The following is a 512,637-nucleotide window of genomic DNA, read 5'->3' as shown; positions in this document are numbered from 1 at the left end:
ACTGTGGCCATACAATCTCCATCTCGCTAGACGATTTGAGATTACTCTGTGTTCAACCGAACACTCTAACAGATCCGAAGGAGACCGCTGAGCAATTCGCATCTTCATCCGTTTGCCTACAGAAGTGAAGAGATTAAAGATTTCTCTTCCATCTTCAATCAAGTTGACATTTCTGAGTTCTCCGCCAGCCCGCCGAGAATCAACAGCCGTATCGCCCGCCGACAGAGCGAGGCAACGGCCTCCCGTCATCACCCGAGCCTCAAGGAACCGGGTCAGAGTTAAAGGACGGAGGAAAACACATTCTACCTGTGTCCTCATGCGATTCAAGTAAGAGGTTTACGTCTGGGCAGAGATAGAACATTATAGTGTGTTATTCTTGTGTTTCAAGGTTTTTGCTTGTACAGTTTACGGACCGCCATGTCCGCTCATTATTAATACTCAAGGTATTAATTACCACAAATTTGATTTGCTGTATTGTGGTCCAACCAAATTGGACTGTTGTGCAATTTCGCCATCGCGGGTGAAACAGGTAAACTGAGTTCATCCATTAAAGAGTCAAAGTACGTGGGACTGTTTACAAGCTGTCCATCGCATCTCTGAGCGATGAACTAACAGCTGCTTTCTCTCCCACGATCGTGAAATTGGCTTTAGGGCTGTCACTTCTCTCTCTCTCTCTCATACTAAACACACACACACACACACATGCATGCATGCCACTCTGCTTTCCCACTGAGCTGCTTTCCAAGTGTCTTACTGTCTTTTAGAAAAATGTAAATCAGAGGAAAGTATTTTTACATTTCCATTGTTAAGGTTTGTTGAAAACTACTTGGCTTTAGTCTTGCACCTATTCTTTTCCAAGATTTGTGCATGGGCTGAAGTGAAACACACTTAGCAGAGGATGGTTTTGATCCATCAACCTCTGGATTACGGGCCCAGCACGCTTCCGCTGTGCCACTCTGCTTTCCTGCTGAGCTGCTATCCCACTGAGCTGCTTTCCAAGTGTCTTGCTGTCTTTTAGAAAAATGTAAATCAGAGAAAAGTATTTTTACATTTCCATTGTTAAGGTTTGTTGAAAAACTACTTGGCTTCAGTCTTGCACTGTTGCACCTATTCTTTTCCAAGATTTGTGCATGGGCTGAAGTAAAACACAGTTAGCAGAGGATGGTTTCGATCCATCTACCTCTGGGTTATGGGCCCAGCACGCTTCCGCTGCGCCACTCTGCTTTCCCACTGAGTTGCTTTCCAAGTGGCTTGCTGTCTTTTAGAAAAATGTAAATCAGAGAAAAGTATTTTTACATTTCCATTGTTCAGGTTTGTTGAAAACTACTTGGCTTCACTGTTGCACCTTTTCCTTTCCAAGATTTGTGCATGGGCTGAAGTAAAACACAGTTAGCAGAGGATGGTTTCGATCCATCGTCCTCTGGGTTATGGGCCCAGCACGCTTCCGCTGCGCCACTCTGCTTTCCCACTGAGTTGCTTTCCAAGTGGCTTGCTGTCTTTTAGAAAAATGTAAATCAGAGAAAAGTATTTTTACATTTCCATTGTTAAGGTTTGTTGAAAACTACTTGGCTTCACTGTTGCACCTTTTCCTTTCCAAGATTTGTGCATGGGCTGAAGTAAAACACAGTTAGCAGAGGATGGTTTCGATCCATCGACCTCTGGGTTATGGGCCCAGCACGCTTCCTCTGCGCCACTCTGCTTTCCCACTGAGCTGCTTTCCAAGTGTCTTGCTGTCTTTTAGAAAAATGTAAATCAGAGAAAAGTATTTTTACATTTCCATTGTTAAGGTTTGTTGAAAACTACTTGGCTTCAGTCTTGCACTGTTGCACCTATTCTTTTCCAAGATTTGTGCATGGGTCTTGCTGTCTTTTAGAAAAATATAAATCAGAGAAAAGTATTTTTATGTTTCCATTGTTCAGGTTTGTTGAAAACTACTTGGCTTCACTGTTGCACCTTTTCTTTCCAAGATTTGTGCATGGACTGAACAAAAACACAGTTAGCAGAGGATGGTTTCGATCCATCGACCTCTGGGTTATGAGCCCAGCACGCTTCCTCTGCACCACTCTGCTTTCCCACTGAGTTGCTTTCCAAGTGGCTTGCTGTCTTTTAGAAAAATGTAAATCAGAGAAAAGTATTTTTACATTTCCATTGTTCAGGTTTGTTGAAAACTACTTGGCTTCACTTTTGCACCTATTCATTTCCAAGATTTGTGCATGGGCTGAAGTAAAACACAGTTAGCAGAGGATGGTTTCGATCCATCGACCTCTGGGTTATGGGTCCAGCACGCTTCCGCTGCGCCACTCTGCTTTCCCACTGAGTTGCTTTCCAAGTGGCTTGCTGTCTTTTAGAAAAATGTAAATAAGAGAAAAGTATTTTTACATTTCCATTGTTAAGCTTTGTTGAAAACTACTTGGCTTCACTTTTGCACCTTTTCCTTTACAAGATTTGTGCATGGGTCTTGCTGTCTTTTAGAAAAATGCAAATCAGAGAAAAGTATTTTTATGTTTCCATTGTTCAGGTTTGTTGAAAACTACTTGGCTTCACTGTTGCACCTATTCTTTTCCAAGATTTGTGCATGGGCTGAAGTAAAACACAGTTAGCAGAGGATGGTTTCAATCCATCGACCTCTGGGTTATGGGCCCAGCACGCTTCCGCTGCGCCACTCTGCTTTCCCAATGAGCTGCTTTCCAAGTGGCTTGCTGTCTTTTAGAAAAATGTAAATCAGAGAAAAGTATTTTTACATTTCCATTGTTAAGGTTTGTTGAAAACTACTTGGCTTCAGTCTTGCACTGTTGCACCTATTCTTTTCCAAGATTTGTGCATGGGCTGAAGTAAAACACAATTAGCAGAGGATGGTTTCGATCCATCGACCTCTGGGTTATGGGCCCAGCACGCTTCCGCTGCGCCACTCTGCTTTCCCACTGAGTTGCTTTCCAAGTGGCTTGCTGTCTTTTAGAAAAATGTAAATCAGAGAAAAGTATTTTTACATTTCCATTGTTAAGGTTTGTTGAAAACTACTTGGCTTCACTGTTGCACCTATTCTTTTCCAAGATTTGTGCATGGGCTGAAGTAAAACACAGTTAGCAGAGGATGGTTTCAATCCATCGACCTCTGGGTTATGGGTCCAGCACGCTTCCGCTGCGCCACTCTGCTTTCCCAATGAGCTGCTTTCCAAGTGGCTTGCTGTCTTTTAGAAAAATGTAAATCAGAGAAAAGTATTTTTACATTTCCATTGTTAAGGTTTGTTGAAAACTACTTGGCTTCAGTCTTGCACTGTTGCACCTATTCTTTTCCAAGATTTGTGCATGGGCTGAAGTAAAACACAATTAGCAGAGGATGGTTTCGATCCATCGACCTCTGGGTTATGGGCCCAGCACGCTTCCGCTGCGCCACTCTGCTTTCCCACTGAGTTGCTTTCCAAGTGGCTTGCTGTCTTTTAGAAAAATGTAAATCAGAGAAAAGTATTTTTACATTTCCATTGTTAAGGTTTGTTGAAAACTACTTGGCTTCACTGTTGCACCTTTTCCTTTCCAAGATTTGTGCATGGGCTGAAGTAAAACACACTTAGCAGAGGATGGTTTCGATCCATCGACCTCTGGGTTATGGGCCCAGCACGCTTCCTCTGCGCCACTCTGCTTTCCCACTGAGTTGCTTTCCAAGTGGCTTGCTGTCTTTTAGAAAAATGTAAATCAGAGAAAAGTATTTTTACATTTCCATTGTTCAGGTTTGTTGAAAACTACTTGGCTTCACTGTTGAACCTTTTCCTTTCCAAGATTTGTGCATGGGCTGAAGTAAAACACACTTAGCAGAGGATGGTTTCGATCCATCGACCTCTGGGTTATGGGCCCAGCACGCTTCCGCTGCGCCACTCTGCTTTCCCACTGAGCTGCTTTCCAAGTGGCTTGCTGTCTTTTAGAAAAATGTAAATCAGAGAAAAGTATTTTTACATTTCCATTGTTAAGGTTTGTTGAAAACTACTTGGCTTCAGTCTTGCACTGTTGCACCTATTCTTTTCCAAGATTTGTGCATGGGCTGAAGTAAAACACAATTAGCAGAGGATGGTTTCGATCCATCGACCTCTGGGTTATGGGCCCAGCACGCTTCCGCTGCGCCACTCTGCTTTCCCACTGAGTTGCTTTCCAAGTGGCTTGCTGTCTTTTAGAAAAATGTAAATCAGAGAAAAGTATTTTTATGTTTCCATTGTTCAGGTTTGTTGAAAACTACTTGGCTTCAGTCTTGCACTGTTTCAACTTTTCCTTTCCAAAAGTTGTGCTTGTGCTGAAGTAGAACACATTCAGCAGAGGATGGTTTCGATCCATCGTCCTCTGGGTTATGGGCCCAGCACGCTTCTGCTGCGCCACTCTGCTTTCCCACTGAGTTGCTTTCCAAGTGTCTTGCTGTCTTTTAGAAAAATGTAAATCAGAGAAAAGTATTTTTACATTTCCATTGTTAAGGTTTGTTGAAAACTAATTGGCTTCAGTCTTGCACTGTTGCAACTTTTCTTTTCCAAGATTTGTGCATGGGTCTTGCTGTCTTTTAGAAAAATGTAAATCAGAGAAAAGTATTTTTATGTTTCCATTGTTCAGGTTTGTTGAAAACTACTTGGCTTCAGTCTTGCACTGTTTCAACTTTTCCTTTCCAAAAGTTGTGCTTGTGCTGAAGTAGAACACATTCAGCAGAGGATGGTTTCGATCCATCGTCCTCTGGGTTATGGGCCCAGCACGCTTCTGCTGCGCCACTCTGCTTTCCCACTGAGTTGCTTTCCAAGTGTCTTGCTGTCTTTTAGAAAAATGTAAATCAGAGAAAAGTATTTTTACATTTCCATTGTTAAGGTTTGTTGAAAACTAATTGGCTTCAGTCTTGCACTGTTGCACCTATTCTTTTCCAAGATTTCTGTCCGATTTGAAACTGTGGCCATACAATCTCCATCTCGCTAGACGATTTGAGATTACTCTGTGTTCAACCGAACACTCTAACAGATCCGAAGGAGACCGCTGAGCAATTCGCATCTTCATCCGTTTGCCTACAGAAGTGAAGAGATTAAAGATTTCTCTTCCATCTTCAATCAAGTTGACATTTCTGAGTTCTCCGCCAGCCCGCCGAGAATCAACAGCCGTATCGCCCGCCGACAGAGCGAGGCAACGGCCTCCCGTCATCACCCGAGCCTCAAGGAACCGGGTCAGAGTTAAAGGACGGAGGAAAACACATTCTACCTGTGTCCTCATGCGATTCAAGTAAGAGGTTTACGTCTGGGCAGAGATAGAACATTATAGTGTGTTATTCTTGTGTTTCAAGGTTTTTGCTTGTACAGTTTACGGACCGCCATGTCCGCTCATTATTAATACTCAAGGTATTAATTACCACAAATTTGATTTGCTGTATTGTGGTCCAACCAAATTGGACTGTTGTGCAATTTCGCCATCGCGGGTGAAACAGGTAAACTGAGTTCATCCATTAAAGAGTCAAAGTACGTGGGACTGTTTACAAGCTGTCCATCGCATCTCTGAGCGATGAACTAACAGCTGCTTTCTCTCCCACGATCGTGAAATTGGCTTTAGGGCTGTCACTTCTCTCTCTCTCTCTCATACTAAACACACACACACACACACACATGCATGCATGCCACTCTGCTTTCCCACTGAGCTGCTTTCCAAGTGTCTTACTGTCTTTTAGAAAAATGTAAATCAGAGAAAAGTATTTTTACATTTCCATTGTTAAGGTTTGTTGAAAACTACTTGGCTTTAGTCTTGCACCTATTCTTTTCCAAGATTTGTGCATGGGCTGAAGTGAAACACACTTAGCAGAGGATGGTTTTGATCCATCAACTTCTGGGTTATGGGCCCAGCACGCTTCCGCTGTGCCACTCTGCTTTCCTGCTGAGCTGCTATCCCACTGAGCTGCTTTCCAAGTGTCTTGCTGTCTTTTAGAAAAATGTAAATCAGAGAAAAGTATTTTTACATTTCCATTGTTAAGGTCTGTTGAAAACTACTTGGCTTCAGTCTTGCACTGTTGCACCTATTCTTTTCCAAGATTTGTGCATGGGCTGAAGTAAAACACATTTAGCAGAGGACAGTTTCAATCCATCAGCCTCTGCATTAAGTGCCCAGCTCACTTGTGCTGCAACACTCTACTAATTCACACCCCAGATGGGACTTGAACCCACAATCTCTGGCTTAGGAGGCCAATGCCTTATCCATTAGGCCACTGGGGCTGTTGATTAGCTGCTTCTGTTGGTCGCCATTGGCTGCATTGTTGGACAAAATTATTTTGCCATAATTCATTACATGTGTGTTGTAATGCTATGCAGTGAATTATTTGTTCAAGTCAATCACACAGACATCCGAATAGATGACCAATTTCAAAGTATTGCATTTGGAAGGAAGTGTGACAGTTCTGACCTTTTTGTTTAAGGACGATGCTTTTAGCAGAGGATGGTTTTGATCCATCAAAATTTGCTTGGAGTGCTTTGTAAGCTTCCACTGTACCGCTCTGCTATACAGCCAGGTTTATTTTCCAAGTGTTCTGCTGTCTTTAAAAAAAATTTTAATTCAGAGAAAAGTATTTTTACATTTCCATTCTTAAGGTCTTTTGAAAACTACTTGGCTTTTGTCTTGCACTGTTGAACCTTTTCTTTTCCAAGCATTTGTTGAAGTAAAACACATCTACCTGAGGATGGTTTTGATCTATCAATCTCAGGGTTATAAGCCCAGCAAGCTTCCGCTGAACAGCTCCACTGATTTCCGAGTGTTCTGCTGCCTTTAAAAAAAACTTTAAATTAATTAAATTTAATTTCCATTCTTAAGGTCTTTTGAAAACTATATCACCAGAACTTGAATTTGAAAAAGCCTCCGAATTCATGATCTTGAAAAAAGCCTGGGTGTAATCTGATGTTATCGAAAAATTTTGCTGTTAATTTTATACATTTGAAAATATTTTGTGTGAATTCACCTAAAAGTTTTTATTATTCAAGTGGTGGATTTCAGGTCATGAAATTCAGGTCTCAATATTCAGGTTGTTGAATACAGGTTGAGAAATTCAGGTGGCAAAATTTGAGGATGAAATCCACAAACGCAAGGAAGAGCAAACGTACTTCGATGAAATCCATCTCTCTCTTGGACAATCGCAAAGCAATGGAAACAGCTCAAAAGTAATTTTAAACAACTGTGACAACAACACTGTGAAAACACAATACGTATACTTTTGGGATACTTATTATAATGTTTCATTAATGTGTTTTGATGAAAACTTAATCAGTAAATTGGATCCTTTACCTAAAAGCAATTTTCATCAAGAACTTTGTTTCATAATCATATGGGCAAATGACATTTACCTGTGGAAATGAATAATAAAATATATATATATATATATATATATATATATATATATATATATATATATATATATATATAAATAATACATTTGTATTCGAGAAGTATTATATAATACATCTAAAAGTAAAAAGATATATTTCTACACATCTGTTAAACGGTTTTAAGATAAAAAATGTTTGAACATTTATATAACTATATATAACTATATATATATATATATATATATATATATATATATATATATATATATATATATATATATATATAAAACTATAAAAATATCATCACGACTGCGGATGGCTGCCTCGGTGTGGAGCTTCTCAGTTCTTTTGTTGTTTTTGTTTGTTTGTCCTGTGTTTAGTAATCTTTTTCCAGTCAGTTTTACCAGAGGCAAACCGCTGAACGTTCGACAGCATGTACCAGACAATCTTTTCCTGGTTTTTGAATATTCAGACATTTTGCTAGACATTTTATGTGGAGGCACGGCTTTGTTGTTCAGGAGACACAGGCGAGGAAGACGAGCTGGTGCGCTGGTCAAACTCCATTGGCGGGGCATTTCACTTAGCGAATCTCCGCTCTCTTCCTAACAAAACGGACAAACTACATCTCCTCACCCGCACAAACAAGGACTTTTCAACCTCTGCTGCCTTGTGCTTCACAGAAACCTGGCTGAGTGAAGCCATTCCGGACATCGCATTTCATCTGCCGGGCTTTTAGCTGTTCAGAGCGGATTGCATCATGGGGAAAAAAACGGGGAAATGAGAGGCGGTGGAACATGCTTTTATATCACTGAAAGTTGGTGTACAGATGTAACAACATTAAAGAGGACGTGCTGTCCTAATTTGGAAGTGCTCTTTATTAACTGTAAGCCTTTCTACTCGCCACGGGAGTTTTCCTCGTTTATTCTGGTGAGTGTGTATATCGCGCCAAACGAATGTTTGAACACTGCGCTGCATCAGCTGACTGATCAACTCACAGACACGGAACAACAATACCCTGACTCAGTTATTATTATTTTTATATTTTTTTTGTCATTAACAATTTTTATTGATTCCACTCTCAAATCAACATAAACAGCACATGAAAACACGGAATCAATTTTCAACAAAATATACCCCACTCCCTCCCTCCTTCCCCCCACACCCACCCAACACACATCCCAGTGGTCAGATAACGAATAATAACAGACACACATACAAGAAGACAGTCCAAAAAAATACAAAAAAAAAAAAAACCCTACAAAAAATTGCCCAACAAAAAAGAAAAAGGGTTCCACACATCAATTAATTACATGCACACCATTTAAACTGTCCCTCTCCACTGTTCCCCCCTGGCACCCTCCAAGAAGACCAAATAAGTGCCCCACTTCTTCTGAAAGGCACCCATGCTGCCCAGCTGCCTATGCGACATCTTTTCAAAGGCCACCATTGTGCCCAATTCGGTGCACCACTCATGAAATGAGGGTGCACCAGCCGACTTCCATCCCCCAAGGATCACTTTCCTGCCGATCATCACACTGGTAAGGACCCAGTTTTTATTGTGTGTGTTCGCTAAGTTAACCCCTGCCCCATCACCCAAAATACAAAGTCTGAGGCAGAATGAAATCTGAGTGCTCAGGATCTCAAAGACATAACTCTGAACCCTCGACCAAAACTCTTGAATCTTAGTACAATACCAAAAAATGTGGGCTATGTCCCCATCCTCTGATTGGCATCACCAACAGGTGGATGTATCTTTAAGACCAAGCCTATGCAATCTAGAGGGAGTCCAATAAAACAATGAAGAATCTTAAATTGAATGAGGCACATCCTTGCATCCCTAGACATAGACTTGGCATTTTTTAAAATCCTGCCCCATTCTTCATCCTCCAGTACTAAATTCAAGTCTTACTCCCATAACTTCTTGAGAGATGTCAAAATCCCATCCCCTAGACTCGGAATTAGCCAGGAATAGTACGCTGAAGCCTCGTGACCCTTTCCAAAAGCCACTAGTACCATCTCAAGAGTGTCTGCAGCTTTAGGGGGCTGTGTACTACACCCAAAGATGGTACAAAATAGAAGTACCATCGCAGCTGTAAGTACCTGAAGAATTGAGATCTGGGAATCCCAAACCGGTGTGTAATATTTTCAAAGGATCTCAATGCTCCATTTTCATACAGGTCACCCAGCGTAGCAACTCCCTTCTCAATCTATTCTGTCCAACAAAAAGGGGACTTATTAATACACAGTTTAAGGTTTAACCAAATACTTGCGGCAACGTTCAGGTAAATGTCCGAATTGAGCACGCGGGAAACCCTTGTCCACACTAACTGCATGTGTGAGATAATGGGATGTGTCTTTAATTCTCTGGGCAGCTTGGTAGAAAGACATTGCAATGGCAAGATAGGGGCAAGAAGTTCTTGTTCAATGCAGAACCAGGGAGGGGCTCTTTCAGGTGGAAGCGACCAATGAACCAAATGTCTGAGACCGAATGCATAATAATAAAATGAAATCTTGGGTAAGCCTAGCCCACTTTTGTCAATTGACCTATGTAACTTATTGAAATGTAATCTGGGGCACTTATCATTCCAAATGAAAGACTTTGCTATGCTTTCAAATTGCTTGAAATAAGAGAGGGGGACATCTACTGGGAGAGACTGTAGCAGGTAGTTAAATTTTGGAATACAGTTCATTTTAATAACATTAACCTTCCCAATCATCGATAAATGTAATGAAGCCCACCTGCCTACATCGCTCGAAAACCTTTTTATTAAAGGGTCAAAATTAACTCTAACTAAATCAGACAAATTTGTGGGGAATAAAATGCCCAAATACTTAATGCCCAGTTTGGGCCACTGGAAGGTGCCTGGCTGGAAGGCCGTTACTGGGCAGTATGCTGTCAGAGCCAAAGCTTCGGATTTAGACCAGTTGACTTTGTATCCTGAGAATTTGGAAAAGGAATTAATAATTCTGTGGAGGCAAGGCATAGATTTAGTAGGGTCAGAGATGAATAATAAAATATCATCTGCATAAAGCAGAAGCTTATGCGCCACGCCTCCCGCCACCACCCCTGGAAAATCATCCTCCTTTCTTATCGCAGCTGCTAATGGTTCCAGGGCAAGCCAGAACAATAATGGGGAAAGAGGGCAACCCTGCCGGCTGCCAAAGATAATCCCATTCTACCATATCAAATGCCTTTTCGGCATCAAGTGAGATGGCAGCAACCGGAGTCTGATCATTTGCCACTGACCACATGATATTGATGAAATGCCTAATATTATCAGAAGTGCTATGACCCTGAATAAATCCCACCTGATCTATATGTATAAGAGATGTCATAACTTTACTTAATCGGTTAGCCAAAATTTTAGCCAAACTTTTTACATCTAGCTGGATCAGGGTAATTGGACGGTAACTTTTACACTCATTTGAATCTTTGTCCTTTTTAAGAATCAGACTGATCCGGGCTTGTGTCATGGTTGGCGGAAGCTTTCCATTCTTTAATGATTCAGTATAAACTTCTAACAAAAGTGGAGCCAGTTCTGTAGCATAAGATCTAAAAAATTCAGCAGCAAAACCATCTGGCCCCGGAGCCTTGCCTGTAGGTAAGGACTTAATTACCTCGTCAAGTTCTTCCAGGGTTATCTCAGAATCAAGAGAGTTTTGTTTTTTTGCTCATTTGTCAGTTTAGGGAGTTCTAATGGTTCCACAATGTTTCTAATATCTTCATCAGTAGATGAAGATGTGGAACTGTAGAGATCAATATAGAATTCTTTAAAGGCATTATTAATATCAATGGCTAAGGTAAAAATTTCACCACCAGCAGATTTCACTGAGGGAATGGTAGAAAAAGACTCTCTCTGCTTTATATATCTAGCCAAAAGCTTCCCTGCTTTGTCCCCTGACTCAAAGTATGACTGTCTTGCCCTGAACAACCAAAGCTCCACTTTCCGCGACAAAATAGTATTATGTATTTCAATCAGGTCAATTCTCTGAGACCATCAGATGACATTCGGTGCTTCAGCTCTGCCTCAGCACTTTTAATATTTCCTTCCAACTCCACGAGTTCTTGTGCTTTGGATTTTTTTATGAATGACGCATACTGTATGATCCGACCCCTAAGAACCGCCTTAAGTGCCTCCCAATCCACGCCCACAGAAGATACTGAGGACCAATTGGTCTCCATGTAAACACTGTTTGTATTTGGGCAGTTCACGTGTGAGATTTGCTTTGTTAAAATCCCCAAGAATAATAATAAGTGAGTCAGGGTGACATGACGCCATGCGAGAGGCAGACATGTGATACACGAGCTTTGCGAACTTTGCTAGTTTTTTAATTATTTTCATGTTGTGAGATTCAATACACCCAGTTACATACTTGCTCTTTGAGGTAAACATGGCAAAGAAGTAAAAATCCTCAGACTTTGGAGACATTAAAAGACACTTACGTGTTCAAGCTGAGGCCTCTGATAGGACTGCGAGCTGGGGACTCGATTTAGATGGCGCGTCCTGGCTCGAAGGTCTGCTGAGGGAGATAGGCGCAACACGAGACCTTTATTGGATGATTTCAGAAATTTGGCCTGAATGGATCGAGGCCTATCTCCCTCAGCAGATATATTAAAATATATTAATAATAATACAGAGGCCTATAAACTATTATTTGTCATTTCCTGTAACTATTATTAATCAGGTATTATTATATTAATTTCCTATACACTCAATTTGTGCATAGACCAAAAAAAAAAAAAAAAAAAATCACAGTAATGCATGCGCATATTGACCTGTCATGTGACATCACTGTATGATCATGCTGCCTTTGTGACCAAAATTCCATTTACTTTCAGACAGTGTACTGTGCTGTGGGATGCGACAAAAGCCAGCACATTTTTTTGTTTCTATTTATAAATCTTGAAAGTGTTACTGCTGTTTACTTACCAGAGAAAACATTTTATTTTGTATTTTTTTTTTAAATAAAGTTTTATCTTTCAGGTGACAGCTTAATTTCACCCAAGTCAAGCAGCGATGAAGGGGGAGAACAGAGATATAACACTTGTATATTTCTTCTTTATTTAGACATTTCAGTTATCTGTGTATGTATCAAATACAGTATGCTGGGCCTCATATATTCAGATATAAGACAAAGGCAGGCCTACATACAGTCATAAACCTGACTGAGGCCTACATAAAGTCATAAAGCCTTACTGATAACAACCGTGCCAAAATCGACTACAAATTCCATGAAGCCTTGCTCACTTTACACCTATGTGTGAAATTCTGAAGGATCGAACTCTCAACTACTATTGGATGAGGCGCACGACAGAACTTGCCCTCAACCATGACATCATCAGGAGTAGAAAATCCTTCTGGGCATTGCTTCCAGCAACATTATGTGCTGTATCTAGACTAGGGATGTAACGGTTTCAAGGTTTCACAATATACCTCGGTTTTAAAACGGATGGTTATCAAACCATTGAAATCTTCTAATTGACGGTATTGCATGAAGATAAAGACAGAATTTTTCAATTTTTCTAAAATCCAAATCAGTTTAATTTAGACAGAATCTGCGACATTTACACAGCATCATATAAACTTGGCTAGATAAAATAAATCTTTAAATTGTGCCTTCCCCATGTTGTGTAGGGCTTTACTGGTTGTTTAGATCAGTGTCACTATCAGAAATAATTAATAATTATTTCATTAGTTATTAATTCATATTTAAATTAATTAATTGAATCTAACTCATTAAAACCTCATATGGGGCTCCAGTAAATGTAGTGCGCTACGTTTAGGAGCGGGTTTGGTTATTAGCAATAATTAATAATTATCAAAGATAATTATTAATTATTAAAATCAACAGAACATTGATGAGAATCAATGTTAGCTTTTTCTAATCAAAGATAATCATTAATTGTTAACATCGATGAAACATTAATTAAAATTAACACTAGCTTATTGATCATTCAAATTCAACAATCATCAAAGATAATGATCAATTATCAAAAATCAATAGAATATTAATAAAGATTAACATTGACGGGGCACCACCCTGGAATCAGGGACTAATAACCAGATAGTATAACAGTCTCAATATTAGATTGTTTTCTTAGGAAAATCGACATCCGAAGAATATTGATTTTCGGGAAAAAAACAATGAATGAAGGCTTGAATCCGAGCACTGACATCCCGTCAGCATGACACAGGTGTATGCAAAACAAACCAAAACACTTCTATTTGTAATATAACAAAGTTTATTTATGCAGTAATATCAATTAATAATTAATACAATGCAGTCAATAAACTTCCGACTTACAACTACAAACTAAACAGTGATATGATTAGAAATGGAAACTAAAATAATCCTATAACACATAAGGTGTGTGTGTGTGACAGTGTGTGTGTGTGTGTGTGTGTGTGTGTGTGTAAGGAGGGATGTGCACAAAATGGCGGACGTGACTCTCGTGGAGAGTATGTCACGCGAGACTTCCGGCCAGGGAATATGACCGCGAATGTGGGCGGAGAGAAACCAGTCAATGGTAGCTTAGGGACAAAGCTGAGCTTTATCACGAAGCTATTGTAACGTCTGTGTAAGATCAGTGATGGCTAATTACACTTTGTAAAAAAAAAAACCCTTATAGCCTTTTGACATTTGCATATATTTTACTGACCTGGCCTCCGCGTTTACATTTATATGGGTGCTAAATTGCAGATGGTCTTTATCACTATCAAAAGGATGCTAAAACAGGTCGCCTCTGGAGTGTCTCCATCAAGCTTCAAACACATTCCACAGAAAGGGGGGTGACCCCCGTGCCAGGCACCAGAGCAGTTGTCTGTCTCCACCAATTCCAATACACGTCACACACACACCTAAAGACATTTTCTCTATTTAGGCCATAGTAAGCAGTTATAAATGTATCTGCTATATGCATGTGTTGTATGTATATTCCCCTATTTTATTAACTTAGTTAAAACCCTTTACTTGTATTAGTTAGACGTTAAATGCCTATATTCAAGTGTATGAGTGTATCTCTGCTTTAATATCGTCTGGAGGTTATATTCTTGGTATCAAAATGATCTTCTCTTTATTTCTCACACAATAATGTACACCATGTGATCATGAAATGCATCGAACAATTCTTACTATGTTTTGAATTAAAAGCTGCACTAGCGGTCCAGATCAGCAATAAAATGCGAATGGGCCATAAACGGAGACAAAGGATGTCTCTCCCGCTCAAAATGCATGCCTCTGATTGGCCACTCCACCCACAAAATGGGTGCGGCAATGAACTATTAAAACTCCAGAACGCAGACTAATCATCGCTCAAAACTCTTCTTCTTGAGACCAACACACTCCAAAACTCTCCTCTTGAGTTTAACCTTCTGGCAGTGTTTACCTTCAAGTAACTTTGTGGATTTGCTGTGGACTTCTTCAACTCACTCCTAAAGAAATCGTCGAGAACCTCGTCTACCGCATCAAGACTCTTATTCAGCAACAAACCAATGCAAGTAACCATTTACAACTGATTAGATGCGTGTTTAAGTTTGAACCCCTTTTAAGGTGAATTGTGCCTCTGATGATTCTCATTTAGGTTGTGGTTAATTGATGTGAAATACTGCCATTCTTTGCTCTTCTCTCTCCTTTCCTTACTCTCCTTCATTCTATATATGTATGTTTTGCTTAGTTTGTTTGTATGTTAGTTATAGTTTCATTTATTAAATCCTTTATATTCACAATTGATTGTCTCTGTGTTCCGCTCACAATTCAAAGTCACTGAATGTTGCTCCTTGCTACATGCTAAACTACTGCTAGCACTGTATAAGTAGGAAGGCTATTGTTCCTTGGCCAGGAAAGTAATCTTCCTAGAATTGATAAATAATTATATTGTCTGCTCGGTGGACGGACAGATCAAATAATTGTAATATCGATTCTGCTACAGTTAATTCTAAGATCTAATCTAAATATTTATTATTAATTATAACCAGTTATAATTAATTATAAATAATTCCCTTTTTAAGCTAATTTGCTACACTATCTACTAGCCAAAAATGTGTGCCAGAATGTTTGTGAGGGGTCGCGTGTATGTGTGGTTAGTACGAGAGAGAGAGAGAGAAATAAGTGACGGCCCCAAAGCCAATTTCACGATCGTGGGAGAGAAAACAGCTGTTAGTTTATCACTCAGAGATGCGGTGGACGGCTCGTAAACCGTCTCGTGGTCTTTGATTCTTTAATGGATAAACTCAGTTTGCCAGTCTCACCTGTGATGGCGGAAATGCACAACAGCCCAATGTGGTTGGACCACAATCCAGCAAATCAAATTCGTGATAATTAATACCCTGAGTATTGATAATGAGCGGACATGGTGGTCCGTAAACTGTACAAGCAATAACCTTGATACACAAGAATAACACACTATAATATTCTATCTCTGCCCAGACGTAATCCTCTTACTTGAATCGCATGAGGATGCAGAATGTGTGTTCATCCGTCCTTTAACTCAGACTCGGTTCCTCGAGGCTCGGTTGATGAAGGGAGGCCGTTTCCTCGCTCTGTCGGCGGGCAGTACGGCTGCTGATTCTCGGCGGGCTGGCGGAGAAATCAGCGACGTTGACTTGATTGAAGAGGGAAGAGAAATCTTTTCTCTTCACTTCTGCAGACAAACGGATGAAGATGCGGATTGCTCGGCAGTCTCCTTCGGATCCGTTAGAGTGTTTGGTGGAATACAGAGTAATCTCAACTCGTCCAGCGAGATGGAGATTGTATGGCCAGAGTTTCAAGTCGGACGTTACTTCCTTGTGCCACGAGGCTGCACCTGAGAGCAGCGGTGAGCTGCGTCTACACACGGCGAGCAAAGTTGCTGGAAGCAAATCCCGGAAGCATTTCAGAGGTATTTCTACTCCTGATGATGTCATGGTTGAGGTGCGTTCTGTCGTGTGCCTCATCCAATAGGAGTTGAGAGTTCGATCCTTTAGTGAGCAAGGCTTCATGGGATTTGTAGTCTGTTTTGGACTCCCTTTGTTTGATTTTGGTGCGATTTTTATCAGTATAATTTATGACTTGGTATGTGGGCCTGAGTTAGGTTTTACGACTGCGTTAGGCCTGCCTTTGTCGTCTATCTGAATACATGAGGCCCAACAGTTGCATTTGACTGTCACTCAATTTGAAAGGTGACATGCAGGTGTCGCGAACGCTGCGCATCACGAGCACAGAAGTCCAGCACGAGCGGAGTGTGTGAGTGCAGCACGAGCGCAACATACACAGACATGTCCGAGCCTGAACCTCTATTTCCACCACCACAGAAGTTTATGTCCACTGTCTGGGATTACTTGGCTATGTAAAAGACCCACATGACAACATCAATGTTTATGGTTACCCAGTCTGTAAAGTTTGCCGCAAAAAAGTATCAGCTCAGGTGGGAAACACTTCAAACCTTAAGCACCATCTCCGTGAGCACAATCCCACGGAATTTGCGGAGATGAATGTAAGTGGAAATACACTACACAGGATAGTAAATTATAGCCCGTTTCATAAAAACACAAGATTCAGTGTAGTTTTACATGATTTGTAATGATTAGTTAGGCTAAAGTTATGTTTATGCTATCTGTCACATTCACAAATGCAGCAAACGGATTTAAGACCTCGTTCAAGTTTACGATGTGCCAACTGTTTGTTTTTTTGCCTAAGTGCAGCGCAACAGTAGGCCAATGTGTTTGATAATACTAATAATATGTTTTATTTGTAAAACATAGTACTAAATAGGGTTTACAAAATGCATGGCTTTTGGTGTTCAGGAAATTGACATTGACAATATGCATGCAAGAAATTGACAGTGAAACTGGCAGAAATTTTCAGTATTGGACAAAATGCCAATAAATAAAATGCACATGAATAATATATTTTCAGTAGGTATTGTAGAAACTAAATCACAAATGCAACAAATTACTGAATGCATGCAAATGCATATTTTAAGTGTTAACCTGGGCAATAATCATTACAAATTATTACAATTCAGTTTCATAAATCATAAAATATCAATAACAAAATATTTTTAGTTAAAATCATCTGAATACTACCACATTTTTTTTTATCAATGTTTACTGGTTTATGATTTTTTTCTTTTTCTTTTTTTACCTTGTCGGATTAAGAGAGTGTCCTGATGTTCAAGATCAAAAGTTAAAGGATTAAAGTTGAAGAAATCCTAAATAAAGTTCAAGAATTGGTTATAACTGAAATATTTGTCTGTGTGTTTATCAGAAATAGCTTACCAAATATTGAACTGCTTTTAATATTATCAATGCACCTAATACCGTGAAACCGTAATACCGTGGTAATTTTTGTGACGGTTATCATACCGTGAAAATGTCATACCGTTACACCCCTAGTCTAGACGCAGCTCATTGCATCTCGCTGGATGGGTTGAGATTTCTCTGTGTTCCACCAAACATGCTATCGGATCCGAAGGAGACCGGCAAGCAATCCGCATCTTCATCTATTTATCTGCAGAAGTGAAGAAAGAAGATTTCTCTTCCCTCTTCAACTGAGTCAGCTGATTTCTCCACCAGACCGCCGAGAGTCCACAGCCATACCACCAGCCGACAGAGTGAGGAAACGGCCTCCCGTCATCACCCGAGCTTCGAGGAACTGAGTCAGAGTCAAACGACGGACCTACACACATTCTACCCACGTCCTCGCGTGATTCAAGTAAGAGGTTTACGTCTGGGCAGAGATAGAATATTATAGTGTGTTATTCTTGTGTATCAAGGTTATTGCTTGTACAGTTTACGGACCACCGAGTCTGCTCATTGCTGCTAATAATACTCAAGGTATTACTTTAACATACTGTTACCATGAATGAGATTTGCTGTGTTGTTGTCCAACCACGTTGACTGTTGTGTATTTCTGCCATCGAAGGTGAGGCGGCACACTCACTTTATCCATTAAAGAACCAAAGACCACGGTACAGTTTACGAGCCGTTCACCACGTCTCAGAGTGATAAACTAACCGTTTGCTTTCTCTCCCACGAACGCGAAAACCGGCTTCGGTGCTGCCACTCTTCTCTCTCTCTCGTAGTAACCACACACACACGCGACCCCTCACAAACATACCCGCACACACATTGGCTAGTAGATAACTTGGCGATAAAGCTCAGCTTTGTCCCTAAGTTATCGTACAAGCGGAGACACTCACTAAACGGGCAGACGCCATTAACCAGCCTCTCTCTCCGCCCACATTCATGGCCATATTCTCTGGCCGGAAACCTCATGCGACGTACTCTCCACGAGAGCCATGTCCACCATTTTGTGCACATCACTTCTTACACACACACACACACACACACACACACACACACACACACACACACACATACATACATACCTTCCTCTCATGTATTATAGGCTTATTTTGTTACCATGTCTAATCATGTTACTGTTTAGTTTGTAGTTGGCAGTTGGAAGTTTATTGATTGCATTGTATTGATTATTAATTGATATTAATGCATCAATAAACTTTTTTTAAAAGAGAAGTGTTTTGGTATGTTTTGCATACACCTGTGTCAAGGGCTGGCACCTATGTCATACACCTATGTCAGTGCTCGGATTCAAGACTTCATTATTTTCCTTTTGAATGGACATTGACTTTCCTAAGAGAACAATCCTATATTGAGACTGTTATACTGACTGGTTATCAGTCCCTGATTCCAGGGTGGTGCCCCGGTGATATTAATCATTATTAATATTCTATTAAATTTGATAATTGATGGTTATCTGTGATGATTATTGATTTAAAGGATTAAAAAGCTAACATTGATTCTAATCAATGTTCTATTGATTTTAATCATTAATAATTATCTTTGATTATTAATTATTACTAATAGCCAAACTTCCTCCTGAACATAGCACACAACATTAATGGTGCCCCGTGTGAGGCATCCTACATGCCAGTTTGTCACAGTGTGTATGCATAAGAATCCAAAGTAATAACTTGAATCATTAGTTCAAAGTTTGGTTCTGTTTGACAATTGACAAAAGCCAGTGTGGTGTGAAAGTGCTCTTAGAGTGGATTAGGGGTTGGTAAATTTACGATAGTCTGCTCAAAGCCTGCTGTTGTTGTTATTTAACACCTAATGCTTTTGCCAAGATGTTACAGAGGTGCCAGGTCACCTAATTGATGTCCACCAAGGAGAGAACGCAGTGAAATTCACACATTGCAATACAGTAACCCGTAAGCCACAGGTCGAAGCCTCTCACCTGCGTGTTTGTGTCAGCATTATAGCATCTGTAACACAACAAGCTATCAGAGCCACTGTGTCACGAGCATTTTTACTGCCCCAGTAAAATGAGTCACAAATCGCCCCACGTGGCTGGAGCTGAAGCTCCTCAGAGGTCAGATGACCCAGCACTGCAAGATGTGGTCACCGCTGTCCTCTGGCTCTCCGTAGAGGAGAGAGATAACCTTAACGGCTACAATATTAGTCGTTGAGATGAAGCATTGCAAAAACTAGTTGATACACAATCCCGGACCTCGTGGGCCAAATGTTCCTCCTTCATCATCACAGAACCAACTGAAAACTGCAGAGCACCAGGCCCAGCTTGCCCAGCTGCAGATCAGCTACCAAGCAGTGCAAAGGGAAAATCTCAGCCTGCGCCAAGAAGTTAGGTGCACCCAAGCAGAGAGAATCTGGGCACAGGAAGATAATGCCCAGATGCAGGAGGTAAATGAAACCCTGCGCAGGCAGCTTGAAGCTGCCCAGCTAAGAGCAGAGTCAGATCAGGTAAGTGCAGGAAATGCACAGCACCACATCTGACAGCTAAGAGGGCCCCCTCTTCAGCACAATGCATAGAAATGTGCCCCTAGGAAACCCAGGGACACATGCTAGGAGCCGAGCTGCCCCTAGTGGTACAGTCTCTGACTTCATCCTACGAGAAGCCTTTCAAGCTCCTCCAGTTGCCCCCTTAGTCAGTTTTCAGTCATGCCACCTTGTGTTTCAACCAGACTAATTCCACACCATGGAGGGGGGAAAATTACTTCCAAGCCCAGAGTGGTGTAAGCAGCTCGAGGGCCCCATCAGCCAGGGAGCTGTATGCAACCCGGGTCCCACCCCCACACATCAACTGAACTCCATCCCCACCATGAAAGGGAAATCTTCCTCATCGCTATAGTGATCTGAGTGACTATGGTGTTTCGGATGACTCGACGACTCGCGGTCATACCGACACCAAGGCTTGCGCACTTGACAACTTGAGTCCCTCGCAAGGGACATAGAGCACTTTGACCCTAGTAATCGATATTCAAACATCGACGATTATCTCAGAGAAATTGAGCGCTGCCTTGTTGACTTGCCTCATGCTTCATCGCTTGAAAAACTCAAGCTCATATGGAAGACTATGGTGAGGAGTGTCCATGTGTTCATGGAAACGTTACCGACTGGTACCCGAGACCACTACTCAGCTCTGTGTAAAGCCTTATGTGAGGAGTATTTGCTGTTTACGACGAAGCCTCCACTACTCCAGGCGCTTTTGCCATTGCGCAGAAGAGGCATGAGCCTCCACGCGAGTATTACAGACACCTGAGAACCACGTACTTCCAAGGACGTAATGCACCAGGACTGGAGGGGGAACTGGCTTTGAAGTCTCACTTCCTTCACAACCTCCACGAGATCGTGTGATATGATGTCACAATGCACTGCAGAACAGGCAACCCCACCATGCATGAAATCAGAAGGTACACGTAACTGGCATGGGAGACGTGCGTGCACCCTGCTCGAGGGCAGGAAGGTGATGCCAGAGTCCTGGGGATCCAAGCCTCAGAATACGCTGACCTAGCGCTTGAAGGCAACGAAATGCCTCACGTTAAGGTGAACGTTAGAACAGGACCCCAGGGGCACCGATCACCTCACCAGCAGGGTGGGCAACAGAACCAGGGGCGTGGTGACCAGACACAACCCCATGGTCACGCCAGGCCAAAACCGGGCAAAACGCTCGGCAAAACCCAAACAAGGAGGTGAGTGGGAAGACAAGGTTTCAAATCCCCTCAGAGAACAAGGTTTGAGAAAGGAAATGGAGGATATAATCAGGAGATGCTTGACGGAAGTAGTAACGCAGCTTAAAGTGCTCTGTCATTCACCAGGTCCACTGAACTCCTCAAAGGAACATGGCACTGAACCCCCGTCAGCATGACTAGATGATGTACCCCCTCCCGTTAACGCCAAAGTTTACTTTGTGAGTTGGGAAAGGGGAACAGGGGAGTCCACTCAAAACAGTCACCCCTAACATGCCACACCCTCCTTTTCTGACCTTCTTGGGTGATCTAGGCCGTAATGGCAACACCCGACGCATATACACATCAGTATTGGTGGGGGGGTGCATCAGCTCCCACATACTACTCGACACTGGTTCCGAAATAAGTCTGATAGGAACCAACACCTTCGCAGAGGTGGCTAGAGCAATACTCTCCCTCGGGAAACCGTTACAGATCGAGACCTGCAACGTGAGCATCACAAGCTACATGCAAGTTAGATCGTCTATCACAAAACGGGCCTGGATCGACATTATCTTTCAAAGGATGATGCTAGTACACCCTGTTTACAAATGTCCCATTAATACAGAACCACTGTTAATTGGCCAGGACCTACTGGACTGACTGGCTCCGCTCATCGACTGCTGTTGTGGACACATGTGGGCTCAAGTTGACACACCAAGGTCACTTGGTCCAGAAAACAGTTCTTCATTTTCAGATGGACAAGTCGATATCCTCCAGGAGTCCAGAGGACCTCTACCATTGATCATGCCCCACTCCAGAACTGAGGGATCACGTTCCCATGATCCTGCCTCCAGGTGTATTGGATTGGACCAGTCCCCAAGTCCTCACAAGGTAACAAGTATCTCCTCATGGTTACCTGCTCTTTCGCCAAGAGGCTGGAATGCCTCCCTGCCCCTGGCGATACGGCCACGGCAAACGCAGTCCTGCTGCTGAACCATGTGTTCAGCCGCTGGGGGTTACCCCTCTCCGTTGATTTGGATCGAGGCACCCATTTCACCTCAAGCGTCATGACTACCATGTATGAAATCATGGACGTGGAAGTCAACTTCCACATCCCGTATCATACCCAGTCATCTAGACAGGTCAAACATGCCAGCTGCGCCATTATCAACATGCTTAAGAAGTATGTTAACAGCAATGGCAGAGATTGGGATGTGAAACTCCCCCTGGTGCTGATGGCCATTAGGTCTACTCCGCACCGCTCCACAGGAGTCACGCCATTCGAAATGATAACTGGAAGAGAAATGACCCTTCCGCTGCACCTTCTGTACCGCCCCGAAGATGTCAGTGTTGCAACCGCCAATACAGCGCACCAATACGTGACGGACCTGCATGACCATATTCAGGCCAACTATGCCTACTATGATCCAAAGCCTACTATGACAGGAAAGTGTCTCACCGCGAGTACCGAATAGGCGACAAGGTACTCTATTTCAGGTTCACCAAACCGGCAGGAATCTCTAAAAAGTTCCTACCAAGTTGGTCAGGCCCCTCGAGATAGTGGGAAAGCTCTCACCAGTAACCTACCACATCAGGGTCTCAAAACCAAGGCAAACACCGGCATACAAATGGGTCCACTCAGATTAAGCTCTTCAAGCCATTTTCACTCCAAAGGAGAGAAGACGCACCACATTAGTGCCATAAGAATAGCTGCATGCCTCAACCCATCCCGTCACCATGCACTAACTCCTAGCACCACTCTGAGTGTTGGAAGGATTCCGGCTTACCTGCTCTCTCTAGACCTTGTCGAGCAAATCCTTAGATCTGCTACTTCTTCCGTTGTGCAACCCTCACAGATACACCTGGCATATAGTCTTGGAAGTGCAATTCCAATCTATGTGAATCCTCAGAACCTCGAAATAGGATTTATCCTCAATCTACCCATCATAGAAAGGCTTAATATATACCGACTCAAGTCCGTATTAAATGTTGGTTTTCAGAGAGGTAACACACACATTCACCTCAAAACAACACCAACACTCGCCTACCACGATGAGAACCCCTCGCTCTACCTTATACCTAACCTGCACATGTGTACCAAGACAAAGGACATTCATTGGGTTTGTCCAAGCAACCCCTTGTTAGAGAGGTGACTAACTACCTCTGCGGCCTAAGAGCTGAATCCACTGAACAAAAGTGTCAAGGTAGCATGTCTGTCAAAGATGAAGGAACAGAGACAAAGGTGGAGCGAGCAGGCAATCGCTGGCTCATTAACACAACAGCCACCAAAGTTCTAATGTCACATGACCACCATGATACAGCCACTAAACTAATGCTACCAAACCAGATAGTGTTCTTTATGGTTCTTCAAGGAGCCACCATGCACATTGACAATATTGTCCTCCATCATCTCAACATCGACAAACATGATGCAGAAATTTAGATCATGGACGCATTTAGAGGTCACAACCTCACCATTGATGACACCCTTCAACAGCAGCTTCAGGCTGGCTTGACCACTATATTTCCTAGTCACATAGGCAGATCATTATCTTACCAAGAATACCCTATCAGTTTGGTTGCCCTCGGGCTCCTCCTTAGTGGTTGGATCATCACGGCAATTATTGCACACGCCATGTACAGGTACATTCAACACCTACAGGCCAGACTGAACTCCCTCCTTCTCGTACAGCCACGTTTTACACAGAAGTCTGAGCCCATCTCACAGGTTAACCCCAATCATTTCCAAGGATAAGCCATTTAACCTCTAGCGCTCCTTTCCTTTCCTCTAATGATTTGGTCCTAGTAACCATTGTCAGGTTCTACTATAATTTTGTGTTATGACCAAAGAACAGCAAAGGATTGTGTTACAGTTAATGCTGTGCCTACCTATAACTTGGAATATTTGTCTTTTATGTGTGCTGAATATAGTTTTAGACTTAGCTAGAAGTTCTATGCCCAGATTTGCCTCAATGTCTACCCATACAATAAAGCCTCTTTGAACTCTAATGAACTGTATGGACTGTTCCACCAAACACGCTAACGGATCCGAAGGAGACTGCTGAGCAATCTGCGTCTTCATCCGTTTGCCTGCAGAAGTGAAGAAAGAAGATTTCTTTTCCCTCTTCAACCGAGTCGACTTCGCTTCATGAGAATCCGCAGCCATACCGCCCACCGACAGAGTGAGGAAATGGCCTCCCGTCATCACCTGAGAAGTGTTTTGGTTTGTTTTGCATACACCTGTGTCAAGGGCTGGAAGGGGATGTCAGTGCTCAGATTCATGACTTCATTGTTTTCATTTTGAATGTCGATGTTCTCTGGACGTTGACTTTCCTAAGAGAACAATCCTATATTGAGACTGCTATACATCATGATGGCGCCGCGGATGGCATCTCGGTGTGGAGCGCTCCTATTGTTTTGTTGTTTTTGTTTGTTTGTCCTGTGTTTAGTAATCTTTTTCCAGTCAGTTTTACCAGAGACGAACTGCTGAACATTTGACAGCCAGTCAATCTTTTCCCGGATTTTTAATATTCAGACGTTTTAGTCGGAGGCGCGGCTGTGTTGTTTGGGAGACGCAGGCGAGGGAGACGAGCAGGCGCGCTGGTCATGCTCCGTCGACGCGGATTTCAAACAGTGCTGCCGAGCATTCATCTTGCGAATCTCCGCTCTCTCCCTGGCTGAGTGAAGCCATTCTGGACAGCGCGTTACATCTGCCAGGCTTTCGGCTGTTCAGAGCGGATCGCATCGCGGAGTTAACGGGGAAAACGAGAGGCAGTGGAACATGCTTTTACATCAATGAAAGTTGGTGTACAGATGTAACAACGTTAAAGAAGATGTGCTATCCTAATTTGAAAGCGCTCTTTATTAACTGTAAGCCTTTCTACTCGCCGCGGGAGCTTTCCTAGTTTATTCTGATGAGTGTTTACATCGTGCCAAATGCGTGTTTGAATGCCGCGCTGCAACAGCTGGCTGATCAAATCACAGACATGGAACAACAATACCCGGACTCAGTTATTATTCTTCTTGGGGATTTTAATAAAGCAAACCTCACACGTGAACTGCCCAAATACAAACAGCACATTACATGCCCAACCAGAGACGGAAATATACTGGATCACTGCTACACAACAATAAAGAATGCATATCGCTCTGTCCCTAGAGCAGCTTTGGGACTATCTGATCACTATCTGGTTCATCTTCTTCCAATCTACAGACAGAAATTAATATGTGCTAAGCCTGTAGTAAGGACTGTAAAGAGATGGACCAATGAAGCAGAGCTGGAACTACAAGCCTGCACTGATTGGAGTGTTTTTGAAGCTGCAGACACCAATCTGGACGAGCTCACAGATACTGTAACATCATATATCAGTTTCTGTGAGGATATTTGCATTCCTACTAGGACTTATTTAACATTTAACATTGACAAACCATGGTTTGCAGCAGAACTCAGGCAGCTTTGTCAGGCCAAAGAGGATGCTTACAGAGTTGGGGATAAAGTCTTGTACAATCAGGCCAGGAACACACTGAATAAGGGAATCAGAGTGGCTAAAATAAGATACTCTGAGAAGTTGAAAAACAAGTTTTCAGCTAACGACCCTGCATCGGTGTGGAGTGGCATGAAACAACTTACGAATTACAGGACTCCTACCCCCAACCCTGTGGTGGACCAACAACTGGCTGACGACCTGAATGTGTTCTACTGTAGATTTGAAAGGCCCACTCTCACACCCCACACCCGCTCTGACCTTCACTTCACACAAACACCAACACCTCCTGCAACCCCCCTCCTCCTCCCTCCTCCTACTCAACCTGCACTTAAGATCTGTGAAGATGATGTGTGCCGTTGCTTTCGAAAACAAAGGATAAGGAAAGCACAGGGCCCAGATGGCGTTTCACCTGTATGTTTTAGATCCTGTGCTAACCAGCTGGCCCCCATCTTCATACAGATCTTCAATAGATCACTGGAGCAGTGTGAAGTCCCATGCTGCTTCAAACGTTCCATTATCATCCCCATCCCAAAGAAACCAGAAATCACAGGACTTAATGACTACAGACCTGTCGCCCTGACGTCTGTGGTCATGAAGTCATTTGAGAGACTGATGTTGGCCTACCTGAAGGACATCACTGGACCTTCAATTTGCTTATCGAGCAAACAGGTCTGTGGATGATGCAGTCAACATGGGATTGCATCATATCCTGCAACATCTGGACAGACCAGGGACATATGCAAGGATCCTTTTTGTGGACTTCAGTTCGGCTTTCAACACCATCATCCCAGCTATTCTCCGGACTAAATTACACTAACTCTCTGTTCCCACGTCTATCTGTCAGTGGATTACCAGCTTTCTGACAGACAGGCAGCAGCTTGTGAGACAGGGGAAATTCACTTCTAGCACCTGTACAATCAGCACTGGTGCCCCCCTGGGATGTGTGCTCTCCCCACTACTCTTCTCCCTCTACAGCAACGACTGCATCGCCAAGGACACCTCTGTCAAGATCCTGAAGTTTGCAGACGACACCACTGTCATCGGCCTCATACGAGATGACGATGAGTATGCATACAGAAGGGAGGTTAAACAGCCTTGAGCTGAACGCGCTCAAAACGGTGGAGATGATTGTGGACTTTAGGAGGAACACCCCAACACTGTCCCCCCTCACCATTCTAAACAGCACTGTGGCAGCAGTGGAGTCATTCAGGTTCCTGGGCACTACCATCTCACAGGACCTGAAGTGGGAGACCCACATTGACTCCATTGTGAAAAAGGCCCAGCAGAGGTTGTGCTTCTTTTGCCAGTTGAGAAAGTTCAACCTGCCACAGGTGCTGCTGATACAGTTCTACTCAGCAGTCATTGAGGCAAAGTCGCCATTTTAAGTTTCGGCTTACATTTCTCCCATATGAACTTACTGAGCCAACCATTAAAATCTCTCTCTCTCTCACTCTCTCTCTCTCTCTCCCTCTATATATATATTATATATATATTCTAAATTGGGATCATTTGAATAGAATACAATAATCTGGGTATAATATTAATTTTTATGATGGATATTCAACCTTTCAGGTTCAACTGGACATCGTCAGCATATAAACTAATTTTATGCTGATGTGTGCCAACCCTCAAGCTTTGTATTAAAGGAGATTACCTAATTGCTTCTGCCAAAGGTTCTATAGCAATTGCAAATAGAAGGCAGTATAGTGGGCACCCTTTCCTGGTGCTCCTATACACCAATCAGCCACCACATTAAAGCCACCTGCCTAATATTGTGTAGGTCCCCCTCGTGCCACCAAAACAGCACCAACCCGCATCTCAGAATAGCATTCTAAGATGATATTCTTCTCACCACAGTTGAACAGAGTGGTTATCTTTGTCAGTTCGAAACAGTCTGGCCATTCTCTGTTGGCCTCTCTCATCAACAAGGCATTTCTGTCCACAGAACTGCTGCTCACTGGATGTTTTTTTGTTTTTGGCACCAGTAAATTCTAGAGACTGTTGTGTGTGAAAATCCCAGGAGATCAGCAGTTACAGAAATACTCAAACCAGCCCATCTGGCACCAACAATCATGCCACAGTCTAAATCACTAAGATATTTTTTTCCCCATTCTGATGGTTGATGTGAACATTAACTGAAGCTCCTGGCCCATATCTGTATGATTTTTTGCACTGCACTGCTGCCACATGATTGGCTGATTAGATAATCACATGGATGATTGTTGGTGCCAGATGGGCTCCTCGACTGCTGATTTTCTGGGATTTTCACACACAACAGTCTCTAAAATTTACTCAGAATGGTGCCAAAAATATCCTGTGAGGGGGAGTTCTGTGGATGGAAATTACTTTTTGATGAGAGAGGTCAACAGAGAATGGCCAGACTGATTCGAACGGACAAAGTCTATGGTAACTCAGATAGCTGCTCTGTACAATTGTGGTGAGTGAATAGCATCTCAGAAGGCTTTTCTGAGATGCGGGTTGGCGCTGTTTTGGCAGCAAGAGTGGGACCTACACAATATTAGGCAGGTGGTTTTAATTTCGTGGCTGATCGGTGTATATAGAGAAACTATCTGATCTGACACCATTAGTCACAACTGCAGTTAGAGGATCCTTGTACATTACTTCAATCCAATGAACAAAGTTATCACATTAACCAAATCTTTTAAGAACAAAAATAAATAACACCATTCAATATGATCAAATGGCTATTCTGAATCTAAGGATAATACCAACCCATTTCTATTTTGACTGAATAATGCTCAGAAAGCATCTGACATTATTATAAGAATTGCACCCTTTAATAAAACCAGTGTGGTCATTCTTTTTTTTTATTTTATTTTTTTATCCCCTTTTCTCCCAATTTGGAATGCCCAATTCCCACTACTTAGTGGGTCCTTGTGGTGCTGTGGTTACTCACCTCAATCTGGGTGGTGGAGGACAAGTCTCAGTTGCCTCTGCTTCTGAGATAGTCAATCCACGTGCCCCGCTGAGAGCGAGAACCCCTAATTGTGACCACGAGGAGGTTACCCCATGTGACTTTACCCTCCCTAGCAACTGGGCCAATTTGGTTGATTAGGAAACCTGGCTGGAGTCACTCAGCATGCCCTGGATTTGACCTTGTGACTCCAGGGGCGAGAGTCAGCGTCAATACTCGCTGAGCTACCCAGGCCCCCCAGTTTGGTCATTCTTAATAATTAAGGGTACAAGGTCTTCTAAGTGTGTGTCTAATATAATTTCTAATAACTTCCAATCTACATTAAGCAAGGAAATAGGCCTATAAGATGAACAAGACTCTGGGTATTTTCTTTTTTTAAGAATGAGCAAAATATTGGCTCCCTTTAATGAGGGAGCATATTCTCTGAAAATGAATGATTAAGCATTTGAAGAAGGGGTTCAAATAACAAATCAGAAAACTCTTTGTAAAATTCGACACAGGACCCATCTGGCCCTGGCACTTTTCCAGTTTGCAATTTACCAACAGCGGCCAGGACATCATCCTGCGTCACCAGCATATTAAGCTTTTCTCTTTTTTCTTCAGTAATAATGGGTAGATAAAAGATTCATAGCATCTTCAGTGTCTTCAGATTGGTCTGATTAATATAATTCTCTATAGTATTGTCTAAACCTGCCATTAATTTCTCCATACTCGTAAACACAATCTACATTAACATCCTTAATTACTGTTATCGACTGTATTGGCTTTCATTTTAGTTCCGTAAGCTAGATATTCATAATTTAATATTTTCTCTGCATCCTTGGTTAGTACAGTTAGTAGTACTACGTTTAAGCAGTTCAGGGTCCAGGGATATAGTGTATTCCTGTTCCTTTTCAGTTAAGTCTCTAAGTAGTGAATCATGTCTCTCCCAATTTCTTCTGTTAGCACTTTTAACAAATACTTTGAGTAGACCCCTTGCAAACAATTTACACGTCTCCACAACAATGATGGATTATCAGTAGATTGCTGATTAATAGTAAAAAATTTCTTAAACTCGTCCCTAAAGTAAGTTAACAAATTACTATCTTTAAGTATAATCGCACTCAATCTCCAGAATTTTGATCCCTCACCAGCCCCCTTCAAAGATAGTAAGTAGGATATAGATCCAATTTGACCAAAGCATGATCCAATATAATTTTATTTCCAATTTGGCTGTCTAGAACTGAATGTAAACATGTCCTTGCAATGAATAAATGATCAATTCTTGTATAACATTTGTGGGGTGCAGAAAAAAAAGTGTAACTTGCTAGTTGGATTTAAGAACCTCCAGATATCAATAAAGCCCAGGTCGTTACAAATTGCATGCAGCGACCTAGCCTGCGGGAAGCGTGGTAAGCTCGCGTGGGATAACCTATCCATCAAGTGGATCCATCATTCAGTTAAAATCTCCACCAATGAAAACTTTTTCAGATGCTAATGTGGAGAATTCCACAAATACCTTAGTAAGGAAATCCATTGGATAAGTTGGTGGACAATATATACTCATCACTGAAATATCTTGTCCTTGTAGAACACAATTAATAATAATGTAACAGCCGTATTTGTCCTTTGTTTGACTATATAAAGTAAATGATAAATTATGCCTTAGCAAAATGGACACACCTCTGCTTCTAGTATTAAAAGAAGAAAAAAATACCTCTCCAAATCTGCCCTGTCCCAACTTTATATGTTCTGCATCAGTCAAATGCATCTCTTGCAACATAGCTTTATCAATTTACTCTTTTTTTAATAAGGAGGGTATTTGTTTCCTTTTAATGTGGGATTGCAACCCTCTGACATTTCATGTACATATCCTAATTCTATTCCCTCCCATAATACCCTGTCATAGCAATATCGGTACACCTGTGCATGTGTAACGTCTGTAACGATGTTGCTGGCACTGGAAATGACGATGACGATGAAATGAAGAATCCAAGTGCAATTTATTTACATAAAGTGAGAACCAATAAACCCTAACTATAAACATGAACAACTAACATGAACATAAACTTGAGTTGACCAAACACACAATACATAACAAGGGACAATGGAAAACATGAGGGTTTAAATACTTAGACATTGGAGAACATAAACCAAATAACAAACAGAATTCTAAACAAGATAATCAAACAATAAACCAATGAAAACAAGACACATGAACATGGAGGGAAAACAGTACATCACATGACTAGGGAACACATGACATGAAACAGGAACTAGAATTACAAAATAAAAGACATGATATACATGAACACACACATTAAACATTACATAGTTCCAAAGTTCTGTAGGGAGCTGGGGGGGGGCGGTTCTTGAGACCTGGGGCATGGCCTGGCGAGACAGGGCATGGGGCATGGGACCAGAGCAGAGTCAATGGAAGGTGGGGCCCTGAGAGGCTCGAAGGGTGGAGCTGTAGAAGGGCCAGGGTGGAGCCGATGGTAGGGAGGACCAAGGCGGCGCTGGAGGCTTGGAGGAGCAAGGCAGAGCTGGGGGATCGGAAGACTGAGGCAGAGCCGGTGGGACTGAGGACCAAGGCGGAGCTGTAGGGATGGAGGTCCCCGGTGGAGCTGACAGATCGGAGGGACGAGGCGCAGCCAGAGGATCGGAGAGCCAAGGCGGAGCCAGGTGACCGACAGACCAAGGAGAAGCCGGAGGGATGAGGGACCCCGGCAAAGCCGACAGGCTGAAAGACTGCAGTGGAGCCGAGGGAACACAGAGCCGAGGCGATGACGAGGGACCGACAGGTCAAGGCGGAGCCCAGGGCTCAGAGGGTCCAGGCGGGGTCGGAGGGCTGAAAGTTCCCCTTGCCTGATCAGGAGAACTATGGGTGGGCACAAGGGCAGGAACCATATCCAGATCCAATAGCTCAGCTGTGGCTATGACATGGCGTGGAACAGACTCAGGCATGGCTGTGACGTGGCATGGAGCAGGCTCAGGCATGGCTGTGAAATGGCATGGAGCAGGCTCAGGCGTGGCTGTGACATGGCATGGAGCAGGCTCAGGCGTGGCTGTGACATGGAATGGAGCAGGCTCAGGCGTGGCTGTGACATGGCATGGAGCAGGCTCAGGCATGGCTGTGACATGGCATGGAGCAGGCTCAGGCGTGGCTGTGACATGGCATGGAGCAGGCTCAGGCATGGCTGTGACATGGCATGGAGCAGGCTCTGGATCCGGGACAAAATATGGCACTAGCTCAACGACCATGACGAGGAACTCTGGCCTGGCGGCCATGACGTGAAACTCTGGCTCGGTGGCCATGTCGTGGGACGCTGGCTCATCGACCATGACGTGGGACTCCGGCTCGGCATCCACCTCCCCCACAGTGAATGTAGAACCAGTGATCTGCAGGGCAAGGTTGATATACTGAGCGAGGCTGAGGGAACTGCGACCGCCAGGCATCGAAGTGGAGATTTGCTCACTCAATCTAAAATGGAAAATGTCTTTGAGGGTGACCTCATTAAAGTCCACCCGGCAGGCCAGATCGCAAAAGTCCTCACATAATGCTCCAGGGGACGATTCCCCTGACATAGGCAGATGAGTTGAATTACTGGGTTCATTGTTCAGTCAGGTATTTCTGTAACGATGTAACGATGTTGCTGGCACTGGAAATGACGATGACGATGAAATGAAGAACCCAAGTGCAATTTATTTACATAAAGTGAGAACCAATAAACCCTAACTATAAACATGAACAACTAACATGAACATAAACTTGACTTGACTTGGACTTAGCATGACATGTTACCAAACGTACAATACCTAACAAGGGACAATGGAAAACATGAGGGCTTAAATACTTGGACATGGGAGAACATAAACCAATGAACAAACAGAACTCTAAACAAGATAATCAAACAATGAACCTATGAAAACAAGACACATGAACACAGAGTGAAAACAGTACATCACATGACTAGGGAACACATGACATGAAACAGGAACTAGAATTACAAAATAAAAGACATGATATACATGAACAGACACATTAAACATTACATAGTTCCAAAGTTCTGTAGGGAGCTGGGGGGTGGGGGGGGGTTCTTGAGATGTGGGGCGTGGCCTTAAACTCTCCAGTTTAATCACATTGTTTAGCACAGATGCAGGATTTACACATTGAGCAGAATGATCGAGCTGAGTATGAATGCAATTTAGAACAAAAACTATAATACATATACCTCAAACACCAACATTGAGATAATACCCATCAAAAAAACTTCAGGGGACCCTAACTTCACAGGCCTCTAAAATGTACATAATAAACACAAAACAGGATACAAAAAGAAAAAAGAGGCCATGCCCTTATAAAAACCCATCAGGCACACATCTATCTGTACTTAACTCGCATTACGAGCCTTACACACCAGGCCACTTGTTAGTCACATGAATGAGAAAAAATACTCACAAATCTACAAATCTTTAGTATGAGAACCCATCCTGAAGCTACTGTTTCACTAATAAATGTCCAGATAAATTGGTGGGTCTCAAAAGAAAGTCTATAAGAGAAAGTCAGCAAACTTGTAGGCATCCTCTGGTGTGTTGAAGAAATTGGTTGTGCCGTTAACCACCACCCTTAATCTCACAGGATGTAACAAAGCATAATCCAACCCTTTATCCTTGAGCCTCCTCTTTGCCTCATCGAACAGCTTGTGTTTCTTTTAACACAACTGCAGAGTAGTCGTTGAAAAATGACACACTTCATTCACTGCCTGCAGAGTTCCGTTCTGAGATTCCAACTCATCTCGCTGCTTCCATCACTCGTTGTTTGTTTATAAAATTATGAAACTTTACGATGACAGCTCGAGGATGTTGTCTGGGACCATGTTTCCTAACCGCCATTGGCCCGGTCATGTTTGACACGTCTGTTTTTAGTGCTCATCTGCAGGTACTCTGGGATCCACTTCTCAAAGAATTAAACTGCATTTGAATCCTCTGTGCCTTCAGGAATCCCAAGAATACATATGTTACTTCGTCTCCCTCTATTCTCCAGGTCACCTATATGGTTGATCAGTTCGGACGGCCGCTTTTCCAACTTTGCGATCTTAGTCTCCGGTGATGTAGCGGTGGATTCCATCACAGCTATCTGTTCTTCCACCTTGTCCATTTGATGAACTACCACTAGAATCTGTGCAGTTTGCTCTTGTATTGCCTCCAGAACAGTTCCGATTTTAGTATCAACCACTTTCGTAAAACTTTCTGTCAATTTCTCCATTGTTGCCAAGAAATTGGCCTCGCAGTCAACATCTGCTTGGGAGAAATTTTCTTTGCTCTGACCATATTATCAGACACTTTTGAGAAATAATCAGTCAGACTCATTATAGAATGACGTGACTTTCAGAAAGTAATTTTACACCTAACCAGAGAACTATTTAGCACAACCACACAACTTTTTATTAAGCTATACAAAAAAGAAAACAATACTAGCTAAGAAATAACTATGAGTTTCAATAACATACGTATGTCATTGTAATGTGTTTAATAAGACTTTTATTCCTAATTCATCCAGCCCCTTTCCTTGCTGAACAATATTACTGAACTGAATGAATGACTTGTCTCCTCCTCTCATTCAGCCAGTCAGCAGATCCTTGTTCATGAACGCGTGTACCAGTACATTCACTTCAATCATGAACAAGATGTCTCCTCTTGTTCAATGACCACATGGCTCCAGACTAACATTTGAGAGCGGTGGCACCAGTGCCACTAAATTCTACAGATACTGTGATTGCATTATACAGGCATATTTACACTTTAATCGCATTTCTTCCACTTTGACCAAAGTATGCATATGCATATGCACATGCTGTGCATGGATGACATGTTTACTCATGCACTGTGATGCACAAATCTGAAAACATGGTGGTCAAGAAGTCATTTTTGAGGTGCTGAGGAAACTTGAGTTCATGTTGATAACTTTACGTGAAATGAAGACAATGCACTATGATGGTCGGAAACATAAAAAAATGTGACATTGTTAGGAGTATTCTGGCAAAAAAAAAAAAAAGGGAGGTCGGAAACCAGAAATCTGGTGGAAGGACTTAAACGCGGTGTATTTTAAAACTAAAAAACACAACTCAACCAGGGGCTCTTACCATACCACACTTCCATATTTTAATATTCTGAACAAAATTATAAATCAGAGACCACCAGCCACAGCACCATGGATTGGATGTTGGATTTACACCTCTAACATTACACCTGAGGAGAAAGATAATGGGGATGGTGGTGAGCAAGTTGAAGGTAAGCTAGACCTGTTATGCTAATGTTTTTGTGTGTTCACATCATGTCAGAATTACTATAATTATGAGATTTCGACTTAGTATTAGTGTTTGGCAGAACAGTGTTTGTTGTTAGCTTGATACTGTTGATCAATAAAAAGTTTCAAGCATCAAGCTTGTAAATATAAAATTAAAAAAGTAGGCCTTTCTTTTTCCTATCCGCTAGTTAACTTTTTTTACGTTTTGTACTGAGAATGAATGGGAGGAAGCTGAATAGCCTGAGGACATGGGCTTCACTGAGCTCGAACTAGACAATTTGATATTTAGCACAGATGACTTAATTACCTGTGAATCTGGTATATTCATTCATGCTATGGGTTTGCTAACACTTTGCTATTGGACAGGATGTAATTATAAAATTGTCACATTGTCAGTATTTTAAAACAGTCGGGAGTGGATTGTTACACTTTGTCTGCAAATCTCACACCTCACTTCCGGTAGAATGAACACTGGCGTGTTTGTCTGCCGCTGCTCTCCGGGTTCTTTTCAATGTTTTTAGATGCTTTTGTTTTAGTGGCCTTTTGTACGAGCGACCTTGGGAAATTGAGTTTTATGCTTCTATTTTATGGACAGTCTTATGGACTATTGACTTTTTAGTTTGTTTGAAATCTATGCTACACCTCACGTCTGACTGGATTACCTCAAAGGAAATAAACACTGCTGCACTCACTAACGGTCTTTGCCAGGACTGCTACGTGCAGTCTTAAATAGGCTGCTTGATTCATCGACGTCCAGTGGGGCTGGAGCGTGTGGACTTTGAATTTGGGTCGTGCTGGTGGATTCATTGAGTATGTTCTGCCTTCTGTTGCCCATCTTGGCCTGTTGGAGTTTTGCTGTTGGCCCTCGCCAGTTTCAGCAGAGAGCTCCCTGCTTGTTTGCAAGTTCATGCAATCATCTTTCTTCCAACATGGTTTTATTCTACTCATCTCTGGATTTACGGCATTTGAATTCCTCGGCCCGCCTATCAGATGGTTTATAACTATCGTGCAGCTCTTGGAATTATGCGTCTCCCCCGGTATGTCCATCGAGGGTCACGCCAACATCCCTACAGATTACCAACTGATTCCCCTGACAACCACCACATCAGAATCAGAATGAGAATCAGCTTTATTGCTAAGTATGCTTACACATACAAGGAATTTGTCTTGGTGACAGGAGCTTCCAGTGTACAACAATACAAAAACAATACAAAAACAGCAGCAAGATATAGATAATAATAAAAAATAAAAAATAGTTATACACATACATACATACACACAGACACACACATACATGCATACACACATACACATACGTAGTGCAATCTAATACAAATCTGTTATCTGTTATGTACAGTGCAAATACAAATCTGTTATGTACAGTGCAAATGTTTTTTTGTTTTTTTTTAGAGGAATGAAATGGCAGAAGAGTTTGGATGTGTTGGATAAATATAAAAAAGACTAAACTGTGTATTGCACATAGTTATTGCTCAATGGGGCAATTTAACTGTTCATGAGATGGATAGCCTGAGGGAAAAACTGTTCCTGTGCCTGACAGTTCTGGTGCTCAGAGCTCTGAAGCATTGGCCAGAAGGCAACAGTTCAGAAAGGTAGTGGGCAGGGTGAATGGGGTCCAGAGTGATTTTTCCAGCCTTTTTCGTCACTCTGGAGGTGTGTAGTTCTTGAAGGGGGGCAGGGGGCAACCAATAATCCTCTCAGCAGTTCGAATTGTCCTTTGTAGTCTTCTGATGTCTGATTTCATAGCTGAACCAAACCAGACAGTTTCTGAAGTGCAGAGGACAGACTCAATGACCGCTGAGTAGAACTGTATCAGCAGCACCTGTGGCAGGTTGAACTTCCTCAGCTGGTGAAGGAAGTACAACCTCTGCTGGGCCTTTTTCACAATGGAGTCAATGTGTGTCTCCCACTTCAGGTCCTGTGAGATGGTAGTGCCCAGGAACCTGAATGACTCCACTGCTGCCACAGTGCTTTTTAGAATGGTCAGGGGGGTCAGTGTTGGGGTGTTCCTCCTAAAGTCCAAAATCATCTCCACCGTTTTGAGCGCGTTCAGCTCAAGTTGTTTTGACTGCACCAGAGAGCCAGCTGTTCAACCTCCCTTCTGTATGCAGACTCTTCGTCATCTCGGATGAGGCCAATGACAGTGGTGTCATCTGCAAACTTCAGGAGCTTGACAGAGGGGTCCTTGGCGATGCAGTCATTGGTGTAGAGGGAGAAGAGTAGTGGGGAGAGCACACATCCCTGGGGGGCACCAGTGCTGATTGTACAGGTGCTGGAAGTGAGTTTCCCCTGTCTCACAAGCTGCTGCCTGTCCATCAGAAAGCTGGTAATCCACTGACAGATAGACATGGGAACAGAGAGTTGGTGTAATTTATTCTGGAGTATAGCTGGGATGATGATGTTGAAAGCTGAACTGAAGTCCACAAAAAGGATCCTTGCATATGTCCCTGGTCTGTCCAGATGTTGCAGGATATGATGCAATCCCATGTTGACTGCATCATCCACAGAACTGTTTGCTCGATAAGCAAATTGAAGGGGATCTAGAAAGGGTCCAGTGATGTTCTTCAGGTGGGCTAACGCCAGTCTCTCAAATGATTTCCTGACCACAGACGTCAGGGCGACAGGTCTGTAGTCATTAAGTCCTGTGATTTTTGGTTTCTTTGGGACAGGAATAATGATTGAGCGTTTGAAGCAGCATGGGACTTCACACTGCTCCAGTGATCTATTGAAGATCTGTGTGAAGATGGGGGCCAGCTGGTTAGCACAGGATCGAAGACACTCTGGTGAGACGCCATCTGGGCCTGGGTCTTTTGTTTCCAAAAGACGCGGCTCACATCATCTTCACAGATCTTAAGTTCAGGTTGAGTAGCAGGAGGGGGGAGGAGGGGGGTTGCTGGAGGTGTTGGTGTTTGTGTGAAGTGAAGGTCAGAGTGGGTGTGGGGTGTGAGATTGGGCCTTTCAAATCTGCCGTAGAACACATTCAGGTCATCAGCCAGTTGTTGGTCCACCACAGGGTTGGGGGTAGGAGTCCTGTAATTTGTGAGTTGTTTCATGCCACTCCACACTAATACAGGGTCGTTAGCTGAAAACTTGTTTTTCAGCTTCTCGGAGTATCTTCTTTTAGCCACTCTGATTTCCTTGTTCAGTGTGTTCCTGGCCTGATTGTACAAGACTTTATCCCCACTCCTGTAAGCATCCACTTTAGCCTGACGAAGCTGCCTGAGCTCTGCTGCAAACCATGGTTTGTCGTTGTTGAACTTTAAATAAGTCTTAGTAGGAATGCACATATCCTCATAGAAACTGATATATGATGTAACAGTATCTGTGAGCTCGTCCAGGTCTGTTGCTGCAGCCTCAAAAACACTCCAATCCGTGCAATCGAAGCAGGCTTGTAGTTCCCGCTCTGCTTCATTGGTCCATCTCTTTACAGTCCTTACTACTGGCTTGGTTGATTTTAATTTCTGCCTGTAGGTTGGAAGAAGATGAACCAGACAGTGATCAGAGAGTCCCAAAGCTGCTCTAGGGACAGAGCGATATGCATCCTTTATTGTTGTGTAGCAATGATCCAGTATGTTCCTGTCTCTGGTGGAGCATGTGATGTGCTCTTTGTATTTGGGCAGTTCACGTGTGAGATTTGCTTTGTTAAAATCCCCAAGAATAATAATAACTGAGTCCGGGTATTGTTGTTCCGTGTCTGTGATTTGATCAGCCAGCTGTTGCAGCGCCGCATTCAAACATGCATTTGGCGCAATATACACACTCACCAGAATAAACGAGGAAAACTCCCGCGGCGAGTAGAAAGGCTTACAGTTAATAAAGAGCGCTTCCAAATTAGGACAGCACATCCTCTTTAACTTTGTTACATCTGTACACCAACTTTCATTGATGTAAAAGCATGTTCCACCGCCTCTCATTTTCCCCGATAACTCCGCGATGCGATCCGCTCTGAACAGCTGGAAACCCGGCAGATGTAATGCACTGTCCGGAATGGCTTCACTCAGCCAGGTTTCTGTAAAGCACAAGGCAGCAGAGGTTGAAAATTCCTTGTTTGTGCGGGTGAGGAGATGTAGTTCGTCCGATTTGTTAGGAAGAGAGTGGAGATTCGCAAGATGAATGCTCGGCAGTGTTGTTCGAAAGCCCCGCCGACGGAGTTTGACCAGTGCACCGGCTCGTCTTCCTCGCCTGCGTCTAGCAAAACGTCTGAATATTCAAAATCCGGGAAAAGATTGTCTGGTAAAAGCTGTCCAATGTTCAGCAGTTCGTCTCTGGTAAAACTGACTGGAAAAAATTACTAAACACAGGACAAACAAACAAAAACAACAAAACAATAGGAGCGCTCCACACTGAGGCTGCCATCCGCAGCGCCATCATGATGATAAAAAAAATAAAAAAATTAAATAAAAAAAGGCCAAATGGTCTTCACGCCGACACCCTTCAACTGGTGAAAGTGATGTGAAGCGGGTGTCATTTTGATAATCTCAGCTTGCTGAAACACATCTTTTATTTCACCGCAAAACACAGATGTCGCCACAATTAAGATGGCCCTCATTAATGCACGATCAATATCGAACAAGTCTTTTATTCTGAATGACTTTTTTATATCACAATCATTGGACTTTTTATTCATCACTGAGACCTGGCTGAATTCTGGCGAACAAATGGCCCTGGGGGATCTAACATTCTAGGCTGTGACTTTTTAAATTCCCCACAGACTTTAGGACAAGGAGGTGGTGTTGCCATTGTTTTTAGAAACTCTTTTAAATGCAGAACACTACCTATGGACATGTATTCCAGTTTTGAGGTCCAACTATTAAAGATTGACATCTTGGGTCCTGCTTTCTGTGCACTTGTGTACAGACCTCCCAGATTTAATAAGGAATTCATCCAACAACTTTCTGACATTCTCTCTGGACTGGTGTCACGTGGTGATAGACTCCTGATTCTTGGGGAATTTAATATTCACGTATGCTATCCATCAAAGCCTCTGGTAAATGGATTTATCTCCCTCACTGTGTCTTTAAATTTTGTACATGTCACTGGTCCTACTCACAATATGGGTCATACATTAGATCTTGTGTTATTTATGGTCTTTCTGTATCCAGCTAGAGGTCTTAGATATTTGCATTTCTGACCATTATTCAATAATGTTTGAGTCTGTCTCTACTTGTCCTCTGCCTACTTTTTCTCAGCCCTTACGTCACTCCTGGTCCATTCACTTGTCTACTGCCAATCTGTTTTCAGAATTTTATCAAACTAATTTCACAGATGATGTCTTAGCTGGACTTGACACTGAATCACTGGTTGAAGCTTTTAATAAATCTTGTACTTTTATACTTGATAATGTCGCTCCGCTCAAGCCAAGGAGAATTAAGGGTGTTTTACAGCCTTGGCTAAATGATGTAACCCTCGCTCTCAGACAAGAGTGCAGAAAAGCGGAGTGCAAGTGGAAACGAGACAAGCTTCAGGTCTCTTATGACATTTTAAAGGAGTGTTTAACTAACTATCAAAGAGCAGTAAAGGAAGCAATTTCTCTACATTAATCTCTGATAATGCAAATCGACCAAAAGTATTGTTCAAAACAATTGATTCTGTTTTAAACCCAACTAAAAATGCTTTTCTGGATGCCACCCAAGAGACCTGTGAAATATTTTTAAACTTCTTTACTCACAAAATTTAGCAGATTAAAGGTGCGATTGTACCTGCACAATTTGATCAACCACTAATTCCTTCCCCCTCCAGTTCCCTGACTCACTTTGAACCAGTTTCATCAGCGCAGTTAGCAGATGTATTCTCTAAGATGAAGTGTTCCAGTTACAAGCTGGATATTCTTTCTCAACACCTTCTTAAGGAAGTTTTCACGACTATCAGTTCCAGTGTGACAGCTATAATTAACAGCTCATTAACAAGTGGAGTTGTTCCAAGTAGTTTTATTTATTTTATTTTATAATTTTTTTTCTTCCCTTTTCTCCCCAATTTGGAATGCTCAATTCCCAATGCACTCTTAAGTCCTCGTGGTGGCGTAGTGACTCGCCTCAATCCGGGTGGCGGAGGACGAATCTCAGTTGCCTCCGCGTCTGAGACTGTCAATCCGCGTATCTTATCACGTGGTTTGTTGAGCACGTTAGCGCGGAGACATAGCGCGTGTGAAGGCTTCACACTATTCTCCGCGGCATCCACACACAACTCACCACGCGACCCACCGAGAGTGAGAACCACATTATAGTGACCATGAGGAGGTTACTGTTATATACAGTATATAACACAATATCAACAATACGCTTATAAAGATGCAAAACTCCTGCTGAAGTACTGCGGGGAATCAGGATGCTGAAGCGACCCGTTCACCAGTGAAGCATCAAATGGATAGGTGGTTTAAATGTTAAACACTGCAGGGCAGCGGAGAGTCTTTTCATTGCCAAGAAGATCCCACCCGCTGACTCGTGTATGTTGCCAGCGAAGTTGTAGAAGTCTTCAAGAGAGATTCTTGAAGGAAGAAAATTCTGAGGAATGGTGTTTGCGCACCCACATTTATAGCGGACAGCTTTGCACCTAAAAGGGCGGGGCTCAAACACCATAGACAATATTAGAATTCCCGTTATTGTTGAAGGGTTTCAACTAGGTCGTTTAGAAGGACACTCCCCATAAGCGTCAGCTTAGTGATGCAATGTCATGTGTACTGAGTCGTAAGGGAAACAAAGTTTTCTTCCTCCAGGGGCATTTGAAGGCTCAGAAAAGTGAGTGCTCCAATCATCCGCATTTAAATCTCAGAATGTTTTATATCTCATTAGAGACATTTTGTACATTGGATGACAGAGGACCTAACTGGGCAACCAGGCCAAGTAAGGAGGACATGGAGGAATCTAAAATCAGAACTTCGGCTTTGCTTTCATTTAATTATAAGAAATTGTTTGCCAGCCAATGTTTAAAATCTTTGAAGCAATTTAGGGCGTTCTCAGATGAACAATTCTTATCTACACTCACTGGGAAATACAATTGGGAATCGTCAGCATCACAGTGATAAGATATGCTGTACTTCTGAAAAATAGAGCTCAGAGGAAGCATATACAGGGAAAATAACAAGGGTCCTAAAATCGACCACTGAGGGACACCACACTGTAATTGAGCCAATGTAGAAGAAAAATTACCTAAATTTACAAAGAATGCCTTTATTTTAGATAGGATGAAAACCAATGGAGGGCCATACACTGGATGCCAACCATACATTCTAGATGATTGAGAAGAATATTATGGTTGATAGTGTTGAACGCGGCACTGAGATCTAATAAAACTAAGATGACAGGTGAACCTGAATCCATGGAGAGTAAAATATCATTAGTGACCTTCAACAGTGCAGAGTCAGTGCTGTGCAAGGGTCTGAAACCAGACTGAAATGTATCTAAATTGTTAAATGTATTTAGCCCGGTTGCTAGGGAGGGTAGAGTCACATGGGCTAACCTCCTCATGGTCACTATAATGTGGTTCTCACTCTCGGTGGGGCGCGTGGTGAGTTGTGCGTGGATGCCGCGGAGAATAGTGTGAAGCCTTCACACGCGCTATGTCTCCGCGCTAACGTGCTCAACAAACCACGTGATAAGATACGCGGATTGACAGTCTCAGACGCGGAGGCAACTGAGATTCGTCCTCCGCCACCCGGATTGAGGCGAGTCACTACGCCACCACGAGGACTTAGAGTGCATTGGGAATTGAGCATTCCAAATTGGGGAGAAAAGGGAAGAAAAAAAATTATAAAATAAAATAAATAAAACTACTTGGAACAACTCCACTTGTTAATGAGCTGTTAATTATAGCTGTCACACTGGAACTGATAGTCATGAAAACTTCCTTAAGAAGGTGTTGAGAAAGAATATCCAGCTTGTAACTGGAACACTTCATCTTAGAGAATACATCTGCTAACTGTGCTGATGAAACTGGTTCAAAGTGAGTCAGGGAGCTGGAGGGGGAAGGAATTAGTGGTTGATCAAATTGTGCAGGTACAATCGCACCTTTAATCTGCTAAATTTTGTGAGTAAAGAAGTTTAAAAATATTTCACAGGTCTCTTGGGTGGCATCTAGAAAAGCATTTTTAGTTGGGTTTAAAACAGAATCAATTGTTTTGAACAATACTTTTGGTCGATTTGCATTATCAGAGATTAATGTAGAGAAAAACTTAGCTTTTGCTTCCTTTACTGCTCTTTGATAGTTAGTTAAACACTCCTTTAAAATGTCATAAGAGACCTGAAGCTTGTCTCGTTTCCACTTGCACTCCGCTTTTCTGCACTCTTGTCTGAGAGCGAGGGTTACATCATTTATATATATATATATGTATATATATACATATATATATATATATATATATATATATATATATATATATATATATATATATATATCACAAAAGTGTTCCAAGCGGCACATCCAGTCGTCAGATGGTCATGAAAGCTGTGTTTGTTGCTTGGCCCGTGACCACTCCGAAGCAGCTCTTATGGAGACAGATTGCTCTCACTGTGAGAGCATGAGTCTCAAGATGCTTCGCTCTCGGATCGACCTCATTCTGAGGGACAAATCTGCCTCACATGCTCTCCCACTTGCCCCTTCTATGACTCCCGAGGATCACACGAGGGGGCATGGTGGGGCCGTCAGGTGGAGCTAGATTAATCAGAGGTGGATCTTGTGCTGGCGCAAGCCCTGTGAGCCCCTCGATCTTCCCTTGAAACGGCTTTGCCTATATATTAGTTGGAGCACAGGACCTTGTTATGTTTGGCGGTTCTGAGGATGAAGATGATGCCATATCCCTTGCAGCATCAGAGACTGCGAATAGTCCAATGTTGTCGAGTGATTCCCTCCCAAAACGAGTGGCGAGCCGATGTGGCCGTTTTCCCACTTTGCGGATGCGGGTCCTCACGGCTACACGATTCAGTTCGTACACCAGCCACTTTGCTCACAGTTTGAAATTAATCTTCCCTCCCAAATTCACTAGGAGGGGAAATTAATAATTATTTATCACACTTGAGGTGTGTATTAATGAGTATTATGCACAACCGTTACCCGGTAGCGAGTAGCGCACAATCTCAGTTTGAAATTAATCTTACCTCCCAAATTCACTAGGAGGGGAAATTAATAATTATTTATCACACTTGAGGTGTGTGTAAATGAATATTGTGCACAACCGCTTTCCAGTGGCAAGTGGCGCTCAGTCTCATCAGTCTCAGGGACCGTATGAGTGCTTCTTTTGTGGATTTCCAGGTGTGTCGGCACCTCTGCATAAAGGCGTGGGCGGACGGAACTTGTATGTCGGGTTCTTGTGCTGGGAACAGAGGGGGCTGATAACCGAGGCTGCACTGGAAGGGTGATAACCCCGTAGATGACAACTGCAAGGAGTTGTGGGTGTACTCGACTCATTGATCACTCCAAGAAGACGGATTATGGGATGCCACACAGCGCAGGGACTTTTACAGCTTCTGATTCGCCCGTTCAGCTTGCCCATTTGTCTGGGGATGAAACCCAGAGGACAAACTCACCGTAGCCCCCAACTGTTGACAGAATTCTGCCCAAAAACATTAAACAAATTCTCTGTCAGAAACCACATTGACCGTGAGGCCATGGATGCGGAAGACGTGGTTAATGACAGCTAATGCTGTCTCCCTCATTGAAGGTAATTTGGGGAGGGGAATAAAATGAGCCACCTTCGAGAACCGGTCCACTACAGTCAAAAAGAATGTGTTGCCATGGGATGGGGGGAGACCAGTTATGAAATCCATGGCTATGTGCGACCAGGGTCTCGAAGGGACAGGCAGCGGTTGAAGGAGCCTGGCTGGGGGTTCACAGGACATCTTATTATTTGCACAAATGGGGCAAGTGGCTACGAATCGACATACGTCCTGTGCTAATGATGGCCACCAGAATCGCTGTCTAATGATTGTCTGAGTGTGAGTCGCCCCTGGATGAAAACCATGTTGGATGAGTGACATGTATGTAATGACTGTAGGATATGCATCTGGACAGATCGTGGAACAAATAACTGGCCCGCTGGGCACGTGGCAGTGCGCACGGACTTTACCCTCCACCTCCCAGGATACCATGCCCACCACATGAGTGGCGGGTAGAATGGTATCCGGTGGGACAGTGGAGGTCTCGACCTCAAAACATCGAGATACGGAACTCAGGCTTGATGTTTTTAGAGCCCGGGTGATAAGTTAGCATGATGTTGAAATGCATGAAAAATAGCGCCCTGCGAGCCTGTCTAGAGTTGAAGCGTTTGGCGCAATGAATATACTCTAGGTTCTTATTATCTGTCCAGACCATGAAAGGTACCCCTGACCCCTCTAACCAATGACGGCACTCGTCGAAGGCCAACCGGTTAACGGACATCATAATTCCGTTCAGCTGGTGTTAAGCAGTACAAAAAAAAAGCACACGGATGCATCTTTCCATCCGAGGGGGAGCACTGCGACAAGACTACTCCGACACCAACCTCAGACGCATCCACCTCCACTACGAACTGACTTTCAGGATCGGGAGTAACGAGGATGGGTGCATTAGAAAATCACTCCTTTAATTTTGAAAACACATCCTCAGCTCGCGAGGACCAACAAAATTAGTGCGTGTGGAGGCGAGGTCCATCAGATGTGTGGCGAGCTGACTGTAGTTCCTTATCAACCTCTGATGAAAATTAGCGAACCCCAGAAACCTCTGCAATGTCTTGCGAAAATCTGGGGTTGGCCAATCGGAGACAGCTTTAACCTTAGTTGGGTCCATGTGCACTCCCTTGGACAAAACGATGAACCCCAGGAACAGAACCGACTGTGCATGAAAAGTGCACTTCTCCACCTTGACGAACAGCCAATTCTCTAACAATCGCTGAAGCACCTGCCTGACGTACTGCACATGGTCCTGGATATTCTGGGAGAAGATCAGAATATCATAAAGATACACAAACACAATTTAATCGATCATGTCTCTAAGCACGTCTTTCAAGACCCCCTAGAAGACGGCGGGGGTGCTGACCAATCCGAAAGGCATAACCAAATATTAAAAGTGCTCCATATGGGTGTTAAAATCCATCTTCCACTCATCCCCCTTACTACTCCGGACAAGGTGATAAGCATTGCATAAGTCCAACTTTGTAAAGACGGACGCTCCCTGCAAGAGTTCGAAGGCTGAGGACATCAACGGTAAAGGATAGCGACTCTTCACCGTGATGTCATTTAGCCCCTGATAATCTATACAGGGTCTAAGCGAGTCATCCATCTTCTCCACGAAGTAGAACCCCACCTCTGCCGGTGAAGAGGAAGGGTAAATGAGACCAGCTTCCCCGAGTCAGCGAAGTGCCAGGAAGCAGTTCAATCGCACAGTCGTATGGGCGATGAGGAGGAAGGGTCACGGTGCGAGACCGGTTGAATACCACCCTTAATTTTCACAATGGCACACCAGGACTGAAACAACAGCTTACTACTGGCAAGTTCAAGGCCAGATGCTGATCTCAGGATTGGACTGGTGTGATTTTGTTGTATATGTACAGGATGACATGATGATACAGTGCATCTACAAAGAAAGCAGAATGTTTCAGACCAACCGAGATAGGGCTGACTACTTCTTTTTTTACTTTTACCTGCCAAGATGCCTACAGATATAAATATGACACACAAATAATAGTTTCATATTGTATCAAAGTTGTTTTGTATTTTTGTAAATGTTTAACACTGTATATTTACATTGTATATATATTTTTACATGTTTACCTTACATGCTTTTACTAGGGGGCCATTTTGATAGTTGACAAGGAGGCAAGCAACTATGTATAGCTGGTTGATGCTGCCAGTATGGAGAGAGGGATGACAGTGTCAAATAGCTTGTGTTGTTTCACCCTGCGGATGACATGCTCAACATGGACCCTCAGCCTAGCAATAGATTGTGTCTCCATTACATCAGCAGCTGGCATCTGTTCCCTCTTTGACAGGTACGCAGGTCTGTAGAGTTTGCATGGCACACTGTCATCCACAAGAAAAACTTTGTCGACCATAATGGCCATTCCAGGTTTCAGCAGAGACACAATCCCAGACTGCTTCAAAAGCTCCTTGTATCTGACAGAACCCGCATACAGGGATGACACAAAGGTGGTAGCACCATGTGGTGCCATGCCAATTAACCCCTTGAAGGTGCAAAGGGACTTGAAGTAGGAGAACTCTTCACTTCGAAGCAGAAGAGAGGAGGGTGTTTGGCAACACAGCCCTGTGCAGTCAATCACCACTTGTGTGTCTGGGTAGTCCTGGAACTCTTTGGGTAGGTGAGCCTTGACCACCTCCTCAGACATCCAGATATGCACAGAACTAAGAACGGTGTAGAGAAAATTGGCCCGGGTTGTAATAATTCAGCTCACTGTGGACTGAAGGATTTTGAATCTGTGGGCCAGATCCCTCTGTGTTAGACCAACTGAGAGGTGGACCATGAAGAGGAAGAACTCATCAGTGGGCTGCAGTGACTGACCCTGTAAAAAATAACAAAGTTTATAATCATATGCATATAATGTGCAGGCTTCCAGTGAAAAAAGTAATATTACCTTTTATTCTTCTTCCATTTCCCAGATAATGCAATGTCATTATTTACCGATGCACTGCCTGTTGCTGCAACTTCACTCCTCATTGTAGCTGCCCTTGCTCTGGTCACACCATGTTGTGGGATGCAGGTTCAGTGAGTTTCCAGAAGGCTATTAAATGGTTATAAGTTACAAACCTAAATTAGATGTGGGACATGTTTTAGGCATATACACCACCAACTGTAAATAATGGCTTTCGGCTTCTGCAGTTTTCTGTAATATCACCAAACACTTCAGACCAACAAATGAGATATCACTGGAATTATCCATATGTTTCCTTACCATTTAAAAAGGTAAAATATACATATACGCCCAATACTCAGACTAAGCATGTCACCACTTTTAGTGTGCTTTGTGCCTAAATGTCTGATATAGCAAGAAATATATCAGATTACTGTAAATGAGCTTAAATAAAATTAAAAAAAATTCTCTACTTCAATAAGCTTTTCTTTTATTTATTGCATCATGGAATGTGTTCGATAATACAGTAACTTGTAAGGGTTTTAAATCATACCTAGTGTAGAACCTTATGTCATTGTTAGATGCAGCAAATCGCCCCAAACAAAAGCTGTGACGGACCGACAACTCTTTCATCTGTCTCCTCAGTCACTCCACCTCTTTATGGAGATCTTCTGTCTGATCCAATGCACAATCAACTGCCACGGGTTCTGGAACTGAACAATAATCACGTTCCAGTTGCTGGAAGTTCATGGGTACAGGATCTTCATCCACTGGAATAGAAGCCTGTCTCCGCTGCCAGACCCCGGTGCACCTTGGTGCTGAAATGGAGTAGTTGTTACACTGGAATAAGATGGGTACAGCCCCCTTGCTCAGCAAGCGACACCATTCAGGAGTTGATGGCTCGATAACATCATCACACTTGAATTGACGACTGCAGACTCTTGTGTGAGAAGTTATGTTAAAACCCTCCCGTTGAATGTTGTGTATCCACTTTTTGCATGCTTCGTCATCCACAGGGAAAGAGTGAAAACTTAGCATAGAGTTGAACTTTGAGGAAGCCTCACACATTGGGACACAACAATGCTCGTCCAAACTACTGTTTTCCCGTCACTGATATTTAAACTTTCTGGAAGTCATTACTATAATGAGATATTATATATGTTTATATTTATAACAATACTTAACTATATAATACTTAAATAATTAATCGTTGTTTGCAATTCAGTTTCTCCACTAGTAAAACTATAGGCAAACGCTATACCAGAAGTAAAGTAGCTGGCTGAGATTTTAGGGGAAATACGTAGGCTGCGAATTACTTTTGACATGCATTATTTACAAAAGTTTCTGCGGATGACATTTGACAATATCCATCGCATATTGAGACACGGAGCTGTTGCTCCATCCAGTAAAAAGAAGATGTGGTTTAACAATGTGTATTTTAAGAAGTTAATATAATATGACAAATGATGATACTCCAGCTTCACAGCAAATGCTGGAGTGAATGATAATATGTCTTAACGCAGTGACTCTTTCTTTAACCATACAATTTGTCTAATAGTGCTCAATATTAGTTTATTGTATTGTATTTATGCAGTATAATATAATTTTCACTTTCAGTCAAATTTGCATTAATAAAAATTTGTCAGCAGCTATATCACCCTATAGCTCAAGACTACTTGCCTATTAAAGTCAAGCAGGGCTGAGCCTGGTCAGTACCTGGATGGGAGACCTCCTGGGAAAACTAAGGTTGCTGCTGGAAGAGGTATTTGGGAGTCCAGCACAGGGTACCCACCCTGTGGACTGTGTAGGTCCTAATGCCCCAGGATAGTAATGGGGTTGCTATACTGTAAAAAGGCACTGTCCTTCAGATGAGATGTTAAACTCAGGTCCTGACTCTCTGTGGTCATTAAAAATCAGTTAACAATATATATATTTTACAGTATTTATTAATCTTTGTCAATATTAGTTAATAAAAATAGAATTGTTCTTTGTTAGTTCATAGTACATTAACTAATGTTAACATATACAAATTTTGATTTTTAAAATCTATTAGTATGTTGAAATTAACATGAACTAAGATTAATAAATGCTGTAAAAGTATTGTTCATTGTTAATTCATGTTAACTAATGTTAAGAAATAAATTATTGTAAAGCGTTACCAACTGTGTTATTGTATCATTACATTTATTTATGAATATTGTGGTGTGATATTACAGATTAAATAATAAAAATGAATTAATCCTCAACTGTAATTTTTTTTTTTGTATTTATTATTTTTTTTACTCAGTAGTGCTTTACTCATGTGTAATCTCATGCTTTGACTAGGGGGAAAATATAATAATTTAAAAATAAAATCAGTACTGTGTAGTGTTCTCAGTGACAGGGGCGTATCTACCGGGGTGGCATGGGGTGGCAAATGCCACCCTAAGAAAAAGCATTGCCACCCCAGCATAAGTATCCAAATGAATTAAATGTAAATATTATCATTTGTTTTGACATTGTGTAGTGGTTTATTCATTTCAAACTTCCTAAACTCTCACTGAATGCACAAATGACTACAGACCCATTGATTGATTACAGCAGCAACCAATCAAAGCACAGGTTAATGAAATTATAATTATAAATATTATAATTTTCTTTATTTATCACACATATACAGTGAAATTCTTCTTTTTCACATATCCCAGCTAGGCTGGGGTCAGAGTGCAGGGTCAGCCATGATACAGTGCCCCTGGAGCAGATAGGGTCAGGGGCCTTGCTCAAGGGCCCAACAGTGGCATCTTGGTGGTGCTGAAGCTTGAACCCCTGACCTTCTGATCAGTAACCCAGAGCCTTAACCGCTGAGCTAAGTGAGATGTGTCCTCATGACTTTTTGAAATAGCTGTTGTCAGGTATGTATATAATCCAGATGAAACATCTCCAATTCTTGAGTTGAAGTTTCTATTTCATCTGTGTGTGTTTTGACCGGTGATTCGGCGCTGGAATGTGTTATTTTTAATGTTATGATAAGTGTTCCTTGCGGCTGTTATCAGTGTCGTTTAGCATAAGCAGTTTTGCTGCAGCTCGCGCTCTTTTCTGTGTTCCCCATTTTGATGGCTTTCTCAGTCATATTGTATGTGTGTATGTTGTGTGTGTATGTTTGTGTGTGTTGTCTTTTTCTCTTTCTCTCCCTCTCTCTTAATCGCTCTCAGGTGTGCAGTAACCAGAGCTGATTGTTGATGGGGCACACTGGTGCGCAGTGAGTTTCCTCCCTACTGCTTCATGGCTGGGTTGTGTGATGGGAGACAACTGTTCGTGATCTGTGTCATCTCGTTCACTCAGGCTCAGTTCGGGTTCCCGCTGCTGGAGTGGAGAGTTTGTGGTTGTCGCTGTCTGAATTTCGGAGTTCGCTGTTCTTTCATATGCAGAATTGTCAATAAATGTGTCTGTGTTTCCGCTACTCTCATCTCCCCTCTCACATCTTTCATTGCATTTCATTTTTAAAGTGTAACACCCATCTACTGACGTACAGATGCAATTTTGTTTTATTAAAATAAAAAGTTATATTTGGCCGAATTAGAATCCAAAACCTCTAAAAACTAAAGGCAAAAAGTTACCACTAGATCAATCAATCAATCATGTTCTTAATCAAAGTGCTGATCTACGTATTCATCTACTGATTAACAAAATCCCAAGACTGATATCTGCAGATGTAGAAATAAAATTACCATTTTATGTGAAATATTAATTTGGGTGCTTCAATCGGTCATTAAGTACGACTGTTGATCAAAACAGGTAATTTTAAAGAATATTTTACTGTGCATAACTTAGTTAATATTCATCAGTTTTGCAGCACTGCCCCCCACAGTACAATTTCTGTACAGTTTATTTTTATTTACACCTAACTTTGTGTTAATCTTCACTTTCAAATTGATTATTCCAGTTGTTACAAAGGTGATAGGCCTACAGGACTTTATTAGCAGAAAAACATGTGACATGCATGCATTTTCCATCCATGGGTACACTTAAAGGTGGTGACGTTTAGTCCAGATTGCCAGTTCTATATGTGAAGCACAGGAACATTTAGAATTTGTTGATGTGTTTAATAGACAATGTCTTGGTGCTGTTTGAAAACATTGTTTATTTTGCAATTCCGTTCGAGGCACTGGTGACGCAGAAACAGTTACATCAGCTTGAGTTTAACATTTTGTGCTGTGCATTGGGGTACAAGTGAATGTCGGTAAAAACAACCACAGTTCTTAGCAAATAATTGGATTAATGAAATATTGCATGTAAACAGCATGGAAAGGTTTGCTCATGTCATCTAAACACCTAAACACGATTAAGTCCTTTGTTGAATGACAATAATTGCATTTTTGGTGTACATGTAAATGTAGTCAATTAAAGGCAAGTACTGCACTCAAATTAGCATGCAACGGGAATTTTGTAATATTATTAGAACATTTTCTAGCTCAAAAGAAAAACAAGGAAAGTTAGATAGATGCTGTTTTGAGCTTTATAAAGGCAACAAAATTGGACTCAAATAATAAAGTGTTTCCTTACGCATTGCTGCTTCACTCGCCAGTTCAGTTGGTGGCGGTAATGTACTAAAAGCTGGTTTGCCAACCGCCAATAAACACGAAAAGAAGATAGATTCCAGAAGTTGCTATAGAGATGCTGTAGTAGACACCGCACCTTAAGGTCTAAAAATTGTAATGACACACTTTGAGGAATATTTCAAGAGGCTTGTTTGAATGAAGATCACCAGCTGTAAGTTAAGATTTGCCATATTTGTCTTTCTTTTTTTTTCTCTCTTTTTAATTTTCTTGAAATATAAGCCAAAACGTGACAAAATAAATAAATAAATAAAGTAAAATAAAATAAAATAAATAATAATAAAAAATGTTTATGTATGGATTTCACACATACTCACTGTAGTTTGGTCTTTGAGTAAAACATATCTGCTTGTATTCTACTAACTGAGACCTTTCCAACGATATACAATACATCTGATTGTTGTGATGTGATCTCAAATGTACAAAATATGAAAACTGAAAAGTTTTAATTAATCAGCAAATAAAAAAGTACCATTTAAGAACTGGTCAGCCATATCCTCCTCTGAGACCCAGTCATTAATTTTTGTCCTCTATAAAGGATATATTTCATGATAAATATATGTTTCAAATGAACATTTTTCTTTGAGACCACATATGCCACAGTTGTAGCCTAAATCTTATTATATCTTCTCATAAGGCAAAAAAAAAAAAAAAAACCTAAGACACTGGCGGCCAAAAGTTTGGAATAATGTACAGATTTTGCTGTTTCGGAATGAAATTGGTACTTTAATTCAACAAAGTGGCATTCAGCTGATCACAATGTATAGTCAGGACATTACTGATGTGAAAATCAGCTCCATCACTATTTGAAAAAAGTAATTTTTTATCAAATCTAGACAGACCCTATTTCCAGCAGCCATCACTTCAACACCTTATCCTTGAGTAATCATGCTAAATTGCTAATTTGATACTAGAAAATCACTTGCCATTATATCAAACACAGTTGAAAGCTATTTGTTTCTTTAAATGAAGCTTAACATTGTCTTTGTATTTGTTTTTGAGTTGCCACAGTATGAAATAGACTGGCATGTCTTAAGGTCAATATTAGGTCAGAAATGGGAAAAAAGAAACAGCTTTCTCTAGACACTCATCGGTCAATTGTTTTGAGGAATGAAGGCTATACAATGCTTGAAATTGCCAAAAAAACTGAAGATTTCATACAAAGGTGTACACTACAGTCTTCAAAGACAAAGGACAACTGGCTCTAACAAGGACAGAAAGAGATGTGGAAGGCCAGATGTACAACTAAACAAGAGGATAAGTACATCAGAGTCTCTAGTTTGAGAAATAGATGCTCACATGGTGTCAGCTGACAGCTTCATTGAATTCTACCTGCTCAACACCAGTTTCATGTACAACAGTAAAGAGAAGACTCAGGAGTGTAGGCCTTATGGGAAGAATTGCAAAGAAAAAGCCACTTTTGAAACAGAAAAACAAAAAGTAAAGGTTAGAGTGGGCAAAGAAACACAGACATTGGACAACAGATAATTGGAAAAGAGTGTTATGGATCTTAACCCCATTGAGCTTTTGTGGGATCAGCTAGACTGTAAGGTGCGTGAGAAGTGTCCGACATGACAGCCACATCTATGGCAAGTGCTACAGGAAGCGTGGGGTGAAATGTCACATGAGTATCTGGACAAACTGACAGCTAGAATGCCAAGGATCTGCAAAGCTGTCATTGCTGCACATGGAGGATTTTTTGATGAGAACTCTTTGAAGTAGTTTAAGAAGTTCTGAATTTTTTTTTCCAAATTATAATAGTAATTTTTCAAGTTATTAATGTCCTGACTATACATTGTGATCAGTTGAATGCTACTTTGGTGAATAAAAGTACCAGTTTCTTTCCATAAGAGCAAAATCTGTACATTTTTCCAAACTTTTGGCTGCCAGTGTATATATAAATACATTTCTTATATAATATTCAAAAAATGGCCAAATATATGGGGAAATAGATAGTAAATATATATTTTAAAATACATTTATACAACATATTTATAAAATATCCTTTGATAATATTTTAAAATACAAAAATATTAATCTTGTGCAAAATATTTCTTCTTTTCTTTTTCTCACCAATTTGGAATGCCCGATTCCCAATATGCTCTCTAAGTCCTCGTGGTGGCGTAGTGACTCGCCTCAGTCCGGGTGGTGGAAGATGAATCTCAGTTGCCTCCGCGTCTGAGACCGTCAACCCGGTTATCACGTAGCTTGTAGACACAGCATCCACCACTGCATCCACGCACAACTCACCACCCGCCCCACCGAGAGCGAGAAGCACACATTATAGCAACCACGATGAGGTTACCCCATGTGACTCTACCCTCCCTAGCAACCGGGCCAATTTGGTTGCTTAGGAGACCTGGCTGGAGTCACTCAGCACGCCCTGGATTCGAACTCGCGAACTCAAGGGGTGGTAGTCAGCGTATTTACTCTCTGAGCTACCCAGGCCCCTGTGGAAAATAATTTCTTTTTAAATACATTTTCCCTGCATAGATTTTAAAGCTTTAAAACCTACAGACACACACATAATACATTTTAAGGAAGACTGTTTTATTGTTCAACTAAATCCATTTGAGTTAACTTCCGGTGCACTTTTATCTGTTTAGTCCAGTGCTCTTAACAAGGCATATACCATAAATGTAGCTTACTGTTGTTGGAGGAAGGAGAGATAGAAATGGAGAGAGAATTATATATATATATATATATATATATATATATATATATATATATATATATATATATATATATATATATATAAAAGAGAGTACAAAATATTTTTACAAACCTATAAATAGTCAGAATTAACAAGGCTATAACAACTATGAAACTCTTGAACTCCTGAAATTCAAACACGTGCAACAAGCCACTAATATTTACTTTGGGAGAATGAGATGGGCGTGGGGTGTCAGAATGAAGACTTAAAGCTCAGTGAGTAAAGATGCCGACTACCACCCCTGGAGTTGCGAGTTCGAATCCAGGGCGTGCTGAGTGACTCCAGCCAGGTCTCCTAAGCAACCAAATTGGCCCGGTTGCTAGGGTGGGTAGAGTCACGTTGGGGTAACCTCCTTATGGTCACTATAATGTGGTTGGCTCTCGGTGGGGCACGTGGAGAGTTGTGCGTGGATGCCGCGGTGGATGGCTTGAAGCATCCACACACGCTATGTCTCCGCGGTAACGCGCTCAACAAGCCATGTGATAAGATGTGCAGACTGATGGTCTCAGAGGTGGAGGCAACTGAGATTCTTCCTCCGCCACCCGGATTGAGGTGAGTCACTACACCACCACGAGGACTTAGAGTGTTTTGGGAACTGGGCATTCCAAATAGGGGAGAAAAAAAAGAAAAGAAAACCAGCTGTAAGATTGTTTAAAATTAACACTCTGTTCCTGTGTATCATATTAAAGGAATAGTTCACCCAAAAATGAAAATTTGCTAATAATTTACTCACCCTCAGGCCATCCAAGATGTATCTGAGTTTCTTTCTGATGCACTTCCTGACTCCTCCTCCATGTGACCTTACCAATGAGCTTACATCATCCCTCTCATGAGCGCATGTCAAAGAGATGTACGGAAGCAAACATTTGTAGTTATAAAGTATGTAAATATTGTTTTGTTTCTAAAAATAATCAATCGTTTGCGTTCAGAAGAACTTTATTTGTCGACTGGAGTCATGTGGATTATTTTGATGCACCCTAAATATGCATTTTGAACCGTCAAAAAATGGAGTACATTCACTTGCATTGTTTAAAGGAGGAGGCTTGAAATGAAATCCTAAAAGTCTTAAATTCTGTTTTGATGAAGAAAGAAACTCAGATACATCTTGGATGGCCTGAGGGTGAGTAAACTATCAGCAAATTTTCATTTTTGGGTCAACTGTTCCTTTTAAGTGTGTATAATTAATCAATTATCAAAATATTAGAACAACGCTTGGATTCAATACAAGTTAAGCTCCATCAACAGCATTTGTGACATAATATTGATTTCCACAAAAATTAATTTGGACTTGCCCCTCCTTTTCTTTAAAAAAGCAAAAATCAAGCTGACAGTGAGGCACTTACAATGGAAGCGAATGGGGCCAATTTTTGACCGTTTCAAAAGTATAGCCTTAAGACATAAACAATCTGTGTGTTAACATGATTTTAGTGTGATTAAATCACTTACTAACCATTTATGTGTAAAGTTATTTTACTGCTTTGTTGCTATGATGATGTAATGTCAACAAACACTAAAATGACTATGAAGACCATTTAAATAATACATGAGTTTTAACAGAAGAATGAATGTAAGTGATTTTATAATATTATAAGCTTCACATTTCTGCCTTTAAACCCTTCAAAAATTGGCTCCATTGACTTGCCTCGTTGGGATGGTCATGATAGGACATGCCCCTACCAACACTCAGATAATTGAAAATGTCCCGACCAACATTTGGCCATTTTTACCACTTAGAAAATACTTTAAGTTTATAAAATGTTTTTATTTTCATTTTAATGACTATTAAAAATTCTCAGTATCATTATTTATCATCCAACATCTTGAAGCGGTGCATAAACACCATTGTCACATAGCACCTGTTACTTTTCTCAGCGCTGTTCAGGATGCATGAATCACAGTTTGTATATTTTTTATATACTGTACTGTATATTTGAATCATTCTCTGGAGATTACATGGGCAGATTTCCATTTGTATCTAAGGTACAATCTTTAAACGAATAGATTTAAACAAGCATGCTTTTTGTGTACATATGTTTCCTATATAAATAATCGCATTTCAGCGACTGCGCCAAGTAAGGGGGTGGATTAATGATGTAGAATTTGAAGATGTTAGTATAACTGCACAGACGACAGATTGCCTTCCCAAATGAAAAATTTAGTGGTGGCCAGTGGGTCTGTACGATATATAGAATTTTTGCGGTATACAAATAAACTTGCAGCATGATTTTAATGCATTAATCTGTAAAGTGTATAACTATACAGGGAAAATAGGCACGTGTCAGGTAAGTGTGTCGAGCAAGCAGCTCATCAAAATGAGTTGGTCTGTGTGCAAGGATGTTTGCATTTTTAATGAATATTTCATAAATTCTGCACAAAGTAAAGCGTACATTTAGCCAATACATGTTTTATTTTGCACATTGGAGAAGGACATCATGGTAAATAGGAAAAGCATGTTTTGTCAATAAAATACAGGAAATAAGATTAAACCTTTGTCATCAAAGTAGTGCTTGTAAAAAACGGCTAATATTTATATACTATAAATACCACAAAAATTTATTTCGACTCATCCCTTCTTTTCTTAAAAAAACAAATAAATAAATATATTTATTTATTTATTTTTTTAAGAAAAGAAGGGACAAGTCGTAATTAATTTTTGTGGTATTCAACATTATTCCACAAATGCTGTTGATTGAGCTTAAATTGTATTGAACCCAGAATAGGCCTATTCTTTAATGATGGCGGACTTTGACTGGTTTCCGTGTCATGGGCTCGAGAGTGGAGGAGCGAGGATACAAAGGATGCACAATTTAAGAAATGAGAAGCACCCCTGGTCTTAAAGGTGCACTAAGTAATTTTTCCCCATTAAAACGTTTCTACTCCTAAAGAAATGAATTGTAATTTTTAAACATATATATAAAATCATGACCACTCACATGAGATGAGGAAAAGCTGTATTATTCTACATGGGGGCTGCCATTTTAAAATCACATGACCAGCTGAATACAACTCGCTTAATCTCAGTAACCGTCTTGTTATTGGAGACTTGGATTAAATTAATCATGGCTGATTGTGAATAGTGAATTTCTACAATGGCATCTGTAACTGAAAACTATTGATTTTGAATGATATTGCATCCACACCACTAGGTGTCACTGTAGTCCAAGATGACACAAGCAAAAAGTTACTGAGTGCACCTTTAACATTTAGAGACACATTTTAGGACTTTTACATTAAAGCTGCACTACAGAACGTCATGCTCTCTAGCGACATCTGTGGTTGAAACTTAAAATTGCATGCAATTTGTGGAAGAACACTACGGGAGTTGTGTTATGGCACTGCTCTACTACACGGATGAATTTCATGATTTGAGCTTAAATTTTATGAACATCGCCTGTGTTTGATCAATACTGGGAGATATTCCGAGCCTGAGTCATTTGTGCTACAGGGGGTACTCAACAAAACTGATCCTCTATACCGTGGGAAGTACCACCGCGTAAAAACTTCAAATTCTCACACATGAAACCTGTTCGCAAAAATCACCGTCAGGAGGCGCAAAGGAACACTTTTATCACCATCGTTGTCACCATGTAAAAAAGTGAGTTATGATTAACATTGTTAATATTATTATTTGTATTGTGCTTTTTTACATTTTGATGTGTAGAAGGTGATCTAACAATGCTAAATTAATGGCAGCATTAAAGTTATAGCTTAGTGAATTGGTATATAGAAAGAAATGTTAGAATGTCAGCCTTTTTCAATAAATAAAAAACTGTTGCTTCATAGATATTAGTTATCTAATTATCTTCCTGAAAATCAAAATGAAAATACATTGTGAACATTCATAATTTTATTTGTTAACCCTAATGAAAAAATGCTGTCCTTTTCTGCATATCGCTGCGCCGTTTTGTGGCACGTTCTGCATAACGCGGCGGCCCCATTTCGCGGCCGGCCCACTGGGAAAGTCTCGGTTCTCCCAATGGCCAGTCCTCCACTGATATTATATATGATACGATTTGATATGATATAAAATTATCATTTAATGTGGACGGATAGCCTGGTGGTAGTGTTTTCGGTACGACAGTCTGACATGTACGACAGGCTGCAGGATGGAGACCTGTTTTTCTTATCGTATTGTTTGTTTGTTTGTTTGGATACATGTGATAAGTAAAATATATCCAGCAGATTCTTATAAAAACATTTTGCGATGTGGCTGGCACTAGTTTTCCATCCAACTATTTTTCTGCGTATTTTGAAATTGCGCATAAGAAATCCTGAATGGAAATGCTTGAAATGCGAATAAATTCTCAAAATTCACTTAAAATTTAATGTGCTAGGAGGTGGATTTTGTAGAGTTTCACATTAGTTAAAATACGCATTAAGGTGATGGAAATGCAAAACAATGACGTGTTTTGACCATTCGTGCACTTGTTATGAGTGTGTGATGGCTTGGTGTGACTGGCCCAACAAAACGACAGACCTTGGCACACAATTCTTTGAACAAAGCTGTTGGAATTCGGAAGTGTTTAACTCACAGCTGGTCTTCAAAGTGGGTCCTCACAATCCGCCAGGACAGTTTTGAGCATGGGCGCTCCCGAGCATGTGTCCTGTAACATTATTGTTGGTCATTTAGTTTTATACTATATATAATTTATACATTTACTCTTATATTTGTTGCCACAATTGTGTTTTAAAAGGTAAAACCAGGGCCGTAACCACAATATACATTGAGGGGGACAAGTCCCCACCAATAATCAGATATGGCCAATAATTTATATCCTTGTTGCTGTTCTGCTGCAGTCCATTATGCATCGGCGTCTAGTTGTCAATAGGGCTGAAATGATTAGTTGTCGAATAGTGGTTTAATCTCATTTAACGTAACATGGGATCACATTAAACACTAATGATGACGCATGAGAGTAGCACTGCAGCTCGCACCTGATTGAGGAGAGGAAGAATTACACAGCTCACAGTCCAGATGCACTCTAAACTTTCCACACAGCTTCAGGTGATGTAGATCGCAAAGTATGAGGGAATTATAATGCAAAAATACAAAATAAGTAAATACAGAAGCACTCTCATTGTGGAATAAGTGGAGCCCTAGCTCTTTAAAGGAAACACCCCAGCGTTACATCTTAAATGCAGTTATATTTAATGCGTTATAGCTTTATTATAGTTCAAATAATATGGAAGCAGATCATGTAAATAACGACAAACTCCGAAACTGGCATTTCTCTGTGCGGTCAGCGCCTCTTCTATGAGTTGCACGAATGTCCCGATCTAAGTGGGAGAGATTGAAACTGCACCTGGCTGAGGCACACTCTGTCACAGGACGCTCGTCCCTCGAGCACGCATGCTTAATGCAGCTAGATTATAACGTGATGGCTCGCAATTTATTGAATCGTAAACTGTGCATTTTTTATCATGAAGAAAATTGGCAATACGCAGCTTTATTAATAAGAGAGAGTTTTTTTTTTTTTTTTTTTTTTTGTGAGTTAAAGATGGATTGAATTGAACAAAAAGGTGAGAGAGGGTAGTCTTCGCCCCATTATACACTGCAACAAAATACATTTTTGATTTGTTTTTGTTTTGGCTTGTTTTCCAATATAAATATCTATAACTCCTTTAAAACAACGTACATTTTCTTTAGCAGAACATTTTTTTTTATCTGAGAATGTTGAATATAATATTAAAAATACAAATATTTTAAAATATCTAAAAATCTTTAAAAAACAAAATGCATTCATCTGAGCAGCCTCATATCAGATATTTAGACTTGCTTTTAGAGAATATATCTTGAATATAAGTGTATTTTGTCTTTACTGCACTCGCAGAATTATAACCAAGTGAAAAAATACACATGTATACAAAATACACTTATTTAAGATACATTCTCTGTATGAAGTGTTTTTGTATGGAAAAGAGCAGCGTTAGGATTCTTGAAGAAAAGATTGTTTTTAGATTCTATGGGGGAAAAAACCATGAGACACAACTTGAGGACAGTAAATAATTGTGTGTATTTTCTTTTTGCTAGCCAGCTGACACAGTCATGTCATTTTACATATACATCAGTGATATGTATATGTGAACATCAATTCAAATTATATTCATCTTTTCTTTGAGACAGCACAAAAAAAACAAAGAAAATATGACTGAAACAGGCAAATTGGTAGCAATGTAGACACTGTGTGAACTTTAATAATACATGTATCTTTTAAAACAAAAAATTATCTAACTTTGGTCGCATTTAAAAAAAAAAAAAACGTTAACACATTTAAAGCCTTTATTCAGAATAGATTATAATTTTATCACCTTTAGTATTTTAAAGGATGGAGTACCATTATATTTGTGACCTCAACACCTGCAAACCCCCACCCCCAAAAGAGTTTGGTCCCCCCAGTGTTCAAGACATGGTTACGGCCTTGAGTAAAACCATAGGCGGTAGGTAGCATAGGGCGGCAGCATTCATGATTACATGATAAAGATTACTATTTAACTTAATTACATTAATACAGAACAATAGCGTGAGGGTAGTTCACTTGTATTTGTCCAAAATTCCAGGTGAAAATCTAAACAGCCAAATCTCCTTTAATCTTTTAAAGCATCACAGCCCCCCACATCTCCTTTGGCTGTGTTTGCATGGGGGATGGGAAACACCAAAAGCAGATACTAGCCCACCTTTAACACCCAACTCAAGCGTTCGATTGTGACATCAGAGAACTGTTACCTCAACTTAACTTGAAGTAAAATGTCAAATGACATGTGAAATGCCGTTACTGCGTACAGTATATACACATTCACATAAATATAAAATTTTTATATAGATGTCTTAAAAGTCAAAATACTTTGTGGATGTTTAATGTTTAATTCGATGTGAAATGGGGATGAAACACGGATCTGTCCTGATGTCCTCTACAGATACAGTAACCATAGTATCACCATGGTATTTTGTAGTAAAATAATTGTAACCACAAAATGAAACATTGTTAATAGCTATATTAAAAGCATATTACTGTAACACCATTGTTAATTGTATCAAATCTATGTTTTCTCCCCAAAAAACATGGTTAATACAATATTCCTATAGTAAAACTAACTTTATATTCATTTTGTGTATTATTACAAGTACACAGTACATTTTGCAATGTTAAAATAACTATAAGAGTAAAATTTAACACTGGACCCAAATGTATTTTGTCCCACTCAGAATTGGTGATAAATCGACTCTTGTCATAATGTTACATTTTCAGAGTAAAATTGACTGCTCAACAATCAATAGTGTTACCACAATTTAACACTAAGGGGAAATTAACTCTTATAAATGTTGAGTTGATTCGCACTTGATTCGCACTTTAATCGTTAAAAATGACCTCTCCCTGAGTAAAAGTCCAACATCCATTTTGTGTTACTACAAGTGTTAAGTTATTTGTCAATCAAATAACTATCAAGTGTTAATATTTCACTCTGTGGTGTAAGTACTTTGCTCTGCTACATTGAAAATAGCTCTTAATTACTCTTTAAGAGGTTTTTTTTTTTTTTTAGCCAAAGACACTGAACAGTGTTTACAATATATTTCAAACAAATCTTAGGGGTGTTAATTTTGCACTTCGAAAAAGAAAAACATCTGCAGTGTCAAATTAACTCTTAAAACATTTAATACAGAATAGAAAACACTTCAACGAAGTCACATTTAAAACATTGATTAAATAAACAATCAGGCAAAAGAAACATACATACTGTACATCCACAAACGTGACTGCATGAAATGGCAAAATGACACTATACACCAATCAGCCACAACATTAAAACCACCTGCCAAATATTGTGTAGGTCCCCCTCGTGCCGCCAAAACAACATCAACCCGCATCTCAGATTTGCATTCTGAGATACTGTTCTTCACACCACAATTGTACAGAGCGGTTATCTGAGTTACCGTAGACTTTGTCAGTTTGAACCAGTCTGGCCATTCTCTGTTGACCTCTCCCATCAACAAGGCATTTTCGTCCACAGAACTGCTGCTCATTGGATGTTTTTTGTTTTTGGCACCATTCGGAGTAAATTCTAGAGACTGTTGTGTGTGAAAATCCCAGGAGATCAGCAGTTACAGAAATACTCAAACCTGCCCTTCTGGGGGGCCTAGGTAGCTCAGCAAGCAAAGACGCTTACTACCACACCTGGAGTCGCAAGTTAGAATCTAGGCCGTGCTGAGTGACTCCAGTCAGGCTTCCTAAGCAACCAATTGGCCTGGTTGCTAGGGTGGGTAGAGTCACATTGGGTTAACCTCCTCGTGGTCACTATAATGTGGTTTTCGCTCTCAGTGGGGCGCGTGGTGAGTTGTGCGTGGATGCCGCAGAGAATAGCATGAGCCTCCACACGCGCTAGGTCTCTGCAGTAACGCGCTTAACAAGCCACTTTATAAGATGCGCGGATTGACTGTCTCAGACGTGGAGGCAACTGAGATTTGTCCTCCGCCACCCGGATTGAGGCAAGTCACTACGCCACCACAAGGACTTGGAGCGCATTGGGAATTGGGCATGCCAAAATTGGGGAGAAAAATAATAATAATAATAATAATAATAATAATAATAAAAAATAAAAAAACACTGCCCTTCTGGCACCAACAATCATGCCATGGTCCAAATTACTGAGATCACATTTTTGCCCCATTCTGATTGTTGATGTGAACATTAACTAAAGTTCCTGACCCGTATCTGCATGATTTTATGCACTGCACAGCTGCCACACGATTGGCTGATTAGATAATCGCATGGATGATTGTTGGTGCCAGACAGGCTGGTTTGAGTATTCCTGTAACTGCTGATTTCCCGGAATTTTCACACACAACAGTCTCTAGAATTTACTCAGAATGGTGCCAAAAACAAAAAACATCCAGTGAGCAGCAGTCCTGTGGATGGAAATGCCTTGTTGATGAGAGAGGTCAACAGAGAATGGCCAGACTGGTTCGAACTGACAAGTCTACGGTAACTCAGGTAACCGCTCAGTACAATTGTGGTGAGAAGAATAGTATCTCAGAATGCTATTCTGAGATGCTGGTTGCCGCTGTTATGGGGGCACGAGGGGACCTACACAATATTAGGCAGGTGGTTAGGACTGCACGATTATAACAAAAATCAAAATTGTTGATTATTGCCCTTGATGTTGTAATCACGATTATTAATGTCGATTAAAATATTAAATTACCGTGACGTCACAAAGTAAGCAAAGTAGCAGATTTCAATGGTGGATATGAGCTGCGCTCCAATTTCTTTTAAGGATCTTTTAAGCATTAAATATTGTAATAATGTTTGTTAATGTTGGGCCAAATAAAACTTATTTTAAATGGATATCAATGGCATAAAATAAATTAAATTATTGCTAATTACTTCTTAAATTATTAGTCCACATACAGTAAATAATATGACATTCAATTTTCAAACTTATTAACAGCCGATTTAAATAGACAAGATACTTACTGTGTTCAGTAAGCCCTTTGGTGGCAAGACAGGGGACCATTCATCCCGTTAGTGCTTCACTGGTGATCTTGTTCATGTAAGATCATCGTTAGATAATTTTTGGCCTCAGTGGTGCACTTTGGAAATTAAAAACAGTCATTTGCGATCAGAGTTTGTGCAGTTCGTGAAAATGTTAAATCTACTAATACCAGCTGCGTGGCAAATGGGTCTTATTACAGCAGACGCGATAACAATGACGGTGATTCCTGAAATATGCTATTTATGCCATATTCTTTATGTTGGCTACACCTCCAAAACAAACTTAGAACAGTTAATCTGAATTAATTTATTGCTATTTTGTACAAATCAAATTCACATTGGCCTACTTACTAACATGACAAAACAAAACTGTTATTACATTTTTAATAAATTGTACACAGAAATCGAGCAACGTGACAAACTCTCCCATTACTATGACTGCTGTCATTCACTGCAGATTTACACTGTTTGAGACCTGCATTTCGACACGAGCTTAGTGACGCTCCGCACAAAGATCTGCACTCTCGCGAATGCTCTCATTAAAAACAGAGCTGTCTAATCAGCATAATAAATCAATTATTAACACCGCGTCTGTGCCTTGATTAGAACGGGAGCGTTTTAGTTTTGTCGTGTTGCTCATTTGCTGTGTATTTAACATTTACGTTCAAAGCGAGCTGTGCAATATGCAATGAATCCAAAATAATTCCAAAGTGCTTTTCGCTCTTGTTCTACAGCTTCTTTTCAAGTGTCAGGTGATGTTTCTTCAGTATTCATTTTCGTGTGCCACCACGAACAGAGGTGGAACATAAAGCAAGCATCTGGGCATTCAGACGGTTTAAAACTTGCGCATTAGGATCAGTTGTCATTACTGATAGGACAGAGGATTAATTTAAGCGGCTCTGATTGGCCATTGCCATTTCATTGCTCAACGGACATGTTAGTGATTGGTTAGAATACTCAACCGCTGCAAAAACACGTTGTAAATAGAAACCATTGAAGCAACACGAGCAGACTTAAATTGAACGCCGTAATCGTCGGTTTTCACGATTACATAATTGAGGCAGCCGTAATCGTGATTAGTTGTTTGATTAACTGTGCAGCCCTACAGGTGGTTTTAATGTTGTGTCTGATCAGTGTATATGGCATTTATCTTCACTCAGGACAATCTCCGGAGTAAACTGTGACTCCCATCTTACAGTTGGTTGACCAGACGATCCTTGTCCTGATGGTGAACAACAAAGCAGTTTCAGTAGGGATGTCAGTATCGGGTCATTTATTTAAACACCATTTTGATGATAAAATTGAAATAAATTGTTGATATGGAGGGGGAAAAAAGTATCGGACTCAATATCGGCGAGTACCAAAAATGAAGCAATGGTACTCAAACTCGTTAAAAAAAAAAAAAAATGAAAATAAAAATAAAAAATGGTATCGGGACATCCTAATTTTAAGAGCTTCATAATTTCTTGAAAGATGCTATGTCAAGTTATTCCCTTATATCATACCAAAAAAGCTAAAAGAGCCTCATCTTAGTACAAATAATATTAATGTCACACAGCAATCAGTAGCGACAAACCTGCTGCGAAAGGTGGCACGTTATTTAAGTTTTGTAAAATGTATAAACAACAGAGGCAGGACATGAGTTTCTGAATTTCATTGTGTATCTTAAATTAATGTTCGACTATCTTGCCTCTCTGTATAGTTTTAATTTTCCATGCCAAATGCCCATTGCCACTCTCAACATCATAGTAATGCTCCTTAGAAAAATAAAATAAAATACAGAAACGGGGGGAAAAAACGTGATTTAAAATTTAAGAAAAAATACAGCATTTAAAGTGTCAATGCAGCATTAAGATTGAACAACTTTGTGACACTTATATAGCCATTTTTGGAGAAGGGGTCACTGAGGTCGAGGAACAAAGCTACAATTCCTCTGGCATATTTTACTTTCACCTGCCTCAGTGGTGATGTACTGCATAATTAAAAAAAGATAGGATTTCACCAGTCTTTAGCCCAGGTTTAGAAAACAAGAAATAGTTCATTCAAACTATTATGATAAAATAATATACACCAGTAAATGATGTGCTGATTACCCTTTTTTCTGTCATATATACTGCCAGGATGTTCACTATTTTCCACCTTGTTTCATCTCTCAAAGTTCATCTGTACTCCATGATACGCTCCCCACCATGTTTCTTGGCAGGAATGGATTCCACCAATTTAACACAACATTTAAACTTGTCATGTTAAGACTAAACATTTAATTTCAAACAAAATATTTATTCTGTAAGTTTTACATATTCTTTTCAACACAAATCATTGAAAAACCAAATGCATGTAAAAAAAAAAATAAATGGGTTTGATAGATTGATGGTTGACAATAGTGTGTGTTTGAATAGAGAAATTTAGCAAACTTATCCCTAAGCAAAAACGATTTAGCTATTTCTGTTAACACTTCAGTGGCATGCCTTTGCAAGGCTGTCAAATTAAAATATAAAATTCCAATATTCATTGAATTTTAGATAAAATGCACAGTCGAATGCTAAAACTGTGCATTCAAATTTTTGGATGTGTGACAAGCACCAACGATGACTTCAAACTGAACGCAATCTTGTGCTAAAAGAAGGCTAGACGCAGCGCAACAAATTCGATTTAACAGAACGCAAGTGTCTCGAGATGCGTTTTTAAAGGTTGAAGATCTTTTTAACTTGATATGGCATCTAAAAACACAGCTCTCCTGCACGAGATGCTGAATAAACTACAAAACGTGGCGCAGTAGTCGAAGATGTCTGTGTAGCACGTTTACATAGAAAACAATTGGAAAGCTGCACGGATGGATGCAAAAGCATTCAGCGTGAACAGCCCCTTAGGTGGAGGTCTTTGGGCATTGTATCTTTATCTTTAGTCAGCGTTTCACAGAATAAGCAATGCGTTTTAGAATGCTATATCAGGAAAAGAGTTCAGTTTGGAAATATGTGTCTCTGTTGTGCTCCGTCTGTTCGAACAGACCATGGGCTCAAAATCTGAGCCGCTTTACCACAGAGTTCAGGTGAATAGCACTGCTATCTGTAAATATTACAACCGTACATACAACTGTAATAGATTAATAACACTGTGGTATTGCTGTTATTATGAAGCTTGAGTCTGGTTGTATCGTGGCCAGGGGCGGATTATGACTAGCAAGGGCCCCGGGGCCAATTTTCTTTTTTTTTATTAAAAACATGAAGGCAAAGCGTCCTATAAGTGGGCTTGGGGCCCTCATAGTCACAGGGCCCTATTGAGGGGCCTTGTATAAGCTGACAGCTGTGGGGGCCGCATATTCAAGCATATAAAAACATTTGTTTTTAAAGTTGATTAGCTGTCAGACCATGAGAATGCAAAGGTTTAGTAAATAAATATAGAAACTCTGTTGCAACAATTTGCATTATCATGTTAGTATTTGCGATTTAGTCCGATTTACAGGGCACACCAGGTGACAAAGAACCACTGTCCTGTGTTGCAGAAACACTTTTTTCACTAAGTATGTCCCATCTGTAATTAAAATAATAAATTAAGATACAATTCACCTGTTTGCATGTATTAACTCTCTATCCTCCAGTATATCTTTAAGCTTGCTCCAAGTTGCCAAGAATGGGATAATGTTAATATGTTAATTAATATAAATTAATATTAACAATAAAGGCGTTCCATTTGCCCGATGCTCGGCAAATGACGTACAAGCAAAAAAAAACTATGCTTTCGTTGGCTTAGCAGGTGTTTGATTATCACATCTCCTAGCAACCAAACTGATAAACAATGCTGCTATAATAGGATTTGTTGTACAAATGTATGATCAAAAAACTGTATAATTTACCGTATTTTGAACACGTCTCTGCAAACATTTGCTAAATGGGTTTTATTAACATGTAATGTGGGAACTCTGACCCATTTATGAATATTATTTTATAAAAGTGAATGTTTATCATGAACTTTGTACATCTACCTGCGAGCCTAAATGTTTGCGTGATGTCACACACTTGCATCTCATCGAGATCTGGGCATCAAAGTTGGAAGTCCGACTTCAAGGGACTCGAAATGCGTTCCATTGCATTTTTTTTTTCTGTGAGGAATTTGGAAATTCCGACTTTCCGAGGTGAATGGAGCACATGCCAGCACTAACATGTACCGCTCGGATCACGTTAAGTAACGTTGTTATTTTTAAACGAGCTGTGTCCGATTCAACAACTACATATTCTTCTTCATTGTGGAGCTTTGAGCTACGTAAGTTAACGTTAAGCCAAGCGCCATCTACAGTGTGTGACTTAAATAAAACTGAAATGGTGGAGTTCCACCGAACGTCTTAACAGCTTTTGTAATTAAAAAAGTCATTGGACATATTTATTCTCTCATGAGCTGAATAGTTGCGAAGATATAATTTACATAATATTACAGCAATGCATAATTCTAATTTATTCGAAATTAAGTTGTGTATAACATCCTAATGCATGCTTAAACTCAACAAAACATTTGAATCCACAACGATATTACCTAAATTACATATTTTAAACATTGACTGATGCAAACTGATGCAAGTTTAGGCCACAGCCCTATTTTGGCGGCCAATGTCCCCCTACCCGCCATTAAGTAATTCAAATAAAAAAAAATAGACTAAATACAAATTAACTAAATATTACAAAGATAACTGCAACAGAAACAAATTTAAGATTATAGGCACAATTTAAGATTTTATCATTACCACATTGTGCCAAAATAAGTTAACTAGCTTGCTATTTCTCTAAGTGTGAGCTTGCCTCCATTTTGGTTTAGTTACCCATTCGGAATTTCCCAGTTTAAACCAACAAAAATTACAAAAAGTGCACAAAAATACCATTTATGTAGTAATATTAGCACATTTAATATCATAAAATACTAAAATGGTGTTTTAATAAGTTACTAAAAGGAACTTACCTTTTGGTACAAGGGAAAAGAACATGTTGGAGAGAGAACTTCTGTTCGGTTTTGAGCATTCACTCGATGGGCGGAGCTTAACAGAGTAAAGTTAACATTGCAGAATTTAATTCTTAGAATTTTTACCATCTTACACTTTGTTGTTGTGACAAGGAGGAGGGTGTGGCCAGGCTGTATCGATGGACGCCCAGTGTTGAATCAGCCCAATCAGCCGGAAGAGGGATAAAGAGGAGCCGGGGACGCTAGTTCGGGAGAGAGAGAGAGAAGGGGGAAAAAAACTCACCGGTCCCCGTGCATGCCACCAGACAGACCTCAGCCCGCTATACTGCTTCCGTCCACGATGCGGGCAATGGCACTGGAACCCTCAGCCATCCCTTTCGGCTGCCGGTTGACGCAGTGCTCCAGAGCCACCGGATCGAGCACTCCCTTGGCGTCGTGATCCTCAGTCAGCGGTGAGGACTCCTTGACGGCGCATCATCCTCCAAATTCCCGGGTTTCGGCACCAGTGTGGCAGACAAGCCTCTTGTTCATCAGGAAAGGAGGAAGCAGGAACCGGGTTAACACTCAAAAACACTCTCTCACGAACTGGCGTCCCCAGCTCCTCTTTATCCCTCTCAGTAAATGGAGAGTAACACTGCTTGATTAACACCAGCGATTTTACTGTGTAGTATTACAAATAATTAATAGTGGAGACAGAAAACAGAATGGGAAAAAATAATGAGACAAACACGGACTCGAACCCAGACCGAACAGGGATCGATGCACGAGCGTTACGCCCTGAGCTACTGCAACAGTACACTCAATGAACAGTTTGCAGGTAGCCTATTATTTAGACATGGGTGTAAATAGACACTCCAAAAAATAACATTGAGCTTTTGGGCAACATTGAATAGCAAATATTAACAACTAATAAAATACAAGACAGATAACGAATAAAAAAGCAGTTCTTTGTTTTTGTCTTTTGTGACAAGAACTTACAGTTTTGAACTGCATTGCTTTTCTGGTTATTACATGCAGCGTAAAACTCAAACGCATAATGAGACAAATATTCAAATGATGTGGTCGCAATTCTTCCAGACTTATTCATGTAATGGCACGTTGCGATTCTTATAAAAATATTTTACAATATTTTATTTGATGCTTCCATAAAGAATAATTCGGTTAACTTTTTCTTACATTTTTATTGCCATTAGAATATAGCTTATGATACAGCGATATACATACAGTATAAATACATTTTCACATTTGATAATCCTGTTTAAAAATGGAAAATATGGGCTAGCCTATCGTCACATTAAATTAAACCACAGGCTCAGCGTCTTAACAGTTTCCGGAAGTTACAGTTGTTGGAATATGCTGCCTAATGGTGCTCGCTCATAACGTCAGTGTATTTGTATAAAAATACTCACAAATGATAATTCTCTAATGAAATGTGAATGAATAAATGGAAACAAACAAGTCCTGATGCGTCGGTTGGCAAAACAAGCATTACTGCCTCAAACTGAATGGTCGTGACGTTGCGAGCCTGTTGAAATTCTATGGTTATAGCGGCCCTTAGCGGTTTAGAGCTGCTAATGACACTAACGCGGTGATCATGGTGGTAGAGAGCTCTGGATGGATACCCACTGTATTTTCATGCTAGACATGGCTAGACTTGGTTTTGATCAAATTAATACATACATTGGCTAAGAAGTGTTTTGCAGTTTTCTTATTTAATTATATTATTTCTGAACATCTGGGTTTATTAGATTTTAATGTAATGTTTTAATGTAATTTTTACATATACACTGTGTTGACAACTTCCTGTGTGGTGCACTTTTTTGTGCATTTTTCTAGCACTTTGTTTCCTTTTAATAAAAAAAAAATATTTCAGTTTTTTGCCATACCACCCAGCCCTACTTACATGTTGTCAAAAGACTGGGGAGTAAAAACGAAAATGTACTAGCCAATGGCGATTCTTTCTCCAAAATGTCCATAGAGGGTTGCAAAAATACATTTGATTTTTTTTTTTTTTTAATAAACAAGAAAAAGAAAAACTAACAACTAAAGAATGGTACTAATATGCTAAAAGATACTACTAAAGGATAAGAAACGGGTAGAGAATGGAATGATGCAAGTGGTTGTATTGGATGTAGTCACTGAACAATCAGAATTGAGTATTTCAGAGACTAATAAATAAATAATAGGAATAATAAATACATATTTTGCCATACTTTGACGCTTGGCTATAGTCTCCTTTTTTTAAAGCTGATTTGCCCAATTATTTGGTACAACTTTCTACATTTTACTTATAAAATCACTTGAAATAGGTTCTTTAAGTTAAAACACTTAAAAATCTTTAAATACAACAAACAAATCAACTGAAAATATACCCCTGGAACACCTGCTATGACTTTCTCACACTTTTCACCTCGCATGAGTTTGCATCCCTGTTTTTAATTAACTGTCTAATTAGAAGTGTTTTTGATTACTCATGAAATATGATTATTACTGTACACCAAACTGTCACACATCATACAGATCAGAAAGGTCTCGGTTAGTATACAAAAAAAAAAAAACACTTTACAGTAAGGTTCCATTTGTTAATATTAGTTAATGCATTAGGCATCATGAACAAACAATTAACAATATATTTTCTACAGCATTTACTAATCTTAATGTTAGTTAATAAAACTACAATTGTTCAATGTTAGTTCATGTTAGTTCATAGTGCATTAACTAATGTTAACTAATATAACTATTGATTTACAAAATGTATATGTTTAATTAACATTAACTAAGATTAATAAATGCTAATATGTATTGTTCATTGTTAGTTCATTAACTAATGTTGTTAACTAATGTTAACAAATGAAACCTTATTGAAAAGTGTTACCAAAAAAGTGAAACAATTGTTTCACTCACATACCAAATATACAGTATATCGAGGAAAAGCTCAGAGTGTAACTTCATGAAACATATACAGTATTAAAACAGCAGATGCTCATTATTAAAGTGAGTCCAGATACAATGAGATGTGATGCATAAATCTTAAAATTATCTTGTAGAAAACGTGACACTACATCAGATATCCTTCTTGTCATCCTGGGGGACGATCTGGATACAAAGTGGACCAATCACAGCTGTTGTAGCCTGTGTTAATGTGATGCATGTTTAAATATTCGGAGAGGTGCATGTCAGGCTGCTGTGAAGGTTCGAAGCAAAAGTGTAAATCGGCTTTAAGGCTACATCACCAATTCACACACACACAGCAATCACAGTTCACACTTTCAGTGAAGCCCCTGCCACAGCAGTTTACTTATAAATGCTGACAATATTCCCATCATCCTATAGGTGAAAAAAGAGGAATTAGATGGTACTGTATATAAAGAGGAACAACTCCAAGTGTAACCACATAAGTCTACTGAAGACATGAGTGATCCAAAGCCATGCAGAATGATAAATGAAGATAATGAGGAACAAAGAGGTTGGTGTCCATTTCTGATTTTTCATAATGACTGTTGAGGAACATTAAAGTTAGTGATCGACCAATATGGGTTTTTTAATGGCCGAAGCCGATATCTTGAGATCAGGGTGGCTGATAGGCCAGTGTAATGCCGATTTAATAAAAAATAAATATATTATTAACTTTCATTTATCATTATTTTTATTCTGTTTCACTCAAAAGTTATAAAACTTAAATATAAATAAATATTTATATATTTATGATTTGGTTAGTAGATAGCAGCTTTTCCTGGTTTGTTTAGTCATCTAGGGCAGGGCGATATGGCTACAAAAATGATATAATGCTATTTTTCAGCCTATTGAATATATTAAAAATGTTTAATGCATGATGTAAAAATCTAATTAAGATTAATGAAGCCGTGTTTTCCACAGTTTTTTTCACTATATACTTATAAGTGAGAATGATATTTAACCATTATTTCCCAACTGTTTTTCCTTAAACATTTTTCAAAATCAAAAACCACAACATTTTTAATGTGTGACCTAGTGAAGTTTATTATTATAATATAGCTGAATTATTATTACTATTATTTTAAGGATTAGATTTGTGTCATGCAATATATTCCTGTCGTATTTACTTTACCTGGAGCTTTTATTTTGGCGGAAAAATGAAAGTGGAGTGTGAGTTTGACAGTTAAGCGTTTTCCTCATTGGAAGTCTAGTGAAACACTGTCATCGCCTCCTTTTCTGTGATAGGCCTATTATATGTAGTTTTTAGATTTGTATAATAATTTGTATTGGTAAAGATGTTTGGAATTGCATGGATTGAACCTGCAGCACTTGCTTTCACAATGCACGGGAACCGCTTTGAGACACTGACATGGCCTTCTTTGAGTGTCAGGGACTGTCTGTCATGCAACATTGGTGAGCCAGAGGGACACAGTTTTGATCCATATAATATGCGCTTCAGAGGAATAAATATGAGCGCTCCACAGGACTATGTGCTTTACATGAAGAAATTGCTGGATTTGCGGATATTTTGTGAGGTTTGTGAATGAAATCTTTGAAAGGAATCCAGTCGTTTTCTTTAAACGAAATAGCAGCATATTTTCAGACGTTATATAATAGAAGTTGTATTGCTATCATTAGACAAGACAGTTACAGGGAAGTGTTGAGGAGAGATAGAAGGAATGAAACGCTCGAGGTCTCTTCACATCATGAGCTCTATTATTGTGGTAACACAATGGCATGTTACAGCAAAAGGAACAGTCATTCACGTGTCTCAGATGGCTCCTTCACGTGCAAAACGTGGTTTTCAGTGCTTTTGGGACTTGCAAAACTAATTGGCCAAACTGGGAAATTTATCGGCCGATACTGCTAATTTGACAATACTAAATATCAGCCGATATATCGGCCTCAGCAATATATCGGTCGACCACTAATTAGGGTTACAAAGTTTCAAACAGTTCACTAGATCTTGCTGCTGTCATAAGAAAATCATAGAAGCAGTAAAATTACAATTAAATAAGCAAATAAAACCAGAATCTTCCACATTTTTGTGATGTTAACCTTCAGCATATCAGAGATAACAGAAAATAGATAGGAGACTTTGCTGCTTACAATATAAGTTCAGGCCACGTCTACACTAAGTTTTTGTTTGAAAACGCATATTTTTTTTTCAATGTTTTGGCCTTCCATCCACACTAAGACAGTGTTTTTGTCAGCGAAAACTGAGCTTTTTGAAAACGCTCTCCCAAGTGGTTAAATTTGAAAATGATGATGTATTTCTTGTCATGTGATCCATTCAACCAAAACAATCAAGATGGCGGCCCGTGTTATAGCAGCGCTGTTGTGCCTGATATTCACTTTGATAGCGTTTTTAAAGGTAAATGTTACTTTGTACAACATTCACATTGCATTCCTTCAAAGGTAAAGGGAAGTTCACTTGGAATTGGTGTCCGGCAACAGAACACGAGGACAATTGCGTTTCAGACCGTACATGCAACAGCAATTTTTCGCATGCGCAGTAAGGGGATTTAAGTATTTTCAAACATTTCGGTGTGGACGAGCAACTTTTGGAAAGCGCTTGAAAACGGTAGTGTGGACGGAGAGCGTTTCAGATTTATCCGGATTAATGTAGACGTAGCCTCAGTTGTATAGCTTGTTTCAAATTTGTCACTATTTCCTATGTTCACTTTAGATCTGATGGAAGTGAAAAAGGAAAGTCAAGAACTGAGTGACGTGGATCAGAAACACCATCAGTATCATAAATGTAATAATTTCATAACTAATGAAGAATCTTTTAGTTGCTCACAGACTGAAAAGAATTCCTCACAAAAAAGAACTCGAAGAACAAGAGCCAAAAATTATTTAACATGCCCTCAGTGTGGAAAGATTTGCGCACTAAAAGACGATCTACAGAGGCACCTGAGAATTCACACTGGAGAGAAGCCGTTCAGATGCCCTCAGTGTGGAAAGAGTTTCACACAAAAAGGAAACCTTAAGAGGCATCTAAGAATTCATACAGGAGAAAAGCCTTTCACTTGCCATCAGTGTGAAAAGAGTTTCACACATGTAACAACTCTCAAAAATCATCTTTTTTGTCACTCTGGATTAAAGCCATATAACTGTGATCAGTGCAGCAAAGAATTTACATTGGTATCAGAGCTAAAGATACACCTGAACATTCACGCAAATGTAAAACCTTACCTGTGCTTTTGCGGAAAGAGTTTTTCACGGCTGAACAGTTTTAATGTGCACCAGTTAATTCACACAGGTGTTAAAGCTCACGTATGCTCAGAGTGTGGTAAAGCTTTTAACAGAGCTAGCGACTTGAGACGGCACCAAAGAGTCCATACTGGAGAAAAACCTTACAAGTGTTCACTTTGTGGAAAGAGTTTCATTATGTTAGGAAACATGAGAACCCATGAAAGAGTGCATACTGGAGAGAAGCCATACCACTGCACTTCATGTGGGAAAAGTTTCACCCAATCATGTAATCTACAGACTCATCTAAAGAAGCATTGTCCAAAGTTGTTATACTAAGCAGTTTATTTTTAGGGTAAACTTGTTCAATTAAACAGCGTGAAAGTCAGATAAATACATTTTCAAATGATAAAAATTCATAATCAAAAAGAATATCTTACAAGTTCCTGCTTCAAAGATACAGTTCTTGTACTTGAAGAGAAACAGATTCAGCTCACTGGACAGGAGCATGAAAGTGAAGGTACGGATGTTTAGAAACATTGCTTTAATTGACAGTGAGCTCTTCAGAGGAACTCACATCAGCAGACAGTAGAAATAGCTTCAGCAAAGAACTGTATCACTTCTGCTATGGACTCTCTGCTCTGTACCAGGGTTGTGCACTATTCAGAATTGAAAGAAGAATGCCAATTCAATTCCTGAAGTTGGATTTGAATTTGAACTGAGGTAGCAAAAAGGATGTAGAATTGCAATTTTAATTTCAATTTAAGGAAGTAGAATTAAAATGGAATGAAATTCAAATAAACTCATGACTGTTTTCAAGTTTATTTTGAATACATTTGATTTTTCAGGATATAAGGAAACTTATCATCATATGCATAACTAACAGGGTATTTACGGAAACATTACACTGTAAAAAATGTCTGTGTAGATCTAGTAATCAATGCTGAAAAACACTGAAAGATTTACTTGATTATTGTAGGTTTTTTTTTTTTCATCTCAAGTAATGCATGTCATTGCAGCTTTTATATTACAACATACTTGGATTCTTTTTAAGTTGAACCAACAAGCACAGCAGGGTGTTGTATTAATGCATTTATTTGAATTCAAATTGGCCTACACAAAATGTTTGTTTCAGTCCCATTTTTAAGTTTCAGTTCCATGTTTACGTGGAAGTGTCCCAGCATGCACTGGGGCATGAGTAATATTTTTGGAATATTTGGCCATTTGCAGGCTTGTCCATATAGGCAGGTAAGGCAGAGCTCCACCTATTGATCCACATAGATTCATACTAAAACGGCCAATAATGTTATTTTTTACCCCATAAATTTGTTCAAAATGCAGACATATGTATTTAAGCACAGTGTACCAGAAGATTAGGCTACATTTTCACTTAAAAATAAATAAAAAAAGGATACTAGGGATGTTTTTAAATATCCTTGGTATAATTTTTTTATTCTTTTTAAGTGAAAATGTAGCCAAAACTTCTGGTACACTGTGTTTGATATGGATATACTGCATGTGGGGCAGAGAATCTCGTTTTTCCAATGGAAATCTGTGGTCAAATATAGTACTGCAAAGAGCCCTCATTTAGACGCATTGGGGCAGAAAAAAATCTGCCCGTAATGTAGTGCCAAACCAAAGATAACTTTAGTATTAGTGCACACCAGCAGTGTGACAGATTGCGACATGGCGAGCGCTATTGATGGATGTGTGTAACAGCGTGCCGTTTCTATTGCAAATTCAAGACAAACTGATCATCAAACAACTTGGTCCTGACAACCTAGACTTAAAAAAATTTTTGAAAATAAAAATACAAGGTATGATGAAAAATTATATGTCAAAAAGCCTTGGCTCTTGGTTGCTGAAGTGAATAAAATGTTGTTTCCCATATTTTCTTTTTCATTCTTATTTTGCAAGGGGATGTATAGAGTAACGTAGGTGTATGTGATTTGAAACATTCCTACTGCGGGCCTGTTTACTCTGAAACTTATTGTGATTCAAAACATTATATTAATATAATTATAATAAAAATTGTGATTTATTACTATGAAACATTTAGTTTTTTAGTACTGTGAAAACGTGGCATGTAGATAGTCGTGTTTTAATGTAGTTATGTTATGTTGAATGAGTTGAATACTGTTAAAAAAATAAAAAAATAAATAGTGGTTACACATAATCTACAGCGCTCAGAGCAAGATCTGCCCCACCTATAGCTGTGGTCACGAGCCGCTGCTGGTTATTTGCATAGTTTTATTTACATTGTTTTTGTTGTCACGGTAGGTAACTTGTTTTGCAATGCAATGAGTTTTTTTCAAATAAAATTAACAATTTGTTGATTGTTACCAATCCCTTGTCGCATTTTATGTACCAAGTGTTGAGGCCTGTGTGTGCCATTTTAAAATGCTTTATATGATTTTTATTTTCTCATAAGTGTTCATGTGATCAGTAAACTTTTGATGTTGTTAGTTTAAGACAGCAAGTACGTTGTTCTCCATCACATACCTGCATATACTGTATGTTTATAGAAATGTACATGAGATTCTCAGAATATTTAACAATTTAATAACAGTTTGAATAAATGTATTATTAAATATTATAATAAAAGAAGCAGTTGTTTCAAGACTAAGTTGACAGAGTTTGAGAAATCTTAAAGTTACTTAATTTAAATATGTAATTGTTAAATATGTGAAGAAAAAAATGTCATGCAGGTTGACTTTTTAAGTTTTCAGTTCACTTATAATGAATTAATAAATTCAACTTAAAAAAGCAATGCAAACTTAATTTCTCTACGTTTTACAAACACACCACTTTTGTCAGTATTAATGATCAAAATTTATATAATAAAATGTAACAATGTTTAAAATGCCACCTATAGAAATGTGTATTTTATTTCACAATTGTGGAGGCGAGGGCATGGTCGAGAGTTCGTCTGGGGAGAGAGGAAGTGGTAAGGGTTTTCACCTGAGATGAATTGCTGGTAATTGCTGTTTCTTTGTTCACAGTGAGAGATGGGGGAAATAAAAAGGGTCAGAGTGAGGGAGAGAGAGCAGAGCCTGCATGTGTGTGTGTGTCAGTGCAGCCAACGTTCGAGTTTATGTCTAAAGCTTCACCATTACGCAGTAAAGCGAACGTGTTTGTGTATAAATAAATTTACCTTTGAGTTGGATTCGCTGTCTCCCACTTTCTCATTCCTCAAATCTGTTACACTGGTGCCGAAATCCAGGAGTAGAGGAAGGATACGCTGTCATGGAGTCTTCGCTGCTGGAGGAAGTCTTCAGTTCCCTTGCCAGAATCCACGAGAGCCAACACCAGGCCCTCATGGACCTTTGGAGCTTAGTACCCCAGGAGGGGGTACTAAGCTCCGGCAGCAGCGCAACCCCGCGTGTTGCTCTCCAAGATGGGGACTCAAGATGATCCGGAAGCCTACCTTCAGCTCTTGCGCTGAAGCTCTGAAATGGCTGACGGAACAGTGGACGGTCTATTTTCTGCCACTGCTGACCGGGGAAGCCCAGATCGCAGCACAACAGCTTCCGGTCGCCAACCTCCTGGACTACTCGGTGCTGAAGATGCCCATCTTAGAACGGGTTGGCCACAGCCCAGAAGAACACTGCCAACGTTAGTTTTCGCCTCACCCATCCGCCAATTTTTAGGAACTAGTTGGCCAGCTTTTCGATCATTATTGAAGGGGTTGTGTGTGTATGGGTCTTGTGAGAAAGTAAATCAGTGTGGGATGTGTGAAGTGCTGGCTGGGGAGGCGTGGCCTGGGCCATCTGCGGCTGCTCCACGTAAGGCTGACGCTGGGGAAAGGGAGATGTCCTATTCCCCTGCCCTTAGGGAATTCCCGGTAAGAGATTTCCCGCTAGAGCAGTTGCATGACGAAACCCTGAAGCACGCGTTTGACCAAGTGAAATTAATTGATTGGTCAGTGTCTCCAGCCGGGTATTGCACTCACATATCCATATTTTTCAATTATAAATGATCGGTTGTATAGAGTGACACAGGACACTCGGGCAAATGAAATGTTATTCCAGGCGGCTCATCATAATCCGATGGCAGGTCACTTGGGACAGGGGAAAACACTAAGCAATTGGCAATGTATAAATATATAAACATAAGCGCTGACATTCGATTAAAATATTTAATCATGATTAATCGCTTGATTTTTCATAATCATAGATTTTGAAAATGCTGAAACACGACTGTATCAAAATGCATTTAGTTCCTACTTTAAAAAGAAAACAATATGCAACAATGTTTTATTAATATTTTCAAAACAAAGCCTTTCACAGTATAAAGATTCAAAAGCAAAAAATAGCTCAAAGTAACATTAAACGTTTCCCAAAGGTTAAATGGGAGGTACAAAAATGTAAAGAACTTGTCCCTATAGGTTGTGCATTCATTGCAATGCAAGTTAAATGTCTTAAACCCTTATTCTCCACAATATTAATCATCCGACAGGCTGTGGCTGACAACTTTGCTACAGCAATCGTGAAGTCGTACTCAAATGATTCGCACCGCTTTGAACTCCACATGAAAAGCGCTGCGTCTTGAGCCCTATTCGGACGCTAATTGTTTTACATGGGGATGTAAGGTAATTCCAGCATTTACCGGGGCTAGTCAGTTATTTTATTAAAAATATCAGTGTTTTTCTCCCTCCACCTGCAAGAAAATTCCCAGACAAATTACTTACTGTTTTTTGACAAACACCAAGATTGTGTGGTAATTTAATTTCCAAACAAGTCCACATCTCTGAGTTTAAAAGCAGAAATCAATCCAAAAGTCATTTTGGAAAACCTTTTTGACCTCTGCCAAGTGCTGTACAGTTACTATTTGTCAAAATGTATGATAATATGTGGAAATGTTTGAAATTATTAATATTAATAAAGTTATGACCCCACTCCATCACACTGAGTTTGAGCTCTCACATTGAAGAAAAATAGAAAAAAAGAGTTTGCGTAATCCTAACTTTTCCTGAAACGTTCCTCATTTTCTTTACTGTACGTGGTACAGTGCGCACTTGTGAGTGTGCTTGATTATGTTCTGGAGAGAGAGAGAGTGAGAGAGTGCGCAACTAATGATGCACTGTATTTAGATCTCACATGAATGCAGATATACTTCACTGAACTGTAATAGTTCTAAACTGACATGCAATTGTACTGCAATGCACTATATATTAGTACTGCAGTTAAATGGCATTGTAAGTGCAGTACAGTTTGTCTTTACAGTACAGCATCATTGTACTACACAAAACTGCACTTTTTACTACACAGATTGCGACAGAGCACATTTGAGAAGAAAAAAACGAAGCAGCAGTTCACAGTCAAAACAGCCATTTCACAGAGAGCCTCAAATAGATTGAAACAGTCAGACATGCTGTAGAAGACGTGGCAAGGAAGCACATAACATACAACATTGCCCGTTTCTGCACATGATGCCATGTGCAATTTTTGCATGAGAAAAAGACGTCACACAAAAGTCTACAGACTTTACAGACAAAGACTGTAAGTGAAATAAGCACAGCAGATGGAAAAGAGAATGAGGACATTTCATTCTTATGTTCCGTAACTGCAGATGAAACACTGGCTCCATGGCATGTAAAACTGAAAATGGGAAACACAGATGTGGATTTCAAATTAGACACGGAAGCAGATGTGGCTGTAATACCAGCAAACGTGTACAGCATACTGCAGCTCGGCAAACTGGAATTGACAGCAAAAATCCTTCAAGGGCCAGGGCAGACACGACTACATTTAAAAGAATAAATCACAGCCACATTAAACCATGAAAATGTGTAGAAAACACAGGATATACTGTATATTTTGTAGCTAGACTGAGAACAAACACCATTGCTGGGGCAGCCAGCCATACAGGCCCTTGGATTAATAGCCAGGATGAACACTGTTTGTTTAAACAGCACAGAGGCTGTAAAACATCAATTCCCTGAGCTTTTCAAAGGACTGGTGAGACTAGAAGTGGATTATGAGATTTTACTAAAGCCAGATGCTGTACCATTTTTCCTTTCCATACCCAGACGCACATCTTCACCACTCTTACCAAAAGTGAAAGCAGAACTCACCAGGATGGAGACACTGGGGGTCATTGTGAGAATGGAGGAACCAACGGATTGGTGCGCTAGCATGGTAGTGGTACCAAAACCCAACGGCACAGTCAGAACATGCATCGACCTGACAAAGTTGAACAACTCAGTAAAGAGAGAAAGGCACATGAACATGACTGTAATCTGAAAGCAGCATTAAACAGTCTGACAGAGGCTGGAATCACACTAAATGAGAAGTGTGAGTTCTCTAAACACAAAGTGAAGTTCCTGTGACAGATCGTAGAAGGCATCAGAGCTGACCCTGACAAAGTGAGAGCTGTGGCCTTGCAAGAGCCAAAAAATCTCAGCGAAGTAAGAAGGTGCTTGGGTATGGTAAATCACCTATGAAAATTCCTGCCTCATCTGGTGAAATGAACAAGACCACTCAGAGGAGACCTGCTGATGAAAACGAGCATGTGGTCATGGGGATGTGCGCAACAACAAGCTTTTGATGAGGTAAAGATAGAGCTGAGCACACTACCAGGTCTTGCATTGAACAACCCAAAGGCTGTAACAGTCGTGTACGCAGATGCTTCTTCTTATGGTTTGTGAGCAGTTATCCTACAAAAACAAAATGACCAGGTGAAACCAGTTATTTATGCATCAAGAACTTTGAGCATTACAGAGCAAAAATATGCTCAAATCGAAGAAGAGGTGTTTGCCACCACATGGGCAAGCGAGCAATTCTAAGAATTCCTCATTAGCATCACATTCCACATAGAAACCGATCACAAACCTCTTGTTCCTCTGCTGGGCACCAAAGACCTGGATGAGCTTCCGCCCAGAATTCAGAGGTTACGCATAAGGTTGATGAGGTTTACCTACACCATTTCCCATATTGCGGTCATGTGCACCTGTGGAAGGGTTAAAACGTTTTTTAACAGACCTAAGTTTTAAACACCCAGAGCTTCAACGATTCACACCTTAAGTCAACGGGGGGACATATTTTTGAGCTGAAAAAGGTGCAGTGGTGACTCACATGGTGCAATGCAAGATCAAACGTGATCAATTAGATTAGCAACATACATTGAAAAAATATATATAAACTAATAAAGAACAAACTCAGTAGGGTTTTATTATTTCTGGCAGTTTTTTTTTTTTTTTGTTGGTTTTTTTTGTTTTTTGTTAGTTTAATTACTGATTGATTTTATGATGTCACATAATATTTGGGAGCACCGTTTCAACAAGAAAAAGGCATTCAGATTTCATACAATGTCATAATCTGACAAGACCCTTATATTGTGAAAGTGAGACGCAAGATAACATGGACACATTGCTGGATAATGTGCACCAGTTCACACCGAAAAAAGAAACTTCATTTGAATACAAAGATGCCTACAACTGATATTGCTGCCTGCTTGCTCAAACTGATAATGCTGTGTTTAGTTGTTTTTGAACCAGATCGAATCTCCTGCCTAGGTATCTGTACAAGGATGCCAACAATACGTAGTAAATTTATTAAGAACTCAACCCCAGTTAAACCGTAACACCAGAGAATGACGTAGAGGAAACCCCCAATATCACAGTACAATACGGCGGCAGACATTATTAAAAGAAAACAAACACACCAGCAACTGTAGAACATTAGGTAATAAAGTGGAGCAAGGAGAACAAATCTTCCTCGGATGTCATGTTCGTTATTTAAATGCATCGTGGACTCGTTGTCTCGGTTCGCTCGGCTGCAGTGTGCACAATACAATGTGACAAAAAGCAATAATGTTCCACACTATTATGAACGACACTCACGCTATAGTAGGCTACTGTATAATATAATTAAGTTGAATAATAAACTTTATCATGTAATCATGATTGCTGCCGACCTATGCGCTTGTATCGCCAGTGAATTTACCTTTAAAACACAATCGTGGCAACACATATTTATAATAACTTATAAGTTAAATACCATGTATATATTATATACAGTACAATGAGAACAAATGACCAACAATGATCTTAAAGTACACAGTGTCAGTGCCAGCCACAGGGCAAAATATCTTTTTGTGAATCTGCTGGATGTAGTTTACTTACTGCATGTATCCAAACAGACAATAAGATATGTAAAGCTGGTCTCGAACCCACAGTTAACAGGAACAAGCAGAATCCTGTAGATGACACAAGCACACAGCCCCTAGGCAATCAATCCACATGTGATTTTAAAAGAACTTCAGTTTTTAACTACTCCACACCAAATGCTGTAACTTTCAAACAACAATTTAAACAAGATAAGCACATTTATATATATTTCATCACATTTATGAGCAGGTGTCAATTGAACCACTCTATATTAGTCTAACACTGCAGACTAGCCAGGTCAATTATAACACGGGTAAAGAGAGAGTTCACCCCAAAATGAAAATTCTCTCATCATTTACCCTCATGCCATCCCAGATGTGTATGATTTTCTTTCTTCTGCAGAACACAAATTAAGATTTTTAGAAGAATATCTTAGCTCTGTAGGTCCATACACTCCAGTGGTTAAATCCATGTGTTAAGACATTATATAATAGGTGTGGGTGAGAAACAGATAAAAATGTAATTTTTTATCATAAGTTCTCCTCCCTGCCCAGTAGGGGGCGATATGCACAAAGAATGTGAATCGCCAGAAACAGAAGAAGGAGAAAGTGAAGGGGAAAGGGCTTAAATATTCAAGATATTCAAGATATTCAGAGTCGTCTGGAGTACTTTTATTTTGCCCTTATGTGGATTTTGGAGCTTCAAAATTTTGGCACCAATTCATTTGCATTGTATGGACCTACAGAGCTGAGATATTCTTCTAAAAATATTTTTGTGTCCAGCAGATGAAAGAAAGTCGTACATATCTGGGAAGGCATGAGGGTGAGTAAATGATGAGAGAATTTTCATTTTTGGGTGAACTAACCCTTTAATGCCATTAACTAAACGCATTGTTGTTGTTTTTTTTATTAGGATTAACAAATTAAATTATGAATGTTCACAATGTATTTTTGTTTTGATTTTCAGGAAGATAATTAAATAGCTAATATCTATGAAGCAACAGTTTTAATTTATTGAAAAATATTCTACACATCAAAAAAACAACAACAAAATACTATACAAATTATTATTTGTATAGTATTTATTTATTTATTTATTTTTATTATTATTATTTTTTTTTTGATGTGTAGAATATTTTTCAATATTACAATGTTAATCATAAAAACTCTCACTTTCTTCACACTACTAAATGATGGTGACAGAAGTGTCCCACCTGGCCGTGATTTTGCGAACGAGTCTCACGTGTGAGAATTTAAAGTTTTCACATGGCGGCACTGCACACGGTAAAGAGGATCAATTTCGTTCATTACCCAATATTGATGACTATTGTTGATGTCTCCACTACTGTCAATAAAAGACTTCTCTGATCGTGTCAATACGTCACAACTTTTCTCATTTAAGCAGGAGAGCGATTACACGACTGCGATGGCACGGTAAAAGAGAAAAATAAACATTTGTAGGTAGAGAAAAAAGCTAGGTAGGACGTGTCCTTTGAAGGCTGCAGTATACCAAGTGTCCTTTTTTTTGGGGGGGGATTTTTCCCCTTTTTCACCCAATTTGGAATGCCCAATTCCCAGTGCACATTTAAGTCCTTGTGGTGGCATAGTGATTCGCCTCAATCCGGGTGGCGGAGGATGAATCCCAGTTGCCTCCGTGTCTGAGACCATCAACCCACGCATCTTATCACGTGGCTTGTTGAGCACGTTGCCACGGAGACGTAGCGCGTGTGGAGGCTTCATGCCATCCACCGCAGCATCTGCGCTCAACTCACCACGTGCCCCACCAAGAACTAACCACATTATAGTGATCACAAGGAGGTTACCCCATGTGACTCTACCATCCCTAGCAACCGGTCCAATTTGACTGCTTAGGAGACCTGGCTAGAGTCACTCAGAACACCCTGGGATTTGAACAAGCAAACTACCAAACTTCAGGGGTGGTAGGTGGTAGTTTAAATGAGATGGCCTTCGTAGGACAAATGGAAACGGAACGTAACATGGTTGCTATGACAGCACGCCACTCTTTAACAAGGGCGAGCACTTTGAGTGAGAAGAGAACAAAGTCCCTCTGGAAGGGAATGCATGAGGTACATTTTAGGAGAGTTATAATGATGTAAAGAGGAAAAAAAAAATAGATTTTACAGGTGTACTTTTAGTCTAATACTTTAATTATATTTTAATATAATTATACATATTATACACTCTGCACCCATCTACTGAGGTACTTCAACTTGGTAATTAACATTCCTTGCGTTTGAACATCATATTTATGGGCAAGTTGGCGTCCTTTTTTTTTAAGACATTTCCGTTGAAGCAAAGAATTGTGGGTTGCGAGTGCCCACGAAGGATACACCTCATGCATCCTCCGAATTCCCGTGAAAGAAGGTCGCATTCGAAGGCTGCATCCAAAGTGTCCTACTTGCTTTTCAGAAAAGAGACAGTCTCGATGACGTATGCGACCTCCAGAGGACGCAGCCTTCCAAACGAGACACAGCCAGTGATTGGGTGATTAAGCCTAAATGCCTAATGGGTGGCACCGACCTACCCGTGGCTATGCCAGTGCATTGGAGATTTGGAGGATTTGGATTTACTCTTGCAAAAATGTCAGGTTTTCACAGTTTTTTTTATTTTATTTTTCAGATTCCAAATTAATTTAGTGTAAAGACTGATCAGAGGACCAGTTTCGATTTGATAAATGGGCCACATTTGGCCACTATATAAAAAATCACTTATATGAAAAATATATACAGTACACAGTGAAAATTAAATACAAAATGCAATACAAATTCCAATTCAAAGTTACTTTTGATTTGATATAATTTACTTAATGTAAACATACAGACACAGTGAATATTTGTGTGAATATTTTTTTCCACATTTATTCTTATACAGCTTCTACAATACAACCAGTATGAGATTAACTTGAGAAGTTTTTCGATTTATTAATATCTTACAAGTAATTTCAGTGAAATAAGTTAAGCATTGATTTAACCTTTGGATACTGTTCATTAAAGGCCGACACCTGTTCTTGACCCTGAACTGTAATCATACATTGAATTTATTTTATTTTTTACTTTTTTTTATAAATGAATGTCAATAAAATCATTATATTAAACTCTTGAATTTCATCTGGAATTTGATGGTATTTAGACTTAATTTGATTCTAAAAAAATATTTAAATAAATATTCAATAAACAATACAAAACACATTTTATATTAATTTCACTTCTGTAAAAACACAAACCTTTACATAAACATTAACCTGACAAATCAAGAAATTATTAGATTGTGTCAGGCTTTTGGACCTTTTGCTGCCATCTGGTGAAAGAAAATACATGACATGACATGTAACTCAAAGCCAGTAGGTGGCTTCTGTTATCCATTGATTTAGATGGGCCTAGTCTCTGTAACCCAATCTTGAAACAAACTTAAGTTTCAAGATGTATTTCACAAGTTGTGAATTTGGAAATACACTTAGACATTATCAAAGACATATTTAAATTTTAGATTAAAATTTCTTGTTTTGAAGTGTCGGTTCTTGTAATAATGCTACAATATGTTTACAGTCAAACCTGAGGTATTATGAGAAGACTTAAAGCATTGAATAAATGAGTAAATTGAGTAAATGAATTGAGTACATTGAGTAAATGAATACAATTTCAATAAAACAAATATCACTAAATAGATATGAACAGCAATTAACAGTGATAATACAATTTGTGTTCAAACAGAAAACTTTGTAATGGCAAACTTAACATTTTTGGGAGGAAAATATCAAAATTCAAATCAGTGACAGCAATAATGTGTAGGGTCAGACTCTGACTTTGACCTGTATGTTCATGTGTGTGTGTGTGTGTGCTACATAGTGGCTGATTTTGAAAAAAAAAAAAAAACATTTTTTTTTTTTTTTAAATAACTGCATTATAGTCTCACAAATTTTACAAATTAATTTCTTTGTGTGAGTGTGTGCGTGTGTGTGCTTTTTTTTACATTGTGGATGTGCTAGAGCCTCACCCCATCATTTCTATGTGGGTGTGTTCCACATTGTAGCTGATTGATTGATAGATTTTATTTGATAAATAAAAAAAAATGCTGTGTTGTAGGCTCACCCATTCATTTCTTATGGTGGTCAAATTTGACCCCAAACAGTAAGAGTGTCACTTTTTTTTTTTTTTTTTTATTATACTCATCAAATCAAGTCCAGTTTGTGTGTGTGTGTGTGTGTGTACTTATACTCAAGAAAATACTGCTCTCAAAGGCACAAGAATCGAATGCTTTTGTGTTGTATTTTCAACAAAACAAATTCTCTCTGGGGAGCACACCCCCGGACCCCCTTAGATATAAGGTTGTATTAGGCAGATTTCTATGCGTAACCTCCAATGAAATACTGCAGACGCCCATACCAGAAGCTTTTTGTTGTATAGGTCAGACAGACTTGTCTGTTGAATGCAAATGATTTTACTATAAGTGTGGACAACCCTTGTCGGTGAATTCTTATGTTTTACACTTAGTGAGGCAAACCAACAGAGCAATGAAAATAAATAAATAAAAAGGCTCAATATAAGCTCTGTAAAAAAGATTAATCAATGACCAATCTATTTGAAACTGCCAGTTTCCTCAGGCAGAAAAGACGTTTATATCTTTTCTTGCCATCTGTACTGCTTTCAAAGGTCAACTTGCTATTAAATTTAGTGCCCAAATATTTGGTGTTGTCTACAAGCATGACCATTGATTAGAGTGTTAACAGGTGCAGGGGGTAAAAAAATGACTGCTGACAAATTGTAAAATGTAAAAATGAGGACTAGTTGCTCTGCACAATGAATAAGCGACCAGCTACCAATGTTATCAGGGGCCTACCAAACCCAGGGCCAATTCCTAGCTTTACACTGCCAAAAAGAGATAACAAACCCTGTTTACATTTACATTAGTAACCTCTGGTGACTGGGGCTCTGTAGAGTACACTTTAAATAAGACAATTTTCTGACTATAATCATGGACATCAAATCTGAACTGTAAGTGATTTACTGTATCATGCTGTAACAGGTAAAGGTCGGGCTGAACAATCAACGTAAAAGTTTAATGAAAAACTCATCATAAAACCAACATAAACAAACACAGACACACATGCAACGCGGCCGCGTTGTCCAAGTTGTGTTGACAGAAATCAGGTCTCTTAGATTATGATGTGACCTGTGACCTACAAGTTTGGCACAACTATGTTTATATTCAGTGTTTATTTATTTATTTATTTAGCTTTGTAGTGTACAAAATCAAGGGGTTATTTCTTATTTTAAATCATAAATTTACAGAAGGGCCCAGTTTAATGTAATTAAATACATTTTTAATACTTTTTTTTTATATAAAAATGTACATAATCAGCATAACACATTGGGCTTCATTTATGAAACAGAAGCAGAACATATTTTTGTGTAAATTGTTCGTAAAGCTGTTCTGACATAAATTCTCAGATTCATGAGCTTTTGTATTTTCAAAATGTTTATTGGTACCTGCTCCTGAGTCATGGACATGTGTAAATTGTGCATAAAAAACATTCAAATATTTTGTTCTTTCAGAGAAACTGCTAGACTGCATTGTAATAAAACTTAAATGAAATAGAAAAAAAAATAAAAAATTAAGAATACATTAAAGTAACCTCAATAATTGACATAATCTAGTAAATAAAACAGGTATTGTTTTCTTTTTAAAATATAGTACTTAATTGAATTACATTTCTTCTCAGCCAGCATTGAAAGGTGGAGAATCTAAGTGTGGCTAATGTGGGCCCCAGCTGGGTAACCCAGCAGATTCTCCATAGCTGTGTCGGGCTAAATGAGGGCGTGTTAGTGTGTGCCAGGCCCAGTTGCATTCCCACTGTCACTTCTGGGGCTTTATCGTGCCTCCTCTGGGCTTCCTCGGGGCCAACGGCCAAAGAAGGCCAACTGGGGATTGAGGCGGGGTCAATGTCAAGGGCAGAGTTTAGTGAGGGTGTGGGACATTCCTACTTGATATCTCAGATCACCGACAATAAAGGCCTTCCATTGCCAGATACTCGGAAGATGATGTTTAAACAAAAAAAAAAAAAAAAAAAAAATGCATGCCCACTTGTAACACTCTCTCTGGAGATTTGAGTATTTTAATGTGTTGATTAACTTAATGAAGCACAGAGCCAAACAGTAAGTGTCGGTAATCCACAGATTTAATGGCTGGTTCACGACTGCACACTCACCTCATACATCAGGGAGAGAGAAGTGCAAAATAAAACACTTTGAGCATTACAAAATAAAGAAATAAAGAAAAGATGAGTACAGCAGAGCAGATCTGTGGCCATTACTCTTTACCTGCGCATGTATACTAAGCGCACACACCACACTCAACATGAAATATGCAAATAAGAAGGGCTAGTGTCTTAAAGGTACCGTGCATACACAAATAAATGTCATTTTTACCAACTGTTGCAGCTCCCGTTAGCTTAACGGGTTTGACTCTCACCAAAGACGTCTGCTAGCAACCCAAATGATAAACAATGCTGCAGCGCTTGCATTTGTGCTACAAGTATACAGTTATCACAAGAGAGTTTAATTTACCATGTTTTGCACACCTGTCTCTGCAAACGTTTGTTTAACAAGCTTTAATATCTTGTAATGTAGGAACTTTGACTCATTGATCAATATCATTTAATAAAAGTGAGTTTACCCTTACAAAAAATCTAGAGTTCCACAAACTTGACACAGATTTGCCACTCATTATTTTCACATGCAAATGAGCTTGTGATTTGCCATATATGTTTGCCAGAAGTTTGCATCTCTTCACCAGTAGTGGTGAACCTGCAGTAAACCTTTGGCAACAATGGCCAATTTGCCACACAGCTCATTTGCATGTGAAAATGATATACAGCAAATTTGCCATGAACTCTTGATTTTTGTAAGGGTATCACTAACTTTGTACCTGTCTTTGTATCTCTCTGGGTGCCAACATGTTTGTGTGACGTCACGCACCTGCATCTCAGTGAAAAAAATTTGCGAACACAGTACAAATACGGTAAGACACACAATGGACAAAGCGGAGCCCAAAGGAAGAACTTTCCATAGTTCGAAATCATGGACGGTGTGCTGGGACATCATCCTGCTGTTGGTGGAGAGACCACTCGGGACACCATGGCAGTTAAAGTCAGTGAGTTGAGGGGTGTGTGACATTTGCACCAGGATGGCGTATTAAGGGCGGGTTTTAGGGCAATGCTGCAGGGCTTTTGGCCTGATGGTCTCGTGGACCGAGGTCTGAGGCTATTGGCCCCAGCTGGCCAGTTGATAGTGGAAAAGTGGATAAAGAGAGCCATATCCCAAATAGGGCCAACATGGAGCATGCGGACAAACCCATTTGGGGCCCATACTTCAAGCCCATGTCTTACCTTGATTGGCCTCAACTTTCAATGTTGACTGGGTTTGATTTTTTTATTTTTATTTTTTCAAAGTTCCAACTCTGCTTCATAAATTTGGTCTTGTTTTTGCAACAGCAGTGCTTGGTATTGGGAGAATAGCACTCGTGGGAAGCACTCATGATGGCTGGTTCTACAAGTTGGTTCAAGACAGATAACTTGTGTGTCTCTGTGTTAGTTTTATTACTATTACTTACATTGTACTCTTGTACTCCTTTCTACTCTTGTAATCAGGGACGGTAACCATCTGGAGGGATCTCACTATAGAAACCAAATAGACATTTTAATTGTTAAAGTTTAATATGTGTTTGTTTTAGGGATGTGCACGATTAATAGATTAATTGAGTACTCATTCTGCACCAGCTAGTCAACAATTAAAAACACTACTGGAATATTGCAAATTGTTGATTTACCTTTGTGCATTTGCCTGCCGTGAGCAATCCTGAATTACATTGTACTTTATCTCTGAATAAATTACCTCTGACAATACTTGTAATATTTTATTCTTATTGAATTCTACTCTGTTGGTATTCGGTTCTTGTTAGAGTCATTTGCTTTTATGGTGGAAAGAAAATGCAAAGCATTACGAGAAACTCAGAAGCTTATCAGACTTGTATGCGACTATGCACGTTAAATCTCTGAACACTTACAGAGCACATTTTATAAAATCTTTCACCACTTGTTTTTCTGCATATTAACACGTGAAATTATTTAAATGTGATGCCTTTATGAAGTCTCAGAGTTTATATTTGTGCATCACCTTTATGCCATCTGTATCGGTTTCTATGTAATCTCTGGGTGACTGCAAATGTTTTAGCTGTTATTAAAATAAAATAAATATCAGTTGTATTTATATTGTTCTAAGAAAAAAGCATAGTTTTTTGAAGATAACTTGTTTTTATTTTAAGTAATGTTTTTGATTATATATACCAGGCGGTGTGTGAAAAATGCTCGGAGGATCATCAAAGTGTAATTTTTTTGAAGAAATAATACTTTATGCTACGTCACCTGATATATTTTAAAAAATAATTAAAAATCGCTCTTGCTACAGTATATAGGATACCCGGGCTATATTCTAATTTACATGAAATTATTATTTATTTTTTAGAACATTTTCGGTAAATGAAGAGCAATGGACCAGTGCATGATGAATGATTATATTCTTTTTATTATTATTAAATATTCATAATGCATATTTTGTTTTATTGTTGTAGTATAATGATTATTTAGTTACCATTATGAAAAAAAAAACATGCATAAACACTCTTAATAAATATCACTTTGGCATATTGGTTATTGCAAAATAAATATTTACACTAATAATTGTACTGTCTTTAAATGTGTCACACATTATAATGTTTATTATAGATCAGTTGAACTGATCAAAGAGTCTGGTGTAATATGTGAATCTCTGTTTTTTCTGGAGTTCGGTTACCTTGATGAAATGTATGTGATCGTCTGTGTGTAAAAGCTGCTCAAGCTCAGTGTCTCTCCTCTTCAGAACATCAGTCTCCTGCTCCAGTCACTTCAAGAGTTCTTCAGCTTCACACACCACAGCCTTTTCTTGATCTCTGATCAGCTGTGATCAATCATAAGACATGGGATACATCATATGCCATTGCCTGAACCTTGGACTTAAGATAGACCTCACCGAAATTACTGGCCAGTTGAACTGCGATGCACCTAACTGATCTCTGCCTGTATCACCTCGGTCTAATGATGGACTACACTCTTGAAATGGAATACATAGACTATCAATTAGTTGCCAACAAACCCCTTCATCAGCCAACTAACAAAGGACAATGCATCTATGAGAACTTCTGCAGTTAATCCAGGATGGACTTCAAAGACATTAGTCATTAATCTTAAAGTTCATACAAAATCTTTGTTTAAACACTGACCCTTAACACTTAGTTTAATAAATTTACACCATGACTTGCACTATCTATAAGTAATATTGGCATTATATTAATGATGTTAGCCAGAGGGGAACTGGCCCCCACAGTGAGCCTGGTTTCTCCCAATGTTATTTTTCTCCATTAACCAACATCTTATGGAGTTTTGTGTTCCGAGCCTTCGGCTTGCTCACTGGGGTTCTAAATACAATTATTATTAAATTACTTATTTTTAAACACAATTCACAATCGTATTTTATCAAACTACACAATGTTGACTCAGATATAATAGATATTACAGTTTCATTTTCTGTTAATGCATGATTTTCTGTAAAGCTGCTTTGGAACGATGTGTGTTGTGAAAGGCGCTATACAAATAAAAATGACTTGATTTGTGTCATGTCAGAGCGGCTTCTCTCAATGGAGCGCATCAGCTCAGTAAAGATCCTTTCACTGTCCTCCACTGCTATATGTGCAAAGAGCTGTTTACAATCACACGGTGGGCTTCAGTGGGACTGAAAGAGCTCCAGTAGTTGAGGAGAGAGAGTCCTGAGTCTCAATCTTCTCTTCTGCTCAAAACTCACCTTATGAGACTTCACAGACTCTCTCAGCTCCTGAACATATTTCTCTTCCTGCTGAATGCTCTGCTTGAATTTTCTGTGTCTCCTCCAACTGTTTCTGTATGACAAAGAAATTACAGTATTTTTAATGGATTCAGCAGAGATTTTATAAAGATCAGGGTTGCGTTTCCCAAAAACATCATAAGCCTAAGTAGATCATAGAAACCATTGGTGTCAGTGGTCTCTATGATCAACATAAATCTCGCAAGGCTTTTAGGAAACACAGCCCAGTTTGTTTCAGGTGCTGGATATTGGCCCCCTTTAAATTACCACTTTATTTTAAGTCTCTTTAACACATGTGCAGTTAAATAGGTAACTATAATGCTACTACTCTGTAAGTTTAAGCAATGGTTCCAAAACAAAAGTACATCTATGTGTAGCGCCCCCTACATAGTACTAACTACATATTTGCCTAAATCCTGTTACAAATAAGTACAGGAAACCCTCAATTTATGTTCAGTGGAGTTCCATGGAATTATTTGGTGCTAAGTATTCTGAGTAACATGTTCAAGTATTGCATTATTGCCACCTAAACACTAAAGAACCTCTTGTTTGTTCTGTTTCTAAGGAGAAACAGTGGAAATATTAGGAAAAGCATGCTACTGTTCTATAGGGGGAATTCACTAAGAATGAACTGCATCCAGTAAATGCGCTATATATTAGCACGCACTCTCTGTGGTGGTTTAGCCCCCTCATTCATTAAGGAATTATGCAGATCAGCCAACAGCACAAATGCGTCCACAAAAGTGTGTAGAATGCAATTCTGATTTTGGGGGCCGATACTGAGTGCTATATAGTGGAGGATGCTGCAGAGCACTTTATTTTTACACATTCTGCTGGGACTGTACATCATCACTGTGATCCAGACACCTAAATCATTTCTTAAACATGCCGAACACTGCGCATCTTGATATGTTCCAGGTTATAACGCTTTTCTCATTTGATCATTATTTGATGAATTACTGCTGATATGATCATTTGAAAATGTTCACAAATATCTCATTTAAATAAAATGTATTTTACCAGCTGCTTTCTTTCACGATAATAACACGATCTAAATTGCACCAGGCAATTTTTGTGAATGAAGAGCAGTCTACAATGAGCCTAATTTACATAGAAAGGAGGCTTGTTTTCGCAGAATGTAATGACAATGACTTCATTTAAAGCTGAAGTATGTAACTTTTCTGTGTTCAAATACATTCTCCTATCCCAGCTTAATATGCAGAGACACTATAAGTAAGCCATTCATAGATTAATTTCTTGAAAACTCTATGCATTCTCTCTGGCACTTTGAAAAATCCTGTTTCTGTTGAGTGATTCGCTTAGACCCACAACATTGCTCAACCAATGGCGTGAGTTGGGACTATCTCTTTGTTTGACCAATGGTAGACGGGGGGCATATTCAGAAAGCAGTTTTGAAAACAAAGTTTATATTTGCAATTCGGTTTGTGGCACTAGTGGTGCAGATATTACATACTTAAGCTTCAAATAATCAAGACGCAGCACAATTTCAGTTCTGATTGCGCCTGCTAAAATAGATTACGAGTTGTTAGTGAATCATGCTGCCTTCACGTGCTATCGGAATTATCTTAAATACAAGTTTCCCACTCGGTAGCTGCACATGAATGACCCCTCAAATCGTAATTACGACTGGGAAACTCTGTGATAATTTTGATACCCGAGTTTCCGAGATGGGAGGAGTCCTAAACTTTTCAACATTTCAACTTTCAACATACAGTTTCTGTAGTGAATGACAGGTTTTGTTAATTTTTCTAAATACAGCAAATTGTTAGCGCTTGCCGTTTTAGTCATATTCATTTATGTATATCAGCAACCATTCTATGCATGTTGTGCATTTTTACACCTTGAAAATAGCTTGTATTTGACCAAAATTTCCTTATTGTCAGCAAGCTAACTGAGTGATATGTATAATAGTGCCAAAATAAAAGTTCCTCAAGAAATATGTATGAATGAACCTGGCATCGTCCATGTTTCCTATTCTTTCTGACAACAATGCACGTGAACACGACATACTCTTAATTATCACTTCAGAAGTGGGAAGTAGGATAATTCTGATAGCACATGAATGCAGCATAAGACGCAGGTTTTTATGCTGAAATACCACATGCAAAAGTGGCACAACTGTTTAGTGAATCTGTCCCTAAGTTTCTGCACTATATTGTACAGTATATATTTTGTGCACAGTAAGTGAAATTTCTGTATGTAATACCAGATGACCTACTACATTTGGCAATATGAGGTCTATATATACCTTTCCCCATAATTCAATGTTTTACTTGACCTTCCATTTGTCATATATGAAATGAATCAGAAGTAATATAAGTCGTGATATTTTTATTGTCTCATTATTATTTGAATGACTTCTATATTTTACACAAATTTTATAAAATTATTATTTTTTTATTTATTTCCGAGATGATAACTGAATTGCACTTGCTAAATTAAACATACAACTTGGTGAGTTCATGTGAAAGCAATGTAGCATACTACTGTTTGAAACATTTCTTGTTGCATAATGTTTCAAATATAGTTTAGTGTGCAGTATGCAGTAAGAAGTACACTAGTAGTCCATTCCAGTCGATCGCAGACTGCTTCTCAGTCAATTGCAAGAGTAAACTGCACTCTGGTTTACCTTCTCTCTCTCTTCACCGTTCCCACATGTCTCAGACCTCAAATACTTAAAATGTTAACCATTAAAAATGACAGCAATGAAATCAGGAGCTAAATTCGAAATCGCATACTAACATACTACTCATACTATTTCATATAAATATATGGCAGAAATAGCAAGAGTAGTATGCTAGTATGCTAATCCAAATTCCGCCAGATTTTAGCTGTGCATACTGGGTATGGTTTGTTTCTATGGTTTTAGCTAGGCACGTTACGTTATTAGTAGGGACTCACTGTTACAGTGGAGAGGTTGAGAGAGCTGCGACTTCAGCAAAGTAAAACGCAACTATGGCAGAAGCAAAAAAACTGAAAATATATAATTTTCATTCAGACTGGGAGGAGGATTTGTTTTTGTTTATTCAAAATCGAAGTCCATCTGTCATATTTGCAATGCAAGCGTGGCCTTACCGAAGAAGGGCAATTTGGAGCAGCATTTCAAGAATGTGCACAAAAGCTACGATGCAGATTTCCCGGCTAAATCAGCTCTACACACCCGAAAAGTCTGGGAATTGAAGGGGCAGTTAGCAGCACAGTTATCCCGTGGCACTGTTACACGGCGATGCGAGGGAATGGCAGAGGATGTCGAGGAGCAGTTGAGGAAGGATATTGAACAGTGTGAATGTTTTTCTCTTCAATTCGACGAGTCAACAATGTCATGGATGTGGCTCAGCCATGTGTTTTCATCAGAATGGTTTTTGGAGACATGGGTGCAAAAGAAGAGCTTCTCACCATTTTGCCATTGAAAGGACACACTAGAGGTGAAGATATTTTTCAAGCTTTTATGGAATTTGTCAGCAAGACCCAATTGCCCCTCTTCAAACTCATCTCTATCACAACTGGTGGTGCTCCAGCAATGGTGGGCCGTACTAGCTGGTTCATTGCATTGTGCAAACAGTGAATATTACCCGGACTTCCTTAATTACCACTGTATAATCCACCAGCAGGCATTGTGTGGAACGATTTTAAACATGAAAGAAGTAATGGATGTTGCAATGAAGATTGTGTGTTCCGTTCAGGCCAGGAGTCTACAGAGAAGATTATTCCGTGCTCATTTGGAAGGCTGCAACACAATGACCTGCGGAACTTTCCTCACATGCAGGCAGAACTTCAGAGTCAGGGCAAAGACTTTGTGCAACTTGACAGTGCACGTTATGAGGAGTAAGTTCAAAGCATATTGTTCAAATTTGAGAGGCGCTTTACAGACTTTTCATCCATCGAGCCTGTTGCCAGCTATCTGTATTTTCCATTTGGCCCAAGTATTGATGTGGATTGTATTGCCTCCAAAATCGTATCATTGTTCCACTTGGATAGCTCTGCTGTTGAGAATGAGATTCTCACACTGCAAAATGACAATGAGATCAAATCCAGGGCAACACCTGGCATGAATGGAGAGTTCTGGAACTTACTGCCTGAACAAAAGTATCACAACCTCAGAAGATGTTTTATGTGAGTATGCTTTCTCTCACATGTAAATCATCAAGTCAAAGTACAGATCTACAATGACTGATGACCAACTTGTGGCCTGCTTAAGGCTTGCGACCAGCTCCTACTGCCCTGACTATGAGAAACTAACTGCGTCCTCCTAGTGCCAGAGGTCCCACTAGGGTAGAGAAATAACTTTATTGTCACTTTTCTAACTAGAACTAGGCTATGTTCTATTATATCTGGATTAGGCCTACTTTTCTGTTTGTTTTGTGCATATTAAATATGTAGATACGCTATGAGTAGTGACTGTGGTTTTCTGTTTGGACTGGTAGATCTCGGCACACTGACAAATGTAAAAATAGATCTTGGTTCAAAAAATGTTGGGCACCTCTGGGTTAGAACAAATATTAAATATTATTTGCAGAAAACGAGTGCTCTTATTTAAAGGTGCTATATATAAGATTGACAACAAGCATTTGAAATGGGTACTGCAGTCCAAATTCAAAATATTTGATAGTTGTCTGCCCTGATTCAGATTCGAAGCTCGAAGCCAGAATTAGCCAACTCAGCATCCGTTTTAAAGGATTTCTGGGCTTTAAGCTGTCTCCAACTTCCAAAGGCATCTCCAATATTTATCCTTGTTTTACTACACCTCTGGTCATGGTGGTTTTTAGACAGATGGCGAGGCTATTTAGGTCGGGTGGAATCTGTTATCTCTGCAGCACGCAATATTGTTTGCCTGCAAACTTGTTCAAATCTGGCAACCTGGTGGTGTCGAAATACTATTGGTGAGTGGGCAGTGGGCGGGATCACACAGGCCAAAACATAAACAGAAATTCCGTCCCGGAATGGAAAATTCAAAGTACAATATACTGACTGTAGCATTGTTATCGGAGAAGCCAGTATTTCATCTAGTTTCCTAATTCTCTAATGACATATTACAAATAGTTTTGGATGGGCTAGTAAAATATATGCAAAAGAAATGGGGATTAATAGAGTCAAGATGAGCCCAACAGTTGTTATCCCATGAACAGAACCGTGGGTACATAAGACACTACAAATAGACATGCATATGTTGGAAATCAGGAAGAGGGGAAATAGATTTACCAACAGAATTTTCAATCCATGTCAGTGTTAATTACCCCCAGTATATACAAATATTTACAGATGGGTCAAAAGATCCAGAGCATCAGACAACTGGAGCAGCATTTATAGTACAAAAATGGAAAGAAAGTGGAATAAAACAAAGTTCAAATTATTTGGGAGTATATACAGTGTAAATGCTGGTGATATTCATGGCTTTACAGTGGGTATTTGAACACAAACCAGGATACATTTTAATATGTTCTGACTCTGTTTCAGTCCTTAAGAGCCTGAGATCTTTCAAATCCAACCGACAAGATATTCTGTTTAGATTTTTACAATACATACAAGAATAATTCGAGAGGGTACAGTAATTAGGTTATGTGGGTTTATGTGGGTTCTGGCACATGTAGGTATAAAGGGAAATGAGGAGGTGGTTAAATTAGCAAAACAAGCATTACAAAGAGAAACAATAGAATTACAAGTTGCATTAAGTAAGTCAGATGTTAAAGCAGTAATATGGGATAAAGCAATAGAAGAATGGCAAGGAAAGTGGAACAACGAAACAAAGGGTTGATTTCTTTACAGCATAACCAATAAAGTTAATCAGAAAATAGGAAATATAGGTAAGTCAAGGAAAGAGGAAGTTGTTTACAACAGAATAAGGTTAGGACATTCAAATTTAAATAGTACACTAAAAATAATAGGAAAACATCCAGATGGGTTGTGTGAATACTGTCAGGTTGAGGAGAATATATCACATGTAATTACTGAATGCACTAAATATGAACGAGAAAGGAAAAATATGATGGAGGAGTTGATGAAGAATGGAATTAAGGAGTGCAGTATTAAGGAATTAACAAATATGTCATATTGGAAAAACAGTAGAACTTTCTTTGAAAACAGGATTGATAGGTAGAATTTAAGCTCTGTTCCACACTTCGGAGCAGAAGGTGGCGGTAGTGCACCATTTATGTTGGATGCCACCCGCCGTTAAAAACCAAGAAGAAGAAGAAACGCTCTGTGTCTCGTTTGGAAGGATGCGTCCTCCGGAGGTCGCATTTGTCGGCCGCATACGTCATCGTGGCTGTCTCCTTTCAGAAAAGCCTTCGAATGCGACCTTCTTTCACGGGAATTTGGAGGATGCATGAGGTGTATCCTTCGTGGGCACTCACAACCAACAATTCTTTGCTTCAATGGAAATGTCTACAAAAAATTATGCCAATTTGCCCGTAAATATGATCAAACGCAAGTAATGTTATTTCCCAAGTTGAAGTACCACAGTAGATGGGTGCAGAGTATATAATATGTATAATTATATTAATATATAATTAAAATAAAGTATTAGACTAAAAGTACACCTGTAAAATGTATTTTCTTTTCTCCCTACATTATTATAATTCTCCTAAATTTTACCTCATACATTCCCTTCCAAAGGGACTTTGTTCCCTTCTCACTCAAAGCGCTCGCCCTTGTTAAAGAGTGGCGTGCTGTCATAGCAACCATGTTACGTTCCGTTTCTGTTTGTCCTACGAAGGCCGTCTCGTTTAAACGAGGCTTGTTTAAAGGAGGACACTCGGTATACTGCAGCCTTCAAAGGACGCATCCTACCTAGCATGCAGCCTTTGAAATGAGACACAGCCTTTGTGTGTGCGTACGCCCAGGAAGACGGAGGTAGGCCAAAGAAAGTTTATTGTTGTCTACTTTTGGTACAAGTTTGCTTTACTGCATCGGTACAACTTGTGGTTGTAAACCCCCCCCACACACACACAACAATTTTTATTGATTCCATGCAGCAAATCAAATAGACACAAGAAAATGCAGAATCAAACTACATGAAATCATAACTTTTCCCCCCGAACATTAACCCACCCCCCACCCGACACAAACAAGTACCCCAGTGGTCAAATGCCAACTGACAAAGACACACAAATAGACAATAAAACAGCAGAAGATACTTAGAAACAAAATAAAAGAACATAAAAAGCATAGTTTCAAAAATAAAACACAAAAAGGTTGCAACACACACATCCAAAACCACTAGTCTCTCTCCGCTGCCCCTCCCCGATAGCCTTCTAAATAGCTGCCCTATTTCCGGTTGTACAAATCCCGGTTACCTAGCCTTCTACATGCCATCTCCTCTAATGCCGCTACCCTGCCAATCTCTGTGTGCCACTCCTGAAATAAGGGCGCTCCAGCCAACTTCCATCCCCTAAGGATGACTATGTTACTGATCATAACATTGGCTAGAACCCAATTTGTTTTGTAATTATCACCTATATTAATGGCCGCTCCATCACCTAAAATACAGAGTCTGGGGCAAAACAAAATGAGTGCCCAATACCTCACACACAAAACTCTGAACCCTCAAACAAAATTCTTGGATCTTAACACACCACCAAAAAACATGAGTTGTGTCCCCATCTTCTGATTGGCATCACCAGCAGGTGGGTGTGTCTTTAAGACCAAGACTATACAACCTAGAGGGGGTCCAATAGAATCGATGTAGAATCTTAAATTGCATGAAGGACTTTGCTATGCTATCATATTGCTTGAAATAAGAGAGGGGTACATCTATAGGGAGAGACTGTAGCAGGTAGTTGAATTTTGGAATACAATTCATTTTAATAACATTAACCTTCCCAATCATAGATAAATGTAATGAAGCCCATCTGCTCACATCGCTCAAACCTTTTTATTAAAGGGTCCAAATTAACTCACTTAACTAAATCACACACATTTGCTGGGAATAAGATACTCAAATACTTAATGCCCTGTTTGGGCCACTGGAATGCGCCCGGCTGAAAAGCCGTTACCGGGCAGTATGCTGTCAGAGCCAAAGCTTCGGATTTAGACCAATTAACTCTGTATCCCGAGAACTAATTAATAATTCTGTGGAGGAATTCATAATTCTGTGGAGGCAAGGCATAGATCTAGTAGGGTTGGAGACAAATAATAAAATATCATCTGCGTAAAGCAAAAGCTTATGCACCACACCTCCCGCCACCACCCCTGGAAAATCATCCTCCTTTCTTATCGTGGCTGCTTATGGTTCCAGGGCAAGACAGAACAATAATGGGGAAAGAGGGCAACCCTGCCGGGTGCCACTATCCAGAGTACAATAATCTGAAATTAATCCATTTGTTTGTACTGCTGCTACTGGGTGTCTATAAAGTAACTTAATCCAACCAATAAAAGTGTTCCTGAACCCGTACATTTCCAAAATCTAAAAAGATTATCCCTTTCTACCATATCAAACGCCTTTTCGACGTCAAGTGAGATGGCAGTGACCGGAGTCTGATTATTTGCCACTGACCACATGATATTGATGAAACTCCTAATGTTATTAGAAGAGCTATGGCCCTGAATAAACCCCACCTAATCTATATGTATAAGAGCTGTCATAACTTTACTTAATCGATTAGCCAAACTTTTTCACTATTTTAATGTCTAGCTGGATCAGGGAAATTGGACGGTAACTCTTACACTCGCTTGGACCTTTGTCCTTTTTAAGAATCAGACTGATCCGGGCTTAGAGCTCGCCGTTCACACGTCCGAACCTCGCATGGCGTCACGTTACTCTCCGTACTTTTTGTTTTTTATTTTTCCTATACATGTATTTTTTTGGTATCTTGCTTTGCTAATTGTGCACCCATTGATACAGGCTTGGACTTTGTGAACGTGTGTGGCAAATTGTTATCTATTAGTGAAGGGAACAGCATATGGTCTGAGATATCTATTAGTTGCTCTTTTTGTAACACATAATGCAAAAGGTATACTGCATATGTGGTTTACAAAGATTATATCATGGAACATCTCATTTTTGCTCAGCCCTTTTGTTTTCCTGTTATTTTGGATTGTTTGAAAAAAAAATCAAAATGAACTAGTCCTAGGTCGTTCGCCCGATCAGGGGTCAATCTGGGGACACAAAGACATTGCGTACCTATGCCTCTTGGTGGCACTATAACAGTCAGGAATGTAAAAAGTACCATATCTCTGTGCTACCTAACCTGATGTTTCTGAAAATTAAGGCACATTATCATTGTTTTAGTTGCTAACAGACTGTATAATTAATGCTGAATATCTGTTGCAAATGTACTTAAAGGACCTTAAATGCTTGAACCCCGTTAATTGCTGCTTGCAGCTAAATTTAATATTGTCATTCTTGTTCACCCTTAAAAATGATAAATGAAAAAAAAGAAGCAAAAGGTTATGTTAGTTTTAATGTGTTGTCATATGTCACATAACTCCCTGAAATAGAAATTCTGAACAGTTTCTATTGTGTACAATGTGGCAGGGACAGCCTATGACAAACACATAGGGATTCTTTTACAGGACCCTACACCTAACTGAATTTCTGATCCCCATGTTGATGTTCGCATTGTCAACTACAAGAGCCACACAATTGGTCCACTGGGATGTTGTAGCTTTATAGCACCTCAAGCATTTTACTAAATATGGCCTCTGCAGTGCAGCAGTTGGTCCCTGTATTCAGGCCCATATCCAGAAATCTGTGAACCACACCTTCAGAACTCCATAGTTTCACATTGAGTGGATTCATCTGCTGGTTCCTGACTCTTAAAATATGTTTGCATATCTCAGTATAACTAAGTGCAACATTTAGCATCTATGACTCAAGTTAGTTTTAAATTAGTTTTTATAAATGATGAATATTTAATTGATTCTTTAATTGGACATAGACTTTAGCATTCAATAATCAATATGTTCTACATGTACAAATTAGTGCCCGACAGATATATCAGTCGACCGATATATCGGTATCGGCGTATATTTTACCGATATGCGCCGATATGAAAACTTTTTTTCAGAACATATAATGCAGAAAACAATGCTTTAGAATTGGTGTCATAGCATAGTTTGTCCAGCTCCGACGCCACTGTTTACAGAGCTGAGCTGACGGTGGCTCTGCAGACAGGGCGGAGTTCAGCGGTGTCATCACAGTAAGTTGTTAACTAGTCTGTTAAATACATACTGGAAACTTAATAAACAATTACCCCATAATTTTCCCTTTTCAATATAGCTAATATAACATTACCCTTGTCCCTGACAACCATGTCACTCATGTCTGTTTGCTGTTAGCCAGCTATAGTTTGTCAGTGCAGTAAGTAATGTAGCAGACTGAAAGGTAAACATCAGAGCATCTTTTTGTAGCTCTGCAGACAACGGTGCAGTGGTGGATTGTGTCTGATGAGTGTTGATTTCATGCTATGTTGTTACCTAGATGGTGAGATGCAATGCTGGAAAGTAAAATAAACAACGTCCGTCTTTTACTCTCCATGACAACGAGCTTATAGCTAACTAGCTAATCACATAGCTACTTTCATTGTTGTCAGCTGAGTGGAAGCTATTGAGTAAACATGTATTCACCAAACTGTTTTGTTCAGGATTCACAGTTTGGTACCCCCTTCAACCGAACAATTCAGTCGTTGCATTTATAAAATGTAATATTTTAAAGTCTAGTTCCCTATCTGTCACTCACTCGACGTTGTGTCGATGTAGTGACACTAGGGGTCACTCTTGGGAGCCCGAAATACCTCTGGTCTTTGATAAAAGGCCAATGAAAATTGGCGAGTGGTATTTTCATGCCACTCCCCCAGACATACGGGTATAAAAGGAGCTGGTATGCAATCACTCATTCAGATTTTCTCTTCGGAGCTGAACGGTCATGCTCACTGAGCTGAATTCTCATTACTGTTCATTCACCTCTGCTGGATCTGACGGCGCATTTCAGCGGCTTCTCCCTCCTCTGCAGTGGTGCACTGCAGAGAACACCCCTGGGTGCTTCGGCAGAAAAAAAGAGAGTATATTTTCCTGAAAGAGTATATTTCTCTAAAAGAGCGGCACACACGGAACGTCTTTTTAAAGACGCATCTTTTTAAAGATGCCTTTCCGATTGTGTGTTATTCCTGGTTGCGGTCATTACCTCTCAACTTCAGACGGTCACGATCGCTGTCTTTCGTGTCTGGCGCAACCCACAAGGAGGCAGCGTTCGTGGATGGTTCATGTTCTCACTGCGAGAACATGACCATGGCAATGTGGCGGTCGCGGCTTGCTTTCGTAAGAAAACAAGCCACCCCAGCAGCTCCCCGCCTCTGTCCTTCTACCTACAGGTTTGAGGCCAGCGCGGCTAGCATTGGGGGTGATTTGGGGAACCCAATGGGATCTCCTCCGCCGGGTATCCCCCCACGGACCTCCCATTCCCCAGCACGCTCATCTGCCCCGATCAGGCTTCCGGATGAGTCCGCCGGCTCGTCTCATGGCGAGTTCGACCTCTCGTTCGGAGCCCGCGAAGCTGATGAGCTCTCGAGCGCAGCATCAGAGAGCGGGCTTGTCCAGTCAGATGCAGAAGTCTCAGCTGGGCTCCCCCCTTCGGGGTCGATTGCCCAGTCATGGGCTGATGCAGAGATAACAGGCAAGCTTTCCTGGGCAGCTGCGAGCATTGGGCTAGAGTGGAACCCTCCGCTCTCCCCTGAACCCTCGCGGCTCGATGATTGGTTCCTGGGCTCGCGGCACTGCTCAAAGCAGCCACACCATGCTCCAGTGCCTTACTTCCTGGAAGTGCACGAGGAGCTGACAAAATCGTGGGAGGCAGCTTTTACTGCCCGGTCCCAATTTCTCAGTTCCCCCGCCCTCACTACCCTTGATGGCGGGGCGGCCAGGGGCTATACGGCTTGTCCGGAGGTTCCGGCCGTTGATCCAGGGCAAGCACGTGTTAGTTCGGACAGACAACATGGCAACTTGCAGAACCTGCAGAAGAGGTTGGAAGGGTGGCTGTCCCCTTCCACCTTGAAGGTGTACGTTGCCGCTATAGCAGCACACCACGACACAGTGTACGGTAAGTCCTTAGGGAAGCATGACCTGATCATCAGGTTCCTGAGAGGAACCAGGAGGCTGAACCCCTCCAGACCGCGCCTCGTTCCCTCATGGGACTTCTCTGTAGTTCTTCAGGGTCTACAGAGAGCCCCTTTTGAGCCTTTGCAGTCAGCTGAGCTTAAGGCACTCTCCTTGAAGACTGACCTCCTGACTGCGCTCACTTCCATCAAGAGGGTATGAGACATAAAATTGAGACCCTGACCGGGCTATGTGCCCTAGGTTCCCACGACCCCTTTTAGGAACCAGGTGGTGACCCTGCGAACACTGCCTCAGGAGGAGGCAGACCCAGCCCTGTCGTTGCTGTGTCCGGTGCACGCTTTACGCATCTATTTGGATCACACTCAGAGCTTTAGGATCTCTGAGCAGCTCTTTGTCTGCTTTGGTGCACAGCGGAAAGGAAGCACTGTCTCCAAGCAGAGGATTGCCCACTGGCTCATTGATGCCATAGCTATGGCATATCACGCCCAGGACATGCCGCCCCCGGTAGGGCTACGAGCCCATTCTACCAGGGGTGTAGCGGCCTCCTGGGCCTTGGCCAGGGGTGCCTCTCTAACAGACATTTGCAGAGCAGCAGGCTGGGCAACACCCAACACCTTTGCAAGGTTCTACAACCTCCAGGTGGAACCAGTTTCGTCCCAGGTAGTGGCACACAATACAAGCGGATAAGCCCGTGATAGCCGGCCGGGTGTATCGCTTGCACATAGCACCTTTCACCTCCTCTGAGCTGAAGACGTGCCCCATTAATTCCCAGTAGTGTTCACAAATTATGTTCCCTGGTTGACTTCTTCCGAGCCCTGTGGCAGTTGAGTTTTCGGAGAGACTCACTGCCGGCCCAGTACATGTGCTAACTAAGAGCCCTGTTCTGGGGTAGGTGCTCTGCATGTGGCAGTTCCCTGTAAGGTAACCCCATGTGATGTATATCTTCCGCTAATTCGTTTCCCTGTTGGCAAACTGCGTCTTCCTTGGGCAGAGCCCCCTCTGCCACAGTCTCCATGTTTGTAGCAACTCCTCCCCCGTTGGGTAGGATCTACCATGAGACTCTCCACATGGTCGGCAAGACCATGTGACGTATTTTTCACTTAAATATCCCCCCCTCTCTTTGGGTGAGGTGTGGTCTCCGCGGTGTCCTCCCCTTGGGAGGGACACCCCCCAACTAGACCTGGTGGCCCAGTCGGATAATCCCCCTTGTTTTTTAGGGAGTGGAAAATGAAGGGGAAAAGAGGCCACAACTGGGTTAGCCTGTCTCTATCTTTTGGGTAGTTGACTTGTCCCCAAAGGGCCGTTCGACACTCATAACTATGTTGGGGGATGGTACGGGTCGGCCTGGTGTGCTGGCTATGAGGCACACAGTTGTCTGCCCATCACACACCGCCAGTTCACGTAACACAGTTCAGCCAGTTGCAGCATTTTTTATAGGGACCCCTAGTGTCACTACATCGACACAATGTCGAGTGAGTGACAGATAGGGAACGTCATGGTTACTTGCGTAACCTCCATTCCCTGATGGAGGGAACGAGATGTTGTGTCCCTCCTGCCACAACGCTGAACTACCCGTTGAAATGGCCGGACCTTGTCTTGGCTCCTCAGCATAAAACCTGAATGAGTGGTTGCATAGCAGCTCCTTTTATACCCCTATGTCCAAGGGAGTGGCATGCAAATACCACTCGCCAATTTTCATTGGCCTTTTATCAAAGGCCAGAGGTGTTTCGGGCTCCCAAGAGTGACCCCTAGTGTCACTACATCAACACAACATCTCGTTCCCTGCATCAGGGAACGGAGGTTCCGCAAGTAACCATGACGTTTTCCACCTCTGAAAGTTTCCCGTGAACTTGTATAGCAGAATACAGTGTAACACTGCTGCTGCTGTTTATCTCTTGACTCCGCAGGTGCAAATGCTTCTTGTTTTACAACCTGCCTCTAATTGACTGGCAGAATTAAAATAGTCAGCATTTGACTGATACTAAACAGTACTGATGTTTATTTAGCTATTTATTGTATTTTTATTTATTCTTTATTTTAATGGTCAGCAGTTGACTGCTACTAAACAGTACTGATGTTTATTTAGCTATTTATTTTATTTTTATTTATTCTTTATTTTAATAGTCAGCATTTGACTGATACTAAACATACAGTACTGATATTTATTTAGCTATTTATTTTATTTTTATTTATTCTTTATTTAAATGGTCAGCATTTGACTGATACTAAACAGTACTGATGTTTATTTAGCTATTTGTTTTATTTTTATTTATTTTTTATTTAAATGGTCAGCAATTGACTGATACTAAACAGTACTGATGTTTATTAAGCTATTTATTGTATTTTTATTTATTTTTTATTTTCTCAGTGTTCATTTCTAGAATTTGTTGACAATGTATAATAATAATGTCAAATATTCTTTGTTAAAAATATTTAATATTTAAGAATATTTAAAAAACAGTTTAATGCAACCGGCCCCTGAGGTGTGACATTCTACACTCCATATGTAACCATTTAAAACATTTTGCTAATTTGTTTATACTAATTATGCATGTAGTTTATATGACCTTAAATTAACTACACTGAATATTTGTACTTTAAAAAATTCATTTGTCACATTGAGTTATAGTGAAGGCAAAAAAGGTTTTTAAAAATGGTGAAAAACTTCAAAGAATTGGTGATCAGTTTCAAGTAGAATTTTCCCTTAGATATTTAGAAATTTTAACCTAAAATCTTGATGTTGATTTAAAAGGTCCATGGACACATGTGCCGACTATCCACTACATTTCTAATATGGTTAACGCAATCTCTTTTACCTCTGTTTTCATCTCTGATTTCTTCCATTTGACTCTAAGTAAGGTTTGACATTGCCCTGAATCAATAAAGATTCTGTTAAATGGAATGTAAATGGAACACCAAAGATCAAAGATAAAAATTTAAGTAATTTTTTACTCTAAATCTCCACATTTACCTTCAAATTTACATCTGAAAATCATGTGGTGCCTGTTTAGTTTCATGGTCACATCTGAAAGTGAAAGATAAAGTGGAGATTTAGAGTAAAGGAGGACTTAAATATTGTTCTGTTTCTCACCCACATCTATTATATTGCTTCTGAAGATATTGATTTAACCACTGGAGACTTATGGATTACTTTTATGTTTCCTTTGTGATTTTTGGTGCTACAAAGGTCTCATCACCATTCACTTCAAATCAAAATCAAATCACAATCCAATCAAATCACATTTATTGTCACACAGCCATATACACAAGTGCAATGGTGTGTGAAATTCTTGGGTGCAGTTCCAATCAATATAGCAGTCGTGACAGTGATGAGACATATACCAATTTACAATAACATCAAATTAACATAACACAATTTAAAGTCTAATATATACATAATTACACACAACACAATATACAAATAATAACATACACTGTGCAGTATACAATACACACAATATAGATACATATTATTCAATAAAAATAAAAAAGTATATATAGTAGTATATATAGAATGTACAGTAGGTTGTATTGTACTGTATTGACAGTCAGGCTGTCGGTTATAGTAAGTTGTTAAGAGAGAATATATATAATAATAATATAATTTATGACAGTCCGGTGTGAGATATAAGAGTAAGACCCAGCCCTTGTCGAGATGTGAGAGTCGGCTGGTGCGGGTCCTGATGCTGCGATATCGCCTGCCTGATGGTAGCAGTGAGAACAGCCCATGACTCGGGTGGCTGGAGTCTCTGATGATCCTCCGAGCTTTTTTCACACACCGCCTTATATATTTCCTGGAGGGAGGGAAGCTCACCTCCGATGATGTGTCTGGCAGTTCGCACCACCCTTTGCAGTGCTTTGCGGTTGTGGGCTGTGCTATTGCCGAACCAGGCGGAGATGCAGCCAGTCAGGATGCTCTCTACAGTGCAGGTGTAGAACCGTGTGAGGATGTGGAGGTTCATTACAAACTTCCTCAGCCGTCTCAGGAAGAAGAGGCGCTGATGAGCCTTCTTCACAATGACTTCAGTGTGGATGGACTATGTGAGTTGCTCAGTGATGTGGACACCCAGGAACTTGAAGCTGCTGACTCTCTCCACTGGTGCTCCATTGATGGTGATGGGGCTGTGTCTTTTCTTCTGAAGTCCACCACAAGCTCCTTTGTCTTACTGACGCTGAGGGAGAGGTTGTGCTCCTGACACCAGTGTGTCAGAGTGTGCATCTCCTCTCTGTAGGCTGTTTCATCATTGTCAGTGATCAGACCTACCACCGTCGTGTCATCAGCAAACTTAATGATGGCATTGGAGCTATGTGTTACAACACAGTCATGTGTGTACAGGGAATACAGGAGTGGGCTGAGAACACAGCCCTGTGGGGCTCCAGTGTTGAGGGTCAGTGATGAGGAGATGTTGCTGCCTATTCTAACCACCTGACGTCTGCTTGACAGGAAGTCCAGGATCCAGCTGCACAGCGAGCTGTTTAAGCCCAGAGTCTGGAGTTTCTCATCTAGCTTGGAGGGCACTATGGTGCTGAATGCTGAGCTGTAGTCTACAAACAGCATTCTCACATAAGTGTTCTTTTTTCCAGGTGGGAGAGAGCAGTGTGTAGTGTAGATGCAATGGCATCATCAGTGGAGCGGTTGTTGCGGTAAGCAAACTGCAATGGGTCAAGAGAGAGAGGCAGCACAGAGCAGATGTAATCTCTGATTAGTCTCTCAAAGCATTTGCTGATGATGGGGGTCAGAGCAACAGGACACCAGTCATTTAAGCAAGTGATTTTTGATTGCTTTGGAACAGGCACAATGGTGGTTTTAAAGCATGTGGGGACTACAGACAAAGAGAGGGAAAGGTTGAAAATGTCCGTAAAAACACCAGCCAGCTGGTTCGCGCACGCTCTGATGACGCGGCCCGGAATGCCATCTGGGCCCGCGGCTTTGCGGATATTTACCCGTCGGAAGGATTGGGTTACATTCGCTACAGAGACTGAGAGTGAACTAACCTCTGTAGCTTCGGCCACGAGAGCTCTCTCCGCGAAGGCGGTGTTATTTCCCTCGAAACAAGTATAGAAAGTATTTAGCTCATCCGGGAGAGAGGCAGCTGTGTTTATGGCGGAGTTTTTATTCTCTTTAAAGGCCGTGATGATGTTAATTTCCTGCCACATGCTTCTAGAGTTGGTGGTGTTAAACTGTCCTTCAATCTTGTTTTTGTACTGGCGTTTTGCTGTTCTGATGTTTGCAGTTTTTCGGAGGGCATAACTGGATTGTTTATGCTCCACGTTCCCGGAATTGAAAGCGGAGGTCCGCACATTAAGTGCCGCGCGAACATCGCTATTTATCCATGGCTTCTGGTTCTGGTAGATCCATATTGTTCTGGTCGGAAATACGTCCTCCATGCACTGTATGGAGCTACAGAGCTGAGACATTTTTCTAAAAATCTTCATTTGTATTCTGCAGAAGAATGTCATAGACATCTAGGATGGCATGAGGGTGAGTAAATGATGATACATTTTTCATTTTTGGGTGAAATGCCCCTTTAATTCACAAAGGAGACAATCTTCCTTGCTTCCTAAATAATCTTTGTCAGGTTAGCTTAAGCAGTTAGCTCTTAAAACTTTTGTTTTTTCTTGATTATCTTCCTTGTATGCTTAATAATATTATTGACAAATTCATTAACTCTTAGATATCTGGGGAAAACACCTCTACTGTGTAGCAATGCTTGCTGCTTTTCTGCTTTTCATTTATATTCTGTAACTTTTTCTGATCATCTCTTTCTCCCTGTTTGCCAGGAGCAGAATAAGCACTAGTAGGAAAGCTTGACAGAGGGAACTACAGAAAGGTTCAGTGCTACTTTGTATTCTGACTAACTCTGAGTTTCTGTATGAGAGTGACAACTAGCAGGCATTTTAATCAGTGATTGTGACCTAAAATACAGTTGAGTCACACCTCACAGTCACATCTTTTTGCACACGTCTTACAAACACAGAACCAGTATTTCAGCACTTCAGTTGAGGGAAAACGAAACTTAAGTGCTGTTTTGTCTTTCTATCTGAGTGTGCGTGCAGTAAAATGGCAGAAGCCAGTATTTCAGAGGATCAGTTCAGCTGTCCAGTGTGTCTGGATCTATTGAAGGATCCAGTGACCATTCCCTGTGGACACAGTTATTGTATGAGCTGTATTACAGACTGCTGGGATCAGGATGATCTGAAGGGAGTCTACAGCTGCCCCCTTTGCAAACACATTTTCACTCCAAGACCTGTTGTAGGTAAGAATGTGGTGTTCGCTGAAATGTTGGAGAAACTGAAGACGACTAAACTCCAAGCTGCTGTTCCTGCTCACTGTTACGCTGGACCTGAAGATGTGGAGTGTAATGTCTGTACCAGAAGAAAATACAAAGCCGTCAAGTCCTGTCTAGTGTGTATGAAGTCTTACTGTGAAACTCATTTTAAGCGTCATGAGAAATTTCACCCAGGCAAGCGACACAAAGTGATCAATGCCACTGGACGACTTCAGGAGATGATCTGTCCAAAACACAATAAACAGTTGGACATCTACTGTCGCACTGACCAGCAGAGCGTTTGTGAACTGTGTATGATGGATGAACACAAATACCATGAGTCTGTATCAGTTTCAGAAGAGAGAATAAATAAACAGGTAAGAATTAATTAAATTAGATGTTGAGAGTAATGCTGAAACTCAAGCTTATTATTATTTCATTATGTGAGACGAAACAGACCAGGAAGTGATACTAAAGACATGAAACTAGTATGGCTATGTTGCTTGGGACAGCGGTCAATTATACAGTTTAACTATTAATATTTAAAAATATTTGAACACAGAATGCCAGAATTGATTTAAGAGATATGCATGAAAAAATTATCATATATATTAATGTTATTATAATCTGTAGTTGCATACGCGAATGATTTACCTGCAATGTAAAGGGCTGACCAGTCCAGAATCGATCATTAACCATTGAGCAACACTACTCCACCAATATTGGATTCATGCAGGTTTTACATGAAGAGTGTACTTTTAGGTATCATTTCTGAAGTTTACTGTTATTGGTTTGCCCTACAGAAACAGTTGAAGGATATACAGAGAGGCCTGCGTCAGATAATCCAGGAGAGAGAGAAAGATGTTGAGGAGCTGAAAGAGGCTGTGAAGTCTCATAAGGTAAGTTTTGAGGAGAAGAGAAGTTTGAGACTCATGTAACAGGAGTCAGCTGGCACGTGATAGTCTTTAGCCTCCTTGTTAGCACGCACGCCTCCCATGCCGGCTGACACCGGTTCGAATCCCGCTCGGAGCGGGTCGAGTAGGACTGGTTACAGTGGTGCCGTGACCCGGATGGGAGTGAGGTTTAGGGTGGTGAGTGTAATGTGAGTCAGCTGTTATGTGATAGCTGTGCGGTATGTATACACCTCACTCCCCTGGCCACAAAAGGCACACTAGCGAGTGACGCTAGAGGCTGTAGCCTTTAGCCTCCTCATTAGCACGGCTGCCTCTCTTATCAGAGATGCCGGTTCGAATCCTGCTCGGAGCGGGTCGAGCAGGACTGGTTACACTCAGTATTGGAGCTCTTTCAGTACCACTGAAGCCTACTATGTGATTGTAATGTGTGTAACAGCGCTCTGCAGAGACAGCAGTGGAGGACAGTGATAGGATCTTTACTGAGCTGATACGCTCCATTGAGAGAAGCCGCTCTGAGGTGACACAGCTAATTAGAGATCAGGAAAATGCTGCAGTGAGTGAAGCTGAAGGACTCTTGAAGCGACTAGAGCAGAAGATTGCTGATCTGAAGAGGAGAGACACTGAGATGGAGCAACTTGCACAAACACATGATCACATCCATTTCCTCAAGGTAACTGAACTGAAAATATGACAGTAGATCCTGCTATTTCAGGAGACTTTTACTACATTAGTTGTAATGCTGACTGGAATGCTGTCAGGAATCCAGTCAGGTGATGTTAAGGGTTTGTGTTCTCATGATGTCGCTAAACATATAGGAAATTTCACAAGAAGATCTTTATTTTCTTTCTTCAGTCTTTGTGTCTTAATTTGAGTATTGCGTTTGCATTTGTGTATGTTTGTTTGCAGTGTCTGTCTGCTGCTGAATCTACAGATGTTCCCAGCATCATTGTCACTAATCTGATCTCTTTTGATGATGTGAGAAAGTCTCTCTCTCAACTAAGAAAGAAACTTGAGGATCTGTGCAAAGGCAAGATCAAAAATATATCGGATAGAGGTAAAATATTGTTTATTCAATCCCGGAAGTGAGTAGAGCGTTATTATACTGTAAAACATTGCAATGAATATGGGATGGATTTAGATTGTTTTTACACTTAAATGATTTCTATTGGTTTCCATAGTGAAATGCATCCAGACCATTCCCCTCCATGACCCCAAGACCAGGGAGGAGTTTTTACGATGTAAGTTACTATGAAAATACATGAACACAGAAGGACAATTATATGCATAGATATTCACTGTAAAACCAGTTGGTGCTTCTTGTGGTAACATCCTTGTTAACAGGTGTTATTAAAATGTAAAATAAGATTTAATAAGACCGAATATTTGTAGTAAAAATACAGTGAAAGCAAAATTTTATACTTTGTGTTATGAATAGTTGTTTAGCTAGTTGTATAATTTTTATATATGAAATAAAAAACAAACAGCACTGGACTTATTATTAGATGCAAAAGCTTGGTGGCATTTTAATCAAATACTATTTCTACTTTGAAACTAAAAAGCATAGAGACTAGATGCAATTAAAGATGCACTGAGTATATATATTTTGTTCTGTTTATGTCGTACACTGACACCTGGTGGCAGCAAAACACAAGAGTTTTTAGTTACCAATGCCTTTGTAGAAATTCACTATTCACAGTCAGCCATGACTCATTGAATCCAAAAGTTGGTTACTGAGATTAAGAAACTGAGACACGTTTTCTGTGATGTCTGAAGCTTCATTCGGCTGATAATCACGTGACTGCCTCGGTATCAGTTATAAAAGAAGCACAAATGCCAGTGCAAGTTTGAACCCAGGCCAATACAGTCACATAACAAGCACATTTCAATCCCCTTTTAATAAAATGTTACTGCCCAGACCACATACATATTTATTTTCCATCTACATGTTAATAACAAGTTATTAATTCACACTAATTTTTCTTTTTTTAACAGAACACAGTGACTTTGTAACTCATATATGAAGCCCTTAAGGCTTGAGCATTTACTTGGTTATTTATTTATTAACTTTAGTGAAAAAAACACGAAAACAACATAACAGCGTTGATAATAAATTGTATTGCTTCCAGTTACAGCAGCTTAGTAGGTGCGCTTCAATTTTTTGACCACCAGATGGCAGCAGAGCATTTGAGTGAAGCGGAGCGGCGTGACACTGCACTCTACCCACTCCATGCGCATGCGCTCCGCTTAACCGCTCATGGCTCAAGCTAACGCTCCGCTCAAAGCTGTGTCTCGTTTGGAAGGCTGCGTCCTCTGGAGGTTGCATTTGTTGGCCGCATACGTCATCGAGGCTGTTTCGTTTCATAAAAGTGAGTAGAACACTTCGAATGCGACCTTCTTTCACGGGAATTCGGAGGATGCATGAGGTGTATCCTCCTTGGGCACTCATAACCCACAATTCTTTGCTTCAACGGAAATGTCTTAAAAAAATAACGCCAATTTGCCCGTAAATATGATGTTCAAACGCAAGGAATGTTAATTACCAAGTTGAAGTACCTCAGTAGATGGGTGCAGAGTGTATAATTATATGAATATATAAAGTATTAGACTAAAAGTGCACCTGTAAAATCTATTTTCTTTTCTCTTTACATCATTATAACTCTCCTAAAATGTACCTCATACATTCCCTTCCAAAGGGACTTTGTTCCCTTCTCACTCAAAGCGCTCGCACTTGTTAAAGAGTGGCGTGCTGTCATAGCAACCATGATAGTTCTGTTTCCCCGTCTCATTTAAATGAGGATGCTCTGTATACTGCAGCCTTCAAAGGACACGTCCTACCTAGCACGCAGCCTTCGTAACGAGACACAGCTGAAGTACCGCTCACGCTTACCGGTTAAAAAAAAAAAAAAAAAAAAAGAGTAATTGCCCCTTTGCCCAGGTAGACTGAGGTGCCCCTCTGGGTGACATATAGGCTATATGCCGACATTTATTCAATTACAAAATGCTTAGTAATGTACACATCTGAAATTATGTGATTGTATTGTTGTGTTTTTAGATTTTATATAAAATCTCGCTGTTAATTTTGTAATGGTTTACAACGGCTGTTAGGTAATATGCAATCTAAAGGACTGTGGTTAATTATATAATAATTATATTAGTAGATACCATGTGCCCCCTTTTTTTTCCTTGATATTTTTAAAGCAGCATAAAGTGAATCTGGACTTTATATGCGTCAAACGATCATGTGTTGTGGATGCGCTCCTTATATTTACAGCAGGGTTTAACCATGGATTTAACAAATAAAAAAATATTCGTCCTGCATAAAGTGAGATTTTTTTCCAATATATATACACATGCAGCCAAAAGTTTGGAATAATGTACAGATTTTGCTCTTATGGAAAGAAATTGGTACTTTTATTCACCAAAATGGCATTCAGCTGATCACAATGGACATTAATAACGTGAAAATGTACTATTACAATTTGAAAAAAATGACTACTTCAAAGAGTTCTCATCAAAAAATCCTCCTTGTGCAGCAATGACAGCTTTGAAGATCGTTGGCATTCTAGCTGTCAGTTTGTCCAGATATTCAGGTGACATTTCACCCCACGCTTCCTGTAGCACTTGCCATAGATGTGACTGTCATGTCGGACACTTCTCACGCACCTTACAGTCTAGCTGATCCCACAAAAGTTCAGTGGGGTTAAGATCCATAACACTCTTTTCCAATTATCTGTTGTCCAATGTCTGTGTTTCTTTGCCCACTCTAACCTTTTCTTTTTGTTTTTCTGTTTCAAAACTGGCTTTTTCATCGCAATTCTTCCCATAAGGCCTGCACCCCTGAGTCTTCTCTTTACTGTTGTACATGAAACTGGTGTTGAGCGGGTAGAATTCAATGAAACTGTCAGCTGATGACATGTGAGGTGTCTATTTCTCAAACTAGAGACTCTGATGTACTTATCCTCTTGTTTAGTTGTGCATCTGGCCTTCCACATCTCTTTCTGTCCTTGTTAGAGCTTGTTGTCCTTTGTCTTTGAAGACTGTAGTGTACACCTTTGTATGAAATCTTCCGTTTTTTTTTTTTTTCTTTTTTTTGGCCATTTCAAGCATTGTATAGCCTTCATTCCTCAACAGTGATTGACTGACGAGTTTCTAGAGAAAGCTGTTTCTTTTTTGCCATTTTTGACCTAATATTGACCTTAAGACATGCCAGTCTATTGCATACTGTGGCAGCTCAAAAACAAACACAAAGACAATGTTAAACTTAATTTAACTAACCAAATTGCTTTCAGCTGTGTTTGATATAATGACAAGTGATTTTCTAGTACCAATTGAGCAATATAGCATGATTACTCAATGATAAGGTGTTTGAATGATGGCTGCTGGAAATAGGGTCTGTCTAGATTTGATCAAAAATGACTTTTTTCAAATAGTGATGGTGCTGTTTATTTACATCAGTGATGCTCTGACTATACTTTGTGATCCGTTGAATGCAACTTTGGTGAATTAAAGTACCAATTTCCTTCCGAAACAGCAAAATCTGTACATTATTCCAAACTTTTGGCCGCCAGTGTATATTGGATGAAATCATGTTTAATGATCCCAAAACAAATGAAAAATATTGAATCCACTAATTACACTTTAAGAAAAGTTTTTTTCTAATGTAGGCTATAATCATTTATAGCTTTTTTCTCTGTGCATGAATGCAGCAAACGATGTCGAAAGATGTTATCCGCAACCGCTAATTTTTTTTTATTTATTTATTTTTTACATTTCACAAATCATTAAGGTGTGGATTTGGCTTTGGGAAACTGAGCAACAGGTATGTGCCACTTTATCCCAAAGCAGAAATCAAAAGCTACGGGTGGTCGATTAAGTGAGATAATCCCGCTATGAAATTCACTATGTGAGTGTGTAAATATTTACCAGTCAAATGCTCAAGTGTACAGTGAAGGCATGAAAGCAGAATGCTGCGCCTGTAAATTAGAACACACTGATCCACAAGAATATACATGTTTATTAGTTTTGATGCATGTATTTTGTGTGTGTGTGTGTCTTGCCGGGATTCAAGGAAATATGCTTTGCCAATGTACAGTATTAATAAGCTTACATATTCAATTGAGGGTGCTCTAATGTTCACACCCACACAGAACCAGGCCTGCATCTAGCTGGCAGCTGCACTGACATGATTGTTAAACTACAAGATATCTTACTATCTACTTATCTATTAATTTATTATCGAATGGTAGTGTAGCCTACTAGCTCACCTTTTGCTGTGCTACCATGTTCGCGTAAAGCATCCTCGTGCTTTCTGGCAATATGACGCTTAAGATTCCAAAGGGAATCTTAGCTAACTCTCACAGTCTCTCCACTCCCCTTCGATTTCTTCTCCTTCCTCGTTCTTAGCTTTGATTTTTACTTTGCATTTATGTATAAGGTTTGCATCTTCATCAAACAATGTTTGAACTCCATAACCTCAGACCTACTGCTTATTTCGCAGATTCCCAAATCAGCATATCACGAAGCGCATTCTGGGTTGAGTGAGCGGCTTGAGTGAGCGGAGTGTAATCTTCAAAAAGGCACTCTCTGCTCAGGTGAAATTATCACCCCTCTGCTCCACGCTCCGCTCGCATGCTCTGAATGGCAGTATATTAAAACTTGTGCAGAAGCTTTAAGTAATTAACTCAATTTCAGTACATTCATAATGAAAACCCCATTGCTTCAGAAAGCTTCATTTTCCTAACACTACTGGAGACAGGACGCAAACACTGGGGAGAAGGGCCTTTTTACAAGCTACCTCAATCCAGTTGTCATTTCAGGTAAAACATTACACCTGTTAGTTGACTCCACCCTGTAGATGGAAAAAGAGACAACACCACCTGGTGGACAGAATAGCACAAACAGAGTGGAATCAAGCAGGGTTGTTGCATAAAACACACAAACACACTTTGATGTGGTTAATAAGTGACACACAATGTTGTCAAACTTTTTCCCTAAGGTTTCGAACAACTCTTGCCTATTTTATCTCCAACAGATTCCCATCAGCTCACTCTAGATCTAAACACATTGAATGGACTCCTCTGTCTATCTGATGGGAACAGAGTGATTTCTCAAGGTGACACATTCAACCACTATCCTGATCATCCAGACAGATTTGATTACTGGGAACAGGTGTTGTGTAGAGAGAGTGTGTGTGGTCGCTGTTACTGGGAGGTGGAGCTGGATGAGAGTAGTCATGTGGAAATAGCAGTGTCTTATAAGAACATCAGCAGGAAGGGAGAATGTATGAGAAATGACTGCTTATTTGGATTTAATAATCAGTCCTGGAGTTTGTACTGCTCTTCTGACAGACACAGATTCAGTTACAATAATATAAAGACTGAACTCCCTGTAGTGTGCAGCTCATGTAGAATAGGAGTGTATGTGGATCACAGTGCAGGAATTCTGTCTTTCTACAGCGTCTCTGAAACAATGACTCTCATCCACAGAGTCCAGACCACATTCACTCAACCTCTGTATCCGGGGTTTAGAGTTTACTGGGGATCAGTGATGAAACTGTGTGATTTAACACCATAGAGTTCCACATGTTAGTATACGTATGTAAGTATATGTATGTTAGTATATATACTGTATATACATGCTTGCCAAAGCACAGCTTTGAGCTGCATTTTAAATCATTAACAGTGAGATGTATAATTTCAATGATCAATAACACTACAATCAGTCAATACTACAGTTAACTATAAACTTGTTACCGTCAATAAAAATGTCTTCTATGATTAAATGAAAAATCTGCCAATCACATTAATCTAATGGTTTTAGTGTAAGAGTGAGATAGCATCACCAACTAACACCAAAGATCATAGCCACATGCTATGGGTGCAACAAATTTCTAAACTATAATTTAAATTTTAAAAAACTGAAATAGATCTTTTATAGCTTCAAAGTCTGGAAATGTGTTCATAGTGAAGTAATGTGTTATTTTTGTTCATGTAATCATGAAACATTAAATCATCATCTCACCTAAATGATATGCAAAACAATACTTGTAATAATATAGTAGTGTCTTTCCACTAGATGGCAGCACAAGCCTATTCTCATAAAGCATTCTGTGGCTGTCAATAAAGTAAGATCTGTTCAGTCATTGAGTCGTGTACGTGTGTTCTTAACATTGTGCTAGAAGTGGGATAATCCATGCTTACATGGAAGGGCTGAAACCCCCACAACCCATGATACTAGAAGGAAATATAGCAGACAATGGGACAAAATGAAAACAGAAGTTCAAACTATACGACCACCACAGGCGTAGAGACAAAATCAATAAAGATTCAAAGCTCCACACTGCTTCACGTTATTGGAGATGATGCACTGGAGATACAAAACATTTAAACCTTCATGGACGAAGAGGACAAGACTGGTGTAAAGGTACCCATTCAGAAATTTGACGAACACTTTAAACCTCAACAAAATGTAACATTCGAGAGATGTTTTTAATACAAGATTACAGGCCCCAGGAGAAAGCATTGATCAATTTGTCACCAACCTGAAGACCAAATCTAAGTCATGTGAATTTGGCCAACTTTGCGATAGTTTATTAAAAGACTAGTTGTGGGGATCCAAGATGACCAGGTCAGGCTACTTAGAGAAATTGATTTTAGCCTTATCAAAAGCCATTCAGATTTGCCAAGCTGATCACAGTTAGAGCAGATCCAAGGGCAAGCATCGCAGCAATTAGAAACTGAGATTCACTAAGTAAATAGTAGTAAAAATGAAATGCGACAACAGGAACATACAGTAAATAAAAGTCTGCAAATACATGGTAGAGAGCACACTAAAAGCAGATGCCAGCATTTGGCGAAACGTGCAAGAAATGCTGGAAAATTAAACCATTTTGCTGCAAAATGCATGTCAAGACCACACAAATTAGTATATAGAATTGACAAAGAATCTGACTCAGAGGAAGAGTTCTACATTGACATGGTGAAATTAAAAGGGACAGAGGATTGGGAAGTGAACCTGAAGCTAAATAGCTGTAAAATGAAGTTCAAAATTGATACGGGTGCTCAGTGCAGCGTAATCCCACAGTCAATGCAAATGCATTTGTGCAACAAAATAGAGAAGTCAAAGGCCAAACTCGTCACGTATGGGGGACAATGTCTAAAACCAAAAGGCAAATGTCTGCTTCTAGGAGAGTACAAGGGCAGATATTTGACATAGAATGCCAAATCCTAGAAGAAAATGTACAACTGTTATTGGGGTTTAAGACATGTGCAAATGGGCATTATAAAGTGCATCGGTGAAGTGAGAGCACTGATAGATAGAAGACTAAAAGAGGAGTACTCTGATTTGTTTGGACACATAAAACACATACAAATCAGACAGGATGCTTAACCTGTAAACAACATGATCAACGACTCAAAAAAGTACTGCAAAGAATAAGAACATAAAATTAAACCAGTCCAAAAATCAAGAACATTCTGCTACATGGGGCACATCTTAACATCAGAGGACCTAAAGCCAGATCCTGAAAAAGTGACAGCAGTCAAAAACATGAGCAAACCAATCAACAAAATAGAGCTGCAACACTTCCTGGGAATGGTGACATATTGTACCTTGGAAAATTTATACCACAGCTTTCTACATTGACAGCCCCACAGAGGATCCTCTTAGACAAAGAGGTCAAATGGGTTTTGCATGAAGAGCAATACACCAGTTTTAATGCATTGCAAAAAAATGGTAACAGAAACACCTGTTCTGAAATTCTGTGAGGCATCAAAACCAGTCAAGATGAGTGTTGATGCATCAATTTGTGGAGCTGGCGGAGTGATAATGCAAGATGACCACCCTGTAGCATTTGCTTCGAAAGCATTCACAGTTACTCAGAAGAGATGGGCACAGATAGAAAAAGAGCATACAGCAATTGTCTTAATATTGTAAAAAATTACCACTACATATTTGGTAGAGAATTTGAGGTGGAAAGTGATCCACTGGCTGAAACCCCCATAAGACTACAAAAAATTCTGCTAAAGATACAGAAATACAACATAACAGTGCAATAACGAAAAGGTAAATAATTGTATGTAGCTGATGCTTTAAGCAGAAAAAAAAAACAAAAAAAAACAAAACAACAACAACAGTGGGAAGCAAGCAATGACAACATACAAATATACATGGTGATGAATTTACCCATAGCTCCAGATAGACTACAAGAGATCAAGGCAGCAACAGAAAAAAGATCAAATTCTACAAATAAATGAAAAATCTGATCATTCCTACAGAAAATGTTAAAGGGTATACAGAGAGGCCTGTGGCAGATAATAGAGGAGAGAGAGAGAAAGATGCTGAGGAGCTGGAAGAGGCTGCAAAGTCTCATAAGGTGAGTTTTGAGCAGAAGAGATGTTTCAGTTTCAGTCCCACTGAAGCCCACTATGTGATTGTAATGTGTGTGTAACAGCGCTGTGCACAGACAGCAATGGAGGACAGTGAAAGTATTTTTACTGAGCTGATGCCCTCCATTGAGAGAAGCTGCTCTGAAGTGACACAGATGATCAGAGATCAGGAAAAGGCTGCAGTGAGTACAGCTTAAGGACTCTTGAAGCGACTAGAGCAGAAGATTGCTGATCTGAAGAGGAGAGATGCTGAGCTGGAGCAGCTTGCACACAAATGATGAAATGAGGGCTAACGATTGGCGGAATCCATCATTCACGGAACGATCATTAGCTGAGAAAGATGGAACTGGCGAACACGGATTGGACGGCTGAACCAGACAATCCTGTTGCAGGTAGTGCCACAGAGACAGTTGAGGAGACAGTTTTGGATTATGATGTGGCATGCAATGGCATGTGTCTCATTTGTCACTTGTATTTGAGTGGAAACTTGGAAAGAGAGAAACAGGGTAGTGGGAATTGGCAGCACACTATTACTGTGCTTATTTTTAGAAATCCTTCTTTGGAGGCAGATACATGTGATCCGTTACCTGTTCTGAATTTATAAATAAAGTTCCTGAAAGATGGCCAAACTCTTGTAGTAGGAGAGTGCCTGCATGGCAGGGAGGACAACTTTGCACTCAAAGCACCATGACCCTGTGACAAGAGCCAACAGACACACCCAATGTGGGGCTCAAACAGACAACCCTTAGATATAGAGTCTCACGCTCTACCAACTTAGCAAGCCAGACCTGCAGCTGTTCTCCTGTGGACTCAACTTGCATGTCTTAAATGAATCCTCCCATTTCAAATGTGTCTGACAGTAACCTCTTCAAAGGTAGGGTTGGGGTTAAGACTTGGGCTTGGCTAAGAGTTTCCTTTATTTGTTTTACCGGCATCTGTATTTCCACACTTCTGTACACTGGGTGATGACACATTTGAGACTTTGACAAATAAGTTTTGCGAATTGCTCAACCAAAACGTTAGAACAGTGTTATAATAAAAGGAGTGGGCTGGAGAAAGGAGATGTGCAACTTAATGATGTCAGTGGAGCCTCATCAACAATGCCATTAAAATGCAGAGCGCAACTCTCCTTGGGGAGCTGGCTTCTATCTCCTTGTATGCACCATTGTGAAAGATAAATCAATATATTGCACGGAGCACAGGTAAGGCTTTTTCTCCCATTATTGAATTGTGCTGACCGTGGTGTAGGGCTTTAGGGATCACAGTCACAACCGCTAGTGATGGCAAAATGAAGCTTTCTGAAGCAATGGGGCTTTAAATTCAAATGTATTGAAATTGGGTTCATTATTCAAAGCTTCTGTATAAGGTTCAATAAACTGCCATCTGTTGGTCAAAAAATTAAATGCACCTTGTAAGTCTCTGTGGTGGATGATATTTGTTTTGGAGCAATAAAAATATCAACGATATACATTATGTCGCTTTTGTCTTTTGTTCACTTAAGCCTTTATAAATAACCCAGTATTTCAAGGTTCAAGCAAGGGCTTTATTTATAAGTTAGAAAGTTACTTTATGTTAAAATGTAAAAATACAGCATGTAAGAGTAAATGTATAAATAATACATGAATGAAAATGAATAACAACTTGTAGATTGGGGGAAAAATATGCTTGTGGGCTGGGCAGTAACATTTATAAACAGGGGTGAGTGCTTAAGTGACTGTATTGGGTTCAAATTGTACTGGGATTTGCGCTTCTTTTGAACCAGATACAGAAGCAGTCACACAGTTTTCAGCTGAATGAAGCTTTGGACATCACAGATCATGTGGTTTTGGCAAAAACATATCAAGCTCCGATATGGTGCTTCAATGTGGAATGTGTTGGGTTGTTTTTTTTTTACACACACTTCGAAGCTTCGCTGTCAAATGTCACATCACTAACAACCACCCTCAACTGAAAAGTCTTAATACGTATTATTCAGATTATGTGATCATATTTTGAACCTCACATTCAGCGGCAAATTTCATCACATGGGCAATGTGCGGTTAATTTAGGAAGCATTCAGGATCAGCAATGGATCTGGTAGAGAAACCAAATGTTACATTGCCATTTTGGGTCTGTGCCAAATGAAGGTGAGCCCAAAAATTTGGATGAAGCTATATGTTGGCTTTGTGGGGGAAAACGCTTCCAATCTCCTGACAAAACTCCTGGCATGTCACCCTGCTGTGATTGCAGAACTGGGGTCTTCAAGTGCCAGTGAATGCAGACGCTCAACAGGTCAGACTGGTCTTGCAGAGGCTTTCATCAAAATGAAATACAAAAGAGAAGCTATGAATGGAAGATGCTAATGAATGCTGTAACAAAATGTTTAGTGGTGGAGATGGTGCCATTCTGCACTGGAGAAGTCTACTTTTAAAGAGATGAACCAGTCATTCAATAAAAAGTATGAATTGTCAAGGAGAAACTACTTTGAATGTTAATAAAAGAATGAATGAATGAATGTTACATTTATATAGCGCTTTTCTGATACTACACTCAAAGCGCTTTACACAGTGAACAGCATGCACTCCTCAACCACCACCAGTGTGCAACATCCACCTGGATGATGCAACGGCAGCCATAGTGCGCCAGTACGCTCACCACACACCAGCTGTTGGTGGAGAGGAGAGAGTAGAGTGATACAGCCAATTAATGGATGGGGATTATTAGGAGGCCATGATCAAGAAGGGCCAATGGGAGGGATTTGGTCTGGACACCGGGGTTACACCCCTACTCTTTACAAGAAGTGCCCTGGGATTTTTAATGAACACAGAGAGTCAGGACCTCAGTTTAACGTCTCGTCTGGAGGACGGTGCCTTTTTACAATATAATGTCCCCATTACTATACTGGGGCATTAGGACCCACACAGACCTCAGGGTGAGCACCACCTGCTGGCCTCTCTAAAACCTCTTCCAGCAGCAACCTTAGTTTTTCCCAGGAGGTCTCCCATCCAGGTACTGACCAGGCTCAACCCTGCTTAGCAAGAGATCCAACTTTTCAAAGAAACTAAACAGCACATCATGGCAGATCTGCAAGAAGTTTATTTCTTTTCCGACACAACTGACATGTGGTCCAGAATTAACATGATCCTGTATCCACATGTTTGACCATTCATTTCATAAATAAAGACTAGAAGCTGAAAAGCAGTTTAATGGAGACTGTTTTGACACCCAAAAACCACACGCCCAGCAATTTATCTTAATCACCCTGCTATGCATTCAAGGAGTGGGGGTTAGATGAAGGAAAGCTTTCCTGCATCACCACAGATAAAGGGGCTAATAATGTGGCCGTTTTTTGGAAGTTAGTATGGCCATGACTAACATTTTTGGTCACAATAAAAAAATAAAAAATAAAAAATAATAATAATCTGGTTGTCACAAATGCCATGGCGGCCGAAAAGGAGAAGGCAGCCAGGACCATGGGGTTGTGCCCAAGTGGAAGCCCAGATACCGTACTTCCACCCACCCAATTGCGCACTTTTTCGGGTTTGCTGTGAGCCCCGCCTGCCTCAGCGACATTAGGACGGCTCTCAGATGTTGCATATCCCTCTGCCAGTCATTACTGTATATAATGATATCATCTAAGTAGGCAGCAGTATACACAGCATGTGGCCGGAGGATCTTTTCCATGAGGCACTGGAACGTGGCGGGAGCCCCGAACAAACCGAATGGAATAGTGACGAATTGGTGTAATCCAAACAGTGTGGAAAAGGCAGTTTTTTCTCGGGATAATGGAGTTAAGGGGATCTGCCAATATCTCTTTGTTAAATCCAATGTCGAATAAAATTGAGCCGCATCCAACCGATCGAGCAGTTCGTCAATTCAGGGCATTGGGTATGTGTCAAATTTAGACACTGTGTTGACTTTCCGGTAATCAACACAGAACCGGACTGACCCGTCACTCTTCCGTACAAGAACAACCGGGCTCGCCCAATCACTGTGCGATTCTTCTATTACCCCCATCTCGAACATTGCCTCTAATTCGAATCACCTTTTTCTTGTGTTCGGGAGCGCAATATGGCCGACTACGCACTACAACTCCCGGTGGGGTCTCGATATGGTGTTGTATGAGGTTTAGTCCGACCGGGAAGAGGAGAGAACACGTCGGCAAACTCTTTGCAACCGGACCACCTCCGTGAGCTGGTACAGTGAGAGATGGTCTCCACAAGGGACCAGGGTGAATGGATCGGCTTTGAACTTCATCTCTGGCCCGAGCTCCGCCCTCTCCGGAACTACCGTCGCCATGGACACAATTTAAGGAGGTAGAGGTGGTAAATTTGACGTGCTCTGCCTCTATCCGTTCATTTAACTTCATAATCGAGATCCCCGACTCGCTGTGTAACCTCAAAGGGTCCTTGCCACTTGGCGAGTAATTTGGAGCTCGATGTGGGGAGCTTTGTCTCCCGGTGCAAATTCCGTAGATGGTCGATGGTCGATTGATTAATTAAACAGTAAAGGAGGACTAATTTTCACTTCAAGCAAATTGGTAAGTGCTTTTTGCATTGTTACAGCAACATCAGGAGTTTTCTAAGTGTAAATTAGGCTGCTGGAGCATTCAGTGTCGGATCAAGTTTTGAAAAGTATCCGTGCACCCTGATGAAACAAAACTTAATGCAAGCAAAATTTTAATTGCAAATACTATTAGAGAGCTTTTTCTTGGTATTAGACCTCCTTGGTTTTGGCTTTCGTGCGTGGACATGTTTTTAAAATGTCAGTTGGTATTATTAGTTTACTGCCATGTAATGTATGATAGGCATACGGTGTCTTATTCATTGTGAAACTGTGTTTTCTTAATGGCATGAATCACACTGAAGGCCTAGACTTAAGATGCACGGGCCGCGGCTGCTTTCAAATATATTCAAACATTTTAATTTACGTTTAGGGGTGATATAAGCAAATTTACATCAAATTTAAAAATTCAATTTTATATATTTTTTGGTCATACCGTTGTATGTGAATATACACATTTTTATGGAAAAGAGATTCAAATACCTCTCAAAATATTGAAAGTTCCTTTTATACTTAAGATAATCTCCAAAGAAATTGTAAACCTTTCTCACATTTGAAAGCCTTTTTCAAATAAAAGTCAGTCCTACCAGGATTTACAAGTAAATATTTTAGTGCACAACAACTTTCTATCCAGTTAGCAAAAAAAAAAAAAAAAACAGAATTACACACTAAAACACCATACATTTAGTTGAAACTATATTTTGAAATATATGTTGCATAGATGTGACCTTTTTTATTTTAGTAAAAACATTTATGAACTTATTCCAAATGCTTACCATAATTTTAACAGATTAAATAAATAAGCAATTTAGTATACATGAAATAAAACTAGCGTATCACATTTGATTTTAAATATTTTTACGACTTATTCCACTAATAAAAATTATTATTATTATTATTATTATTATTATTCCTTAACTCAATCACTTTGTTAACAGGGTTGTCCTACATGATGAGGAAGCAAATAAAAATTATAGAGAGAGTTTGGTTGTCCTACATGATGAGGAAGCAAATAAAAATTATAGAGAGAGTTTTGGAGCAAGCCCCAGCAATTAAAAGAGCAATGGATGATCGACACCACCAACACCTTAACCTGACATGGGACGACATTGCAGTGCTTGAGTCAGTAAACACAGCACTTCAGCCAGTTTCAGAATTCACAGATGTTTTATCAAGCGAGAAAGTTGTCACTGCATCATCGGTTAGACCTGTGCTAAGACTGCAGACCAATGATCTCCTGTTACCTTCACCAGAAGACAGTGACTTAACAAAAAACCTCAAAACAACAATGTTCGCTGTCCATGAGGATAAATACAAAGCAGAGAAGGACAAAAAAAATGCTGTCAAAAGCAACTGCTTTGGATCCTAGACACAGGGATAACTTTGACAAGGTAGATGTAGGAGACAAACTCATCAAAGAGATACTGCTGATCCCTGAAGATTTGCCACAAGACACTGACAATGAAGAGTCATTGGATGCTGGGAAAGGTACAAGCACCAGCGTTAAAGAAAAGCTATTTGGGACAAGAAAAAGGAAAGCCAAGATTCCCATTCCAAAGAGAGAATGTGCAGATGGGGAGATGACACGCTATATGCAAGAGCAGACAATTGATACCAGCGATGACGCTTGGTGTAAAAACAATGCAGCAAGGTACCCTCACACGGCAAAGGTTGCAAAAAAAGTACCTGTTGATTTGCGCTACAAGCACACCTTCTGAACCTGTATTCAGTGTGTCTGGAAATACCGTAACCCCAATGAGGTCGTCTTTGAATCTAAATAAATTGAACATGTTGGGTTTTCTTTCAATGAATTTGAAATCTGACAGTTGAAACGCATTCGGCCAGGGTAGGACTGAACCATTTAATATTATCCTCCTGTTTTATAAGCTGTTAAACATTTTTCAGCATGTAATGAACATAAAGTTAGCATTCCTCCCGTTCACCCTATTTTTTGTATTTATTTTTTTTATTTTTTATTAATGACTGGTTAAGTGCTCATGGAAAAGATGTGTTTTTAGTCATTTTTCACATAAACATAAGATTTACTATATTCGCCACTAATATATTTGTGTATTACTTATTTTTGTTTGTTTGTTAAAGTGGCAAGTAGTCAGTTTAATATGCTATATGCTAAGCGACAAACGACTCAGATATTCAGTAGTAGTCTTTTATTTTTGTCCCCATAGGGAAATTTGTTTCAGTGAATTTCTAAACAAGTATCCTAACTGACATGAGTAAACTTGATCCAGTGAACTAGAGTTGAACATTTTTGCCATTTGTTAACCAAGTTATTCATATATTTATGTTTTGATGTTTGATGGTTTCAAAAAGTGGAGCAGTTTATAAGATCCATGTTCACCAATGAGCACAGCTTCACTGTGCCCCTTACCGGTTGGATGTAAGAAACTGTGCATATCTGAACTGTCTTTGAAATATATGACTAAGATATTTATCAAGATATACTCAGTAAGATATATTTTAGATGAGTAATTGTGTTTTGAGCATTATGTGGTCAATTACGTTGTAACAGTGATGCACTATGCTTTTTACAGTCCCGGGAAATTTTCTTGCACACAGGCAAGTGTTTTTTTACCAGAAAGTCTACCCTGTCGCAATAATTAGACAAGTACTGTTTAACTGTAATGTTCTGTATATTTGTCATTTCTAATACACTTCGAGCACTGGTTGTATCAGCTCCATTCCAATCCAAATCTAAAAACTGTTTTTGCCCCTTATTGAATATGATTTCCCCCCCTTTAGAGCCATCCTGAGACAAATTGATTTGGAGTGAAAGGTAAACCTGTGGGACAATGTGAAGAAAAAAATAAAAGGTATGTACACAAATAGAATTCAAATAGATTTTTGTATTTGGAGTTATCTGTGAATAAAAGTCAGATTTGTGAATATAAGTCTGAAATTAGTCAGGTGTGTTATGTGTAACATTTCAGGACCTGAAATTCCCATCATTAGGGAGTGGCACAGATGGTGGAGAGGCCACTGCAGCAACTTGGCCCTGGTTCGCTCTCATGGATGAGACACTTGGTCAGTGGCCATCCATATCTCCACCAACTGTTATTAGGCCCTTTCCCACCTACAGTCCTGGTACTTTTCCCACAGTAACTTTCTAGATGAGAACTCTTACGAGGAACGGAACATCTGAGGAGACTTTTCCCCTGTTGCCTTCGCATTCACAAAAGAAACCACCTGTCACATATTGTGGTAGTGATGATGATGAAGAAGCGAGAGGTGATGGATCGATTTGCAGGCTTTTAATGAAGGTGATGGAGAAGAATTCAAACAACGTGGAGAACACAAAGAACCAAATAAACCACACACTAACATATAAGTGTTACATGGACATGAACTGACCATGAATGAACAAAACTGGAGGGTATTTATACACAAAAGGAACTAATGATGGAATGGAAGACAGGTGAGGATGATGAGGAACAGATGGAAGTGATGAGGGCAGTGCACCATGGGAGATGTAGTCCGGGAGAAAACCTCAAAATAAGAGTCATGAGGGAAACATAAGGGAGACAGACTGTGACACCACCATAGTGACATCATCTAGTATCGACCATTTTTATTATGACGTTATTTTCATGTGGGTTTCAATAGCAGGAACAACAACAAAATCAACAACACTGACAGAGGACACCGGGATCGGAGCTTCACTTTTTTTTGTTTAGTGCTGTTTTATACAAACTGTGGCTGCATCGGAAAATGTAGGCAGCTGCCTTATAAGTTAATGGTTTAAACAATGGTGTTTTTGGATGAATGGAACTATCTGAACTGTTTAAAAAGCACCTTATTTCATCCTACCTTCATCCATCCTTATACAGCCTCCAAAGGCAGCATTTACCAGTTTTCGGACACAGCCTATGTCTTCAGGTTACAGGTTAAACTGGGTTCAAAAGGCGTGCGTGCGGTGCTCCGTGCTGCAGCCAAAGTGAGAGATCAGGTGGCAAATGCATGCTTTAACTACGTAGCACACGCTGAACTCAGTGGACAACATGTTGAAAATGCACTATAAACCTATTCATCAACACAATCTTAGGAACAGCATATTGCCATTTTAGTTTCACTATGTTCAGCCGTATATAGAAACTTCTTTTAATGAGGAAAAAAAATGCTGAGTGCACCTTTAACAATGATCTTTGTGTATGTGGAGATGGGGGCGTGGTTGAGTGTATCTCTGGAGAGAGAGCGGTAAGGGTTCAAACCTAAGTGCATTCTTGATGATTAACAGCTGTGTCTTGATACAGATATGCTGGGGAGAGCTATAAAGGGGAGAGAACACCAGAGAAGGGGACCCCGACCTAAGTGCGTGTCGTGCTGAAAAGCCAAACTTGTGTGTTTAGAATGAAAAGTCACATTAATAAAAGATTTACGTGGATTGTTCACCTGGTCCCAGCTTCCTCCTTTCCACCCAACAATGAACCTTGTTACAATGTGATATGTATGATGACAAAAACTTTATTAGTGTTCAGTTAGTGTTTTGTTTATTATATTCAGATGTGTTCAACTTTATTCAGGATTTTTAACCTCACCTGTTCATGGGAGATTAACCTCAGACATTTCAATCGACTCAGTGTAGCTGATCTTTGATTTTAATTTTCGATATGGTGTAAAATCGCAATGATAACGGCCAATATCGCAAACATTGTTTCATTCATGTTTTCTCTGAAGTTCTGAAGTTTCGCTGGAGTCTCTTAATCGGGTCCTGCAGAGCATGTGCTGTTTACCTAGGAAAGCGCAGAGGTCACGTGACTGGGAAGCTGCCTATGTAGAGCTTTCCAACTCGGTCACTTGTGAGGTACCGTGACCATTAGGAAGGTGTCTTAAAAGGCAGCCTCCTTTGGAGATAGGATGGAGCGAGGCAGCTCACTAGGATTTGGTACAAACACTTTATCTCATTTTTGGAGCTTCAAAGAACTGGCCAACATTCACTTGCATTGTATGGACCTATAGAGCTGAAATATTCTTCTAAAAATCTTTGTTTGTGTTCTGCATAAGAAAGGAAGTGATACACAGCTGGGATGGCATGAGGGTGAGAAAATTATGGGAGAATTATAATTTTTGGGTGAACTATTCTTAATATGGTGGCAGAGTTTAAACATGCCAGAGTGAAATAACAAGAGCCCATTGGTGACCATAATCATGCAATTTTTTTGTTGTATTGCTTTGTGTTGGGTAGTTGCTATATTGTTGTTTCACCTTTTTCATTTGAAATGTGCCATGATTCATGAAACATTATCTTTAGGCCTGTTTTTTAGGTACTATGTATGAATATAGGCATTATTATGAGCCTTTTATCACAGCTCAGTTTTCTCTCTCTCTCTCTGTCAGGAACACACTGAATAAGGGAATCAGAGTGGCTAAAAGAAGATACTCTGAGAAGCTGAAAAAAGTTTTCAGCTAACGACCCTGCATCAGTGTGGAGTGGCATGAAACAACTTACAAATTACAGGACTCCTGCCCCCAACCCTGTGGTGGACCAACAACTGGCTAATGACCTGAATGTGTTCTACCGTAGATTTTAAAGGCCCAATCTCACACCCCACACCCACTCTGACCTTCACTTCACACAAACACCAACACCTCCTGCAACCCCCCCCCCCCCCCCCCGCTACTCAACCTGCACTTAAGATCTGTGAAGATGATGTGAGCCGCGTCTTATGATAACAAAGGATAAGGAAAGCACAGGGCCCAGATGGCGTTTCACCTGCATGTCTTAGATCCTGTGCTAACCATCTGGCCCCCATCTTCACACAGATCTTCAATAGATCACTGGAGCAGTGTGAAGTCCCATGCTGCTTCAAACATTCCACTATCATCCCCATCCCAATGTAACCAAAAATCACAGGACTTAATGACTACAGACCTGTCGCCTTGATGTCTGTGGTCATGAAATCATTTGAGAGACTGGTGGTGGCCCACCTGAAGAACATCACTGGACCCTTTCTAGATCCCCTTTAATTTGCTTATCGAGCAAACAGATCTGTGGATGATGCAGTCAACATGGGATTGGCATGACATGGCATCATATCCTGCAACATCTGGAGAGACCAGGGACATATGCAAGGATCCTTTTTGTGGACTTCAGTTTGGCTTTCAACACCATCATCCCAGCTATACTCCAGAATAAATTACACCAACTCTCTGTTCCCATGTCTATCTGTCAGTGGATTACCAGCTTTCTGACGGACAGGCAGCAGCTTGTGAGACAGGGGAAACTCACTTCCAGCACCTGTACAATCAGCACTGGTGCCCCCAAGGGATGTGTGCTCTCCCCACTACTCTTCTCCCTCTACACCAATGACTGCATCGCCAAGGACCCCTCTGTCAAGCTCCTGAAGTTTGCAGATGACACCACTGTCATCGGCCTCATCAGAGATGATGATAAGTATGCATACAGAAGGGAGGTTAAACAGCTGGCTGTCTGGTGCATTCAAAACAACCTTGAGCTGAACACGCTCAAAACGGTGGAGATGATTGTGGACTTTAGGAGGAACACCCCAACACTGACCCCCCTCACCATTCTAAACAGCACTGTGGCAGCAGTGGAGTCATTCAGGTTCCTGGGCACTACCATCTCACAGGACCCACATTGACTCCATTGTGAAAAAGGCCCAGCAGAGGTTGTACTTCCTTTGCCAGCTGAGGAAATTCAACCTGCCACAGGCGCTGCTGATGCAGTTCTACTCAGCAGTCATTGAGTCTGTCCTCTGCACTTCAATAACTGTCTGGTTTGGTTCAGCTACGAAATCAGACATCAGAAGACTACAAAGGACAGGTCGGACTGCTGAGAGGATTATTGGTTGCCCCCCCCCCCCCACAAGAACTATACACTTCTAGAGCGAGGAAAAAGGCTGGAAAAATCACTCTGGACCCCACTCACCCTGCCCACTACTTTTTTGAACTGTTGCCTTCTGGCCGACGCTTCAGAGCTCTGAGCACCAGAACCGTCAGTCACAGGAACAGTTTTTTCCCTCAGGCTATCCATCTCATGAACAGTTAAATTGCTCCATTGAGCAATAACTATGTGCAATACACAGTTTAGACTTTCTTATATTTATCCAACACATCCAACCTCTTCTGCCATTTCATTCCTCTGAAAAAAACAAAACAAAACATTTGCACTGTACATAACAGATTTGTATTTACACTGTACATAACAGATTGTATTAGATTTGCACTACCCATGTGTATGTGTGCATGTATGTGTGTGTGTGTACGTATGTGTATAATTAGTTTTTATTTTTTATTTTTTATTATTATCTATGTCTTGCTGCTGTTTTTGTATTGTTTTTGTATTGTTGTACACTGGAAGCTCCTGTCACCAAGACAGATTCCTTGTATGTGTAAGCATACTTGGCAATAAAGCTCATTCTGATTCTGATTCTGATTCTCTCTCTCTCTCTCTCTCTCTCTCTCTCTCTCTCCTGTTTGTGTTTTTAAATATGACACGATGCAAAATAATTTGATAGCCTACATGTTGCCCACACTAAAGCTTCTGAAGAATATGGTGTAGGAGACAAATGCTCAGGGACTCCTTGGCAAAGCAAGGTCAGTCTTCAAGGTCTTGTGCAACTGTTCAGTGATGACTCACAGGATACATACTGTTATAAATGCCACACTTGTAGCTTATGCACATTCATGATACAATGTAAATTATGAGGAAGAGCTCCCCAAACCATTAATATGAAATGGGCAGAGTTGTCTATACCTTAAGATTTACTCAACTGGTTCTGCTGTTTGAAACACTGAGTGCCCATTATCTAGCAAATACAGCTCATAGTATATGGTGTAAATATAGTCCAGCATTGCTAGACTTTTGTTTATTCTGATTAGTGGGTTCATTTCAATATGTACTGCTTAGAACTATGAAGAGATCATGTGACCAACATTTAAAAGTGACCAACTACAGATTGTTTTTCGTTGCCCTTTGAGGTCAAGCGACGAGTGGGAGATCTTGATTATGAGGTAAAACGAACAGATAGAGGTAACGCACATCAAATATACCATCTCAACCTCCTGAAATTATGGAGGGAGGCTGTCCCTGTGACTTTGGCAATGGTGGTTCCGGACAGGGAGGAGCTCGGGCCGGAGGTGAGCTTAAAAGCCAATTAAGTCACCCTGGTCACTTGTGGGGACCACCTCTCACTGTCTCAAGTCAAAGAGGTTGCCAAGTTGCAAAAAGAATTTGCAGATGCGTTCTTGCCTGGGCCTGCTCATACAGCACCACATCTAGACTACTCTGGGGTAGTTGTATGTAGTCGTCCCTACCAACTTCCCGAGCACAATAAAAAAGTAGTTCGGGAAGAATTAGATGCAATGCTCGATATGGGAGTAAAAGAAGAATCCCACAGTGATTGGTCCAGCCCAGTCGTTCTAGTCCCTAAGAGCGATGGGTCAGTATGGTTCTGTGTGGATTATAGGAAAGTCACTGCAGTGTCTAAATCTGATGCATACCCAATGCCTCGTATTGATGAGTTGCTTGATCAGTTGGACACAGCTTGCTTTTTACTCCACACTGGATTTGACAGATCCCCTTAATGCCAATGTCCCGTGAAAAACAACCTTCTACACACCGTTTGGCTTACACCAATTCGTGACATATCAGTTTGCTTTGTTTGGGGCCCTGGCTATGTTTCAGCACCTTATGAATCGAGTCCTCAGACCACATTCTGCTTATGCCGCTGCCTATCGTTACATACAGAAACGATTGGCAGCGGCACATGCCGCATCTGAGTGCTGTTCTGAGGTCGATGCATTGAGCGGAACTCACGGCAAACCCCAAGAAGTGCGCAGTTGGATCGTTTTGCCTTGACAATGAGGAGCAGGTTTATCATAAATCAGTGATTTAAATTATGAAAAACTGATTTAAATTATGGCGCAGCAGTTGTAAAAACAACTGTACTGCTGGCAGTCCGGAGATGCAGAGATTGTAGGATCTAAGTGCAGCTTTATTAAAAATTTGAAACAAAAACACAAGAATTCAAGAAACAGGAAACCATACGCTGCAGCCTACAAAGGATAAGAACTGACAAAAGACAGCGAACAGGGGGGAAATTTTACAGAAATACTAACAGGACTAGTAACAAAACACATCTGTGACAACTCAACAAAGGAAACAGGAACAAGGGTAGGATTACAAAATAAAAGACACAAAAAAACCTAGCACCCTCTGTTGGATGCTTGGGAACATCCCAAATATGACAGCTTTGTTTTGGTTTTATTTCAGCCTGGTCTCATTAAACTTACGTGAGCATTCAACATTTTTGCAAAACTGAAATAACGTGCTTCATTATGCATTTTGGCTGCAGTTTCCAAGTGAAATGTCCAATGGGGTTCGCCAAAACCAAGCGAAATGTGGTTTTAATCATGAATTTTAGATGGAGGTTTTAAATATTAAAACGTACCTCCCTAACCTAAAATGTTATCCTAAACCTAACCAATATTGTCAGAAAAGATAAATGAGAGTTTAACAATACAGACATCCTTATCCTTAACCAACACCTAAACCTAATCGATAGTGTTTAACAATGCAAAAACAGGTACTGAGGCAACTACGTCATTCTGTGTTGCTTCTATGCCACTTTCACATTTGTGCATCTTTGAATGGACTCAAACTGCAGTCATCGAGTCCAAAGTCCAACTCTCAATCAGGTGAGCATCCAAGCAAGCTAATACTATAGAAATACACATGTATATGTACGTTGGACTGTAATACAAATGTTAAAATGTATTGTTTTTCAAATCATGCGTTAATGTAAAAGTGTTTCGATATCATAACATTGTGGGGGGTGAGTAATAGAGTGAAAAATACTTTGTATAAAGTCATAATCAGCGATTGTACTCGTGATTTGTGTGACAATGAATGAAACGCACAGTTGTTGTAGTGACTCTAGTGTTAATTTCACCAGGAAACTGCTGTGAAACGTAGAAAGTGGCACGTAAAAGTCAGTTTGCAAAAATGTACAGTATAACGTTCATTCTATGAGACCAGGGGCCTCATGTATAAACGCACAAAATGGGCATTGAAATGTGCATAAGCAACTTCCCACTAACATATCGGGATTTATAAAAAATAAACTTGTGCGCATTGTCCGGACACTCTCGACTGTGCATACGCACTCTTCTACTGGTTTGTGTGAATTGGCGACTCCAGCTGGACAAACAATGAACTGAACAGACTGATTATAAACTCTGATTTTCATTTAATTTACATTTAGAATAAAAAAGTATGTAGTTAAGCACTTGAAAGAGAAGTAATCATTATCAAGCCAATAGTCGCCTATATTATTTTTATGTAACTAATTGAAAAGGTATTCAAATATAAGCTGTAAAAGGGAAATATTGGTTTGGGATGTGCTGTGTTTGGAGAACTTTCCCATGTCATAGATAAGGAACATACAGTAGGCCTAACTTAAAATGACAGCGAAGATTTCTTAGTTTAAGATATTTTTGTGAGTTTTTATCATTTTAAATTCTTAATTTGACATTAAAACTGTTCTTTTTGTGATTTTAAGAGAGGGACTAGATTAACCGAATCCATTACATTTTAAAAGAAAATAAATAAAGACTATATTAAGAAGCACATTTCAACAAATTCAGAAATTTAATATTAACTCCAAACATCATGACTATGAACTCTAAAGGTTATTTGCATCTTATCTTTTTAAAGGTATTTAAAATCTTTGTTTGAGACAGATAGTTGCAAGTAAACAATATATCCCTGCAAGTTTGTCAAACTGTGTTAACATGTTTAATACAGTTCAAACAGCTTAAAACAAGTAAAGAGTGAACGGTGGTTTAACACCAGTCAGATGGTCACTTTATATCTAAATGAACCATTCCTTTCCAGAATAAGATGATCAAATACAGTATGCAGAGGATTACAGTATTGCAGTTCTTGACTAGTTGATAGTCTTGTGAAGGGAGAGAAGACTGAGTACTAGCGACAGTTTGAGAGCTAACAGGTAGCCAATGCAAGAATACTTCCTTGTAATGTGAAAAGCATGTAATTTTAAAGCCTTGCATTTTATGTTGATACAAGATACAGGGTTGTCTTCTTTTTCCTTCATCAGTGCTGTTTATAAGGTCAAGGTTGTCTAGCCATTTCAGATAATTTACTTCCTCCATAGCGCTTAAGAGTACAGCATTCACTGTAGGGGCTCAGAACAATCCTACCACAGTTCTGGATGATTAAAATAGATTTAATAGTTTCCCTTTGTTGATAGGGACTATCTTGTGCTGTCCTTGGTAACACTGAGTGGCTCGCCATTTTCCATTTGGAAGAATTTCAGCTTTAACGAAAAATCCTGGCCGAGGCTTCAAAAGAATCAATCTGATCAGAATTTCTCTTCAAATTAAATTCAAGGGGGTTCTGATGCTGGCATCTACTGTTAAACACTCTAATATCAAACTTCAGCCAATCAGAATGATTTATCTGCTTTTACACATATGTTGCTGGGCAGACTAAGAGCAATTAGGTTAATTTAGGAGAACTGATTGGAGAAGAACATAAAACAGCAAGCAGAGGTACTCAATAGGCGGACTCTGGACTGTATCTGGACCGAAAGACAGACTGAGATCTAAATCTTTGTGCTAATTATCTGACACCTGGCTAAGTGATTGTGTGATATGTGTACAGTGTACGCGCGGAGCGGGAATATATTCCCTAGCACTGAACACACTTAATTCCTGCCCTCCACGCATTGCCTCTCTCCCCGCTATAGACATGAGGCGCCACATAAAGCCTTATTTACTGTACGTGGTTGCAGGTGCAGTTTTTTAGCAATAGTAGCGGAGACACCACTACAGATATTGCCATCTTTCGCTTAAACACACTACAGAAAACAAACAAGCAAAGTGAAACTATCTTCAAATCACTTTTATTGTCACACAACCATATACACAAGTGCAATAGTGTGTGAAATTCTTGGGTGCAATGCCGAGCAACATAGCAGTCGTGACAGTGATGAGACATATACCAATCTACAATGAACATCAAATTTACACAACACAATTTAAAATCTAATATACACATAATTACATACAACACAATTTACAAATAATAACATACAATGTACATTATACAATACACACAATATAGAATACACATTATACAATAAAAAAATTGTATATATAGTATATAAAATATACAGTAGGTTGTATTGTACTGTATTGACATTCAGGCTGTCGGTTGATAGTCAGTTGCCAGTGTGTTATTAAGAGAATATAATTTATGACAGTCCAGTGTGAGATAATAAGATTAATAAAGTGCAGTGCTGATGTATATTGATCGTGAGAGATCAAGAGTTCAAAAGTCTGATTGCTTGGGGGAAGAAGCTGTCATGAAGTCGGCTGGTGCGGGTCCTGATGCTGCGATACCGTCTACCTGATGGTAGCAGTGAGAGCAGCCCATGGCTCGGGTGGCTGGAGTCTCTGATGATCCTCTGAGCTTTTTTCACACACCGCCTGGTATATATTTCCTGGAGGGAGGGAAGCTCACCTCCGATGATGTGTCTGGCAGTTCGCACCACCCTTTGCAGGGCTTTGCGGTTGTGGGCAGTGCTATTGCTGTACCAGGCGGCTATGCAACCAGTCAGGATGCTCTCTACAGTGCTGGTGTAGAACCGTGTGAGGATGTGGAGGTTCATTACAAACTTCCTCAGCCATCTCAAGAAGAAGAGGCGCTGATGAGCCTTCTTCACAATGGCCTCTGTGTGGACGGACCATGTGAGTTCCTCAGTGATGTGGACACCCAGGAACTTGAAGCTGCTGACTCTCTCCACTGGTGCTCCATTGATGGTGATGGGGCTGTGTTCTCTTTCTCTTCTCCTGAAGTCCACCACAAGCTCCTTTGTCTTACTGATGTTGAGGGAGATGTTGTGCTCCTGACACCAGCGTGTCAGAGTGTGCAACTCCTCTCTGTAGGCTGTTTCATGATTGTCAGTGATCAGACCTACCACCGTCGTATCATCAGCAAACTTAATGATGGCATTGGAGCTATGTGTTGCCACACAGTCATGTGTGTACAAGGAATACAGGAGTGGGCACAGCCCTGTGGGGCTCCAGGGTTGAGGGTCAGTGATGAGGAGATGTTACTGCCCATTCTAACCACCTGGCGTCTGCTTGACAGGAAGTCCAGCATTCAGCTGCACAGCGAGCTGTTTAAGCCCAGAGCCTTGATGAGAGGAGTTTCTCATCAAGCTTGGAGGGCACTATGGTGTTGAATGCTGAGCTGTAGTCTACAAACAGCATTCTCACATAAGTATTCCTTTTTTCCGAACAACACTGGACCGTTCTGAGGGTGGGTGCTTCCTGTTTCAGTTTTTGCCTGTAAGCGGGCAGAAGCAGAATGGAAGAGTGGTCCGATTTGCCAAATGGTGGGTGGGGGAGGGATTTGTAACCATCCCGGAAGGGAGAGTAGCGATGGTCCAAAACCCGGTCCCCTCGTTTGTTAAAACTGATGTGTTGGTGGTATTTTGGTGCAATTGATTTAAAATTGGCTTTGTTAAAGTCCCCGGTCACAATGAACACGGCCTCAAGATGCGCGGTTTCCTGCTTGCTTATAATCCCATACAGTTCCTTGAGTGCCCGGTCTGTGTCGGCTTGTGGGGGGATGTACACAGCTGTGATAATGACCGCTGTGAATTCCCTCAGTAGCCAGAATGGTCGACACAGAAGCATGAGAAATTCCAGATCAGGAGAGCAGAAAGGCTTGATAGAATGTACGTTCCTCTGATCACACCAGGATTTGTTGATCATAAAACATACACCACCACCTCTGCTTTTACCTGAGAGGTCTTTCGCTCTGTCTGCTTGGTACACGGAGAACCCCGCGGGTTCAAAGGCTGAGTCTGTAATCTCCGCAGACATCCAAGTTTCTGTAAGGCAGACAATTCAGCAGTCCCTCATCTCTCGTTGGAAAGAGATCCGCACTTTCAGCTCACAGAGCTTGTTGTCCAGAGACTGAACATTTGCCAGTAGAATACTGGGTAGCGGGGGTCGATTTGTAAGGTTTCCCCTTTTCCTTCTGTGTTTTCGCAACCGGGCAGCCCAGACAAAGGGCTCCGCTGGTGTGTATGAAAACAGCGGGTTGGTATTGAGGAATCTGAAGTCCGGTTTACGGTGTGTAATTGCAGAACCAATGTCCAAAAGTGTTTGTCTGTTGTAGACAATAAGGCAGACAACATCCAAGACAAAAAACATAAGAATTGTAAACAAAAAAAAAAAAAAAAAACTACAATGTTGTTTCAGAGCTCGCAACGCAGCAGCCATACTTGGCGCCATCTTGAGTCCAACATTCATCTTTCTGATGTGTAATTCAGACGGATCAGGTAAGCCAGGTTTGTGTTTCTGTCTAAATTTAGCTTCATTAATCAGCATATTAGGAGCCTTTCATAATAAACAAACAGATTTTTGTTCTAAAAATCATGTCATCATGGCATGGGTCACAAGGAAAGCCTATTTATACAGGTGCATCTCAATAAATTAGAATGTCGTGGAAAAGTTCATTTATTTCAGTAATTCAACTCAAATTGTGAAACTCGTGTATTAAATAAATTCAATGCACACAGACTGAAGTAGTTTAAGTCTTTGGTTCTTTTAATTGTGATGATTTTGGCTCACATTTAACAAAAACACACCAATTCACTATCTCAACAAATTAGAATACATCATAAGACCAATAAAAAAACATTTTTAGTGAATTGATGGCCTTCTGGAAAGTATGTTCATTTACTGATATGTACTCAATACTTGGTAGGGGCTCCTTTTGCTTTAATTACTGCCTCAATTTGGCGTGGCATGGAGGTGATCAGTTTGTGGCACTGCTGAGGTGGTATGGAAGCCCAGGTTTCTTTGACAGTGGCCTTCAGCTCATCTGCATTTTTTGGTTTCTTGTTTCTCATTTTCCTCTTGACAATACCCCATAGATTCTCTATGGGGTTCAGGTCTGGTGAGTTTGCTGGCCAGTCAAGCACACCAACACCGTGGTCATTTAATCAAGTTTTGGTGCTTTTGGCAGTGTGGGCAGGTGCCAAATCCTGCTGGAAAATGAAATCAGCATCTTTAAAAAGCTGGTCAGCAGAAGGAAGCATGCAGTGCTCCAAAATTTCTTGGTAAACGGGTGCAGTGACTTTGGTTTTCAAAAAACACAATGGACCAACACCAGCAGATGACATTCATCCCAAATCATCACAGACTGTGGAAACTTAACACTGGACTTCAAGCAACTTGGGCTATGAGCTTCTCCATCCTTCCTCCAGACTCTAGGACCTTGGTTTCCAAATGAAATACAAAACTTGCTCTCATCTGAAAAGAGGACTTTGGACCACTGGGCAACAGTCCAGTTCTTCTTCTCCTTAGCCCAGGTAAGACGCCTCTGACGTTGTCTGTGGTTCAGGAGTGGCTTAACAAGAGGAATACGACAACTGTAGCCAAATTCCTTGACACGTCTGTGTGTGATGGCTCTTGATGCCTTGACCCCAGCCTCAGTCCATTCCTTGTGAAGTTCACCCAAATTCTTGAATCGATTTTGCTTGACAATCCTCATAAGGCTGCGGATCTCTCGGTTGGTTGTGCATCTTTTTCTTCCACACTTTTTCCTTCCACTCAACTTTCTGTTAACATGCTTGGATACAGCACTCTGTGAACAGCCAGCTTCTTTGGCAATGAATGTTTGTGGCTTACCCTCCTTGTGAAGGGTGTCAATGATTGTCTTCTGGACAACTGTCAGATCAGCAGTCTTCCTCATGATTGTGTAGCCTAGTGAACCAAACTGAGAGACCATTTTGAAGGCTCAGGAAACCTTTGCAGGTGTTTTGAGTTGATTAGCTGATTGGCATGTCACCATATTCTAATTTGTTGAGATAGTGAATTGGTGGGTTTTTGTTAAATGTGAGCCAAAATCATCACAATTAAAAGAACCAAAGACTTAATCTACTTCAGTCTGTGTGCACTGAATTTATTTAATACACGAGTTTCACAATTTGAGTTGAATTACTGAAATAAATGAACTTTTCCACGACATTCTAATTAGTTGAGATGCACCTGTACTTAAGTAAATTAAGCAAACAGTATTTTAATGCTTCACTATTGTTATATTAATTGCTTGTTTGTTTGTTAGTGGAGTCTCACTTTGAGAAAAATATAAAAATGGTCCATCCAGACTTTTACAGGAGGGGAGCGCGTGTGGCCGTCGGAACCCGCTCACGCCTGGGCCATTCCATGGACACTCCCCTGAAATTCACAGAGCCCCATTTCTCTGCAAGGATGCCAGATTCCCCTTTATTGTGGACACTTACTCCCCCTGGTTACTTTATTCCCCTTTTTATGAATATTTTATGTTTATTATTATTTTCAATAAATGCCTTTCCGAGGCTTGATGCCACACCCGCTGTGTCTGTCTCTTGTTCACCCCGCCACACTGCCCAGTTTTGAAGAGACTATTTTGGCTGTTTTCGATTTGTTTATTTATTTATTTCTTTTTTTCTTTCTTTTTTTTTTTAAAGTACTATTGCTGCCAAAGTAGCAAGTTATATCATATATCATATAATTTCATAGCCATATGACACCATGTAAGCTACATATTATTATCTGGACCTTTGCTGGGAAGGAAATCTAGAGACTGGACCTCTTGAATCTTTAATTGAATACCCCTGGTCTATAGAAAAGCTATGCGAATCACACATTTTCAGAGGGGTTACACCCTCCCCCATTAAACTGGTATGAGTCCCTTCATGTTATTTAAACATCATAGTATAAGGTTGACACAGCATTTCTCAAAGTCATATCTTTGTCTATGACTGCTCTATAAAACCCTTCCAATAATGTCTGTGCAAACGAAATTAGGGGTTTCCCCAACTCTGGATAATGTAATAACCCAGGGTGTCTATGAGATCTCTCAGACCTATGCACAGAACAGTCACTGTGCTTTTCATCAGATGAGCTCTCTTGTTTCTTGTTTGATTGCTTGTCTTGTTCAATGCAGTTTGATCTCTGTCCTTTATCAAGAGTACACAGTTCAGTTGAGTTCCCACAATACAGGTAATACAGGTAATAAAACAGGGAATACAGGTAATACCCGGAAAATCAGAGGAATGATTTATTTTAAGGTCTTGGCCAGGTATTTAAAGCTTTGATTTTTTTTTTTGGTCAGTTTTGACTCCTCTAGACACAACATGACCAAAATAATGAACAGAGATCTGGAAAAACTTACATTTGTCAATTGAGAACTTCAGTCCATACTCTCTGAGACGGTCAAGCACATGAAGAAGTCTTGTCTCATGCTCCTTCAACTTATCAGAGTGGACAAATTCCAGGAAACCTAAGGAGCATACAAATGCAGTCTTAGGCTTGTCTTCTTATTCCTTCCCAACTTGGTAATAACAAGATTTTAAATCCATTACAGAGAACCACTGCAAGCCTGAAAGTTTAGAAAACGACTACTCCAGGTTTGGTATTAAATTTTCTGTAGTCTACACATAGACATATACATATACATGTACATCACCATTCTTCTTACGAACTATGAATCTCGTGAGTAAATTGGCCATGCTCGCTGTTTGAAAGGTGTCTCATCTTTTAACTTGATATGATGCTTTATCTTAGTTACATGACCACAGTCAAGATCATGATGGGAAAAAACATAAGAGAAATAATTCAACTTCTGCGTAATGTATCTCTTCGACTCCTCAGGTAATGGAGACTGTACAAAATCAACTGGAACTTAGCATTCTGAGCTCTCACTTGCTTAGTGGAGCAGCATTCAGATGTCAACTGTTCACAAGTTGTTTCGAATCAGTTAAGTTCAGCTAAGACACAATTTATAGGAAGTGTAATATCATGATCGGTTTCATTCCTTAGAGAGACTGGCACTTTAAATTGACTAGTCTTTGGTTGAGTAATCAGGCAGTTGTCCACAAACACTCCACCAGGCAGAACAGACTCCGATGGTTGCTCTAATAAAGCCCATGTCTCATCACCAATTGAACTGGCATGAAAGATGCATCCTTCATGTAGAGTCTTTTGATCAGCAGGAAGAATTTATTTAGTCTGACCCTTAAGTTACACTAAACCAAGTCTATCACTGGTGGCTTGTTTGTTTCTTCTATCGAGTATTCGCCAGACTTGACTGTAGCCATAGTGAGAAGAGCTACTTCGAAGTTGGTTGCACTGCACATACACAGCATCTAGTGTGTTAGTGCCAATTAACAAGGGTACCTCACTGCTCGAAGTGTGGATATTTCAGGTTATGACTCAAGGAAATCTTTAGGGAACTTAAATGAGACTTCAAGATATCCCATATATGGCACTGATTGACCATTTGGTCTACATTAAGTAAATGGTTGATCGGTTGGATTGGTTGGTCAGAAATATGGTGATTGTAGAATGACTGAGCCTAGGTAGCTCAGTGAGTAAAGATGCTGACTACCACACCTGCAGTCGTGAGTTCAAATCCAGGGCATGCTGAGTGACTCCAGCCAGGTCTCCTAAGAAACCAAATTGGCCCGGTTGCTAGGGAGGGTAGAGTCAAATTGGGTAACCTCCTCGTGTTCACTATAATGTGGTTCGCTCTTGGCGCAGTGCGTGGTGAGTTGTGTGTGGATGCCATGGAGGACAGCATGAAGCCTCCACATGTGCTATGTTTCTGTGGTAACGTGCTCAACAAGCCATGTGATAAGTTGCATAGGTTGATGGTCTCAAATGCAGAGGCAAATGAGATTTGTCATCTGCCATCCAGATTGAGGTGAGTCACTATGCCACCACAAGGACCTAGAGAGCATGGGGAATTGGGCATTCCAAATTGGGGAGATAAAGGGAGAAAATAAAAAAAAAATAAAAAAGGAGGTACTATTCTGGGGGAAACAGTATATAGTAGAGGCTGTGGTTAATTTCCACCTCACCCATCCAGAGATTTTGGGAACAAATTTACATTTTAAGAATCTATTAAGGGAAATATGTGTGGATGGGCCCTGTAAAATGTTGTATTGGTGTGTGATGTGCGATGCTATGGCTGGAGATGTGGTGCCATTGCCATCTACGTCTGCTCCACGTCATGATGACGCAGGGGAGAGAGTTCCCGTCTAGAGCAGTTACGTGATGAGTGTCTCAAGCACGCGACTGACCAAGTGAGAGTAATTGATTGTCAACAGCCTCCCTTCACCCTCTGTTCAGATCACGCCCCATTTCAGTGGCTCCACCACATGAAAGATACCAATGTGTGGATCACCTCACATTTGAACAGCTGAAGTGCCAGGTACCAATGGGTGATCCACACATCGGTATCTTTCATGTGGTGGAGACCAGGAGCGCAGATGGCTGTGGCTGACTTCCTCTCCAGAAATGGGGGGCAGGGGGTTGTTACATCTGTCTTAAATCCGCACCAGCTCTCCAGTTCAACAGAGAGAGAGCCCTGAGAGCACGAACTTGACACTTGCTGAGTGTATTTGTTATCTAACTGAGTGTTTAAAAAAAGTTTATTTTGTTATCTGATTAAGTGTTTGAATCTATGTGAATAGACTGCATTAAGTCACCCCAGAACCTCAGGCAGAAAAAATAAAAGCCTTGCCTGCACTGCTTTGTTGCCTCCTGACTCCTCCATTGCCCAAGAGAACCGAACTTCTTACAGACGCATTTGCAGGTTTCGTTTCCATTGATTGTAGATCCACTGGTACTGTATTATAAATTACTCCATGAGCTTACTGGCTAGTGAGAGCACGCACAAATGATTCAAATGATGAGCTTTCTGAGGCATTCGGATTGAATAGCTAACCGATTCAGACTGCTTTCCTATCATGTGTGACCAATTCATTTGAAAGATCTGACTCGGATGAGTGATTCATTTGTGATCAGACATCTTTTGTTTTGATTCAAAACTGGTGATAGTAAACACCAAGTACAAGGCATGATGTAGCGGTGTAGCTTTTCTCAACGCTACGCCGCTACCTAGTCAAAGATATTGCTTAGCTACTGAAAAGCTACTTGATTTAAAAACTAGCAAAGCTACCGCCTCTAGGGTGACCATACGCCCTCTTTTTCCCGGACATGTCCTCTTTTTCGGACCTTAAAAAAGCATCCGGCCGGGATTCCTAAATTTGCGAAAATGTCCGGGATTTGGCTTTAGTTGCATTATGATGTGCATCTGGTCTAATACTTCATTGTGTGTGCGCACATATTTGCATTGCTTTAACTCCTCTTTGTAAGTCCCGCCTTCTCACACACCAATTGATCAATTATAAGAGGCTTGCAGCAACTATTGGCCAAATTCCTGCCTGTCAATCTCTCCGCGAATGCGCGAAGCGCTGTTGTGTTCGGCATCAAACAGCTTGACAGTAGCAGCAAATGACAGCTGAGTGGAAATATTTTCCAAACGAAAGTGCAAATTTACAGAAGATTTGCACAAGAAATTCCCATGCTTTCGTCCAGGTCGAGATCCGTGGGAAGCAGATTGTATGACATGTAAAGCTGGCACTTATGTGTCAGTTGCTAATAAAGGTGCAAGTGATTTAGAAGCACACATTAGCTCTGCGAAGCATAAAGGGTCAGCAAAAGGTGAAAGTTCATCAGGTAAATTAACAGACTACTTTTTGTGACCAGGTAAAATTGTTATCACATTGCTTCATTTTCCATGGTCATTCCAAATAATAGTAATAGTAAATAAAGGTACACTCATGGCATCAAATATTTTATTTTAGTACATGGACATTCAAAAGAATGTTGGAAATTTTTATTTATTTATTTATATATATTTATGTTATGCTAATAGAGTGTCTTTTTCACTGTATTAAAGTTTGCATTCATAGTAACACTGTTTTGAACCCTATTATATTTTGGGACATTATTCCCTCAAAAGTTATTTTGAAAAACTTTTAATATTAACACATCTGTAGGTCATTTTGCTTCATTTTAATATACATTTTTCACCATACAATACAGTTCTATTCATTAACATTAGTAAATGCATTTCTACTGTATATTTACTGTGCATTTTCTCACAGAGAATCAATGGGTTTGTCCAAAAGCTGAAAAAGTTTGCTTTCAGAGGCTAACAGTATATGGAGTTGGGATGAGTAATTCCTTCAGAAAGATGTGGTAACACTTGACTCATTACTAAGGGTTTACCAAGATTTTCACTTTACTATTCTAAGTAATTATTCAGAATAACATATTATGTATTATGTAACATGCACAAGTTATTATTTTGTAACAATTAAAAAAGATACCCCAAATAGTACGTAGGTTGGACAAATACAGTACAAGGCAAGTCATGATACTCTACCAGGCACTGCAGACTATTGATTTAGTGTGATTTAATGTTCATTATCTGATTTCTGTTTAAAGAACACATGGCGCATTTGCATCTCTGAAGTTGCATTTTCATCTTGACAATAAAAATATAATCAGTTAATGGTAGTTAATGTTGTAATGAGTAATTTTTAATAGTTATTTTAAAGTAGCCATAGTTTATAGTTCTCAATGAGGCAGTTCTGTTATTATTAGTAAGCCAACAGTCAACTACAACAGTCATCAGTTTGCTATTACTTACTGATTAGTTAATTGTGTTAATATATTAGTTAATAGGATGAAACTGTTAATGTAGAACTACTCCTTACTCAGAACTATTGCATAGTTGCCTACTAAGCATGAATAAGTATTCTATAGTGTTACAATATGTTTAACTGCCAGTATGAAGTTTTCATGAATGTTTGTGCTGGCAAGCTATTTCGAACCACCAGAACAAACTCAAAAACACCTTCTTTTTTGCCTGATTTTGTTCTAAAGGTCGTCACACCTAGGGTTTTTTTTTTTTTTTTTTTTTTACCCATTCAGTATGTCATCCATATTTATTATTATTTTTAGTTTTTTTACAGTGCTTCACACAGTGCTTTAAAGTAAATTACTGTGAAAGCGACATCCCTCCCTTGAATTATTGTAATGAAAGAGCCAGAGGTTTAATTCATTGTTGAGATTTGCACTCATTGACTATAGATACTTAGTCTCTGTGCTACAAATCTGATCATCTGACAAACTAAATGATAAGGCACTCTCGTAGGTCTTTCACATGAAAAAATGTAAAAAAAACATTTCCATGGTAACCAATTTTCCTATGTCCTCGTTTCCCAGAGTGTGTGTATGTGTGTGTGTGTGTGTGTGGGAGGGGGAGCACTGGGGCAGAGAGAGAGAGAGAGAGAGAGAGAGGAGAGATTTAGAAATGGGGGCGGGTAAGTGCGAGAGATGATGTGCAATATGCAATGCTAAAGGACCACATTCAGTTATAGATCACAGTAACAGGTATTACAAACTGTACTGCACCACATTGTTAATTTGAACAGCAACCATTTGACTGGCATTGAGAAAAATGGGTTGGATATTTCCTGAATTTCACATTTTATAACCTGAGAAGATTTGGTAAGGATTTAAAAGTGTCATTGTTTGAAATCTTAGGAGAATTTCATAATCTTCATAAGCACAGACATGACAGTTTTTCTTTACCAACAGAACACATCTGAGAAAAGGACAAAATGCTTTGAAAAAGCAATACAACCTACCGAAAAACAGAACTTGATTTTGTAATTTTTTTTTTACATTTTTTTTTTACAAAAAAACTTTCTTTTATGAGGGCAACAACAGAACTGGAGCAGAACCGCTGGCAAAATTCTCTCCGATTTTTGCCTAGAAGAATGGAGTAAAACTGGGATCATCTCATTTGAAAGCTGGGATTGTTTCCTGCACCTCTTGAGACATGGCTCAAACTGAAGACATGCCTAAGCAGGTGAGCGTTGAGGCTAAGGGAGAGAGTGAGTCCACGGGGGAGATAAAACGGGCTCGGACCATGGCTCTGTACAATCCCATCCCAGCCAAACACAACTGTCTCACCGTCAACAGGTCTCTCTTTATCTTCGCTGAGAATAACATCATAAGAAAATATGCAAAAAGGATCATTGAGTGGCCATATCCTTTAACAAGCTTGCACTCTTAGAATGATATGCAATTATTAAGATGGTTTGATGCTTGTGATCTTTTTGATTATGAGTTGCCTGTGCTATTGTTGTCAGTTTTTTAGCTGAATAATTTCAGACACATCAGATGCACATTAGTAAAGCTGAAAAAGTTCGAACAATATTTCTTCATCTGCTGGCAAGGAATCCAACACAAAGATTCATTACAAAGGTACATATAAAATGCACATTCATTGTTTATTTTTTATAGGACAGATTTTTTTTTTCATCTCCCTCTGATGAAGGTCAGTCAGCACTAACTGGTGATAGTCAGTAAGATTTGCAAGAATTCATACAAGACAATTGTTCTGAGGTGTAACAGTGTAATAGTTGTTGCCATAGTTTGTCAAAGAACTGTATAGTCTCTGAGAGTCCTAGTTAATGAATATAGAGTTACATTAACATTAAAACTATACCTTGCCCTTCTTAAAAAGACCAGCTCAGACCAATGTGAATTTTCATGCTGGTCTTGTTTGGTGGATGGTTGGTTTGGTGCTAGTCTAATTTGCTGGTTGTCCACCCCCCCCACCCAAAAAAAAAAAAAAAAAAAGAAAAAAAAACCTGAGAGCTGTGTTGTCAGAATAATCAGTAAAAAATACAGTAAAAATATAAACAACTTTACAGAACAACATGTACATTTTACAGTTTAAAACTTGTTTTTATGGTATATTTTACAGTACAGTACCATCGTTTATATTATTAAATGATAAACTTAATCTATTAATCTTCTGAAACTGTAAAAATCTGCTTTTCACTTTATAATGTATTGTTAATCACCATAGTAATTACAAAAAGGCAAATGATGATATGAAGTTCATCAATAGTGGCCCTTCCATGAGCAATAACCAATAAACCTGTAGACACAGTGCTCAGTGTCACTCACACAAACACTATAGACCATCAGGGTAACACATGTGAAATTAAAATTATGCAATAAACATTAACTAAACTACATCAAATATAACAAAGAACACCCCAAAGTACATAACTGATATTAAAAATAAGAAGTAACATAATATTCCCATAAAATATAATGAAAAGTAATGAGTCACGCAGGGAATTCTGGGAACTGGAATACTGTTTTTTTTACCATAATTTTAACAATAATTTACCATAAAAAGTACATGTACTCTCTTGTTAAACATAATACACTTTTTAACTGTTAATTATATGGGAAAATCATACTTTTTACATCTAAAAAATGTAAATTTTTACAACATTTTACCTTAAAACTACATGTATTGTCTTTTTAAATATATATACAAAAATAACATATATTTTACGGTAACAACTGTTTTTTTTAACTGTAGCATTTTTACAGTCTTTTACCGTTAAAATTACGGAAAATTTTTTTTACAGTGTAGCTAATGAAGTTGGTCAACCTCGTTTGGTTGAACTTATGGTGAAGATGGTTGTCCTTGGAAATTTTGCTGGTTAAGCTTGTAAAGAAGTCTGTGACTTCTGTACACCAACATCCCATAAAAATCCAACATATGTTGGCAAAATTCAAGGTTAGGGGTCAGTCTAGCCAATCGTGTGAGCTACAGTGAGACCATTAAGTTTCCAAATGATCATTAAGTTTCTGAATGAAGTAATTATACTAACTGAACTAGGCTGGGTTTCCCAAAACACTAAGTAGAACATTAGTAGCCAGAGGCGGACTGGGAAGAGAAATCGGCCTGGGATTTTACATAGAAATTGGCCCAAAAGTTGTTGATGGGGGGTCTGGCCCAAAAGGGGGGGGGGGGGTTGTTCTCACAATGGCCAGTTAGTTAGTAGCACTTAAGTAGTACTTAATCTCTAAGGCACATTTCCCAAAAGCATCGTTATCTAAGTAGTTAGTAAAAATGTTCGTAAATTAACGAGAGCTTTGAACCGCACTTAAGTCCATTAAGTGCAACTTAAACGTATCTTTCTGGCATCTTTCACAGTTTATCAAAGACAATGGGACATTTAATAAATTGTATTAATATATTTTGATCATTGGAAAGCCATTGTAATCTATTTCAGAGGATAAAAACGTGTTGAAAAAATTGCCACGAAATCAATAGGTAGACTCCGTAGTCTGCGCATGCGACGTGATAGGTCTAAATTTCCATGACACATAATACAGTATAACTTATATTAGCCTTCTTTGATAAGCATAATTGTTATGGCAATAGTTTCAGTGGATGTTTCAAATCGGCTTGCCTATAGTCTGTTTACAAGGCAGTAATAAACTGCATGATGCATAATGGCAGTAAGGCTACAAGTACACGGTGCCTTGAACTCTAACCAGATGATCTCTTAATATTTAGACAGGTCTATGTGTAGTTCAATACTGACGGCCGTCATTTTAATCCTGTTCTGTGTGCATTTGTTTAGTTTCCAGACAAAAAACGTTAGGCTACGTGAGAGTCGCTTATGATTCACATCGTGTACATTCACGTTACATGCATTTATTGCGTCACTTTCATTAGTCTCTATGATTGAGCATCAATACATCTGAAATGCCATCTTACTAAAGCCATCATTATTTCTATAATTAAATTCTGTAATAGCTAATAAATTTCGGTGCGTCAACAAGGTTATACAAACAACTTCCATGTTTGTCAGTATTTCCACATTATTTTCATGTTGAGAAGACAAACTCTGGACATATTTTGGATCAGACCTTTGGAGCGGACAGCTCCCGTAACGAAGCACTTAAGTTCTACTTTATAACGAGCGATATACCTGCTGGTTTGGGAAACAGGTGTTACTCCATCGTAAAATAATGAGCAACGTTAGTTAAGATGATCGTAAAAGCTTAAGTTGCAACGTTATCGGGAAACCCAGCCCTAATTTATAACAAGCCTTTCAGATTAGTTTATGTTTGGGACAAGAAATTGCAAATTGACCTGTCGCAACAAACTATTTGAGAACATTTACAAAGCTTTATGGATTTTAGTGACATTGTGAAGGCAAACAGAAAAATGTCTGTTATGCAATGGTGGGAAAGTAGTCAGGGCGAAACAGTATAAAACAACTACAATTAATGCAACGGAAACATGTGTTAGGTTGTTCCTCACAGCTCAGGAGAGTTATTTGGTTTCTTAGTTATGTTTTATTAAAGTATCAACTTTGTGTCAAATATTTATCTAATAATTCAGCAGAAGACAAAAATAGACACAAATAAGAGGACAGAACTATAAAGTTCATGTGGATAGCTCAGATCATTTGGTCATGAAATAATTTTATGAGAAATGTTTGAGTTTATATTGAGATCTCTGAATTTTGATTGCAAAATTTGGTATGATGGCCAATTTTAATAACGTTTGAGACATTGAAGATCTCTTCTAAAACTCTAGAGATGACAAATCGGTTTTATTCTCTATTTAATCTCATTTCTGTCATAGGAGAAACAATTGAGATATTAAAGAGATCTCGTGTGTGATTTTTCTTTCCTATGGTCACTTTTCGAATTTGGAATATCTTTTTAAAGTAGGCTAGGCTAAAGTAGACAATTGCATGATGAAAGAGCAGAATTATAACATCTACAGCCATAATAGTACAGCATGTTATGTTATGTATGCATGTGTGTGTTGAGAAGGAGGGGGGTTCACTGAGCAGTTAATGTAGAAATAGGTTATAGGAACACGACACAAAGGACTACATATTTTTCGGTTTTTATTTTATGTTAATGGATCTGAAAGGTTTAGCTACTCACTGACTACATTATTATATTAGAAAAACGTAGCTGGTGATGTAATTTTAATTTGTAATTTTACTGTAAAAAAGTTTTAGGCACTTGTGAAAAATGGTGCATAGTGAGGATGTCTTCAAAAAATAATGACATAAATAGTTTTCATTTATCACATAATGTCATACAATGTCATACATAAAGACTTTTACCTTTAAAACAGCACCAATTCTCCTAGGTACACCTGGACACAGTTTTTCTTGGTTGTTGGCAGATAGGATGTTCCAAGCTTCTTGGAGAATTCACCACAGTTCTTTTATCTAGTTAGGCTGTCTCAATTGCTTCTGTCTCTTTATGTAATCTCAGACTGACACAATGTTCACTGGGGGGCTTTGTGGGGGCCATGACATCTGTTGCAGGGCTCCCTGTTCTTCTATTCTAATCTTTTCTATTTGCAAAAGTAATGTTTGTGAGTCTAACATTTATATTTCCTATTGACACACTAAAGCTGAAGATAAAAATAACCATCTTAAGACAAATGCTTTTGTGAAATAACTTATGTGCCTAAGACTTTTGCACAGTACTGTATATCAAAGCCAAGCTACTGTATATCCTGTATATGGAATATATTTAATATTTCCAGTTACAGCAAACATAAGTTCCTGCAACTTTAATCATTTCAGGTGACATGAGTCAGATGTCAATTGAATTAGCAGTACCCATATCAGCTCACTGCTCATGCTTACAAACAAAGAAGTATGCTTGTTTCCTAAAGAAATTGGTCACGATATCACATAACAATCTGAAAAATATTCAAACAGTCCCTTGAGATTCTGTTTAGATTCTCAGGTGAACAAAACTCACAATCAACCTTACCTGGAGGAGGTTATGTGTAGAATGCAGGTTGCCATGGAGATCAGCACTGCTAGAGAGATGCCAAAAATAAAAAGCTGAAAATTCTAGGTTAGTGCATTAGTTATTGAACTGACATTACAATGTTTATTCTTTTTTATATAATGCTACTTTATCATGGCTGTTTTATCAGATTATCAGACATTTTTCTAACTGATTTTTGTTATTGGCTTCAGGTATTTTACCTTCTTATAAAAAAAGAATATTCACAATAAAAACTGTTCATTGCGAAAATTCTTATTTGCTCTTCTGACTGTTTAGTGTTTACATATTTTTTACAAATATGTGGAGGTAATATTGCTCCAGGCATTCATCGTTATGGTTACACTTTAGAATAAGGTTGTTTTTGTCAGCATTAATCAACTCAAGAGTTAGCATGTACTAGTAATGTGTTATTAATAATACAATCATTTTACAGCATTTATTAATCTTGGTTAATGTTACTTTCTACAAATACTGTCCTAGTAAATTGTTTACACTAAAAGCTGTATATGTTAACATTAGGTAATGCAATATGAATGAACATGAACAAACAATGAACAATAGTAGTTTTACAAGATTACTAAATTGTTACTTTTTTGCTGTCAGGTTTTTGCAAACTCAGGTTTACCATGTTTTAGTAGGAAGCTTTCTCTGTAGTATTAATATGAAGTATTTACATTTCAGAGTTATATTAAAGTAAAATATGAAAAATTACTAGAGCAGTCGTAAAGCTGACCTCTGTGACAATAGGAACAATTGTTGTATATTTTGTTGTAGTAGGGACCAGAAGGAAGTACACACCCGAGGGTAACCACATGTGAGATGTGTGTAGGGGCTCACAAGTTAATTAAAGAAGAGTCAATCTAGTTTCAGATGTCTATCTTTATTGAATAGAAAAGACACATAAAACAACCTCTCGAAAAGGCTTGTGCAGATGTCTTTGGCTGAAGTGACAGAAACTCTCAATTTCTTGACTTTTTCTTCAGCTATTTACAGATTTGGCCACTGAGAGAATAGCAGGTAGTATACAACTTCTGAGAACTAAGTGGTTACTAGTTTGCTACAAAACATATGATAAAACCAGAAACTACAGCTCGGCATTAAGCTTGTTCAAGTAGTTGAATCATCTTGTAACACCACAGTTGCAGCGCATAACAATTAACAAGCTATTAGGAATTTAAATTTAACAATAAAGTGATCCAGAAATGATGAACACTTCATACTATACAACTATGATTGACTCAATGTAAAAGAGGGTCATGGTAGTATCCAGCCCAGATTTCTATTGTTCTTCATTACAGGTGAGAGAGCAAGGGTCACTAATGATTAGAATATAAATTCTCAGTCTGGGAGATATTACAATGTAATGGGCTGTGCAAAGGGAGCAATCTGTGCAACTGGAGATGGAACGAGAGCAGAGCTGAATGACAATGTGATCTACCCAAATTAGTGATATCATGCATGAGTTTGTAGCAAAAGTCAAATAGGCTTGTGGCGAAAGTCAGATAGGCCCTGTCCCATTTGTTACTCTAGGTCTTTGCTGTCTTCCCCCGTGTGCATGCTTTGCTGACGTAATGCTGTTGACTGTCAGGCAGTAGTCCACTGAGGAGCCTGCATCGTGTGGGCTTGCCGAAAGGGCACATTGAGGGCACATAGTGCTCATGAGCACCCTTCAGCAACTGGACTTCAAAGACACAAGACCACAAGTACACAAGTGTGCCATTTGGGGCAAGGCCAGAGCTGTGGCAGTTTTCTTTTCTGTTCTCAGAACTGCATTCTGAAATCACAATAAAGCTGTTGAATTGGCAAAAGCTGCTCTAACAGCATCTTAACATTGCCGAGTTAAAAGCTATAGCTTTACAGCTTAAAAATATAAGTTTTACTAAATCAGAGTTGGCTCTGAAATGAAATGGCACCTAGTCAAAAGGTTGTTGCTTGGTAGTTGCTTAAATGGTCAGTAGGATGGTGGGATGGGGCTTACATGTTGGACCTTCCTTGATTGTAAATATCATTATGTTTTTATATACAGCCACACTTCTTTATGTATATACTGTATATACTGTATTTCACAGGTAGACCAAACTTGGCTATTTAAATAAAGATAATGAATCTTGCACAGTACAGCCATATGCAGAAACTTACTCTCTCATGTCATAATATTTTAGAAACTCACAATAATACTTAAATCTTCTTTAAAACAACAATAGCAAAGGTTAAGTTTTAAGTTGCTTCCTTTTATAAATGCAGTTTATAAATGCTGTTCAATAGAAACTAAATTTGAGTGATTCAGTCTCTAGTAAATTGAATAAAACAATGTTTTATAAACCAATTATACACATCACATTAAAAAGTGACACTATATACACAAGAAAAGCAAAACATTATTAAAATGGCACACCAATATTTTTTTCTCCAGCACAAAACTCCAGTCTGCTGTAATTGGTCAAGAAGATAAGCAGGTAGTAGACCGCTGTTGAGCTCACACCAGTGCAGGCTCAGCTAAAGAGCACATTGAGAGCACAAATAAGGTGCTTGTAAGCATGCTTCTGAGCACTAAAATGTAAAATGGGACACCCTACAGTCTCGTGGACTTCGCGGGCACACCTCAATTACGTTCTGTCCTCCACCGTACGTTGCAGGACTCGCTGATTTTACACTCAGAGGTACAATACCCCCTCACCAAAAATGTATAAAACGAAATGTGTGCATGCAGCGCTTACTCTGATGAAGCCAAGCAGTGTCCATGTTACCTCAACGATTGGTTACCGATAGCTCAATCGAAGGTACAAGGGTGCAAACACAGAAACCTGTTTCCAGTTTATTGCAGCCTCAGGGACAACTGGAGCTTGTGAGTACCCAGACATCCGGAATGAAATATGGCTTTTTAATGTGTACTGTAGATGGTGCTGCATGTCACATCCTCTAGACCATGACACTGAAGTGCACCTGTGAAGTGGGCTTGACGAAATCAGGTGTAGAACCATTTCACTCTAAACAATGGTTCCTTTCACCCCAAATACCATACAAAATGACAACACACACTATCCGTCAAATCACCAGTGCTTAAAGTGAACAGGCCAGTACTCTCTTCTATCCCAACTAGACAATAACTGTAATGCTGTAATCTTCTGCATATTTCATCATTTTATTCTGGCCAAGAACCAGTTATTCAGAAATGAAATGCCTGACTGACATGTTAAACCAATCATACTTCACTTTCTGATATGATGTTTTAGGGTGTGCATAACATAGACAATGAAAACGCATCATTGTCAAACATGCGGGGATATCTCATTTACTTACAAATATCTGCATAAAACAAAGGATTTAAATATATTTAAAAGATATAATGCCATAAACCTTTAAAAACCTTGGCATGTTCTTCTTTATCATAATCATGCTTTGGAGTTAACAAAATTATTAGGCCTATCAATTTTTGAATTTGCAGAAATTTGCTTCTTCAAATTTGCTTCTACATTTATTTCCTTTCATAATGTAAGGTATTTAGTCTAAATTCATCTGGCCTAGTATGTTTCTTAAGAAAAGAAGCAAAATTATTATATTTATTTTTTTTAGGCCTATGATAAGATTAAAATATATCTTTTTTTTTTTTTTTTGTCTCAAAATAAAACACTTGCCAACTTCATAGTATCACATCATGCCACGGTAGCTTCATCTCTCCAAAACTGCACAGAACTACCGTGTGTTAAATGTAATGTAATGTACTGTTCTTAAAGAGACAGTACGTATATTAGCAGTGTCCATAACATGTATGCAGTTTTAAGAGACACTGCATACATCAAATCTTATACTAAAAAATACAAAATGTAAAAAATACATGCTCATTGGAGTCTTCTGTGTTTTGCAGTATTAACATTTAATAACAATTAATTAACTAAATAACATTTGAAATTCTTGTATATGTATATCTTCTTCTTCTTCTTCTTCTTCTTCTTCTTCTTCTTATTATTATTATTATTATTATTACTACTACTACTACTATCATCAGGGATGTTTAGTTACGCTTCATGCCACCCTTTAATGAGTCTGTGCCTCACATGGGCCACCCCAATCAAAAAAGTCTGGACATGCCACTGGGTCCAGGCTTGCTGTAAGCCATTCTTAAGCACAGGGAGGTTTATGCAGCAAAAGTTCTGGCAACCACCGTTAGGGGTCATGTTGTTACCCTATAAACATTCTCCCCTCCTCCCTTTGAGTCGGACGAGGCTAAGTGACTACTCATGCTCAGCCCAGAGAAGGTATCACGCATGTACATTGACCTAACAAGTCAATTCAGGGTATAAGAACAACTGCTTGTTTGCTTTGGAAGCTGCACAAAGGGTTTGGCCATCTCCAAGCAAAGAATGTCCCACTGGGTCGTGGATGCTACTGTTCTCCCATATGACTCGCAAGTCATAAAATGCCCATGGGAATAAAAGCTCATTCGACCATGAGTATGGTCTCCTCCTGGTCATGTGCTAAGGGCTTGTCTCTAGAAGACACATGTATGGCTGCTTCCCCTTACACCTTTACCAGGTTCTATAACCTGCATGTATTTTCCCTCTCCTCCCAGATCTTTACAGAGGAAGAAGTTTGATCACTGAACAATTGATTAGTACTGGTGGTAGAAATCGATGGTGTGAATGAGAGCATTTGTGCCAATGTTTCACTACCCTGTCAGCTAGTGTCATGGTGCCAAAGCCCTTGGACAGATGATTGCTCTGCTCCCCTCATTACCACTAAGCGGGAATAGGTGTTGAGACATTGCAACACTACCCAGCATGGCTAGTGTCTCTGTCTTGACATCAAGCTGTTGGTTTATTTTTCCCACCTCCCTTCCTATTTTTCAATACAAAGAATTGGCTGCAGCATTTGACTACCTTACAAATTACTAGTAGGCACTGCACATCAGCACTGCGGTGTGATTATATACGGCTCCACAGCATCAGTTTCCGATGCTGCTTCAAAGTTACCATCTTGAAAGGCAACGTCTCGGTTACTCTGTAACCTTGCTTCCCTGAAAGGGAGCGAGATACTGCGAAGCTTTGCCGCAGTGTCTGATTTGTCACTGTTAAGGGACTGAGAGATGCCTTCTTCCTTCAGGTGGAAAATCCTGACAGTATTACACTGACTCTGGCTCATATGCTCACTATCATGTCAGCATAGGCAGAGTGTCATGCTTCACTAGCCAATCAAATTGCACTGATTGTATAGGGTTTCAAGGATTCTGCCCCTGGAAGGAGCTCCCACAGCATCATATTCTGACACAGCTTCTCGTTCCAAGGTTACAGAGTAAACAAGACGTTTTCCATCTTCTTTCATGTCAACATGCCCCTTCCAACACTGCAACTCGGATCTCATCTAGAATTCAGAGTTTCCCTCTGGAAAATACGACTTCACTTGATGTGCTCGAAACTCATCACGATATTTCCAACTCCATATGAAGGCTGATTAAATAAATAAGTCCAGTGGAGGTGAGAGTTCTTCCATCAGATCTTAATGAACTGACAGCAACTTATATATATACACTGATCAGCCACAACATTAAAACCACCTGCCTAATATTGTGTAGATCCCCCCCGTGCCACCAAAACAGCACCAACCTGCATCTCAGGATAGCATTCTGAGATGCTATTCTTCTCACCAAAATTGTACAGAGTGGTTATCTGAGTTACTGTAGATTTTGTCAGTTCGAACCAGTCTGTCCATTCTCCACTGACCTCTCTCATCAACAAGGCATTTCCTTCCACAGAACTGCTGCTCACTGGATGTTTTTTGTTTTTGTCACCATTCGGAGTAAATTCTAGAGACTGTTGTGCATGAAAATCCCAGGAGATCAGCAGTTACAGAAATACTCAAACCAGCCCATCTGGCACCAACAATCATGTCACGACCCAAATCACTGAGATCACATTTTTCCCCATTCTGATGGTTGATGTGAACATTAACTGAAGCTCCTGACCCGTATATGAATGATTTTATGTACTGCTGCCATACGACTGGCTAATTAAATAATCGCATGGATGTTTGTTGGTGCCAGACGGACTGGTATGAGTATTTCTGTAACTGCTGATCTACTGGGATTTTCACATGGGATAACCGCTCTGTACAATTGTGGTGAGAAGAATAGCATCTCAGAATGCTATTCAGAGATGCGAGTTGGCACTGTTTTGGCGGTGTATATATACGTACAATTGTGCTCAAAAGTTTGCATACCCTTGGAGAATTGGTAATATATGTACCATTTTTAAAGAAAACATGAGTGAGCAGGCAAAACACATTTCTTTTATTTCTTATGGGATTCATATTCAACTGTAGGTTATAACAGAATGGCACAATCATAAAACAAAACATGGCAACAAAGAAAAAATGAAATGACCCTTGTTCAAAAGTCTGCATACCCTTAGTTCTTAATACTGTGTATTGCCCCCTTTAGCATCAATGACAGCATGCAGTCTTTTGTAATAGTTGTCTATGAGGCCCCAAATTCTTGCAGGTGGTATAGCTGCCCATTCGTCCTGGCAAAATGCCTCCAGGTCATGCAGAGTCTTTGGTCATCTTGCATGAACCGCACATTTGAGTGGCTCGATGACATTAAGGTCAAGAGACTGTGATGGCCACTCCAGAACCTTCGCCTTTTTCTGATGTAACCACTGGAGGGTCAACTTGGCCTTGTGCTTAGGGTCATTGTCATGCTGGAAAGTCCAAGAGCCTCCCATGCGCAGCTTTCATGCAGAAGAATGCAAATTGTCTGCCAGTATTTTCTGATAACATGCTGCATTCATCTTGCCATCGATTTTCACAAGATTCTCCGTGCCTTTAGAGCTCACACACCCCCAAAACATCAGTGAGCCACCACCATGCTTCACAGTGGGGATGGTATTCTTTTAACTATAGGCATTGTTGACCCCTCTCCAAACATAGCGCTTATGGTTGTGACCATAAAGCTCTATTTTGGTCTCGTCACTCCAAATTACAGTGTGTCAGAAGCTGTGAGGCATGTCAAGGTGTTGTCGGGCATATTGTAACCAGGCTTTTTTGTGGCATTGGCAACTCGACCATGCAACTAATTATTGTTCAAGTATCGTTGTATTGTGCTCCTTGAAACAACCACACCATCTTTTTCCAGAGCAGCCTGTATTTCTCCTGAGGTTACCTGTGGGTTTTTCTTTGTATCCTGAACAATTCTTCTGGCAGTTGTGGCTGAAATCTTTCTTGGTCTACCTGACCTTGGCTTGGTATCAAGAGATCCTCGAATTTTCCTCTTCTTAATAAGTGATTGAACAGTACTGACTGGCATTTTCAAGGCTTTGGATATCTTTTTATATCGTTTTCCATCTTTATAAAGTTCCATTACCTTGTTATGCAGGTCTTTTGACAGTTCTTTTCTGCTCCCCATGGCTCAGTATCTAGCCTGCTCAGTGCATCCACATGAGAGCTAACAAATTCATTGACTATTTATACACAGACACTAATTGCAATTTAAAAAGCCACAGGTGTGGGAAATTAACCTTTAATTGCCATTTAAACCTGTGTTTGTCACCTTGTGTGTCTGTAACAAGGCCAAACATTCATGGGCATATAAACTTTTGATCAGGGCCATTTGGGTGATATCTGTTATCATTATGATTTAAAAAGGAGCCAAACAACTATGTGATAATAAATGGCTTCATATGATCACTATCCTTTTTTTGCATGATCAGTCATATTTTCAAAATAAATGCCAAAATTTCACAATTTCTGCCAGGGTATGCAAACATTTGAGCACAACTGTGTATATATATATATATATATATATATATATATATATATATATATATATATATATATATATATATATTAAATTCTTTTATTTTATTTTATTGAGTGTAGAGTGCTGCATTTGAGTCGTAAAGTTTGTGTTCAGACCATAAAACTGATGCTAGAAGCTCCGGTGGAAGAGAGTAGCCGTGTTTCAGCTGTCGGGCCAAATGAGGGCGTGCTAGTGTGTGCCAGGGCCAGTTGCATTCCCACTGTCACTTCCGGGGCTTAATCGTGTCTCCTCTGGGTTCGTACGGTCATGGTAATCCTGGAAAAGTCGAGCAGCAGCATACAAAATGCATTGCTGCGTAAACTGAGTAGTTTGTGAATAGGCGTTGCGCCAATGCGGTGGCGTATAGGGATTTTCTTTTCGATCTGATACCAATAATTTCAAGTCCAATATCGTCGATACTGATAAAAATACCAAAAAATTTATTTTTTGGTGATTTCTTGGGACAAAATGTGTAATTTAAAATATATTTTTTATTCCTAATTCAAGTCATTTTTTTTTTTTTTTTACATTTGTGAGCCTAAATAGAAATTTATTAGACTTCTGTTATGTTTACCCTTACAAAAATTAACCATGGTTTCACCATGGGATTTAGTTAAATCGTAGTTAACCGTGGTTAGTGTATATGTAAAGGAATTAGTAAATTTCAAATTTACATTATTACTTGAATATATTAAGGCTTTGAATGTTTGAATGTTATAACTCACCATGTTATGTAAGCTTATGGTGATGTTTGCTTGGGTTGGCTCCTGTCCTTGGATTTTTTTGGCCATCTATCCTGGAAAAATAAACGTGTCCATTACGGGACGCAAAATATCCCGGAATTTCAATATTTTCCCGACGCGTGTAGAATGAGTCTAATGAGCACTTTAGTGCATGGCCATGAACGCAAAGTAATGTTTTCTTTGCGCTACCTGCGTAGCCACGCTCAAGAGCCGAAAACCTAAATTGTATGCTCTGTGCGCCAAAACAACAGCAGCAGAAACAGAGCATCGATCAAATAACGCGAGTCATCTGTTTGCCTGCAAGTCTCGGAGTACTCTATCTAGAATAAATGCTTGACTTATAGAGGACGAATGGTGAACTTTCACTCAGAAATACTGAATTCAACGTTTCTTAGAGAACATGCGTTTCTAATAGAATATTCATATTAGTGGCCAACAGAAAAGGGGTTTTCATTGTTCTGTTCTTAAACCAGTAAATGTTAATTAAAACATTTATTAAAAAGGTTACATTTATTGTGTTAGTGTTTATTACAAAGCAGGGAAATTCATTGCTTTCTTTGAGCTTTAGCAATGGCTATTATTTATCTTAACATGAATATTGATAGTAAAAAAGTACTCCACACAGAATGCGCATTTGAAGAATTTCTCTCTGTGTGTCAGTGGTCTGAAAACAGTTTTCAAGAATTTTGTCTTATATGTAAGTGCTGCAAATGATCTCAGACCATCTCGGGAGGTGCTTGGAGTTTAATTATCATTAAATCCAGCTGTTAGCATTTTTCTGTACATGCATAGCCTATTTACCGGTATTTTCCACTATTTGTTTGAAAAGGAAAAAAGTGGCTTGTAATAAATCGAAGTGGACAATAGAAAGCTGACAGTGACCACGTTTACATGCACATAAGAAAACGGTTTATTCCAGGGTTTTTGTAGACAGCGGCATTCTGGAACATCATGTAAAGGAGAACGGCGATTTCCTTACTGCGTTTAAGGGATTAAGAGAAAGTATTTAACGGATTAAGAGAAAGCGGTTTAACACACCTAGGTTTCTCCCGGAGAAAGCTGCTTATGTGGCCATGTAAACACATAAGCGGCGTTCTAACAGGTTTTTGAGGAGTGCGCATGTGCGTGGGATAGACTGGAGAACAAACGTCATTGGATGAGCCCAACAACAAGTCAACAAAACATTTCTTGGAGTACAGTGGGAAAATCACATACGCTATAAACTATACCCATTTATAAACACCACTGTAAAATATTGACGGTCACTAATGTTCGTGTATATGCCCTAGTACATTGAGGGAATCCCAGAGTTTTATGTAAAGGGAAACCCAACTATTGCAGCACAGTTCCACTGCAGGTCACGATAGAAAGGTAAGGAAACAAACACAACAACAACTCTGGAATATCTGGAAATAAAGCAAAGCAACAGAAAATAAAATAGTGAAGTCTTCCACGGATGCCATGTTTATTATTTACACAAGCATCGCAGGGAAATTACATTGCTTAGGAAAGAGCTGCTTTCTGACAGAGACGCATGTATACAGGGGTAAAGAGTACGCTGCTTTTACAGTGCGTGTAAACCATACAGTGCTTTCTTGCAATACACCGCTTTCTCGCACTAACCCGCTTTCTGGTGTCCATGTAAAGGTAGTCACTGAGACATCCAAAAGATGTGATGAGAGGACAAGACAAGGCAAGGCAAAAACAATGTGTTCAAAGCAAAAATTCAATTATTACAAAGCAAATACGGTGTGTCATTGCTTTAGTGGTACTGTATAAGGTGAATGCTTTGACTGTTATATACACAATGCTGAATTTTATTTTAAACAAATGGGTAGAAACTAGGGCTGTCAATCACTAAACATTTTTAATTTAATTAATTGCATGATATGGCAAGTAATTAATCGAATTAACCGCAACTGATTGCATATATAAATATTTGCTGAAAAAGCCCCTCAAATAACAATAATTCAATAATAAAAATAGTTATAAATAGTTATATTTAAATAATTATAAAATAATATATATTATAAAATAATCATTCAGATAATTAAAATGCATTACATTATTGTGGCAGACGAGTAAAGCATTGATAAGACAAAAAGTGGATTTAGGAGGCAATATATTTATTTCTATATTATTGAACATAATCCTATCATTGGCCTACAGTCCAAAGCAATCCATTTTGCAACTGAATAAGTCAATCTGTCAGAGATAAATTTATTATAAGTGCTTTTCTAAGGACGTGTCAATTTAACCATGCATCAGACGAACGCTTTTAGAGTGCTTTGGTTGTGTCGCACCAAAAACACAGCATTTTTAGGATGCTGTGTCAACTTAAACACGGTTTGAAACTTAGAAAAAACACGTGACGAGATCCTTGCATTCGGAATTGCGCTCCATCCAACTGTGTTTGAACACAAGATTACGTTCTCATCTTGTGATGTCACAAGTGCCAAGCAAGCCTGAGTGTGGTTTGTTCTACAGTTGCTCTTTGCCCATACAGCTATTCATTTACTTTTCATAGTTTCATTTACTGCCCCCTGCTGAAAACAGGTGGTACTTCAAGCTTGAATTGCTCCAATGGTAGAAACATTCCTTATTATGGTCCGAGGAGATGATAAATTGAATTAATTTGTTTAACGCATTATTTTATATGTAATTAATTGCACTGAATTAACAATAAATTGACAGCCTTAGTAGAAATATATGAAAATGCTGCAAAAGATTTTTGGAAATTCATGAAAAAGTTGAATCCTTTTATCTCCGACCATAAAGGAATTCCATTGCCAGATGCTTGGAAAATTACATTTAAACAACCAAAACTGCAATGCTTCCATTAGCTTAACAGGGGTTTAACTATCACCAGAGATGTCTCCTAGCAACCCAACTGATAAAAAATGCTGCAACGCTAATGTCTCTGCAAATGTTTGTTAAACAAGCTTTAATATCCTGTAATGTAGGAACTTTGTCTCATTGATGAAGTTAATAAAAGAGAATGTGTATCACTAACTTTGTACATCTCTGGATGCCAACATGTATGTGTGATGTCACGCACCTGCATCTCGGCGAAAAAAATTGCAGACACATTACAAATCCGTTAACATGCACAATGGACAAAGCGGTGCCCAAAGGAAGAACTTTCCATGGTTCAAGATCATGGATGATGTGCTGGATATCGTCCCACTGTTAGTAGAGAGACCACTCGGGACACCATGGCAGTTAAAGCCAGTGAGTTGTCAACGGTTACTTATCTTGCTAGCTTGCTAACGTTTACATACAATATAAACTTCATATTCTAGATAACTAGATAACATGCGTGTTTGGTTTGGCTTGTGAAATAGGCTAGGTGTGTGATGTTTGCACCACGGCAGCGTATTGAGGGCGGGTTTTAGGCCTTTTGGCCCGATGGTGGAAATGCAGAGTGATTTTGGTCTCGCGACTCAAGGTCAGAGGCTATTGGCCCCAGCTGACCAGTTTATGGCCCTGGCTCACACTGGCCCGATAGTGGAAAAGTGGCTTGTGACTGGATCTTCTGGTGACATACAGCTCATATCTCCATTTCCACATTTTTTTCAAAAAAACTTTATTTATCCCCTTTTCTACCAATTTGGAATGCCCAATTCCCACTACTTAGTAGGTCCTCATGGTGTCACGGTTACACACCTTAGTCTGGGTGGCGGAGGTCAAGCCTCAGTTGCCTCCGCTTCTGAGAATGCTAGTCCGCGCATCTTATCACGTGGCTCTTTGTGCATTACACCACGGAGACTCCGCATGTGGAGGCTCATGCTACTCTCCGCGATCCATGCACAACTTAACACGCACCCCATTGACAGCAAGAACCAATAATCATGACCACAAGGAGGTTACCCCATGTGACTCTACCCTCCCTAGCAACCGGGCCAATTTGGTTGCTTAGGAGACCTGGCTGGAGTCACTCAGCACATCCTGGATTCAAACTCACGACTCCAGGGGTGGTAGTCAGCGTCAATACTTGCTGAGCTACCCAGGCCCCAGAATTTATTTTTATTAATATTATTCATATATATATATATATATATATATATATATATATATATATATATATATATATATATATATATAATGCAAGTGCCTTGTGTTTGTGCACTGATTAAGTGCTTATGGAAGAGATGTGTCTTCAGTTGTTTTTTGAATGTTGAAGTCTCAACAGATTGGATGGGGGTTGGAAGCACATTCCACCACTGAGGAACAAAGAATGTGAATGATTTGGAGAGCAACTTTGTGCCTTGTTGCAATGGAACTCCAGGCATTGTTTATTCTTTGATCGCAAGAAGCAAGAGGGGACATAGACCTGTAGGAGTGAGTTGAAGAAAGACGGTGGTGTTCCATTGGCTGTCTTGAAGGCCAAATTCAAAGCCTTGAATTTGATGTGGGCAACTACAGGTAATGGAGTGAGATCAAGAGGGGAGTGACGTGAGTCCTGGTTGGTTAAAGACCAGACATGCTGCTGGGTTCTGGCCCATCTGTAGTGGCTTAATTGTGCTAGTTCGGAGGCCGGCAAACAGAGCAATGCAGTAGTCAAGTCTTGATATGTCAAGAGCTTGGACCAGGAGCTTCCAAAAGGTGTGATTTTCCCAATGTTGCAAAGCACATACCTGCAAGACTGGGCGGTTGAAGAGATGTGGCCAGAGGAGTTTAGCTGGTCATCCAACACCACTCCCGGGTTCCTGGCTGTCCTGTTTGGTGTTAATAATGTTGAACCAAGATGTTTTGTGAAGTTGTGGTCAACAGCTGGGTTGGATGAATTCTATCTTGGCAAGTTGAGCTGAAGGTGGTGTTCCTTCATCCATGCCGAGGCCAAGCGGAAAATAATTGCTGGGAATTTGCAGTGTTACTGATCTTATTCTAGTAATAGGTTACCTTGGCATCAGAAACAGAAGAGAAAGAGGAAAGGAGTGATTTGAGATACATGCATGTAAAGTGCAGCATGGCTCTCGCATTATATGATGTGACTGATAAGTAGCTGTCCATTTCAATTCCATTCACACAGCATGATTTGCCAAAAAATGCAATTGTGAGTACTGAAAATTTAAGTGTGTCAGTTTGGTTATAGAATGCTATTGCCAGTCTCATTAATAACCAAACTGTTTGAACATAACCATTTTTGAGACTGTGTGTGAACATGGTCATAGTTCCTGTTTTTTCTTAAATGTCCAATATTTTATGTGTATTTTTTTTCACTGTACCTTGTGTTATATTGTCCAATTAAAAAATATCAGTTACATTCAGTAGTTCCCTAGTGCCCTTGGATTGCTCTCTAGCAAGAGGAACCAGAATGCTTGTTGTCAATGGTAGTTGGATGCAAATGAGGGAAATGTTTGAGGTGAACTTGTTTAAGAGAGATCGGCATTTAGAGTTGCTATTGACCCAAGAACGCCCATAATTCCTATGGCAAATGGAAAATAATAATAATAATAACAATATAAAATATAAAATATATAAACATGATATAAAAGAGGGCTTGTAAAAAAAAGGTTAATATGGCCCATTCAAAGGCCAGACTTGAGTCCAACTGAAAAACTTTGACATGACCAGAAGATTGTTGTCCTGCTAATTGTCGCAGAGAATGTTACACCTGCAGCTTCATTTCCTCTTCGCTAAAGGTGACCATCTCCTGAGTTTCAGAATGTTTGTCATAATTAATACCCATTGAATGATTCCTACATACCAGAACATTTAAATTACTGTTTACAAAGACTTAACAGTACACCTGTAATTGTAATCATTTCCGTTTATCCTGCTGTAGTATTCAGGTTTCTGAGCAGTAGTATTCAGTTTTCTGATCTGTTCTTTGTTGTGCCTTGCTGTTGGATTTGTTTTTTGTTTCCATCCTGTAGGCAGCAACATGCCTATCACTTTATGTTCTTTATGTTTTGTGTTCTCTAAAAAAAAAAACAGGAGAGGAAGTTTTGAGTTCTGAAACTTATTGTATGTTTTTATAGTACAATGACCTCTTATAAAATATCAAACAAAATTTTATGGTGATGTCTAACATGTTTGTTATTATTTTCCACAAGAATATTAAATTATTTCAATTAAGACAGAATAATGTCTGCAACTGAAGTTAGAATGAAGATTAACTTACAACTGTATACTGAGATGGATTAAACTATCATTTGAACTTACTTGTAAATAGATTTACATTAATTGGTATGGACAATCTGATCAGCTTTCATAACCAACATGGGATATAAAGAATATTTGGCCTTACTAATGCCCCTTCTGTATTCCAGTCATTTATCAATAAGTTGTTAAAAGTTATACAAGGATATAATTCAACAAGCTCAGTAATCAGATCCTATTCCTTCCTTGTAACCAGCTTGTATAATTTTGTTCCCACATCACTATGGCCTTAGGTCATGCAAGGGGTGCACTCTTCCATAAACTCAGGTTATCCAGGAAATCACAGAAAAATAGCATCAGTAAAAGGGCTGGGCGATATTTTGAATATTCACAGTATAATCACAATGATTTTCCTGACAATATAAAATTAAACAATATTGTGAATATCACAATGATTTTAATGTGCTTTTTGTTTGACCATTAAGTTTCATAAAGAGCATATCAGTAGATTAATGCGTAAGTCTGCACATGCTCTGTAAGTCTTGATGCGATATTAATGTAAATACAGCCGTTAATGTATTATGTGATGCAGACTGACAAAAATCTTATATCTCAAAATATCCGATCTATGCCTAATAGGCTTGCTGCAGCTGTTTTAAGCCTATCGTTAATATCAATCAAGCAACAATATTGACATGAAAAAGAGAAAATCACTTACCGTCCTCAGCTGGATAACTTTAGTTGTATTAAGCCCACTCAATTTCAATGACAGGTCTGCTTATCAGTCAAACTGTTAATGCATTGGTTCTGTATTAATGTAAATCTGATAATTATGCAGTAATGATTGTCAATATTTGAAGTAGTTCTATTTTTTATGAATTACTTTTTAAATATTTAATTGCTGCTGTTACTGAAAAACTTAAAGCACTGTTAACTGTTCTTATTTTATCACTCTGCTTTATTACTGGCTCTTGAAAAATACTTTAAAAACTTTAGAAGAAACATTTGAACATTGTTTTAATTTAATTTGTTCATATTTACATCAGTATTAAACAATTTTAAATAAAAGGAGCCAATAAATAAATGTAAATACATTTATTAATTGATTGCTTTTCAAATTAAAAGAAATTAAGATCATCCTATGGTAAGACTTGGCTTTATTGTTATATTTTTGTTCATTCTTATGACTGACAGTTTTTCTGTCTACTATCATTCTACCTGTGCTTGCATTTCAATTTGTCATATGGCTTCAGTATGTACAGAACAAGTAGACTATGTATTTGAATGAGTCATATGAAGCTGCTTTTCAATAGAGTATTTAGCGTGTAAATAGGCGCTTCAATGTGGTCTTTGAGGATGGCTGCTGCAGCATGTATTGATATTGTCAGGAATTAGTGCTGTCAGAGCAGTTTACGTGCATTGTGAAATCGAAGTACTGCAGGTTTAAGCATTCACACACTTCCAAACATTAGTAACTGTGAAAAGTTAATATAATAATCTAAAAATGTGGCACAGTACAACTAAAAAGCAGGAGATGACAGCATTTCACCAGGTGTGGAACATTGTAAACTGTCAAATGTACACTGCACTTTCAGTGTCAAATTGCAAAAAGCTCTAGGTGAAGGTGATTCATAAAGGACAAAATATATTGTATATTACTTTATCTAATTCTCAAAATAATAATAAGTCAGTATTATATTATATTATACCATGGTCTGCTCTAATACTTGATTCTGATTGGCTGGAATGCATGCAGTTCAAACCGCTGAATGCACAGGTAGTCCCAGTCAGTTTTAATGACCGTATGATATTAATGCACTGTTTGTAACCATAGCAACATAACCTTACAGAGCAAGCAAAATTAACTGTAGCAATTGAAAACATTTCCTAACCACTTTCATCAGCATAGCTAATATAATGGAATTCAACTTGTTTTGCACGGAGGGTGAGAGATTGAAATCAGGATCTATTAATTGCATCTTTTGCTGTCCAGCAAGGCGATGCAAGATGATTGAAACTGTAATATGTTGTGTATATCATGTTGCTGGGCTGAAGTGACGCCTATAGCTACTAGAGCCCCTCCCACTCCCCCTGTGTTCCGCGACTGCTACCGGGTCCTTAAATAACCTATAACGTGCGAGTAAGGGCAGCCGGTGGAGTTTCTGGTGACCCCCTAGGGTAAGATAGTGCCCCCCTAGGGAGTTGGTGCCCTACGCAGACAGTGTAATATGGGTATAGGGAGCAGCGGTACTGCTGGGCTATATCGTCCAACCTTAATCAGTAAGGGCAAATTTTGATTGCCAAAGTCATGCAAGATGTAACTGGATTTGTTAATGGATGCATGATTTGTGCACTGTTCTTACAAGCAGCTGGTCTATTAGAACCATTGCCCAGATTATGGTCACATTAAATCATATACACTGTCACACGGTACCTGTGACTTTTCTCTGTGCTGGTCAGGATGGGCCAATCTCAGCCATTAATTATTACTGGATGAGGATTTTAAAAATGATTTTATAGATACTGCTGGGGCGGATCAGTTTGATTTAAAAAAATGCATATCCTGTGTAAAAACGTCTCTATAGAGACATAAAGTGAGACGTGAATGCTGATCAGTGGAGGATTCGGTTTTCAGAGCCGTCAAGCACCCCCTAGAGGAAGAAAGCCCTGTGTCTCTGTCTCAATTTTGGTCGGTTCTAGTGGTGGTGATTTTGACTCATTTCAGTGACTCGATTCTTTTGATTCCAATCACCAAAAAGATTTGTTCAGATTTGTTCATTAATTTATTCATTGACCGTTTCTTCAAGTTACATTTAGATGGCGCCAAATGACCGTCTTTTAAGTAATTGCATTGAACCAAAAGCAGTCATCCATGACCAGAACAAGTCTAAAATCTTTTATTAAAATTCAGCACTGCAGAGTGTTTAAGCATCATAAGCGTTTCCCCACAAATGACAACAAAGAATATCTATCATATTCTGAACTGCTGAGCATGCTCCATGGCATGCCCAGTTCCCAATGCGCTCTAAGTCCTCGTGGTGGCGTAGTGACTCGCCTCAGTCCGGGTGGCGGAGGACTAATCTCAGTTGTTTCTGCATCTGAGACAGTCAGTCCGCGCCTCTTAACATGTGGCTTGTTGAGTGCGTTACCACAGAGACGTAGCGTGTGTGGAGGCTCACGCTATTCTCTGTGGCATCCATGCACAACTCACCACATGCCCAAGCGAGAGCGAGAGCCACATTATGGCGACCACGAGGAGGCTAACCCAACGTGACTCTACCCACCCTAGCAACCGGGCCAATTGGTTGCTTAGGAAGCCTGGATGGAGTCACTCAGCACGTCCTGGATTCGAACTTGTGAGTCCAGGTGTGGTAGTCAGCGTCTTTGCTTACTGAGCTACTCAGGCCCTCAAAGAGGCTGAGCATGACTTTTTATAAAGCTATAAAAAATTAAAAAAAATTAAAAATGCAACAAAACTAGCCTAAAAATAATTACGAGTTTACAGCTCATACTCGAATGCTATTGGCTCGTGCTATAGTGAGTCTTTACAGGCATGAAAAGCCACCTAAGCAGTCTCACACTTTAAACTACAGCACTCTGTGTGTTAATGCACTGGGAGTTTTTAATGAGTCTTTATCTGACCATACCTATTCTCTTAAAATTAAAAATGCATTCTTGTTATCATTATCTTCGATCTTGTGTAACAGTGTTCATTTTTCATGACCCTTTAAGAACCTTTGTTTTTCTTAGCAACTGACAAATAGCAAGTTGCTGTTTGAATTTTTGTTGCTGTGTCATTTTTACTAATGCTTAATATAAGGAGTCCTATTTGGTACTTAATACGTTTAGATTAGATACACCTAAAAGTGTAATCTAAAAGTTTAGGTTATTAAATACAACACTGTCTCTTTAAAAAAAAAAAAAAAAAAAAAAAAAACATACAAAAATATTATAGCATTTTATTCTTGTTGATAGTGTAAGTTAAAGGGTATTCCACATGCCTTCCCATATATAAATCTGATATATTGTCACAGTCTGTCTCCCTCGTGTTTCCTAGGACTCTTATTTTGAAGTGTTTCCCCTGGACTACGTTACCCAGTATGCACTGCCCTCATCACTGCCATCTGTTCCTTATTGTTCTCACCTGTTTTCTATTCCCTCATTAGCTTTTGTTTGTATAAATACCCTTTAGTTTTTACATTCCTTTGTCAGTTTGTTTGTTGTTGTTTTGAGTTCCCGTTTGTTTGTTTCACTGTCATCATTTTTATTTAAGCCTGCAAATAGATCCTACATCTCCCGTCTCATCTCAGCAAGTTCTCGTGACAGGAGAACTGACCCACATGGATCTAGCGGCTGTCCGAATTCTGCTACTCAAGCAAGGGGACAGTCTAGTTGAGGATCACGTCCATGAGTTTTTAGAATTAGTGAATTTAGTGCACTATCCAGAAAGCTCTCTGGTGGTTTTCTTCCGGACAAGTCTGAATAGTGCACTGAAAGAACTGATGCCTCTGGCTGATCCTCACTGGACCCTCTGTGAATATGTGGAGAAGGCTCTGGCGGGAACCCCAGGCCAAAACCTGCATCTTCGGCTCCTTGCTCCAAGCCTGCCATGGCCAATGAGCCGGCACCTGTAGCCATGCCTGTAGCCCCAACCATCCCAGAGCCAATGCCTGTGGCCTCACCCGCTCCCATGACTACGCTCCCAGTTGTCCGTTAAAGAAGGAAAAGGACACTTTCTCCCCAGTCGCTGCCAGTGCTCACGACCACGGAGGCCGTTCCCCAGTCGCTGCCAGTGCTCACGACCACGGAGGCCGTTCCCCAGTCGCTGCCAGTGCTCACGACCACGGAGGCCGTTCCCCAGTTGCTGCCAGCTCTCCTGGAGCTTTCCACGGCTCCACCCCTCAAGCCTCTCCTGGCTCCGCCTGCCTTCATCTGGCCTCTCCTGGCTCTGCCCACAGAGTCTTCCACAGATCCGCCTGCTCCTTCAGAGACTCCTCTTATAGCAGCTCTGCCCGCCCCTTCTCCAGAAGCTCCACCTCCTGACCCGGTCCCAGCCCTGTGGCCGCCTCCCATGCCTCCTGGCCCTGTCTCTACCCTGAGGTAGCCCCCCCAGATCTCTGGACCCAATCCTTACCCTGGGATCTCCTCCCTGGCCACCAGGTCATCTTCCGGGTCCCCTTCCTCACCTGTATCTTCCTGCCCTCCTCAGCCATCTTTGGGGTGCCAGGAGTCACCCCTTAAAGGGGGGTTATGCCACAGTCTGTCTCCCTCGTGTTTCCTAGGACTCTTATTTTGAAGTGTTTCCCCCGGACTACGTTACTCAGTATGCACTGCACTCATCACTGCCATCTGTTCCTTATTGTTCTCACCTGTTTTCCATTCCCTCATTAGCTTTTTTTTGTATAAATACCCTTTAGTTTTTGCATTCCTTTGTCAGTTCTTGGTTGTTTTGAGTTCCCGTTTGTTTCACTGTCATCTTTATTAAAGCCTGCAAATAGATCCTATGTCTCCCGTCTTATCTCAGCAACTACTCGTGGTATACATGGTCATGAACATAAACAGTATAAAACCTAAGTTAATATAGCTTGTTTATATAAGTACATTTTCAAATTCCACTATGATTTGAGGAAATAAATGTTAGATATATGAAAATGGACATTTTTGTAGTATTTTGAAATAAATGTTGTTGTATACTGTAGCCTAAGTGCAAGTATGTGACTTTTTTTTATACCAGTGAAAACAAAATATGAAAATACATATATGTGAGATGTGTTACTAAAAATGTAGCCAAACGAATGCTATAGGCAGGAAAAGTAAGTGTGTAAGGCACGAACAACACAATGAGTTGAATTGAAGCTGTGATTGGCTGCCAGTGGGGGAAAAAATGGATAAACATCTTTTACACAAAGATGAAATTCTGGAGGTTTACAAAGTCATGCAGCAGCATTTTGGATGCGCTTAAGATAGATGCAGGGGATCTGTCGAGGAGGGAATTGTAGCAGTGCAGATTGTTAGTCACATAATATAATGACCAGAGGTGGAAAGTAACGAATTACAACTACTCTCGTTACAGTACTCAAGTAAATCTTTCACATTTTTCAACTTTTAAGTATAAATAAATAATAGTACTTGAGTTGATTAAAATGAAGTATTCAACTTCGCAACAATTATTTTTCACCACAATTACAAAGTACAAAAAAAAAAAGACATATTTCAGAATTTCTGGGAAGAAGAAAGTTCTAAGTGCTAAATCTGTTTATAAAATAAAATTCGCTGTGTGCGGCATGACAGAAGTCTGCAGGGCACAGCATCATGAGCACAGCAGCTTAAACTGCCGCTGGTGTCCTCTCTTCTCTAGCTTCAAGACTTTCTGCCCTGTCACTACACAAGGACTGTAATACTGTGATTTTCTGCATATTTCATTTTATTCTAGAAAAGAGCCATTCATTCAGGTATGAGGGAACCATCTGAACACGTTTATCCACTGATCAAACTTCACTTGTTTTAAAGGTAGGCAATGTTTAACTGTGTCAAACACTAACACAATGTAGTTTGACATATAAGTGTTTACTTGCTACTATATGTCTAAAACAAACTTTTTATATACCTTAGAAAGATACAATGCCAATAGTGTTGGAAATTAACGGGGACTCGGGCAAAAATGCCACATAAATTGACAAAAATATCCCTGAAATTCAAAATATGGGGGAAAAAAATACCTAAGCAACGAGTTCCCGTGTTTTATTAATAATATGTGATAAAGTTACAATTACATTGCGATCTTCTTTTGACTTTTCACCTGGACATAATTTTTTTCCCCCCACTGTCTGGTTCCTCGCACCATCACGCGCACAGGAGGGTCCGATTTTATCAATCCTCATCAGTTTGGTATTGTAACCCTGCATTAAATTCCGTAACCGTTCATCCCTCTTGTTCAAAATAAACTGTCCTAGCGGGTAACACTCTCGCTCACAGACCCACTAGAGGTCAAAAGTGTGCAAGGGATGGATGTTATATAAAGAAGGTATGAGAAATCACAAAACATAATGTAACAAAATTTTTATTTATTTATTTATTAGGGACCATGTATATGTAACGATGCTGTTGGCAGTGACAATGACGATGGAGTGAAGATCCCAAATTTATTTAAAAGTGAGATCCTAAAAACCCTAACTACAAACATGAAACATAAACATGAACTAGACTTGACCTGACATAAACTTGACTTGACATTGCATGGCATGACAACGTTACCAAACACACACAATACTTCACAAAGGACAATGGAAAACATGAGGGTTTAAATACATGGACATGGGAGAACAAACCAATGAACAAAAAGAACTCTAAACAAGATAATTAAACAATAAACCAATGAAAACAAGACACGTGAACATGGAGGGAAAACAGGAATCACATGACTAGGAAACCACATACCAGGAACTAGAAATTTCAAAATAAAAGACATGAAATACAAGAATCAACAAAATACACATGACATATCCCCCCCACTAAGGGGCGGCTCCTGACGCCCCAACACAAAAACAAAACACATAAAACATGACATACATTTCAAAGTTAAATAGGGAGCTGGGGGGTGGTCTTGAGGCATGGCTTGGCAAGGTGTGGAGCATGGGATCAGGGCAAAGCCCGTGGGGGGTGGAGCCATGAGAGGCTCAAGGGGGCGGAGCCATGGAAGGCGTAGCCGTGAGAGGCTCGAGGGGCGGAGCCATGGAGAACTGGATACCCAGAGAGTAGCCGAAGACTCTAAGGTCCAGGGTGGAGCCGATGGCAGGGAGGACCAAGGCAGTGCTGGAGGCTCAGAGGAGCAAGGCAGAGCTGGGGGATCAGAAGACTGAGGCGGAGCCGGTGGGACTGAGGTCCAAGGCAGAGCCGTAGGGAAGGAGATCCCGGTGGAGCTGACGGATCGGAGGGACGAGGCGCAGCCAGAGGATTGGAGAGCCAAGGTGGAGCCAGGTGACCGACAGACCAAGGAGGAGCCAGAGGGATGAGGGACCCTGGCAAAGCCGACAGGCTGAAGGACTGAGGCAATGTCGAGGGACCGACAGGCCAAGGCAGTGTCCAGGGCTCGGAGGGTCCAGGCAGGGTCGGAGGGTTGAAAGTTCCCCTTGCCTGCTCTGGACAACTAAGTGTGGGTACAAGGGCGGGAACCATCTCCAGGTCTAATAGCTAAGAAGTGGCTATGATAAGGCGTGGAGCAGACTTAGGTGTGGCTGTGACGTGGCATGGAGCAGGCTCAGGCATGGCTGTGATGTGGCATGGGGCAGGCTTAGGCGTGGCTGTGACATGGCATGGAGTAGGCTCAGGCGTGGCTGTGACATGGCATGGAGCAGGCTGAGGCGTTGCTGTGACATGGCATGGAGCAAGCTGAGGATCCAGGGCAAACGATGGTGCTAGCTCAGCGACCATGACGAGGAACTCTGGCTTGGCGGCCATGGCGTGGAACTCTGGCTCGGCGGCCATGTCATGGACCTCCGGCTCGGCAGCCATGTCATGGACCTCTGGCTCGGTGTCCGCCTCCCCCACAGTGAACGTGGAACCAATAATCTGCAGGGCGAGGTCAATATATTGAGCCAGGTTGTGGGTACTCTGACCGCCTGGCATCAGTGAAGAGATTGGCTCATTTAGTCCAAATCAGAAACAGTCTTTGAGGGCAACCTCATTAAAGTCCACCTGGCAGGCCAGAGTGCAAAAGCCCTCCACATAATCCTCCAGGGGACGATTCCCCTGATGTAGGCGGAGGAGCTGGTTTGCTGGGTTCATAGTTCGGTGAGGTATTTCTGTAATGATGCTGTTGGCAACACAATGACGATGGAGTGAAGAACCCAAATTGCAATTTATTTAACAAAAGTGAGATCCAAAATACCCTAACTACAAACGTGAAACATAAACATGAACTAGACTTGACCTGACCTGACGTAAACTTGACTTGACATAGCATGGCATGGCTATGTTACTAAACACACACAATACTTCACAAAGGACAATGGAAAACATGAGGGTTTAAATACATGGACATGGGAGAACAAACCAATGAACCAATGAACAAACAGAACTCTAAACAAAATAATTAAACAATAAACCAATGAAAACAAGACACATGAACATGGAGGTAAAACAGGAATCACATGACTAGGGAACCACAAGACATGAACCAGGAACTAGAAATTTCAAAATAAAAGACATGAAATACAAGAATCAACAAAATACACATGACAGTATAATATTAAACTTAAATGTTTCCATTTGATGCATTGTACCAGATTTAGCCTAAGGCTAAATTTCATCTGCAGTCTCCTGACAGGTCACAATTAGAGCTTCCGCACAGTAACAGAACAACACTCAGCAAACTAGACAAATAAGACAAAACAGATTATACAAATTACACACAGTACATCACACATACAAACACCTTATTAGCACCATAGTTATGCTAGACAGATTAAACACAAGAACATTTGAATACCAAGCAAAATAGCTATATGACAAAGTCAAGTAAAATGTATACATGTATACAAATGCTACAATTTACTTAATAAAAATATCTCAATATGTTAAATAATCATCATGTTAATTAAGATTATTACAACTGTAATACAATAATACAGATCAACCACTTTTAGTGTTTGAATCAATCATATCTCTCACTAAACACTGTGTGAAATGTTTATTTTTGCCTTATTTAATTCAGTTGGCATGTAGGAGTTCATAACAGTTTGCTTAATAATCTCATTCCATATCTGGACAATTGCTGCAATATCATAGAGGATCAATTTCCTCCTTTATGATATTGCATTATATTAGTTTTGTACAGTATGTTAACTTAATAGCCAAAATACTTGGACATACCTGAATGAGAATAAACCTGAAATAGGAATGTGTTTCAATCACAATGCACATTATCTAGTTTAGAGACGATTTAGAGACATTTAGAATGTTACAAATGGCTCTTTCTATTTAAATAAATGTTGTATTCTTAAAATGTTCTGTTTGTCCAAGAATCCTCTTGCAGCAATGCAGGTCTTTGGCATTTAGAAGCTGCTAGTTTAGGACCCGTGAGGAGTCTGTTTCTCAAACTAGAGTCTGTGATTTACTTGACTTTTTGGCCGTCTGGCCATCCACTTCCTTCTCTATCCTGGTTAGAATTTTTTATTTTTTTTTTCAAAACAGTAATGCATGGAATAGCCTTCATCTCTCTAAAACAATAGACTTTAGGAGAAAATAGAATTTCAGGAGAAATGTGTTTCTTTTTACCTATTTTTAAAACCAAAATTTGACTTGCAAGAGTAAATCAACTTGTAAGAATTCAAATGGGGAAAAAAGCCACTGTATTGTGATTTCTGCATGGTAGCGCAACCATTTTCAATTGTTCTAATAATAAGAACATTTTCTTGAGTACCAAATTAGCACTTTAGAATGCTTTTGTAAAGAATAGGTGACACAGTATGTTTGCCATCAAGTTCAAAGAAAAAAATGAATAAATATCACTTAAAACAATTATTTCAAACCATAATAATAATTGGTAATTAATGATTTTGACTGTATTTTTTATCAAATTAATGCATCCTTGGTGAAAGGAAGCATTAGTTTCTTTCAAGAACAAAAATGTCTTTGTGTTCTAAAAATGGAACCGTATATACTATATATAATATAATTTTCATCAAGTAACTTGTAATTACTTGAGTAGTTTTTCGGCAAGCTACTTATTTACTCTTACTTGAGTCATAATATTTCTTAGTGCTTCTACTTGTACTCAAGTGAATTAATTCTTCAGTAGCAGTGCTTTTACTTAAGTAAAAAAAAAATCTGTACTGTTTACATCTGGTAATGACACATTAATACTTGTATTTTGCATATATGCATGTGCACATGTGAAAGATCATGACAGATCTGCTCTATAGTACCAATGTACTCTATTTTCTTTCTTTTACTTGTAGTAATGCTTTTGTAGTACAACTATTTGTAGTGCAGAGTGTTTTACAGTATATTACTTTTCTCTCTCTCATTTAGGAGTGTGATGCCTGTGTCATGAAATGTGTGGAATAAATGTAACAATTACATTTCCTGGTAAAACTGAGTGATCATTGACTGTATGATAAGATCAGAGAATAATGATCAGTGCATGATCAAATTATCAATATTTGTTTGAGCCCAGCTCAGTCTGCTGGGTACATTTATAAATACATTGTAATTTTGTAGTTTTCATTTTGTCACAGATGTTTTGAGATGCATTTTCCCCCACTAACACAATGTTTACCTTGACCCCTATGCCATCACTCCATTTGAGTATATGATCCTGGCCACCATCATTGCCAACTGCATTGTTTTAGCTCTGGAACAGCATCTTCCTGGTGAGGACAAGACACCTATGTCCAAAAGGCTGGTAAGCATAGAAAGCACAAATATATCCATACTAATAACTAATACTACCACTATTTCTTGTTATTCCCAGAGACAGTATCCAATCTAGAGTTGGGCTTTCAAAAGGTACCAAGTCGATACTAAAATTTAAAACATATGTAACAATACTAGTATTTCTGCAATAATGGTAGTACCAAAAACCGACTCAGTTCGGTCCCCGCACACTGTCTGACTAATACACAACTGCTTTTACTTGAGTGTATGTTACTCCTTTTACACTGAAATGGACCATTTATCAAATAAAAATTGTGATATGACCTAGTGTGATGAATAAACCTCAAAACGATTCGATTTAATTAAAAATATATTCCATCTGCTTGTGCTGTGCGCTTCAAAGTGAATGTGTGAAACCAATCATACTCTGAAAACACCACATTTTAAGAGCATTGCTTGCTGTGCAGCGCCTGCAGACTGTTGCTGCGTCCTAATGTTTATACTTCTCTACAACAAAGTATTCCACAAACAGAGTGCAAATGGAGTAGTATGTCAGTATGTAAACAGTATATCAAAGAAAGTTTTTCTTTGTGATTTAACAAAACCAGAGTAGACTATATGTGCAGTTGTTGTTATTACATCATATATTCAGGTCACAGGTCAATACCCACGTCCCCGGATGAAGTATGTCTGGAATATGTTCACACTATTCACATGCATACCTAAAGAATGTACTGTTTTACCAGCCGAGGAGAGCTTCCCTCATCAAATACGTACATCATCTGACAGTACACAATTTCGGACGCAGGGTGTATATTAATATAATTAAATCACAGCATTTTGCACATTAATAATTGCACTGGGCCATATAACCAACGTCTTATCCGGCGGTGTAAAACTACTGTCAAAAACACCGAAATTGGAAAAGCCTGTCAAAATAAAAGCTTGATTCAAAATAAAAGCTTGATGAATGAAATTGAAGAAATCATGACACAAACATATTACTACTGTATAATAAAATGTAATGTTTTTTGTCATAAAAATTATGATTTTATTTAAGCAATATCTCTGACCAATGTTATGTAGATTATGCTGTGAGGATTTACTGAAGCATTTCATTTTATTAAAATTGCAATGGTATGTTGAAAAGTACTTGTTCTATTTTCATTTGATTAAAGTTTATGAATTCCTTTGAATAGACACCATTTTTGATAATGAAATTGAATTAAACTAAAATGTGGAAAGTAAAACAGAATGGGGGGGGGGGGGGTATAGAAAAAAATTACATTGATTTCATAGGGTCTTGCTTAAAAAAAACTTGTTTACTTAATTGAGAAACACTTCAAGGAAACATGCAATTGTGTTAATTTATTATTTATATTGATACATTTAACTAGCATATTACATATTTTTGTGTTGTGTCAAAATTAATATTGAGAATCGTGAAATTTTTCTTCGACTACTGGAATTTTGGTATCACGACAACCCTAATCTACAGTGTTTGAAACAGACTGTATACTGTACTTGAATCTAAAAATCAATTTCGCAAGACCATAAAAATTTGTTCAAGCAAGCATCCAGCATTTAGGGGCGCTTTTCAGTTTATTATGATTAGAAAATCCAATCTAGAATGTTTATGGCTATAGTTTCTGCTATACTTCCCATATGTAATAATTTGCTTTATTAAATCTTATGTTTTTCTTTATTGTTGGCCCCATTAGGAGAAGACAGAGCCCTATTTTATTGGAATCTTCTGTTTTGAGGCCGGTATCAAGCTAGTGGCACTTGGTTTTGTTTTTCATAAGGGTTCCTATCTCAGAAATGGCTGGAATGTAATGGACTTCATTGTTGTGCTAAGTGGGTAAGTGAAATTCATATACTCTTTCAGTTGTTTGGAATAGTTTGTTTGCAGGTAATTGCTTTAAGAATCTGTATATACAGTATGTGTTCATTTTGTATTGATTATTCATCTTGTTTGTTTGTTTTTTTATTCTGTTTTGTTATTTTTTGTAGAAAATATATGTATGACAAATCACAATCACAAAAGGGTTTTAAGCATAGATGATTTCGCTTTTTGCATAATAATAATTGCATAATAAACCCATGTATACAGTTTATATATATCCTGCAAACGGATGGATGTCAGAAACCTATACACTTGTTTTACCAGAGCAAAGATGATTTTCAGATGATTATTGGACAACCAGCTTCCAAAACATCATTTGGGTCCTACCCAGACACAGTGCTTCATTTGGGAGTCTTAGAGAGTATCATGACTGCTTTTTGCTAGACATCTCTTTGTTTACTGCCCCGCCCAGGAGCTTGACTTCTTTAGATCACAATTGAAAGAGTTCTGAAGTGGGCGGGGCCCTGCAACAAATTACCAATAATTGATACGATGATAATCAAAACAAATGACATGAAGTTCAGTCATGAAACTCTACATGGACCAAGCTGAAAGGTTCTTTGAACTTGTTATCTGTTAGCCAATCAGCTCGCTTGCTCACATGTGATGTGTAAGCCAGTCGGCTTGCATGGTGTAAACTGGTAGGACATGTAATCCAGTGGTGTAGTCCTACCAAAAAAAAGTGATTTAATATTACCCAACCCTTGTTTTTTGTGGGGCAAACTGCAACTCTGTGAATATCATATATATCGTCATTCCTACATTTTGGTGACATTCCAGCTTTATAACATACTTTTACATGTATCTTCATGTTTCATCATTACAGGGACATGTTAAGGATTGTATTAGTCATACTGGTCAAGCTAAATGACTAAAACAATTCAGATGTCCATCTAATTAAATGACAACATCAGGGTGGAAAATAATTCAGTGGATAAATTAGCCTCTTTGTGGTCTGTGATTGATATAGTATCTAGCAAACATATTTGTACTAATATTGATGATTTTATTTCTGTTAGCATAAATACTGTATATTAAAGTTTTAAAATTACATAAATTTCCCACACATCTCCCCATAACATGGTAGACATGTTATGCTTGACAACATATGACTAACACCACAAAATAAAGGAAAACATCAATAAAACAAAAGAGTTTCAAACTTCAAATAAGTCAAAATAATTTTGCAGAATGGCTGATGTCCACCACCAGTGTGTGTGATGTCATTTCATAACATACAGTGCATTCATAAAGTATTCAGACCCCTTAATTTTTTCACATTTTGTTATGTTGCAGCTTATGCTAAAATGCTTTAAAAAAAAATAATAATAATTTCACATCAATCTGCACTCTATATCCCATAATGACAAAGCAAAAACCAGATTTTTGATAACTTTGCAAATTTATTAAACATTTTTGAGATCTTTCTACACTTTGACTGGAGTTCACCTGTGGCAAATTCAATTGATTGGACATGATTTGGAAAGGCACACACCTGTCTATATAAGGTCTCACGACTGAAAATACATATCAGAGCGAAAACCAAGCCATGAGGTCAAAGGATTTTGTCAATGCACAGATCTGGGGAAGGCTACAACATTTTTTTGGCTGCATTGAAAGTTTCCAAGAGCACAGTGATCTCCATAATTCTTAAATGGAAGACATTTGGAACCACCAGGACTCTTCCTAGAGCTGGCCGCCCGGCCAAACTGAGCAGTTGGGGGAGAAGGGCCTTGGTAATAGAGGTGACCAAGAACCCGATGGTCCTCTGATTGAGCTCCAGAGATCATGTGTGGAGATGGGAGAAACTTACAGAAGGAAAACATCACTGCAAAACTCCACCGATATGGGCTTTATGGCCTCTCCTTAGTGCAAGACACATGAAAGCCCGTTTGGAATTTGTAAAAATGCACCTCAAGGACTCTCAGACTGTGAGAAACAAGATTCTCTGGTCTGATGAAATGAAGATTGAACTGTTTGGCCTCATTTCCAAGCATCATGTCTGGAGGAAATCAGGCACCACTTGTCACCTGTGCAATACCATCCCAACGGTGAAGCATGGTGGTGGTAGCATCATGATGTAGGGGTGTTTTTTAGTGGCAGGGACTGGGGGACTGGTCAGGGTTGAAGGAGAGCTGAACTCAGCAAAATACAGAGATATCCTTAATGAAATCCAGTATATGAATTACAATAATTTAGTCTTGAGGCCATGAATGCATGAATTAATTTTTCGGCATCAGCAACAGTGTCATAACGTAGCAATATTTCTGAGGTGGAAGAATGCTGTTCTACAAACATTGGAAATGTGATTTTCAAAGGAAAGATTGGTGTCAAATATAACACCTAAGTTCTTCGCTGTAAAAGACGATGTAACAGGACATCCATCCAGAGTCAAATGATATTTTAGCGGCTTATTTTTAGAGGTTTTTGGTCCAATAATTAGTACCTCTGTTTTGTCGGTATTGAGTAGAAGGAAATATCTGGCATTCCAATCTTTGATTTCAATTATATACTATGCTAATTTGGAGAATTGTGAAATTTCATCAGGTTTCGAAAAAATATAAACTTGGGTATTGTCGGCATAACAGTGGAAACGTATTCCACAATTCCTGATAATATCTCCCAGGGGAAGCATATATAAGAAGAAAAGCAGAGGCCCTAAAACTGATCCGTGTGGCTCTCCATTCTTAACTTTTGTTTGAGTTGCTAGTTTACCCAATATGGCATATCTAGTAAAGAAGTCCCACCTTATATGTAAAAGAGCCAATCATCTTTTAGATACAGGCATCACCTGTCAGTCAACTCGAGATTGTTACACACATGTGCATTAGCTGAACCAGCATGAAAAATAACTGTTTTATTTTAGTCGTATTTAAGCTAAATAAGCACAATTTATGATAACGTTGTTGTCAGATTTTACAGCTGATTTGAAATATGTTCTTTGATCATATGTGCCCTTCAAGTAGAGTCGGAAATATTGTAATTACGAGTTCTGAGCACATGAAAGACCCTGCAAAGTCCTATTAACGAGTGGGAAACTTGGAATTCTAGATGATACACGTGTTTCCAAGTTGGGACATTGGAAGGGGCATGTCGACATGAAAGCAATGATTTTGCAAATTTATGTAAATAATATTATTTTGCTTTTAATGTCAACTAATGACTCACCCTTCATGGTTTGTTTTAAGCAAATAAATTAATAATATTTTATATACCATTCATTAATAAATCATATATGTCGTTTATAAGTGATGCAGATTTATTCACTAATGTTTATTCACCGGTACAACAAAAAAAGGCTTTTGCCATCATTCATTGCGTAATTGTTTAAGTTTGGCTTCTTCCGTATTTTGTTTGCCACATGAATACTTATTCAGACATATCGTAGGAACGAACGTCTGACTTGGAGGTACAAGCTTCCTAGGTGCACTTGAAGGCAGCAATAATCTTGATGCTTGATGTTTTGGAGATTTCAGGCTTTCCCCAATAGCTCTTTGAAGCAGAAGCAGTACACAAGTCTTGGTGGTGGGGGTTGGGGTGTTCTAGGAGTAGCAAGTCTTTGTATCAGCAGCAGCATAGCAGTCCACCAATACCAAATCCTATCAATGTGTCATACCCACATTAACAAGCTAAATCATCCGAGAGTTGATCTGACTGAAATTTAGTTTAGCTTTTTTAATATTGTCTTTGGCATTTAACATTTGTAAATATACAGGTCTGATATTGGCCATCCTTTTCTTTTTTCTTTTCTTTTCTTTTTTTTTTTTTTTTTTTTTTTTTTTGGATTACTAGGTATTTAAAACTTAGCTGCTTTTATTCAAACATAAATTAGATTTTTACATCATATGAGGAGAATGTGTGCTGCTTTTTTTTTCCTGTGAAAATCTCACCACAATGCTAGGGTTTTTAAGGTTATGGCAAGGGCGTTGCAATGCTGTTTTGGGTGATTGTAAGCACATTGCTATGTGGTTGCTAAGATTTTCTTGGTGTTTCCTGGCAGAGCTCTATAGTGCGAACATTTCACTTGCATTCACGCGTAAAAATGACTGCATGCGAATGTGGAAAATTATTTGGATGCATATGACACCTAAACTTGTGAACTTATGTAGCACCATCAGGATAAAAACTCCTGAATGCATCTAACCTCATATCAAAACACTTTTGAAAGTAGCACATTAGTTACAGTATTTTTGCATTAAAACCACTGTTTTCTCAAATAGTTGGGTGTGCTTTTCTTTCTCTCTCTCTCTCTCTCTCTCTCTCTCTCTCTCTCTCTTTCTCTCTCTCTCTCTATCATGCACTCACAGATATAGAGAACGTAAAAAAAATGACATTTTAATGTTCATGAACTTCTAATCCGTTAAGAATACTTGTTGACTGAAAAAAATTGTTCTGAAAAAAATTTATCAGAGAAGGTCTAATGTCCTTTGTCATGTACCAAGCATATTTTGTTTCTGAACACTGTAGTAATTCTTAAAGGGATAGTTCAGCCAAAAATGAAAATTCTCTCATGATTTACTCACCCTCATGCCATCCCAGATGTGCATGATTTTCTTTCTTCAGCAGAACACAAATATAGATATTAAGAAGAATATTTCAGCTCTGTAGGTCCATACAATGCAAGTGAATGGGTGCAAAAACTTTGAAGCTCCAAATTCCACATAAAGGCAGCATAAAAATAATCCATACGACTCCAGTGGTTAAATCCATATGTTCAGACACGATATGATAGGTGTGGGTAAGAAACAGATCAATATTTAAGTCATTTTTATCATAAACTCTCCTCCCTGCCCAGTAGGGGGCGATATGCACGAAGAATGTGAATCACCAAAAACAGAAGAAGGAGAAATTGAAGGAATCAGAACTAAAATATTGATCTGTTTCTCACCAACACCTATAATATCGCTTCAGAAGATATGGATTTAACCACCAGAGTCGTTTGGAATACTTTTATATTCTCCTTATGTGGATGTTGGAGTTCAAAATGTTGGCACCTATTCACTTGCATTGTATGGACCTACAGAGTTGAGATATTCTTCTAAAAACTTTGAGTTCAGCAGATAAAAGAATGTCATACACATCTGGGATGGCATGAGAGTGAATAAATTATGAGGGATTTTTTATTTTTGGGTGAACTAACCCTTTAAGTGAAACACACTTTGAGCATCTCATTTTAAAGCACAGGACAGCACATTTAAAGATCCTTTTATTGAATCGTTTATTATTTTGTCATTGAAGACTTAATTAAATTCACTAAAGGAATTATTCAAATTATATAATGCCGCAAACTGTGCTGAACACAGTTTGCACAGTTCCCATCCTTGCAGGTCGGTTCTGTAGTGTTTTTTTATGGAGGATGTAGAAGACTACATTGATCTGACAGCATAGCATCACTCTACCACTGTCTTCTAGACACCTGAATTGGCTTTTTAAAATGACTACACTGAGTGAGGTACATTATATGGCCAATGCTCTTCACCATTGATCATTATGAATTTCTGCTGCCATGATCAATAGCAAATGTACACAAACACCTTTTATTAAATTTAAATAAAATGTACACGTTCATGGGTGATAATGGTATCGCATTAATTGTGCAGAATTTTTTTAATAAAGTACAATTTGTAATGAGTTTACATAGAAATGAGGTGCTAAAAAGTATGACAATGACAAAACTTAAAAACCAGGGCACGGGGGCCATTTCTGAGCTTATGGGGGCCCAAAGCAAAATCATCCTTGGAGGCCCCAATTTAAGACAACAAACAAACATCATCTAGCCAGGTAGCTGGCTTATTGTACGTTCATTTCTTTCCAGTGGTCTGGCTGCGTTTCTCCTCTTTCTCCTTTTTCTATTTTCCGAATTGTAGGTGCACTTCATGATGACTAAAAACTCCTTGAGCATGTGCGTGCCTGTCACATCTAGCCACAACTCTCTCCTTGCAGTTAGAGTCTCCCTTCCCTCTCTGGCCACTAGGGGGCCCCCTATAACTGTCTAACTGAACGAGCTGCCTGAGTCTTATTTGCATCTTTTAATATATATATATAAAAAAATAAATAAATAAATAAAAATAAAAAATGACCTTGCTTTGTGGGGCCCCCTGGTGGCTCGGGGGCCCTAAGCAGCCGCTTATACTACTTATAGCTAGAAACTGCCCTGTAGGCACAACACTATTTCAGTGCTGGTGTATTGCACGTGGTTTGTGAACAAGATGCAAGTTTTTGTTCTGAAATTCCACACTTAAAATACTGCAACTATTAAGAGCAAATATATGTTTGCTTAAAATGAATAATTTGCTTGCGGCAATGTATTTCTCTTTAACGTCACTTAATGGTGTGATGTTAAAAGTGACGGAAGATTTTATTCATTCATCATTCACTATATAAGCATTTACGGCATAATGTTGATTACCACCAAAATTATTTAGACACTGTTGATTGAGCTTAACTTGTGTTTTTTATTTAATTATTTATATCCTTTATTTAACCAGGAAGGTCCCATTGAGATAATACAATCTCTTCTTCCAGGGAGTCCTGGTCAAGACGGCAGCACATATAAGTTTCATAATAAAATTCAAAAGATAACAAAGACTACAAATACACATAAAAAAAAAAAAAAAGAAAAAGAAAAAAAAAAAACATTCCATCCATGAAATGTTCCATGAAACTGGAACATTCCTTTCAAAGGTGAGAAAATACGACTTGACTTGAAATTAGACAAATCCACAATCATCAAACTATGTTAAAAATGTCTTGCTAAAAAGTATGAAAAACATTTTATTGAAATTTTAGATTTGTCCATCTTCCCTCTACTCATACTGATGAATGCTGCTTAAAATCTGATTATTCCTGCTACATATCTGACACACTTTGGGCTGCACACACCTGACCTCTTTAAAAACAGTGAAAGTAAGTCAGACTTAAAAGAAAACTACATGTGCCATTTCACTCATCTGGGAACTGAAAGAAGGCCAGTAGGCCATCGCTACTGGCTGTCATTTCATCTGAAATTAATGAATCGCTACAAGTGGTTCTGCTGGGACAGAGCCAATTCGATATATTTCCTTCACAGGTCTGTTGGGAACATGAGCAGAAAATTTTAACATGATAAAAAACATCTGACTATTAGAATGTGACACACACACACACACACACACACACACACACACAAACACACACACACACATGTATGGTCTTTGTGCTGTTTCCTTCAAATAACAATCCAAATGATGTTTGATAGTTGCAGCACGTCTGAATTGTCTATAACTTACTGCACATTGCAAGTGGCTGGATGTAAATAAAGTTGGCATTTCATAGTTTGGAAAATGCCGCTAGTGTTGGGGAGATCAGAATGAAATCCCTACTTAAAACATCCAAAAATATGAAAGAGCTTATCCTCTAAAGTCCAGATCAGATCAGCATTATAGGCAAATATGTTCTGAATGTACCTGCAGGAAACCAATGAATAATATATTGTTTTTGCTGTATCGCTTATATCAGGGGCGTAACTAGAGGGGGTGCAGGGTGGTTAGCCACCCTATGGCCCGGGGTGAGAGGGGACCCGCAACGGTCAACCAAAAGAAACCATCAAAATGGTCGCAGGCCCGAGGGGTGATGAGAAACGACCAAGGCCCCCCAAGGAGGGGGCCCGCAAGATCCAAGTTACGCCACTGGCTCATATCATTTTCCATTTTTTCGCTATTTGAGTAAAACTGACCATTTCTTCATAAGGCATTGTTCTGAATCTTGCAGAATCTTCATTTGAGGATGTGGACCACAATATTTCCAGAGAACAAGTTAAAAGCACAGTGTAAAGAGTACAGTGTGATCAGATGTTCAAAATGCAGTAGAGGCTCGGCATGAAGCCTTTCTTTTATAGCGTGTGAAACATGAAGCATTTTCTGCAGATATGTTGATGATTCACCAGTAAGTGTTGATAATGTTATTCCTCCATAACCCCCCCCCCCCCACCCGCACCTCTGAGAGCTCGCTTTTGTGCTGTGTGAGTAGGTGTTCGTGTGTGGGTGAGCCCATATTCATTTCATGTTTGCATTTCAGCTTTTTCAATGGCAGGTACAAAGAACTCAAATTGTGAAATAATTAGTAGTGTTTGGTAATGCTACACTGATTGACAGAAAATTATGCAACTACAGAATGGTACAAAACATAATAGCTAATAGCAACATACAATTACACATTGCATTTGATTAAATGAAACGTCTAAGTATTAAAGACACTCATAAATTACAGCAAATATGTCAAATAAACATTAAAACTAGTCATTACATGATATCAGATAAGGAATAAGCTTTTTGCAAAGGTGAAAAACTACTTGAAGGATGAGAAACATTACTGTTTTGCAATACCTAAAAGAATATGGAAAAAATATTTCAAGTTATTTTTCAAGTTTTTCAAATTATATAAAGTAGACTTTATTCAGTGTATGTATTTGGTAGGGGGTGGTGGGGGATGGGGGTCGAGGCATTCTTGAAATGCTTTAAAAACAGTATATGCATTTCTTTGTGGTTGATAAGTGCACATAATATATCTTTCAAATCATATATGAAAAGCTTGATAGATTCTGCACCGCTGTGATGTTTATATAAACGGATAATATAACAGGCTCATTTCTGTTCCTGTTGCAGATCCGAAGGATTTGTTGCTTCAAATCATGATGTACAATAGTACGGACGTGCTACAGGCTACAGAAAGATTCACAACCTTGAATTTTCACACCATTTACACCCCCGAGCAGAGCAATGCTTTCATCCACTCACCCACTCACTCGCTCTATGACTCTCTCTCTCTCTCTCTCTCTCTCTCTCTCTCGCTCTTTCTCTATTCCTATTTCCTCTTCCATACTGTAATTAATATTCTCTTTTTCCAATTTGTCCTTGAGCTCGTGGCTTCAAATTCCGACTAAATATCCACAGTTGTCATACTGCTCACAGGTATTATTCACACAGTTGCATTTGTCTTTTCAGATGGCTTTGCTGTACTGGGATCGACTCATAGTGCACCTGATGCTCTGACAGCTCTAACTCTTTGTCTGTCCCTGCCTGTATGTGTGTGCAGGATTCTGGCTACGGCTGGCTCTCATATGAATATTCCAGTGGATTTGCGAACACTCAGGGCTGTACGTGTGTTAAGACCCCTCAAACTAGTCTCTGGGATCCCCAGTGAGTAGCTCATCTATTCATTTTAACCACTACATTTAATAATGAACAGCAACATCATCTTGTCACAATGGAAACCTAGGAATACAATATAGTTTTGGTAGTGAGGGCTGGCCCAAAATACGCCAACAAACACCAACATTTCAAACATTATTAGGTCCCTGTTGGATTTAGTAAGTTGAGAAACATGTGCTGAAATGTAAAAACACTGTTGTCAAACGCAGAAGCTCAGTGGCTCGGAGAGACAAACAGTTATTTACAATCTGTCGTGACATATTAAAGCTGAAGTGTGTAATGTCTGCGTGGAACGGACTTTCAAAAACAATCACTGTTTTCAAACAGACTCCAGAAAACTCCCCCGGCTTCCATTGGCTGTGCAAACAGATAGTCCTGCCCCAAACTCAATTGCTGGGCTTTGAGCCATGTATTATATTTTTATGTACATTTTGGGATATTGCCTAAAAATTCTGGATGGATACACATTCAAATGCAAATGAAATCTCCAAAATGTGCATTAAAAATGTATACGCTTGCATGAGGTGGATAAATGTTTTATTCAATAAGAAGACCTATGCATAAACTGCGATGGAAACAAATTTACTGAATATATTCCTGTACAGTTTTTAAAGAAATATACTGTAGATGTGCATTAAAAAAGTAACGTGACTTTGCCTCAACAAGCTATATGAATACATCATTTGCTTAGAGAATATCATCAGTGTCATCACACAGCATCTCAAATGTTGCTTTGTTTATTCTGAAAAGCCGGACACAAAGCCAAGTCATCAAAAGCAGTGTCTAATATTACCTCCTAGAACTATGTAACACGTTTTCGCCCCCAGACATAAGGCATCTGCTGCTGAAGGCTAGAAAATGTGAAGTTCGTCAAAACGTTTTGTCTGCGTGGTTTAAACCTTAAGTAATTCACTACATTTAGTGAAAGAGTGGTGGCTTCAACTTCCATTTTCATTTCTATGTTGCAGCAATTTTCTCAGAAGTGATGATTTTGTTTCTCTTCAACACATGGGATGGAAATGCTGTTTTATTTGCAAATTATTTTTGCGTTATTTGATTTTGCGCATAAATAAAATTTGTAACTTGGATGGAAACATGACTTGTGTTGCTGTGTTGGGCTGGGCGGGCCACTCAAAAAAAAGAGAGAAATGTTTTGATAGCACCACGTAGTAACAGTGGTACAATTTAAGAGAAATCAACATACAAATTTACTTATAAGGCTTACTTATAGTTGACTCTGTGATATGAGAAAGAATTTCAACATCAGTAAAATTACACACATCAGCTTTAATTTTTTACTTTTATAATCCAGTCTTCTGGTGGTATTTTTAACCCTTAAAATGTTTTATACAATTTAAGCTCAATTGATAGCATTTGTGGCATAATGTTTATTATCACAGAAAATTATTTAGACTCATCTTTCTTTTCTTTAAAAAAAAGCAAAAATCTGGGTTACAGTGAGGCATTTACAGTGGAAGTGAATGGTGCCAATCAGTAAACGTTAAAATACTTACTGTTTCAAAAGTATATTTACAAGATGCAATTAAAATGCGCATTAACATGATTTTAGTGTGCTAAAATCACTTATTACACGGCTCTCTTGAATACTCGATTCTTATTGGTTAATGGCGCCATCTAGAGGTTTGATATCTCCGAGTAATGACCGCTCATCAGGGTATTGTGAATTTCCGAGTCATCTTTTCTGCTTCTCGGATCACTGTGCAATTTCTACAAGTAGGCTAATAAAATTATTTCAACTCAAATAAATGTTTCATGTGCATTGATTTATTTATTGGCAAGTTATCTTGTAATAAGCTGGAAATAAGCAGTCAGAACTCTGACGCAAACCGGAGGTGGATTTCACCTGTTCAGTGATTTATTTCTTCTCACATAATTATATAATTTCAATGCAAATCAATGTTTCACCATGATGGGCTTTATAATAACCAGCTGACTGTACATTTTCTCTTACTTACTAACCTTTTCTGTGTGATTTTACAACTTCAAAATGCCTGACCCTAAAATAACCTTAAAAACAATGATTTTGAAAACTTTAGAGCTTGAATAACACACGAGTATTTTAACAGAAAATTTAAATTAAAATTAACATTTTATTAAAAGCTTCACATTTTTGCCTTCAAACACAAAATCGGCCCTATTCACTTCCATTGTAAATGCCTCACTGTAACCTCGATTGTTGCTTTTTTTTTTTTAAATAAAGTTGAGTAATCAACAATATGCCACAAATACAGTTGATTGAGCTTAACTTGTATTGAATCCAGAATATTCCTGTTAATGCATGGGTGTTTCGGCAAACAAATATTATTACTTTGGGTCTTCAGCAACCCAGCACATATCTATCACAAATGGATCTACAAAATACCCAGATAGTGTAAATTTTCAAAGCATTTTCAAGACAATTAGAAAATAAGGGAATAGGAAATATTTAATTATATTTTGATGTTTTATTTTTTAGACAGTATATCAAAGAGATGATGCAACAAATGATAAAACATGATTCCTTACTTCCAAGCTGAAATTATAAGAGATGCAACTGGATGTAAAACACATACTGAGCTACACATAACACATAAGCTACACATATACTGTATATTTTCTCAGGCACTTACTTAGTTTAAACAGACAGAATTTCTATAGTATACTCAAATGGCAATAGTCATATCATTTTGTTCATGTGTTGTACTTGCTATAGTTTACTTCCAAGTTGCTTCTTCATCAAATATTGATGTCAAATGTAAATGAAGTCAATCACTGAAACCGCCTTGGGTAACAAATAGCATGTATACTATGTATAAGTGCACGTGTATGGTATGCTGATAATTTTCTATCGTTGACTTGATATAGTAGTCATTTGTATAAATAGAACTAATTTGTCTTGTAATAAACAAAGAAATAGATATAATTTGATAGTAAACTTATTTAGAAATTAAACAATAAAAAATATGATTTATGGCAGGGCAAATAAATATTGCGACAATGTAACATATCTCGGGTCACAAATGACCCTTTAAACTTTTGGCTATTAAGCAATTAGAAAAAAAAAATATTGTTACCCTATTTGTAAAATAAAGGTGTAGCTCCAAAATAAAAAAAGGGAAAGAGGTTGAAATGAGGTCCCGGGTCACTAAAGACACAAGGTATGCATTTAAAGGTTAATAAGCCTATTGAAAGGTCTAGGCCTTATTTTGAGTTTGGTCAGTTATTTTTGTACAGTCATTTTACTGTTTGTGTTGTAGTTTAAGCCAAGGAAAGCAACTTCTGAGTGCATCATTGCAGACACCAAAATAAAATATAGAGTCCCACTCTTAAAAAGCACCTGCCACCAATGGAACCAGCAAAACCCAAGCATGTTGTTTGCTGTTTGTTGGAGCAATGCAAATTAGCAGTAAGTGTGCAATCATTTATACATCTTCTACCATTTGACCAGGTTTACAGATAGTCCTGAAGTCCATAATGAAAGCCATGGTACCGCTGCTGCAGATTGGTCTTCTTCTGTTCTTTGCCATCCTGATGTTCGCGATCATTGGTCTGGAGTTCTACAGTGGGAAATTACATCACACCTGCCTGCCCTCCCCTGATATCCTTGGTACAAAACATCCATGTGCTCCATTAGTCAGATGTAACAGTACAATTCTGAGCATGCGTGCACAGCTAAATCAATACAGCTGCAAAATATGTTAATGTTTAGTGGAGGGTAATACAGTATGTCTGTGAGGAGAAATATCATTCATTCATTTAAATAAGATAATGGATTAATATTGTGTTGAAAGTTAGACCAAAGATGAGTTTGTTTAATGTTTAATGAGTATAAGCTACTGTATGTTTAAAAACAGGTTATTTTAACATGACAAATTCAAAACTCTGCAAACTTGATTGGTCATAATACAGGTTATTCTTAATATCATAAATACAGATTGTTACTGTAATGTTTATTTAAGGTACTGTTGCTTTGAAACATATTGTAGTTCATTGTTTGTAATATATTTAAAATACACATAGGCCTATAGTTTTTTTATTCCTGAGATTAATATGTTTGTAAGTCAGAACATAGTGTGTCATCATAGCAGACACTGGTCCTGTGTGAATATAAACCTGTTTTCTTTCAGATAATGAGACGGTGGACTCATCTGAGGTTGAGTTTGCGTGTGGTGTGAGGAAGTGTCCAGACAAATACACCTGCAGTGGCTCATGGATCGGGCCCAATGACGGCATCACTCAGTTTGATAACATCCTCTTTGCTGTACTAACAGTGTTTCAGTGCATCACTATGGAAGGGTGGACTGCTGTCTTGTACAATGTGAGCTTCTACAGTTTTATAGATTTCTGACTGAATTCATTTTAACATGTACAGAATACTCTCTTTATTTTCAGCATAATCAATTTTAATGAAAGATCATCATTCATTTTATCTTTGTGTAACCTTTTTAACTAAAACTGCCTATATTGACCTAAATGTCTCAAACCACATACCTTTGCTTCATGTGGCAAGGTTGTTATTTAGAGCTATTATTGGTAAAGGATTTGTACCTTTAAAAAAATGGTTCATCCAAAAAGGAAAATTCTCTCATCATTTACAGACCCTCATGCCAATTCAGATGTGTATAACTTTCATTCGTCTGCTGAAGATTTTTTAGAAGAATATCTCAGCTCTGTATGTCCATACAATGTAAGTGAATGGTGGAAAGAACCTTGAAGCAAAGGCAGCATAAAAGTAATCCAGATGACTCCAGTGATTTAATACATGTCTTCAGAAGCAATGATAAATGTATGGGTGAGAAACAGATTATTACAATATTTAAGTCCTTTTTTACTATAAATTCTCCTCCCTGCCAGTAGTTGGCAATATGCAACAAGAATGCAAATTGCCAAAAACAAAATAAGAATGTGGTAATGAAAGTGGACATTTATAGTAAAAAAGAAAAAAAAAGAAAAAAAAGACAAATATGAATCTTTTTCTCACCCACACCTATCATATCACTTCTGAAGACATGGATTTAACCACTAGAGTCTTACGGATCACTTTTATGCTGCCTTTATTTCCTACTTGACCATTTCTGGCCACCATTCACTTGCATTGTATCTACTTTCAGCAGAAGAATGAAAGTCATTCACATATGGGATGGCATGAGGGTCTGTAAATGTTGGGAGACCTTTAATTTAGGGTGAACTATCCCTTTAACGAGGATAACAATTTACAAGGGGCTGTGGATTCATCAAGGAAGGATGAAATGTGGCGGCAACAGCCAGACACAATTTTGCACTGCAGCAGCAGGTCAGACAAGAAGGATACATAGCCTGGTTGAACACCACAACGCTACTGAATCCACTGTTGTGGAGGGTCACCAAGAAGACCAGTACCGCCAGCAGGACAAGTCATGCCTGTGAGGTGAGCTGCAGGAGGATACAACTGTTAACCCACAGACAAGAGAGGGAAGGCAAGCGGAAGGGTGGAGGCCAAGCTTAATATGTTTAGTAACATTGTTTATGAAGAATGTGTAGGTAGATTTAATGGAAGCATCAGTGAAGAAGCGTGGCCTCAGGGTGATGGGTAGGAGAGAAAAGGAAGTACTTCAGCTGGTGAAAGAGCGGAGGCAGCTTCGCAAGGCATGGAGAATAGCAGATGAGCATGAGAAGGAGGGCTTGAAGGTATTGTGGGATGGCATAAGGGTTAAGTTGTCAGTTTTAAGGAGGGCAGAGAGAATTCAACAGTGGAGAAGAAGGAAGGAGCATGAGAGGATAAAATTAGTCAAGGATCCTTTTAAATTTGCCAGAAATCTTCTCTAAGAGAAGAGGAGTGGAAAGCTGGTGATGCCGAAGCAAGATCTAGAAGATTACATGAAAGAACAACTAGGGGATCCTCATAAAGACAGTCCGCTAGGATCACCCGGATATGTCCCACATACCTTATAGTTTGTATAAGCTGTGCCCAACAGTTCTGTTATGGAGACTGCTGAGAGTTGCATGGAAGAAGCAGTGCACACCCCTGGAAAGGCAAAGGGCAGTAGCCATCTTTATACCCAAAGAACAGGAATCCACCAACATAAGTCAGTTTAGGAGTATTGCTTTACTGAATTTGGAGGGAAAGATTGTCTTTTCAGTGGTAGCAAGGAGGGTGTCTGATTACCTCCTGGAGAATGGATACAGCTTGACACAAGCTGCCAGAAGACAGACGTACTAGGTTTTCCTGGATGTGGAGCATGCGTCAGTAATATGGGAGCAGATCCAGTCTGCCAAGAGAGACAAGAAAGACCTCCATCTAGTCTGGCTGGACCTGGCAAATGCCTATGGATCGGTTCCACACCAGCTCATCAACTGTGCGCTGGAGTTTTTCCATGTACCATGGAGTGTATTAAGAGCTTGTTAGATAGTTACTATGTGGACCTGAAAATATGTCATGCAACACAGGAGTACATAACTGGATGGCAGCAAATGGAAAAAGGGATTGCAATGGGATGTTCAATCTCTCCCATCCTGTTCACAGCCGCATTCGAGATCATCCTAATTGGTGCCAGACAGTTGGCCTGAGAAATCCGTGCACGATTTGGGGTGAGATTGCCAGCATGGCACAGTTATATGGATGATGTCACAAGTATCCCTCAGACTGCTGCATGTACAAACAGACTCTTAAAGGCTGGAAGAGCTTTTGGCATGGGCTAGGATGAAGATCAACCCAGCAAAGCATTGTAGCTTTTCTATTTGTAAGGGGATTAGAAGCAACCAGATATTGTTTGAGGTGGATGGTGAAAGAATACTGGTGCTGGCAGAGCAGATCATTAAAAGTTTAGGGAGAGAATACACAGCAGATCTGTCAGATAAACACATGGCAGGCTTATTTCTGAAGCAGCTGAAAGAAGGTTTGGATAAGTTAGACAGTTGTCATCTCCCAGGCAAATACAAGGTCTAGTGTTAACAACTGACATTGTATCATTGCCTTAATGTGGCCGCTAAAGATGTGTGAGATCACTGCCTCGGAAGTGGCAAGGATGGAGACCAAGGCCAACAGTTACATCAGGAAGTGGCTGGGCTTGCCGCGTTGTCTTTCAGATGTAGCATTGTTTGGAATAAATGCCTTCCAACTGCCATTAAAGTCCATCACCTTGGGTTACAAGCAGGAGAAGACCAGGCAGTTCTTAGAACTAAGGGAATCATCCATCCATTGATTTCACCAGTCAGTGAAGGCTTGTCAAGACCCGGTCCAAACAGGCCACATCTGGAAGGCAGAGGAGGTTGTAAACAGGGTGTATTCAAGACTGAAGCAAAAAGAGATTGTTGGAAGAACCCAGCCAGGTAGAGCAGGCCTTGGAAGGTAGATGGCTCCAAAACTGTGGTCAGCAGCCTCTAAAAAACAGAAGAAAGTGATGGTAGTGACAGAAGTAACAAAGATGGAAGAGGAAGGGTATATGATTCAAGCAGTCAACCAGCAGCAGCAAGAGCACTGAACAGTATGGTAAGGTGCATCTAATAAGAGTTTTAGGATGGGCTGATCTTTGGATGATACCTCAGGCCAGGCTACATTTTCTAATAAGATCCACCTATGACACTCTTCCAAGCCCTAGAAATTTGTTTCTGTGGTATGGTAAAGAGGAGAGTTGTCCACTCTGCGAGGCCCTAAGAGCAAATCTGCAGCACGTGTTGGCTGGGTGCAAGATCGCCTTGCACAAGGACGGTACAGGTGGCAGCATGATCAGGTTCTGTGAAAGATGGCAGAGATCCTTGAGGTGCGTAGAATAAAAGCCAACAAAGGCCATCATGCTCCTCAGAGGAAGTACATTGAGTTTGTTAAAAAGGGAGGTTCTGCACAAGGCATAGGGAGGAAAGGTCAATCCTGGCACATGGAATTGATTGGTCAATGGTGGTCGACCTTGGCCAGCAGCTAAAATTTCCTTCTGAGATCACCATTACCTCCTTGAGGCCGGACATAGTGTTATGGTCGGCATCAGCTAAGAAAGAACTTACTGTCCAATGGGAGGCAGCCTATGAGAGGAAGAAGCTTAAATATGCTGATCTGGCCGCCGAGTGCAGGGAAAATGGATGGTGGGCTGCCACTTCCCCTGTGGAGGTTGGGTGTCGAGGGTTTATTGGAACATCAATTTAGCACTTGTTGAAAAACATTGGTATTTTTGGACCAGCGTTAAAGAAGTCTCTGAAGGAAATGGTAGAAGAAGCTGAAAAAGAGCTACTTGCTATGGTTAAGAAGGAAGAATGAAAAGTGGGGTGTGAAGAAGTGAGAAAGTAGGAATAGAGAACAATTGCGATATGTGGTGAGGTAGCATGTAGAAGAAGAAAATGGGTGGGGAGGAATTATTTCCACTGACCCACTCGGTCCTTTTCCAAGGGTTTCTGGAGAAGGATTGAGTTGGGGAGCGAAACCAGGCCAAGCTAGGTATTGGCGGGGCGGCTGAAGCAGTCTCGCGGCTTGCCTCTCACATTGCTCTCCTACTTAATCTGCTGGAGTATTGATTTAAGGATAGGTACTGGACGGGTGGTAGGCAGAGATTGATAGCTTGTGTTTTTTCTAACAGAGAAGAGGCCTTGGTATAGGGTAGATCTGCTCATGGGGGTTGGGGGTGTACTGAACCCTGGTTGTATGGTTTGTCTCGACAAGAAAGGAGGAATGTCTTGATGGGGGGGTGGCAGGGAGACGTCCCTGACTGCTGCCCCATTACCAGGAGATGTTCTGGGATTAATGGGGCGAAACTTCCGTGATATGTGGATCCTGGCTGATATCCCCATATCTGGACAACTGAAGGCACCAGCAGAGGTGTGACAGGCAGTAATGCCCAGCAGGTTCAGTCATCTACCTGTGCATCTAAGTATTACTTGATGATATGGGATGTTATAATCTGATGAATGGTGAAATCGCTGCAGATTCAAACCTAAAATTTGCTTTGCTGCACAACCAAAGTGCATAAATGTCATTATCCTCAAATGACTATTTTCCTCTAAAGTTTCCCTTCATGTATTGATTGTATATTGCATGTTTTCTTAGACTAATGATGCTTTGGGACCCACATGGAATTGGATCTACTTCATTCCTCTCATCATTATTGGCTCATTCTTTGTGCTTAACCTTGTGTTGGGTGTCCTGTCTGGGTAAGTATTTCACTGAAAATATGTTCAATGTGTTCAATGTTTGATGAACAATCATTTTAATCCAATAATATAAAGGTTTGCTTTGTAAAAATGAATGCTTATTTTGCAAATACTGAGAATTCTCTCAAGTCCTGTATTGATGGATTCTGGTGAGCATTTAATCAGGGGTGTGTTGAAAACCAACATTAGTTAAGGCAGTCTTTGACTTATTTGAAGTAAATACTATTATTTATATCTTTCATCTCAGTCCTAAAAATCTCTGCTTAACTGGCTGTCAACACCCTCTTACCTGAAGACAGTCTGAGAATGTATCACTCGGAAATTTCCCATTACCAGTCGTTAAAAAATGTAAAGTTAAAGTTTGTTACATTAAAGGAATAGTTCACTCAAAAATTATAATTCTCTCATAATTTACTCGCCGTCTCAAACTCGTTTGACTTTCTTTCTTCCATGGAACATGATATCATATTTTTAATATATGATGTGAATAAATCCTTACAATGCAAGTGAATGGGGACCAAATTTTAAGCTCCAAAAGAGACATAAAGGCAACATAAAGGTAATCTATAAGATTTGTGTGGTTTAATCTGGGATAACCCTGCTCCGGAGCAGGGATTCATAACTGTGGGTTAAAAGCGGTGCTAACCCCCTTTCAAAATTACAAGTGTGAAACGTTGCTTTACCCGGGGTTAAAAATGTGCTTTTAAATGACGATAACTGGGGTTAAGAACAGTGTGAAAAACCTAGAGCGGCAATGTCCTGCACAGAGCACTCCGCGGCACACAGCTGTTATGCTCCATTTTTTATGTGAACACTCTCCATTTCAGTGAAATCAAAATAAAATGCAACCTAATCTGCCACTGTTACTGATGTAGGGTACAACGAGGCTAAGAGGCTAACGCACCCTAGGGTGAAAGACTTTTGATTTTATTTTCTCTCAAAACACTAAATAGCAACAAAAATTACCAAAGCATTTTCCTAAACATCTGTTTGTCACTTCACACTGCAAAATGTTCCTGATCCATGAGGTCATCATGTGCAATGTCTCAAGGTTGATTCTGAAGTAATTGATCTCATATTTAATAACTTTTCAATTGTTGCAAAGGTTTGTAGCTAATGAGAATACCTGAGCTATCACATTTATTTTGAGACAGAATATTTAGTAGTCATTTTCAGTTCTGTTAAAGGTGATTAAATCATACATTTTTCAATAGCTGTCCAATAAGTGAAAGGATAGTATTTGGGGTTAAAAAGCTGCCTTGTTACAGGGTCTAAATTCCCCCATAAAACACATTGTTTTTCTTAAGTGGGGTGAATAGATTTATGTATGATGTTCAAAGTGGGCTCATATGACTGATCCAATCACAATGAAGATTTATTTGTTTATAGAGTACTTTAGATATTATGAAATGCCAAATGTGATTGAAATGAACAGGAAATAGTGCACCTTTTTCTGTAATGGTTTTTGAATTTTGAATAAGCAAAAAAAAAAAAAAGCATTTTGCTGCCTCATAAGTATTTGCTCAAGTTGCCAAATTTTGCATTAAAACTATTGCTTCTGTATCTACACTATTAACCAATAGTTTGAATAGTTTATTTTTTATTTTTTTTAATTTTATCCTAACTCCGGATCACTGCCTCTGAAAGCAACATTTTTCAGCTTTTGGATGATCCCATTTATTTTCAATGTGATAATACACATTGAATATAGGATTTCTTAGGGAAAATAGTCCTATAGTCCTCGTCGGTGGTCATTGTGTTTAACAGCATGCCGTTTCACGATAAATCGATAACATTTTCAAAATAGAATATAGGATGAAACTAGAGACTCTAGTCTTTTGAATAAAACAGGTTTCTTTGTAAAAACTTAATGAAGTTTCTTACCAGATGTAGTTTTGTTGGTGTTTCTCTCAAAGCAAACTCTGCTGTGATCGGCGCCATGTTGTTTTGTCACATGAAAGTGTGTTGAAAGTTAAACCCTTTAATGACAGCCCAGAGCGTCCTGAAATGAGAACAGCCAGTTTAAATGAAATGAAATTAAGCCTAGCGTATAGCGAAGACAAACCATAATGTACACGCATGAGGACGCAGGGTCACGCAAGGTTAAGGTTTGCCTTTAGCCCTGTTGTAACCAACATGTACCTGTAGTCAAGTCAAATCAGTTTTGTTTGTATAGTGCCTTTCAGAATACACATTGTTTCAAACAGATGCAATTATAATTTGTTTGTTGAAAAAAGTTCAGATTTGAACTCGCAACTTCAAGGAATATTCCCGTGAGCCACCTCAGCTCACACACACACAGGTTATGGAGCTGAGCATCTCTAACACTGAAATCCTAGAATTGGCCCTGATCTCTAGTCTCATTTGACCACACATTTACAGGTTTTCTGTTTTACAATTTTACAATTTCTGTTGATCATTTACTGTGTTGTGTGAATATGTGCACTTGTAATGACAATGCATATTTAAAATATTCATCTAGGGAATTTGCTAAAGAGAGAGAGCGGGTGGAGAACAGACGTGCCTTCATGAAGCTCAGACGCCAGCAACAGGTGGAGAGAGAACTCAACGGCTACCGTGCCTGGATCGACAGAGCAGGTACTGACAAGTTTGAATTTTCTTTTTCCTCAAATCCAAAATATGCAATAGTTAGACTATTGCACAATATTTGGTCATTAACATTTTAGAAGAGTTTATCATCTCCACCAACTGATTTATACACTGTCTGCGGTGATTATTACTTGGAATATTTCACTACTTTACATGTTCTTGTGAAGCAATACAAGGATAGTTAAATGCTTAGAGATGTGACTTGAAGTTTGTAATGAAGAAATTTGAGCCTTGACATGACCAGACACATATATAATTTTGCCATAAACTGTAATCTGGTAAATTAGAAAAAAGAGGAGTTGGAGTAGAGGATGGGTGCTGCAACTGTTGATATCAGTAGTGGCATTTCTTTATTTATGAATGCAACGAAGGATTACAAAGGTAATTGTCACTGTGTGAAAACAAAAATGTGTGTAAACAAAAATGTGGCCACGGGCCGCTGTAACATTTTTTGATCAGACAATCAGAAAACATTGATGTGCTTTCTACCTGTTAATCATTTTGCATGTTCAGATTGTATAGTAGGTGAAGCAGATCATTGAGGTTTAACTGCTTATTCAGATATATAACAGTTGTCAGTTGAGGGCACTATTTTGCTACTATTGTTATTTACAACCGTGAGAAGACGCATAAGTACATTTCTTAAATTCAGTTTAAGATAGATAGATTTTGAAAAAGTATGTCTGATTACTGCACAGATGTGTGGCCAGTGAGTCTGCTGTTCTTTGTGTGATGGATAGGTTCAGAAGAGATGAATGGCATTTGTGTAAACAGAAGGGCTTATTAGGTGTCCAGATGCATGTGAATTTGGTCTGGTTGAAATATTTAACTTGATCATGGGCTGGCCATTTCCTGCATTGTACTTGATGGAGAAAAAAACATGACCAAGTAATATTCTGTGCAGTCATCACTGTCCATCTGCAGAAGCTTGCCATCCGTGCCCATCACTTACTGAACCAGACAGTGAAGTTGCTGCTTAGAATGCTTATAATTACATCTGTAAACATTGTTTTTTTTAGCAAGTGAAGATGCTGGGCATTCTTCACAAAGGAGCATGTGTTCGGTAGGCAAGAGAAGACTTTTGTGATCTGGACTCGAACTTGAAGCTGTTGACTGTGTCCATCATGCAGTGATGTAGCACATAGCAGAGTGTGGGCCACTTAAAGGAATAGTTCACCCAAAAATGAAAATTCTTTCATCATTTAGTCACCATTATGCCATCCCAGATGTGTATGACTTTTTTTCATCTGTTGAATTCAAATGAATTTCCCAGCTCCTTTGGTCCAAGTGAATGGGTAGCAAAAATTTGAAGTTCCAAAAATCACATAAGTCAGCATTAAAATAATCCATAAGACTACAGTGTTTCAATCAGTGTCTTCAGAAGCAATATGATTGGTGTGGGTGAGAAATAGATTTTCACATATGATCAAACCGGTGTGATTACACCAGACGCGTACGATCAAACCGGTGTGATCTGCATTCGTGCTGCCGTTTACCAGCAAAAGAGGGACTGAAGCAGTTGTCATAATGAACCAGCTGCTCTAATAGTCTTTTCAACATTACAATATCTATATTTTTATATTTTACAAACTATCAAACAATCACTAAATAAAAGTATGAAGCCGTTACCGTCGGAGCGCACTGTTTTGATGCAGCACTGCAGCCATGTTTTCTGACAGTACATACAGACAGTACATACAAACTAGTCAGTCCACTAGAGCCTTCTCCCATTCTGTCCGTCACAACCACTTCCGAGGCTGGGAAAGTGGAACGGCTTGTTTTTTAGAAACTTCTATGCTCCTCCTTGTATGCTTCTATGATAAGACAAACTCCGAATCCCATGTTGCATTGCAATGAAAATATGGCAGCGCGCATAGCGAGTGGGATTGCGATTGCATCTTATCTATCATAATTAATCATTATAAACATCTAAAAAACACATTATATGTTTGATCATCTTCAGTGCACCTGCTGTGATATAATCTGTCCTCCAGTGCATTTGCTGTGAAGTGTAAGGTAAGATTTAGTTTTTTATTACAGCGTGCATAAAAGAACTCACGCTGGAAGATCCGTCAGTAGAAGAGAACCTCACGTGCGATAAGTTTAAGTTGTTTTTCACTATAAATTTTCCCCCCTGTTCAGTCAATATCCACTTTATCTTTTACATTCACATTCTTTCTCTTGTGTTTTTGGTGATTCACATTCGTCATGTATATCAGCCCCTACTGGGCAGGGAGAATAATTTCTAGCAAAAAAGCACATAAATATTGATCTGTTTCTCACCCACACTAGTCATATCACTTCAAAAGATATGGATTTAAACATTGGAGTCATATGGATTACTTTTATGATGCATTAATGTGTTTTTTGGAGCATCAAAATTTTGACACCCATTCATTTGCACTGTGTGGACCTACAGAGCTGAGATTTTCTTCTAAAAATCATAATTTGTGTTCTGCAGAATACAGAAAGTCATACACATCTGGGATGGCGTGAGGGTGAGTAAATGATGATAGAATTTTCATTTTTGGGTGAACTATCCCTTTAAGACTTCCTGATGTCAGCTATTATCTCTTTTGTCTTGGTGACATTAAGAGATAAATTGTTGGCTCTTGTGTCAGCAAATTTGTGATGTGGTTGCTTTGGTAAATGGTAATTCAGTTGAGGGTGTGTAACAAAAACAGTATAGGACCTAGGACAGGGCCCTGGGGGACACCATTGTTAAAAGAGTTTCTCAACCACTGGGACGTGACCCACCCAAGATTTATTTCTGTCATGAGAGCAAATGAAGAATTAGAAGTATAGAACTGTATAATTTGCAATGTTTGGGGTAACAATGACCTCTATTGTCGAATTTTGTTAATATTGCCAGGTTTACATAAACGGCCATAAGTGGAATTACAGTAAGAAACTGTAATTTTCTGATGTCAATTATTTACAAGGTTAATGTCATGAAAAGTTCCATTCCTGTTCCCTTGTCATGTGATTTCATGTTTTCCCTCCATGTTCATGTGTCATGTTTTCATTGGTTGATTGTTTAATTAGCTTGTTATCAGTTCTGTTTGTTCACTGGTTTATGTTCCCCCATGTCCATGTATTTAAGCCTCATGTTTTCCATTGTGTCTTTTGTCAAGTATTGAATGTGTTTTGCTCCTAGCCAAGTCAAGCCATGGTATGTTTATGTCAAGTCAAGTTCATGTTTCACATTTATGTTTTGATCACTTTGTAGTCAGGGTTTTTGGATTTTCACATCTGTTAATAAACTGCACTTGGGTTCTTCTCATCATCATCGTCTTCATCATCATCATTTGCCAGTGCCAGCATCGTTACAGAATACTTGACCGAATAATGAACCCAGCAGTTCGGCTTCTGCACCTACATCAGGGGAATCGTCCCCTGGAGGACTATGTGGAGGACTTTTGCGATCTGACCAGCCAGGTGGACTTTAATGAGGTTGCACTCAAAGACTGTTTCCGGTTTGGACTGAGAGAGCCAATCTCCATTCTGATGTCTGGCGGTCGCAGTTCCCTCAGCCTCGCTCAGTATATCGACCTCGCCCTACAGATCACTGGTTCCACGTTCACTGTGGGGGAGGCGGATGCCAAGCCAGAGTTCCACGACATGGCCGCGGCCGAGCCAGAGTTCCACGACATGGCCGCCGCCGAGCCAGAATTCCACGCCATGGTCGCCAAGCCAGAGTTTCACGTCATGGTCGCCAAGCCAGAGTTCCTCGTCATGGTCACTGAGCTAGCGCCATCTTTTGCTCCATGCCACGTCACAGCAACGCCTCAGCCTGCTCCATGCCATGTCACAGCCACACCTGAGCAGTTGGACTTTGAGATGGTTCCCACCCTTAGTTCTCCTGAGCAGGCAAGGGGAACTTTCGGCCTTCCGACCCCGCCTGGACACTCCGAGCCCTGGACTTCGCCTTGGCCTGTCGGTCCCTCGACATTGCTTCAGCTCTGCATTCCCTCGGCTCCACTGCAGTCCTTCAGCCTGTCGGCTTTGCCGGGGTCCCTCGGCCCTCCGGCTCCTCCTTGGTCTGTCGGTCACCTGGCTCCGCCTTGGCTCTCCGATCCTCTGGCTGCGCCTCGTCCCTCCGATCTGTCAGCTTCACTGGGGACCTCCCTCCCTACGGCTCCACCTTGGTCCTCAGTCCCACCGGCTCTACCTCAGTCTTCCGATCCCCCAGCTCCGCCTTGCTCCTCCGTGCCTCCAGCACCGCCTTGGTCCTCCCTGCCATCGGCTCCACCCTGGCCCTTCGAGTCTTCGGCTACTCTCCAGGCACCAAGTTCCATGGCTCCACCCCTCAAGACTCTCACGGCTCCACCTTCCATGGCTCCGCCCCTCGAGCCTCTCATGGCTCCACCCCCCACGGACTCTGCCCTGGTCACACGCCCCACGCCTCAAGACACCCCCCCCAGCTCCCTATAGAACTTTGAATTTATGTCATGTTTTACGTGTTTTGTTTATGTGTTGGGGCGTTGGGAGCCACCCCTTAGTGGGGGGGATATGTCATGTGTATTTTATTGATTCATGTCTTTTATTTTGAAAAGTTTAGTTCCTGTTCCCTTGTCATGTGATTTCATGTTTTCCCTCCATGTTCATGTGTCATGTTTTCGTTGGTTGATTGTTTAATTAGCTTGTTATCAGTTCTGTTTGTTCATTGGTTTATGTTCCCCCATGTCCATGTATTTAAGCCTCATGTTTTCCATTGTGTCTTTTGTCATGTATGTGGATGTGTTTTGCTCCTAGCCAAGTCAAGCCATGTTATGTTTATGTCAAGTTCATGTTTCACGTTTATGTTTTGATCACGTTGTAGTCAGGGTTTTTGGATTTTCATGTCTGTTAATAAACTGCACTTGGGTTCTTCTCATCATCATCGTCTTCGTCATCGTCATTGCCAGTGCCAGCATCGTTACAGTTCTACTCTCTTTGCATAGCATTGACATGCTAGCTCCATGCATATGTTAACCTGCTAGACTGAATGCAACCCAATCTGTGAAAAAATATAACCTTTTTTAAAAGAAAACTTGTACGTAATTCAGAAGCTCCTACTTCAAAGACAGCAAACTGTGTATGCAAGTACAACCCAGGAATGTGAGGATTCTCTATCCTTTTTCAGTAGACCCAAGTGATGCGGATGTTGTTCTTCCCATTTATTTGCAAACACAACAGAAGGAACTTGCATCTAATGGAAGATTCCAGCTCGCATTTTGCAAGCTAGATCTGTGCTCCTTGTAGATATAAGCCATAATCAAATACCTAGAACTGGCAGCTCGAGAAACAATGTTTCTCACACCATTTAGCACCACATTTCTTTGCGTCAGGATTTTCTACAGTAACTGCAATGAAAACAAAGAGCAGGAATAGACTGACAACAGCAAGCTTATTCACCAAACTACAAGTCACCCTTTCCCCAATTTTACCTTGTCTGGATATCATCATTTCAGAAAGTCAGTCTCAAGTGTCACATTAATGTGAGTAAAAAACAGTTTTTGTCATTGTTTAATGACTGAAAATGTTTGTGTATTCATGAAAATACTTGGGCTATAAAAATTATGCTATATTATAAGCATATAAACATAAATAGATTAATTAAATACCTATTAATTTATTTTCTCCCTTGGTGGGCCATGAATGACTGACATTCAATAAAAATGGGTCACAGTGGGCAAAAGGTTGAGAAACCCTGTTGAAAGTGACAGAATGTGAGGTTTGATCTTGGATCGTGATGGCCTGATATCTGTTCGCCAAGCTGTTTAAAGGCGTTTTTCCACTGCAGGAACTTTTTCAGGTTCCTTTTGTTTTTTCACCACATGAGCCAGTTCCACGTGGAACTAAAACCTAAACCAAAACAGGAACCTTTTTAGTACCTGCCCCTGCAAGTTTTACTTACCATGCAAAGTGGAACTATTTTGAGTCAGAACAGCAAACGCTTCTCGTTGGTCAAGAAAAATGCTTCATCTGACAGCCAATACTGGTCATTTTTACAAGTCCAGTTTGTAACCTTTGTTAAAACCTTTGTTGAGTTGTTGCTACTGTAGACTTTTCAAATCGAAATTATTAGACGGACAGATGCTGCTGTGCATGATCTGCTGAGTATTTATGGAGGAGAAAAAAATGCAGCGTGAGTTTGAAACGTCGGCCAGAATCGAGGTGTACATAGAATCTGATTGCCTCTTGAAGTTAGAATTTGATGATATTAAACTACTGTATATGTAGATTAAAAATAAAGAAAATTAAACAAGACTACAAGAGAATAAAGAATCATAAAATAATTTACGTTCCATGATTATTGTGTATATAGTTTGTTTATTGTATTATGTCTATAGTTTGCTTGTTCTACTGTGTTTTACTAGTGTTTTAAATTTTTTGCCTAACTTTTTGCACTGCTTACCTCGTTTGCACCATTGTTAGCACCTTTTAAAAGCTTCACTGTTTTAATTATGCACTAATAACGATGTTTTTATTTTACCTCAAAGCTTAAGCAAACTGTTTTTATGTTTGTCATGTGTACATAGTACTATCCTACGAATCACAGCATTGATTGAATTGCTAGTTGAAATCAGTGTTAGAAAACTCCATACACAATAGTTTCAAGTGGCATTGTTTATTGGAAGCACACATATGATCATGCAAAGTTATGATATAGCAACAAACAAAATGCAGTTTACTAGAGATTAGGGGTGTGCAGCACAGCCATTATCTGTATTTGTATCTGTATCTGTTACTATCGCAAAATGATCTGTATCTGTCTCTGTATTCGGATAGAACTGAATGTGGGCGGGTCTTAAATCGGAAGTGCAACAAAACTAAATGAAACACTTTTCATTTTTAAAATGTAACTCTATTACATGTATATTTTCTATGAATAAAATATGCCTTGTATATGCCTATTCATAACAATAGCCTAATAAAATAATGCTAATTATTATTACTATGAGTATTATTATTATTGTGCTATTGTTATTTCATTATATTATTATTTTATCATTTTATTTATCTTACTAGATAAGGCTGAATATGTAGGCTCATGAACTGTAGAATATGTTGTTAACTGAGGCACGAGGTGTCAAGCAACTGTGGAATGTCAAGCACACATTTTGCAGTGAACTTTAAATATAAATATTAAAAGAAGTTAGAATAAATCAATATAGCCTACAAATAGGTGAAAGTCCCATAAATATATCAGGAATCTTACACTCAAGGCTGATTTGTGCACACATATTTTAACATAATGTGGAGGACATAATTATTTAGTTAAATTACATGTACAGAATTAGTGAAATAGTGGGAAAAGAATAATAATAGTCTAATAATAATAATAATAAAAATGTTTTCAAATTTAGTACAGATTAAAGGGAAGGGAAAAAAGATTGCGCATGTTTCAGTTTCTTTGTATCACATGAGCAGGAATATTCTGAATAGATCTAGACTTTATGGAGCATTTAAACTTTTTTGGAATAAAGTACTTACCTCAATCGGTGATGTGAAAATAAATGTGGTCAAATTTAAGAGGTGAATAGACGAGCTCCAATGTGAAATCATCACTTCAGGTCATGAAGTTGCGCTCAGGTTGGTTTATAAATGAATACATGGAAATCATTACATGTGAATCGTGTGATACATTAATATAGACGTTTTAAGGAGTGGAAAATGTAGCCTATATGATGCAGTGTCTTAGTTAATGTTACACTTGACAAGCTCCAGAAGTGCACAACTAATGGAGACCATTTTCATTCCTAAGTTTTACACTTTAGTAGGCTAATATTGAATTCACAGACTCATCATTTCTTTGTAATTTTGGATATGTTTATTTAAAATGTCGGTTTAGCCTTGCTTTTTGGGTAATCAGTCAAACAAATATTGTTTCTATTATTAGGATGAATCCGTTATTCGTTTTGAAATCATTATTTGTGCCTTTCCGAATAAGGTATTCGGCTTCAGGCACATCCCTACTAGAGATGAAGGTAACGTTAAAGCCGTCTCTTCGTGAGGTTTTCCACAACAAAACAGGATGATAAAATCAACACGAAATCTTTTACGGAGTCATCCATTGTTTATGTTTTGAAGCGAGTCAAATTGAAATGATTGAAATGTTTCTCATGATCTTAAAAATCTTTTGATCTGAAGGCATTTGCTTAAATGTTTGACATTAGTTTTGTAGACAAAAATATAATTGTGCCACTATATTAATTTATTTCATTATAAAACTAAAATTTAATAAATAAAATAAAATAAAAAAAAACAGTTTTTGTAATTGATGACTTGGACCAAATAATAAAGAAAAGCAGCCAATAAGTGCCCAACATAGATGGGAACTCCTTCAATACTGTTTAAAAAGCATCCCAGGGTGATACCTCAAGAAGTTGGTTGAGAAAATGTCAAGAGTACATACTAGGCAAAGGGTGACTACTTTGAAGATGCTCAAATATAACACAGTTTTGATTTATTTTGGATTTTGTTTAGTCACAACATAATTCCCATAGTTCCATTTATGTTATTCCATCGTTTTGATGACTTTACTATTATTCTAAAATGTGAAAAGTGATAAAGAATGAGTAGGTGTTTTAAAACTTTTGACCAGTAGTGTATGTCAAAGCTTATTCAGCCTAAATAAAATTCTTGCTTTCATGTCCCTGGTGGAAAAGCAACGCTTAGAATTCAATCAGAACGCATATAGTACCACAACAAACTGATTTTAGTTCATCTACTTGTTCCACAGTTGTGTGGGAAAAAGGCCTTAAGTTCCAGTTGCATAACTGGTAAGCAGAAGGTTGCTGGTTCGTTCCCCACAGCCACCACCATTGTGTCCTTGAGCAAGGCACTTAACTCCAGGTTGCTCCAGGGGGATTGTCCCTGTAATAAGTGCACTGTAAGTCGCTTTGGATAAAAGTGTCTGCCAAATGCATAAATGTAAATGTAATGTAAATGTACTTGTCTCATATTTAATCTCAAGCATGCTTTTCATTGACACTTTTGTCAACTTGGTTAATAAGTAATAATTTTTTTTTGTACTTTATTAGGGGCAATATTGTTTGGTGTGGTGGAAATTATGCCACAAGTGTGGCATTTATTTAAAATAAAAAATAAAAAATGACAGAAATAATATTTACACAAATTTTGAATTGGTTTGTTTATTTCACTTTATGTTTCAATTATCATAGTTTTAAATATATAACTATTTGTATTTTTTATAATGGATTTTCATTGTTTTTATATTAAAAGTCTGGGTCTGGGACAAGGCTAAAACAGTAAAACATTTACATAAAAGGCATTTGAAAAATACCAAAAATAAATTATGAAGGCCTGGTAAAAAAGTTTCTTATCAGTTTTAATGTGATATTCACATATCAAAAAGAAAAGAAAAATCCTTAAGACATAAAACTGCCCGAAGATGAAGAAGCATCCATATACAAATGGCTTACTATACTAGATTAAAGTAGGAAATGACTAGGCAGTTGCATTCCCACCCATAAAGATATCACATAAGATTTCAATAAGTTTAAGTTCAATACGATTAATTTGTTTGAAGTGAAACCTATTAGTAAGATTTTTTACATGGTGACATTATTTATATGATAATTAAACAGTGAAAAAATATGATATATTAGATTAATTTATTATACAGTATATAAGATTATTATTAGAAATATTAGATTGTTATATTATATTCATAGATGAATTATTGAACTAAGCATTAGTATTTGGATTTAGTATTATAGTAATTTTACTAGTATTAAAGTAATGAGAACTTAATGAAAGTGAGCATTGAGAAATGTGAGATTAACCAAAGAAGATTTCTGTGCTAGTAGTTTCTTGTTTTGAAATGGTATTTCTATGCACTGTATTTTAGTTTTTAGTTTTTTCCATACACAGTATCATAACAACTGCTCCATCACCCTTCCAGATAATACTGTATATAGAAAAGCATTCTTCAGTGCACTAATATAAATGTCTTTCATCACACTCTTCCTCGTTGTTTTTTAGACATGCTGAATAATTTCATCCAGGCAAGCAAAGTTTCACTGTCTTTTTCCAGGTTCAGTGAAAGATCGAGCTCTGATTGTGTGCTACACCTACACCACTCTTTTCACATTTCACCCTCCACCCACCACCTGAGAGCAACTTTCAGGTGAACATGAGTGTGTAAAGCTGTTCAACCTCCCACGCAGTGAAGAGGTCACACTGACTCACTGACTGGAGTGTTTGTATATGTGCCTGTCTGTGCTCAGAATAGTTTATGTGTTCCACAGTACAACAGATCACTTTAAAGAGGCTTACAGATTGCCGTTCCTTATTGATATAACTTGTCATAAATTCCTTCATATATATATATAAAAAATATTTGCCTGCCAAATACCGAAAAATATATGATTGATTTGTCAATGCATTAACTGTTGATCATTGACTTTTTAAGGTGCTTATGATGATTATCCCTCTGATGTTTGGTGTCCACTACAATGGGCAGGTGTATGAAAGACATTTTTAACCATTCATCCAAACCACAGAGTGTTACCTTTGACCATCAAATATGTTATTGTGTGTTTTTCTCCCCAATTTGGAATGCCTGATTCCCAATGCACTCTAAGTCCTCATGGTGGTGTAGTGATTTGCCTCAATCTGGGTGGCAGAGGACAAATCTCAGTTGCCTCCGCGTCTGAGACTGTCAATCCACATATCTTATCACGTGGCTTGTTGAGCGCATTACCGCGGAGACATAGCGCGTGTGTAGGCTTCATGCTGTTCTCCAGAGCATCCACACACAACTCACCACGCACCCCACTGAGAGCGAGAACCACACATTATAGCGACCACAAGGAGGTTACCCCATGTGACTCTACCCTCCCTAGCAAACAGGCCAATTTGGTTGCTTAGGAGACCTGGCTGGAGCCACTCAGCACACCCTGGATTTGAACCCGTGACTCCAGGGTTGGTAGTCAGTGTCTTTACTCGCTGAGCTACCCAGGCCCCATTGTGTGTGTTTTTATTTTTTATTTTTTTTTTTTATGAAAACATTCATTCACCATGGCTGACGAAAGTGGTGATGCACCAAGTATTTTGATAGACTGAAAGATATTTACATTAATAATATTACAATCTATCAATAATATTAACAATAATATTTCATATTTATTATAATCAATAATATTTACAATCTATCAATACTATCTGTTATTGCAGTGGACAGATTAAAAAATAAATAAAAGATTACGTTCTTCCTTTGTGACCAAAACAAATAAACCAAAAATCAGTCTAATTAATTATTAGATGAAGAGTCAACTGAATTGTGTGCACATTGTTATTATCTGTTTTGGCATGCCTGTTTAATAACTGTTTTTTTTCTTCTTCTTTTTTTTTTTTTTAAGAGGAAGTAATGCTTGCAGAGGAAAACAAGAATTCCGGGAGGTCGGCATTAGATGGTATGATTTTAATTTTAAGAGAGACAAAAAATAAGTGCTTTATTCTATGGTGACAATTTGTTTTGCTTTTTAAATGTTTTTTCTTAATGTGATGCTTTATCAGTTTTCATTCTAAAGATTCTCTTGACGTAATCTTAACCATTTATCTCTTTTACAAAAATTTGTTTTGCATGCTATTTCTTCAAATATGTATTAGAACGTTTATAGCCAGAGGAAATATTTTACTCTAGAAAATCCTCTTAAAGGAATATTAAGCTCAATTGTCAGCGTTTGTGATATAATGTTGATTACCACAAAAATTCATTTCGACTCGTCCCTCCTTTTCTTTAAAAAAAGCAAAAATCAAGGTTACAGTGAGACACATTGGAAGTGAATGGGGCCAATTTTCAGATGGTTTAAAAACAGAAATGTGAAGCTAATAATTTTATAAAAGCACTTACATTAATTCTTCTGTGTTAACTGAGCAGTAAAGTTGTTAAAATGGAAATTTTTTCAGTCATTTTAGGGTCTTAAGGTTTGTTGTCATTACAGCGTCATGGCAACGAAGTGGTAAAATTGGCTATAACTTTACAAGGAAAAGGTTAGTAAATGATTTTATCACACTAAAATCATGTTAACATGCATATTCTTCACTTCCATTGAGTAATGGAATACATGTAATGGGATTACATATTTAAAATACAAAATAGAAGTAACTGTATTCCATTACAGTTACAATTTAAATCATTGGTAATTAGAATACAGTTACATTCAAAAAGTATTTTGATTACTGAAGAGATTACTTTGCATTTTATTGTCATTTGTTTCATTTAATATTTAGTCCTTTCAGATGGAAAACATTTATACATATAAATGATGCAATCCAAAGTGCATTTGAACAGCGGTGAAACACTTTCTTATGATGTGTTACATTCATACGAGCAGACAGAGAAGTAAGTTTGAAGTACGTTTGGAGCAGAAGAAATAGAAATATTGTCAGCTTTACGCTAAGCTAAAATGCTATTTCTAGCCATTTTACATGCATGTTACCAGGCACGATCATATTTTTTTATCAAGTAAATTCACGTTGGATCATAATTTCTTTTTATCTAGTAAGACCTTTGATATTAGGGAAAAAATAATATTCTTGATAATAATTTTTGTATTGTTTTCCTGTAAAAATATCTAAAAATCCTTAAAACAAGATCAGTTTGATTTATCTTGTTTTAGAAACAACACTGCATAAGATATTTAGGTTTTTCAGAGAATATATTTTTAACGTGTATTTTGTCTTTGTACTGTCAGATTTGTTATACTCAAAACAAGTGAAAAAATCTACCAGTGCTGAAGAAATAATCCAAAGTATTTAGAATACATTACTGACCTTGAGTAATCTAACAGAATACGTTACAAATTACATTTTACAGCATGTATTCTGTAATCTGTAGTGGAATACATTTTAAAAGTAACTCACAACCCTGATTGTAAGTGCCTCACTGTAACCCAGATTTTTTCTTTTTTTTTTCTTTTTTTTAAAGAAAAGGAGATACAGGACAAAATACATTTTTGTGGTAATCAATATTATGCCACAATATTTGTCGATTGAGCTTAACTTGTATTGAACCTGGAATATTCCTTTAAGGCATGCCAGGCAGGGTCTACATAAAGGTCCGCAAATATAATGAGTGTTCTTTTGGTTTGTTATATAACAAGGAAACAAGAAAGCAAGAACAACTGAAATCCATACTTGTTCTTCAAAAGAAGTGCAAAGTACCGTAACTCAGCAATGCAGTCCATTGTAACAAATTAGAAAACACATGGACAACCTAGAAATTTCTAAGATCAGGCTGTCCTACTAAACTGGGCCACATGGAAAGGACAATTATCAGAGAACTGACCAAAGTTATAGAAAAGAAAAAAATGTATTCTCCACCTGTTGACTAGATACACAAGGTGAACAAGTTGTGCAGTTAAACCATTTCTCTTATTTTAGTGTTGAAACGTGCCACAAGCAAGAAAAATGCCAGACGTCGAGGACCAGGGGAGGAGAAGTATTCTGAAACCTCCACAGTTGGTGAGTGAAATATAATTCATCCTTTCTGTTTGAAATGCTCGGTTTTATGACTTGCTTTGCAAAAAAAAAAAAAAAAAAAAAGAATTGTGTTTGCTGTACAATTTAAAAATTGTCAAATTGTCATGTTGTAGTTGTTGTTTTAATGTCTTAAAAAAAGAGTATGGATAATACAATTTTGTGTGTGTGTGTGTGTGTGTGTGTGTGCTTTAGGTGGTCCTCGACCAAGGGTTGGTATACGAACTGCGAGGCGTGGGCCTGCTGCTTATATGCGCCGCAAAGAACGCATGTTGCGGATCTCTATTCGTCGCATGGTTAAAACAGACAGCTTCTATTGGATAGTCCTCAGTCTGGTGGCACTCAACACCATATGTGTTTCCATTGTTCATCACAACCAACCAGAATGGCTCACTATTATTCAGTGTAAGTCGCCAAAGGATCTAATTCGTACTGCTAATGTGACTGTGGTACTGACTCTTTGTGCACATTAACTTTTTATCAGTGACATTTATCAAATTTAAAATGAGTCAGCTTTGAGGATGCATGAGTTGGTGGTGTATTGCTGATATGTTGCACTAGTACAAACAATATCGTGAACTACAAGTAATAGGCACGCTTTATCAGATTCATTTTTGGAAGTAATAGGTAAAGGAATACAATCCTTTTGAATTTACAACATAAGACCTGTGTTAATTTATTGGCATATGCAAACACTATACTGTATATCATTACAACTGATTTGTTTTAATGCATAATGGGCCAAAGGTTAGGAAAGAATCTAGAATCTTTGCAAAAAATTACCAAGTTTGGTTACTTGCAGTACAATCAGCTATACAGTTAGTGTGGGTACTTTATTATTAGTGTTAAAACTTGTGCACTACAGTAACTAACCCAGTTACGGGTTCAGAGGAGCATCAGTAGATACCTCAGGACTTGACAAATTACAGTCAAACAGCCCATGGCATGTGAGCCCTGTCTGTTTCCAAGAAATAAGAAGGGTTTGGCAATATTTTTGTCTATGGTGCTCTATGGACAGCATCCAGTCTAATCACGAACCACACTCTTCAGAGAATGCTGTTTTGAATGAAAACAATCATATTTACATTGTCCACAGTCCTGGAAGGCACGTTATAACGGAGACTATTTATCAGAGATGGGTCACTTCTATTAAAATGAATGGGAGAAATTTGGAATGCTCAACAGTCAATCGATGTAGAAAGGAAGTCCCGCCTTACCGGTAAAAGAGCCAATCACCTTTTATATACAGACATTGCCTGTCAAACAACTCGAGAACATGCATGCGCATTAGCTATACAAGCCAGTAAAATTGTGTTTTTTAGCATAATCTGAGGTAAAGAAGCACAATTTATGATACAAGTGTTGTCAGATTTTACTGCTGATTTGAAATATATTCTTTGATCATAATCTTAACAAACCATTTTGGAGATTTTGGTCTTTTCCCATTCAAGTAGATAAGAGCTGCACTTGTGTGCCGCTTGTTTACATAGAAAATAGCTGCCCGGGAACGTTCCAAAGATGGCCGCCGAGTGACCTGACTTGCTAAAAAGACCTTGGTTATAAGCATACACTATCAATGCTGTAACAGAACCATTTCCCCCTGAAATTGAGTATGTATTGATGATGGACAATCACATAGAGCTCCAAGAGTTGAGATGCTCATTAAATGACTCAGCTCATGTTATCATCTACTGGCCTGGACTGAGATGATGTCTACAGGATTGTTGAAACCTGTTCATCTTGGCCCTGGCATTGGAGTTCTGCTCACATTTGATTTCCAAGAACAAGCACTCCTTCACTCACTCCATGTGGACTATTTCTCTAAATACCCAACAGTTTTTACTGCTGTCTGATAATGCATCAGGCTCTTTCATCAACAAAATCAAAGATGTGTTTGATTGTAAGGGGAATAGCTAAGCTTCCGAAGTAGCTAAAACAGTGATTTACCGCTTCAACAAATGTTTGACATACACATTTGTACCATTTTCAGACTATGCAGAATTTGTGTTTCTTGGACTCTTTCTCGCTGAGATGTTTCTGAAAATGTATGGCCTTGGGTTTCGTCTCTACTTCCATTCATCCTTTAACTGCTTTGATTGTGGAGTAAGTTTCTTAACTTTGACCTTTTTAACTTTTACCGAGCATCTATTATTATTTCAGTCTTTCAGTATATGACCAGTTGACTTACTGTAGAAACACAATTTGTAATCATTTAAACCACAAGTCAGGATGCTTTACTTCTAGATAATTCAGTTAGTACATTGTCCTAACCAGGAACGAGAAAATTAGAAACCAAGTGATCAACAAAATGTCCATGGTCACAACTCAGAATTACAAGAGAAGAGAGATTTGATTATCATGTGAATTCTGCCACAGTCTAATGAAAGAACATATTGAAAAATTGAAACATTTTGTGAATGTTATATAAGAGGTTGTGTAATGTTATGTGCTTTGTGCAGGTGATTGTAGGTAGTATTTTTGAAGTGGTGTGGGGGTTCTTCAGGCCTGGAGTTTCTTTTGGCATCAGTGTGCTCAGAGCTTTACGACTGCTACGAATCTTTAAGATCACCAAGTAAGTGAACTATATACATCTTATACAACAGCTACTTCTGGCCCTTGAATCTGACTGGACGAGCAGCATTCCAAGAGTGTTTTATGTCAGTGTTTCCTGACCACGGCACACTTTTTACAATTAAACAAATCCCATGGCACACCTCTAGCCCACTGTCCCACATAACCATTGTTGATAGTTTTCCTTTTCAAGAACTTCCATGTTTTATGTCCATTTTAGTTTCGTGTTTACTCGTAATGTTTGAAATTCGGCTATGCAAAAAACACAAGTCACGTAGGTACGGAAATGAGATCACAGGTGGCAAGAGTGCTATTTGGGTAATGAATAAAACAACAAATGTGCATCTTTTCTTATTTTTAGATTTGTTCTTGCAAATTAATTCTTACAATGCCACGGCAAATAATTTTGTATTTATCTATTTATTTACATGGCTCCAGACTAACATTTAAGAGTGGTAGCACCGGTGTTAAATTCTACAAATGGTTGCACCAGCACTGGAGTTGGTCGCATCGGTCCAACTGAAAGAAAATTTGTTTTCTTTCACGGTTTCTTTCTTTTTATCAGGATCTTGATGATTAAAATACAGTCATCTGAAGACAAATAAAGCCTTTTTCTACAATAAGAGAGCATTAGAAAAGATTTTACACAGAAGGAAAGTTCCATTGTATCCATAGTTCCCTATCTGTCACTCACTCGATGTTGTGTTGATGTACTGACACTAGGGGTCACTCTTGGGTGCCCCAAACACCTCTGATTTTGAAAAAAGGCCACTGGGAATTGGCGAGTGGAATTTGCATGCCGCACCCCCAGACATACGGGTATAAAAGGAGCTGGCTCGCAACCACTCATTCAGATTTTCTCTTCGGAGCCGAGCGGTTGTGTTCAGCGAGCTGAATTACTCTGCTGATCCATTCACCTCGAAAAGCTGTTAGATTTACAGCGCAATGCAGCGGCTTCTCCCCCTCTTGTACTGGTGAAGTGCAGAGAACGCCCCTGGACGCTTCAGCAGCTAAAAGAGTATATTCTTCCTACTGAAAGAGTATATTTTCCCTTCTAAAAGAGTGGCATTAACGGAGAGCGTCTTTTTAAAGATGCCTCTCCGTTTGTGTGTATTTGCTGGTTACGGTCATTACCGCTCCGCTTCCGATGGCCACGATCGTGGTCTTACGTGCTTGGGCGCTGCCCATGCGGAGACAGAGAATGAGTTCTCGATTGCAGCATCGGAGAGCGGGCTGTCCAGTCTGATGCTGAGGACTCAACTGGGCTCCCACCTTCGGGTGCGATTGCCCAGTCGCAGCCTGACGCGTAGCTGGCAGTCATGCTTGCCTGGGGGGCTGCGTGTGTCGGGCTGGAGTGGAACCCTTCACCCCCCCTGAACCCTCGCAGCCTGATGATTGGTTCCTGGGCCCGGAGCGCCGCTCACAGCCACACCCCGCCCCGGTCTCCTCCTCTGGAGTCAGCAGTGCCTCAAGTCGCTGCGAGCCACTCACATCCCGGGCAACCTCAACACCACAGTGAACGTGCTGTCACGACAGGTTATGCTCAGGGGAGGGTGGAGACTCCACCCCCAGGTGGTCCAGCTGATTTGGAGTCGATTCGGTCAATCGCAGATAGACCTGTTTGCTTCCTGGGAATCCTCATACTGCCCGCTATGGTACGCCCTGACCGAGGCACCTCTCGGTATAGACACGCTGGCACACAGCTGGCCCCTGGGACTATGCAAATATGCATTTCCCCCAGTGAGCCTACTTGCACAGACCCTGTGCAAGGTCAGGGAGGACGAGGAGCAGGTCGTCCTAGTAGCACCCTACTGGCCCACCCAGATGTGGTTCTCAGACCTCACACTCCTTGCGACAGCCCAGGCTATATGCCCAAGGTTCCCATGACCCCATTCAGGGATCAGGTGGTGAACCAGCAAGTGCTGCCCCAGGAGGAGGCAGACCCAGCCTTGGCGTTGCTGTGTCCGGTGCGTGCTTTACTCATCTATTTGGATCGCATGCAGAGCTTTAGATGCTCTGAGCAGCTATTTGTCTGCTTTGGCTGTCAGCGGAAAGAGAGCGATGTCTCCAAACAGAGGATCGCCCACTGGGTCATTGACACCATCATGATGGCATATCACGTTCAGGACGTGCCGCCCCCCATGGGGCTATGAGCCCACTCTACTAGGAGTGTGGCACCCTCCTGGGCCCTGACCAATGGTGCCTCTTTAGCAGACATCTGCAGAGCAGCAGGCTTGGCAACACCCAACACCTTTGTGAGGTTCTACAATCTCCGGGTTGAGCCGGTCTCATCCCGTGTATTGTCAGGTACCAGCAGGTAAGTTCTGGTACAGCTGGCCGGGTGTACCGCATGCACATAGCGTCTTTCCCCTCCCCTGAGGTGAAGACGTGCGCTTTCGCTCCCAGTCGTGTTCACAAAGTTGTGATCCCTGGATGAATTTCCTCCTTAGCCCTGTGGCAGACGAGTTTGCGGAGAAACTTGCTGCCGGCTCAGTACATGTGCTAACTAAGCCCTGTACTGGGATAGGTGCTCCACATGTGCTGGTTCCCCATAGGTGGCCCCATGTGATGTATATCTGCCACTAAATCATTTCCCTGTTGGTAAACTGCATCTTCCTTGGGCAGAGATTCCTCTGCCCCCAGTCACCATGTTTGTAGACTTCCTCCCCTCTCGGGTAGGACCTACCATGGGACTTCTCCACAAGGCATACTTCCGACAAGACTCGGTAAGACCATGTGATGTATTTCCACTCAAAATACCCTCCCGGCCTCTCTGGTCGGGGTGTGGTCTCCACGGTGTCTTCCCCTTGGGAGTGACATCCCCCCAGTGTAGACAATTATGGCCCCCAGTCAGTAAACAGATTCCACTCTTTTAGGGGAGAAAAAAGAGGAAAAGAGGCCACGGATGGGCTAGCCTGTCCCTATTTTTTGGGCAGTTGACTTTTCCCCGAAGGGACCGTTCAACGCTCATAAGAGCATTGGGGGAGGTTACGTGATGGCCTGGTGCACTGGCTACAAGGCACACAGCGGTCTGCCCATCTCGCACCACCAGTCCACGTAACACAGTTCAGCTTATTGTGGCATTTCGTATAGGGACCCCTAGTGTCACTACATCGACACAACGTCGAGTGACTGACAGATAGGGAATGTCCTGGTTACTTTCGTAACCTCCATTCCCTGATGGATGGAACAAGACGTTGCGTCCCTCTTGCCACAATACTGAACTACCCACTGAAATGGCCGGGACATTGTCTTGGCTCCTCAGCACAAAACCTGAATGAGTGGTTGCGAGCCAGCTCCTTTTATATCCGTATGTCCGGGGGAGCGGCATACAAATTCCACTCGCCGATTCCCATTGGCCTTTTTTCAAAGGTGTTTGGGGCTCCCAAGAGTGACCCCTAGTGTCACTACATCGACACAATGTCTCATTCCCTCCATCAGGGAATGGAGGTTATGAAAGTAACCAGGACGTTTTAACTGTGGCATTTGCAATAAGATCATAGTAACCAAAATGATAAGTAAAACCATGATTAGCAGTAACCATAAAACAAATTATGGCATTTTTTGTAAGAAAAACACATTCTGAAATTAAATTGTATTCTCTCACTACTATCCTGATATAAGTTAATGATAAATATTTTTTTTAATCTGTGATGTGTGGATTGAAACATTACAATTTCTGTCTGTACATTGTTCAGATTTCTTCTTTATTCCTTTTCAATGCCAATTAGAATGTTGGGGCCATTTAATAAAATTTTAAACTGGTTTAATCATTGACACATTATGGGTTTCATAGAGGTTTTAAACAAATAATCAATGCCAAATTCGCAACCCAGCCCTTACTTCTGGCAGCTCTGTTTATGATGATCTGCGCGGCTGAGCGCTCGAGACCTGTCCATGTGCAAATGCACGTCTCTGCGCTGATCTGTCCATTGAGCAGCGCTGACTGATCCGGGTAAAGCTGTTTCCTTTCGTGTTTGGAACGTTTGCCGTTTGATATTTCTCATATGGAACAAAAAAATGACAGAGCACAATCAGAGAGCATCAATGCGACCTCTTGCAGAGTTTAATCGAACTGTTAGGAAAAATGGTTGAAAAAATTTTCTCAGTCCGGAGCCCTGATTTATTTTGCGGAATCTGATAATTTTCCACGGCACACCTGACAATCTTTCACAGCACACTAGTGTGCCATGGTACAGTGGTTTGGAAACACTGTTATATGTGATATGTGTGTGATATATGGTCCCACGGCACTGGTACGCTTGACTATTTGTATCACTGATTCATTGTTCATTTTGATTTTGTTCACTGATTCGTTCAGTGGTCATTTTTGGAGATAAAAACACTTATTTTTTATTTTTTTTTTACAAAAGAAATGCCGCTATTTCTAAACATCAGTATGAGTGCAGTTCAGAGAACAAAGTTGTGCTTGATGCTTTCAATTCTTTTGGAACTATATTCGCTGGCGTAGAAAAAAAATGCATGAACAAATGCTTTTTTTAGTTAAATTTAAGTTATTTAATATTAGGGATGTCCTGACATCGATATCGGAATCGGGTCCGATACCGCGCTCGTGTGCTTGTACGCATGCTTGTAAAACTGCTCTGAAACCAAAAATCAAAACCATCTGACAAACGAATGCCATTATGTAAACATTCGTCACAAAAAATAAAATCACGTTTGGTCTTAGTAAGATTATTTAATCACAAAAGCTGCAAATTAATGAGATAAATATACTGTGTAGTCTGCATGTGCTGCGCGCTTCAAATGTGAGTGCTTGTGAATGTGTGGAGCCGGTGTTGTGCAGACATAAAGACACAAAGTGCTCATACCTTTTAGAAATCCCACAGAAAACCATAATGAGCATCACGTGCTCTGTTTGTAGCAGATGACAGTGAGCAGGGTGCTAGTTCACTTTTTCCGTGAGGCACATACAGACTACATACAGTATTTATTTAATTAAATAGCAGCCTTTTGTGGTTCACTAATCACTTTGAGAAGCTACTGTCATAACAACACAAAAATACTTCAAAATAAAAGCTCTGCCAAAATAAAAGCTCAATTTAAAGGGAAAAAGTACAACAGAAATAGATACTGTAAAGTTATGTAATATTCACTGTGATACTACTACTACTACTACTACTACTAATAATAAATCAATTAGTATTATATTTAAGCAATATTTTACATCTTTGATATTCTGTTATGCAGAACTTTGTTTGACAAAATATAACTCCAGTGTTGTATTTTGGATTGTGCTGTGAGGTTCTATATAAAAGCACTTCATTTGATAAAAATAATATTATTATATATTTATTAGATATTTACAGCATTATTATAATAATATTATTTTGAAAATGAATTATTCTATTTTCATTTGATTAAAGTTTTAATGGATTCATTTATTTAAATAACATTTTGATGATAAAATTAAAATACATTGTTGATATGCAAAAAAACAAACAAAAAAAAACAGGTATTGGACTCGGTATCGATGAGTATCAAAAAGGAAGTATCGATACTCGTACCCATTCTCAAAATATAGGGGACATCCATATTTCATATTATTTACAAGTTTTATAAACTGTGCCTATGGCCAAATGCAGCCATGCTGATATATGAAACAACAGTATTATTGCTCATGTGATATTGCTTAAAAATCCTCAAAGGGTTCTTATTGTATATTTTTCTAAGGATTTGTAAAAAGAAGTGTATACTTCCCTTCATCTAGGTTGTACACATAATTGGTTACACCAGCCAGGTTGTTGTGGGAACTGACAATGTAAAGATGACAATGTAAAGATATTTCTATCATTTTTTATCATTTTTAAGGTACTGGTCATCCCTGCGGAACTTGGTGGTGTCCCTCATGAGCTCCATGAAGTCCATCATCAGTTTACTCTTCCTTCTCTTCCTCTTCATCGTAGTCTTTGCTTTACTTGGCATGCAGCTGTTTGGTGGCAGGTGAGAGAGTGATTCTTATTCGTCCCTTTGGACATACTTACAGACAAACATAACAGCACTATATAACAACAAATACATTTTACATAAATGAGCTAAACATGTCAGATTGACTTCTGGGAACACTTTTAAGAGATTATGCAAATTAATCACTTAATAGTTTAATCAATTCAATAAAACAAACCGTTTCAAAAAACTAATTTGAGAAAATTAGGATTCCCATTATCATAATATCCAAACCTGAGCATTCTTATATTTTTGGCTTAAATATTGCTTCCATTACATGTACTTGACAAGCACATATAGACTTTTAGCTAACACAGTTGAAACAGTCAGAGTTTTTCTCTTTCTCAGGTTCATCTTTGAAGATTACACTCCTACTAATTTCGACACGTTTCCAGCTGCCATCATGACTGTCTTTCAGGTTTGACTGTCTAGATCATTGATGTCTGTGTAGTTCCTCAATAGCATGGAATATTGGAAACATTTCATTTTGTCATAAGACCCATAAAAGCTTTTATTTGATTCTGTCCACCTCTTCAATGTGCAACAGCAATGATTTTAAACACTGATGTTAGTGAGTCAAAAAATTTAAAAAGAAACAATGGCTACACAGCCAAAAACCTTTTTATTAAATCAAATCAAATCAAATCACTTTATTGTCACACAGCCATATACACAAGTGCAATGGTGTGTGAAATTCTTGGGTGCAGTTCCGATCAACATAACAGTCGTGACAGTGATGAGACAGTACCAGTTTACAATAACATCAAATTAACACAACACAATTTAAACATCTGTTATACACATAATTACACTCAACAATATACAAATAATAACTTACACTGTACAGTATACAATACGCACTATATAGATACACATTATTCAATAAAAATAAAAAATACAAATATATTAAAAAGTATATATAGTATATATAGAATGTACAGTATTGTACTGTATTGACATTCAGGCTGTCGGTTGATAGTCAGTTGTTAAGAGAGAATATATATATAATAATAATATAAGTTATGACAGTCCGGTGTGAGATATAAGAGTAAGGGTAATAAAGTGCAGTGCTGATGTATTTTGATCGTGGGAGATCAAGAGTTCAGAAGTCTGATTGCTTGGGGGAAGAAACTGTCATGGAGTCGGCTGGTGTGGGTCCTGATGCTGCGATACCGCCTACCTGATGGTAGCAGTGAGAACAGCCCATGGCTCGGGTGGCTGGAGTCTCTGATGATCCTCCGAGCTTTTTTCACACACCGCCTTGTATATATTTCCTGGAGGGAGGGAAGCTCACCTCCGATGATGTGTCTGGCAGTTCGCACCACCCTTTGCAGTGCTTTGCGGTTGTGGGCGGTGCTATTGCCGTACCAGGCGGAGATGCAGCCAGTCAGGATGCTCTCTACAGTGCAGGTGTAGAACCGTGTGAGGATGTGGCGGTTCATTCCAAACTTCCTCAGCCGTCTCAGGAAGAAGAGGTGCTGATGAGCCTTCTTCACAACGACTTCAGTGTGGATGGACCATGTGAGTTCCTCAGTGATGTGGACACCCAGGGACTTGAAGCTGCTGACTCTCTCTACTGGTGCTCCATTGATGGTGATGGGACTGTGTTCTCTGTCTTTTCTTCTGAAGTCCACCACAAGTTCCTTTGTCTTACTGACGTTGAGGGAGAGGTTGTGCTCCTGACACCAGTGTGTCAGGGTGTGCACCTCCTCTCTGTAGGCTGTTTCATCATTGTCAGTGATCAGACCTACCACCGTCATGTCATCAGCAAACTTAATGATGGCATAGGAGCTATGTGTTGCCACACAGTCATGTGTGTACAAGGAATACAGTAGTGGGCTGAGAACACAGCCCTGCGGGGCTCCAGTGTTGAGGGTCAGTGATGAGAAGATGTTGCTGCCTATTCTAACCACCTGGCGTCTGCTTGACAGGAAGTCCAGCATCCAGCTGCACAGCGAGCTGTTTAAGCCCAGAGCCCTGAGTTTCTCATCAAGCTTGGAGGGCACTATGGTGTTGAATGCTGAGCTGTAGTCTACAAACAGCATTCTCACATAAGTGTTCCTTTTTTCCAGGTGGGAGAGAGCAGTGTGTATTGTAGATGCAATGGCATCATCAGTGGAGCGGTTGTTGCGGTAAGCAAACTGCAACGGGTCAAGAGAGAGAGGCAGCACAGAGCAGATGTAATCTCTGATTAGTCTCTCAAAGCATTTGCTGATGATGGGGGTCAGAGCAACAGGACGGCAGTCATTTAAGCAAATTATTTTTGATTGCTTTGGAACAGGCACAATGGTGGATGTCCCCACATGATAAAGCATGTGGGGACTACAGACAAAGAGAGGGAAAGGTTGAAAATATCCATAAAAACACCAGCCAGCTGGTTCGCGCACGCTCTGATGACGCGGCCCGGAATGCCGTCTAGGCCCGCGGCTTTGCGGATGTTCACCCGTCGGAAGGATCGGGTTACATCCGCTACAGAGACGGAGAGTGAACTAACCTCTGTAGCTTCAGCCACGAGAGCTCTCTCCGCGAGGGCGGTGTTATTTCCCTCAAAATGAGCATAAAAAGTATTTAGCTCATCCGGGAGAGAGGCAGCGGTGTTCATGGCGGAGCTTTTATTCCCTTTAAAGTCCGTGATGATGTTAATTCCCTGCCACATGCTTCTAGAGTTGGTGCTGTTAAACTGTCCTTCGAACCTCCCTGAGGTCCAATTATAATATTAGTAAAGTTTTTTTTTTTTTTGGCACCAAAACAGTCATAATTTAATAATACAGTGTATGATCATTTTCCACCCTGTCTCTGGCCCTCTGTCTAAAAGCTTGGTTTTAAGCTATCTGGCCCTTTAAGACTTCAATGTAAATGTCCACTGCCCCTCAAATACAGTCATATTTGAAACTCAGTCTGAAAAAAATTAACAAGCTTCACATTATAAATCTACATTTCAGGGTTAAAACATAACATACACCAAACACATTTCATCTGAATGTATCAAAATGTTCACTCAAGCAAAACCACCGTCAAACAGTAAAGAACATTTTAAACACTCGTAAACTGTTTGCTCATGGTTTTGGTAGTGTTTAACTCCCCCATCCTTCAATAACATTTTCTTTGCAATGTTTGAATCATATTGTGCAATCTGCGCTGATATGTGCCGTAAACACATAATGCACGCTGAAATGTTCTGAATATGCCAGCATTATACAGTCCATGATGATGTTGGGTGCTTCAACAAGCCAAAGCACAGACACTGGTCTTCACAGGAGCAACATCTCACATCTTCCGTTTTTGTTTATACACAGAATGGCATGTGTTTCTCCCAGTCAGTGGCAGCAGCAAAATGAGACATGTTTTTAAAAGTTGCACTTGTACCGCTCTTAAAACCCAGCACATATTGCCGGAAACACATCGAAAATGATCAAAGACGTCTATCTAGTTCATGTTTACAAAAAAACACCGATTAAAAATAGCACAGATGGGTGCAAAAATGGTCCAGGATGCCTTCAAAACAGCACAACAGCATGTAACCGAATGGGGGTCTCCTTTTTAGAGTTATAACTTGACATTGTGTCTTTTAAAAGAGGCACAAGATGCATGATAACAGTCAAAGCCATTCATCTAGTGCATGTTTATATAGAAAATCTTTTAAATCCAGATAGGCCATGAAGATGTTCTGTACAAGTCTCCTTTGCTGTATATGAATCTCCCATGACAAGCCTTCTCTCCTCTTCACCTTCACCTACTTTTCTGACTAATATGTTTAAAATCATGTACACATGCGTAGGCTAGAGATTGCATAACTAATCATTAATAACCAAGTTAATAATAATATAAAGTTTAACATAGATAGCATATACTTTACTAATAAAGTCACTATAAAAACATAAACATGCACCTCAACAAAACATACAAACCAAACAAGAATAAAACATTGGAGCAATTAAACAAAGCATGATGATCCTCAGCTACCACGCCACAGAGCAATGACAAACTGCAGGACCTCAAGCTCTGAGCATGATTACATGATGGATATAATAATTCAGAAAATTCAAATAAATTATATTATTGTGGCAGACGAGTGATTAGTTAATACAAAAAAAGTGAACTTAGATGTCAATGTATTGTTTGTTTTATTTCCATTTAATTGATTATAATTGGCCTACAGTCCACAGCAATCCATTTTACAATTGAGTTTGACAATCTGCCTGTGGTAGACTTAAGACGTGCTCTCACAGGACACCTTCTTGCATCTGTCTGCATAGTTGGTCTATGTACACATGCGTTAGACAAACTGCTTTGGAGCGTGTCACAGTGTTTGTCACATTTCACTGGATGTCAGTGTCTTGTGCACGCTGTGTTTTTAGGATGATGTCTCAAGTTAAATGCAGTTTTAAACTTTGAAAAACGCATCTTGAGACCCCTGCATTCAGAGTTGTGCTCCGTCCAGCCGTGGCAAGAACAGCTTTGAATGCAAGAACATGTCCTACTGTGTGAGGCTCTACTCATTTTGTTCTACCTGCTCTCCATAATTGGGTTTGTTACCTGTACAACTGTGCGTTGCCTGTACAGCTGGAGTTGCACTGAGTGTCCCTGCTGACTGCAACTCACAAAAAATAGGGGTTCATGCTTGAATTAATCTGTTGGTAGGGAAATTCCTTATTACAGAATGTATGCACAGTCTGGAGGCATAATTAATTGCTTGAATATTGTTTATATATATATATATATATATATATATATATATATATATATATATATATATATATATATAATTAATTTCACTTAATTTTCATGTTAAATCACCAGCCTTATTTATATTATATTATATTATTATAGACTTAAAAAAAGCAAGCCATAACTGTTCATACTTTATATACTTCTATTTTATATTTCATAATTCAACATAGATTCTTACGGGAGAAGACTGGAATGAGGTTATGTACAATGGGATACGTTCTCAGGGAGGGGTGCAGTATGGAATGTGGTCCTCAATCTACTTCATTGTTTTAACCTTGTTTGGGAACTGTATCCTTTTCACTAATTTGTATTCTGGATGAATTTTCAGTGAAAACTAATTGATAGGAAATAAGAGGAAAAAGAAATTGTTTATGTGCTAGTGTGAATAAAATATCTGTTCAAATGGAAATTAAATTCTTGACAATGTTGTGAACAGACACATTGCTCAATGTTTTCTTGGCCATTGCTGTGGATAATCTAGCCAATGCACAGGAGCTAACTAAGGTAAGACATTTAAAGGAAAAATTATTGTAAATTTTATATTAGTTCATTGAGAATGCTAATATACCAAAGCTGTGTGTTTTGTGTTTTAGGAGGAGGAAGAAGAGGAGGAAGAATTCTTCAATCAGAGATACAAAAGCAGAGAATTTGGCCTCTCTGAGTAAGTTTTTTGTTTGTTTGTTTGTTTGTTTGTTTTTCAAAATTGTCATAACCTCTTTTTCAAATTAAGGATGCAGTTTCACATATTAAGAAGCTGGTAAGAAATGAACTCAAATTAACTGGCAGGGATTACTGACCATTGTATGTTGACTGAGCTGACTGTTGCAAAAGCTCTTCTTGTGCTTGAGACTTGTTTCTAAATCATTATTCTACTATGATACTATGATAGTTTTCAGACCCATCAAACACATGAACAAAAGTGTCATATATGAATGTACCATTTGTCTGTCACATTTTTGATCAGTCTCGGTTCTGGTCAAATTTGATCTGAAATTGATGAACAGGTATACTAAAATTGGAATGATTGAATTTGTTTGTTTTGTTTTGTCTTAAAATATTGGTTATTCAGGATTATAGGAGAATCATTTTTTAAAAAGGTTGTTAAGTTGCTAAGAAACCGAAGTGCCTACACCACAGGGGAATAATGTGAATAATTTTATCTAAAAATTCAAATATGTTATTCACCAGAGTAACTGACTTTGGTGTCAAAGTGTATCCCTATAGTTACAGGATATTGTGCTTTTCTATCAGAACCTGGGTGCCCAGCTTTTGATTGTGAACTGGCTGGATCTTACTCTGCAATATCACTTCTGGAAAATATATATACAAAATCAACTTAATTAGCATGGTGCCTCCAATCAAGAAAACTATTTGTATACTATACTTTTGTTCTCAATAAAATACTAAACTCTCCTTTTAGGCTAGTGTGCTCCTTATTTTAAACATACTAAGGATGTAAAACTCTGATTCAACCCACTAGAAAGATTGGTATCGGATTTATTAATAAAAAGAAAAAAAAATAGAATAAAATAAACACCTGTTTATAAATTCATATTAAATGAAACAACTGAAATGTTAAAGTTCCCTCTTTTCAATTACAAAGTTCAATAAATGAACTCAAATGACTTTTTCCTCCCCAAGAAAATCAAATGACAGTATATACCTTCAAATATTATCCTTTGAATCACTTTAAAACAATTCACAGAGGAAATAATAACTCAAATTAAACCATTTTCACATTTGAAAGTAAAAGAATCAGTCACAATAAATCAATGAACCAATTCACAGTGTCACTCAATAGAAAATGCTTAAATGACTCATGAATCAAAGAATGGTCAAAGAATCAAGTGTTCAAATTAATCAAAGGGGCAAATGACTCAATTGTTCAGAGTTTTTGACTGAAAACAAACACTAGTGCACTTTATACCGTTGGGGCCCATATGAATAATTCCTTGAGAATGCAGTTAAGAGCAACTTACGATCATGCCGCAAGGTTTATCTGCGTTTCAATGATGGTGAAGGGTAGTACTGGAATGACTCGCACACTGAAGAGCAGTTTAACTTACACAACTCCCACGAACACAGCAACACACGTGAGACCGATTAAGAGTTATCGCTTGTGAAATGAGCAATGCCGTTAAAGCGGGACATCAAACTCCACTTGTGGTCCGTCGAGCAAGCTATCAGACTACCGGAAAATTTTCCCAGGTGTAGCAATTTGGCGTCTGTGATCTGACACTTTAAAATGAGTGAAATCTTCGATGTCATGTTCAGGAACAAATAATCCTCTGAAAACTGTTTGCGGATGCCTAAAAAATCTCACAGTCCTTCAAAATCAAAGAAAACGGTACCTTAGTGTCCCGCTGTTAATTAGGCAAATAAATGCGACAATACTTAAATAACCTCATGAAATGAAAATTCTAAGAGAAGAAAGACTCCTTACTAATATTTTTTTAGTAGTATTCAGGAGAAATACGTCAGAAATTCCAACTCTTCAGCTCATTCTTCCAGACGCTGCTCTCAGACATCTCTCACACTCAAATAACCTGCATTAAATAACTTTCTCCCCTCCCCCCACAGGTTTTGTTTAAGAACATACAAACTTTGGATTGGCCCAATACATTCAATCAATCATCCCAATATGGGGATATTGTTTCCAGAACAAAGAAATACGCATTAATATACAACATACTCTATAGGCTTTCAAACATATACACTTTCAAATATGATTTATGTAAACACAAAATATATTAAATACAGAACATTTAAGCAAACATTAAGATGAAAATATTGAGTGGGCTACAAAAGTACTTAATCCAAATCCAGAGGCAGGGGTTCAAAAAGTGTAAACTATACTACAGTATCAAATAGAAGAAAATATGAAGAGACCTGTGGTGTGCATTGCTTTAAGAATGCACCTCGTGGGGATGATTTTGCATGATTCAGAACATCTAGGAGTTCTGCTGGCTTTAGACTGTACACAGATGGTACATCCATGGTAGATCACTGATTAAGCAAGGCCACCAAAACCCTGGATTCCTGAATGTCCAGAACTCAGTAATGAGTGTATCTAGTGTATCAACTGTTGTTGTAACTTTGCTGTAACAAGAGTAGTTTACACCCTGAGGACAGTTTGCTGTTGTAGCATATGATTCTTGTGTCCTTTGGATCTCTTCCATTCCCACCTGATGGTGTTGGAAGTCTGCCTGTTGGTGATATAATTATATTCATGGTCATGGTTCATTGTTTATTTTTTTTGGAGAGTCACAGAATTTCTGATTTCAGATTTAGTACTCTCAGGTGTGGATATAATGGTAAAAGTGAAATCAAATCTGCACTCAAATCAGTGGCCAGTGAGTACCTGAAATGGTTGTTTAGCACCTTTAAGCCAGCGGCTCCATTCCTCCAGTGCAGCCTACACTGAATGAATGGGAAAACAGTACATATTGCATTTTTGCCACAATATGAGGCATCAATTTTAACCACAAATGGCAAGGGTCGGTCTGAGTGTTTCAGTATTGGTGCAGGGGTGAGCTTCATCCATAATAAATGCTCAGAAATTTCTGAAGCTCCTACAGAGTGGTAGCCAGTGGTAACAGCTAGGATCTTGGAGAAATCCATTCTTGTTCTGTTAGAGCTAAGTGTGCTACCACAGGAAGTAGATGGTGGTTTAGTGGAACTTACACTTCTCTGTTTTAAGATATAACTCATGGTCAATAAGCTGTCGGCGAGTAGTTGTTTAAGTTTCTTGCTCAAAGCACTATGTAGATAGCCAATGTCTCACTCCTTTCGGGATTTGAACCAGCAACCTTCCAATTATCAGCCCTGAGCTTTAAATACTACAGTATACTACATCATTTAGTTAATTAGTGGTCTTTCACCTCTTCAGGGTAGGACAAATTAGTCTTTGTAGTGGTGGTCGAACCCTAAATCTTTGTAATATAGCTCTTAAATGCTCTTACCTCTCTCAATTTGTATGCCTCTCAACGCCTTGCAATTATAGGGCTGAAACAATGTTATTCTCATAAATCATTTGAGATTTCTAGGTATTTTATAGAAACCAGTATTGGTATCAACAACCTCCAATCTTCTAATCATCACACTGGGCCCTATTTTAAGAGCGCTAGCGCTAAGCAATAAATCAAAAGCGCAAAGTCAATGGGCATGGCCATGAAGTTTTGGCATTTTTGTGCAAGTATGTGCTAAATCTAGGCCCAACTGGGTTTGGCAAAATTGCATGCACAAAGCTCTAATGGGCTGGGTTAAGTGCAATTTAATTCGGAGGTTCTTGTTATTGCAGAATCTACATACTGTCGTATAGTCCATTGCCTCAAGCACCAGCGATATAAATAAACAAAGACAGCACATTCAAAAGAAGTTTGAAGTGTAAATAGACTGTATGCAATGAATTAGAAGAATATAAATATTTCTATGACAGTGACACGCTCCTTTTTATAAGCATAGAAAATGTTATTCTCTTCAGGATTATGATATACATTCCGTTAAATTATAGAAGTGTAAGTATTATTAATAATTTTCATCTACTAACACAAATCATAGCTAGTCTTGACAGTGATTGTATCGGCACACACTTCACTTCTACCGGTCATTTTTTGTTTTTGAAAATTTAAATTCATTTATTGAAACATGAAAAAATGTAACCAAAAATATTTCTAAATTCAAATTACACTTAAAACGAAATGAAAGTATAAATAAAATAACAACGTAGTCAAAAAAAATCATACCAAATCCAAACATTTTACCCTGTCTAACTTCTTCCACCAGCCTCTTTTGCAGTGACTTAAAAATCACTGTATGACAACAGGAATACAAATAAGATCATAAATGTAATTAAAAAAATAAACATACAAATAATCATAAAAATAAACCATGACCTATAGATAGTTTAAAACAAATATAATACATTTTTGTTTCATAAAACTGCAACTGTCAGGGACATGGTTTGATGTTCCACAATATTTTCAGAGTTTGGACATGAACTTTATTACCACCTGGTGGTGGAATCTCCAAACTGCTAATGTAGGAACAAAATTTAGACTTTGCACTGAAAACAGTGCTGCTTTTCAAACATCTTAGTGCAATGACCTATTTCTCAGGAAAATAGCAAATTGCACGTTGTGCCACTTCATTAACTTACAATACACCCACAGTTTGCGTGCATACACCCACATGCAAACACTGCCACCCACTTGCGCTTTGTGCTGGTACGAAAACTTCACTAAGAATTAGCGCTCTCACGAAAATTGGATAAGACGTGGCGCACTTTTTTGCACATAGCTCTGCGCTTTGCATGCTTACGAAAATAGAGCCCATTCACAGATTTAAGCTAGGATGTAGGTGGTACAAAAGTCTAATTATGTGAAAATCTTGACTTCTCAAATTGTCTCTAGAGATGCTGAAACGAGAGGTAATGGGTATTCTAATGATTATTGTATCTTCAGAATTCAATGTTTGGCCTTAGATTGTATTTGTAACTGCTGTGGTACGTAGTTGAAGATCAATGGCCCTAGACATTAGGTTTCTCAATAATAGTAATAATAATAATAATAATGATGGTGATAGCTCAAAGATCTCCCCATGTGGGGGTCAAACCTGGAACCTTTTGGTTCCCAGCCCTGGGCTGCATTTCCCAAAAGCATTGCAAGCTTAAGCTGATCATAGAGACCATTGGCGCCAATGGTTTCTACGATCTACTTAGGTTCACAATGCTTTTGGGAAACGCAGCTGTAATGATGAGTCAATGGAGTTGAGATCCATGTGCAGCTTTTAATAACAATAAACATAGTAATACAGACAGGCAGAGGTAAATCACCAGCAGCAGTAATATCAAAGGTAGTCCAGAGGGATATTCAATAACCAGGCAAGAGATCAGGGCAGGCAGCAGACAATCACAGGTTAAATCCAGATAAACAAGGCAGTAAGAGTAGGCAGGCAGCAACAGATCAAAAACAGGGTAAACAGTCCAGGATAAAATGCAGGGAATGCAACAAACTCAGAAAATACTCAGAAATGTCAGCCTGGGCAAAACAAGACTTCACAAAGACAGCGAGTGAGAGTGAGACTTAAATAGCTGCATGAATTGGAAACAGGTGAACAGGTAAGCATTGACAAGTACGGGGATTATGGGAAATGGATTCCAGAGAGTTAAAGTCAATCCCCAGGTGATGGAGCCCTCTGGTGGTGAGCGGGAGGAACAAAGGCAGGATTCATGACAGACGGACTGCCAGGAGACCCAGAAGACCAGAACGGATCAGGCGGACGACCAGGAGACCACCTCAGGGTAGGGACTGGATTAGGAGGCCTGGTTGGCAGCCACAAGGCTGAAACAGGGTCAGGAGGCCTGGGTGGCAACCACAGGGTAGAGACTGGAGCCGTGGAAGACTCTGGGGGTGGAGCCATGGTAGGCGGAGCCATAGGAGGCTCGACGGGCGAAGCCGTGGCAGGTGGAGCCGTTGGGAGGCTCGAGGGGCGAAGCCATGGAAGGATGAGCCATGGCAGGCAGAGCCGTAGGAGGCTCGAGGGACGAAGCCGTGGAAGGCGGCACTGTAGGAGGCTCGAGGGATGAAGCCGTGGAAGGCAGAGCCGTAGGAGGCTCAAGGCACGAAGCCGTGGCAGGCGGAGCCGCGGTAGGCTCGAGGGGCAAGGCTGTGGAAGGCGGAGCTGTAGGAGGCTCGAGGCTAAGAGTCCAGGATGACTGGGAAATGACCTCAGTGGTTGTGAACATGAGCAGAGTTTTGAGAATGACCTCTGTGGTTGTGGGCATGGACTGAGACTCGAGAATGACCTCTGTGGTCGTGGGCATGGACTGAGACTCGGGAATGACCTATGTGGTCGTGGGCATGGACTGAGACTCGGGAATGACCTCTGTGGTCGTGGGCATGGACTGAGACTCGGGAATGACCTCTGTGGTCGTGGGCATGGACTGAGACTCGGGTACGACCTCTGTGGTTGTGAACATGGACAGAGACTCGGAAACGACCTCTGTGGTCATGAACATGGGCTGAGATTTGGAAATGACCTCCGTGGTCGTGTACATGGGCAGAGACTTGGAAACGACCTATGTGGTCGTGTACATAGGCAGAGACTCGGAGATGACCTCTGTGGTCGTGAACATGGGCAGAGAGTTGGAAACAACCTCTGTGGTCGTGAACATAAGCTGAGACTCGGAGACGACCCCTGTGGTCGTGAACACTGGCAGAGACTTGGAAACAAAAGTCTTTCCTCTCCTCCTCCTCCGGACAGCTGAAGTAGGCAATGCAGGCTCTGGGATGGACGGGGCTGGCAATGCAGGCTCTGGGACGGACGGGGCTGGCAACGCAGGCTCTGGGATGGACGAGGCTGGCAACGCAGGCACTGGGACAGATGAGGCTGGCAACGCTGGCTCTGGGATGGACGAGGCTTCCAGCTTGCTGGCCGTGGAAGGTGTGGGCGTCGGCTTGTTGGCCGTGCCAGGCAATGGCACTGACAATTTGTGGGAAAGGGTCTTTGTGGCCCTATGCACTGATATCAGTGGTAGATAATTTAACTTGGAGACAAGGGCCGTGAAGGCCTTCGAGCAATGAGTCGCAGAAGGCTGGACTGTAGCATGGCATGGAGCCGACTCAGATTTGACTGTGACATGGCGTGGAACGGATTCAGACGTGGCTGTGACATGGCATGGAGCAGACTCAGACGTGGCTGTGACATGGCAGGGACCAGGCTGAGGTTTGGCTGTGACATGGTATGGAGCAGGCTGAGGCGTTACTGTGACATGGCATGGAGCAGGCTGAGGTTTGGCTGTGACATGGCATGGAACAGGCTGAGTCGTGGCTGTGACATGGCAGGGAGCAGGCTGAGGTTTGGCTGTGACATGGCAGGGAGCAGGCTGAGGTTTGGGTGTGACATGGTATGGAGCAGGCTGAGGCATTGCTGTGACATGGCATGGAACAGGCTGAGGCATGGCTGTGACATGGCATGGAACAGGCTGAGGCGTGGCTGTGACATGGCATGGAGCAGGCTGAGGTGTGGCTGTGACATGGCATGGAGCAGGCTGAGGCATGCCTGTGACATGGCATGGAGCAGGCTGAGGTTTGACTGACTCGTTAGCTGGAACTAGGATTGTGAGAGGAGAATCCTCTGTGGTGAGTGTGGCAAGTACAAGCCTCACATATTCCTCCCAAGTGTAATCTCCGGTCTCCAGCAATTCCCTCCACTGGCGTGTTGTAAGTCCGATTCTGTATATAGATTTCAGAGCGGCATCATCAAAACCAGTGTGGAAAAGAAATGGGAGTACTCCTTTATTGATAAGTCCGCCTGGCTTAATTGAACGAAGTATGCTGCTAGATCCATGGTGTGGTGAATTGTTCTAGCTGAGGCCAGGTGTGCTGCTGGGTTTGATGAAGGAGCTGAGACCTCGGTGGTTAGTTGGAAAAAGCCGCTGGATCGGTTTGTGGCAAAGTCTTCTGTAATGTTGAGTCAACAGAGTTAAGATCAATGTGCAGCTTTTAATAACAATAAACGTAATAATACAGACAGGCAGAGGTAAATCACCAGCAGCAGTAATATCAAAGGCAGTCCAGAGGGATATTCAATAACCAGGCAAGAGTTCGGGGCAGGCAGCAGACAATCACAGGTTAAATCCAGATAAACAAGGCAGTAATAGTAGGCAGGCAGCAATGGATCAAAAACAGGGTAAACAGTCCAGGATAAAACACAGGAAATGCAACAAACTCAGAAAACTCTCAGAAATGAGAGTGAGACTTAAATAGCTGCATGAATTGGAAACAGGTGAAGAGGTAATAATTGACAAGTACGGGGATTATGGGAAATGGAGTCCAGAGAGTTAAAGTCAACCCCCAGGTGATGGAGCCCTCTGGTGGTGAGCGGGAGGAACAACAAAGGCAGGATTCATGACAGCAGTCCTGATCTTTAACCAATAGGATGTGACTCCTTAATGGTATTGGCAATGTTCCTGCAATTTATCAAATATATTGTAAAATTGAGGGACATATATTTATATTACTCAAATGACTACACAAATTAAAACTACCTACCATGCCTCTATCTACAAACATCTTTTACAATGTGTGCATTATACACAAATGTGTTTTGTGGCATTAATGGTACTGAATATCAAATGAACCCTATAACTCTTTAACTTTTTAACCATCTTTATGTTTGTGTAATTTGGCAATTGGATTGTTTGGTTTGTCTTCTCTACAAATACACTAATGGCTTATTTTCAATTAACCATTTATTTGGTTTCATGGACAACAAAAGAATACACATAATTGTAAGTAAAACTGTCTCTATATACCTTTTATCTGTTGTGTCTGCCATTAACATTGCATTGTCCATCTCATTAACACTACAAATGACCTGCTGACCTGTAGATCCTTTGTGCACTCTGCTTTTCTTATTTGTATTGGTCCTTTTTCATTTTTTTTAGAGATTTCATTGTAGAATTTCCCCCCGTTGAATGAATGCTCTTTTATTTAGCTTGAATTGATAACCATTGTTTCTTTTAATCCCAATTTCCCAGAATGTATCAAACACACCCTTGTGAATTGTGATTGTGCAAAATGGAAATAATATATCTCTTGTGACCGAGAAATGTCGTGTTCATGCAGGAGAAGAAGGAGGCCGTACTTGTACAGGAAGCGTGCCATTCACAGAGGTCGTCCATGTCCTGCAGAGGCAGAGGAGGAAGCTGCTGGGAAACCAGTAGAAGAGCCGCCTGTGAATGCTTTCGCCGGCCGTCGTGAGAGATGCAAAAAAATTAATATGTCTGTCTGGGAGCAACGGACCAACCAGCTGAGGAAGCGACGGCAGATGGCAAGCCGTGAGGTGCTGTTTGGCAGTACCACAGAAGACCAGCTGGACACTCCGATGAGTGATCACCACCAACAGCATGGCATTTCCCCAGAGACGAGCCCTTTACACCTGCCAGAATCACCGTTGTCCGTGGTAATGCCCCTGCCAGAACCACCCATGTCCATCACCATCCCTCTGCCTGAACCTCCAGAGTCTGAACCGGTGCCCCTGACAGGATCCGGACTTGAGTCAAGTGCCAACAATCACCATTCAAATACAGAGAGGAGGCATCGCGTAGCAAGGAAGTTTCGAGCCGCTGCTGCTGCGGGGGTGGCAGAGGGCGGACGACACAAACGCCACAGACATCGAGAGTCCAGAACAGAGGCCAGAAACACAGAGAACCACCAGCAGTTTGGCTGCAGTGAGAAACAGGCTGAAGATGGTGAAGATAAAACTGAGGACACACAGTCCAAAAACATGATGCATCTGGAAGAAACAGAAATAAACATGTCTGGCAAGCAAATTGAGAATCAGGAGGAATGCCAAAGGTAAGAATGTCATAGGCCCTGACCTAAATCATGCACTTGATGTGCATTTGTTGTCTTGCAAATTTGTGGTGGCCATCGTTTTCATTTTAGTTGGAAGCAGCTTGGCTTGCTTTCCAATTTGTTGACGTAGTTTTGCTTAGCAAATGGCTTGTGAATGCCCTGTTTTTGTATGTGGATAAAAGGAATAATTTTATAATATTGTTATACTGCCTTCACTACTGTATATTTTAATGTATATTCATATAATTTGCAGAGAATAAAATATGCAGTGATTTTAAGGCTGCAGAAAATTGGTTATGCTAAATTAATTTTTCCTTTTTGATAAACGTTCACACACTTATGTTTGTTTTGTAGTGAGTTTGTGGAGGATGCGGCAGGGCTTTCCCAAGTGTCTGGCCTTCAGGAGCTTCAGTGTGTCAGTATAGCAATGGAGGATCAAGCAGAGAGCCAGGAAAAACCTTTTTTGAAGCAAAAAGAAGATGGTGCATCCGAGTCTAAATACATCTCAGGGGAAATCTCAGACATTGAGAACAATGGCAGCTATCTGAACCAGGACGAGTGTGTAACAGAAACCAGCATTACACGAGAATCATCAGCACAGCCATTGTTGGAAATGACACCTATGACTGGTATTTTATCTGTCTCTTTATTTTTTATCATTTCTTTCTCTGATTTATTGAGTTTTATAGATGTAGACTGTATATATATATATATATATATTATATATATATATATATATATATATATGTACAGTATATATATAATCTCTGTAAAACTCAATAAATCAAGAGTCTTCTCTTTGGATTGAAATTTAGAACCACTAGAAAGGGTTTAGTAAACTCAAATTATGACCAACTGGGACAAATGTAAAAAAAAATTTCATTCAAACAGCTGCCTTTATCAGTTGTAGGACAGCACGGATTCCCTGGTATTTTGATTATATGCCAGCTTAATTTTGTAGGTAGCTGTCAAGTAGTGGTCGACCGATATATTGTAGAGGCCGATAAAGTGGCCGATATTCCTGTTTGGCCGATTTTTTCTTGAGGGCGCCGAAAATCGCCTGTGTGCATGTGAAGCGACTGAGACATGTAAACGACCAGTCACGGTTATTTTGTTGTTATGTGTTATCGTGTTACTACAATAATAGACTGGTGTGCAACACAGTCTCATTTAAATGATCTTCATATCAGACCATCGACAGACGCGTTTGAGCTCAAAATGTTAAAGTGCTCGCCTGTTTCATTCTCCCTCTCTCTCCTCAACAGTTCCCTGTTACTTTTACCTGTCTTGTCTAATGATAAAAAGGCAAATATCAATAAAACTAATATCATATATTACATCTGCTAATATGTACATATCTCATTTAAACAAATGTAATAAACAAACCTCACACAACTTCAGCAGATCCAGTGCTCATAAATCTTACTCTAAAGAACGTACTTATCAGCCTCTCCTCAGCAGTTCCCTGTAACTTTTCTAATGATAAAAGGCAAATATCAATAAAACTTCTATTATATACCATTTGCAAATATGCAGATATCTCATTTAAACAGATGTAATTAACGAACCTCATGAAAACCCAGCATTTTCTTCCCATAGAACACTCATCTAATATCTTTCTCTGAAGCGCGTATTCCATCAGCCAGAATCAAAACTTCAGGATCAGGATCAAACGTTCCTCTGGTTCACAAATTATGACGGTCAGTCCATAACAATCCAAGCAGGCGATCCAGGCTGTTTAAGCTGTCAGGAGATTGCTGCTTGCACAAGATCCGCAGGAGTGTGTGAGTGCAACCAAGTCTTTCTTGCAAGTCAGTCCACTGTTGGCCATGTTTGGAATGCTCTCGGGAGGCTATTTCAGTTATGCCAGTGCAGCTCCTATCTACTTGAATGGGGAAAGACCGAAATCTCCAAAACTGTTGGTCAAGATCAGTGGTGGGCCGTGTATTTAAAGTCTAGGCCTTCAGTGTGATTCATGCCATTAAGAAAACACAGTTTCACAATGAATAAGACACCCTATGCCTTTGGGCATCATACATTATGTTGCAGCTAACTAGTAATACCAATTGACATTTTAAAAACATGTCCACGCACGAAAGCCAGAACTTGAAACGACACTTAATGCTCAAGCAAGCCTAATTTTAATTGCAGCATGACTGTTTTGTGCAATAAACATCTCCCGAACAGACATTCAATAATCATAATTTTTCATATGAATCTACCAAGGAGGTCTATAATACCTGGAAAAATCTATTTAAATAATATTTGCGATTTAAATGTTAAATCCGTTAAAATTTAGTTTCGTCAGGGTACATGGTTATGCTGCGTTCCATTCAAGTTGGATGAGGGATATTCCTACTTGATATCTCCAACCATAAATGCATTCCATTCCCCGATATTCGGAACTGCAACACTCCCGTTAGCTTAGCAGGGGTTTGACTCTCATTAGAGATGTCTCCTAGCAACCCAACTGATAAACAATGCTGCAGTGCTATCATTTGTGCTTCAGGTGTATGATTATCAAAAGAGATTATAATTTACCATGCTTTATACACCTGTTTCTGCAGGCATTTGTTAAAAAAGCTTTAATATCATGTAATGTGGAAACAAACTCATTTATCGATATTACTTAATAAAGTGAATGTTTTCACTTTGTATTTCTCCCTGAGTGTTGACATGTTTGTGTGACATCATGCCCCTGCATCTAGGCGAAATTGGATTTGAGAATTTCTGCACGAGCCTACAAGTTGTAATTCTGACTTCAAGATGCATTCCTTTGCACTTTTCCTAGTAGGAAGTTGTAAAATCTGACTTTCCGAGTTGAATGGAACGCAGCACTACTTTTCAAAACTTGATCTGACACTGAATGCTCAAGCAGCCTAATTTACACTTAGAAAACTCCTGATGTTGCTATAACAATGCAAAAAGCACTTACCAATTTGCTTGTAGTGAAAATCAGCCCTCCTTTTCTGTTTAATAAATTAAGCATTCACACGGTCATGCAGAACATCATGTTTGCAAATCCATAAGAATCTCTTTCTCAACGGCAATACTAGCAGTGATGACAGCCAACTCGTCAGACAGCTTGATCTTACGCTTTTCGCTCTTGAATCATGTACATCACTTAAAGTGTGATTGCATCACTCTAGGCCAGCTAGAAGACCTCGATCGGGACATATCCTAAAGATCACATCCACCAAGAACAAATAAATCAATCTGATTGGCTGATGACTCTGACAATCTGACATTAGATGCGCATTCATTTGCACTTTTGAGAGATTCTGAAGAAATTCTGAAGGCCTGACGGGGTGGAGCTCAGACTCACGCGCTGCTTCGGCTTCAGGCTTCGGGCATGCGATTTGTGAAACAGTCATCACACTTTGCTTCATTTGTGCTATAAGTAAATGTCTTATTCACTATGCACTGTGTGTACAATTGGTTTGATTCAGTATTGTAATGGGGTACAAGGGAAAGGAGGAGGCAAGAACCGGCTTGACAATATAAATAATTTAATGATTAACTTAAAGCAAAAGACATACAACACAAACGCATACAGGGCAGCTGCCTGTAGCTCTCCTTTATCTGTTTCGTCGGCTTGATTAGCCTGATTATGGGCCGGGCATGCATCATCACGGCCCAGCCCTGCCCTCTTCCTTGCCACAGGTATTTTTTTAGAAAATGCGATTGCTAACATGGACATGCAATCTATGGTTGCTGGACTACTGTATGTACTGTTATTTACATCTTCCTAATATATTAACAATTTCTTCATGTGCAAATGAATTACTCAAATTTGATGACTAAACAGAAATCAGAAGAAACTGCCATCTACCATTTAAAATATAATATTATTAAGTTTTATGTGAAATTGAGTAAATATAGTGTTAAATAAGATTTTTTTTTATTTATTTTTTTTAGCAATGTTATGTTTATGTTATTTACTATATTAAATTGTGTTATATATCGGCATTGTATCAGCCTATCGGCCACCCTGCTCTCTGGATATCGGCATCGGCCATTAAAAAACCCCATCTCGGTCGACCACTACTGTCAAGTAACTAAAATAAGACAACGCAACACAAGTGAGCCATTTGACTGAGTAAACCTCAAATTCCAAGAGCTAGATGACCATTCTAATATACACTACCGGTCAAAAGTTTTGAAACACTTTTTTCAAAATCTTTTGATCTGAAGGCGTATACTTAAATGTTTGAAATTAGTTTTGTAGACAAAAATATAATTGTGCCACTATATTAATTTATTTCATTATAAATCTAACATTTAATAAAAATTAAAAAAAAGTTTTTGAAATTGATGACTTGGACCAAATAATAAATAAAAGCAGCCAATAAGTGCCCAACATAGATGGGAACTCCTTCAATACTGTTTAAAAAAGCATCCCAGGGTGATACCTCAAGAAGTTGGTTGAGAAAATGTCAAGAGTACATTTCTGAAAATTCTAGGCAAAGGATGACTACTTTGAAGATGCTAAAATATAACACAGTTTTGATTTATTTTGGGTTTTGTTTAGTCACAACATAATTCCAATAGTTCAATTTATGTTATTCCATAGTTTTAATGACTTTACTATTATTCTAAAATGTGAAAAAAAATTATAATAAAGAATGAGTGTGTTTCAAAACTTTTGACCGGTAGTGTATACAATAGACAAATGTTGTTATATACAATACAATGCAATATAATATTGCAGTATTTAATACATTATAGGACAACATACAACACATTTCTATACATTGTATAAGACATACATGCAGTGTTTTTTATGGGGTAGAAATGAAACAATTCAATTAAATGACTAAAGTTCAGGCATAAAACTACATGATGCAAGCTGATAGGTTCTTTGAACATGTTGTATGTTAGCCAGTCGGCTCACATGGTGCAAGCTAATAGATCCTTTGACGTGTAATCGGGTAGCCAAATAACTCATGTACTCTCTCTTTGTCTAAGATTTAAATTGCTCAGTTTTGTATATAAGCATATTTCACAGTGGGGTCCTGCAAGATTTTTTTCTCTGAAAATTCTCTTTGCTCAGGTGGTTGCTGGGGTTTTTAGTCAAATATTATGGTCAAATTGTCAAAGTGGTCAAAATTGTCAAAGTGCAGCTGTATTAATTTCAGTTGCAGATGGCTGTATTCTAAGGTGGTGGTACAGACATTCTTTGTGCAGAGTAAATAGAATGCCGGACTGAGGACATATTCATTAATAGAAATGAGAACTGGCTCATCAAGGCCTTTGGCAAAGTACTGTAAGCTTCTTCAGCTGTCTCAGAAAGTGAAGATTATTTCATCTTTAAAATACTCAATTCCATGGCTGTGATGGGTTTTGTTAGATCTTCTTTTATATGGCTGAAGAGATGTTGGGTTGCTTGCCAGATTTTTAGAGTACTTCTAATACATAAAGAAGAATAAGCCAGACCAAGTGCTTGTGGGGAAAAAGAGTTTATTGATGATGATCTTGATGCATAGCTCTTCTGAATCTTAACCCAAAGTTCTGACAGACCTTTATGTCTAAAGAACAATAGTGTTAGGACCTCCCAATTCACAAGAAATACAGGATATGCCCAATACACAAGACATACAGGATATCCCCATATGTTCCTACTAGGAGAGAATCCATCAAATGGTTCTATTTTGATCAACTTGCATGGGCCATTTGGTTTACACCTTTACAGAAAAAGATTCAGTTGACTGCATCTGAGGCACAGTCACAATGTAAACAGATCTGACCTCATATATTTAAAAATACACAATCCTTCAGTTTGGATTGATATTGGGTGTTGGGTCTAAGATGGTGTTCATTCACTCAGATTTGCAGTTTGATTCATTCAGGTTGTTTTTGCACTAGTCTCACAGAGCCATACTTTTGAATATCAACAATAAGTCTGCTCCACTTTACAGCTTATTCTGGCCAAGTTCCACCTAAAAACCACCTGACCAATGAGTAAACAAACCAAACAAAATGTTTTTCTTGGGAGCCATTTAGGGTCTGAAATTGGTGATATTACAATAATACAGGATACAACTGAATAATATCAGAAATTCCAACAAACATTTAGACTAACTCATGGAATTCATGGTTATTATCTTTGGGTACACTTTGAGTATATTATCAACTCATGTGTTGAACAGCACTGTAGACAATAATAGACTTTGGTGACAATGGCTAAACAAAAAGTAAACACAACATCCCAGTGTTTTTAATGCAGAAAGACTTAAACAAACACTTGTACAACCCATATACCGCCAGCAATACAAGAAAAAATGAATATTATATGTTCAGTGCTATGCAACATGGAATACATGGGCTTTGGCATTTGCTACACTAATTTGCAGCTATTTACAGCCCTTTTCCAATATATTTATCCTGCCTTTATTTGAAATGTATTTAATCAAATAATGGAAAACAAATAATTGACACTGCTTCAGTAATTGACACTGTATAATGTCTGAGTCATGTAGATAACCCCTGATCCCTGAATAAGTGCGCTGCATTATGGGAACTCTGACCAGTAGTGATGACTACTGAAGCCCATACAGAATCACTCCAATTTATTGGGAGGTGGCACTTAATACACCTCATTGAGGGGGCCCTGGCCTGTAGTATGGTGTCGGGTGGAGCTTGTGTCATGGAGTACCAGAGGCCTACGGACATGTAGCAATAGATATGTGGTCTCCGGGGAGGCAAATAGGAATACCTCTCAAATCCTCTAAACAAACTGAGGGTGAATTCACCAGGCAATTTATGTGCTACACAGTTTGTGCACCTATCCAGTTATCAAATGCCAGACGTCCATCGCACAGGGCTCCCTGCCTGTATTGGATGCATCTGTGATGACAACTTTGCATCACATGTTTCTGGTAAAACTCTGCTCTCCTTCAAATAACTAGCATGGTTAAACATCAACGCATCACTAGGAGGCGATGTTGACCATGTTGCCAAACGTGATGATATGAGCAAACACTGGAGAGGTCTCATCCGTAGCAAGCCTAGCGGGGTGATGATGGCTGCAATGGTCAACCTCAGTGCTCGCTGGAGCTGACGGAAACCTTGAACCCAATACAGTGGAGGAGAGTGCGCCTTTGAAGAAGGTAGCGCTCACTGGAACTGACGCAATGACAGGGTTCTCCCAAGCTTGAACCTTGAATCCAATACGGTGGAGGAGAGAACACCATTGAAGCAAGGTAGCCGCTTTGCAATCTGAAGCACATATTCTTTCTCGATTGTGTTCAGTACTCAGCTGGAAACCCCTGGAAGATCATGCCATGCACCCAAGTAGCGGGCCAGAAGACACAGGGGCTGATCTGTGACCACTATTGTTTGAGCACTGCCCCACCCTTGCTGGACTGTCATTCAGCATAACCAAGTTGGTTAAAGCTGTAAATTTGCCCATTTTTATGAGTGTGATTGTGCCTCGAGCAACTGCAGAGGTGTGCATGGCTTGTGCCGACAACAAATCCTCCTCATAATCTCCATAATCTACAGTATATCCTGTCCATATGCTGGCTTCAACTTTCTCAATGAAAGCAAGGTGCAACCACAGGCTTGAGCTTAATGCGTTCACTGTGAAAACAATCAGACCTTACAGCAATGCTTCAGCATGAGCTCTGCCTAAGAGTACATTATAGCACTCAAAATATATGGCTCGCAAAGCAGAAAACACTTGAAAAACATTCCTGTCTAAAAAAAGATTCAGAAAGTTTCAGAAAATAGCTCTTTTAGTTAGCTTAATAAACTCAGTAAGAAACACAATGTAAAAAAACTTGCAAACACGGAAGTGTTTTAAGGATATGTTGCTTTCTAGAGCATGCAGGGAGAAGTTCTACTTGCCGATCAGGTACAGATTGGAACACTGACGCATTGTTTTAGGGATCCAGAGCTGAGAGATGTCTATGCGATCCTAAAAGAGGAACATTCTGATGGTGTGGCACTGGGATCTAGCTAATATGCCCATGATGACACAAGCATCATGGATGGTTCAGATTCCGTTTGAACAGGACATACACATCCGTCAGGCAAGTCGACACAGCACAGTAGTTGAGCTCCATTCTTTAGAAGGAAACCTTCCAACTCGGCATCAGCTAACTCTTCGACCAGCTCACCATGAGCCCCGAACCCATGTGTGCAGCATGTTTCTGTTGGCTGTGGCTAACCCCTCGAAGTGAGCCAAAATCAGCCAATCATACAAATAATTCAGAAATAAATCACTGCCATGGTTTAGCTTTCTCCAAGTGATAGGCTGAACGGTGGGACCCACAACTGATAATGCCGCTCCTCTGCGAAGCAATTTTGACTTGGATGTACACATCCTTCAGGTACATGTCACAAATCTTGAAGGGAAACTTTTCAATGTCCAATTCAACCTCCATAGCTCTACAGTAGGATGTAGATTATTTCTTACCAGAAAATAGTGGCAAAAAGATGCACCTAATCTGCTCAGGAGAAGTGTTCTCCATCCAGAGGAGGGACAGCACTTCCTGCACCAAGACTGGGATGGGGAGCTTTCTTCTCAAAGAAAGATATGAGAGGTATGCGCCTATGTGGCGGAGCTTACAGTGATAGCACATGTACATTACCCAGATGTCTATTTGATGTGGGTGTTTTCATCTGGAAGACATATTTTTGACATTGTTTACTTATCTGCAATACATCTATAAGACGTTTCCTCTCAGATGTCAGTTCATCAGATGTTTTTGAGACGTTTATGATTTAGTATGTTTGTGAATTGGCTATTTTCAAGATGTTTATCAGATGTTAATTAGAATGCAATGCTTTCCAGATTAAATGCTCTTAAACAGACATCTCGGAGATGCATGCATGCTGTCTGGTTAAGCACCATATAGCGATAAATTTGTGTGATTTTATACGGGCATCAGTAATCAACACTTCTGGCTGGAGTTCCCATAATGCCAGCTACTGATGCAGTGAAGTGAACATAATTTTTACAAGATATCTGAGGATCACCTGAGTGAATGAAAACTTTCACAGCAATGTTATGTGGTTTTCATCTAGACAAATGTACTGCTCTTCCTCTTTTACAATGAAATTACATTTAATTTAAATTCAAGCTTTATGAGATTAAAATATCCTGATAAAAAATGAGAATCTGTAATATTTGTGTTGTTCTCTTGATTTAACTGAATACACCACAGTGAGTTTTAAGGATGTGGAGTCCGCTCTCTCAGAGAAAGCTGATGATGATGATGATGATGATGAGAATGGAGCTAACAGAGGAGATCCGTCCACTGCACCCAAACCTGACATACCAGACAGTATGTTCATCTTTAAGAGCCAAAATCCGTAAGTTATTGTTTTTTTTTTTTCAAAGCACAATGCAGCAGTTCCTCATATTAGATTATATTAGAGTATGATATATGACTAAACAGTACTAATTTATCATTTAAAATCAACCTTTTGTCTTTGGAACTGTAGAATCAGAAGGATCTGCCACTATGTGGTGACCCTAAAGTATTTTGAAATGACCATTCTGCTGGTGATCGTGGCCAGTAGTATTGCACTGGCTGCTGAAGACCCCGTGTGCACCAATTCAGAGAGGAACAAAGTAAATGATTACACTTTTAATATCTTGTTGTTGACACATTTTCTGTTAAAACAGGAAGTTGGTGTAGGACATATCAAATGGCTTGTCTGTTTTTTTAGATAGTATTCTTTAGGTATAAACCATGATTTGCAACTTGCTACTGACTATTGTAGCATATAGATGACCTCAAAACTAATAGATATGGACTAAAATTTGTTTAAAGCAACATTCTGATTTTTGTTAGAATTGTTTGTGATGCAAAGTTGGAAAAAACTGAAAGGCTTGTTTAATGTATGTTTGCAGGTTCTGCGTTACTTTGATTATGTTTTCACTGGTGTCTTCACATTTGAGATGATTATCAAGGTACTGCTTTTTTACTTTAAAGAGATCATGTCATGCATTTTGTTTTACTTTATTATTTTCCTTGAGGTTGACTCAAAATGCTAGTAAAGTCATAATATAGTATTAAATTACTTTTTTTCCACCCTGTTTCTGGTGCTCTGTCTGAAACGCTCAGTTTTCTGTGCTGTTCCCTTTAAGACTTCAATATAAGACTACAACATCTTTGAAGCGCAAACACGCCCCACCAACACTCGTGGAACTGTTTTTTCTAAGAATAAAAATGAAAATGTGCAAGTAATTAGCAAAATCACCTAAAAGCACTCAGTCCATGCAATCATTGATAGTTATGTGTCCCAATTTATGTGAAGCACGCAGTCAAAATACTGCAGTTTTTCTGAATGAAATAACAAGCACACTTTTGCTCCCCAATACTTACAGTATTAGACATACAAGATTTGTTGATACAATAATGCTATATGAAGCTGAGGAAAGTGAAAAATGTGCCAAACAAAGCATATAATCCCCCATTGATTCGATCTGGAACTTTGTTAAAAATTAACTTCAGTCACTCTTTCCTAATGTTGTCATCCTTCGGAAGGTTATGCAGAGACACTAAATTTCCCCTGCCAGGAATGGCACAACTTTATCAAATCTTCCCTGATATCGCAATCTCTTTGTTAGTTAAATAACTACTGCTATGGTCCATCTAGGTCTGTAGGAATGGCTGTACCATCATTCAATCTCACTCCGCACCAGTGGGCAGACTGAAGAGGCGATGATGTAAAAGATGATGTTGTTCTCTTGCTCTGGAGGCGGTCATGCATTAATGAAGTGCATTACTAGTGACATAGGGAAGTCACTGAAGTAGAGAATGGGTCATTTTTGCAGCTTGGTGTCAATAAATGCTCTTTTTGGTCTAGGGAGGACGTTTTAAGTTCTGAAACTTACATGTTTCTAGAGTACAATAAACTCTTATATGTCAAAAGATCAAGAACATTTTTATTCTTCATGACGTGAACCCTTTAAAGCTCATTTTGACAATAGTTATTTTAACAGTGCAAAAGTGTTAATATATTTAATATATTTAAAAAAAATGCATTTCAGTTATATGTTGTTAACACAGTTATTCTGTATGTCAAATATACTGTACAGAATAAGATTTTATTTTATATTTTTATAAGTGTGTAATACAGTATGTGATTTTTACAGATGATCGACCAGGGCCTAATTCTTCATGACGGATCATATTTCCGGGACTTGTGGAACATTCTGGACTTCATTGTAGTGGTTGGAGCTTTAATTGCCTTTGCATTGACGTAAGTATTTTAAATTAGATCCATGTTACATGCATGCCTAAGTCGAGTGGTTTGTGGAGAGTTCATTTACATGCAGAATTACTTGAGTCTGACTTCCAATGATGATAAATATCTGCATTCGTTTTGCTTCAAAGATATCTGGGGCTGCAAAGATGAAAATATATGAATAATTGGTGTGCTCTCTGACTCCAAACCTGTTGAATAAACTTATGCCTGTGTGCACCCATGTACGAAATGGCAAATTAGTTCATAGACAAAGCCAAACCCATTGCACAATGAACTGTGCAACCACTTGATCTGGACTTGATCAGGGTTGTCTTGATTGCCTAAAATTTCACCCCTGTGTCCCCATGGTGATCATGGTTGTATGCATAGTAAACTTCCAGCTGATCAATGATGATTGACAACAATGACAATGAGGGTTAATCAGTGCATAATTTTAACAGATATAGGCTAGACACTGTAAGTAGGTGAACTATAATTTGATGTTAATTGTCATATGAATGGGGTTAATTAGTAGTTTTATTCTCAGGTCTTTAGTGGATAACCAGATCATTTTTTTCCTGGCTAAAACTGAACAATAAGACAAGAAGTAGTCACTATCTTAAGAAACACTGTAAAAAGGTATTTGTTTGGCATTTTTATTGTAAATATTCTGCCCAGGTAAGGCAATTCCAGCCATGCCACCCGGGAGTTGCTGCAATAATGTATGGAAAATTAATGACAATAATGTTTGTAATGAATTTAGAAATCAAACTCCTTATCTTTAATGTTCATTCATAGACTCATGCTGAAGGGATGAAACCTTCTCATTTAATAGAAGTTAATGACAGCCCAGCATGCACAATAAGAGTTCAGGATGTTGTTTGGTAGATTGGCTGTTTACAGTCCAGAAGATCATGATTAGTACCTTAGTAGGTAGTTATTTATTAATACCTATGCATATCGTAAGATATAGTAAATAGTCATTTAGAAAAAAGAAAAATTTGAATAAGTATGAGGAGCTGAACCTTTGAATGGCACTTCAGCAGAGCAAATGTGGCATTTTTCCTTGAGAAATCAAGACAAGCCCTATGCTTTGACGAGCGTTGTTTCTGATATGCTTTATACAAAGTAAGCCTTAATCACTTACATAGCCACAAAGTAATATTTTTCATGACTTATGTCAGGCGTGAGCATTGTTCAGCAAGGTGTGCGATCTGTGTCTAACAATACTGTAATAAGAAGTGGCGCAACCCAGCAATGCATTGCGGAATGAATAAATTATGCAAATTACGGTGTACTGCTTAAAGCTTTACTGTTTGCTGATTTTATATAGACTGCTGTTATTGTAATTTGTTGTAACTTTCAGTTATTTGTGGTTTGGTGCTTATTCAGAGCTCATAATTATGGTTGTCACATCATTGTTATTTGTATGTTAAATGAAAAGGACTATGCACTGACTAGTGATGGGAAGTCTGATTCTGTTCTTTCGGATGGTTTGTTTCAACGAACTGGTTAAAAAAAACTATTCACCAGTTCTTTTACGCCATCACGTAATGATGTCACTGTTCATAATGCTGATACCCAGACATCGTAGAATACACGCTCAAACACATAAAGCTGTATGTAAGCGCATATTGCTTATTACATTTTATATAATTAGGTTATAATAATAAGGGTGTTTACTGTCAGTATTTCATTCAGTGATCTTACAATACATCCTACATTAAAGTTTTGCACCTAAAACACTCAATACGGACACTGATAAACAAATGTGGCTGTTCTACATGTCTAAAGCTTATAAATTGATTAAACTAGACTTAATCAATCAACTTTTTATAGAAATCATGAACCAGCTCATAACAACTTCAAATACAATCTGCATGCAAAATACTCAATGGTAAAATTCATTTACATCTCTCGACTGAAACGTTTTGCCCCCTCATTCAAGTCCTCGGTTCATGCACGGTCATCAGCAGCTAACTGATCAACAGTTCTCAGTATTATGTCCAAAAGAGGCGATTCTTAGATCAGTATACTGTTGATTCGAGAGCTGCTGTCCCCAGATCAGTGTTCTGTTGACTCAAAAGCTGCTGTCCCTGGATCAGTGGACTGTTGACTTGCGAACTGCTGCGAGCGACTCAATGTACTGTTGACTCGAGAGCTGCTGTCCCGGGATCAATGTACTGTTGATGCGAGAGCTGCTGTCCCCGGATCAGTGTACTGTTGACTCGCGAACTGCTGCGAGCGACTCAATGTACTGTTGACATGTGAGCTGCTGTCCCGGGATCAATGTACTGTTGATGTGAGAGCTGCTGTCCCCAGATCAGTGTACTGTTGACTCGCGAACTGCTGCGAGCGACTCAATGTACTGTTGACATGTGAGCTGCTGTCCTGGGATCAATGTACTGTAGACGCAAGATCTGCTGTGCACGGTTCAGTGTACTGTTGACTTGCGAACTGCTGTGAATGACTCAATGTACTATTGACTCAAGAGCTGCTGTCCAGGATCGATGTTCTGTTGACTCAAGAGCTGCTGTCCCGACATCAATGTACTATTGATGCAAGAGCTGCTGTCCCGGGATCAATGTACTGTTGACGTGAGTGCTGCTGTCACTGGATCAGTGTACTGTTGACTCGAGAACTGTAGACTGGATCATCTTCATACGTTGATAAAACGGTAATACAATCAAGTCATAAAAATATTTCGAGAATGTTTTATTTGTTATACATTCTGCTATTCAGAAAAATAAACCCGAAACATACATTTTGCCCCTTAATCACATGCATGCTCAGTATCAGCAGCTCATCAGTTCTCAGTATTTCAGACACCTCCGAAAGAGGCGATTCTCAGTTCAGTGTACTGTTGACTCGAGAACTGTTGCAACCGAAGCATTCAGTCAAATTTGTGAACTAGTTGGAGCAGCTTATTACAAAGAAGAGTAAGGAAAAGAAGATATCGGCAGTTCTAGGATCATATTACTCCTGGTTATCGGCTCATTTTGAGTCGGAGTGTCAGGCTAATCCGAGAAACAGGTTAAGATAGAGGAACCTGTGGATCAGTGTTGACTCGAGACGTGAACTATTTCAAATTATTCAGTCCAATTTGGTTAATTGGTTCAACTCGTTCACTGAAAATAATTGGTACAAAATAATGGTTTGTTCACGAACTGGACATCATTAGCACTGACCATGTCTAATAGTAGTGGTGGTTCGGATTCATCTCTCTGATCCGTGTTTTGAATCCATTCACCAAAAACCTTCATTTAGATTTGTTCATTAAATCACTTATTGACCACTTCTGCAGATTACGCCTTTGCGCCAGTATATGGTGCCACATGACCGTCTTTAACTTTCTCATTCACGACCTAAACAAGTCCAATTATCCTTAATTGTAAGGATACAATTAAGCACGTGTATGATGTGGGAGTAGCGTGAAGCTGAAAGTTTGTTGTCACAACGATCAAGAAAAATTGACCATGGATCATTCAAAACGGCAAACCTCAGGGGAATCACCGGTTGTAAAAACAAAGAAACCCTGAACAGAGCAGAGTCTACAAGCAAAAAGGGAAAGCGACAGAGTCCTTAATAAAACCTGAATCAATTCAGCTTGGCTTTTTAGAGGTGGTGACAACTCTGAGATCTGAAAGGATTTAAAAGGGACCCAGAGATGGCTTTTTTCTTACTCAACAGTTAAGATATTTTATTGATATGGTTTATGTATAGTTATGTAATCACACACACACACACGTCTGTGTGTAGTAAAATACATTAATTATACTGTAATCAGTGCAGAACTTTTCTCTTGCTAGCACACGTGTATTTTTCTTTATAATGGCAATAATTTATGTAAATAAATCATTTAGTCCTAGGCTTGCCAAGGACATGTGAGTCTTGAAATTATGTTGACCACTGGTTGGTAACAATGACAATCTATAAATTAGTTACTACCATGGTCTATTTGGCCAGAATATCCTGCAGTTCTAAAAACTTTACAACGTTTGACCTTATCAGAATAGCAATCTTTATTTCTAATGTTAACGAACGTTGCCTAACTTTTGTAATGTCATTTATTTCAAAACATCAATGTTTCCAATTAATCAAAACAACAGCATAAGATATGGCACTTACCAGCTCAGATTACATGTTTTTGGATATCTGTCTTTTCCCTCCTTTCATTATTTACTTGTCCATTTGCTCTGAAAAGATGTCCTGTATCCAGTGTACACCGGTGCCTCGAACCACATTCGTCTGTGCAGAGGAGCAGAGCCGAAGCACAACCAAAACAATGTTCTTCCGCATGATGCATGCAGTTTTATTTTTTAACCGCTATAGTGTAGCTTTAAATAATAGCACAAGCATAACATTGTAACATTCCAACTATAAAAGTTACATCACTTAAGGGTGAAATATTATCATAGTACCTTACACAAGCTTTGGACATTTGTTATTTACAGCTTTGAAGACTGCAAATAATTTTCAAATTCTACAATGACAATCTGGACATTTGGGGATAAATGTGCACATTTTTGCTTATGAATATAAAATTTAGCTAACAAAATATAAAGATTAACAAAAAATGCAAGACTCTTATCTTCCTTATTTTCCAAAAATAAGTCTTTAATAAAATTGTCTTTCAGTTCAGTCCAAAAAACATTAACAAACTTACAGTAAAAAAATAAATGTGTTTTCTCATTATTGCAAAAATTACAAATGTCATCAATTTCAGTGTATTTTGCAATTAAAGACTTGACAGGGTAGATGGTATGTAAAACTTTAAAATGTATTACCTTTACTTTTAATGCAGTATTTAAAAGAAGCTTTGGAGAAATAATTTATACAAGAAATGGCAGAAGGAATAAAGAATATGTTCTTTAAAAGTAGGGTATGTTCACCTGCCAACTGGGATATCTTAAATGATTTACCAAAAATGTTAACACATTGAATCTGTTCATTTTTAACAATGCCAACAGACAATGATTCAACTACCAACATAGATTAGATTGGACACCCTTGGCATACACCACAACTAATATGAAACTTTTTGAGGTAGACATATTACAGAATTACAGAACTATTAGGGCTCTATTTTTATAAGCACTCAAAGCGCAACACTATGCTCAAAGACCATGCAATTTTCATGAGAACGCTAATTCTAAGCGCAATTTTTGTGCCAGCACAAAGCGGAAGTGGGCTTGGGTCGGAGTGTTTGTGCTATCTATGGGTGTATGCATGCAAACTGTGAGTGCATTGTATGTTACTTCTACAACTTCAAATGAATGTGCTGTCTTTGTTTATTTTGCTGATACTTGAGGGAATGGGCTATATAACAGGATGCAGTTGGTGCAATAACTGGAGAAGAACCTCAGAATTGAGTTGCACTTAACCCAGCCCATTAACGCTTTGCACTCATAATTTCGCCAAACCCACTTTGACCTAGACTTCGCACATGCTTGCATAAAAATACCAAAACTTCATGGCCATGCCCATTGACTTTGCGCTTATAGCATAGTGCTGCGCTCTTAAAATTTGGCCCATAATGTTAGTATAGAACAGTTTAACAACTTTTATTAAATGTTCCCCAAAACCAAAGAGCTTTAGAGATTTAATCAAAAACTCAAGTTCAGTCGTATCGAATGCTTTGCAATGATGGTGCCATGATCTACCTTCTAATCGTAATCCAAAAGGTCAAGCAAAAGCCTAATATTATTACCGATATGATGACCTTTTAAGAAGCCAAATTGGGTTTCATTAATCACAAGGTTTTGACCTTTTTTTTTAATCTTTTAGCAAATACAGATGTAATACAATTTATTTATCATTATCATTATTTAAAAATGTATAATCAACTGTAAGAAGTGATATAGGTCGCCAATTTTCAATCAAAAGAGGATCTTTTTTCTGGTTTAGCAGTCTTACATAATACACATAATACACTTATACATAAGATACAATGGATTTTCAATACATTTTTCAATACATTTTAAATAAAATTCTATTGTCCACTCATTTATGCCTAGTGATTTTCCTTTTTTTTTTCATTCCAAGAAGTGCTTCTTTGATTTCATAAGTCTCAAAAATCATTATCAATAAGAGCAATGTTTTCTTGAATCATTTGAATGAAAGGCTCAGAGTTATGTAAATTAAATTTGGAATTATATAATTCACTATAAAAAGATTAAACAAAATCATAATGTTTTCTTGGTTCCATACAATGGCTCCCATTAATGTTTAAAGCAGTAAGAGAATTACTTTTAAAATTAATTATTAATTTAATTATTATTATTAATAATTATTAATTACTATTCTCAAGGGTGGAAAAACAAAACAAAAAAATTCCTGTGTTTTTCCCTCTTTCTTCAAGCTACTTTGCCCTTGATCGAATAAAAGCACCTTTAACTAAATCTAAATAAATTTAGTCCAATTGAAGATGAATGTTATTTAAATCCACTTTCTCCCCTTGAGAAAGATTCTGTTTCTGACCTAGCACATGTAATCTGTTTAATATCTCCTTATTATAATTCAGTCTTTTCAATTCTTTGCTGCGGTTAACAGCAATATGCCTAACATTATATTTTAAACACTCCCATTTACTTCTAATCCCACCCAAAAGTGAATTATTGAACTTCCAGTATCCTGTAAGACTAAGTTACTTTTGCACCCTGAAGTGTCAAGGATATGAGCTTTTGAGCAGTTAAAGGGGCATATCTAAGAGCAATTTAATGTATTGCAATTCTAAGGTAGATATAAAAAATAAATCAATCCTAGGCTGTGAATTCATACTTTTATTGGACCATGTGAATTATAATTGTTTGGAATAAATAATAATAATAATAATAATAATAATAATAATAGAAACGGCAAGTGTTATTAAGTGAAAGATTTGCACAAAGGGTTGCAGTTAGGTTAATGTGCACAGAGCTTTGGGAGGACAAAATAAAGTTTCTATCAAGAAAATCATCAGGGCATTGATTGAAATCACCAGATAATATAGTATATAAAGCATGGAACTTATTTAAATTATTCTTAATGACATCAGTAACTTCAGCAAAAAGGGTCTTATTTAAAGCAGTGGAATTATAGCCATATAATGTACATTAGAGGCTATAAAAAAAGGTGTTATCTAGATTGACTGTTAATATCTACATTCCACTGTCACACATTAGGGCATTCAAAACATCTCCCTTAAACCTGTGCATCAATATCATTACCCCTGCAAAGTGAGAAGTGACTGAAATAAACAGGATACCCTCACTGAGATTTCCATAATTTAACATTTAAGTCAGTAGAATGTGTCTCTGGACAGAAAATAATAGCAGCATCTCTTCGTTTGAAGTAAAGAAAAACCACCTTTCTTTTCATAATATCTCAAATCCCTCTGACGTTTAAAGATGCTGATATACAGTATAGTAGCATATTCATTGCTCTAAAAACTAAAAACAAACTATTATCTGTTACATTATTATCTAAAATAGAGTCAGTTATGATAGAAATGGTGCCCTAATTTGATCAGTCTAATTTGGATGGAAACCCCTGAGAGCAGCTCTAAAATCATACAGTCTTTCTCAAAGCTAAAAATTCCTAAAATACTTTTACAAGCAGAGACTTCTCAACTTTTCTAAATGTTATGGGTCATTCCTATTATCCTGGTCATTGCATTACTTTTCATCTTTTGACATGTTAATATTATCATACTGATTGTAATTTTATCAAACAGGGTGAAATGTTTTAGAGTGAGACAAACCAACTTATAGTACAAAACATCACAATCCAAACCTGTTTGACTTTCTTTCTTATATGGAACACACACAAAAAAAATTGTTTCAGTGATTATGTGGGATATGTCTTCTCAATACAATGGCAATTGATAGTGATTCACTTTAAAGCTTAAAAAGGACCCCAAAGTATCTCTCAGTTTTCATGAATGTGCAATGGACATCAAGATTTTCACAGAAAGCTTACTTACATTTCAGTTTGTTTCTCATCAAAACCTGTTGTGGCTTCAGAAGACTTGGAATATGATGCACGAGTCACATGGACTAATTTTATGATCTGATTAACAATCTCACTAATGGCCATTGCATTCAGAAGATAGACTGGGATTTTAAAACTTCTCCTTTTATGTTAAGCATAAGAAAGTAAGTCATCATGACGGAATTTTCATTTTGGGGTGAGCTGTTTCTTTAAGACAGAGGCTTATATGGGGACATGAAAAAGTAGGAATGTTCGAGACTTGAACTGGTCGATGCAGTCCACAGAGAGGTTTTGACAATGCTTTAGTATAATAACTGTCTTGACCCTCTCTTGAGATGTTCATGTGTTTTCTCTCTCTTCCTCTGTTATTGTTTTGGATTTTGTCTCTGTGGCTGCCAGGAATTTAATGGGGTAACAGCAGATGCTTCTCATTTGTCATGATGTCTGTGCATTTATATATGCATTCTATTGCCACCACTCATTTCTTGTGTGTGTGTGTGTGTGTGTGTGTGTGTGTGTGTGTGTGTGTGTGTGTGTGTGTGTGAGTGCGCACATTCATATAGTGATGTCAGTTCCACGTTTGCATTAAGTAGCTAAACTTTCAGTCAGTCACTCACTATTTTTAGCCATTAATAGATATTCTGTTGTTGATGTTGAATAGGTTATGCACTATTTACATTTGAGAGATGGTGCAAGTGTTTTGTTCATCATTTTCATCAGTTTAATTTATGTTTTGTTAATCATAGAAACAACAAAGGCAGAGACATCAAGACCATCAAGTCTTTACGAGTTCTCAGAGTTCTTCGTCCACTCAAGACCATCAAAAGACTTCCAAAGCTCAAGGTGCCTGCTCTTTTACATTTTATACAAGTTCACAGACTATATATACTTTTATCCCCCATTGTGAACTCTTTTGCATATCAAACTGCATTTTAGAGCACCTTCTATGAATATTCACTAATAACACATGTTAGGTACATTATTTGTAATTTATTGTGGGTGTAGAATGTCTGGCCTTGTGTTTCTTATGCCCAGCCTCATGTTTACATAAATATTTATTTTCTTTTAATCCAAAGTGACTTACAATACATTCAAGCTATACTGTACATTTCATCAGGACATGCATTTTCTTGGCATTGTTATTGTCTTCAATAAAACTTGACTAACTGTAGTATGCTTGAGGTTTAAAAAATCAATAAGGGATAATTTACAGCCAGCCGGTCACAAAATAAACTCTAACAGGGTGATTAGGATCCCAACGTGAAGAGGAGGGATCATGTATCATGCTAAAAGGGTTTACTTTTGTACTTTTATCCCTCTTATTACATGGCTACTTAACAAATAAGTAAATTCACATGAAGTATTGATATGAGTTTAAATAATTTTGTTAGCTTACTTTGTAGAGACTGTGAAGTGAAACAAGTAAGTCCATGAAATATTTATTTGAATGTAAATTATTTAATTATGTGAGAAGAAAGAGTGCATGGAATGATTCATGATGTGTCTAGGAGACCAGGAGTCTCAATTTACAGTAGAAACGTTTAATTTTAGCAATATCTCTTTGTAACAGTCTCTGTGGAGACAAACACACACATTAAGCAGATATTCTGCTGTGAAAATTTGAGTTATTCCTTTGTGAATAATTAAAACTAGGCTAAATATAACTTGCAGTACTTGCCATTCGTAATATTACATAATTTTGCAGTCATGTACAAAGTTATTTCAGTATCACTACTGAGCTAAACAAACCGTTTAACTGAAGTGGTGTTGAAAGACCATGTGAGGTCTTTGATTATATGGGCACTTATGCTGGGCTGTTTTCTATATCATTCAAATCTCAGTAGTTGTATGTTGGTTGAACAGCAAAAAAAAAACTGCACATGGAATTGTAATTTTAAATGTATGATTTGAACAGCATTTGATTTTTCTGATTGCAGTTCCCAATCATTGTAGAAGAAAGTCACTTTGCATTGTGCCACTTTTATTACTATAGCAACCAGGATACCAGAAAATGACTATGAATGCCTGAACATACACAGATATAATTTGAGCACTATAACAGTGAAGACATTGCAGTGAATTGTGTGGAAATTCACAATGACTTCATTCTTGACAAAAGGCTTTCAGTAATCATTTGGAAAAACGTTCTGTTGTTCGATTAGATGCACTGTAACTCAGTCTTAGAAAATGTTATAAAGTTGTTTTATATGCATAATGTGATGACTTTATGGTGATTATTTCTTGTGTTTGAATGCAGGCTGTGTTCGATTGTGTGGTCACATCTTTGAAAAACGTCTTCAACATTCTCATCGTCTACAAGCTCTTCATGTTCATCTTTGCTGTGATTGCAGTACAGCTCTTTAAAGGGAAGTTCTTTTACTGCACTGACGGATCAATGGGCACACAGAAAGAATGCCAGTAAGTGCCACTGTACATATAAGCCGTAATTCAAAAATAAGGCAAAACCAGTGTAACCAGCTAAAACAAGTCGTTGGCCGTGTTTGGAATGGCATACTACAATACTACTCTTCCTATTTCTGATATATATATATATATATACACTCACTGAGCACTTTATTAGGGGACACCTGTACATCTACTTATTCATGCGATTATCTAATCAGCCAATCGTGTGGCAGCAGTGCAATGCATGAAATCATGCAGATACGGATCAGAAGCTTCAGTTAATTTTCACATCTACCATCAGAATGGGGAAAAATGTGATCTCAGTGATTTCGACCATGGCATGATTTTCGGTGCCAGATGGGCTGGTTTGAGTATTTCTGTAGCTGCTAATATCCTGGGACTTTCACACACAACAGTCTCTAGAATTTACTCAGAATGGTGCCGAAAACATAAAACATCCAGTGAGTGGCAGTTCAGCAGACGGAAATGCCTTGTTGATGAGAGAGGTCAACGGAGAATGGCCAGACTGGTTCGAGCTGACAGAAAGGCTGTGGTAACTCAGATAACCCCACTGTACATTTGTAGTGAGCAGAATAGCATCTCAAAATTCTCAAGACGTTGAACCTTGAGGCGAATGGGCTACAACAGTAGAAGATTTTAGTGCTTTCAAAATCTGTGATTAATCGCGATTAACTTAAAAAATAATAATCATGTCATTAATTGCAATTAAATATTTTATTCGACTGACAGCACTAATTTTAATATACAGTCACATGTTATAGGCTTCACAGTGAGTGTATCATATTTAAATATTAGAAATCTGCAATAGATAGATTAATATATAGTGATTAATAAATATGTATTTTTATTTATTTGTTTATCATTGTTTAATGGTTTGTGTATTGTATAGGGGCTACTACATTGATTATGGGCGGGACAGGAAGGAGGTGAAGAAGAGAGAGTGGAGGAGACACGAGTTTCACTATGATAACGTCCTCTGGGCTCTTCTAACACTCTTCACTGTGTCCACAGGAGAGGGCTGGCCACAGTATGTACATTTACATACATATTTCACAAGAGAGAGTATTTCTGGAGTACCCTCCTGTGTTTCTCATTTCAAGTCCTGGAGTACCCCAACAATAAATATTGTGCATGTCTCCCTGATCGAACCCACCTGATTTTACTCATCAGCTCATTAGTAGAGGCTACATGACCTGAATTGAGTGTCTCAAATGAGAGAGAGACATACAAAATGTGCAGTGCTGGTATGCTCCTGGATCAGCTTTGGGAAACTCTGTTAAAAAGATTTTAATTTCGTTCTCAACCTAAGACAGTGAATCAGTGTGAATCAATATTGGTAGTAGCTCTAATTTTTCCTTTTGTTTTGGTCTGCACAAATTGCTTGATAGTTTAGAGACCCTTCAAGGACACTTTTTATGTTAATTCATCAGATCAGACTCACCAAGAGTTTTCTAAAGTGGGAGTATAAGGACGGCTGGATGTTTCTTAAGTAACAGTTCATGAAGTGGCAAGACTTGAGGATTTGGTGAAGCGTGATGCAGGACAACTCCCAAGTAGATAATATCGTTCTCTGTTTGTGCATAAATTCCTGCTCAATGACAAAAATTGTGTTATGGTGAAAATTAGATCACCACAATTAAATTATTGGGTCAGTTCTAGGGTATTTTAAATGGATGCATATATTAGCCTGGCTTTAGCACTCATTAAACCATCCACATACCTGAAAGTGGTGGACTCATGCTGCCTTCATGTGCTATCAGATTTATTCTACTTCCCACTTCTGAAGTGGTAATTACGAGTAAGTCGTGTTCATGTGCTTTGTTGTCAGAAAGAACAGTAAACATGGATGACGCCAGGTTCATTCATACATATTTCTTGAGGAACTTTTATTTTGACACCATATTACATATCACTCATTTAGCTTGCTGACGATAATGGAATTTATTTCAGTATTTAATGAAAGCTATTTTCACGGTGTAAAAATGTACAACATGCATAGAATGTTTGCTGATATACATAAATTAATATGACCAAAACGGCAAACGCTAACAATTTGCTGTATTTAGAAAAATGAACAAAACCTGTCATTCACTACAGAAACTGTACTCTCCTCCACCATGTTGAAAGTTTAGGACTCCTCCCATCTCGGAAACTTGGGTATCAAAATAATTTCAGAGTTTCCCAGTCATAATTTTGATTTGAGGGGTCATTCATGTGCAACTTCAGAGTGGGAAACGTCATGATTACTTGTGTGGGGACAGTGGTGGCTCAGCGGTTAAGGCTCTGGGTTACTGATCAGAAGGTCAGGGGTTCAAGCCCCAGTACTGTCAAGATGCCACTGTTGGGCCCTTGACCCTATCTACATCAGGGGTGCTGTATCATGGCTGACTCTGCACTCTGACCCCAGCTTAGCTGGGATATGTGAAAAAAAAAAAAGAATTTCACTGTATATGTGCAAATGTGTGATAAATAAAATTATAATTATTAATTATTATTATGTAATCTCCGTTCCCTGATGGAGGGAACGAGACGTTGTGTCGATGTAGTGACACTAGGGGTCACTCTTGGGAGCCCAAGACACCTTTGGTCTTTGATAGAAGGCCAATGAAAATTGCCGATTGGTATTTGCATGCCACTCCCCCAGACATACGGGTATAAAAGGAGCTGGTATGCAACCACTCATTCAGGTTTTATGCTGAGGAGCCGATATAAGGTCCGGCCATTTCAGCGGGTAGTTCAGCGTTGTGGCAGGAGGGACACAACATCTCGTTCCCTCCATCAGAGAACGGAGGTTACGCAAGTAACCATAACGTTCCCTATCTGTCACTCACTCGACGTTGTGTCGATGTAGTGACACTAGGGGTCCCGAAACAAAACGCCACAACTGGCTGAACTGTTACGTGAACTGGCGGTGTGTGGTGGGCAGACTACTGTGTGCCTCATAGCCAGCACACCAGGTCGACACGTAACCTCCCCCAACATAGTTATGAGTGTCGAACGGCCCTTTGGGGACAAGTCGACTACCCAAAAGATAGAGACGGGCTTAACCCAGTTGTGGCCTCTTTTCCCCTTCTCTTTTTCCACTCCCTAAAAAAGAAGGGGGATTATCTGACTGGGCCGCCAGGTCTAGTCGGGGGGTGTCCCTCCCAAGGGGAAGACACAGTGGAGACCACACCTCGCCCAAAGAGAGGGGGGATATTTAAGTGGAAGAATACGTCACATGGTCTATCCAACCATGTGGAGAGTCTTCAAGGTAGATCCTGCTGGGTAGATGGGGCTCTGCCCAAGGAAGACGCAGTTTGCCAACAGGGAAACGAATTAGCGGAAGATATATATCGCATGGGGTTAGCCTTACAGGGAACCGCCACATGCAGAGCACCTACCCCAGAACAGGACTCTTAGTTAGCGCATGTACTGGGCCGGCAGCGAATCTCTCCGAAAACTCGACTGCCACAGGGCTCGGAGGAAGTCAATCGGGGAACAAACTTGTGAACACTCCTGGGAATTAATGGCGCACGTCTTCAGCTCAAGAGGAGGTGGAAGGCGCTATGTGCAAGCGATACACCCGGCCGGCTATCCTGGGCTTATCCGCTTGTGTTGCGTGCCACTACCTGGGACGAAACCGGTTCCACCTGGGGTTGTAGAACCTTGCAAAGGTGTTGGGTGGAACCTCCGCAGGGTGAGCAGAATTGCCAACAACTCGAGGCAGTTGCTGTGCCAATGCAGTCGCGGGCCCGTCCAGAGGCCGGCGGCTGTGTACCCATTGCATACAGCACCCCAGCCCATTTTGGAGGCGTCTGTCATGACCACGACGCGCCTGGAGACCAGTTCTAAAGGAACACCTGCCCGTAGAAACGAGAGGTCGGTCCAAAGGCTGAAAAGACGGTGACAGACCGGCGTGATGGCCACGCGATGTGTCCCATGGCGCCATGCCCATCTCGAGACTCGAGTCTGGAGCCAGTGCTGAAGCAGTCTCATATGCATCAACCCGAGCGGGGTGGTCACCGCCGAGGATGCCATATGCCCCAGGAGCCTCTGAAAACGTTTCAGGGAAACGCTGTTTTGTTTGAACGCCTCCAAACAGGCCAGCACCGACTGGGCACGCTCGTTTGTATGGCGCACCGTCAAGGAGACTGAGTCCAACTCCAAACCGAGAAAAGAGATGCTCTGAACCGGGAGGAGCTTGCTCTTTTCCCAGTTGACCCGAAGCCCTAGTCGGCTGAGGTGTGATAGCACCAGGTCCCTGTGTCCACACAACATGTCTCGAGAGAGGGCTAGGATTAGCCAGTCATCGAGATAGTTGAGAATGCAAATGCCCACCTCCCTTAACGGGGCAAGGGCAGCCTCTGCGATCTTCATAAAGATGCAAGGAGATAGGGACAGGCCGAAAGGGAGGACTTTGTACTGATACACCTGACCCTCAAATGCAAACCGCAGAAAGGGTCTCTGTCGAGAAGGATTGAGACGTGGAAGTCCGCATCCTTCAGGTCTTCCGCCGCAAACCAATCTTGATGCCGGACGCTCGCCAGAATGTGTTTTTGCGTCAGCATCTTGAACGGGAGTCTGTGTAAAGCCCGGTTCAGTACTTGCAGGTCCAAGATTGGCCACAACCCACTGCCTTTTTTCGGTAGCGATCTCTGCGTGCAAGGTGGCAGCATTTTTACTCTTGATCAAGGTGAAGTGAATACCGCTGAACCTGGGCGGGCGCCTGGCAAACTGAATCACGTAGCCGAGCCGGACGGTCCGGATCAGCCATCGCGACGGATTGGAAAGCGCTAGCCACACATCCAAGTTCTGCGCAAGGGGGACTAAGGGGACAACATCGTCAGACGTACTGGCAGGTGGGGCCTCGCGGCGGGGCAGAGCTCGAGGTGCCATACCACGTCGTGGCCATGCTGAGTCTAGGGACATCGAAGCACTTACTTGGCTCCTTGTGACCTCCCCCGGAACAGTCTGGCATGGGGGAGGAAGAGGCCTGTCCTCGTAACCCGTGGAGACTGCCATATTGGGGGCGGCTGTGTGCCACAGCTGGGCGCTCAGGGGCAGAAAGGCTACCTTAGGAGCGCCAATCCTGCAAAAAAGAACCTGTGTCATGGTGACGACCGTACACACCGGGTATGTGACCCAGGGAGGAAGGAAGCCGCTCTTTTGCTGAACTGTTGGGTACCACAGCCACTTAGGCATGCGGCGAAATCAAACAAAAAGGCAACAAAAGATTTTCCACCCGGCCCTCCACCGGGGGATGGAGTAGTCTTTCTACCAGCTCCACGTGAGTGGGTTCCCTCGTCCCTGGGTCGCCCGTCTCAGGGGCGCTTTAAGGACCTCCGTGGGTTCTTAGGCACCGGCTGTGAGACGGGTGGCGTCTGCTTCCTGCGGTGGGCTCCACGCCAGGGCCGGGCCGAAGGGATGGGCTACAGCGGAGCCGGTGCAGTCACCGCAGGGGGACGCCCTTGGCGACGAGCAGACGGGGTGCAGGATCTTGAGCCGCACTGGGGCAGGATGTGCCAGATTGCCTCCGTCTGCTGCTTCACCGCCGAGAACTGCTGGGCAAAGTCCTCTACGGTGTTGCCGAATAGGCCTGCCTGGGAAATGGGGGCAGCAAGGAACCGTGTCTTGTCGGCCTCGCCCATCTCGGCCAGGTTGAGCCAAAGGTGGCGCTCCTGGACCACTAGTGTGGCCATCGTCCACCCGAGAGACTGCGCCGTGACCTTTGTCGCTCGGAGAGTGAGGTCGGTCGCCGAGCACAGTTCCTGCATCAAATCTGGGGCAGAACTACCCTCGTGCAGTTCTTTCAACGCCTTGGCTTGGTGGACCTGCAGGAGAGCCATGGCGTGCAGGGCAGAGGCGGCTTGTCCAGCAGCGCTGTAGGCTTTAGCCATCAGGGATGACGTGAGCCTACAGGGCTTGGACGGGAGCTTAGGGCATCCACGCCAGGTGGCGGCGCTCTGCGGGCATAGGTGCACCGCGAGCGCCTTATCCACCAGGGGAATCGCCGTATAGCCCCTGGCCACCTCGCCATCGAGGGTAGTGAGAGCGGGGGAACTGCAGAATCGGGGCCGGGCACTAAAAGGTGCCTCCCACGACTTCGTCAGCTCCTCGTGCACTTCCGGGAAGAATGGCACTGGAGCGGGGCGTGGCTGCTTTGAGCGGCGCCGCGAGCCCAGGAACCAATCATCAAGCCGCGAGGGTTCAGGGGAGAGTGGAGGGTTCCACTCTAACCCGACGCTCGAGGCTGCCCAGGAAAGCATGTCCATCATTTCGGCATCGGCCTGTGACTGGGCAATCATCCCCGAAGGGGGAAGCCCAGCTGAGGCTTCTGTGTCCGACTGGACAAGCCCGCTCTCCAATGCTGCGCTCGAGATCTCATCATCTTCGCAGGCTCCGAACAAGAAGCCAGACTCGCCATGAGACGAGCCGGCGAACTCATCCGGAAGCCCGATTGGGGCAGACAAGCGTGCTGGGGAATAGGAGGTCCGCGGGGGGATACCCGGCGGAGACGATCCCATTGGGGTCCCCAAATCGCCCCCAGTGCTAGCCGCACTGGCCTTATACCCATAGGTAGAAGGACCGAGGTGGGGAGCCGCTGGGGTGGCTTGCTTTCTTACGAAAGCAAGCCGCGACCGCAACGTTGCCATGGTCATGTTCTCGCAGTGAGAACATGAACCATCCTCAAATGCTGCCTCCATGTGGGTCGTGCCCAGACACGAAAGACAGCGATCATGACCATCCGAAGTTGAGAGATAACGACCGCAACCAGGAATAACACACAATCAGAAAGGCATCTTTAAAAAGACATGTCTTTAAAAAGACGTTCCGTGTAATATATACTCTTTTAGAGGAGGAAAAGCTCTTTCAGAAAATATACTCTCTTGTTTTTCTGCCGAAGCGCCCAGGGGCGTTCTCTGCAGTGCAACAGTGCAGAGGAGGGAGAAGCCACTGAAATGCGCCATCAGATCCAGCAGAGGTGAATGAACAGTAATATTCAGCTCAGTGAGCTTGACCGTTCGGCTCCGAAGAGAAAATCTGAATGAGTGGTTGCATACCAGCTCCTTTTATACCCGTATGTCCGGGAGAGTGGCATGCAAATACCACTCGCCAATTTTCACTGGCCTTTTATCAAAGATCAGAGGTGTCTCGGGCTCCCAAGAGTGACCCCTAGTGTCACTACATCGACACAACGTCGAGTGAGTGACAGATAGGGAACTCATATTTATGATAATTCTGATAGCACGTTTAGGCAGCATCAGACCCTGCATTGTCCACTGTGGACTGAATGCCTTCACAGTCAAGTGTAGCTGTCCTTTGCCTCTAATTCCTGCAGCCTTAAACAGATTCACAAAAGAGATCAGAGGACAACTGTATTTACCTAATCACACCATATGGGTATTGTCAATAATGTGATCAATTGATGGTTCATTGTCTACAATGTCAACATCTTGATGTTCTCCCTCTTTGTACAAGAGCACATTCAACATGTGAGCGAAGTACCTCAAACACAGAAAGAAAATCAACTATGTCAGAACAGAAAAAATATATATTTTCTCAAATCCACAATCTTTTCTGGGTTACATCATGCATGGGGAAAAAGATGACAGAACTAACAGACATAACTAAACTGATAACAAGATAACAAGAAAATAAACATAAACCAATGGAAAGACAGGACTAATGAAACCAAAAAACAATAAGAATAAAACACATGAAACATGAGTCACATGACAGAAACAGGAACAGGAAGTGACAATGAAACTTCAGAATAAAAGACATGATCTAAAACATGAACAAAAAACACGAAGATGTGACATTGTCTCACTGGACAATGTTGTTTTAGGAAAAAAGGCAACACATAGTATATTCAAAAGTATATAGAGTTACAGTCAATAAATGGTAAAAGATGACTTATTACTTACAGTTTCAAATCCCTTTTTCTTACAGAGTGCTTCAACACTCAGTGGACGTCACTGAAGAAGACCATGGCCCAAGTAGAGGAAACCGCATGGAGATGGCAATTTTCTATGTAGTATATTTTGTGGTTTTTCCCTTCTTTTTTGTCAACATCTTTGTTGCTCTCATAATAATCACATTCCAGGAGCAGGGTGACAAAATGATGGAGGAGTGCAACTTGGAGAAAAATGAGGTGAATATTACAGTCCTGTTTCAGTGGAAAATGAGACAAGTATCTGATGTCAATATCAAGTAGACTGTGGATTACACATTAAGAATTATTGATGTTTTTGAAGTAGCTACAGTAGGTTTCATTAACCCTTAAATGCATGGCTGTTTCGCCAAACATTATAATATTCCTCTGGTGTTTAGTGACCTGGCACATATGGATCTACAAAATGTCCTGATAGTGTAAAATTTTCAGAGCATTTTCAAGGTAAATAACAGCAGAATGGAATATATTTTATTACATTTTTATGTTTTCAAAGAGATGATGCAACAAATGATAGAATGGGGTTTATTACTTTCACCCAGAAATTTTATTAGACACAACTGGCTGTCAAACACATATTGAGCTACACATACTCAAATGTCTGACTCAACTGGTTCAGTGAAGAGGTGTATTCATTCAGTGAGTCAAACCAATGATATGCTTCTTCACATCCTGCACTCGAATGCTATTGGCTCATGCTATAGTCATTCTTTAAAGGCAAGAAAAACCACCAAAGCAGACTCACTTTAAAATTGGCTTTGAAAGGGAAAGACATTAATCTTACAATTCATTTAAAAAAAAATTTAGTTTCAACATTGGCCACCAACATATACTCAGTTTACTAATTTAACCTTTACATGTATTACACATATCAATTTAATATTGGCATTATATTCATGCTGTTTAGCCAGAGGGGAACTGGCTTCCTTGGTGAGCCTGGTTTCTCCCAAGGTTATTTTTCTTCATTAACTGACATCTTATGGTGTTTTGTGTTCCTTGCCACATTCTCCTTTGGCTTGTTCACTGGGGGCCTTAAGACAATTTTTTTTTTAAAGGCATAATCTAAAATCACATTATTGAATTAAACCACACACTGAGGTCTTTAAGACATTACAAACATTACAGCTTATTTTCTATTAGAGCATGATTTTCTGCAATACAAATAAAAATGACGACGTCAGTGAACAAGAAAAATGAGTCTGAGTGAATGGAGCTGAACGAGAACGACTCCTTCACATAAAAGATTTGTTTAAAAAGACTGATTCATTCAATTCACTTTACTACTCATCACCCCTTCCATGGGAGAGACCTTGCTGGCATCCTAGTTGCTCCTTCCGATGACACACCATGCCAGGGAACTCCTCTTCGATCTGCTGCCGTGCTGACGTCCAGCAATAGGGTCAGAATCCTGGTTCTTTAAACTGTCCCACAGTGGACCAAGTCCTCATCTTAGGTATTGCCATTCCCCTCTTTACATTAACGCCGCCACCAGATCTTTTCCAAAACACCACCGCTAACATTGGCTCACCGATGGTTTTGCTCCTGCTGGTCATTGCACTCTCACTGGCACGAGCCCGATCAGCCAGTGTGTCCTGCTTCACAGGCTCACCATCACAAACACGAATATAGGATACTGATAATTAATTGTTGTTGCAAAACAAATTGACATGATATAGTATTCATTTGTATGAATATAGTACTCATTTGTCTTTATATTCTGTGATAGTATGCTTGTATAGATATGAAATAATTATAAAAATATAATTTATGGAAGTGCAAATATACACTCACTGAGCACTTTATTAGGAACACTATGGTCCTAAAAAAGTGCCCGACATGGTCTTCTGCTGTTGTAGCCCATCCGCCTCAAGATTCGATGTGTTGTGCATGCTGAGATGCTGTTCTGCTCACTACAATTGTACAGAGGGGTTATCTGAGTTACCGTAGCCTTTCTGTCAGATCGAACCAGTCTGACCATTCTCTGTTGACCTCTCTCATCAACAAGGCGTTTCCATCCCACAGAACTGCCACTCGTTGGATGTTTTTAGTTTTTGGCACCATTCTGAGTAAACTTTAGAGAATGTTGTGCATAAAAATTCCAGGAGATCAGCAGTTACAGAAATACTCAGAACAGCCAGTCTGGAACCAACAATCATGCCATGGTCGAAATCACTGAGATCAGGCCTGGGTAGCTTAACGAGCAAAGACACTGACTACCACCCTTGGAGTCGAGAGTTCAAATCCAGGGTGTGCTGAGTGACTCCAGCCAGGCTTCCTAAGCAACTAATTGGCCCAGTTGCTAGGATGGGTAGAGTCACGTGGGGTTACCTTCTGTGTTTTCGTAATATGGTGGTTCTTGCTTTCGGTGGGGCGCGTGGTGTGTTGTACGTGGACACCAAGGTGAATAGCGTGAGCCTCCACACGCGCTAAGTCTCCGCAGTAACACGCTCAGCAAGCCACATGATAAGATGCGCAGGCTGACTGTCTTAGAAGTGGCAGCAACTGAGATCCATCCTCCACCACCCAGATTGAGGAGAGTAACTGCACCACAACGAGGAAGTTGAGAGCATTGGGAACTGGGCGTGCCAAATTGGGGAGAAAAAGGGGAGAAAATTCAAAATTAATGAGATCACATTTTTCCCCATTCTGATGGTTGATGTGAACATTAATTGAAGTTCCACACCAGTACATTGCCCTGCTGCCACACGATTGGCTTATTAGATAATCGCATGAATATGTAGGTGTACAGGTCTTCCTAATTTAGTGCTCGGTGAGTGTATATTGCGACATTATAACACACCTCGGGTCACTAATGACCCTATACACTTTTGGTAATTACAGTGCATCCAGAAAGTATTCACAGTGCTTCACTTTTTCCACATTTTGTTATGGTACAGCCTTATTCCAAAATGGATTAAATTCATTATTTTCCTCAAAATTCTACAAACAATGCCCCATAATGACAACATGAAAGAAGTTTGTTTGAAATCTTTGCAAATTTATTAAAAATAAAAAAAACGAAAAAAATCACATGTATATAAGTAGTCACAGCCTTTGCCATGACACTCAAAATTATGCTCAGGTGCATCCTGTTTCCACTGATCATCCTTGAGATGTTTCTACAACTTGATTGGAGTCCACCTGTGGTAAATTCAGTTGATTGGACATGATTTGGAAAGGCACACACCTGTCTATATAAGGTCCCACAGTTAACAGTTCATGTCAGAGCACAAACCAAGCCATGAAGTCCAAGGAATTGTCTGTAGACCTCCGAGACAGGATTGTATCGAGGCACAGATCTGGGGAAGGGTACAGAAAAATTTCTGCAGCATTGTAGGTCCCAGTGAGCACAGTGGCCTCCATCATCCGTAAATGGAAGAAGTTTGGAACCACCAGGACTCATCCTAGAGCTAGCCGCCTGGCCAAACTGAGCGATCGGGAGAGAAGGGCCTTAGTCAGGGAGGTGACCAAGAACCCGATGGTCACTCTGACAGATCTCCAGCATTTCTCTGTGGAGAGAGGAGAACCTTCCAGAAGAACAACCATCTCTGCAGCACTCCACCAATCAGACCTGTATGGAAGAGTGGCCAGACAGAAGCCACTCCTCAGTAAAAGGCACATGACAGCCCACACCTGAAGGACCCTCAGACCATGAGAAACAAAGATTGAACTCTTTGGCCTGAATGGCAAGCATCATGTCTGGAGGAAACCAGGCACCGCTCATCACCTGGCCAATACCATCCCTACAGTGAAGCATGGTGGTGGCAGCATCATGCTGTGGGGATGTTTTTCAGCAGCAGGAACTGGGAGACTAGTCAGGATCGAGGGAAAGATGAATGCAGCAATGTACAGAGACATCCTTGATGAAAACCTGCTCCTGAGCGCTCTGGACCTCAGACTGGGGCGAAGGTTCATCTTCCAACAGGACAATGACCCTAAGCACACAGCCAAGATAGCAAAGGAGTGGCTCCGGGACAACTCTGTGAATGTCCTTGAGTGGCCCAGCCAGAGCCCAGATTTGAACCCGATTGAACATCTCTGGAGAGATCTGAAAATGGCTGTGCACCGACGCTCCCCATTCAACCTGATGGAGCTTGAGAGGTTCTGCAAAGAAGAATGGGAGAAACTGCCCAAAAATAGGTGTGCCAAGCTTGTAGCATCATACTCAAAAAAACTTGAGGCTGTAATTGGTGCCAAAGGTGCTTCAACAAAGTATTGAGCAAAGGCTGTGAATACTTATGTACATGTGATTTTTTTTGTTTTGTTTTTTATTTAATACATTTGCAAAGATTTCAAACAAACTTCTTTCACGTTGTCATTATGGGGTATTGTTTGTAGAATTTTGAGGAAAATAATGAATTTAATCCATTTTGGAATAGGGTTGTAACATAACAAAATGTGGAAAAAGTGAAGCACTGTGAATACTTTCCGGATGCACTGTAAGCAATTAGAAAGGCAGGTTTGGACATTTTTATTGTTACACTATTCATAAGAGAAATGTTGAGGAGTACAAAAGATGTCCCAGGTCACTAAAGACTAAAGGTAAGCATTTAAGTGTTAACAGCCCATAGGTCAATCATAATAAACACAGTTTCTGATCTAGACATGATATAACAATAAAGGTCTGATATTACTGTATGTTGACTTATGCAGTAATAACCCGCACGTTCCTTTGCTTGTTTCTTATCTCACTCAGCGGGCGTGCATTGACTTTACTATCAGTGCAAAGCCTCTGACGAGATACATGCCTCAGAACAGACAAACCCTGCAGTACCGATTATGGCACTTTGTGGTGTCACCATCATTCGAGTACACAGTTTTGGTCATGATTGCACTCAACACAGTCGTCCTCATGATGAAGGTAAAAAAGGAAACAAAAAAATCATCATTTTTGTATTTTGGAATGATTACTATATTTTAAAATGACTTTGAAACAATGCAACTGGAAATGCAATTGAATGGTCTTCAGCTTTAGCTCAGCTTCATTTATTGATTGCTTAAATAGATCTTTATGTATATATGTTTCTACTATCATTATTTGATAATCTTACCATATTTCAGTACCACTCTGCCCCAGCTGCCTACGACATGGTCTTAAAGCACCTCAACACGGCGTTCACTGTGCTCTTCTCTCTTGAATGCATCTTAAAGATCATGGCTTTTGGGTTCATTGTGAGTATTGTAAGATCATGTTCATGTTGATCAGTGTCCTCCGGAGAAGAATGCATCTATAATCAGCCTGAATTGTTTTCTCCTGTCTCGTCTCACAGAACTACTTTCGTGATACATGGAACATCTTTGATTTCATCACTGTGCTGGGCAGTATTACTGAAATTGTGGTAGATTTACAGGTAGGAATATAATCATATGTTGTGCCCCTAACACTTTTTTGCTGGCCTGAAAATAACAGGCTATAAGGAGTATGGTGTGACATGCTTACCTATGCATTTCCGTTTGAAACTATTTTTAAAACGCATTTTACTCATTCTTTTATAGGAGCTCATTTTATGAGCTAACTACATGGAATGTTTGTACTTTTAAAAATGTATTTGTCACATCCCAGGACCATTTAAAATGACCTAGTCAAGGTAATAAGGTGCAATGGTGACCAGTTACAGGACCTAAAATATACACTCAGTGGTGGAAAAGGCCTATATTCATTGGGGGGACCCGAGCTGGGGAGTCAGGGGGAATTTGAAGATCAGGTTAGTGAAAACTGCAGGATGTTTTGGATAGCTACGCCTCAGTTTAATGCTCTGAAAATCAGGAATCGTTAAACACATGTAGATGTGGATCCAGTTGCAGGGGGGGTTTCCCTTAATAAAAGTAACCAGTTGGAACAGACTAATCTCACTGTGAATTGACCCTTTGCTAAGCTCCGCCCCCCTTGCTTACCGCTGCTCGCTCTGTCAAGCTTTGCAGAACTTCCCAGAGAAGTGAATGGGAGATTGCCATGAACGATGTGGTTTTTTGCCAAATATTCTCAAAAACGAAATTGATAGTATTCTTATGTGGGCTGGAATGAAGAGTGACATTGTAAAGTATATTTATCTGACGTTTTTTGTAAAATAAATTGTATTTTGATTGAAAACTGTGGAGACTGTGAATCAGAATCGAGTCAAATTATCATCACAGTCACTTAAAAAGAGAAAATCATTATTTGATGGTGATTACAAACCTCATAACATTAGAGTAACTGCCAAAAACGTCTCATAACACATCACTTTAATGCTGTGAACTGTTTATTTACTATCACCTGTACTAAAACTTGAATCAAAACGTTATTAGCTTTAATTTACCTTGGAGCAAATGAAATTGTTTTTTTTTTTTTACATTTTGTGGATCATTTCTGTAAAATTCCAATGCTCAAACACACATTACTCCTGTAGACTCTTGTTGGAAAAAGCAAATGCTTGTCAGAGAAGTGGCACGCAGCAACAGTTGCTAAGATAGGATTGGTTAGAAATGCTTTTAAGGCAGGGCTTAGCGAAGGGTCAATTCATTGACTGTAGGTCGAAAGTTTTTCAGCTAATCCAGCTCTGTGCTTACCAAAATTCGAACTATTGCCCCCAGTGGCCGAAGCAGGAAGTGTTTTTTTCTGGGCAGCCTGGTCTCATGAAATGTACGTGAGCATTGCAACGTTTTTGCAAAACTGAAATGACGTGCTTCATTACACGTTTGGCTGCAGTTTTAAAGTGGGTCCAGTGTGGGTGCCAAAACTCAACGAAATGTGGTTGTAATCAGACAAGGTTTTTAAGGTGAATTTTAGATGGAGGTTTTAATAAGTGAACCATACCTCCCTAACCTAAAACTTTACCCTAAACCTAACCAATAATGAGAGTTTAACAAAAAAGACAACCTTACCCTTAACCAACACCTAACCCTAACTGATAGTGTTTTAAAATGCAAATTCGGAATAAAAAAAAAGAAAACACACATTATCTGAGGCATCCACGTCATCTTGTGTTGCTTCTATGCCACTTTCACTAATGTACGTCTTCAGCTGGACTTGAACTGTGGCTGTCAAGCTCAAAGTCCAACGCTCTATCAGGTGAGCTACCAAGCAAGCTAAATACATAGTAATAAGTGTGTATATGAAGGTGGGTTTGTAATACAAGTGTTAAAATGTTTCGTTTTTCAAATCATGTGTTAAGTAAAAGTGTTTTGATATCATAACATAGCAGGGGGGTGAGTAATAGAGTGAAAAATACGTTTTTATAAAATCAAAATCAGCAATTGTACTCATGATTTGTGTGACAAAGATTAAACCACACAGTTGTTTTAGTGCCTCTAGTGTTCATTTCATCAAGAAACTCTAGCGAAATGTAGAATGTGGCACGTACAAGTCAGTTTGCAAAAATGTACAGTATATAGAGTAACGTTCATTATGTGAGACCTGGGCTGCGTTTCCCAAAATCATCGTAAGCTAAGTAGATCGTAGAAACCATTGGCGCCAATGGTCTCTGCGATCAATTTAAGCTTGCGATGCTTTTGGGAAACCCAGCCCAGTTTGTTCTGGGTGAAATGTCCAAAGAGGGGTGACAATAGCGAGTTGCCAAGCAAGTAGTTTTTAATTGTTAATGATATTATAATATTGTGAAGAGGAATGCATATTTTATTAACTTTACCCCAAACCCCAACCCTAGACCTAACCGTCAGTGGAGTAAAAATGTAATCTTAGAGGGAAAATATAACCTCCAAATGGCGCTCGTCATTGATTGTGTGATGGTGATTACTTTCTGATTTCAAAATGGTACACGAACCCAGGTCTGTGATTATGGTCTGGAGATGGTGCTTTTCAGTAGCTCAGCAGAATGGGGTCAGTGTCAGGGTACTAGAAAATTCGGTAGCAACATTCTTCCCATGTAATCATGTTGGTTTGAATTGGAACAACAACCCCACCCCACCCCAATTTACTCCGTCCCCCCGTGTCCCTCCATTTCCATGCCCAACACCAACCCCCGTCACCCCATAGCCCTGTTAAAACTTTGCTTTATACAATCACAATAATTTTAGTATAATATCTTGAGTTTAGCCACTTTTCCACCCTTATCTCACCACTTTTAAATTTTCTAATCTATCCAGTCTGTGAACACAATCAATATGAGTTTCCTTAAACTTTTCCGGGCGGCTCGACTCATTAAACTGTTGAGGCAGGGCTACACAATCCGCATTCTGCTGTGGACCTTTGTTCAGTCCTTTAAGGTAAAATCACATTTATTTATCGCTTTTCTTAGATAAAGCCTGTGTTACATGACTTTAAACACAATGCAAATTCTTACCACACACTCTTCGCTCTCTTCTTATTTCAGGCTCTTCCATATGTTTGTCTTCTCATCGCTATGCTGTTTTTCATTTATGCTATTATCGGCATGCAGGTAAGATTCTACTAACAGTATTAATGACAATTAGAAAAATGATCAACAGGATATAAACTGACCCAGAAGCACTGCCATCCATTCACAGACGCCACGATGATGTCTGCAAACACAAAAAAGTGAACATACATTGAAGATATTGTATTTTTGAATATAGTTTTGGATTTTTTCATAAATGGAGCCTTTTTTTGCACTCTACAGAATATCTCTGAATATCAGAATGCTCAAAACTGGCACAACAAGTCTGTTTCAGCTTTATGTGTAATATTCCTGTAGTTCATGACTGGTGTGTGTTGAAGTGTGTTAGACAAAGAGAGTTTGACTAAAGGCTTTTTCAAGGTTGCTGTTTTCTATTAGCAGTGTATTACATGTGACACATTTAAATGTTTTCTAAAGTTGAGGGTAGTCTTTCGATTTTTATATTAATTATTACTGAGAGTCTGCCAGTTCTTCATTACAGTGGCGCAATGCTGCCATGTAGATTTTTTCACTCAATTATGTATTAAAAAACGGCATCTTTTCTCGAAAAATGACAGTTATGTCATAAAAACGACATCTGTCATTTTAGCGAGATGTTTTGAGCATCTGACAATTAACTAAGGCTACGTATCACTTTTTATGTCCCAGCCCACCTGTGCTTACAGTACAGTGTAGGCTACTCAGTGGTAAATTCTACACGTAAAATTGTTTTATTTTGTAACATAATGTAAAGTCAGCATGGATTTTGGGTATTTTTTCTTCGGAATCGCAATGTTTCAGAAGAAAATATTCAAAAACTGAAGCTGAACAAGGCCTATGATTCCTGAACCGTGTCTGCAGGCCAACAAGTTTTGGAGGATTCACAAAAAGGATGAGAATATAGTATTTATTTTAAATTGAATTTAGTATAATTAATCAAATTATAATAATATTTGAATAGACTTTAAGTGTAACCCTTGGGAGTTTTGCCAAACATTCATACATTAACCTATGTCGGGCTATCTAACACAAATTGATATTAAAAGAGCTATGATAAATATCTATTGAAAAATGCAAAATTGTAAAAGTAGCTATTTTAAAGACAATTTAAAAATAATGCAAGAATTTAATTGACCACTTATCAAACAGATCTTGTTACAAATGATAGCATATGATAAATATATTGAATGTGTTCATGAGAGATCATCATTCGTGACAACGAATATACTGTGTGTATGTGTGTGTGTATATATATATATATATATATATATACAGTTGTGCTCAAAAGTTTGCATACCCTTGGAGAATTGGTAACATGTACCATTTTTAAAGAAAACATGAGTGAGCAGGCAAAACACATTTCTTTTATTTCTTATGGGATTCATATTCAAATGTAGGTTATAATAGAATGGCACAATCATAAAACAAAACATGGCAACAATTAAAAAAATAAATGACCCCTGTTCAAAATTCTGCATACCCTTAGTTCTTAATACTGTGTATTGCCCCCTTTAGCATCAATGACAGCGTGCAGTCTTTTGTAATAGTTGTCTATGAGGCCCCAAATTCTTGCAGGTGGTATAGCTGCCCATTCGTCCTGGCAAAATGCCTCCAGGTCATGCAAAGTCTTTGGTCGTCTTGCATGAACCGCACGTTTGAGATCTCCCCAGAATGGCTTGATGATATTAAGGACAGGAGACTGTGATAGCCACTCCAGAACCTTCACCTTTTTCTGCTGTAACCACTGGAGGGTCAACTTGACCTTGTGCTTAGGGTCATTGTTGTGCTGGAAAGTCCAAGAGCGTCCCATGCGCAGCTTTCGTGCAGAAAAATGCAAATTGTCTGCCAGTATTTTCTGATAACATGCTGCATTCAACTTGCCATCAATTTTCACAAGATTCCCCGTGCCTTTAGAGCTCACCCCCCCCCCAAAACATCAGTGAGCCACCACCATGCTTCACAGTGGGGATGGTATTCTTTTCACTATAGGCCTTGTTGACCCCTCTCCAAACATAGTGCTTATGGTTGTGACCATAAAGCTCTATTTTGGTCTCATCACTCCAAATTACAGTGTGCCAGAAGCTGTGAGGCGTGTCAAGGTGTTGTCGTGCATATTGTAACCGGGCTTTTTGTGGCATTGGTGCAGTAAATGCTTCTTTCTGGCAACTCGACCATGCAGCTCATTTTTGTTCAAGTATCATCGTATTGTGCTCCTTGAAACAACCACACCGTTTTTCCAGAGCAGCCTGTATTTCTCCTGAGGTTACCTGTGGGTTTTTCTTTGTATCCTGAACAATTCTTCTGGCAGTTGTGGCTGAAATCTTTCTTGGTCTACCTGACCTTGGCTTGGTATCAAGAGATCCCCGAATTTTCCACTTCTTAATAAGTGATTGAACAGTACTGACTGGCATTTTCAAGGCCTTGGATATCTTTTTATATCCTTTTCCATCTTTATAAAGTTCCATTACCTTGTTGCACAGGTCTTTTGACAGTTCTTTTCTGCTCCCCATGGCTCAGTATCTAGCCTGCTCAGTGCATCCACGTGAGAGTTAACAAACTCATTGACTATTTATACACAGACACTAATTGCATTTTAAAATCCACAGGTGTGGGAAATTAACCTTTAATTGCCATTTAAACCTGTGTGTGTCACCTAGTGTGTCTGTAACAAGGCCAAACATTCAAGGGTATGTAAACTTTTGATCAGGGCCATTTGGGTGATTTCTGTTATCATTATGATTTAAAAAGGAGCCAAACAACTATGTGATAATAAATGGCTTCATATGATCACTATCCTTAAATAAAAGACCGTTTTTTTGCATGATCTGTCATATTTTCAAAATAAATGCCAAAATTTCACAATTTCTGCCAGGGTATGCAAACTTTTGAGCACAACTGTGTGTGTATACATATATATATATATATATACACACTACCGGTCAAAAGTTTTGAAACACTTGACTGAAATGTTTCTCATGATCTTAAAAATCTTTTGATCTGAAGGCGTATGCTTAAATGTTTGAAATTAGTTTTGTAGACAAAAATATAATTGTGCCACCATATGAATTTATTTAATTATAAAAATAAAATTTAATGGAAAAATAAATAAATAAATAAACATTTTGAAATTGATGACTTGGACCAAATAATAAAGAAAAGCAGCCAATAAGTGCCCAGCATATAGATGGGAACTCCTTCAATACTGTTTAAAAAGCATTCCAGGGTGATACCGTAAGAAGTTGGTTGAGAAAATGTCAAGAGTACATTTCTGAAAATTCTAGGCAAAGGGTGACTACTTTGAAGATGCTAAAATATATTGATTTATTTTGGATTTTGTTTAGTCACAACATAATTCCCATAGTTCCATTTATGTTATTCCATAGTTTTGATGACTTTACTATTATTCTAAAATGTGAAAAAAAAAAATTATAATAAAGAATAAGTGTTTAAAAACTTTTGACCGGTAGTGTATATATATATGTATAGACAGACAGACAGTATATAACGGTAAATGAATTCAGCAATATGGCAACCATGGCACAGTTATTTAAAATTATTAATCTTAATTTTCTTCTCTGTTTAAGCCATAAAGAAATTTACAGTGTGAAAGTAAACAATAAATCAAAACATGAACACTATGAGTTCGGCTTTTGTAAATTGGATGTTGAGCTGTAATTCTCAAAAAAATAAGTTTCTGCATTTCAATTTTTATAAAAAAATCAATCAAATTGGATTAAGAAATCTTTAATAAAATAAAAGAAAAAGAAAAAAATCTTAAAAACAGGCTAAAATATTTTTTGAGTGTATAAATTCATTTCGATTCTGAAAATGCATCAAATTATCGATTTGCAATAGCTTTACTTTAACAGTTTTGAATGAAAAAGTTGTATTAATTGCACTCTTTATTAAGTGGCAAATAAAATGTCAACCAAAAACAATATTTTATTTTATTATTGTCATTACAATGCCTCTGTAGTTTTATTTTTTTAAATGCCTGAGAAAACATTGGATTGCATATATATATATATATATATATATATATAACAACATAATTGAGTGAAAAATATAATATGTATGTGGCAGCATTGTGCCACCATACTGCATGTCTTTCATTCTTCATTTAAAACTTTTTATCATTTGCCTTTGCAATTTGATTTAGTATGTTAATTCTAACATAGTCTTAATACAACTTGTAGTAATTTGTACGATATGGCGATAGCTCATACGAAAAGGTAAGACTTTTATTCCCATAGAGGCAAACTAATCAACAAATAGAATTTCAAATCCATACAATACGGGCATCAAATTTTAGCTTGCCTTCTATCCAACACTTTATTTTAAGAAAGGAAATGTCTGTGAACAAACTGTCCCTCATTACAAATTTATTTATGTAATACAAATGACTGATGTATGTCAAGAACCTGTAATATGCTTCCATCATCTTGTTCCAAACCCCAATGTTCTCTTTCTTCCATGGTACACAAAAGTGATTTTCCTATCAAAATCATGGTTAGGATTAGGGCTTGGGGTTAAACTTAGGAAAAATCATAATAACATCATTCATTGGTTTGTTTATTTTTCTCTATGGGAGTAAAAACAAAACTGTACATGCCAACTTATACTTTTATAGCAGGTTGGTTCTTACAGACAACTGACATTACGTTAAAATAATCAGCATTTTATAACACAAGTACAGAATTATTGCTGTAACTGCAGGTAGAAAAGTTTTAGTTGAGTGGTCTGTTTCAGAGCCTGACCGTTAAACATGCAGGTTTTTTTATGTAAAGTTTAGTGTTTGACTGTGCCAGAAATTTTGGCATGAAAAGTCTGACTGACTTGTCTGACTCCAGGGCTGGAATATGGAATATGGATTCATGTAAAATGATTGTATATGGTGTAAATCTAATATTCTGTCATTTGTTATCCTTTAGGTATTTGGAAATATTAAATTGAATGATGAAAGCCACATTAATCAACACAACAATTTCAAGACATTCTTCGGTGCATTGATGTTACTCTTTAGGTAAGATCACCAAAATCACTGAGATAAAATACACTTACCTTATTATGTTTTTTTTTTTTTAATGCTATTTTAAATTTGATATTTTAAATTCGTATGATGGCCCAGGGTGTTTAATTTAAACCTCCTGTTAAATGTTATTTAAATAGTAAATGTGCTGCAATGGCTAGAGATTAGTAATTACACTGAGCATCTTTTAATCCGTTTAAAAAGTTTGAATAATTGTAATGTATCTTTATACATTTTTCAGCTACACTTGTCTTTCTAAGGCATTGTAAGATTATTTTAGTGCATTAAAATTTAAGCTCAATGTGAAACACTTCTCTTTTTGCATCTTGTACCCTGGTGATCTGGCAGTTATCGTTGTTATTAATGCAGACTCATTCTTTGGAATATATATTATTTTGCCTCTTGCAGAAGTGCTACGGGGGAGTCGTGGCAGGAAATCATGCTGTCATGCCTCGGTGGAAAGGAGTGCGAGCCGGACCCTTCAATTGTGCCTCCTTTCACTTCCCCAGATCATGAAGGCGGCTGCGGCACTGATTTCGCCTATTTCTATTTTGTCTCATTTATCTTTTTCAGCTCATTTTTGGTAAGAATTTATGAACATTTGGTTTCAAATCTTGATATGTAGGTATTTATTTACCATGTGTTAAAGGGATAGGTCACCCAAAACTGATTGTTCTGTCATTATCTACTCGCCGTCATGTCATTCCAACACCGATTTGGTTTCACTGACCATGACGCGACATACGCTGCAAACTACAGACGTATGGACATATGGCCTAATTTTATGTTCGTTTGTTTTCTTTTTTGGTCCATTTTGGAGCTTGACAGACATGACCCATTTCAACTGTCGTATAGAAAGAGCTGCATGAGAATTCTTCAAAAATTGTCCTTTGTGTTTCACTAAAAAAATAACAGCATAAGAGTTTGGAACAGAGGCATAGATTTAGGTAGGGATGGTAAGGACATGTTCCAACCAACTTTCAGAAAATCAGAAATGTCCTGACCAACATTTGGGCAATTTTACCAAACAGAAATACTTTAACTTTATAGTATGTTTTAATTTTCATTTTAACAACTATTAAAGTTTCTGCATACATTTTTGTCCTACTTCTTCTGAAGCAGCACATAAATGGCACCTGTTACTTTCCTCATTGCTGTTCAGTCTTTTATTGAATATGGCTAATATTTTTATTGAAACAGGCTAATATTTAATATGGTGGGGCAGAGAAATAGGAAATGAAACTTGTTATATGAGGAAATAATGTTATTTTGCCTACAGTATATTACCAGACTGACTTTCTCGCATTTTTTTTATACCAACATTTTGAATATTATCCTCCTTGCAAAATGTCCCTACCAACTTTCAAACCAAACCTACGCCTTTGGTTTGGAACATATGAATTTTGAATGAACTTTACCTTCATTTTAAACTATTATTTATGAATGTTTTTATTTTTTGTTTTTCTTAGATGCTGAATCTCTTTGTGGCTGTGATTATGGATAACTTTGAGTATCTGACGCGGGACTCCTCCATTCTTGGTCCTCACCATCTGGACGAGTTTGTGCGCATTTGGGGGGAATATGACCGAGCAGCATGGTAAGCAGAGCAGATCATGTAACTACTAGAATTGTAGTCATAATACTGGATCCAGTAATTATTACTATCCAAAATGTAGTATGTATAGAGGCACAAACTTAGCTGCTCATCAACATTCACACTCATGTTTCCTTTTCATATCATTTGATTTATTCATTTACACAAATGTGAATCAGTTTAGTTACAGTTTATTTATTAATACATTCCCCAATTGTCATAAAATCAGAACCACATTGACCGTTGTTATTTTTTGTAGATGTTGTTGTGGGTGACCAGATTCCTGCTTGTGGAAAATGGGACAGCCCCCTCCCAGCAAAAATGAAATTGACCTATCCTTACCTAGGTGCAGATCAATGCGAAATAGAGGGAACATCCGCATCTGTAACTGTTGTCACCTTGTACTTTTTGCTGGCAGCAATTTTTCTCAATGTGCACTTGTCTCTCAATAGTTTATCATAAAATGCAGAGCAGTCCAGTCCAAAATTAAGATGCACGAAAAGCATTGCCTTCGTGACTGTAACACTTAGTCGAGATTTATCCGGTGTCCATGCTGCGTTCATTAATGAGAACCCATGCTCAACAGATGCAGATGCCCCAGGCAGGCATAAAACGAACTCGACAACCTTGGCTAAGACTCCGAAGTTGATGGTCTTTCTTTCCAGCCACAAAAAACGTCTGTCCATCTCTGAGACATGCCCGACTTGTTCATGTTCCGCTCAGTGATGTGACAAGTGACAATGTATTTTGCGCAATCCCACTTATCAAAGACCGTGGTTTCGTCAATCAAACTGAGAACAGGTATTCTGGAGAAGAAGTGTTCGAGGCTGCTCTGAATGTCTTGCCAGTCTGGGATGTCTCTCAGTAGGGCCCACTCAAGTTTTCCTGTGTCCTCCAATGAGCGGCTCCAGTTTTGGAGGTAATCCACCGATGCTGAATAAAAGTTTCTCACTGCACAAAATAAATAATCCGTTCGCATGTCACCAGCTTCAACCAGGGCATCCAACTGCTTTTTAATGTCAGAGGGTATGAATGATTCCTCCAGCCTGGCCTGCAAGAGTTTTCTCAGGTCATGAATGTGAAAGCCAATTCTGTGGCTGATATGTGGTCTTGCTCTACTATCTCCGGTGCATGGTTAAAAGTGGCTGTTTGCTTGAGTGTGAAGCCAATCCAAAGTTTAGTGCAAGGATCGCTGAAAATGTCTCTTAGAAACTTTGGGCATTTTTTTTTTTTTTTTTGAGAAAGAAAGTATGCACGCAGACCATGTGTAATATTCCTTCAAAAGCTGGACCAAGAGAGAGAGGAGATGTTTGTTGCCATGCTGCAGTAATTTCTGATAGTCCAGCTGCACAAAATCACAAAAGTCTTTGAGCTCCTTCACGCACACTGTGTAGATATGGAAGTATTTGTACACCTTCACAGCAAAACTCTCTAAATCTATCGGAAGACAATCCACTGCTGTTTGCAATGTGTTATGGATTATGTGTGCATTACAGCCAATCCCCAAAATTTCCCTTTCTAGCTTTGACTGCAGCTTTCTCCAGATATTGCTTTTACCAGCTCTCTTAACACCACCAAAGTTTGTGTTGGTGTTGTTGGCACAGAGCGCAATTAGTTTTTGATCAAGGCTATGTTTTTCAATGACGTGGCCTGGCATAGACGAAAACTCAATTATCTTGAATTTATACCGTCTACTGGATTAAAGTAACGCACAAGCACAGGGAACAATTTTATGTCTTTGTGATTGGATGCATCCACAGTCAATGTGACAAACGAGCACTCGTCCAAATCAGTCTGAACTTCTTCCTCTGACAAAGGAGCGAGTACGTTGCATATGACAGCTTCAGATTTGGTGCGGGCAGAAGAAAATTTTGGATCATACAATTTCTTGATCAATTTCGCTGTGCAGTCAGCTGACCGAAAACTATAGCCCTGCACAACGAATGATAAGCAAAAAGTCCATCACTTGCATACACTTTATCAGATTCAGAACTTTGCTTCACAAAAAAATCGCTAACACTTGGTGTGGCACACTTACTTTTAGCAGCATCCACATTTTTGTATGAACATGCTGCGCGATGTCGGTGCGGCCTCCATGGGCAATTGAAAAGCAAGCTCCACAAATCTTATACCTCACTTTACTAGGCTCTGTCTGTGACTCCTTTTTTAGAAATATAAACTCTTTTTGAAGATCCTCATTAAATGTACATGCATGCTTCCTTGACATTTTTCCAGCCGCAATTTCATCTTTGTGCTCTTCCAAACGGACTGACTCTTCAATCAGTTCACTAACTGGACATCTATTGATAGGGGATTGTGATTGGATTATTTAATCCAATCATGTACTTCAAATAACATGGTGTGATTTTATTGGTTTTACAAGCTGTATCCTTGGCTACCTTTGATTAGAATACTCACGGTACTGAGAAAGCTGCATAGGAGATAGAGAAATTTTAGTAGAGGGGAAATATGGGACAAAACAAGATTTTTTCAGAATAAGTCGGGACACTAGAAAAAGTGTTTAAATGCAGGACTGTCCTGTGAAAAATGGGACGTCTGGTCACCCTATGTTGTTGTCATGTTTTCCAGAATGTGAGTAACTATAGCCGACTTGTGGTGACAGATTGCCAACTGTCCTGTATTAGCTGTGACAACCCGTATTTTGGCCGAAATGCAGAAGCCTATTTTCCCCGAATATTCACGGCGAGACACTCAAGGGGAAAATTGGTTGTGTGGAAAATGCTTATAGTTTGTTTCCAAAACTACATATCTTGGTCTTCATATTCATGACAGACAGGAATGTTGGTTGAGTGTCATGGCTGCTGTCACAAATGTTGGTGGTTCAGTCTCAAGTAAAAGACCCGAGACCTGAACTGGTAATACAATGTTAGGACATGTTAGGACTCTACTTGCTCAGTCTCAGTAACCACCCTGTTATTGGTTTATATTGTTATTTTATACATAAATAAATCTTGCATCATGTTGTCATGATATTTTGAGTTTTCCTAACTTTCAATTTTTACAGTGATATATATATAAACAAATATTTCTATATATTTCTATAAACATATCCCTCATCTTTCATTTTCATAATTATCCAAATAGTTTCCATGAATACAAGGAACTTCATATGAAGCATGATAAACTGGCTGAATCTTCACTGATGTCTGGAGTTTTCTAGAAGCCATATTCCAAAACCTGAAGTCTTTTGGATGAACATTTTGTGAGTTTAGGAGACTAAAGTTGAGCTCTTAGTGGTCAAGTCATTTTTATTTGTATAGCGCTTTTCACAACACACAATTACAGAAAATTATGCTGTAACGTCTGTAATGTCTCAAAAGTCCTCATTGTGCAGTTGAAATTAATAACATGAGTGTTTACATTAAAACATAATAATTTTCCAGAAGGACAGCAAAACTTTGTGTTATAATGCCTTGAGACTTGAGTCCAATTGAAAATCTGTGTTTTGATTTGAATATTGCAGTCCATGATCTAGTTTGTTAATTTGAAGCAAATCAAGAATTGGCAAAAATTGTAAACAATACAAAGCTCATAGATAGACATGTCCAAGAATCCTCATCAAATCAAATCAAATCACTTTATTGTCACACAGCCATATACACAAGTGTAATGGTGTGTGAAATTCTTGGGTGCAGTTCCGATCAACATAGCAGTCGTGACAGTGATGAGACATATACCAATTTACAATAACATCAAATTAACACAACACAATTTAAACATCTGTTATACACATAATTACACTCAACAATATACAAATAATAACATACACTGTACAGTATACAATACGCTGTTTTTTTTTTTTTTATTTTTTTTTTTTTTACTATATAGATACACATTATTCAATAAAAATTAAAAATTAAAATATATATATAAAACAAAAAAAGTATATATATATATATATATATATATATATATATATATATATATATATAGAATGTACAGTATTGTACTGTACTGACATTCAGGCTGTCGGTTGATAGTCAGTTGTTAAGAGAGAACATAATATAATAATAATAATATAATTTATAATAGTCCGGTGTGAGATATTAGAGTAAGGGTAATAAAGTGCAGTGCTGATGTATTTTGATCGTGGGAGATCAAGAGTTCAGAAGTCTGATTGCTTGGGGGAAGAATGGAGTCGGCTGGTGCGGGTCCTGATGCTGCGATACCGCCTACCTGATGGTAGCAGTGAGAACAGCCCATGGCTCGGGTGGCTGGAGTCTCTGATGATCCTCCGAGCTTTTTTCACACACCGCCTTGTATATATTTCCTGGAGGGAGGGAAGCTCACCTCCGATGATGTGTCTGGCAGTTCGCACCACCCTTTGCAGTGCTTTGCGGTTGTGGGCAGTGCTATTGCCGTACCAGGCGGAGATACAGCCAGTCAGGATGCTCTCCACAGTGCAGGTGTAGAACCGTGTGAGGATGTGGCGGTTCATTCCAAACTTCCTCAGCCGTCTCAGGAAGAAGAGGCACTGATGAGCCTTCTTCACAACGACTTCAGTGTGGATGGACCATGTGAGTTCCTCAGTGATGTGGACACCTATCTCAAGGCATTATAACACTTCACTTCACTCTTGTCATACAAATCATTATAGTGTTATCACAGTGGTGTTCTAATAGGAATCACTATCAATCTTTGAAACAAACGTAATATATTACCCATGGCAGTTATGCAGCTTTTTAGCCTAATTATTTGGTACAATCTTAGATACTTTGGATAACAATGGTAATATGCACATCAACACATCAAGCAATGTGGAGACAGAGTGAGAGATGAAGGTATTAAAACGAAGACAAATATGACATAAGTAATTGTTTATTAAAATGTTAAAATAATTGTTCATTAGTTTGTGTACTTAGGGTTTAACAGTTCTGAAAAAGCAAAAATGGTCAGTTGCTTCAATTAAAAAATATTAAATTGCTTGTTCACTGCACAAGTCAGTGATATACTGAACTTTAGCTGGTTTAGCAAGTGCACATCAAGATGGAGTAAGATGTATGCCATTATGCCATGCAAAACATGATTTATGTTAACACTTTTAACTACAGTTATTTTCAATGTTTTTTTAAAAGTTTTTTCCCATGAACATGTATAGATAACAATGAAAAACAACCACAATTATCATACACGGGCATATATCTACTCTTGAAACAAAACCTGTCAGCATATTTTGAGTGAGCTGTTCTCTTAGTTTAGTAGAACGATCCAAAAACATGTTTATGCCTATCGTTGGATGCAAAAAATTCCCCATAAACCATCTTTTTGTGCACATGGCAAACAGCTGCATTGTTAAGCCTTCTTTGTGACATTGTGGAACGCAGCCATGTTTTTAACCTCCAAAGGGCACTAAAACTTCTCTCAGCTTCAGCAGAAGAAGTTGGGATGACCAGTAGCAACGTCACCAGGGCTTCAACATGTGTAAACAGGCCCCTCACTTCCACTGGCATTTGTCTTAGAATTTCTGCAGCATCTGCAGAGGACTTGAATGAGTATTTTGAATAAAACATGGGCAACTCAATCTTGAGTGCACCCATGTTTAACTCTGGATATGAATCGACTACCTTGTCAAGATGTCCAGTGAGATGAACTTGCTCAAGATTTTCAATCACAACAAGACTCTCTTGATCAAATTGATTAGTCAGCTTTGTATCTACCGAGTCCAACAACTGAAAGTGCTGTGCTCTGAAGTATTCACATGGCGATTTTGCTATATACATGTCTGTTCCACCACCAAGGTGTTTAGGGGGCTTTCGGATGGGAGGCATTTTTATTTCCTCAATTTCCAAAGAGGTCACCATCTTTGCTGCCTCTTCAAATTTGGCTTGATACATGTCATCATTTCTTTTTTGCTGAATTGTACCTTGTTCGCATTTCTCAGCAGCACACATTCCCCCAGCTGTTTGTGCCCTGTGTTGGAGTGATGTATTCAAGCTTTCCAGTTCTCCCATAACCTCAGATGCTAGCAAAAGGCCTAAGACGGTCTTCCCTTGGCCAAACTTTTTAAAGAAGACATTAGCTTTTGCTGCTGTGGCTTATGAACTTGTAGCCATTTCTTCTAGACTTGTCAGTATGGAGTTGTACTGACTCATGACAGCACTGATGGCTTTGTGGCAAACTGTCCACCTGTGAGGGCATAGAGGTCTGAGCACTCTACAAGAAGTCTTATCCATTTTTGCTATACTCTTAAAAAGTGTTCTGAATTTACCTGACTGATCAAAGAGTGAACCAAGTTAATGCACCCACTGCAATGAGTCACAAACCACAGGACAAGATGTGCAGGCTGCCTGTGTGATTAAATTGACACCGTTTGCACCACAATGAAGATAGAATGCTAATGGCTGATGTTTATTGAGTTTTACTTGTGCCCCTGTATTGCGTCCTGCCATGTTAGCTGCCCCATCATATGTCTGTCCTCTAAACCCTGATAGTGGTAGGCCTAGTCTTGTGAGTACATCTAGCAAGCAGATGGACTCCTGCTCTTTCACAGATATATTCTATGTTCCATCAATTATTATGCTGATTTGAAACACAGGTACAGACTTGATAGCTGCAACAATGTTCCTTATTATTGTGATGCCCAGAATTTGTAGAATCTCATTCTGTACTTGGGGGCTGGTGTAATCATGGCTGTTGAAAAGCCACTTTTAAAGAATGGGGATCACTCTGTTCCTCAAACTTCAGAAGTTGGTAAAAATGTCCCTCATCTGACGAGTGACCTCTGAAGGCTGTTCCCTGTCTTGCAAGATACTGTACAGAGCCTAAACTTTTTATGAGAGAATGTCTAGCAACTTGCTGTTGTTCAAGAATTGCATTAGACAACTGTGTACATATAGGTCTTGCTTCATGTGCATAAGCTGTGACAGCCTGCATATGTGCCTGACTTGTTGCATGCCGAGTAAATTTCACTATTGCTTTTCGCCGATCGTTGAAGCTCTCGCTGATAAAGGCCCTATCAGCTTTATAGGCCAAGGGGGATTTCTTTGTTTTAAAGGCTCTGACAAGCCTATATGTTTTTGGCACTGCCTCAATAGGATAACTATTCTCTTTGTTAACTCACCTCAATCCCAGTTGATTCACCTTCTTGCTCTGTAGATACACCTTGCTGCATTTCAACAATTGCCTGCTAATATATATGCAACATAACTTATTTACTATGGCCAGTTTTAAATGAACTAACATTAGGATTAGTTAAAACACAGGCTCATGTAATCTTAAATATTTAGTCTTGGTACTGTAAGTACCCTATGGCATAAGCAAGTGGTGCATAAAATTCTGATGAACCTGTCTATAGCTAGCATACTTAAGACTTTGACTATTAAAAAAAACATTCGGATATCTGATTTCATCATTGCCATTTCTTCCCATTTATTCAGAAACTCTAAACCAGTTTTACAGAAAAGGACAGAAAAAGAATTGTCAATTAAAGTGCGTGTCTCTCACAAACATCGCAAACTGACAGAAAATCTCAGAGTAATACGAGAAGTAGGAAAGATGACTCGCATTACCTGGAGGAGCAGTCTGATATGACTTAAGTACCTAGATGTGTGGTTGTTATTTAGAAACATCAGACTGTCTAGTCCAGAGATCCATGTAAAAAAAACAAAACATTCATAATGATGACACTTAATATCAAAAATAGACAAAACAGGCCTATATGTTTTTTTTCTTCTTCTTCAGCAGCAGCAGTGGAAGCTCACCTCAATCACGGTTGATTCACCTTCTTGCTCTGTAGATGAACACTGTTGCATTTCAACATTTGCCTGCTGGGATAATTAGGCATGGCTTGTTTACTATGGCTAGTTTTGAATGAACTATCATATGAACACTGTCTTAAATATTGATTTTTCATACTGTAAGTACCATTAAGTAGGGGTGAACGATTTTGAAAAAATAAAAAGTCTAATTGTGATTTTGAAAAATATTGCGATTGTGATCTGAACTGCAATATAAATGGAAATACTAGAAGGGTGTTCAAGTTTGTGTCACGTTGAATTCTTATTGTACCTGTCCACGCTGTACCTGTTTTTGTCCACTTTGTGATTGGGTCTTATCCAGGGTCAGAAATTAACTTTTCCATTAGGGGGCAATATTCAAGTGATTCAACAATTTTATTTCTTCTGAAAGGACCCTAACATTATGCATTTATTTGGTGTCATCCATTTATGTCACAGTTTTTGATTTGGCACATATACTGAAACAAATTTACAATTGTCAAAACTCTTAAGTACAATCCTCACATCACGTGGTACATTCAGCACACCAAAATTATGTGACCTGCAAAAGGTGAATACTCAAAGAATTAACTCAATTAAATCATTGTCATCAAAACAAAAGGTTCCTTTATCATTGCTTAGGCCAAGACAGTCAAAATGACAGTGCACTCTGAAAGTGTGATAGTTACCCACTATGTAATATTGTCCAATTGATGTCAGAAAGTCATGGCACACACTATACTTTCAACAAAACATTCCTCATCATTGTATATACACACACACACACACTTTACAGCCAACCGAAAATACATAAAGAGAGCTTGTACAAAAATAAATAAATAAATAAATAAATAAATAAAAAAAACACACGACACACACACACACACCCCAGTAAAATTCAGGAACTACAATATGTGCAAGAAAAAAAGAAAATATGCTGCAAGTTCATCAACCTCATGGGTCTTCCTATCTCTCCTCTCTGTCTGGCCACAACATTTCATCTACATCACACCTGATATCCTCCCTTGCAATGCGACGAGGGAAAAATCTTTTGGCATGACGCAGCCACCCCCTACAACAATCTGCTGTGTTATTCCCACAACCAGCATCCATTGCACCCAGTAAGGACAACTGGTCATGCGGACGGTGATCATAGACCTTCCATCTCCATGCAGAAAAGAACTCCTAAATGGGATTTAGGAATGTGGAGTATGGTGGGAGTAACTCAATCAAAAAAACGTGGGTGGGCAACAAACCATTCCCTGACTGTATTTGACGATGGAAACTTACGTTGTCCCAACAACGATTCATCAAACTGTAACATACGTTGGCAAGTCATTTCTTACCAACCCCCTCTCATTCCTAAGAATGAGATACCTGTAAAGAGTTTCCAGGAAATTGAGACGTTGTGCGTTATAGGGCCCAATGATGGGAATGTGGCGGAGTACACCATTCCCACATATGGCAGCTCACATTGTAATATTCCCTCCACGCTAGCCTGGCACAACAACAATGGCTCGGTGACCAATAATATTAAAGTTGAATCCTGCCTCATCAACATACACAAATGTGTGGGGATTCATCAGCCTCCAGCTCCATCACTCTCTATAAAAGATTGTAAAGCAATTTAGCAAATAATTTACAGTAGATATTGTAAATCATACAGTTACACATATCCCACATTGTGTAACATTCTGCAAATACAGGTTGTACTTGTCAATACTGAAAGACAAGGAGATTACAGCACTGTGTAGTGTACAATGATGAATTCTTACCTGTACATTCTGGTACCTCATCTCCATCACTCTCTCACCATTCCTCTCAAAAAGGTACCTTGTAGAGTTACTTCACTGCAATCTGATTTCTATTCAGCACTATCAGTGATGGAGAGTCTGACATTTTGAAAGATGCCGTCATCTTGTATGACTGCACTTTGAATATTTTTTTAGTCTAATAGCATTGTTTGCTATGAACATTACAAATTTCAAGTTCTTGTTGAGCAGTGAAAACTGATCTTCTGCCACCACCATGGGGCAGATGCTCAATCCTAGACAGAAAATACAGCACAGTAGAGTCAATGTATTCTATATAAATTCTGAGACATGTATTGTCTAAGTTTACTGGAATACCAGTGTGAAGGAATATTACAGTACAATATTTGATTACACACCCGTTTTCTCTCCTGAATGTATGGACTATTGACGACACCGTGGACCGGCCCAGGTTAGGCTGCACTCTCCGACCAGACTCTGTCATACTTAGGCCATGGTTGATGACATGGTCTAGAATTGTTGCCCGTATCTCATTTGAGATTTCTCTGTGCCTTTGCATTTCTCTGGCACTTCCTCGTCCTCTGTGCCCCACTCTCCCTCTTCCTCTCCCCCTCACCATACCACCCCGCACTCTAATGCCCCTTCTTCTACGAGCAGGCTCTTGCCACTGTCTGTCTCCTGCCTAATCCATATTCCACAGCTGTGAAATTCAGTCTTACCCTTGCAGTATAAATGTGTTTGAGAACTGATAGGTTATGAGTTTCACCTGTCAGCTAAATTGGACAGCATTTGCATTTGGTTGCTCTAAATTGTGGAGAAATTGAATTGTTCCCCATCTAGCCTAAGTCTATCCATCTGACAACTATTACAACAATACTACATAACTATTATGTATCTAATATATGTGTGACAGGTTATTGTGATTGTTGGTTGTTCTATTTAGCATGTAGGGATTTAAACAATGAACATGTGCATTTGAGAGTAATATCATTCAATAGTAAATTAATGCAAACTATTTTGATCTGCAAAACTTACTCAATGCATTTTGTGCCAAAGCAATTATAAATGATTATAGTCATGTGAACAAATGACCTAATGTTCATATAGTTAGTCATATAGTTTGACTAAGTTTAATAGTCATTCGACGATTGTGCCAAAGCGATTGAGAAAAACTGTAAATACTTCAATTTGAATAATGAGAAACAGTAGGCTGTTACTAATAAAATTAAATCAACATCAATTAATATTTGCAGGGTTGGGTATTGCCATTGATTTCTAAATTAAATATCATTCCGTAAGATTACAATTTTGACTCAGTATAAGGAATGTTTCAGTTACAATATCAACAGGCATGTTTCAAGAATTACATATTGCCACAGGAGGATTTCCAGATTTCTCTGGATTTGGAATGTGGAGCTTATTAAACAAAACTGTTATCAACTAACTCCTTCATGTCAATTGAATAAAACAAGGCAAAATAAAAATTTCACCCAGTGTTTAGTCAGAGATATTCACACAGTAAAAGTGGTTGAATTATTTACAAATTTTTTTTTTTTGTTGTTGGTTTTTTTTCTAAAGTAGGGTTAATTAACAAATCATTGGTATTTTCATAACTTATTAATTTCCTACATACAAAACATCCATCCCTCCTGCACTTTGGGCCTCTAGCTGATGAAGAGAGGTGAGGCTTTTCAGACTGATGGGCTGATCATGGGCAGGGATATTTAGCGCAGGGAACGATCGTGTTACTCACTGGTAGGACATTTTTTATTTTTAAATGAGAGAAAACTGGCCCGAACTACGCAGACTTGCAGAGTGAGAGAAGTGGCTGTCTGTGCAGGGTGATGGTACAATAATAATAATATATATATTAGTATATTTATTTATTTTTAGTTTTTTATTTTTTTCTCCAGTGGCCGGATTCACTACACTGCCATGTACGAGATGCTAACACACATGTCTCCACCTCTTGGCCTGGGAAAGAAATGTCCTGCCAAAGTTGCCTACAAGGTAGATGTTTTTTCTTTAACTAAATGTTTTTTTATACTGGTTCGATGCTAATAGTTGAAGTTACAATGCTGTGCTTGTATTGGCAGAGATTGGTGCTGATGAACATGCCAGTGGATGAAGACATGACTGTTCAATTCACCTCCACACTCATGTCTCTGATCCGCACCGCACTGGAAGTCAAAATTGCTAGAGGTTAGTAATATCAATCAGTGTGCTTTTAATTAAAGAGGTAATTCACCCAAAAATGAAAATTCTGTCATTATTTAAAGGTGCACTCAGTATCTTTTTGTTGGTGTGATCTTGGACTTACAGTGACACCTAGTGGTGTGGATGTAGCATCATTCAAAGTCAATAGTTTTTAGTTACAGATGCTATTGTAGAAATTCACTATTCACAATCAGCCATGATTCATTTAATCCAAGAGTAAAAGTGTCCAATAACATGACGGTTACTGAGACGGTTACTGCAAGTAGTATACAGCTGGTCATGTGATTCTAAAATGGCAGCCCCCATGAGGTCGCCCCTGCCCCATGTAGAATAAAACAGCTTTTATAAGGCTCCTGATATGACTAGAGTCCTCATCTCATGTGAGTGGTCATGATTTTCATGCATATGTTTCAAAATAACAATTCATTTCTTTAGAGTAAAACTTTTTTAATGGGTAAAGAATTACTGAGTGCATCTTTAAACAACTTTCTACTTCTCTTTATTTTCATGATGATTTGTCCTGTCAGGGGGAGAGGACCGAATCCAGTTGGACATGGAATTGCAAAAGGAGATAAGTGTTATTTGGCCACACCTCTCCCAGAAGACCCTGGATCTGCTGGTACCTATCAATAAAGGTGATGCTCAGCTGCCATGGCACATCTGCACGTGTGATATGTTTGGATGTGATGTTTACTATTAGTTTCAAAGCATGCATTTCATTTGCCATCATAACTTTAAATATTTAATTGTTAAGTGTATGCAAAATCAGAACTGTTCAGCCTATATTATAACCTAATCTTCTGCCCTCAGCCTGAGTTTTCATGTAGTGCTTTGGCAGAGCTACTCTACTGAAAAGACAAGCATTGCTAGTCACCAGTGTTTTGGGTGCTGGTCCCCCAGCAAGGGATGCTGGTGTGCTGGTGACCCTAACCAGGCTTTAATACTAGGTTAACCAGCTTCATAAGAAAGTGTCATGATTCACTATGCTCAAAAAGTATGATACAGTAATTGATGTATGTATGTATGGATTAACCCATATTACCCTTGCACAAAATAAGATATGGTTATGGTAAACAGCATTTAGCATTGTTAATTTAGCGTCAGTATTCTACTACTCATAAAACTGAATCCTCAACATACACTGACCAGCCACAACAGTAAAACCACTGACAGGTGAAGTGAATAACATTTATTATCTCGTTACAATGGCACTTGTCAAGGGGTGGGAAAAATTAGGCAGCAAGTGAACAGAACTTAATGTTTTGGAAGCAGGAAAAATGGGCAAGCGTAAGGATCTGAGCGACTTTGACAAGGGCCAAATTGTGATGGCTAGACGACTGGGTCAGAGCATCTCCAAAACAGCAGGTCTTGTGAGGTGTTCCCGGTATGCAGCGGTTAGAACCTACCAAAAGTGGTCCAAGGAAGGACAACTGGTGAACCATCGACAGAGTCATGGGTGCCCAAGGCTCATTGATGCACGTGGGGAGCGAAGGCTAGCCCATCTGGTCCAATCCCACAGAAGAGTTACTTAATGCTGGCCATGATAGAAAGGTGTCAGAACACACGGTGCATCACAGCTTGCTGCGTATGGGGCTGCATAGCCGCAGACTGGTCAGAGTGCCCGTGCTGACCCTTGTCCACCGCCGAAAGCGCCTACAATGGGCACATGAGCGTCAGAACTGGACCATGGAGCAATGGAAGAAGGTGGCCTGGTCTGATGAATCATGTTTTCTTTTAGATCATGTGGATGGCCGGGTGCGTGTGCGTTGTTTAACTGGGGAAGAGATGGCAGCAGGATGTACTATGGGAAGAAGGCAGGCTGGCGGAGGCAGTGTGATGCTCTGGGCAATGTTCTGTAGGGAAACCTTGGGTCCTGGCATTCATGTGGTTGTTACTTTGACACGTACCACCTACCTAAAGATTGTTGCAGACCAAGTACACCCCTTCATGGCAACAGTATTCCCTTATGGCAGTGGCCTCTTTCAGCAGGATAATGCACCCTGCCACACTGCAAAAATTGTTCAGAAATGGTTTGAGGAGCATGAGAAAGAGTTCAAGGTGTTGACTTGTCCTCCAAATAACCCAGATCTCAATCCGAGTGAGCATCTATGGGATGTGCTGGACCAACAAGTCCAATCCATGGAGGCCCCACCTCGCAACTTACAGGACTTAAAGGATCTGCTGCTAACGTCTTGGTGCCAGATACCACAGGATACCTTCAGCGGTCTTGTGGAGTCCATACCTCGATGGGTGTACGATATTAGGCATGTAGTTTTAATGTTGTGGCTGATCGGTGTATAACTGTAAACACTTCTCAAAAGTCATACATAACTCAAAAAATCACATATTACACAAGTGAATTAAGTATTCATACTTACAGATTATACTATTATGCTATGGAAAAACAAGCAGGATGGACATGGATACACATTTGAGCATTCCACAACCTGGTCTGAAAAAAAAAAAAAAGGCTACTAATCACTGTGGTAGAGTTCCTAAATTGACCACTAGGTGTCAGTATAGATAAAGTGAAAAATGATATAGCTAGGACCAGACTACCTAATATCTTATGAAAATCAACATATTACAGATTTGTATTGAATATTTTTAAATGATCTGCCCAATAAAGTGTGAAGGCAAAGCTGACCAGGGACTGCATAAGTATGGACAGTGACACAATAAAAGCTGCTTTTTCACCATCAGGCCGAACGGTTCTGAGCACGGTACGAAACGGTTACAGCAGCATTTCCACATGAGCATGGTTCGGCAAGGCACGATTATAAACCGTTCTTTGCCTGGAATTCTAGGCATGGTTAGCTAACCGTACTCAACCGTTCTCAACTGTGCTGGTGGAAACAGTACATGGTGACTCACAATTGTCAGTTTTCCAATGCCAAGGTAACTTATAGCACTTTCAGTTGTTTCTAGCTCAATAAGTTCGCTAATATTTGGGTGAAGTTAAAGGTGTATTCCACGTTCAGTACAAGTTAAGCTCAATAGACAGCATTTGTGGCACAATATTGATTACTACAAAAAATTATTTTTACTTGTCCCTCCTTTTCTAAAAAAAAAAAGCAAAAACCTGGGTTACAGTGAGTTTGTGGCAATGTGTTTCGCTGTCCTGTTCTTCATATCATGGCCTGATTCAGCATATCGTGGCACCGTTTCGCAGCCCTCTTAATCATATCGCAGCCCACTTAGGCATATCGGGTCCCCTTTTTGCGGCTGCACCACTGGGAAAAGTCCAGGTTCTCCCGATGTCCAGTCCACCTCTGGTTGAGAATGTTGCTATACCTCTATATATAACAATGACACATTTCCTGTTTAAAATAGTATTACGAGAACTGTACGAAGAGATTGCAGTGAATTAAGTAATGCTCTCTATGACTTTATAGTTTACATAGCTTAAATATGTTTGTGTGTCTTCAGACACTGACATGACCGTTGGAAAGATCTATGCCTCTATGATGATCATGGATTACTTCAAGCAGAGCAAAGCCAAGAAGTTGAGGCAGCAGGTGGAGGCACAGGTATAATGACATGACTGCATTATTAATACAATTGCAGATTTCACAATTAGACAAATTGGTATACATGCTATTGGCATACCATGTTGTATTTGTTGATTTATTTTTACAGAGAAGTTCCACACTGCCCCTGATAGCACACAGTGCTGGATCAGCCCTGTATGTATTGTTCACTCCACTACACTGTTCAACAATAGAGCTCTGTATGCTGCATTGTTAACAATTAGCTGCATTGGTTGCTCTTTAGAAGGAGTAGTGTATAACAGTGGTTCTCAAGTGGTTTGGCATGTGATGCAAACTGTTCATGTTGTCACTGATTAATTTGACTAGCTTCTATCAAGTGAACCAAGTTTAAGTCTATGTACTGTATGTGTTAAATATGTGGGTATGTTATAGGACGAGTTGACGGGGGTTGTATATGTATTAAAGCTGCATTTTGTATTGTAGGACCAGTGGAGGGTTTGTGGCTTTGAGCCCCATATCTCCACAAGAATTGTTACTACAGCCCATGAGTCAGCGCGCAGACAGCAGTGAAGACTATGATGTCTCTCAGGTACCAATCACATTGATTTTTGCTTCTATGATTTCTGGGTTGGACAACACATTGGTATGTCCTCTGTGCAGTGAACAATTAGAGTAGTCGTTGAGGAATTTTTATTCCATGAAAAGACTTTTTATGCCATCTAGCATACAAATCATATTTTGTAAACTAAAGAAAGATAAATGGAAGGCTGAAAAACTGAGATGTTGTGTTGACTGTGTCTGATCTGACACACAGGTTGATGAATCTGGGTTGAACGGATTGTGGGGAGATGATCGTCCACCTGAACATGCCTTCAGAGCTAGACACAAGAGCTACAAAGCTGCAGGTCTGTTACTGTCCTTCTCCTATAGATAGTAGTGACTGTTGAATATTTCAATGGTACCAGAGTACAAATAAGGCTAACCAAATTAACAATATGTAAAGAGCTGCAGAGTTTAAACCTTATATTACAAAAATAAACAGATAAAACCTCGCAAATGAGCGCCACTCTGTGGTAATGATGTAGAAATATAGCTTGAATGTGTGGCCCCTATTTTAATGAGGTTATATGATACGTCATATGTGTAAAGTCAGTGTGCATGTCCATGAAGTTTTTGGGGGGTATTTTTTCTTAGGCATTTGCAGGTTGGCAAAATAGTGCTCACAAACTGTGAATGGATTTGGTCAAGTCTATTTAAATTCAGAGGATCTTCTCCGGTTATTGCACTGTATGCATCCTATTGACCTGTTTCATGAGACGTCACAGTTTGGCCGCGCCGCCATGTTTGTGACCAAAAATCCATATACCTTCAATGTGCTGCGCTGTGGGATGCGACAAAAGCCTTCTTCAGGAGTTAAAAGTAGCTCCTACATTTATACAAATGGGATTATCATAGATGTTTTATAATATTGTGACCAAATCAGACCAGAAAACTACACAAAAACATTTGTAACTTCTGAAAGAGAGATGTATACAGTGATGTACTGGTGGGCGTGTGTACTCGCCGGTCACACATCAGACTCGCCGGCATACTGAGATTAATTGTGGATAAAAAATATTTAAATGTGTGAATGGAAGCTCAATTTGGCAATATTTGTGCTGTGTTTGGACCTGTATGAACTTTTCCTGGGACTTGGCATTTATCAAAAACTATGTTTTTCTTGATATCGTTTCACGGGTGTTTTTCCATTCACTGCCATTGTTTCCTCCCGCTGATGGTCAAAACTATGGCGTCGATATAAATGAAGACAGTCCATGTATAAGTATATGGTAGATTTCTGTAAATGGCCTGTATGCAATGCATTAGAAGAATAGAAATATGGGCTACTTGGATATAGGCTACATTAAATGGTAAAGAATTTAAGTATAATTAATCATATTAATCCACTGACAAACAAATCATGGCTAGTATTAAAAGTGATCGATAGCTCTTTCTGCTGGTGGAATCCCCAAAATGCAAATGCAGGGACTGAGTTTAGACTTTGTCAAGATGTCAAGTAGGAATATCCCACATCCGACATTGAATGGAACACAGCATAAGCCTCAAGTAGCCACACACTCTAAATCAGCTCTTACCTTAGGCTGTTTTCTTCAAAATTAGACATTTCCTACTTGTCTGTGTGCTTTCTTGGGTAAATAATCCAATGTTATGTCTCAGATGTCCAGAACAACCCTTATGAAAAATCTAGAGTTCTGGCAAACTAGCCACAAACTTGCCACTAATTTGATGCAAATTTGCCAGTCATTATATTCACATGCAAATGAGCTTGTGATTCGCTACAAATGTTTGCCAGAAGTTTGCAGCACTTTACCGGTAGTGGTGAACCTGCAGCAAATCTTTGGCAATAATGGACAATTTGCCTTAGGTTTGCCGCAAAGCTCATTTGCATGTGAAAATAATCAGTGGCGAATTTGCGGCAAGTTTGCCATGAACTCTCGATTTTTGTAAGTGAAAATATGCAGTCTGGCAGAAAAACCGTGATAAATCATTGGCAAAATATGTTCTTGACTATCGTTGATGAAATATGATATCTTTCTGAATACCTATGGATGAGCACAAGGGGCAGGGTTACGATTTCCGAGGCCCAAAACAACCATCCAGGCCCCCTTTCGGTGTACATCTGGGCATAGTTACATTAAAGTTATTTGAAATCATAATTTTAAAATCATCTCTAACAGTCATTGTAGCTATGTACAATCAAAATGTTTAATGAAATAGAAATCTAGTTAAAGATAATTAATGCATGTTTTCCAAGTTTCCAAGTTTTTCCAATAAATGAACACAAGGAAAAATGGCTTTTAATTTAGAATATAATAAATATGATTTATGCACACCAACACACTAATAAAAAAGCAATATGTACAAAACATTCACTCACTTATATTTTGGAAAACAGATGAATATTATTTATTATTGTCCATTCAAGTTTATGTTATAGTATGATACTGAATTATTATTATTATTTTGAGGATTTGTTTTATACAGTAGTAATATACTGTATTTCTGTCGTATTTACTTCACCGTCACCTGGTGCTTTTATTCTGACGGAACAATTATAGTACACTGCACTGCAGTGTCAAACTCTATTTGATGGTTTACAGTGTTCCTCATTGCAAATCTGGTGAAACGCTGTCTCCTCCGACATTTTTAGATTTGTATAATTACTTTAAAATGTTTTACTTTAAAACATCAAATGTTTGGAATTGCACCAAACGGGTGCACCTGCTGCACTTGCACCTGCAGCAACACAGAACAACACCCCTCACCCCTTGAGCATCGTTCCCAGCTTTCCGAACGGGCCCAGGCTTTCAAAGACAGGAAAAAAACCATACATTTCTAAATTAATATTATTTATGTAGAATACATGTAAAACATGAATAGTAACAAGTTAATATGAATGTCTGTATGTGTTTCTGTGACAGTTGAATGGTGTGCACCCCCTAATGAATCATGGAGGAAATAGAGGCATTATATGGAATTATATGAAAAACTTTTCTGTGAAAAATGTATTAGAAAGTAACTTAAAGTAAAAACTAATGTGAGTACTTATGAGGACGTAATCGGTACAGCAAGCTAATTACAATTTTAGTGACGTAATTAGAAATTTCTTGAGGATTACTTTTTGAGTAACTTACCCAACACTGTAAACAGTCACATGTCCAACCTGAATGTACTTCTCAATTTACAGTGTCCCATTCAGACCAGACGCAGAACATGGAAAAGGTGCGGGGACGACCCAAAGAACAACGGCTCCTCCTGTCCCCAGACAACACCAAATCCAAATCCCGCTCCCGTTCTCCCAGTGAAGAGAGGATACGTGCGGTCACCAGACAGGTAAACAAACTGCTCAAATCATCTGTTTCTCGTGTAGACGTTCATTGGATTATAGTTGTAAAACACTGTAAATGTGACCTCTCCTCAGGGCAACAGCTCTGAAAGCCCTGTTCCCTCAACCTCAGAGTCCAGCACCCCGAGCGGTAAGCGTCGCATGTCCCAAATGTCCACCTGCTCACGGCCACACATCTCGTACTCGCCTTTGGTGTGCCACACGCAGCCTTCATCACAAGTGGATGATGATGATGATGATGATGTGCAGCAGATGATAGGCTGCTGTAGTGCTGCTTTATGGGACAACGGTGCAGAAGAGCAGGAAAGCAGGCTGAGGCAGCAGGAGAGCACACACTTTGAAGTGGACGAATATCTTTCATCAGCCCGACGTTACCCGTCAGAGTCTTTCCTTGCCCTACAGGAGGAAGAGCACAGCCCAGATTCTTCTGCCCCCATGGAAACTCTCACGTTTGAGGCCGCGGTGGCCACAAGCCTGGGTCGCGCCAACACCGTCAGCGCGTCGATGCGTACGAGGTCGCGGATGGGCTGGCAGGTGCCCAACGGACACTTCCGCAAGCGACTGGCTCAGAGCATATCTGTCGCCGGTGGTGAAGCACTCAGTGATGCAGAAGACGACAAATACTAGAGCAGGTTGTACAAAAGAGACACAAATTGACAAACATTGTTGGAGGACATTGAGATGGATGCTGAATGAACAATATTTAAGAGGAGTTTCATAGATACATGAGTCAATGGTGTGTTCAACGAAATGAGGGTATAAAGACTTTTCACATTTACATTCTCAAATATCTCATTAGATTTCTTATCAGTGAGTTTCAACTCATACATTTAAACATCAGGCCCTATTTAGGTGTTTAACAGCTTTTTTTCTGGTTGGGGATACTGCGATGGTGGCTCAGAGCAGTGGTTCTCAAATAAAAATAAAACATTTTTGTTTTTTTGGTCAAGGCCCCCTTAGAAACAAAAAACACTCAAAAAATAAAATAAGGCATTTCCGTCCGCAGAACTGCCGCTCACTTGATGTTTTTTTGTTTTTGGCACCATTCGGAGTAAATTCTAGAGACTGTTGTGTGTGCAAATCCCAGGAGATCAGCAGTTACAGAAATACTCAAACCAGCCCATCTGGCACCAACAAACATGCCACTGTCGAAATTTTCTCCATTCTGATGGTTGATGTGAACATTAACTGAAGTTCCTGGCCCGTACCTGAATAATTTTATGCATTGCTCTGCTGCCAGACGATTGGCTGATTAGATAATCTTATGAATAAGAAGGTGTACACGTGTACCTAATAAAGTGCTCAGTGAGTGTACTTGTAAAACATAAAAAAATAGAATAAATAATAAGCGATACTTCTACAGGAGCAATGTTAATATAGCTCAACCAAAAAGATATATTTTTTGCCATAATTTACTCACCCTCCTCGTTCAAAACAGGTATGACATTTTTCATCCGTAAAGCACAAGAATGAAGGATTGAGAGGATCGTGATTGTGCTCCAAAAGCACCATAAAAGTCATTCATATCACTCGTGTGCTTTTTCAATTCTTCTGAAGCCTTGAAAAAGTGTTGTATGGGGTACAGGTTAGATTTTAAGTGTTAATTCATGTCTTCACCCATTAAAATCTGGTGTGCGCACAAATTCGTCTTCGTTTACATAAGCATGGCGCAGTGAACGCACCTGATGCCACATAAGTATAAACGCCTCGGGTTGTCAAGAGGTGCGCACACAGGACACGCTGCAGTGCCAAGCGAAAGTATAAACAAGGCTTAAAGAGAAAAATGCGGAGGGAAAGAAATAAGAAATTGAGCCCATCGGTTCTTGCATGTATTGTCACAAATGTTTTAAATTGTGTAAAAGGGATTGTTGGGTGGTTCACATTTTGAGAACCAGTGTCTTGAAATGCTTCACATTTGATTTTTGCTTTTCTCTCTCAGTTGTACGTTTAAGGTCTTGTCATGCAACACAAAAAGGAAGTTTTATTTATTTATGCTTTACCCCAATTCCACTTATTTCTGAATCTCTTTGGCACATTATTAAAATTTTTGAAATAGTATTCACTGCATCAGAGCACAGGTGCACATTTCGGAATTGAATAGGCCATATAGACACTATACATTTCTTAATGCTTTACAAATTGAGAAATAACTAAATCATTTAAATAAACATAAATTCCCTGAAAAGTCTTACATATGATCTTGCAGTTTTATCACACAAGGTTGAAAAGTGATAATATGTTGAGAATTAACTTGACTTTCAAAGTTCAGTTTATACAAACAACTGAACTAAATACAATTTGTCAAATAAAACTTCCATGTGATTCCATGATATAATAATTGTTCATACAGAAAAGATTGGTCTTTACCGCTGAGGCTTCAGTTATGGTAAATGTTTAATTGAAGTTAGTTTAGCTGAATTTCTTGTGTGTGTGAAGGGAACTCTATTATATGAGCAAAGAGTTGACATGTTGAGAAAGGGTAAAGTTGTCACAGTCAAATTTGATGTCACATCAATTCAGGAACTGTTTTTAAAAGTGTTTTAAAAGATTTCTTCTCTAAAAACATGTAATATTTGACTTTACTTTCAGGCTTCTTGGAATTTGGATTTTTGATATAAGTTACTGAATTTGAGTGGATAAGCATCCTGATAACTTTATGTATAAACCAATAAAATATACACTTTTTACCCTGTGATAGTTTTTTGCTGTTGTTTATGTTTCTCGCTAGTTTTTTTAAATCCATATTTCAGTGTGACTCATAGTTAATACATAGAGTAATCTTTTATTATTATGATGTTTCTCCAAAATAACCACTAATAATTTTACCACTTATTACTAATTTGCACTAAGTCTAGTGAAAGGGTTGATTAAAAAAACACAGAATTTTTGCATTTCTTAGACAGCTTAAATGTGCTCTCTTAAATGTGTTTATATTACCAATACTTTAATATTGGTAATATAAAATTGTGCCACTATGAAAGAGCTTCTCTCTTAACGCTCATTATACAACAGTTAGTTCTGGTCCTCGAATCTGATTGGACAAGAGATGTTCTATGAGTACTGATGTCTCACATCATCATCTCTCTGCTTGTGTTAGTGGCATTTTAAACTAAAGTGTAAGAGCAGCTAGAAGAGTGTCTTTTCATTCATCACTGTGACATTAAAGGTTTTAGCCAGCAAGTGATGACAAAAGACCATTTTTATGTGTTATGAGCCAGTTAAGTTTCAATTCACCGTTTATTGACTGACGTGCACTGATTCAATGCACGTCAGTCAATAAACGGTGAATTGAAAGTCATCGGCATTGTCTCTCACTCCATGATTGCTCGGATTACTACTTCTACATCACAGCTGGGAAATACAGTTGAACCAACAGCTTCAACATTGAGGCATATCACACAGAAAGACACAACTGGCTGAGTAATTGCACATACACTTCCCTGATACGATTGGATACCGGAGTGTCCGCATTGGGAAATGTAAACATTCAACATGGCGGAGGAAAGTACTCAATGACATTTTCAAATTTGTTTTATTATCGTGCGGTAAATTATGGACGGCAATATTTTCACTGAAAATATTGGGCAACATTATTAGATTGTCTACTGTTCACTTGCATTTGCCAGTCAAGAGATGTAGACCAATCATTAGATGAACTATCTTTCCATGCAATACTATTTTGTTCCTATGAAGCAATCTGCATTTAATTTCTATAGGAATAGTAATGATTTACAAAAGGCTTTTCATTGTTACTGTTACTGTTTATGACTTTAGAAAACCAAATGGACAAATAGAATCAGACTTAGGAGCAACAGCACATTGTTGAATTAACTTAAAAGGAATTAAAATAAACCCTAACATGTCATCAGTCTACAGTCTACACTACAAACATAATGAAGTCATGGTGACTGTATTCAACCCATACATTAGAACAGTATACTGAAATTCCACCAGCACATCTCTGTTCCAACAAGCACAAAGGGAGCAAACTCCACCCTGCACTACAGTTTGGATCACACTGATGGGAATATACTACTGTACATTTGCTGCTGCCATCGCACAAATTTGGTGCCTTTTGTGTCCCTCCTTAAAGGTGCACTCAGTAATTTTTTTAAGTATGTCGAAGTACACTGACACCTAGTGGCCTGGATGCTGCATCAACACAGTAGTTTTCAGTTTCAGATGCCATTGTAGAAATTCACTATGCACAGTTAACCAGGTTTCATTTAATCCATGAATGAAAGTGTCCAATAACAGGGCAGTTACTGAGATGAAGCAAGTAGTATTCAGCTGGTCATGTGATGCTAACATGGCAGCCCCCATGAGGCACCCCTGACCCATGTTACTGATATGACTGAACTCTTTATCTCACATGAGTGGTCATGATTTTATACTTATATTTAAAAATTACTATTAATTTCTTTGGAAGTAAACTTTTTAAATGAGGAAAAATATCTATGAGAGTGCACCTTTAACATGTGTAAACAATGACTTTAACAATGAATAGCTGATGCCAACTTTTATGACATGTTAGGCAATTTTTTAATGCATCAGCAGAAATACAGTAGCTTTATTTTCAAACTACACAACTAATTGGGATTTTAAGTGAATGTTAGGGATTCTTTGTATAAGCGCAGGTTTGTGTCTCATTCACAGCACTCAGGGTAAAGAATAAATGCTAGCTGTGATGTATGTGTGCTGTCTGCGGTCCCGCCAAAGTTTAGAAAAGGATTTTGATAGTGAATGCACAACATGGAGGAGATGACGCAGAGATGTTTACACTGTTACTATGGAGATGATACAGCGGCAGCTGTGCATTTGGATATGTTGTGACTACTTTAAGCTTTTCACATATTTGTTTTGCCGCTGTCAAACATGACGGAAAGCGATGGGAATCCCAGATCTACGGTTTTTGTGGAAAATTTGCGGAAATTACAAAAAATTGCAAGCTACCGCAAATAATGCAGAGAATGGTTTTTGCAAGAATTCTTGTGATTGCAAAATGGAGGGACTGAGATTCTTTATGAGGATGCATTTTGCCTGTCTCTAGTCCTCATCAGCCAACTAACAAAGGACAATGCATCTATGTGAACTTCTGCACTTAATCCAGGATGGACTTCAAAGACATTAGTCATTAATCTTACAGTTCGTACAAAATGATGAACCTTTTTTCCCTGAACATTTACTTGGATTACTCATTATAAACCATGACTTGCACTGCACACAAATAACTAATATTGGCATTATATTCATGCTGTTTAGCCAGAGGGGTAACTGGCCCCCACAGTGAGTCTGGTTTCTCCCAAGGTTATTTTTCTCCATTAACAAACATCTTATGGAGTTTTGTGTTCCTCGCCACAGTTGCCTTCGGCTTGCTCACTGGGGTTCTAAAATACAATTATTATTTAATTATTTAATTATTTTTATACACAATTTACAATCATATTTAATCAAATTACACAATGATGACTCTAAGACTTTATAGATATTACAGTTTCAGTGTCTGTTAAAGCATGATTTTCTGCTTTGAATGGATGTGTGTTGTGAAAAGTGCTATACAAATAAAAATGACTTGACTGTGTTTCCAACTTCTCCTTGGGTAAAATCAAATGTTATAGTATTTAGCATTATATACACAAAAATATTTAAAATATATATATAAAAAGAAAATACATCTGGCCATCTAAAATCAATTAATAGCCAAAATCTTTCTTATCAAATCTGTATTAACCCTTGTGTGCTGTTCGGGTCTTTTTGGACCCATTTAGATTTTTTTTTTTCTTTAATAAAAATGGTACCCTTTATCTTAGTGGTACAAGACTTGGTGACTTTTCCTCCACTAGCTATCTGAACACACACAAAAAACCTGGACTTGATTCGATAAGTAAAAAAAAAAAAAAAAGCAACACTTCTGTTCCTGGTCATTTTTGACCCGCCATAGGAAGTAAATGGGAAAACTAAAATACAGAGGTATTTTTTTATTTTTTGTCAAATAAAATCAATAAATCAGACACAATGCAGAACACAACCACACATAAATGAAGGGGTGAGACTATAAATCATCCACAACTCAGAAAACGCACACAAACACCCACACACACATACGGGTTTGTTGACCATCTTAGTGATTGACTTCCATTGATTTCATATCAGGCCATCAATATTTTCTATTTCCAAACTCTAACCCTAATCATCACACAAACATGTGCACATCACTAGATGTGAAGATCAGCATCATCGACCAATTTAAGAGCTTTGGGGGCAACAGGAAGTGGTGTAATTCCTAAAATGTACTGTAATTGACCATTTAGACTTTCGGAACGAAATTAACCAGTTATTGCCAACATTTTAAAATAACGTTTTCACTCCGGACATTTGAAAGGGATTTTGTTCTTGTTTTTGGTTACATTTTGTTTTTGGTTTTCGTTCCTTGGAACGTATACAGTCCTTTATTAAAATAATGTAAAATTCCACAAATAAAAAACACGTCATGACATCATCATCCTCTCAGAATGTGAACTTCAAGTACAGGTAAGTGTCTGCCCTTTTTTGTATTATTTTATCTTTTATTTTTTGGGGTTTGTCAGTAGGGGGTGATCTTAAATGGTCACCCCTGTTACTATAATTTTGTACAGAAAACAACTGATAATAAAAAGTGGATATTTGTTGAAATATCAATATTAATTCAGATTCTCTTTCTAATAAACACCTTGTAGTGTCATACATACATAAAATATAGTAAAGGCTAAATAAACTGTTAAACTGTCAACCCTGTTATTTTTTTAAAGACATAGCTACTGTATAGTCTCAACAACATAAAATAAAAAATAAATCCATAAATTTAGCATGAGATCTCAAAGTGTAATTTTGTAAAACTAAAAGACATTCTTTGTCTAATACAATGTTTCACAATCTTTTACCTAAAATTCACCTTTTTGAAATGGAAAATGCACCGATTTCGCAGAATGACCCACATATGAGGCAGGACATCCGATGAGTTATTAACTACTGCACACCAGAGTCAGAACTTTTTTATTGAGGTTCAATCATTTACCTATGGAATTGATTGTCAGGAACATTTTTTACCTTTATGTCGGCACTTCAAACTATATAAACACACTGTGTGTCATCCATTTAGTATTTGTTTTTGTTTGCTTTTATTAGGCCTACTACTAACTGTTCGACTATTGTAAGTCACCTTTTTCGGACAAGTAGTCAAATCATTTTTATTTGTCGCTATAGCGCTTTTCACATCGTTTCAAAGCAGCTTTACAGAAAATTGCACTGTAATATCTATGTCTGAAAATCTTTAACGCGATTTGCTGTGTGCAGTACACACTCCAGTACACTAGGTGGAGTCGCGTCAGTTTTGACCGGATGTTGAGTGTGTTTCATTCAAACAGCGCTGCTGTGTAGCGCAGTGATGTGTGTCACTACTCGATCTGTACCGGAAATGCGCAGTACAAATCGTGTTTCCGGTACGGATCGAGTAGTGACAATGTGACTGCGTGCAGTATAGAGAGAAATCATATTTGTTGTAACTTTAATCAGTTTAGTGTGTGATGACCGCGGCAGGAGGAGCAGCGCAGGTGGGAGATGTGGAGGAGGACGCGTCTCAACTCATGTTCCCGAAAGGTGCGATTAGATATCTGTACATCACAACACCTCTGTATCATAAATAACACACGCGTCTAAAGGTACAATTATCAGTGTCTCTATTACGTTATACATATCATGAGCTATATCATTTTCATGTGTTAAACACGCATTGATAATGTGTCTGTAAATTAGTTATTATAAAGACTACCATGTTGTTTGCACAAATCAAATAATTGAATTGTATATGTATGTGTGTATATGTGTATATATATATATATATATATATATATATATATATATATATATATATATACACACACAGTTGTGCTCAAAAGTTTGCATACCCTTGTAGAATTGGTAACATATGTACCATTTTTTAAAGAAAACATGAGTGAGCAGGCAAAACACATTTCTTTTTATTTGTTATGGGGTTCATATTCAACTGTAGGTTATAACAGAATGGCACAATCATAAACAAAACATGGCAACAAAGAAAAAAAATGAAATGACCCCTGTTCAAACATCTGCATACCCTTAATACTGTGTATTGCCCCCTTTAGCATCAATGACAGCGTGCAGTCTTTTGTAATAGTTGTCTATGAGGCCCCAAATTCTTGCAGGTGGTATATCTGCCCATTCATCTTGGCAAAATGTCTCCAGGTCATGCAAAGCCTTTGGTCGTCTTGCATGAACCGCACGTTTGAGATCTCCCCAGAGTGGCTCGATGATATTAAGGTCAGGAGACTGTGATGGCCACTCCAGAACCTTCACCTTTTTCTGCTGTAACCACTGGAGGGTCAACTTGGCCTTGTGCTTAGGGTCATTGTCGTGCTGGAAAGTCCAAGAGCATCCCATGCGCAGCTTTCGTGCAGAAGAATGCAAATTGTCTGCCAGTATTTTCTGATAACATGCTGCAATCATCTTGCCATCAATTTTCACAAGATTCCACGTGCCTTGAGAGCTCACACACCCCCAAAACATCAGTGAACCACCACCATGCTTCACAGTGGGGATGGTATTCTTTTCACTATTGGCCTTGTTGACCCATCTCCAAACATAGCACTTATGGTTGTGACCATAAAGCTCTATTTTGGTCTCGTCACTCCAAATTACAGTGTGCCAGAAGCTGAAGTAACTGGGCTTTTTTGTGGCATTGGTGCAGTGAAGGCTTCTTTCTGGCAACTCGACCATGCAGCTAATTTTTGTTCAAGTATCGTCGTATTGTGCTCCTTGAAACAACCGCAATGTCTTTTTCCAGAGCAGCCTGTATTTCTCCTGAGGTTACCTGTGGGTTTTTCTTTGTATCCCGAACAATTCTTCTGGCAGTTGTGTCTGAAATCTTTCTTGGTCTACCTGACCTTGACTTGGTATCAAGAGATACCCAAATTTTCCACTTCTTAATAAGTGATTGAGCAGTACTGACTGGCATTTTCAAGGCTTTGGATATCTTTTTATATCCTTTTCCTTTATAAAGTTCCATTCCCTTGTTACGCAGGGAATTTTGACAGTTCTTTTCTGCTCCCCATGGCTCAGTATCTAGCCGGCTCAGTGCATCCACATGAGAGCTAACAAACTCATTGACTATATATATACACAGACACTAATTGCAATTTAAAAAGCCACAGGTGTGGGAAATTAACCTTTAATTGCCATTTAAATCTGTGTGTGTCACCTTGTGTGTCTGTAACAAGGCCAAACATTCAAGGGTATGTAAACTTTTGATCAGGGCCATTTGGGTGATTTCTGTTATTATGATTTAAAAAGGAGCCAAACAACTATGTGATAATAAATGGCTTCATATGATCACTATCCTTAAAAAAAAGACAGTTTTTTTGCATGATCAGTCATATTTTCAAAATCAATGCCAAAATTTCACAATTTCTGCCAGGGTATGCAAACTTTTGAGCACAACTGTATGTATGTGTGTGTGTGTGTGTGTGTATGTGTGTGTATATATATATATATATATATATATATATATATATATATATATATACACACACACACAGTTGTGCTCAAAAGTTTGCATACCCTTGTAGAATTGGTAACATATGTACCATTTATATATATATCCCTACCTTTTTTTTTTTTTATGTTTGTATGTTTCAAGAAGATAAAAACGTGTTACCTTCCCCCATCACCCCTGGAATCTATGCCCCTGACAACAACACACTCGCGTCTCAACTTATGTCAGTCAACTTATGTCAGTTAATCGCTGCCCATAGTTGTCTTTTGGAATTGTAGGTTATTGGCAAAACATTTTTTTTTTTTGTAATTTTCTTTAATTCCTCTGTGGCCGGCGATGGAGGATTCTACAGTGTAAGTGAAATGAAAACATAATCACTTATGACAATATCCATCCATATTTTTTATCTTCACTTCAATGCTAATTTTGTTATTTGGATTAGATTAAATGTTCTAAATTTAAATGAGGGCATGAAAAAAAAAATTTACTATGGAAATGCCCCATCAGCACATACATTGTGTCTCCAACTTCAAATTCTTGTGAATGATAATGAAAAACCTAATTTGGTGAAATGTAATAAATCCTTAATCTGGTGAATATATAGGCTATAAAAACTTAATTTGGCAAAAACTTAAATATAGAGCATTGTAACAGAGCCAAGTCTCTGTCATATCAAAATAAGTGTCCCAAAGTGTATTTCGGGCTTGGTCACAATGCCATGTTTTGCAGCAATTCTTCATTTTCTTTCTAGTTATTATTGGGATTTTTGTTGCACAATAAACTGCATCTGCATGGGATTTTTTTGCTCTCGTAGCCTGTGTATGTGCCCATCATAGAAAGGAAGGCTAAGAATATTTTTTTAACATTCTATAAATTGATTTTAAAAGATATCGGCTGATTAATCGATTATCTGCCATTTCCACAACCTTGGTTATCATATCGGGAAAATCTACCTCTGATAATTATACCAGTCTTAGAGGAAAAAGCTGTTTCCTTCTCAGTTTGATAATTTTCTGTCTCAGAGTTTGAGAATGCAGAGACGCTGTTGAACTCGGAGGTTCACATGTTGCTGGAGCATCGTAAGCAGCAGAATGAGAGCGCAGAAGATGAGCAGGAGCTGTCCGAGGTCTTCATGAAGACCCTCAACTACACGGCCAGATTCAGCCGCTTCAAGAACAGAGAGACCATCGCCAGCGTGCGCAGGTAACCAGGACCTTAACTTGTCCATGTGTCATACAAAGTCACTCACAGTAAACCGACTTCAGGGACAGTCACAGCACACCACAGCTCTTGTATTATCTATTTAACAATAGTCTTTATAAAGTGTAGCTGGTGCAGAGGTGATGAGTTTACACAGAGTAGTGATATAAAAACTAAAATAACAGTAGTGTAACCTGGCTTATACCACGGGTCTGTTGAATGCTTGATTCTGATTGGTTCACAGATGTTCTAAGGTGTGCAATTATTTTTCAAGTAAACTCCCGGCTATGACGTAGTTCCAGATCTTGACCACATAACAGTTCCATATCACTTCGCCAAATTATTTCAGTTATTTCAAAGAGCCCTACAGGCTACCACAACAGAATAACCAATCAAAACAAAGACATTGGTTAAAGTAAATTGGTTAAAAACATCAAACAGTGTCTAAAATATCCTATATTTATTTCAATTTCAACTTGATCTATACAGTTTCTATTATCCGAAATAACTTTTAATGTTTCAATGTATTTCGCCCTAATCAGCCTCACATAGCTATAGTGGAAAAAAGCACCGCACTACCCCTCCCCCTGTCTTTCGCTCTCACACAAACTCTCTTGGTAGCAAAGTCAGCGCTCCAACTTAACTCACTGCGATTGTAAACAGTTGTTTAGCAATAGAAAAGCTATATACAAGAATGGTGACACTCGCTACTGCTGAGACTTAAACTTACACATTGGCAATTTGAAGTGATGTTATTCCTGACGAGAGCCACTTTAAACGCAGGTAATTCAACTCGTGATCTTTCTCAGTTTCTCTCTGTCTCTCTGTCTTCCAGTGCCGAGAAGTAGCGCATCCTCCGTTGCTAGTTCTAAAGTGACGTTTTCGAACAAGCACGAAGGCATGAGCTGTATCAAAGCTAGATACACTTGATAAGTATAACAGTTTCTATATTATCTGAAATATCTGTGGTAAACACCCTCGACCACCCTCCCCCTCTCTTTACACACTCCCACACACGTGGACACACAGACATTATACACATAAGCACACACGTACTTGCGAGAGAAAAACAGAGCCGTCATGTCAGCGCACTACCGCATCTCAGTAGGGTTGAAAAAAGTTAAGGTTTACAACGGAAATATGGCGACACTCGTTGCTGCTGAGAAGTGCTTAAACTTTATCTTGGCGATATTCAAGCGATGTTACTTATGACGAGAGTTGCAACAAAAAAGGTAATCCCAGAAGCGATCTCTCTTATTTTGAGTTTCTCTCTTTCGATCCCTCACACACAAACTCAAACACACACACACTTGCACAAACGCACTACCTCATTACTCCAGTAAGTCCTCGAGTAAAGCAGCGCAAGCCTCTAAAGTGACGTTTTCGAACTAGCAACGAAGGCTCGGACTGTAATAAAGCAAGACGCCGAATCCATGGCGAAAGAAAGTAGTTTCAATCATAAGATCGTTTTAGGGACGAAAACCAGAAAATGTCTTGAGATAAAACCCTTAATGTTTTAAGGTGTGGTAACCGCGGACCGTTGAATTGTTGAAAAATAATGCACACCCGAGGTCATAATGCGCAGCGGAGTGACCGTTACACCTCGGTTGTGCATTATTTTTCAACTATTCAACGGTCCGTCGTCAATTATTCCTTACATAACCTTAATAGTGAGTATCCTGAGATTTATGATCAAGCAAACATTGGTGGTTCATGGATCAACCCTTGCTTGGTTTGAACCTACAACTTCCAGATACCAGCTCTGATCTTTAACTATTGAGCTACGCCAAACACTAGTTCCTGTGAAGTATCGGCACTAGCCGCATGTTTTTTGACAATTTCTACAAATGTGATACTTTAAACATCACATTACCCATGAGGAATATGCGTCTGCATTATTTCAACTTCATTGTTTAAAAGTCGTGTTTGATAGCAGAATTCATGGTAAACAACTACATTAACCATGATGCAACAGAGAAAGCTTGACTAATCAAAGAACCGCGGCAAACGAAGCCCGCAAAACGTTCCTCAGAGCGACCGCCCCCTAGGGCTGGGTGATAGAGTGTAATCGGATATCGTCGATATCTGACAAATATATCCCAATGCCGATTTCGATGCTCATTGACAGGTGATGTTCGACATCATCGGGAAATGACATAACCATGTAGCTGGGACGTCACCATCTATACAGTATTAAATAGTAGCCCAGGGTTTGAAATTATCATCCGCCAGTCGCGACCCACCAAACATGAGTTGCCTATTTAATGCACAGTGGCGACCTGCAAGACACCATGGAGTGACATATGACAAGAAATGTTGTTAGACACAAAGACACGCACTTGAAGAAACACACTTTATTATATTTTTAGGAACAGACGACAGAAAAGCTGTTGATGCACGTGTCTGATTCACTGTTTGTTCAGAGGCGTGCAGTGCGAGCGTTTCTTCTCTATTTCAGTTGTCTGAAAACAGTTTGCAAGAATAGTGTTGTCTGAGAATGCTGCAGATGACCTCAGACATTCTCAGGAACTGTGAGTTAAGTTTGCTTTGATTCCACGAAACCGTTTGAGCTTAACATGCATTGCGAATGCAACACTGCAGGTTCACAAATAATAAAATAATACAAAAGCATCTTGAACCATAAATGGATTTATATTTCAATTATCATTATTATGTTTACATTTATATTTTTCTTTAGATCTTAATTTGTATTCATTTTCCACCTGTTGTCGTTGCATGATGGCAAATGAGAGGTGGTTAAATACGACTTTTTTGACCACTTTATTTGAATTGTTTTTCATTTAGTTTGAAGTGCAATTTGAATTTACAGGTGCATCTCAATAAATTAGAATGTCGTGGAAAATTTCATTTATTTCAGTAATTCAACTCAAATTGTGAAACTCGTGTATTAAATAAATTCAATGCACACAGACTGAAGTAGTTTAAGTCTTTGGTTCTTTTAATTGTGATGATTTTGGCTCACATTTAACAAAAACCCACCAATTCACTATCTCAAAAAATTAGAATATGGTGACATGCCAATCAGCTAATCAACTCAAAACACCTGCAAAGGTTTCCTGAGCCTTCAAAATGGTCTCTCAGTTTGGTTCACTAGGCTACACAATCATGGGGAAGACTGCTGATCTGACAGTTGTTCAGAAGACAATCATTGACACCCTTCACAAGGAGGGTAAGCCACAAACATTCATTGCCAAAGAAGCTGGCTGTTCACAGAGTGCTGTATCCAAGCATGTTAACAGAAAGTTGAGTGGAAGGAAAAAGTGTGGAAGAAAAAGATGCACAACCAACCGAGAGAACCGCAGCCTTATGAGGATTGTCAAGCAAAATCGATTCAAGAATTTGGGTGAACTTCACAAGGAATGGACTGAGGCTGGGGTCAAGGCATCAAGAGCCACCACACACAGACGTGTCAAGGAATTTGGCTACAGTTGTCGTATTCCTCTTGTTAAGCCACTCCTGAACCACAGACAATGTCAGAGGCGTCTTACCTGGGCTAAGGAGAAGAAGAACTGGACTGTTGCCCAGTGGTCCAAAGTCCTCTTTTCAGATGAGAGCAAGTTTCGTATTTCATTTGGAAACCAAGGTCCTAGAGTCTGGAGGAAGGGTGGAGAAGCTCATAGCCCAAGTTGCTTGAAGTCCAGTGTTAAGTTTCCACAGTCTGTGATGATTTGGGGTGCAATGTCATCTGCTGGTGTTGGTCCATTGTGTTTTTTGAAAACCAAAGTCACTGCACCCGTTTACCAAGAAATTTTGGAGCACTTCATGCTTCCTTCTGCTGACCAGCTTTTTAAAGATGCTGATTTCATTTTCCAGCAGGTTTTGGCACCTGCCCACACTGCCAAAAGCACCAAAAGTTGGTTAAATGACCATGGTGTTGTTGTGCTTGACTGGCCAGCAAACTCACCAGACCTGAACCCCATAGAGAATCTATGGGGTATTGTCAAGAGGAAAATGAGAAACAAGAGACCAAAAAATGCAGATGAGCTGAAGGCCACTGTCAAAGAAACCTGGGCTTCCATACCACCTCAGCAGTGCCACAAACTGATCACCTCCATGCCACGCCGAATTGAGGCAGTAATTAAAGCAAAAGGAGCCCCTACCAAGTATTGAGTACATATACAGTAAATGAACATACTTTCCAGAAGGCCAACAATTCACTAAAAATGTTTTTTTTATTGGTCTTATGATGTATTCTAATTTTTTGAGAGAGTGAATTGGTGGGTTTTTGTTAAATGTGAGCCAAAATCATCACAATTAAAAGAACCAAAGACTTAAACTACTTCAGTCTGTGTGCATTGAATTTATTTAATACACGAGTTTCACAATTTGAGTTGAATTACTGAAATAAATCAACTTTTCCACGACATTCTAATTTATTGAGATGCACCTGTAGAAATATCTTTGGTTTGTTTTTCGTGTTTCAATAAATGAAATACATTTTGAAATAAAAATCAATAAAGCAAAAATATTACAAACACCCTCGGAAGTGGGGGCTGGGGGGTTGACTATGTATTCGGATATCTCAAATTATTATTTTTTTTAAATATTGTGAACATATTTCTTGCAAATCCCAGGCCCTTAAACTAATTTATTTGTATAATTCAGAATATTTTGCAATAAACTTAAAATATATAGTTTATATACTTATAATCAACAACCTAAAGTCAATAGTTTTATATACAGTGCTATGAAAAAGTATTTGCCCCCTTCTGGATTTCTTCTATTTTTTTTTTTCATAATAAATTGTTTTAGATCTTTAAATGAAATATAACATAAAACAAAGTTTTCAAATATATATATATATATATATATATATTTTTTTTTTTTTATTGAAGCAAAAAAGTTATCCTACACCTGTATCACCCATGTGAAATATGAACTGCCCCCTTAAACTTAATAGCTGGTTGTGCAACCTTGAGCAGCAACAAACGCAACCAAATGGTTCCGATAACTGGAGATCAGCCTTTCACAATGCTGTGGTGGAATTTTGGCACACTCTTCTTTGTAGAACTGCTTTCGAGCATGAACTGCCTGTTTAAGTTCCTGCCACAGCACATCAATCAGGTTCAAGTCAGGACTTTTGACTAGGCCACTCCAAAATGTTGATTTTGCTTCTTTTGAGCCATTGAGATTGACTTACTCCTATGAATCGTATCATTGCTGCATAATCCAGTTGCGCTTGAGCTTCAACTCACGGACTGATGACCGAACATTTTCCTTTAGGATTTTCTGGTAGAGAGCAGAATTCATGTTTCCCTTTATTATTAAGTTGCCCTGGCCCTGAAGCAGCAAAGGATCCCCAGACCATCACACTACCACCACTATGCTTGACTATAGATTTGAAGTTCTTTTTGTGGAATTCTGTGTTTGATTTACGCCAGATGTAACAGGACCCCTGTCTTCCAAATAGTTCCACTTTTGACTCATCAGTCCACAGAACATTCTCCCAAAAGGTTTGAGGATCTTCAAGGTGTGTTTTGGCAAAATTAATGTTCCTCTGGCTCAGCAGTGTTTTTTACCTCACCACTATTCCATGGATGGCATTTTTGGCCAGTGCCTTTCTGATAGTGGAGTCATGAACAGTGACATTTATTGATGCAAGTGAGGTCTGCAGTTCCTTGGATGTTGTCCTTGGCTTTTTTGTGACTTCCTGGATGAGTCGTCACTGTGCACTTGGAGGAATTTGTTTTATGATCAAGGTCTTTTTATTGAGAAAGCAAGAAAGATGTAAGTATGTGACAATTGTATCATAATTCCAGTAATTAAGAAAAAAATAAAAGGGGAGAGAAAAAACAAACACACAAACCACCCCCCTACCCTACCAGAAAAAATAAAAAATATATGTAGAACTAATAACAGCCAAACCAGTCAGAAGATTCCTACATAAGTAAACATGTATAATGTGTCGATAACAAAGAAGCATAGTGCACATTCAGTCCAGTTCTTCAGCTACCATATTTTCCACGAAAGTTTAAAAGGGTTGCTAGGTGGTAAAGAATTTCCCAGTTGATCCTTTCAAGGAATATCAGATTTTCTCCAACTGTACATGGTACATAACATCCTTAATCCATTGACCATATGTTGGAGGTGAAGTGTATTTCCGTTTACCCACATTAGCTTTCTTGCAAGAAGTAAACAGAAAGCAATAACATCAGACTGGGATCTGCTTAAATTAACATTCTGACTAGTTTCTCCAGATATTGCGGTAGCCATTGTTAGAGCAATCAATTGTCCAAACACTTTAGAAAATGTCTTGAAGATCGAGCTCCAGTTATTTAATTTTTTCGGACGTGACCAGAACATATGGTATAGAGTGGAGAGTAATAGTGGGGAAAGTTATAGAATGATATAGAATTTTTTAAAGAATTCAGAGGGGTATCCATCTGGACCTGGAGATTTACCATTCTGCATACCTCTGACCGCTGAGTTTATCTCGGGATCATAATTGTCAAATCCAGGTCAGCAGCTATTTCTGGGTCTATGGATGGAATATTTAATTTTTTAAAGAAATCATCTAGAGCTGATAGGCTAGAAGAAAATAATGATTGATGAAACCTATGAAAACATGAATTAATCTCTGCATTGTTTGTATGCTTTAGACCTTGGGCATCACGTATCTTAGATATAACCTGATGAGCTTTTTTTTGTTGCAGTTGATGAGCTAAGAGTTTTCCAGCTTTTTCTCCGTGCTTATAAAAATGACACCACACGTTGGAGATAAGATATTCTGCTTGTTTGGTTGTCAACAGATTGTATTCAGTTTGTAACAACAAACGCTGTTTAAGTGTTGCTGGTGATGGCGATTAACTATGTAAAGAATTGAGCTCCAATATCTGATCTGCCATCTGCTTGAGACGCTCATTCCTAACTTTCCTTGGCTTGCACAGAACGAGATAATTTGACCTCTTAAGTATGCCTTCAACGCCTCCCATACAGTTATTGGAGGAATTTTGGAAGGTCGGCCACTTCTGGGAAGGTTCACTACTGTGCCAAGTTTTCTCCATTTGGAGATAATGGCTCTCACTTTGGTTCTTTGGAGTCTCAGAGCCTTTGAAATAGCTTTGTAACCCTTCCCAGACTGATGTATTTCAATCACCTTTTTCCTCATCATTTCTGGAATTTATTTTGACCTTGGCATAGTGTGCTACTGGGTGAGACCTTTTAGCCAACTTGCTGCTGAATTGATTTGATTGAATAGGGCTGGCAGTAATCAGGCCTGGGTGTGTCTAGTCCAGCTGAACCCCATTATGAATGCAGTTTCATAGATTTGGGGATTTAGTAACCAAGGGGGCAAATACTTTTTCACACAGGCCCAGTTGGTATTCGATAACTTTTTTGTTTCATTAAATAACATTACACAGTGTAACACATTTTATATATATATTTTTTTTTTGGTTCCTGGGTAGTAAGTGTTATTTCCTAATTGCTTATGCCTCAAAAGTATAGAAAATGGCTATTATTCCCCACAAACTTTGCTTTTGTGACCAGGACAGTGATATTTTGAAATGTACCTATTTTCCAGAACATTCCAGGTAGATTCAGTGCTGAGTAAACTTGGAGTAACTTCTAGAACTTTCTAAAACTTTCCAGTAATATAAATAGTAGTATAAATACAGGGGCCTTAAGCCCACCAGTTCAGTTTAGTTCCAGCTGCCAAAGTGGATACATATCAAGACCTTGCTGGATGCCTTGAGTATGATGAGTATGGCTGGGAGGTCATAGGAGACTTCAAAATGGTGGCATTCCTGATGGGTCTCCAAGGCGGTTTTACCAATTTTCCCTGCAATCTTTGCCTATGGGACAGCAGGGACACCAAGGCGCACTACCACAGGCGGGACTGGCCACAGCGGACCGAGTTTTCTGTGGGGAGGAACAAGGTCAAGTGGGAACCACTGTTGCACCCCCGTAAGGTGCTGATGCCACCACTGCACATCAAATTGGGCCTTATGAAACAATTTGTCAGAGCTCTAGATAAGGTGTCGGCAGCCTTCAAGTACCTTCAAGACTTCTTCCCTAAGCTGTCTGAGGCAAAGGTCAAAGCCAGTGTCTTCATCGAACCACAGATAAAGAAGATCCTGGAGTGCAATGAATTCCCCAAGAAGCTCACTAGTAAGGAGAAAGCGGCTTGGAACAGCTTTGTCGCAGTGGTTCAGGGCTTCCTGGGCTGTCACAAGGCCGAAAACTACGTGGAGCTGGTTGAGACTCTGGTGAAGAACTACGGCACAATGGGCTGTAGGATGTCCCTCAAAGTCCATATCCTTGATGCTCATCTTGATAAATTCAAGGAGAACATGGGAGCGTACTCGGAGGAGCAAGGCGAGCGCTTCCATCAGGATATACTGGACTTTGAACGCCGCTACCAAGGACAGAATAACGAGAACATGATGGGAGACTACATTTGGGGGCTGATTCGTGAAAGTGATTTACAATGTAATCGTAAATCTCAAACTACTCACTTGAAATAACACTTACTACCCAGGAACAAAAATTGTGTTACATAGTGTTATCATTTAAAACTGTATTTTGTGTTTTCTCAGATTGCCTTTGTTTTATGTTCGATTTTGTTTGAATTTTTGAAACAATTTAATATGAGATATACACAAAAATAGAAGAAATCAGCACTGTATTTGTGTTGTTTTTTTATTCAATTACGTCACTCGCAATGCATCATGAGATTGTAGTTCGTGCCCTTGTGAAAGACTGTAAATATACAGCCTTGTACCCCTGCTTTTTTGTCTGGTTTTCAAATACTTTTTTGCCTCAAAACAAAGTTTGTGATGTTGTGATTTACCTCGGAGCTGGTTGGTTTGGTTCATGGTGCACAACTCTTTTATGGAGAATTTTATAACATCCCAATGCAAAAAATGAATAAGAAAAATACTTAAGGAACCCAGACGGCTGAAAATGTGATGTAATGAAAATGTAGTGAGCTGCCTTTAAGTCAACATAGGCACACTCCCGACACAAAGGCTGTCCCAAAAGAAAGGTTTCTTAATTATTCTGACAGTCGAAGCAAGATAAATTTCCATTATAAATATACTTTTAATCCATTCAGTACTTTTGGAATGTGTGGCGTTTACTTCGTAACAATTGCTGATTTATTAGAGAAGACAAGGACAATTTTGCGACTGGTAGGTGTCAGTTTACAGCTCTCCCGATTAATTTGTTTGTTATCTGCAAACGGTGATTTTCTGTCGCAACACATTCCGCTCTGTCCTATGGTAAGAATGCAGAGGTTGTAATCTCATTATAAAAGATCTCTGGAGCTTTCCAAGCCAGCTGCCATAGAAGACAGCTGCCTATGTTTTGGAATAGACCCAGTTATGTCATGTAAATTGGCTAATTGCATGCAGAATTGTTTGTAGCTTATAGTCATGATTAATAAATGTAACTATTTATTGTACATTGGTGTATCTTATCATATTGCTGTTTCATAGAAGTGATGTTCTAAGCTAATGCTGATTGTAGGAAATAATGGGGCGTGTGTGTTTTTCAACATGTATAACTGAGTGGTTGACCCCAGACATTTTGAGATTTAGAATTCTTGTACTTGGTCTTGTACAGTTTTAGTTTCAGAAAGAGTGTGAAAATGCTGTTGAGAATTCTCTTGACCTCATTCATAACTACGGTTGTTTGTGACAGCTTACTTCTGCAGAAGAAACTTCACAAGTTTGAGTTGGCCAGTTTAGCTAACCTGTGTCCTGAGGCCGCAGAGGAAGCTAAAGCTCTCACCCCCAGGTCAGTTTCAAACATTATCAATCCATCACATTTGCTCCAACATGTCCGAGTGAACCTGTGGAAAGTGTGCAACGATCACATCTCCAGATTCTACACCAGCAAATACATTCATGTAAAAGGCATTGATATAGACAATTTAAAAATAGCTAGACAGAAATGTACGTAACGTTGCCATCTGCAAGTATACATCATAATTTATTGTCATGATCTACATGCCAACAGAGTCTAAAATGCAGCCTGAGTAACAGTGATGCATAGGTTCAGTCATGTTGAGAGCATTCAGCACACTGCGACTGATGTTTCACGAGATCTCTGGCATCAGTTGATGCTTGATGTTTTTGCATTCATTCATTTAATGTTTTATTTTTCTCTTTGAGTAGTCTGGAAGGTCGATTTGAGGATGAGGAGCTGCGGCAAATCCTGGACGACATTCAGACCAAACGCAGCTTCCAGTATTGAGTCTTCGGATATCTCTCATTCAGTCCCGAAAGCTCTCTCTCTTCTCTTACTTGCATAGCTCTTCATATATTGACAGCTTTGTTCTTCTGTAGTTGTACTTTTTGTTTATAATGTGCTAGTGTTTTAAAATAAAGTGTTTTGGATAATAATCTTTGTGATGTATCTGTCATGAATGACCTGCAGCTGCAACACTGTACAAATGCAGTTGACATAATTAAATGGTAAAAATGAAAATCTGAATAAAATGAATTAAAATTTTGAATCCGAAAGGGTTAAAAAGTAGTAACAACTCTAAAACAACTGGAATTTGTTTTTGCAGGGCAAAGTACATGTGATAATTGAAATTCACATTTATTAGCTTTGTAAGTCTGTTTTATATTTTATATGTATATGTAATATATGTATGTATGTTTATATTGATCTCAATCTCTGATGGTGAGAAGAGTCAAGTCACATATGATATTTATGATTTTGACTTCCATGTTTTGATACATTTAAAATGATGCATGCATAATACTTGCAGAGCAATTTTAAATTTGTTGATATATTTTACTAATTCTTGAGATAAGGACAAAACATGTCCTACATAAAAAGTCCTCTATTGTCAATATAAGTTAAAGGGATAGTTCACCCAAAAAATGAAAATTCTCTCATTATTTGCTCACCCTCATGATATCTCAGGTGTGTATAACTGACTTTCTTCAGAACACATTTGATGAAAAATAGAAAAATATCTTAGCTCAGTAGACCCTTAAAATGCAAGTGAATGGCTATTTTTCTTTTGAAGCTCCAAAAATCACAGACAGTCAGCATAAACTTCATATGACATCAGCTGTTAAATTAATTCCAAAGCCATACTATCACTTTTGGTGTGGAAAAGAAAAATATTTAAGTACTTTTTTTTTAACTCTAAATCATGCTTCTGGTCATCAGTGTTATGCGCGTTACATAATCGCATTGGATTTGAAACACGTGCGTCACAGCTGGAAGAGAAGTGCTGTTTACAAGTGAGAAGGAGGAACACTGTACAGTAGCTTGGTTAGTTTTGGTTTAGATCTGTATTTAGCTGTTTCTTTACTCACAATGGTGTGTTTGTGTGCTTATCCTGGATGTCTCAACCGAGTGAAGAACCTGAGTTTAAGTCAGTATCATGGCAACAGAATACGTCACAGGAGAGACCACTTGAACTCCACCCTCTCGTGAAGCTTACCTGAAGCATTTGAATATAGTTAAAAAGTACTTAAATATTGATCTTTTTTTCACACCAAAAGTGATCATATCACTTTAGATGACATTAATTTACCCGCTGGAGTTGTATCGATGACGTTTATGCAGACTGATTTTTGGAGATTCAAAAGAGAAATCTCAATTCACTAAGATATTTTTCTGTTTTTCTTCAAATGTGTTCTGGTGAGGAAAGAAAGTCATACAAACCTGAGATATCATGAGGGTGAGTAAATGATGAGAGAATTTTAATTATCAGAATGAGCTTTATTGCCAAGTATGCTTACAAGGAATTTGTCTCGGTGACAGAAGCTTCCAATGCACAAACAATACAATAATAAGACAAAGAAAATATAAGTATACATAGAAATACACAAGACAAAATATATATAAACACGTATGTACAAATACAAATCTGTTATATACAGATAGTGTAAGGGAATGTAATGGCAGAAGAGGTAGGATATGTTGATAAATATAAATAGACTAAGCTGTGTATTGCACATAATTATTGCTCAATGGGGTAGTTTTAACTGTTCATGAGGTGGATAGCCTGAGGGAAAATCTGTTCTTGTGCCTTGTGGGTGAACTATCCCTCTTAAGAAATTAATAATAAATATACTGAAAAAGTTCAATCTTAAGGAAATGTGTATTTTCATGGCATTCATTGCTTACATTTTTTAATAATTTCATTAAAAAAACTTCCAATGCATGCTCTATACTTGGAAGCACATGTAAGTTTACCTGTCCTCAGCAAGAGGTCACAATGTTAAAATGCAACAAATATATCAGATGAAAGTTAGGGATCTGTAAGGTATCAAACAATGCATAAAGTAAACTTGAAATAATTTTTGTATAATCCTGAATAAATCAGACTATGTCATGGTCAGCTATAATTCTGAGGACCCCTTTCCCACCTCCTGCTCATGGTGGATGCAACAGTAGGACATGTGCTCTGGTAAGTTTTATATTGTTTCAAATTTTAAACAAACAGTCTTAAAGTCTGTGCGGTCACAGCTTCAACATGTCAACTCTGTAATTCCACTATGATCATTATGGAAATTTTGTCATTTTATTTTAGGTGAGACCACTTTAACAAATGAAAAAACAAATGGATCCAGTTTAAACACATGGTTAAGATGGAAAAATGTTTAATTTTGTCAACTCCATCAGAAATTTCAAAATAGTGTTAAAACAGAAAAAAACAATTATAGAATGTATTTTAGCACTTAACTCCTGTACACTATTATTAGATTATTAAAGACTTTACACTCTTGTTGGATGGATCAAACTAAAATAGCATGCTTTTTTGTGTGTCTGACGGAGACAAATTACAGTAAGGTGTAAGTTATGAAGTGAATACATGTGAACTTTCAGAAGAAAAATGAAGTTTTATTAAAACTTGTTCTTTTACATTGTTTGTTAGCTGAGACATTTGTCTACAAATATATACATTTTAAATTAATTTAGAATAAAAAAATCGAAGAAAAAAAAAATGTGTCCCCTATCTCAAGAATCAGTGATTTGCAGATCTCCACAAACACAGACACATATATTTAAATTTTCTAGTAAAACAGCCAATGTCAGTAATGAAAAAATGTTCTTCCTCTTGATTCTGTAGCTGGTGTCCCTAGCGGAAATCAGTCTTGAATTGTCTTATAAAGTTGAATCTCCTGGATCTCCATGAATGAACTTCTTCATTCAGGAATCACTCGGCACTTGTGTAATCACCTGCCATGTCTACATTTGGAAAGATTTGATAGAAATACCATTTACAATTCTGTTGTTTGATTTAAAATGACTGTATGACTTTCATCTGCAGAGCACAAATGAAGATTTTTAGAAAAATATCTCAGCTCTGTTGGTCCACACAATGTAAGTCAACAGGATCCAAAACTTTAAAGCTCAAAACTTACATAAAGGCAGCATAAAAATAATCCATACGACTGTAGTGGTTAAATCCATGTCTTCAGAAGCTAAATAAGCGTGGGTGAGAAATATTTATCCTTTTTTCCCTATAAATCTTCACTTTCACTTCCACATACTTCTTATTTTTTGTTTTTGGTGATTCACATTATTTGTGCATATCGCCACCTACTGGGCAGGGAGGAGAATTTATAGTAAAAAAGACCTATTGATCTGTTTCTCACCCACCCAGGGGTGATTCTAGGATCTTAGGGGGGCTCAGCCCCCAATGACACTATAAGATGTGCACATTTAATGTAATCAACTGTTGCATAGATAGAGTTTTGTTTTTTTAAACTATGTTTACACTGTGTTTAAACTGTGTTAAAAGATAGCCAGCTAATACTCGTTTAGAATATTGTCATTTTCTATATTAAACACACAGTGTTCTTAAAAATAACCATAACTGGTTAAAGAATCATTCAAATATTTTTTTTATTCTCTGTTTATTTATAAAAAAAAAAAATTTAAAAAAAAATTTAAAAAAATGAGAACACTATTCAGTAATTTTGCAACTTCTGTAGAAAGTTATATTAAGCGCCAGAAAAACCTATTATTACAACAAATGTCACATTTAATTTGGTCGTTATTTAGTGGAGTGAATTAACTCCAGGTAATGTTTCTCTGTCTCTCATTAGCTTCTGACTCAAGTCTTTTGAATTCGCTCAAAAGAGAAAATTAATCAGAAAAGATATTTATAAAAATGTGGGTGGTTACGGGGGTGGGAAGTGCATGGGAGGACCAGAAGGGCTCAAGAGCTACTTCCAAAACACACTCACAACAGAGATGGCTTAACATTACATTATGAGTGGAGATGAAAACATATCTGTTAAACAAAATGTGTTTTGGGATTTCATGACCCTTTAATTCATGCAACCCCTTTCTCTCCTTTGTTAAACGAGATTACTGAACTAAACAAGTGACATGCCTACTCTACTTCAGTTCTTCAGGAATCTAATGGGGGCATGGGGCTTATTCATCAGTGGGTCAAACCAGTGATAGTCTCCTTCACAGCCCACATTTTAATGCTGGCTTGCGCCATAGTCTGTCTTTACATTTGGAAAATCCACCAAAGAATACTTCAAGCTAGTGCCAGAGACTGTTTAGCAGAAACAGAGCATTTCAATTGGGAGAAATTGGAACGGCCAACAGCCAACTGATGTTTAAAAGGAAATCCCGCCTCACAGGTAAAAGAGCCAATCAGCTTGTAGACAGAGAGATCGACTGTCAATCAACTTGAAAATGTGCATTAGCTGAACCAGCCTGACAAACAGCATTTTTTAGCATGATTCGAGCAAAAGAACCACAATGGTTCATGGTATGATAGTTGTCAGATTTGACTGCTGGTTTGAAAAATGTTCTTTGATTGTAATCTTGAACCATTTTGGAGATTTCGGTCTTTCCCCACTCAAGTAGATAGGAGCTGCACTTTCATGCCGCTTGTCTACATATAAAAGTAGCTGCCGGGAGCGTTCCAGTGATGGCTGCCATGTGGACTGACTTCCCTTGAAAAAGGGATTTTACTAGTGCCGTGCTGCGGCTGCGGTTGTTTAAAAGGTTTGCAGAGTCACTGATTTTTAGGGGGGCTGAAGCTCTCTTAAATAGGGTCTAGCAATGCCTATGCAACCATACCTATCATATCACTTATTAGGAGATGGATTTAACCACTGGAGTCATATGGATTACTTCTATGCTGCGTTTATATGCTTTTTTGATCTTCAGAGTTGTTGACATGCATTGTATGGACCTACAGAGCTGAGATATTCTCCTAAAAATCTTCGTTTGCGTTCTGCAGGAGAAACAAGGCATACACATTCTGGGATGGCATGTGGGTGAATAAATGATGGGAGAATTTTCGTTTTTTAGGTGAACTATTCCTTTAAGAGAACTGCGATATAATGTGATATTTGTTACTTTTCTCAGCGCTGGTCAGAATGGACCAATCAAAAACGATTATGTTTACTGGTTAAGGCATTTTATTTAATCATTTTATAGGCACCTCTGGAGTATTTTATAATTCGTATGCTAGATACTAATCGTTTGAATTTATAGATTTAAACAATTACAATTACTAGTACACACATGTCTCCATTATGACAAAAATCGCCCTGACATTTGAATGCGACTCAATGGAGGATTCGACTTTGTGATCTGCGGAGCGCCACCTGCAGGAAGAGACGGATATGGGCTGCAGCTGTGCTCGTGCACGTGGTTATGGTGCGCCACGCGCCTGCGCGCGCTATGTCCGGCCCGGTGTGTGAATGATGGCGGCGTATGTGGACATACTGAAGAACGAGTTTCCACAGATCGACTCAGAACTCTTCGATTATATCACCGGTACTTTCACATTCATATACATTTACACAGATTGTGCTCAGTGTTGTTGCGCTGTCCGGCAGGTGTGACAGAAGTTCTTTAATAGATACAGTAGTGCTGATGATGTGATGACCATGCTCGGAGTGAAACTGATGACTTTACGACATTATCATTTAAACGATTTAATAGACACGGAAATGATCAACTATATCACAGTATAAGATGAACTCACGAATGTAAAATGTGTTCATCTATGACAGACACTGCTCTCACATTTCCGGATTATATTAAAATTGTATTATATTACTATAGTAATAATTGTGAAAAAGCATAATGTAAGATTAATAAAGAGTTCCACGTGATTACTGATGATGGAGTACTGTAAGATTAAATGATGGATATTTATATGGCATAATAAAAACATCAAAACACTACTTAAATATAAAATTAGACTCTTCATGCTGTCATGAGCTAAAATCAACCATGATTGCTGACAATTCACCAAATACACCACAGTATTAGAGAGATAGATGTATATTCCATAACATAAACAGAATGGAAGTAGTTTATTACAGTGTGATATTCTTGTAAGGCTTGTTTCAATAGAAATGAGTGCTTGAATGTGAATTATAGTGAGTATTTATGCCATTCATCAGACGTCAAGAATAGTGTCAGTATGAAATTAGATTTATATAATTGAAATCTCTATTACACTCTCGATATCAAGGTTTTGCATAGCTTAAATGATGTATGACCTGCATTATTGTGCCAGGTGTGTTGGGCAGTGGCGGCTCAGATTTCGAGGATGCGGAGGAAGTGTTTGATGCCATCGGTGGATTTCTTCAGGAGGTTGGTGATAAGAATGAAGATGACATTCGAGAGATCTGCTTTCAGATGTTCAACTCTCTCCAGCTGTAAGTGATGAGATGCCTCCTGCCTGTCTGTTGTGTTGTGTTGTGTTTGAACCCATTTATGAACGGGTCTATTACCTCACTCAAACGCAACCTAAATATGCATAAGATGAATTATTACATCCACAACAATATATGTAATATTACAATTACATCTGCATAGACAATGAACCAAATGAACAAGTGAATTTAAAGGGATAGTTCACCCCAAAATGAAAATTCTGTCATCATTTACTCACCCTCATGCCATCCCAGATGTGTATGAGTTTCTTTCTTCTGCAGAACACAAATGAAGATATTTAGAAGAATATCTCAGCTCTGATGGTCCGTACAATGTAAGTGATTGGTGACTAAAACTTTGAAGCTCCAAAAAGCACGTTAAGGCAGCGTAAAAGTAATCCATATCACTCCAGTGGTTAAATCCATTTCTTCTAAAGCGATCCAGTCATTTTTGGTTGAGAACAAACCAAATTATAACTCCTTTTTCACTATAAGTCTTGATATCAGCAATCATGATTTCAAGCTTGATTACACTCTCCTGTGCTGTGCGCATGGGTCAAGCACTAGAAAGTGTAATCAAACTTGAGATTATGATCATGCCTAGAGACTGCAATGTCAAGATGTACAGTGGAAAAGGAGTTATAGTTTGGTCTGTTCTTACCCAAAATGTATTAGATTCAGCTTCTGAAGATATCGATTTAACCACTGGAGTTGTATGGATTACTTTTATGCTGCCTTTATGTACTTTTTGGAGCTGCAGAATTTTGGTCACCATTCACTTGTATTGTATGGACCAACAGAGCTGAGATATTCTTCTTAAAATCTTCATTTGTGTTCTGCAGACGTTAAGAGGGGCATTTAAATACGAGTATGCTCATGTAAAACAGAAACTATTATGACATTAAAAAGTTTTATCAATGACTTGCCTCATTCTCTGAGTAGAATTCACATGAGATCAGTAAAAGAAGCTGAATTAACCACTTAATAAGGATTTAAAGTAATATATATGCAGTAGATGATGTGTACTTTTGTCATATTTACCTTTTGCGTTCATGGCACTAATGTGCTAGCATGCTATGCGTGACCATAATATGTTGCGAAAAAACACTTTTATTGCAGTTTACGATGACACTGATCCTACTGCGAAGATGGGTGTATAAAAGAGTGTTAATGGGTACAATACAGACAAAAAAAAAAAGATTGGCATATCTTACTTTGGGCAGATGTGTAAATGGCTTCGACTCCTGATGGCACATGTGTGAAGCACCTAAACAAACTCAAAAACACCTTCTTTTTGGCCAGATTTTGTCCTAATTGACATAACACCTAATTTTGACATTGTCTTTAAAGACTAAAACACAAATCTGTGTAAAAATTACCACAGCGTGCATACATGCTGGACAAAGCCAAGCTAGTTTCGCATTATGTAGATTTGTCAGTCTGACTTTGCAAAAATTGGACTGGTACGATTTCATTCGGACTAAAGCGTTTACATGATGAGCTTGTAAGCGTACTTGATGTCTGTCCAAATTTAGACTTTTTAAAGTGAAATTTCCCTGCAGAATTAGTTCAGGCTTTAAAAACCCTGTTAAAACAGCTGGGTAATAGTTTACTCAATTATGTTAGTATGATGCCATTTCCTTGTACGTGCTTGTCACAGGCACAGTAATTTGTGTATGATTGATGATTATATTTGTTCCATACAGGACTAAATGTAACTCGGGTCAGCAACAGATGTTGTTGGACACTCCAGTGCAGTTATCACAAGTGTCTGCTGACACAGGTGAGCTCAATCAGTTCTCAGTCCTACCTGCTTTTAGTTTCTCAGTATGTGTTCACTCTTCTTATTTCATTATTAATGTAATATATGCTAGCATGATTTTGTTGGCCTTCTGACAGTCATGGTTCAGTTTAAGAATGAATGTGTTTGAAACATTGCTACTTCCAGATCAAGACAAGCCTCATTTTAAAAGGTGCTTAAAAACTGTATAAGCACGAAAAACTCAAGGCACTTCTGTGCTTTAATAATTATCATTACATTTAAAAACATTTTAGATTGAAGATTTCCATGTCTCAGATGTTTGTTCTGTTTCGTCAGCGTCGTCTGCTAATGATGTTCAAGGGATCTGGATGGTGAAGAGGAACCAGAGTACAGTAAGATCAGCTCTCACTGTAGAAAAAGTTAAAAAATCAAGGCAACATTATGATGCTGTATGATTTTTGAGTTCTCTCAACAACTGTCTTAATATTTGTCTTCAAGTTGAGTTTATTTGAATTTGTTTGTTCGCTAAACGCAAAAAATTCTTGTTGATAGAACTACTAATTTCTTGTTCGGCCAACTATCAATTTGCTATACGAGAACTTTCATTTTGTCACCATTTGAATTACTTTTACATGAAAATAACTGCAGTCTTTGCCTCTGAAGAGAGAGGTATGTCTTGCGGGCAGTACGTACGATTGTTTGACACAGACACACAATAGACCTCAACCCTTAACACAAAAACCTTAATAATGGTGACAATCAACAAACCTCATTAAAGATGAGCTCTTAATATCACCACACAACAATTAACTAACAGTGGCAACAAAAAACAGCAATAAAGCATAAAGAAAGTTGCAAACAGCACCGAACCGCTAGGGCTGTCACGATTATGAAGTTTGGCTGACGATTAATTGTCAAAAAAAGAATTGCGAGTATGGCGATTAATTGTCTTTTTTATGGCTCGTCACTGTTAAGACAGTTAATTGTCATACAAATTGTCAAACTTTTGTCATATAGGTGTACGTGTGCTTCATAAACCTTAAGAAGTCATTTATTAATATTTAACTTTTACAGGCTTTAAAAACATTTGAATGACATTAAAATAATATACATTTTTCAAAATACTTAAAATATCTCTCTTTTTGGTCAACTTTAGTCTTGGCCCATTTTGCATTTACACTATTGTTGCTGGAATCCAGCCAACCTGAATAATATATGATATTATATTACATTATAATATATTATAGTATAGTATATTTAGTGCTGTCAATTGATAAAATGTTTTCATCGTATTACATGATGTATTATAATGATTTATTCGATCACAGTTAATCGAATACGTCATTATTTGCTGAGAAAAGCCCCCAAATAAAGATGATTCATATTAAAATGCATAATAATTCAGTTATTTGTATATATAATATGCAGGGCCTTTAATAAATATATAAGACAGATTGAAATTTAGTTTGAAAAAAAAATTGCATTACTGTGGCAAATGAGTAAAGCATTGATCAGAGAATACAAAAGTGGCTTAAGAACACAATATATTGTTTGTTTCATTCTCATATCATTGAGCAAGTCTACAGTTAACAAAAATCTGTTTTGCATTGAGTTCGTCAGTGTGTCCAGTTCTGACACGTTCTTGCTATTTTTAATTGTCGCTCTGTGTACATGTGCAGTATGTGTATTACATGGATGCGTTTGGAGCATCTCACTGGTATTTAGCATCATAAAAGGCAAATGTTTTTTTTGTTTTTTTTTCTCCCAATTTGGAATGCCCAATTCCCAATTAGCTTTTAAGTCCTCGTGGTCGCGTAGTGATTCCCCTCAGTCTGGGTGGCAGAGGACGAATCCCAGTTGCCTCCGCATCTGAGACCATCAACCCGTGCATCTTATCACGTGGCTTGTTGAGTGCGTTGCCACGGAGACATGGTGCGTGTGGAGGCTTCACGCCATCCACCATGGCAACCACGCTCAACTCACCACGCGCCCCACCGAGAACGCCCCACGGTTATAGCAACCACGAAGAGTTTACCCCATGTGACTCTACCCTCCCTAGCAACCGGGCCAATTTGGTTGCTTAGGAGACCTGGCTGGAGTCACTCAGCACACCCTGGGATTCGAACTAGCGAGCTAGCGAACTCCAAGGGTGGTAGCCAGCGTATTTTACCACTGAGCTACCTAGGCCCAACGCCACATTTTTAGGACGTTGTGACAAGTTAACATGAAATGAAGACCTTTGAGATTCTGTGTTACTTCATTATATGAACTCCTTAGAAATAGAGTAAGCGGGCGTGACACAGGGCTCCTCTGTCACTACGTGTCATTAACGCTTTTTGAATTGCAAATTGTTGAATTAAAGTGAAACCGGATCGCTTCGCATTCACTTAAATCCTCGTTTATATTTTTGCGGGAGTTTGTCGCGAACCTCCTCAGACGGCGCGTGCATCACAGCGCGTCAAGCCTGGTTCAGAAGTGGTTAATCTTCATATGCACTTCTAGAGCTGCCGTCCACTGTGCAGCTCAATAATACGGTCGGAGTTCAGTTGAATGAGACTCAAATACGCTGTTCATTCCCTTTTTTGGACAGTAAAATGTGATTGGAATTTAAAGTGCACAATAATCACAGCTGGATCAAATAACCACGATATTTAATAATCACGACAGACCTACTAACCGCATAATTTAATCATGTTGCAATGCATGCTGGGAACTCGCAAATCAGCAACATTGTTCAAGATGAAATTGTTCGTGCTGACATCTCTGTTTGGCTTGTTGGGACAACATTTGGGGGAATATTGTTGGTCTAACTTGTTTTCTTCTTTTTATGTAGATGCAGAATAATTCACATTTTGTAGAATCTGTGACTCAAAAAACCCCATAAGCTGGATAAAATATAATTTAATTTTTTACAGTATTTATTTAATATGGAATGCCCAATTCCCACTACTTAGTAGGTCCTCATGGTGGCGCGGTTACTCAATCCGAGTGGCAATCCGGGTGGCGGAGGACAAGTCTTAGTTGCCTCCGCTTCTGAGACGTCAATCCACGCATCTTATCACGTGGCTCGTTGTTCATGACACCACGGAGACTCACAGCATGTGGAGGCTCATGCTACTCTCCAAGATCCACACACAACTTACCACGCGCCCCATTGAGAGCGAGAACCCCTAATTGTGACCACGTGGAGGTTACCCCATATGACTCTACCCTCCCTAGCAACCGGGCCAATTTGGTTGCTTAGGAGACCTGGCTGGAGTCACTCAGCACGCCCTGGATTCGAACTTGCGAATCTAGGGGTGGTAGTCAGCGTCAATACTTGCTGAGCTACCCAGGCCCGAAGACATGGACTTGTTGAAAGATCTTCTTTAGCCAATAATATAACGACGAGATTAGTTTTAAATGGGGACATTGGCTAATGTAATAATTACCAGAGCTTCTCAGTCATTTTTATCCAGTGCGACTTTTTACACAGTGTGCGTTCCTGCGACTGTCAAATTACAGCTTGTTTTACCTACTAAAAACACCCTGTAAAAATAACCCCTGGTAATTTTAATCCCGTGCAAATTGAAATGATGGTAAAACAATCATGCCAATCATGATCAAAATCAATGAGATCACATTTTTCCCCCATTCTGTTGGTTGATGTTAACCTTAACTGAAGCTCCTGACCCATATCTGTATGATTTTATGCACTGCACTGCTACCACATGATTCCGGATGTAAAAATAATTTAATGTGAATGTCTTCAGTTTTAACTGAAGAGTGTAATGTTGGATTTGGCACATTAATGTCACGATTTCTGTTGGATTTAGCCAGATATTCCAATCAATTACTTATTATAATCAATCTCAGATACAGTAGGCCTATATCATGTTTAATATTTCCTGCATAATTAATCAGTACAGTATACATTTTCTAACAGGTCAGTTATGCACTAGACACACCCGCCTCTGTGATATTTACAGAGATCGCTTATCCTGTGCGAATCAGCTGTAAACATTACAGAAGTCCGCAGTAAAAATTACATTACAGACATTTTCTGGAAAACTATTCCCATCTAAATAGGGCTTTTGTGATCTTATTTCTGCCCTATAATTTTAGAAGTTATGTTTATTAATGCCTTCTTTTCATTTTTTATTATAGACTGTGAATGCCAAGAAACTGGAGAAAGCTGAAGCCAAACTGAAAGCCAAACATGAGCGCAGAAATGAGAAAGACTCACAGAAAACAACATCTCCACTGTGAGTGCTGACACACTGTAACTGGATGATAAAATCGTGTCACGATATCTGGTCTGATCTGATTGTTGATGTATTTGAAGGGTTTTGGAAGAAGCTTCGGCCAGTCAGGCAAGCAGTAAGAAAGACACTCGCGTCGACTCATCTGGGAAGAATCGCAGTTATGACGTTCGCATTGAGAATTTTGATGTGTCTTTCGGGGAGAGGTGAGTAAAAGATTACTATCTGAGAGATAGCTTCAGATAGCGTTAAGCTGTATTTTCAAAGTTTGCTACCTTTGACTTTAAAATATTAAATAAATGCGGTACTGTGACACCTCATAATGTATTAAAACTGACACAAAGCAGGGCTCGAGTCTTTGACTAAATAGGTACTGGTGTGTCTACAGAGTTGGCCAGCTCTCTGTTTGTGCACTGCCCCTTTTGTGTTGTGTTTGAGAAACAAATGACAAACGCTCCCACAGGGGAATGAAACAGCGCTACTCGGACCAACTATCAATGGACAGAACTTTTTAATCCATACATCACTACCCTTACATAAATTTACCATGGAATTTCTATAAAAACTCAGTGTATTAACTACAGTATTTTGCTCTGTACTAAATATTATTGTATTTTTAATATAGTTCATTTACTTTTTAGTGCAGGGAATTACCACAGATTCGATATACAACGATATTTAGTTGCCGATTCGATATCTATTGGGATTTTATTGGGGAAGTGTTTTGATTCTTTTTGTTTATTAATTTTTTTTGGTAATTTATCCCATTTTCTCCCAATATGGAATGCCCAATTCCCACTACTTAGTAGGTCCTCGTGGTGGCGCGGTTACTCACCTCAATCCGGGTGGCGGAGGACAAGTCTCAGTTGCCTCTGCTTCTGAGACGTCAATCCGCGCATCTTATCACGTGGCTCGCTGTGCATGACACCGTGGAGACTCACAGCATGTGGAGGCTCATGCTACTCTCCACGATCCATGCACAACTTACCACGCACCCCATTGAGAGCGAGAACCCCTAATCGCGACCACGAGGAGGTTACCCCATGTGACGGGCCAATTTGGTTGCTTAGGAGACCTGGCTGGAGTCAGTCAGCACACCCTGGATTCGAACTCGCGACTCCAGGTGTGGTAGTCAGCGTCAATACTCGCTGAGATACCCAGGCCTCCCAAAGTGTTGTGATTCTAAGTTTTGCAACTTGCGAGTTTTGCGTTATGATACACTGGTGGCCAAAAGTTTGGAAAAATGTACAGATTTTGCTCTTATGGAAAGAAATTGGTACTTTTATTACCAAAGTGGCATTCAACTGATCACAATGTATAGTCAGGACATTAATAACGTGAAAATTACTATTACAATTTGAAAACAATGTTCAGAACTTCTTAAACTACTTCAAAGAGTTCTCATCAAAAAATCCTCCACGTGCAGCAATGACAGCTTTGCAGATCGTTGGCATTCTAGTTGTCAGTTTGTCCAGATACTCGGGTGACATTTCACCCCACGCTTCCTGTAGCACTTGCCATAGATGTGGCTGTCTTGTCCGGCACTTCTCACGCACCTTACAGTCTAGCTGATCCCACAAAAGTTTAATGGGGTTAAGATCCATAACACTCTTTTCCAATTATCTGTCGTCCAATGTCTGTGTTTCTTTGCCCACTCTAACCTTTTCTTTTTGTTTTTCTGTTTCAAAAGTGGCTTTTTCTTTGCAATTCTTCCCATAAGGCCTGCACCCCTGAGTCTTCTCTTTACTGTTGTACATGAAACTGGTGTTGAGCGGGTAGAATTCAATGAAGCTGTCAGCTGAGGACATGTGAGGCATCTATTTCTCAAACTAGAGACTCTGATGTACTTATCCTCTTGTTTAGTTGTACATCTGGCCTTCCACATCTCTTTCTGTCCTTGTTAGAGCCAGTTGTCCTTTGTCTTTGAAGACTGTAGTGCACACCTTTGTATGAAATCTTCAGTTTTTTGGCAATTTCAAGCATTGTATAGCCTTCATTCCTCAAAACAATGATTGACTGACACATTTCTAGAGAAAGCTGTTTCTTTTTTGCCCTTTTTGGCCTAATATTGACCTTAAGACATGCCAGTCTATTGCATAAAGTGGCAACTCAAAAACAAACACAATATTAAGCTTCATTTAACGAACCAAATAGCTTTCAGCAGTGTTTGATATAATGGCAAGTGATTTTCTAGTATCAAATTAGCAATTTAGCATGATTGCTCAAGGATAAGGTGTTGGAGTGATGGCTGCTGGAAATGGGGCCTGTCTAGATTTGATCAAAAATGACTTTTTTCAAATCGTGATGGTGCTGTTTTTTACATCAGTAATGTCCTGACTATACTTTGTGATCAGTTGAATGCCACTTTGGTGAATTAAATGACCAATTTCCTTGCAAAACAGCAAAATCTGTACATTATTCCAAACTTTTGGCCGCCAGTGTGTATCTACAGTATCTGTTATTGTATTAGCATATTAAGTGTAACGTGTAATATTTTAAATACATTTAATTTAATCAATTATTTTTCATCAGGGAGACGATTTTAAAATAGTTTGTTTCAAGAATTGCAGTTTGTCATGGAATTGATTTTTTCGCACCTTTATTAATTAAATTAGTGGAGTGAGGGAAAGTAAAACTTTCAAAATTTGTATATTTTGTAATTATAGAAACAATAGTCATATCTAATTGGCTTTGTTTGCCTTCAGAAATAGCAATAACTTACTGTAATTTAATCCTTAAAGAATATTCCAGGTTCAATAAAAGTTCAGCTCAATCCACAGCACTTGTGACATAATGTTGATTACCACAAAATTTATCTCAACTCGTTTCTTCTTTTCTTCAAAAAAAGCAAAAATTGAGGTTACAGTGAGGCATTTACAATGGAAGTGAATGTGGCCAATTTTTGAGGGTTTAAAGGCAGAAATGTGAAGCTTATAATTGTATAAAATCTCTTACATTAATTCTGTCAAAACTCATGTATTATTTGAGCTGTAAAGTTGTTTTAGAATTTTAGTGTTTGCTGACATTACATCGTCATTGCAACAAAGTTGTAAAATTGGCTGTAAGTTTACATAGAAAAGGATAGTACGCGATTGTATCACACTAAAATAATGTTTACATGCATATGGTTTACGTATTGAGGCTAAACCTTTGAAAAAGTGAGTATTTTAATGTTTACAGATTGGCCCCGAATCACTTCCAGATTTTTGCTTTTTTTTTTTTTTAAAGAAAAGGAGCAAGTAAACATTTCATGTTGGTTCCATTTGTTAACAACATTAGTTAACATGAACTAACAGTGAACAATACTTTTACAGCATTAATCTTGGTTAATGTTAATTTCAACATTTTTTAAATCAAAAGTTGTATTTGTTTATATTAGTTAACTATGAAGTAACAAACTAACGATGAAATTGTTATTTTAGTAACTAACCTTAAAGATTAATAAATGCTATAAAAAGTATATTGTTCATTGTTAGTTCATACCTCATGCATTAACTAATGTTAACGAATGGAACATTATTGTGAAGTGTTGCCTATTAGTTTCTGTCCTTCATTTTTTCATTTAAAAAGATACCTGAATTATTTTAGATCCAAACAATTAGAAAAGTTACAAGTTAGCCTCCAAGTTAGAAATGACTGTTCTGGTTCTACTTTCTAAGAAATTGTTTATTCAGATTATAATAATAAAATCTTTTAACTATTTATTGAACCTTGGTTTTCTTATCATATTCGGATGATCAGCCCTTTAAAGATCACCCGTTAACCAGTAAAATCACTAAAGCCAATTGCACACTACACGACTCTCAGTCTTTTGTTTACGGTCATGGTGGTGTGCAGACTGCATGACCGTTTGTCCCCGACTGAAGCCGTTACACCAGGTATTAAGATGCACTTTGTGTGATCTTGTCACATGAAGAGCTGGTTCTCTTTTGACCCCTTGTGTTCTGATTTTTTGGGGAGAGTTTCTGATTTCATGTCGATGTACATCAATCATTACCTCAGTGTATTACTGCATGACAAAGCACAAAAAGTCAAAGAAAAACAAATATGCTATAAACCAGTGCGCAGTTTCTCTTTATTATACTTAAATTGAATCTAAGCACAAACACGACGTCTGCTCTGGGTACGGTCCACGGTCCTGCTCATTAGGATGGTCGATGTTCATTATTGTATCATGTGAGAGCACTCACATGATACAATAACACTGGAAAATGGGACACAAAATGTGCAGTTCATGGCATTTCTATATTTGCTTAGAATTCCCTTTTTTGGATAGTAAAATGTCATTGGAATTTCAGTGCACAATATTAGCGGTTGGATCAAATTATCGCAATCTGACAATTATTTAATGAACGCGACATGCTTACGTGTGACCTGTTTTTAATTCAGATGATGTTTTGGTTCCACAGGTGTCTGCTGCAGGGTGCTGAGCTGTGTCTATCGAGCGGCAGGCGTTACGGACTCATTGGCCGTAATGGACTTGGGAAGACCACTCTGTTGAAGATGCTGGCGAGTCGGAGTCTGCACGTCCCCTCGCACATTTCTATCCTGCATGTGGAACAGGAAGTGGCGGGAGACGATACGATGGCCTTACAGAGCGTTCTAGAGAGCGACAGCGTTAGAGAAGGACTGCTGAAGGAAGAGCGCTTGCTCAACGCACACATCACCAATGGAACGTATGTCACCTACTGAACATTATACACTCACCGACCACTTCATTAGGAGCACCTGTACACCTACTTATTCATGCGATTATCTAATCAGCCAATCGCTTGGCAGCTGAGTAATGTATACAATAATGCAGATACGGGTCAGTGGCTTCAGTTAATATTCATATCAATCATTAGAATGGGGGACAAAATGTGATTTTTCAGTCCTCCTGATGTGTCCATGCGTAGCCTACTTCCCTAAAGTCAAGATCAAATTTTTGACAAACTCACCTTGGGCTGCCATTTCTTTTCACATTATATTTAGTATGGATAACAGGTGAATAGAGAATTCTCCCCTCATTTGTGTTCTTCATTTTTGCCATTGAAATGCAAGTGCCAGCTTTACAGGTAACACACAGAGGTTGCGCTACAAATATGTGATGGACTAAGTTGTACAATTTCCATCATGGTCTATTTCATCCATCATATTAGTTTAAATGTCCCTGATACTACAATAGTAAATTTGATTTTATCTCGATATAGTCAATATTTTCAGTTAGAAATGACTTTGCGTAGTAAGCGTGAGTCTGATAAAGCGTGTTCTATTTAATAATTTACAGAGCTGGGGAATGTACTTTTTAAAGTGTACTTATGTTATTGATATTTCTGGATGAGAGCGGCAGCAAGTCTGGCGAATGGCGATCTCTTTCCCGCACACACATACAGCACGGGCACGTGGGCGAGAGAGCTAAAAAAGTAATTTGAAAGAGTTCGCGCTGCTGCTCTCAGCCAGAATAATCACAAGTAAGGACATATACACGTGAAAACTGATGCGCAGTATCAAGTACACAGAATGTATAATAGTACTAACTGTAGAGAGCACATCAATATGAAGACAAAGCCAAATCACGGACATTTAGAGGCAATTTTGAAATCCCAAAATGTCATGAACATGTCTGGGGAAAAGAGGATGTATGGTCACCCTATGTTCCGCTATTTTTTTGTTTCTTTGTTTGTTTTCGTTTCATCATAAATACCATAGACTCCGAAAAAAAATCCAAAAGGATCGTATCCGAGTCAAGTCAGAGTAAAAATGCATGTGAGTCCGTGATAAGTCCAAGTCCATTAAAATTGGACTTGTGACTCGGACTCGAGTCCGAAATCGAGTACCCCAACTCTAGTATAGAGAATGGTGCGAAAAACTAAAAACAACCAATGAGTGGCAGTTCTGTGGACGAAAATGCCTTGTTGATGAGAGAGGTAAACGGAGAATGGCCAGACTGGTTCGAGCTGACAGAAAAGCTACGGTAACTCAGGTAACTCAGATAACTCTGTACAGTTGTAGTGAGCAGAATAGCATCTCAAATTGCACAACACTTCGAACCGTGAGGCGGATGGGCTACAACAGCAGAAGACCACATTGGGTTCCACTTCTATCAGCTAAAAACGGGAAACTGAGGCTGGAGGGGTCTTCTGCCGCTGTAGCCCACCCGCCTCAATGTTTGATGTGTTGTACATTCAGAAATGCTTTTCTACATAGCACTGTTGTAACGCATGTTTATTTGGGTTACTGTCACCTTCCTGTCAACTTGGACCAGTTTGGCCATTCTCCTCTGACGTCTGTCATTAACAAGCCATTTTCACCCACAGAACTGCCGCTCGCTGGATGTTTTTTGTTTTTCACGCAATACTCTTTACACTCTAGAGACTGTTGAGCGTGAAAGTCCCAGGAGAACAGCAGTTACAGAAATACTCATACCAGCCTGTCTGGCACCAACAATCATGCCACGGTCTAAATAACTGAAATCACATTTTTCCTCATTCTGATGGTTGATGTGAACATTAATTGAAGCTCCTGACCCATATCTGCATGATTTTCTACATTACATAGCTGCCACACGATTGGCTGATTAGATAATCTCATGAATAAGCAGATGTAGAGGTGTACCTAATAAAGTGGCCAGTGAGTGTATATAATATATATATATATATAATACTTATATTGGGAAGCGGCGCAGATCAATTCAGGTAGCGCTTCACTTTCGGTGAATTACAAGTAAACGCCTCCACTTTGCATCAGTTGTGCTACATAGTTGAGCGGATGACAACATAATGATCACCTCACAATTTTGTTGGCACAGTGATTACAACCCCATTTCCAAAAAAGTTTGGACAGTATGAAAAATGCTAATAAAATCAAAAAGGAGTGATTTGTAAATTATATTCACCCTTTGCTATATTGAAAGCACTACAACATTATATGATGTTTTTCCTTATGAATTTCATTGTTTTTTGAAAATGTATAGTAATTTCAAATCATATGATTGCAACATGCTCCAAAAAAGTTGAGACGGGCAATTAAGACTAATAACAATTTGAAGAGTTAAAATAACAAGGCGATGTGAAACAGGAGATGTTAAACAGGTGAGGCAGTCGTGCCATAGTATATAGGGAGCCTCCAAAAACAGCCTAGTCCTTCAAGAGCAAGGATCATTCGAGCAAATAATCCAGCACTTTGGGAACAATGTTCCCCAAAGACAAATTGGAAGGATTTTGGGCATTTCACCCTCTACACTGCACAATGTAGTTAAAAGATTCAAGGAATCTGGTAAAATCTTGGTGCGTAAAGGGCAAGACGAAAACCATTTCTGAATGCGCGTGATCTCTGATCCCTCAGACGCCACTGTCTTAATAAACATCATTCATCTGTAATGGATATCATAATCATGAGCTTGGGATAACTTCAGTAAACCTTTGTTAGTCAACACCACTCGCACTATGCAAAGCAGAAGCCCTACATCAACACTGTCCAGAAGTGCTGCTGACTTCTCAGGGCTCGGTCTCATCTTAGATGGAAAGTAGAACAGTGGAACTGTATTTTTTGGTCTGAAGGGTCCACATTTCAATTTTTGTTTGAAAAACAAAGCCATCTTGTTATCTGGGCCAAAGAGGAAAAGGACCATCCAAGCTGTTATCAGCATCAGGTCCAAAAGCCAGTGTCTGTATGGGCCAGGGGTGTGTCAGTGCAGTCAAATTTTGGAGCAACATATACTGCCATTCAGCACCGTCTTTTCCAGGGACGTCCCTGTATTTTCCAGCAGAAATCACATACTGGATTTCAAGTGTATGGCTGTGTAAGCAGAGAGTGTGGGTGCTAGATTGGCCTGCCTGCAGTCCTGACCTGTCTCCAATTGAGAATGTATGGCACATTATGAAGCACACAATACGGCAACGAAGACCCCGTACAATTGTGCAGCTAAAGACCTACATAATGGATGATTGGGGGAAAATTCCACTTTCTAACCTTAACAAACTTGTGTCTTCAGTGCCCAAATGCTTAATTAGTGTTATTAGAAGAAATTGTGATGTTTCACAGTGGTAAACACTCAACTGTCCCAACTTTTTTGGAGCGTGTTGCAATCATCTGATTTGAAATTACTGGACATTTTCAAAAAACAATGAAATTCACAAGGAAAAACATCATATAATGTGTAGTTGTAGTGTTTTCAATATACCAAAGGGTGAATATAATTTACAAATCACTCCTTTTTGTTTTTATTAGCATTTTTCTTACTGTCACAACTTTTTCGGAATTAGGGTTGTAATAAGGAAAATTAAATGCGTCACTTTTTGTCAAAAAGGTTGCCGATCCCTGTGATATACTATCTAATGCATGTAACATCAATACTCGGCATACAAATCCTCACTTGCACCGGTGCCACACTAGCCAATTTTTCCAGTGATTTACATATTTGCTGGCCAGGTGGAGCGAGACGAAGCGTGCATTAGCGTCTGCCAGCGGGAGGTCATTAATCACTTCACCGTCTGGACTCCATGCTGAGTTAATGGTTACAGCAACAGGAAAAAAGGATCTAACATGACAGAAAAAATCGTTCTCTCGCTGGGGTGGGCTCTTATGTTCCCTTCAAGTGCCCAATCAACTTCTTGTAATAAAGAACTAACAAGCTGGTCTGAACCTTTTCATCGCACTCCATATCATCACAAACGCTGATTGCAATCCAAAGTGATTCTGCCTCCAAGCGTTTTTCCTGCATTTTTACACTACACTAAAATGACTAATGAAATCAAGAAAGTGGAGGCACAGCGGTCTGTTTTTATTGAACATTTTATTTACACACTGAAAGCTGCATATGAACATGTGTTTCTACGGCAAGCCTCAAAGGGAAAAATACACAATCACACACTTTCACAAGGTAAAGTTACTCCATAAATCACAACCTTAATCACTCTTTTACACATGTTTATGCTTACGCGGTACTCCTATTGTTATTTCGGCGAGCTCGACGTGACGGAATCAGAGAAAGAGAGTTGCTGAACTGGTATGTTTGTCAACCATTCTACCATTCTTAATTGGCAAGTGTGTCATACCTCCGACTGAAGAGAGCGAGATCTCAGCAAAATAGTTGGCTAGTGGGACACCCTTGGCCAAATCGAGTTGTTTTGACTCCGCTAGTGTGGTGCATTATAGGACTTAAACCCATAGAATTTAAGTGACAAAACTTCTCAGAGAGGGTTTTAAGAATGCAGACTGTTTGTCACCGTTAAGCACAGAAAGCCATCAACATGCAAAAACACTCATTTTTATGAGAGTTGCTCCCAGTAAAAGCACCACTGCTCTATTCAACCTCACTAATCGACTTGTCAGTTGTTGAAGAACTAGTCGATTAGTCGACCATCCTGGCACTTCCGTTGTATTACAGAAACGTGAATCTATACCTTGGAAATTTTGTCAACCAATAAGAATCAGAATTTCCAAGAATCAGCAACAAGGCTTTTTCAGATATGTGTCTGTCAGACAAGTAATACTGCTCATGTAAATGCAAATAACTGAATATGTTTGTTTAGGTTTACATTTGTTTGGTTAATTTCTAGATTGGACTAAATCATTTGAGGTTGTGATTAAAATCTTCTTCATGCCTTTCAGTGCAGACGGGTTAGAAAGTGTTCGGCTTTCAGAAATTTATGCCAAACTGGAAGAAATTGAAGCAGACAAAGCACCAGCGCGGTGAGTTACAGGCTACAACACATATTGCACCTGTATTGTTATATTGTTATTTAGGATGTGAAGTTCGGACATTTTAAGCACCGTCTGATGAAATGTCTGTTCACCCTTTCAGAGCTTCAGTCATTCTGGCTGGTTTAGGTTTTTCACCCAAAATGCAACAGCAAGAAACCAAGTGAGTATGAAAGAGTTTCAATGATATTAGTTACCTGCTAAACTTCTGTTTCTCTATGATAAATCATCTCTTTCATGATGGTGTTACTAAAATTAGGACCTAGTCAAAGAAAATGAAAAAAGTGCTACATGATATACAGTATATGATGGTACATATCAGTTCAGAAATGGTTTAAGTGAAGATGGCTAAAGCTACATCAATACTTTCGTTATATAAAAAAAATGTAGTATTGCAGAGTGTCTGATATGTAGTGTACTATACTACACTAAGATAGTAGTAAGTAGTAGACTTTCACCCAGAGCTGGTGAAAATAGCCAGTTTCTTCTGCAGTCATGATACATACGGTATGATTGCTGCAGTGGTTATTGATGTATGCTGTGTTTGTTTTAGGGAGTTTTCTGGAGGTTGGAGGATGAGGTTAGCTTTAGCACGAGCCCTGTTTGCACGGTGAGTTTATTATAAATAAATTTTTTAGATATGTTGATGTAGTTTTCTTTGTAACTAAATTTATAAATTTGTATAATTTAATATGTAAATTAGTTAACTCATCAGAAGTTTTTTTTTTTTTTTTTAATAGACTATTTCTAATATAAAAGTAACCCTTGATGTTATGTTTCTGACAATATATTACAGGCCTGATCTGTTGTTACTAGATGGTGAGTAAAACATTTACATTCACATTTATTCATTTATTAGATGCTTTTATATAACTAAAACACACTCAATATGTTAAAACTGTGTGATTATTTAATATTAATTTTTTTAGAGCCCACAAACATGTTGGACGTCAGAGCCATTCTTTGGCTGGAGAACTATTTACAAGTGAGTCCCTGCCATATGCTACATATTATGAGTGTGTCTGATATTGATATGTAAATGTTTACTTTATTTTAAATTTCACAAATCACATGAGTCTGTGGTTACAGCCCCACTTTATGATCTGTTTTTATCTTTCTTTGCTCTAGACGTGGCAGTCCACCATCCTCGTGGTGTCTCACGATCGTAACTTCCTGAACGCTGTGGTAACTGATATCATACACCTGCACTCACAGCGTCTGGAGAGTTACCGCGGTGATTATGAGAACTTTATCAAGACTAAAGAAGACCGTTTGAAGAACCAGCAAAGAGAATATGAAGCTCAATTACAGTACAGAGAACACATACAGGTATATCAGTTACAGAACAAAACACATACAGGTATATCAGTTACAGAACAGAGAACACATACGGGTATATCGGTTACAGCAAAGAGAACAAATATGGGTATATCGGCTGCATTACTGAAATCACATACAGATATTTTGGTTACAGCACAGAGAACACATACAGATGTATCGGTCACAGCACAGAAAACACATACTGTACACATTATCTGTTATAACACTTCACAGATACGAGTATATCGGTCACAGCGCAGAGAACACATGAGTATATTGCTAACAGTACACAGAGTACACTTACAGATGTCTTTTACAGCACAGAAAACACAATGACATATCGGTCACAGGCTAGAAATGCAGGTAAATCGGTTATAGTACAGATAACACATACAGATGTATTGATTACAGCACAGAGAACACAGATAAATCAGTTACAGCACAAAGAACACTTAGAAATATAGTTGAAGTCAGAAGTTTACATACACTTAGGTTGAAGTCATTAAAACTAATTTTTTAACCACTCCACAGATTTAATATTAGCAAACTATAGTATTGGCAAGTTGTTTAGGACATCTACTTTGTGCTTGACACGAGTAATTTTTTCTACAATTGTTTACAGAGAGATTGCTTCACTTTTAATTGACTATATCACAATTCCAGTGGGTCAGAATTTTACATACACTATGTTAACTGTGCCTTTAAGCAGCTTGGAAAATTCCAGAAAATGATGTCAAGCATTTAGACAATTAGCTTCTGGTAGGAGGCGTACTGAATTGGAGGTGTACCTGTGGATCTATTTTAAGGCCTACCTTCAAACTCAGTGCCTCTTTGCTTGACATCATGGGAAAATCAAAAGAAATCAGCCAAAACCTCAGAAAAACAATTGTGGACCTCCACAAGCCTGGTTCATCCTTTGTTGCAATTTGCAAACACCTGAAGGTACCACGTTCATCTGTACAAACAATAATATGCAAGTATAAACACCATGGGACCACGCAGCCATCATACCGCTCAGGAAGGAGACACATTCTGTCTCTTGGAGATGAATGTAATTTGGTGCAAAAAGTGCAAATCAATCCAAGAACAACAGCAGAAGTTTACATACACCTTAGCCAAATACATTTAAACTCAGTTTTTCACAATTCCTGACATTTAATCGTAGAAAACTTTCCCTGTCTTAAGTCAGTTATAATCACTACTTTATTTTAAGATTGTGAAATGTCAGAATAATAGTAGAGAGAATGATTTATTTCAGCTTTTATTTCTTTCATCACATTCCCAGTGGATCAGAAGTTTACATACACTTTGTTAGTATTTGGTAGCATTGCCTTTAAATTAATTAACTTGGATCAAATGTTGTAGGTAGCCTTCCACAAGCTTCTCACAATAAGTTGCTGGAATTTTGGCCCATTCCTCCAGACAGAACTGGTGTAACTGAGTCAGGTTTGTAGGCCTACTTGCTTGCACATGCTTTTTTTAGTTCTGCCCACAAATTTTCTATTGGATTGAGGTCAGGGCTTTGTGATGACCACTCCAGTACCTTGGCTTTGTTGTCCTTAAGCCATTTTGCCTCAACCTTGGAGGTATGCGGGGGCCTGGGTAGCTCAGTGGTAAAATACGCTGGCTACCACCCCTGGAGTTTGCTAGTTCGAATCCCAGGGCGTGCTGAGTGACTCCAGCCAGGTCTCCTAAGCAACCAAATTGGCCTGGTTGCTAGGGAGGGTAGAGTCACATGGGATAACCTCCTCGTGGTCGCTATAATGTGGTTTGTTCTCGGAGGGGTGCATGGTGAATTGAGCGTGGTTGCCGTGGTGGATGGCGTGAAGCCTCCACACGCACTATGTCTCTGTGGCAACGCGCTCAACAAGCCACGTGATAAGATGTGCGGGTTGACTGTCTCAGACGCGGAGGCAACTGGGATTCGTCCGCCTCAGTCCGGGTGGCGGAGAATCACTACGCCACCACGAGGACTTAGAGCGCATTGGGAATTGGGCATTCCAAATTGGGAGAAAATGGGAAAAATCCCAAAAAACAAAAAAAAAAACAAAAAAACTTTGGAGGTAATCAATATAACCACATAATTTTCCTTCCTCATTATGCCATCTATTTTGTGAAGTGCTGCACCAGTCCCTCCTGCAGCAAAGCACCCCCACAACATGATGCTGCCACCCCCATGCTTCACGGTTGGGATTGTATTCTTCTGCTTGCAAGCCTTACCCTTTTTCCTCCAAACATAACGATAGTCATTATGGCCAAACAGTTTAATTATTGTTTCATTAGACCAGAGGACATTTCTCCAAATAGTAAGATCTTGAAAACTGTGCACTTGCAAACTGTAGTCTGGCTTTTTTATGGCTGGTTTTGGAGAAGTAGCTTCTTCCTTGCTGAGCAGCCTTTCATTTTATGTGGATATAGGACTCGTTTTACTGTAGATATAGATACTTGTCTACCTGTTTCCTCCAGCATCTTCACAAGGTCCTTTGCTGTTGTTTTGGGATTGATTTGCACTTTTCGCACCAAACTATGTTCATCTCTAGGAGACAGAATGCGTCTCCTTCCTGAGCGGTATGATGGCTGCGTGGTCCCATGGTGTTTATACTTGCATGCTATTGTTTTTACAGATGAACGTGGTACCTTCAGGCATTTGGAAATTGCTCTCAAGGATAAACCAGACTTGTGGAGGTCCACAGTTTTTTTTTCTGAGGTCTTGGCTGATTTATTTTGATTTTCCCATGATGTCAAGCAAAGAGGCACTGAGGTTAAGTTTACACGACAACAATGTACTAAAAACGGAAACAGTTTTTCATTTGCGTTTTTGAAAAGATTCGCGTACAGACGACAACGTTGTCAAAATGATCCCCGTTCACACGGATCCGCGAAAACGACTAAAAACGCTGTATTATGCATGCCAGGCCAGTAGTTGGCAATGTCACTTTGTAAAGAAACACTACGTGCCTGCGCACATAAGCATTCTTCCACAGAGCAGTGAAGACAAACAATGAAGATGGCGAAAGCATCGAGCAGTTTTGTCTGGACGGACGATGAGGTTGCTTTATTACTACAAGTGACCCTGGAGTATGAAGCACGGCAACTTTTTAAGGACTCCAACTGGTGATCTCATGTTGGTCTATTCGCCCTGGACGTAAGGACGAAGTTCTCAAAGTTCATGCCTATAGACTGAACAAGTAATACACGTGCACATGATGTCATTGTTTTCACAAGTTCACATTTTTGTATGTTTACATGGAGACGATAACGGCATCATTTTCAAAAACTTGCACTTTGAAACCATTTTCAAAAATTTGCGTTTTCAGCCCCCAAAACGCTGTTGTCATGTAAACGAACAGCCAAAACGCATAATAAGTTTTGCGTTTTTAGTTGAAAACGTTGTCGTATAAACGGCCCCTGAGTTTGAAGGTTGGCATTAAAATACATCCACAGGTACTCCTCCAATTGACTCCAATTAGCCTATCAGAAGCTAATTGCCTAAAGGCTTGACATAATTTTCTGGAATTTTCAAAGCTGCTTAAAGGCACAGTTAACTTAGTGTATGTAAACTTCTGACCCAATGTCTGTAAATAATTCTTGGAAAAATTACTTGTGTCATGCACAAAGAAGATGTCCTAAACGACTTGCCAAAACTATAGTTTGCTAATATTAAATCTGTGGAGTGGTTAAAAAATGAGTTTTAATGACTTCAAACTAAGTGTATGTAAACGTCTGACTTCAACTGTATATGTGTGTGCTTATTTTGTTGTTTTTAAATAATACTATTTAAAGTTACAGCGGTTGGTGTGGAGTAGTTAAAAACTGAAGTTCTTTGAAAGTCACATGTGGACTGATTGCTAAGGGGCTGTGCACTCGCATCAATTGATACTCTCTTTTCCCGCTAATCGCGGGGTTGAGACCAGCTTTACTTATCTTGTTGTCTGTCCGGATTCATGTAGAAAGTAAACTACATCCAGCAGATTCACAAAAAGCCATTTTGTGCTGTGGCTGGTACTGACACTGTGTCCTGTAAGATCATTGTTGGTCATTTGTTAATATTATACTGTATATATTTTTTAAATGGTATTTAACTTATATTTGTCACCACGATTGTGTTTTAAAGATAAAGTCATTCACGATACAGTCGCATAGAGCGGCGACATACATGATTACATGATAACGTTTATTATTCACTTAATTACATTATACAGCGTGAGATTAGTTCACAATAGTGTGGAACATTACGCACATGCTGCAGCCGAATGAACCGAGACAATGAGCCTCGCGACGCGTGTAAATAACGAACATGACGTCTGAGCAAGATTTGTTCTCCTTGCTCAACTCTATTCCCAAATGTTCTATAGTTGCTGGTGTGTTTGTTGTTTTATTTTCATCACGCCTGCCGCCGCTAGTGAGGATTCCCTCTACGTCATTATCCGGTGTTACAGTTTAACTGGGGCTGAGTTCTGAATAAACTTACTAGATAATGTTGGCATCCTTGTACAGATGAATATAAGTGGTATAATTAGCTCGAATAACGCAAAACAAAACAAAAACTTAGAAGCAGGAGGTTCGATCTGGTTAAAAAAATAACATGATCAGTGAAACTTCACACAGCGTTATCTGTTTGAGCTATTAGGTGGCGACAACAGTAGCGAGCATCTTTGTTCAAATGACGTTTCTTTATTCGGTGTGAAATGGTGCACGTTATCAAGCAATGTTAACGCCATGTTAACTTGTGCTTCACGTTCACAATATGATGGTCTTGTCAGATTATGACATTGTACAAAATCTGAATGTCTTTTTCTCATCGAAACGCTTCACCCAAATATTATGCGACATTATAAAATCAATCAGTAATTGAATGAACAACAAATTGCTAAAATGAATAAAGCCCTACTGAGTTTGTTTGTTATTAGTGTAAACATATTTTTTTAGTGTATGTAATGCAATCTAATGTAATCAATCATGTTCTTGCCCAGCAACATGCGTCACCACTGCACCTTTTCAGCTCAACCAAAAATGTAAACACCTCCTCCCCCCATCGAGTTAAGGTGTGAATCACTGAAGTCTTGATAAAAAGTGTTAAAAGGGTTCCAAAGTCCTAAATGCACTAAACCGATTGGAACACGAATCTGTCCTCTACAGATAAAATAACCATAGTATCACCATTTTGTAGTTCAATAATTGTAACCACAAAATAAACATGGTTACTACATTAACACCATATTAGTAACACCATTGTTAATATCATAAAATCTATGTTTTTCCGCCAGCAAATCATGGTTACTACAATATTATATTATAGTAAAACATCCTTTATATTATTTATTATTTATTATAAATAGTAATAAAGAAAATATTAAGAGTGGAGTCAAAAAACAGAATGGGAAAAATAATACACCACAATGCAGAACTCAACCTTGGTCATACAGACACCAGCACACCGACGTTACGCTCCACGCCATTGGAGCAACACTCTCAACACTTTGCTGTGTATTTATATGTTGCCAATAGACTATTGGGGTTATATCTTAAGGCAAATAGTCACTCCGAAAAATAATAAATATTATCAAGCTTTGGGGCAACATTGGTTAATAGTAAATATTAACTACTAATAAAATATTACTAAAGATAATGAATAACAAAGCTCGTAACCTACAGGTTTGAACACGTGTAGCGTAAAACTCAAACGCATGTATTGAGACAAATATTATACAAATAATGTGGTCACAGTACTAACTTCCACCCTAATTCGTGTAATGGAAAATCGCGATTCTTTTTCAAATATTTTAATATTTCATTTGATAAGTATTCTGCTCCCATAAATAATGATTCTGTTCACTTTTTCTTTTGTTTTTATTGCCAGAGGAATAACATAATATGACACAGTGGTATACATATCAGTTAATTAATTCACATTTGATAATCCTGTTTAAAAATAGAAAATATGGGCTTGCTTATCAGCACATTAATAGAAAGCACAGGTTTAGATCTTAACAGTTTTTGGAAGTCACTGTTTAAATATATCTGTCTCATACGTGTAAGCATATACAGTGCATCCGGAAGGTATTCACAGCGTTTCACTTTTTCCACATTTTGTTATGTTACAGCCTTATTCCAAAATGGATTAAATTCATTATTTTCCTCAAAATTCTACAAACAATACCCCATAATGACAACGTGAAAGAAGTTTGTTTGAAATATTTGCAAATTTATTAAAAATAAAAAACGAAAAACAAATCCCATGTTCATAAGTATTCACAGCCTTTGCCATGACACTCAAAATTGAGCTCAGTTGCATCCTGTTTCCACTGATCATCCTTGAGATGTTTCTACAACTTGATTGGAGTCCACCTGTGGTAAATTCAGTTGATTGGACATGATTTGGAAAGGCACACACCTGTCTATATAAGGTCCCACAGTGCATGTCAGAGCACAAACCAAGCCATGAAGTTCAAGGAATTGTCTGTAGACCTCTGAGACAGGATTGTATCGAGGCACAGATCTGGGGAAGGGTACAGAAAAATGTCTGCAGCATTGAAGGTCCCAATGAGCACAGTGGCCTCCATCATCCGTAAATGGAAGAAGTTTGGAACCACCAGGACTCTTCCTAGAGCTGGCCGCCTGGCCAAACTTAGTGATCGGGGGAGAAGGGCCCCGATGGTCACTCTGACAGAGCTCCAGCGTTTCTCTGTGGAGAGAGGAGAACCTTCCAGAAGAACAACCATCTCTGCAGCACTCCACCAGTCAGGCCTGTATGGTAGAGTGGCCAGACAGAAGCCACTCCTCAGTAAAAGGCACATGACAGCCCACCTAGAGTTTGCCAAAAGGCACCTGAAGGACTCTCAGACCATGAGAAACAAAGATTGAACTCTTTGGCCTGAATGGCAAGCGTCATGTCTGGAGGAAACCAGGCACCGCTCATCACCTGGCCAATACCATCCCTACAGTGAAGCATGGTGGTGGCAGCATCATGCTGTGGGGATGTTTTTCAGCGGCAGGAACTGGGAGACTAGTCAGGATCGAGGGAAAGATGAATGCAGCAATGTACAGAGACATCCTTGATGAAAACCTGCTCCAGAGCGCTCTGGACCTCAGACTGGGGCAAAGGTTCATCTTCCAACAGGACAACGACCCTAAGCACACAGCCAAGATAACAAAGGAGTGGCTACGGGACAACTCCCAGATTTGAACCCGATTGAACATCTCTGGAGAGATCTGAAAATGGCTGTGCACCGACGCTCCCCATCCAACCTGATGGAGCTTGAGAGGTCCTGCAAAGAAGAATGGGAGAAACTGCCCAAAAATAGGTGTGCCAAGCTTGCAGCATCATACTCAAAAAGACTTGAGGCTGTAATTGGTGCCAAAGGTGCTTCAACAATGTATTGAGCAAAGGTTGTGAATACTTACGTACATGTGATTTTTTTTTCATTTTTTATTTTTAATAAATTTGCAAAGATTTCAAACAAACTTCTTTCACGTTGTCATTATGGGGTATTGTTTGTAGTATTTTGAGGAAAATAATGAATTTAATCCATTTTGGAATAAGGCTGTAACATAACAAAATGTGGAAAAAGTGAAGCGCTGTGAATACTTTCCGGATGATATTTTGACTTTTTATCGGTTCTTGCTGATAACTCTGGTTGTGTTTGTTGCAGGTATTTATTGACCGGTTCAGATATAATGCCAACAGAGCTGCACAGGTGCAGAGCAAACTCAAACTACTGGAGAAACTGTAAGTGTGACCACCATCATATGTTTACATACATCAAATGAATACACATCCCCATACTGCATACTCGCTGTCTGTTTGTCATAATGATCAACACTCATTGCATACTCGCATTGTGTGTGTGTGTGTGTGTGTGTGTTGTGTGTTACAGGCCTGAACTGAAGCCCATAGAGAAGGAGTCTGAAGTCATCTTACGGTCAGTTTTGAACACTTTATTTCTGTGTATTTTATCTAATCTACCAACAGATTTGTAAAAGTGAATGTGTGTTTTGGTGTTTTCTCTCCACAGTTTCCCAGATAACTTTGAGAAGTTGTCTCCTCCCATCCTGCAGTTGGATGAGGTGGAGTTCTACTACACACCTGACCAGCGGCTCTTCACTGGACTCTGTGTTTCTGCTGATCTGGAGTCTCGCATCTGCATTGTATGTGTCTGCTGTGTAACATTTGCTCTTTGCTATTCTATGCATATTATCCATAATTTTTCTGCTTGTAGGGATGCTCTGATCGATCGGACACCAATTGATATTGGCCGATATTTATGACCTATGACCAGAATGTTGGTCTCATAATTTGGGAGATCACCTGTGTCACAAAAGATGCGCAGCTCCTTTAAGGCTTCAGCATCACTGTCATGTCATCACAGGAGTGTGGGGAACACTGCCAGGATGTTGTAAGATAACAAATTTGATTAAGCAGTTAAGAACAATGCAAAGTGAGTCACTGAGTCAGTCTGGGTTCATATGAAGAGTCAGACGCAATTGAGACAGCCTAAATACATAGATCTGTTGCAAGTTCTCCAAGATGCTTGGAAAAGCCTATCTGCCCACAACCTTTAAAAACTGTGTGCAAGTGTTGGTGCTGTTTTAGGGCAAAGGGAGGTCACACCAAATATTAACAACTGCCTAACACCCTGTCTACAACAGACGCACGTGATGCTATTAAAAGCAAATTGCTCCCGTTATAATCAGTGATGCAGTCTACACTGTATGTGTCCATCGTTTCGCACCTTGTCGCTCTGACAGTAAACAGATGCCCTGTTCTAATTTGTGCTGCACGTGCTGGTGCTACTCCTGCCAACAAGACAAATAAATGGTTTAGAACGTTCGGGTTGACACGTCCAGTGTAGACAGCCTCAAGGCATTGCTTGTGTCCGGTGTAGACCTGGTGTAAAACTTTTGCAGTAGACTGTAGATTAAGAGATTAACCTTCTAGTCCATTCAGAGGCCGAGATTTTCGAAGAAACAGTGGGAAAGGTGTGTTGGATCACAAAATAGATGGACTGTCTAAGGGCTCAGCTGTGTTAGAGTGCCACCTGCATTTCAGAACTGCATATGGTGATGGAAGGTGATAGAGGAAAAAGTCTTGCTGCCATCTAGTGTTAGTAGAAGGAACTAACACTTTTTGCAGGGACACAGCAAACTGAGCCTAAATCACAGGCTTTCAAAGACAGGAAAATAAAATGTATAATAAAGAAAATGTATGTTCATCATAAGATTGTAAACATACACTATTATTTATTAATTGTTTCTGTAAAATGGGATCAATATTTTGCAATCAGTGCACTTTATGTGTGGAATATGAGCTTTAAAATTTGGATGTGAAAAATCAGACAGCAGCCAAAATATGCAGCAGAATTTAGGGATTAAATTGAGTGTGCTTATAAGATCTTTCACTAGCTATTATTATTAATTATACTCAGAGTTCCTGGAAGAGTGTGATGCTAGCTACGCGAAGGTCATCGATTCAGTTCCAATGGAAAGCATGTACTGGAAAAATGCACTGTAAATTGCTTGGATAGAATAATCTGCCAAATGCATAAATGTATGGTTAGCGATTTGAGCAAAACCCACAAGTAATTAACCCTAACTCCAAACAAAGTATACTTCAGCACATAACTTTCCCACACTGTTTGCTACAGATATGAATGATACTACAAATCATGCAGCTTGTTGAGGAGAGGTGTGCTATTACTTTTCTATAAGGCAACCACCCAGAACACTTAAGGACTGCATAGTTTCTTTTAGAAAATGTAAAAAACCCAGTTTGTTTTCAATCTCTTTTCCAGGTTGGTGAGAATGGAGCTGGTAAATCAACTGTACTGAAGCTGCTAATGGGAGAACTGACACCCATCAATGGTACCAGACATGCCCACAGGTATACGTATATACCCAGCCTGTCTGTCTGTCTGCCTTCCTTTCTGTCTGTTTTTTTTTTTTGCCTGCTGTCTATCTTTGACATTTTTGTCTTTTCAAACAGAAACTTGAAGATCGGTTATTTCAGTCAACATCATGTGGATCAACTGGACCTGAATGTGTGTTCGATAGAGCTGCTGCTGAAGAGATTTCCTGGTACTGACTCAAACTAACACTAACATACTCGGTAGATGACAGAGCAGAGCACGTATTCAGTCTGAAGTGTGCAGTACATACAGACTTTATTTAATTAAATCACAGTTGTATTTTTACTCATGATCAGTCCCACACAGAAGCTGCAGACACTTCCGCATTTTATGTGCTTATTTTGTAGGGAAATCTGAAGAATTCTGCCTAATAGATGGGTAACATGGTTAAATATGTTGAGAGGACTACATTCTTATTGGTAGCTTAAAGCATTAGCCAATTACCCAAAATATTTATTTATTTATTTTTTATTTTCTCCCCTTTTCTCCCCAATTTGGAATGCCCAATTCCCAATGCGCTCTAAGTCCTTGTAGTGGCGTAGTGACTCGCCTCAATCCGGGTGGCGGAGGACGAATCTCAGTTGCCTCCACATCTGAGACCGTCAGTCCACGCATCTTATCACGTGGCTTGTTGAGTGCGTGTGGAGGCTTCACGCTATTCTCCGCGGCATCCACGCACAACTCAACACGCGCCCCAGCGACAGCGAGAACCACATTATAACGACCACAAAGAGGTTACCCCATGTGACTCTACCCTCCCTAGCAACCGGACCAACACTCGTTGAGCTACCCAGACCTTTACCCAAAATATTTATTAAGCGAACACACAAGGGGCAGGAGATGTGTAGATCTTTGTGAATAACAGGATCTGCAGAGCTTTCTGTGGATTTCTGTGTCCACAGTTTCTGTGTGTACGGGATCATGTTACAACATCAGTGCAGCCGACACACTTAAAATCAATATGAAACCACAGATGACCTTGTGTACTTTCATGAATGTCTCTGGTCTGGATCAGTGCATGTTTTTCTAAAGAAGAAAACAATGTTGGTCTTTATTATCTTTCAATATAACTTTCTTTTCCTCAGATTTTTTGTTGTTTTGTGGGCAGGGAAAATATGATCAACCAGTTATGTCATAGCCTGACATTTAACCATTTAAAAGAAATGTCCCGGGTTCAATACAAGCTAAGCTCATTTGACAGCATTACCACAGAAAATGATTTCAACTCTTGCTTCGTTTGGCTATTTAAATAAAAGCAAAAATCTTGGAAACAGTGAGGCACTGACAGTGGAAGTGAATGGGGCCAGTCAATAAATGTAAAAATGCACTGTTTCAGAAAAAATAGCCACAAGACATAATCAATATGCGGGTTAAGATGATTTCAGTGTGGTAGTTTGTTTGTGACCCCATCCACTTCTACTGTATGTGCCTGTAACTACGATTTTTTACATTTACGATTGTTTTTGTTGTTGTGGAATAAACGAGGGATGATTGCCACTAATGCTATCGATTGAGCTTAACTTGTTTCAAACCTAGATCACTAAAAACACTGCATCATGATAATCAAGTGCACTGTGTATGTGTGTAGTAGATGGCAGAGAGCAGAGAACGTATTCACTATGAAGTGCGCAGTACATACAGACTATATATTTATTTTATTTTATTTCTTTAATCAAATCCTGATGAATTGATTTACGTACATTATTTTTGTGCTGAATATTCTGTTTCACCCAAATATGTCATGTTACAGAAGTAAATGAAAATTTTTAACATTTTATTTAAAAGAAATCTTTTTCTTTTTGGTAGCAATTTAATGTAAAGTAAATTTAACTGAAGCTTATGCACATAGACCTTGTTTATATGTGTGTTATGATCAGGTCACACAGAGGAAGAGTATCGTCATCAGCTGGGGCGATATGGCATCACGGGTGAGCTGTCCACACGACCGGTGGCAAGTCTTTCAGGAGGACAGAAGAGCCGTGTGGCTTTCGCTCAGATGACCATGCCCAGGTAACACACTCGACTCTCACATGTGTTTCTGCTCCTACTGGATCCTAACACTATCTGACGCATGTGCACCTGTCAAGGTGGGCGCGAAATTACGATGTTTAGGCATACACTCAAGTGAAAGGAAAAGATTAAGGAATCACAAAAAAATACAAACATTTCATGGCCATGTCTGCTGACTCTGCGCGTACAGCATATCGTATAGTACTTTGCCGAAGCGGACTTAAACTAGGGCCTTAAAACTGCTGTGAACCTGTCTGTGAGACAACTCAACAGCAGGAAGGAAGTAGACACAGTGAAGCAGGGTTTCTTCTGGCACAGGGAAGATTTTTAATCGGCCACTTCAAGGTTTTTCAAGTTCACAAACTCGTCAGATTCACAGCAGGCAGTCAAACAAACACATCAGCTTCACAGGAACGTAATAACCTCAACACATCAGCTTCACACACATAACAGATTAAACCGCTTCAGCTTCGGGTACACCGTGGCCTTTCTTGTGCCAGACTCTCTCACCCTGCTGCTGGTGGCGTGGCTGGTTATATGCCGCTCTCCCCATGCTCACTGGAATTAGAGACAGGTGTTAAACATAATCTAGCTCAGGTGCAAGCGCCCTTACCGCTTTCTCTCTCTCCGGATGGACGCTTGGCCACGCACGCAATGCCACACTGTCTTTTTAGCCATTTGCTAGCAATACTTTACTATAGTCCCACTACCAATGAACCAACCTTTACGTGTCCTCGTTGGCTACGGCTGCAGCAGAGTCGAATGACCACATTAAGTAAATGCCAGTAAATGCACCTATTCATGACATGGCATAAAATCAAGTCATATTTATTTGTATAGCACTTTTTTAAGCAATTGTTGTCCCATTACAAATCTATTGTAATGCATGGTTGCTTAAAACAGTAATAAATACTAAGACAGTGGCCCTGGAAGGCTAAATAAATTTTTTTTGTGATATGTACTATTTTTTAACACATTAGTCATACACTGTTTACAAACTGATAACCCCAGTTTTAAACAAAAGGCCAGTTCATTGAGCTCTAAAAACAGAAAAGGCTTCAGCTTAAATATGGGGAAGAAACGCTTGACAGAAAAATATTGTCTGTTTATTGCAGCTTTTTTTCTTCTTTTTTGACAAAAAGTAGTTTATTAAAAGTGAAGATTGACATAAATGTGGTTCTTCCTCCTAGTCGTTATATTAACAGTTAACATTTTAAGCATTTTAGGGGCTGTTCACACCGAATGTGTTTTTGCGTCCATCCGTGCTGTTTTTCAATTGTTCTCATATGTAAACAAGCTCTAGGTGGATCTCTTTAACCATTGTACAGCGTCTCACAGAGAAGCCCCGCTGAGAAAAATGTTCCGTATTTAAAGCTGGAATGTACCAGATTTGGCTTGTAGAAAGTTGGCAACCTTAAATATGATATCGATGTGCACTGAACAAGACAGCACTGACAGTGCAATACAGCTATCGCCTAAACACAACAACTCGGACATCAAAACCATTGCTGTTTATTTATGTACTGTTTAGTTAAATATGTTTTCATGATCCATATTGCTGTCACATGTGAGAAAGTATTTCTTCATGTGATGTAGTGATGGGTCATTCATGAACGATTCGTTCATTTTGAACGAATCTTTTATTTTACTTAGAAGAACGAGTAGTCTCAGAGAGTGATTCGTTCATTTTGTGTTGGCTGCACATTTACATTGCACAACCTCAGTTCGTTTGTTATGTGAAAACCGAATAGGCGCTGTACAGGAAACAGAAATGATTAGTTCACCTTTCAACTCTTTTGGTCCAAGTCGTTCGTTCTTTTGTTACGTGAGAGCCGTATAGGCTATGCATTGCTCACACAGGAAACAGAAATTATTAGTTCACCTACTGAGCCATCTGGTCCGAGTCGTTCGTTCTTTTGTCACGTGACAGCCGTATACACTGGCTGTCACGTGACAAAGAGTGAACGACTCAGACAAGATTCCAGAGGTGAACTATTCATTCTGTCTCTCATAATTTGTCCTTGGCTGCATTATCATTTTTTCCTTATGTGGACTATAATCAAAGTTTGCATATGTAGACGTGTTGTGGAGGATTTTGCTATTGAAAATTTAACATTTTAATTTAATTCTGTTCAAATAAACGAAATGAATTGAATAAAGATTCATTAATTTTGCTGAATGAGACTCAAAGATCCAAGTTAGTAAAATGATCCAATCTTCCCATCACCAATGTGATGTTAATTGATGGTTGGCAATCCAGCTTATGGTGCATTACTGCCACCTACTGAGCTGGACTGTGTAGCGTCACAAGAAAGTCTTGTCAGTGGTGTCAAACGTCTGCTGAAGATGATCAAATTGGCGAAATTTCATCTTAAAAAGGTCACACACCTTATGTAGGATTAGATCCTAAACTGAGGCTACTTCCACATTAATCCAATACATTTGAAAACGCACTAAAACGTGGGCAGCCATCTTGATTGTTTTGGGTTGAAGTAATCACATGACTGAGTCACGTGACAAATGCATCATCGTTTTCCAATCTCTTAATTTTTCCAGTCCACATTACAACGCGAAGTCATTGTTTTCAAATGAATCCACTTGGAAGAGCTTTTTGAAAAGCTCAGTTTTCGATGGCAAAAATGCCGTCTCAGTGTGGATGAAAGGTTAAAACGTTGAGAAAAATATGCGTTTTCAAACAAAAACGCATTGGTGTGGATGTAGCCTAAGTATACTTCATTCATTCTAGTGGTCTAACAAACATTTGGAATGCATTTCCTTCCCCATTAATGAAATGAAATGTGTATCGTGATAAATATCGAACGATATGAAAAAAAATATTGTGATATATTTTTGGCCATATCGCCCAGCCCAATATCTGACCCTCATCGACACCAACCGAACTTTATTTATGCAGTCTGAATCGCATTTTTGCCTACTTACCCTCATTAGCCACATTTCCACTATTGCCGAACTTGGCAGGTTGTGTATCCAGCGCACAACGGTAAAGGTTTGGGAAAAATATGCACAATGGACAAAGCGGTGCCCAAAGAAAGAACTTTCCATGGTTCGAGATCATGGACAGTGTGTTGGGACATAGTCCCGCTGTTAGTGGAGAGACTACTCGGGACACCATAGCAGTTACAGTCGGTGAGTTGTCAATGCTAACTTATCTTGCGATCTAGCTAATGTTTAAAATATAATAATCAATATAAACTCGATATTCTAGAAAACATGATACCTCAGTTTGAACTTCCCTCTTGCTTGTGAAATGGGCGGGGCTGTATGACGTTGGCACCAGGGCGACGTATTAAGGGCAACAGGCTTTTGGCCTGATGGTGGGAATGCAGATCGATTTTGTTCTCTCTATTGGCTCCGACTTGTCAGTTGATAGCTCTGGCTCGCACTGGCCTGATAGTGGAAAAGCGGCTATTTACGCCCTCTGACCATCTTTCACACCAGCTGACCCTCATTTATATCATCTGCACATCATTTGTACCCTCCGGCTCCAATTTATGCCATATCACACTCATTTATGTTGTCTGATACTTTTTGTATGGCACTTGACTCTCATTTCTGCCCTCTGACTTTCATTTAAGCCTTCTAGCCCTCATTTACACCATCTGAACCTCACACATGGTTTGACTCTCATTTACAGCCCCAACTTCTACATTCTGGATGAACCAACAAATCATCTGGATATGGAGACGATTGAGGCCCTCGCAAAAGCCCTCAACACATTCAAAGTAAGAGAAACATTTGCTTTTCAAGTTTTCAAATGTTTAATAGGTTATTAGTTTTTATATTCACAATTAAATGTAATTTAATTGAAAACATAATATATCAACCATAATGAATCTCTTACAAACAGAAAGTCGGAGGAATGTGTTAACAGTGTTCTTCTTGACTGGTGTCTGTCTCTCGGTATCAGGGTGGTGTGGTTCTGGTGTCCCACGATGAGCGTCTGATCCGGCTGGTGTGTAAGGAGCTCTGGGTGTGTGAGAGCGGGCGAGTCCAGCGTGTTGATGGAGGTTTTGATGAGTACAGGGATATCTTACAGGAACAGTTTCGGCGGGAAGGGTACTTGTGATGTTCCTGTAGTGTGCTGCTCACCCGCTCTGTGTTACAAACACCGAAACTGCCATCTGACGTGAGCGTCCACTGTCCCAGCAGCCAGCGAGCTGTTCTTAAACACATTCAACTTCAAACTCCCCAAATCACCGGACGCTCTCTGAACTTTTGTGTAAATCAACAGTTTGAAGGTGACAAAGGCAAGGTGGACAGATGTACTAACAGATGTTATACTCACAGAGCAAGCACAGATCATGTCGCCCCAGGATGAATTTGAACCCACTACTTGCCATTCTAGAGTTCAGTGTACGGTCCACTACACTACACAGCCACATACTCCACAATGCTTTTAACAGATCACTCAAAATACAGTAATAAAAAGATAACTGTCCCAACATTTTTAATTGTCTTTATTTGCTCCTTTGAAGCCAGCATTTTATGTTACATTTTCATAAATACAATTAGTAGTAATTTGGACTATAATTGAATGCAGTAAGTTCATTATAGTAGTGAATTACTTGACCTTATTGGTATATTTGTTACATTTTTATGGGTTTGGGGGGCACTACTATCAGCTGGTTCTGAAATGCAAAACACAATGTCTAAAACATCTGCAGTTTGACAACTAAACCATGACTGTACAAGATTTATTTGATTTCACTATAAATACTTAAAGGAATATTCCGGGTTCAATACAAGTTAAGCTCAATCGACAATATTTGTGGCGTAAAATTGATTACAACAAACACAAATTTGAACTTTTGAAAATTTGCCCCTACTTTTCTTTAAAAAAACAAAAAAATAAAAATAAAAAAAAAACAAAAACAAAAAAAAAAAAAATATATATATATATATCAAAAAATCTGTTACAGTGAGGCACTAACAATAGAAGTGAATGGGGGCCTAACCATAAACATTAAAATACTCACTTTTTCAAAAGTATTGCCACAAAATATAAACAATATGCATGTTAACATGATTTTAGTGTGATAAAATCACATGCTAACCTTTTACAGGCAATTTTATTACTACGTTTTACTACAGTGCTGTAATGTCAACAAACCCTAAAATGACTGTAAAAACGATTATTTAAACAACTTTACAGCTCAGATAATACACAAGTTTTAACAGAAGAATTAATGCAAGTGCTTTTATAAAATGTTAAGCTTCGTATTTCTAATTTTAAACCCTCTAGAAATTGGCTACATTAACTTCCATTATAAGTGCCTCACTGTCACCTCGACTTTTTTATTTTTTAAGAAAAGAACAGACAAGTCGAAATTAATTTTGTGGTAATCAACATTATGCAAGAAATGCTGTCCACTTGTATTGAACCCGGAATATTCCTTTAACAAACTGAACAATAAATGACCCCTGACGTATTGTAAGGACAGCACAAAGAACATACGAATTTTATGAGGAATATCTATCTGTAGCCTACATTATTTTAAAATAATAACCTGTTATAAAGTTATGTTCTGTATGAGTACTATTATTAAATGTATTAAAGGTTCTGAGTGTGCACGAGCGAGTTAAAGGCCTGCTAAAAGTGCCTGACCAGGCGTTTTTGAACGAATTAAGTTTCGTTAACAGCTTGCGGAATAGGTCATTACGTCATGTCCGTACCAAAGTATCGAAACGCAGCTGAACACTTGCAATATTTAGATTTTTTTTTTCTATATCGTAATTTTAAATTATAATTAATTTGTGTGTGTGTGTGTGTGTGTGTCGCCGAAACTTGCAAATGCTTGACGCCGTTGATTTGATTTGTGTGATTGTTTTGATTTAAAGCGATCAAACATACACACGACGTGCCTTAATACATCAACATATCCAACGACAAAGACACACTTTAAAGAGAAATAATAAATCCAGTTCATTGTCAGATCTTTTAAGGTGAGTTATTTTTCATTTTCATGAAACCTCTCTGGGATGGGAAACTGTACAAACGCTGTTATGGAACATTTTCATTGCTGCACGTTAAATTGTATTGGGCTAACTCTTTTGTAGAGAAAAACTAAATAGCCTAATAGTCATTTGGAGTTACTCTTAAAATCTATGACATCTTGACATAAATGTGTATTGTTTACCACCAGAAATGATAAAGCAAGCACAGCACATTTTTCTGTTTACTGCAATTTTTTTAGCTAACAGGTAGCCTATAACAGATAAAATATTAGGCCATACAAATACAAATAACCAATCAAAATCTAAATGCACTTGTGTAACTGTTGCCAAGAGCAAGGAATCACAGTTGTAAGTTAACTCAAAGTGATTGTTTGCTGTTATTCTCATTTACTTAATAGATGTCGTCCAGTAGTTCTGTATTTAAGTGTCCAGAGACAGTGATCATTCCCTATGGACTCAAAACACTGCTGGAGTCTGTGTGTCGAGCTACAATCATAGAAAACCCGAGCCATATCCCTCACTTCATTAATCAATACTGCTGCGATCTGGTCAAATATAGACACAGTAAGATCACACAAACACACATCTCACTTTATTAATCAATACTGCTGCGATCTGATCAAATACAGAGACATTAAGATAATTTTCAAGTTGATCAGATCAGTCAAAGGTGGATGCTGCACACTGGTGGTGGTTGAGGAGAGTCCCCTGTAAGGAAAGTAAAATCAAAATGATGTGATGGAGAAATGCAAAGTGGAGCAGGTGTAGATGTAACAGTTGATACCCTGGGAGATGACCACTGGTTGCCATTTCAGATTACACAAAAGAGACCATTTTTGAATGTCTGTCTGCTTCTGTCTTCTAATGATATTCAATTTTCTTGCATAACCACTGCAGTGTCCAGTAACTAATACTTGGTGCTGATGTGCCAAAACACCAAGGATTTGTTTTGTTGGGAAATCCTTAAGTTTAAAGAATGATTTAACTAAATCCTTAACATCAGTTTCTTGAACTAGTGGAGCTGGTGCCTCGGCAATCAATTTCTAAGCCAAATATTTTATTGTTATCTAATTCCTGAAGAATGCAAGAATTACTTAAAGCTGAAGTGTGTAACACTTTCTCTTATCTTAGCTTAATATGCTGATACAACTAAGGTATCAGGGAGGCCAGGGGGTGCTCATCCTGCAGTCTGTGTGGGTCCTAATGCCCCAGTATAGTGATGGGGACACTATACTGTATAAAGGCACCGTCCTTCGAATGAGACATTAAAACAAGGTCCTGACTCTGTGGTCATTAAAAATCCCAGGGCCCTTCTCGTAAAAGAGTAGGGGTGAAACCCTGGTGTCCTGGCCAAATTCCCTGGACCTTTTCAATCATGGCCTCCTAATAATCCCCATCCATTAATTGGCTATATCAGTCCACTCTCTCCTCTCCACCAACTAGTGGTAGTGTGTGGTGAGCGTACTGGTGCACTATGGCTGCCGTCGCATCATCCAGGTGGATGCTGCACACTGGTGGTGGTTGAGGAGAGTCCCTGTTCACTGTGTAAAGCGCTTTGAGTGTAGTGTCAGAACAGCGCTATATAAATGTAACGTTCATTCATTCGTTCATTTAAGTAATCCATTCATAGGTTAATTTTCTTGTCAACTGTAAACACTCTCTGTGATGCTATGAAAATTCCTGTTTATTTTGAGCGACCCATCTCATGAGACACAACAACATTGACTCGACCAATCACGTGAGTTGGGGGTGGGACTACCAGTTTGGTTGATCAATGAGAGACGGGGGTGTATTCAGAAAGCTGTTTTGAAAACAATGTTTATTTTTGCCATTCCATTTGGTGCAGCTAGTGGCACAAAAATGACACATTTCAGGTTTAAAGAAGTAAATTGTCAGTAACTCTTAGGTTTAGTAACTAATACATTTTTGGCTTTTATCCTGAGTATTTACACTTCTGTATAAGTGCAATAAATGTGAACACATGGTTTCTTGAACTTTTCCTCCAGAGTTCTCTAAGATGGACACTAAAGAAGTGGTGTGTCTGTTTCAAAAGAATCGAGGTAAATCAACAATATATATTTGGCCTCTTTTCCACCATTGGGCCAAACAGTTCTGAGCATGGTGAATAACGGTTCCAGTAGCATTTACACTTGACTTAGCTAACCGTGCTCAACTGTGCTGGTGGAATGCTTTAGTATGTGGCGACTCACGATTGGTCACTTGCTCAGTCAGTCCAGTTTAATCCTTATTTCGCAGCTCCAAACAGACAGGCACAGTTCCGCAACAAGAACCATTCAACCCAGTGGTGGAAAAGTAGCTTTTGTCTTCTACTTATATAATTGCTCATTCCTAATGGGCATGCCAAGGTTCACAATAAAGAATATGTAAAATAATTTAAATTGTATAAAATAATTTAAATACAATTGGCTTTTTGACTCCTTGGCAGTGTAATTTATAGTTCTGCTATTATTATAAATTTTTTTTCGGTGTTGATTTCCAGGTTTGTATTTGTGCTTTTTCATGAGTAATATGCCATAATCTCTGAGAAATGTCAAATTGACACTGATCTGTTTCCTACTACAAATAGAGTTGCACCAAACATTGGATAAACCAGCTTCTGTTGAGGACATTTGTACACAGATGTTACCTGCTGGAGCAGAAGAACAGGTGACCTTTCACTCCATGACTTTCAGCGATTTGACTTCTGTAAGTGCTCATTTGATGGATGCAGCATTGACTTTTACCCAGAGAACCAAACCTGTGGCTGTTGAGCTTGATTTGAACATTAACCAAACTGCTACCGAAGGCTGCACAGGAGACTGTTTAGAGGATCTGACTCAAAATACAGCAGCCAGTAGTAGTGACACTGGAGCTTCATTAACACAAGGTATGTATGAGTTAGAGCAATGTTGGTTGGGGTCCAAAGTGCCCCTCTTGAACACACCATGGTCAAGAATAAGGAAAACCTTCCAAGTGCGACTGTCTTTCACTGTGACCGCACTTCTCCTTCTGCATTCGTTTCAAGTGCTATTATGGTTAAGATATCTACCACAGGTGTGGAGAGACCAGGAGAACATGTTCCATTCGTAGTACCTTGTGGTGTTGATTTGTTTCTTCCTAAGGCCCTTCAAGATTTGACTTCTTTGAGTTATCCGATAGAGGAAGCCCTGACTGTTACCCAGAGAAGCAATCCTTCAAATGTTGAGCTTGATTCAAACATAGACTATCCTGCTATAGAAGGTTGCACCCCAGAAGACCTAAATAAAAATACTGCAGCCAGCAGTTCGGTTGATTCTACAGTGTCCAATATAGCTCCAACAGGACAAGATGCTGATCATTTAGATGTGTTGGTTGTGGTACAAAGTGACTCTCTTGAGGATATCATTGTTGAGCATGGAGAAATACTTTCCAGCTATACCTGTTTTTGAATGTGACAGCTGTTCTACCTTTGCAGGTGCAAATAAAGTAAAGATACCATCTACAACAGATGCTGAGAGACCTGAGGAACATGTAGATATGTTTCCTGAAGTTTATACAACAGGAGATATACCAGGCAGACATGCTTTGGATGAGGTGTCAACCGATGTTTTCAAGCAAACTTCTGAGACAGAAATGACCTTCTCAGAGGAGTCAGATGTGATCTGTCAGATGTTGCCTGCAGTACTTTCAACAAACGTTAAGCATTACGGATCCCCTGTTTATGTGGACTCTCTCATTCTACGAGAAATTTCTGCATTCAAGACAGATGTGGAGAGCACTGAATATACACAATTATCCGTCACATCAGCATCTCAACAGGAGAGTTATGATGATGAAATGACTAGTGTGTCTTCCTGTGTTTTGGAGTCATCTTCTACTGAGAAAAATGAGTTTACTGTTAACTGGCTGAAAATACCGTCTGAACATGATGAGGTTTCTGAGGAAGATCAAGAAGTGGCAAATATATTGGCACTGAATGTTCTTCATCAAAATTGTCCATCGGGAACCTGTCTGAGACAGACCTGCATTAAGAGTCTCGAGATGATTACAGGAGGAGAAGATAAAGACACAGCAAACACATGCTCTCACTCAGGTAGTGATTGTGAAATTCAATTCATTACTGTAATCTTCTGAATTAGTGAGTATGATTGACATTTTATTTACATGTATTTCAGTTTTTTCTTGATTGCTAACAAACAAAAAATATTCTGCTGGCTCAAGGTCTTGTTTACGGTAGCTCCATACTTGATTTTTGATGGGAATAAAATCAAGGCTGTGAGGGATAGACTTGCAGTCATTTCAAGGGTATGCACTGTATAAAGCCATGTAAAGCTTCTAGATCACGTCTAATTTTCAGAACTTGTACTTACTAGAGTTTTTTTGTTGAAAACATTTTAAACAACAGTACAAATCGATTGAAAAGGCAGTAGATCTCTTTCTCACAGCCTCATTCCCGTGCTTGCGCTCAAACAGAGCTGGACCAAGCCAACAGAATTCAGGGATCTGGAGACGTGTTTTTAAAAGTTTAAAACTTGACACAGCATCCTAAAGCGCTTATTTCAAGAGATGCTGAAAACTAGTGAGATACGATGCAACCAGATCAAGACAATCCAGAAGACACGTTTGGATTTACATTTATGCATTTGGCAGATGCTTTTATCCATAGCGACTTACAGTCCACTTATTGCAGGGACAATTGCCCTGGAGCAACCTGGAGTTAAGTGCCTTGCTTTTGCAATGATGGTGGCTGTAGGGATAGAACCGGCAACCTTCTGCTTACCAGTTCTGTGCTTTAGCCCACTACGCCGCCGCCACCACCACTACTTATACCATATACCAACAATTAAAAATAGCACAGATGGATATTGGCCAATAATGCGTTGTTCAGTGTTTAAGGATATGAAAAAAAAAAAAAAAAAAAAACTTTTAAAGCAACTTTTTGTTTGTCTAAATGCTTTACTTGTTTGGTGCCACAGTAAACAGCATGTATATGATTTAAAATTGGTGAATTATCTGAATTATGATTACTATATTGTATTTATACTTATCTAAATAATTATACATAATTATAAATAATCATATATTCTCAGTAAATAGTGGTATGCAGTTAAATTGGTTCATAATTGGAACATCATGGAATTAATCTGATCAAAAAAACCAACTGATAACTGATTGAAAACTCTAATATACTGTTTAAAGTATAATCAATCAATACAATATTATTAATCATGACCCTGGATCTTAGTAAGGAATATTCCTACCATAGGAACAATTCAAGCTTGAAGTACCTGATCTCAGCAGGGGGCCAGTAAGCAAAACTCAGCGTGCCAACTTAGGCAATCTACAGCTGTACAAAATTCAAACTAAAACAAAGTCCCTGGCCAAGTTCAGAATGCCATCCTACCATATTACTCTTACTATTTCTGCCATATACAAATATAACAGAATTAGTAAGTGTAGAATGGGTGGTATGTCATTCCAAACTTAGCACCTTTCAAGGTAATGAAGTTCACTTGGCGGCTATCTTTGGAATGCTCCCTTGTAGGATGGGCAGCTATTTTCTATGTAAATAAGTGACATTAATGTACAGCTCTTGAATGCATTGCGAAAGACAGGAATCTCCTAAATGGTTTGTCAAGACTATGGTCAAAGAACAATTTGGAATGCCCTATTCCCAATGTGCTCTAAGTCCTCGTGGTGGCATAGTGACTCGCCTCAATCTGGGTGGTGGAGGACGAATCTCAGTTGCCTCCACATCTGAGACCGTAAGTCCGCGCATCTTATCACGTGGCTTGTTGAGCGTGTTACTGTGGAGACGTTGTTCTCTGCGGCATCCATGCACAACTTGCCACGTGCCTCACAGAGAGTGAGAAACACACATTGTAGCGACCACAAGGAGGTTACCCCATGTGACTCTACCCTCCCTAGCAACCGGGCCAATTTGGTTGCTTAGGAGACCTGGCTGGAATCACTCAGCATGCCCTGGATTCGAACTTGCGAATCCAGGGGTGGTAGTCAGCGTCAATACTCGCTGAGCTACCCAGGCCCCCCGTGTCAAAAAACAGCAGCAGTTAACTCTGACAACGATGGTTTCATAAATTGTGCTTCTTTTAGCTGATTTATTGGTGTAGATCACACTAAACATAACATTGTTATGTTATAATTAACATTGGCCCCTAACACTTACTTAGTTTACTAATTAAAACCATGAGTTGTACACATAAATAACTAATATTGGCATTATATTCATGTTGTTTAGCCAGAGGGGAACTGGCCCCCAAAGTGAGCATTGATTCTCCAAAGATTATTTTTATCCATTAACAATCATCTGATTGAGTTTTTTGTTCCTTGCAAAAGTCGCCATGGCTGGCTCACTGGGGGTCTAAATAAAATTATAATATACTTATTAAGGCACAATCTACAATCACATTTTTATCATATAGCACAATGATGACCAATACATTACAGCTTTATTTTCTGTTATAGCATAATTTAATGTACAGTTGCTTTGAAACAACGTCTGTTGTGAAAAGTGCTATACAAGTAAAAAAATAAAAAAAGTCTATTTTTCAGGCTGTTTAAGCTAACGCACATACACCTTCTCAAGTTGGAACTTACCTGTAAGTTGGAACTTCCTTTTCTTCATTGAGCATTCCAATTTCTCCAATTCACTTGGATTGCAGTGGACTGTGGGCCAATGATAGGTTTATGTTCCAAAATATGGAAGTGAACAAAATACAGTATTGCCTTCTATAGCCACATTATGTATTGTCTTCTCAATGCTTTACTTGTCTGCCACAATAAGGAAGTGCATTTGAATTATTATTTTATAATATATAAGGTATTATATTTGCAATATTTAAATATATCTATTTATAATTATTTAATTATTAAATTGAATAATTGCTATTAGAGGAGCTTTCTCAGCAAATATTGATATATATGATTAAATCAAACAATTATCAGCATATAGTATTGTGTAATTAATTTGATTAAAAATGTTATTTGATGAAAATGTTATTTTACCCATATTGATTGTTTTTTTTAGCATGTTGCTTTGCAGTTGCTAAGGTGCTCTTGTGGTTTCAGTCTATTGCTGTGTAGTTGCTAATGTGTTCTAAATGGTTCCTGGCACATTCTGGGTGATTGCTAGGGCATTGCTATAACTTACTTAAATGATGTGATTTTGGAGGTCACGCAAGAAGCAGACGTGTGAGCGACAAGCTCTGTGCACTTTGCAAAATTTTAAATTATTTTCATGTTATAATCTGGTGAAATTTGATACACCCAGTTACACATTTGCTCTTTGACGCAAAACATGGCAAAGAAGTCAAAATCCTCGGTCTCTGGAGACATTAAAAGACACTTACATGTTCAGGATGAAAGCCCCGACAGGCCTACAGACTAGGGACTCGATTTGGATGGCATGGCGGGAGAGGTGATCCATCGTCAGTTTTCCAACATGTCGGTGATGTTGACGAAGATTCTTGCTGACTTGGAGGATCTCGCTGTAATACGTCGATCGATTACGGCGATGGAAATAAAATTCTCTGAGTTAGTTACAAGAGTGACTGATGTTGAGAGACGAATCGATTTTTTGGAATCTTCGGAGAGGGAATTAACCGCTAATCCACCCGTGACCAAAGTTGATTTGGAACATCTCCTTGAAAAGCTTGAAGATCTTGAGAATAGAAGCCGCAGGAATAATGTTCGAATTGTTGGATTTCCTGAGCATGAGGAGGGCAGAGAAATGGTGAAATTCCTAGACGAGTTTTTCCCGAGTCTGCTCGACATAACAGGCCACAAGCTGGAAATCAAGCGAGCTCACAGAGTCCCAGCTCACAGATTTGCTGAGGGAGATAGGCCCAGATCGATTCTGGCCAGATTTCTGAAATCATCCGATAAAGATCTGGTGGTGCGCCAAGCGAGGAGCAAAGGGAAGCTTTCTTGGAAGAACCATAATATTTTCTTGTTCCTGGGCTTTGCGAGTTCGACAAGAGAGAAACGCGATCGGTTCAAGGAATGTAAGAAACTCTTACATCAGCGAAAGATCACTTTTGCTCTAATGTTTCCAGCCAAACAGAGAATAGAAACGAAGGACGGTCGCAAAGTATTTACATATCCCAATCAGGAAATGTCTTTTATTGAATCAGTGGGTGAATAAACCATTGGGTGTTTCTCATGTGAGTGGGTCAAATCACTGTACTTACTCTGGCTTTTGAGGAAGCTGGGCATCATTTTGGTTTCTTTTTGCTTTTTGCATTGGCTCCGCCAAGTGGCTGGAGCTTGTTTTGTGAATAACACTTTTTCTTAAAGAAACTTTTGCATTGACGAAAGATTACTTTTCCATTGAAGTTCCCGACCAGTTTAAGAGTGGACACTACGGATGACCGCAAAATATCTACATGCTCACACATCTTTTGTCTTTTATAAAGTTGACAGATTGTGTAAGTCATGGTATTTACTTTTATGCGGCCTCCGAGTGAATTGACTCGACTATCCGGGGAACCGGGATGCCGGTTTCTTTTTGTATTGGTTCTGCCTAGCGGCTGGAGCTTGTTCTATTGAATAACACTCCTTTGGAACAGCTGTGGATTAATCTGTTTGTACTTTGTGCTTATTTCTCCTGCTGGCTGTAGTTTGTTTTGTTGAGTATTTTTACAGGACATTGGAATGATTACGTCCTCCATTGAACTCATAACAGCCGGCTCACTGAACAAATCTGAACGGTTTTATATCAGCTGGAATTTGTTTTGTGGAAGATCACACCTTTGAGACAGTTCTGTGAATGAATCTACACATTTTTGTGTTCATTCTTCCTATTGGCTGGGGTTTATTTTACAAAGTATTTTCTGTTATGTAATTTTGCCACACAAATTTGTGATTGAACAGGCAATTCTGGCACCTATTTCGCCATTACAAAACATCTCTATCAAATTAATAAAAAGTTACACCCCGTTATTTCGCATTTACACTTGGTATGGACTAAAGTGTCCAGATTGTTTAAATTGGACACTTATTTAAATGTTTCCTCGAGCATATGGCAGAACCCAAGATTATGTATTGGCAAGTCCCCTTTCTGCTGGCCAGAGTGGATTGTGAGGGGGAGTTGCTACACTTCGGTGACCTATATGAAAGTGGAGTGTTGAGATCGTTTGAAAACTTGGTCCAACATTTTGGGATCCCCAGACCTCAGTTTTATAGGTATTTACAATTGTGCCACCTGCTTTGTACTATTTTTGGGAATAGCCCCCCCCCCCCCAAGGAGGCAGATGCTTTGGGAGAGGTGATTGTGGCTTTTGGAAAAGGTCATGAGGCATCAGTGTACTACTCCCTGTTAATTCAGAGTCTGGGGGATGGAGCTTTAACTTCTATTAAGAGATTATGGGAGAAAGATTTGAATTTGGTATTGGAGGATGGAGTGTGGACTAAGATTCTGAAAAATGTCAAGTCTGCATCTAGAGATGCAAGGGTTCGCCTTACGCAATTTAAGATTTTACAAAGATTTTATTGGACCCCCTCTAGATTATATAGGCTTGGTCTTAAAGACACACCCACCTGCTGGCGATGCCAATCAGGAGTTGGAGACACAAACCATGTTTTTTGGGGTGAGTTAAGATCCAAGATTTTTGGTTAAAGATTCAGAATTATTTGCGTGACATTCTGGGCACTCAAATTTTACTTTGCCCCAGACTTTGCATTTGGGCGATGGGGAAGTTAAAAATTCGGGCGACAAATATATAAAAAATTGGGTTCTGACTGGCGTGTTGATTGGTAGACAAATTATTTTAAGGGGATGGAAGTCAGATGGAGCGCCACCATTTCCGGAGTGGTGTGCAGAGATGGGGAGGGTGGCGGCTTATGAGAAAATGATAGATGGAAGGCTGGGGCTGGAGGACTTATTTTTCAGGAAGTGGGGTAGGTATTTGGCAGTTTTGGAGGACTCTAGGGGAAGGGATGAGGAGGGAGACGTTTAGTTTAATTATGCATGTTTATTATATATTTTATTTATTTATTTTTATTTATTTATTTTTTATTGTTTGTGTGTGTGTATTATGTTATGTGACCACAGGGGTGCTCTTTGGGGTAGGGTGGAGTTGGTGTTTGGGGAGGGATGTTAATGAGGGTTAAATGTTGATTCGGTATGTATACGTTGTGTTTTTCTCTGTTGTGTTTTTTTCTTTGAATCAATAAAAAATGTTAATTACAAAAAAACTTATTATGTGATTTGGTTTTTTCAATTTCACATATTCGGAACGTTTACCGCATCTGTCTTTTGTTCAGATGGAGACCATGTCATATGCATCAGTGACCCAAAACGGCATTAGAGAGGAACCAACACACGATGAAGCCTCTTCACAAATGACAGAGGATCTCAGTAACACGTGATGATGCTTCAGAGGTTCAGTGTACTGTTGAAACAGCTTCAGATTCTGTGAAGACGTCAGTCCAGACCCAGAAGAGTTTGATTAATAGAGATGCTTCTGATAAACCTGTGATTGACACCATTACAGTGAAACTCTCTGAGAAACCCTGTGATGACAAAATCTGCCCAGAGGAACCTCTAAACTAAACTAACTTCCACAACAGGAGAACACAGATCTCCTAGTTAACATGTTATTTCTCCTCTACACTGTTCACTTCGGCACAAGGTGCTTATACACTATTCAGTATGGCACGTTGTGCCTGAGGATGTGCATGCGCTGTGCGGAGGTGAATATGAGTGACGGTAATGGTGGTTAAGTGAAACCTAGCTGTGCACTAATTAAAGTGAATTAACTAAATAAACATAGTGTTTATTTTGAGTAACAATGGTAGCAGAGGATGGTTAAAGGATGGCAGCTAGTTATAAAGTTCCGCCGAAGTTTGATGAAGTCCGGCCATACGAATGTTGGAAAAATTAAGTTAATATCTGGATGCGGATTACCGACCTCGCCAAAAAAAAGCAAGCCCTTGCTGTCGCCTTGGGGCTTGAGGAGAGAGCCCGTGAAACGGCGATGGAAATACCTGCGGAGGATTTGGACAGTGATAACGGTATGGCAACGTTGATGGCAAAGCTGGACGGCGTGTTCCTAAAAGAGGAAAAAGATTGTGCATATGAAGCCTATTCTTATTTTGATGGCATAACCAAGAATAGTTCAGTTTCCATGGAGGACTACATAATTGATTTCGAACACTGATACAACTGGATGAAAAAGTATAATATGACGCTTCCTGATGCTGTGCTGGCTTTTAAGCTATTAGACATGGCCTGTCTCGACGAAAAAAGCAGACAGCTAGCATTGACGGCCTGCACCGAGTTGAAATTCTCCTCCATGAAGTCGGCTCTAAAAAGGATTTTCGGAGGGAAAACGACAGGCTCGTCGAACGGAATACAAGTGAACCAGGACGTGGCATTTTTCAAAGAACAAAGACCACAAGGAAGAGGAAAACGGAGCGCAGCTTTCCAAATTGGACAACTAAAGCAGCCATTACCAGGGACTAATCCACTGGATAAGTTCGGTAAGAGATCCAGATGTGCTATTTGCCAGTGTACATTTCATTGCTCGAAAGACTGTCCCCACAAGAAAACTGAACAAGTAAGAATAACTGAAGATGCAAATGTAGAGGAATGTAATATTACATTGTTTACAAAGGCCGCCATGTCAGACACAGAGATATTTATGACTGAATCAGCCATTATTTACACTGCTTGTACCTGTACTGTGTGTGGGGAGAAATGGCTGGAAAGCTATACTGATGGTCTCACCCAAGATCAAGTGAACCAGCTGATGCAAACAGAAACTCCCAGTTGCAGACCATTTCGGTTCGGAGATGGGAATTTGGTATATTCCACAAGAAATGTGAAACTACCAGCTAAAATAGGACTGACAAAATGCCAAATTGAAACTGAAGTTGTCAAGGTTGACATTCCACTTCTGCTGAGTAAAATGTCCCTGAAGAAGGCAGGGACTATTTTGGACATGACAAAGGACAGTGCAGTGATGTTCAAACAATCCATTCCTCTTGAATTTACTAGTTCTGGACATTACTGTGTCGATATCAGAGACAAAGAAACAAAAAAGGCCAAACTGAAGAGGAAGTCCTAAAAATGACAGATAATATGTCTCCAGATGAAAAACGCAAAGTCCTTCTGAAGCTCCATAAACCATTTGGTCACGCGTTGGCAGATAGGCTACAGAGGCTCATTCACAGTTCAGGAAATAATGACAAAGAATGCTTTACTATCTTACAACAAATAGTATGTGACTGTGAAATATGCCAGAAGTACATAAAGACAAAGCCAAAGCCTGCTGTGGGACTGCCCTTAGCTTCGGAATATAACGAGACAGTGGCGGTGGATCTGCACGAGTTGGAGCCAGGTATATGGTATCTCCACATCATCGACCACTTCACACGTTTCAGCGCTGGAAACATTGTGAAAACAAAGAAGTCCTCTGAAATTGTCAACTCCTTCATTCACACTTGGATAAGTGTCCATGGCGCCCCCCAGAGGCTGTACAGTGACAATGGTGGAGAATTCAACAACGAAGAGATCAGAGACATGGCTGAAGATGTTAACATTGAGACAGAAACAACAGCAGGATACAGTCCCTGGAGCAACGGACTACTTGAGAGACAATCAAATGCTCACTGAGAGAATTCAGAAGGTCAAACGAAAAAATGGATGTGACTGGCACACTGCCCTTGACTGGGCCCTCATGGCTAAGAACAGTATGTTGAATGTTCATGGCTACAGTCCATATCAATTAGTGTTTGGACAGAATCCTAACTGTATTAGTTGATAAACTACCTGCTTTAGAAGGTACCACTATGAGTGCTAGAGTAGGAGAACACATTTCTGCTTTACATGTTTCAAGGAAAGCATTCACTGAAGCAGAGTCTTCTGAGTGGATAAGAAGGGCACTACGTAAGCAGCTCAGGCACACAGGTGACATGTATGTGACAGGAGACAAGGTATATAACAAAAGAGCAGACTGTCCTGAGTGGAAGGGACCAGGGGTAGTTATTGGTCAAGACGGAGCTGTTGTATTTGTGAGACATGGGGGGACTCTTGTTAGAGTACATCAATCCAGGATCTGTAAGATAAACACACAGGATCAGGAAGCTCAGGATAAGCAAACTGTACAAGACAACAGTGAGACAGCAAGTGAAAAAGGCAGCTTAAACAATGTAGCAGAAAGCTCAGATAATGAAGAAAACACAGACAGCGAACAGGAAAACATCAGCAACAGGGAGGTGAATACAGGAGAAGTGGTTCATCCTAGTATAACACAAACTGAAACAGATCACAATGTTTGTGGTAACCCTGTTCCTTCTGTTGGTGTGAAGATAAAAACAGGACAGACCATAACATTCATGAAACAGGATGGTGGTGGTCTACAGAGAGCCAAGGTTTTAGGCAGAGCAGGCAAAGCCTCTGGGAAACACAAAAACTGGTTTAATCTGCAACATATTGAACCTAATGGCAGTGGTGGTTAAAAGGAGTCAGTGGATATGTCATGTGTTGAAAATCTTAACACTGAATCAACTGATAGGGAGACTGATGTACTCATAACAAAATACATTTCATTTGATGCAGCCAAACAGGATGAAATTATGAATTGGTACAAAAACAATGTTTTTAATGAAGTCGATGATGCAGGTCAAAAGTGTGTCTCTACCAGATGGTTCTGTAGTCTCAAAGAAACTCCTAATGGTATCATGCCCAAAGCACGACTCGTAGCTAGAGGTTTTGAAGAGCTTAATATTCATGAGCTGCAGAAAGATTCCCCAACCTGTGCTTCCGATTCTCTGAGGCTATTATTAGCAGTAATCTGTCAAAATAAGTGGCATGTCCATTCTATGGACATCAAATCTGCTTTCTTACAAGGTATGCAGTTGTCCAGAGAAATCTATGTCTGGCCCCCTCCTGAAGCTGGAAAGGAAAATATTCTATGGAAACTAAACAAGTGTGTTTATGGCCTTACAGATGCTTCATTGTATTGGTATAACAAGGTAAAAGAAATCATGCTGAGTATGGGTGGAAGATTGTCTCAAGTAGATCCAGCAGTATTTTATTGGTTGGATGAACAGTGTAAGGTTACTGGAGTACTCGCATATCATGTTGATGATTTTCTTTGGGCAGGCTCACAAAACTTCTCAACAGATGTGATCCCCATACTAAAGTCTGCATTCCATGTTGGACGTGAGGAACATGACAATTACTGCTATGTGGGAATGGACTTTATTACTATTAATGGTGTAGTTCATGTACATCAGCACAGTTATATTGAAAACCTACAGCCTATTCGCCTGCAAGCGGCACGTGCAGTGCAGAGAGATGCCTCTCTTAATGAGACTGAAAAAGAGCAGCTTAGGTCAAAAATAGGACCAGATACTGTGGGTTGCAAAACAAACCAGACCAGACATTATGTGTGATGCAAGCAGCTTAGCGTCAAATATAAAAGATGCTACAGTCCAGTCTATTCACGAGACAAATAAGGTCATTAGAAAGCTTAAATCTGAAAACATGACTCTCAAGTTTCAGCATTTGGGAAACAGTGATGCACTGAACTTTATCATTTTCAGTGATGCTTCCCTTGGAAATCTCCCTGATGGGGACACACAAGGGGGAACATTGATTGGTCTCATGGGAGAAGGAGGGAAGCTTTCTCCTCTCTGTTGGCAAGAAAATTCGACATGTGGTGAGGAGTACTCTGGCAGGGGAAACTCTGGCCCTGTCAGATGGAATAGATAATGCTATTTTTCTGGCTACCCTCTTTTCAGAGCTCACAACTGGAAATGCTGAGCTGAATGCTCCTCCCTTGATCTGTGTGACGGACAATCACTCTCTGTTTGATGCCCTTAAGTCAACAAAACAGGTCACTGAGAAACGACTTAGACTGGAAATAAGCGGCATAAAGGAGCTCATACAGAGTAAAAAGATAAAGAAGGTACTCTGGTCGGACACAAAAACTCAACTCGCTGACTGTCTTACCAAAAAGGGAGCTCTGGTGCTATTGAAAGCACTCAGTTAAGGACTGTGGACACTAAGCTAAAAAAAAAAAAAAAAAAAAGGGGTACATTTGATAAGACTGATCACTTTCAATTGCATATGCAACAACTGTTTTGTTGTGGTAACTGTGAGCTTTGTTATATATGTTTTTTATATAACATTTTTATTTATATTTTCCTTGGTTTTGTTTTGTTTAAAGTATAGGGAGATTGTTAACATGTTATTTCTCCTCTACACTGTTCACTTCGTCACAAGGTGCTTATACACTATTCAATACAGCACGTTGTGCCTGAGGATGTGCATGTGCTGAATGTGAGTGACGGTAATGGTGGTTAAGTGAAACCTAGCTGTGCACTAAATAAAGTGAATTAACGTGAAATAAACGTAGTGTTTATATTGAGTAACACTCCTGACATTTCTTCTGAGATCTCAAAGAGAAAAGGTAATATTCAAACCCTTGAGTTCATACATAACAACTAGGGATGTAACGGTTTTAAATCTGTTTAATTAAGAACGAATCGACTACATTTACACAGCATTATATGAACTTGACGTAATTTAACATCTCTCTATTTTGTGACTTTCTCTTTGTAAATTCAACTGTCACTACATTTTAACAAGCGAGCACAGCACACAAACATGTTGGAGTCTGAACCTTTATTTCCCCCACCAAAGCGGTTGAAGTCCACACTGTATAGTATGGGTATGTTGAAGACCCACAAGGCACCATCATTGCCTCTCAGTTACCCAGTTTGTAAGGTTTGTAGCAAAAAAAAAAAAAAAAAAAAGGTCGGCTCAAGCAGGAAGCACTTCAAACCTAAAGAACCATCTAGGCGAACATTTTCCCAAGGAATTTGCAGAGATGAGTGTAATCAATACAGTATATATAATTTAATGAATAATTACCAACAGCCCGTTGAATTATTAACCTCAGATTTTATTTTATTTTTTTTTTTTTTTTTTTAAGATATTTTTGGGGGTTTCTTGAACACACATGCTACAAGCTTCTCTTATATTACCTTTAACCATTGATTATTTTGCTGTACTTTTCCAGCTGAAGACAATGGGGATATTTCATCAGCCTCATGTGTTGTAGGATCCTCGCAGACTCGCATACCAGACATCACAAAAAAAATGTTACTGGACACTTCAGGTCATGTCTTGCCTTCAGGTAGTTCCAAACCATTGTTAAACCTTTAATTTTCTCTCAGAACCTTGAACTGTGAACTGTGAAGAAGGAGGTGGTTAAAATCAGTAATACATATAATCAGTAAAACAACCCCAATACCGAAAAAGTTGGGACAGTATGGAAAATTCTAATAAAAACAGCAAGGAGTGATTTGTAAATTCTATTCACCTTATGCTATATTGAAAGCACTACAACAATACATTATGTGATGTTTTACCTTGTGAATTATTTTTTTTATATATACACACTCATTTCAAATCAGATGATTGTAATACGCTTCAACAAAGTTTGGACATCAGAGTGTTTAGCTCTGTGTAACATCACCATTTCTTCTAATAACACTTATTAAGCATTTTGGCACTGAAGACACAAGTTTGTTAAAGGAATGTTCTGGGTTCAGTACAAGTTAAGCTCAGTCGACAGCATTTGTGATATATTGTTGATTTCCACAAAAATTCCTTTTGACTCATTCCTCCTTTAAAATAAGCAAAGATTGAGGTTACAGTGAGACACTTACATTGGAAGTGAAATGGTCCATTTTTGGTGGGTTTAAACACAGAAATGTGAAGCTTATACTTTTATAAAAACACTTACATGAATTCCTCTGTTAAAACTTGTGTATTATATGAGCTGTTAATTTGTTTAAATTGTCATTTTTACAGTCATTTTAGGGTTTTATGGTTTGTTGACATTACATCGTCATGGCAACAAAGTTGTAAAATTGGCTATAACTTTACACAGAAAAGGTTAGTAAGTGATTTTATCACACTAAACTCATGATCACATGCATGTCCTTTATGGCTTGTGGCTATACATTTGAAACATTTAGTATTTTAACATTTTAAAATTGGCCCAAATTCACTTCCATTGTAAGTGCCTCACTGTAACACAGATTTATGCTTTTTTTAAAGAAAAGGAAAGATGAGTCTAAATTAATTTTGAACTTTGAAATATGGAGACATTTGAAAGTAATATCACTCCAAACATTCAGTCTGCAGGTAGTGTCTTCTCATTCTTTCAGACATAAGTCTTTGCTTTAAACCATTGTTTTTTATTGAATCAGGCATAATTTGGCAATAATATGTTTTCTCTGTATCATCTGAACACAAAGAGGACAAATGGACAGATGCTGTCTCACCGTCTGGTTTCATGGGAAAGGCTGTGTGTGCTTCAAAGACAACTCAAACACCTAATGAAGCAGGTAGCTTTTTCAAACGGTGATCTCATTCACATTACTGTACAGACCTTTGAGGGTTCTTTTTTTATTTATTTTTTATTAAAGTCAGCATAAATTAAGTCCAGTGCAACATATACACTCAGTGACCACTTTATTAGGAACACCTACAGTACTTATTCATGCGATTATCTAATCAGCCAATCATGTGGCAGTGCAGTGCATAAAATCATGCAGATATGGGTCAGGAGCTTCAGTTAATGTTCACATCAACCATCAGAATGAGGAAAAAAATTTGATTTCAGTGATTGCGACAGTGGCATGATTGTTGGTGCCAGACACTTCTGTCAGCCAAGAACAGAAAGCTGAGGCTGTAGTGGGCACAGGCTCACCAAAATTGGACAGTTAAAGACTGGAAAAACATAGCCTGGTCTGAGGAATCTGGATTTCTGCTAAGGTACACAGATGGTAGTCCCACTGCAGCCTCAGCTTTCTGTTTTTGGCTGACAGAAGTGGAACCCAATGTGGTCTCATCCGCCTCAAGGTTCGACATGTTGTGCATTCTGAGATGCTGTTCTGCTCACTACAATTGCACAGAGCGGTTATCTGAGTTACCATAGCCTTTCTGTCAGCTCAAACCAGTCGGGACAATTTCCGTTGTCCTCTCTCATTGGTGTCAAATGGTTTTTGACATCATTCTGAGTAAATTCTAGAGACTATTGTGTGTGAAAATCCCAGGAGATCAGCAATTACAGAAATACTCAAACCAACCCATCTGTCATCAACAATCATGCCACGGTCGAAATCACTGAGATCAAATTTTTTCCCCATTCTGATGGTTGATGTTAACATTAACTGAAGTTCCTGACCCGTATCTGCATGATTTTATGCATTACATTGTTGCCACACGATTGGCTGATTAGATAATCACATGAATAAGTAGATTTACAAGTGTACCAAATAAAGTGGTCAGTGAGTGTAGATATTCAGAAATTATATTACTGTAATGAGATACAAGTAATGAGATGAAAATGGTAAATATATGTTCTTTTATTCTTCATTTGATTATGGGTTGAAATATAACCTGGAACGTATATACATGATGTAAGATATGCTGATTTTGCCTTTAATTGAGATTAAACTTGCAAATGTTCCATTAGTAGCCCCAGGGGCTACTAAAATGAAAATGTCCATGAAAATGATCTTAAGGAAAAGAAATAAGAAAGTTCTTAGGATAAATTATAAGAAGTTCTTAAGAATGTGCAATTCTTTAATAATTCTTAAGAAGTTCTCAGAGAGAGCGCTATGCAGCGCATCCATTTGAATTTAATTGCATGATTGGTCACCACATTAAGAAGCAGTAAGAATTAGGTATTAAGAAAAATTTACTGTTTTAATTTCATGATGGCATTTACATGGTTTGAAAGCTTACAATTAAAACTACATAAAACACAAAACAGTCAAAAACGGGTTTTGGTCTAAAATCACATTTCTACATAAACAGCCCATTGTGACTTTTGGCTCAACATGATAGAACGAGTCACATTTGAAACAACCCAGTAAATTCATCTAACAAATCAAACACACAGTACATCAAACCTTTGGGGATTTAAGACGTCTTTAACAGGCTATTCTAACTTTAAGATGTTATTTACGACATTTTTAAAAAACTTTTTTTATTATTATTATTTGAATTAAATGAACTTTTAGGTCTTTTTCTTAAGAACAATCTTAAGTAAAGGATAAGAACTTTCTTAACCCTTATGTTGTGTTCTGGTCATTTTGCTTTATGCATTGCAAAGTCCAAATTCTAGGCTTTAAAATGACACCTATTTTGTTCAGATCATGCAAGTGGTTATTTATTTATTTAATTCAGTGGTTATTATACTCACCCCTGTGTTGTTATAACCCCTTTGACTTTCTTTCTTTTTCTTAACACAAAAGGAGAAATAGACCTTTTTCACAGACTGTGATGACGCGTTTCCGCCTTATTTAGTAGTGTAAATCTAGCAAATTCTTTATATGATAATTTTTTAAAATTATATTTATATATATATTTTTATGCCCCTTTTTCTCCTAATTTGGAATGCTTAGTAGGTCCTAGTAGTGGCGTGGTTACCTCAGTCTGTGTGGTGGAGGACAAGTCTCAGTTGCCTCTGATTCCGCACATCTTATCACGTGGCTCACTGTGCATGACACCGTGGAGACTCACAGCATGTGGAGGCTCATGCTACTCTCCGTGATCCACACACAACTTACCACGCGCACCATTGAGAGCGAGAACCCCTAATCATGACCACGAGGATGTTACCCCATGTGACTCTACCCTCCCTAGCAACCAGGCCAATTTGGTTGCTTAGGAGACCTGGCTGGAGTCACTCAGCACGCCCTGGATTCGAACTCGAGACTCCAGGGGTGATAGTCAGTGTCATTTTTTTTAATTGAGTGTAAGTTTATAACATTATGCTTTGTGTTATATTACCCTGGAATTATTAAAAAAAAAATGAATTACCACAGCTGCGAAAGGGTTTCGATTACAGCTGCTGAGAGAGTGACAGTAAATTTGGCATCTTCTCCCATCTGACTGTCTTAATCCACCGCTCTCTATTTTTTTTCTCTTCTGGAAAGTCATTAAAATATAATGGTGGGTTTTTTTCTTTTACTCTTGGAGAAAATAATATTTTCTGTGGTCTCCCATTCACTGCTGTCGAAGTTTACCCTGCAATCGTTTACTTCCATGTTCCAAAACCCGGAGTGTGAAAAAGGTCTTTTGTGAAAAAAAATTGTGCTCAGTGATGTCATACAATGGCAGTTTATGGTGACCACCTATTCAAGCTTCAGAAAGATGCAAAAGTATAATTCAGAAGTCTAATAAATTATTCCATGAGACTCATGGTTGTTATGAACGCATACGATGAGGTTTGAGGTGAGAAACAATCAGAAATCGAATGTATTATTTAGTGAAACTGTTGACCGACCATTACTTTCCTCTGCACATTGATGAGACTGCACAAGAGCTTCAATAAACTGTTATGAGAAAGTTTTTGGACTGGTGCCAGTTCATAGTAGGCGGAGTTTCCCGCCGCGATGCCGAAAAAGTAAACCAAGCGATCAACAGAATGTACTGTCGCTCATCACGGCTGGTTAGGACCAAAACTCTGATTAACATAGATATTATACCTTTTATCATGTGTCGTTTGCCGTCAGGTTAGGACACAGTGTGACTGTAGCTGCCTTCGGCCTACTCTGTCTATCTCTCTCAGTTTGATTGAGTACTCTGTTTCAAACAAATAAAGCTGAGCAATGAAATGCATCTATTCTCCGACTACAAACACATGAGACATCTTTTAGTAGTTCGGTTCTCTGGTTTGTGTGCAGTTGTGTTGTGTTCTGTTGTTTCTGTCACTGTGGTGGACCTGTTTTTAGATAAACAAAATGCATTTTATCTTGAACGCCCCATGTCCAGAGGGGGCTGCTTGAATTGTTTCTCTTGTGCAGTCTCATCATGAACGTGCATAGAAGAGTAAAGGCCAACTTACTTCACGCAAGTATGCAGACGCGAGCGCTTGGCCAACGCATGGCCAACGTGTTGTCCCGTTGTACATACATTGCGTGTGCTCTTGCGTTGCTCTCGTGGTTACAAACCTCAGACCACAAGAGGGCAATAGATTTTTTAGGCATGACCATGAAACTGGTGCTACGTCTGAAACTGGTATTTTATAGCTTCATGTCCGAAACCAGGAAAATGCTGCCTTTGGAGGCTGTATATGGAGGCAGGATGAAAATAAGGTGCTTTTCAAACTGTTCCGAGACCAGTTCCTTAAGAATTCCATACATTCAAAACAGCTGTCAGTTAAGCCATTAAATGATTAGGCAGCAAGTCAGCTGCCTACGTTTTCAGATGCAGCCCAGATGTGGTAGATGAGTCTATTGTTGAGGAGTGGGGAGAGACATGGAGAAAAAACAAGTTTGTTTGAATGGACCGGGGGCAAAAAGTTGTATAGATTTTTCTAAAAGATTCAACACAAATTGCTGCCCGAGTCCGCCATGATGGTTGTTTTTTTTTTTGTTAATTAAATTTTTTTATTAAATCATACAATAACAAGGAAATGCAAAACATATATAAAATCAACATTTAAACCCCACAACCCCCCCTCCCCGCCCCCCCAAAAAACAACCTTGTGGTCAAACATAAGTAAATATATTTATATATATATATATATATATATATATATATATATATATATAAAAAACAGAGTTTGAAGTAATCAGTTTTCTTTGCATGATACATTGACTGCATTTATTCGTTAGCCTATGTCGGCGTTAGCTAGCTAGCCAGCTTTATCAATAGCTGTTAGCTAAATTTGTTGGATGATGACAGTTGCTGTTTATAAAGTAGACTGTACATTATAAATATGTTGACACAGTTCAGTATTGATGTGATTCCATCACAACTGTCATTTTGATATATCGATGCGCTATTGTTTTATAATAATAGAATGTATATATTTTCTGTATAACCAAGTTACGTTACACTAATGAATGTAGCTTTTTGCATTATCTTGAACATTGTCAAGCATTCATTTCATGTGTTATTGTAGTTTACCTTGCTGAATAATTACAGATTAACATTATGTCAGTTACTGTGAATCACCATACCTGACTTTAATATAAAGAGACGATCGTTGAAATTATTTGAAAGTTACGAAGCAAAGTAGCTTGCGTTAGCAGGCAAGATCAAATTAGCTAAAATGACACAGATCAATCTTTATGGCACTATATTTCACATGGTTTGCAGTTATGTAAGCTTACCTGTCCAATAAGAAGAACACCAATTCAGGGTCGGTTTTGATCCCCAAAACCAAACGAAAGTCCCTCCAGTAATCAAATGTTCTGCCAATGTTCACTTTTTTCGATCGACCACGATCACGTTCCCGCTTAGCCAGACGGGATTCAGTAAAAGTTGTTGTTTTTTTTTTGTGTGTGTTGTGTTGGGCTGGGAGCCGGATGTTTGCTGGATTCCATCTCTAAGATAACGTTACCTAGTGTTGCAGACTGTCTGTTGACGCTGTTGAATAGCGGAAGAGAAGCACTGAGGCAAAGCTTTCGGGAGCGCGCATAAACGTCACATCCTTTGGATTTTCCCGGCAAAAGCGACCCGCTCCCTTCACATGAAAATCAGTCTACAGGCTTTAATAGGCAACCTAGGAAGTCCGGGAAGGGCTCATTTTTTAAGTTGCATTACAAGCCGTTCACACATTGGCAAAAAAAAAAAAAAGCAATTATTACATGAAATATGTTACATATTGCACCTTTAATCGGTTAGCCAAAATTTTTGACAAAATGTTTACATCTAGCTGGATCAGGGAAATTGGACGGTAACTTTTACACTCGCTTGGATCTTTGTCCTTTTTAAGAATCAGACTGATCAGACTGCTTGTGTCATGGTTGGAGGAAGCTTTCCATTCTTTAATGATTCCATATAAACTTCTAACAAAAGTGGAGCCAATTCTGTAGCATAAGATCTAAAAAATTCAGTGGCAAAACCATCTGGCCCCGGAGCCTTGCCAGTAGGTAAAGCCTTAATTACTTCATCAAGCAGAATCTCAGAATCAAGAGAATTCAATCGTCCATCATCAATTTAGGGAGTTCTACTGGTTCCACACAATTTCTAATATCTTCATCAGTAGACGAAGATGTGGAACTATAGAGATCAAGATAGAACTCTTTAAAGGCATTATTAATATCAATGGCTGAGGTAAAAATTTCACCACCAGCAGATTTCACTGAGGGAATGGTAGAAAAAGACTCTCTCTGCTTTATATATCTAGCCAAAAGCTTCCCTGCTTTGTTCCCCGACTCAAAGTATGACTGTCTTGCCCTGAATAGCCAAAACTCCACTTTCCGTGACAAAATAGTTTTATATCTGTATTTCAATCAGGTCAATTCTCTGAGGCCATCAGACGACATTCGGTGCTTCAACTCTGCCTCTGCACTTTTAATATTTCCTTCCAACTCCACGAGTTCTCGTGCTTTGGATTTTTTGATGAATGAGGCATACTGTATGATCCGACCCCTAAGAACCGCCTTAAGTGCCTCCCAAGCCACCCCCACAGAGGATACTGAGGACCAGTTGGTCTACATATAAACATTAGTTTCAGCCTTTAACATTTGTTGGAAATCAGGATTTTGCAACAGGGATACATTAAGGCGCCAACTATATGATTTCTTTTTCTCCGTATGTGGCAACACCTCTAAACTCACCAGGGCGTGATCTGAGACTAAAATGTTTCCAATTGAACAATAAACAACAGATGAAATGAGGGACTTAGATATAAAAAACAAAATCTATTCTAGAATAAATCTTATGGACTGATGAAAAAAATATATAGTCCCTACCAGATGGGTTCAAAAGTCGCCAAATATCTGCAAGATCAAGATTTTTACACATCCTGTGAAGCGTCAGTGTTGCTCTTTGGGGCACACTTTTGCTTCACTATGATCAAGGACTGAATCCATCAATAGATTAAAGTCTCTTCCCAATATTATATCATGAGGGGTGCCAGCGGCTTGCATCATCCCTTCAAGATCTATAAAAATGCCCTGATTATCAATGTTAGGTGCGTAAATATTAGCCAAAATCAGACTTTGCCCCTGAATTTCTGCTAAAACGATAATGATTCTCCCTAATTTATCTTTAATCTGTTTGAGACATTTGAATTGTATATGTTTATCAATATAATGACTCCCCTGCTCTTACTTGAGCCTGCACTAAAGAAAACATGTCCACCCCATATCTTCCCAAATTTTTCAGCTTCCTGCAGGGAAAGATATGTTTCTTGAAGAAACTTACTTCCTTCTTTTTATGGGGTGCCCCAACCATTCACATTGCATGTGGAGAGAGATAGTCCACTCATATTAACATTTGACATTTTGATATAATAGAAAAAATAAATTGTGTGTCAAAAATAAGATTGTACAGACCATTAAACATTAGTGCAACACTCAAACCCCGAACTTCCCCCCCGAACAAAACAAACAGAAAAAACGAAAACGTGCGCATTAACCCCACGCATGAGAGTGCCAACCGGTGTTGATCCCTCTAAACTCAAAAGGTCCATGTAAGCATACGAGAGCCCCTGCGACAACTTTGCCATCGGATTGCTCAAGTCCGGTGCTTCTGCACAAATTTTGTGAGGCAAAATTACATAACAGAAAATACTTTATAAAACATACCGCAGCCAACAGGCAGAATAAACACAAAAAACATGTAGATTCATTCACAGAACTGTACCGAAGGTGTGTTCCTCCACAAAACAAACTCCAGCTGATATAAAGCCGTTCAGTTTCCTCGGACAGACAAACAAGTGTTACAGTTGTTCAGTGAGCCGGCTGTTATGAGTGCAGCAGATGACGAAATCATTCCAATGTCCCTTAAAAATACTTCACAAAAACAAACTCCAGCCAATAGGAGACATAAGCACAAAGAACGAACAGATTCATCCACAACTGTCCCGAAGCAGTGTAATTCCACAAAACATGCTCCAGCTGCTAGGCAGAACCAGCATGAAAAGAAACAAAACAGGCATCCCAGTTCCTCGGATGATCAAGAGTCAAATTCACTCGGAGGCCGCGTTAAAAATAAAAAATAAAAATAAATACAATTACTTACTCAGCCCGTCAGCTTTATAAAAGACGTCCTTTATGTGAGCATGTAGATATTTTGCGGTTATCCATAGTGACCATTCTCAATCTGGCCGAGAATTTCAGTGTAAAAATGATCTTCCCTCAATGCAAAAGTTTCTTGAAGGAAGTGTCATTCCACAAAACAAACTCCAGCTGCTAGGCAGAGCCAACGCAAAAAGAAACAAAAATAGTGCCCAGCTTCCTCAGACAATTGAGTCACTGAACAGCAAGTCAGTCCACTAATATAAGGCCATACATCAAATGGCTTACTCCAATGTATTTATGAAGGAGTGTGCCAGTTTGGGACATGTAAATACTTTGCTGCCGTCCTTGGTGTCTATTCTCAGTTTGTCCGGAAACATCAGTGCAAAAGCGATCTTCCGTTGATGTAAGAGTTTCTTACATTCCTTGAACCGATCGCGTTTCTCTCTTGTCGAACTTGCAAAGTCTGGGAACAAGAAAATATTGTGACTCCTCCAAGAAAGCTTTCCTTTGCTCCTCGCTTGGCGCAACACAAGATCCTTATCGGATGATCTCAGAAATTTGGCCAGAATTGATCGGGGCCCGTCTCCCTCAGCAGATCTGCGAGCTGGGACTCTGTGAGCTTGCTCAATTTCCATCTTATAGCCTGTTATGTCAAGCAGACTCGGGAAGAGCTCGTCCAGGAATTTCACCATATCACTGCCTTCTTCATGCTCAGGAATTCCAACAATCCGTATATTGTTCCTTCGGCTCATATTTTCAAGAAATTCCAGTTTTTCCAAAATGTGTTCCAAGTCTGTTTTGGACACGGGCGGATTAACAGATAATTCCCTTTCCTTTGACTCCAGATAATCGATCCTTTTCTCAACATCCGACACTCTTGTGACCAACTCAGAGAATTTTGTTTCCATCGCCGTAATCGATCAACATATTACAGCGAGATCCTCCAAGTCAGCAACAACCTTCGTCTGTATCACCGAGATGTTGGACAGTTGATGCTGGATTTCTTCTCCCGACGTGCCTTCCAAATCAAGTCCCTGGCTCAGCTTGAGCACGTAAGTGTCTTTTAAGGTCTCCAGAGTCTGAGGATTTTGACTTCTTTGCCATGTTTACCTCAAAGAGCAAGTATGTAACTGGGTGTATTGAATCTCACCGGATTATAACATGAAAATACTTTAAAAACTAGCAAAGTGCGCAGAGCTCGCAATCACACGTATGTTTCTCACATGGTGTCACGTGTCCCAATCCGCCATGACGGTTGTCGATTGAAGGAAGAAAATCCACTCTAGTGCCCCTTGCTGCAATGCTGAGAATGCAACGCGTACTTGCGTTGTGTTATGAATCGAGTACTGACACATTTCACAATGCAACGACACGTGAAATCAAGTTTGCGTAGCAAGGTACGTCTGCGTTTTGTATTTGCATAGAGTATGTTTGGGCCTTAAAGGTCAGTCAACAGTTTCACTAAATAATAAATTCGATTTCAGTTAAGCTCCTCGTATGCTTTCATAACAATCATGAGTCTCATGGAATAATTTATTAGACTTCTGAATTATACTTTTGCATCCTTTTGATGCTTGAAGAGGAGGTCACCATTAACTGCCATTGTGTGACATCACTGAGCACAACTTTTTTCACAATTTTTCCCTTTGGGTTAAGAAAAAGAAAGAAAGTCAAATACGGTTATAACAACACAGGGGTAAGGAAACAATGACTGAATTTTCCCTTTAAACTATCCCTTTAAGTTAGGAGTTAAGAAGAAAATGGTGTTGAAGAAGAATTTTCTTAAGAACGTTTTGTGAAATAGTAGCCTAACACTAAATAACTCACAATAATGAACTTGTGATTAAATGACAATGTCTGTAATTCTTTATTGCTGTACTGTTATGTCCTCAAGTCATAGTGCTATTAATATCACATGTAATACAAATATTTGCCATCTTTCTACGGCACAGATAATGAAACATCCGCACGGGTGTTGCAGCCGCTTGCGTCCAGTGGAAACACGTACATACAAAACTACGGCTCTGGACACATAGTGTTGTTGACGACACAGTGCCCTCACCAGTGCCCTCATCAGTTAGTGTCTTATCATCAGGTGCAGACACATGCTCAGCACACAGATGGAGTCTCGTCTGTCAGTCTGTCCATGACGATGTCCACAGACAGCTGCTCATCGGCCATCACAGAGAGTAAAACATCCACTCATATCTCTGATCGGCCTCTGATGTCTGATGAAGATGAGAATGAGGGGTTTATGTAGCATGCCATCAATTCAATTTACTGGTAAATGGTAAAAAACTTTCTTTTCACATTATTTGGTACAATTCATGGAATGAGAGAATCTCAGAAAAAACTGTAAAGAAGTGCCCAAGACAGATTTCAAGAAATAAATTATATTTGTGTAAAGAAAATAACGAACAATCAATTATCATGCTGTATTATATAATGTGAATCTAATTAGAATCATCGAACAAACACTATAGCAAAATGCGCATAATTAGATTGTGGGAGTGAAATGTTATTTTGTCATAATGCAAAAAAAAAAAAAAAAAGAAAAAAACACTTCTCGAAGTTATTTGAATTTGGATTGAAATATGACATGTTTTCATGAGATTCACTCTTATTATATTAGATTCAGAAAAGTCACAAATTCAGTAAAGTTTCATGAAGCCTTTATTAATCAACAGTAGAAAGTTATGTTTCATAATACTCATAAATATTGTTTTAACATTTGGAAATGTGCACTTCCCAGGGTTCAACTTCTTTGTGGACATGACAACAAATAAAGGCCCATGTTTCAGCATATTCATCTGTTATGATTATTGCATAATTTCCTTTTCATATATATATCTATCGATCTGTATCAAACCTGCTGATGTCAAAAAAATTGAACAGGAAAAACCTGCATTAAAATGAAAAAATTTGACAAGGCGGGTAGGGTACCACCTTTGTCAAACATTAAGCTAACTGTCCAAAATTTACAGCACTATTTTTCTATCTCTATTTTCTATCTGTATATAAATATATAGCAATGGAAATAATCCATAAAATTTAGTGAAACATCAATGTTTTAAATGTATTTTTTTGTTTGTTTGTTTACACATTGAAGATTATCTAACAAATCTGTCATCGCCTATGATATATAAAATATGTATATTGTTTAATAATACACTTAGATCTGGTGAAAGATAAAGCTCAGGGTATATAGTATGTATATTGTGCTTGTATATCATGGTGCATGTAACTGTATCATTATTATCACAATTTAGCATCATTCATAACAGAACATTTCCTGTTATTAATATACTGTACAGTATATATTATATGCAGTCAAATGCATTCCTGAGGAGTGTGTTTGTATATACGCTCCAGTACTTTGAGGTCAGTATATGTCAGGTAGACCGCAGTAGTTCCTGCTCCAGTACCCGCCGGTGTAGATCCAGTCTGCAGCTCTGGTGTGAGGGTTCGGCCCCTGCTCAAACCACCTACATGATGACATGAACAGGAGTTTTATATTTAGCTGTAGATCAATGCATTCATGTGTCCTTCAACAAAACATTTATTACGTCATAGTTTTATCTCTCACATTCAGACATGTACACGTTGCAATCACATGCTGATGTTTGTGCACAAATTAAAGTTTAATCGCATCATAGAATGTAAAGGTGTGTACAATAAGCTGCTGCAGGGCAAACACACTGACAGTTCCACCCCTATATTGTGCTTCAGACCTTCAGAATAAATAAGTCTGGTGCTGTTGCTTGGCTGTAAAAGAACACACTCCTGGAGAACTTTAATTTTGTCCAAGACATAAACACATCATGATGATGAACTAATAAAAATTAAGATATTAATCATATCCTGTCATTCTTGATTTTTATGTATCAAGAACCACAGCAGCCATATCACCCTGTAGCTCTCGCCTGGTTGCCCAATGAAGCTAAGCAGGGTTGAGCCTGGTCAGTACCTGGGGAAAATTAAGGTTGCTGCTGGAAGAGGTATTAGGGTGGCCAGCAGGGGGGTGCTCACCCTGTGGTCTGTGTGGGTCCTAATGCCCCAGTAAAGTGATGGGGACACTATACTGTAAAAAAAGGCACCAGCCTTCGGATTAGACGTTAAACTGAGTTTCTGACTCTCTGTAGTCATTAAAAATCCCAGGACACTTCTTGAAAAGAGTAAGGGTGTAACCCTGGCCAATTTCCCCCCACTGGCACTCATCAATCATGGCCTCCTAATAATCCCCATCCATTAATTGGCTCTATAACTCTACTCTCTACTCTATTTGTCATGGTTACTATAATATTACTATTGTAAAGCCATGGTTAATTTTCATAATTTGTTTAGACACTATTTTATATAACTGAATCGAAATATAATGATAAACTAAATATTTCATTTTAAAAAACATGGCAAAGGGGAGCCTGGGTAGGTCAGCGAGTATTGACGCTGACTATCACCCCTGGAGTCACGAGTTCGAATCCAGGGTGTGCTGACTGACTACAGCCAGGTCTCCTAAGCAACCAAATTGGCCTGGTTGCTAGGGAGTGTATAGTCACATGGGGTAACCTCCTTGTGGTCGCGATTAGTGGTTCTCGCTCTCAGTGGGGTGCATGGTAATATGTGCATGGATCGCAGAGTAGCATGAGCCTCCACATGCGGAGTCTCCATGGTGTCATACCCAGATTGAGTTGAGTAACCGTGCCACCACGAGGACCTACTAAGTAGTGGGAATTGGGCATTCCAAATTGGAAGAAAAGGGGATTAAAAAAAAAAAAAAAAAAAGGCAAAATCCCTTTAAGACTGTGCAGGGCTCAAGTGAATCAGTGAATCATTTATGTGAACTAATTTATTTACACAAACCATCTGAAATGAACGACTTACTAAAATGAACACTAAATATAAGGGAATCGCTTATTATAACTGGTTCATTTACATGAACTGTCCAAAAGAACCGATTCACTTAAATTTAGTTTTACCAGCTCTTCATGACAAAGAGGTTTAAGCCTGCCTCACGCTAGCCGATTTATTCAGGTGTAAGCTTCATTTACGTAATCGCCGGCCAGATGGAGCGCTTTTTTTCTTGGGGTTATCCTACACTAAAATGACTAATGAAATCAAAAAGTGAGGCACAACAGTCTGTTTTTATTGAACATAATTTCTTTACACACTGAAAGTTGCATGAACATCAACTTTCTTCTGCAAGCGCAGAGAGGATAAATGTGAAAATAAAATTCACAAGGTAAAGTTACTCCATGATTCGCATCCTAAAACATTCTATTACAATTGTTTATGTTCACAGTACTCCTTCTGTTGTTATTTTGATGATCTACATGTGACGAGTTGGGGAGAGAATCGGTATGTCTGTCGCCCCTCCACCATTCTGAATTAGCAGTGTGACATACCTCAGACTAGGAATTTCATAAAATATCAAGACATGGATTATTAATTGGTACATTATTTTCTCAATACATTTTTGAGTCAACGATATGTTAGCATAGGTGACATTTAAATTGGAAGTCTAATTTGTGTGCTTTTCAATTCACTGTCAGTTGGCCTTCTGTTAAATATAGTCAGGCGTAACAGCTTTTGAGCAGCCTGTGAAGTCGTTGCTGGGTGCTGCCAACAGACGCAGAGCGGCGGCAGCAGTATATGTACCTTCATTGAAAATAATTTTAGAGTGCAGCATGTCTGCCAGATGCGGTGTGCGACCCCCTTTAATTTACCCTGCCCCACACACATGACCAAATTTGTGTTGAGAAATATGTATGAGACCAAGACTTCTGTGCAATGATTAGCTTTATTTATATCTGAAAAAAGGTGATATAGATTGCTGATCATCAGGAAAATTTTCTGATTATCTATGTGTGAAAAAGGCATCAATCCCAAGCCTACCTCCGACTGAAGAGAGCTAGATCTCAGTAAAACAGTCAGTAGGTGTTTCACCCTCGGTCAAATCAAGTTGTTTGTAGTTGGCTAGTGTAACGCTGGCTTTAGCTGAGTGTGTTTAATTACTGCCTCGGCTTCATTGTTGCAATTGCAATACAATATGACAAATGTAGCGTTTTGTGACTTTATAGCGCTATTCGTTTAAACTAATTGCTAGAAAAGCTACACTACTGTGAAAAAAGCTGAACTGTTACTGAAAAATATAGTCAACTACTCACCAAATCTGATCAAGGTGAATTAAATGTTCCAAAAATGTTTGTTTTAAAAATATTAACGCAATTAATCATGTCCCTGGACCATAATAAGGAATATTCCTGCCATCAGAGCAATTCAAGCTTGAAGTACCACCTTTTTTCTCCAGGGGGCAGTAAGTGAAACTCTAGCTGTATAGACAATGCACAGCTTATACAGAGAACAAACCACACCAACACAGCAGACAGCACAAGATGAGAACACTTTTTTGTGTTTAAACAGCTTGATGGAGCGCAAATCCGATTGCAGGGTTCTCAAGACGTTTGAAGATTTTTAACTTGACACAATGACAACAGTATGTTTATGACGCGATGCAACCAAAGTGAGATGCTCCAAAAGCATCCATCTGATGCAGGTGTACACTGACGCGTCCTTAGAAAAGCCGTTATAATAAATGAATCTCTGATAGATTGAAAAATAAATTTCAAAATGGATTGCTGTAGACTGTAGGCCAATGATAGACTTATGTTCAATAATATGGAAATATTGGATTGTTTGGATATGGATTCTAAAGCCACTTTTTGTATTGTCTTATCAATGCTTTATTCATACGCAGTAATGTAATGCATTTTAATTATCTGAATTATATTTCGTATATTGTATATTTGATTAATAAATATTTAAAATAACGGTTTATTATTCTTTATTCGTTATATATTAAATTATTGTTATTTGAGGGGATATCTCAGCAAATATTTATATATTCGATTAATTGCGATTAATTAGATTAATTAATCGGCATACAATATAATTAATTAGATTAAAAAAATGTATCGATTGACAGCCCAACTCATAACATAACATGCATGACATAAACATGCAAGGACAAATGATGTAAGCCTGCAATTCTGTGCCAAATCCTAGTGAATTGGGGTAAGACAAGTCCAGAGTTTTGAACATGAATTTTTTATGTACTCACTCAATAATGGACTTGCATTCATTTTAACTAAAACATTCTTCTGTAGTGCAGCTTTAAATACTTTATAAATGAAAAGTACTTCATCTTATTTGAATACTTTCTCTTTTATTTGGAACTTGATGAACATTGTGAAAGTAAACGAAAAACACTCGGTTTTAGATCAACTTTACCATAATAATACATTTCACAATATGCCACATTTCACAGTCTGATGTGGATGGACCTATTATTGTTATTATCATTATTATAAACTTTTACAACTTTTCTATTATAAACTTTCCTGCAACATCTTCGAAAAGCAGTGCAACAATGAAAATAACACTCAAAGTTAAAAACGTGAAAATATCAACAAATGTATACACTTCTTGCAGAAAATACAAAATGCAAACACTTCTTGCAGAAAATATTGAGAAAAAATATTAAACGCTTGTTATAATTAATAAACACTTCTCAAAGAAAATATAAAATAAATACAAACAACTCTCAATCAAAAGAATTACAAATTGTGAGCAAGGAATACAAGCTGGTCAACTTAAGGTTTCAGTGCTGATCTGTGGTATGCGCTGAAAGCCTGCTCTGATGGCGCACTTGTGGCAGGGATGCTGAGATATTTTTTTACCAAGCTGGCCACTCGTGGAAAAATGGCCTTGTGCTGCTTCCACTATTCCAGGGGGTTGGTTTCACCATCAACTTTAACTGTCTGTTCATAACTGTTAAGCTCCATTTCAATGGACTCTTTGTCTGATTAAGGGACAGCTTGGCTTTGGCTTGATGCGGTTTTGAAGAAGCAGCTTTGGCCGGTGGCACTGAGACTCGCTCTGCAAACTTTGCCTGTTCAGCTGCTAGACTCTCCATCTCTGCAGCAGTGTTGAACTTCATGTAGTCCACTCTCTCTGCCTTTATGCGAGGATTGAGCAGCTCCTGGGTTGATTGGTCAGCATATTTTTCATTCAAATACTCAATAAATGCTCACATTTATGTCCTTGGTGAGTTGGGTATCATCATTCTGTGGCTTAAAAACCTTCTCAATGAAAAGATGAAGCACAGGCTTCAAGTATGAAACGCTCATGTACTCTTCCAGATAATAATAGTGATATATACAGTATATCATTGTTATTATTACCTTGAAATTGACATTTTAGACACTCATCAATGACTACATGAAGACAGTGACCAAAACAATGTAACCTTGTCCAGTCTCTCAGTGCTTTGTGCTTTACTTTGATGTTGTTCGTGGCATTATCAGTGGTGGCACAGACTTGATGATCCTCATGATTTAAGTGCTACTCTTAAGATTTGGGCTATCATCTCTCCCGTATTGTCTTCAGCAAAATAGGAAGTCTGCAGACATCTACTGCACAATGTCCAGTCTACATTGAAGTGAATGGTTAAGCTCATTTATGACTGCATAGTTTGGCTCGCCACAGATCGGATGTTGTTGCGAAGTATAAAACATTGTGAAGCTCCTCTTCAATTTCCCCTCAACATTCTCCGTGCAGTCGCTGCAACACGTCTTTGCTGTAGCAGTGGCAGCTCAGAATCACATATCTCGATTCGAGTGTTTAGATCAAATCTCGAAAGCTGTTCTTTTCTACAGTGTAAACTGGTGCTATATGTTTACAGATATGCATCGTAATGGCTTATTTCATTTTTTCCATCTCCTTGAGATTTTCCTATATGGATTGCCTCTGCCAAACTAGTTTGAATCTGATGTGTTTTTTATTTTATTTTTATTTTTTATGTAAATAATACAAATAAAAAAAATACGAAAGGAAATAAAACATTTCAAACCTTATTTTCCATTCCTCATTTGATTTGGAGAGATTTTTTCGTGCCAATCTCTGTTTTTCCTCCAGTCTGTTCTTCTCTGCACTGGCTACATCTAGAGAAAAAAAAGCAATGCTCAACAAATTAAAAGACATACACATAAAAGCAATGAAACCCCTACATATTTTATAGTTATAACTAAAAGATTTACATTTCTTTAAATATTTCTCAAAAAAAGTTAAAAGACATATTGTAGTTTTTAAACTACCAAAATAGGCCAGACATCCCCACTCAATAGTTTCGAGACTGCATGAGTACGAGATGATTTGTACCAATATGTCCATTCTCCAGTGCTCTGATATCAGGCCTGAGACGACAGTCTGTGTGTGGAATCACTCGCTCCATCTCTCCATCCAACTCATTTAACTGAAGAGCAAATGACGTGAAGGCATAGTACTGAGAGAGAGAGAGAGAGAGAGAGAGAGAGAAAGAAACAAAAAATAAAAAAAAACAGAGAAAGAAAATAATTAATATGAGCTACTATTATTTATCATCACTCTGCTTAGTGATTTAAACAAACACCTATCCCTAATAATTGAACTTTAAAATAATTTTTCGTGCAGTTATGACTGAGAATTGAGAGAAGACTGCTCTGATACTTGAAGAGAAATAAACATGCCAGACCATTCCTAATTAGTAGTAATTGTTCCTTATGACAGAATATATAACACATTAATGTGCTGCACGTTTTATGTTTAATGTACATTTAAGTCTTTAGATAGTTGTAACTAAGTCAATTTTCATAGCTATTAAACTGGAAAATGTTACCATGTTTGAAAATAAATCACATCATGAGAACTGAATTGAGTTGAGTTTGAGTATTAAATGGTGAAATATTCAGCTCACTTTCCGAGAGTTCTCTGGTCGGGGTAATATCCTCCAGATGAGGTCACTTCCTGCAATCATTTGCACGGTCTCGGCCTCTGGCGGGGGCATCTCATCCGGCTCCTCATGCCCATTATTACTCTGAAAGAGTTCATTAACATTTACCAAACAAACAAAACATTTCTGCTTTATTTAAGCATCAGACATGCTTTCAGTTTCTTAAAATGTCAAAAACATTTGTACTGTGCATTACAACATTAGACATTATGATTAATGTTAATAAACACAACTCTTGTTGGATGTACAGTTATACCATCTTCTACAGTTAAGAACTTGGGTGTTGTGTTTGATAGCAATCTGTTCTTTAAAAAAAAAAAATTTCCAATGACTACTAACTGCAGCCTGTGCCAACCAGATAGCAAGGAGCACTTTGATGATCACTGTCTGCATCACTTCAATCTATTACAATGGACTTCACAGAGGATGAACTACTGCCAACTCCAGCCATACAACAAAGGATACTTCATTGGCCGCTTTACCGGAAATTAACTGCCACAAGCTTCCAGCCAGACTGTGAGGCAGGGTAAACTACACTCTCATTAAATGGAATACATAGACAATAAATTAATACCAACTAAAGCTTTCATCAGCCAAATAAAAGGACACTTCATCTACATGCACATCAATTTGGGATGGACTTCAAAGACACTCATTCAATAATCTTACTGTCTATTCATACACAATCCTTTAGTTTTAAACACTGGCCACCAATATCTTCTCACTTTACTTACATAAAACAAGACTTGTACTACACACAGATAACTAATACAGTGCTATGAAAAAGTAATTGCCCCCATCCTGATTTCTTCTGTTTTTGTTTATAACTCATATTAATTGTTTAAAAAAATATAAATATAAAACATAAAACAAAGGCAATCTGAAAAACACAAAATAAGTTTTTAAATGATAATGTTATTTATTGAAGCAAGAAAGTATATACAATACCAGCTGGGCCTGTGTGAAAAAAGTATTTGCCCCTTAGTTACTAAATCCCCAAATCTATGAAACTGCATTCATAATGGGGTTCAGCTGGACTAGACACACCCAGGCCTGATTACTGCCAGCCATGTTCAATCAAATCAACAACTAAATGGAACTTTTTCAGCAGCATGAAGTTGGCTAAAAGGTCTCACCCAGTAGCACACTATGCCAAGGTCGAAAGAAATTTCAGAAATTATGAGGAAAAAGGTGATTGAAATACAGCAGTCTGGGAAGGATGTGGGGCTTTACTGGTTGTTTAGATCAGTGTTACTATCAGAAATAATTAATAATTATTTCTTTAGTTATTAATTAATATTTAAATTAATTAATTGAATCTAACTCATTAAAACCTCATATGGGGCTCCAGTAAATGTAGTGCACTACGTTTAGGAGCGGGTTTGGTTATTAGCAATTATTAATTATTAAAATCAATAGAACATTGATGAGAATCAATCAATTAACATTGACGGGGCACCACCCTGGAATCAGGGACTAATAACCAGATAGTATAACAGTCTCAATATTAGATTGTTTTCTTAGGAAAATCGACACCCGAAGAATATCGATTTTCGGGAAAAAAAACAATGAATGATGGCTTGAATCTGAGCACTGACATCCCGTCAGTATGACACAGGCGTATGCAAAACAAACCAAAACACTTCTCTTTATAATATAAACAAAGTTTATTTATGCAGTAATATCAATTAATAATTAATACAATGCAGTCAGTAAACTTGCGACTTACAACTACAAACTAAACAGTGATATGATTAGATATGGAAATCAAAATAATCCTATAACACATGAGGGTGTGTGTGAGAGCGAGTGTGTGTGTGTGTGTGTGTGTGTGTGTGTGTGTGTGTGTAAGGAGGGATGTGCACAAAATGGCGGATGTGACTCTCGCGGAGAGTATGTCACGTGAGACTTCCAGCCAGGGAATATGGCTGCGAATGTGGGCGGAGAGAAACCAATCAATGGCGTCTACCAGTTACCACGTGTATCGACTTGTACGATAGCTTAGGGACAAAGCTGAGCTTTAGCACGAAGCTATCTACGAGCTAAAAATGTGTGCCAGAATGTTTGTGAGGGGTTGCGCACGTGTGTTTGTGTGTGTGGTTAGTATGAGAGAGAGAGAGAGAGAATTAAGTGACGGCCGCAAAGCTGATTTCGCGATCGTGGGAGAGAAAGCAGCTGTTAGTTTATCACTCAAAGACGCGGTGGATGGCTCGTAAACAGTCCCGCATTCTTTGATTCTTTAATGGATAAACTCAGTTTGCCGGTCTCACCCGCGATGGCGAAAATGCACAACAGTCCAATTTGGTTGGACCACAATACAGCAAATCAAATTCATGATAATTAATACCCTGAGTATTAATAATGAGCGGACATGGTGGTCCGTAAACTGTACAAGCAAAAACCTTGAAACACAAGAATAACACACTATAATATTCTATCTCTGCCCAGACGTAAACCTCTTACTTGAATCGCATGAGGTTCATCCGTCCTTTAACTCAGACTCGGTTCCTCGAGGCTCGGGTGATGACGGGAGGCCGTTTCCTCACTCTGTCGGTGGGCGTACGGCTGATTATTTTCGGCGGGCTGGCGGAGAAATCAGAAATTTCGTCTTGATTGAAGATGAAAGAAAAATTCTTTAATCTCTTCACTTCTGCAGGCAAACGGATGAAGATGCGGATTGCTCGGCGGTCTCCTTCGGTTCTGTTAGAGTGTTTGGTTGAACACAGAGTAATCTCAACTCGTCCAGCGAGATGGAGATTGTATGGCCACAGTTTCAAGTCGGACGTTACTTCCTTGTGCCACGAGGTTGCACCTGAGAGCAGCGATGAGCTACGTCTATACATGGTGAACAAAGTTGCTGGAAGCAAATCCCGGAAGCATTTCAGAGGTATTTCTACTCCTGATGATGTCATGGTTGAGGGACGTTCTGTTGTGTGCCTTGTCCAATAGGAGTTGAGAGTTCGATCCTTTAGTGAGCAAGGCTTCATGTGATTTGTAGTCTGTTTTGGACTCCATTTGTTTGATTTTGGTGTGGTTTTTATTAGTTAGATTTACGACTTGGTATGTAGGGACCTGAGTTAGGTTTTACGACTGTGTTAGGCCTGCCTTTGTCTTCTATCTGAATACACGAGGCCCAACAAGGGTTACAAAGCTATTTCAAAGGCTCTGGGACTCAAAAGAACCACAGCGAGAGCCATTATCTCCAAATGGAGAAAACTTGGCAGACCTTCCAAAATTCCTCCAAGAGCACAACGATGACTCATCCAGGAAGTCACAAAAAAGCCAAGGACAACATCCAAGGAACTGCAGGTCTCTCTCAAATCAATAAAGGTCACAGTTCATGACTCCACTATCAGAAAGACACTGTCCAAAAATGCCATCCATGGAAGAGTGGCGAGACGAAAACCACTGCTAACCCAGAAGAACATTTAAGGCTCATCTGAATTTTGCCAAATCACCTTGATGATCCTCAAACCTTTTGGGAGAATGTTCTGTGGACTGATGAGTCAAAAGTGGAACTGTTTGGAAGACAGGGGTCCCGTTACATCTGGCATAAATCAAACACAGAATTCCACAAAAAGTGGCGGTAGTGTGATTTTGTGGGGATACTTTGCTGCTTCAGGGCCAGGGTGACTTCTGCTCAGGGCCAGGGTGAATTCTGCTTTCTACGAGAAAAATTCTAAAGGAGAACGTCCAGTCATCAGTCCGTGAGTTGAAGCTCAAGCACAACTGGATTATGCAACAAGACAATAATCCAAAGCATAGGAGGAAATCTACCTCTGAATGGCTCAAAAGAAACAAAATGAAAGTTTTGGAGTGGCTTAGTCAAAGTCCTGACTTTAACCCGATTGAGATGCTTTGGAAGGACCTTAAATGGGCAGTTCATGCTCGAAAACCCTGTGGCTGAACTAAAGCAGTTCTGCAAAGAAGAGTGGGCCAAAATTCCACCACAGCATTGTGAAAGACTGATCTCCAGTTATCAAATCGTTTGGTTGCATTTGTTGCTGCTAAATATGGCACAACCAGCTATTAAGTTTAAGGGGGCCGTTAGTTTTTCACATGGGTGATATAGTTGTTAAATAACTTTATTGCTTCAATAAAAAATAAAAAAACATTTGAAAACTGTATTTTGTGTTTACTCAGGTTGCCTTTGTTTTGTGTTATATCTCATTTGAAGATACAAAATATATAAAAATAGAGAAATCAGGAAGGGGGCAAATACTTTTTCAAAGCACTGTATTGGCATTATATTCATGCTGTATAGCCAGAGGGGAACTGGGTCCCCCAGCTGAGCCTGGTTTCTCCCAAGGTTATTTTTCTCCATAAACTAAAATCTTAGGGAGTTTCGTGTTCCTTGCCACAGTCGCCTTTAGCTTGCTCAGTGGGGGCCTAAAGACAATAATTTTTAAGGCATGATTTTCAGTCGCATTATTCATTTAAACCACACAATGAGGACTTTAAAACATCAGAGCATCATTTTCTGTAAAGTTGCTTTGAAACAATGTGTGTTGTGAAAAGTGCTATACAAATAAAATTACATGACATCCCACTTATCCATTTATTTGGTAGGTAGCTGTGTAATATGATTGAGAAATTATTTTATTATGTGAGAAGAAAGAGACCGAGGAGTCCAGACATAGCTGAATTCCATTTTTGCATCTGAGTTCTGATGAACCTGTAGGCAGGCTTGGGAGGGGTTATTTTTGAAATGTATTCCACTACAGATTACAGAATACATGCTGTAAAATGTAATTTGTAACGTGTTCCATTAGATTACTCAAGGTCAGTAACTTATTCTAAATATTTTGGATTACTTCTTCAGCACTGGTAAATTTGTTCACTTGTTTTGACGATAAAAACGTCCTGGTTACTTGCATAACCTCCGTTCCCTGATGGAGGGAATGAGACATTGTGTCGATGTAGTGACACTAGGGGTCACTCTTGGGAGCCCAAAATACCTCTGGTCTTTGATAAAAGGCCAATGAAAATTGGCGAGTGGTATTTGCATACCACTCCCCCGGACATACGGGTATAAAAGGAGCTGGTATGCAACCACTCATTCAGGTTTTGTGCTGAGGAGCCGAGACAAGGTTCCGGCCATTTCAGCGGGTAGTTCAGCGTTGTGGCAGGAGGGACACAACATCTCGTTCCCTCCATCAGGGAACGGAGGTTACGCAAGTAACCAGGACATTCCCTATCTGTCACTCACTCGACGTTGTATCGATGTAGCGACACTAGGGGTCCCTATATGAAATGCCGCAACTGGCTAAACTGTGTTATGTGAACTGGCGGTGTGTGACGGGCAGACCACTGTGTGCCTCGTAGCCGGCGCACCAGGCCGACACGTAACCTCCCCCAACGCTGTTATGAGTGTCGAACGGCCCTTTGGGGACAAGTCGACTGCCCAAAAGATAGAGACAGGCTAGCCCAGTCGTGGCCTCTTATCCTCTTTTTTTTCCTCTCCCCCAAAAAAAAGGAATTAACTGACTGGGGCCACCAAAATACCCCCCCTTTCTGGGTGGGGTGTGGTCTCCGCGGTGTCTTCCCCTTGGGAGGGACACCCCCCCTGATGTAGACCACACCCCACCCAGATGGGAGGGGGTATTTTGAGTGGAAATACGTCACATGGGATGCCGAACTTTGTCGGAAGTATGTCATGTGGAGAAGTCCCATGGTAGGTCCTACCCTACGGGGGAGGAGTTTCTACAAACATGGTGACTGGGGCAGAGGGGCCTCTGCCCAAGGAAGACTCAGTTTACCAACAGGGAAACGAATTAGCGGAAGATATATGTCACATGGGGTTACCTATGGGGAACCACCACATGTGGAGCACCTACCCCAGTACAGGGCTTAGTTAGCACATGTACTGAGCTGGCAGCGAGTTTCTCCACAAACTCGTCTGCCACAGGGCTCGGAGGAAATCATCCAGGGAACACAGTTTGTGAACACTACTGGGAGTCAACAGTACCGAAACCGGTTCCACCCGGAGATTGTAGAACCTCGCAAAGGTGTTGGGTGTTGCCAGCCTGCTGCTCTGCAAATGTCTGTTAGAGAGGAGCCACTGGTCAAGGCCCAGGTGGCTGCTACACCCCTAGTAGAATGGGCTCATAGCCCTGCCTGGGGCGGCACGTCCTGGGCGTGATATGCCATTGTTATGGTGTCAATGAGCCAGTGGGCGATCCTCTGCTTGGAGACAGCGCTTCCTTTCCGCTGTCCACCAAAGCAGACAAAGAGCTGCTCAGAGACTCTAAAGCTCTGCGTGCGATCCAAATAGATGCGTAAAGCGTGCACCGGACACAGCAACGTCAGGGCTGGGTCTGCCTCCTCCTGGGGCAGCGCTTGCAGGTTCACCACCTGGTCCCTAAAAGGGGTTGTGGGAACCTTGGGCACATAGCACAGTCGGGGTCTCAGGATCACGTGAGAGTAGCCCGGACCGAACTCCAGGCACGTTTCGCTGACAAAGAACGCTTGCAGGTCTCTTACCCTCTTGATGGAAGTGAGCGCAGTCAGGAGGGCTGTCTTCAAAGAGAGTGCCTTAATCTCAGCTGACTGCAAGGGCTCAAAGGGGGCTCTCCATAGACCCTGAAGAACTACAGAGAGGTCCCATGAGGGAATGAGGCGCGGTCTGAAGGAATTCAACCTCCTGGCGCCTCTCAGGAACCTGATGATCACGTCGTGCTTCCCTAAGGACTTACCGTCCACTGTGTCGTGGTGTGCCGCTATAGCGGCTACATACACCATCAAGGTGGAGGGGGACAGCCGCCCTTCCAACCTCTCCTGCAGGAAGGAAAGCACCAATCTGACTGCGCATCTCTGGGGGTCTTCGCGTCGGGAAGAACACCACTTAGCGAACAGATGCCACTTAAAGGCATACAGGCGCCTCGTAGAGGGGGCCCTAGCCTGAGTGATCGTGTCTACCACCGCGGGTGGTAGGCCGCTTAAGTCTTCCGCATCTCGTCCAGGGGCCAGACATGGAAATTCCAGAGGTCTGGTTGCAGGTGCCAGATGGTGCCCCATCCCTGAGAAAGAAGGTCCTTCCTCAGGGGTATTCGCAGGGGGGGCTGTTGCGAGGAGCGTGAGGTCCGAGAACCACGTCTGGGTGGGCCAGTAGGGTGCTACCAGGATGACCTGCTCCTCATACTCCCTGACCTTGCACAGGGTCTGTGCAAGTAGGCTCACTGGGGGAAAGGCATATTTGCAAAGTCCAGGGGGCCAGCTTTGTGCCAGCGCGTCTATACTGAGAGGTGCCTCGGTTAGGGTGTACCAGAACGGGCAGTGGGAGGATTCTTAGGCGGCGAACAGCTCTACCTGTGCCTGCCCAAATCGACTCCAAATCAGCTGGACCACCTGAGGGTGGAGTCTCCACTCTCCCCTGAGGGTAACCTGCCATGACAGCGCATCCGCTGCAGTGTTGAGGTCACCTGGGATGTGAGTGGCTCGCAGTGACTTGAGGTGCTGCTGACTCCAGAGGAGGAGACGGCGGGTGAGTTGTGACATACAACGGGAGTGCAGACCGCCTTGACGGTTGACATATGCTACTGTTGCCGTGTTGTCTGTCCGAACTAACACATGCTTGCCCTGGATCAACAGCCGAAACCTCTGCAAGGCGAGCAGAATTTCCAGCAACTTGAGGCAGTTGATGTGCCAACGCAGCTGCGGGCCCGTCCATGAGCCGGCTGCTGCGTGTCCATTGCATACAGCACCCCAGCCTGTTTTGGAGGCGTCTGTTGTAACCACGACGCGCCTGGAGATCTGCTCTAGGGGAACGCCTACCCGTAGAAACGTGAGGTTGGTCCAAGGGCTGAAGAGGCAGTGACAGATTGGCGTGATGGCCACGCGATGTGTACCACGGCGCCATGCCCATCTCGGGACTCGAGTCTGAAGCCAGTGCTGAAGCGGTCTCATATGCATCAACCCGAGTGGAGTGGCCAAAGCTGAAGATGCCATATTCCCCAGGAGCCTCTGAAACAGTTTCAGTGGAACCGCTGTCTTCTGTCTGAACGCCTTCAAACAGGTCAGCACCGACTGTGCACGCTCGTTCATGAGGTGCACCGTCAACGAGACTGAGTCCAACTCCAAGCTGAGAAAAGAGATGCTCTGAACCAGGAGGAGCTTGCTCTTTTCCCAGTTGACCCGAAGCCCTAGTTGGCTGAGGTGTAAGAGCACCAGGTCCCTGTGTGCACACAACACATCCCGAGAGTGAGCTAGGATTAGCCAATCATCGAGATGCGAATGCCCACTTCCCTTAGCGGGGAAACAGGATCAACCTCCTGGCGCCTCTCAGGAACCTGATGATCACGTCGTGCTTCCCTAAGGACTTACCGTCCACTGTGTCGTGGTGTGCCGCTATAGCGGCTACATACACCATCAAGGTGGAGGGGGACAGCCGCCCTTCCAACCTCTCCTGCAGGAAGGAAAGCACCGATCTGACTGCGCATCTCTGGGGGTCTTCGCGTCGGGAAGAACACCACTTAGCGAACAGATGCCACTTAAAGGCATACAGGCGCCTCGTAGAGGGGGCCCTAGCCTGAGTGATCGTGTCTACCACCGCGGGTGGTAGGCCGCTTAAGTCTTCCGCATCTCGTCCAGGGGCCAGACATGGAAATTCCAGAGGTCTGGTTGCAGGTGCCAGATGGTGCCCCATCCCTGAGAAAGAAGGTCCTTCCTCAGGGGTATTCGCAGGGGGGGCTGTTGCGAGGAGCGTGAGGTCCGAGAACCACGTCTGGGTGGGCCAGTAGGGTGCTACCAGGATGACCTGCTCCTCATACTCCCTGACCTTGCACAGGGTCTGTGCAAGTAGGCTCACTGGGGGAAAGGCATATTTGCAAAGTCCAGGGGGCCAGCTTTGTGCCAGCGCGTCTATACTGAGAGGTGCCTCGGTTAGGGTGTACCAGAACGGGCAGTGGGAGGATTCTTAGGCGGCGAACAGCTCTACCTGTGCCTGCCCAAATCGACTCCAAATCAGCTGGACCACCTGAGGGTGGAGTCTCCACTCTCCCCTGAGGGTAACCTGCCATGACAGCGCATCCGCTGCAGTGTTGAGGTCACCTGGGATGTGAGTGGCTCGCAGTGACTTGAGGTGCTGCTGACTCCAGAGGAGGAGACGGCGGGTGAGTTGTGACATACAACGGGAGTGCAGACCGCCTTGACGGTTGACATATGCTACTGTTGCCGTGTTGTCTGTCCGAACTAACACATGCTTGCCCTGGATCAACAGCCGAAACCTCTGCAAGGCGAGCAGAATTTCCAGCAACTTGAGGCAGTTGATGTGCCAACGCAGCTGCGGGCCCGTCCATGAGCCGGCTGCTGCGTGTCCATTGCATACAGCGCCCCAGCCTGTTTTGGAGGCGTCTGTTGTAACCACGACGCGCCTGGAGATCTGCTCTAGGGGAACGCCTACCCGTAGAAACGTGAGGTTGGTCCAAGGGCTGAAGAGGCAGTGACAGATTGGCGTGATGGCCACGCGATGTGTACCACGGCGCCATGCCCATCTCGGGACTCGAGTCTGAAGCCAGTGCTGAAGCGGTCTCATATGCATCAACCTATGCCTCATATGCACTGTCTCTGCGACCTTCGTGAAGACGCGAGGGGACAAGGACAGGCCAAAAGGGAGGACCTTGTACTGATACGCCCGACTCTCGAATGCAAACCGCAGGAAGGATCTGTGTCGAGGTAGAATCGAGACGTGGAAGTACGTGTCCTTCAGGTCTACCGCCACGAACCAATCTTGATGCCGGTCGCTCGCTAGAATGCATTTTTGCATCAGCATCTTGAACGGGAGTCTGTGTAAAGCCTGGTTCAGTACTCGCAGGTCCAAGATTGGCTGCAACCCACCGCCTTTTCTCGGTACAATGAAGTAGGGGCTGTAACACCGTAGGGGGACGCCCTTGGTGACGAGCAGGCGGGGTGCGGGATTTTGAGCCGCGCCGGGGCAGGATGTGCCAGATAGCCTCCGTCTGCTGCTTTACCATTGAGAACTGCTGGGCAAAGTCCTCGATGGTGTCGCCGAATAGGCCAACCTGGGAAATGGGGGCAGCAAGGAACCGTGCCTTGTCGGCCTCTCTCATCTCGACCAGGTTGAGCCAAAGGTGGCGCTCCTGGACCACCAAGGTGGACATCGCCCGCCCGAGATACCGCACCATGACCTTCGTTGCCTGGAGAGTGAGGTCGGTCGCCGAGCACAGCTCCTGCATCAATCCCGGGGCGGAACTACCCTCGTGCAGTTCCTTTAGCGCCTTGGCTTGGTGGACTTGCAGGAGAGCCATGGCGTGCAGGGCGGAGGCAGCTTGTCCAGCGGCACTGTAGGCTTTGGCCATCAGGGTTGATGTAAACCTACAGGCCTTGGACGGGAGCTTTGGGCGCCCGCACCAGGTGGCGGCGCTCTGTGGGCATAGGTGCACCACAAGCGCCTTATCCACCGGGGGAATCACTAAATAGCCCCTGGCCGCCCCACCATCGAAGGTAGTGAGGGCGGGGGAGCTGAAAGATCGGGACCGGGCAGTAAAAGGTGCCTCCCATGACCTTGTCAGCACCTCGTGCACTTCCGGGAAGAAAGGAACTGGGGCGGGGCATGGCTGTGAGTGGCGCCGCGAGCCCAGGAACCAATCATCGAGCCGCGAGGGTTCAGGGGAGAGCGGAGGGTTCCACTCTAGCCCGATGCTCGCGGCCTCCCGGGAAAGCATGTTCGGAGAAGCCGCTGAAATGCGGCGTCAGATCCAGCAGAGGTGAATGAACAGTCAGCTCAGTGAACATCGACCGTTCGGCTCCGAAGAGAAAATCTGAATGAGTGGTTGCATACCAGCTCCTTTTATACCCGTATGTCCGGGGGAGTGGTATGCAAATACCACTCGCCAATTTTCATTGGCCTTTTATCAAAGACCAGAGGTGTTTCGGGCTCCCAAGAGTGACCCCTAGTGTCACTACATCGACACAACGTCGAGTGAGTGGCAGATAGGGAACTCTGCCAGTACAGTAAGACAAAATACACGTTACAAATACATTCTCTGAAAAACCTAAATATCTTATGCAGTGTTGTTTCTAAAATAAGATAAATCAAATTGATCTTGTTTTAAAGATTTTTAGATATTTTTACAGGAAAACAATACAAAAATTATTATCAAGAATATGATTTTTTCCCTAATATCAAAGGTCTTACTAGAAAAAAGAAATTATGATCCAACGTGAATTTTCTTGATAAAAAAGATATGATTGTGCCTGGTAACATGTCCATGTAAAATGGCTAGAAATAGCATTTTAGCTTAGTGTAAAGCTGACAATATTTCTATTTCTTCTGCTCCAAACTTACTTCAAACTTACTTCTCTGTCTGCTCGTATGAATGTAACACATCATAAGAAAGTGTTTCACTGCTGTTCAAATGCACTTTGGATCGCATCATTTATATGTATAAATGTTTTCCATCTGAAAGGACTAAATATTAAATGAAACAAATGACAATAAAATGTAATCTCTTCAGTAATCAAAATACTTTTTGAATGTAACTGTATTCTAATTACCAATGATTTAAATTGTAACTGTAGTGGAATACAGTTACTTATATTTTGTATTTTAAATACATTCCATGTATCCCATTGCATGTATTCCGTTACTCCCCAACCTTGCCTGTAGGTGTTTATATTGCAAAAATGGCAGCCTGACTGTTTATTTTAGACTACTTGCTAAATAAAAAAATAAATACAAAAATGGATGATTTGAGTTTAAATTATTCCATTAACTTGTTGAAATCGCAGAAGAATTAGAGAAGTTGGAATGATGGCTCACAATACCCAGATCAGATGACCGGTGAAATATCACTTTATTCTTTCTCCACTTAATCTCTTCATATTTTTATGCAGATGCCGAAATTGACAAGTCAGAATCAAATATTCTAGAGAGCCATGCAATAATCATTAAAAATCACCTGTGTACTGCCCTTCCTATTGGCAGAGCTCTTCATGTCTGATTTTCTGTGAGCATCAAATGTCACTGGATCCACAGAGTACAAACACTCCGTCCACTTGCCATAGAGAGCACAGATCTTCTTTTTGCTAGACACATATTATACAAAGATAGTACAGACCTCTTATAAACAGGTCATATTTCACAGTTCACATAGATATCACACTACAGTAATGTAAAACTGAATACACTGTCATGTATCAAAGACAAATAAAATCCAAAATGTCAGAAATTAATTATTGGAGTTGTATTTATAGTACATACCTTTTATCAAGTATGTATCCTTCCACTTTATGCAACTCTTTGCCAAAGATGCCACACGGTTTGAAGGTTAGACAACATCTTTCCCCAGTTCTGTTAAAAAGCACAATGAAAATTATTTCAGATTTTTTTTTTTTCTATATGGGGTACACTGTTTTCCATTCTTCTTCTCAAAACCTAATAAAGGACCCACTATCTTATTTAATTATCTTGTATTGCACTATTGTCCAAAAATAACACAAATGTATATCCATTGGGAGTTAATACTTGTTCTTACGTATGATTAATAATTTCAACATTGCCATATTGCTCAATCCATAGCTGACCCATGATTATGTTATGAACACAGCAGGTAGGGTTGGTCCATGTGTAAGCTTCATTATGGCTGTAAAACAACAAATGAACAACAAATAAGTCCATCAATAAAATAGATGATTATTTATAACACTGCATAATAAATGTTGATCTATGGATGTAGGTATGACATGTTTACATGTGCATACTCCTAATGTTTATAAGTGTACAAGGCAGTATATTGCATCACTCACGCAGGAAGCTCCAGGGTAATGATTCCGCGAGGTTCAGCTTCCACACTCTTTCCCCAGAATTTGAGTTTAGGATAAATGGAGCCATGAAACACAAAGTCATTTTTTATACCCTCAGCGTGGAAAGCACTGACAGGTGGGTGATGACTGACTTGCTCAGACATCCATCTGAAGCCCAGATCCTCTCTGAAGGAGAAAACACTGAATTGATCAGCTTATAATGGCCAGTGTATATGAAAAACTGACCTGATCAGCTCATAATGATCAGTTCATATCAAACACTGACCTGATCAGCTCATATCAAACACTGACCTGACCTCATAATGATCAGTTCAAATAAAACAATGACCTGATCAGCTCATAAGTATCAGTTCATATGAAACACTGACCTGATCAGTTCATAATGATCAGTTCATATCAAACACTGACCTGATCAGCTCATTAAGATCAGTTCATATCAAACACTGACCTGATCAGCTCATACTGATCAGCTCATATCAAACAATGACCTAATCAGCTCATAAGCATCAGTTCATATGAAATACTGACCTGATAAGCTAATAATGATCAGCTCATATCAAACACTGACCTGATCAGCTCATAAGCATCAGTTCAAATGAAACACTGACCTGATCAGCTAATAAGTATCAGTTCATATGAAACACTGACCTGATCGGTTCATAAAAATCAGTTCATATGAAACACTGAACTAATCAGCTCATAATGATCAGTTCATATCAAACACTGACCTGATCAGCTCATTAAGATCAGTTCATATCAAACACTGACCTGATCAGCTCATAATGATCAGTTCATATGAAACACTGACCTGATCAGTTCATAAAAATCAGTTCATATGAAACACTGAACTAATCAGCTCATAATGATCAGCTCATATCAAACACTGACCTGATCAGTTCATAAAAATCAGTTCATATGAAACACTGACCTGATCAGCTCATATCAAACAATGACCTGATCAGCTCATAAGCATCAGTTCATATGAAACACTGACTTGATCAGCTAATAAGGATCAGTTCATATGAAACACACTGACCTGATCAGCTAATAATGATCAGCTCATACCAAACCACAACAACTGCTCCACTGATGATATCATTGCATCTACACTACACACTGCTCTCTCCCACCTGGAAAAAAGGAACACGTGATAATGCTGTTTGTAGACTACAGCTCAGCATTCAACACCATAGTGCCCACCAAGCTTGATGAGAAACTCCGGGCTCTCGGCTTAAACAGCTCGCTGTGCAGCTGGATCCTGGACTTCCTGTCAAGCAGACACCAGGTGGTTAGAATGGGCAGCAACATCTCCTCATCACTGACCCTCAACACTGGTACCCCGCAGGACTGTGTTCTCAGCCCACTCCTGTATTCCCTGTACACACATGACTGTGTGGCAACACACAGCTCCAATGCCATCATTAAGTTTGCTGATGATACGACGGTGGTAGGTCTGGTCACTGACAATGATGAAACAGCCTACAGAGAGGAGGTGCACACTCTGACACGCTGGTGTCAGGAGCACAACCTCTCCCGCAAGACGAAGGAGCTTGTGGTGGACTTCATGAGAAAAGACAGAGAACACAGCCCCATCACCATCAATGGAGCACCGGTGGAGAGAGTCAGCAGCTTCAAGTTCCTGGGTGTCCACATCACTGAGGAACTCACATGGTCCGTCCACACTGAGGCCGTTGTGTAGAAGGCTCACAGTGCCTCTTCTTCCTGAGATGGCTGAGGAAGTTTGTAATGAACCACCACATCCTCACACGGTTCTACACCAGCACTGTAGAGAGCATCCTGACTGGCTGCATCACTGCCTGGTATGGCAACAGCACCGCCCTCAACCGCAAAGCCCTGCAAAGGGTGGTGCGAACTGCCAGACACATCATCGGAGGTGAGCTTCCCTCCCTCCAGGGCATCTATACTAGGTGGTGTGTGAAAAAAGCTTGGAGGATCATCAGACTCCAGCCACCCGAGCCATGGGCTGCTCTCCCTGCTACCATCAGGCAGGTGGTATCGCTGCATCAGAACCTGCATCAGCCGACTTCATGACTGCTTCTTCCCCCAAGCAATCAGACTTGTGAACTCTTGATCGATCACGAGACATATATCAGCACCACACATTATTAGCCTCAGACCAGACTCACATTTTATACTTCTCTTAGTAACACACTGGCAACTGAATATCAACCAACAGCTGAATGTCAACACAACACTTCATATTTATTTCCACTGATGGGGGGGGGTGGGGGGGTTACAGTGTATTATTATTGTATACAGTCCTCTTATTTTGTGTATACTGTATATTGTATATTATTAGGTGTATATTGTGTCGTGTAACAGATGTGTAAACTGTGTTATGTGTAAATCAGATGTTTATTGTAATTGTCGTACTGTTATGTTGCTTGGAACCACACCCAAGACTTTCACCCACTGTTGCACTTGTGTATATGGTTGAGTGACAATAAAGGGATTTGATTTGATTTGATTGATTTGAACACTGACCCGATCAGCTAATAAGGATCAGTTCATATGAAACACACTGACCTGATCAGCTAATAATGATCAGCTCATACCAAACACTGACCTGATCAGCTCATATCAATCAGTTCATATGAAACAATAATCTGATCAGCTAATAACGATCAGCTCATATGAAACAATGACCTGATCAGCTTATAATGATCAGCTCATATTAAAGACTGACCTGATCAGCTCATAATGATCAGTTCATATGAAACACTGACCTGATCAGTTCATAATACTCAGCTCATATCAAACAATGACCTGGACAGCTAATAATGATCAGCTCATAGGAAACAGTGACCTGATCAGCTAATAATGATCAGCTCATGTGAAACACTGACTTGATCAGTTAATAATGATCAGTTCATATGAAACAATGACCTGATCAGCTCATAATGATCAGTTCATATCGAACAATGACCTGATCAGCTCATAATGATCAGCTCATATCGAACAATGACCTGATGAGCTCATAATGATCAGCTCATATCAAACACTGACCTGATCAGGTAATCATGATCATTTCTTATAAAACAATGACCTGATCAGCTCATATCAAACACTGAGCTGATCAACTCATAATGATCAGTTTATATGAAACACTTACCTGACAAGCTCATAGGTTTCTCCCAAAAGTGGGTTGAAAGGTTTGCCCGTCCTCTCCCATTGTGAGGCCACAGCTGACACGGCAAAAGCTGCAACACACTGAAAAACCAAAGAAATGTGACTTTATCATCATATTACATTGTATACTGTATACTGTTTCTGAAGGAAAAGTTTTGCAGTTGTATTTGAGAATACATTTTAACATCCACAGCAGTATATGGTTTCAGATCCAGATCTATTGCTTATAACTGCTAATTGTCTTTGGATGTCATACAGTCACAACAGACCACTTTTATTCTTTGGCATTTAACATTGTCGGTGGTTGTAAAGAGGTTTTTAAGTCTAGGTCGGGCTCCTTGTCAGTTTGTCATTTAAGATTTATTATTACTCTTATTATTGACATTAGTCATTACTTTTTCAACAATTATTATCACTACTGCGATTATTATTTTTATATGATTATTATATATAATGTTCTTTATTTTTACTTCATTAAGCTTTCTTACAGTTGTACAGCACTTTGGGTCAACATCTGTTTTTTTTAATTTATTTATTTATTTTTTTATGTACTTTAATGACTTCAAATATTTATCTTCAGATTTATAGCTTAGGACTATTGATAATATAATATAGCTGACTTAATGAGATACCAGTTATGTATTAGTTAATAACTATAAATGTAAAATCATATATATTATTGATTATAATGTAAAAGGTTTTATTATTTCCTTTTTTTTTTTTCTTTTTTTTTTTTACCTTCATCCTGTCAACGGAGTCTTGCGAAGCACTGGCTTTCTGAATGAGGTATGTGTGTTCCATGTATTCTGTCAGTCTCTGAAGAAAGCTCAAAGGCTCATTAAAAATCACTGGCATTGTGATTTTAGACAGCTCCTGCAAATATTGTAGAAAAAAAAAAAACAACTGATTAACAGACTGGTTTGAGTTAGATATAGATTTCAGTTTAAACAGAAAATTCATGGAATTGTTTGATTTTTTACAGTAAATCAATCTAATAATACAGCTAATAGAATATATGGTTTTGCAAACATTTGTGTATTCGATACAGCATGTACCATTTATTCTAGTAGTGCTTGGTTCTAATCCCCTCTAGTCAACGGAAGCACCTAAACTTTTCATAAAGCCTGCAAAATCCTTACAAGACAAAGACATTGGGCACTATTTTCATGACCGCACTAGGCGCAGCTTGCTAGGCGCAGTTTGCAACGACCATGCGCAACGTCTTATATTTCATGAGAGCACAAATTCAAAGCACAATTTTCGTGCCAGAGCAAAGTGCAGGTGGGCATGGGTGGGATTGTTAGCGCTATCTGTGGGTGTGAATACACAAACTGTGGATGTATTGTATGTTAATGAAGTGGCACAAAGTGCAATTTGCTATTTTCCTGAGAAATTTCAGAAGCACATCTATTTTCAGCAGTTCCTGCATTTGCAGTTTGGAGATTCCACCAGCAGGTGGTAATAAAGTTCACATCCAAACATGTGGAACATCAAATTATGCCCTGACAATCACTGTTGTTGCTGTTTTATGAAACAAAACTATGTTATTTGAGTAAAACCTTCTAGAGGTCATGTTTTTTTTTTTTCCAATTATTATTATGTTTATTTTTACAATTGTATTTATGATCTAATTTGTATAATTTTTTTTTTCACCTGTTGTCGAGAATGATTTTTAAGTCACTGCAAAAGAGGCCATTGGAAGAAGTGGAAGAGGGTAAAATGTTTGGATTTATGGGAGGTGGTTATATAAGATTTTATTTTTACCACTTCATTATTTTGATTATATTTTCATTTAGTTTAAAGTGTAAATTTAATTTCAAAATATTTCTAGTTGAATTTTTTGTGTTTCAATAAATGAATTAAATTTTTTAAACAAATTGACCGTAGTAGTGACATTCATGCAAAAATCCACAGCCTAACCTGAAAAACAGATACAATCAGTGTTAATTCTAGGCATGATTTCTGTGCCACTTGATCAATATGATTAATAATACTTACAGTATATTCTCTATAATTTAACAGAGCCTACATCCAAAAATATATGTATAAAAGGTCATAGTGTCACTGTCATAGAAATATGAAGAATGTAAGTCCATATTTCTATTCTTCTAATTCACTGCAAACAGCCCATTTACACTACCAACTTCTTATGAATATGTTGTGTTTGTTTATATTGCTGGTGGAATGGACTATATAGTAAGACACCGGAGCAGAACCTCAGAATTAAACTGCACTTGACCCAGTCCATTAGCACTTTGCGCATGAAATTTTACCCACTTGCGCCCAGACTTAGCGCATGCGCACAGAAATACCAAAACTTTATGGCCAAGCCCATTGATTTTGCACGTATGACGTATCGCATAGAGCTGCGTTTAGCGCTAGTGCTCTTAAAATAGGACCCCTTACCTCAGAGCTCCAAGATTTTCAATATTATTTATTAAGTTTAAAGTTTTAGTAAGAATTGAGAGACAGCACTTGTCCCACTTACAAATCACTTTTATCTGAAGTTGGCATTAGTGGACAGGCATAGACGTATAAATGCATCTATAAACTTTTCTTTAAGCCTGCTAACTACAAACAAGACTGTTCAAAGACAACGTTACCTAAAGCTCAGTGATGTTCAATAGCATTTATATGTGTACAACATATTTCACTCACCATCCCGATGCATTTTTTGAGGATGCTCCACATACTGACATTATTCCGTGAAATCATAACTGCAGGAAGAGCTGACCTGTTCTCAGACGGACAAGGAAGCAAATTTATCTATGAGTTCAGAACTGCACAGGTACAGTAATTAGAGAAAACCAAATGCACAGATGTATTCCAATCTATAAGTGGAATATTGATCCTTAATAATAAATATATGTATACGATAATTCCTTGATCCTAGTGAAATGATTGACTAAGACATTTACATTTATTTATTCAGAGACACTTTTATCCAAAGCGACTTACAAATGAGAACACAATCGCTTAAGCAACCACTTCATTTTGTGGTGCTTCTATGACACTTTCAGCCCACGTCCACTCGCATGCTCTTCAGAACTTGTACCCTGGTTCTTTGCATCGCAAGTGCAATGCTCTCTCAACTGAGCTACCACGCCAGTGAAACAGACCTATTTCAAATCTTTTTATTTACAATATGTGTAAAATGCTTAAAAAAAAAAAAAGTTGTGTCCACCCAGTAATGCTCTTTTGTGCAGAGAAATCGTTTACATGAGTTTCTTCAGTTTTTTTTAAGTGGAGAATGGAGAAGTCTCCATTACAAATGACTTAATGACTTAAGTATCTCTCTTCTAGTATTTTTAGGTGTAAATGTGCACTGCATTTCGTACTATAGATCATGACATTCTCTTGGAATTGTTGGAGAATTATTTGGGTATTTGTGGACATGCTCAGATCCTACTTGTTGGACAGTGATGAATGTAGTGCCACAAGGCTCTGTATTAGGTCCTCTGTTGTTCTCCTCATACATTCTTACCTTTACATAAGAGGTATTATAAGGACTATTAAATTAGCTTTTATTGTTATGCTCAATATCCTCAGCTTTATCATTCCTCCAGGTCAGATTAAATTTTACAGTTTTCCAAGTTAGCAGAGTGTATTATTGACATTAAACACTGGATTATCAGTAGTTTCCTTCTGCTAAATTCTGAAAACACAGGGCAATTATTCATTAGACCAAACATTTCTAGAAATAAGCTGCTGGAATACAATAATAAAAAAACAAGTCTGTCCATTTAACGCATTAATTCAGTGTGATTAATTATATTTCAAACATGTGTTACAAAATGAACACAATTAATCGTGCCACCTGACCATATGTAAATTCGGTAATAAGGAGTAAATCAAGCTGAAGTCATGTCAAGTCAAGTCAAGACATTTTTATTGCATAGTGCTTTTCACAACACACTGTTTCAAAGCAGCTTTACAGAAAATCATGCTTTAACAGAAAATTAAACTGTAATATCTATAAAGTATTAGAGTCATTGTTGAAGTACCACCTTAATGCTTTTTTTATGTGGTCAGCAGGGGGCAGTCAGCGCAGCTTACTGTACCGGCAACAAAAGGACAGCTGAAGAAAGTCAGCTGGATAGAGCATAGTAGAATGCAAGGGTCTCAATTCACACTTTTTAAACTACATTTTACTTGACATAGTGCCCTAAAAGCAGCCTTTATGGCTAGAGACGGTGAAAAACAGTGACGTGCACTCCAAAAGACACTCAAAAAGCATCCGCCTGACACGTGTACCCAAACCAATGAAAATAGCGCAGACAGAATGCAAAAACATGTCTTATTAGCCTCAGACAGCACAGACCTTCCACAGTCCATGCACTAGTAAGCGCTAAGTTTGGATGGTCTGATGAAACTTCTGTGAGTAAAAGCACACATGACTTCTGGGATGATACAACGAACTTGAGGATGAAATTATCACTAGATTTACCATGTTAGTAACATCAAATCATTTGAAGATGTTCAGAGTTTCCAAACGCATAACTTTATATTCTGCTTTGTTTACTGATGTCTATGAAATAGTCTGTACTGAGGTTTTGTGTGCTGCACTTAAGCCGCTCTACACATTTTCAGCTATTCTGTGCGCTTTCTGTGCAATCGCTCACAGAGCCTCCTGCACCGTTATTTAAGTAAATATTTTTTTTTTTTTGCACGCCATATTATATCATTCTGATGTAATATTTCACAGGTAACTACGCCCCTACATGGCATGTAATGACAATAATGACTATGATTGATCGCTGTATGTGTTATTTAGATGCCTCTTCCTGTCTAAGTGTGTGGTTCTAGTCAAAGATCAGGCTACATGAGACTAGGCTCCCATTGGTTCCTCCCAAGGCTTCCTCTTCATCTGCCTAAACAGTTTTTTTTCTTGCTGTCACCTTTGGCTTACTCACTGGGGGGTTGTAAAGCTGCTTTACTTGACTAAATGAATTGAATAAGCAACAATAGAAATAACATGCAAAAAAATAAAAAAATAAAAAAAATAAAAAATAAAGAAGTTATTTATTGAATATAAATGGGATATACTTTTATATTCACTCTAATGTGAATGCATATTTACACTGACAAAGGAAAACCAATCCCCATGATTCCAAAAGCGTACCTGTGTTTTTTGACTCCATTGCACTGGGTCTTGTCACTCTGGTTACTGTCCCCTGACATGATCTCACAGTCTCTGGGGCCACAGAAGAAGCTGTATCAAAAGACAGAAAATTGTTTACTGATGATCTGACTGTTGTAAACCATATATATAAAGCAGGAACATAGACCTTCAAAAAAAAGATAAAAATATTTCAATGTAATTGTAAAACCTACATGAACAATGTTAACAATTGTTAATTTTACACTGATAAATGCATAACTTAACCTAACACAAAAAAACTACAGACTTATTTGAAGACGTTGACCTTAAAGGAACAGTTCACCCAAAAAATGAAAATTCTCTCATCATTTACTCACCCTCATACCATCCCAGATGTGTATGACTTTCTTTCATCTGCTGAACTCAAATGAAGATTTTTAGAAGTTCATCTAAGCTCTGTAGGTCCATAAAATGCAAGTGAATGGGTGCCAACATTTAGAAGCTCCAAAATCCACATAAGCACAAAATAAAAGTACTCCAGATGACTCCAGTGGTTTAATCCGTGTTTTCTGAAGCGGTATGATAGGTGTGGGTGAGAAATAGGTCAATATTTAAGTCCTTTAATTATTATAAAATCTCCTCCCTGCTCAATCTCCACTTCAGTTTCACTTTCCCATTCTTCTTCTGATTTTGGTTATTCACATTCTTCATGTATATCGCCCCCTACTGGGCAGGGAGGAGAATTGACAATAAAAAGGATGTAAAAATTGATCTGTTTCTCACCCACACCTATCATGTCGTGTCTGACCACATGGATTTAACCACTAGAGTCATATGGATTACTTTTATGCTCCCTTTATGTGGATTTTGGAGCTGCAAAATTTTGTCACCCATTTACTTCCATTGTGAGGACTTGTAGAGCTGAAATAATATTGTTTGTGTTCTGCAGAAGAAAGAAAGTCATTCATCTGGGATGTCAGGAGGGTGAGTGAATGAGAGAATTACAATTTTTGGGTGAACTATCCCTTTAATGTATAGAGAACAGGACTAGAACAGGACTAGAATTATTTGAATGACTAAGGGTTTACTCTATCTATCACAGAACTTTCTTGTTTTACTGGATGTGGAAATCATCGCTAATTTTTGTGAAAAATACTGAGAAAAGTTAGTTTCTTTTTTATGCATTATGTGTACATTATGTACGATACATATATAAGTTCAATCAAATGATGCACTCACTTTTCTCATTGTAAAGCATCTGAAATTCAGCCGTGTGATTACGCGTTAACTGATATTGTATTTGAACCATTTATTCCATTTGTGAAAACTTCTAAACCCAACACTTGATCAATTATTATATTTCCTGTCAGCTTTCATGTATAAACAGAAGTCTAATCTCCAGTTCTCTGTCTCACAGCTCACTGTAAAATGATTTTTGCAGGTTCTTCTGGTTTCAGCACACTTTGCTATTTTAAGCTCTTCATGTAGTTCACACTCTACTAAATATTTGCTGTCTTACTAACAATTCCCCACAAATATCAGAGCTTATGTGTCCCATGCTAGAACTCCAATATAACACATAAATAAATACATGCCACCATTGGCATCTACAGTATATTCTTCATTTCTATCTGATCGAGTTTAATGTCACATTAAGTACATGTATGCTTGCTGCATTACACAACTTCTCCTCACACACTTTCCCTCATGGTAATAGCACAGTCATCTCTGTGACCGATTCTTTTCTTAAAGAGAAATGTTCCTTTTTATGTTATATTGGGGGTAAACAACTAAATACATTTGTTGTATCAGTGCTCTACAAATAACTAATCTTGGTAAACATTTAGTTATTAGTGCTTTACACCTCAGGATGGATTTATTGAATAATTTCATGTTTAATCAAAATACACTAATTTGTATTGTAAAAACACCAATTTATGTGGGGCAGTGCAGAACCATGCTAAAAGAAAAGAAAAGAAAAGAAAGTAATTTCAGTGTCAAAAGTCAATGTCATAAATAACAGCAGTAGTAGCACAAGTATTATCTGACTATTATCATTAAAGGGAGCATATTTTGAAATAAAATGACAAATAGAATATAGACAGTGGCAGCCATAAACCTGAATGTGAGGAGTCAGACATATGCCAGTCCTAAAGTGTCATACTATGGAAAGACACAGATAAAATGATTCACAATAGTTAAAAAAATTAACCTTTACAAATAAATAAAAGCAATCACAGCTGCTCAGTCACATATAGCACTGCAGGGGAAAACAGTTTCATAAAAATAACTCTTGATAAAAAATTAATCATATATATATATATATATATATATATATATATATATATATATATATATATATATATATAGTGTGTGTGTGTGTGTGTGTGTGTGTGTGTGTAATCAATGCCCAGATTACAGCATACAAATCCTGCATATGTTCACGTCTTCAGCAGGATTAGGGTTAATGTACTGTACTTATAGTGTGACTGGTGCCATGTGTCACATTTACAGTCTTCACCTTAAGAGATACTCTGACTTAAAGGAATGTTCCAGGTTCAATACAAGTTAAGCTCAATCGAAAGCATTTGTGGCATAATGTTGATTACCACAAAAATTAATTTCGACTTGACCCTTCTTTTCTTTAAAAAAGCAAAAATCAAGGTTACAGTGAGACATTTAAAATGGAAGTGAATGTGGCCAATTTTTGAATGTTAAAATACTCACTGTTTCAAAAGTATAGACACAAGACATAAAGGATATATTAAACATGATTTTAGTGTGATAGTGTGATTTTAGTGCCACAAATGCTGTCAATTGAGCTTAACTTGTTTTGAACCCGGAACATTCCTTTAATGTTATGTCCAGAGATCAATTCAAGTCAATTCATCTATTCATTTTTCCCATGATGATTAAGAATATTAACCTGCTTTCCAGACAAGTATGCATGAAAACATAAACAAGACAGACAAGACAGCAAAAATATTTTTATCTGAACAGTACTACTGTATAACATTACAGTGAAAACATGAGCAGAAATGTGACTGTACCTGCCTGAATGCACACTAAACGTGTCACCTTCTGCGTCCTCTCTGATGCTGGTGAGCATGTAAAATGAAGCACAGGGGAGAAAGAGAGAGAGGAGGAGAGAAAGGGAGGGAGAGGTAGAGAGAGAGTGAGAGAGAGAGAGAGAAAGCATGTGCATCAGCATGTGTGTGTGTGTGTGTGTGTGTGTGTGTGTGATTGCAGAGCTCAGCATGTAGAGGATCTGAGCACTGCTGATCACTCCGCACCTGATAAACAATCACACAGACCCACTGCACTGACCTGCGTACACCTGTGCCTGCAGCTGCAAATAACAATTACCTGAATTATAGTAGAATTATCATTGCCTCTGCAAAGTTTTTCAAAAACATTTTAATTAGTTTAAAATGCTTTAAATAGCTGTACTCTCTCTGCACACTTATGTCACAAGAGCTACACCCAATAAGAGCACATTATACAATGTATAAATACTATAGATAAATGTGCTGCCTGCAGCCCAAAAAAATAAATAAAAAATAAACATGTTATGGTTTTGAACATGATGAACTTCAGCCATCAAGCTGTTAAATGCTCAGTATCTGAGAGCACCGGCTAATTCGCTCACTGTAAAAATTTGTATTATTTTCCAGTAAACATATTTAAACATCCTTAAATCAAGAAAAACAACAACAACAACAACAACAACAACAACAAAAAAAACATTTGCCAACAGGGTAAGAAAAATAAACTGGTTTTCCCACTTATCCCATTGGCAAATAGTTTTTCTTGTCATAAGCATAAACATTACTACATTTTACTAGATTTCTCAGAAAAACCACACAAAATATTCTTTTCAAGTAAATATTTATTGTTTTAAGAATGTGTCAATATTTTTTGCAGATAATAAGACAAAACACTGCATTGAACTGAATTTTACATTGATAAATGTCAAATTTAATCTGCAGTATAAACATTTAAAAGCTGTTCAGTGGTGCACTGCTGTGAAATCATATCCACTATTGTGAAAGAATATTCACTAGACATTGGGGGTACCTGGATAAAAAAGAGATTTACCGTTCATTTAATTTTCTCCCAATCTAAAATAACATTCAAAGCAAAAAATACAATAAAAATAAAATACAAAAATTTTACCCTCCAGTGTGGAAACATCAAAATGTTCATGTCATTCAGGTCAGATAAATATCATTCAATCACATAACCCTATCTTTTGTGGCAAAAAATGCATCCACTTATGCGTTGTATGCAACATAATGCAAGCATTGCCAGCACGTCTTAAGTGACGTTAAGCTAAGTGATAGCTAGTAAAATCGATACTTCGCTGTTTCACCAGGTTCACGCTTGTTAGTCGTCTAACAATTTTGTTTTTTTGAATAATTTTCCACATTCACACACATTAATTTTCACTCACATTTGCCAGCACTGTAGAGCCCTTTTTTATTTTCATTGTTGCTGCGCTATTGTGCAGATACTTCACCGCAGTGCTCGAAGTGGGCTGGCAAGGATTGGGCGGTGTTTGCAAATTATTCAGAATTATCTATCTCTGTAAGCCATTTATTCAATGTATTCATGATCAATTTTGTGCAAATAACATTTTCTGATATAAGGTAGTTGTTTTACAAAGCTAACTATGTTAAATATACATATTGTCATATACCTTGTGTTGTGAATATTGTCTTTGTGTTAGAGAGTGTGTACGCAAAAGGATTTTTAATGTTTGGAGGGGTACACCACTGTAAAAGTTTCAGTGCATTAGATCTGTAGCTCTGCAGAAGGCCAGTCATGAGTAATTTAAGATCACAAATGGTTGAGGTGTGGAAGTGATTATGGTGGATGTAATGGAACAATACTGCTTACTACAATGAGCTGTCTTAAGAGGCTTATTCCTCTCTGTGAACTTCACACACAAATGAAATAAGACTGCAGCAATACACTCATGAACAACTAAAAATTAAAAACACTATGCCGTTTCCTTAAAATTACTACAGACACAGAGATGAAAAACTGAAATTCTGCATTAATGGTCAAAAAATTAGTTATTTTAAAGGGTAATTTCAAATTGTTCTTTGATACCACAGATGCTTTGGCACATCGCCAATTATTAGCATCCATCATTCATTAGCTTATAATTCATTATAATATATATATATATATAAAAAAAAAAACAAAAAAAAAACAGACATAGTACATCATCCGGGCACCTTTAGCATGCTTTTTCAATGTACAATGTTACGACCCCGGTCTAGGCTCAAGGTGTAACATAAATAAATAAAAAGTTCTGAACACAGTTTGTCCATTTCTTTCTTTCCATTTTCTTTTCTTTTTCTTTTTTTAAATGACAAAACACCACACACACCACAGGAAGTAAAATGGCTTCAGGATTGGGCCAGACCAAAACACTGAACAAAAACACAAACTGTCTATACCCAAAAGAAAATAACTAAATTGCCTCTCAAAAGAAAAACTTGAACAAAAATACAGAGGGCTTATCTTCCTTCCTATCTAATCCAATAAACAGGAGAAAAGGTATGTACCAGAGAAAATAAATGGCACCCAACCACTATACGGCTTCCGTGGTGAAGAAACGGATCTAAATGTACTATTTACAATATTTACAATATGGGCGTCCACAAGCCACATATCAGATCTTAACAAACACTGAGGTCACTAGCACTCACAGGGTTTAATCAGAGTAAAGGGAACACGAAGTGACCAACTCTCAACAACACAAATACTCTCAAAATCACTTGCTAGCAACACTACCAACATTAGCAACACTTTGCACTCTCTCTTGCTGTCGAACTCTCTCTCTCTCCCCTGGGAAAATTAGGGCTGTCACAATCATGAAATTTGGCTGATGATTTATTGTCAAACAAATAATTGCGATTATGATGATTAATTGACTGTTTTAAGTCTTTTGATTAATTATCATACAAACTGTCACTATGTGTGCTTTATGCATCTATAGTCATCTATGCAAATTTAGCTTGGGTCATATAATACAATAAGGGTATATGATTTCCTTTTTAGGCTTCAAAAACATATGAATGACAATCAAATATAAAATATAAAAGCATACATCTTAAAATAATATTTTAATTATTAAAATATTTCAAAATAATTAAAATATATCTCTCTTATTTGTCAGATTTAGTCTTAGTCTGTTGTACTTTTTTTTTTCTTTTGTTTGTTTTGTAGCCCAGCCAACCTGTATAGCTATTATATTATATTATATTATATTATATTATACAGTGGCATGCAAAAGTTTGGGGACCCCTGGTCAAAATTTCTGTTGCTGTGAATAGTTAAGTGAGTAGAAGATGAACTGATCTCCAAAAGGCATAAAGTTAAAGATGAAACATTCTTTTCAACATTTTAAGCAATATTAGTGTATTATTTTTATTTTGTACAGTTTTAGAGTGAAAAAAGGGAAAGGAGCACCATGCAAAAGTTTGGCCACCCCAAGAGATTTGAGCTCTCAGATAACTTTTACCAAGGTCTCAGATATTAATTAGCTTGTTAGGGCTATGGCTTGTTCACAATCATCATTTGGAAAGGCCAGGGGATGCAAATTTCAAAGCTTTACAAATACTCTGACTCCTCAAATCTTGTCCCAACAATCAGCAGCCATGGGCTCCTCTAAGCAGCTGCCTAACACTCTGAAAATTAAAATAATTGATGCCCCCAAAGCAGGAGAAGTCTATAAGAAGATAGCAAAGCGTTTTCAGGTAGCCGTTTCCTCATTTCATAATGTAATTAAGATATGGCAGTTAACAGGAATGTTGGAGATCAAGTTGAGGTCTGGAAAACCAAGACAACTTTCAGAGAGAACTCTTCGTAGGATTGCTAGAAAGGCAAATCAAAACCCCTGTTTGACTACAAAAGACCTTAAGGAAGATTTAGCAGACTCTGGAGTAGTGGTGCACTGTTCTACTGTGCAGCATCACCTGCATAGATATGACCTTCATGGAAGAGTCATGAGAAGAAAACCTTTCCTGCATCCTCACCACAAATTTCAGTGTCGGAAGTTTGCAAATGAACATCTAAACAAGCCTTATGCATTTTGGAAACAAGTCCTGCAGACTGATGAAGTTAAAATATAACTTTTTGGCCACAATGAGCAAAGGTATGTTTGGAGAAAGTGCAAAATTTCATGAAAAGAACACCTCTCCAACTGTTAAGCACGGGGGTGGATCGATCATGCTTTGGGCACATTGAGGAGCCTTGCTTTGTCTCGAACTCGTGGCTGTGCTGAGGGGGCCCTCGAAGCACTTACCTTGCTCCATGTACCCAGCGTCAGGGGAGGTCGGCGACGGGGGAGGAGGGACTTTTTGACCATCCTCATAACTCATCACAACCGCCTGGCTGTGGGTGTGGTGCCGTCGGGCGCGCGAAGGCGGGGGGCCCGCGTTCGCGACGTCTAAGTCGCAAGTGCTCAAGGAAACTGGAGCCCGTTCGGTGTGCGGCGAACGCAAAACAAAAGGGAACGCAAGATTTACCTCCCGGCCCTCCACCGGGGGACAGAGTGGTCTGGATACTAGCTCCATGGCAGCAACAGACATCTCCCTCCCTGGGTCGTCCGTCACAGGGGCGCTTAGGAGCCTTCTGGGTCCTTGCGCCTGGTCGTGAGGCGGGGGGCATCAGCTTCCTGCGGGGGGCTCTACACTGGGGTCGCCGCCGCAAGCAGACGGGGTACGGGATCTTGAGCCACGCCGGGGCAAGATGTGCTGTATTGCCTCAGTCTGCTTCTTCGCCGCTGAGAACTGCTGGGCAAAGTCCTCGACGGTGTCACCAAATAGGCCGATCTGGGAGATGTGAGTGGTGAGAGAGCAAGCCTTGTCGGCGTCCCTCATCTCAACCAGATTCAGCCACAGGTGGCGCTCCTGGACCACCAAGGTGGACATCGCCTGCCTGAGAGCTTGCACCATGACCTTCGTCGCCCGGAGGGCAAGATTGGTCACGAATGCAGCTCCTGCATCACATCGGGATCAGGACTACCCACGTGCAGCTCTTTCAGTGCCTTGGCCTGGTGTACTTGCAGGAGGGCCATGGCATGCAGGGCGGAGGTGGCCTGTCCAGTGGCACTGTAGGCTTTAGTCGCCAGAGACGATGAAGTCCTACAGGCCCTGGAGGGGAGCACTGGACGATCCTGCCAGGTGGCGGCGTTTTGCAGGCAGAGATGCAACGCAACCACCTTATCCAACTGAGGGATCTCCGCGTACACGTGGGCCACCCCACCATCGAGGGTAGTAAGAGCGGACGAGCTGGGAAGTCGAGTTCGGGCAGAAAAAAGTGCCCTCCAGGACCTCGTCAACTTGTCGTGCACTTCTGGGAATAAGGGGACTGGGGGGGAGAGAGAGTTCCAGTCCAACCCGACACTTGCGGCGGCCTGGGCAAGCATGGAGGTCAGCTATGCGTCAGCCTCAGACTGGTCGGGCAGACCCGAAGGTGGCAGCCCAGTCAAGTCCTTGGCATCTGACATTGCCAGTGTGCTCTCCGACATAGCGATCAAGGACTCATCCTGCTCACAAGCCCCGAGAGACATGTTAGGCTGGCCTTGAGACGAGCTGGTCTCATCTCAGAACTCGATGGGGGCAGATGAGTGTGCTGGCGGACGGGAGGTCCACGGGGAATTATGAGTGTGCTGGCAGACGGGAGGTCCGCGGGGAATTACCCAGCGAGAATGGCTTTCCCTCGGAGGAAGGAAAGCTGCGACGCAATGTTGCTATGATCATGTTCTCGCAATGAGAACACGAAGCATTCACGAATGCTGCCTCAGTGTGAGCGCGGCCCAGACACGTGAGGCAGCGCCCGTGGCCGTTGGAGGCGGAGAGATAAAGACCGCATCCAGGAATCACACAAAGACGGAAAGACATCTTTGAAAAGACGCGTCTTTAAAAAGACGTTCACGTCAATGTGTTGCTCTGATAGAGGAAAATATACTCTTTGCAGAAATATATACTCTCTCAGTAGTGCTGTCAAAGCGCCCAGGGGCGTAGTCTGCACTAAGCGTGCAGAGGGTAAGAAGGCCGCTGAAATGCGCTGTATATCCAACAGCATAAGCTTCTATCTGAGGTGAATGGAAAAAAAAAATTCTCTCTTCAAATATTTTTTTTTCTCTCTTCAAAAAAATGCATGCGATACCAACCTTGGCCACCAGATGCCACTATCAGTAAACATGTAATCTTATGCTTTTAATGCTTTCTTTGTTGCTATATAGCTGAATAATGCATTTATTGTTTATTTAAGGGTTTGCAAACCTTAAGACAATATCAGGTTACATATGTTTGATATGGTATTTGTTGTCGTGCACATGACATCCCCGTTCAGTCGCGAGGATTTAATTTATAAATGATCTTTTCGTTTAGAAATTAGATTACTTACAACAATATTAACATCACCAGGTGTACCCCTAACACTTCAAAAGGACAGACATAATAATAATTTCCCCATGTTTCCCATTTTCCTCAGTACATTCCTTCGCTTCCACCATGTAACACTGAGCAAACGGCATAGATGGTTTAGAAAGACCAACAATTTCAAACAAAAAAAATAACTCCATTTTTTTGAAGAGAGAAAAAAAAAAATTTGAAGAGAGAGAAAAAAATTTTTTTTAAGAGAGAAGGAACATTTTTGGAAGAGAGAAAAAAACATTTTTAGGAAGAGAGAACTTAGGCTCAGGAAAGAACTGAGACATTTTTCTTTTTTTTTTTTCACTCTTCACGGTTCAGCGCTTCCATACTAAAGAAATCTGCCCTGAAGTCGTTACCATTCAGAAATGTGTGTTTATCGCTAATTCGCCTGCCAGATGTCCCTAATTTTTTTCCTCCTTAGTTCTGGTAAAATAGGGAGGGTATTGAGACAATTAATTGAAATTAGCCAGCTTACTGTCATTTTAATTTCACAAATAAATGCAATCAGAAGACGAGGAATTGCAATCAAAAGGGAGCAGTTGCCCTTCTGATAGGACTGTAATATTGGTCCTAATGTTGCGCCTATTGCAAGTTGCCACCGTTTTCGACCCGAAAACAAATCGTCATGGTCCTGTTCAAGCTGGCAACCTGCACCATGTAGTGGGGGGAACTTTCGGTCTTAGTATAAGGACCATCCATCGATGTGTATATGCTGTGTGCACAGCTATTAAATAAAAATCTATGTGGTGTAATATCAGGGTTTACTTCCTGATATTCAATAGACTATTTTGAACAATCATCTATTCTAAAGCATTGCCATCACAACTTCATTATGTCCTGCATATTTGTCCAGCAACTTTTAACGACCAACTGAACTTGATTGTCATCTAAAATTAATTTTAGCATCATAATGCAATTCACATTTTCTGAGGAAGCTCAGCAAATGCGATCCGAGGTAAAGAGGGTTAGATTTAAAAAATGTAAAAGTTTTAAAGGTTCAAAAGCTCGTTTTCTGAAAGTGAACTCATTGGACAAATAGTTCTGATAGTTTATAGTCTTGAAGTGTATAAAATGTCATTCAGCCGACTTTATTCATCTACAGAACAGGGTACGGCTAATTTAAGTTTGTATAAAGAAAAGGCATATACAGGTCTAAATATATATATTTGTTTGGTAATGTATTTTTTAATTTAATGCGTTTCTCGTTTGGTAATTTATTTAATTTAATATAGGGAATTTTGCCTGCATTTTTTCAAAAGCTAAACAATAATTTAATATAATTGGGCTATGTTCGTGTTCCAAAAAAGCGCACTGAAGCTTTTCTCCTAGTATTGTGTATTTATTTTTAATTTAAAACATCTTTGTGCATAGAAATTATATGTTTTTTATTTTTTTGTATTGTGGGCTAAGTCCATGACTGCCGTTTATTATTTTGAGTGGTGTGAAAAAGCAACTTTAATAAATAAACGGATAGCTACCGCGATTACATTAATCACAAACAGTGGCCATTCATTTTCGAGATATTTGTGTTGGCACTCCTGGAAGTGTCATGTTTGCAGTTCAGATCAATCCATAATCACGTACAGTAAATTGGCTTTCAAGGATCCTATACTTAGTTGTCATGATTAAGACAGGCTAACGATTGGGGCATATTCTGTCATGTGACACATTTTTGCGTTAATTTTTGCCAATTTTCTCAACAAAAAGTGTTTCCAAACCAGTTTTCGCGACATTTGATGTATCGACATAGAGTTTATGCGCTAGAGTCAAACGAAAAAATATTATGTCGACAATTGTGAAATTGTAGCGATAATTTGCGTTTCCATCCGCTTAATTTTGATGCGCTAAAGATTTTTTCGCAAAAAATCCTTGGATGGAAACGTAGTTAATGATGACATCTCTGATTAATTTTCACAAAATTAGAGCAAAAATGTTTATGTAACCTGCTGATTAATAAAGCTAAATTTAGACAGAAAACACCTAACGGTCTGAAGAGGCCACGTTAACTTGTCCTGACACAAACCTGGCTTAGCTGAACCATCTGAATCACATATCAGACAGATGAAGATAGTTTCACTTTGCTTAATTTTTGTTTTCTGCAGTGTTTAAGCGAAAGATGCCAGGATCTGTAGTGGTTGTACCACGATATGATGGGGTTGTGGTGGATCAACCAAAGGAAACCCAGAACAACATTACCTGTGGAGTTGTTAATGATGAGTGCATTCAAGGTTTCTGAGTGTAGAGACTTGAAGAGTGATGGGTTCTGTTTGATGAGTGATGTATCCAGAGCCAAAAGGCTTCCCCACAACGGATCGGATGGGAAGAGGGACATTAGATCTCCCGGATGTGGAGTTGGGTGATGAGCGAGCAGGAGATAAAGTTCCCATCCGAGCCTGAGTCGAGTAGAGCATCAACAGACAGTTTACAATGAGAGGTGGAGATGTGAACTTTGATATAAAGTGGTTTATGGATAATGGGAGTACACTGGATGGAACTCGCCATCACTCTGGTTGGCCGGATGGGACAGACAGGCATGAGGTAATCGGCAGCTCCGCAGTAGAGACACAGGTGATGCTCTTGTCTCCTCCTCCACTCTGCCATTGTAAGACGAATAGAGCCAATTTGCACAAGTTCTTCCCTGGATTGATTTGCAATGGAACTAGGTTGATAGTTGAGTGGTGTTTTTGTTATTGAATGATGATTGAAACAAAGATATGGATCACTGTGGCAAGATTGGAGACGGTGATCTACTTGGATGGATAATTGGATACATTTCACAAGCCCCATGGAATCATCTATCAAATCAAATCAAATCAAATCAAATCACTTTATTGTCACTCAACCATATACACAAGTGCAACAGTGGGTGAAAGTCTTGGGTGCATTTCTGAGCAACATAGCAGTCATGACAGTGATGAGACATATACCAATTTACAATAAACTTCAGATTTACACAACACAATTTACATATCTAATATACAATTACTCACAACACAATATACAAATAATAATATACAATGTACAATATACAATACACACAATATAGAATACACATACACACAATATAGAATACACAGTATACAATAAATATAGTATATATAAAATATACAGTAGGTTGTATTGTGCTGTATTGACAATCAGGCTGTCGGTTAATAGTCAGTTGCCATTTGTGTTGTTAAGAGAGAACATAATTTATGACAGTCCAGTGTGAGATTATTGAAGTGCAGTGCTGATGTATATTGATTGTGAGAGATCAAGAGTTCAAAAGTCTGATTGCTTGGGGGAAGAAGCTGTCATGGAGTCGGCTGGTGCGGGTCCTGATGCTGCAATACTGCCTGTCTGATGGTAGCAGTGAGAGCAGCTCATGGCTCGGGTGGCTGGAGTCTCTGATGATCCTCCGAGCTTTTTTCACACACCGCCTGGTATGGATGTCCTGGAGGGAGGGAAGCTCACCTCCGATGATGTGTCTGGCAGTTCGCACCACCCTTTGCAGGACTTTGCGGTTGAGGGCGGTGCTGTTGCCGTACCAGGCGGTGATGCAGCCAGTCAGGATGCTCTCTACAGTGCTGGTGTAGAATAGTGTGAGGATGTGGCGGTTCATTCCAAACTTCCTCAGCCGTCTCAGGAAGAAGAGGCACTGGTGAGCCTTCTTCACAACGGCCTCAGTGTGGACGGACCATGTGAGTTGCTCAGTGAAGATGCTGACTCTCTCCACTGGTGCTCCATTTATGGTGATGGGGCTGTGTCTTCTCTGTCTTTTCTCCTGAAGTCCACTTCAAGTTCCTTGGTCTTGCTGATGTTGAGGGAGAGGTTGTCAGCGTGTCAGAGTGTGCACCTCCTCTCTTTGTCCTTTGTTTTTTTTGTGACTTCCTGGATAAGTCGTGCTGTGCTCTTGGAGGAATTTTGGAAGGTCAGCCACCTCTGGGAAGGTTCACTACTGTGCCAAGTTTTCTCCATTTGGAGATAATGGCTCTCACAGTGGTTCTTTGGAGTTCCAGAGCCCTTGAAATAGCTTTTTAACCCTTAAAAATACGTTTTCAAAGTATTGTATATAAATTAAACATGTTATTATTAGTGTCATTATTAGTGGGAGTAACTCGATCAATTGCGTGACACAGTGTCATGTGCTGTCAACATGGCAGCGCCCAGGAGGGGGCGTCCCGCTCACTGTAAAATTAAACTGCTTTTATTGAGTTACTGATATGAGTGGAGTCTTCATCTTTTGTGAGTGTACATACTTTTCAACATATTAAAAAAAAAAATGCTATTTATGTCTTGACATGGAAAACTTTTTTAATAAGCAAAAACTTGCTTAGTCCACCTTTTAAAAGATCAAATACATTTAGATTTAGAACAACACACACACTGTTTTACCTCGCTATATATTCCCTGAACAAATAGTTTAAAGGAATACGTCACCATAAAATGAAAATTACCCTGATGCCATCCCAGATGTGTATGACTGTCTTTCTACAGCATAACACAAATAAAGATTTTTAGAAAAAGATAGAGCTCTGTCAGGTCCTTATAATACAAGTAAACGGGTGCCAGCACTCTGATGGTCCAAAAGTCACATTTAGGCAGCATAAAAGTAATCCATGCGACTGAATGTCGTGAATGAATGTCTTCTGAAGCAAAGCGATACATTTGTTTAAAAAAGTGCTTCCTGCCAGCAGTTGACGCATCACGTAGCTGTCGCATGACGCAAGTGCGTCGGCAAGTTCACTCGAGAATTCGGAAGCAACGCTTGTGTACAACAGAAGAACAAATGTCACGTGAGATTTCGGCCATTTCAAACAGCATCAGAGCCCTGGACAGAAGCGCCAATTTAAAGTTAAAAACCTCTTAATTATCGACTTGTTTCTTAAAAAATGTGCTTCAGAAGACATTCATTGATCGACTTGAGTTGCATGGAATACTTTTATGCTGCCAAAATCTGACATTTGGACCGTCAAATTGCTGGCACACATTTACTTGCATTATAAGGACCTGAAAGAGCTCTATCTTCTAAAAAAATGTATTTGCGTTCTGCTGAAGAAAGACACTCGTACACATCTGGGATGGCATCAGAGTAAGTGAAAGAGATTTTTGTTTTGGGTGAACTAAGGTCCAATGGAAAATGGAAAAATTATATGAATCCGCAGTAAGTTAGAGTGAAATCTAAAATAATTACAATCCATTCCAAAACAACACCAGTGTGGGTCTGAATTTGTCATCTGTAATCATTAAAAGCTACTCTAAAATAGTCTAAATATAAAGATCTTACCCCCCAGTCACAAGTGGGTTTTATAACCATTCAGACTGCTGTAATGTTGACACTAGGTGGAAGTATTGAACAGCGTGGGAAAGAGAGAGATCGATAAATGCAACAGATTTTGTTTTTATTGAGGTGTCCTTGTCAGGGGCGGAATTAGTGATTTGGGGGCCCTAGGCAAAGTACAGTAATGGGGCCCTCTTCATTGTTATAACTATTTCTGTATTATTATTATTTATTTACTGTGGTATGTCATAAAAAGTGGTACCTCATTCAAATAATCACTTAATTACACAAGTTGCTTCAATGACAGTCTTTAATTTTTTTCAGTGCCGTTCACTTTGCAAGCTTTGGCAAATCTAATAACATTTTTTAGACTAGTTCTTTCTCAGAGGTGCTCATTGTAGCAGCCTGGTAAATTTTAAACAAAACTTTGTTACCAGATGAACTGAACTACCAGATGAGTCTGTCTTTGTCTCACAAGAGTTGCCTATAGCAGTCAGCCAATTAGAATGGTTTTTCTGCCAGCTTTTATGGGAGAGCATACTAAATAAATGCATATTAATTAAACCCTTATCCATAACAAATTTTAATATAATTACATATTGTATAACTATTAATATTCATGTTAAGATAAATTATTGCAATTTCTAAAACATGTAGGCCTAGTAGGCAACTAGTCCTATGTAGGCCTAGTTTCTTATTTCTTTATTTCCAAAAAAAACAAAAACAAAAAAAAAAAACACGAATACTTTGATTTTAAATAAATGTTTTTATTAAAATATTTATTGTGGTGCATTATAAATAGACCACTAACCTGAAAAGGGTATTAGAGGAACTCATACCACTGTGGTGTTTCTCTTAATCTCAGAAACATGCTGAATCCAGTGTTTCCCAGTCACAAGCTCACCACTATGAAAAATCATCCTCTAGAAGTAAAGCGTCTAGACATTCACAGACTTTCAGGGCAAAAAGAATAAGACCTCACATTTTAAGTGATCTCCTCTGTTTCTGCCGCTCTTTTTTTTACGTGCAATACATACAATTGTGGTTCGCGGATCTACAGCGCGGCCGTGTGACCAGTGCGCAGTACAGAGGTAACATTACCTCAACCCTGAAAGAGTGTCCATATTCATGCACTAATGTTACCTCCATGAACTTGCATAGTTCTGTAAAACCTTGGAATATTCCATTAAGGCCTGATCTGAGGGGGATGGTTGCAATAAAGTAACAGCAATGTTAATCATATCAGTGTTATAACAGCGATATTTCAAGTTTCAGCATATGTTATTTTGCATTAATAATAATACAAATTATAATTTGTATTTTTAGGGGGCCCTCAGCTTTTAGGGGCTCTAGGCGGTTGCCCACCTTTGCCTAGTGCTAAGTCCGCCCCTGGTCCTTGGTCAAAGTCATAGTGGGGTTTATTTAGTGTAAAAAAGGTATCTCCCTTAAACCACGATTCAGAACATTAAATACTTAATTAGACAAACATAAAACACATTGTCCATAACACAATTTACAATAAATACAGCACATAACCTACAGCACAGTGCAAAACTGCACAAATGTAGTTGCTGTGCATAAAAATATTAAGCATAAATATTTATTACAGTCAGTTTAACCTAGTAAAGATGGTCAGACAACAGAATAAAAAAAAAAATACTATACATCACACATATCACTTATCTGTAGATGTTGGTGACAATGGCAATACTCATGTGGACCTTTATGAGTATAAAACCTTGGCTTTGCTTGAATAAAAATGAGATAAGCTACTAATATTTGCTTTACTATGTGTTCTTGTTCTGGCCACACAAAGTTTGTGCAATTCACATTTTGAAATAATGCCAGAATATTTTTGTCTGTTTCTCTGAGTACATTCTTTATAGACTAAGGGTACTTCAAGGGTATATCATGTGAATGTAAAAACTGTAAATATCATATTTTGTAAAGGGATCATATGATATAAAAGTGTTTATCAACCAATTACAATAAACAAATTGTAACAATACCATGTTACAGGCCAATGCTTAACTGACTCCAGATTGTTGAATTATGAATTATTGAAAATGAATGCACACCTGAGGAGAAATGCCAACATTACCACCTTGGGTGTGCATTAATTTTCAATAATTCAACAGTCTGACATCAATTATTCTTATATACAAAATTATGTGGCTTGTTGAAGGGACGTCTGCTGTTCTTTTAAATCAGACAATCTGATACAGATCTACATATCTCCAAAATGTATTTGGAGTAGTTGGCTTAAAGGGATAGTTTATCCAAAATGAAAATTCTCTCATCATTTACTCACCCTCATGCCATCCCAAGTGTTTATGACGTGTTATGAAGTGTTATTTCTTCTGCTGAACACAAACAAAGATTTTACAAGAATATTTCAGCTCTGTAGGTCCTCACAATGCAAGTGAATGGGTGTCAACATTTTGAAGCTCCAAAATGCACATAAACACAGCATAAAAGTAATCCATAAGATTCCAGTGGTTAACTCCATTTCTTCTGAAGTGATATGATAGGTGTGGGTGAGAAACAGTTCAATATTTAAGTCCTCCTCCTCTTGTTTTTGGTGATTTGCATTCTTCGTGCATATCGCTCCCTACTGGGCAGATAGGAGACTTTATGTTAAAAACTGACTTAAATATTGATCTGTTTCTCACCCACACCTAACATATCACTATATTTAACCACTGGAGTCTTATAGATTACATTTTTGCTGACTTTATGTGCATTTTGGAGCTTCAGAATGTTGGTACCCTTGTATGTTGGTATACACTTGCATTGTATGGACCTACAGAGCTGAGGTATTCTGAGATATTCTTCTAAAAATCTTTGTTTGTGTTCTGCAGAAGAAAGAAAGTCATACACATCTCGGATGGAATGAGGAGAAGTAAGTGATGAGAGAATTTTTAATTTTTGCTGAACTATCCCTTTGTCACACTCAAAAATGTATGAATAATATTGAATTAAATACAAAATGATAGCAAACAAATGATGCTAGAGCTTTTTTCAGAACTAACTTCACTTTTCTGAGCCTTTTTATAAATTTTTTTTTTTTTTTTTTTGCAATGACTGGTGTCAACTTGATTTTTTCATTTCTGAGTCAGTTCCTCTAAAGTTCAGTTAGTTCCCATACTTGTTCACACAATAAAGAATAATATTGTTAGTCATAATACTTTGTCTGAATTTGAAACACTATTACTATCGTTTTAGAGTTTTATTTATTGTAATGTTACAACATAAACTTCAAACTATTTCTTCACTGTAAAATAACTGACACTTGGTATGATATTTTGATGTTATGCAATCAATGCAACACACACACACACACACACACACACACACACACACACACACACACACACACACACACACACACACACACACACACACACACACATACACACACACACACACACACACACACCCCAGTTCCACGGGTGTGCTTGAGGGTAAACGGACATTAAAGCACTCTCAACTGAACAGCATTGGTTCTTTAGTGCATCTTCCACTAAATTCAAAGGCAAATCAGAACTTTTGATCTGGAATCAGGCCAGATCTGTGGTGACAAGAAATCTTGAGATTACATATTTTTCACACAATTTTTTATCTGCCATCACAGATTTTTCTGCATCAGTGAGGAAGAATGATCAGGGGTGATCATTTCTCCCTTGCACTACTTTTATGATACCTTGGGGTCCTTTAGAGTGAGTCACTATAAACTGTCATTGTATTAAAAAGAGACTGTGATATTGATGAATATTTCTCCGGCTGTGTTCCACATGCGGAAGAAATACACACATGTTTTGAAAGATATGAGGGCAAGTAAATTATGACAAATGTGATATATGTGTTTACAAAGGAAAGTGTTAAATCATAGGGTATTAAAGTGCCCATGGGAAAACATAAAATCCCTATCATAGACAATTGTTGTCAGCGATAACATCATCTCACATGAATTTTTTCACAGATATTTACAAGCTACATTAACAAGTCCAGAAACATCACAATATTTTGCTACAACACATAAGATGTAGGGGTGTGGTCCACTGATGCTAAAAGCATACGCAGCAGGAGATATTGACATTTAACTATGAAAAATACTGAATCCACTGGCACGCCCTTACATTTAATTGAGATTAGTTCAGATACTCTCCAGGATCTGGGAAAAATGTCAGCACCCAATTGCCTCTGGAGGGGGTCTCAGCAGCAGGCAAAAGGTCCACAATGGCTGCTTTTGCAGTATGCATGACTCATTAACTTCACTGAACTTTGATGAATTTTTGGCAAGATGAGCCGGCCAACTGCATTAAACACAGCTTTTGTTGCTGTTGTGTTTTGTTGTTCTCTAATACATAGTTATAAATGTTCTTACACTTGTTTCAGGCACTGCCAGTTTCAGGAGTAACTGTTGAACTATCAGTGTTAGGAAGTAACTAACTAAAATTAGTGACACTTGTAACTTCACTAAATTGTTTAGTAGCAGAACAGTAGCTCTACTATTTTTATACAACAGTGTAGCTACATTTTCCAATGAGTAGCACTGTATGTAACAAAACGCTACATTTCTCACATTGTACTGTATTGTTTACACAGCAATGGAGCCGAGGGAACAATCGAACATGTTCAGCTAAGCTGTTCTCTCTCTCTCATGTACTGCAAAATCTTTTTCTCTACATTTTGGCCTTCCGTCCACACTGAGACGGTGTTTTTGTCAGCGAAAATGGAGCTTTTCGAAAAACAATCTCCCAAGTGTATACATTTGAAAACACCATCTACATGTTGTATTGTGGACTGGGAAAGCGGATATATCTGAAAATTATGATGTATTTGTTGTCATGTGACACAGTCATGTGATCCATTCAACCAAAACAAGTTGACGGCCAGTGTTATAGCGGCACTATTGTGTCTGATATTCACTTTGTTAGTGTTGTTAAAGATAAATGTTATTTGTACTACCTTCACATTGCATTCCTTCAAAGGCGATGGGAAGTTTATTCAGAACTGGTGTCTAGTGATGGAACATGAGGACGATTAAATTAGGTTATATCTGGTATAAATAATCTGATTGTTATATCCTTAAAATGATCTGTACCTGTAGCTGCACTACGGAAGATTTGTTGGTTAAAAATGAACAAAATGCCATTATTGATTGAGTACATAAAAAACAGTCTTCAAAACAATGTCCTTACCATACTCCGATTCACTACGGTAAGCCTTCAAAATGATTTGTATTTTTAGCTGTCAGGTCAGATTTGGCACGAAATCGTCATGTCTGTAAACACAGAAAAGAACCGGCTGTCACGTGTTCCGGCTGGGGAAACTACACTGTTCAGTTCAGTCAGTCACTGTCACACAATTCAGGGCAGCATTGCAGCAGTCTTGATGGATGTTTATCTGTCAACTGTTTGGCGAAGTTCTTTACTTGCTATAATGCTTGGATACTGTATGTTGTCTGGTAGAGTTGTTGAAGCTTATATTGCTTGTCATGCTCATATGAATCGAACAATACTTGTGTGTTAACCAGCCGCGATGAATCTACAGTGCTGTGGATAAGTATTTGCCCCCATCCCGATTACTTCTGTTTTTGTGTCATTTTCATATTAACTGTTATATATATATACTGTATATTTATTTATTTTTTTATTTATTTTTTTATTGAACCAAAAATGTATCCAACACCTATATCACCTATGTGAAAAACTAACTGCCCCCTTAAACTTAATAGCTGGTTGTGCCACCTTTAGCAGCTGCAACCAAACGCCGATAACTGAAGATCTGAAGAACTGAAGTCTTCACAATGCTGTGGTGGAATTTTGGCCCACTCTTCTTTGCAGAACTGCTTTAGTTCAGCCACATTGGAGGGTTTTCGAATGAACTGCCCATTTAAGTTCCTGCCACAGCATCTCAATCAGGTTCAAGTCAGGACTTTGACAAGGTTACTCCAAAACTTTAATTTTGTTTCTTTTGAGCCATTCAGAGGTGGACTTACTCCTATGCTTTGGATCATTGTCTTGTTGCATAATCCAGATGCACTTGAGCTTCAACTCACGGACTGATGACCGGAAGTTTTCCTTTAGGATTTTCTAGTAGAGAGTAGAATTCATGTTTCCCTCAATTATTTCAAGTCGCCTTGGCCCTGAAGCAGCAAAGCATCCCCACATAATCACACTACCACCACTTTTTGTGGAATTCTCTGTTTGATTTACACCCGATGTAACGGGAGCCCTGTCTTCCAAACAGTTCCACTTTCGATTCATCAGTCCACAGAACATTCTCCCAAAAGGTTTGAGGATCATCAAGGTGTGTTTTGGCAAAATTCAAAGGAGCATTAATGTTCTTCTGAGTTAGCAGTGGTTTTCGCCTCGCCACTCTTCCATGGATGGCATTTTTGGCCAGTGTCCTTCTGATAGTGGAGTCATGAACAGAATATTTATTGATGCGAGAGAGGACTGCAGTTCCTTGGATGTTGTCCTTGGCTTTTTTGTGACTTCCTGGATGAGACATTGCTGTGCTCTTGGAGGAATTTTGCAACGTCGGCCACTTCTGGGAAGGTTCGCTACTGTTCCAAGTTTTCTCCATTTGGAGATAATGGCTCTCACTGTGGTCCATAGATTAGCATAGTGTGCTACTGGGTGAGACCTTTTAGCCAACTTCGTGCTGCTGAAAAAGTTATATTTAGGTGTTGATTTGATTGTACAGGCTTGCAGTAATCAGGCAAGGGTGTGTCTATTCCAGCTGAACCCTATTATGAATGCAGTTTCATAGATTTGGGGATTTAGTAACTAAGGGCAAATACTTTTTCACACAGGCCCAGTTGTTATTTGATAACTTTTTTGCTTCAATAAATAACATTATCTTTTAAAAACTGTATTTTGTGTTTACTCAGATTGCCTTTGTTTTATTTTAGATTTTGTTTGAATTTTTGAAACAATTTATTATGAGATATACACAAAAATAGAAGAAATCAGAATGGGGGCAAATACTTTTCCACAGCACTGTACATGAATTTACTGTAACATGTTTACTAATATTCATGACTTCTGAGTATTTTATAACATTGCTGTAGTTTTCAGGTTCCCTAACAGTGTGTGCCGCTGTTTTCTCATTTCTTTTGTCCCAGTCGCAGATATGCACAAGCTATCACTTATTGTCATTTTAGTATATAATCTGTTTGTTTACAAGTCTGTTTAAAACACACTATAGGTACAAGTTACTGCAAGATAATTCCCCATGAAATGTATAATCATCTCAAGTTGTTTAAAATGTACCGGTTTCATAGCACAGTAATGTACATATTAATTTGTTTAGTGTGAAACCATATATCTATTATAACTTTACTGCTAAAGAAATTATTCATTAAAAGTATTATTGTCATTTTTATGTTGCATATTATTTTCATGTTTAATAAAGTATATTTCATCCTCATCACTATTAAATCCTCGTTTTGTGTTTTTAGTTTACAGTGTTATTGTGTACAGTGCATAGATGTACTATTGTAGTATTTAGGTTTTACTTGCATTATCAGCTGAAGCTGTACAATATAATATAAAATAATAAAGTTTACCATTGAACTCATATCAACCATTTCACCAATTTCTCCTCTTAAATAGACAACATAGTACAATACAAACATTAATAGTAGATAAAACACTTGAATAATTAAATTAAAATGTACTGGTAACTGATGCTGGTTGAGGAGAGTCCTCTGTTCTCTATGTAAAAGCGCTCTGAGTGTAGTATAAGAAAAGTGCTATACTGTATATGTAAAATGTATTCATTAAAAATATGTAAATATGTCAAATGTATATACAAGTTTTTTTTTATCTTTATCAAAGCAAGTTAACAGAATAATATCAACATGAAAATAGCACATTATGACTCCGGCTCTGAATACCTCCTGGTCATGATCACACGCAGGCGATGTCCAGGTAAGCTCAAATCATGAGATTCACCCGTGCAGAAGAGCAGTGCCGAAACACAACTCAAGTAAAGTGTTCTTCTGCAAATTTGTTGCAATTTTAAGTTTCAACCACAGATGTTACTAGAGGGGTGTTATGCTACAGGAGGAATTGCCCCCCTATATTTTCCATGGGAGGACAGATTAGAGGTGAAGGAGTTCTGCAAGCAGCCACACCGACAGCTAAATTTGGAGAAGATTAGGGAGATGTCAATGGATAGCAAGAGTGCTGTTGTTCTGTATATCAGCATGGCTGTGATTAGGCCATGGGCACGAGGTGTCCGTTAAACCATCAAGCATAACTCCCGTTTCTGCCAGTGGCATAGCCACGAGTGTGCAAGTGCCACCCATAATGTCATCTTACACATCCAAATGAAATGAGTAGGAATGTAATGTTATGATGAAAATTCGATACATCAATTATGTTATTGTGCTGTTATTGGGTTATTATACAAATTATTTTCAGATTCCATGTGTGCCCTCACAACATGCAGAGCGCATGAAACTGAGGACAAGCACTTTATAAATAAGAGAGTTTATGCTACCATTTCTGTACCATATTTCACAATTCGGTGCATCCATATGAGCAACATTACAAGTTAATTGTTGTTTTCTTTCCCAATAACAATATACACTCACTGAGCACTTTATTAGGAACACCTGTACACCTACTTATTCGTGGGATTATTTAATCATCCAACCGAGTGGCAGCAGTGCAATGCATAAAATCATGCAGATATGGGTCAGGAGCTACAGTTAATTTTCACATCAACCATCAGAATGGAGAAAAAATGTGATCTCAGTGATTTGGACTGTGGCATAATTGTTGATGCCAGACGGGCTGGTTTGAGTATTTCTGTAACTGCTGATCTCCTGGGATTTTCTCTAGAGTTTACACAGAGAATTGTGCCAAAAAAAACAAAAAAAAATCCAGTGAGTGGCCTGTAGCCTGTAGCCTCGACCGTCCCAGGGCCAAAGCCTGTAGCCTCGATAGTCCCAGAGCCTGTAGTCTCGACCGTCCCAGAGCCAGCCCTCGCCAAGTTGGTAGACCTGGACTTGTTTCCCGCACTGATCCACACCCTGACTACCCTTCACCCTCCGCTGATTCCAGCCAGCATATTGGACACCCTGGTTCCATCCAGCACCCTATCCCTTCCTTCTCCGACTTCACCTTGGCCCTCCGTTCCCTCTTCATCACCTCGTCTCTGCATCCCCTCGTCTCCACTGTGGACCATCAGCCTAACGGCATCACTGGGGTCCCTCATCCCTCCAGCTCCACCTTGGTCTTTTGGTCACCTGGCTCCACCTTCGGCTCTACCAGGGACCTCCTTCCCTCTGGCTCCACCTCGGTCCTCAGCCCCACAGGCTCTGCCTCGGTCCTCCGATCCCCCAGCTCTGCCTCGGTCCTCCGAGCATTCGGTGCTGCCTTGGTCCTCCGAGCCTCTGGCTCAGCCCTGGTGCTTCGAGCCTTCGGCTACTCTCCGGGCACTAGGACCCCCAGTTCCACCCCTCGAGCCTCTCACGGCTTCACCTTCCATGGCTCTGCCCCTCGAGCCTCTCATGGCTCCAACTTCCCTGGCTCCACCTTCCCTGGCTCCGCCTCCCTTGACTCCACCTCCTTTGGCTCCGTCCCTCGAGCTTTCCATGGCTCCACCTTCCTTGGCTCCACCTCTCATGACTCAGTCTCCCAGGCCTCCTGACCCTGTCCCTGCTCTGTGGCCTCCTCCCAGGCCTCCTGATTGGGGGGGGGTAGTTAATGTCACGTTCTGTCTCCCTCCTGTTTCTATGGACTCTTATTTTGAAGTTTCCCCCTGGACTCCATTTCCCATAGTGCACTGCCCTTATCACATCCATCTGTTCCTGATTACCCTCACCTGTCTTCAATTCCCTCATTTAGTACCCTTCAGTTTTGTTCTTTGTTGGTCAGTTCTCATCTATGTAAGGTTTGTGACAGCAGCTCTGTTCCATAGAATAACAGTTTATAGTAAGCATGAGCTTTCAAGCTTCAAAAAGTACAAATACTATAAACCACTATTAAAGGTTCATAATACAGAGACATCATAACAGATCAAAACAGTAGTCCATTTGACAAGCGCACTATATTCCAAGCTTTCTGGGGCCATACAACAGCTATGTGTTGTATAGACTACTTTTATGATATTTTTATTATGATTTTTGTCTCTCTCTTCGGACTTTGACAGCAGTGGTCAATATGAACTGTTTTTGTATGGAAAAGAGCAGCGTTAGGACTCTTGAAGTTAAGATTCTACTGGGAGGAAAAAAGTGAGGAACAACTTCAGGGCAGTAAATAATTTTGTATATTTTCTTTTTGCTAGCCAGCTGACACAGTCATGTAATTTTACAGATACATCAGTGATGAGAAGAAATTCAAATTATATTTGTCTTTTCTTTGACAGCACAAAAAAAAAGAAAAAAGAAAAGGTGACAGAAACAGGCAAATTGCTAGCAATGCAGACACAGTGTTTGTCTTGTACTGTGTGAACTTTAATAATACATGTATCTTTTAAAACCAAAAATTATAAAATTTTGGGCCTTTATCGCATTTCAAGCCTTTATTCAGAAAACTATTGCATTCAGCGCCTTTACTATATTAAAGGACCAAAGAGGACCATTATAAACTTAGCAAAAAAAGAAATGTCCCTTTTTCAGGACATTGTACTTTAAAGATAATTTTGTAAAAATCCAAATAACTTTACAGATCTTTATTGTAAAGGGTTTAAACAATTTTTTCCATGCTTGTTCAATGAACCATAAACAATTAATGAACATGCACCTGTGGAACAGTCGTTAAGACACCAACAACAGACAGTAGGCAATTAAGGTCACAGTTATAAAAACTTAGGACACTAAAGAGACCTTTCTACTGACTCTGAAAAACACCAAAATTAAGATGCCCAGGGTCCCTGCTCATCTGTGTGAACATGCCTTAGGCATGCTGCATGGAGGCATGAGGACTGCAGATGTGGCCAGGGCAATAAAATGCAATGTCTGTACTGTGAGACACCTAAGACAGTGCTACAGGGAGACAAGAAGGACAGCTGATCATCCTCGCAGTGGCAGACCACGTGTAACAACACCTGCACAGGTCATCCGAATATCACACCTGCGGGACAGATACAGGATGGCAACAACAACTGCCCGAGTTACACCAGTAACACACAATCCCTCCATCAGTGCTCAGACTGTCTGCAACAGGTGGACAAAAAGCACATTCATGCAAAAGCATGCAGAAGGGACGTTTATAAACTGGGACATGTACAAGGGATTGATGGTAGCAGTGAGAGCAGCCCATGACTTGGGTGGCTGGAGTCTCTGATGATCCTCTGAGCTTTTTTCACACACCGCCTGGTATATATGTCCTGGAGGGAGGGAAGCTCACCTCCGATGATGTGTCTGGCAGTTCACACCACCCTTTGCATGGCTTTGCGGTTGAGGGCGGTGCTGTTGCCGTACCAGGCAGTGATGCAGCCAGTCAGGATGCTCTCTACAGTGCTTGTGTAGAACCATGTGAGGATGTGGTGGTTCATTCCAAACTTCCTCAGCCGTCTCAGGAAGAAGAGGCACTGGTGAGCCTTCTTCACAACGGCCTCAGTGTGGACGGACCATGTGAGTTCCTCAGTGATGTGGACACCAAGGAACTTGAAGCTGCTGACTCTCTCCACTGGTGCTCCATTTATGGTGATGGGGCTGTGTTCTCTTTCTTTTCTCCTGAAGCCCACCACAAGATCCTTGGTCTTACTGATGTTGAGGGAAAGGTTGTGGTCCTGACACCAGCTTGTCAGAGTGAGCACATCCTCTCCTCACTTCCATAATGATGGCATTGGAGCTATGTGTTGCCACACAGTCATGTGTGTAAAGGGAATACAGGAGTGGGCTGAGAACACAGCCCTGCAGGGCTCCAGTGTTGAGGGTCAGTGATGAGGAGATGTTGCTGCCCATTCTAACCACCTGGCGTCTGCTTGACAGGAAGTCCAGGATCCAACTGCACAGCGAGCTGTTTAAGCCCAGAGCCTGGAGATTCTCATCAAGCTTGGAGGGCACTATGGTGTTGAATGCTGAGCTGTAGTCTACAAACAGCATTCTCACATATGTGTTCCTTTTTTTCAGGTGGGAGAGAGCAGTGTGTAGTGTAGATGCAATGGCATCATCAGCGGAGTGGTTGTCAGATGGGGGTCAGAGCAACACGACGCCAGTCATTTAAGAAAGTGATTTTGGATTGCTTTGGTACAGGCACAATGGTGGATGTTTTAAAGCATGTTGGGACCACAGACAAGGAGAGGGAAAGGTTACAAATGTCCATAAAAACACCAGCCAGTTGGTTCGCGCACGCTCTGATGACGTGGTCCGGAATGCCGTCTGGACTCACGGCTTTACGGATATTCACCCATCGGAAGGATCGGGTTACATCCGCTGCAGAGACGGAGAGTGAACTAACCTCTGTAGCTTCGGCTGCGGGAGCTCTCTCCATGAGGGCGGTGTTATTTCCCTCGAAACGAGCATAAAAATATTTTGCTCATCTGGCAGAGAGGCAGCGGTGGTGTTTAATAGTTTCATGGTTTTATGTGTTTTTGTTCGGGTTTTGTGTTAATTTCTTTTATTTTGGAAGTTTAGTTCCTGTTTTATAGTCTTGTTCCATGTCACGTTATTTCCTGTTTCCCTGCCAGGCCATGTGATTCCCTGTTTCATGTCATGTGGTCCCCTGGTCATGTGATTTCATGTTTCCCTCCATGTTTATGTATCTTGCTTTCATTGGTTTATTGTCTTGTTACCTTGTTATCAGTTCTGTCTTGTCATTGGTTATCATTGTCATGTTTCTCCCTTGTCCATGTATTTAAGCCTCATGTTTGCCATTGTCAGGTATTGTAAGTGTAACATTGTTGGTTTGGTCAAGTCAAGTCACGTCTATTCTAGTCTAGTCTAGTCTAGTTTAGTTTAGTCACGTTTATGTTTATGTTTTGTTTCACATTTGGATTTACAGTTGTTGGATTTAACTTATGTAAATAAACTGCACCTGGGTTCTAAATTCATCATCATCCCCTGGGTTCTAACTTCATCAAAATACCCTGAATGTTACCTCAGTTTTTGGAACCGAAAGTTAAGGTTATCTGCTTACTCTGAGTAAATTGTAAGTCGCTAACAGAGGTGGGTAGAGTAGCCAAAATCTGTACTCAAATAAAAGTACAATTACTTAAAAAAATAAATAAATAAATAAATAAATAAAATTTTTACAAATGACATAATGGACATTAACTCCCCTATATTCCATTACATAATACACATTTAACATGTATTACAGTATTTTTATTATTATTATTAATAATTCTATCGTCATTCACCATCATGTTGTTCCAAACCCGTATGACTTTCTTTCTTCCATGCAACACAATAAGTAGATATTAGACAGAATGTTAGCCTAAGTCACCATTTACTTTCAGTGAATATGTTTTTTTTGTTTTTTTCATATTTTGAAAGTGAATGGTGACTGAGACTGTCAGTCTCTAACATTCTGTCTAACATCTTTTGTGTTCCACAGAATACAGAAGGTCACATGGGTTTGGAACACCATGAGGGTAGGGAAATGATGACAGAATATTAAATTATGGCTTAGCTATCACTTTAAAGGTATAGTTCACCCAAAAATGAAAATTCTCTCATCATTTACTTACCCTCATGCCATCCCAGATACGTATGACTTCCTTTCTTCTGCAAAACACAAAATATGATTTTTAGAAGAATATTTCACCTCTGTAGGTCAGTACAATGCAAGTGAATGGGTGCCAAAATTTTGATGCTCTAAAAAGCAAATAAAGGAATCATAAAAGTAATCCATATGACTCCAGTAGTTAAATCCATATCTTCAGAAGTGATACGATATGTGTGGGTGAGAAACAGATCAATATTTGTCATTTTTTGCTAGACATTCTTCTCCCAGCCCAGTAGGAGTAGCTGCGATATTTTCCAGTATCCCCGCAAGAGTAAATGCATAAATACTGCTCATGACATGCGCGACACAGGACAAAGCGCACTGATATATTGCTGCCCTGATTTAAAAATGTACACTTAAAAACTGATGTCTCAAGAGCCCATATTTACAGAATCACCCTGAAAATGACCATCACCATGTCACAGAAAAACCTGCGTTATCATTAGAGCCACAACTTACCTCAGAGTGCTGCCATAAGCTGGAGCTTCAGTTTTAATCTTGAAACATCCGCTTGACTTGGTGTTAAATTCAGACACTGCATGACAAAACTTTTCTTCTTTCACTGTGCGGAGTGAAGAAAGTGTTTAACTTTGAAGAGCTTGATGCTGCAGCAGTGATGGACTCGGCTTGAGGGACTCAGCTGCGTGAACTTCCGCTGTCGTAAAAGTCCCATTCGATAATCTCTAAATAAACTACACAATAATTAACATATGTACAGGAACACCGCCCACTGTAACGAAGTAAAAAGTTAATTTTTCATTAGAAATTTACTTGAGTGAGAGTTAAAAGTACCCATTTTTAAACCTACTCTAAAAGTATTTTTTTTTTTCAAAAAGTTACTCAAGTAAATGTAACAGAGTAAATGTAGCACATTACTACCCACCTCTGGTCACTAAACCTGCTTTCTGGAACACCCCGTTCACCCAGGGTTTATTTTGTGATAATGACCTGCTAACTTTGTGTTATCCCTTACTTACTGCTCAAGTGATAACTATTTTTTGCTGATGCAATTTCAACTTCAGTGGTTATATACAGTTGAATGTGGTGTATGAAGACAACAAGACAGCACAAAAAAGGACAACTCCAATATCCTTTTGGCTTGTTCTCACCACTTCCATCTGGAAGAAGACTCATGAGCTTCCAAACAAGATCTGCATGACTGAAGAACAGCTTTATTATCACTGGTTACTGGTTTATTAGCACTTAATAGTATTGCCTGACATCTCCATGTGGCTACTCCCCAATCAGCCAAAAAGATTGAACTGGGAAAACATTGGTCCCCTAAGCCTGCTTCATTCCTCAGTGGGGATTAAAGCTACTAATGGACCTTCATTTCTGTTTATGTGAAAACTGAGTACTGTTTCTGAGTTTTTTTTTGCACACTTGCACTAATGTATATACTGCCCATTTTATACTACACTTCTCTCTTTGTCAGTCAGTGATTCGTTAAAGGGATAGTTCACCCAAACATGAAAATTATCTCATTATTTATTCATCCTCATGCCTTCCCAGATGTGTATAACTTTCTGTCTTCTGCAGAACACAAAGGAAGATTTTTAGAAGAATATCTCAGCTTTGTTGGTTCATTCAATGCAAGTGAATGGTGGCCAGAACTTTGAAGGTCCAAATATCACATAATGGCATTATAAAAGTAATCCATACAACTCCAGTGGTTTAATCAATGTCTTCTGAAGCGATCCAATCAGTTTAAATATAACTCCTTTTTAAATATAACTCCTTTTTCAATACAAATCTTGATTGGAGGATTTCAAGCTCGATTATGCTTCCTATAGTGCCATTTAGTGCTCTGCGCTGTGCACACGTCAAGCACTAGGAAGTGTTATCAAGCTTGAAATCATGATCGCCAAGGAGACTGCTCTGATGGCCCGTACAAAGGTGCCTCAGTTTGTTCCTTGGAGGCAGCAGATGTCCTTAACTCCGCCCTCACCCTAATTCTGACCATAAGGAGCCTGTAAGTCTGAGTAGCCTGCCAGGAACAATGCATGGCACCTTTCACCCATCGCGTATCAGACGTTAATACAATGGTACTTTAATGTACAATTACCATATTTATGTACTATTCTGTATTTACATAGTTCCTCAAAGTAATTCAAATAATACTGTGCTACTACCATTTTGATATTTGTTTACAATATTCATATACATTGTATTTACTTGGTGCTTCAAGGTAATTCAAAGAATACCATGGTACTGACATTGATAAATGATTACCATATTCATAGACCATTATTGACATGGTGCTCGCAGGTAATGGTATGTGCAAAAAAACAAAACATGGTAATGCCATGGTACTTTTTTTTAATGTGTTTTTGTGTAGGCTAAAAACTGTTTTGATACTTTTTTGGTTGGAAAATGTCTATACCTGCAGTAGTCAAGCTGCACACGTTGAACTTCAAAAATACCTTCTTAATCACTGGCAAACTATATGACACATTAGCATGTTTGTTTCCATTGATCGTAGATAATTATCCACTGCAACCAGCGTTATCTTTATTTTCCGTGTTTTAAAGTATTCTGTAATTGTATGGGCGAGTGAGAGCCACTCCAAATGATTTAGCAGCGCGAGAGCTTTCTGAGTCATTCAGATTGAATCGCGAACCGAATCAGACCACCTGGCCATCACAAGTGACCAATTCATTGTAAAGAATTGATTCAAATGAGCAAATATATTTGTGAATTGGACATTTTTAGTTCTGATTCAAAACTGCCGACAGTAAACACCATCTACACAGCGGTGTAGCTTTTGTCAACGTTGTGTCGATACCTAATCAAAAATATACAGTAATTATACAGAAAAGTATAAAAAAATAATATAATAAAGTATAAGTATATAATATAATAAGTATAATAAAAGAATCATCACTGAAAAGCTACTTGATTTAAAAACTAGCGAAGCAACCACCTCACTATTGAGAAATTTAGTTAAGCTAATAGGTTCGTCATTTGTAGCGATGCTACTACCCATCACTGCGTCTAACACATCTCATCTGTGTTTATGATAAACATAACACAACATAAACACTGCACAAACTTGTTGTCACTCCAGGTTATGTCAACAGGTAAGAATTACTTTCTTGTAACAGGATACCACAATGGCTGTTAAACATTATGATGAATGAATTAATGAATTAATGAATGTTACACTTATTTAGCGCTTTTTTGACATTACACTCAAAGTGCTTTACATTGACCAGGGGACTCTCCTCAACCACCACCAGTGTGCAGCATCCACCTGGATGATGCAACGGCAACCATAGTGTGCCAGTACGCTCACCACACACCAGCTGTTTGTGGAGAAGAGAGAGTAGAGTGACAGAGCCAATTAATGGATGGGGATTATTGTTTCAACCACAGATGTCGCTAGAGAGCAAAGTTCCATAGTGCAGCTTTAATTGTTCTTTTGTCATACTTGCATTTTTATATTTGTATCTGTTTTTCAGTCTTCATTTTTTCTTGTTCATTGTTTTGTTTCATTGTTGGCAAAAACTTTGGCATTACTGTAAACTTAGCTGATACAATTACTTTGCACTGTTACTGTGTTAGGCCATTTTACATTAAATATATTTTATTATTATTATTATTATTATTATTATTATTATTATTATTATTATTATTATTTTATCTGCCTTCAGGGACAAATCTCAAGTTCTTCAGTAAGACCAGCAGCACCAGTGCAGATCCTGGTAATGCATAGAAAGCTAAAGCAGGCACACGTGCAAACCCTAGTAATCTGCAGCCTTTCCTTTTTCATTTTATTTAGTGAAATTTGGCACCTTGTATAGGCTACCGTTGGTTTATTGTCACTATGAAAAGTAATAAATACTAATGTTCCTTAAAACTGTTTAAAATGAATTGCTTACCACGAAACTGCTCTGTGAGACAGGCTTAAGTCGTGGGGGGATCGTTTTGGGGGTTACGGAAACACTGACAGGGACCCCACACAAAGTATTGCTTAGGGCCAATAAAAGGCTAGGACTGGCACAGGTAAATGTGTAGTTGCGATCCTGCTGCCCTGCACTTCTTAAATAGGTTAACTTGATTTACTGTATATGTGGACTTGATTTACTTTACTGATAATTAATGTTTAATTACAAATCGCCCTGACGCGCAGCAGCGGGTGCGGACTGCAACTGGAGTGGGCGAGGGGCGTCAACTTCAGCGGCGAGACACTTACTAGAGGAATTCATATGAACCTTCATGCGACACATGAAACAGACAACAGACAACAGACAACAAGCAACTAAAGCCGGTGGAAGCCCTCTTTTCTCTCGATGGGTAACCATCACTGGGATCCCAACATGACCCGTGAGCACACAGTCAGTAACTGGACCGCCGTGAGGAGAGATGCGGGCTTCGCGGGTCCGGTGCTCGCGGTGCTCACGCTCGTGATGGTCCTATTGATCGCGGTGATCGTGTGTGGAAACGCGCTGGTCATCGTCGCCTTCAAGATGGACAAGAGTTTGCGCAAACAGAGCAATTATTTCCTACTAAACCTGGCCATCTCAGACTTTCTCGTTGGTAAGTGTTCAGAGAATTTACAGATGGTTTTTCTTTTGCCTGAAAACGAACTAAATAATAATCTCAAAGGGTTTGTGTATGTTTGCATGCTGATGACGTTTTAATTATAAAGCTGAAATATGTCTTATGGACTTGTATTCAGTATAACAACAACACTGAATTAAACAAGACTGAATTAAATTGTACTTTGTTTTCTTTTTAAATAAATATGAATTGGATTATAATATTATTACCACCCACTTAGTGTATTAGACAAGAATAATATCATGACTAGCGATTTCAGATGAAATAATTATTAGTAATTTAATAATTAGTCGGCTAAGTTTAGTTACATTTCAAGTCTTATACTTAATAGCTTTCAGTAAAAGTAGCCTATTCTTATACAAGCATTTTGATTAAAAAAAAAAAAAACATTACCGTCTGCTATTACATTTTTCTTTTTTTAAAGAAAAAAAATACTACAATAAAAAATATGAACATTTTTGTGGGCGGTTTTATGGTATTTAGACCTTATTTAACTCTAAATGACTAAATGACAACATTCATTTTCATATAAAACAAGCACATTTTATTTTATCTTCAAAAAAATCCTTGATTTCAGTAAATTAAAAGTGTGTCAAAACATCGAAATATGTCATGCATTGGGGGTCTCTGGTGACATCTGCTGGAAAATTATTATTAATAATAATAATAATAATAATAATAATAATAATTACATGAAATAACAAATGTGGCAAAGAGATGGATCTATGCATTGGCTGATCTCTACATTATAAGCCAATGTTGTAACAAACATAATTTCTAGATATTATCACAAGTAAGGCAGTGGATATATATTTAGACATGATAAAAAAACTGTTATTTGTCAAATTGTAACATTTTTTCTAAACCACTTGTGTTGAAGTGTCAGATTTTGCAATGATGCTCCAATATGCTTTCAAACCTGACCATGCTGCCAGAGTCAAATATGATTGTGTTACAAAGAAAATACAGAGTCATTATTTTGTTTCCTGTCATTTATATCAAACATCAAAATTCTAACACAAACTTTGGCACACAGGGGCCATACTTAGACTTTGACCTGTGCGGTATATACACCAATCAGCCACAATATTAAAACCACCTGCCTAATATTGTGTAGGTCCCCCTCGTGCCGCCAAAAAAGTGCCAACTCGCATCTCAGAATAGCATTCTGAGATGCTATTTTTGGAACAAAAGGGTGTTTCCGTCCACAGAACTGCCCCTCACTGGATGTTTATTTATTTTTTGGCAACATTCAGAGTAAATTCTAGAGACTGTTGTGTGTGAAAATCAGAGGAGATCAGCAGTTACAGAAATGCTCAAACCAGTCCGTCTGGCACGAGGGGGACCTACACAATATTAGGCAGGTGGTTTTTTTATATTGTGGCTGATCAGTGTATATAGACAGGTTTGTCTACACTTGTGAGGGCCAAATGTTCTCATCAGTAAAAAAAAGAAAAAGCTCTTAATTGGGTCAGATGATGTTGATCTTCAAATTATAATTAGCCTGATATGAAATCAGTGGATGTCAATGAGAGATTGCTAATATAATCAAACAAACCTGTATGTGTGTGTGGGTGGGTGTGTGTGTGCATGTGTGTGTTTTCTGCATTGTGTCTGATTTATTTATTTTTAATTGACAAATAATAAAAAAAATCTCTGTATTTTAGTGTTTCCCAAAACACCACAAGGGTTTAGATAGCTAGTGGTGGAAAAGGTTACCAATTTTATCAAAGAAAAAATGGGTCAAAAATGACCTGAACACCACATAAGGGTTAAAAGAGGGATCTGAGCGGTCTGTATTTTAAACACTTTATGTAACATCTGTTCGTGTGTGCATGTAGCTATCGAAATTGATACACTGCATTGAAAGTGCTTAATACAATCAACAAATACACACAGGGCATTTGGTCTCTGATTTAAATTTAGCTTCTAAATCAATGCACAGATAAATGCCAAACTCTTTGTACTTGCACCCTGCATCGAAAATAATGTTCCCTATCTGTCACTCACTCGACGTTGTGTCGATGTAGTGACACTATGGGTCACTCTTGGGAGCCCGAGACACCTCAGGTCTTTGATAAAAAGCCAATGAAAATTTGCATGCCACTCCCCCGGACATATGGGTATGCAACCACTCATTCAGATTTTCTCTTCGGAGCCGAACGGTCATGCTCACTGAGCTGAATTCTCACGACTGTTCATTCACCTCTGTTGGATCTGATGGCGCATTTCAGCGGCTTATCCCTCCTCTGCACTGGTGCACTGCAGAGAACGCCCCTGGGTGCTTCGGCAGAAAAAAGAGAGTATATTTTCCTGAAAGAGTATATTTCTCTAAAAGAGCGGCACACACGGAACGCCTTTTTAAAGATGCGTCTTTTTCCGATTGTGTGTTATTCCTGGTTGCGGTCCTTACCTCTCAACTTCAGACGGTCACGATCGCTGTCTTTCATGTCTGGGCGCAACACAGACGGAGGCAGCGTTCGTGGATGGTTCATGTTCTCACTGCGAGAACATGACCATGGCAACATTGCGGTCGCGGCTTGCTTTCATGAGAAAGCAAGCCACCCCAGCGGCTCCCCTCCTCGGTCCTTCTACCTACGGGTTTGAGGCCAGCGCGGCTAGCACTGGGGGCGATTTGGGGACCCCAATGGGACCGCCTCCACTGGGTATCCCCCCGCGGACCTCCCATTCCCCAGCACGCTCGTCTGCCCCGATCGGGCTTCCGGATGAGTCCACCGGTTCGTCTCACAGCGAGTTTGACCTCTTGTTCGGAGCCCGCGAAGCTGATAAGCTCTCGAGTGCAGCATCGGAGGGCAGGCTTGTCCAGTTGAATGCAGAAGCCTCAGCTGGGCTCCCCCCTTCGGGGACGATTGCCCAGTCGCAGGCTGATGCAGAGATGACGGACATGATTTCCCGGACGGCCGCGAGCATCGGGCTAGAGTGGAACCCTCTGCTTTCCCCTGAACCCTCGCGGCTCGATGATTGGTTCCTGGGCTCGCGGCGCCGCTCAAAGGCGCTGCTCAAAGGCCCCGCTCCAGTGCCTTTCTTCCCGGAAGAGCACGAGGAGCTGACAAAATCGTGGGAGGCACCTTTTACTGCCCGGTCCCGATTTCTCAGTTCCCCCACCCTCACTACCCTCGATGGTGGGGCGGCCAGGGGCTATAAGGCAATTCCCCCAGTGGATAAGGTTGTCGTGGTGCACCTATGCCCGCAGAGCGCTGCCACCTGGCACGTCGTCCCTGACGGTCAAAGCCTACAGCGCTGCTGGACAAGCTGCCTCTGCCCTGCATGCCATGGCTCTCCTGCAGGTCCTAAAAGAACTGCACGAGGGTAGCTCCACCCCAGATCTGATGCAGGAACTTTGCTCAGCAGTTCTCGATGGTGAAGCAGCAGACCGAGGCTATCCGGCATATCCTGCCCCGGCGCGGCTCAAGATCCCGCACCCCGTCTGCTCGTCGCCAAGTGCGTCTCCATGCGGTGACTGCACCGGCTCTGCCGCAGCCCGCCCCTTCGGCCTGGCCCCGGTGTGGAGCCCACCGCAGGAAGCAGATGCCACCCGTCTCATGGCCGGCCGCCAAGAACCCACGAAAGGCTTCAAATCGCCCCTGAGACGGGTGACCCAGGGTCGACAAAACCCACTGCCCTGGAGCTGGTAAGAAGACCACTCTGGGCTGGGTGGAGGATCTTTTGTTGCCTTTTCATTTGATTTCGTCGCATGCCCAAGTGGCTGCGGTACCTAACAGTTCAGCAAAAGAGCAGTTTCCTCCTTCCCTGGGTCACATACCCAGTGTGCACGGTCGTCATCACGACCACCGTCCACCTTTTTTCCCTTGCAGGATTGACGCTCCAGCGGCGGTCTCTCCGCCCCTGCATGCCCAGCTGTGGCACACATCCGCCCCCGATGTGACAGTCTCCACGGGTTGCGAGGACAGGCCTCTTCCTCCCCGTCCCAGGCTGTTCCGGGGGTGGTCACAAGGAGCCAGGTAAGTGCGTCGATGTCCCTAGACTCAGCACGGCCATGACAGCGTGTGTACTTTCACGTCTCGATTCTACCTCGACACAGACCCTTCCTGCGGTTTGCATTTGAGGGTCAGGCGTATCAGTATAAGGTCCTCCCTTTCGGCCTGTCCTTGTCCGCTCAAGTCTACATGAAGGTCGCAGAGGCAGCTCTTGCCCCGTTAAGGGAAGTGGGCATTCGCATTCTCAACTATCTCGACGATTGGCTAATCCTAGCTCACTCTCGGGACATGTTGTGTGCACACAGGGACTTGGTGCTCTCGCACCTCAGCCGATTAGGGCTTCGGGTCAACTGGGAAAAGAGCAAGCTCCTCCCGGTTCAGAGCATCTCTTTTCTCGGTTTGGAGTTGGACTCAGTCTCATTGACAGTGTGCCTCACGAACGAGCATGCACAGTCGATGCTGACCTGTTTGAAGGCGTTCAAACAGAAAACAGCGGTTCCATTGAAAATCTTTCAGAGGCTCCTGGGGCATATGGCATCCTCAGCGGTGGCCACCCCGCTCGGGTTGATGCATATGAGACCGCTTCAGCACTGGCTTCAGACTCGAGTCCCGAGATGGGCATGGCGCCGCTGGACACATCGTGTGGCCATCACGCTGGTCTGTCACCGTCTTTTCAGCCCTTGGACCGACCTCTCATTTCTACGGGCAGGTGTTCCCCTAGAACAGGTCTCCAGGCACGTCGTGGTCATGACAGACGCCTCCAAAACAGGCTGGGGCGCTGTTTGCAATGGGCATTGAAGGTGTACGTTGCTGCTATACCACGACACAGTGGACGGTAAGTCCTTAGGGAAGCACGACCTGATCATCAGGTTCCTGAGAGGTGCCAGGAGGCTGAACCCCTCCAGACCATGCCTCGTTCCCTCATGGGACCTCTCTGTAGTTCTTAAGGGTCTACAGAGAGCCCCCTTTGAGCCTTTGCAGTCAGCTGAGCTTAAGGCACTCTCTTTGAAGACTGCCCTCCTGACTGTGCTCACTTCCATCAAGAGGGTAGGAGACATGCAAGCGTTCTCTGTCAGCGAAAAGTGCCTGGAGTTCGGTCCGGGCTACTCTCACGTGATCTTGAGACCCCGAGCGGTCTATGTGCCCAAGGTTCCCACGACCCTTTTTAGGGACCAGGTGTTGAACCTGCGAGCGCTGCCCCAGGAGGAGGCAGACCCAGCCCTGTCGTTGCTGTGTCCAGTGCGCACTTTACACATCTATTTTGATTGCATAAAAAGCTTTAGGATCTCTGAGCAGTTCTTTGTCTGCTTTGGTGCATAGCGGAAAGGAAGCGCTGTCTCCAAGCAGAGGATCACCCACTGGCTCATTGACACCATAGCTATGGCATATCACGCCCAGGACGTGCTGCCCCCGGTAGGGCTATGAGCCCATTCTACCAGGGGTGTAGCGGCCTCCTGGGCCCTGGCCAGGGGTGCCTCTCTAACAGACATTTGCAGAGCAGCAGGCTGGGCAACACCCAATACCTTTGCAAGGTTCTACAACCTCCGGGTGGAACCGGTTACGTCCCAGGTAGTGGCATGCAATACAATTGGATAAGCCCGGGATAGCCAGCCGGGTGTATCACTTGCACATAGCGCCTTTCACCTCCTCTGAGCTGAACACGTGCACCATTAATTCCCAGTAGTGTTCACAAACTATGTTCCCTGGTTGACTTCCACCGAGCCCTGTGGCAGTCAAGTGTTCAGAGAGACTCACTGCCGGCCCAGTACACATGCTAACTAAGAGCCCTGTTCTGGGGTAGATGCTCCGCATGTGGCGGTTCCCTGTAAGGTAACCCCATGTGATGTATATCTTCTGCTAATTCGTTTCCCTGTTGGCAAACTGTGTCTTCCTTGGGCAGACCGCCCTCTGCCACAGTCTCCATGTTTGTAGTAACTCCTCCCCCATTTGGTAGGATCTACCATGAGACTTCTCCACATGGTTGGCAAGACCATGTGATGTATTTTCCACTTAAATATCCCCCCCCCTCTCTTTGGGTGAGGTGTGGTCTCTGTGGTGTCCTCCCCTTGGGAGGGACACCACCCAACTAGACCTGGCAGCCCAGTTGGATAATCCCCCTTGTTTTTTAGGGAGTGGAAAAAAAGAAGGGGAAAAGAGGCCACGACTGGGCTAGCCTGTCTCTATCTTTTGGGTAGTCGACTTGTCCCCAAAGGGCCATTTGACACTCATAACTATGTTGGGGGAGGTTACGTATCGGCCTGGTGTGCTGGCTACGAGGCACACAGTTGTCTGCCCGTCACACACCGCCAGTTTACGTAACGTTTAAGTTGCGGCATCTGATGCAGGAACGTCAAGTGAGTGACAGACAGGGAACGTCCTGGTTACTTGCGTAACCTCCGTTCCCTGATGGAGGGAATGAGACGTTGTGTCCCTCCTGCCACAACACTGAACTACCCACTGAAATGGCCGGACCTGTTTTCGGCTCCTCAGCATAAAACCTGAATGAGTGGTTGCATATCAGCCCCTTTTATGTCCAGGGGAGTGGCATGCAAATACCACTCGCCAATTTTCATTGGCCTTTTATCAAAGACTAGAGGTGTCTCGGGCTCCCAAGAGTGACCCCTAGTGTCACTACATCGACACAACATCTTGTTCCCTCCATCAGGGAATGGAGGTTACGCAAGTAACCAGGACGTTTTCAAATAAGCCCTCATTCACTTGTCCATAATTCTAGACACTTTTCTGTAAAAACACGTTGCAAACATTTTAGAGATTGTGGAGGTGAGGTTGAGTGTTCGTCTGGAGAGAGTGGAAGCAGTAAGGGTTTTCACCTGAGATGAATTGCTGGTAATTACTGTTTCTATGTTCGCAGTGAGAGACAAGGGGAAATAAAAGGTGTCCAGTCCCTAGAGTGAGAAAGAAAGCTGAGCCTGCACGTGTGTGTGTCAGTGCAGTCAACATTTGAGTTTGAAGCTTTTGAGTAAAATAAAATAAAAATTACCTTTGAGTTATATTTGCCGTCTCTCCCTTCCTCTTTTCACCACTAACGAACTTTGTGTCACTGGTGCCAAACCCAGGATAAGAGGAAGAATGATACGTTGTCATGGAGTCGTAGCCGCTGGAGGAAGTTTTCTGGTCCTTCGCCAGCATCCACCAATTCCCAACACCAGGCCCTCATGGATCTTCAGAGATAGCAGCAACAGCGTTTTGTGGTACTCCTTCGCCCAGGAGGATGACCGACGGGTGCTGCAGAGCTTAGGTGGAGGGGGCGGCCACTACATCCCCGGCAGCAGTGCACCCCCATGTGTTGCTCAACAAGATGGGGCCTCAAGATGATCCGGAGGCATAACTTGAGCTCTTCGAGCACACCGCCGAAGCTCTGAAGGGGCCACAGGAACAGTGGGTGGTGCATCTTCTGCCGCTGCTGACTGGGGAAGCCCAGATCGTGGCACAACAGCTTCCGGTCACCAACCTCCTGGACTACTCTGTGCTAAAAAAGTCCATCTTGCAATGGGTCGGCCGCAGCCAAGAAGAACACTGCCAGTACTTCCGCTCCTTGATGCTGAGCGAGGTTGGCCACCCATTTGCCTTTGCCCAGCAGCTCCGTGACGCCTGCCGACAGTGGGTGCTGGCTAAGGAGGACAGTGACGCAGATGATGTCATCAACCTGGTGGTGTTGGAGCAGTTTGTCTGGTTGCTGAAGGGGACAGCCGAGTGGGCCCAGTGCCACCGACCAGCATTGCTGGATGAAACGGTCCAGCTGGCGGAAGATCAACTGGTAGCGTGTCTGGGGGCCGGTGCACCCCACGCCCTTTCTCCCATTAATGTCTCCTCCCCTGTGCCCCCCTTCCTTCTGTCCTGTTCCATTTCCCCAGAAATGGGGGAACATTCCCCAAGACCGGCTCATCATAATCCGATGGCAGCTCACTTGGGACAGGGGAAAACACTAAGCTGTCTCATGGCCCGTTTCCATTGGCCAGGCATTCATGGGAATGTTCGCCAGTGGTGTGTGGCATGCCGTGAATGTCAGCTGGTCAATCCGCTGGCCACTCCAAAAGCACCATTGCGCCCCCTTTCATTGCTCAATGTTCCTTTCGAACGAATTGGCATGGACTTCGTCTGGCCATTAAAATGGCCTGGTGGATTATGTAACATGAAATCTGGAAGCAGTACTGCTGTGCAACATCTCATCAAGTATTGATGCGGAGGCACTCTTCAAAATGATCTCCCGAATGGGGATTCTAAAATAAATCCTCACTGATCAGGGCACAACTTTTGTGTCATGTACACTATGCGAACTTTACGAATTACTGGGTTCCCTTCTCCAACAAACCCTGTCTCTCCCCTCTCTTCATCCCAGGTGAAGGAGTCCGCTTCCACGAGTGTGGGCGGGAGGCTTGGGCTGGTCTGCTGGAGTTGCGGGGAGCCGGGTCATGTCCGAGAGCAGTACCCGGTAATGGAGGTGGGGGCCTTGATTCGGATGCCCGACACCCCACAGTGCCCCGTTTTGAACCAAGCATTGATGAATGGAGGATTGATTACAACCTGAATCTACCAAAGGTTGGTATGCACTCCCCTTAATACTCACGAGTATTTAGTACATCCCTGCTCGATCAGAGGCATCTGATGCAGCACGCAGGCATCACTTTGTGTCAGTCCTGGTGGATTACACAACACGATATCCGGAAACAGTGCCGCTGTGCAACATCTCAGCACATAGTGTTGCGGAGGCACTCTTCAAAATTATCTCCCGAGTGGGAATTCCAAAAGAAATCCTCACTGACCAGGGCACTACTTTTATTTCACGTACACTACACGAACTGTAAGAATTACTGGGGGTTAAATCGATTCAGACAAGTGAGTACCTCCCACAAAAGGATGGCTTGGTTGAACAATTTAATCAGACCTTAAAAAATATGATTCATAAGTTTGTGCACGAAGATGCTCGGAATTGGGATAAGAGGCTCAATCCCCTGTTATTTGCAGTATGAGAGGTCCTGCAAGCTTCCATGGCATTGTCCCAATTTGAATTGTTGTATGGGTGTAAGCCTCGTGGTGTGTTAGACATCATGAAGGAAAATTGGGAGGAGGGACCTTCACAGAGTAAAAATGAAATTCAATATGTTCTTGACCTGAGATCAAAACTCCACACATTGGGGTGTCTACCACATGAGAATTTGCTACAGGCACAAGAACGTCAGTCCCGGCTGTATAGCAGGGGAGATAAAGTCCTTGTATTGCTGCCCACATCGAGCTCAAAATTACTTGCGAAGTGGCAGGGGCCCTTTGAGGTCACACTGCATGTTGGGGAAGTCGACTGAGGTGGTCCACAGGCCGGGGCCACAGTTGGCTGTCGCGGACTTCCTCTCCAGAATGCGGGGGGGGGGGGTGGTTGGAGTAAGCAGACCGGACAGTTCCCCGTTCCCCCTGCGTCGGTTGGTGAGGGTATGTGGAGGTGAGTGCGTGGTCAAGCGGTCGTCTGGGGAGAGATGGAGCAGTATGGGTTTTCACCTGAGATGAATTGCTGGTAATTACTTTTTCTATGCTTGCAGCGAGAGACGGAGGAAATAAAAGGTGCCCAGTCAATAGAGTGAGAGAGAGAGCTGAGATTGCATGTGTGTGTGTGTGTGCCAACATTTGAGTTTGAAGCTTTTGAGTGAAAGAAAATAAAAATGACCTTTCAGTTGGATTCGCTGTCTCCCGCTTCCTCCTTTCCCCACTAACGAACTTTGTGACTAGAGCCCGGGATTAAAATATGGGATTTTTGAGAAAGATACCGATTTTAGAGAGGGAAAATTCACAGATTACCGATATGGTGGCCGAATAAAAGTTAATTTTTGAGCTAGAATGAAAACAGACCTTTCTATATGGATTTTTCACAGATTTTGCACTGATATGACTATGCAAAGGTACTCAGAAGGCTGCTTTCGTAAACAAATATTTTTATCAAAGAATATTTGACATTATTATTATACATTGTCAATAAATTCTAGAAATGAACACTGAGAAAATAAAGAATAAATAAAAATACAATAAATAGCTAAATAAACATCAGTACTGTATGTTTAGTATAAGTCAATTGCTGACCATTTAAATAAAGAATAAATAAAAATACAATAAATAGCTAAATAAACATCAGTACTGTTTAGTATCAGTCAAATGCTGACCATAAAAATAAAGAATAAATACAAATAAAATAAATAGCTAAATAAACATCAGTACTGTTTAGTATCAGTCAGTTGCTGACCATTAAAATAAAGAATAAATACAAATAAAATAAATAGCTAAATAAACATCAGTATTACTGTTTAGTATCAGTCAAATGCTGACTATTTTAATACTGCCGAGTCAAGATAAACAGCGGCAGCCGTGTTACACCGTATTCTGCTATACAAGTTCAGGGGAAACTTTCAACAGTGGAAAACCAGACTTTTCAATATTACATCTTCATACTGTTCAGTTGAAAGGGGTACCAAACTGTGAATCCTAAACAAAACAGTTTGGTGAATATATGTTTACTCATTAGCTTCCACTCAGCTGACAACAATGAAAGTAGCTACGTGATTAGCTAGCTAGCTATAAATTCATTGTCATGGAGAGTAAAAGATGGATGTTGTTTATTTTACTTTTCAGCATTGTGTCTCTCCAACTAGGTAACAGCGTAGCATGAAATCAACACTCAGCAGACACAATCCACTACTGCACCATTGTCTGCTGAGCTGCAAAAAGATGCTCTGATGTTTACCTTTCAATCTGCTACATTACTGACTGCACTGACAAACTATAGCTGGCTAACAGCAAACAAACATGAGTGGCATGGTTGTCAGGGACAGGGTTAACGTTATATTAGTAATATTGAAAAGGGAAAATTATGGGGTCATTTTTATTAACTTTCCAGTATGTATTTCACATACTAGTTAGCAACTTACTGACACACAGCTCAACTCCACCCTGTCTGCAGAGCCACCGTCAGCTCAGAATCAGATCTGTAAACAGTGGAGTCAGAGCACACTCTGCTGGACAAACTACGTAATGACACCAATTCTAAAGCATTGTTTTCTGCATTATATGTTCTGAAAAAAAGTTTTCATATTGGCACATATCGGTAAAATATACGCCGATACCGATATATCGGTGAAAGGCTAATATCGGCCGACCGATATATCGGTCGGGCACTATTTGTGACAGAGGTGTTGGTTATTTGCAACTTTGTGGTTTTGCAGCAAATGCACTTCAGCCCATGCTTCAGGATGGTAGATAAAGTGTGGTACAAATTGTACATCTACATCATATCTAAAGACATTCTTATTAACGATTACAAAGTTGGATAGTAAAAAGTCCAATCCCAATTCATAATTGCCTAAATAACAATTCTTTTAAAATGAAAAATAACAAGCATGTTCCCATTGTCTTCTATCTTGAGTGACATTAATTTTTATGACCCTTTAAACACCTTTTTTACTCAGCAACTGACAAATAGCAAGGTTCCGTTTGCTTATATTTACTAATGTTTAATTAATGAATAGAATTAAAAATTAATGAATAGATTTTCATTAAAATATGAAATAGGTAATCCGAAAGTAATCAGATTAGATTACCTAAAATTGTAATCTAAAATATTATTTAACAAATTACAATTAGTTGTGTACAATTAGTTAGTACATCTCAGAAGTAATCCAGCCAGCACTGCATACAGTACACTGTCCTCACTAGATTTGACGATTTTTGATTGGCATTTTTACCTCTGCATTTATGTCAAAAATGCCTTTTAATGTGTCTCGGTGTTAGAAAAATGGTTTTCTAAACTCTGAAACTGTTAAGAACATGAATCACTGGGGCCTGGGTAGCTCAGCGAGTATTAACGCTGACTATCACACCTGGAGTCGTGAGTTCGAATCCAGGGCGTGCTGAGTGACTCCAGCCAGGTATCCTAAGCAACCAAATTGGCCCAGTTGCTAGGGAGGGTAGAGTCACATGGGGTAACCTCCTCGTGGTCGCTATAATGTGTGTTTCTCGCTCTCAGTGGGGCGCATGGTGAGTTGTGTGTGGATGCCGCAGAGAATAGCATGAAGCCTCCACACATGCTACGTCTCCGCGGTAACACGCTCTACAAGCCACGTGATAAGGTGCGTGGATTGACGGTCTCAGACGAGGAGGCAACTGAGATTCGTCCTCCACCACTCGGATTGAGGCGAGTCACTATGCCACCTTGAGGACCTAGAGCGCATTGGGAATTGGGCATTCCAAACTGGGGAGAAAAGGGGAGAAAAAAAAAAGAACATGAAACACTGTAATTGTAGGAAAAAAGGATTAAAAGAGAAAAAAGTCTCATTCGGCAACCCTCTACGCACACACTGGAGAAAGAATCGCCATTGGCTAGTAAATTTTTGTTTTTACTCGTCAGAATTTTGACGATATGTAAGCTTAATGCAACTGAATACTAAAAAAGATATTAAGCAAACCGAGAAGGGGGCATCTTCACATATATAAAGTATTCATATATATGACTCAACACGATATATTATTTTAGATTGTACATTTAATTTTATACTTCACTTGATAATTGTTATCACATTTTAACTTTTTTTAAAAGTACAAATTTCATATTCTAGCAAATTATATGATGTCATGAAATAGCATTTTAAGCTGTTGTCATTGTTTAAAATTTCTTACATATTTTTAACAAAATAATCACAAAACTGGATCCTAATATTGAAAATAGAATTACACATATAACAATTATTTATTAATTGTATTATAAAAAAATTATAATTTACGTGCTCCTACATCAAAACTACTATGAAAAAAAATAACATTTTTACAAAAACCTTGCATAGATGCGGCACAAGCCTATTGGTTAATATTAACAGTATTTTCTGAAGTTTAACTATTTCATAATTTATAATTGCCTTTAAATATTTATGTATTTACACATTTATTACACTTACTAAATGACTGTATTTTGTTACATGGTTGTTTATATACACTTGTATGATTTACATTGAGTTTACATCAATATGTATAACAAGCACTGAAATGGTACTGTCTCTTTAAGAGAACCGGCAGCTTGGCGAGCAAATGTTTATGGTTGAATGAGTGCAGCACACATTAACTAGAGTGAAGTTAAATGGTGGTTTTTCCCTCATCTGTACAATGTATGACTGTGTGGATCTCGTCTTTGGACACAAAATACACAGAACGTAACAGAAAACTTTTACTTGCATAATCTGTATTGACTTGCTTTTACAGATATTTACTTAACACGTTCTCAAATTCAAATCTGCAAGCTCTCGAGTTTTGCAACGCTTTTACCTTCTAACAGACATCCAACAGAAGTTAAACTGTTCTGTAGCCATGCTGAAAAATGGAAAATGTTGTGAAAACAGTCCGTGGGAAAGTTTAAGCAAAATCAGATTTGACATTGTTAAATGCATTGTAAAAGTAATTATGGCAAATCACAGCTCAACTAAAGCAATGGTGACATCGCAATCACGACACCTAAGGACCCACTGCAGCCAAATAAGGTACATTTCCGTCAGAGTGCACACTTACGAGACACAACACGCAGTAAAAGATGAGGTTGAATCCAGCTTCTTAATCACCAGCTTCTTATTCATTTAAAGGATCGCTGTGCTTAAGTTCTTCTTCACCATTACACAGCTCAATCACTGGTGAGTAAAATATGAATATTTTCTAGCCAGTGGCTAATAACAGACATATTTTAGTCGCATAGCATGAAATTCAGTAGCATATGTGAGTCATTTACTCACAATGTAGAGGGCTGTTGGACATGTTAAAAGAATAGTTCCCCCAAAAATTACTTTGAGAAAATTGCACCTCGTCTGTAATAAACCAGTCAGTCAGATGCATGGTTGGTTGCTAAGAAATATCTTGAAGGCTTGAGCATTAAAATCCTGCAACTGCATACAAAATGCATACTCACCACAATGATCTTTCTGGAGAACTTTTGCCTCCTATCTTATTCTACTCTTTCTTGGTGTTCAAACAACTTTCAATGTGTAGCACAAATGCTTGCAATTCACCATAATTACCACCAGAAGTCTAGAGAACAGACTGGGATATTGGTGAAAACCTATACTTTATCAATACAAGACTTTCTAGCCAGTGTTGCCAGTAGCTTTACTGCAGGTCTTCTTAACACTGTATAGACTGATTCATATTAGTAAAGTGGTTTGTTCAGACTGTTTAAGTAAATGAACATATTCAATAATTGATTTACTAATTTGAGTCTTGCTTGGTGTTTTTGGTCTTATTTTAATAGTGAAATATTTAGTTAAATGCTGCTTTCCATTTCAATCTATGTTTTTTTCAGTTGTTGATGTTGTTATTATTCTTTAACAATAACTTTGTTATTTAAAACACCCTTTGTTTCTTAGCCACGAAAAATAAGGGCTCTGATTAAATTCTAAATTATATCATTGGATAGTCATATTCATGCTGTTACATTTTCCTTTAGTTAAGTTTGAACAGATGTGCAAATAAGAGTGCTGTCAAAATACGCCTAAATGGTCTAGGACTCATCAGCAGAAACAATTTATCATTGTAAAGTAGAGTAAACTTTATCCCTGGGGAGGGAAATTGTAGTGTTACAGCAGCAGAAATGGTTAATGGCCCTTACAAAAAAATGAGAGTTCACCGCAAACTTGCCGCAAATACGCCACAGATCATTTTCACATGCAAATGAGCTTTGCTGCAATTTTTTTCTCCAAAAATTAGGAATTACAATATGGTTATTTATTATGTTAACCTGTTTTTAATGGTTTTCCAGTAGAAGAAGAAAATGTATATATTTTGCAATATATATCGTTATAGTCATATAAGATTTTGGTCATGTATCGCCCACCCCTACCGTGGTACAATGATCACACTCACACTCTTAAGAGAGCAGCTTGGAAAATGAAGTGCAAGTGGAAGAGTCCAAATTTAGAGATTTTTTGAGGTGCATTTCAGTCAAGCTCTGAAAGCTACTCAGTTTGCATATTTTAGCAAACTCATAGAAAATAACCACAACAATCCTAAGTATTTAATCAGTACAGTGACTAAATTATCAAGGAACAGATATTTCCCACAGGGCTGTGTTCTCAGCCCACTCCTGTATTCCCTGTACACACATGACTGTGTGGCAACACATAGCTCCAATGCCATCATTAAGTTTGCTGATGACATGACGGTGGTAGGTCTGATCACTGACAATGATGAAACAGCCTACAGAGAGGAGGTGCACACTCTGACACACTGGTGTCAGGAGCACAACCTCTCCCTCAATGTCAATAAGACAAAGGAGCTTGTGGTGGACTTCAGAAGAAAAGACAGAGAACAGTCCCATCACCATCAATGGAGCACCAGTGGAGAGAGTCAGCAGCTTCAAGTTCCTGGGTGTCCACACCACTGAGCAACTCAAATGGTCCATCCACACTGAAGTCGTTGTGAAGATGGCTCATCAGCGCCTCTTCTTCCTGAGACGGCTGAGGAAGTTTGGAATGAACCGCCACATCCTCACACGGTTCTACACCTGCACTGTAGAGAGCATCCTGACTGGCTGCATCTCCGCCTGGTACGGCAATAGCACGGCCCACAACCACAAAGCACTGCAAAGGGTGGTGCGAACTGCCAGACACATCATCGGAGGTGAGCTTCCCTCCCTCCAGGAAATATATACAAGGCGGTGTGTGAAAAAAGCTCAGAGGATCATCAGAGACTCCAGCCACCCGAGCCATGGGCTGTTCTCACTGCTACCATCAGGCAGGCGGTATCGCAGCATCAGGATCCGCACCAGCCGACTCCATGACAGCTTCTTCCCCCAAGCAATCAGACTTCTGAACTCTTGATCTCCCACGATCAAATACATCAGCACTGCACTTTATTACTCTTACTCTTATATCTCACACCGGACTGTCATAAATTATATTATTATTATGTTATATTCTCTCTTAACAACTGACTATCAACCGACAGCCTGAATGTCAATACAGTACAATACTGTACATTCTATATATACTATATATACTTTTTTTATATATTTGTATTTTTTATTTTTATTGAATAATCTGTATCTATATAGTGCGTATTGTATACTGTACAGTGTATGTTATTATTTGTATATTGTTGAGTGTAATTATGTGTATATCAGATGTTTAAATTGTGCTGTGTTAATCTGATGTTTTTGTAAATTGGTATATGTCTCATCACTGTCACGACTGCTATGTTGATCAGAACTGCACCCAAGAATTTCACACACCATTGCACTTGTGTAAGTGATTTGATTTGATTTGAATGAACCAGATATTCCCATCACAGCATAATAATGACTTTATGAATTTCTTTATTGATTAAAGGTGCTGTAAGCGATTTTTATCATGGAGAAGTATGCAAAAAATCTTCCTACTCCCTTATATTAATGAAATAAGTGTCCTGAGATATCTCACTGGTTTCTGTGACAGCTCTAAACAACTTTGTAAACAGCAAACAAAAATGTGTCAGCAGATTGCGACACTGACGCTTTTCACCTGTCCAGGGCTCCAGACTAAATAAATGACTTTAACTGAAACATTAAGGAGCCAAATGGCTGTTTTTAGTAGCCAAATCACAGATTTTCTAGATTTAGATTGCTGTTCAGATACAAGATAGAAAGCCAAAGAAAAGGAAGTCAGCTGATAACCCATTCATCGAAGGTTTAATAAAGAGTATATATAGCTGAGAAGATAAGTTTGCATTCCCTTTTGTCTCATAAATGTTCACACCCCTTTCATAATTTATAAGAGATAAAAGTTTTTATTTTATTTAGTACTGCTCTTCAGAATCTACATTACATATATTTACATAAAGTATAGTATGCATATTGTAGTGTGTTGACTTCTTGAGCATCAATGAATGTTAGCACCTTGTGTAATAGTTGTGGACAAGTCCCTCAATTGTCCTAAGTGTCAAAAGCTTGATTATATATACTGGCGGCCAGAGGTTTTAAATAATGTACAGATTTTGCTCTTATGGAAAGAAATTGGTACTTTTATTCACCAAAGTGGCATTCAACTGATCAAACTGAAAAATTCAGAACTTCTTAAACTACTTCAAAGAGTTCTCATCAAAAATATCCTCCATGTGCAGCAATGACAGCTTTGCAGATCCTTGGCATTCTAGCCATCAGTTTGTCCAGATACTGCAGGTGACATTTCACCCCACGCTTCCTGTAGCACTTGCCATAGATGTGGCTGTCTAGTCTGGACTTCTGACGCACTTTACAGTCTAGCTGATCCCACAAAAGCTCAATGGGGTTAAGATCCATAACACTCTTTTCCAATTATCTGTTGTCCAATGTCTGTGTTTCTTTGTCCACTTTAACCTTTTCTTTTTGTTTTTCTGTTTCAAAAGTGGCTTTTTCTTTGCAATTCTTCCCATAAGGCCACACCCCTGCAATATATATTGATATACACGATATGCAAACCTTGCTAATCGCTGTTTTTTACTCCGTATCGCTTTTTACGAAGCCAAACCAATTCCACACCATGGAGGACGCACATTTTTATTTTTCAAAATCTCATCTTCATCTACACGTTCACAGCCAGGGATTGAGGAACCAGCAGCCGTTTTGCCTTCCTCCTCAATTTCTCAATCAGAGTGTGTACCACGTAGTAAGTGGAACCTGAATGTAATGCTGTGCACATTTCTTGCCACACAGTGGCGATTTCGTGTAACCACAATAGAGAAGATAATACAAAATCTTTACCTGTTGTCAAGTATCTACAGGTTTATCGTGTCAACCGGTGTATTGCCCATACTTATACCATAGTTTAGCAATAATAGTCAGGTCTGCCTGAACCGAAAACACTTTTCATAACTCTGCTTTAAAATTAATGGCATCTACGCTAAAATTATTCCATTTGTTTTCTTGACTCTTCCTCTGGATACATATTCGGGGGTTACCAGAGCCTGCCAGACCCAGATCGACGTCGCTTTCCCAGCACTATGTGTTGCTGAGCGATGGCTACTAATTGCAGTCTGTGCCAACCAGTAAACAAGAGGGCGCTTAGATGATCACCGTCTGTATCATTTCAGTTTACTACGATGGACTTCACAAAGGATGAACTGCTGCCATCTCCAGCTGGACAACAAGGGATACTTCACTGACCACTGCCTGCATCATCTTGGTTTTAGGATAGACTATTCAGTGAATTAACTGCTATGAACCCAATCAAACAGCGAGTAACTCTTACTCTTACCCACTGCTTGCATTACTTCTATTAAAGCTAAACTATGAATGTTTTTTTTGTTTTTTTTTGTTAGAAATTATAAAAATTTCATTGAGTGTGTACACCAACAACCCGTCTTCCAAACCATGTTTTTGCCTTACCCCAATTCACTACTGTAAGTCTACAATAGAGATTTTTATTTAGAGCTGTGGTACGGATTTGGCGCGAAATCGCAGGCGAACATCATTTGTCCTTGCGTGTTTATGTCATGTCCGTAAGCTCAGAAAGAAAGTCCGGCTGTGGTGCGACTCGCGCGAGTGTCGGAGAAGCGGAAAGAGAGTGCAACAGCTGTTCAGCAGCGGTGTAAAATCACTCTCTTCATGGGTTTTTAACTGTTTGGTGGAGTTGTTTTCATGCTATAATGCATGGGTATGTTTTCTGGTAGGGTTTTAATCGAATGTGTACCGATCATGATGTGTTTATAAGTTAAAATTTTTTATGGTGAAATTTCTGTTACATGTTTACTAATATTCATGACTTCTGTGTATTTTATGACATTGCTGCAGTTTCGAGATTCCTAAAATGTGTGTCTCTAAGTATGTGTGTGCCTCTGTTTCTTAGGCTTTTTTTTTTTTGTTCTTCAGTCATAAATGCAAGTTGAAAGATTATTATTATTTATTTATTTATTTATTTTTTGCATGACGAAGACCTAATGGTCTAAATGTTGCAAGCAAGTGTAAGCCAATAAAGTATTTTTAGAGCAATAAATCAGTGTACAGACACTTGCCATTTTTTTTCCTTTAGACAGATCCCCATGAAGGTATGCTCATCTCAAGTTGTTCATAATTTACCGATTTCATAGCACAGTAATATACTGTATATTAATTTGTTTAGTGTGTAACCAACACTAACCTTAGTAACTTTACTTCTAAATAAATGATTCAATTTGTTTTATTGTAATTGTTTTATTGAATATTTCTGTGAATTATTTTCATGATCAATAAAGTATTTCATCATTATTAAATCCTCGTTTTGCATTTTTATATTACAGTGTTATTGTCTGCAGTGCATAGACCTACTATTGTAGTTTATGGTTCACTTGCATTCTTCACTTCACATTCTTGACACTGTAAATTGTCATAAAAATATAGTGTCTTCAATTTAATTCATATCAGCCATTTCACCTTTTAAATTGATATGTGTAGTACAATACAAACATTAATGTGTATTGTGTAGTGGATAAAACACTTCAATAATCATTAAAATATAATTGTGTTGTTTATCTTCCTCAAAGTAATATTGGTCTTAAATGTTTAAGCGAATAACATAATATCAACATGAAAATAGCTTGTCATGACTCCTCTCTGCAAGTAATCTCCGAGTCCTTAAACCATGAGATTCATCCGACACAAAAGCAGTACCAAATCACAACTGACGTAAAGTGTTCGTTTGCAAGTAACTTGCAGTTTTATGCGTCAATCGCTAGAGGGCCAAAAGTTACATAATGTAGCTTTAAAGTGGAATACATAGACAATAAATTAACACCAATTTAAGCCTTTACCAGTCAAACAGCAAATTTTAATGCATCTACATGTACTTATGCAGTCAATCTGGGATGGACTTCTATAGACACTTAATCATTAATCTTACGTTTCAATCAATATCCTTTAGTTTTAAACATTGCCTACCAAAAATATCTACTCAGTTTACTCAGTTAATGCATGACATGTATTACACATACGTAGCTAACTGATGTTAGCATTAGGTTCATGCTGTATAGCCATAGGGGGCTGGCTCCCCCAGCTAGGCCTGGTTTCTCTCAGGTTGTTGTTGTTGTTGTAGTTTTTTAAATAACTAATATCCTATTAAGTTTTTTGTTCCTTGCCACAGTCCCCTTTGGCTTGCTCACTGGGGGCCTAGAGAAAATCTATTTTAAACATGACCTTCAATGATGTGTTTCAATGCAACTGCTCAGTGGGCACATGCTAAATTGCTAATTTGGTACTAGAAAATCACTTGCCATTATATCAAACACAGTTGAAAGCAATTTGGTTTGTTAAATGAAGCTTAACATTGTCTTTGTGTTTATTTTTGAGTTGCCACAGTATGCAATAGACTGGTATGTCTTAAGGTCAATATTAGGTCAAAAATGGCAAAAAAGAAACAGCTTTCTCTAGAAACTCGTCAGTCAATCATTGTTTTGAGGAATGAAGGCTATACAATGCTTGAAATTGCCAAAAAACTGAAGATTTCATACAAAGGTGTGCACTACAGTCTTCAAAGACAAAGGACAACTGGCTCTAACAAGGACAGAAGAGATGTGGAAGGCCAGATGTACAACTAAACAAGAGGATAAGTACATCAGAGTCTCTAGTTTGAGAAATAGATGCTCACATGTCGTCAGCTGACAGCTTCATTGAATTCTACCTGCTCAACACCAGTTTCATGTACAACAGTAAAGAGAAGACTCAGGGGTGCAGGCCTTATGGGAAGAATTGCAAAGAAAAAGCCACTTTTGAAACAGAAAAACAAAAAGAAAAGGTTAGAGTGGGCAAAGAAACACAGACATTGGACAACAGATAATTGGAAAAGAGTGTTATGGATCTTAACCCCATTGAGCTTTTGTGGGATCAGCTAGACTGTAAGGTGTGTGAAAAGTGCCCAACAAGCCACATCTATAGCAAGTGCTACAGGAAGCGTGGGGTGAAATGTCACCTGAGTATCTGGACAAACTGACAGCTAGAATGCCAACGATCTGCAAAGCTGTCATTGCTGCATGTGAAGGATTTTTTGATGAGAATTCTCTGAAGTAGTTTAATTTTTTTTTTTTTTTTTTCAAATTGTAATAGTAATTTTTCACCTTATTAATGTCCTGACTATACATTGTGATCAGTTGAATGCCACTTTGGTGAAAAAAGTACCAATTTCTTTCCATAAGAGCAAAATCTGTACATTACTCCAAACCTTTGGCCGCCAGTGTATATAACAAAACAACTAGTGTGCTTAGACTGACTATACATTTCTGGTTGGTGTATTTCACAGGTGCCTTCTGCATACCCGTGTACATGCCCTACATCCTGACAGGGAAATGGATGCTGGGTAAAGGACTGTGCAAACTGTGGCTTGTAGTAGACTACTTGCTCTGCACTGCATCTGTCTTCAATATCGTACTTATCAGCTATGATCGCTTTCTCTCTGTTACAAAAGCGGTGAGTCTTTCATTTGATTGTATAATATTGACCAATCTATAGCAGTGTATTCTGTGGGATTCAGTCATTTTTTCTCATGACGCCCAGCAGCACAAACAAATGACAAACAACTGTAATGACACTTTTGTCATTTTGCCAGCTTGTAGCCATGCGATGGGCTTAAAGTGGTCATAGATGTGTGTTTCTGGGATGTGATCTGGTTGAAGACTGCTGAAGATGTGATTCATGACCTGGAGAATTTCTGTGTTCCCCAACTCTTTCCCCCAGGCCAGGATCCAGTCGCATAAAACAGTTTTGGACTAGTTTTACAAGTTATTTGTCTAAAGTTTTGGTCTTAACTTTTTTAGTCTGTTGCATCATTAGATCTGTCTAATTTAAGACCAAAACTTAAGACAGTAAACCCCTAGGAAAACTTTTGTTTTTATTCTGTTGCTATGGAAAATAACTCAGCTGATCTAGTGGGGGCTTCAGTTAAAGGGATAGTTGACCCCCAAATGAAAATTCAGTCATTTTTTACTCAGCCCTGTGTTGTTATAAACCCATTTGACTTTCTTTCTTTTTCTTAACCCAAAGGGAGAAATTGTGAAAAAAAGTTTTGTGCTCAGTGATGTCACACAATGGCAGTTAATGGTGACTACCTCTTCAAGCTTCAAAAGGATGCAAAAGTATAATTCAGACATCTAATAAATTATTCCATGAGACTCATGTTCATTTATGAAAACATACGATGGGCTCTGGTGAGAAACAAACCAAAATCTAATGTACTACTTAGTGAAAATGTTGACCAACTGTTACTCTCCTCTGCGCGTTCATGATGAGACTGCACGAGAGAAACAATTCACGCAGCCCCCTCTGGACATGGGCGTTCATGAGAAAATGAATTTTGTTAATTTAAAAACAGGTCCACCACAGCAATAGAAACAAAAAGAACACAACACAGCTGCACACAAACCAGAGAACTGAAATTACAAAATATGTCTGATAAGTTTGTAGTCGGAGAATAGATGCATTTCATTGCCCAGCTTTATTTGTTTGAAACAGAGTACTCAATCAAACTGAGAGAGATAGACAGAGGAGGCGGAAGGCAGCTACAGTCACACTGTGTCCTAACCTGGCACATGATAAAACTATGTGCTATGTGAACTGCAACTCTCGTGCAGTCTTATGAACGCACAGAGGAGAGCAACAGTTGGTCAACAGTTTCACTAAATAATATATTAGATTTCGGTTTGTTTCTCACCAAACCTCATCGTATGCTTTCATAACAATCATGAGTCTCATGGAATAATTTATTAGACTTCTGAATTATACTTTTGCATCCTTTTGAAACGTGAAGAGGTGGTTACCATAAACTGCCATTGTATGACATCACTGAGTATAAATATTTTGTCACAATTTCTCCCTTTGTGTTAAGAAAAAGAAAGAAAGTAATATGGGGTAATAACAATACAGGGGTGAGTAAACAATGACTGCATTTTCTTTTTTGGGTGAACTATACCTTTAAGGGTTAAAAGGGGCTTGAATTGAGACCTTGAAGAAAACTTTGACTTCTGTGATGGTAACAAAAGTTCTTGTGTTTTTATTATTTGGGTTAAAATCACTCAGCATTGTGTCGATGTAGTGACACTAGGGGTCACTCTTGGGAGCCCCAAACACCTCTGATCTTTGAAAAAAGGCCAATGGGAATTGGCGAGTGGAATTTGCATGCCACTCCCCCGGACATACGGGTATAAAAGGAGCTGGTATGCAACCACTCATTCAGATTTTCTCTTCGGAGCCGAGCGGTTCTATTCATTGAGCTGAATTCTCCGTGATTTTCATTCACCTCCTCTGCTGGATTCTTACGGCGCATTTCAGCTGCTTCTCCCCCTCTGCACCGGTGCAGTGTAGAGAACGCCCCTGGGCGCTTCGGCAGAAACAAACAAACAACAAAAAGAGTATATTCTAAAAGAGTATATTTTCTTCACTAAAAGAGCGGCACACACGGAACGTCTTTTTAAAGATGCCTTTTCGTTTGTGTGTTATTCCTGGTTGCGGTCATTATCTCTCGGCATCAGATGGCCACGATCGTTGTCGTACGTGTCTGGGCGCTGCCCACGCGGAGACATCGTTCGTGGATGGGTCTTGTCCTCATTGCGAGAACATGACCATGGCAACATTGCGGCCTTCGTAAGAAAGCAAGCCACCCCAGTGGCTCCCCGCCTCGGTCCTTCTACCTACGGGTATGAGTCCGTGGCGGTCAGCACTGGGGGCGATTTGGGGACCTCAATAGGAGCACCTCCACCAGGTATCCCCCCACGGACCTCCCATTCCTCAGCACACTCGCTTGCCCCGGTCGGGCTCCTGGATGAGACTGCCGGCTCGTCTCAGGGAGAGTTCAACCTCTTATTCGGGGCCCGGGAAGACGATGAGCTCTCGAACGCAACATTGGAGAGCGGGCTCTTTTAGTCAGACGCGGAGGCTTCGGCTGGGCTTCCTCCCTCAGGTACGGTCACCCAGTCGCAGGCCGACATGAAGCTGGGCGACATGCTTGCAGCCGCGAGTGTCGGGTTAGAGTGGAACCCTCCACTCTCCCCTGAACCCTTGTGGCTCAATGATTGGTTCATCGGCTCGGAGCTGGCAATATCATGGAGGGCACCTTTCACGACCCGATCCCGGTCTCTCAGCTCCCCCGCCCTCACTACCGTTGATGCTGGGGCGACCAGGGGCTATTCGGGGATCCCCCAAGTGAATAAGGCGCTCGCGGTGCACTTGTGCCTGCAGAGCGCCACCACCTGGCTTGGGCACCCAAAGCTCCCATCCAGGGCCTGTAGGTTCATGTTGTCTCTGACGGCTAAGGCCTACGGCGCCGCTAAACAAGCCGCCTCCGTCCTGCATGCCATGGCTCTCCTGCAGGTACACCAAGCCAAGGCACTGAAAGAACTTCACGAGGGTAGTTCTGACCCGAGATTGATGCAGGAACTGCGATTGGTGACCGACCTCACTCTCCAGGCGATGAAGGTCACGGCGCGGTCTCTCAGGCAGGCGATGTCCACCCTGGTGGTCCAGGAATGCCACCTTTGACTCAACCTGGTCGAGATGAGAGAGGCTGACAAGGCACGGTTCCTTGACGCCCCCATCTCCCAGGTTGGCCTGTTTGGCGACACCGTCGAGGACTTTGCCCAGCAGTTCTTGGTGGTGAAGCAGCAGACAGAGGCCATTCAACATATCCTGCCCCGGTGCGGCTCAAGACCCCACACCCCATCTGCTCGTCGCCAAGAGTGTCCTCCTGCAGCAACAGCACTGGCTCTGCCGCAGCCCGCCCCCACAGCCCGGTGTGGAGCCCACCGCAGGAAGCAGACAAGAGCCCGAGAAAGGCTTCGAAGTGCCCCTGAGATGGGCGACTAAGGGACGAGGAGACCCGCTTCTCTGGAGCTGGTGAACAGATCACTCCATCCCCGGTGGAGGGCCAGGAGGAGAATCTTTTGTTTCATTTTCATTTAATTTCACCGCATGCCCAAGAGGATGCAGTACCCAAAAGTTCAACAAAAGAGCGGTTTTCTTGTTCCCTGGGTCACATACTCGGTGCGCATGGCCGTCATTCAGCGACGTCTGCTTTACCTTGGTGAAGGGTGAGGACGCCGCTACCTTGCGCGTGGAAATCGCTACCCTTCTACGGAAGGGTGTGATAGAGCCTGTCCCTCTGGCCGAGATGAAGAAGGGGTTTTACAGCCCCTACTTCATCGTACCGAAGAAAGGCGGTGGGTTGCGGCCAATCTTGCATCTCCAAGTACTGAACCGGGCTTTGCACGTTCAAGATGCTGATGCAAAAACGCATTCTATCGAGCGTCCGTCATCAAGATTGGTTCGCGGCGGTAGACCTGAAGGACGCGTACTTAGGGTCAACTGGGAAAAAAACAAGCTCTCCCTGGTTCAGAGCACCTCTTTTCTTGGCATGGAGTTGGACTCAGTCTCGATGACGGTGCGCCTCACGAACGAGCGCGCACAGTCGTGCGGAACTGTCTGAAGGTGTTCAGGCGGAAGACAGGGGTTCCACTATGAGACCGCTTCAGCACTGGCTTCAGCACGACTTGATCATCAGGTTCCTGAGATGTGCTAGAAGGTTGAACTCCCCCAGACCGCACCTCATTCCCTCATGGGATCTCTCTATAGTCCTTCGGGGACTACGGGGAGCTCCCTTCGAGCTGTTGGAGTCAGCCGAGCTAAAGGCACTCTCTCTGAAGACTGCCGTCCTGACTGCGCTCACTTCCATCAAGAGGGTAGGGGACCCGCAGGCGTTCTCTGTCAGCAAAACATGCCTGGAGTTCAGTCCAGGCTACTCTCACGTGATCCTGAGACCCCGACTGGGCTATGTGCCCAAGGTTCCCATGACCCCATTTAGGGATCAGGTGGTGAACCTGAAAGCGCTGCCCCAGGAGGAGGCAGACCCAGCCTTGGCGTTGCTGCGTCTGGTGCATGCTTTACACATCTATTTGGATCGCATGTAGAGCTTTAGAAACTCCGAGCAGCTCTTTGTCTGCTTTGGCGGACAGCGGAAAGGAAGCGCTGGCATATCACGCTCAGCACGTGCCGCCCCCCACGGGGCTACGAGCCCATTCTACCAGGAGTGAGGCGGCCACCTGTGCCCTGACCAGTGGCGCCTCTCTAGCAGACATCTGCAGAGCAGCAGGCTGGGCAACACCCAACACCTTTGCGAGGTTCTACAATCTCCGGGTTGAGCCGGTTTTGTCCTGTGTTTCGTCAGGTATGAACAGGTAAGTTCCGGGACAGCTGGCCGGGTGTACCACTTGCGCATAGCACCTTTTTCTCCTTTGAGGTGAAGATGTGCGCTGTTGACTCCCAGTAGTGTTCACAAAGTGGTGATCCCTGGATGACTTTCCTCCTTAGCCCTGTGGCAGACGAGTTTGCTGAGAAACTCGCTGCTGGCCCAGTATATGTGCTAACTAAGCCCTGTACTGGGGTAGGTTCTCCACATGTGCTGGTTCCCCATAGATGGCCCCATGTGATGTATATCTGCTGCTAAATCGTTTCCCTGTTGGTAAACTGCATCTTCCTTGGGCAGAGGTGCCTCTGCCCCGGTCACCATGTTTGTAGAGTTCCTCCCCTCTCGGGTAGGACCTACCATGGGACTTCTCCACATTACATACTTCTGACAAGACTCGGTAAGACCATGTGACTGGGCGGGGTGTGGTCTCCGCGGTGTCTTCCCCTTGGGATTGACACCCCCCACCCCCCTCCCCCCCGACGTAGACACTTATGGCCCCAGTCGGTAAACAAATTCCACTCTTTTTGGGGAGAGGAAAAGAGGCCACGACTGGGCTAGCATGTCCCTATTTTTTGGGCAGTCGACTTGTTTCCGAAGGACCGTTCGATGCTCATAAGAGCATTGGGGGAGGTTACGTGACAGCCTAGGGCGCTGGCTATGAGGCACACAGCGGTCTGCCCGTCTCGCACCGCCAGTCCACGTAACACAGTTCGGCTTATTGTGGCATTTCGTATAGGGACCCCTAGTATCACTACATCAACACAATGTCGAGTGAGTGACAGATAGGGAACGTCCTGGTTACTTTCGTAACCTCCGTTCCCTGATGGAGGGAATAAGACATTGTGTCCCTCCTGCCACAATACTGAACTACCCACTGAAATGACCGGGACTTTGTCTCGGCTCCTCAGCACAAAACCTGAATGAGTGGTTGCATACCAGCTCCTTTTATACCCGTATGTCCGGGGGAGTGGCATGCAATTTCTAATCGCCAATTCCCATTGGCCTTTTTTCAAAGATCAGAGGTGTTTGGTGCTCCCAAGAGTGACCCCTAGTGTCACTACATAAACACAATGTCTTGTTCCCTCCATCAGGGAACAGAGGTTATGAAAGTAACCAGGACGTTTTGAGCACGTGTGTGTGTGTGGTTTCCATTAATTATTTTGGTATATTAATAATTAAGTTATCAATGGTCCAAATATAAATGATCCTGTTAATTCTACTGTACAAACTGGCAACTGAGCTTGCTAGAAGTTCACCACAAAAAAATACAATGACCGCATTTCAGTTGTTACGAGATGTAATTTTGGTACCACAACAAGAGTGGTCCTTCCTGGAACAATGGCTAATAAATATGTATAGACAGTGCACACTGTCACTCATACATACACTAAACACCATCAGGCCAACAAGTAAAATAATGCAATAAACATAAACTAAACAACATAATATGCAACATCATACACTCCGATGTACATAACTGATATCAAAAATAAGAAACATAAATATTATTAGGCCCGGCTCAACTTTATGGACAGGTAGGGCAGAGCCCCACTTAAATATCGATCTACATGAACAACATAGATTCTCACTATAAATTGCCAATAATGTTATTTGTTACCCTGTTAATGTGTTCAAAATGCCAACGTATGTATTTATAAGCAGTCGTAATGTAGCTGAATCCTCCGGTACACTGTGTTTGATATAGATATATGAGCATGTGGGGCAGAGAATCTGCTGACATCCTGAACTCCACAGTGCCCCTCGTTTGTTCTAATGGAAATCTGTGGTCAAATATGGTACTGCAATGGGCCCTCATTGAGACGCATTGGGGCAGAAATAAATCTGCCCATAACATAGTGCCAAAGCAAAGGAAACATCCTGGTTACTTTCGTAACCTCCATTCCCTGATGGAGGGAATGAGACGTTGTGTCGATGTAGTGACACTAGGGGTCAACCTTGGGAGTCTCAAACACCTCTAATCTTTGAGAAAAGGCCAGTGGGAATTGGCGAGTGGACCTCCATCAGGGAACGGAGGTTACGAAAGTAACCAGGACATTCCCCATCTGTCACTCACTCTACGTTGCGTCGATGTTGTGACACTAGGGGTCCCAATACAAAATGCCACAACTAGCTGAACTGTGTTACGTGGACTGGCAGTGCGAGACGGGCAAACCATTGCGCGCCTCATAGCCAGCGCATCTGGCCGCCACGTAACCTCCCCCAACACTCCTATGAGCGTCGTATGGTCCCCTGCACCTCGGGGACAAGTCAACTGCCCAAAATGGGGACAGGCCGCTCCAGCCGTGGCCTCTTCTCTTCTTTTTTCTCCCCAAAAAAAGAGTGGAAATCGTTCCAATCGAGACATAAGTGTCCGCTTCGGGGGGTGTCCTTTCCCAAGGGGAAGACACTGTGGAGATCACACCCTGCCCGAAGGGGAGACAATTGTGTGGAAATACATCATATGGTCTTACCAAGTCTTGTCGGCAGTGTCGCATGTGGAGAAGTCCCCGTGGTAGGTCCTACCCAGAGGGGATGGAACTTTACAAACACAGGGACCAGTGGCAGAGGGGCAGTCTGCCCAAGGAAGACGCAAGTTTACCAATGGGGGAACAGTCTCGTGGAAGATACATCACACGGGGTTACATACAGGCAACCAGTGCATGTGGAGCACCTACCCCAGTACAGGGCCTATTAGCACATGTACTGGGCCAGCATCAAATTTCTCTGCGAATTCGCCTGCCACAGGGCTAAGGAGGAAGGACATCCAGGGTCCACGACCTCGTGAACACGGCTGGGGGGTAAAAAGCACACGTCTCCCCCTCCAGGACGGGAAAGGCACAGTACGCAAGTGGTAAACCTGGCCGGTTGTCCCGCAAACATACCTGATCGTACCTGACAACACACAGGATGAAACCGGCTCAACCCGGAGATTGTAGAACCTCGCGAAGGTATTGGGTGTTGCCCAGCCTGCTGCGGTAGGCCACTTAGGTCTTCCACGTCCCGTCCAAGGGCCAGACATGGAGATTCCAGAGGTCTGGTCGTGGGTGCCAGATGGTGCCCTGTCCCTGAGAGAGGAGATCCCTCCTCAGGGGCATTCACCAGGGAGGGGCTGTCGCAAGGACTGTGAGGTCTGAGAACCAAGTCTGGGTGGGCCAGTAGGGTGCTACTAAGATGAGCTGCTCCTCGTCCTCCCTGACCTTGCACAGGTTCTGTGCAAGTAGGCTCACTGGGGGGAACGCATACTTGCACAGCCCCCGGGGTCAGCTGTGTGCCAGCGCATCTGTGCCAAGGGGAGCCTCGGTCAGGGTGTACCAGAGCGGGCAGTGGGAGGATTCCCGGGAAGCGAACAGGTCTACCTATGCTTGACCGAATCGACTTCAATTCAGCTGGACCACCTGGGGGTAGAGTCTTCACTCTCCCCTGAGTGTGACCTGCCTCGACAGTGTGTCTGCCAGGCGGGCGCCTGGCGAGCTGAATCGCATAGCCGAGACGGATGGTCCTGGTCAGCCATCGCGATGGGTTGGGGAGTACAAGCCACGCCTCCAAGCTCGCGGCGGGACGGAGCCAGAGGTGCCATGTTGAGGGGGCTCGACCCCCGAGCTCATGGCCGTGCTAAGTCTGGGGACATTGAAGCACTTACCTGGCTCTGAGTACCCACGATAGGACCGGTCAGCGACGGGGGAGGAGGGGAACTGACCTCGTAATCCGTCGCAACCGCCCGGGTGTGGGTGTGTTTGTGCCACAGCTGGGCGTACATGGGCGAAGAGCCTGCCTCCGCAGCACCGTGCCTGCCGTAAATGTGCAGTGTCCGGCGATTGTGATAACAACGTCTGTAAACACTGGGTGTGTGACCCAGGGAGTGAGGAAACTGCTCTTTTTCTGAAAATGTGGGTACCGCAGCCCCTCGGGCATGCGGTGAAATCAAAAGAAAAGGCAACAAAAGATTCTCCTCCCGGCCCTCCACCGGGGGATGGAGTAATCTGCTTACCACCTCCAGGCCTGTCTCCATGTCCCTGGGTCGCCTGTCTCAGGGGCGCTTAGAAGCCTTCCTCGGGTTCTTGGCGGCGGGCCGTGAGATGGGGGCATCTGCTTCTTGCGGGGGTCTCTATGTCGGGCTGCGGTGGAGCCGTTGCCGCAGGGGGACGCCCCTGGTGACGAGCAGACGGGGTGCGAGATCTTGATCCGCGCAGGGGCAGGATATGCTGGATGGCCTCCGTCTGCTTCTTAACCACCGAGAACTGCTGCGCAAAGTCTACGACAGTGTCACTGAATAGGCCAACCTGGTAGACGGGGGCGTCAAGGAACCGTACCTTGTCAGCCTCCCTCATCTCAACCAAGTTGAGCCATAGGTGGCACTCTTGGTCCACCAGGTTGGACATTGCCTGCCGAGAGTCCTTCCATGACCTTCATCACCCGGAGGCCAAGATCAGTCACCAAGCGCAGTGCTAACAGATGCTGCCTCATACCCGTAGGTAGAAGGACCGAGGTGGGGAGCCGCTGGGGTGGCTTTCCCTCTGACGAAGGAAAGACGTGACCGCAACGCTGCCATGGTCATGTTCTTGCAGTGAGGACATGACCCATCCATGAACACTGCCTCCACGTGGGCAGTGCCCAAATACGTGAGACAGCGATCATGGCCATCGGAAGCGGACCAGGAATTAAACACAGACGGAAAGGCATCTTCAAAAGACGCTCTCCATCAGTACCACTCTTTTAGTAGAAAATATACTCTTTTATTGCAAGAATATATACTCTTTTAGACTGTTGAAGTGCCCAGGGGCGTTCTCTGCACTCAACCGGTGCACGAGGGGGAGAAACTGTAATACGCCATAAATCCAACAGCTTTCTTAGAGGTGAATGGAACGGCAGAGGGATTCAGCTCGCTGAACACAACCGCTCGGCTCCGAAGAAAAAATCGGAATGAGTGATTGTGAGCCAGCTCCTTTTATACCCGTATGTCCGGGGGAGTGGCATTTCCAGTTGGCCTTTTCTCAAAGATCAGAGGTGTTTGGGGCTCCCAAGGGCAACTCCTAGTGTCAAAACATCGACACAATGTGAGTGACAGATAGGGAACTAGTATTAGTGTACGTCAGCAGTGTGACAGATTGCGAATGCTATCGATAAACGTGTGTGTAATGGCGTGTCATTTCTATTGCAAATTCATGACAAACTGGCCATCAAACAATTTGATCCTGACAAGCCAGATATAAAAAGAGTTTAGAAAAACAAACGACAAGTGTAGGTGATAAGACATTGTATGTATTGTGTGATGAAAAATTATATGTCAAAAAGTCTTGGCTCTTGGTTGCGCTGAACTGAATAAAATTTTACTTTTTTGTTCAAATTTTACAAGGGAGATGTATACAGCAACGTATGTGATTTGAAACATTTCTACAGTGAACCTGTTTACTACTTGAAACTTACTGTGGTTTAAAATATTATTATTATTATTATTATTAAGCATTTAGTTTTTAGTACTGTGGAAACATGTATATGACATGTAGATATTTGTGGAGTTGAATAATGTAAAAAAAAATATTTAAAAAAATGTGATTTTACAGTATATCCTATAGCGCTCAAGATCTGCCCCACCTATTTATGTGGTCACAAACCACTACTGAATATTTCTATAAAATATAATAAAATGTTGTACTGAGAACACCTGATTATAATTTTTTTTTCAACGTAATTTTAACAATAGTTTACTGTAAAAGTATATTGTGGCAGATCTCTGCCTTCCCTACGAAGGAGGAAGCGGGAGTCGGGTGAACAATTCACGGAAGACTTTAATTAGACACAGTTTCACTTGGACACAACATAAAACAGATTTTTTTAGCACACACTTGCCGGTGCACACACACGCAGCTCTGTGTGTCACTCACACTGTTGAACTTCCTGGCCCAATGCAGAATGCACACGTTTGTTGGCTGCATGCATCTCTCTCTCTCTCTAACAGGCATCCATCCTTGTGGCCCGGCCACACCCTCCTTGTCACATACATGTATTGACTTGTAAAAACATAACTTATCATGGTAAGATACAGTAGCTGTTAACTAATTAACGATTTTTTTTACTGTAGCATTTTTACATTCTTTTTCCGTTAAAATTTATATTTTTTATTTTACAGTGTACCATACCGTTATAAAATAAATATATTAACCATTTTATAATGGTAAGTACATTACAGGGATAGTTCACCCAAAAATGAAAATTCTCTCATCATTTACCCTGCATGCCAGATGTGAGTAACTTTCTTTCTTCTGCAGAACACAAATTATGATTTTTAGAAGAATATTTCAGCTCTGTAGGTCCTCCTCACAATGCAAGTGAATGGGAGCCAAAATTTTGACATTCCAAAAGATGTTATGGCAGCAGAGATGTAATCCTTTTGACTCTAGTGTTTTAACTTAGATCTTCAGAAGTGATGGTGTGGGTAAGAAACAGATAAATATTTAAGTCCTTTTTTTGCTAGAACTTCTTCTCCCTGCCCAGTAGGGGGTGATATGCATGAAGAATGTGAATCACATGGATTACTTTAATGCTGACTTCTGTGAATTTTGGAGCTTTTATTTGTGAATTTTGTGATTTTATTTGTGAATTTTGACACCCTTTTACTTGCATTGTATGGGCCAAAAGAGCTCAGAAATTCTTCTAAAAATCTTCATTTGACTTCTGCAGAAGAAAGAAAGTCATACACATCTAGGATGGCATGAGTGTGAGTAAATGATGAGAGAATTATCATTTTTGGGTGAATTATTCCTTTAAGCAGAGACAGAGGTCAGCGATGTGGCTAGGAATGCACTTCACTTAAGCAGAGAGAGCATGACATGACATCCGCAAATCTAAATAAACTACAGCTAGGAATTGACCCAAACTAGAAAAATCTCATGTGACCTGGAAAGATATATATAAGAATATTTGCTTCAAAGGTTCCTCTGATGTCTGGTTGGACTCGGGTCAGAAAGCGTCCTTAAATTGTCTTGTTTTGTTTTGCCACGCAAGCTCTTAACATCAGAGCGATGATACAAACATAAATAACAAACATAACATTTGCCTTTAATCTACTCGACGGCCATGTTTGATCTCACAGACTGAGGATTCAGCTTCAATCAAAGCCAGTGAAGATAGAAACACTCGTTCTCTTTAGAACAGCCTGAACACAAAAAAACTATTTGTCTTCATTCCCTGCTGTGATGTTTTCACAGTGCTGGTTTCCTTCCGTGGACTGATGTCATACTTTACAAAATTTGAAACATTTGCACATTGAAGTCACACTTTAAAATATTTGAATGCATTATCATGTATTCAATAACAAATTATCAAAGCAAGTGACATTTATTTTAAAGAAAGATAGCACAAGCACAATTTCAAGGAAAACATTTCAGAAAAAAATTGGTTTTAAATGTTAAAACAATAGATAATGTTCAAATTGAAGACAAAGAACTATTCAGACAATTGTCTAAAGATTCAAACTGAAATGCAAATAGAAATATTGTGGTTGCACTTTATTTTACAGTATGCATACTTTCAGTATAATTACAGTGTACTTACCCAAGAAAGATGTAGACAAGTGGAAAAAAAAAATGTACTCTGGGTGGTTTCCAGGTTGTTGCTATGCTGTTGCTAAGTTGATCTCTGTGTTTTTTTTAACACATTACTGTGCATGATCTAAGGTGTTCTCGTGGTTGCTCACTGGCCCAAGTGAAAATATACACACATTGTGTATGCACAAAACAGGCACTGAAATGTGCATATGCAAGTTCCCAGGCACATGTCTGGATTAAAAAAAACAAAAAAAACAACTTACTGCAAACGTACAATTAATGTGTTTCTTAACTTAAATATTTTACTTTTTACTGGTGTGTTTAAATTAAGGGTGTGTAAAAATATTGATTTTCCGTTTAATTGCTATCTTCATTTGAACGTTCTCGATATCGATTCTTAAATCCCAAGATTGATCATTTACTCTATCTGCAACCCTTTACTACAATGAGAGGAAATCATTCGCATTAGCAACCAAATTTCACACTATGCGACTAAAATGTATATATTAGGCAACTGGCTGGTAAATGTTTAAATTTCACACACCAGTGTTTTTTTAGTGTAGTGATTGATTATTCAGCAGTGAGATCCTTTCACTGCCTGTTGAGAGTAAAAGTTGTGTATCCAATGACGTGATTCACACAACCCATTTGCCATTGAATAGGGTCTCTTTTAATACACTTTCTGTTCTACAATTAGTTGGTGATGAAAAACAATAAAAAATAAACTTTTAATTGTAATCATGCATAGCACGGATGATGTTAAGCCATTCGAGTCCTCTCTCGTTAACATGCGCTCATTTACAGATGCTCTTTACAGAAATGCTGGTTGTGTTAAAGAGACAGTACCGGTTTTAGCACATGTTCAACAAATCAGTGTAAATACCAGTAAACAGTACAAATTATGCAATTAAACAGCAAACATGCAACACAAAAACAACATATGCAATATAATATCATATTTATTGATTGAATACATGGATTTGTTAATTTTTAAAAAGCTAAAACGTGACCAAAATGACAAAAAACAATCAAATATAATTAGTAAAATGAGTATTTTCGTAATGTACCTAGTTAGAAGGTCCCCTGTATAATTAACAGCATTAGCTGGAAAATAATTTCTTTCATATGTAAGCAAAAGGGACATTATAACTGAAATATACCCATATGAATTGATATCGAATCGGATTGGGAAATCTGTATCAATACCCAGCCTTAGTTTGAATTGGCGACTCCAAATGGACAAGTAATGAACTGAACTGATTCCAAACCCAGCTTTTCATTTAATAGGCCTACTAGAGGTCTTCTCGGATCCTAAGAGCAGTTCCTGACCCGAATTGACCCAAATAACTTCTTACCCGAACCGATGTGCATAAAAAAAAAAAAAAGAAGAAAAACCCGGGGGCCTGGGTAGCTCAGCGAGTATTAGCGCTGACTACCATCCCTGGAGTCGCGAGTTCGAATCCAGGGTGTGCTGATTGACTCCAGCCAGGTCTCCTAAGCAACCAAATTGGCCCGGTTGCTAGGGAGGGTAGAGTCATATGGGGTAACCTCCTCGTGGTCGCAATTAGTGGTTCTCACTCTCAGTGTGGTGTGTGGTAAATTGTGCGTGGATCGCGGAGAGTAGGGTGAGCCTCCACGTGCGGAGCCTCTGCGGTGTCATGCACAACGAGCCACATAATAATATGTGCGGATTGACGGTCTCAGAAGCGGAGGTAACTGAGACTTGTCCTCCGCCACCCGGATTGAGGTGGAAAAAAATGTACTCTGGGTGGATTCACAGCTGGTCAATAAAGGGGGTCTTCACTGAACAGTTTTGAGGCTCCCAGGTTTGTGGAGACCGGCAGCATGTTGGCATTTCAGCTATTTCAACCCCATTATATCAGATATTACACTTATTCTGCGACTTCTCCTGGCAGCATTTAATAAAAAGAGGTACAATTGCTCCAATCCTGCAAAATAAAACTCTCCCCAAAGCAAGGACATTCAGATGCTCCATCATGACAAGGCAAGCCCCATCAAGTTAATGCGCATTACGCAGTGGATGTAAATTCACAGCAATTCGTATTTTCTTAAGTCAAATTGTCTAATGCGTTCCAAAAATGTGAAACATTTAGATGGAAACCCAGCTAGTGAAAATGCAGGCACCCTATACAGCAATATCATTAGTCTAATATTAAGATTTCGTATTTGGGAATTTTCATCTTAAAATTGACAGGGATAATGTTACATTAAATAAAAGTGCAGATTGTCAGAGAACAGAGAAAAAGTGAGATAATAATATTGTCATAGAATTATTTAATATGTATTTGTTTTAAATAATAAAATATTGTTAAACGCCCGAAACGAATAATGGAAGGTTGGCATATTTTAAAAGAATCGGGGTCTTCTGGGGTCCATTTGGTAAAAGCACATTTATATAAAATGACCTGAGACCCGAGGCTACTAATATCAGTCCCAACCCGTGTCCGAGGCACTCGTCCAAGTTTTGGACACGAACCCCCACAGGTCTCGGGTCGGACCTTGGGTTTTCGGATCCAAGTGGACCCGTGAAGACTTCTAAGGCCTACACCATGTAAAAGTGACAAGATATGATGTCAAGTGGGAGGGCTTCATAATAACAAATAACAAATAATATTACCTTTAAAATGTTAAAATTAGTGCTGTCAGTGGATAATGTTTTAAATTGTGATTAATCACATGGTTTTTTTCATAATTAATCATGATTAACCACAGATTTTGAAAGTGCTGAAATTTGACTCTATATACAGTACTTCTTTTCCTGTCAAAATGTTTTCTTAGGAAAGAAAACAAAATAATGTAACAATAATGCTTCATTAACATTTTTCAAACAAAGCATTCCACAGTATAAAGATAACAAGAAAGAAATTGATATAAATATAAATTATATAAAGTGATATAAAGAAATTCACTAAAATAGTACCAATTCAAGTTATTTTAAATGTTTGCTATATCAGTCTTAAAGCCCTATTCACGATTTGCCTCAGGGCGTCAATGCCAGCGGTAGTGTCTCGTTTCGAAGGCTGTTGTTAGGTAGGACACATCCTTTTTTAGGCAGTAGTATACCTAGCGTCCTCAACTTCGTATGAGCTTCATTGAAACGAGACGACCTTTGTAGTACAAACAGAAACAGAACGTATCATGGTTGCTATGACAGCACGCATTGCTCTCAACCTGCGCAAGCTCTTTAAATGAGAAGGGAACATCTGAGGTAAACTTTAGTACAGTCATAACTATGTAGAGAGAAAAGAAAATAGATTTTGCTGCTGTACTTTTATATTCACTTTATAACACATTATTTTACATTATATATTATTTAAATTTTACATACTATATGTTTCAATCCCGTTTACCGAGGTACTTCAACTTGGGAATTAATATTACTTGCATTTAAATCATATTTTCGGGTAAATTGGCGTAATTTTTTCATAAAAATGTATATGTTTCCGTTGAAGCAAAGTACTGTGAGTGCCAAAGAAGAATACACCTTTGCATTCTCCAAATTCCCATAAAAGAAGGTCGCATTCGAAGACTACTTTCGGAGTGTCCTACTCACTTTTCTGAAACAAGACAGACTCCAACCAGTGTTTAGAACTCACACAGAGCTGAATAAAAATGTCAGAATCTAATGTTAAATCAGTATTAACAATAATGCATTAATCGCGATAACGAAAATTAACGCTTTAAATGTTTTTTTGTTTTTTTATTAACATTTTAAACATTTTTTATTAAAAATTTTTATCAACTTACAGTAAATAAAAATCAAATCAAATCCCTTTATTGTTACTCAACCATATACACAATTGCAACAGTGGGTGAAAGTCTTGGGTGCAGTTCCAAGCAACATAGCAGTATGACAATTACAATAAACATCTGATTTACACATAACACAGTTTACACATCTGTTACACAACACAATATACACCTAATAATATACAATATACAGTATACACAAAATAAGAAGAATCTATAAAACAAACTCCAGCCAATAGACAGAATAAATACAAAGAACATGTAGATTCATCCACATAACTGTCCCAAAGGTGTGTTCCTCCACAAAACAAGCTTCAGCCACTAGTGGAACCAGCACACACACACACACACACACACACAAAAAAGCCGTTCAGTTTCCTCGGGCAGTCAAACGAATGTTCAGTATGCCGGCTGTTACATGAGTGCAGCAGATGACCTAATCCCTCCAATGTCCTGCAAAAAATACTCCACAAAACAAACTCCAGTCAATAGGAGACATAAGCACAAAGAACATGCAGATTCATCCACAACACTGTCCTGAAGGAGTGTTACTTCACAAAACAACCTCCAGCTGCTAGGCGGAACCAGCACAAAAAAACCCAAAAAAGGCGCCTAGTTTCCTCGGATGGTCAAGTTAATGTTCAGTGAGTCAGGCCCACTTGGCTGCAATGCGAGCACCACACAAAGACCTGCTCACTCCATTGACTTCATGAAGGACAATGCTTGTTGGGGACATGTAAATACTTTATGGCCATCCTTAGCATCTATTCTCAATTTGGCCTGGAACATCAGTGCAAAAGCGACCTTCCGTTGATGTAAGAGTTTCTTGCATTCCTTGAATCGATCACGTTTCTCTCTTGTCGAATTTGCAAAGTCTGGGAACAAGAAAATGTGGTTCTTCCAAGAAAGCCTTCCTTTACTCCTCGCCTCGCGTAACACAAGATCTTTATCGGATGATCTCAGAAATCTGGCCAGAATTGATCGGGGCATGTCTCCCTCAGTGGATCATCATGCTAGAACCCTGTGAGCTCGCTCAATTTCCAGCTTATGGCCTGTTATATTGAGCAGACTCAGAAAGAGCTGTAGAGGAATCAACAATAAGGAAGCGGGAAGCGGGGTGGCAGTCCAGGTAAATCAAGCTTTTGATTTAAGCATTTCCAGCTTCACACTCAAAGCATTGGCTTTTCAGCTTCACCATCAAAGTATTGGCTTTTCAGCTTACAACTTCAGGTGTGTGTTTGTCTTTGACTCTCTCTCCTTTTCAAGCCCATCTCCATCATCACTGTAACGAGACACAGGTGTTGCATATCATTAATCACCAGGTAATGGCCCTTACTGCTTTCTCTCTCCCCAGCAACAGACACAGGACCACGTCCTGCTCCACAAGAGCCCATCCAGAAATTCCACCATATTCTGACCCTCTGCTCGCTCAGGAATTCCAACAGTTCAGACATTGTTTCACCGATTACGATTCTCAATGTCTTCCAACTTTTCCCAAACGTGTTCCAAGACCGCCTTGCTTGCTAGCAGCTAATTCCCTCTCCGATGACTCCAGATAATCGATCCATTTCTCAACATCCACCACTCTTGTAACCAACACAGTGAATTTCGTCTCCATGGCAGTGATCATTCGACGTATTACAGCAAGATTCTCCAAATCAGCAACAACCTTCGTCAGCATTACCGATATGTTCAACAGTTAATGCTGAATCTCATTCAGCGCACTGTCCAAATTGAGTCCTGGTTCGAGGCCTGTTGCTCAGTGTTGTGGCTTCTGCCGCCTTTGTGAAGAATCACTCTCAAAGTCTTGGGGTTTTGATGCCAGAAGATAGACTTTATTATCATAGATAGCAAAGCCGAGTCAGTCTGCAGAGTAACTGAACTGTCTTTGTTTAAACGTGCCTATACAGGTGCATCTCAATAAATTAGAATGTCGTGGAAAAGTTCATTTATTTCAGTAATTCAACTCAAATTGTGAAACTCGTGTATTAAATAAATTCAATGCACACAGACTGAAGTAGTTTAAGTCTTTGGTTCTTTTAATTGTGATGATTTTGGCTCACATTTAACAAAAACCCACCAATTCACTATCTCAAAAAATTAGAATACATCATAAGACCAATAAAAAAAACATTTTTAGTGAATTGTTGGCCTTCTGGAAAGTATGTTCATTTACTGTATATGTACTCAATACTTGGTAGGGGCTCCTTTTGCTTTAATTACTGCCTCAATTCGGCGTGGGATGGAGGTGATCAGTTTGTGGCACTGCTGAGGTGGTATGGAAGCCCAGGTTTCTTTGACAGTGGCCTTCAGCTCATCTGCATTTTTTGGTCTCTTGTTTCTCATTTTCCTCTTGACAATACCCCATAGATTCTCTATGGGGTTCAGGTCTGGTGAGTTTGCTGGCCAGTCAAGCACACCAACACCATGGTCATTTAACCAACTTTTGGTGCTTTTGGCAGTGTGGGCAGGTGCCAAATCCTGCTGGAAAATGAAATCAGCATCTTTAAAAAGCTGGTCAGCAGAAGGAAGCATGAAGTGCTCCAAAATTTCTTGGTAAATGGGTGCAGCTACTTTGCTTTTCAAAAAACACAATGGACCAACACCAGCAGATGACATTGCACCCCAAATCATCACAGACTGTGGAAACTTAACACTGGACTTCAAGCAACTTGGGCTATGAGCTTCTCCACCCTTCCTCCAGACTCTAGGACCTTGGTTTCCAAATGAAATACAAAACTTGCTCTCAACTGAAAAAAGGACTTTGGACCACTGGGCAACAGTCCAGTTCTTCTCCTTAGCCCAGGTAAGACGCCTCTGACGTTGTCTGTGGTTCAGGAGTGGCTTAACAAGAGGAATACGACAACTGTAGCCAAATTCCTTGACATGTCTGTGTGTGGTGGCTCTTGATGCCTTGACCCCAGCCTCAGTCCATTCCTTGTGAAGTTCACCCAATTCTTGATTTTGCTTGACAATCATAAGGCTGCGGTTCTCTCGGTTGGTTGTGCATCTTTTTTTTTTTTCACACTTTTTCCTTCCACTCAACTTTCTGTTAACATGCTTGGATACAGCACTCTGTGAACAGCCAGCTTCTTTGGCAATGAATGTTTGTGGCTTACCCTCCTTGTGAAGGGCGTCAATGATTGTCTTCTGGACAACTGTCAGATCAGCAGTCTTCCCCATGATTGTGTAGCCTAGTGAACCAAACTGAGAGACCATTTTGAAGGCTCAGGAAACCTTTGCAGGTGTTTTGAGTTGATTAGCTGATTGGCATGTCACCATATTCTAATTTATTGAGATAGTGAATTGGTGGGTTTTTGTTAAATGTGAGCCAAAATCATCACAATTAAAAGAACCAAAGACTTAAACTACTTCAGTCTGTGTGCATTGAATTTATTTAATACACGAGTTTCACAATTTGAGTTGATTTACTGAAATAAATGAACTTTTCCACGACATTCTAATTTTTTGAGATGCACCTGTATACACATAATCCACCAGGGCGTGACCAATACACTCCATACATTTTGTTCTGTGTTTTCAGTCTGTTATTTTAACAAAGGAACAGGAAACTATTTGAAGGAGGCCTCACCATCTGGAACCTCTTTAAGGGCTTATCCTATATTTTCTCTACTGTCAAAACATGAGACTCAAGTTTACTATATATGAGTACCATATTTGAGCACACATTCCCTTTTAAGAGGGCCTCATTTTCACAGGCCTCTACACACAAACCCACACAGTAAAATACATGCTTGACCATCAGAAATAATTGTGGAATAAAATGGCTATATTTACATTGATTATACTTGATTAATTTATATTTAACTTGATAAAAAATATTCCACATCAGGGGCTTCAGCTTGAGCACGTAAGTGTCTTTTAATGTCTCCAGAGCCTGAGAATTTTGAATTCTTTGACATACTGTCTTCATAGAACATGGAGTGTATTGAATCTCACGGTTTATGTTAAATATTAAAATATTAAAACTAGCAAAGTATGCAGAGCTCGCCGCTCATGCGTCCAAACCTCGCATGGTGCCACGCGACTCCTAACGCATTAAACTTACAGTATACAGTACTACAGTATACTGTATATGCACATTCCCACTCTTCAAAAACATTTTAACGGCACTTGTGCGTTAACATTAACACATAAAAGCCTGTTCTCTGACAGAAACCATGTGTGATAAAGCGCTTTCTCTTAACAGCCTTTAATTCCTTAAACGGTTGCACTCGCATTTACATGGCGTTTCAGAACGTCGCTTTCTGCAAAACCCTGGAATAAATCATTTTTTTAATATAAAGTATTCAAAGTGATGGGAATTCAGAATGGGCGTTTTCACACCTAGTTCATTTGAGCACTCCAAATGGTCTCAGAGCATTATAATGTGTAGGGTACAACGGGGCTAAAGGCTCCATGGTTTAAAAGGATCCTTTGATTTGATTTTCTCCCAAAAAATCACGCCGTGACCTTCATCGCCTGGAGAATGAGGTCGGTCGCCAAGCGCAGTTCCTGAATCAATCCCGGGTCAGAACTACCCTTGTGCAGCTCTTTTAGCACCTTGGCTTGGTGTACTTGCAGGAGAGCCATGGCGTGCAGGGCAGAGGTGGCTTGTCCAGCGGCACTGTAGGCCCTAATCATCAGGGATGACGTAAACTACAGGCCCTGGATGGGAGCTCCGGACGCCCGCGCCAGGTGGCGGCGCTCTGCGGACACAAGTGCACAGCGAGCGCTTTATCCACCTGGGAGATCACCGAATACCCCCTGGCTGCTCCACCATCGAGGGTAGTGAGAACGGGGGAGCTGAAAGACCGGGACCAGGCAGTAAAAGGTCGCCTCCCACGATCTTGTCAGCTCCTCATGCACTTCCGGAAAGAAAGGAACGGGGGCGGACCATGGCCGTGGGCATCGCCCCGATCCCAGGAACCATTCGTCGAGCCGCGAGGATTCAGGGGAGAGTGGAAGTTTCCATTCTAGCCCGACGCTCGCAGCCGCCTGGGAAAGCATGTCCATCATTTCCATGTCAGCCTCAGACTGGGCGACCATTTCCGAAGGAGGAAGCCCAGTCGAAGCCTCTGCGTCCGACTGGACGAGCCCATTCTCCGATGCTGCGCTCAATAACTCATCATCTTCCCGGGCTCCGAACAAGAGGTCTTTGTGAACACCAAAAGCACTGAGGTAATTTGCAGCTGGTTCCCTTTTTGGTCTACTTTAACTGGACTGGGTTTGGTTAATTTAAAATGGACTATATGTGAAACCACGCAAAGATATTTTTGGAATGAAAGGTATAGAACCCTCAGCGAAGTGAAATGATGTCCACACAGCAAAGTAAAAAGGTGGAGAGCTGTAGTTCCAACCACACAACTGTGCAATGCTGTTGGCGAATGTTCATTAGAAATACGGTTTTGGGAAGCACCTGTAACCATTTAACTATTTTGGTAACGATGGAACTTGCAACCCTAGATGGATAATGATGCTTTTGGGAAACACACTCCAGAGCAGTTCTTGAGTTAACTCCTAGATTTCCTAACAGACTCAGGCACTGCCACCCAACCAAGTGTGCATTTCCCATACAACGACGTAACTCACTGCGTAACTTGGCTAGCTAGTCACGACTGTTTCTCGAAACCATCCTAACTACTGTATGTCGCACATCCATCGTTCGAACCACGTTTGTTCAACAACATAGAGCTGTCGTTAATTACATTACTCAGGGGGTGGAGTAATATCTTCCGCAAATATTAAATTATAATAGCTCATTCACACGTACACCAGAAAGCTGCAGAAGACATGAAAGAGGCATGCAATCTGAAATGTGACAGATGCATTGCACTACAATATTGATGTTTCCCACTATATCAGACTTCGGTGTTCCGCTGACACACTTGAGCACATACACACATGCGCACTCTTCAAAAACATATTAACGGCACTTATGTTTTAAAATAAACACATAAAATCTATGTTCTCTGACAGAAACCGTGTGTGATGAAGCACTTTCTCTTAACAGTCTTTAATCCCTTAAATTGCTGCACTCTTGTTTAAGTGACTTTTCAGAAAGCCGCTTTCTGCAAAACCCCGGAATAAGCCGTTTTCTTAAATGCATGTAAACGTGGTCAATGTTTTGACAGAATTAATATATTTGGAATGTAAGTTATAGAAGTCTCAGCGAAATCAAATTAAGTCCACACAGCAAACTAACAAGAAACAATAGCCGCTTTTCCACCAACGGGCCGAATGGTTCTGAGCACGGTACCGAACAGTTACAGTAGCATTTCCACTTGAGCACTAACTGTACTCAACCATTCTCAAGTGTGCTGGTTGAATGGCTTTAGTACGTGGTAACTCGTTTAGTGTATCTTCATGATTTTATTATGATGATTTAACTAGTATTGTAGACTACGTCTGGGAAGTAGATTACTAGCTCATTTAAACTCAAAATACATAAATATATTCTCAAATACTATTATTTGTTTCCATAAATATACTTTTTAGCTAGTCTGGGAACTTTTACCTTTCTGCATGTTCGTGTCCAGTGGTAAACACAAGCCCTCAGCAAATTATGGTAAACCTCGTGCCTTTTTCTCTTTACTTTCCTTTTCGACATGGTCCGTGTCTTTGCTGTTTGTTTTCAAAGCAAAACTAGGGAAAAAAGCAATCCTAAAAACTGGAATATGCGATCATCCTCCATAGCACACCGCACCTGCTCCAATGTTATAATTTTCCAAGTTTCCAGTGTTTACTCACGGCGTCGCCAAAAGACGGATCTGTAACGTGGAAAAAGAAACCTTAACCACGCCAGCTGGCCCAGATCGGCACCGAACGGTATGGTTTTGCGTTGAGAACTGTTCGGGCCGATGGTGGAAAATCAGTTTATGCTTCTAACCACAGGTAAAGAGCTATAGTTCCAACCACACAACTGTGCAATGCTGTATGCAAATGTTCGTTGGAACTACGGTTTCGGGAAACACAGTTTTTTTTTAACTATGTTGGTAACGATAGAACAATGGAAAATATTTGGCAAACAATGCTTTTGGGAAACGCACCCCATGTTGCCATGGGTGTGGCAAACTTGCCACAAACTTAAACCATATTTGCCACTCATTATTTTGACATGTATACTAGCTTGCTATTCACCGCAAATGTTTGTCAGAAGTTTGCCGCTCTTCACCTGTAGTGGTAAATCTGCATCAAGCCTTTGGCGACAATGATAAGTTTGCCGCAAAGCTCATTTGCATGTGAAAAATATGAGTGGGAAATTTGCGGCAAGTTTGCGGCAACTCTACATTTTTTATAAGGACAGCTGTACCATTACCTATTCCATTTAATATTAACTTTTGATACTTAAGGAATTGTACTGTAATATCAGTTACTCTTATGCTTTAACTGAATGCCAATCAGAATCAAATATTCATGCCAACTAAACTAAACTACATTTTATAGTAATCCATCTGTTGTTATCTACAATGCACTGTAAGTTTGTCAGTTATTAAATACTTCAAATGTTATTTTACCACTGTTTCCTTTTTTTGGATTCAGGTATCTTATCGTGCAAAGCAAGGAATGACACATTTTGCCATGGTGAAGATTGCAGTGGTTTGGATTCTGGCATTTCTTCTTTACGGACCAGCGATATTATTCTGGGAGCAGCTGACAGGCAAGAGCCGGGTGCCGGAGGACGAGTGCTTCGCCGAGTTCTACTACACCTGGTACTTCTTGCTCTGCGCGTCAGTTATTGAGTTTTTCTCGCCGTTTTTATCCGTCGCTTTCTTCAACATCAGCATCTACGTCAGCATCCGACAGAGGAGAGTCGGCAGCAAAAAAGAATCCTGCCCTACCAGGTGCCCAGACGCTGCAACTCTGTATGGGCAGAGGACGCGCATGAGCGCGCGGATGGGCTGGAACTCACTGACGCTCAAGAGGAACAGCACGGCGGATGGCGAGAAGCGCTCCGAGAGCAACGGTCTGGCGATGCGATGCGTCCAGCGCTCACGTCTGAGGCAGGATAAAAAGATTGCAAAATCTTTGGCGATAATCGTATGTGTTTTTGCTGTTTGCTGGGCGCCGTACACGCTGTTAATGATCGTGCGGGCGGCGTGTCGTGGCGACTGTGTGTCCCATCACTGGTATGAGGTGACGTTCTGGCTGCTGTGGTTGAACTCCGCCATCAACCCGTTCCTGTACCCGCTATGCCACAGCAGCTTCCGCAGGGCATTCGTGAAGATCCTGTGCCCGCGGCAGTGCTCCACCATACCCCTCACAGAACACCCTTCCAGCACGCATAGATAGTCTCTATGAGATGAGGACAGCACACGCAAAACAAAACAAAAAAAGACTCTTGAAAATGCCTAAATATGACATGTAAAATTCAGAAGTCTCTCACGCGACAAACTAACCACAGGCATAAAACTACAACACTCTCAGTTTCCTACTTCCCATATCTGGGCTGCCCTGTGAACATGTAGAAATGCCAAAACTTTTGTGCTTTAAAAGCACAAAATGATTAACAGGAAGAAAGCGCATAAAAATCTTCTGATTTGCTAAACAAATGAAACACTGTCGCAGAGAAAGGTATGGTGTTTCAGATTTACTGATTGATATCTGTCTGGTATATACAGACATTTTGTAGGAGCCATTCCATTAAAAAAAATGGCTTACAACGCCTTTTAGATTTAACAGGCGATTTTTGCTGCTGTGCCTTTATGAATCAAAAATTCCAGTGCTGTCTGTTCTGATTGGCTAAACTAAATAAAATACAGTAATGTCCAGAAGGTATGCCTCAGTCTGGGAAAGTCTTAAGAGAGTTGTATTTGCTCAGGGTTGCCAGAACCTGGAAATATCAGGGAATATTGCAATTGTGATTTCCAGGCTTGGAAAAGTCATGGAAGTTGATAAAATCTTAAAAGATCATAGAAATGTCTATAAAATACAAATTTTTCTAGTTTTCCTCTGCCTAAAATATCTCATCAGCTAGATTTTGCTGTTGCGTAGCGTAAAACTTGCCATAGTGATGTCTGATTTGTGAGTGAATCCTTCTATATATAGTGAGTATATTGTGAGTGAGTCTAAATACAGGCCAAAACAGTTCACGATTCATTAGTGAATTGGTATGATTTAAAATTATATAGATACACTCACAGAGCACTTTATTAGGTACACCTGTACATAATTATTCATGCAATTATCTAATCAGCCAATTGTGTGGCAGCATTGCAGTTCACAAAATCATGCAGATACAGGTCAGAAGCTTTAGTTAATGTTCACATCAACCATCAGAATGGGGAAAAATCTGATCCATTGACTTCGACCGTGGATTTCAATTTTTGTTGCCAGATGGGCTGGTTTAAGTATTTCTGTAACTGCTGATTTTCTGGGATTTTCATGCACAAGAGTTTACTCAGAATGGTGCCAAAAGCAAAAAAACATCCAGTGAGCAGCAGTTTTGTGGACGGAAATGCCTTGTTGATGAGAGAGGTCAACGGAGAATGGCCAGACTTTTTTGAGCTGACAGAAAGGCTACAGCAACTCTGTACAGTTGTAGTGAGCAGAGTAGCATCTCAGAATGCACAACATGTCGAACCTTGAGGCGGATGAGCTACAACAGTAGAAGACCATGACGAGCACTTTATTAGGACCATAGTTTTCCTAAGAAAGTTCTCGTGAGTGTATATATAAATATATACAGTATATATAGATATACAGTATATATATATATATTCCAAATTCCAAATCAATTGAAAGGTCATGGAATTTCATGTCATTTCAGTGTTAAAAAGGATGGGAGGCATGTTTGCTGCTACTCTGTCTCCTGCCTACAAAGGCAGCTGTCTTCTATGGCAGCATCCTTACTGAAATGATGCCTCATAAGAGAGCAATTCGGAACGCTCTACAGAGGTGGCAGCTCTGCACATCAATCAAATAGCACTCCTCACGTGCAGCGAATGGGATACTGGGCTCATAACTGATTTCAACACAGGTGATGCAAGAGAAATGACGCAATCCTCTAATGAGCCTTAATATGCACTGCACACACACATTTTGGGTAAAATAGTCAGTTTTGTATCATTTTAAACTGTTATTTATGAATACTTTTCCATATTGAATGGATTATAAGTATATTTATAATCTAAATTTATCTCGCTTCATCTGCCATCTTGGATTTCTTTTTCATCACGGTGCATTCTAGGATCGCCTACCCGGGCAAGGATACATCCCATGCTACCTTAGAATGTGTCCAAATTGAGATATGTTAAGAGGCAGCATAATTAAGATATCTACCTTTTGGAACAGCCTTCAAGTCGGGTGCGCGCCAATGATGTCTTAAAATGCTGCCTCCGGAGGATGCTCACTAGGTTTTGGAACAGAATCTTGGTGTCATTGAGATGTAAATGTACTGCATGTGGTCGTGAAGCTTCAGGAGTATTTCAGAACAAACCGTTTTTGCAGCCCAGTTTCAATAAATGCTATTTTTTCACTGGAGAGGAAGTTTTAAGTTCTGAAAGTTACAGTATGTTGTACATCAGACTCTTCACAAAATATCAAGGGAAAATAGATTCCTGATATAAACTAATGTGACCTCTTTAAAGTTAACTGTATGGTTATATTGTTCAACATAAAGCTTGTTACATAAAGATACAGTAGATTTAAATGTGCATTTTAGTCAAGACTAATTTGTATTCGTCAAACAAATGTGTTATTTAATAACTTATGTCCAGAGTTATAAGTGACTCCTAAATCTTGAGGTGATCTTGTTTGTATTTAACCATTTTCTGATTATTTTACAGTAACATTTAGTGTTTACTGTATTGTCAATGAAATCAACAATAAGACTTTTTTTTAATAAAATGGAGGCACACATTCTTTATACTGCAATAATAATAATAATAATAAGCCAAGTCAAGTAATTTTTATTTGTATAGCGCTTTTCACAACACGCATCGTTTCAAAACAGCTTTACAGAAAATCATGCATTAACATGAAACAACAATAAAACTGTAATATCTTAGAGTCTACATTGTGTAGTTTGAATAAATATGATTATAAATTTTGTATAAAAATAAATAATTAAATAATAATTGTATTCAGAACCCCAGTGAGCAAGCCGAAGGTGACTGTGACAAGGAATACAAAACTCCATAAGATGTTGGTTAATGGAGGAAAATAACCTTGGGGGAAACCAGGCTCACTGTGGAGGCCAGTTACCCTCTGGCTAAACAGCATGAATATAATGCCAATATTAGTTATTTGTGTGCAGTGCAAGTCATGGTTTAAAATGAGTAAACTAAGTAAGTGTTAAGGGACAGTGTTTAAACAAAGATTTTGTATAAACTGTAAGATTAATGACTAATGTCTTTGAAGTCCATCCTGGATTAACTGCAGAAGTTCACATAGCTGCATTGTCCTTGTTAGTTGGCTGATGAAGACTTTTGTTTGCAGTTCATTGATAGTCTATGTATTCCATTTTAAGAGTTTAGTCTATCAATAGACCAAGGTGCTGCAGGCAGAGATCAGTGAGGTGCATCGCAGTTCAACAGGCAGGTCATTTCTGTGAGGTCCATCCTAAATCCAAGGTTCAGGCAGTGGCATATGAAAGATCCCATGTCTTATGGTTGGAGTTGGCATCAGTTCATCCCCTGAAGTCCATCGTAATAGACTGAAGTGATGTCTGGCTGGCACCAGTCGGAGACACGTAGCAGTGGAGTCCGACACCAAGCAGGAACGGAGCTGGATCTGGCCGGCTCTGGTAACCTCGGGATATGAATCCCAAGGTTGAGACAGGGAAACAAATAGAATAATATTAGCGTAGATGCCATTTTTTGCAGAGTTATTGATCATGATAAATGTTTCTGGTTCCAGCAGACCTAACTACAGCAGCCTAATTGTGAGTTGATGGATAAATTAGGTGTATGCCTGGCTAAATAGATGAGTTTTTAGTCTAGACTTAAACTGAGTGAGTGTGTCTGCATCCCAAACAGTGTTAGGGAGACTACTGCATAGTTTAGGAGCCAAACAGGAAAAGGATATACCTCCTTTTGTGGATTTTGATATTCTAGGAACTATTAACAGGCCAGAATTTTGTGATTGCAATGAACATGATGGAATATATCATGATAGAAGTTCACTTAAGTACTGCGGAGCTAGACCATTCAAAGCTTTGTACGTAGTTAACAAAATTAAAAAAAATAATGCAAAATAAAATGGGGCTAATATGATCATATTTCTTGGTCCTAGTCAGCACTCTGGCAGCTGCATATTGAACCAATTGAAGTTTATTTATTGAACTTGCAGAACATTCTCCCAGTAATGCATTACAATAATCTAGTCTTGAGGTCATGAATGCATTAATTCGTTTTTCGGCATCAGCAACAGACAGCATAACTTAGCAATATTTCTGAGGTGGAAGAATGGTGTTCTACAAACATTGGAAATTTTATTTTCAAAGAACAGATTGGTATCAAATATAACACCTAATTTGTCGCTGTAGAAGACGATGTAACAGTACATCAATCAAGAGTCAAATTGTATTTTAGCGGCTTATTTTTAGAGGTTTATGGTCCAATAATTAGTACCTCTGTTTTGCTGGAATTGAGTAGAAGGACATTTCTGGCCATCCAATCTTTGATTTAATTTATACACTCTGCTAATTTGGAGAATTGTGAAATTTCACCGGGTTTCAAAGAAATATAAAGTTGGGTATCATTGGCATAACAGTGGAAACTTATTCCACGATTCCTGATAATATCTCCCAAGAGAAGCATATATAAGGAGAAAAGCAGAGGCCCTAAAACTGATCCCTGTGGCACTCCATACTTAACTTTTGTTTGATTTGACAATTCCTCGTTTACACAGTAGCTGGTAGCTGTCTGCTAAATAGGAGCTAAACCAAGCTTATGCAAGTCCACAAATGCCAACATAATTCTCAAGCCTATTCAAGAGAATGTTGTGTGGAAGGCAGCACTAAGATCTAAAAGCACTAGAAGAGAAATGCAGCCGTGATCAGATGATAAGAGCAAGTCATTTGTAACTGATAAGTGCAGTCTCTGTACTGTGATGGGGCCTAAATCCTGACTGAAATTGTTAATATATACTATTTCTCCATAGAAATGAACATAGTTGGGAGGACACTACCTTTTCTAGTATTTTCGACATAAAAAGAAGATTTGAAATCTATAGATTGGTCTATAATAATTGTAAAAATAATAATTTTCTCACTGAGTATTTTTTTGTCTTGTTTTTCAGTAAAAGTTTTCTGTAAAACATTCTTAAAACAAGATATATTTACTTGAGAAGCAAAATATTTTGTCTTATTTTCAGAAAAACATTTAGAGGTATTTATTTTTAAAGCTAGAAAAACTATTGGTATTGGCACATAGGGTAAGAAAAAACTTATTTTCTTGTTTTAAGGATAAAACCCACTAAATGTTGTTAGATTTCTCTGAAAACAGCACTTAATGTTTTGTCATTCTGCTACTCGTTATTTTTTCTTGCTTTAAGGATGTTTAGATATTTTTACCAGAAAATAAGTCAAAAATATTCCGTATGAAAATAATTTTTTGCATTGTAATAGCTTTTGCACTTTTTGCATTATATCCTTTATGTAAAAAACAGCACCATCACTATTTGAAAAAGTAATTTTTTATCAAATCTAGACAGCCATTTCCAGCAGCCATCACTCCAACACCTTATCCTTGAGTAATCATGCTAAATTGCTAATTTGGTACTAGAGAATCACTTGCCATTATATCAAACACAGTTGAAAGATATTTGGTTCGTTAAATGAAGCTTAACATTGTCTTTGTGTTTGTTTTCGAGTTGCCACAGTATGAAATAGACTGGTATGTCTTAAGGTTAATATTAGGTCAAAAATGGCAAAAAAAGAAACAGTTTTCTCTAGAAACTCGTCAGTCAATCATTGTTTTGAGGAATGAAGGCTATACAATGAAATTGCCCAAAAAACTGAAGATTTCATACAAAGGTGTACACTACAGTCTTCAAAGACAAAGGCAACTAGCTCTAACAAGGACAGAAAGAGATGTGGAAGGCCAGATGTACAACTAAACAAGAGGATAAGTACATCAGAGTCCCTAGTTTGAGAAATAGATGCCTCACATGTCCTCAGCTGACAGCTTCATTGATTTCTACCCGCTCAACACCAGTTTCATGTACAACAGTAAAGAGAAGACTCAGGGGTGCAGGCCTTATGGGAAGAATGTAAGGTGCGTGAGAAGTGCCCAACAAGACAGCCACATCTATGGCAGGTGCTACAGGAAGCGTGGGGTGAATTGTCACCTGAGTATCTGGACAAACTGACAGCTGGAATGCCAAGGATCTGCAAAGCTGTCATTGCTGCATGTGGAGGATTTTTTGATGAGAACTCTTTGAAGTAGTTTAAGAAGTTCTGAGCATTATTTTTCAAATTGTAATAGTAATTTTTCACATTATTAATGTCCTGACTATACATTGTGATCAGTTGAATGCCACTTTGGTGAATATAAGTACCAATTTCTTTCCATAAGAGCAAAAACTGCACATTATTCCAAACTTTTGGCCGCCAGTGTACATATACAGTATATAAGTGGTATTTATTTATTTACCTACAAATTGTAAAGTTTACGATTTCAAGTGTAACTGGGGTCATTACTGTACAAGTAATTGTTCAGAAATTATAACCATTGCAAACAGTTTGGGTTATGGGAAAATGTACTGCCAGATGCTGAACACACTCATGCACTCAGGTTTTGGATCAAGGATTACATAAGGCCTGTCGTTGAAGTGTTAATTAATATCATATAACACTAAACTAAACTGGATAGATCTGTCACCCCTGAAAAGAATGCCATGCACTGACAGCACGATACACCTACATTCACATATTTACAGCCCACTCCCTGTGGCATACATTTAATGTACTGCTGTACTTTTTACTTGTGTATTCCAAAATAAATACATAAATAATGAAGTCATGACTGCCTGCATTGGTCCTGTTGAAAGGAAACACTGCTCTCTTCTGTTCAATTCATGTCTGGTTTTTAGAGGAAGCACATAAGGGAGACTATTGAGACCAAGGCTGGATTGTCACAGTGGCTGAATCACAGTACGTTAACATTCAAAAGTCAGATTACACACAGGTTTTGCATGTTGGTTTCCCTCTGAAATTATGAATAATTATTAATATTTTGGTGAATATTTTATTTCATGAATTGTTTTCTAATTAATTTACTATTTAAATTTAGCTGAAAACTCTATAATAGGCCGTTTAATGGCAGGTTCCATGGTGACAACTTACCCCATATACAGTGTGACAACATGCCCCTGCAAAATAACGGTGGAAATGTTCAATAGCTTATTTGAAGCTAAAATTTGATGTTATGTATGTGCTTAAACATAAATGGACTTACCTACCAGAGGAAAATTCACTGGAGTTAAAAGTGTGACAACTAGCCCCCGTCTCCCCTTTAGATCTATCTGGATAATTTGTGTAACTTTGAACAATCTACAACATCCTTCGTTTGCCATCACATTATGGATTGGTTGCAGTGACTGAATAAATCCGTTAGATGGCGCTGTTGATTCTTCTTGAGTGATGCACAGCTGATGTTCGTCTGTTCGTGTTGCATGGCTTCAGCGTTTCAAACTTGATGGATGTCGTAAGTGCTTTCACCTTTTTCTGATAACTGTATAAATAATAGCAATAATTGTGCTAACATTTCTATTGGTAGACCACAGAAACCCTGCTCGGATTACATTTAACAATCACTTCAGTGATTTATTAATAAAGTGATTTAATAACCATGTATAAATGTCAGTGCCGTTTTTAGCCATAGAAGAACAAGGCAGTCGCCCAGGGCGCCACCTGCTGGGGTCGGGGTGCCAAAGAGGACCACCCCACCCCCCACAATAGTATGCATATACATACTGTATATGCTTTGTTTGGTATATTTTCTTTCCTCTTCACACATTATTAAAGTCATAAACAGGTGGAATATAATTTTTTAAAAGGCTCTGAATGTGTATGTAGCTCTAAGTGTGTCGGTTGCATTATTGTAATATATTTGAGTGTTTTAATGGGATTCATTCAGCAGCTCCCTGAGGAACATCATCACTACAGGATGTGATAATGACACACACAGACACAATTATGTGGCGTGTTTACATAACATATCCATAAATATCTCACATCAGACATTGTTCTGTTACTCTGTTCAACTAATCTCCATTTTAATGACGAGCGTTTTAAAGAGATGCTGCTCCGTTTTGTTCCATATTTAATTAATTTTCATTTACTTAAAAGAAGAGCAAATAAGACAATAACAAACAGAATGAGCTGACAGCCTGCCATGCCTTTGTGAGATGTTTACCATTAATAATCTGTTTAACAATAGACTATTTATCATAAAATACACTGAGTGTTTTGGGGGTTAAAATAAAGAGTTGCTCTAGACAAAAAGATAATGACAAACGGATACTGAAAAACAATAAATAAAAAGCTTTGAAAACAACATTATAAAATCAATTTAAATAATACTTCATACTTAAAGAATATCTCATACATATTCCATAGATGGTTTAAAAAATGTTCAACATAACAGAATATTAATTACTATCAAGTCTGCTACTTGTCTCATTTTGCATAAAAATACATCAAAATGACACTTAATTTCCAAATTGACTCACAATTTAGTTCCATGTAAAACATGCTGGGGACTGTAAATCCCCTGCTCGGTTTCAGTAATACATTGATGCAACAAATATTATTCAAAGGCGGAAAGGGGGGCTTTAAAGTCCCAACACAACTGGATTCAGTAAACGTAGATATATTGTACACAATGAAGTTAAGTTGAGTGACCAAATGCTTAAGAATTGTGTTGCAGGAACCTATTTTAATTATGCACTGAAAACCCTAAAAAGTTAATTGCACTCATTTGAGTAAACTCGTTCCCTCAATTCCATTTAGTAACGGGGTCTCCCAAAACTTGAGTATTTAAGTTCAATTAATTTGGTGTTCAAGTAGAGTGACCGTAACTAATTAAGTTGAGTTAACTGGATGCAAGTAGACTTAACTCAGATTTACCATTTAAATATCGTTGTTTAAACTGTTGTTAATATTTATGAAAAAATCATCAAAAATATTACAATGAAAAGTGTGAATCAAAAAAATATACCTGACAATAACCATTAGAGAATGCTCTGTATACGTTTTTATTTGGTTGTAACACAAAGCCTTCCTGAAACATTCTGGGAAGGTTAGTTTATGGTCATACAAATAGTACTTTGACAGATGATTCAATTAATTAATAATTAGTGAGAAATGATTTCTGAAACTTACAGCAGATAACTAGTAGGCACTTTCTCATACAAAGCGACTAAAAGTAGAGGAAGAGACCCGCGGGCTGCCTGAGGTTAAGTGCTTTGCTCAAGGGCAGCAAAGTTTGGGAGATTTCAACAAAGGAACTCCCTAAATACAGGCATCTCATTACATGTGCCACAGGAGACAATGAAACACATCACTGCTACATTCAAAGATGCATATTATCCTGTTTCTTGTGCTGCTTTGGGACATTTAAGCAGCGTTAACTCTGACAGCATATTAATTGCTGGAGGTTATGTCGCTGTAAAAGCCATTCCTACTCCACTGCCGTATCCAACTAAAAATAAGGGAAAGCTGCTATATTGAATATACTAAACCAGTACACTTAAAATCAACATAATATGTATGTTTGAGATGAGAATGTAATTATATTGTATAAAGTCCAACTAAAATTCAACACAGTCATCAAAAAGTGAACGGATGGTGTTCACTCAGCGTGATTTTTACTGTTTGCTCACTTAGCATGATTAAAATAGGTTAATGCAATACAATTCTTTAGCATTTGGTCACTCAACTTAATTTCATTGTGTACAATATATCTACGTTTGCTGAATCTAATTGTGTTGGGACTATGTGAATAATGTTTGTTGCATCAATGTATTACTGAAACCGAGCAGGGGATTTACATTCCCCAGCATGCTTTACATGGAACTAAATTGATAGTAATTAATATTCTGTTATGTTGGGATTTAGAGGAGTTTCTGTCATATTGAATATTTTTGGAGGTTACCATTATGGAGAAGAGTGGAGCTAATGGTTAGGTCGAGGATGGGTGCACTTTTTATGAAATGTCACTGTGTTTTACTTTTCTACTGAAGCAGTTATTGAGGGATCATCACAAGGCAGTCATTATATTGCCTTATTGTGATTTGTAAACTCTCAACATTACCACACTAGTCATATAGAACAAGACTTATACTATGCTAATGTGTTTGATGCTAGTTAGCACCAAACTGCAAGGTTCAGTGGAGTTATTTGAAAAGATCAAATTTAAGTTAGACTAATTCAGTTCATTAATTGTTTTGATACAGAAAGTATTTGAAAAGAGTCTACATTTTAATTTCATATTAAGGAAACTCATTTTCGTTGTGTTGAACCAATGTGCACATTTGAATTAAGTTAAACCAACAATTTTTATTTTCAGATCAGTCGGCAGATCACGTGAGCTCACATCGCCTAATCACCAACTTTCATAAAAAATGAATGACTTTAACATGGTTCTCATTCCAGCATTAATGGAATAGTTCACCCAAAAATAAAAATTCTCTCATCATTTACTCCCCCTCATGCCATCCCAGATGTGTATGACTTTCTTTCTTTTGTAGAACACAAAGATTTTTAAAATTATTTTTCAGTTCTGTAGCTTCATACAATGCAAGTGAATGGGTAACAAAATGTTGAAGCTCCAAATCCACATAAAGGGAGCATAAAAGTAATCCATATGACTCCAGTGTTTTAATCCATATCTTTAGAAGTGATATGATAGGTGTGGGTGAGAAACAGATCAATATTTAAGTCTTTTTAAATATAAATTCTCATCCCTGCTCAGTCAATCTCCACTTTAACTTTCACTTTCAAATTCTTCTTGTGTGATTCACATTCTTCATGCATATCACCCCCTACTGGGTAGGGAGAAGAAGTTCTAGCAAAAAAGGACTTTGATCTGTTTCTTACCCACACCTATTATATCGCTTCTAAATATGTGGATTAAAATGCTGGAGTCGTATGAACTCCTTTTATGCTGCCTTTATGTGCTTTTTGGAGCATCAAATTTTGGCACCCTTTCACTTGCATTGTATGGACCAACTGAGCTCAAATATTCTTCTTAAAAAATTATAATTTTTGTTCTGCAGAAGAAAGAAAGTCATACACATCTGGGACAGCATGGGGGTGAGTAAATGATGAGAGAATTTTCCTTTTTGGGTGAAATGTCCCTTTAAGATCTCCCAAAGCAATCACCAGTGTGAGGAGCAGCAACAAGCGTTATTAGAGTACCATTGCTGTTTTAACTCCACAAGCTAGAGTGTCTACAAACATCCTGTATCGAATACACAGAAATGTCATCAGTTTCTGTGAAGACCTCTAAAAGTTGAAGCTGGTGAAGTGAATAGATAGGAGAACTTTCAGCTAATAATTCAACCTCTGTGTGGACAAACCAGCAGGACTGTATGAGCTGTATGAGTGTGTTTATAACCTGAGTGGACTATGAATCTGTGTATTGTGAATGCTAATTCGGGCAATAGCAATGTCCTTGATCAATGTTAAAGACATCTTTAACGTCAGACTCATTTACCATGACATCTTCGATACTAAGAAATGTGAGTTACTTTGAATCTACAAAAACAGATGATAGCCCAACAATATTACAAATGCTGTCCCACCTAGCTTAACAAAGTTGTCGAACAAACAATTTCATATTGAGCAATGCTGCTCATTTACGAGCTTTCAGCATGTACTGCAGCATGAATAAATGATGCGGTTAGCTTTATTTTTGGCTGTTTGCTTACTTTATGCTTTTGTTGCTGTTTTTGTCATCACTGATAGATTGGTTGTATGGTGATATTAAGATCTTATCTTTTGATGTTTGCTGGGTGTCACCATTACTAGGGTTCATGTGTCAAGTGTTGAAGTCTAGGTGCCTCAGACTCAAGCAATTGTAAGGTTACCATCTGTCTCTCAAGAAGTGGCCATCCTGTAACACAAATGTTGCAGGGTTTACCTGACATTAATGCCATGTTTAATGAATGATAACTATTGTAGTAAAGTCAAAAGAAGTCTAATAATGACATACTAATATCTAACACAGACATAATTTTATCCA

The 512,637-nt window shown here is 39.7% G+C and overlaps 8 protein-coding genes and 8 non-coding genes across 22 annotated transcripts; 7 read left to right on the top strand and 9 right to left on the bottom strand.

Moving 5' to 3' along the window:
- Nucleotides 1-1,390: 1,390 nt before the first annotated feature.
- Nucleotides 1,391-1,462, bottom strand: trnam-cau (transfer RNA methionine (anticodon CAU)). The gene has a single exon. It is a non-coding gene; the product is annotated as a tRNA-Met (tRNA).
- Nucleotides 1,463-1,628: 166 nt separating this feature from the next.
- trnam-cau (transfer RNA methionine (anticodon CAU)) lies at nt 1,629-1,700 on the bottom strand. The gene has a single exon. It is a non-coding gene; the product is annotated as a tRNA-Met (tRNA).
- A 1,143-nt stretch (nt 1,701-2,843) lies between these two features.
- Nucleotides 2,844-2,915, bottom strand: trnam-cau (transfer RNA methionine (anticodon CAU)). Its single transcript has one exon. It is a non-coding gene; the product is annotated as a tRNA-Met (tRNA).
- Nucleotides 2,916-3,327: 412 nt separating this feature from the next.
- trnam-cau (transfer RNA methionine (anticodon CAU)) lies at nt 3,328-3,399 on the bottom strand. The gene has a single exon. It is a non-coding gene; the product is annotated as a tRNA-Met (tRNA).
- Nucleotides 3,400-3,565: 166 nt separating this feature from the next.
- On the bottom strand, nt 3,566-3,637 carry trnam-cau (transfer RNA methionine (anticodon CAU)). The gene has a single exon. It is a non-coding gene; the product is annotated as a tRNA-Met (tRNA).
- A 166-nt stretch (nt 3,638-3,803) lies between these two features.
- On the bottom strand, nt 3,804-3,875 carry trnam-cau (transfer RNA methionine (anticodon CAU)). Its single transcript has one exon. It is a non-coding gene; the product is annotated as a tRNA-Met (tRNA).
- A 174-nt stretch (nt 3,876-4,049) lies between these two features.
- Nucleotides 4,050-4,121, bottom strand: trnam-cau (transfer RNA methionine (anticodon CAU)). Its single transcript has one exon. It is a non-coding gene; the product is annotated as a tRNA-Met (tRNA).
- Nucleotides 4,122-6,138: 2,017 nt separating this feature from the next.
- Nucleotides 6,139-6,211, bottom strand: trnar-ccu (transfer RNA arginine (anticodon CCU)). Its single transcript has one exon. It is a non-coding gene; the product is annotated as a tRNA-Arg (tRNA).
- Nucleotides 6,212-52,198: 45,987 nt separating this feature from the next.
- Nucleotides 52,199-78,308, top strand: LOC127440880 (zinc finger protein 239-like). The gene is made up of 3 exons (XM_051697939.1): nt 52,199-52,315; nt 72,643-72,775; nt 74,954-78,308. Exons 2-3 carry the CDS (start codon nt 72,721-72,723, stop codon nt 75,796-75,798), a joined length of 900 nt encoding a protein of 299 aa, XP_051553899.1. The 5' UTR covers nt 52,199-52,315; nt 72,643-72,720; the 3' UTR covers nt 75,799-78,308.
- A 32,170-nt stretch (nt 78,309-110,478) lies between these two features.
- Nucleotides 110,479-119,905, top strand: LOC127440756 (tripartite motif-containing protein 16-like protein). 2 transcript variants are annotated; one of them, XM_051697599.1, is made up of 7 exons: nt 110,479-112,233; nt 112,660-112,755; nt 113,207-113,440; nt 113,677-113,824; nt 113,949-114,008; nt 118,802-118,882; nt 119,256-119,905. In XM_051697599.1, exons 1-7 carry the CDS (start codon nt 111,649-111,651, stop codon nt 119,315-119,317), a joined length of 1,266 nt encoding a protein of 421 aa, XP_051553559.1. In that variant the 5' UTR covers nt 110,479-111,648; the 3' UTR covers nt 119,318-119,905. The 2 variants fall into 2 exon arrangements, with proteins under 2 accessions (XP_051553559.1, XP_051553558.1); XM_051697598.1 differs by having other exon boundaries at nt 118,802-119,905.
- Nucleotides 119,906-148,998: 29,093 nt separating this feature from the next.
- Nucleotides 148,999-306,533, top strand: cacna1eb (calcium channel, voltage-dependent, R type, alpha 1E subunit b). 2 transcript variants are annotated; one of them, XM_051697453.1, is made up of 46 exons: nt 148,999-149,126; nt 149,217-149,669; nt 180,210-180,315; nt 182,009-182,148; nt 191,266-191,369; nt 194,830-194,988; nt 195,509-195,699; nt 200,392-200,495; nt 202,978-203,093; nt 214,478-214,531; nt 216,504-216,584; nt 216,795-217,004; nt 218,590-218,702; nt 219,059-219,171; nt 225,003-225,134; nt 225,486-225,555; nt 230,039-230,156; nt 230,305-230,372; nt 230,462-230,529; nt 239,498-240,229; nt 240,584-240,858; nt 249,400-249,547; nt 249,680-249,809; nt 250,092-250,151; nt 251,340-251,446; nt 260,149-260,245; nt 261,660-261,820; nt 262,719-262,856; nt 269,765-269,966; nt 274,462-274,626; nt 274,827-274,937; nt 275,036-275,116; nt 277,851-277,970; nt 278,078-278,143; nt 283,033-283,124; nt 283,539-283,713; nt 284,600-284,727; nt 296,146-296,242; nt 296,329-296,434; nt 296,977-297,084; nt 299,879-299,979; nt 300,089-300,135; nt 300,424-300,529; nt 300,755-300,845; nt 303,689-303,834; nt 303,923-306,533. In XM_051697453.1, exons 2-46 carry the CDS (start codon nt 149,461-149,463, stop codon nt 304,472-304,474), a joined length of 6,498 nt encoding a protein of 2,165 aa, XP_051553413.1. In that variant the 5' UTR covers nt 148,999-149,126; nt 149,217-149,460; the 3' UTR covers nt 304,475-306,533. The 2 variants fall into 2 exon arrangements, with proteins under 2 accessions (XP_051553413.1, XP_051553412.1); XM_051697452.1 differs by having other exon boundaries at nt 149,007-149,669.
- Nucleotides 306,534-311,273: 4,740 nt separating this feature from the next.
- Nucleotides 311,274-324,979, top strand: polr2d (RNA polymerase II subunit D). The gene is made up of 4 exons (XM_051698015.1): nt 311,274-311,482; nt 314,435-314,615; nt 324,276-324,371; nt 324,752-324,979. Exons 1-4 carry the CDS (start codon nt 311,410-311,412, stop codon nt 324,828-324,830), a joined length of 429 nt encoding a protein of 142 aa, XP_051553975.1. The 5' UTR covers nt 311,274-311,409; the 3' UTR covers nt 324,831-324,979.
- Nucleotides 324,980-330,226: 5,247 nt separating this feature from the next.
- abcf3 (ATP-binding cassette, sub-family F (GCN20), member 3) lies at nt 330,227-364,632 on the top strand. The gene is made up of 21 exons (XM_051697535.1): nt 330,227-330,356; nt 331,108-331,249; nt 332,953-333,029; nt 333,345-333,400; nt 337,155-337,252; nt 337,333-337,455; nt 341,659-341,925; nt 346,844-346,924; nt 347,037-347,096; nt 347,487-347,543; nt 347,730-347,752; nt 347,863-347,918; nt 348,062-348,262; nt 355,906-355,982; nt 356,131-356,175; nt 356,269-356,401; nt 358,045-358,133; nt 358,236-358,327; nt 360,036-360,168; nt 363,824-363,911; nt 364,097-364,632. Exons 1-21 carry the CDS (start codon nt 330,281-330,283, stop codon nt 364,253-364,255), a joined length of 2,133 nt encoding a protein of 710 aa, XP_051553495.1. The 5' UTR covers nt 330,227-330,280; the 3' UTR covers nt 364,256-364,632.
- Nucleotides 364,633-365,822: 1,190 nt separating this feature from the next.
- Nucleotides 365,823-393,960, top strand: LOC127440759 (uncharacterized). 3 transcript variants are annotated; one of them, XM_051697605.1, is made up of 9 exons: nt 365,823-366,132; nt 366,543-366,708; nt 368,151-368,204; nt 368,732-369,031; nt 369,599-370,216; nt 382,176-382,292; nt 383,422-383,511; nt 393,108-393,438; nt 393,908-393,960. In XM_051697605.1, exons 2-8 carry the CDS (start codon nt 366,543-366,545, stop codon nt 393,413-393,415), a joined length of 1,653 nt encoding a protein of 550 aa, XP_051553565.1. In that variant the 5' UTR covers nt 365,823-366,132; the 3' UTR covers nt 393,416-393,438; nt 393,908-393,960. The 3 variants fall into 3 exon arrangements, with proteins under 3 accessions (XP_051553565.1, XP_051553566.1, XP_051553564.1); XM_051697606.1 differs by lacking the exon at nt 393,908-393,960 and having other exon boundaries at nt 368,732-368,811; nt 368,893-369,031; nt 393,108-393,792; XM_051697604.1 differs by lacking the exon at nt 393,908-393,960 and having other exon boundaries at nt 365,825-366,132; nt 393,108-393,792.
- On the bottom strand, nt 393,466-425,117 carry LOC127440797 (oxysterol-binding protein-related protein 1). Of its 3 annotated transcripts, none has more exons than XM_051697706.1 (13): nt 425,070-425,117; nt 422,037-422,126; nt 419,573-419,648; nt 417,653-417,787; nt 416,898-416,995; nt 413,747-413,929; nt 413,476-413,583; nt 413,202-413,291; nt 412,900-413,026; nt 400,946-401,065; nt 400,372-400,495; nt 400,064-400,154; nt 393,466-394,640 (listed from the first exon to the last, which is right to left on the bottom strand). In XM_051697706.1, exons 2-13 carry the CDS (start codon nt 422,093-422,095, stop codon nt 394,538-394,540), a joined length of 1,314 nt encoding a protein of 437 aa, XP_051553666.1. In that variant the 5' UTR covers nt 422,096-422,126; nt 425,070-425,117; the 3' UTR covers nt 393,466-394,537. The 3 variants fall into 3 exon arrangements, with proteins under 3 accessions (XP_051553666.1, XP_051553667.1, XP_051553668.1); XM_051697707.1 differs by having other exon boundaries at nt 425,066-425,111; XM_051697708.1 differs by lacking the exon at nt 425,070-425,117 and adding an exon at nt 424,135-424,169.
- A 29,602-nt stretch (nt 425,118-454,719) lies between these two features.
- Nucleotides 454,720-500,737, top strand: LOC127440911 (histamine H3 receptor). Its single transcript, XM_051698011.1, has 3 exons — nt 454,720-454,966; nt 476,199-476,365; nt 499,988-500,737. The coding sequence occupies exons 1-3, from the start codon at nt 454,720-454,722 to the stop codon at nt 500,735-500,737; spliced, it is 1,164 nt and encodes a 387-aa protein (XP_051553971.1).
- Nucleotides 500,738-512,637: the final 11,900 nt, after the last annotated feature.

This window comes from Myxocyprinus asiaticus, chromosome 5 (genome assembly GCF_019703515.2).
Source record: "Myxocyprinus asiaticus isolate MX2 ecotype Aquarium Trade chromosome 5, UBuf_Myxa_2, whole genome shotgun sequence".
NCBI lineage: Eukaryota > Metazoa > Chordata > Actinopteri > Cypriniformes > Catostomidae > Myxocyprinus > Myxocyprinus asiaticus.
This window is presented reverse-complemented; position numbering and strand designations above follow the sequence as displayed.

What these genes read in the sequence shown, in the direction of transcription:
- LOC127440880 (XM_051697939.1), top strand. Translation starts at nt 72,721, where the DNA reads ATGAGTGATCCAAAGCCATGCAGAATGATAAATGAAGATAATGAGGAA. An exon ending in AGATAATGAGGAACAAAGAG is followed by an intron (nt 72,776 to 74,953) that starts GTTGGTGTCCAT and finishes TGTTCACTTTAG; the next exon opens with ATCTGATGGAAGTGAAAAAG.
- LOC127440756 (XM_051697598.1), top strand. Translation starts at nt 111,649, where the DNA reads ATGGCAGAAGCCAGTATTTCAGAGGATCAGTTCAGCTGTCCAGTGTGT. An exon ending in AAGAGAGAATAAATAAACAG is followed by an intron (nt 112,234 to 112,659) that starts GTAAGAATTAAT and finishes TTTGCCCTACAG; the next exon opens with AAACAGTTGAAGGATATACA. An exon ending in CAGGGAGGAGTTTTTACGAT is followed by an intron (nt 114,009 to 118,801) that starts GTAAGTTACTAT and finishes TATCTCCAACAG; the next exon opens with ATTCCCATCAGCTCACTCTA.
- cacna1eb (XM_051697453.1), top strand. Translation starts at nt 149,461, where the DNA reads ATGGCTCAAACTGAAGACATGCCTAAGCAGGTGAGCGTTGAGGCTAAG. An exon ending in CACCTATGTCCAAAAGGCTG is followed by an intron (nt 180,316 to 182,008) that starts GTAAGCATAGAA and finishes TGGCCCCATTAG; the next exon opens with GAGAAGACAGAGCCCTATTT. An exon ending in AGAGAATTTGGCCTCTCTGA is followed by an intron (nt 230,530 to 239,497) that starts GTAAGTTTTTTG and finishes GTGTTCATGCAG; the next exon opens with GAGAAGAAGGAGGCCGTACT.
- polr2d (XM_051698015.1), top strand. Translation starts at nt 311,410, where the DNA reads ATGACCGCGGCAGGAGGAGCAGCGCAGGTGGGAGATGTGGAGGAGGAC. An exon ending in ACCATCGCCAGCGTGCGCAG is followed by an intron (nt 314,616 to 324,275) that starts GTAACCAGGACC and finishes TGTTTGTGACAG; the next exon opens with CTTACTTCTGCAGAAGAAAC. An exon ending in GCTAAAGCTCTCACCCCCAG is followed by an intron (nt 324,372 to 324,751) that starts GTCAGTTTCAAA and finishes CTCTTTGAGTAG; the next exon opens with TCTGGAAGGTCGATTTGAGG.
- abcf3 (XM_051697535.1), top strand. Translation starts at nt 330,281, where the DNA reads ATGATGGCGGCGTATGTGGACATACTGAAGAACGAGTTTCCACAGATC. An exon ending in ACTCTTCGATTATATCACCG is followed by an intron (nt 330,357 to 331,107) that starts GTACTTTCACAT and finishes TTATTGTGCCAG; the next exon opens with GTGTGTTGGGCAGTGGCGGC. An exon ending in GGCTGGAGAACTATTTACAA is followed by an intron (nt 347,919 to 348,061) that starts GTGAGTCCCTGC and finishes TCTTTGCTCTAG; the next exon opens with ACGTGGCAGTCCACCATCCT.
- LOC127440759 (XM_051697605.1), top strand. Translation starts at nt 366,543, where the DNA reads ATGTCGTCCAGTAGTTCTGTATTTAAGTGTCCAGAGACAGTGATCATT. An exon ending in TCTGTTTCAAAAGAATCGAG is followed by an intron (nt 368,205 to 368,731) that starts GTAAATCAACAA and finishes TACTACAAATAG; the next exon opens with AGTTGCACCAAACATTGGAT. An exon ending in TCAAACACCTAATGAAGCAG is followed by an intron (nt 383,512 to 393,107) that starts GTAGCTTTTTCA and finishes TCTACGGCACAG; the next exon opens with ATAATGAAACATCCGCACGG.
- LOC127440797 (XM_051697706.1), bottom strand. Translation starts at nt 422,095, where the DNA reads ATGTCAGGGGACAGTAACCAGAGTGACAAGACCCAGTGCAATGGAGTC. An exon ending in GAAACCTATGAGCTTGTCAG is followed by an intron (nt 413,930 to 416,897) that starts GTAAGTGTTTCA and finishes TTTCTCCTTCAG; the next exon opens with AGAGGATCTGGGCTTCAGAT. An exon ending in GACCAGAGAACTCTCGGAAA is followed by an intron (nt 400,496 to 400,945) that starts GTGAGCTGAATA and finishes TCTCTCTCTCAG; the next exon opens with TACTATGCCTTCACGTCATT.
- LOC127440911 (XM_051698011.1), top strand. Translation starts at nt 454,720, where the DNA reads ATGGGTAACCATCACTGGGATCCCAACATGACCCGTGAGCACACAGTC. An exon ending in CATCTCAGACTTTCTCGTTG is followed by an intron (nt 454,967 to 476,198) that starts GTAAGTGTTCAG and finishes TGTATTTCACAG; the next exon opens with GTGCCTTCTGCATACCCGTG. An exon ending in TTCTCTCTGTTACAAAAGCG is followed by an intron (nt 476,366 to 499,987) that starts GTGAGTCTTTCA and finishes TTTTGGATTCAG; the next exon opens with GTATCTTATCGTGCAAAGCA.